The sequence below is a fragment of the Saimiri boliviensis genome, chromosome 1 (assembly GCF_048565385.1).
Source record: "Saimiri boliviensis isolate mSaiBol1 chromosome 1, mSaiBol1.pri, whole genome shotgun sequence".
Classification (NCBI taxonomy): Eukaryota; Metazoa; Chordata; class Mammalia; order Primates; family Cebidae; genus Saimiri; species Saimiri boliviensis.
Window position 1 is genome coordinate 103,784,833 of NC_133449.1, and position 482,028 is coordinate 104,266,860.

At 47.3% G+C, this 482,028-nt stretch overlaps 17 protein-coding genes, 3 non-coding genes and 1 pseudogene across 67 annotated transcripts; 10 read left to right on the plus strand and 11 right to left on the minus strand.

Moving 5' to 3' along the window:
- Positions 1–3,752: 3,752 nt before the first annotated feature.
- Positions 3,753–29,183, minus strand: PLA2G15 (phospholipase A2 group XV). 8 transcript variants are annotated; one of them, XM_074401666.1, is made up of 9 exons: positions 28,912–29,182; positions 27,840–28,296; positions 19,654–25,136; positions 19,153–19,335; positions 15,278–15,434; positions 9,363–9,481; positions 9,018–9,116; positions 8,401–8,625; positions 3,753–4,453 (listed from the first exon to the last, which is right to left on the minus strand). In XM_074401666.1, exons 3-9 carry the CDS (start codon positions 19,940–19,942, stop codon positions 3,942–3,944), a joined length of 1,584 nt encoding a protein of 527 aa, XP_074257767.1. In that variant the 5' UTR covers positions 19,943–25,136; positions 27,840–28,296; positions 28,912–29,182; the 3' UTR covers positions 3,753–3,941. The 8 variants fall into 8 exon arrangements, with proteins under 8 accessions (XP_074257767.1, XP_039334100.1, XP_074257760.1 ...); XM_039478166.2 differs by having other exon boundaries at positions 8,401–8,500; positions 27,840–29,183; XM_074401659.1 differs by having other exon boundaries at positions 27,840–29,182.
- An 87-nt stretch (positions 29,184–29,270) lies between these two features.
- Positions 29,271–44,993, plus strand: ESRP2 (epithelial splicing regulatory protein 2). 8 transcript variants are annotated; one of them, XM_074401637.1, is made up of 16 exons: positions 29,274–29,641; positions 29,728–29,856; positions 31,347–31,460; positions 31,571–31,685; positions 32,026–32,124; positions 32,627–32,681; positions 32,755–32,862; positions 32,936–33,068; positions 33,150–33,192; positions 33,344–33,645; positions 33,751–33,963; positions 34,076–34,274; positions 34,599–34,785; positions 35,093–35,258; positions 35,333–35,438; positions 36,140–39,992. In XM_074401637.1, the coding sequence occupies exons 1-15, from the start codon at positions 29,450–29,452 to the stop codon at positions 35,420–35,422; spliced, it is 2,145 nt and encodes a 714-aa protein (XP_074257738.1). In that variant the 5' UTR covers positions 29,274–29,449; the 3' UTR covers positions 35,423–35,438; positions 36,140–39,992. The 8 variants fall into 8 exon arrangements, with proteins under 8 accessions (XP_039334087.1, XP_074257746.1, XP_010345127.1 ...); XM_010346826.3 differs by having other exon boundaries at positions 29,275–29,641; positions 32,752–32,862; XM_010346825.3 differs by having other exon boundaries at positions 29,273–29,641; positions 32,936–33,192.
- NFATC3 (nuclear factor of activated T cells 3) lies at positions 39,032–222,246 on the minus strand. Of its 4 annotated transcripts, XM_010346828.3 has the most exons (11): positions 221,805–222,246; positions 169,051–170,185; positions 166,369–166,531; positions 137,196–137,395; positions 129,650–129,822; positions 122,337–122,477; positions 115,086–115,141; positions 112,177–112,303; positions 80,810–81,817; positions 52,804–52,907; positions 39,523–39,611 (listed from the first exon to the last, which is right to left on the minus strand). In XM_010346828.3, exons 1-10 carry the CDS (start codon positions 221,905–221,907, stop codon positions 52,807–52,809), a joined length of 3,207 nt encoding a protein of 1,068 aa, XP_010345130.1. In that variant the 5' UTR covers positions 221,908–222,246; the 3' UTR covers positions 39,523–39,611; positions 52,804–52,806. The 4 variants fall into 4 exon arrangements, with proteins under 4 accessions (XP_010345129.1, XP_010345130.1, XP_074257731.1 ...); XM_010346827.3 differs by lacking the exon at positions 52,804–52,907 and having other exon boundaries at positions 39,032–39,611; XM_074401630.1 differs by lacking the exons at positions 39,523–39,611; positions 52,804–52,907 and adding an exon at positions 45,206–46,813.
- On the minus strand, positions 61,501–69,685 carry LOC141584906 (large ribosomal subunit protein uL24-like). The gene has a single exon (XM_074401691.1). The coding sequence runs from the start codon at positions 66,578–66,580 to the stop codon at positions 66,143–66,145; it is 438 nt and encodes a 145-aa protein (XP_074257792.1). The 5' UTR covers positions 66,581–69,685; the 3' UTR covers positions 61,501–66,142.
- On the minus strand, positions 83,192–83,325 carry LOC120362242 (small nucleolar RNA SNORA48). The gene has a single exon (XR_005578202.2). It is a non-coding gene; the product is annotated as a small nucleolar RNA SNORA48 (small nucleolar RNA).
- Positions 222,247–227,963: 5,717 nt separating the features above from the next.
- Positions 227,964–291,052, minus strand: DUS2 (dihydrouridine synthase 2). 6 transcript variants are annotated; one of them, XR_005581761.2, is made up of 17 exons: positions 288,671–291,050; positions 274,209–274,351; positions 261,630–261,675; positions 256,356–256,447; positions 255,132–255,175; positions 252,997–253,057; positions 246,723–246,770; positions 241,469–241,534; positions 240,904–240,974; positions 236,783–236,869; positions 235,835–236,003; positions 233,133–233,254; positions 231,745–231,894; positions 230,546–230,633; positions 229,151–229,284; positions 228,728–228,801; positions 228,403–228,492 (listed from the first exon to the last, which is right to left on the minus strand). XR_005581761.2 is itself a non-coding variant. In XM_039478101.2 (16 exons), the coding sequence occupies exons 1-16, from the start codon at positions 289,143–289,145 to the stop codon at positions 228,255–228,257; spliced, it is 1,974 nt and encodes a 657-aa protein (XP_039334035.1). In that variant the 5' UTR covers positions 289,146–291,048; the 3' UTR covers positions 227,964–228,254. The 6 variants fall into 6 exon arrangements, 5 of the variants coding, with proteins under 5 accessions (XP_039334035.1, XP_074257813.1, XP_074257809.1 ...); XM_039478101.2 differs by lacking the exon at positions 229,151–229,284 and having other exon boundaries at positions 227,964–228,492; positions 288,671–291,048; XM_074401712.1 differs by lacking the exons at positions 229,151–229,284; positions 288,671–291,050 and adding an exon at positions 288,257–288,663 and having other exon boundaries at positions 227,964–228,492.
- Positions 291,053–294,991: 3,939 nt separating this feature from the next.
- On the plus strand, positions 294,992–295,096 carry LOC120362082 (U6 spliceosomal RNA). The gene has a single exon (XR_005578084.1). It is a non-coding gene; the product is annotated as a U6 spliceosomal RNA (small nuclear RNA).
- Positions 295,097–297,355: 2,259 nt separating this feature from the next.
- On the plus strand, positions 297,356–300,045 carry DPEP2NB (DPEP2 neighbor). Its single transcript, XM_010346817.3, has 2 exons — positions 297,356–297,422; positions 299,086–300,045. The coding sequence occupies exons 1-2, from the start codon at positions 297,356–297,358 to the stop codon at positions 299,388–299,390; spliced, it is 372 nt and encodes a 123-aa protein (XP_010345119.1). The 3' UTR covers positions 299,391–300,045.
- A 7,982-nt stretch (positions 300,046–308,027) lies between these two features.
- On the plus strand, positions 308,028–310,701 carry LOC101048136 (lysine--tRNA ligase-like; annotated as a pseudogene).
- A 2,658-nt stretch (positions 310,702–313,359) lies between these two features.
- Positions 313,360–325,713, plus strand: DPEP2 (dipeptidase 2). Of its 6 annotated transcripts, none has more exons than XM_010346811.2 (11): positions 313,360–313,510; positions 318,899–319,310; positions 319,630–319,756; positions 320,071–320,200; positions 320,285–320,426; positions 321,050–321,119; positions 321,235–321,411; positions 322,107–322,191; positions 322,887–323,055; positions 325,100–325,235; positions 325,327–325,713. In XM_010346811.2, exons 2-11 carry the CDS (start codon positions 319,042–319,044, stop codon positions 325,579–325,581), a joined length of 1,560 nt encoding a protein of 519 aa, XP_010345113.1. In that variant the 5' UTR covers positions 313,360–313,510; positions 318,899–319,041; the 3' UTR covers positions 325,582–325,713. The 6 variants fall into 6 exon arrangements, with proteins under 6 accessions (XP_010345113.1, XP_010345111.1, XP_010345116.1 ...); XM_010346809.2 differs by having other exon boundaries at positions 319,005–319,310; XM_010346814.2 differs by having other exon boundaries at positions 313,361–313,510; positions 319,005–319,310; positions 322,980–323,055; positions 325,327–325,712.
- Positions 325,714–331,424: 5,711 nt separating this feature from the next.
- Positions 331,425–336,406, plus strand: DPEP3 (dipeptidase 3). 2 transcript variants are annotated; one of them, XM_003936330.3, is made up of 10 exons: positions 331,425–331,835; positions 332,164–332,290; positions 333,279–333,408; positions 333,498–333,639; positions 333,899–333,968; positions 334,077–334,253; positions 334,555–334,639; positions 335,306–335,381; positions 335,843–335,978; positions 336,070–336,406. In XM_003936330.3, exons 1-10 carry the CDS (start codon positions 331,477–331,479, stop codon positions 336,304–336,306), a joined length of 1,539 nt encoding a protein of 512 aa, XP_003936379.1. In that variant the 5' UTR covers positions 331,425–331,476; the 3' UTR covers positions 336,307–336,406. The 2 variants fall into 2 exon arrangements, with proteins under 2 accessions (XP_003936379.1, XP_010345118.1); XM_010346816.2 differs by having other exon boundaries at positions 334,558–334,639.
- An 8,566-nt stretch (positions 336,407–344,972) lies between these two features.
- Positions 344,973–370,583, plus strand: SLC12A4 (solute carrier family 12 member 4). 4 transcript variants are annotated; one of them, XM_010346804.3, is made up of 24 exons: positions 344,996–345,180; positions 350,940–351,034; positions 352,858–352,989; positions 356,772–356,918; positions 357,020–357,074; positions 360,192–360,322; positions 362,841–363,082; positions 363,229–363,443; positions 363,965–364,129; positions 364,209–364,307; positions 364,574–364,631; positions 364,792–364,966; positions 365,342–365,460; positions 367,107–367,205; positions 367,457–367,576; positions 367,823–367,927; positions 368,171–368,339; positions 368,646–368,841; positions 368,950–369,119; positions 369,203–369,334; positions 369,413–369,520; positions 369,730–369,914; positions 370,042–370,175; positions 370,324–370,583. In XM_010346804.3, the coding sequence occupies exons 1-24, from the start codon at positions 345,066–345,068 to the stop codon at positions 370,413–370,415; spliced, it is 3,258 nt and encodes a 1,085-aa protein (XP_010345106.1). In that variant the 5' UTR covers positions 344,996–345,065; the 3' UTR covers positions 370,416–370,583. The 4 variants fall into 4 exon arrangements, with proteins under 4 accessions (XP_010345108.1, XP_010345106.1, XP_010345107.1 ...); XM_010346805.3 differs by lacking the exon at positions 344,996–345,180 and adding an exon at positions 345,254–346,797; XM_010346807.3 differs by lacking the exon at positions 344,996–345,180 and adding an exon at positions 347,754–350,567.
- A 64-nt stretch (positions 370,584–370,647) lies between these two features.
- Positions 370,648–376,399, plus strand: LCAT (lecithin-cholesterol acyltransferase). Of its 3 annotated transcripts, none has more exons than XM_010346808.3 (6): positions 370,648–371,304; positions 371,998–372,154; positions 372,232–372,347; positions 372,442–372,537; positions 372,618–372,842; positions 375,797–376,399. In XM_010346808.3, the coding sequence occupies exons 1-6, from the start codon at positions 371,151–371,153 to the stop codon at positions 376,375–376,377; spliced, it is 1,329 nt and encodes a 442-aa protein (XP_010345110.2). In that variant the 5' UTR covers positions 370,648–371,150; the 3' UTR covers positions 376,378–376,399. The 3 variants fall into 3 exon arrangements, with proteins under 3 accessions (XP_010345110.2, XP_074257871.1, XP_003936372.2); XM_074401770.1 differs by having other exon boundaries at positions 372,021–372,154; XM_003936323.4 differs by having other exon boundaries at positions 371,214–371,304; positions 371,951–372,154.
- A 2,308-nt stretch (positions 376,400–378,707) lies between these two features.
- Positions 378,708–378,814, minus strand: LOC120361916 (U6 spliceosomal RNA). The gene has a single exon (XR_005577953.1). It is a non-coding gene; the product is annotated as a U6 spliceosomal RNA (small nuclear RNA).
- Positions 378,815–379,664: 850 nt separating this feature from the next.
- PSMB10 (proteasome 20S subunit beta 10) lies at positions 379,665–382,052 on the plus strand. 3 transcript variants are annotated; one of them, XR_745987.3, is made up of 8 exons: positions 379,665–379,857; positions 380,054–380,141; positions 380,229–380,326; positions 380,440–380,580; positions 380,845–380,960; positions 381,072–381,130; positions 381,578–381,752; positions 381,877–382,052. XR_745987.3 is itself a non-coding variant. In XM_003936322.4 (8 exons), exons 1-8 carry the CDS (start codon positions 379,802–379,804, stop codon positions 381,986–381,988), a joined length of 822 nt encoding a protein of 273 aa, XP_003936371.1. In that variant the 5' UTR covers positions 379,667–379,801; the 3' UTR covers positions 381,989–382,052. The 3 variants fall into 3 exon arrangements, 2 of the variants coding, with proteins under 2 accessions (XP_010345104.1, XP_003936371.1); XM_003936322.4 differs by having other exon boundaries at positions 379,667–379,857; positions 381,601–381,752; XM_010346802.3 differs by lacking the exon at positions 381,578–381,752 and having other exon boundaries at positions 379,666–379,857.
- A 2,299-nt stretch (positions 382,053–384,351) lies between these two features.
- Positions 384,352–386,435, plus strand: CTRL (chymotrypsin like). The gene is made up of 7 exons (XM_003936325.4): positions 384,352–384,510; positions 385,064–385,167; positions 385,265–385,344; positions 385,457–385,538; positions 385,692–385,872; positions 385,958–386,091; positions 386,168–386,435. Exons 1-7 carry the CDS (start codon positions 384,459–384,461, stop codon positions 386,327–386,329), a joined length of 795 nt encoding a protein of 264 aa, XP_003936374.1. The 5' UTR covers positions 384,352–384,458; the 3' UTR covers positions 386,330–386,435.
- Positions 386,436–386,568: 133 nt separating this feature from the next.
- On the minus strand, positions 386,569–423,563 carry PSKH1 (protein serine kinase H1). Of its 6 annotated transcripts, none has more exons than XM_074401742.1 (4): positions 423,434–423,563; positions 409,898–410,924; positions 392,624–392,686; positions 386,569–388,900 (listed from the first exon to the last, which is right to left on the minus strand). In XM_074401742.1, the coding sequence occupies exons 2-4, from the start codon at positions 410,852–410,854 to the stop codon at positions 388,583–388,585; spliced, it is 1,338 nt and encodes a 445-aa protein (XP_074257843.1). In that variant the 5' UTR covers positions 410,855–410,924; positions 423,434–423,563; the 3' UTR covers positions 386,569–388,582. The 6 variants fall into 6 exon arrangements, with proteins under 6 accessions (XP_074257843.1, XP_074257853.1, XP_074257847.1 ...); XM_074401752.1 differs by lacking the exon at positions 423,434–423,563 and adding an exon at positions 419,351–420,832; XM_074401746.1 differs by lacking the exon at positions 423,434–423,563 and adding an exon at positions 412,856–413,497.
- A 5,775-nt stretch (positions 423,564–429,338) lies between these two features.
- On the minus strand, positions 429,339–431,118 carry NRN1L (neuritin 1 like). Its single transcript, XM_039477990.2, has 3 exons — positions 430,727–431,118; positions 429,852–429,984; positions 429,339–429,733 (listed from the first exon to the last, which is right to left on the minus strand). The coding sequence occupies exons 1-3, from the start codon at positions 430,794–430,796 to the stop codon at positions 429,448–429,450; spliced, it is 489 nt and encodes a 162-aa protein (XP_039333924.1). The 5' UTR covers positions 430,797–431,118; the 3' UTR covers positions 429,339–429,447.
- Positions 431,119–431,192: 74 nt separating this feature from the next.
- On the minus strand, positions 431,193–442,686 carry EDC4 (enhancer of mRNA decapping 4). Of its 3 annotated transcripts, none has more exons than XM_003936317.4 (29): positions 442,385–442,686; positions 439,600–439,756; positions 439,109–439,220; positions 438,719–438,818; positions 438,284–438,473; positions 438,032–438,179; positions 437,843–437,947; positions 437,413–437,522; positions 437,245–437,328; positions 437,054–437,149; positions 436,846–436,948; positions 436,553–436,733; positions 436,382–436,454; positions 436,191–436,282; positions 435,920–436,107; positions 435,723–435,844; positions 435,478–435,631; positions 434,713–435,146; positions 434,510–434,614; positions 434,272–434,424; positions 434,155–434,191; positions 433,843–434,020; positions 433,579–433,734; positions 433,363–433,478; positions 433,098–433,263; positions 432,824–433,010; positions 432,524–432,743; positions 431,969–432,132; positions 431,193–431,744 (listed from the first exon to the last, which is right to left on the minus strand). In XM_003936317.4, the coding sequence occupies exons 1-29, from the start codon at positions 442,464–442,466 to the stop codon at positions 431,552–431,554; spliced, it is 4,206 nt and encodes a 1,401-aa protein (XP_003936366.3). In that variant the 5' UTR covers positions 442,467–442,686; the 3' UTR covers positions 431,193–431,551. The 3 variants fall into 3 exon arrangements, with proteins under 3 accessions (XP_003936366.3, XP_074257893.1, XP_074257884.1); XM_074401792.1 differs by having other exon boundaries at positions 434,510–434,626; XM_074401783.1 differs by having other exon boundaries at positions 433,579–434,020.
- A 1,703-nt stretch (positions 442,687–444,389) lies between these two features.
- Positions 444,390–467,856, minus strand: NUTF2 (nuclear transport factor 2). Of its 6 annotated transcripts, none has more exons than XM_074401837.1 (7): positions 467,742–467,856; positions 455,985–456,088; positions 455,110–455,158; positions 450,463–450,590; positions 447,082–447,153; positions 446,897–446,995; positions 444,390–444,894 (listed from the first exon to the last, which is right to left on the minus strand). In XM_074401837.1, the coding sequence occupies exons 4-7, from the start codon at positions 450,559–450,561 to the stop codon at positions 444,781–444,783; spliced, it is 384 nt and encodes a 127-aa protein (XP_074257938.1). In that variant the 5' UTR covers positions 450,562–450,590; positions 455,110–455,158; positions 455,985–456,088; positions 467,742–467,856; the 3' UTR covers positions 444,390–444,780. The 6 variants fall into 6 exon arrangements, with proteins under 6 accessions (XP_074257938.1, XP_074257922.1, XP_074257941.1 ...); XM_074401821.1 differs by having other exon boundaries at positions 455,071–455,158; XM_074401840.1 differs by lacking the exon at positions 467,742–467,856 and adding an exon at positions 467,274–467,576 and having other exon boundaries at positions 455,071–455,158.
- Positions 467,857–470,206: 2,350 nt separating this feature from the next.
- THAP11 (THAP domain containing 11) lies at positions 470,207–472,118 on the minus strand. Its single transcript, XM_010346844.3, has one exon. It carries the CDS (start codon positions 471,834–471,836, stop codon positions 470,898–470,900), a length of 939 nt encoding a protein of 312 aa, XP_010345146.2. The 5' UTR covers positions 471,837–472,118; the 3' UTR covers positions 470,207–470,897.
- Between the last annotated feature and the right edge of the window lie 9,910 nt (positions 472,119–482,028).

The window sequence follows — 482,028 nt, forward strand, 5'->3', positions numbered from 1 at the left end:
CCCAGACCCTTCCTCCCTCTCCCCCTAGGGCCTACACCCTGTCTTCTCCCCAGCCACAATGACTTCCCAATCCCAATCCTGCTCCCCTTAACTTATCTCCGCAGAGTGGGGGATGCTCCTAAAATACAGACTGTGGTGACTTTGTATCTCCCCTGCCTAAAAACCCTTCCATTCTCCTCCCTGCAGGCCTGGGATGACAATGCTTGAGGAGCCCTCGCTGCTGCTGCCCTCCTGCCTGCCCTCTGCTTGGAACACCTCCGCTAAGTGTCAGTGAGGGGATGTATACACTTGGATCAATTGAGTCGCACTCTTTGCCTCCCACCTCCCTGGCTGGGCAGAGGGATGGCTCTGGACACTTGTGTTGGCAGCCGGCCCACTTGTCCTTGCAACAGCTGCATGTAAGATCTGCCAGCTCCTGTGCCTCTGGCTTTGCAGTCTCACACCTAGTTACAGTAGCCCATCAGCTGAAAGCCCCGTGTACCCCACACCCTGAATCAGATGTTCTCCAACACCATCAGTGTTCCTCAGGACCACCCTGCAGAGTACATTTATTTTGTAACCATTCTTTTTTTTTTTTTTTTTTTTTTTTTTTTTTTGAGATGGACTCTCCCTCTGTTGCCCAGGCTGGAGTGCAGTCATGCAATCTCAAGCTCACTGCAACCTCTGCCTCCCAGGTTCAAGCGATTCTCCTGCCTCAGCCTCCCATTAGCTGGGATTACACATGCCTGCCACCATGCTCAGCTAATTTTTGTATTTTTAGTAGAGACGGGGTTTTACCATGTTGGCCAGGCTGGTCTTGAACTCCTCCTCAGTGATCCACCTGCCTCAGCCTCCCAAAGTGCTGGGATTACAAACATGAGCCACCGCACCCAGCAACCATTCTTCTGCTTTTAGAGATAGGATCCCACTATTGCTCAGACTGGAGTGCAATGGCTATTCACAGGTGTGATCATAGCTCACTGCAGTCTCAAACTCCTGGTCTCAAGCGATCCTCCTGCTTCAGCTCAGCTTCCACTTGGGACTACAGGTTTATGAGAGTCTTGCTCTGTCTCTCCTGGGGTGGAGTGCAGTGGCACCATCTTGGCTTACTGCAGCCTCCACCTCCAGGGTTCCAGTGATTTTCCTGTCTCAGCCCCCTGAGTACCTAGGACTACAGGCATGTGCCACCACACCTGGCTAATTTTGTATTTTTAGTAGAGATGGGGTTTCGCCATGTTGGCCAGGCTGGTCTTGAACTCCTGACCCCAGGTGATCCACCCACCTGGTCCTCCCAAAATGCTGGGATCATAGGCATGAACCACGGTGCCTAGCCTATTTCACCTTTAGAGGTAAAGTCCTACCCAGGCTGGTCTCAAACTTCTGGGCTCAAGCAATTCTCCCACCTTAGCCTCTTGAGTGGGTGGAACTATAAGCGTGCCAATGCACCCAGATGTCTCCTTTCTTTGGATGAGGAAACTGAGGGTCAGGAGGCTCCCCAGACAACTTGCCTGGAGCTAGTAGAGCTGAGATTTGAATCCTGGTGTGCTGTTACTAAAGCCTTCTCTGACTCCGTGCCCTCTCGATGCAGCTATGAAACTGACGGTGACAGCGAAGCTAAAATGGGTCAGAGGTGAGTGAGGTGCCATGAGTAGGTGGGTGTCAGGGCCAAGCAGGGAGTCAGATTGGGCAGGGCCTGGGGTGAAGCTCCCTTTCATGTTGTCATACTTTTACTGAGGCCAGAGCTGCAGCTGGACCAGAGTATTTTTTACCCCAGATATTTTTACCCCACTCTGGGTCACCCTGTCCTTCCAGGTTTGGCTACAGGTGGTGGTGAGAGGGTTTAGAGTGCCCTCTTGTGGTCTCTGGTATATCAAAGCCTGGCACCCTGGTTGCTGGGGCTCAGTGAAGACGGAACCGGGTACTGGCTAGGCTCTGGACTACAAAGTTCAGACCGAGACCCTATCCCTATCCATTTCCCTGTCTCTGTCTGTCTTGGTCTCTGTCTGTACTAGTCTCAGCCTAGTAGTGTATTTTCCTCCCTTGAGCTCTCTCATCTGTACCTCCCCAGGGGTACAGATAGCAGGTTGATGAGCTGAAGACACAAAGAAGGGTGGCATCCTAAAAAGAACTCTAGGTTCAAAGGATGCTGAGACTTGTAAGTTGAGGGAGGACAGAGGCTGGGAAGGAGGGTCTTGCCAGGGTGACCTGCAGGACTGTCCTTGCCCCTAGCTCCTGAGTGGCATGTGGGGCCTGCTGACTAGGCAGGAGCAGGGGAAGGACAGGACCCATTGCCACAGGAATGTTTCAGATTCTGGTTCTTAGTCCCAGAAGGGGAACTTGATTCCAGGAGAGGGCAGGAGGATGAAGTCCACAGAAGGGTACAGGAACCATGCTTTGGTGCTGAGAGAACCCATCAAGGCTCCTGTAAAGGCCCAGCCCCTAATTTCCTGCCTCTCTAGCCACCTTGAACCTCCATCACCCCCCTCCTCTTATGCTTAGAGCAGAGGATAAGCCAAGGTACCTTACAGCATCCAGAGTACTTTTATTGCCGGAATCCAGATACAGGCTGTTCAGAGCCCCATGCGGGGCCCACCACTCAGGAACAAAGGGAGAGACAAATGCCAGGCATGTATGCAACAGAGAAAATCCAGCTCCACAGAAACCCTGTGGGAGAGCAGCTTAGACCAGCCTGAAGGTAGCTTTTCGAACCCAGCCTAGAGGTTGGACCCTTCTCTTGGCCTGTAGCCAGTCACCCACTTAGAGCCTACTGCCATGAAGACAGGCCCTGACTCTCCATGGCTACTGCCACAGGGAAACCCATGCAGCATCCTGGGGCAGACAGAAAGCTCCTAGGGGAGCCCCAGGGAACCCCTCACTCTCTCAGAGTCCCATTCAAGTTTCTAGACTAGTCCTGGCAGACTAAATACCAGTCAGCTGCCTGGTGGGAGTAGGTGCTGGGCAGGGTGACAGGAGTCCCACCACTTCTCAGCCCTGTGCCAACCCGCGTGGGTACTAGTGAGTCCCTAGGGCAGGGTGGCAGTGTGGTGGCGGGGTTAGCAAGAGGTGCAGCTCAGGGAAGCTGCGAGCAGCCTTGACTGCTTCCTTGGATTCCCTTTCTCCACAGGTGCCTAGAAGGCCATGGCTCCCACCCCTGCTGTCATCCTTGGAACAACAGTCCCAGGATGAAGTGGGGTAGCTTCAGTCCTAGGGCCAACAGCACATCTGAGGGAATCAGGGCTCCTGGGACACAGCCTGCAGGACTGGGGGCGCATCTGCTACCCAATCCAGAGCTTGACTGCTCCTGGCGGTAAGGGAGGTAGGAGTGAAGTAAAATGTCCCAGGGTCTGGGAACCATGAAGAACACAACAAACTGCCCCTGCCTGCAGGGGCTACTGGACTCGCCCCAGGAAGCCACAGTCAAGCTGGCTACCAGCTAAGCCACAGGGAAGCCAGCAGCTCTACTATCCATGGCCAATGGCAGGCCTACCTGTGGCCAGTGTGTGGGAAGGGTCACCCGATGGACCAGGAGCCCATCCCCGGGACCTTTGGGTACAGGACCACAGCACAGTAACATCCCTCATAGGAAGGCTGTGGGGTCAGGGCCCAGTGGGCAAGTATGAAAAGCCCATAGCGGTAGGGGGAACACATGGCCCCAGTTAGGGATTGGGACCAGGGCCCAGCCAGTCCACCCTGCGGAGCCAGTCCTGAGGTCATAGCAATTCTACCATCAGCAGCATTCTTTCCATCCAGTGTCCCTTGAGTCCAGAATCTCATTTCTTCCTTCTTCACTGCCACAGACAAAGGATAACGAACGGCACTTCCCCACAGGAGATGCTTCACAGCTCAAGACTCAGGGCCTTGAATGGTCAGTCACAAACTTTGCAAAACTCATGGGCCATGACAGCCCCAGAGGCCAGGGGTAGGTCCATGGCCAAGCCATCCAGCCCTGCCTGGCACAGGAGTCAGGGCCCAAGAAGCACACGTTTCAGATAGGCCAGAGTGGTGGCGTTGGCTAGCATCTCGATGTGCTCGCTGCCTGGCAGCTCCTGCAGCAACACCTGGTGCTCCTGGTGGCTCTGCCAGGCCTGGCACTGCAGGGCACTCTGCAAGTTCACAGTACCATCGCCGTCACCAAAGCAGATTTTAGGGTCACGGTCAGGGAAGCTCTCATAGTAGAAGGAGTCTGGTGTGGGGACACCAGTGCCATAGAGGCAGTGCAGCTGCACACCAGGTGGCATTGAGGCTTCCACCAGCCCCTCTGTGTCCTGCCGCATGAACCAGCCATCTTCAAAGCCGATGTCCTGGAAGAACTTGCGGTAGTCTCGCAGCGTGTAGTTGATGGTGGGTGTCTGCACGAACACCTTTTCAGGTGACCAGGTATAGTTGTAGGGCAGTAACCAGCTGGTGGAGACAGCAGACCGCTGCTGCTCCCGGATCTTCAGGGGCCCGATGACTGGGATCCGGTTGTTGTCTCCTGCAGGGAGAAGGCTCCAGTCAGCCTGTGTTTAGGAACGCCAGCTGGTTGGGCAGCATGTTCACCACCAGGCCCCTGCCAGACCCCAGCTAGGGGCCCAGTCCACAGCCCCGCATCTCTACCCGGTTATTATCATTGTAGTAACTGTAACTCTCATCCCTGCCTTGGCTTTTTTTCTTCTTCTTGAGACGGGGTCTCACTCTGTTGCCCCCGCAACATCAAGGCTCACTGTAGCGTCCACCTCCCAGGCTCAAGCAATCCTCCTGCCTCAGCCTTCCGAGTAGCTAGGACTACAGGTTTGTGCCACCATGCCTCATGCCTGGCAAATTTTATTTTTCCTTTTCTTTTTTTTAATTTTGAGGCAGAGTCAAAATAAAAAAAAAAAAAAAGGAAAAGAAAAAAAAATGCTTATAGCCATTACTGAGACAAAAAAAATAAAAGAAAAAGAGGCAGGGTCTCGCTCTGTCACCCAAGCTGGAGTGCAGTGGTACAATCTTGGCTTACTGCAACCTACACCTCCTGGGTTCAAGCAAACCTCCTACCTCAACCTCCTGAATAGCTGGAACTATAGGCACGTGCCACCATGCTGAATGTTTCTACTTTTTGTACAGATGGGGGTCTTGCTATGTTGCCTAGGCTGCTTGCCTTGGCTTTCATTGTTTCCCTTTATTTTTGGTACATCTGGGCAGCACACATCCAGATGTATTTTGTCTCTTTTGCTTTCCTCACCAGGGAGTGAGGCAGCATATACTCACAGCGTGATTTACGATGCTTCCTTGTCTGTAAACTGTACCCTCCTCCAAGTGCTGATCAGGCCTGTGGGCACTGACCTAGTCTAAAGTGAGTCAGCAGGCTGGCAGCCCAGAGGTGATGACATGTTCTGCTTTTTCTTTCATGATAATAAACTGTGTACCAATTTTTCTTTTCATAGGCTCAGACCAGTGTTCAGCCAGCCGTGGTCTCATCCCTTCCACTTGCCTGTGCACTGACCTGGGCAGCCAGGCGTGCTAGAGACAGGGGAGGAGGGGAGGTTGCAGTTGGAGTTGGAGTCCCTGTACACAGGAATGTGAACAACACAAACAACCACCGCCGGGAGGCTCCAGGAAGTGAGCTGTAACTTGGGAACAGGGGCCTTTGGCCTGTTCAGGACCATGGTCGCCCATCACCTCACCCTGTATCTGAAAGTGAGGAGGCCCCTCGGACTGACTGTAGGGCCTCAGCTCTGCCTGCTGTGGCCTGGCTGTAGGACCCCTGAGGCAAGGAAAGCCCCTAGGGGTGCATGGACTTCCACCTCCCCACACCACACCCCCAGTCCTGGACTGCCAAGGCCAGACAGAACAGCTTCCCAGCCTCTGAAGCAAGACTCTAAGGGAACTCAAAGAGAAACTCTGAAAGGGGCTGGGGCCCAAATGCCACTGTGGCTACCTGTCTAAACTCAGGGTATGCCCACATCTGTCCCTCCAAGCCCAGGCTAGACAGAATGGGTGGCTATAATGAGTCCTCACTAAATCTGAATGTCCTCTAGCCAATTCACAGTCACTGGACCTGACCCAATCACAATGCCACTTGACCAAGCAGGTCACGAAGTGCCAGGGACTTGAGCTCACAAGATGCTTGGCATAGCTCTAGCTCACAGCTCCTAAAGTGAGGGTCCATAAGCCTCCCCCTAGTCCTAGCAAAGGGAGGAAAGCTCCCTCCTAGAGCAGGAAGCTCTACTCTACAGCTGCAGCTGGTGAGCTGCAACAGTCATGAAAAGATGGGGCAGAAGCCAAAAAGGGGTGGCTTTCCCAACTGCCAGGCAAGCAGGCCCAGCCAGATCTGCACCTGTTTCCTCCCTGTGTTGCCCACAGAGGCTCCTTGCTACCTACAGATGGAGGTGCAACTCATAAATAAAAAAAAAGTCTAGGGGCCAGGTGCCGTGGCTCACACCTGTAATCCCAGCACTTTGGAGGCCAAGATGGGTGATCATTCGTGGTCAGGAGTTCAAGACCAGCCTGACCAGCATAGTGAAACCACATTTCTAATAAAAATACAAAAAAATCCGGCTGTGTGCAGTGGCTCACACTTGTAATCCCACCACTTTGGGAGGCCAAGGCGGGTGGATCACGAGGTCAAGAGATAAAGACCATCCTGGTCAACATGGTGAAACCCCGTCTCTACTAAAAAAAAAATACAAAAAATTAGCTGGGCATGGTGACATGTGCCTGTAATCCCAGCTACTCAGGAGGCTGAAGCAGGAGAATTGCCTGAACCCAGGAGGCGGAGGTTGCAGTGAGCCAAGATCTCACCACTGCACTCTAGCCTGGGCAACAGAGCAAGACTCAAAGAAAGAAAGAGAGGTCGGGGGAGAGAGGGAGAGAAGGAGAGAGGGAGAGAGAGAGAGAGAAAGAGAGAGGAGAGAGAGAGAGACGTACACAGATTACAAGGGCTATCAACTAGATGGGTGAAATTAGGAGTAGTGTTAGATTCTCTCTCTTTCATACCTAGTCCCCCAGAAGATTCTCTTCTGGAGAAAAAGATATTCGAAAAAGAACGGGACAGGGCAAGGTGGCTCATGCCTGTAATCTCAGCACTTCAGGAGGCTGAGGTGGGCAGATTCCTTGAGCTCAGGAATTCGAGATCAGCCTGGGAAACATGGTAAAACCTCTTCACTATACAAAATACAAAACTTAGCCAGATGTGGTGCGTGCCTGTGGTCCCAGCTATTCAGAAGGCTGAAGCCAGGGGATCATGTGAACCCAGCAGGTGAAGTTGCAATCAGCCAAGATAGCACCACTGTATTGTACTTCAGCCTGGGTGGACAGTGAGACCCTCCATCAAAAAAAGAAAAAAAAAGAAGAAGAAAGAAGAAAGAAGAGGAGGAGGGGGAGGAGGGGGAAGGAGAGGGGGAAGGGGGGGAGGAGAGGAAAGAGGGGAAGGAGGGGGGTAGGAGGCAGGAGGAGGAGGGAGGGGGAGGAGGAGGCAGAGATGGGGGGAGGGGAGAGGAGTGGGAGGGGGAGGAGGGGGAGGAGGAGGAGGGGAAGGAGGAGGAAGGGAAGGAGGAGGGGGAGGAGAAGGAGGGGGAGGAGGGGGGGAAGAGGAGGAAGTGGTTGCCACTCTGAAGTAAAAAAGAGTGCTGCCCCAAGAGAAGAGACATTGTGGAGACCAAAGCAACTCCATCTTGGATACTAATCCATCATGTTGGCTTCTGATTAACCCCAGATCCAGGAAGGCCATTAAGATTTCCACTTTATCTTCTGTCCCTTGTATAAGGGCACATACTTACTTTACCATAAGTGAAAACAGCCTCTGTGTTATCATCCTTCAATATCTAACACATCCCACCAGAGTCACCCTTTCCCTATAGAATATAAGCCCTAGGTCTGGGGGCTAATGGTGTGGGGATCTACCATCTGATCTTGCCACCACCTGAGACACAGATGTGGCTTCTACTCATATGTCCTATTAAATGTTTTTCTCTGAGAAACTAGGTTTGTCAGCCTATTTCTTGAAAAACTTTTTTTTTTTTTTTTTTTTTTTGAGACAGAGTCTCACTCTGTCACCCAGGCTGGAGTGCAGTGGTGTAATCTTGGCTCACTGCAAACTCCGCCTCCCGGGTTCAGGAGATTCTTCTGCCTCAGCCTCCCAAGAAGCTGGGACTACAGGCGTATGCCACCATGCCCAGCTAGTTTTTTGTATTTTTAGTACAGACGGGTTTCATGGTGTTAGCCAGGATGGTCTTGATACTGTGACTTCATCATCCACCTGCCTCGGCCTCCCAAAGTGCTGGGATTACAGGCGTGAGCCACCACATCCAGCCTTTCTTCCTCCAACCTTTAGGGGTAGATTTGCATAGACCTCACACACTGTGGGACAGACATGAGGCATGCTGGCCCAGGGGGATAACTTGGAAGAAAGGGCAGAATTCCTGAAACCAGCCCCCCACAATGGGCCAGGTAGGGTCTTACCTGAAGCCAGGACGCGCAGGGTCTTGGCCACACCCCCCCAGGGTGCACCCAGTGCCACGAAGGCCCGGATATACTTGTCCTTCCAGGCCTGCGGCTGTCGCTGCAGAAAGTAGAGCGTGTACATGTTGCCCATACTGTGGGCAACCAGCACCACGGGGCCCCCATACAGCTGGTACATCTCCTCGATCATCTCGCGGAGGGCCAGGAAGTAGGGCCCGTTTTCATCTGCAGGCCAGAGCCAGGCAGGGGTCAGGTGGGTAGGGTCCTGGAGCCCAAACCACTGACCTTTTCTCAGGCCAGACCCAAGACTAGAAGGGAGGGGAGGGTGCTCACATTCAAACAGAGTGATCTGGGTCCCCCTCCCTTCCATGAAGGAAGGAAGCCTTATATTTCTCCCCAGGGCTCAGAGGTCCAGAGGTCCAGAGGTCCTGGGGTGGGAAATGGAGGATAGGACAAGACTGACCAAGGGTGTTGGCTGTGACCATTGGACTGGATGCCAGAGGCCCAGGGAAAGGGAACAACCAAGGACAAGGGGAGAACCCAAGGCCTGTGGTGGCCAAGATCACCTCGCCCCTACCTCCCGAGACTTCAGGGAGAGAACGAGAGTGCCTGCTTACTTGGGGCTCGGCGCCAGTCATAGGGGGCTCCTCGGACATCCTCACCCCGTGTGTAGCCCCAGCCCACAAGGCTCTCCACCATGGTGTGGAAATAGGAACCTGCAGAAAGAAATACAGAGGATAAAAAAAGCTACAGCTAGTGCCAGCCACCTCACTATGCCCAGCACAGAGACTGGCAGCTAGTGGGTCCCTGGAGGAATAATACAGGGCTCTGTGCCCACACTGATCAGAGACAGCTCACAGGCTGTCCCTACAAACAGCAGAGTTTCTCCAGCTCCATCTCCAGTTCCATTCCAGCAGAATCTCCACCCCAGCTCCCGGAGGCCTTGAGTAAGTCCCACATACCCACACTGCTTTTGCTGGGGTCCAGGAACTCCAGTGAGAAGGTCTTCCCAAAGCCAGGGACACGTACATCCACACCATCAGGAAACTGGGTGGCCCTGGATGTTTTGTTGTAAACCAGCCTGTCAGGAGAGGATATTGAGCCAGTGACCCAGAGGTGACACTGAGTTGGTGCATCCCGACACTGCATCGTGTCCTAAGTCATACTCCCTTCCCATGCCCAGGTTTGGTCAGATGGATAGGAGAGACCGGAAAGTAACAAAGCAGGTTTATAAAACACAAATCACCTGTAATCCCAGCACTTTGGGAGGCCAAGGCAGATGGATCACCTGAGGTCAGGAGTTTAAGACCAGTCTGGCCAACGTGGTGAGACCCCATCTCTACTAAAAATACAAAAATTGCCTGAGCGTGGTGGCTCACGCCTATAATCCCAGCACTTTGGGAGGCTGAGGCAGGCAGATCACCTGAGGTCAGAGTTTGAAAAAAGCCTCATCAACATGACGAAACCCTATCTCAACTAAAAATACAAAATTAGCCAGGTGCGAGGGCCAGGTGCAATGGCTCATGCCTGTAATCCCAGCACTTTGGGAGGCTGAGGCGGGTGGATAATGAGGTCAGGAGTTCAAGACCAGCCTGGCCAAGATGGTAAAACCCTGTCTCTACTAAAAATGTTTTTTAAAAATAGCTGGGTGTGGTGGCAGGTGCTTGTAATCCCAGCTACCCAGGAAGCTGAGGCAGAGAACTGCTTAAACCCAGGAGCTGGAGGTTGCAGTGAGCCGAGATTGTGCCACTGCACTCCAGCCTGGGTGACAGAGTGAGACTCTATTTAAAAAAAAAAAAAAAAATTAGCCAGGTGTGGCGGCACATGCCTGTAATCCCAGCTACATGGGAGACTGAAGCAGAAGAATCGCTTGAATCTGGGAGGCAGAGGTTGCAGTGAGCTGAGATCGTGCCATTGCATTCCACTGTAGGCAACAAGACCAAAACTCTGTCTCAAAAAAAAAAAAGCACAGATCAGAGTAATTACGTCCAAATGAGGACCCCACCAAGGCATAGTTACTTTAAAGACTGACCCCAGGACCCCTGTCAAAGCAACACCCCCTTCTACCCTATGACCCTACCCTAGAATGAGGGTCTTGGACCTGGTTGAGAGAAGGAAGTGCCAGACCTGGTTCTGCTGTGAACTTCACACTGGACCCCAAGAGGCAGTCTACCCTCTTTCAGGTTCCCATTGCTCCATCTCCCTGAATCCAGCTCCTGCCACTCAGCATATTCCAAGCAAAGGAAATGGTGAGTGCAGTACACAACAGAACCAGAAAGGGGCCAGGCGCAGTGGCTGACACCTGTAGTTCCAACACTGCAAGGCCAAGGTGGGAGGAGTGCTTGAGGCTAGGAGTTCAAGGATAGCCTGAGCAATACAGTGGAACTTTGTTGCTACTAAACATCAAAAATTTTCTGGGCATGGTGGTGCAGGCCTGTGGTCCCAGCTACTTGGAAGGCTGAGGCAGGAGGATGACTTATACCTGGGAGATTAAGGCCACAATGAGCTGTGATCATGCCACTGCATGCTAGCTTGGGCAGCAAAGAAAGACTCCATCTCAAAAAAAAAAAAAACCAGTAGGCCAGGCACAGTGGCTCATGCCTATAATTTCAGCACTTTGGGAGGCTGAGGCAGGCAGATTATCTGAGACCAGAAGTGGTCTCTGGAAGAATGCTACAGGGCTGATTAGTAGAGACAGGGTTTCTCTACTAAAAACACAAAAATTAGCCAGGTGTGGTAGTGGGCACCTGTAATCCCAGCTACTTGGGATTACAGGAGAATTGCTTGAGCCTGGGAGGCGGAGGTTGCAGTGAGTCAAGATCTTGCCACTGCACTCCAGCCTGGACAACAAGAGCAAAACTCTGTCTCAAAAACAAAACAAAACAAAACAAAAAACAGGACAGGCAGCGTGCCCCAGGGCTGCTGTATGGGTGGATGGGCAGGTAGGAGACGGGTCAAGGCCCAGAGAAATGGTGGGAGCTGGTGGGGAGAGACAGGAGGAAGGCCTTGTGTGGCCCCAGGTAGGCAGAGTTGGGTCCCACTTCCTCTGGGCATTGGACACAGCAGCCAGCCAACCTCCAAATGTATCCTCCATGGAGGAAGGGAATGAACCATGGTCCTATGAGCTGCCTGGTACCCCAGGGCTGTATCACCTGCCAGACTGCAATCACAAGGCCCAGGGTTTACCCAGCAAATTCCTAAGTGCCATGACATAGGACATGGACCCCAGCTACTTAGTTCAGATCCCTAACAACCCTTTCTTAGTTTTTTTCTTCTTTTTTTTTTTTTTTGAGACAGAGTCTTACTCTGTTGCCCAGGCTGCAATGCAGTGGGGGAATCACTGCTCACTGTAGACATAACCTCCTGGGTGCAAGTGATCCTCATACCTCAGCCTCCTGAATAGCTAGGCAGGCACCACCATGCCTGGCTAATTTATTTATTTGTTTGTTTATTTATTTTGTAGGGACAGGGTCACACTATATTGTCTCACACTGGTCTCAAACTCCTGGGCTCAAGTAATCCTCCTTCCTCAGCCTCCCAAAGTGCTGGGATTACAGGTGTGAGCCACAGCACCCAGCCTATTAGTTTTCTAGAACTGTGTAATACAGTACCACAGACTCAGCAGCTTGTAACACCACACGTTATCTCATAGTTTCTGTAGCTTCAGTGCCAAACAGAACCAGACAACACAGACCCCACCGCAGGGCTCAGTACATGGCTGCTGTACCATCTCCTGTGGGAAGAGAGTTGTCAAGGCCTGAAGAAATGATGGAACAGAGCGAGGGCCAGGGAGATACCTTATATCAAAGAAAAGCCTTGCGCCTTTGTGCCAGGCCAGGAACCTTGCTCTGGCCTCCCTCATACCAAGAGGCAAATGTGCCCCCCAAAACACAGGAACCTGGAGCTGCTGGTGGTCCCAAGCCCCACTTGCCCCCTTAGATATCAGCCACAGAAAGCTGACAGAATCCCCACAAATGACCCAAATAACAGCTCCTGAGAGCCCATTCTCTCCAGGGCAATTTGTAGATTATCCCAACGGCCACAAAACAGAAGCAGAAAACTGTTCTGGAAAGTCAAAGCTGTTCTGCATTGGGGGAAAATCTAAAGGGGTCAGAGAAGCAGTGAAGGCAGACAGGTCCCCCCCCCATTGCTATCAGCTGGCAGCTCCAACTGGCAGCACCTGAGGCCGTGTCTCTAGTATAAAAATAGAAATGCACATCAACAGCCCAGAAATAACCCTGATCACACAACACACAGAGGAGGAAGGAGTCAGCAAAACGGGCATCAAAACAGCTGGCTGGCCAGGAAGGCTGGAGGAGCAGCTACCTAGTCTCTGGGAAAAACTTTTATTTTTTTATTTTTTTAAAGACAGAGTCTTGCTCTGTTGCCCAGGCTGAAGTGCAGTGGCACAATCTCTGCTCACTGCAACCTCTGCCTCCCAGGTTCAAGTGATTCTCCTGTCTCAGCCTCCCAAGTAGTTGGGATTTCAGGTGTATGCCACCATGTCAGGCTTTTTTTTTTTTTTTTCTTTTTTTTGAGACAGAGTCTCCCACTGTCACCAGGGCTGAAGTGCAATGGCTCAATCTTGGCTCACTGCAACCTCCACCTCTCAGGTTCAAGGATTCTCTTGCCTCAGCCTCCCAAGTAGCTGGGATTACAGGCACCCTCCACCATGTCCAGCTAATTATTTGTATTTTTAGTAGAGATGGGGTTTTGCTATGTTGGCCAGGCTGGTTTCAAACTCCTGACCTCGTGATCCACCTGCCTCAGCCTCCCAAAGTGCTGGGATTACAGGCATGACCCACTGTGCCCGGCCTTAATTTTTAGTAGAGACGGAGTTTCACCGTGTTGGCCGGGCTGGTCTTGAACTCCTGACCTCAAGTGATCTGCCCACCTTGGCCTCCCAGAGTCCTGGGATTACAGGCATGAGCCCCCACACCCATCTGGGAAAAACTTTTAATTTGGGAGACTCCATTCAACTTAGACATTTATCAGGCACCAGCTATGTTTCTGGTCCTACTGCTATAAAGATACAACAGAGATACATTCCCTCCTGACACAGAGCTCAACCTGGGAGGGAACCTCAGCTCAGAGCCACACATTCTGGGTTTGAATTCTGATTCTAACATTTATTAACTGAGTGAGCACAGGGAATTTTGTAACCTTGTTGAGCTTCCAGATTTCCCAGCTGTAAAGGAGGTTTAAAAACCACCTGTTGGCAAGTAACACTGGTGGGGGAAAAAAAAAGAAAGAAAACAGCACCTATTTCATAATGGGGTTGCTGCAAGACTGGTGAAAGCAAGCATATAAAATGTATAGTGCCTGTGCAATTTGGGGAAACATCCCTAGAGAGAAATTTGGGCAGGTGATGAGGTTTAGAGGAAACAAGCATGGGGCCTGGTAGAAGGAGAGGTGAACCGCTCTGCAGAGTCAAAAGGGAGATGTCAGCTGGGCACAGTGGCTCATGCCTGTAATCCCAGCACTTTGAGAGGCTGAGGCGGACGGACCATCTGAGGTCGGGAGTTCAAGACCAGCCTGACCAACATGGAGAAACTCTGTCTCTACTAAAAACAAAAAAAATCCAAAATTAGCTGGGTGTGGTGGCGCATGGGCCTGTAATCCCAGCTACTCAGGAGGCTGAGGCAGGAGAGTCACTTGAATCCGGGAGGTGGAGGTTGTGGTGAGCTGAGATTACACCATTGCACTCCAGCCTGGGCAACAAGGGCAAAACTCCATCTCAAAAAAAAAAAAAGGGGGGGGGGCGGGGGAAGATGTCACAGAAGGACCAGGTTTTTGATTTGTTGTTGTTGTTTTGAGACAGGGTCTTGCTCTGCCACCCAAGCTGGAGTACAGTGGTGTAATCTCTGCTTACTGCAACCTCTGCCTCCCTGGCTCAACCGATTCTCCTGCCTTAGCCTCCCAAGTAGCTGGGACTACAGGCACATGGCACCATGCCTGTCTAATTTTTTTTTTTTTTTTTTTTTGGTAGAGATGGAGTTTCACCATGTTGCCCAGGCTTGTCTTGAACTCCTGAGCCCAGGTGATCTGCCTGCCTCAACTTCCTGAAGTGCTGGGATTATAGCACTTCAGGAAGTGCTATAAATGTGCTGCCATTCACCCTTAAAAACATGACCCTAAGCCACTGTGCCTGGCTTAGGGTCATGTTTTAAAGGGTGAATGGCAGCACATGTATCAGGCAAAGGTTGTAGAAGTAGATTCCAGGCCAAAAGAACAGCAGGGGCAAAGCCATGGCATGTCCCAAGAAGAACAAGCAGCTGGAGAGGCAGGGGAGGCCGAGTCACAGGCAAGGAAAGGGGCCATGCAGAGGCTCTGAATAGAGGCTGGGGCACGGAAATTGTGTGTAGGCAGGCACTGTGGCTCACGCCTATAATTCCAGCAATTTGGGAAGCTGAGGTGGGCAGACTACGTGAGCTCAGGAGTTCAAGACCAGCATGGCTAACATGGTGAAACACCATCTCCACTAAAAATACAAAAAATTAGCCAGGCATGGTGGTGGGTACCTATAGTCCCAGCTACTCAAGAGGCTTGAACTTGGAAGACAGAGGTTGCAGTGAGCTGAGATGGCACCAGCCTGAGTGACAGTGAGACTTCATCTCAAAAAAAAAAAAAAAGAAAAGAAAAAAATTGTGTGCAAACATGAGAGGCCAGGGCTGAAGAGTAGAGGAACAAGGGCAGCAGGAAGGGAAAGTTAGCTTTGCCTGGAGTGCAGAGGTGGTACCGACCAGACCAGACCAGATCAGACGGAGGAAGGAGAGAGGTCAATGACCTCTTGAGATGAGGATAGAAGAAACAGGCTCTGGAGGCCTCTCAGGCACTGTTGGTGAGCAGCACCCCCTCTGTGTGCCCCAGCCCCCACCTGATATTGTCAATCCAGCAGTCAATGATGACAGGCAGCAGCAGTTCCAGGTTCAGCCAGATTGTGAAGTAGCTTTCGGTCTTCTTGGAACAGAGGTAGTGCACCACTGTTGGCTTGTCCAACTTGGCTTCCAGTTGGTTGCCCAAATCACCAGGGACTGCAGGGGGCACAGGACATGAGTGAGCCCTCAGTCTAGCAGGTTTGAGACTCCCAAGAACTTTGATGTCTGCAGCAGGACCCCTGAAGAGCCACAGTTACTATGGCAGACCTCTGCAGTTCCACAACTCAAATTAAATCACAGTGCTGAGAGCAGGAAATTCAGAGAACAGGGACCTTGACTCAAAAACCAGGAACCATCTTTGTGGAGAAAAGCTGCTACTGTAGTGTGGTGCAGAGATGCCTGTGGGGGGCTAGTGAGAGGCCTGATATGTTTGAGGAAAGGCCCTAACATTGTCTCCCAACTCCAGATAAAGCAAGTCTTTTTATCTCCAGATAAAGCAAGTAGTTAGGTTCACTGGAACATCCTCCTGGGCCATTCAGATTATTGGAAGGGGGTTCAGGATGAAGTCACTCCCCATGCTAGGCCTCAGTTTCCATATCTGTTAAATGAGATCTTGGTCTGAATCGCCCCCTACATAGACACGCCTCTACACATAGTTTCTATGGTTGACAGACCCAGATGGAAGCTCTGCCTGGGAGGAGGGGCTTGCAGACCCCTTTGCATTCCAGAACCTCTAAAGTTTGACCAAGACCCTGTCATTAGATATATACCCTCGAGGCCAGGTATCGTGGCTCATGCCTGTAATCCCAGCACTTTGGGAGGCCGAGGCGGGTGGATCACTTGAGGTCAGTAGTTCAAGACCAGCCTGGCCAACATGGTAAAACCCCATCTCTACTAAAAATAGAAAAGGTTACCTGGGCATGGTGGCACATGCCCGTAATTCCACTACTACTTGGGAGGCCTGAGACAGAAGAATTGCTTAAACCCTGGAGGTGGAGGTTGCAGTGAGCCAAGACTGTGCCACTGCACTCTAGCCTGGATGACAGGACAAAACCTGGTCTCAAAAAAAAAAAAAAAAAAAAAAAAGATATATACCCTGGAGGCTTGAACCCAATAGTCTTCTACCCATAGCTATCCCAGGCTACAGAGAAGACAGGGCCCCATTCTCCCTGAGAGAGGGAGAAGAAAACAGAACAGACCCCTGGGTCACTTAGCCAAAATTCAATAGGAGAAAGTATCCAGGACAGGCTTGTAGGAGGAAAATGAACAGAAACACAGCGGAGAGAAGCTTACATTGGCACCTGCCAACCTACCAAGGGCCCAAGCCTTACTAAAGACCAGAGTCCAGTAAGGTTCCGGACAACAGATCATCTGGAGGGCCCTGGCATGGCTGGGAGCCTGTGTTGGAGACAGCCACCCTGAACCGGCACCATTCTCACCACAGTCCAGGCCCTAGGGTGACTTCTCTCCATCCCAGCCAGCCTATTCAGTCCACTCAGAACTCTGGGGCCCTGGTGACACCCAAGTCCCTCCTCACTGCTTCAAAGCTCTTCACAGTCTTGTTACTCACAGTGACCTTTCGGGCCTCACCTGCCCCTACAGGCCACGCTCTCGCCACTTCCCAAACACATCCCCGTTTGGGATCCGTGATCATCGAGTAAAAAACCAGCGCTTGGCTCTCCTGGACATTCACTGGACACTGACTATAAATCCAGTCCTGCATAGGGTGTGCCCTTCCTGAGCACCATCCCAGTGTCTTCAGGGTGCCATGGGAGGCAGGGGTGGCATCTGCCTTCACTTCCCTTCATGGTGTGGGTACAGAGGCAGGGAGTCCCCATCACAATAGCCTCTGGATGATATGCCTGTGGACTGGGCAAGGAGTGGGCAGAGACCCTGGTCACTGTCTCTACCAAAGGGGAAGTGGCTGAAAGAGGAAGTCATCAGATACGCTTTACTCAGATGCTACTTGCCCTGGTCAGGCTGTGTGGCCTCTAAAAATAGCAGTGGCCACTTCCTGAGACCCTCTGCATCTGGAACTAGGACAAGAGCCATCTGTACGACTTTCACTTCAAGTAACACTGGGAGGGGACAGCCTTATTATTTCCACTTAACAGATGAGGAGACTGAGGCTGTAAGAGGTGGAAATGGCCTTGCCTATGCTCCCTTCCCCTTGCCCAGGATCTTCTGTATTACATCTCTGGTCTCTGTTTCCTACACCATTTCAGGACACACCCCAGAGGATTCCAATCCTCTGACAGCCAAGGTCAGATCCCTGCTCTGTGCCCAGGAGCTGCTTGTCTACTGCCCACCATGAGGTCTCCCAGGGCTAAGGCCAGCAGCCTCACTCCCTGAGAAGCTGGTCAGGTTAGGACTCCTGCTGCTCTGTGATTCTGGGTGGGGCCTGAGGCTCTTCTGCTGTGACCTAGGATAAACAGACTGACGAATTGATGAGTGTGGTTAGCAATAATCCAGGCAAAATGGCTGTGTGCCAGCCACAGACCACGTGCTTCCCAATGCCACACCCCTCAGATTTAGAACTCTACAGGCCCACCTAGGACTCCCTGTGGGACTCAAGATAAAGTCCAGATGACCCAACCAGTCACAATGCCTGTGCAGTCCACTCCTCCCTTGATTCGATCCCAGGAGGCCTGGGATGCTCATCTCTCTCCCCCTGCCCAGTACTCTCTCCTGGCCTTAGCTCCACCTGTATACTCCAGGAACCCTTACTTGACACCCACCCATCAGGGTGCTTGCCAAACACAGACTTGTTTGTGCTTGCCAAACACAGACTTCCTCTCTGGGGATCATTGTTATTTCCATCCTGCAAGCTTGGGGAAGGTGGGACCAAGTCTGCCCAAATCCCATGGTGAACCTGGGCCAGGTATCCCCCTGGAACATTTCCTGGCCAGGAACTCCTGGTGGGGCCTTTCTGGCACCACCCTGCCAACTCTACCCTTCTGTGATTTGCATTGTCCTCATTTAAAGTACTCTCAGCAGAAAGAGCATGGAGATCCCACTGCACTAGACTCCCTGTGTAACTCATGCCTCAGATGCCTCTGCCTTCAGGAATCCTGGCTGGCCATGGACACGCCAGCTCTGGATGGGAGTGACATCCTGAATAAGGCACTCAAGGCCCCCTAGACAGAGGTCTCATCCCTGCCCATCCCCACAAGGAAATACTGTGGCCTATATAGAATTGCCAGGGTTGTGATCAAGGAGTGGGATGGGCAGGGGAGGTCACCCAGCCCCAACATAGTCTAGCCTAATCCAAGCATGTGTAGCAGGGTAAGAGTGCGAGCAGGTTGCCTGACATAGGCTCATGGCCCAACCCTTTCCCTTCAGTTTCCCTCAGGCAATGGCACATATCTGATAAGTTGTGGAAGTTGGTGGCCCCCTAGGAAAACAATCCTTTCCCTAAGGAGGTTCCTTTCAGTAATGCTTTCTGGAATATGTGGCTGGAGGGGTCGAGGGTGACAGCCTCCTAGCCAGGACCAGGTCATGCAGAAGTCAACTCAGGGGCCACTCTACACACCCCCACCACCCCTCAGGAGTAGGGCCCAACCATCTGTCTTTCCAGCTAAAAAAAAAAGGGATAAGGGGAGGCAAGGCTTGGGAATGATGTGGACAGGTGGAAATATGAATAACCAGATGGTAACTCTCCCACTCACTCCCATTTTCTACCAGGGCAGGAGGTGGGGGGCTGACCACAGCCACGCCCAGCAAGGCGGAAGGTGGGCCGGCAGATCTACATCACCTGTGACGAGACAGACAACAAATACGCTACCCCATCCTGTGACTGAAACAGATGCAGACCAGGAAGGCAGCCCCGCCCAGAGCCCGTCCAGCCCGACCCACCACCAGACCCGTGCCTCACCCAGCACCACCGAGGGGTGACGTCCGGCCGGGAGCGTGGGGTCTGCGAGCAGCATTAGCAGCAGCAAGAGGAACAGGAGGCCATCCGGGAGCAGCCCCACACGGTAGGGGCGGAGGTGGGGGCCCATGGTGTGCGACGGTCGCCCGCAGGTCCAGGGTGCAGGTTCAGCGCTCTGGGCTTTCGCTAGGGCGGGGGCGGCGGCGACGCGCTTAACCCCGCCGCCCGCATCCCCCTCATCCCTCGGGCCAATCAGGGCCCGCCTCCCGCAAACGGCCGGCCAATAGGAACTCGCTGGCATATACGTCCCTCCCAGTCGGAGCTCGCCGCCCCGCCCTTGTTCAACCCCCTACTCCCTGGACTGTGCTGCGCGCCGAGCGCATCGATGGATCGAGGTACTGCCAGGCTCCGGGCTCTCAGCCGCCCACCCGGGCACCCAGGTCGCCGCTGCTGTGTACCCCACCCAGCCCTGGGTACCCGAAATTCACGCTGCGCAGCCCTCACCTGGTGTTTCCCTGACCTGGAGGATCTGAAACGGACAAGACCGAGAGAGGATAAAGTGTGCAGCGCTCGCCGCTGCTGAGCGACCCGGGTCAAAGCAAGAAGAGGGGAAGTGAGACCCGGACAGTTCTTGGGCCTCATGTGACCAGGAACTGACAAGGACCTTTGTGCAACCCCTACACCAATTCTTAGCACACCCTGCCCCGAGGGCACCTGGGTTCGGCCAGTCAGCCCATGTAACTGTCTGCCCCGGGTACAGATGCGGGGGAACCAGGAGAGAACAGGTCAGCATGTTCAGTTCCCAAGAAGGGGGTTAAACTTTGTTTTAAGGGCTCAGAGTGCAGCGTCACCCCGCCAGTCGGGAGTGGGTGCGGGGGTGGGAGTGGGCTTGAGCCTCGACCCTGCGCCATGGGCCATCTGCAAGTTCCCCTTTAGAGCAGAAGAGTCATCGGGAGTTCGTGCTCCTCTCTGCTCCCACAAACCTGAGGAACCAGAGAGGACATGGACTCCCTGCACCAGGAAGCAGGGGCGAGCAGAGTGGGCAAAGACCTGACAGCCGGTTATCTGCCGGCACCATAGGTCACTGTGGGATGGAGGGACCAGAGTGCTTGGGAAATAGAGGTCTTGATCCTCCACACACACACCCTTCGAAGGGGCAGCTGCACCCTGGTCATCTCACCTGCCCAAGACCTTTGTCCTCCTGCCCTTTCCTTCCTTCTTGGCAAGCAGCTGACCTGGCTATGAAAACACTGTCTTGCCCTGCCCTTCTCGAGTTCTTTTTTTTTTTTTTTTTTTTGAGACGCAGTTTCGCCCTTGTTACCCAGGCTGGAGTGCAATGGCGCGATCTCGGCTCACCGCAACCTCCGCCTCCTGGGCTCAGGCAATTCTCCTGCCTCAGCCTCCTGAGTAGCTGGGATTACAGGCACGTGCCACCATGCCCAGCTAATTTTTTGCACTTTTAGTAGAGACGGGGTTTCACCATGTTGACCAGGATGGTCTCGATCTCTCGACCTCGTGATCCACCCGCCTCGGCCTCCCAAAGTGCTGGGATTACAGGCTTGAGCCACCGCGCCCGGCCTCGAGTTCTTATAGTGAAACATGTTGGTGACTGGGCTACCTACCACCACTCCCTTTTTCTTTTTCTTTTCTTTTCTTTTTTTTTTTTTCAGACACGGTCTCTCTGTCATCCAAGCATGAAGTGCAGTGGCACGATCACGGCTCATTGCAGCCTTGATCTTTCGGGCTCAAGGGATCTTTCCCACCCGAACCTCCTGAGTAGCTGGGACTACAGGTGTACACTCGCACGCTCAGCTAGGTTTTTAAATTTTTTGTAGAGTTGGCGTGCCACTATGTTGCCCAGGCCAGTCTTGAACTCCTGGCCTTAAGTGATTCAGCTGCCTCAGCCTCCCAAAGTGCTGAAATTATAGGTGTGTACCACTCTGCACAGCCCACCCTCTCTTAAGGTCCAGCCATCTGCCCCTAAGGCCCTGGCTCAGGACTCCCATTCCCAAAGCCCCTACTTTCCCCATCTTCACCTGTGGCCCAACAGAAGGTCGCTGAAGACCCATCTGGTGAAAACCCAGTGAGGGATACCATAGAAACACTTCTGCAGGCCTAGGGACAGGCAGGAATCCAGTCAAAGGTTAAGTGGGGGAAGGGAGGGATCAAGAGGACCAGGGCCACCCTGGACTCTGGCCAGTCTAAATGTCTTGCCAGCCCAGCAGCATCAGGTGACCATGGGCCCCTGGAAGGGTAGCCCTGTCCTCCAGAGGGGTTGCCTGGCACTTCACTCCCACAGGCCTTACACATGTTAGGAACCATAGCCATTAGGGGCAGGATGGCAAGGCCCAGTCAGCAATGACCCATGCTGGCACCATGGAGAACAGTCAGAAGGTGAGGGTCCTCCCTTTTCATAGTGACTCTGCCATCCACCCGATCCCCTAGTCTGCAGACCTGGCATTATCCTGAGCTCTGGATGCCTCCACGCTTCTCAGAACCACAACTCAGGTGGTCATAAGGGCTTGCTGGCTCTACCCTCCCCAAACCACAGTACCCTTATTCCCACAACAGCCTGGTGTCCCAATGCACACCCACATTCCTGTGGGTTGTTCTCTACATGACAGGCTAACACCATTTTTTTTGTTTGTTTTTGTTTTTGAGACGGAGTCTTGCTCTGTCGCCCAGGCGGGAGGTGCAGTGGCACAATCTCAGCTCACTGCAACCTCCGCCTCCCAGGTTCAGGCGATTCTTCTGCCTCAGCCTCCCGAGTAGCTGGGATTACAGGTGTCTGCCACCATGCCCAGCTAATTTTTGTATTTTTTAGTAGAGATGGATTTCTCCATGTTGGCCAGGCTGGTCTTGAACCCCTGACCTCAGGTGATTGGCCTGCCTCAATCTCTGAAAGAGCTGGGATTACAGGCATAAGCCACTGCACCCAGCCCTGATTTATTTATTTATTTTTTTATCTTGCCAAATTACTCTCAGGGGCCTGGGGAGTCATGCCCTGCAAACCATAAATTCTCATTAGATGGGTTTTATTTAACCCTATATATTGTGACTTGGGAGTCTGGCATACCATTAGCTGACAAAGAAGAAAGTCAAAATATCCCAAAACAATGTTTCTTTGCTATATTTTGAAATGGCCCTGCAAAACTGTCCTTTGTGGGCCAGGCTCAGTGACTCACGCCTGTAATCCCAGCACTTTGGGAGGCTGAGGCAGATGGATCATGAGGATAGGAGTTACAGACCAGCCTGGCCAACATGGTGGAACCCCATCTCTACTAAAAATACAAAAAAATTAGCAAGGCATGGTGTTGCATGCCTGTAATACCAGTTACTGTGAATGCTGAAGCAGGAGAATTGCTTGAACCCAGGAGGCAGAAGTTGTGGTAAGCAGAGATTATGCCACTGCACTCCAGCCTGGGCGACAGAGCAAGACTGTCTCAAAACAAAACAAAAACAAAACTGTCCTTTGTGGGGGAAATCTTGTATCTGTAAAGAATCTCTATTAAGTAGCTAGATCTTTTTCTTCCAGGTCCTCCCAATCCTGAAGAGATTAAGAGTGTAGCACCTTTTAAAGGTCTGAATAGGAAATATTTTTATTGTATCTAAGGGCAGCTTAGAGACACGCCTGTAATCCTAGCACTTTGGGAGGCCAAGGAGGGTGGATCACCTGATGTCAGGAGTTGAAGACCAGCCAGTCCAACATGGCAAAACCCATCTCTACAAAAACAGAAAAATTAACCCGGCATGGTGGCAGGCACCTGTAGTCTCAGCTACTCAGGAGGCTGAGGCAGGAGAATCACTTGAACCTGGGAGGCGGAGGTTGCACTGAGCAAGACTGCGTCACTGCACTCCAGCCTGGGAAACAGAGCAAGACTCCGCCTAAAAAAAAAAAATAGTATCCAGATATTTTACAGAGTTTGACTCTTCATTGACAGAATAAATCCAGAGACTAAAGAGCCACGCCAGTTGTGGTATCTTCCTTGGGACAGCATACAGCCAACAGCCTTCACCCCTCCTGCTACCAGGCCCTTTGCACTCCCTCTCGCTGACCTAAGCTCCAAGCTTCCCTACCTGGACCAGGTAATCCAGGACTTGAGGCAACCAAACTAAGACCAGGGTTTTCTGGGCTGATTTGGTGGTCAAAGCTGAGTCCATTCAGAGACAGGTGGACTCTCCCTAAAGCTCATGGCTCAGCAGGCCCCCATTCCTCTGCCACCACTCTCCCTGCAGTCACAGGAGGCCTAACACTGATCCAGCCACAACAGAACCCTGCAGGCAAAGGGCCCAGAACAGAGATAATGCCACTGCACTCCAGCCTGGGCAACAGAGCAAAACTCTGTCTCAATAAAATCACATAGGCCGGGCGCAGTGGCTCACACCTGTAATCCCAGCACTTTGGGAGGCTGAGGCCAGTGGATTGCCTGAGCTCAGGAGTTCAAGATTAGCCTGGCAACGTGACAAAACCCCATCTACCGAGTACCAGCTCAGCTGTAGAGACTCCCACCCAGCCGTCGCTGAAGGAAATGAGAGGCAGACACCCAGAAAGAAAAACAAAGTGGGTCTATCCAGGGGTCCAGCAGGCTTCTGAGCTGAAAGCCTCAGGGGCTGACAGCATTCCAGGCTGAAGGCCCCAAGTAGACTCTGACCCAGTTATTTATTCTCTCTGAACAGGTGATTATTATTAATTAACAAGTGTTCTGTGTTTTCTCATAACAAAATATGCCAAGTAAGCAGCTGGTGCCTGCTTACCACCGATCACAAACAAAGAGTATTCTCCACAAGGGAGCCACAGGGGCAGGGTCAGATATCTTAAAGAATGGATTTAACAGGTGTAGGATATTTATATATTGTCCTGCCACTTTGGAATGCCCCAAGTCGTTTTCTACTGGGGGAGGGGAGTGGATAGGTTTTCTTTGCCCCATCGTTCTTCCTAGCAAACAATATATTCTATCATACACTCAGCATTCATCACTATTCATAAACTTAACATTTCTCAACACCCGTCTCTACTAAAAATACAAAAAATTAGCAGGGGGTGGTGGTGCACGCCTGTAATCTCAGCTACTCTGGAGGCTAGAGGCACAAGAATCGCTTGAACCCGGGAGGTGGAGGTTCCAGTCAGCCAAGATCGTGCCATCGCACTCCAGCCTGGGCGACAAGACTGTCTCAAAATAAAAATAAAAATAAAATAGGCCAGGTGTGACAGCTAACGCCTGTAATCCTAGTACTTTGGGAGGCTGAGGAGGGAGGATCATCTGAGGTCAGGAGTTGGGAGACCAGCCTGACCATATAATTTTGTATACTAAAAATACAAAATTAGTCAGGTGTGGTGGAGTATGCCTGTAATCCCAGCTACTCAGAAGGCTATGCAGGAGAATCGCTTGAATCTGAGAGGTGGAGGTTGCCATGAGCCGAGATGGCGCCATTGCACTCCAGCATGGGCAACAAGAGCGAAACTCTGTCTCAAAATAATAATGGTGATAATAATAAATACAAAAATTAGGCTGGCGTGGTGGCGGGTGCCTGTAATCCCAGCTACTCAGGAGGCCGAGGTAGGAGAATGGCTTGAACCCAGGAGGCGGAGGTTGCAGTGAGCCAAGATCGCGCCACTGCACTCCAGTCTGGGCGTGAAGAGCAAAACTCCGTCTCAATCAATCAATCGATCGATCGCCAGAGGGTATTGGCCTGACAAGTGCATAGAAGGCACCACCTTTACACCACTGTCGTGGTGCTTTGCTCGCCCTTGGGCGGAAGCCCCGCCCCCTCTGGTTCTGGCAACGGAGTCAGCGCGCCCTCTGGCGGCTGCTCGGCGGCGACACTACAGGCGCGGGATCCCAACCAGTGAGGTGGAGCCCAAGGCTCCGGCTAGAGCAGTCGGCCGGGAGATAAGGAGGGACGTTGAGGGCGGGGACGGGTCTGGACAGTCGTGGATTTCCGCGGTGCTCCGCAGCATCGAATCCTCTTCCACCGCGAGATCTTTCCTGGCCGGGAAGGGAAGGAGGGAGGGCGTTTTTGCACCACTCCTAGATGCCCTGGAGGTTCCAAAAGACCTGCCACAGTCCCTGTCCTCCGCAAGAACCCCCCTGTACTGCCCAAGCTTTCATGTCCCCGCGGCAACAGGCTGCCTTTAGGGGTCCAGCCCAGGCAGGCCTGAGAGCCAAGGTGAGGGGGGAATTTCGCGAGTATGAGACCCACCGGATCCAGCCCTTTCTTCCAAATACCTGGCACGCGTTTTTGAGAAAGGCGTCTGGCCTCTGGCGGCCTAGGTCTTCGGGGCCTTGCCTACCTCTCTGCCTACCAATCTCCTATTCATTAATTCATGAAGCCCAGGGGAGTGAGGAGTGTGGTGGGGGACATTTTTCAGAGAACGGAAATCTCAAACTACAGAGGGGACCCCTGTTGTGGAAGACAGAAAATCTGGAGGAAGAGCTGTGGTTAACTAGAGAAGGGGCAGGACTGGAGGGGAGGAAAGGGCACTACTGCAAAGGCCTGTGGCCCGAGGGAGGCTTACCATTGCTGAAATATCCTATGGCAGAAGCAGCTAGCCTTAGACAACAGTTCATTCATTCAGTGACATTCGAGGATCGGATGATGAGGAGGGGAGACAATACACGAATAAATCATGTTGTAAGTTGGTTAAGTTGGGAGGGTTGGGGGTCAGAAAGAAGCAATGAGGGACGGTTGGGGGACAGGAGGGCGGGTTTAGTAACAATGGGGTGAGCTGGGAGGACCCATCTGAAGATGAGTAAGGGATCTCAGCGAAACAGGCTTCCCATCCTTCCCCCTGCCCCCACGCCAAGGGAATTTGGTTGTTAAAGAAGAATCTGGCCGGGCGCGGTGGCTCAAGCCTGTAATCCCAGCACTTTGGGAGGCCGAGGCGGGTGGATCACGAGGTCGAGAGATCGAGACCATCCTGGTCAACATGATGAAACCCCGTCTCCACTAAAAATACAAAAAATTAGCTGGGCATGGTGGCGTGTGCCTGTAATCCCAGCTACTCAGGAGGCTGAGGCAGGAGAATTGCCTGAACCCAGGAGGCGGAGGTTGCGGTGAGCCGAGATACCGCCATTGCACTCCAGCCTGGGTAACAAGAGTGAAACTCCGTCTCAAAAAAAAAAAAAAAAAAGCCGGGCGCGGTGGCTCAAGCCTGTAATCCCAGCACTTTGGGAGGCCGAGGCGGGTGGATCACAAGGTTGAGAGATCGAGACCAACCTGGTCAACATGGTGAAACCCCGTCTCTACTAAAAATACAAAAAATTAGCTGGGCATAGTGGCGCGTGCCTGTAATCCCAGCTACTCAGGAGGCTGAGGCAGGAGAATTGCCTGAACCCAGGAGGCGGAGGTTGCGGTGAGCCGAGATCGTGCCATTGCACTCCGGCCTGGGTAACAAGAGCGAAACTCTGTCTCAAAAAAAAAAAAAAAAAAAAAAAAAAAAAAAAAAAAGAATCCAAGGGTTGGAGCTGGGCACCGTGGCTCCCGCCTGTGACCAAGACCAGCCTGGCCAACACGATGAAACCTCGTCTCTGCAAAAAAAAAATACAAAAATTAGCTGGGCGTGGTGGCGGAGCATGCCTGTGGTCCCAGCTACTTAGAAGGCTGAGGTTGGAGGATAGTTTGAGCCCAAGGAATGTCGAGGCTGCATTGAGCAGAGATTGTGCCGTTGCACTCCAGCCTGAGCGACAGAGTGAGACCCCGTCTCAAAAATAATAAATGAATGAATGAATGAATCCGCAGGGCGCGTTGACTCACACCTGTAATCCCAGCAATTTGGGAGGCTGAGGCGGGTGGATCACCTGAGGTCAGGAATTCGAGACCAGCCTGACCAACATGGTGAAACTCTGTCTCTACTTAAAAAAATATAAAATTAGCCGGGCGTGGTGGTACACACCTGTAATCCCAGCTACTTGGGAGGATGAGGCAGGAGAATCGCTTGAATCTGGGAAGCGGAGGTTGCAGTGAGCCGAGATCGCGCCATTCTACTCTAGCCTGAGCAACAAGAGCAAAACTTAGTCTCAAAGAAATAAATAAAAAATTTTAAAAATAAAAATTAAAAATAATCCAAGAGACAGGAATCGTCTTGCTATGAGGGCGGCCATGGATGGGCGCCCGGGAGTTTAGGGGAGCCACACTGTGTTACCAGCACGTGCCTCAGGTTCACCACCCAGGGGCGACCTGGACACGCATAACCGCGTCTTCCGTGGGAATGCGCTCAGGACGGCCAGAGATGCCACAATGGTGCGGTCACCTCGCGAGGGAGGCTATAGGGAAGAGCAGGCGTCGAGACCCACGCTGAAGAGGAAAAAGTGCCTAGAGGCTGCACAGATGAAGTCGCCAGGAGGGACAAGAAGGAGACCGAGTACCGACCGGACCTCCGGGCGGGGACGCTGGGACCCTGTACTGTAGGAGTGGAACACAGACCCGAGACAAGGAAGAAGCAATGGGCTTCTAGGGAGCCTTAGGAATGAGGCGGTTACAGCCGCTGGTTTAGCGGAGTTGGTTGGAAAGGCGTGGCAGGAGGAAGAGCCGCCTCCGCCAGGCGCAGGCGCGCTCCCGGACGGGAAGGGGAGGGGCCTTACTCGCGGCCGCGCCCCGCCCCACGAACAAATATTTGACATTCCAGGCTTATCGGGAGGCGGGGCCCAAGGAGCAACGTTCTCCCTCCCTCCGGCGCCTGATTCTCCTACCGCTTCCGGGAGAGGAGCACGTGGGCAGTGCCCAGTTGGGCGGTCCGAAGATGGGCAGCTGCTAACCGATGCTCGCCTCCACCTCTCTAGGGAAAGTAAAGTGCTAATTGCGCGAACCCGCCGGACGAAGGATGCACTTTCCATTCTCTCCCTGTCGCAGTGTCCGGGCGCGTGTTCTTTCCGTCCTGGGCGCCTGTTTCTTCAGCTGCCAAGTGGAGCTACCCTGAGGTCTCTCGTCCCAGGCCTTGCCCCTTTCCCGGGCATTAGCTTTAAGGATGCGCCCGGTGTTCCGCTCTCTCCATTGTCCACGGACGGGACGCAGCGCCGCGCTTGTCCGAAAGCGCGTGGTGCGGCTCCGGTCTCAGTCTCGAGTTAGGCTAGGCAACCGCGTGACTCAGTTCCCGCCAGGCTGAAGCCCCTCCTTCCTGCTGGATTATTCAGTTTCTCAGTCACCTACCTAGGAGAGTTTGGGAACGTAAGGGACAGCCAAGAAACGCGCCATAAAGGAGCCTCACCAAGCTCCACTGGGCGAAGGAGGCACTGGGGAGCCCCTAACGCGGGACTGTTTGAATTGGGTTATAGGTGCGAGATGGACCAAGAAGGATCTTCCGCCCGCACGCGCGCACACACGCTCAACGATAGCCCGCCACCTGCCAGCGCGCTCGCAATTTCCAGGTAGCTGCTGCGCCGTCGAGAAAGGGACGAAACCAGGCAGGTGCCCCCACGTGGGGTAGGAGTGAGACTCCAGGCGCGTTCCATTCCTCTCAGCCTCGTCTAGGGTGCAGCTCTCTGGGATTAGGGGGGCTTCCTTTCTCCAGCATTGGGGCCTGCGCACTTCCAGCCCACAACGACCGCTCTCCGGCACTTCTCGGTGCCAAGCTACCGCTCGGCCCTAGCATCTGCGTGGGCGAGCCCTTCCCTGTGATCCCTGGTGACTACCCCACATCTCTAACAACCCCGATGATCCCGCAGCTCTCCCCTTTTCCAGCTGACTTCTGGCGACCCCCCGACAGGATGATACCCAGCAACTCTCATTGCCCCCTTGACCCTTTGACTTCCATCAACCCCAGACCTGCCGCGGTGACCCCCACAGCCCGTGGACTGCCTCTTGGTGAACTTCCATACGTCCTGTGTGACCTCTTGGACTGGAGAAGGCCTCTGGTCTTGTACGCTCCTTTGCGGAGGCCTGACGACCCCTGGGGAAGAGTCGGGGGAGAGCGGAAGAAGGGATTAGCCCCAAGAATCAGGCAGGACCAGCCCTGAAGTAGAAATGCGGATCCTGAGCGTCCGCCCAGGCCGGGAGTGTGAGTTCTAGCGTCCTGGGCAGTGCTCTGGCGGCCCTCCCACAAGGTTCCCGGCGCCGCCCTAGTCACGTGGCCGGCGGGGCCGGCAGGTAACTCGCCTGGAGAGGGCGTGGGCCAGTAGCCGCCCCTCCCCACGGGGCGCCACGGGCGGGTATCGGCAGCGCCCACTGAGCCAGCCGGGCCGCAGGTGCCGCCCCCGACACACGATGTCCCGCCCAAGCTGATCCGCGTCTGCCGTCGGTCGGTGCGTGCGTGCGCCTCGTCGGTCCGCGTGTGTCTGGCCGAGAGACCCCTTTCTCTGCGGCCATGACTCCTCCGCCGCCCCCGCCCCCAGGCCCTGACCCCGCGGCCGACTCCCCTGTGGACCCCTGCCCCGGACCTGAGTCATTGGTCGTCCTGTTTGGGGCTACGGCGGGTGCGCTGGGACGGGACCTGGGCTCCGATGAGACCGACTTAATCCTCCTAGTCTGGCAAGTGGTTGAGCCGCGGAGCCGCCAGGTAGGGTGGAAAGGAGGCGGTGAGGGTCACCAGCGAGCTTCCGGGGTCGAGGAGCGCGGCTGATCGGTTTCCCCCGCCGCTCACAGGTGGGGACGCTGCACAAATCTCTGGTTCGCGCCGAGGCGGCCGCACTGAGTCCGCAGTGCCGCGAGGCGAGCGGCCTGAGTGCCGACAGCCTGGCGTGCGCAGAGCCGCTGGACAAGGTGCTACAGCAGGTGAGCACCGGGGTGGGCGGCTGCACTGTCTGGCCATAAGGACATTTCTGGGCAGGAGAGGCGGCCGGAGGCTAGGCCTGGCGTGCCGCAACCAACCGGCCTGGGCGTCAGGAGGGAGCCTTGTTTGAAACTCTGAGCGACTCGCGTGTTCGTGTCCCTTTCATCCGCGCGTGCCGGCCATTCCCCTGGGCTCCTTACTTTTCAACCATTGTAGGGACCTACTCCTCCCGATCGGGACATAGGCTTTGGGATCCATCCCGAGTTCTCACCCGAGGAGCGAGGCTGAGACGCCTCTGGGAGACCTCCTGGGTCAGGTCTCCAGCAGCCAGAAGCGAAAGGGGTCGAGGGGTCCAAAGTTGGCTACAGGTGACCGGCCCTTGCGGCCCGCGTCTTTAGCCTGCCTGGGAGCCGCTGGAGCGGAGGCGTAGGGCGGTGTCGGCCCTAGAGGTAGACGCCGCCGCCAGGTGCAAACTGCTCGTCTAGGCCTGTCCCGGCCTGGCCTGGGGGACTATCTGCCTGCTGAGTGCAAAGGCCTGGGCTGCCTCCTGCCCTGTCTGAAGTGGGAAGTGGTTTCCATTGCTGTTTTCTTTTCCTTATCTTCACTATGGCGCTCATTCTGTGTCTGACTTGATTGTAATTAGTGTAAGTCCTTTTATACGCACACATTATTTCATCTTCCAACAACTCTGGTGGTTCCTAATGAGGAGGCACAATGATGATTCCCAGTCTGTTCCAGAAGGGCTCCTGGCCTTTCATTTGGGGAGTTTGCTGGAGAATAGCCGGGTTGCCTGCTCTGCCAGTCTCAGGTTGTAAAGTGTCGCAGAATTGGCAGGGAGAGTTGGTGGGTCTGTAATTAGTGCTTATACTTCTCCAGCGGGGATGGAGGCTGGGGGAGGGCTGGACAGCCTCAGTAGTGCTACCCCCTCTATGTGCAAACAGCTCAGCGCCAGCTGGTCGATAGGGTATGGGTCAAAGCTCATGCTGCCCCTGATGTCCAAGTGTAGAGAGCTCTGTCCCTGGAGTTTCTCTGTCCCTGGGTTGGTCAGACCTGGAGGCGGGGCTGCCATTGACCATGAGCCTTCTGGGCCTCAGGCCGGCCTGGGCCTCCCCCACCTGTCTGAGGGTGGTGCCTGGCCAGAGACAGGTTTAACCTGCTTTGCCCCGCCCCTTCCCACCTGCTTGTCCCACTCCAGGTGTTTGCTCTGGCCCCACTCCAAACTCCTGGAGTGTGTGTGTTGGGGGCTTGGGTTATATGTGATTGCCCTCAGTTGGCCTGGAGGAGGTGACAGTGGACTGGAACAGGATTGGGGGTGGGGGGAAGGGACATAGGGCTAGGCTCAACAGGTGTGGCCTCTTCTTCCCAGGCAGGATAGGGCTGAACATCTGGCTGAACCAGCTTTGCAGCCTGCCTCCTTCCTCCTCCCACCTTCACTTCCTGCCTGCCCAGCTGTGAGTCTGTCTGTTTCTCTCTCCCCACTCCCTATCCCCAGTTCTCACAGCTGGTGAACGGGGATGTGGCTCTGCTGGGCGGGGGCCCCTACGTGCTCTGCACTGATGGGCAGCAGCTATTGCGACAGGTCCTGCACCCAGAGGCCTCCAGGAAGGTATGCCCTTGAAGGAAAACTGGGCTGGGGTGGGGGGCAGTAAGGTTTCCAGGACTCCTGTTGTCCTGAGGGTGGGCAGGGCACTCATCCCCATTCCTATGTGCCCCCAGAACCTGGTGCTCCCCGACACCTTCTTCTCCTTCTACAACCTCCGAAGAGAGTTCCATATGCAGCACCCAAGCATCTGCCCTGCTAGGGACCTCACTGTGGCTACCATGGCGCAGGGTATCTGTGACCTAGCAGGGTTAGGGTGGAGGAGCCACTGTGGGTAAATGTGTTTGGGAATGCCCATGCTGGTGGGTGGGTTATATGGACACATGCAAGTCTGCATTATCTGCTAAGTCCCTGAGTATACCTGTGTCTTTCTGTATGTGCTAGAATGAGTTTGGAATGTGGGTATGTGTCTTATCTATGTCTGAGCTGGGGACCTGTAAGTGCACACATGAACTGGGCCAAATGTGTATGCTGGTCTCTAGCATGTGTCTATGGAGGGGATTTGGGCCCTGGAGTGAACAAGATTACTGCTTATGCTAAGATGTCTTCGCTGTCACTTTTCTGCCCATAGATTTAGGACTGGAGACAGATGCCACAGAGGATGACTTTGGGGTCTGGGAAGTGAAGACAATGGTAGCTGTTATCCTCCATCTACTGAAAGAGCCCAACAGTAAGGTTTCCCTCACTGCCTGTCACCTGTTCTCAGGGATGGTGAATGCCTGCCTATTACTCCTCCCCACTTGTAGCCTTCTCTAAAAGACCACAGGGGGAAGCCTCTTTTTTTTTTTTTTTTTTGAGATGGAGTGTCTCTCTATAGCCCAGGCTGGAGTACAGTGGTGCAATCTCAGCTCACTGCAACCTCCACTTCGCCAGTTCAAGTGATTCTCCTGCCTCAGCCCCCAGAGTAGCTGGGATTACAAGCACCCACCACCACACCCAGCTAATTTTTGAATTCTTAGTAGAGGCAGGGTTTCACCATATTGGCCAGGCTGGTCTCGAACTCCTGACCTCAAATGATCCACCCACCTTGGCATCCCAAAGTGCTGGGATTATAGGCCACTGTGCCTGGCCTGTCATTCATCTCCCTCAACTGTCCTCTTTTTGCAGAGCTTGGTGGGGAGAACCCTCCAATCCACTAGACCCTGCTGACCCCCATACCCATCTTTTCTCAGGTCAATTATTTTCGAAGCCTGAGGTGATAAAGCGGAAATATGAAACGGGGCCTTGGTGAGTGTGGGAGCAGGGGTTGGGAGTGACAACAGCTGGACAACTCTGACACTGTGTCCTGCCCCTATAGCAGCAAGGCTGATGTGGTGGACAGTGAGACTGTGGTACGGGCTCGTGGGTTGCCCTGGCAGTCATCAGACCAGGACGTGGCTCGCTTCTTCAAAGGGCTCAACGTGGCCAGGTGGGTGTGGCGGGGTGGGTGGGCCCAAATGGACAGGCCTACCCAGGAGGCACTAACAGCACTGGCTCCACAGGGGTGGTGTAGCGCTCTGCCTCAACGCCCAGGGCCGCAGAAATGGCGAGGCCCTCATCCGCTTTGTGGACAGCGAGCAGCGGGACCTTGCGCTGCAGAGACACAAGCACCACATGGGCGTCCGCTATATTGAGGTGGGGCTTTGGGCTGGGAGCGGAGCAGGGCCAATGTGGGCTAGGCCCGAGACCAGTGAGCTGTTCTCTATGTACCCACAGGTGTATAAAGCGACAGGGGAGGAGTTCGTAAAGATCGCAGGGGGTGAGTGTACCCCAAACAGGGCCTGGCTCCCCTGGTTCTTGACCCATATCCCACTTCCCCACAACCCCTTGCCTGCATATTCCCCTGCATGGGTGAGTGTCTGGAAGAGCATGGGTGAAGTCAGCAGGTGACTCCCATGTCCCCCACACAGGCACATCACTAGAGGTGGCTCGTTTCTTGTCACGGGAAGACCAAGTGATCCTGCGGCTGCGGGGACTGCCCTTCTCGGCCGGGCCAACGGACGTGCTAGGCTTCCTGGGGCCAGAGTGCCCAGTGACTGGGGGTGCCGAAGGGCTGCTCTTTGTGCGCCACCCTGACGGCCGGCCAACTGGTGATGCCTTTGCCCTCTTTGCTTGTGAGGAGCTGGCACAGGCTGCACTGCGCAGGCACAAGGGCATGCTGGGTAAGCGATACATCGAACTCTTCCGGAGCACTGCAGCAGAGGTGCAGCAGGTGAGCACCTAGGGCTCCCCACCCAGATGTACTGTTACTCCAGGTCGGGCCTCTGTGCCCCTGCCCTACTTGGCATGACCAGCCTGTTGTTGCTTTCCTTACTAGGTCCTGAACCGCTATGCATCCGGCCCACTCCTTCCCACACTGACTGCCCCACTGCTGCCCATCCCCTTCGCACTGGCAGCTGGGACCGGGAGGGATTGTGTACGCCTCCGAGGCCTGCCCTACACAGCCACTATTGAAGACATCCTGAGTTTTCTCGGGGAGGCAGCAGCTGACATCCGGCCCCACGGTGTGCACATGGTGCTCAACCAGCAGGTAAGGCCACTGCTTATTGAGCAGTGGGGGAAACATAAATAGGAAGGAATGTATGTGTTAGGGGTAAGGCACTCTTACACATGACAAACTGCTCACAAGATGGTGTGCACAGGGCCGGCCGTCGGGTGATGCCTTCATCCAGATGACATCAGCAGAGCGAGCCCTAGCTGCTGCTCAGCGTTGCCATAAGAAGGTGATGAAGGAGCGCTACGTGGAGGTGGTCCCCTGTTCCACAGAGGAGATGAGCCGTGTGCTGATGGGGGGCACCTTGGGCCGCAGTGGCATGTCCCCTCCGCCCTGCAAGCTGCCCTGTGAGTGCCCCAGGGGCTGGGGAAGGAGGCCTGTGGGATCCAGGCTGTTGTAGGCCACTACCTTCTTTAGTGGGGACTCCTTTCTAGCTGCCCCAGATATTGTGGGGCTGATAGGTCCACAGCAGCTTGCTTTCTTTTTTAAAATGGAAGCTCTGGTACCTTCAATGTATGACTCCTGGGAGAGTCAAGGGTCCATCTGAGCATCTAAAGATCCGAATGTTCTACCTCCCCCTGTGCCTCTCATGGGCAATAAAGAGGCAGAGAGAGCCAGCCCCAGGGTACTGCTGGGCTCCGTGCACATGCACTTTCTACTTCTGTCTCTAGGCCTCTCACCACCTACCTACACCACCTTCCAAGCCACCCCAACCCTCATTCCCACGGAGACAGCAACTCTATACCCATCTTCAACACTGCTTCCGGCTGCCAGGGTGTCTGCTGCCCCCACCCCTGTTGCCTACTACCCAGGGCCAGCCACTCAACTCTACCTGAACTACACAGCCTACTACCCAAGGTATCCTATAGCTAAGAGAACACCACAGTCCTGCTGCCTGTCCCAATCTGGGGAAGGGTCACAATCCCCTTTCTGGGCCAGGTAACTTGAGATCACAAGAGTAAGGTAGGAGCTGGCCAATGCCATCTATAAAATAGATCAAAGATGACTCTTTGATCTGTTTTGTAGATGGCATTGGCCAGCTCCTGGGGCTTCAGGGAGGAGGAACTGAACTAAGCACAAGGCAGAAGCAAGGGAGGAGGGAAACAGGTCTCAGTCTAGCCCGCAGATGGCATGCATGACTAAACCTTGACTCTCTCACCCTTAGCCCTCCAGTCTCCCCCACCACTGTGGGCTACCTCACCACACCCACTGCTGCCCTGGCCTCTGCTCCCACCTCAGTGTTATCCCAGCCAGGAGCCTTGGTCCGCATGCCGGGTGTCCCATACACAGCTGGTATGAAGGATCTGCTCAGCATCTTCCAGGCCTACCAGGTGAGACTACGTGGCTGCAGGGCCTGGCGGGTCTAGCCGAGCTCTCTGCCCTAAATCTATGTTCCCTTCTGTAGCTAGCCCCAGATGACTACACCAGTCTGATGCCTGTTGGTGACCCACCTCGCACTGTGTTACAAGCCCCCAAGGAATGGGTGTGTTTGTAGAAGAGGAAGCCAGGAGGTAAGAGCCAGCTGATATCCTCAGCAAACATGTCTCTCCTGCGTCCAGAAGACCAGCGCCCTCAACCCGGTAGCTTCTTTCTGGCTTGTCAAAGCTCTCAGAAGGTACCTAGAGGAGCCCAAGCCCCAGCTCCGTCCTCCACTTATTCTTCTGCCTGTTTACCCCAAAGACAATGGCTGGACCATGCATGCAGGGCTGGGGGAGGAATGGGGTAACCAGCTCCTGATGGCCTGAGCCAGGCGTCTTGACTGGCACTTGGAGAGCCCTTTGGTCTGTCCTGGCTGTGGCCCATACTGACAGATATCGTGGGGCTGACAGGTCCATGGCAGGTTTGCTTTCTTTTTTAAAATGGAAGCTCTGGTACCTTCAAATATGATTCTTGGGAGAATGAAGAGTCTATCTGAGCCTCTGAGTAAAGATCCCAATGTTCTACCTCCCCCTGTCCCTCTCTCATGGGGAATAGAGAGGCAGAGAGAGCCAGTCCCTACCCTCGGTATATTTGGAACTCAGAGACCATGTTGTGCCGGGGTGGTCCCACCTAAAGATGCTAGCCCCTCTCTGGGTGAGCCTAAGGAGTAACAGATGGCAAAACTGCAAACTATTGATGGACTGTACTGCAGTATCCCCAGAAGACATTAGGGGGCAGAAGGCCCCCACACAAAAACTCAGCCTTGGTTTTTTTTGTTGTTTTTTTTTTAAAGAGGACTTTCTGCCAACTTTTCTTGTACGCTTTGGGAAAGCCAGTTACCCTGAACCCAGCAGACACCGAGGAATGTCCTTTGCATGCATTAAGTGGTACAGAACTAAAGCCTCAGAAGCAATTTGGAACTCTGTCTTCTCCTCCATAAAATGAAAAGTTACTGATCAAATGGACTTTTAAAAAGCCACAGGACCCTTTACATTGCCCCCAGAGTGAGGGGCTCCACACCAGCCCCAGGCGGAGGAATACTCAGACAGATTTAAGAAGACTGTTGGCCTGTCACCATTTATTATTTCAGCACTAAAACTGAGGAGCCTGAACTGCTGGCTCTTCTTCCCTTTGTATTTGTGTAAGGAGCACTGTACTCCCATAAAAGGTTTTAAAATACAAAATATACAAGAACACACAATTCCAAGTGCTGTAAACATAACTGAGAACCAGTTCCTTTACTAAACATCCATTTTATAAAATACAAGGTTTCAAACTGAGCCCATCTGAGCCTTAAAGATCCATTCTAAATACCAAAAACAGAGCTTCACAGCCAGTTCCAAAAGAGGTCTGTTGATAACAGCTGGCCCTGGGTGGGGGTAGTTTATACCCGGGCAGCAGCACCACACATGAACCTGAAGACATGTTCCTTTTAAAGCTGTTTTCAGCCATGTTTCTGTGTGCATCACCAGTAAGCAGAAGGCTACTCATTCCATTCCTCAACCCGAGAGCTAGCACAGATTAGAGTAGGAAAGGGTGCCTGCTAGCACATGCCCAGTTGCTCAGTGCTGCTATTAGAAATTGATTTGCATAGTCTAATGGATGTGTGCTTTAAAACCACTATGTTGCACAAAAATTTAAGTCTTTATCTACAAAGCCCAAAAATACTGACTCTTACACCAAAGCTTTTACAAAGCTGATAGAAAACTGCTTACATAGTATACAAAGCTCTATTTTAAAATGTAACATTTATTTTAAATAGGAAAGCATTTCTAGTGCTACAGGCATCAAGGTATTTAGAAGGCATCAAAATTTGGTGCATAGCAACTCTGGATCATAGAAGCTTTTAATTCTTGAGGGCAGCAAAGCTTCCCCAAAGGGTATTTCAAAGGAAGCTCTTGCAATAACCCCATGTGAGGGAGCTACACCAGGGGCAAAAGGGTAGAGGCAAGTCTGGCCATTTCTGTGGAACATCACCCAAAGGGCCAACTTCCTGCCCCTCCAAAGGAAGCTGTGGGCTTCCAACCACAGACCCAGAAGTAAATCTTGCTATTGATATTCTGTGACACAACTCACTTTTCAAGAAAAGTTGAAAATACCCAGCTCCAAGAGGGGCCACGGTGATCTGCTGAAGAATAGACCTTTTTCTCTAACTAGTTTTAGGGGAGAATCTAAAATACATTTTGTTTTTAAAAAGACCATACTTCCTCATCCTGAGTCAACAGCTCCTACCCTACTGACAACAGGTGGTGGGCAATAGGCCAGCTCCCTTCCCCAGGCCTGAACTGGCCTCAATAGAGAGTCCTGGCATCAAGGGCCTGCAGTGTCCTGGAGTAACAGCATCAGGCCTTCAACCAGCATACTGTCTCACATATAGGCACTCAAAAAATCTGCTTCCTGGGCCAGGTGCGGTGGCTCACACCTGTAATGCCAGCACTTTGGGAGACCAAGGCATGTGGATCACCTGAGGTCAGGAGTTAGAGACCAGCCTGGCCAATATGGTGAAACCCCGTCTCTACTAAAAATACAAAATTAGCCAGGCATGGTGGCATGCCCTTGTAGGCCCAGCTACTCGAAAGCCTGAGGCAGAATTGCTTGAGCCCGGGGCAGAGGTTGCAGTGAACTGAGATTGTGCCACTGCACTACAGCCTGGGCAACACAGTGAGACTGTTTGCAAAAAAAAAAAAAAAAAAAAAAAAACTGCTTCCTGAACCAATGGAAGTATATTATTTCATTTGAAGACATACTGCAAACTTCAGAGCTCTGTAATGGGCCTAAGATCTGGTAAAAGATCCCATTGGGGAGAGAGCTAAAGGCAGGTTTTTTTTTGTTTTGTTTTGTTTTTTTAAGTACCCAACTTGGGCACCTCCTTTGGTAGATAGCAGGCTAGAGTTTCTGCTGGGCCCTGCCCTGGACACCAGTCTCACCAGCAGCAGCACCAGGGTGTCTTTGGTGTGAAGGGTCAGGTTATCACTTTTGGATGTGCTCAGAGCCTTCTGGGGAAAAGGCTGGTTTTAAGATCATACAGACAGGACAGGGTAGGCCAGAATCATTTCAGGCTATAAACAATGGCAGATAAGCCTTCCATACCAGTGTGACTCTTAAAACCTTTCCATCTGGAACCCTGCATTTTCTCTGCCCATGCTGATGTACAGCTCATTTGTGCTTTATCTCTGCACACAATCTGACCTCTAGAGAAGAGTTAGAAATGCAAAGCTGCCTAAACCACTGGGAGACTGGCTTCAAAGGTCACAGAACAGCCAAAGGCTCCTGTTTGGAAAAGGTTCTAGGACCAGAGGACACAAATAGGAAGAGCACTCCACAGCCTAGTAGTTTTTATGATGGCAAGAAATGAAAGTGACCAAGCTAAAACCCCACCGTTCAGAGTCACCTTACATGTAGCCATCTTACCGAGGGTCCTGAGGGAAAAAGCAGTATCAACATGGAGCCAGTATGGAGAAACTGCAATAAGATTACCTAGAAAGTTACCAAAAGGCTATGCTCTGGAATGTCTTTTTATATTCCAACACTTCAATGATGGAATGGTCTCTTCTCATTTTATCTAACAACAGTTTAGTTTTATAAAGAGGTATGAGCTATATTTGGCTTTGTTTCCTATAACTCTATGAAAGTCTCTAGGACACATGCTGACTTTCTGAGGCATAGGTGTAGGCTTGGGATAATGTTTTCTTTTTTTTTTCTTTCTTTTTTTTTTTTTGCTTCTGGAAGGTCTTATCAAAAGTTCCCATTAAAAAAATTATCATAAAAACTAAAGGGCCCTTCAAATGACCATAAAGTGGTACAAATCACCAATCCTAGCTAAGTAACCAGGTCACCTGCAAAAGCAGCACCTTGGAAATAAAGAGCCTGCTGCATTCACACTCAAAGCACCCATCATATAAAAGTATTCTAGTTAAATATAAAAAGCAAAGCTCATTTCCCCAAAGCTCAAACAGCCTATGCTGCTCCTGTTCTTTTATAAAATCTACCCAAGGCCTGAGGTGGAGGAATGCTGCTTTCCCCACAAATGGTGAGTCCCACTCCTGGTGCCAGACCTGAAGGCTGCAGAGTTGGAAACCCAAGGTCCAAGGAGAGAAACATGCTGAGAAGTTGGTGGTGGACACAAGGCTGCAGTGAGCACTGTTAGAGCCCGTCGGATCTTCCTAAATCCAGGGACTCAGGACTCGGGAGGGGAGCCTGCCTGCTCACTCCTGCTCCTTGGGAAACAGAAATCTGGGACATATCTCTCCCAATTATCTCGTTCACTGAAAAACAAGAAAAGGAAGAGTGATTAGTGACCTATGAATGACTAGCCATATGATGCCCAATGACGAGATCTGCCTCGGATATTTCCCTTCCCCTGGCTTTCTGTAAAGACAAAGGCAGTGTCTGAAGCCTGCTCCTGAGCTGAGTGGCATTAGAGATGGAAACATCACTCCACAAGCTGCTCCGGACCTCTTTTTCTCTCCCTCTCATTCAGTTCATTTTGGGTTAGGAAGGGGGCCTACCTTCACTCTAAAGGTACTTTTAAATAAGTACTCACCTTACTCTAACTTTAATTGGTATCTCTTTAGGAAAGTTTTTATTTTCTGCAATGCCACCTCCTATGTAAACTGAATGAAAATAAATGCTTTGGTTAGAATAAACCACTGTGATATGGGGGCGATTTTGCTACTCTGTCCTAATACAACCACTCTTTATTATATGGGGGCATTTCTTTTTTTTTTTTTTTTTTTTGAGACGGAGTTTCGCTCTTGTTACCCAGGCTGGAGTGCAATGGCGCGATCTCGGCTCACCGCAACCTCCGCCTCCTGGGTTCAGGCAATTCTCCTGCCTCAGCCTCCTGAGTAGCTGGGATTACAGGCACGCACCACCATGCCCAGCTATTTTTTTGTATTTTTAGTAGAGACGGGGTTTCACCATGTTGACCAGGATGGTCTCGATCTCTTGACCTTGTGATCCACCCGCCTCGGCCTCCCAAAGTGCTGGGATTACAGGCTTGAGCCACCGCGCCCGGCCTATATGGGGGCATTTCTATTGTTTGTGATCTTTTCTGATTTCAGGCTCCTTTCTTTTCTGTTAATTTCTCTGATGTGCCAAGCACTTCAGGGAGGCACAGTACTTGGTGAGGTCCAGAGCAAAGAATTTTCATCTTACAGAACTAACATAGAAGGAAACATCCCAAGTTCCCCAAATAAGAACCTTTCGTTCTCACATCATTTCATTTCTTGCCTTATCAACTAAAGGGTCTACACTAATTCCTCTCCTAGTCATATATACAAGAGAAGTGAAAACATATGTCCACATTAAAAACTTTCAAATGTTCACAGCAGCATTATTATTAATAGCTAAAAAGTGGAAACAACCCAGATATCTACCAAGTGATGAATGGATAAATGCTGTCTTTATCCATAAAGTGGAATATTCGGCCTGGAAATGTAATGAAATGCTGATATGTGTTACAACATGGATGAGCTGTGAAAACAATCTGCTGAGTGAAAGAGGCCAGACACAAAAGGTCATATATGATTCCATTTTTATGAAATGTCCAGAACAGGCCAATTCACAGAAATAGAAAATAGATTACAGGTTGTCGAGAGGGAGAAACAAGGAGTGATTACTAATGGATATGGAGTTTATTTTCAGAATAATGAAAATGGAGTTCTAAAATTAGATACTAATAGCCGTGCATAGTGGCTCACACCTGTCATCCTAGCACTTCGGGAGGCCGAGGTGGGCAGATCACTTGAGGTCAGGAGTTCAAAACCAGCTTGACCAACATGAAGAAACCCTGTCTCTACTAAAAATACAAAATTAGCCGGGCATGGTGGTGCATGCCTGTAATCCCAGTTACTTGGGAGGCTGAGACAGAAGAATTGCCTGAACACAGGAGGCGGAGGTTGCAGTGAGCCAAGATCACATCACTGCACTCCAGCCTGGGTAACAAGAGCAAAACGACATCTCAAAAAAAAAAAAAGGAAAAAGAAATAGATACTAGTGATAGTTGCAAAATTCTGACTATACTAAAAACAACTAAGTTGTATACTTTTAAGGATAAATTTTATGGTATGTGAATTACATCTCGTTACAGCTTTTATAAGCAAAAATAGACCAAAACAGTTTTTTATACTTAGAATTTGATGTGATCATAGAGCAAAGGAACACAAACATTTAAAAAAATCTTCCAGGTATTAACATCTAATCTTTTTCTAGTTTACATGGTTAAGAAAAAGAAGTTTTCAAATTCATATGGTTATAAGGAGAAGGGTATTAATATTTACTAATTTAGTTGCTTGAACCCAGGAGGTAGAGGTTGCAATAAGCCAAGATTGCACCACTGCACTCCGACCTGAACATGGGCAACAGAGGGAGGTTCCGTCTCAAAAAAAAAATAAAATAAATTATATATATATGTGTATATATATATATATAGAGATATGTATATTTATATGAGTACTGATCATAGTATTGAATGTAGAATAGTAAAGAAGTAGGGTCTAGAGACAGAGCATGTCCTCTCTGTTCACCACAGTCCCACTACTTTTTGGTGCTTTATACCTAAGACTACCTTCCTTCACTGTCCCTGTAGGCATAACAGAGTCTGCCCTGCACACATCTTCTGGGGCAAAGAGCCATTACCCTGGGTAATTCACATCCCTCAGGATATCTGGACACCCCCCTCAGAATGTCCGTCAGTCTCCTCCCTCCCTTCTTCCCCCCCACCGCCCGCCCCGCTTCCTTTCATCAAACAAGTAGGCACCAGAATCTAAAGACACTTGCTTTATCCCTTAAGGAACTGGTGGGTGAAACTGACATGGAAACCATATGCTATGTGGTACGGTTAAGGTGTATGCAGTGTTAAAGCAACTAAATATGGCCTGAGAAGGACTCCGTATTTTTATATTTGAGTCCTTGTGGATGCACTGTAACCTAGCTTAACAGTCAGACAAAATCGAAAACCTTAGTAATATGCATCTGTTATCATACTACTAAACATATATACTAAAGTGTCAGCCAGTCCCAGCAGCCATAGTTCAACCATTCACAGACTGCTAGGTGTTCAAACTGTGTTCAAATGAGGGAAACATGGAGCTGGAACCAATCTCACTGTTTCTGTACCTCACTTTCAATTCCTGTACATCACTTTACCTTTTTTGTCTATAAATTTGTTCTGACCATGAGGCACCCCTGTATTCTCTGTGAATCTGCTGTAATTCTGGGGGCTGCCCAATTCGTGAATCATTCATTGCTCAAATACACTCTTTAAATTAAAAAAAACAAAAACAAAAACAAATAAGTAGGAACTAGAAGCCAAATACGTGCGCGCGCGCGCGCACATACACACACACACACACACACACACACACACACACACACGTATATTTATTACTAATTTCACAAATATTTACTGAGCATTTATAGTTTAGGCTTTACAACTGAAATTAAATCTTATTTCAATTAATCTTCACAATACTTTAAATATTATTTTACTTTACAGATGAATTAACTGAGGCTCTGACAGGTCACATAATTGGTCTGAAGGTTACATGCTTAGTAAATAGTGGAATCAGCCTCAAAATACTAGTCACATTTTTAGAAGCCAAAATGTAGAGATGCAAGGAAATGACTGAGATAAAGAAAATGCAAAGGAGCTGGACAAAATGTGGTGATACTAGTGGGAGGGAGAGCAAGTGTGATGGTAAGGAGGAGAGAGAAAAGAAGTGGTGATTTACCACCACCAAGGTTTTGAGACTAGGAGAGAAAACAATGATGTAGTCACAACAGGAAAGAAGTTCAGAAGAAGGTGGTAGGTTCGGTCTGGAATTGGAAATTAGAAACCCCAAATGGAAAAATCAGTGGGCATGGTGGGGCTACAATGAATGTTCAGAAGAAGAAGATATTTAGGCATATTCATACTCACTAGAGACCTGGAAGCATGGGGGAAGTTTTGCACAGAAGTTATTCCACTGAAGAATAGAGGCTGAAGATAGTAAGTGGGAGTAGCATTGTGCTCTGATGAGAAGATAGGACCTGGGAAGGCAAATATGTGAGTAGAAGAGTGGCCTAAAAATTAGGTTTGGTTGGAATTTAGGCTCTGCCACTAACTTCATGTTGTGTCATTGGACAAAGTATTTCATATATCTAAAATTCCCTTTATTTATACTATGACAGTGTTGGATTAGTATGATGTCTTTTAGCTGTACTAGTCTATGGTTTTATGTCAGCAGACAATTTTCAAGTGGCAGTACTCAAAGGTATACAAAGAAATAAAGGATGAAGATTTGGCTTGGCAGTGGTCAGTACTGAACGCAGAATAGTAAGTAGGGACTAGAAGCCAAAGGACTCTACAAAACAGTGAAGTTTGATTAATCAATGCTGGCAAGCTAATAATCACTAAGTGATAAGCAACTTTTAAAGGTACAGATTAATAAAGTACTTTGTCAGATGGTTTTTGGTTTTTTTTTTAGATGAAATCTTGCTCTGTCACCCAGGCTAGAGTGCAGTGGTGCAATCTCAGCTCACTGCAACCTCTGCCTCCCAGGTTCAAGTGATTCTCCTGCTTCAGCCTCCTGAGTAGCTGGGATTACAGGCCCCAACCACCGTGCCCAGCTAATTTTTGTATTTTTAGTAGAGACAGGGTTTCATCATCTTGGCCAGGCTGGTCTCGAACTCCTGACCTTGTGATCCACCCACCTTGGCCTCCCAAAGTGCTGGGATTACAGGTGTGAGCCACCATGCCCGGCCTTTTATTTATTCATTTTTTTTGAGATAGGGTCTCACTCTGTTACCCATACTGGAGTTCAGTGGTGCAATCACAGCTCAGACTCATACTCCTGGGCTCAAGCCATCCTCTCACCTCAGCCTCCCAAGTATTTCGTTGGTGCAAAAGTAATTGTGGTTTTGGTATTACTTCTAATGTAAAGAACTGTGATTACTTCTGCACCAACCTAACAGCTGGGACTACAGGCACATACCACTACACCTGGCTGATTTTTAATTTTTTTGGTAGAGATAGGGTCTTGCTATCTTGCCAAAGCTAATCTCTAACTCCTGGCCTCAAGCAATCCTCCCACAGTGTTGGGATTACAGATATGAGCCATTGTGCCTGACCTGATTATATTTAAGTAAATTTGCCAGGCTAGGATTTACTGACCATTCATAATGGATGTTGCAAAGAATAATGGAATATAAACTAAATCCCGACTCTAAAAATAACTCACTGGAATAGTTTCTTTGTAAATGATAAGTGAGGATGCTTTGCATAAGAATATATTTTTCTCTTCAGTTTCCTCATCAGTATAATGGAGAGGAAAAATACTTCTTATATAGTACATACAGAGAGGGAATATAAAGGGGCATAGGCAAGGCAGGCCTTGGCACCTGTTATTTCAAGCCACAAAAAATACAAGGAACAGTGTTTTCTGTGTAGATTCTGGGGGTTCTACAGGCTAGTCTTGTGCTAAGAGGGAGCACAAGGATGGTCCACAAATCTCTGTGCATTGACAGAATTCTAACATTCTTTCTCATCAGATTATCACTAGGCATCAACATTATCTGTCTCCCCAACAGGCTATGAGCTCCCAGAAGACAAGGACCTTGCTACTGAGGAAATATCCATTCCTGATGACTGAATAAATGGACCCTAATTCAATAAAATCATTTGGAAGCTACTGGGAACTAGTACAGTGAAAGTTCATTAGGTGGTAGGTAGGAAGGGAACCAGAGAATGTTAAGACAAATGCATGTCATTTGATTTTCAGTGTCTATTTTAGGCAGGCGTTACAGCAGTGGCAAAAAGCCAAATATATAAGCAAGCACCTGGCTCACAATCAAATCATCTTCTTCTATCACTTATCACTTCCAAAGGGTATACTTTCAGAGATGTTCCAGGCTGCTAAGAAACATACCTTTTACAATGTATATTTCACTGTTCAAGTTTTAAAACTACAAACTGATTTAAAATGGTGCTTTATTATTTAAAAAAAAAAAAAAAAAAAAAAACATGATGTGCTCTCTTTTTTGTGGGGGGCAGAGGGGCGATGGGTGTCACTCTGTCACCCAGGCTGGAGTGCAGGGGGCACAATCCTGGTTCAGTGCAGCCTTGAATTCCTGGGCTCAGGTGATCCTCCCATCTTAGTTAGCCTCCTGAGTAGCTGGGCCTACAGGCATGGGCTATGGCGCCCACACCTGGCTAATTTTTATATTTATTTTTCTGCAGAGACAAGGTCTTGCCATGTTGCCCAAGCTAGTCTCAAACTCCTAGGCCCAAGTGATCCTCCCACCTTAGCCTCCTGAAGTACTAGGTTTAGAGGCATGAACCACTGCACTTAGCCGAGGTGTTGTTCTATGTCTTATAAGTACTCAATGCTTATATTTTCCTGATGATGAGGGTCCACATCTAGCACTGTCCATCCACTTACCAAGTACATTTATATAAGGATGAAACCATTATTATTTTGTTGTTGTTTTGAGATGGGAGTCTTGCTCTTGTTGCCCAGGCTGGAGTGCAATTAATGGCACAATCTCAGCTCACTGCAACCTCCGCCTCCAAGGTTCAAGCGATTCTCCTGCCTCAGCTTCCCAAGCAGCTAAGATTACAGGCACCTGCCATCGTACCCAGCTAATTTTTGTATTTTTAGTAGAGACAGAGTTTCACCATGTTGGCCAGGATGGTCTTGAACTCCTGACCTCAGGTGATCTGCCTGTCTAGGACTCCCAAAGTGCTGGGATTACAGGCGTGAGCCACTGTGCCTGGCCAAAAACATCATTTTCTAAAGTAGACATGTAGAACTGTTTATAATGGAAGCCTGCCCAACAATGCTGTGTTATTTCTGCTCTTCCTTATCAAAGCTCTCCTGTTCCTTTGCCTGGTGTGCCTCAACTTACTTAGTGAAGGAACCTGGAAAGTTTCTGAAAGTTCATTATTTTAAGACTATGATAAAGTCAAGAGGAATTTCCACAAAGTAGCACTCAAGCTGACTATACTCAACTATATGTTATACTACAGGATTCATTTATTTATAAATTCGCCAGCAGTCAGGAATTTAAGTTCCAATGGGGCAGGCTTTCTCTATCTTGTTTTCCCCTGAATCCCTCGTGCTTACATATACTGAGTACTAAATAAAATTACTTGCCAACTGAATCTTTAATACAATTTAGGGACTTGGAACAATGACAACAAAAATCATGCTCAAGTAATCACTACAGGTGAGCACTGAATAATGAATTTTAGGATAGGGAGTCAGAATTGCAACAAAGTGCTTTTACAGACCTTTAGCCATAACTTGAGCTGAGTGTTAACTATGTAAGTCATCTGCTTTCCTTCTCACCTCACTTCTCCCTTGGGCTGGGGGCTCTGGGTTTAGGCTCTCACCTCTAGATTCCACAGAGAGATATCTTCCTGCTGGGACTGAACAAAACTTAGGTCTCAACTGAAGCAAGTCAAAATTATAACTGGTAAACAAATCTATGATGTAATGTAAATGTAAGTCATTAGCAATCTTGATAAGCACAATTTTTAAGTTGTTAAAACTAATGCTTGCAATTTAATTTTTTACTTCATTTTGCATGGATATATGTATGAATTTTTTTATTTATTTAAACTCTAATCCAGGCCACGTGCCATGGCTCATGTGTGTAATCCCAACACTATGGGAAGCCAAGGCAGGAAGACTGTTTCAAGCCAGAAGTTCAAGACTAGCCTGGCCAACAAACAAAGTGATACTTGCCTCTTAAAAAAAAAAAAAAAGTAGTCGGGCGCGGTGGCTTACGCATGTAATCCCAGCACTTTGGGAGGCAGAGGCGGGTGGATCACGAGGTCAAGAGATCGAGACCATCCTGGTCAACATGGTGAAACCCCGTCTCTACTAAAAATACAAAAAAATTAGCTGGGCATGGTGGTGCGTGCCTGTAATCCCAGCTACTCAGGAGGCTGAGGCAGGAGAATTGCCTGAACCCAGGAGGCAGAGGTTGCGGTGAGCCAAGATCGCGCCATTGCACTCCAGCCTGGGTAACAAGAGTGAAACTCTGTCTCAAAAAAAAAAAAAAGTAAAAGTAAATCCCAGTCCACTAAGTATGTGAGGTGGCTTTCTATTTTTTCACCAATTTAAGAGTATAAGGAATTGTTTATGCCCCTAATGTACAATTTTATCATTTTCCTCCCCACCTCCATTTTTCTGAGATGGAGTCCCACTCTGTTGCCCAGGCTAGAGTGCAGTGGTGTGATCTTGGCTCACTGCAACCTCAGCCGCCCACCCAGCTAATTTTTGCATTTTCATAGTGACGAGGTTTCACCATGTTGGTCAGGCTGGTCTCAAACTCCTGACCTCAAGTGAGCCACCTACCTCGGCCTCTCAAAGTGCTGGGATTACAGGAATAAGCCACCGCACCCGGCCCTCATTTTCCTTCCATTAAAGAGCAAAGTGAATTAAAAGCCTAGGACAAGAGTAAATAGTTCTCAATAAGGGTGCTAACAGGTTATGTAGGTCACAGGATCTGGCACACTTTTGGCCGCCACCATCTGTGACTTCCACTATCCCAACACCTGAATTTGCCTGTGCCACCACAACAAATTGTTACAAAAGCACCATCTAAACTAAATATGGGAAATACTGAATTCATTCTTTTTTTTTTTTTTTTGAGAGGGTCTAGTTCTGTCGCCCAGGCTGGAGTGCAGTGCACAATCTCAGCTCGCTGTAACATGCAACTCAGCAGCACTGCATCTGGCTAATTTTTTCTTAAAGTTTTTGTATAGACGGGGTTTTGCTATGCTGCTCAGGCTGGTCTCAAACTCCTGAACTCAAGTGATCTGTCTACCTTGGCCTTCCAAACTACTGGGATTACAGGCATGAGCCTGAATTCACCTATATATGGCATGAGTTGAGGTATTAATTTGGATTTATCAAAATCTGATTAATTTGGCCAGGTGTGGTGACTCACACCTGTAATCCGAGCACTTTGGGAGGTTGAAGCAGGAAGATCACTCGATCCCAGGAGTTCCAGGCTGCCGTGAGCTATGACTGCACACCACTGCACTCTAGCCTAGGCAACAGTACAAGACCCTGTCTCCAAATAAAACCCAAAAAAGAGAAAAACCAAGACACATTAATTTGCCTTTTCAAGCTGAAGACAGAAATAAGACCCTGAAAATTTAGAAAGTATCTATGGTAGGTTTCTAATTATCTTAATTCATTCTTCTGCAGTAATTGAGGTTTAGTTAGTCACACTGACACCCAGCTACAGAGTGTATTTCCTGGCTTCCCCATTGTAGCTAGGTATGTATGGCCCATGTAATTCATTCTCTTCAATGAAATGTGAGCAAAAGTGATGTATGTGTCTTCCTCATCACTTGCTTGGCTTCTTTCTTCCTCCCCTTTTCCCATCCCTTCCTTGGGCTAAGACTCAGTCATGACTAAGTGGTTTCTAGCTTTGATAAAACCTAAGGAGAAAGAAGAAGAACAAAATGAAAGGAATCTTGATCTCTGAGTTATCATGAGGTGTGAGAGAAATTTCCTATGTGGAAATTTCTTTGGGATCTCCATTTTACTAACTTAGTTAATACTATTAACAAAAATAAAACTTACCACCGTAATTATAACACAGAATATTTAATTATTGTAAGCAAGAAAACCAGCTTGAGCTCTTTCATGCCAGATTTTTAATTTTTAATTTTTAATTTTTTTTAGACAGAGTCTTGCTCTGTTGCCTGGGCTGGAGTGCAGTGACATAATCTTGGCTCACTGCAACCTACCAAACATGCTCAAGAGATCCTTCTGCCTCAACCTCCCGAGTAGCTGGAACTACAGGTATGAACCACCATGCTCAGTTAAGTTTTGTATTTTTTGTCAAAATGGGGTTTCACCATGTTGCTCAGGCTGGTCTCGAACTCCTAGGTTCAAGCAATCTGACTGCCTCAGCCACCCAAATTGCTGGGATTACAGGCATGACCTACTGCATCTCAGCCTAATTATTATTTTTTCTTCTTTTTACCTCATACAATAGGGTAACTGATAGATTTTTAACTAAGTTATCCTAAATTTCACCCCAAACTCTAGACAGCTTCCTACCATTGGACAGACAGAAAATACATGCACAATGATTTGAAGATATCCTTCACTTTTTTTAAAGTTTTTTTATTTTTGAGATGGAGTTTCGCTCTTGTTAGCCAGGCTGGAGTGCAATGGCGTGATCTCGGCTCACTGCAACCTCCGCCTCCTGGGTTCAGGCAATTCTCCTGCCTCAGCCTCCTGAGTAGCTGGGATTACAGGCACGCGCCACCATGCCCAGCTAATTTTTTGTATTTTTAGTAGAGATGGGGTTTCACCATGTTGACCAGGATGGTCTCGATCTCTCGACCTCGTGATCCACCCGCCTCGGCCTCCCAAAGTGCTGGGATTACAGGCTTGAGCCACCACGCCCTGCCGAAAATCAGTCATTTTAAGACTCCTGCTTTTTTAAGAAACCTCTTCTTGGCTTGCAGTGGCTCATGCCTGTAATCCTAGCACTTTGGGAGGTGAGACAAGTGAATCACTTGTGGTCATGAGTTCAAAACCAGCCTGGCCAACATGGTAAAACCCCGTCTCTACTAAAAACACAAATTAGGCCGGGCGCGGTGGCTCAAGCCTGTAATCCCAGCACTTTGGGAGGCCGAGGCGGGTGGATCACGAGGTCGAGAGATCGAGACCATCCTGGTCAACATGGTGAAACCCCGTCTCTACTAAAAGTGCAAAAAATTAGCTGGGCATGGTGGCACGTGCCTGTAATCCCAGCTACTCAGGAGGCTGAGGCAGGAGAATTGCCTGAACCCAGGAGGTGGAGGTTGTGGTGAGCCGAGATCGCGCCATTGCACTCCAGCCTGGGTAACAAGAGCGAAACTCTGTCTCAAAAAAAAAAAAAAAAAAAAAAAAACAAAAAAAAAAACACAAATTAGCCGGGCATGGTGGCGGGCGCCTCTAATCCCAGCTACTTGGGAGGCTGAGGCACAAGAACTGTTTGAACCTGGGAGGCAGAGGTTGCAGTGGGCCAAGATCGTGTCAATGCACTCCAGCCTGGATGACAGAGCAAGATTCCGTCTCAAAAAAAAAAAAAAGAAAAAGAAAACCTCTTCTATGTGTGATGCCATAATCAGTGTCATAACAATCTTTCCTCTAATGTGTTTAACTGAAAACATTCTACAAAGACAAACATTAAATCTCCAGCTAAGTAAACAGTGCACAGGTACTTGAAAGTATATTCAAGTATCAGCATGTACTCTTTTCTATCACCAAAAGCTGAAATGTGAAAAAACAAATGCTTTTCTCAATTTGGCTTAAGATGGGGGACTCAGAAGCATTTCAAAATTAACAAAAGAATCCTTTATCCTTATTTTGTTTTCTTATTTTGTACATTTTCTTCTGAATAATCTTGTCCACTGTTGACTAATAAATCTACTATCTGTAAGGGCCAAACCTGAGCTCCAGAGCCAAAAATCCACAAGATCCATTCCGCTACCTGTGCTCTGGATCCTCTTCAATAGCTTGCTGAATCAATTTTTTCACTTCTTTGTCTCTACCAACTCATTTCCCCAAATCTTTCTCATTAGCATTTAACATGTGTAAATCTCTCTATCTCAAAAAAGCAAGCAAGCAAGCAAGCAAGCAAGCAAATAAAAACACTGGGCCCCACATTCCCCTCTAGATCTCTTTCTTTCTTTCATGGCTTAACATCATAAAGAAGTTGTCTACATTGCTGTTTCTATATTCTCATCTCTTATTCATTCAGTCATCCATTGATCCCTTCACTCCACAGAAATACTTCCTTCTTACCAAGATTATTAGTGACCAACTTGCTGTTCACACATGGGAAGCACACTGGGCTAAACACTGGAATAAGTAAGCTGTAGTCTTGTTTTGGCTGTAATGTGACTTGGGTGATTTAACTCAGTGGTTTTAAGGGATAAATTCAGCTTTAAATCTTTCTGCAATTGATTTTCTCACCCTTAATATGAGGAAATTATTTTAAATCCCCTGGTTATAACTCTCCTGAGAATTTTATATACATTCAATGAAGGAATTAAGTTATCACTCCTCTCATGGCTGGACAAGAATGATGTGAGACCAGGGTAGGCCCAGCTTCTGGAGAAGCCAGGGTTTTGATAACTTGTCTGACAGGTCAACGGAAGGCTGCAGAATCCTAAATATAAATGTTTGAGTAGAGAACATAATTTCCAAGGCCCCTTCCAAATGCAAATTAATTTTAAAATAAAATTCAAATGGCATTTAAGAAATTACAATCTGTAATATTTGTAATTTCTGTCACATATATATTTTTTTGAGACAGAGTCTTGCTCTGTCACCCAGGCTAGAGTGCAGTGCACAATTTCAGCTCACTGTAACCTCCGCTTCCTGGATTCAAGCAATTCTCTGGCCTCAGCCTCCTGAGTAGCTAAGATTACAGGTGCGCACCACTGTGCCCAGCTAATTTTGTATTTTTAGTAGAGATGGGTTTCACCATCTTGGCCAGGCTGGTCTCAAACTCCTGACCTGGTATCACATATTTTCTTAAGCGGCTTTGAGAGTATTTGAAGAAAGGAGCCAACATGACAGCAAGGAAAAGCTTCATTTCTCGTTGGCTGCTAAGTTTAAAAGCCTAAGCCTAGACACAGACACTGGCTCTAGTACTACAGCTTTCTTCTTCTTCTTCTTCTTTTTTTTTTTTTTTTTTTTTAGTCAGAGTCTCGCTCTGTCGCCCAGGCTGGAGTGCAGTAGAGCAATCTCAGCTCACTGCAACCTCTGCCTCCAGGGTTCAAGTGATTCTCCTCTCTCAGGCTCCTGAGTAACTGGGACTACAGGTGCGTGCCACCACATCCAGCTAATTGTATTTTTAGTAGAGACAGGGTTTCATCATATTGATTAGGCTGGTCTTAAACTCCTGACCTCATGATCCACTCACCTACAGCTTCCCAAAGTGCTGGGATTAGAGGCATGAGCCACTGTGCCCAGCCTACAGCTTTCTTCTAAGTAGAGCCCCACAGGAACTACCAGAAGTGCAAACATGGGCCTATAGGCCAGGCTAGGGATAAATATTCTGGGTTGCCTCTGAAAAATGGACAAAATTTCCTGATTCCATTCATATCAAAACTTAAGAGCACTTGGAATGAGTAGGCTTTACATACCTGATCAGCACCCAAACCATAGAATTCATAGATATGGAACCTCGTTCTGCTTTGGTCTAATAAATCTAAGTAAATACTTGCCTTTCATTCAAGAATAAAATCATAAGCACAAGTGTAAGAGCCTAAATGTGGTTAAATTTAAAAAGCAGAGTCTTTTAGTCAAAGTGTAGTTCCAAAGATAATGAGTGGCCTACCAGAAAGTGCCCGTGCATACCCCCTCCTCTATAGCACATGCAAATCCAGCCACTGCATGCAAATACCAGACTTGGGCACAAAAACAATGACACATTTCAATCAACACTCACCCTCTAGATTCTCCAGAAAGGAGCTGGACACGAGAGCACACTGTGGTTAGGCCATTTCTCTGCTGAACCTGATGGCTGGTGTTCCAAGTCAGATATAAACTGGTCTGTGTCAAAGAAGACAACATCACTACTGAATGGAACAAACCAGAGGGTGAACTTAAATCTACTACAGTGCCCAGCCTGGTTTTTTTTTTTCCTATAATCAAAAGGAATTTAATTTGTAAAGGAATTTTACTTGTCAATCACTACATAAAATGGCTCTCCACATTTTATTAGGTAATATAAATATTGGAGTTCAGATAACTTAGGTACTAGATGATTTTTTAAAAACTCCAAGGGCAGATATTTCCAGCTCTCTGGAATCCCCTCCCACATAGTGGGAGCTCTTTCCCCTCCTGGATTTCCCCTCTGGGGTCCCCTTCCACACTCTCATGGAAGCCTGTCTTCCCCTCCTAAATTCCATCTCTCTCTCAGTTTCCTTCCACTCAATGTGGAAGCTGCTTTTCTCTCTTGGATTCCATCTTTCCAGATTCTTTCACTCAGTGTGAGAGTTAGCTGTTTCTCTCTCTCTCTCTCTGGGAAAAAGAAAAAAAAAACTCGAAGGGCAATAATTTTAAGAGTTACAATTATAGTTTTCAGCAGTTTTAAGGGATAAATTCAGCTTTAAATAAACTAGTTTTTATTACATTAGATCTATTAGTAGTTCCCAAATACTTGCCTAAGGCTACATCAGAATTATCTGGGTAATTGATAAAAATATAAATTCCTGAATGCTTTATAAAAATATAAACTAAAACCACAAAATCAAACTCTTAAGAGTAGCAGCCCAGAAAACTATACATACAGCTAAATTTGGGAGTCATGGAGGAGTACTTTTTTTTTTTTTTGAGACGGAGTCTCACTCTGTCACCCAGGCTGGAGTAAGGTGGCACCATCTCCACTTACTGCAACCTCCGTCTCCCAGGTTCAAGTGATTCTCCTGCACCAGTCTCCCTAGTAACTGGGACTACAGGCGCCTGCCACAGCACCTGGCTAGTTTTTGTATTTTTAGTAGAAACAAGGTTTCACCATGTTGGCCAGGGTGGTCTTTAACTCCTGGCCTCAGGTGATATGCCCACCTCAGACTCCCAAAGTGCTACGATTACAGGGGTGCACCACCACACCCGGCTGGAGTATTTTTTTTTAATTTTTAATATTTTTCTGCTGATTGCATAATAGAGGAGTATTTTTTTAAACTAAAGTTCATACCCATTAGAAATTTATGAATTAAATTCAGCAAGTTGAAACCAGTATTTTAAAAAAGAGAAAGAAACAGAACAGAAGATAGCAGGCTGCATTCCCTTTAATAAAGCTTAAGAATTGGTTTGTGAGACTTTAACATTAGTTGTATATGTATATATTTTTTGTGTATGGAGTCACAATATAAACCTTATTTTTTATTCTAAGAAGCTATCAAAAATGTTTAAAAGTCACTGCACAAAATAGTCACCAATGGTCAATTTTTCAGTACTGGCTAAAGCATTCAGATGTCCCAAGAGTCTAGAACACAGTAATGGAATAGGCAAACTCTCACCTTTTTGCCTATAAGGAATTATTTTTGGCCTTTGTTATACAACTTCAAGCAAAAGGGCCGAACCTTCTTAGAAGGGAAAAATCTGTATGTAGTCTCTGTGAACACAAACTAATATTCTCCTTGTAAGCAGATAAAAGAAGAAAAAGGAAGGGCCAATCTGTACAAAATGCACCCTCACTAAAGGGGTCAAAACAAAACAAAATTCAGAAATCATTTGCTTAAGCAAAATTTTTCTGCCTTAAGCTTATTAATTTGAGATCACTTACCTAGTTTTCAGAGGTGATTTAAATATTACAGTGCATACAAAGTATTTTGAAGACTGATAATATAATATCAAAATATTCTTTTTGAGGTTTCCCAATCTCCACAATTGAATCCTCCAAAACAGACTTGAAGGTATAGAATATGTGATTCCAGGTAGGGCAGCATAAAAATAATAAGAAAGCAGCCCGGAACAAAGCAAGAGGCCAATAAACACTATGAGAGCTTTTGTGAGTTGATAGACTTAGTGTTAAAGATTGTGCTTTACAGAAACTTGCAGTGCTCCAGAAATCTTTCTAGTTCCTTGAAGCACTTTTGTTAGCTCCAAAATATACCTCATTCACTTCTCCTGAGCACAAAAACTTTGACCAAACATTTACTGAAGAAGAGTTTCAGCCGGGCATGGTAGCTCACCCATGTAATCGCAGTACTTTGGGAGGCTACGGTGGGTGGATCACAAGGTCAGGAGATCGAGACCATTTTGGCTAAGATGGTGAAACTCCGTCTCTATTAAAAATACAAAAATTAGGTGGGTATGGTGGCACACGCCTGTAATCTCAGCTACTTGTGAGGCTGAGGCAGGACAATCACTTGAACCCAGGAGGCAGAGGTTGCAGTGAGCCAAGATCTTGCCACTGCACTCCAGCCTGGCAACAGAGTGAGACTCTGTCTCAAAAAAATAAATAAATAAATAAAAAGTTTCTTACAAAAGATTAAAGAAGAGGAAATGCTTCCTAACTCATTATAAGGCCAGAATTTACTCTGACACCAAAGCCAGAAAAAGATACTGTAAGAAAACAAAAGGCCAGGCACGGTGGCTCATATCTGTAATCCCAGCAATTTGCGAGGCCAAGGTGGGAGGATTACAGGGTCAGGAGTTTGAGACCAGCCTGGCCAAGATGGTGAAACCCTGACTCTACTGAAAATACAAAAAAAATTAGCCAGGTATGGTGGCATATGCCTGTAGTTCCAGTGATTCGGGAACCTGAGGCAGAATAATTGCTTGAACCGGGAAGGCGGAACTTGCAGTGAGCCGAGATCGCACTACTGCACTCCAGCCTGGGAGACAAAGCAAGACTCCATCTCAAAAAAAGAAAACGACAGAATATTCTTTACGAATATATATGTAAAAATCAACAAAACACGAACTGAATTCAGCAGCATATTAAAAGGATTATACATTAAGACCAAGTGAGTTTTATTCCCAGAATGCAAGGATGATTCAACAAATGAAAGTCAATTAATGTAATATACCAAACTAATTAAACAAAAGAAAATTTAAAAAACATATTCCTGACCAGCTGGGGAACATGGTAAGACCCTGCCTCTACAAAAATTTTAAAAAATGTAAAAACCACATAATCATCTTGATAGATGCAGAAAAGCATTTATCAAAATTCTTTTTTTTTTTTTTTTTGAGACAAGGTCTCACTCTGTCACCAAGGCTGACATGCAGTGGCACAATGATGGCTCACTGCAGCCTCCACCTCCCAGGATCAAGCAATCCTCCCACCTCAGCTTCCCAAGTATCTGGAACCACAGCATCTGGCTAGTTTTTTGCATTTTTAGTAGAGATGGGATTTCATCATGTTACCCAGGTTGGTCTTGGACTCTTGGGCTCAACTGATCTGTCTACTTCGACCTCCTAAAGTGCTGGGACTACAGGAATGAGCCATTGTGCCCAGAGTGAGTTGAGTGAGTGAGTGAGTGAGTGTGTGTGTGTTGGGGGAGGGGGGTGAGCCAGAGTTTAATCTGTTCATTTCTTGCATTTGAAGTACTCTTCAACTACCACACAACTACAACCAACCACTTTACGGGGTTTACCCTCTTTGTCAATTTTATAGAGACCTAACCATTACCCCTAATTTCTTGTTGTCATCAACCTTAATTAGGTTAATTTGGTGTTCAGCAGAAAGGACCTCTACCAACTTGACATAGGCTCATCACAGTTGGATGCAAACACACAAAGATGGGCTTGGCGCTTTGGCAGCTTTGAGAATTCCACATGCTAGGCCATAATGGGTGAGGGCAGACTTCAGCACCTCTTGAAAGCAGTATTAACATCCACTACACCTCCAGCAGCAATGCCTTCCTTGGCCATGGTGGTGGTTTACGGGTGAAGCCGCATCTTGAATGCTCCCAAGTCTCCGCCTCCACTCAACTAGACAGTGGCACAGAAATAACTCTCTTTCTTTTTCTTTGAGACAAAGTCTCACTCTGTTGCCCAGGCTGAAGTGCAGTGGCACCCCAATCACAGCTCACTGCAGCCTCCACCTCCTGGGTTCTAGCACCTCCTATGCCCACCTCAGCCTCCTGAAGTGCTGGTAATACAGGTATGAGCCAGTGCACCCAACCAATTTATCAAAATTCAATGCTCTTTCAAGATGACAACATTCACTTAGAAGGAATTTCCTCAATATGAAAAAGGGCACATATGAAAAACTCTTAGCTCATATCATTATCAACAAAAAACCAAAGGCTTTTCCCCTAAGATCAGGAACAAAGCAAAGATGCCCACACTTTGACCACTTCTACCAGCCTACTACTAGAAGTTCTAGCCAGAGCAATTAGATTAGAAAAAACCCAAAAACCAAAAAACAAAAAACTAAGGCCATCCAAATTAAAAGGAAGACATAAAATTATCTCCGTTCAGGAATGGCATGATCCTATAAAAATATGAAACTCTAAAGAATCCACTCAAACAAAAAAGCACTAAAAAAGTCATCAAAGTTGCAACATACAGAATCAACACACAATATTCATTTGTACTTCTATATACTTGGAATGAATGGTCCAAAAAGCCCTTAAGAAAACAATTCATTTTTTGCGGGTTTTTTATGCTTCATTTGTTTTTGAGACAGAGTCTCAGGCTGGAGTGCAGTGGCATGATCTTGTTCATAACAACCTCCACCTCCCGGTTTCAAGCGATTCTCCTGCCTCAGCACCCCCAAATGGCTGGGATTACAGGAATATGCTACCACACCCAGCTAATTTTTGAATTTTCAGTAAAGATAAGGTTTCCCCATGGTGGCTAGGCTGGCCCATGTTGGCCAGGCTGGTCATGAACTCCTGACCTCAGGTGATCTGCCTGCCTCAGCCTCCCAAAGTGCTAGGATTATACAAGTGTGAGCCACCACACCTGAGCTTAAGAAAACGATTTTATCCGGCACAGTGGGCACTCCAGCCTGGGCAACAGAACAAGACCATGTCTCCAAAAAAAGAAAAGAAAACAATTCTATTCAAAGTAGCATCAAAAAGAATAAAATACTTAGGAATTAACCAAAAAGGTTTAAGATTTCTACATTTAAAACTAGGCCAGCATGGTGGCTCATGCCTGTAATCTCAGCAATTTGGGAGGCCAAGGCAGGTGGATCATCTGAGGTCAGGAGCTCAAGACCAGCCTGGTCAACATGATGAAACCCCAGCTCTAATAAAAATACAAAGAATTACCCAGGTGTGGCGGTGGGCACCTGTAATCCTAGCTACTTGGGACGCTGAGGCAGGAGAATCACTTGAACTCAGGAGGTGGAGGCTGCAGTGAGCCAAGATCATGCCACTACACTCCAGCTTGGGTGACAGAACAAGACTGTTTCAAAAAATATATATGAATAAAGGATTTGGATAGACACGCCTGGGAGTAATGGCTCATGGAGTCTTGCTCTACTGCCAGGCTGGAGTGCATTGGCACAATCTCAGCTCACTGCAACCTCTGCCTCCCATGCCTCCCAGGTTCAAGTAATTCTCCTGCTTCAGCCTCCTGAGTAGCTGAGATTACAAGCTCCTGCCACCACGCCCAGCTAATTTTTTAATTTCTTATAGAGACGGGGTTTCACCATGTTGGTCAGACTGGTCTTGAACTCCTGACCTCAGGTGATCCACCTGCCTCGGCCTCCCAAAGTACTGGGATTACAGGTGTGAGCCACCAAGGCTGGACCATTTTTTTTTTTTTTTTTTTTTTTTTGCTAGTCTAGATTTTTACTGTTAACCAGAAGGCTTTTTTCTTTTTAAATATCTATGTAGTCATGGACTATTTTTTTGAGACAGGGTCTCACTTTGTCGCCCAGGTTAGAGTACATGGTGCAATCTCAGCTTGTTGGAACCTCCATCCCCTAGGTTCAAGTGATCCTCTCATCTCAGCCTCCTGAGTAGCTGGGACTACAGGCACACACCATCACAACCAGCTAATTTTTAAATTTTTTAATGGACATGGGTCTCACCTTGTTGCCCAGGCTGGTCCTAAACTCCTGGGCTCAGGCAATCCACCTAACTCAGCTTCCCAACTTGCTGGGATTAGAGATGTGAGTCACTGTGTCCAGCCCCAAATTATTTTTCGATAGATGAATGGATAAACAAAATGTGGTGTATATACACAATTGAATATTATTCCTCTATATGCAATGTAATATGTAATAATATTCCACACAAAAATGTTCCAATAGATTATTTCTCCATATGCTTACAATATGGATGAACCTCAAAAACATTATGCTAAGTGAAATAAGCCAGACAAAAAGGGAAAAATATTGCATAATCCCACTTATATAAGTTATCTAGAGTAGGGAAATTCATGGAGACAAAAAGCAGAGTAGCGGTTACCAGGGCCTGAGAGGTTGGGAAGGAAATGAGTAGTTATTACTTAATGGTTATAGAGTTATAATGTTTGGGTGATAAAACAGTTCTGGAAATAGATGGTGGTGGCGGTTACACAATATTGTGAATGTATTTAATGCCACTTAATATACACTCAAAATGATTAAAGTGGTAAATTTTACATTTTAAACAACCTTTGGATTTTCTCATGGGAGAACATTGTGTTAACTGAGTGAATTAGGTTTTCACAGCTCTAACCATTAACTCAAAGCAAGATCTGGAGGACTTTCATAAATCCTTCTTTTAAAGTTTATAAACCTGAGTACATTTAACTCATATCTCAATGAGCTAATGAACCTAACAAAGGGCTTCTATAAATCGGTAAAAGAAGGAGCAGGCTAGGTAGGCGTGGTGGCTCATGCCTGTAATTCCAGCACTTTGAGGGGCCAAAGCGGGTGGATCATCTGAGGTCAGAAGTTCGAGACCAGCCTGACCAACATGGAGAAACCCCATCTCTACTAAAAATACAAAATTACTTGGGCGTGGTGGTGCATGCCTGTAATTCCAGCTACTCAGGAGGCTGAGACAGGATAATTGCTTGAACCCGGGAGGTGGAGGTTGTGGTGAGCCAAGACTGAGCCATTGCACTCCAGCCTGGGCAAGAAGAGTGAAACTCCATCTCAAAAACAAAAAAAAAGAACAGAGATCATAGATTTGGGAGGTGGAGGTTGCAGTGAGCTGAGATGGTGCCACTGTACTCCAGCCTGGGTGGCAGAGTGAAAAAAAAAAACAAAAGATAGTGGTATGAATATTCGAATAAGTATTTGATAGACTATTTTATGGAATATTCTATTTTAAGATTATCTTTTGGCCCAGTGCAGTGGCTCATGCCTGTAATCCCAGCACTCTGGGAGGCCAAGGCAGGCAGATCACCTGAGGTCAGCAGTTCGAGACCAGCCTGGCCAACATTGTGAAACCCTGCCTCTACTAAAAATACAAAAATTATCCAGGAGTGGTGGCGCGTGCCTGCAATCCCAGCTACTTGGGAGGCTGAGGCAGAATTGCTTGAACCTATGAGGCGGAGGATGCAGTGTGTCGAGATCAGTGCACTGCACTCCAGCCTGGGCAATAGAGCAACACTCCATCTCAAAAAAAAAAAGGAATATCTTTCAAGGAAGATATTTTATGTTACAGTATAGAATACTCTCTCAAGATTCTATATCATGGGAAATGCAAAGTGTAAACTAGTATACATAATATGCTAGTAAAAATAAGGAAAAAATATATGCAACTGTTTATAAATGCATAGAATAGCTCTGGAGTGACAGCCAAGAAACTGGTAACTCCAATTCTCCCTACACAGGACAATGAAGTATTTACCTAGAAGACAGATTTTTAATTATGTATATGTTGGAACTTTAACATTTTGAACCATGTAAATGTATTGCCTGTTCAAAAAATGATTAAGAAACACAGGCCAGGCATGGCAGCTCACACGCGTAATCCTGGCACTTTGGGAGGCTGAAACCAACCTGGGCAATGTAGTGAGACCCTGCCTTTATTAAAAAAATTAAAAATTGGCTGGACATGGTAGCAGGCACCTGTAGTACCTGCTACTTGGGAGGCTGAAGTGGGAGAATCTCTGGAGCCTGGGAGGTCGAGGTTGCAGTAAGCCATGATGATGCCACTGCACTCCAGCCTGATCAACAGAGCAAAATCCCATCTCTGTGCACGCCTCAACAAGAAATAAACACAAATAAAATGTTAAAATTCCCATTCTAAATAAAATCATCTATAGATGTTTTTAAATATACAGCAGGATTATCAGGGACTTAATCTGTACCATATTTTTTTTTTTCTGTATCACATTCTTGTAGATGTAAAGTTAAAATGCTTGTAACCATCATTCTCAACCCTATACTATCTTCCAGCATAAATTAGACTTTCACACTTTTTCTCCTGCCCAGATAGAGAGGCTAACTGTAGGCTTTAGAAACATCTTTAAAAAAAAAAAAAAAAAAAAAAAAGCCAGGTATCTTCAGAGAAAACCTGTTTGAGAAGATTTATCTAAGTCCATCAAAAGCTACGATTGTTAGCAAGAAGTAACCTTGTAATGCCAAGGCAGAAAACTGCACCACACCACAGAAGCTTGGTTAACTGCTGAACCTAAAATTAAGCAATTTATCTCTCATTAAACATTTTTTTTTGTTCCTGTGAATAATCCATCCTGGAAGGAACTTGGAAAAAGTCATATGAATTTTAAAATAGAATACTTCTTTTTTTTTTTTTTTTTTTTTTTTTTTTTTGAGACGGAGTTTTGCTCTTGTTACCCAGGCTGGAGTGCAATGGCGCGATCTCGGCTCACCGCAACCTCCGCCTCCTGGGTTCAGGCAATTCTCCTGCCTCAGCCTCCTGAGTAGCTGGGATTACAGGCACACGCCACTATGCCCAGCTAATCTTTTGTATTTTTAGTAGAGACGGGGTTTCACCATGTTGACCATGGTTGGTCTCGATCTCTCGACCTCGTGATCCACCCGCCTCGGCCTCCCAAAGTGCTGGGATTACAGGCTTGAGCCACCGCGCCCGGCCAGAATACTTCTTTAAGACAGGCTTTGCTATCTTACACATGGTAGCACATTTGAAAATTACAATGCTATTGTCTTTGCAGAGGCAAGATTATATAAGTAATTAATTATATTTTAGAAGACACGAAAAAAAACACGTGAGAAAATCCACATTTCAGACAGACCTGGATTCAAATGCCTGCCCAATATTTGTGGCCATACAAAACTGGGATGTGCTTAAGGTCTCTGAGTCACATCTATACAAAAAGTTAAGACTAATAGTTCACATATCACAGATTACTGGGAAGAATTAATGAGCTACTAGGAAAGTGCCTAGCACAGTGTTCAAAAAAATTTGAGTTTATCAACAAACAATAACCGGCTGGGCATGGTGGCTCAAGCCTGTAATCCCAGCACTTTGGGAGGCTGAGGCAGGTAGATCACAAGGTCAGGTCAAAAGAAAAAAGGAAAAGGAAAAGAAAAGAAGAAAAGAGAAAAGAAAATAAAGTAATAATAATTCACTAATCTTTTTTGTATTTTTAAGACACTGTCACTCTGTTGCCCAGGCTGGAGTGCAGTGGTGTGATCTCAGCTCGCTGCAACCTCTGTCTCCCAGGTCAAAGTGATTCTCCTGCTTCGGCCTCCTAAGTAGCTGTTACAGGCATTTGCCACCATACCTGGCTAATTTTTACTTTTTTTTTTTTTTTTTTGAGATGGTGTCTTGCTCTGTCACCCAGGCTGGAGTGCAGTGGCACCATCTTGGCTCACTGCAGCCTCTATCACGTTCAAGTGATTCTCCTGTCTCAGCCTCCCAAGAAGCTGAGATTACAGGAGTGTGTGACTACATCCAGCTAATTTTTGTATTTTTAGTAGAGATGGGGTTTCACCATGTTGGCCAGGCTGGTCTCGAACTCCTGGCCTCATGTCATCCACCTGCCTCAGATTCCTAAAGTGCTGGGATTGCAGGTATGAGCCACTGCACCTGGTCCAATTTTTACTATTTCTAGTAGAGACGAGTTTTCACCATGTTAGCCAGGCTGGTCTCGAACTCCTGATCTCAAATGATGCTCCCATCTCAGCCTCCCAAGTGCTGGGATTACAGGCATAAACCACCATGCCTGGCCATTAATTATTTTTAAAATACATTTTGAGGGGAATTTATTTTGAAGACTTCTGATATGCTGCTTTAGGGTAGGCTCTCTTGGATTTTTCCTAGCTTATACGTAAGTTCTACTATTTTATTGCTTACTTATTCTGAGACAGGGTCTCACTCTCTCCCAGGCTGGAGTACAGTGGCATGATCTCTGCTAATATCAACCTCTGCCTTTCAGGCTCCAGCGATCCTCCCACTTCCGTCTCTTGAGTAGCTGGGACTACTGGTATGCGCCACCATACCTGGCCTAATTTTTGTATTTTTTTATAGAGATACGGTTTCACCATGTTGCCTAGGCTCGTCTCAAACTCCTGAGCTCAAGCAATTCACCTGCCTTGGCCTCCCAAAGTGCTGGGATTACAGGCATGAGCCATAGTGCCTGGCCATATATAAATCTTAATGTAGGCTGATTAAAATTTTTGTTCAAATGGTAGAAATAATATATTCAGAAAAAAAGGATACAACTTATTTATGTCCGTGGAGATACACAGATACATTTGATGTAAAAAATAAAAGATCTTCTCAAGTGTTTGTTGCTTTCTTCCTTAGGCCTAAAATGCAATTTTTCTTTTTTTTTTTTTGAGACGGAGTTTCGCTCTTGTTACCCAGGCTGGAGTGCAAAGGCGCGATCTCGGCTCACCGCAACCTCCGCCTCCTGGGTTCAGGAAATTCTCCTGCCTCAGCCTCCTGAGTAGCTGGGATTACAGGCATGCACCACCATGCCCAGCCATTTTTTTGTATTTTTTAGTACAGACGGGGTTTTACCATGTTGACCAGGATGGTCTCAATCTCTTGACCTTGTGATCCACCCGCCTCGGCCTCCCAAAGTGCTGGGATTACAGGCTTGAGCCACTGCGCCCAGCCTCAATTTTTCTGATTGTATGTCCCAGGATGCTTATGTCTAAGATCTTGAATCCCCATCATGGTCCATCCTGCATAAGCCATGATTTAAAGCCTACATGGGCATTATTTACAAGACCTTTTGGCCTCTGGAATCATTCATCCTAAATATCTTTGAGTCTATACAGTACCTGTATGCTTCCCAAAAGAGGATTTGTGAGTTACCCAGTGTCCCAGTTAAAAGACAAAGTTCAGTGTTATCTACTTCCCGCCACCCCAGTGCCCATAAGTGATTATACCATATAGATGACACACTTTCACCACTGGCTATGCATGGCTTTCTTTATTATTATTATTATTTTTGAGACAATCTCCCTCTGTCACCCAGGCTGGAGTGCAGTGGCGTGATCCTGGCTCACTGCAACCTCCACCTCCCAGGTTCAAGCAATGCTTCTGCCTCAGCTTTCTGAGTAGTTGGGACTACAGGCGTGTGCCACCACACCCAGCTAATTTTTGTATTTTTAGTAGAGACTGGGTTTCACCATATTGGTCAGTCTGGTCCCGAACTCCTGACTTCATCATCTAGGATTACAGGCATGAACCACTGTGCCCAGCCTTGTTTTATTTATTTTAATAAAACAAACACCAGTGAAACCACGAACCAACAGGTGCAAGAGAACACTGACAATATTAACCTCTCTGTTGCTCCTCCATATCAGTTTCCTGCTTCCCACATCCAAGTAACCACCTGAATGTTGTGTTTATCATTTCCTTGATTTTAAAAAGCACCTGCTTTTTGAAAGCAGGCACTTCTGCTTGTCATTCACATATAGGACTAAAGCAGCTAAGGTCATGACTAGAGAGTCCTTGTTTACTGCCGAATTACCAAATGCCCTACATTCAGGATCAGCATGTTACTGCACAAAGCCTGCAAGTGGCAGTGTCAGTTTTCACCACAGCAGCAGGTCAGGCTATATTTAACATGCATCCTCTACTCTGCTGAAAAGCTGCAGCTGTGGCTCTGTTAGTCTGTGAACAAGGAGAGCAAGTGGGAAACTTAGGGACTTTAATGGAAAGTTGTAACAGCATTCAGTTAGCTCAATCATAAATTAAATGGGCCTGTATTTAAAGGTCTAAGACAGTCTAGTTTCACAACACTATAATTTTTTTTTTGAGATGGAGTCTTGCTCTGTTGCCCAGGCTGGAGTGCAGTGATGTCATCTCAGCTCACTGCAACCTCCGCCTCCTGGGTTCAAGCAAATCTCCTGTCTCAGCCTCCCAAGTAGCTAAAACTACAGACATGCATCATCACACCCTGCTAATTTTCTTTCTTTTCTTTTCTTTTTTTTTTTTTTTTTTTTGGTATTTTTGGTATATATGGGGTTTCATCATGTCAGAAAGACTGGACTTGAACTCCTGACCTCAGGTGATCATCTCACCTCAGCCTCCCAAAATGCTGGGATTACAGGCATGAGCCACTGTGTCTGGCCACCATAATCTTTTTTTTTTTTTTTTTGAGACGGAGTTTCACTCTTGTTACCCAGGCTGGAGTGCAATGGCACGATCTCGGCTCACTGCAACCTCCGCCTCCTGGGTTCAAGCAATTCTCCTGCCTCAGCCTCCTGAGTAGCTGGGATTACAGGCACGTGCCACCATGCCCAGCTAATTTTTTGTATTTTTAGTAGAGACGGGTTTCACCATGTTGACCAGGATGGTCTCGATCTCTCGACCTCGTGATCCACCTGCCTCGGCCTCCCAAAGTGCTGGGATTACAGGCTTGAGCCACCGCACCCGGCCTTTTTTTTTTTTTTGAGACGGAGTTTCGCTCTTGTTACCCAGGCTGGAGTGCAATGGCGTGATCTCGGCTCACCGCAACCTCCGCCTCCTGGGTTCAGGCAATTCTCCTGCCTCAGCCTCCTGAGTAGCTGGGATTACAGGCACGTGCCACCATGCCCAGCTAATTTTTTGTATTTTTAGTAGAGATGGGGTTTCACCATGTTGACCAGGATGGTCTCGATCTCTCGACCTCGTGATCCACCCGCCTCGGCCTCCCAAAGTGCTGGGATTATAAGCTTGAGCTACTGCGCCCGACCCTTTTTTTTTTTTTAAACACACACACACCAGTATCAACTACAACACTGAATTCAATTTTTTTTTTTGAGACAGAGTCTCGCTCTGTAGCCCAGGCTGGAGTGTAACGGCATGATCTCGGCTCACTGCAACCTCTGCCTCCCAGGTTCAAGTGATTCTCCTACCTCAGCCTCCTGAGTAGCTGGGATTACAGGTGCCTGCCACCATGCCTAGCTAATTTTTTTTCCTTGTTTCAAGTTTTATTCAAAGCTTGTATATAAGATTACTTTATTCCTGCATCTTCTCAATTGTTTCTTCCTTGTATTTGCCCTTTTCCTTTCCTACTTGGCGAGATTTGGCTTTCCATTCAAGGATCTTTTTGCGGTCTTTGTCCAGTTTTAGCCTAGTGATAACCACTTTGCTGGGGTAAATGCCTACATAGACAGTTGTGCCATTAGCCTTTTCCCGCTGCACCCGTTCAATGTAGATTATGTATTTCTTCCTGTAAGCCTGGACTACTTTGCCAATCTGCTGATCTTTATAGTGTCCTTGTACAACCTGAACTTCATCATCCTTTCGGATGGGCATGGATCGCACGTTGTACTTCTGTCTCAGCTCTTTGGAAAGAGGGGAGGACATAATCTTCCTGTGAATGTGGGAAGGTGCATTGAAATGCCTTTTGCAATTCTTGCTTCGGTCGGAAGTCACAAAGGGATTGAACTTCATTTTGGCAGCTCCCTCTTAGGTGATGGCCGCAAAAGGGAAGAGCTAATTTTTGTATTTTTAGTAGAGACAGGGTGTCACCAGGTTGGCCAGGCCGGTCTCGAACTCCTGACCTCAGATGATCCACCAGCCTCAGCCTCCCAAAGTGCTGGGATTACAGGAGTGAGCCACCGCACCCAGCCTAAATTATATCTTAATTAAAATGTTTAAAACAGCCTGACAAATGGGCACAGTGGCTTACGCCTGGCCAACATGACTAAACCCCATCTCTACTAAAAATACAAAAATTAGCTGGGCATGGTAGTGAGTGCCTGTAATCCCAGCTACTTGGGAGGCTGAGGCGAGAATTGCTTGAACCCAGGAGGCAGAGGTTGCAATGAGCTGGTATCATGCCATCCTACTCCAGCCTGGGTGACAAGGGAAACTCCATCTCAAAAAAAAAAAAAAAAAGTAAATAAATAAATAAACAGCTTGACAGTTTCCATATTTGTTATAAAATCTACTGTTTTAACCTTTATTGTCTGGTCCAAAAACCGGGATATAAACACCATAATGAACATAAATGTTTACGGAAAATTACATTTCCAGGCATACAAATTGTTAACATGAGCAAAAACTCAGTGATAACTGGACAGCCGTAGAACATGCTTTTCAAGGAGGAGGTAGTGAAGGACACATAAAGGCACATCACGAACTATGCCTTAATTGGTTGAGTAAGTATATATTACAGCCTTCCTGGGGGGCTACTTGAAAGAGAACACCACTTGGTGAAATATCAGTACTGTGCTGCTGTTGTAACCCCCAAGGAATACCTGCCTTGCCCCAGGAAGCCTGAGACTAAGAAATGCTTCTGGGATTCTTCTGAGCTTGAAAATTTGTTATGAGGCACCAAAATTATCTCAATGAAACTAAACAAAGATAATTATAAAGTTTAGTCTTTGATTCCCCCCCCCCACATATATATATATGCAAAAACCTATGCAGAGAAAGGATGCAACTTTGCATAATTATGACTCACTAAGTCAACAGTACCTCAGAGCTAAGACCTCAGGCCATACTGATAAAGTCTTTTGAACAGGGAAAGTGACAGTCTTAACCTATACCAAGCTGGCTAGAGTGTATTCCCTTCTGAATACTGTACTATGAAAGGGAACATAAACATCAGGGTTCAAGCAGAGGGAAATCTGCGTATTGGTGAGGGAAGGATGAAGTTGCTGAGAGTTTTAAGACTGGGAAAGAGATCACAATTTCACACACAGGAAGGGCTATTATAGAAGAAGGATTAAGTATGTTCTGAATTATTCCAGAGGTATTACAGTCCACATAAAACAAGAAGAGTATTCCTCACTCGAGGCATTAAAAAAAACAAAAAAACAAAACAAGAAGATTAGCTGGAACTCAAAAGGCCCTGAGATGTTCCAAAGAAGCTAGAGAAGAGACAAAGAGGAATATATAATTATCATTAAGAATATCAAAATGTGCAATGGCATGCATGTTGCCATTAATAATAAAATACAAATACATTAAATTTAAAAAAAAAAAGAATATCAAAATGTGGTCAGGTGAGGTGGCTCATGCCTGTAATCCCAGCACTTTGGGAGGCCCATGCCGGTGGATCGCCTGAGGTCAAGAGTTTGAGACCAGCCTGACCAACATGGTGAAACCCCACCTCTACTACAAATGTAAGTGGTGGCAAACGCCTGTAATCCCCGCTACTGGGGAGGCTGAGGCAGGAGAATCGCCTGAACCCAGGAGGCAGAGGTTGCAGTAAGCTGAAGTCGTGCCATTGCACTCCAGCCTGGGGGTCAGAGTGAGAATTCATCTCAAAAAAAAAAAAAAAAGAATGCCAAAGTGTGAACTCTAGTGAGAAAGAGAATGGAGGGCCTTTAAAATGTCATCTAATACTGAGAATCCATAACACTTTTTTTTTTTTTTTTTGAAACAGGGTTTTACTCTGTTGTCCAGGCTGGAGTGCAGTGGCACAATCTTGGCTCACTGTAAACTCTACCTCTTGGGTTCAAGCATTCCTCCCACTTCAGCCTCCCGAGTAGCTGGGACTATAGGCACACACCACCACCCTTGGCTAATTTTTTCTTTTCTTTTTTTTTTTTAAGACAGAGTTTTGCTTTTGTTGTCCAGAATGGAGTGCAATGGCGTGATCTTGGCTCACTGCAACCTCCACCTCCCAGATTCAAGCAATTATTCTGCCTCAGCCTCCCAAGTAGCTGGGATTATAGGCATACGTCGCCACGTCTGGCTAATTTTGTATTTTTAGTAGAGACCGGGTTTCTCCATGTTGGTTGGGCTGGTCTCGAACTCCCCACCTCAAGTGATCTGCCTGCCTCGGCCTCCAAAAGTGCTGGGATTACAGGCGTGAGCCACCGCGCCTGGCCTGCTTGGCTAATTTTTCAAATTTTTAGTAGAGACAAGGTATCCTTATATTCCCCAGGCTGGTCTAGAACTCCTCCTGGGCTTAAATGGTCCTCCCACCTTGGCCTCACAAAGTGCAGGGATTACAAGGCATGAGCCACTGCACCCTGCCAGAATCTATAATCTTAAGAATACCCTGGTCCCTCTCACAATCAAGACTATGAAGAAAATGGCATTTTCTTTCATGTATTCTTTGACACCCACTCTAAAACCTCAACACACTGACTAGAAACTTGATTGCAGATACTGGAAAAACTCCTAGAGTCAGGAAACAGGTCTTAGTCTTTATTCTGCCATTAATTCAGGTGTGTTAACCTGGATGAGTATCTTAGGCTCTGTGTAAAATTCAGGCTGGGTGTGGTGGCTCATGCCTGTAATCGCAACACTTTGGGAGGCCAAGGCAGGCAGATCATGGAGGCCAAGGCAGGCAGATCATGGGGTCAAGAGATTAAGGCCCCTGGCCAACATGGTGAAACCCTGTCTCTACTAAAATTACAAAAATTGGCCGGGTGTGGTGGCACACTTCTGCAGTCCTAGCTACTCAGGAGGCTGAGTAAGAATCACCTGAACCCGGGAGGCAACGGTTGCAGTGAGCCAAGATCGTGCCATTGCACTCCAGCCTGGGTAACAAGAGCGAAACTCCGTCTCAAAAAAAAAAAAAAAAAAAAAAAGGCCGGGCGCGGTGGCTCAAGCCTGTAATCCCAGCACTTTGGGAGGCCAAGGCGGGTGGATCACAAGGTCAAGAGATCGAGACCATCCTGGTCAACATGGTGAAACCCCGTCTCTACTAAAAATACAAAAAAAATAGCTGGGCATGGTGGTGCGTGCCTGTAATCCCAGCTACTCAGGAGGCTGAGGCAGGAGAATTGCCTGAACCCAGGAGGCGGAGGTTGCGGTGAGCCGAGATCGCGCCATTGCTCTCCAGCCTGGGTAACAAGAGCGAAACTCCGTCTCAAAAAAAAACCAAAAAACAAAAAACAAAAAACAAACGATGTTAATGCCTACATTTCTTTTTTTTTTTTCTCATTCTGAAGCACTCTTTAGAACTTCATTTATTTATTTATTTTTATTTATTTTTTGTAAGAAAAAGAATAAAGAAGAGGAAGAAAGAGAAAGAGGAAGAGGGAGAGAGGATGGGGGTATTGCTTTATTGCCCAGGCTAGAATGCAATCTAAATATGGGTATGCCTATATTTGTCCTTAATAATGGAGATATAAAAGAAAATGAGGGAAGAGAATAACAAACAAGGAGCCAACCAACATTTCGTTTAAATTTCTTTTCTTTTTTTTTTTTGAGGCGGAGTTTCGCTCTTGTTGCCCAGGCTGGAGTGCAATGGCGCGATCTCGGCTCACCGCAACCTCCGCCTCCTGGGTTCAGGCAATTCTCCTGCCTCAGCCTCCTAAGTAGCTGGGATTACAGGCACACGCCACCATGCCCAGCTAATTTTTTGTATTTTTAGTAGAGACGGGGTTTCACCATGTTGACCAGGATGGTCTCGATCTCTTGACCTCGTGATCCACCCGCCTCGGCCTCCCAAAGTGCTGGGATTACAGGCTTGAGCCACCGCGCCCGGCCCTCGTTTAAACTTCTAAGTTGATATGATGTGGTACTGATAAGAGTGTATATTTTGCATATTTAAAGTGGAGAGTTCTATAAATGCTAATTACATTTACTTGTTCCAGATCTGAGTTCAAGTCCTGGATATCGTTGTTAATTTTCTGTCTCATTGATCTGTCTACTATTAATGTTTAAGTCTCCCACTATTATTATGTGGGAGTCTAAGTCTCTTTATAAGTCTTGTATGTCTGTGTATTCCTGTATTGGGTGCGTATATATTTAGGATCTTTAGCTCTTCTTGTTGTTGCATTGATCCTTTTATCATTATATAATGTCCTTCTTTGCTTCCTTTGATCTTTGTTGCTTAATTGTAACTTCTGCTTTTTATTTATTTATTTTAGCTCTCTGTTTGGTTGGTAAATCCTTCTCCATCCCTTGTTTTGAGTCTTTGTGTATCCTTGAATGTGAGATGGGTCTGGATGCAGCATACTGATGGGTTTTAGTTTTTTATTCAAATTGCCTGTCTGTCTTTGGATTGGGGGATTTAGTCAATTTAAATTTAGAATAATAATATATGTGAGTTTAATACTGCCATTTAATATTAGCTGGCTATTTTTGCCCATTAGTTGATGTAAATTCTTCATTATATTGATGCTCTTTTTGGTATTTTTTTTTTAGAAAGGCTGATACTGTTTGTTCCTTTCTATGTGTAGTGATTCTTTCAGAAGCTCTTGTAAAGCAGGCCTGGTGGTGATGAAATCTCTGAGTGCTTGCTTATTCACAAAAAACTTTATTTTTCCTTTACTTGTGAAGCTTAGTTTGGCTGGATGTGAAATTCTGGGTTGAAAGTTCTTTTCTTTAAGGATGTTGAATATTGGTCCCCACTCTCTTCTGGCTTGTAGGGTTTCTGCTGAGAGATCTGCTGTAAGTCTGATAGGCTTCCCTTTGTGGGTAACCTGACCTTTCTCTCTGGCTGCCCTTAGTATTTTCTCCTTCATTTCAACCCCGGTGAATCTGACGATTATGTGCCTTGGAGTTGCTCTTCTTGAGGATTATCTCTGTGGTGTTCTCTGTATTACCTGGAGTTGAATATTATCCTGCCTTACTAGGTTGGGAAAATTTTCCTGAATAATGTCCTGAAGCGTATTTTCCAGCTTGGATTCATTCTCTTCGTCATGTTCAGGTACACCTATCAAGCGTAGATTAGGTCTTTTCACATAGTCCCATATTGCTTGGAGACTTTGCTCGTTCCTTTTTTTTTTTTGAAACGGAGTTTCGCTCTTGTTACCCAGGCTGGAGTGCAATGGCATGATCTCGGCTCACCACAACCTCCGCCTCCTGGGTTCAGGCAATTCTCCTGCCTCAGCCTCCTGAGTAGCTGGGATTACAGGCACGCGCCACCATGCCCAGCTAATTTTTTGTATTTTTAGTAGAAACGGGGTTTCACCATGTTGACCAGGATGGTCTCGATCTCTTGACCTCGTGATCCACCCGCCTCAGCCTCCCAAAGTGCTGGGATTACAGGCTTGAGCCACCATGCCCGGCTGCTCGTTCCTTTTTATCCTTTTTTCTCTAATCTTGTCTTCTTGTTTTATTTCATTGAGTCGGTCTTCGACCTCTCATATCCTTTCTTCTGCTTGATCAATTCGGCTGTTAAAACTTGTGCATACTTCACAAAGTTCTCGTATAGTGTTTTTCAGCTCCATCAATTCACTTACATTCCTCTCTAAATTGTGTTTTCTTGTTAACATTTCGTCAAATCTTTTTCAAAGTGCTTAGTTTCTTTGGATTGGGTTAAAACAAGTTCTTTTAATTCACAGAAGTTTCTCATTATCCACATTTTGAAGCCTGGAACACACTGGTTCTCCATCAAACCTTGTTCCGTTGCTGATGAGGAACTGTGATTCCCCTGCTGAGGGAGAGGCGTTCTGATCTTGGGTATTCTCAGCCTTTTTTGGCTGTTTTCTTCCCTTCGTTATAAATTTATCCATCTGTGGTCTTTGTATTTACCGTCTTTGTAATTGGGTTTCTGAGGAGACGTCCAACTTATTGATTCTCAGCGCCGAAATCTGAGCAACCCACTGCACCGACTAAATCAGCGGCGTTAAGATTGATGGTGCTTTTCTGACTCTGCACCAAGAACCGACGCTCCGGGAGCGCTGGCAAAACCGCTTCACCGGTCACAAGAGTAGCGCTGGCGACCCGTGGGGCTCCTCCGCTGGGAATCTCCTGGTGCGTGAGCAACAAGAATTCATGTGAAGGTGTGGCGTCCTCTCGTTCTTTGCGCTTTCACTGGGTGCTACAATCCCGAGCTGCTAGTGATCAGCCATCTTGGATCTCTTCCTAATGCCCACATTTCTAAAAGTAACAGTCAACTAACACACGAATGATTCCTAAGGAATTCCATATTAAGGCCAGGCACAGTGACTCATGCCTGTAACCCCAGCACTTTGGGAGGCCTATGTGAGCGGATCACAAGGTAAGGAGATCAAGACCATCCTGGCTAACACAGTGAAACACCATCTCTACTAAAAATACAAAAAATTAGCCGGGTGTGGTGGTGCACGCCTGTAGTCTCAGCTACTTGGGAGGCTGAAGCCAGGGAATTGCTTGAACCTGGGAAGTGGAGGTTGCAGTGAACCCAGATTGTGCCACTGCACTCCAGCCTGGGCAACAGAGCAAGACTACCGCTCAAAAAAAAAGAAAGAAAAAAAATTCTATATTAAAGAAAATTAATAAAATTAAAGTGTTTTAATCTTTCACTTGGTTAAAAGAGGACATATAAATTTTAATATAAAACAGAATTAACAAGTTACTAGGATAAGTATCTTTAAGTAGTATACCAAAAAAAAATTTTTTTTTTTTTTTTTTTTGAGACAGAGTTTCACTCTTGTTACCCAGGCTGGAGTGCAATGGTGCGATCTCGGCTCACCGCAACCTCCGCCTCCTGGGTTCAGGCAATTCTCCTGCCTCAGCCTCCTGAGTAGCTGGGATTACAGGCACGTGCCACCATGCCCAGCTAATTTTTTTGTATTTTTAGTAGAGACGGGGTTTCACCATGTTGACCAGGATGGTCTCGATCTCTTGACCTCGTGATCCACCCACCTCGGCCTCCCAAAGTGCTGGGATTACAGGCTTGAGCCACCGCGCTCGGCCCTTTTTTTTTTTTTTTTTTTTTTTTTCCTTTGAGACGGAGTTTTGCTCTTGTTACCCAGGCTGGAGTGCAATGGCATGATCTCGGCTCACCACAACCTCCGCCTCCTGGGTGCAGGCAATTCTCCTGCCTCAGCCTCCTGAATAGCTGAGATTACAGGCACATGCCACCATGCCCAGCTAATTTTTTGTATTTTTAGTAGAGACAGGGTTTCACCATGTTGACCAGGATGGTCTCCATCTCTTGACCTTGTGATCCACCCGCCTCTGCCTCCCAAAGTGCTGGGATTACAGGCGTGACCTACCGTGCCCCGCCGCAAAAAAAATTTTAAATTACTGTGTCCTCTGGTTGTGAAGTGGAAATTACTTTGGACTTAATAGTTAACATAATACAAAAAAAGTTAAAAAAAATTTTGACCTTGGGCTAACTACAAAGTTCACTTTAATCATTTTCAATCCTTTCTGCTATGTTCTATGACTCACTTAAAAAAAATACTTAGAGACAGGGTCTTGCTATGTTGTCCAGACTAGCCTCAAACTGGGCTCAAGTAATCTTCCCGCCTTAGGATTCCTCAGTAGTGGGATTACAGAAACATATTACCATGCCTTGCTCTATGAATTCTTGCGTTAACTATTAGCAGGGTATGATGAAACATGCCTGTGGTACCAGTTACTGAGGAGGCTGAAGCAGGAGGACTGTTTCAGCCTAGGAGGTTGAAAATGCAGTGAGGCGTGTTCATGGCACTACACTCCAGCCTGGTAACAAAGTGAGACACCATCTTCAAGAATAATAAAATGAAATAAAATAAATAAAGCTAACCAGAAAGGGGACATATGGCTAGGTATGATGGCTCCCAGCACTCTGAGACCTAGGTGGGAGAATTACTTGAGGCAATGAGTTCTAGACCAGCCTGGGCAGTATAGCAAGACTTCATCTCTACAAAAAATAAATTTAAAAAAGAAAAGAGATATTTCAGTGCTATGGAGTTTAAGGTCTATGAGATATATGGGTTTTTTAATTTTTACTTTATGAATTTACATTAAAGGTTTTTTCCTTTTTATTTTTTTTGGAGACTAAGTCTCTTGCTCTGTCACCCAGGCTGGAGTGCAGTGGTACAATCTCGGCTCACTGCAACCTCCACTTCCTGGGTTCAAGCAACTCTCCCTGCCTCAGGATTACAAGAGCCCACCACTATGCCTGGTTAATTTGAATTTACATTAAAAGTCTGCAGAACTTTAGGATTTTCTAAGCATCTAGAAATTTTACCTTCTAAGGCAAATCTAAGTATCATAATTAAAATATCAAAAATTCATTCTGGCTGGGCTTGGTGGCTCACACCTGTAATCCCAGCACTTTGGGAGGCCAAGACAGGCAGATCACCTGAGGTCAGAGACCAGCCTGGCCAACATGGCAAAACTCCGTCCCTACTAAAAAATACAAAAATTGGCTGGGTGTGGTGGCTCATACCTGTAATCCCAGCATTTTGGGAGGCATCCCCCGAATCACCTGAGGTCAGGAGTTTGAGACCAGCCTGGCCAACATGGTGAAACCCCATATCTACTAAAAAATACAAAAATTAGCTGGGCATGGTGGCAGGCACCTGTAGTTCCAGCTACTTGGGAGGCTGAGGCAGGAGAATTGCTTGAACCTGGAAGGCAGAGGTTGCAGTGAGTCGAGATTGCCCCACCGCACTCTAGCCTGGGAGACAAGAGCAAAACTCCATCTCCAAAAATACCGAAAAACAAAACTAGCTGGGCATGGTAGTGCACATCTGTAGTCCCAGCTACTTGGAGGGCTGAGGTCTTGAACCCAGGAGGTGGGGGTTACAGTGAGCCAAGATTGCCCTACTGCACTCCAGCCTAAGCAATAGAGACTCCGTCTAAAAAAAAAAAAATCATTTTGGAGCTCAAATTAAGCATCAAGCATCAAAAATTCAATTTGCAAAAATTACGCAGCCAATAATCTAAGATGTTCAGAGGGGCATTTTAACAATAATTGGTCAGTGTGGTGGTGTATGCCTGTAGTCCCAGCTACACAGGAGGCTAAAGTGGGAAGATTGATCCCTTTAGCCCAGGAAATCAAGGCTGCAGTGAGCCAAGATTACACCATTGCACTTCAGTCTGGGTGACAGGGTAAGACCTCCATCACAAAAAAATAAAAAGTGCGTTTCAGTTTTTTTCCCTCCTCTTTTTCTTTCTTTTTTTCTTTTTAATTTTATTTTTTTCTTTTTAATTTCTTTTTAATTTTATTTTAGAGACAGGGTCTCCTTATATTGGCAAGACTGGACTCAAACTCCCTGGCCCAAGTGATCCTCCCATCTTGCATTCCCAAGTCGCCAGGATTACAGGTGCACACCATTGTATCCTGCTCTTCCCCCTCTGTAATTACTGCTTGGCAGCACAGAGCTTCTATTAAGTCCCCTGAAGGGTGGCAATGAGCAAATCTGATAGCTAGTTCCTGTCCTACAATCTGGGAACCTTTCTTTTTTCTTTTCTTTTTTGAGACAGGAGTGTTGTCAAATGCAATGGCACGGATCTCAGCTCACTGCAACCTCTGCCTCCCAGGTTCAAGCAATTCTCCTGCTTCAGCCTCCCAAGTAGCTGGGACTATAGGTGCCTACCACCATCCCTGGCTAATTATTATTATTATTATTATTATTATTTGGTATTTTTAGTGGAGACAGGGTATCACCATGTTGACCAGGCTGGTCTCGAACTCCTGTCCTCAGGTGATTCACCTACCTCGGCCTCCCAAAGTGCTGGGATTACAGGTGTGAGCCACCACACCCAGCCCTTTTCTTGCTTGTATGGCCTACATAATAAACAGAGAAAAAATAAAATTGCTTTTACAGCTGCCCTTACAGACCTCACCTTTCTAGATCTTCTGTTTTTGCAACAAATCTTCATATAATCAAGCAATGAAGTAAATTATCACAAATTTTTTCTAGAAATTCTCATTTGTTGTCTATCCTACCCTCCACCCCTAAATCTCTCAACTTGTGGTAAACTAGAAAGAGCAGGTTCTAGCTTTGGGCTCTTTTTAGAAGGAAAAAATATCTTCGTTGGTAAAGAAAATGAACTGAAATGCCCTTAAAGATCCACTCAATAAATCTCCTATCTTCATGTATATCACAAATGAGTGACACAAGGTCTCACTCTTTGTTTCAGGGTGAAAAGCAATGTGAAGAGTTAGTTGAAAACCGCTAAAAGAAGAAACAAGAAACATTTTAAAAGTCAGTATTTGCAGAAGGCTTTATTTCAAATCTGTTTTGCATAAAAATAGCAGCCTGCTCTCTACCTCTTGGCTTCATCATTAAGTAGGGAGTGATACTTATGCCAGCTGTGCACAGAGCAAGACAAAATGCTTAAATACCAGAATCCTCAAGTACTCCCAACACAGTGTGATAGGTTAGATGTAGTTGTGAACATGGGTTAATGCAGTGAAATTCTGCACATGCATTTCTAGAGAATATTCTCCAGGAATTAGAAAAGCCTTGAGGGATTACGTTTGGTACAGAGTTCTTTTCTAACCACCATGGCCTGCTGTTTCTGGGAGGCAGCTATAGTGCCACAAGAAAAAGACTGGACTGATCCAGTCTCAGCTCTGCTGCTTACTACTTGTGTGATCTTTCAAAAGTCCAACTCCGTAAATGTTACTATCTACCTCAGAGTTTGAGGAAAGTTAGGGATTACATAATATATAGAAAAATGCTATGCAAATTTTTGGTGTTGCTCTAGTTTACACATATACCTTCTGTTTACACACAAATGACCTGGCATGTCCCCTCATGGCTTTAAAACCATCCTGTACCGTACAATACCAATCACCCCCATCCCCCACCCCTGTGCCATACCTCACCCCCCCACCCCTGTGCCATACCTCACCCCACCACAGACATATCCTTCCCTAACAAACATATCTTTCTCTATTTCTGCTATATTATCTGATGTGCCCCTGATCTTCATTTACTGAAAACATACTCAGGTAACCCTCGAACCATATAGCTTTGAGCTGCCTGGGTCCACTTATACACAGATTTCACATTTTTTAGATCCATGTTTCAATCAAACATGGATCTAAAAAACAATATTCTTGAATGTGAAATCTGCATATGTGGACTTTTTAATTTTTTTAGAAACAGGGTCTCACTTTGTTACCCAGGCTGGAGTATAATAGCATGTGATCAGCTCACTGCAGCCTTGAACTCCTGGGGTCAAGTGATCCTCCCACTTTAGTCTTCCTAGTAGCTAGGACTACAGGCACATAACAGGACACCCAGCTACTTTTTGCGGGGATTTTTGGTAGAGATGAGGTCTTGCTATGTTGCCCAGGCTGGTCTTAAACTCCTAGCCTCAAGTAATCTGTCTACTTTGGCCTCCAAAAGCGCTGAGACCACAGCTGCTTTTCTTACATGTGAGTTCCACCAGGTAACCGTTGAACTTGAGAATGCATGACTTGATTGTACACGGGCAGTCCTGAAAAATGACTATGTCCATGGGGACTGGTTTTACAACTCCCCCATACCAAAATCCATGAATGTACAAATCCCTTATATAAAATGGTATAGTATTTGCAAATAATCTACCCACATCCTCCCTTTAAATCCTATCTAGATTATTTATAATACCAAGTACAATGTAAATGCTATGGCAACAGTTGTAATATTATACTATTTAGGGAATAAAGAAAAAAAGTCTGTATGTACATGTTCAGTACAGATGCAACCATCCATTTTCTTCCCCCCAAATATTTTCAATCCATAGATGGTTGAATCCAAGGTGTGGAACCTATGCATGCAGACAGCCAACTGCATTCCTCCTCCAAAACTTGGCTCAAATGTCACCTACTCACAGAAGCTGCACTGAATCCTTCCTGTGAAATCTGTTACATATCTCTGCTGATCTTTTTTGTTATTTGAGGCAGGATATCACTCTGTCACCCAAGCTGGAGTGTAGTGGCATGATCACAGCCCACTGCAGCCTCAACCTCTTCAGCTCAGGTGGTCCTCCCACCTCAGCCTCCAGAATAGCTAAGACTACAGGTCCGCACCACTACGTCTGCCTAATTTTTGGTATTTTGTTTTGTAGACATGAGGTTCTGCCATGTTGCCCAGGCTGGTCTTCAACTTCTGGGCTCAAGTGATCCACCCACCTCAGCTTTTCAAAGTGCTGGAATTACAGGCATGCACTACATGCACTATAGCTCCTGGTCTTTTTTTTTTTTGAGATGGATCTTTGCTCTTGTCTGGGATTACAGGTGCATACTACCACACCCAGCTAATTTTTGTATTTTTAGTAGAGACTGGGTTTCACCATGTTGGCCAGGCTGGTCTCAAACTCCTGACCTCAGGTGATCTGCATGCCTCAGCCTCTCAAAGTGTTGGGATTACAAGCATGAGCCACTGTGCCCAGCCTCTTGTCTGTTAATCTCTTAATGTGTTTCTTTTATACCTTGGTTATAGAGACTTAGACCCACTACACTGTGTAAGTAACCAGTTATATACTAGTCTGACTGGAAAGTCCCAGAAGATGGGATGCTAAATCTCATTTACCTTCCTTACCCCTTGTGCTTGGGAGTTGGAATACCAGCTTTGCAACTAAGTAGTAAACTCAGTCTCTCCGGATCTATAAAAGGAGATGGTTAATCTACAATTATTTTCCTAGAGTGAATTAATACAGAATCAGAGAGAAAGCTAAAATTCTATATCCATGTTTCAGAATCTTTACAATTTTTTTTTTTTTTTTTTTTTTTTTTTGAGAGATGGAGTTTCACTCTTGTCATCCACACTGGAGTCCAAAGGTGTGATCTTGGCTCACTGCAACCTCCACCTCCTGGATTCATGCAATTTTGCTGCCTCCGCCTCCCTGGTAACTGGGATTACAGGCACCCATCACCACAACCAGCTAATTTTTTTATCTTTAGTAAAGATGGGGTTTCACCATGTTGGCCAGGCTGGTATTGAATTCCTGATCTCAGGTGATCCAACTGCCCTGGCCTCCCAAAGTGTTGGGATTACGGGTGTGAGCCACTGTGCCTGGCCCTACAATTTTTATATTGGACAACAGCTCTAGGTAGCTTTCACTGAATTCCTATTTAGACTAAATTTCACTATCATATACATGATAAAGCCAAGAATAAATTCTAAAACTGTTACCTTAAAATCCTGTCTTGGACAATTTTTAATTATTGACTAAATATTCATGATTCTCTAGAATTTACTGATTTCACAAAAGCAGAAATTTCCATACCAACTTGCTATGTTTATACATATATAGTTTCTTTTTATCCTGTGCCAACAACTACAGCAGTAGCAGTAGTAAACTAGTCGCATCTTGTACCAATACCACCGACTGACTCAGCAAGCTGTTATGGTACAGGTTCTTAACTTGTGTAAATCTTCTCAAGGACAAGAACTCTATTTTTTTTTTTTTTTGAGATGGAGTCTCGCTCTGTCATGCAGGCTATAGTGCAGTGGCACAATCCCAGCTCACTGCAACCTCCGCCTCCCAGGTTCAAGCAATTCTCCTGCCTCAGTCTCCTGAGTAGCTGGGATTACAGGCATGTGCTACCACGCCTGGCTAATTTTTTTTTTTTTAATTTTTAGTGGAGATGGGGTTTCACCATGTTGGCCAGGCTGGTCTCGAACTCCTGACCTCAAGTGATCCACCTGCCTTGGCCTCCCACAGTGCTGGGATTTGAGGCGTGGGCCACCATGCCCGGCCAAGAACTCTATCTTAATACATCCTTCATATTCCCAGTATCTAGCTCCATCTTTCAAAAGGACAGCATTCAGCAATGTTTATGGAATTAATGGCCTTGAATTCCATTGTCTAGACACTGTGATCTCACTATATATTCTGGAAGAAAAGATGCCCTATTCAGCAACAGGTATTAGTGGTAAAACAGATGCTAAGGCATGGATTTTCATAGCTATCCTCAAAGTTATATATTAACATATATTTCTAATAACAATTTATTTAAAGGCCCAACCATATGCCAATAAGCAATCCACAATAACTTTTTTATGACACTTGGGAAAATTAAGTTCCTGAATCTTCACTACATCAAGAACATACCACAGATGAACTTACCATCATCTAAAGTGATGTCCTGCAGACCAATGGTTGCAAAGTTAGGCTCCTGATCTTCTGGTTCAGGTTTAATGCTCACAGTTGCCCCGTCAGGTGGAAATGAAGCTGGATCACACAGACTGTGACATATTAAAGATGAAGGTGCAGAAAGACCCCCTTGGCCTGTATTTTGTGCTTGAGTTGAGTGCTGTCCAGAATGCATTCTGGTGGCTGGAGACGGTGATGAGGCAGTTCCTGAGCTAGGAGACTGGTAAGACATGGGCTGAAGCTGAGGAGATGGTGGCCCAGAAAGTGGTGAACTAGCCAAGGGATGAGAAGCTGCTGGGGAAGCTGTTGCAGTAGACCCTGAATGTGAAGGACCATATGTAACAGGTTGCAACTGAGAAGAAGGCTGACCTGTGATCTGGTCAGCCACTGGAGAAGAAAGAGATCTTTGTCCTGTATTTGAACAGTGATATCCCACTGATTGCAGATGAGGCAGGGTATGCACAGAATGAGGTGTATGTGCTAAGAGATGTCCTGTTGAGCCTGAATTTGAAGAATGAAATGGTAGGGATGATAGTGGTTGACAGCCAAGATTCACTAAACTAGGAAGAGCTGCATCCTGCTGAAACAAAACTGAATCAAATTCTTGACTAGAGGCAGCATTAAGAGGAAGACAAGTTGGTCCATTGTACACAATGTTAGTTTGCATAGGCTGATAGGAAGATCCCACAGGAGGTGTTGGTGTGACTTGAAAAGGCTGGTGTACAACTGGAGAAGGAATCATATGCTGTTCTTTACTTGCACTCTCATCTCTACACTGCAACTGTGGCAGATGGGATGAGGTCACCATGGATGCATATGTTTGTGGGATGGAACAAACCAAAGTTCTCTGTGTTGACAGTACACTGTCGTGTGGGCGCTCTGAATCAGAAGAAGGCCTCTGGGTCTGAGCAGGATGAGGCACAGGCAAAGATGGAACTGAAGACAAATCAATCTCTTCTCTGTGCTCTTGCTTCATCAAAACTGAAAAGAAAATGATTAAAGCAAATATTAATATATAATACATAAAATAATTATGACAGGTCTTCATGCTAGGTTACACAACTGTAGCATAAGCTGAGGGGCAAACTCAAATGCCTTTAAGGACAGCAGTTCATGTAAAATATTGTATGTGTATGTCTGTGTGTCTGTGTAGACATATATACGTATAGATATACACGTTTTGCTTGTGTGTAACATGAATATCTCTGGGAAGATACATAAGAAACTATGCTAGAGTTGCTGTTGGGAGGGAAAACTTGGTGACTAAGGGACAGAATTCGGAGGTTTACTTTTTACTATATACTTTTTTATGGCTGTTGAATGTTTTTCACTGTGTATTTATTACCTATTCAAAAGTAAGTAACTAAAACAAAAAACAAAGCCCTATGGCCTAATAAAGTATTGAATTTGGGATCCCTGATCACAAACCTACCAGTCACCTGGTTTTACATGTTGCATCATGTACCAGAAATCATAACTCTGACATACATAGAACTGCTTGACAACAGTTCTCACATGCATCTCATTTGATCCTCTGCCATCATGTGGGGATCAAAAAAAGTACTAAAATCCACAAAATAACAAATTTTGCAAAGTTGAGAGACACGAAATCAACATACAAAAATAATAAGTTATACAACTTATTCCATAAACTAGTAATAAACAATCCAAAAAGAAAATTGAGGAAATAATTGCTGGTTTTTTTTTTTCTTTCTTTTTTTTTTTTTGGAGACAGGGTCTTACTCTGTCACCTAGGCTGCAGTGCAGTGGTACAATCTCGGCTCACTGCAGCAAGTAATCTTCCCACTTCAGCCTCCTGAGTAGCTGGGATACAGGTGTGAGCCACTATGCTCACATTCATTTTTCGTAGAGATGAAGTCTTACTACGTTGCCTAAGCTGGTCTTGAACTCTCATGCTCAAGCAATCCTCCCATCTCAGCCTCCCAAAGTGCTGAGATTACAGGCATAAACTACTGTGCATAGCTAACAATTTCATTTACAATAATATCAAAAAAGAATAAAATACTTAGATATGAATTTAACCATGGACGGCAAGACTCATAACTGAAAACTACAAAACACTGCTGGAAGAAATTAAAGCCCTAAATAAATGGAAAGACTTGACTGCCAGGTTCATGGATTGAAGACTTAATATTGCTAAGATGACAATACTCTCAAAAGTGATCTTTAAAAAAAAAAAAAAGAGATGTCCTTGAGTCATATAAAGTGATCTTCAGATTCAATGTAATCCATAACAAAGTCTCAGCGACAGTTTTTGCAGAAATAGAAAAAAAATCACTCTAAAATACACATGAAATCTTAAGAGATCCCAAATAGCCAACACAATCTTTTTTCCCATGTGTCCAAGGCATAAACCAGGAATAGGCATGACCAAAAGCCAAGCTGAAATAAATAAGGCATTGATTTTTCCCTGATTTTTATGAGATGGGCAGCACCAACCAGACGTCACTCTATGCAAGTCAAGGACAACCAACATCATCTTGAAAAAGAAGAACAGAGCTGGAAAAAATCAGGATTTCCTGATTTTAAAACTTACTACAAAGCTACAAAAATTAAAACAGTGTGTGCCAAGCATGGTGGCTCATGCTTGTAATCCCAGCACTTTAGGAGGCTGAGGCAGGTGGATCACGGGATCAGACATTCAAGACCATCCTGGACAACATGGTGAAACCCCGTCTCTACTAAAAACACAAAAAAAGTAGCTGGTTGTGATGGCATGCACCTGTAACCCCAGCTACTAAGGAGGCTGAGGCAGGAGAATTGCTTGAACCCAGGAGGTGGAGGTTGCAGTGAGCCAAGATCGCGCCACTGCACTCCAGCCTGGGCGACAGAGTGAGACCCCGTCTCAAAAAACAAAACAAAACAAAATAAAAAACAGTATGATACTAACATAAGGATAGACATGATCAGTGGTATAGAGTCCAGAAATAAATGGCCACATATTTGGTCAACTAATCTTCGAAAACAAGAGTGCCAAAACCATTCAATAGGAAAATAGCAATCTTTTCAACAAATGATTCTGAGAAAACTAGATATTAACATGTAAAAGAATGAAGTTGGGGCTAGGCACAGTAGCTCACGCCTGTAATCCCAGCACTTCAGGACATTTAGGCAGGCAGATCAGTTGAAGTCAGGAACTTGAGACCAGCCTGGCCAATAAGATGAAACCCTGTCTCTTTTGTTCTTTTATTTTATTTTTCCAAGTTCCTGTTGATTTGAAAAAACACTGTCTCTACTAAAAATATAAAATTAGCCAGGCGTGGTGGCACACACCTGTAATCCCAGCTACTTGGGAGGCTAAGCAGGAGAATTACTTGAACCCAGGAGGTGGAGGCTGCCGTGAGCCGAGATCATGCCACTGCACTCCAGCTTGGGCAAAAAGAGCCAGACTTTGTCTCAGACAAAAAAAAAAAAAAGAATGAAGTTGGAAACCTACCTTAAATAATGTACAAAAATTAATTCAAAATGAATCAAAGACCTACATTTAAAAGCTGAAACTTACACTATCAAGAGAATAAAATGACAACTCAGAATGGAAAAAAAAATTTGCAAATAATATACGTGAAAAGGGTGTAATACCCAGAATATACAAAAAAATTCCTGTTACTCAACAAGACTAGAGATTTGAGCCGGGCGCGGTGGCTCACGCCTGTAATCCCAGCACTTTGGGAGGCCGAGGCGGGCGGATCACAAGGTCAAGAGATCGAGACCATCCTGGTCAACATGGTGAAACCCCGTCTCTACTAAAAAATACAAAAAATTAGCTGGGCATGGTGGCGCGTGCCTGTAATCCCAGCTACTCAGGAGGCTGAGGCAGGAGAATTGCCTGAACCCAGGAGGCGGAGGTTGCAGTGAGCCGAGATCGCGCCATTGCACTCCAGCCTGGGTAACAAGAGTGAAACTCCGTCTCAAAAAAAAAAAAAAAAAAAAAAGACTAGAGATTTGAATGTAACCCTGGGGTTGACCTATATGAAACAGAGGTGTGTGTGTGTGTGCGCACGTGCTTGTCAGCAATTTTCTCTAAGATTGCTAATTACAAAGAATAAACCTAGAGACCGAGCATGGTGGCTCGATTCTAGCACTTTGGAAGGCCAAGGCAAGCAGATCACTTGAAGTCAGGAGCTCGAGACCAGCCTGGGCAACATGGTGAAAACCCATCTCTACCAAAAATACAAAAATTAGCTGGGTGTGGTGGCATGCGCCTGTAATCCCAGCTACCTGGGAGGCTGAGGTGGGAGGATCACTTGAGCTCAGAAGGCAGAGGCTGCAGTGGGCTGTGATTATGCCATTGTACTCCAGCTTTGGCAACAAAGCAAGACTCTGTCTCCAAAAAGTAAATTAAACAAATAAACCTAGAGATGCCATCTGGTGACAGTCTATCGGAAAGTAAAGCCAACAAAAGAAAAGCAGTAGTTTAAGAGAAAGCCTAGGATAACACCGTTTGAGCTAAACCATGTCAGAGACCAGCCTTCTCTTTTATTGTTTAAGCTAGTCTGAACTGGATTTCTGTCACTTGCAACTAAAAGACCCTAATGTACTTCAAGACAATCTTTTTGTTTGTTTGTTCTGAGATGGAGTCTTGCTCCTCTGCCCAGCTGGAGTGCAGTGGGGTGATCTTGGCTAACTGCAACCTCTACCACCCAGGTTCAAGCAATTCCCCTCTCTCAGCCTCCCGAGTGGCTGGGACTACAGGTACGTGTCACCACACCTGGCTAATTTTTTGTATTTTTTAGTAGAGATGGGATTTCACCATGTTGGCCAGAATGGTTTTGATCTCCTGAACTCATGATCCACCCACCTCAGCCTCCCAAAGTGATGGGATTACAGGCGTGAGCCACCGAGCCCTGCCAAGACAATCTTTATGAAGTAATTTTCACTGTTTTATAGATGAGTATACTGAATAGAAAATTAAAGATTATGAAGATTTCACAATAGTAAAATGGCATCAAAGGTCTTGTAGCAGAGGTGGGAAGATTGCTTGAGGCCAGGAGTTTGATATAAGCCTGGGCAATATAGCAAGACCCAACAGAGCATGGTGGTTCACACCTGTAATCTCAGTACTTAGGGAGCTTGAGGTGGGAAGACTGCTTGAGTCCAGGGCTTGAACCCTGGGCAACATGGCAAAACCTCATCTCTACAAAAAACACAAAAAGTACCTGGGTGTGGTGGCACACACCTGTAGTCCCAGTCACTAGGGAGGCTTAGGGCTGATGGGGAAGACGGGAGGACTGCTTGAGCCCAGGATTTTGAGACTAGCCTGGGCAATATCGTGAGTCTGTTTCACTAAAAAAAATAAAAACAAAAACCTTGGCTGGGCACGGTGGCTCACACCTATAAGCCCAGCATTTTGGGAGGCCCAGGCAGGTGGATCATTTGATGTCAGGAGTTTGAGATCAGCCTCACCAACATGGTGAAACCCGGTCTCTACTACAAATACAAAAATCAGCTGGGTGTGGTGGTGGGTGTCTGTAATCCCAGCTACCTGAGAAGCTGAGGCAGGAGAATCGCTTGAACCCAGGAGACGGAGGTTGCAGTGAGCCTAGATTGTGCCACTGCACTCCAGCATGGGTGACAGATCAAGACTCTCTCAAAAATATGAAACAAAAAACCTGAACCCAGGCCTTTTAATCACCAAAGCATATTGTATCGCAAAGGAAGATTCCACTTGACAATTCCATCATGCAAGCAGAGGCTACAAATGTCAACTATTATCCTTTATCACATAAGAAAAAGTAGTAAATCCATAATTTAGGATGAATCTACCTAAAAAAAGGACTGCTTAAAGTAGGAATCAATTCATCTTGCATGTTTTACTTAATGTGCATTTCAAAAGAGAAAGCTATCAGTTAATTTATTATGTGTCAATACAGTTCATTTCACTGTTCCCCTGGGCAAAGAGTTCTAGTATACTTTCCTAAAAATTATCTACTTAGCCTCCTATTGAAGTGCCATAACTCATTTAAAAAATTTTTTTGAGCTCACACTTCATTGTTCTTTCAGGTTTTAATATTAATTACTGTAATTAAAATCTCCACAATCTTTACAAAATATAAGTACTTCATTTTATGTCAAAAGAAGACATTAATGAGACCTAAAGCAAAGTTAAATCTCATCTATTTACCAAACACGCAAACTACAAGTCTCTTCAAATAGACATGGTCTCAATCTTAAGATATCAACATTCTGAAAGGTTAAGTATCTTACTGAAGGTCACATGGTTAATTCAAGGGTTCAGTGTTTGATTTCGAGTCTTTTGTTCAGGCTAAAAATTAAGATAGTCCTGACAGTGTATCTTACTGTAAAAGAAGTAATTACTTTCTTTTTTTTTAAGAGGCGGAGTCTCGCTCTGCTGCCCAGGCTGGAGTGCAGTGGTCCAATCTCGGCTCACTGCAACCTCTGCCTCCTGGGTTCAAGCAATTCTCTTGCCTCAGCCTCCTAAGTAGCTGGGACTACAGGTGCAGGCCACCACACCCGCCTTAATTTTTGTATTTTTTTTTTTTTTTTTTTTTTTTGAGACGGAGTTTCGCTCTTGTTACCCAGGCTGGAGTGCAATGGCGCGATCTCGGCTCACCGCAACCTCCGCCTCCTGGGCTCAGGCAATTCTCCTGCCTCAGCCTCCTAAGTAGCTGGGATTACAGGCATGCACCACCACGCCCAGCTAGTTTTTTGTATTTTTTTAGTAGAGACGGGGTTTCACCATGTTGACCAGGATGGTCTCGATCTCTTGACCTCGTGATCCACCCGCCTCGGCCTCCCAAAGTGCTGGGATTACAGGCTTGAGCCACCGCGCCTGGCTTGTATTTTTTTTAAGTAGAGACAGGTTTCACTGTGGTGCCCAGGCTGGTCCTGAACTCCTGAGCTCAGGCAATCCCCCTCGCCTCGGCCTCCCAAAATGCTGGGATTACAGGCGTGAGCTACTGCGCCCGGCCATAAACACTTATTTAGAGGTGCATTTGAATTCTACATTTTACTCTGAGCTTTTTTTTTTTTTTTTTTTTTTTGAGACGGAGTTTCACTCTTGTTACCCAGGCTGGAGTGCAATGGCACGGGCTCGGCTCACCGCAACCTCCGCCTCCTGGGTTCAGGCAATTCTCTTGCCTCAGCCTCCTGAGTAGCTGGGATTACAGGCACGCACCACCATGCCCAGCTAATTTTTTGTATTTTTAGTAGAGACGGGGTTTCACCATGTTGGCCAGGATGGTCTCGATCTCTTGACCTCGTGATCCACCCGCCTCAGCTTCCCAAAGTGCTGGGATAACAGGCTTCAGCCACCGTGCCCGGCTACTCTGAGCTTTAATGAACAAAATGGGCTCCTGATTTACCTGTTTTAGCCTCTAAACCTGGCAATCGGTGAATGCTCTCCAAACAATGAGACAGCAACCCCAAGGATAGAGAGAAAGGTCATCACCCATCTTCCTGTTACTTCTGTAGCAATACTCTTATGTTCCTGACCCAGGCCTCTATCCAGTTTCTGGCTCTTGCGCAGGTATTGCAAGTATAGTTCACTTTGTCTATTAATTCCTGACCTCTCTAATGTCTTCATGTACTTACTTTATTTCAGCACCAGAACTGTTTCCTTGGACCACTAGATTCTTTTTTTCTCTTCTACTTCAGTTTGAACTCTGGTCTCAGAGAAGCCACAGTGAATCCTATATTCACATTTCTACAAAAGGAGGGAGACTATCCAAGAAAGCCTACTATCCCTTAATTAATCCTGATGAAGAAAAAAGGACCCTTGGTTATGTAACTAGTTGGTTACCATGCACTACAAAGGAGACAGAGGGACTGAAAACTACAGAATAACATTCCTCTTTTTTGTATGATCCAATACTTACTACTATGTACCTGACCACATCTGGATAGCTAAATTGAAAGTTCTGTTCTGCTAAACTGAGAGTTACTTCCACTCTACCAAATCAAGTATTGCCCTTTTGCCCATAAGGGTTTCAGCTTCCAACATGACCAAATCATGGACACCCTCACTGCTGGTCCATCCAAGGTAATTTACTCGTTTGGATAGAAATAGAGAGATCTTAACAATATTTAGAATGAGCTGAGTTTTAGAAACACATGAACTTGGCCAGGCAATGTGGCTCACACCTATAAACCCAGAGTTTTGGGAGGCCAAGGTAGGGAGATAACTTGAGCCCAAGGGTTCAAAACAAGCCTGGGCTACATAGCAAAACATCCCCCATCTCTACAGGAAAAAAAAAAAAAATCAGCTAGATGTGGTGATGCACATTTGTAATCCTAGCTACTAGGGAGGCAGAGGCAGATGTAGAAGGATCTCTTGAGACCAGGAGTTTGAGGTAACAGCTCTGACTATACCACTGCACTCCAGCCTGGGCTGAGGAGGGGAGGAGGGGAGTGGAGTAGAGTAGAGGGGAGTGAAGGGGAGGGCAGAGGAGGGGAGAGAAAAGACAAAAAAGAGAAAAGAAAAGAAAGGAAACACGTGAACTCTATCTTTTGTATTATACATGCCCATTCTCAAATTTAGAATGTTGGCACATGAAGGGATGCAGAAAAAATAATCAACCGGTCTAGTGGTTTTCAAACCATGGACAGCTTGACACTCCCCTCCCCTTCAAGGAGTAGCAGGTGTGAAGAGTACGATCCAGAGGACAAAAGCTCTGGATTTCCTCTTCCAATGCTGATATGGTTTGGTTCTGTGTCCCCACCCAAATTTCATGTCAAATTGTAATCCCTACATGTTGGGGGAGTGGCCTGGTGGGAGGTGATTAAATCATGGTGGTGGAATTCCCCCTTGCTATTTTGTAGTAGAGTTCTCATGAGATATGGTTGTTTCAAAGTATGTAGTGCTTCCCCCTTCACACCCTTTCTCCCACTGCCATGTAAAGAAGGTACTTGCTTCCCCTTTGCCCTTCCACCGTGATTGTAAATTTCCTGAGGCCTCCCAGCCATGTTTCCTGTGCAGCTTGCAAAAAAAGAAGTCCTCTTTTCTTCAGAAATTACCCAGTCTCTAATAGTTCTTTATAGCAGTGTGAGAGCAGACTAACACAAGTGCAAACAGAAAAGCTTGGCCATCTTTCATTGTTTTTTATATATTGGCTTTTGTATAAGGTTTTGTTTGTTTGTTTTTTGAGACAGAGTCTTGCTTTGTTGTCCTGGCTGGAGGGCAGTGGTGCAATCTCGGCTCACTGCATTCTCTGCCTCCCGGGTTTAAGCAATTCTACTGCCTCACCAACCCCCACCCCCCGCCCAGAGTAGCTGGGACTACAGGTGTGTGCCACCATACTCAGCTAATTTTTGAAATTTTTAGTAGAGATGGGGTTTCACCATGTTAGCCAGGATGGTCTCAAATCTCCTGACTTCATGATCTGCCTGCCTCAGCCTCCCAAAGTGCTGGGATTACAGGTGTGAGCCACCATGCCCAGCCTTGTATAAGGTTTTATATGGAGAATGAAACAATCTAAAAACCATCCATTTAGTCTTAAACTTTCAGTGGGTTTTATCTGTGGTAAGGCTGAGACCTGATCTCCTGACTAAGGCAGTCTCTGTCCGCAAGTCGGAACCATTACAATCCAGAAAGTCAGTCGTCCAGTCAACTAGTTTGAAGACAGAATATACTTTCCAACAGGCACAATGTTACACATGAGAGTTTGGCTCTAATGCCATCCCTAAAAGCCCCTTTATTACAAAACTACAGCTCAGATGGTACCTCAAAGTGCAAATAACTGTTGGCCTCAGATGGTACCTCAAAGTGCAAACAACTGTTGGTTTCAATCACTTTAGGGATGCTCGGGTGGAGTGGCGGTTCCCACATCAGAATCTCTGAGGTCCAGGGCATGGAAAAAGTTAAGGTAACACCTCTAGGGAAGGGTTCTGTGCTCTACTACATCTGTAGTTCAGGAAATTTCTAAGTCATATACATGTGTGAGAAAAAGTCTTCATTTTATAAAGAAAATAAATGCTAGACAAATACTACTAAATACAATATTTACTAAAAAACCTTGGTTGGGCATAGTGGCTCATGCCTATAATCACAGAACTTTGGGAGGCCAAGTTAGAAGGATCACTTGAGGCCAGGAATTCAAGACCAGCCTGGACAAAACAGAGAGAACCTGTCTCTGTTTAAAAAATTAAAAATAAGGCCAGGTGTGGTGGCTCATGCCTGTAATCCCAGCAATTTGGGAGGCCAAGACAGGCTAATCACCTGATATCAGAAGTTCAAGAACAGCCTGACCAAGCCCTGTCTCTACTGAAAATACAAAATTAGCCAGGCGTGGCAGTGCATGCCTGTAATCCCAGCTACTCGGGAGGCTAAGGCAGGAGAATTGCTTGAGGAGGTTGGAGTGAACTGAGACAGCACCACTAAAATCCAGCCTGGGCAACAAGAGCAAAATTCCATAATAAATAAATAAGCAAGTAAATAAATAAATAAACCCACCCTAAAAGAGTTAGCCATTTGCAATTAATGATCATTCCCTCCAATGGATATTGATATTGGTTGGATCCCTATTGCAAGGGGATTGCCAAAAAGGTAATAAATTCAGAAATACTTTAATAAAAAAATAAGCAAAATATTGATGGCAGTGGTTGCCCATTTGCAGTGGCTGCTGCAATGACACTGGCTGCAGTGGGTGAGGTGTGGCCAGGGCTGCGTGCTCCACAGAGCTTGTGCGAGCTGGAGACAGGTGGAAGCCCCAACACCTTCTGAGTTGGCAGAGTGGGAGCCCTGCACTTCCTGGGTGTAGTTGTGGCTACCCAGCTGCAGCTGCTGATTCGGGCATCCCTGTGCTCTTGGGGAAGGCAGAGGGGCAGGCAGAAGCCCCACCCTCCTGGGTACAGCTGCAGCCACCCAAACCTAGGCATCTCTGCACTTTCAGGGACCCAGGAAGCCCCCCTCAACCCACAGACTTAGAGGTGCCTGCTCCTGGTGACCTGGCCTCTCCCCGCTTCTGGTGCCAATTTCAAACTTGGAGAGAAGTTGAGGCCGAACCCAGATGATGTCGCAACCCAGCTGGGTGTGTGCATGCTTGGGGCAGTACTGACATGCCAGCCCCCTGCCACTTTGGCCCCCTCTAGACTTTGGGCACCAATAAGCACAGGAGGGAGGTTGAGGCATGGCTGAGAGCAGCTGCACAGGTCTGCAGGTGCCCCTTGACATGAACAACCTGGGCACCATGAACAGTGACAGGAGGCAGGCAGGTTCCTGGGTGGAAAGAGGCGGGTCATTGGTGAAACCCCACCGTCAAGCTGGAGAAGGCCTGAAGTCTGGAGGCTGGGCTCCCATTCCCGTGGACCAGAGTGGGAACTTACAGTGCCTTTTCTGGGCCCACCAATGGCCACTCATGGACCAGTCAACATGCGCTTCCTCTCCTCTGAAGCCCATATAAAACCTGGACTCAGCCATACTCAAAAAAAGAGACAATGGAGGCCGGGCTCGGTGGCTCAAGCCTGTAATCCCAGCACTTTGGGAGGCAGAGGCGGGTGGATCACGAGGTCGAGAGATCGAGACCATCCTGGTCAACATGGTGAAACCCCGTCTCTACTAAAAAAATACAAAAAATTAGCTGGGCATGGTGGCGCGTGCCTGTAATCCCAGCTACTCAGGAGGCTGAGGCAGGAGAATTGCCTGAACCCAGGAGGCGGAGGTTGCAGTGAGCCGAGATCGCGCCATTGCACTCCAGCCTGGGTAACAAGAGTGAAACTCCGTCTCAAAAAAAAAAAAAAAAAAAAAAGACTAGAGATTTGAATGTAACCCTGGGGTTGACCTATATGAAACAGAGGTGTGTGTGTGTGTGCGCACGTGCTTGTCAGCAATTTTCTCTAAGATTGCTAATTACAAAGAATAAACCTAGAGACCGAGCATGGTGGCTCGATTCTAGCACTTTGGAAGGCCAAGGCAAGCAGATCACTTGAAGTCAGGAGCTCGAGACCAGCCTGGGCAACATGGTGAAAACCCATCTCTACCAAAAATACAAAAATTAGCTGGGTGTGGTGGCATGCGCCTGTAATCCCAGCTACCTGGGAGGCTGAGGTGGGAGGATCACTTGAGCTCAGAAGGCAGAGGCTGCAGTGGGCTGTGATTATGCCATTGTACTCCAGCTTTGGCAACAAAGCAAGACTCTGTCTCCAAAAAGTAAATTAAACAAATAAACCTAGAGATGCCATCTGGTGACAGTCTATCGGAAAGTAAAGCCAACAAAAGAAAAGCAGTAGTTTAAGAGAAAGCCTAGGATAACACCGTTTGAGCTAAACCATGTCAGAGACCAGCCTTCTCTTTTATTGTTTAAGCTAGTCTGAACTGGATTTCTGTCACTTGCAACTAAAAGACCCTAATGTACTTCAAGACAATCTTTTTGTTTGTTTGTTCTGAGATGGAGTCTTGCTCCTCTGCCCAGCTGGAGTGCAGTGGGGTGATCTTGGCTAACTGCAACCTCTACCACCCAGGTTCAAGCAATTCCCCTCTCTCAGCCTCCCGAGTGGCTGGGACTACAGGTACGTGTCACCACACCTGGCTAATTTTTTGTATTTTTTAGTAGAGATGGGATTTCACCATGTTGGCCAGAATGGTTTTGATCTCCTGAACTCATGATCCACCCACCTCAGCCTCCCAAAGTGATGGGATTACAGGCGTGAGCCACCGAGCCCTGCCAAGACAATCTTTATGAAGTAATTTTCACTGTTTTATAGATGAGTATACTGAATAGAAAATTAAAGATTATGAAGATTTCACAATAGTAAAATGGCATCAAAGGTCTTGTAGCAGAGGTGGGAAGATTGCTTGAGGCCAGGAGTTTGATATAAGCCTGGGCAATATAGCAAGACCCAACAGAGCATGGTGGTTCACACCTGTAATCTCAGTACTTAGGGAGCTTGAGGTGGGAAGACTGCTTGAGTCCAGGGCTTGAACCCTGGGCAACATGGCAAAACCTCATCTCTACAAAAAACACAAAAAGTACCTGGGTGTGGTGGCACACACCTGTAGTCCCAGTCACTAGGGAGGCTTAGGGCTGATGGGGAAGACGGGAGGACTGCTTGAGCCCAGGATTTTGAGACTAGCCTGGGCAATATCGTGAGTCTGTTTCACTAAAAAAAATAAAAACAAAAACCTTGGCTGGGCACGGTGGCTCACACCTATAAGCCCAGCATTTTGGGAGGCCCAGGCAGGTGGATCATTTGATGTCAGGAGTTTGAGATCAGCCTCACCAACATGGTGAAACCCGGTCTCTACTACAAATACAAAAATCAGCTGGGTGTGGTGGTGGGTGTCTGTAATCCCAGCTACCTGAGAAGCTGAGGCAGGAGAATCGCTTGAACCCAGGAGACGGAGGTTGCAGTGAGCCTAGATTGTGCCACTGCACTCCAGCATGGGTGACAGATCAAGACTCTCTCAAAAATATGAAACAAAAAACCTGAACCCAGGCCTTTTAATCACCAAAGCATATTGTATCGCAAAGGAAGATTCCACTTGACAATTCCATCATGCAAGCAGAGGCTACAAATGTCAACTATTATCCTTTATCACATAAGAAAAAGTAGTAAATCCATAATTTAGGATGAATCTACCTAAAAAAAGGACTGCTTAAAGTAGGAATCAATTCATCTTGCATGTTTTACTTAATGTGCATTTCAAAAGAGAAAGCTATCAGTTAATTTATTATGTGTCAATACAGTTCATTTCACTGTTCCCCTGGGCAAAGAGTTCTAGTATACTTTCCTAAAAATTATCTACTTAGCCTCCTATTGAAGTGCCATAACTCATTTAAAAAATTTTTTTGAGCTCACACTTCATTGTTCTTTCAGGTTTTAATATTAATTACTGTAATTAAAATCTCCACAATCTTTACAAAATATAAGTACTTCATTTTATGTCAAAAGAAGACATTAATGAGACCTAAAGCAAAGTTAAATCTCATCTATTTACCAAACACGCAAACTACAAGTCTCTTCAAATAGACATGGTCTCAATCTTAAGATATCAACATTCTGAAAGGTTAAGTATCTTACTGAAGGTCACATGGTTAATTCAAGGGTTCAGTGTTTGATTTCGAGTCTTTTGTTCAGGCTAAAAATTAAGATAGTCCTGACAGTGTATCTTACTGTAAAAGAAGTAATTACTTTCTTTTTTTTTAAGAGGCGGAGTCTCGCTCTGCTGCCCAGGCTGGAGTGCAGTGGTCCAATCTCGGCTCACTGCAACCTCTGCCTCCTGGGTTCAAGCAATTCTCTTGCCTCAGCCTCCTAAGTAGCTGGGACTACAGGTGCAGGCCACCACACCCGCCTTAATTTTTGTATTTTTTTTTTTTTTTTTTTTTTTTGAGACGGAGTTTCGCTCTTGTTACCCAGGCTGGAGTGCAATGGCGCGATCTCGGCTCACCGCAACCTCCGCCTCCTGGGCTCAGGCAATTCTCCTGCCTCAGCCTCCTAAGTAGCTGGGATTACAGGCATGCACCACCACGCCCAGCTAGTTTTTTGTATTTTTTTAGTAGAGACGGGGTTTCACCATGTTGACCAGGATGGTCTCGATCTCTTGACCTCGTGATCCACCCGCCTCGGCCTCCCAAAGTGCTGGGATTACAGGCTTGAGCCACCGCGCCTGGCTTGTATTTTTTTTAAGTAGAGACAGGTTTCACTGTGGTGCCCAGGCTGGTCCTGAACTCCTGAGCTCAGGCAATCCCCCTCGCCTCGGCCTCCCAAAATGCTGGGATTACAGGCGTGAGCTACTGCGCCCGGCCATAAACACTTATTTAGAGGTGCATTTGAATTCTACATTTTACTCTGAGCTTTTTTTTTTTTTTTTTTTTTTTTGAGACGGAGTTTCACTCTTGTTACCCAGGCTGGAGTGCAATGGCACGGGCTCGGCTCACCGCAACCTCCGCCTCCTGGGTTCAGGCAATTCTCTTGCCTCAGCCTCCTGAGTAGCTGGGATTACAGGCACGCACCACCATGCCCAGCTAATTTTTTGTATTTTTAGTAGAGACGGGGTTTCACCATGTTGGCCAGGATGGTCTCGATCTCTTGACCTCGTGATCCACCCGCCTCAGCTTCCCAAAGTGCTGGGATAACAGGCTTCAGCCACCGTGCCCGGCTACTCTGAGCTTTAATGAACAAAATGGGCTCCTGATTTACCTGTTTTAGCCTCTAAACCTGGCAATCGGTGAATGCTCTCCAAACAATGAGACAGCAACCCCAAGGATAGAGAGAAAGGTCATCACCCATCTTCCTGTTACTTCTGTAGCAATACTCTTATGTTCCTGACCCAGGCCTCTATCCAGTTTCTGGCTCTTGCGCAGGTATTGCAAGTATAGTTCACTTTGTCTATTAATTCCTGACCTCTCTAATGTCTTCATGTACTTACTTTATTTCAGCACCAGAACTGTTTCCTTGGACCACTAGATTCTTTTTTTCTCTTCTACTTCAGTTTGAACTCTGGTCTCAGAGAAGCCACAGTGAATCCTATATTCACATTTCTACAAAAGGAGGGAGACTATCCAAGAAAGCCTACTATCCCTTAATTAATCCTGATGAAGAAAAAAGGACCCTTGGTTATGTAACTAGTTGGTTACCATGCACTACAAAGGAGACAGAGGGACTGAAAACTACAGAATAACATTCCTCTTTTTTGTATGATCCAATACTTACTACTATGTACCTGACCACATCTGGATAGCTAAATTGAAAGTTCTGTTCTGCTAAACTGAGAGTTACTTCCACTCTACCAAATCAAGTATTGCCCTTTTGCCCATAAGGGTTTCAGCTTCCAACATGACCAAATCATGGACACCCTCACTGCTGGTCCATCCAAGGTAATTTACTCGTTTGGATAGAAATAGAGAGATCTTAACAATATTTAGAATGAGCTGAGTTTTAGAAACACATGAACTTGGCCAGGCAATGTGGCTCACACCTATAAACCCAGAGTTTTGGGAGGCCAAGGTAGGGAGATAACTTGAGCCCAAGGGTTCAAAACAAGCCTGGGCTACATAGCAAAACATCCCCCATCTCTACAGGAAAAAAAAAAAAAATCAGCTAGATGTGGTGATGCACATTTGTAATCCTAGCTACTAGGGAGGCAGAGGCAGATGTAGAAGGATCTCTTGAGACCAGGAGTTTGAGGTAACAGCTCTGACTATACCACTGCACTCCAGCCTGGGCTGAGGAGGGGAGGAGGGGAGTGGAGTAGAGTAGAGGGGAGTGAAGGGGAGGGCAGAGGAGGGGAGAGAAAAGACAAAAAAGAGAAAAGAAAAGAAAGGAAACACGTGAACTCTATCTTTTGTATTATACATGCCCATTCTCAAATTTAGAATGTTGGCACATGAAGGGATGCAGAAAAAATAATCAACCGGTCTAGTGGTTTTCAAACCATGGACAGCTTGACACTCCCCTCCCCTTCAAGGAGTAGCAGGTGTGAAGAGTACGATCCAGAGGACAAAAGCTCTGGATTTCCTCTTCCAATGCTGATATGGTTTGGTTCTGTGTCCCCACCCAAATTTCATGTCAAATTGTAATCCCTACATGTTGGGGGAGTGGCCTGGTGGGAGGTGATTAAATCATGGTGGTGGAATTCCCCCTTGCTATTTTGTAGTAGAGTTCTCATGAGATATGGTTGTTTCAAAGTATGTAGTGCTTCCCCCTTCACACCCTTTCTCCCACTGCCATGTAAAGAAGGTACTTGCTTCCCCTTTGCCCTTCCACCGTGATTGTAAATTTCCTGAGGCCTCCCAGCCATGTTTCCTGTGCAGCTTGCAAAAAAAGAAGTCCTCTTTTCTTCAGAAATTACCCAGTCTCTAATAGTTCTTTATAGCAGTGTGAGAGCAGACTAACACAAGTGCAAACAGAAAAGCTTGGCCATCTTTCATTGTTTTTTATATATTGGCTTTTGTATAAGGTTTTGTTTGTTTGTTTTTTGAGACAGAGTCTTGCTTTGTTGTCCTGGCTGGAGGGCAGTGGTGCAATCTCGGCTCACTGCATTCTCTGCCTCCCGGGTTTAAGCAATTCTACTGCCTCACCAACCCCCACCCCCCGCCCAGAGTAGCTGGGACTACAGGTGTGTGCCACCATACTCAGCTAATTTTTGAAATTTTTAGTAGAGATGGGGTTTCACCATGTTAGCCAGGATGGTCTCAAATCTCCTGACTTCATGATCTGCCTGCCTCAGCCTCCCAAAGTGCTGGGATTACAGGTGTGAGCCACCATGCCCAGCCTTGTATAAGGTTTTATATGGAGAATGAAACAATCTAAAAACCATCCATTTAGTCTTAAACTTTCAGTGGGTTTTATCTGTGGTAAGGCTGAGACCTGATCTCCTGACTAAGGCAGTCTCTGTCCGCAAGTCGGAACCATTACAATCCAGAAAGTCAGTCGTCCAGTCAACTAGTTTGAAGACAGAATATACTTTCCAACAGGCACAATGTTACACATGAGAGTTTGGCTCTAATGCCATCCCTAAAAGCCCCTTTATTACAAAACTACAGCTCAGATGGTACCTCAAAGTGCAAATAACTGTTGGCCTCAGATGGTACCTCAAAGTGCAAACAACTGTTGGTTTCAATCACTTTAGGGATGCTCGGGTGGAGTGGCGGTTCCCACATCAGAATCTCTGAGGTCCAGGGCATGGAAAAAGTTAAGGTAACACCTCTAGGGAAGGGTTCTGTGCTCTACTACATCTGTAGTTCAGGAAATTTCTAAGTCATATACATGTGTGAGAAAAAGTCTTCATTTTATAAAGAAAATAAATGCTAGACAAATACTACTAAATACAATATTTACTAAAAAACCTTGGTTGGGCATAGTGGCTCATGCCTATAATCACAGAACTTTGGGAGGCCAAGTTAGAAGGATCACTTGAGGCCAGGAATTCAAGACCAGCCTGGACAAAACAGAGAGAACCTGTCTCTGTTTAAAAAATTAAAAATAAGGCCAGGTGTGGTGGCTCATGCCTGTAATCCCAGCAATTTGGGAGGCCAAGACAGGCTAATCACCTGATATCAGAAGTTCAAGAACAGCCTGACCAAGCCCTGTCTCTACTGAAAATACAAAATTAGCCAGGCGTGGCAGTGCATGCCTGTAATCCCAGCTACTCGGGAGGCTAAGGCAGGAGAATTGCTTGAGGAGGTTGGAGTGAACTGAGACAGCACCACTAAAATCCAGCCTGGGCAACAAGAGCAAAATTCCATAATAAATAAATAAGCAAGTAAATAAATAAATAAACCCACCCTAAAAGAGTTAGCCATTTGCAATTAATGATCATTCCCTCCAATGGATATTGATATTGGTTGGATCCCTATTGCAAGGGGATTGCCAAAAAGGTAATAAATTCAGAAATACTTTAATAAAAAAATAAGCAAAATATTGATGGCAGTGGTTGCCCATTTGCAGTGGCTGCTGCAATGACACTGGCTGCAGTGGGTGAGGTGTGGCCAGGGCTGCGTGCTCCACAGAGCTTGTGCGAGCTGGAGACAGGTGGAAGCCCCAACACCTTCTGAGTTGGCAGAGTGGGAGCCCTGCACTTCCTGGGTGTAGTTGTGGCTACCCAGCTGCAGCTGCTGATTCGGGCATCCCTGTGCTCTTGGGGAAGGCAGAGGGGCAGGCAGAAGCCCCACCCTCCTGGGTACAGCTGCAGCCACCCAAACCTAGGCATCTCTGCACTTTCAGGGACCCAGGAAGCCCCCCTCAACCCACAGACTTAGAGGTGCCTGCTCCTGGTGACCTGGCCTCTCCCCGCTTCTGGTGCCAATTTCAAACTTGGAGAGAAGTTGAGGCCGAACCCAGATGATGTCGCAACCCAGCTGGGTGTGTGCATGCTTGGGGCAGTACTGACATGCCAGCCCCCTGCCACTTTGGCCCCCTCTAGACTTTGGGCACCAATAAGCACAGGAGGGAGGTTGAGGCATGGCTGAGAGCAGCTGCACAGGTCTGCAGGTGCCCCTTGACATGAACAACCTGGGCACCATGAACAGTGACAGGAGGCAGGCAGGTTCCTGGGTGGAAAGAGGCGGGTCATTGGTGAAACCCCACCGTCAAGCTGGAGAAGGCCTGAAGTCTGGAGGCTGGGCTCCCATTCCCGTGGACCAGAGTGGGAACTTACAGTGCCTTTTCTGGGCCCACCAATGGCCACTCATGGACCAGTCAACATGCGCTTCCTCTCCTCTGAAGCCCATATAAAACCTGGACTCAGCCATACTCAAAAAAAGAGACAATGGAGGCCGGGCTCGGTGGCTCAAGCCTGTAATCCCAGCACTTTGGGAGGCAGAGGCGGGTGGATCACGAGGTCGAGAGATCGAGACCATCCTGGTCAACATGGTGAAACCCCGTCTCTACTAAAAAAATACAAAAAATTAGCTGGGCATGGTGGCGCGTGCCTGTAATCCCAGCTACTCAGGAGGCTGAGGCAGGAGAATTGCCTGAACCCAGGAGGCAGAGGTTGCAGTGAGCCGAGATCGCCCCATTGCACTCCAGCCTGGGTAACAAGAGTGAAACTCCGTCTCAAAAAAAAAAAAAAAAAAGAGAGACAATGGGACAATCAACTGAGGAGCTACCCACCCCCAGGTCTCCTCTCTGATGAGAGATGAGAAGACAACAGGCCAACCTGCCTGCAGAGAGGAGCTACCCATCCTAGGGTGTCCTCTCTGCTGAGCACTGAACACCTGGGACACCCTGGTTGCAGAGAGAAGCTGCCCACTGTGGGTCTTCTCTGAGCTGTTCTACCACTGAAAAAAGCTCCTCTTCATCCTGTTCACCCTCCACTTGTCCACGTACCTCATTCTTCCTGGGCACAGGACAAGAACTCAGTGGGACTGAAAGAGCTGTAACACAAACAGGGATGAAACAGGCCTCTTGCTCACCATGTTGCTGGTGACAAGGAGAGAAGAGCTGTGGCTTTCGGGAGCCTAACCTACGAGCTCTCTAAGCCAGGGCTGTGACACCCTCTTTGGGGCTCTGAGACTCCTGGCATCTCCGAGTTTCTGGGAGCCACCATGTTCCCCAGTGCCAGCCGCGGAAGCTGCTTGTGGCATCCCTGGTCTAGCCACAGCCTCACAGGGAGCCAGCACCCATGCTGGCACCTAGAAGCTGCCACGCCTTGCCACAGCCAGTGTACCTGGCTGTACAGTGACTGGACGGCCATGCTTGCTCACTCACACACCCCTGCCCACTCAGCTCACCCCTGGCAGGCATAGGATTCAGGTTGGCAGTGTAACACAAGTGCAGCTTGCCAGACCGAGTGGGCCCAGTGGGCTGTGGGCAAAGGTGCCACTAGCCACAGGAGTTTCCAGCTGGCAAAGAGACACCTCAAGGATCCTGTAACTATATGACTATCTAAAAATTGTATAAGTAAAATTTTAAAAGGAATTTGCCATAAACAAACAAAAGGTTAAAATTTCTAATATGAAGAATTCACACAAATTAAGGAGCTAAACAAAATAATACTAACATAACAGAGACCAGGTAATACAAAAGAATACTAAGAACTTATTACAATTCTATAAAATTCTGTTGATAAAGAAAAATTAAAATGTTCAGTTACAAAACGATGTATGGGTTAGTCCCATCCATTTTCATTTTTTTTTTTTTTTTTGAGACGGAGCTTCGCTCTTGTTACCCAGGCTGGAGTGCAATGGCACGATCTCGGCTCACCGCAACCTCCACCTCCTGGGTTCAAGCAATTCTCCTGCCTCAGCCTCCTGAGTAGCTGGGATTACAGGCACGTGCCACCATGCCCAGCCAATTTTTTGTATCTTTAGTAGAGACGGGGTTTCACCATGTTGACCAGGATGGTCTCGATCTCTTGACCTCGTGATCCACCCGCCTCAGCCTCCCAAAGTGCTGGGATTACAGGCTTGAGCCACCGCGCCCGGCTTCCATTTTCATTTTTTAAAAATTTGTGGCCAGGCGCTGTGGTTCATGTCTGCAATCACAGCACTTTGGGAGGCCGAGGCAGATGGATCACCTGAGATTGGGAGTTCAAGACCAGCCTGACTAACATGGAAAAACCCCATCTCTACTAAAAATTAAAAAAAAATTACCCAGGCATGGTGGCATTGCCTGTCATTCCAGCTACTTGGGAGGCTGAAACAGGAGAATTGCTTGAACCCAGGAGGCGGAGGTTACAGTGAGCCGAAACGATGCCATTGCACTCCAGCCTGTGCAATAAGAATGAAACTCCACCTCAAAAAAAAAAAAAAGTTGTTTATATGTAGATCAAAGGAATCTGGAAGAACAGAAAGATTGTCTCAGAATAGAAGAGAATTGGAATGTTTTAATATAGTCCTTCCATTTGTCTTTTTAAAAAATTTTACAGTAATATACTGGCTTTTGTAAACATTTTATTCAAATTTTTTTTTTTTTTTTTTTTGAGACAGAGTGTCGCTCTTGTTACCCAGGCTGGAGTGCAATGGCACGATCTCGACTCACCGCAACCTCCGCCTCCTGGGTTCAAGCAATTCTCCTGCGTCAGCCTCCTGAGTAGCTGGGACTACAGGCACACGCCACCACGCCCAGCTAATTTTTTGTATTTTTAGTAGAGACGGGGTTTCACCACGTTAACCAGGATGGTCTCGATCTCTCGACCTCGTGATCTACCCGCCTCGGCCTCCCAAAGTGCTGGAATTACAGGTTTGAGCCACTGCGCCCGGCCTCAAAATTTTATTTTAGAAAAAAATGAAAAAAGCTAAATGCTACATAGAAAGATAGTAACCAACCGGAATAAGTACTATCCAAACACTCCTGTATGCCTATTCTTCCTTGTATCAGTGTATGCCACTTGATTTGTAATCTATCAACCCTAAGACCAGTGATGAGTTACAGTGCAATCCAATGTTCTCTTTCCATTCCAGAGCTCTACAGGTTTCCTTCCAAAATGTAATATCCTCTAGGATTCTGCCTTTTTATTGTCCTCCCAATTCATGGGCTGAAAAGGCAGCAAACTCTCCTGGTTTGCCTTTGAATTACTACCATTATAAGGCAGTAATCAAAACCCCTAATCTGCTTGACTGATTTTGCTTTTCTTATTGCAGTCTGGGAAGTCCTCTCCTTTCTCATTCAAGTTAGAGTCCACAGTCCCTCATCTCAACAGTACAGTATTTGATAACCTTTCTGGACAAGATGTTTGCTATACCACACTCTGGAAGAGATGCATACTCTACCACCTGCCCTGAAGAATTTGAGTGCTGCTTAAGAAAGGTAAACAGCGGCTCAACTTGTTACAAAGTGGAATGAAAAACAAAAGGAGCCGGGCGTTGTGGCTCACTTCGGGAGGCCGATGGGTGGATCAAGGGTCAGGAGTTCAAGGCCAGCCTGGCCAACATGGTGAAACCCCGTAAAAATATAAAAATTAGCTGGGTGTGGTGGCACATACCTATAATCCCAGCTACTCGGGAGGCTGAGGCAGGAGAATTGCTTGAACCAAGACCCTGGAGGAGGTCACACCACTACACTCTAGCCTGGGCTACAGAGTGACACTCCGTCTCAAAAGAAAAAAAAGAAAAGAAAGGAAAAAGAAAATTAAATCCCTTGGCCAAGCACGATGGCTCACTGTGGGGAAACCCTGTAATTCCAACAATTTGGGAGGCCAAGATAAGTGGATCACTTGAGGTCAGGAGTTGGAGACCAGCCTGGCCAACATGGTGAAACCTCATCACGACTGAAAATATAAAAATTAGCCAGGTGCGATGGCAGGTGCCTGTAATCTCAGCTCTCAGAAGGATAAGGCAGGAGAAGCACTTGAACCTGGGAGGTGGAGGTTGCAGTGAGCCAAGATCATACCGCTGCACTTAAGCTTGTGTGACACAGTATAAATCCATCTCAAAAAAAAAAAAAAAATTAAAAGGGGATATCACCACAGAGTCCACAGAAATACAAACCATCATCAGAGATTATTACAAACAACTCTATGCACATAAACTAGTAAACCTGGAAGAAATGGATACATTCCTGGGCACTTGCATCCTCCCAAGCCTAAACCAGGTAGAAGTCCAAACCCTGAATAGACCAATAACAAAGTCTGAGCCGGGCACGGTGGCTCACACCTGTAATCCCAGCACTTTGGGAGGCTGAGGCGGGTGGATCACGAGGTCAACAGATCGAGACCATCCTGGTCAACGTGGTGAAACCCCGTCTCTACTAAAAATACAAAAAATTAGCTGGGCATGGTGGCGCGTGCCTGTAGTCCCAGCTACTCAGGAGGCTGAGGCAGGAGAATTGCCTGAACCCAGGAGGCAGAGGTTGCGGTGAGCCGAGATCGTGCCATTGCACTCCAGCCTGGGTAACAACAGCAAAACTTCTCTCAAAAAATAAATAAATAAATAAATAAACAAGGTCTGAAGTTGGGGCAGTAATTAAGAGCCTACCACCCAAAAAAAGCCCAGGTCCAGATGGGTTCACGGCCGAATTCTACCAGACATACAAAGAAGAGCTGGTACCATTCCTTCTGAAACTATTCCAAACAATCCAAAAACAGGAAATCCTTCCCAAATCATTTTATGAAACCAGCATTATCCTGATACCAAAACCCGCAGACTCAGCAAGAAAAGAAAACTTCAGGCCAATATCCATGATGAACACAGATGCAAAAACCTTCAATAAAACACTGGTAAACAGACTGCAACAGCACATCAAAAAGCTTATCCACCATGATCAAGTAAGCTTCATCCAGGGGATGGAAGACTGGTTCAACATACACAAGTCTATAAGCGTAATTCGCCACATAAACAGAACCAAAGACAAAAACCACATGATTATCACAATTGATGCAGAGAAGGCCTTTGACAAAATTCAACAGCCCTTTATGCTAAAAACCCTCAATAAACTAGGTACTCATGGAACGTATCTCAAAATAATAAAAGCTATTTATAACAAACCAACAGCCAATGTCATACTGAATGGGCAAAAACTGGAAGCATTCCCTTTGAAATCTGGCACTAGGCAAAGATGCCCTCTCTCACCACTCCTATTCAATATAGTATTGGAAGTTCTAGCCAGAGCAATCAGGCAAGAAAAAGAAATAAAGGGTACTCAACTAAGAAAGGAGGAAGTCACATTGTCTCTATCTGCAGCCATGACTGTATATTTAGAAGACCCCATCGCCTCAGCCCAAAATCTCCTGAAACTGATAAGCAACTTCAGCAAAGTTTCAGGATACAAAATCAATGTGCAAAAATCACAAGCATTCCTATATACCAATAACAGACTTAAAAAGAGCCAAATCAAGAATGAACTGCCATCCACAATTGCAACAAAGAGAATAAAAGACCTAGGAATACAACTAACAAGGAACATAAATGACCTCTTCAAGGAGAACTACAAACCAATGCTCAACAAAATAAGAGAAGACACAAACAGATGAAGAAACATTCCATGTTCATGGTTAGAAAGAATCAGTATCGTGAAAATGGCCATACTGCCCAAAGTAATTTACAGATTCAACGCTATCCCGATCAAGCTGCCAATGACCTTCTTCACAGAACTGGAAAAAAAAATCTTAAACTTCACATGGAACCAAAAGAGAGCCCACATAGACAAGTCAATTCTAAGCAAAAAGAACAAAGCGGGAGACATCACACTACCGGACTTCAAACTATACAAGGCTACAGTAATCAAAACAGCATGGTACTGGTACCAAAACAGAGATATAGACCAATGGAACAGAACAGAGGCCTCGAAGGCAACACAACACATCTACAACCATCCGATCTTTGACAAACCTCACAAAAACAAGCAATGGGGAAAGGATTCCCTGTTTAATAAATGGTGTTGGGAAAACTGGCTAGCCATGTGCAGAAAGCAGAAACTGGATCCCTTCCTGAGACCTTACACTAAAATTAACTCCAGATGGATTAAAGACTTAAACATGGCCGGGTGCGGTGGCTCACGCCTGTAATCCCAGCACTTTGGGAGGCCGAGGTGGGTGGATCACGAGGTCAACAGATCGAGACCATCCTGATCAACATGGTGAAACCCCGTCTCTACTAAAAATACAAAAAATCAGCTGGGTATGGTGGTGCGTGCCTGTGATCCCAGCTACTCAGGAGGCTGAGGCAGGAGAATTGCCTGAACCCAGGAGGCGGAGGTTGCAGTGAGCCGAGATCACGCCATTGCACTCCAGCTTGGGTAACAAGAGCGAAACTCTATCTCAAAAAAAAAAAAAAAAAAAAAAAAAACTTAAACATAAGACCTAACACCATAAAAACCCTAGAATAAAATCTAGGCAAAACTATTCAGGACATAGGCATAGACGAGGACTTCATGACCAAAACACCAAAAGCATTGGCAACAAAAGCCAAAATAGACAAATGGGACCCAATCAAACTCCACAGCTTCTGCACAGCAAAAGAAATAGTTGTTAGAATGAATCGGCAACCAACAGAATGGGAAAAAATTTTTGCAATCTATCCATCTGATAAAGGGCTGATATCCAGAATTTACAAACAACTAAAACAGATTTACAAGAAAAAAACAAGCCCATTCAAAAGTGGGCAAAGAATATGAACAGACACTTTACAAAAGAAGACATACATGAGGCCAACAAACATGAAAAAATGCTCACCATCACTGGTCATTAGAGAAATGCAAATCAAAACCACATTGAGATACCATCTCACGCCAGTTAGAATGGCGATCATTAAAAAATCTGGAGACAACAGATGCTGGAGAGGATGTGGAGAAATAGGAACACTTTTACACTGTTGGTGGGAGTGTAAATTAGTTCAACCATTGTGGAAGACAGTGTGGCGATTCCTCAAGGATCCAGAAATAGAAATTCCATTTGACCCAGCAATCCCGTTACTGGGTATATATCCAAAGGAGTATAAATCACTTTACTGTAAGGACACATGCACATGAATGTTCACTGCAGCACTCTTTACAATAGCAAAGACCTGGAACCCACCCAAATGCCCATCGATGATAGACTGGACAGGGAAAATGGGGCACATATACACCATGGAATATTATGCAGCCATCAAAAACGATGAGTTCCATGTCCTTCGTAGGGACATGGATGAACCTGGAAACCATCATTCTCAGCAAACTGACACAAGAACAGAAAATCAAACACCACATGTTCTCACTCATAGGTGGGTGTTGAACAATGAGAACACGTGGACACAGGGAGGGGAGCATCACACATTGGGGTCTGTCAGGGGGTAAACAGGGGAGGGACAGTGGGAAGTAGGAAGTTGGGGAGAGATAGGATGGGGAGAAATGTGAGATATAAGTGACGGGGAGGAAGGCAGCAAATCACACTGCCACGTGTGTACCTATGCAACAATCTTGCATGTTCTTCATGTGTACCCCCAAACCTAAAATGCAATTAAAAAAAAAAAGAAAAAAAATTAAACTCCTAATTATAGGATTAATTATAATAGTGACTGTAAATTGATGATCAACATCAATGGTGCCGTTCAATAAGGTCTAGAATCCTACTACGTTTTTGCAGAGAACTTTCCCTTTCTTAACAAAACTGATTTCAAACGTTCTCCATGATTGTCCAACTGTGTAATCACCCAAATTTTCCACTGCTCACACAGGACATGTCATTTTTTACAGGAAAATAAAACTAAAGCTATCATATAGAAGCTCCTTAAAGTCTCAATTACTAAATCTACCAACTTTTTTCATCTACATCCATCTTAATCCATCTTCTTCATCTTCCCTTCTGTTCCTTCTCCCATCTAAGGCCCATTTTAAATTCTATCCCCTCTCATCTTTTCCAAAAACCTGATTATTCTTTATCATCACTGATGTTATCTGTAATTCAAAAACACTCTTAGTGTTTCAATCACCTTCCTAGGCTTATCTCATGTAAATCTTGCTCCCTATAGTCACTAATTTCAGAAATGATTAAATTAGTTCTTGATACTTTATAAAGAGAAACTTGGGGAAAGTGATTTGTGAAATACAAGTCTGATCATGTTACCTCTCTGTTAAAGCTCGCTTTTTTTTTTTTTTTTTTTCTAAGATGGAGTTTCACTCTTGTTGCCCAGGCTAGGGTGCAATGGCATAATCTCAGCTCACCGCAACCTCTACCTCCTGGGTTCAAGCGATTTTCCTGCCTTAGCCTCCTGAGTAGATGAAATTACAAGAATGAGCCACCACGCCTGGCTAATTTTGTATTTTTAGTAGAGATGGAGTTTCTCCATGTTGGTCAGGCTGGTCTTGAACTCCTGACCTCTGGTGATCAGCCCACCTTGGTCTTCCATAGTGCTCAGATTACAGGTGTAAGCCACCGCACCCGGCCTATAGCTCACTTCTTACAGTTGTTTGAATACTCTATGATCCCACCAACAAGGCCTCTGCACATGCTGTCTTTGATTTGCAACGTTCTTCCTCACTTTATCTAACACCGTAATTAATAGTATAGACTCCCCAGCCAGACGCCTAGGTTCAAATCCCTTTTCTAACACTTACTACCTGTGTGACTTCAGTTGATTCATTTGTAAAATGAGGAGAACAATAGTGTTTACCTTACAGGGTTATGGGAAGATAAATGAGTTGTTATGTGTAAAATGCTTAGAAGAGCACCTGGCAGACACTAAATGCTCTAAATGTTTCCTAAGTAAATAAATAAACCTCTGTGTACTCTATCATAACAAAAGCCCAGATTCTACAGCCAGATTGCTTGTGCATAAAGTTTGGCTCTAAGATTTATGCTGGACACTATGAGACCTTAAATATGTTACTTAACTGCTCATTTTTCTTATTTGAAAATAGAATAACAAAGCCTACATCATAGGTCAATTATGAGGATTACGAGTTAATACAGGAAGGGCTTGGCCAGGCGCGGTGGCTCACGCCTGTAATCCCAGCACTTTGGGAGGCCGAGGCGGGTGGATCATGAGGTCAACAAATCAAGACCATCCTGGTCAACGTGGTGAAACCCTGTCTCTACTAAAAATACAAAAAATTAGCTGGGCATGGTGGCGCGTGCCTGTAATCCCAGCTACTCAGGAGGCTGAGGCAGGAGAATTGCCTGAACCCAGGAGGCGGAGGTTGCGGTGAGCCGAGATCGCACCATTGCACTCCAGCCTGGGTAACAAGAGCGAAACTCCGTCTCAAAAAAAAAAAAAAAATACAGGAAGGGCTAAGAACATCACTAAGAGGCCGGGTGTGGTGGCTCATGCCTGTAATCCCAGCACTTTGGGAGGCCGAGGCAGGTGGATCACGAGGTCAAGATATTGAGACCATTGTGGTCAATATGGTGAAACCCTGTCTCTACTAAAAATACAAAAAATTAGCTGGGCATGGTGGTGCATGCCTGTAATCCCAGCTACTCAGGAGGCTGAGACAGGAGAATTGCCTGAACCCAGGAGGCAGAGGCTGTGGTGAGCCAAGATCGCACCATTGCACTCCAGCCTGGGTAACGAGAGCAAAACTCTGTCTCAAAAAAAAAAAAGAACATCACTAAGAATACAGTAAATGCTAATAAATAGCTATTACTTTCCAGTTATCAACTCAAGTATCACTTCTTCATGAAAGCCTTTTCTAAACCTGTCAGCCTGTGCAGTGGTCTGTTATTTGCACCCACAGCACTATGTCCCTTTGCTTCAGCCTTTACCTCAGTTTCTAATTACAAACTTGTAAGCAATTTATTTATTTAGTGTCTTTTTTTTCTTCTTTGTGACACAGTCTTGCTCTGTCACCCATGCTGGAGAGTAGTGGCACCATCTCAGCTCACTGCAACCTCTGCCTCCGAGGTTCCAGTGATACTCCTGCCTCAGCCTCCTGAGTAGCTGGGACTACTGGTGCCTGCCACCATACTCAGCTAAATTTTGTATTTTTGTAGAGACAGGGTTTCATCATGTTGGCCAAGCTGGTCTTATTATTATTATTTTTTTTTCAGATGGAGTCTCACTCTGTTGCCCAGGCTGATGTGCAGTGGCACGATCTTGGCTCGCTGCAACCTTTACCTCCTGGCTTCAAGTGATTCTCCTACCTCAGCCTCCTGAGCAGCTAAGACTACAGGTGTGTGCCACCACGTCTAGCTAATTTTTGTATTTTTAGTAGAGGCAGAGTTTCACCATGTGGGCCAGGCTGGTCTTGAACTCCTAACCTCAAATGATCCACCCATTTCAGCCTCCCAAAGTGCTGTGATTACAGGCATGAGCCACTGCACGTGGCCTTTTTCTTTCCTTTTTTTTTTTGAGACATTGTCTCATTTTGTCACACAGGCTGGAGTGCAATGGTGTGATCCTGGCTCACTGCAACCTCTGCTTCCTGGGTTCAGGTGATTCTCCTGCCTCAGCCTCCTGAGCAGCTGGGATTACAGATGGGCGCCATCATGCCCAGCTAATTTTTCTATTTTTGTAGAGATGGGTTTTCACCATATTGGCAAAGCTGGTCTCGAACTCCCAACCTCAAGTAATCTGCCCGCCTTGACCTGCCAAAATGCTGGGATTAGAGGCATGAGCCACCAAGCCCAGCACATATACATATATACATATATATATATATATATATATATATGTATGTGTGTGTGTGTGTGTGTGTGTGTGTGTGTGTGTGCATGTATGTATGAGAGAGAGTCTTTTTTTTTTTTTTTTTGACAAGGTCATATTCTGGTGCCCCGGCTGGAGTGCAGTGGTATGATCCTGGCTCACTGCAGCCTCAACTTCCCAGGCTCAAGCAATCTTACCACCCCAATCTCCCAAGTAGCTGGGATACAGGCACACGCCACCAGACCAGGCTAATTTCTAAAAATAATTGGGGCCAGGCATGATTTTCAGCTTTTGGAACATAAGTGGCCTTTAGAGACTATAAGTAAAAATAAACCCAGGCTTTAAAGGGTACAAGGCTGGAAGTGGTGGCTCATGACTGTAATCCCAGCACATTGTGAAGCTGAGGTGAGCAGATCACTTGAAGTCAGGAGTTCAAGACCAGCGTGGCCAACACAGCAACACCCTATCTCTACTAAAAATATAAAAAATTGTTTGTTTTTTTTTGAGATGGAATCTCAATCTGTCATCCAGGTAGGAGTATAATGGCACACTCTCGGCTCATCGCGACCTCCGCTTCCCAGGTTCAAGCAATCCTCCTGAGTAGCTGGGATTACAGGTGTACGGCACCACATCTGGCTAATTTTTGTATTTTTAGAGATGGGGTTTCACCATGTTGGCCAGGCTGGTCTCAAACTCCTGATCTTGTGATCCACCTGCCTCAGCCTCCCAAAGTGTTGGGATTACAGACATGAGCCACCGTGCCCAGCCTATTCTTTTCATTTCCTATAAACCATTTTAAAGCTTTTGCAAGAGTAAATTTTAAAGGGCAAGGTACACTATAATGGTTTTTTTTTTTTTGAGACAGAGTCTCACTCCATCACCAGGCGCCAGGCTGGAGTACAGTGGTGTAACCTCGGCTCACTGCAACCTCCATCTCCTGATTCAAGCAATTCTCCTGCCTTAGCCTCCTGAGTAGCTGGGACTACAGGAGTGCGCCACCACACCCAGCTAATTTTTTTGTATTTTTAGTAGAGACGGGGTTTCACCATGTTGGCCAGGATGGTCTCAATCTCTTGACCTCGTGATCCGCCTGCCTTGGCCTTCCAAAGTGCTGGGATTACAGGCATGAGCCACCACGCCTGGCAGGTACACTTTAATTTTTTATTATTACATACCCTCGTGACAAGCACAGTGCCTAGAACAGAGAAGGCCTCTATACATATTTGTTCTCTGTCACCATCAGCATGAAACACCACATAATATTTATGTGTCACAATCAATAACTGGAAAGTTATAGCACTTGAATAGCTGCAAAAAGAGGCATGGAAGCCTCCTGTGTTAGGCTGTATCTACAAAATCAGGAACTCTGGCATCAAGTTTATACCCCCTATAGCCCACAGTATGGTGCAGCTGCTATGTGCCAAATGAAAATCTAACAAAATCAAGTTAAATGATCAAGAATAAAATAGAAAAATATTAAAAATATATTAAAAATTTAAAAAAGAAAATCTAACAAGGGTTTTCTTCATGTGATTGGGAATGGGTGAGATGAAGACACTATGAACTGAGCACAATGCCTTTTTACAGTGCTAAGAGTACAAAGAGAGTTCAAGACTCAGGAGCACACACATACTCACAAACACCTGCCCCTCTGTAATGCTGGGAATTTTTGATAAAAAGTCTTCTGAAAAAAAGACTTTAAACCTACAGTCCATCTTCTAATTTCCCCATAATAAATCATTACAAAATAACAACTGAGAGCATATCTAATATGTAAAGTCAACATAAACTTTAGACTGGGCATCTGTTGGTGTTTTCATTGTTTATACGCACTCTATTTTAAACATTCTAATACAAGATTCATTGAATAGCTCTTTATTCATCATGAAAGGAAGCTTTATAGTAAATCATCACGACTCCTCGTACCTGGTGTGTAAGTAAAACGTTGAGACTGGCTTTTTTTCCTCTTGCCATTGCAAAGATAAAAGTGCACCTGCACTGCAGCTGTAACTGCTGGGTTATGATATGGAGGAACTTCAAGGACAATGTGAGCCTGAGGATGGAAAGCAAGATTATGTTACACTCAGAACTAAAAATGAAATGCACCTGCTAAACACATCACAACTCATGAGTCTTAACTACAAGGCTCCCACATAATAGATAATTATGCACATCAGCTAGTCATATAAGTCATCTGGAGATTTACTATAGGGACACTTCAGTCTTGAAAGAGGTAAGTTCTTTAATTAATAAAACAGAAATTGCTTTTTACTCACCCAATTGGGTTTCTGGCCATAGCAGAAGTAAAAAGTCTTACATACTATGTAGAGAGATATTTTGCTCTACCAAGTATTACATGTTACCATGTATCTTAACAGTAAATTCATTCTGGGTTTTTTTTTTTTTTTTTTGAGACGGAGTTTCCCTCTTGTTACCCAGGCTGGAGTGCAATGGCACGATCTCGGCTCACCGCAACCTCCGCCTCCTGGGTTCAGGCAATTATCCTGCCTCAGCCTCCTGAGTAGCTGGGATTACAGGCACACACCACCATGCCCAGCTAATTTTTTGTATTTTTAGTAGAGACGGGGTTTCACCATGTTGACCAGGATGGTCTCGATCTCTTGACCTCGTGATCCACCCACCTCGGCCTCCCAAAGTGCTGGGATTACAGGCTTGAGCCACCGCGCCCGGCTCATTCTGGTTTTTAATTAGGTTTAATGATTCCCAAGCTGCATTATAGTTTAGATCTCTTATCTTAAATTTTACATTCAAAATGTTCTAAACTAGAGCCAGGTGCAGTAGCTCACACCTGTAATCCCAGCACTTTGGGGGAGGCTGAGGCCAGCAGATCACTTGAGGTCAGGAGTTTGAGACCAGCCTGGCCAACATGTTGAAACCCCATCCCAAGTAAAAATACAAAAATTAGCCAGGCATGGTCACACATCTGTAATCCCAGCTACTCAGGAGTCTGAGGCAGGAGAATCACTTGAATCCAGGAGGCGGAGGCTGCAGTGAGCCAAGATTGCATCACTAAACTCTAGCCTGAGCAACAGAGCTTGGCTCCATCTAAAAAAAAAATAAATGGCCGGGCGCGGTGGCTCACGCCTGTAATCCCAGCACTTTGGGAGGCTGAGGCAGGTGGATCATGAGGTCAGGAGATCGAGGCCATCCTGGCCAACATGGTGAAAACCAGTCTCTACATTAAAAAAAAAAAAAAAAAAATTAGGCCAGGCGCGGTAGCTCGCGCCTATAATCCCAGCACTTTGGGAGGCTCAGGTGGGCAGATCACGAGGTCAAGAGATCGAGACCATCCTGACCAACATGGTGAAACCCCATCTCTACTAAAAATACAAAAATTAGCTGGGCGTGGTGGCGCATGCCTGTAGTCCCTGCTATTCAGGAATCTGAGGCAGAATTGCTTGAACCCGGGAGGCAGAGGTTGCAGTGAGCTGAGATTTTGTCACTGCACTCCAGCCTGGCACCTGGCAATGGAAAGAGACTGTCTCAAAAAAAAAAAAAAAAAAAAAAAAAAAAAAAAAAAAATTAATTAATTAATTAAACAAAACAACCCAAAATGTTTTAAACTGGTATTAAACAAAATTTGTATCTATATAAAAAATAATTTTACAAAACCAAGGTGAAAATGTTAGCCCCAAACCAAATGCAATTCTCAACCTAATTGCTCCACATCTTTGGAAAGCACTGTGGAAACTGGTATTCCCTATCCCAGAAAATACTCTTGTCTCTATTCCAAACAAGTCCAAAGCTTTCAATGTAGAATCCTAGAAGTTTTAACTAAGTAACTGAGGAGGAAGAAATAGTGTGTTAAGTACACAATTCTCTAAGGACTTGTCTTGCTACTATCTTTTGTCCAGTACCTATGTTCTTTCTCTTTTTTATTTCTCTGTGAAGGCCTATACATATGTTCTTTATTGAATCTGTTTTTATTCCTGAATTCAGAGAAATTATAATAATTTCAATAAGAACCTTCTGATGATGATCTTTCTAGTTTCTCCTTCCCTATACACAATAAGGAAAAAAAAAGACACTAACTGGTTATCTTTTCTAAACTTTAATTTACTTTAATACTATGTAAGTATCTTACTTCCAAACCTCTAGAAATTTTACTTTTTTAGACAAGGTCTCACTCTGTCACCCAGGCTGGAGTGTAGTGGTATGATCATGGCTCATTGCAGCCTTGATCTCTCAGGCTCAGGTGATCCTCCCACCTCAGCCTTCCAAGTAGCTGGGACTACAGGCACACATCACTACGCATGGCTAATTTTTTTGTAGAAACAGAGTTTTACCATATTGGTCAGGCTTGTCTTGAACTCCTGGGCTCAAACGATCCTCCTGCCTCAGCCTCCCAAAGTGCTGGTATTATAGGCATGAGCCCCTGTGTCCAGGCTAATTTTACTTTTTTTTTTTTTTTTTTGAGACGGAGTTTCGCTCTTCTTACCCAGGCTGGAGTGCAATGGCACGATCTCAGCTCACCGCAACCTCTGCCTCCTGGGTTCATGCAATTCTCCTGCCTCAGCCTCCTGAGTAGCTGGGATTACAGGCACGCACCACCACGCCCAGCTAGTTTTTTGTATTTTTAGTAGAGACGGGGTTTCACCATGTTGACCAGGATGGTCTCGATCTCTCGACCTCGTGATCCACCCCCCTCAGCCTCCCAAAGTGCTGGGATTACAGGTTTGAGCCACCGCGCCCAGCTTAATTTTACTTTTTTATTAATCAATATACAAAAGACTCATCCATATCATAAAGCAATATTATTCAATTTTCTATTCAGTGTCTTAAATATTTCTTAAAAATTAAGGTAAATTTCTTACCCCTTGACATTTTTCCCTGATTATTTTCCCTTCTACCTCCCACTGAGGTCGTCCATCTATTGAAAGAAAGAGTTTACAGTTAAAAGCAATTTATATCAGAAAGCACACAGACCAAATCTAAAGCATGTAGTATCACAAATTTATCAGCAAAGGGGATCTTTTTTTCACTGACTTCCATTATGAAATAAAATGTGAAATGTGTACAAACAAGGAAAAAATAAGGAGAAAGATCTTGGGCTGCCCAGGTTAGCAGATCCCACAGAGTTCATTCTAACCATCTACCAAAGTGATGTTTAAAAGCCGTCTGAGAGCACCCCCATCGAGTGGTGGCCAACTTTTGCTTGTGTATCTAAAATGATCGGAAACTCACTTCCTCACCAGGTAACTCACTCCATCTTGGATAATAATTGCTGCTAGAAAGCTCCTCATGCTAAATGAAATGTCTCTTTACGTATCCAACAACTGGTCTAAATACTGTTCCTTGCAGTCACAAAATAAAATCTTGATTGCTTGTCTGTGATGTTGAAAAGCAGTTATGCCTGCTTGTGTCTCCTCTCCCACTGGCTAGCATCCCCAGTTCTGTGCCTATCCCTTACACGATATTTTAGACTTCATGGTCTCTGTGTAAACATGCTCCTCCAAATTCACCAGGACCAGGACTTAACAGCCTATGTGAGAAATGACCAAGCATGGTACAGAATGACTGAGGCTGTCACCACCATACATTGGAATTGCTGTGTCTGTTAATGAAAGCTTTCTTAGGGTGCATGGGGAAGCTTTCTTGGGAGCACCATAAGCTGACCCTCACACTAAGTAAGTGACCAACTATCTATACATTTCCTACTGCCATGTTCCCACACTGTGCACTTATGTAGCTGAGTTGTTTTTTTTCTCCCAAACCTTTGGAACTTTACTTACTCCCAGCAGGGAGATTTCATTTTTTTGGATTACTTGACTTGCCAAAATAGTTTTTAGATATTGATGGTCCTAAAAAATGTTTCCTAAGCTTTCCAGATTTTTGTCACCTGAAGATTTGGCCAACACTTTTTCTCTTTATCCCAAGTGAACTACTCACTTGGAGACAGCCTTGTCTAGTACTAAAATTCTCTGACTGATATACAATTATTCCAATGCATTATTTTTGTATCACAGGCATTCACCCAGTGACTAAGCCACACACCTGCTTGCATCACTTCTTCACCTGGTCTGTGAAGTTATCAAGAGAGATTTCATCAAACACTTTCCAGGTTGTAACCATCATTTTCCAGTCCAGCAACTAGAAAATGGCTACTTCTGATGCACAAGAGATACTACAGACAAGTGCTACACCTACTTAGATTTATAGCTGAGTTTAGCAATGATGGGCTGGATCCTTATGTGCAAGACACTTTGTGTTACTGAGATAACTGAGACCGGGTACCCTGCTTTCAGCCTGTGGATGAAAGGCAAATGCAAACAGTTCATTATAATAAAATGTGGTGGGTGCCAGGCACAGTGGCTCACGCCTGTAATCCCAGCACTTTGGGAGGCCGAGGGGGGTGGATCTCGAGGTCAAGAGATTGAGACCATCCTGGTCAACATGGTGAAACCCCGTCTCTACTAAAAATACAAAAAATTAGCTGGGCATGGTGGCATGTGCCTGTAATCCCAGCTACTCAGGAGGCTGAGGCAGGAGAATTGCCTGAACCCAGTAGGCGGAGGTTGTGGTGAGCCGAGATCGCGCCATTGCACTCCAGCCTGGGTAACAAAAGCGAAACTCCATCTCAAAAAAAAAAAAAAAAAAAAAAAAAAAAAGTGGTGGGTACAATAATTAATAAAGGTGCACTCTGGTTAAACCAAGAACACAGGAGCAGGGTCTTTCTAATCTTGGGGAGGGTAGTGAGACAAGGAAGGCTTCCTAGAAGAGCTCTAGAACTGAGACTTAACATGAGATAGAACTCATAATGTGGGGAAAGGGTAATTATAGGTAGAAGAGACAGCATGAGCAAAGGCAAGATGACAAGAATCCCTAAGATAAAGAGATCTATAAGCAGCTATGATATTGTGTAAAGTACAAGGCAGGGAGCAGTAAGAAAGAGGGTTGGAAAGACTGGCAGCAGATTATGGCCTGAATGCCATAATAAGGAGCCTAGAAAATGAAGGGGATCACTGAAGGTGTTTTTTTTTTTTTTTTTTTGAGACGGAGTTTCGCTGTTGTTACCCAGGCTGGAGTGCAATGGCACGATCTCGGCTCACCGCAACCTCCGCCTCCTGGGTTCAGGCAATTCTCCTGCCTCAGCCTTCCGAGTAGCTGGGATTACAGGCGTGCGCCACCATGCCCAGCTAATTTTTTGTATTTTTACTAGAGATGGGGTTTCACCATGTTGACCAGGATGGTCTCGATCTCATGACCTCGTGATCCACCCGCCTCGGCCTCCCAAAGTGCTGGGATTATAGGCGTGAGCCACCGCGCCCCACCTGAAGGCGTTTTTAAAATGGGAGTTACATGTTTACAACTGCAATCTCCCCTAAAGCCAGTAACTACCACCATTTAACATGATTCAGTTTCAATCAAAAGCTCTTAAATGTGAAGCTCTGGGTCAAATAAACGAATTCAATAATACCTAATAATTGTACTCAAGCACAGATGAATTTTTACAGTGGAAAGGAAGGGACAGCTCTGAGACACCATCTCTTCCTCATGCTCCTTATTCACCTGAAATGTGACACCTACAGAAAGACATTCCTTGATGACTTGATATAAACAGTTCACAATTCAGTTCTTCATAGTGGTTTTGTCTGGAATAATCTTGTTCACTTATTTGTTTATAGGTGCTTCCCTACCAGAATGTAAGCTCAATTAGGGCAGGCAAACCTGAAGGTTGTATTCAACATTATATCCCTAATGCCTAGACTAGTGTCTATATCACATAGCACTGTTGCATAAATAATTGAAGAATTAATAAATTATGAAACAGAACTGATGTTTTTTGAAGACAGACAGGATATGGGTCAGGGTTGAAGGTAAATGAATTTTAAAGGAGAAGACAGACAGCCACATCGTTTCCTGCTCAAAGAGAAGATGCTGATATTATTATTATTATTTTGAGATGGAGTTTCCCTCTTGCTTCCCAGGCTAGAGTACAGTGGTGTAATCTCGGCTCACTGCAACCTCCATCTCCTGGGTTCAACAATCTCCTGCCTCAGCCTCCCGAGTTGGGATTACAGGCACCTGCCACCACACACAGCTAAGTTTTTGTATTTTCAGTAGAGATGGGGTTTTACCATGTTGGCCAGGCTGGTCTTGAACTCCTGGCCTCAGATGATCCACCTGCCTAAACCTCCCAAAGTGCTGGTGTTAAAGGTGTGAGCCACTGCACCCAACCGTGATGTATTATTAATCAAGTTAAGAAATTCAGAGAGAGAAACTAGTTTGTGAAGTCAGATTTGTTTTCACATTTTAAGTACCAGTGAGACATTTATAAACCAATATCCAGTGGGTACTTCAACATTCAGGTTAAAGTTTAAGAGAAACATGTTGCTACAGAGAGGTATTTGGGAGCTAATACAATTTCTCAAAAAGGAGGAAGATAATGAGAAGAAAAATGAATATAAAACCTTAGAAAACATCTATATTTAAGAGCCAGAAAAACTCGCATAAAAAGACGAACAGTAATAAAGATGTATGAGAACCTGGTAAGAACAATTACACAAAGCAAAGGGGGAAAAGAGTCAAGAAGGAGAGTAAGTAGCTAGCTGTAAAATTTTCAGGTGGAGGCTGGGTGCGGTGGCTCAAGCCTGTAATCCCAGCACTTTGGGAGGCCGAGGCGGGTGCATCATGAGGTCAAGAGATCGAGACCATCCTGGTCAACATGCTGAAACCTGGTCTCTACTAAAAATACAAAAAAATTAGCTGGGCATGGTAGCGCGTGCCTGTAATCCCAGCTACTCAGGAGGCTGAGGCAGGAGAATTGCCTGAACCCAGGAGGCGGAGGTTGCAGTGAGCCGAGATTGCGCCATTGCACTCCAGCCTGGGTAACAAGAGCGAAACTCCGTCTCAAAAAAAAAAAAAATTTTCAGGTGGTTATGACTTCAATGAAGTGAAGGACAAAAGATTAAAGAGTGGCAGATAAGGAAACTAAAGCAAATGACACTACATTTTTTTGAGAGGGTGGATGCTAAACGGTAGAGAAATGAAACAAAAGCTAAAGAGGATGACAGAGTTAAGAGAAAGGGAATGTTTAGGATGAAAAGACATAAACATAATTAAACTACAAGAAGGAGAATCCAGTAGAAAAAGAGAACTTATAAAAGAGAGGTGATGGAGGCACTGTATAGCCTTTAAGACTTAAGTTTTAAAAAGATAAAATAGTAAAAACAGATTAAAATTTTAATTAAGAAAAAACATAGTCAGGTGTGACAGCTCACGCCTGTAATCCCAACCTTTGGGAGGCCAAGGCAGATGAACTGCCTGAGCTCAGGAGGTCGAGCCCAGCCTGGGTAACATGGTGAAACCTCATCTCTACTAAAATACAAAAAAAAAATTAGCCTGGCGTGGCAGTGTGTGCCTATAGTCCCAGCTACTTGGGAGGCTGAGGCAGGAGAATTGCAAGAACCCAGGAGGCAGAGGCTGCAGTGAGCCAAAACTGCACCACTGCACTCCAACCTGGGTGACAGAGTGAGACTTCATCTCAAAAAGAAAAAGAAAAAACATAATAAACCAAAGAAAATGAAAAGTTAAATATAGAAATCAGTGAAACAGAAAGGCACACTGAAAGGTTTGATAAAGCCAAGAACTATGGAAAGACTGGTTAAAAATCCAGAAACGGCATAAATAAAAATGTTGGGGGATATAACTCCAGATGCAAAAAGAGAATACTGTGAGCTCATTAATGTCCATAAAATTTGAAAATGTAGGGAAAAGAAATAAAGTCCTAGAAAAATATATATGACCAAGCCAGGCGCAGTGGCTCACGCCTATAATCCAAGCTCTTTTGGAGGCCGAGGCGGGTGGATCACTGGAGATCAGGAATTTGAGACCAGCCTAGCCAATATGGTGAAACCCTGTTTCAACTAAAAAAAAAAATACAAAAATTAGCCGGGCGTGGTGGCAGGCACATGCAATCCCAGCTACTTGGAAGACTGATGCAAGGGAATTGTTCGAACCCGGAAGACAGAGGTTGCAGTGAGCTAAGATTGCACCATTGCACTCCAGCCTGGGCAACAAAAGCAAAACTCTGTCTCAAAAACAAACAAACAAACAAACAAGACAAATATATATGATCAAACTCAAGAAGAAACATACTGAATAGTCCTTCAGCCACAAATAGAAATATATCACAAGTAATGTTAATGGCTTCACACAAAAACAGTCCCCTCTCCAGAAGGTTCTGGAGGTAAGCTCTGTCACATGCACAAGAGAACATGAAAGTACCCAACACAAACACTGTTAAAGAATGAAAAAAGATGAGGCAGTTTCCCCAATTCATTCTGATATCCAGAATATATAAAGAATTCCTACAAGTCACTAAAAAATTTTAAAATGATCCAATGGAGAAACTAGGCAAAGACACAAATAGTTACTGCACAGTGAGAGACTGTCTCAAAAAAAAAAAAAAAAAAGTGTTTTATGGCCAGCATGTAGATGCTAGTACTTTGGGAGGCTGAGACGGGCAGATCACTTGAGGTCAGGAGTTCAACACTAGCCTAGCCAACATGGCAAAACCCCATCTCTACCAAAAATACAAAAATTAGCCAGGTATGGTGGCGCATGCCTGTAATACCAACTACTTGGGAGGCTGAGGCAGGAGAATCGCTTTAACCTGGGAGGCAGATGTTGCAGTGAGCCAAGATTGTGCCACTGCACTCCAGCCAAGGCAACAGAGCAAGACTCTCTAAAAAAAAAAGTATTTCATAAGTTTTAAATGTTTTTAAAACTGAGAGGAAATAATTGATGGAAAAGTGTTTTAAATATGCACAAGGGATAAAATCAAACACCCTCATAAACATTGAATTCTTCTACTTTAAAAATAATTTTGGTATAATTCACATACTATAAAATCTATCCTTTTGAAGAATAAAACTCAGAGGTTTGGGGGATATTCACAGAGTAGTACAACCATGATTACAATCTAATTCCAGAACATTTCCATCACCCCAAAAGGAAACCCAGCTCCCATCAAGAGTCACTCACCATTGACACCTTCCTCCAACCAACCACTAATCTACTTTTTGTCTTTGGATTGCTTATACTGGACATTTTATGTAAATGGAATCATACAATATGTGTCCTTCTGTGCTGGATTCCTTCACTTGGCCTATTTTCAGGGTTTATCCATGTGTAGCATGTAGGAGTACTTTATTAATGTTTTTTTTTTTTTTTTTTTAAGAAGACAGAGTTTCGCTCTTGTTGCCCAGGCTGGAGTGTAGTGACACCATCTCGGCTCACCACAACCTCCGCTTCCTAGGTTCAAGCGATTCTCCTGTTTCAGCCTCCTGAGTAGCTGGGATTACAAGCATCCACCACCACGCTGGGCTAATTTTGTATTTTTAACTAGAGATGGGGTTTCTCCATGTTGGTCAGGCTGGTCTCAAACTACAGACCTCAGGTGATCCAACCGCCTCAGCTTCCCAAAGTGCTGGGATTACAGGCGTGAGCCACTGTGCCCAGCCTTCATTAATTTTTATGACCAAATAATATTCCAGGGTATGGATATATCACATTTTGCTTATCCATTCATCATTTGGTGAGCATTTTTAGGTTGTTTCCATTTTTTGGCAATTGTAAATGAAGTTGCTATAAATATCTATCTCTTAAGTTTATGTATGGACATGTATTTCTAACTCTTTCAAGTATATACCTAGGAGTAGAGTTGCTGGGGGATCTCTACTTTTAAGACATCTTAAATTATTATTATTATATTATTATTATTATTTAGAAACAAGATCTCACTCTGTTCCCCAGGCTGAGAAGTGAAGTGGCACAATCAGAGCTCACTGTAACCCAGAATTTCTGGGCTCAAGTGATACTCCTGCCTCAGCCTCCTGAGTAGCTAGAACTACAGGCATGTGCCACCATGCCCAGTTCCTTAAAGATAATTTAACATTTATATGAAAATTTAATAAATGTTTGGTTTAAAATAAAATCTGGTGCAAAATGATACCTGTAGCTTTATTAAAACTACTTTGTAATTTTTGTTACTGAAAAATCTAAATAATTTATTTTACCCTTTACCCCTTAGTTTGAAGTCAATCAACTCATATATTATTTACCTTGTCCTTTTTCCAGAAAAATGATTTTGGATTCTGGAAGAAAATTAGATCCAGTCACAATCATTTCATGACCTCCATTTACAGAACAACTGTTGATACTGTACTTCTCAATATGAGGAAGTTCTTGAGCAGATCGCTGGGCTGTTTTGAATTTTTTTTAAGAGTTGAGAAAAAACAAAATATTAGTTAAAAATCTTTCATACATAAATAAACTCAAGCTATAAAAAGAAAATAAAGAGAAGCAAATTTTGGGATTAATTCATTTAGGCTTTTAAAATTCAAGACAATGGTAACAAAACTCACCAAAAGAACTAAGTTGTTCATAAAACAAAATAGATAATTAGATTTATCTGATTTCTAAGTATATTTATTTATTTGAGACAGGGTCTCACACTGACGCTCCCACCTCAGCCTCCCAAGTAGCTGGGACTACAGGTGCATGCCACCATGCCCAGCTAATTTTTTTTTTTTTTTAAATAGCAACATAGTCTCACTTTGTTGCCTGGTCTCAAACTCCTGGCCTCAACCAATCCTCCAGCCTTGACCTCCCAAAGTGCTGGGATTATAGGCATGAGCCACCACACCCAGCCAACCATTTTCTTAGATTACAAGTATAAAGAAACTAATAAAAATTAGTATCTTCAACTCCATGCTGACTCCACATTTACCTCATCTGATTTTCTTTTTTGCTTAAATGCTTAATATATTTCTTCCATGCAACTATCTGTTAAAATCTGTAAATCCAGTATAATTACAAAAAGCATGTAACTCCAAAGATATATTATTATATTATGTGCAAAGGAGAGAAGACAAGTTCTAAAAGAACTACTCCTAGACAAACACCAAGTAAGCCTTTCTTTTTAAATTCATTTGTATTATTTATTTATTTATTTTTGAGATGGAGTCTCGCTCTGTCACCCAGGCTGGAGTGCAATGGTGCCATCTCGGCTCAGTGCAACCTCCACCTCCTGGATTCAAGCGATTTTCCTGCCTCAGTCTCCTGAGTAGCTGGGATTATAGGTGCCTGCCACCACGCCTGGCCGATGTTTTGTATTTTTAGTAGAGACAGGGTTTTACTATGTTGGCCAGGCTGGTCTCGAACTCCTGACCTCGTGATCCGTCTGCCTCCCAAAGTGCTGGGATTACAGGTGTAAGCCACCATGCTTGGCCTGTATTTTTACTTTTTTTTTAGAGACAGAGTCTTGCTCTGTTGCCCAGGTTATTGCCCAGTGGCATGAGCACAACTCACTGCATCATCAAACTCCTGGGCTCAGCAATCCTCCCACCTCAGCCTCCCAAGTAGCTGGGACCACAGGCCATGTGCCACTCTGCCCAGCCAATTTTTAAAATTTTATTTTTGTAGAAACAGGGTCTCACTTTGTTGCCCAGGCTGTTCTCGAACTCCTGGGCTCAACCGATCCTCCTGCCTTGGCCTCCTAAAGTGCTGGGATTATAGGTGTGAGCCACTGCGCCCTGGTATTTACATTATCAACTTTTATAATCAGTGTTTATGGTGTCACCTTTCTCTGATAATGACCGGTTCCAAGTTGCTACATTTTCTGGAAATCCTATTTCTGGCTTTTCTTTCTTTTAATTGCTAGAGTTTCAAACTATAAATTATATTTCTTTTTATTATGTAGGTTCTCTAATGGCTGGTTTTGTTTGTTTTCAGAAGGGGTCATGCGCTGTCACCTAGGCTGGAGTACAGTGGCGTGATCACAGCTCTGCAATCTCAATCTTCTGAGCTCAAGTCATTCTCAGATCTCACCCTCCCCAAGAGCTGGGACTATAGAAATGCATCACCATCACCAACTTAAAAATTGTGGTTTTTTTGTAGAGACAGGGTCTTATTATGTTGCCCAGACTGGTCTCGAACTCCTGGTCTAAAGCAGTCCTCCCGGACATAAGCAATACTCCTGGCTAGGTCTCCCAAAGAGTTGGGATTACAGGTGTGAGTCATGCCTGGCCTCTAATAAATTTTTCTTGCCAAATACCTAGAAACCTAGGTTTCTCTGAATTAAAACAAATTTAAAAGTGTTAGTTATATCTCTTCAACATTTTTTTTTTTTTTTTTTTTTTTTTTTTTTTTTTTCTTGAGATGGAGTTTCGCTCTTGTTACCCAGGCTGGAGTGCAATGGCGCGATCTCGGCTCACCGCAACCTCCGCCTCCTGGGTTCAGGCAAATCTCCTGCCTCAGCCTCCCGAGTAGCTGGGATTACAGGCACGCACCACCATGCCCAGCTAATTTTTTGTATTTTTAGTAGAGACGGGGTTTCACCATGTTGACCAGGTTGGTCTTGATCTCTTGACCTCGTGATCCACCCGCCTCGGCCTCCCAAAGTGCTGGGATTACAGGCTTGAGCCACCGCGCCCGGCACTCTTCAACATTTTTATTTGGAAAACAGGTCCACTATTTTTGTGTGTGTGTGTGAGACAGAGTTTCGCTCGTTACCCAGGCTGGAGTGCAATGGCGCGATCTCGGCTCACCGCAACCTCCGCCCCCTGGGTTCAGGCAATTCTCCTGCCTCAGCCTCCTGAGTAGCTGGGATTACAGGCATGCGCCACCATGCCCAGCTAATTTTTTGTATTTTTAGTAGAGATGGGGTTTCACCATGTTGACCAGGATGGTCTCGATCTCTTCACCTGGTGATCCACCTGCCTCGGCCTCCCAAAGTGCTGGGATTACAGGCTTGAGCCACAGCGCCCAGCAACAGGTCCACTTTTTTTCCAAGTGTGTAGGTGAGAAAACTGGTGGGCTTGAGAATCAGCTGTGTTTTGTTTGGCTAGCAGAGTATTTTAAGGAAATTTAAAATTCATTGCTGTTAGGAAAGCATGCATTCCCAGTTCACAACAGCTATCAATTATTTAATACCTAATCACAAAAGTACATAAACTGGAACCCTGGCCTCATTCAAAGAGAGTATTATCATCAATCCTTTCATAGAAGATGCATATGTGGGCTGGACATGGTGGTTCACACCTGTAATCCCAGCACTTTGTGGAGGCAGAGGTGGGCGGATCACGAGGTCAGTTCTAGACCAGACTGATCAACATGGTGAAACCCAGTCTCTAATAAAAATACAAAAATTATCTGGGCGTGGTGGCGTATGCCTGTAATCCCAGCTACTCAGGAGGCCGAGGCAGGAGAATAGTTTGAACCTGGGAGGCAGAAGATGCAGTGAGCTGAGATCGCACCACTGCACTCTAGTCTGGGTGACAGGGCAAGACTCTGTCTCAAAAAAAAAAAAAAAAAAAAAAAAAGACAATGCACATACAGCCAGGCGAAGTGGCTCACACCTGTAATCTCAGCACTTTGGGAAGCAGAGGCAGGTGGATCACCTAAGGTCAGGAGTTCAAGACCAGCCTAACCAACATGATAAAACCCCATCTTTACTAAAACTACAAAAATTAGTTGGATGTGATGGTGCATGTCTGTAATCCCAGCTACTTGGAAGGCTGAGGCAGGAGAATCGCTTGAACCCAGGAGGCGGAGGTTGCAGTAAACCGAGATCACACCAATGCACTCTGGTCTAGTCAACAGAATGAGACTCTGTCTCAAAAAAAAAAAAAAGCCGGGCGCAGTGGGTCAAGCCTGTAATCCCAGCACTTTGGGAGGCCGAGGCGGGTGGATCACGAGGTCAAGAGATCGAGACCATCCTGGTCAACATGGTGAAACCCCGTCTCTACTAAAAATACAAAAATTAGCTGGGCATGGTGGCGCGTGCCTGTAATCCCAGCTACTCAGGAGGCTGAGGCAGGAGAATTGCCTGAACCCAGGAGGTGGAGGTTGCGGTGAGCCAAGATCACGCCACTGCACTCCAGCCTGGGTAACAAGAGCGAAACTCCGTCTCAAAAAAAAAAAAAAAAAGATAGGTATGTGATTTAGGATCAACTATTACTTGGGATGTACCAAGCACCAGCCTAAATCTCAGAAAATACGCATGTCTCTACTGTTCTAAATAGGTCACAAAGAAGGGGCCTGAAAACAAACACTGATTACAGTTACTTTCTAAGTAACAGCAAAAGTGTGTTCAGGCTGGGCGTGGTGGCTCACACCTGTAATCTCAATACTTTGGGAGGCCAAGGCTGGTGATCATCTGAGGTCAGGAGTTCAAGACCAGCCTGGCCAACATGGTGAAACCCCGTCTCTACTGAAAAATACAAAAATTAGCTGGGTGTGGTGGGTGCCTGTAATCCCAGCTATTCAACAGGCTGAGGCAGGGAGAATTGTTCAAACCCAGGAGGCAGAGGTTGCAGTAAGCCAAGATCGTGCCACTGCACTCCAGCCTGTTGTCAGAGCGAGACTCCATCTCAAAAAACAAACAAACAAACAAACAAAACAGTGTGTTTAACAGATGGCATAAACATGCCAAAAAACTACTCCTGTGGTAAAAATAATATTTTTGAAGAATATTTTCTAACAGAAGCAAATGCCTGTGATAGCAGAAGTGAAAACTGCAAAACGAGATATAAAACTATTCACATAAGCCCAATTAAAAAATGCTGTGTATGTGGGTGTTTACAAAAAAAATACAAGGATCACACCTGTAATCCTACCACTTCAGGAGTCTGAGGTGGGAAGATTACTTGAGGTTAGGAATTCAAGACCGGCGTGACCAACATGATGAAACCCCATCTCTACTAAAAATACAAAAATCAGCTGGGCATGGTGGTGGGCACCTGTAATTCCAGCTACTTGGGAGGCTAAGGCACAAGAATTGCTTAAACCTGGGAGGCAGAGGTTCCAGTAAGCTGAGAATGTGCCACTGCACTCCAGCCTGGATCACACAGTGAGACTCCGTCCCTCCCCCACAAAAAAAAAGAGTCAAAAAAGGTGAACAGTAACTATCTATGAATAGTAATATTAAAAAATAATTTAATATTGTACTATTCTTAGTACCATTTTGCGTTTTCTACATCCTCAATAATCACACATTAAATTAATTAATTTGTTTATTAATTTTTGAGACAGAGTCTCACTCTGATGCCCAGGCAGGAGTGCAATGGATCACCTGAGGTCAGGTGGATCAGGTGATGCTTATCTTAGGTGATCCAACCGCCTAGGCCTCCCAAAGTGCTGGGATTGCAGGCTTGAGCCACAGCACCTGGCCAATTTTGTTTTCTAAAAAAGAAAAAAATTAAGAATCATTTTAGTGTAACCATCTCAAAAACTCAAACTACTCTATGAACTTATTTACATTACTTTGCCAGTCGGGCATGGTGACTCACGCCTATAATCCCAGAACTTTGGGAGGCCAAGGTGGGCAGATTACTTGAGTCCAGGAGTTTAAGATCAACCTGGGCAACATGGGGAAAAATGCAAAAATTAGCCAGTTGTGGTTGCTTGTGCCTGTAGTCCCAGCTACTTGGAAGGCTGAGGTGGGAGGATTGCTTAAGCCTGGGAGGTAGAGGTTGCAGTGAACTGAAATTGTGCCACTGCACTCCAGCCTGGGAGACAGAGTGAGACCCTATCTCAAATGAATGAATGAATGAATGAATAACTTTGTTTTAAAACTAGAGTTATCAGTTGGGCACGCAGGCTCACCCCAGTAATACCAACACTTTGGGAGGTCGAGGAGGGCAGATCACCTGAGGTTGGGTGTTAGACACCAGGCGGACTAACATGGAGAAACCCCATCTCTACTAAAAATATAAAAAGCTAGCCAGGCATGGTGGCCCATGCCTACAATCCCAGCTACTCAGAAGGCTGAGGCAGGAGAATCACTTGAACCTGGAAGGTAGAGGTGTGGTGAGCCAAGATCATGCCATTGCAATCCAACCTGGGCAACCAGCAAAACTCTGTCTAAAAAGAAAACAAAAATAGAGTTATCTATGCTTATATGAGCATAGAACCCTCTGACAGGATAATTAAAAAGCTGGCAATGAGGCCGGGCGCGGTGGCTCATACCTATAATCCCAGCACTTTGGGAGGCCGAGGCGGGTGGATCACGAGGTCAAGAGATCGAGACCATCCTGGTGAACAAGGTGAAACCCCGTCTCTACTAAAAATACAAAAATTAGCTGGGCATGGTGGCGCGCACCTGTAGTCCCAGCTACTCAGAAGGATGAGGCAGGAGAACCATTTGATCTCAGGAGGTGGAGGTTGCTGTGAGCCGAGATTGTGCCATTGCCCTCCAGCCTGGGTGACAGAGTGAGGCTCCATCTCAACAACAACAACAACAACAACAACAAAGAATATAAGCTGGGTGCAATGGCTCACACCTGTAATCCCAATCCCAGAACTTTGGGAGGCTGAGGTGGGCAGATCACTTCAGGTCATTAGTTTGAGACCAGGGTGGCCAACACGGTGAAACCCAGTCTCTACTAAAAATACAAAAATTAGCCAAGTGTGGTGGCATACCCCTGTAGTCCCAGCTACTTGGGAGGCAGAGGCAGAGAATCGCCTGAACCGTGGAGGTGGAGGTTGCAGTGAGCCAAGATTGCACCATTGCACTCCAGCCTAGGCAACAGAGTTGAGACTTCATCTCGGAAAAAAATCCAACCCTCTCACCCCAGAAAAAGAATACATATGATTAACAAAAATAAAATAATGTAATATAATCAAAAGAGTACTAAGGAAACCTGTGTTCTACGCAGCACAGCTCTATCACCAAAAAGCAAATAACCTTGAATGAGTACTAGAGATACTCATGCCTCAGTTTCCTCCTATGCAAATAAAACATGGAATCAGAATATTCTAAATTATATCCTAAAGATCTAAGTACTAGTCTCAATATTTCAAGTCATATTAGCTAACCTGCCCAAGATCCACAGTTCCCCAAGACTGAGTAGACGTCAGGTTCCAGGATCATTTCTTGTATCTTGCCTTTGTATATGTTAGGAAAAAACATTCACTGTCTCAATCAAATGTTTTGAATAATCTTAACAAAAGCTCTGTTAAGTCTTACTTAGCTAAAGTGTCAGCTTGCAAAGATAAGCACCTTCTAGCATGAAGGTTGACATTTTAATGAAACAAAGTCTACCAAGTGATACTTAAATCATAGCTTCATGATTTGGTCCTCAGATGGCATCAACTCCCCATTCTCATTTACATATAAGAAAACTCTGGTCAAGATAGTGTGTCTATAGTTCACAGAGCTACCTACTAAAACTATCATGAGAAACCATTTTCTAATTCCAAGATCAGTACTCTTCTACCCAAACGTGTTAGCTCATTTCCAAGTGAGAAAATCAAACCAGCAACCGAGACTGTACACCCCAGTTTACACTTCTGATGTATATATTATATTATAAGCAAAACCAGAAAATAAATTATAAACAAGATCTTAAAACATCATCACAAGCTCACTTACAGCACTCAACAGGTATAGAAGCTATCTGCAGAGAAAGAACTTTTCCATTGGGCTGTGGGATGTGTACACGAAACACAAGTCGTACTCTAGTATTCTTTCTGCCAATATCAGTTTCTCCTTTTCGAAGTTCTATATCTGAATTGCGAAGTTTCAAAATACCTGCACAGTCAATACTAAAGAGAAAAATATAAAAATTTGTTTATTGATAATCATGGTTCTAAACAACTCAACAACATGGAAATTGTTCATTTATCAGAAAAAGACTATCCAAAGTAAGGTCAAAAAAGAAAGATATGCATGATGGCTATTCTTTGCTAAACTGAAGTTTAGGTATTAAAAATATTTTTATATGATAAACGTGCAAAATTAGGTATAGTAGATTGTCTGCAAAGTTAACAATTCCTCTTCATTCCTGTACTCGCATGCCTCTCCTCCTGCCATTAAGAGGTAGAGTATCTATGCCTACTCTCTGCTCTCCTTGAGAGTTGGCCTATGACTTCCTTTGACAAATGAAGTGTGGCCAAATGACAGTATGCAAGTTATGAGCCTAGTACTGAAGAAGGCTGGTAACTTCCACTTTTGCTGTCTTGGAGTCCTGAGTAAGGAGTCCAACTAGCATGGTGGAGAGAAAGGCTGTGACAATCCCTAACCACTCCAGCCACCCTAGACATTTTGGATGTTGAACCCCAGCTGAGCTCCCACTAAATCCAGGTACTTGAGTGACCCCCAGCTGGCACCATGTGAATGGAACAGCTGAGCTCAGTCAACCCAAAGTATCATGCAAAATAACAAAGAGCTATCACTATAAGCCATTAAATTTTCGGAGTGTCAGAACTAGACATCTGAAATAAAGAAAAAAAGACTAATTCTATACATGTAACTAGGTCAGTACAACAAATAATTCATCAATAGCATATTTAAACTTTTATAGTGATGTATTTATTAATAAAAACAATCCATCAGGCTAAAATTCTTGAATGTCTATGGAATGCACATATAAGGTTAAGGTTCTGCATTTAAGGTATAATGTTTCATCATCTGCTAACTTTATTACTAAGTATAACACATTATTGTGGCAGGAAACAACAGGAGTTACAAAGTATCTTTGTTGCTCACATATTGGAAGAAAAAATCAAATAACTACCTCATAGATCAAACTCTACCTCATAAAGCAAATGGATAACTAATTATGACCAAATATACTAGTTAACCTTGTTAACAAGGCATTCCTTGTTATCGGTCCTTTTACTGGATCTACCAATAGTTCCAACCCTAATACTTATTGCACAGAGGCTGTAGAAGTCATTTTGAAGGACAATATATTACAGAACTAGAATATTGAGACAGGAACTGGCAGGGCAAGGTGGCTCACGCCACTTTTTGGGAAGCCAAGACAGGCAGATCACCTGAGGTCAGGAGTTCAAGATCAGCCTGGGCAACATAGTGAAACCCCATCTATACTAAAATAGAAAAATTAGCTGGGCATAGTGGCATGTGCCTGTAGTCCCAGCTACTCAGGGGGCTAAGGCAGGAGAATTGCTTGAGCCCAGGAGGCAGAGGCTGCAGTGAGCCAAGATTGTGCCACTGTACTCCAGCCTGGGCAACAGAGACTGCCTCCACAAAAAAAAAAAAAAAAAAAAAAAAGGAGACAAGAACCAGTAAAGCAGAAGAAAGAATCCAAAAGAAATTAAGCCACTCAAAATTTTTCATTCTTCAGAAAGACACAGCAAAGAAATTTTTTAAAAATGAAATGATTTTGAAAATTAAAAAAGCATTTGCCATTTAGAGATAACAAATGATATAACTGATAAAATTTTTCATCTTCAGAAAGACACAGCAAAAGAAATTTTTAAAAAATTAAATGATTTTGAAAATTAAAAAAGCATTTGCCATTTAGAGATAACAAATGATATAACTGATATTGAACAATGCACTTTAGCTCAAAGCAGTATTGATCAAGTTGTATCAAATTAGCGATTATCATGCTAACATGCCAACATGGATCTTCAGGGGAAATAGCAGAGATGATCTGTTATTAATAATGGCCAAAGGCATTCTAGCAGCAAACTAAGTCTCTAACAGAAGTGAAATAACAGTACCAGAAAGTACATCCGAAAACTCTTTTTTTTTCCTAAGACACAGTCTTGCTCTGAGACAGAGTCCCATAAGCTGGGGTACAGTGGTGCAATTTCAGCTCACTGCAACCTCTGCCTCCCAGGTTCAAGCAATTCTCCTGCCGCAGCCTCCCGAGTAGCTAGGATTACAGGTGTGCACCCCCACATCTGGCTAATTTTTGTATTTTCGGTAAAGACAGGGTTTCACCACGTTGGCTATGTTTGTCTCGAACTCCTGACCTTGTGATCTGCCCACCTCGGCCTCCCAAAGTGCTGGGATTACAGGCGTGAGCCACCGTGCCCAGACTGAAACTCTTAAATGCAAAAAAAAAAAAAAAAAAACAAAAAAAGCAAACAAAACAAAAAAGAAAAAAACTCTCATGTAGCAATGAAAATAAGTATTAAATTACCTTTAAAACTACATTTTAAATCAAGGTGTAGCACTGCTACATCCATATTAATCCAGTGTTAAAAAACAGAGGGGCAAATAGCTAAGGAAATAAGTACTGGCATCCTATATTTAAAGCATCTTGTAGGGTAGCGCTGTGGCTTATGGATTAGTGTAATTGTCTCAAAAAAAAAAAAAAAAAAAAAAAGGAGTGTCTTACATATTCAAGAGAGATTAGGTTTGGCATAACCAAGCCTGTGGTTTAGCAGGCAAAACCAAGAGAATATCTACCAATCTTTCCACACCTTATTGCCTTAAGAGAACAATAAAAACACTTAATACATACTTAAGGCTCACTTATGCATAAATTATTTTGAACCATGGTCTTATCTATCATATGGAAATTTTATACCTATCATTATCTGAAACTATATTATATTCAACCATTGTACTAAATAATACAGTTGCATTCAACAAGCTACTAGGATACTAGTTAATTCTAGCAATTAGCTGCTGAGTTAACAGGCTTGTTCATTATTAGCTATCCGGTTATCTAAAGTACCTGAAAAAGGTTTCTTAGGTTTAATAACATCCTAGTTGCCCCTTACTTAATCCTTTCTCCAATATATATAACCCTTGGGTCCTACAGAACTCCTGTTCCACTATCTACCAGTACAAAGCAGATAGAATGGCCAAGAAGTTTCAGGTATGCGTTTGGCAGCGTTGCAGGGGGAGGACTAGCTGTATGTTACTAGCCATAGTGGTATTTCTGCAGCTTTGCCCTTTCTGGTCTAATCCACACAGACAGTATATGCCAGATCAGGTTGAGGAGGGACATAAATTATTACTATTATCCTTGTTCCATATGCTAGTAAATGGGAGATGATGGAGGAGACAGGTAAATTCATATCCTACTGCTCCAATTCTTTCATATTATTTGGGATGTGAGCCTTTCCAAATTTCTCAAGAATTTTTCATAGAAATTAATGTTCTCTTTTCTCTTTATTGACTGGTTTATATATTATTTTCAGAAACGATGAGGCATTTTACAATTAAATATAAATAAAGCCAAGAAAAAAGAAATAAATTTTAAAACACCATAGGAAGTAAACTCCAAGTCTAGGGTTGTACAAATTACTCTAATTACTGTAAATGAGCTTGACTACGAAGTTCCTGGAAGTCAAGACAAAAAGCAAATGTGATAAAGTTGTTATAGGCCGCTTGTTGTCTGCTAAAGCAAAATCTACCATCCCATCAGGAAACATTAACTTTTTTCCATTTAGTTGAAAGGACTGTGGTTGTGCATACATATGCACACGCATGCAATAATGATCAACGTAAGAGAAAGTGTCTTTAACAGCAGTTTTTCAGATTGCGAAGTATGGTTATGGCTATTTCTCATACTGTCCCTCAAGCCAAGTTAAGAAACAATAAACTTGTGATTTTTCTATTTAACTTGACTTAAATATCGTGCTTTGAAGATCCAGAGGAATGAATGCAAACATGAACTGCAAACTATCATCTAGGGATCAATTTCCTGAGTTTTTGGAAAAAGATAGTTCAAAGATGATTTTTAAATTTCCCTCTACAGCTAGTTAGTCACATATCACATGCTTCTGATGCCATATAAAAAAGTAAGATACCAGAACAAAAGGAAATAAGCCTACTTATATTCTCATTCAGAGGTTGGTCATCTTACCTTATTTGAAAATGTGTCCAATAGGATGCCTGGTGTCAATGTTTTTCTCAAGAAAAGAGTTTTGCTTGAGTATCAAGTACAGGCTGAAATTCCAAAGTTCTTTCTTCATTATAGAACACAAATTTTTAAGTCCAGGTATAGAGGCTCGTGTCTGTAATCCCAACAGTTTAGGAGGCTAAGGCAGGTGGCTTACTTGAGGCCAGGAGCTTGAGACCAGCCTGGTACATGGCAAAACTCTTTTTCTAATACAAATATAAAAATTAGCCAGGAGTGATGGTGCACATGTGTAATCTCAGCTACTTGGGTGTCTGAGGGACGAGAATCACTTGAGCCTGGGAGGCAGAGGTTGTAGTGAACTGAGATCGTGCCACTGTACTCCAGCCTGGGCAACAGAGTGAGACTGTCTCAAAAAAAAAAAAAAAGTTTAAAAGTAGAGATTATCGGCTAGCTGTCTGCCTTTGCCATGAAAAAAACTCTGTCGTAACCCGTATGCAATGATTTCCTGGATTGGATTCTTGAGTACCAGCCATTTGAATCAAAGCAGGAAAAAATAAGATTTTATTTAAATTTGTATTAACTTTTCTTTTCTGGTAGTAAGTAACAGAATAAGGCTTTGTTTGGGTTTTTTGTTGTTGCTGTTGTTTTGAGACTAAGTCTTACTCTGTTGTCCAGCCTGGAGTGCAGTGGCGCAATCTCGGGTCACCACATGCTCTGCCTCCTGAATTCAAGTGATTCTCAAGCCTCAGCCTCTGGAGTAGCTGGGACCACTATGCCCAGCTAATTTTTCTATTGTTTAGTAGAGTCAGGGTTTCACAATGTTGGCCAGGCTGGTCTCAAACTCCTGACTTCAAGTGATCCCTCCAGAATAAGTTATTTATTGAGGCAATTCTTATTTTATCTAATAGAAGCATATCACTTTCTGTGTCTTCAGAGGGTATATTCAGCTCATCTAAAGTTTATTTAAATATAAATTTAAATGAAGAGAGTTCAAGACTGAAATCTGTTGTTGTTGTTTTTTTTTTTTTTCTGAATCGGAGTTTTGCTCTTGTTGCCCAGTCTGGAGTGCAACGGCACGATCTCAGCTCACTGCAGCCTCTGCCTCCTGGGTTCAAGCAATTCTGCCTCAGCCTCCAGAGAAGCTGGGATTACCAGGTGCCCGCCACCATGCCTGGCTAAGTTTTTGTATTTTTAGCAGAGATGGAGTTTCACCATCTTGGCCAGGCTGGTCTCAAACTCCTGGCCTCAAGTAGTCTGCCCCTCTTGGCCTCCCAAAGTGCTAGGGTTACAGGTGTGAGCCACTGTGCCCAGCTGAAATCTGATTTTTTTGTAGAACTGTTCTTGCAACAGCCTTGGATGGATGTTATTCCTGCCTTAAGAAAGATCTGTAGTGTAGTTTGAAACAACTTCTGTAATAAAACTCGATATAAGTTTCTCATGCCTGGTTGTGCCTACTACTTATTAATAGGCACCTACTCGATATCCTTTCTTTTCTTCTTTCTTAGTAATACGTCCCTACATTGTTTGTGTTCTTGTTTGTTGTTTTTCTTTTTCTTTTTTTTTTTTTTTTGAGACAGAGTTTCGCTCTTGTTACCCAGGCTGGAGTGCAATGGCGCGATCTCGGCTCACCGCAACCTCCGCCTCCTGGGTTAAGGCAATTCTCCTGCCCCAGCCTCCTGAGTAGCTGGGATTACAGGCACGCGCCACCATGCCCAGCTAATTTTTTGTATTTTTAGTAGAGACGGGGTTTCACCAGGTTGACCAGGATGGTCTCGATCTCTCGACCTCGTGATCCACCCGCCTCGGCCTCCCAAAGTGCTGGGATTACAGGCTTGAGCCACCGCGCCCGGCCTGTTTGTTGTTTTTCAAGACAGGATCTCACTCTATTGCCCATGTTGGAGTGCAGTGGCACTCTCGACTAACTGCAACCTCTGCCTCCCAGGCTCAAGTGATCCTCCCACTTTGGTCTCCCAAGTAACTAGAACTACCAACAGGTGCCACCACACCGGGCTAATTTTTGCATTTTTAGTAGAGACAGGGTTTCAACATTTGGCCAGGCTGGTCTCGAACTCCTGAGCTCAGATGATCTGCCTGCCTCGGCCTCCCAAAGTGCTGGGATTATAGGCATGAGCCACCATGCTGAGCCTCCCTACATTGTTTGAAGTGACAACCTGTTCTGGTAAACATAACCATGTGCTCCTCAATATAAGCGTGATCAATGAGATGTAGAGTTGTTACACAGATTTTAGGGAAAGGCTCTTAAAAGAGGATTCGACACTAATGAAATTTCCCTTTTTTTTTTTTTTTTTTGAGATTTTGCTCTGTGGCCAGGTGCCAGGCTGCAGTGCTGTGGCACGATCTCGGCTCACTGCAACCTCCGCCTCCTGGGTTCAAGCAATTCTCCTGCCTCAGCCTCCTGAGTAGCTGGGACTACAGGCGCGTGCCACCAAGTCCAGCTAATTTCTTGTATTTTTAGTAGAGACAGGGTTTCACCATGTTGGCCAGGATGGTCTCGATCTCTTGACCTTGTGATCCGCCTGCGTTGCCCTCCCAAAGTGTTGAGATTACAGGCTTGAGCCACTGTGCCAAGCCATGGAATTTCCTATTTAACCTTCCTCCACCCCTTTCTCCTTATTATCCCTTCTGGAAATACAGATGTCATAGCTAGAGCTCCAGCAGCCACTTTAGATCATAAGGTAATCTTTAGGATGGAAGCCACATGCTAAAGATGGCAGAGAAGAAAAAACTTGGTTGGGGTCCTAATAACTTAGGCGCTACTGTGCTAGCCCTACAACATCTGTGTATTTATTTTATGTGATAAAACACAAAACCTCTCAACACTAAACCTCTAACTGCATATCAGGTTTCTATTACAGACAACTATATAGAATCCTAACTAATCCTTTTGTATCAAACTCTATTGCATTCTCATTCAGAAGTTTGCCACCTCATCTTATTTGGAAATGGGTCAAATGGGATGCCTGGAGGTAAAGTCAAAAGTTTTCCTTAAGGAAATGAAACAATCATAACTGTATCATAATTGTTTATTTATTGTCTACCCTATTAGACTGTGAGCCATTTGATGAAAGTCCAGATACAGTATTTACATCCCTATCACCTAGGATAATGGCTTGGCTGGTAGTATATGGTACAATAACATTTACCAAATTGAATTTTCCTTCTGGAAATAAGCTATCACTCTTAACAAATGTACTAAATGCACACATTATTTACATAATGCAATTTAAAACAATACTTTATATTTATATTCAAAAATATATTTACTTTTCTCTGAACATAGTTATAGAGAAAAAAAGAACTGCCCATTTTGGGTATATTTCAAAATACCTGGCTGACATATTATTTTCAGGAAGAAGTGGAATTTCCAGAACTTTTGTACTGGCAATTATTATCTCTTGGCTTGCAGTAGCAACTGTCTTCCCAGTGATTCGATGCACCTGGTAAAATGCATGAGGTCGTAAATATCGATCATCTGCTGTCCCAATAAACATTTGTAGATTTATCGGCTTTTCGTTATAGCCCAGGAGCTAATCAGGAAGAAGAAACACAGAAAAGCACAATTCATTATCCATGCATTTTACAATAAGCCAACAACAGTAAATCTATTCTATCTCTATTATATACTATTGATACACGAAATGTTATTTCAAAAAATACAATCAAAAGTAACCAGTGAGCAGCCCTACAAATTTCCAAATTAGTTTAAGAGATGAAACACTAGAATATGTAACATAAAGGGATTTTTTTTTTTTTTTTGAGACGGAGTTTCGCTCTTGTTACCCAGGCTGGAGTGCAATGGCACGATCTCGGCTCACCGCAACCTCCGCCTCCTGGGTTCAGGCAATTCTCCTGCCTCAGCCTCCTGAGGAGCTGGGATTACAGGCACACGCCACCATGCCCAGCTGATTTTTTGTATTTTTAGTAGAGACGGGGTTTCACCATGTCGACCAGGATGGTCTCGAACTCTCGACCTCGTGATCCACCCGCCTCAGCCTCCCAAAGTGCTGGGATTACAGGCTTGAGCCACCGCGCCCGGCGGAATTTTTTTTTAAAGATAAATATCTAGATTGACCAAAATTGTACAAAGCTTTCTGACTCTGCTGTAGAAAACACACCAAAAATACTGATTCTGTACGATGGGCAACATCACCCATTGAGACCAGACCATTAACCATTCAGATATGGGAAGGTCCTCTAACAAGACTATTAAATCAGAGGCACTTTGTTTTAGTAGAAAGAGTCTGAAAACCCCATGTATTATAAACCTACAATTTCAACTGACTTAACAGGCCTGGGCTACTTGACTTTCCTTAGTATCCCTTCACTACTGCTAAAGTTAACTATATTAGATTGACATGGGAGAGCTGCTGGAAGCAAAAACAGTGATACAAGAAAGGAGGCAATTAAAAGAAACAGAACCTGAAGATGAATACAAATAACACTTAAGGAGACATAGATGGCTGCGTGGCACTGATTTGACCCATCTTCTTGCAGATAACAACTATAAACTGGAACAAATATAAAGAATGATCTGACAGTGGCTCACATCTGTAATCCCATTACTTTGGGAGGCCGAGGTGGGTGGATCACGAGGTCAGGAGATGGAGACCATCCTGGCTAACATGGTGAATCCTTGTCTCTAATAAAAATATAAAAAATTAGCTGGTTAGCCGGGTATGGTGGCACGCACCTGTAGTCCCAGCTACTCAGAAGGTTGAGGCAGGAGAATCGCTTGAACTTGAGAGACAGAGGTTGCAGTGAACCCAGAATGCACCATTGCACTCCAGTCTGGGCGACAGAGCGAGACTCCATCTCCAAAAAAAAAAAAAAAGAATGGCCTGATGGAGAGCAACCAAAAACAAGCACATACTGGAGGCAAGTTGAAACATATACATTTTAACATATGTGTTATTACAAAGGGCATGTTTCTTGTTTTTATGGCTTTTAACCTGAGAAAAAGCCACAGTGCATGCCTTACAGACCAGCTAAAACTCCCATAAAAAAACTTACAGCCCAAATTCAGGGCTTCAAAGAACCAAGAACATTTAGCACCAAGGGTCACTAAAAAAAACAAAACAAAACAAAAAAAAACACCAAGAACAAAATCGGGCACAACCACAGCCTCTGGAAAGCGGTAAGTAAATCCCAGAAAGGAGACAGAGGTAGGGAGCTCCAAACTATACATATAAACTCTGCCCAAACCTTTCTTTGGTTGACCTCTAACCATGCTCAAACAGGACAGACCCCAAGGCTAAAAAACCTGAAATGAGATTTTGAGCTGCCACCAACCACAGGGAGATAAGTTTCCCAGGGTGACTCCAACCAAGTTAAATGACTACTTAAACAAACAATTTCAACAATCTTCAGGAGAAGGGAGGGAGGGAGAGAGAGTGACTGAGAAAGGAAGGGGGGGGTGAAGAGAAAAAGAGAGAGAGAGAGAGAAAGAGAGAGAGAGAGTGTGTGTGTGTGTGAGAGAGAGTGTGTGTGTGTGTCTTTTTTCTTTTTGATGCCTTTGTTTCTTTTTTATTGCCTAATTGCTCTGGCTAGGATTTCTAGCATAAGGCTGAATCATACTAGTGAAGGCAGGCATCCTTGTCTTGTTCCTGACATTAGAGGGAAAGCTTTCAGTCTTTCACCATTAAGTATGATGTCAGCTGTGGATTTTTCAGGAATGCCCTTGATCATGCGAAGTCCCCCTCTATTCCTAGTTTGCCGTTTTCTTTTGCTTTTTTTAAATCATGAAAGGCTGCTGAATTTGAGGCTGTTAAATTTTGTCAAATGCTTCTCCTCCATCAACTGAGATGATCACGTGGTTTTTCTCTTCATTCTAGTCATGTGGTGTATTACATATATTAATTTTCATATGTTGAACCACTCTTGCCTTCCTGGGATAGATCCCACTTGATCATGGTGTATAATCCTTTTAGGGTGCTGCTGAATTTGGCTGCTGAGCATTTTGTTGAAGACTGTTGCATGTACATTCATGAAGGATACTGGTTTGGAGTTTTTGTCTCTTTTATCTTTGTCCCCATCATTATCCATTTGACTTAAAACCAAAAAAAAAAACAAAAAAAAAAAAAACTGTCACTGTCCCACTGAAATTCCTCCATCGCTTCATGTATATGGAGACCATCTTTTCCTCATGGTAATGTAGGATCTTTATTATAGTAATTCTAAAGTCTCTTTCCAATAACTAATCTAAGCCTTCTCTCAGTCTGCTACCATTGACTGTTTTCTCTCTTCAATGAGGGCTACAATTTCTCATGTGTGTGTTTGTGTGTATGGTTGTTTACTGTTTTAATGGATATTGAATATTTAAAAAAGTCTAGAGACTCAGGCAGAAAATATTTACCTCCAGAAAAGGTCATGCCATTTCTCTTGTAGGGTCACAGTTCTTAAACTGCCTGGACTTTAACTGAAGCTATAGTCAGATTCATTATAGCACTAGCTTCAAAGGCCTGGCAGGTGGAATGTCTTTCTCTTCTGCCTGGTGAGGAATCTGAGTGCTGGCCAGATTCCAGAGATCTACCTATGTTTTAAAACCAAGTCTCCAGCCCTTCAAACTGTTGGAAGATCTTCCTCTGATTTACCACCTGGCTGCTGATTTTTAATCTGTGAGGAGTTCTCTATGCTCTTCAGTCTTGCTCTTCATTTTTGAGCCTCAGGGTATCTCTTCAGCTGTGTTACTAGATCTTAGGTCTTTTAAGACCTGGCTGGAGAGAAATTTCTTTCAGCTCTCCTGATAATTAATACTTCAGTCTTTGTAAATGAGAACCTAGAATGCCTAAGGGTTTCTGCCTTCAGTAGATAAAGCTATGAAGTGAGGGGGTCTCAGTTCTCCTGCCATGCCTCCTCTTCTTTGGGATGGTAGCTTTCTTGCATTTGGTAGAGTCTTACAGGTGAGTTTTATTCCCCTCTACTTGCCCAGCCTTGGCTTTACAGTGGAATTTGTAACCAGGCAACTTCACAATTTATTGGTTATTCTCCTGTACCCAGAAGAAGACATTAAGACTTTTGCCTATTATTAGATAATATAATTTTACCCAGGATAGTTTTCGGTCCTGTAACATTTATAAAAAAGCAATTAAAGCCTGGATTATTGCAATAGCCTTATAATTGCTCTCTGTCTTCGCTCTTGTTGCCCTATAGCCCATTCTCTGTCCAAGAGCCAGAACAAACTTGTAACATGAATTGGATAACTTTTACTCCCGTGCTCAGAACTCCCTAATGACGTCCCTCCACATTTAGAACTAATTCAAATTCCCTACGATAGTTTACACAGTGTATGGTGATTAGGGCTCTGGCTAAATTGCTGGCCTTACCTTGCCTGTTCTCTCCCTTCCACAGTCTTGCTCTAACCTTGCTGGCCTTATTGCATGAACCACTCAAGCTCATTTCTAATGTCAGGGCTTTCACACTTAATATTTTATCCCTCTGAAACATCATTCCCTATGATCTTCATGTTACTTCACTTGATTTAGATATGTAAAGGTCAGTTCCCTCTGAGAAGACTACAATATTTAAAATATTGTATCTGTCTCCTTATCCTGTGCTTGCCTACATCGTATAGTAAGCATAAATTCCTGGTCAGGCACAGTGGCTCATGCCTGTAGTCCCAGCACTTTGGGAGGCTGAGGCAGGTGGATCACCTGAGGTCAGCAGTTCAGGACCAGATTGACCAACATGGAGAAACCCTGTCTCTACTAAAAATACAAAATTAGCCAGGTGTGGTGGTGCATGCCTATAATCCCTGCTACTTGGGAGGCTGAAGCAGGATAATCACTTGAACCCGGGAGGCAGAGTTTGCAGTGGACCAAGACTGTGCCACTGCACTCCATCCTGGGCAACAGAGCTAGACTCTCTCTCAAAAAAATTAAATAAATAAATAAATAAATTCCTGCCCTTTCAGGAGCTTCAGGCAAGCATATAATAAAAATCAATTAAGGCTCTATGAAAGAGAAAGGATAAAATCATGGAAACAAGGAAGAGGGCTGAAGCACTAAAATCATATATGCTGAAGGTTTAAACTAGGATGAAGGCAGGATCATAAACAAAATAGAAATGGAAAGGACTGAATGCAATAAATCTTTCCTGGAAGGCCCTAAAGAGATTTTTGTAACTATTACACATAGAATAATGGATTAAATAAGTCAGAAGTCCTGAGCTTCAGTACCCAGGAGAATGGTGGTATCACTAGCAAATAAAGTATAGGGCTGGACAGGTGGGAGTTCAAGACCAGTAACACAATGAGACCCTATCTCTACATACATATACATATACACACACACACACACACACACACACACACACACACACATACACATACATACACACACACACACACACACACACACACACCCCTAGCGGAGCATGGTAGTATGTTTCTGTAGTCCTAGCCATTGGGAACTCAAGGAGTTCACTATAACCTTCAATTCCTTGAATTCCTGGAGTTCAAGGTTACAGTGAGCTATGATTATGCCACTAAACTCCAACCTGGGTGACAGAGTGTGAGACCTTGTCTCTTGAAAAAAAAATAATAAAGTGAGGAATTCACTGATTTTGGAAAAAGATTAATGTTGTCAATGCTGGTCACACTGTAGTCAAGGTAACAGTGATACATCTATAACAAAATGTGAAGCTATATAAGATGTATATGCTTTTAGCGCAGCCATAATGTTATGGCACAATAAACTCAATGCTTTGCTACCTAATTTTTTTTTCTTTTTTTGAGATGGAATCTCACTCTGTCACCCAGAATGGAGTGCGATGGCAGGATTCCAGGTCACTGAAAACCCTCCCTCCTAGGTTCAAGCAATTCTCCTGACTCGGCTTCCCAAGTAGCTGGGACTACAGGTGTACGCCACCGTGCCCAGCTAATTTCTGTATTTTTAGTAGAGATAGGTTTTCACCATGCTGGCCTTGCTGGTCTCGAACTCCTGGCCTCAGGTAATCCATCTGCCTCAGTCTCCCAAAGTGCTGGGATTACAGGCATGAGCCACTGTGCCCAGCCTGCTATCTAATTTGACAACAAGATAACACACAGTCCACTGTGCCTCAAAAGAATGATATTTAATAATCTGCTTTTTCTTGTTCTGACATGAGTATGTACTGATTATTTTTCTAATGTCCAAATACAGTAATACTTGTGGCACTTGAAACACTATTGAGTTTTAACTGCATCACTGTGATTTATGCTGCCTTGAGCAGCAGCGTGAAACAATCAGAGTGCCACTATGTTCTCTGCCTTACTCAACTCTGTCATTGAAACATAAAAGTAGCCAAAATCGATACAAAAAAAAAAAAAAAGTCATTACGGTTGCTTAGTTTGGAATTCCACATAATTTTCATGTCACAAAATAGTATTCTTTTAATTTTTTTTCTCCAACCATGTAAAAACCACTCCTAGTTCACAAGCTCTACAAAAACAGGTAGAGCCAGACATGAAGGTATGCACCTGCAATCCCAACTACCTGAAAGACTGAGGCAGGAGGATCACTCCTGCCTCTAAGGCCAGTTCAAGGGTGCAGTGAGCTGTGATTGCACCACTACACTCCAGCCTTGGTGACAGAGCAAGGCTGTTTCTCCTAAAAAACAAAACACCAGGTATAGGACCTGTTTTGACTTATAAAAGCCATAGTTTGATAATTCCTAGTCTAGAACAGTATTTTTCTTTTTTATCCAAACAAATGCTTAACATCCAACAGAATGGTACTTTTTTTTTGAGACAGAGTCTCGCTCTGTGGCCCAGGCTGGAGTGCAGTGGTGTGATCTCAGCTCACTGCAATATCCTCCTTCCCAGTTCAAGTGATTCTCCTGCCTCAGCCTCCCTAGTAGCTGGGACTACAGGCACACACCACCATGCCCCGCTGATTTTTTTTGTTGTATTTTTAGTAGAGACAGCATTTCACCATGTTGGCCAGGCTGGTCTTGAACTCCTGACCTCAAGTGATACACCTGCCTTGGCCTTCCAAAGTGTTGAGATTACAGGTGTGAGCCACTGTGCTTGGCCTTTTTTTTTTTTTTTTTTTTTTTTTTTTTTTTTTTTTTTTTTTTTTTGAGACGGTGTTTTGCTCTTGTTGCCCAGGCTGGAGTGCAATGGCACAATCTCGGCTCACCGCAACCTCCGCCTCCTGGGTTCAGGCAATTCTCCTGCCTCAGCCTCCCAGTAGCTGGGATTACAGGCACGTGCCACCATGCCCAGCTAATTTTTTGTATTTTTAGTAGAGACGGGGTTTCACCATGTTGACCAGGATGGTCTCGATCTCTCTACCTCGTGATCCACCCGCCTCGGCCTCCCAAAGTGCTGGGATTACAGGCTTGAGCCACCGCGCCCGGCCTTTTTTTTTTTTTTTTTTAAAGACAGAGTCTCACTCATTCTATTATTCAGGCTAGAGTGCAGTGGTATGACCTAGGCTCACTGCAACCTCCGCCTCCCAGGTTCAAGTGATTCTCTTGCCTCAGCCTCCTGAGTAGCTAGGATTACAGGCATGCACCACCACACACAGCTAATTCAGTAGAGACGGGGTTTCACCACGTTGGCCAGGCTGGTCCTGAACTCCTGACCTCAAGTGATCTGCATGCCTTGGCCTCCCAAAGTGCTGGGATTACAGGCATGAGCTACCATGCCCAGCCCAGAACGGTTATTTCTTAACTTGGGCAGTATCACCCTCTGCAGGGGAAGGTGGTGGTGGGGCAGAGGCATTTTTGATATTTTGTGAAGACACACTTAGTTGCCAACATGGTGTACACTACGGATACTTAAGAAGAAAGGGCCAGAGATTCAAATTCCTCTCAATACATGGGATAACTATAGTTCTTCAAAGTGAAGAAACAGTCTACGTCTCACAACTTGAGACTATGCCATCAGACATTCATGTATAAGAAAGATGTTTATGAACTTAGTATATATAAATAACCCCCCAAAATGCAGTTTTAACATACATGAATTTTTCATGAGTACAACTTACCATGTAAAGAGTTCCTCATTTCAGAAAATCATGTCATTGTCAGTAATGCCACGCAAGGAATTTAGGGTGATGATCAACACATCTGCCTTCGTACCTGGCAACGCTCACACTGATACTGCAGTTATAAGTGTCCAACTACTTCACTGTGTCTTCTATAGTCATTATTGAGTCTTTTCACTTTGAAACTTTTTTTTTTTTTAGATAGAGTCCCACTATTTTGCTCCTGGCCTCAAACATCCTCCTGCCTCAGTCACCCAAGTAGCTGTGATTACAGGTGTGAGCCACAATACCCAGCCATACTTTTAAACTATTACATTAGTCTATTCTCACTCTGCTATAAGAAATTGCCCAAGACTGGGTAATTTATAAAGGAAAGGGCTTTAATTGACTCACAGTTCCACATGGCTGGGGAGGCCTCAGGAAACTTACAGTCATGGTGGAAGGTGAAGGAAAACCAAGTCACCTTGTTTACAAGGTGGCAGGAGGGAGAATGAATGCAGGAAGAACTACCAAACACTTATAAAGCCATCAGATCTCATGAGAACTCACTCACTATCAAGAGAACAACATAGGGAAACTGCCCCCATGATTCAATTAGCCCCACCTGGTCTTTCCCTTGACACGTGGGAATCATGGGGATTACAATTCAAGATGAGATTTTTGGGTGGAGACATAGCCAAACCAGATCAACTATAATTTAGTTTATATATTTATTTCCTCTTAATAATACTGCATTACAATTGATTTACTTAAAATTACACATGTAGTCAATTATATCACTTTTTTTTGTTTTTAATTCAGGGTCTCACTATGTCATCTAAGGTGGAGTACAATGGCACAATCATAGATCACCACAACCCTGAGCTTCTGGGCTCAAAGGATTCTTCCACTTCAGTCTTCAGAATAGCTAGGACTTCAGGAGTGTGCCTCCAAACCTCGCTAATTTTTTTTTGTAGATACAAAGTCCTGCTAAGTTGCCCTGACTGGTCTTAAACTCCTGGCTTCAAGCAATCCTCCTGCCTTGACCTCCCAAAATGTGGCCAATACAAGCATAAGCCACTGTGCCTGGCCTAATTCTATTATCTTTAAATTTCCCTTTCAAGTTAATAAAGTAGCATTACAAAATGGATGTGGGGCTTTTTTTGAGGGTGAGGCTGGGTCTGATAGAGAAGAACAGGTCTAGAAGACTTATAACCAAAGAGGCACAAAGACCTCAGGATATAACCACCAAAAGTTTATAACAATGTTCTGCAACAGGCAAGACTCTTTATTATAATTCATACTGCATAAACAATTCCAGATTCAAGAAAGATGACAAATCATAATTCCAATTACCCTTCTCAAAGGATAGAAGTAGAGCATACAGAGCAGGAAACAATAGCTAATAAATAAATGAAAAAATGCTCAATCTTAATATCAAATAAATTTTAAAAACTACTTTCAACCTATCAAAAAAGCAAAGAATAGAGAAGTGGTGATAGCCTATACAGACAACTCTTCCCTTCTTGTGGTTATTTATATGATTTGCTCATTTTTTGGTTTCTATTTTAGTGTTATTAATTTTACAAGCCCTTTATATATATTCAGCATATTAACCCTTTGTCTGCATTACAAGTTATAAATATGGTTTTGTTTTCCATTTGTCACCAATTCTGGATCAATTTCTGCTCCTCAAAAGGGAACTATTTTTAACCCTTTTAGTTAGCTGTTTCTTCTGGAACTTACTTCCATATTTCTAAAGAACATGTTTATACTGCTATTTCCTAATTTTTTCAAGGTTAGATATATTATCTTTTGAACTTTCTTTCTTTTTTTTTTTTTTTTTTGAGACAGAGTTTCGCTCTTGTTACCCAGGCTGGAGTGCAATGGCGCGATCTCAGCTCACCGAAACCTCCGCCTCCTGGCTTCAGGCAATTCTCCTGCCTCAGCCTTCTGAGTAGCTGGGATTACAGGCACACGCTACCATGCCCAGCTAATTCTTTGTATTTTTAGTAGAGACGGGGTTTCACCATGTTGGCCAGCATGGTCTCGATCTCTTGACCTCATGATTCACCCGCCTCGGCCTCCCAAAGTGCTGGGATTATAGGCTTGAGCCACTGCGCCCGGCCTATCTTTTGAACTTTGAATGTTTGCATTATAACTGTATGCATGTTACTTGCAGCTCAGCCATGTAGTATATTTTATTTCCTTTTTCATATAACTTATTTGGTTATAGTTAACAATTATCTTTTATATTAGAATTAAGTCTGACTGCATGTAAGAAAAATCCAAAGTAACAGTAACTTAAGCATGTTAAAACTAAAGTTAATGTCTCAGAATCTACAGGTCTTTTCTGCTGGACCAGTGAGTTTGCTTAAAACACATCCCGCAGTCTTCTGTCTAGAGAGTATAATAAACCTAAGTATTATGGGAACTAAGAAAATGATCAGAGGTCTCACTATTCAGTATGAAGACTTCCATTATGCCTTCCTTTCCACCTCTACCCCATTTTAAGAATGTATCATTAAGACTTGCCTTTAGTTCTTCTAGAATCTAGAATCTCCACTTGATTCTCTCAGGGTAAGAAAGGCATTATCAATAGGCTGTATCAAACAAGAAACAGATGAAAGAAACATCTGGGAAATTTCACTGCTTTTTATTAAATTTAACTTAATTTATTTTTTGAGATGGAATCTTGCTCTGTTGCCCAGGCTGGATTGCAGTGGCACTATAACCTCCACCTTCCAGGTTCAAGTAATTCTCCTACCTCAGCCTCCCAGGTAGCTGGAACTACAGGCATGAGCTACCACATCCGGCTAATTTTTTGTATGTTTAGTAGAGACAGCGTTTCACTATGTTGGCCAGGCCGGTCCCAAACTCCTGTCCACCCGCTTCAGTCTCCAAAGGTGCTAGATTACAGGCATGAACTACTGTACCCAGTCTTAATTCCTTCTTTTATAGGCATTTTATCCAATCTTCTTGTTCTCAGTCTCACCTCACATCCCACTTTCAGAGATACCCAGTACCTCAAATTTCTGAGCCTTTCCAGAGTTCTTAGATGCAAAATGACTTGTTCTAACTATTGGTTCTTTCTCCACTGCCAACAGGCTTAAGCTACAGCAGTCTTATGTTTAGTGAAAGTAAGTATGCGTTCAGTTTATTACATTTAACTAGAAGTTTCTATTTTCTGTAAATATTATTTAGTCAAGAAATCAGTATTTTCATGTGTTTTTTTACATATTTTAGTGTGAAGTTAATAAATTTTAAAGCTTTAACTAAATGGAAACCATTCCATAAAAATATAAAATGCCATATGGTCACAATAACAATTATAAAGCCTATTAATAAATCAATAACTAAAAATAAAGTGGAAAAGCGTGGGCATTTATTTTATGTTTATCTGTGCAAAAACAAATTTTAGCCATTATTCTTTTGTTTTATGTGGCGGCAGATGGGATAAGTAATAATACCACATGAGACTGATCCAGATTTATACACAGAAGTGAAAATATGAAGGTAGACAGTGGCTACAGTTCATTGCATCCTAGAACTCCTGTGAACTATATATATTTTTATTTCAGTTCACAGATAAAGAATTTGAAGCTAACAATGATTAGGGAACTTCCTCAAATTCATAGCTATTAAGTGATTCATCATTCCTTTCTGGTATACCTGTTGCTCTTTCATGTTTAGTCATAAATTTAACAAATTATTCTACATGACCAACTGTTTACATAGTAGAGAAATAAACAGCACAACTTTACAACTTTCCTGTGAGTACTGTGAAGAAGACAGTATCCATCTTGCTATCTCCAGCGCCTAGCAGAGTACCTAGCACATTACAGGCATTCCATCATTGTTGAATGAATAAATTTTAGAATAACAGAGTACAATTTGGCCGAGCAAAGTAACTCATAACTCATGTCGTCAATACATTATTTTTAAAAGAATTATAGGCAATTTGCTTTTTTTTTTTTGAGACAGGGTCTTGCTATGTTGCCCAGGCTGGAGTGCAGTGGCTATTCATAGGCGCAATCCCACTACTGATCAGCACAGATGTTTTGACCTGCTCTGTTTCCGACCTGGGCTGGTTCACCCCTCCCCAGACAATCTGGTCATCCTCCACTCCTGGGAGGTCACCATATTGATGCCGAACTTAGTGTGGACACCGATTGGTATAGCACACTACAGCCCAGAATGCCTGGGCTCCCAAGTAGCTGGGACTACAGGCACAAGCCACCAAGCCCAGCAGCAATTTGCTTTTATATAGAGAAAGAAAAAACAAACACTAACAAAAAAATTATAGGCACTAAAGTAGCTGGTCAAAATTAAGTAGTTAAATCTAAAATAGAGAATATAAATTAAAAATTTTGCTGTTACCTATTAAGTTATTCAAATATCATATAATATACTAGCAAATACTCTATACCAAAGAATCCTAGTCATATTAGATGGCTGACACGTATAGCAGCTTGGCAAAGTCATAAGCCACTTGCTTTTTATACTTTGATAAAATAAAGTGATGTTGGGAGAAGGTAATCATGCATATAAGATTTCAAAGGGAATACATTTCATAACACATATTTTGGCCAACATTTGGTCCAGATGTATATATAATACCATAACATCAGAAAAATAGGGCTATGCCTTTCTGAGAGATTTTTAAAAGAAGATCAAATGAACTAATTAGACTATTATTCCATCTGATTTCCAGAGAAACATTTATGTTGTAGGCAATAAGTAAATTACTACTACCGTTAACACTAGTCTCTATAAACTTTCACCAGTATCAGTATAATTCTCTTCAGTCCACCCTCTGCTTCACAAAACAAAGTAAGCCAAGTTGTCTGTTATGTTTTTCTATCGTTTCCACAGCAAAGGTCCGTGCCTGTTTAATTTAACTAAAGCTGAGGGTTAAAGCCTGAAGGTCACTACAGGACAGACAACAGCAACTTCAATTAGAGCAGTTCTATTAGCAGCTAATTAGTTGGGGGGATGGGATCTAAATATACTAGACCCATGACAACACACTGTAGAAATACTAAAAATACAAAATGAAATTTCTATAATATAAATTGCTTAAAACGAAAAGTATGATTAAAAATGAAAAAATAATACAAACTTCATTTTTCAAATTTCAGTAACTTTTGGGGTAAGATTCAAAATATGTATGCCTTAATAAAACTTATAATATATAAGCCTTTAAAAAAAAAAAAACTCTTTTATTCTGTTTTTTTTCTTTTGGGAGACAAGGATTTGCTATGTTGCCCAGGCTGGCCTTGAACTCCTAGGCTCAAGTAGTGATCCTCTTGCCACAGTTTCCCAAGTAACTGGGATTACAGAATCACACCACTACACCTGGCTAGAACTTTTATTCTTAAATAATTAGACTCATAGGAAGTTGCAAAAATAGTATGTATATATTGTACAGGTTGAATATCCCTAATCTGAAAATCCAAAATGCTCCAAAATTGGAAACTTTCTGAGCACTAATATGACACTCAAAGAAAATGCTCACTGGAAGATTTTGGAATTCAAATTTTTGAATCAGAGATGCTCAATCAGTATGTATTCTGGAAATATTCCAAAATCTGAAAAAATCCAAAATCCAAGACACTTCTGAGTTCTGGTCCCAAGCAAACAAGGGATACTATAGTCATATCCTGCACCTACAGTACATATACCCACAATACTGAACTGTAGTTAGTACAATATCAAAACCAGGACATTGACATTGGTATAATACTGCTAACTAGACTACAGATCTTATTCAGTTACCATTGTTCTACATGCATTCATTTGTATGTGTGTATAGTGTTATGCAATTTTATCCCATATATAGATTCAAGTAACTACTACCACAGTCAAGATATGAAGAAATTCTCTTGGGCCACCCCTTCATATTTGCACCCCTGAATCTGATCCTATTTCCTGGCACCAACCTATTCTCCATCTCTACAGTTCTGTCATTTTGAAAAATATGATATAAATGGAATCATATAGTATATTGGCTTTTTTCCACTCAGCCTAATTCCATGGATAACTGTCCAAGTTGTTGCATGTATCAACAGTTTATTCTCTTTGATTGCTGAGTGGTAGTACATTGCATTGATACACCAGAGTTTATTCATGTATTTAGTTTGTTTCTAATCTTGGGCTACTAACAATAAAGTGTGGCAGGGCATGGAAACTCACACCTGTAATCTCAGCACTTTGGGAGGCTGAAATGGATAAATCGCTTGAGCTCAGGAGTTCAAAACGAGCCTGCCTGGGCAAGATGGTGAAACCCCATCTCTACAAAAACCCATAAAAATAGCTGCCCATGGTGGCACACACCTGTAGTCCCAGCTACTGGGAAGACTGAGATGGGAGGATCGCTTGGGCACGGGAGTCTGAGGTTGCAGTGAGATGAGATCGTACCACTGCACTCCAGCCTGGGTGATCTGCGATGTGCAGATCCAGATACTGTCACCTCCCCACCACCCAAAAAAAAGACAGAAAAAGAAAAGTTGTGGCCGGGCGCGGTGGCTCAAGCCTGTAATCCCAGCACTTTGGGAGGCCGAGGCGGGCAGATCATGAGGTCAAGAGATCGAGACCATACCAGTTAACATGGTGAAACCCCGTCTATACTAAAAATACAAAAAATTAGCTGGGCGTGGTGGTGCGTGCCTGTACTCCCAGCTGCTCAGGAGGCTGAGGCAGGAGAATTACCTGAACCCAGGAGGCGGAGGTTGCGGTGAGCCAAGATCACGCCATTGCACTCCAGCCTGGGTAACAAGAGCGAAACTCCGTCTCAAAAAGAAAAGAAAAGTTGTTAGGCCAGGCATAGTGATTCAAGCTTGTGATCCCAGGCTTAAGGAAGCCAAGGTGGGACGATCACTTGAGGTTACAAGTTGCAGACCAGCCTGGGCAACATAGTGAGACTGCTGTCTCTACAAAACAATTTTTAAAAATGAAGTTGAGGCTAGGTGTAGTGGCTCACGCCTGTAATCCCAGCACTTTGGGAGGCCAAGGTAGGCAGGTCGCTTGAGCTTAGGAAGTTCAAGATCAGCCTGAGTAATGTGGTGAAACACTGTCTCCATACACACACACAAAATAATGATAATAATACATAGTTGTTAGGAATATATTAGTATACCTACTATTGTGTAAACATAAATTGTTATTTTTCTGTTATAAATGCCTAAGAATGAGATTGGTGGGCATATGGGAAGTTTAGCTTTTTAAGAACCTAACAAACTATATTCCAGAGTGGCTGTATCATTTTAACTCCCACTAGCAGTTTATGAAGCATCCAGTTTCTGTACATCCTTGACAGCATTTAGTATTCTATTTTTAAAACAAAACAAAGAAAAAAAAAACACAAAAAAGAAAAAAAGAAAGAAAATAGTATTTTATTTTTTATTTTAGCTGCATTGTGGTTTTAATTTACATTTCCCTAATGGCTGGTGATATGGGACATCTTTTCACATGCTTATTTGCTATCTTATCTCCTCTTTGGTGAAATGTTTGTTCATGTCCTTGGCATATTTTCTAACTGAATAGTGTTTACTGTTGAGTTTTGAGAGTTCTTTATACATTCTAGATACAAGATCTTTGACAGATATGTGGTTTGTTTTCTCCCTGTCTGTAGCTTGTCTTTTCATCCTTTTAACAGCATCTTTCACAGAGCTAAAGTTTTTAATTTTGATGAAATCCAATTTATCAATTTTTTTTCTTTTAGGTATGGTGCTTTTGGTATTATATCTAGAGATCTGTGTTTAGCCTGAGGTCTTAAAACTTTTCTCCTGCTTCCTTCTAAAAGTTTTATAGTTTTATGCTTTATTTTTTATGTTATTTCATTTTTTGAGACAGAGTCTCACTCTGTTGCCCAGGTTGGAGTGCAGTGGCACAATCTAGGCTCACTGCAACCTCTGCCTCCCAGGTTCAAGTACTTCTCCTACCTCAGCCTCCCGAGTAGTTGGGATTACAGGTACTTGCCACCACGCTCAGCTAATTTTTTTATTTTTGGTAGACAGAATTTCACCATGTTAGCCAGGCTGGTCTCTAACTCCTCCTGGTCTCAAGTAATCCACCCATCTCAGCCTCCCAGTGTTGGGATTACAGGCATGAGCCACTGCACCCAGCCGACTCCTAGATTTGATGAACGAATTCTGTAGCCTCAGGTTACAAAAGCAATGTACACAAATCAGTAGCATTGCTACATACCAACAACAACAACCAAACTAACAATCAAATCAAGAACTCAATCCCTTTTACAATAGCTGCAACAAAAATAATAAAATACCCAGGAGTATACTTACACAAGGAGGGGAAAGATCTCTGTAAGAACAGCTACAAAACACTGCTGAAAAAAATCACAGGTGACACAAACACATCCCATGCTCACAGACTGGAAGACTCAATATCGGGAAAGTGACCACACTACCCAAGGCAATCTACAGATTCATCGCCAATTCCTACCAAAAATACCAGCATCATCTTTCACAGAGTTAAAAAAAAAAAATCCTAAACTTTGTATGGAACCAAATATGGGTCTACATAGCCAAAGCAATCCTAAGCAAAAAGAACAAATCCGGCAGTATCACATTACCTGACTTCAAATTACACTGCAATGCTATAGTAACCAAAACAGCATAGTACTGGTATAAAAGCAGATATGTAGATTAACAGAACTGAATAGAGAACCTAGGAATAAAGCCAACTACTTAAAACCAACTGATCTTTGACAAAGTATACAAAAACACAAACTGAAAAAAGGATTTCCTATTCAATAAACAGTTTCTGGGAAAACAGGACAGCCACACGTAGAAGAATGAAACTGGAGTCATATCTCTCACCATATATAAAAATCAACTTAAGATGTATTAAACACTTAAATCTAAGACCTGAAGCCATAAAAATTCTAGAGGAAAACCTAGGAAAAACTTCTGGACATTACCCTAGGCAAATAATTAATTATAAGACCCGAAAAGCAAATGAGACAAAACCAAAAATAAATAAATGGGGCCTAATTAAACTAAAAGGCTTCTGCACTGCAAAAGAAATAATCATTGCAGTAAACAAACAGCCCATAGAATGGGAGAAAATATTTGCAAACTATATATTCAACAAAGGACTAACATCCAGAATCTCCAAGGAACTCAAACAATCAGCAAGAAAAAAACAAATAATCCCATCAAAAAGTAGGCAAGGCCAGATGTGGTGGCTCACACCTGTGATTCTAGCACTTTGGGAGGCCGAGGTGGGCAGATCATGAGGTCAGGAGATCAAGATCATCCTGGCCAACACGGTGAAACCCCATCTCTACTAAAAAAAAAAAAAATTAGCTGGGTGTGGTGGCAAACACCTGTAGTCCCAGCTACTCAGGAGGCTGAGGTAGTAGAATTGCTTGAACCCAGGAGGCGGAGATTGCAGTGAGCCAAGATTGCACCACTGCACTATAGCCTGGGCGACAGTGTGAGACTCAGTCTCAAAAAAAAAAAAAAAAAAAAAGTAGGTAAATGACTTGAACAGACACTTCTCAAAAGAAGAAATACAAATTAGCCACAAACATATGAAAAAAATGCTCAATATCACTAATCATCAGGGAAATGCAAATTAAAAGCATAATGAGATAATACCTTCCTTCAGCCAGAATGGCCATTATTAAAAAGTCAAGAAAACAACAGATGCTGGCATTGATATGGTGAAAAGGGCATATGTGTACACTGGTGGTAAGAATGTAAATTAATACAACCATTATAGAAAACAATATAGAGATTTCTCAAAGAACTAATGGTAGATCTACCATTCAGTCTGGCAATCCCACTACTGGGTATCCACCCAAAGGAAAAGAAGTCATTATATCAAAAAGACTCCTGCACACATACATTTATCACAGCAAAATTCACAACTGCAAAGACATGGAATGAACCCTAAACGCCCATCAACCACTGAGTAGATGAAGAAAATGTGGTATATCTACAACATGGAATACTACTCACCCATAAAAAGAATGAAATAATGTCTTTTGCAGCAACCTGGATGGTGCTGAAGACCGTTATTCAAAGTGAAGTAACTCAGGAATGGCAAACCAAACAGCATTAGGGATTCAATATGCTTTCACTTTTAAGTGGGAGCTAAGCTATAGGTATACAAAGGCATAGAGAGTTGTATAATGGAAATTATAGACTCAGAAGCGGGGAGGATAAAAGGGGGTAAGGGGCAGAAAACTACATATTGGGTACAACATACACTACTTAGATGAGAAGTGCACTGAAATCTCAGACTTCACCACTACGCAATTCATGCATGTAACAAAAAAACACTTGTACCCCAAAAGCTACTGAAATAAAATGTATATATAATTCATTAATATACTCTAGTCTCTCTGTCTTACAGACTTCTAAACCAGCACTGTCCAAGAGAACTTTCTGCAGTGATGGAAAAACTTTTTTTTAATTTCAATAAGCTTTTGAGTAAAATACTCTGTATCTGAATATTTTTTTAAAAAACCCATGATCCATTTTGTACTAATTTTTATGACATAAGGTTTAGGTCAAGGCTTATTTTCTTGCCTATGGATATCCAGTTGCTCTGGCATCCTCTGTTGAAAAGAAAATGAAAACAGTATTCACATGTGGCTACTAAGCCTTGGAATGTTGTCAATGCAATTGAACTAAATTTTTTATTTCAGTTAATTTAAATTGACATAGTTATGTGTAGCTAGTGGCTTCTGGATTCCACTTTTGGACAATGCAGCTCTAAACCCTTTCCTCTGCTTAATACTTTTCCCTCCTTAGTATCTACCTTTTCCCTAGAATGTTTGCTTATTAATTAGCTAGAGGCTATCTTCAAATAAGAAGTCCCTTTTCTGGCCAGGCGCAGTGGCTCAAGCCAGTAATCCCAGCACCTTGGGAGGCTAAGGTGGGTAGATCACCTGAGGCCAGGAGCTCCGAGACCAGCTGGGCCAACAGGGTAAAACCCCGTCTCTACTAAAAATACAAAAAACTAGTCAGGCATGGAGGCATGCAACTTGAAGTCCCAACTTCTGAGGAGGCTAAGAATCGCTTGAACTTGGGAGGCAGAGGTTGCACTGAGCCAAGACTGAATCACTGTATTCCAGCCTGAGTGAGATTCTGTCTCAAAAAAAAAAAAACAAAAAACAAAAAACAAAACCTAATAATTTAAAAATAAAAGTCCCTTTCTTGAGTAAATAAAAAATAAGTACCTGATTCAACTCCATCAAATTTCAGGTCTCTATTTGCTCTCATAAAGATCTGAATTTCTTCCACTAAACCTTTATCATACTTTATTGGTACTATCTTATTTGCAAGTCTCAATGGACAATAAAATTCATGGGAGTAGGCAACATATCTGATTTCCCTCCATGGATTCCCAGCTACACTAGCAAACTGCTTTGAATGTATTAAGTATTTAGTGACCATATTCATGAATCAGATAACTTATTTTGAAGAAAAGAAAAAGTTAACTTGTCAGTTGGCTACAAGGTAGGTGGTATTTTCCAATAGCACCACAACTTGGATTCCTTCATAATTTCAGAAAATATCTATTTCAGAAATTTCTTAGCTCTCTTGAAATTGTCCTTTGCAGAATAACAGGAATATCATTATAACTGATGTTTAAGTACCCTTCTGAGTTCCATTTTCACATATTACTAACCCATTAATTCACAACTCCTTAAAATACCAGTAACAAACCTAGCTGAATTCTAGGATGCCAATGTAGGTATCTTACTCTGCCACATACTCTTTATCAGGGTTGAAGTGTTGTTCAAACTGTTCAAAGAAACCTAAGTAATAATACTAGCTAACTTTTACTGAGCATTTACAATGTGCAAGGTACCACCCCATGTTCCTTACAATGTTTCATTTATTCCTTACAACAGCTCTTAGGTAGATGATATTATATTACCCTCATTTTATAGAGAAAAAAATCCCAAGGTAAAGTTCTCTTCATAATTAACCTCTATTGCATCACATACTAATTTCCAATATAGCACTTATTATATTCTAATGTTTTATTGTTTTATTTACTCATTGTCTCTATCACTATCAAGTGAGAAAGACCCTTAAGGGCAGGGGTTTTGTCTGTCTTGTTCATCTCTGCATCCCTAGCACCTACAATATTGTCTATAATGTAGTGAGCAATCAAAAATGAGCAATCAAAAAATACATATTGAATGAGTAAATGGATAGATAGATTAATACATTAAACAATGAACAATTAAATAAAAGGTCTAGAAAGAAAGGTTAACTTACTTGGCCAAGAATACAGTAAAACCCAGGATTCAACCTAAACAGTCTGGGTCTAGAGCCCATATTAGTGACTTAGCCATGATTTATTCCTGTGTGGAGCATGTGGCAGAGAAGGCAAGCTAACCACCAGAGATTTAAGTACAGAGTTCTGCATTATACTAGAGAATACAGAGTTTCCTGAGGAAAAGCTGCTCTCCCCCACACCACCTCCTGGGACTACTTTTCCCGGTACTTCTGCATTTCAGTAGGGCCATGTGACTACTTCTGGCCAAAAATTTTAAGTGGTGATAATTGACAGTAATTTCCAGGTTAGCATAGTTAAGTATCTTGAGTGCTTTCCTTATACCTTCTTCTTTCCCAGGGATAGTAGAAGCTGTGCATCAAAAACAGCATCAGAAGATGAACATATCTTGGATTCCTGAATAACAATTTGAAAGAAAATGCAAAACAAACTTTTTTTTGGGGGTGGGGTCTTAAGCCACAGAGTTTTGGGGATTAAATTAGTTATAGTAGTTAGGCTACCATGATTAATCCAAGGAAGGAGAGCTTGAACTGTAATAATAGTAAACGAGCATTAAGAGTTTTATCAGGGGTCAGGCACGGTGGCTTACACTTATAATCCCAGCAATTTGGTAATCTAAGGTGGGGTGCATCAGTTGAGGTCAGGAGTTCGAGACTAGCCTGGCCAACACGATGAAACCCCATCTCTACTAAAATTATAAAAATTAGCTGGATGTGTTGGCAGGTACCTATAATCCCAGCTACTTGGGAGGCTGAGGCAGGAGAATCACTTAAACACAGGAGGCAGGGGTTGCAGTCGACTAAGACTGCATTACTGCACGTTAGCCTGGGCAACAGAGCAAGGCTCTGTCTCAAAGGAAAAAAAAAAAATTCGGCCGGGCGCGGTGGCTCAAGCCTGTAATCCCAGCACTTTGGGAGGCCGAGGCAGGTGGATCACAAGGTCAAGAGATCGAGACCATCTTGGTCAACATGGTGAAACCCCGTCTCTACTAAAAATACAAAAAAAATAGCTGGGCATGGTGGTGCGTGCCTGTAATCCCAGCTACTCAGGAGGCTGAGGCAGGAGAATTGCCTGAACCCAGGAGGCGGAGGTTGCGGTGAGCCGAGATCGCGCCATTGCACTCCAGCCTGGGTAACAAGAGCGAAACTCCATCTCAAAAAAAAAAAAAAAAAATTCAACAGGGGCTATAAAGGTAGTAGAAAGAGTATCTGACTTAAAGTCAAATAGAAGGCTTTCTAAAACAGTTTATTTGGAGAATTAAATGAGATAACATGAAAGTGCTTTAGAAAAAGAAACATACTAAGAAATTATGAGATAACTACAGTGTAAGAAGAAATATGGTACAACGAAAAGAGAAAAAGCAGAGTCAAAAGACCTGTGCTTAAGATCTCTCTGCCAATTATAATATACATAACCTCAGGTGACCTGTAAAATGTTCAGTCATGAGCTACACACAGTGAGACCATATAAAATAGTGGTCCCAAATATCTTACCAATAAGTGCAGAATAGTACAAAAAAAAAAAAAAGAGAGAAAAGAAAAAAAAATAGTGGTCTCACAGGTAACAACAGAGCTGAAAAATTCCTATTGCCTAGTGACATCTTGATGTTCCTGACTCTGTGAAGGCCTAGGCTGATGTGTGTGTTTGTGTCAGCATTTTAAACAAAAGTTTTAAAGTAAAAAAAATTCAAAAATTTTGAACATAGAAAAAAGTTTATGGAATAAGGATATAAAGAAATAAAATACCTTTGTAGAGCCATACAATATGTCTGTATTTTAAGCTAAGCGTTATTACAAAAGACAAAAGATTTTTTAAAAATCTGCAACTTATAAAGCAATTCTCCTGCCTCATCCCCCCAAGTAGCTGAGATTACAGGCACGTGCCATCATGCCCAGCTAATTTTTTTATTTTTAGTAGAGACAGGGTTTTACCATGTTGGCCAGGCTGGTCTCGAACTCCTGGACTCAAGTGATCCACCTGACTCGGCCTTCCACTGCGCCCCGCCACAATAAATTTTTGTTAACTATATTCAGCCTACTGTGCTACACAAGACTTATTCTTCCTCTCTAGCTATAATTTTGTATCCACTGACCAACTTTTCCCCATCCTTACCTCCAACAACCCTTTCTCAGCCTCTGATAACCAAAATTCTGTTTCTGTGAGCTCAAATTTTTTAGCCCCTTCATATAAGTGAGAACATGCATTATTTATCTTTCTGTGCCTGACTTATTTCATTTAATATAATGTCCTCCAGGTTCATCCATGTTGCCACAAATGACAGGATTTCATTCCTTTTTATACCTGAGTAGTATTGTATGTGTATATATATCACATTTTCTTTATTCATTCATCAGTTGATGGACATTTAGGTTGATTCCATATCTTGGTTACTGTGATCTCTTCATTTCTCTCTTTTTTTTTTTGAGACAGAGTCTTGTTCTGTAGCCCAGGCTGGAGTGCAGTGGTGCGATCTTGGCTCACTGCAACCTCCACTTCCCGGGTTCAAGCAATTCTCTGCCTTAGCCTCTCAAGAAGCTGGGATTACAGGTGCTTGCCACCACGCCCAGCTAATTTTTGCATTTTTAGTAGACATGAGGTTTCATCATCTTGGCCAGGCTGGTCTTGAACTCCTGACCTTGTGATCCACTCGCCTTGGCCTCTTAAACTGCTGGAATTACAGGCATAAGCCACTGCGCCCAGTCGATCTCTTCAATATACTGATTTCCTTCCCTGCAGATGAATTCCCAACAGCAGAATTGCTGGATCATATGGTAGTTCTATTTTCAAATTTTTGAGCAATCTTTAGACTGTTTTCCATCATGGCTATACTAATTTACAATGCCACTAGCAGTGTAAAGAATCTTTTATTCTTGAGGGCTTTTCCTTATTACTCTTCCTGAAGGATGAAAGTATGTGTGGGTTAGCAGCTCTGCTATATACTACACCAGAATCTCTACTACTTTACATTCCTCACCCTATCCCACCCTCCATCCTCTACCACCACTCTTTGAAGTTTATTGTGTTCTTCTTTGCTTGTTTGGGGGTTACCAGATTTTTGCCTGTTTCCTCACATCCTACACACGTATATTTTGTTTATTCTATTAGTGACTGGGAGAAGATTGTGATACTACTTCATTTTACTGTCTATCTAAAAGTTATTTTTCTTTTTTTTTTTTTTTTTTTTTTTTGAGACAGAGTTTTGCTCTTGTTACCCAGGCTGGAGTGCAACAGCGCGATCTCAGCTCACCGCAACCTCTGCCTCCTGGGTTCAGGCAATTCTCCTGCCTCAGCCTCCTGAGTAGCTGGGATAACAGGCGCGCACCACCATGCCCAGCTAATTTTTTTGTATTTTTAGTAGAGACGGGGTTTCACCATGTTGACTAGGATGGTCTCGATCTCTTGACCTCGTGATCCACCTGCCTCGGCCTCCCAAAGTGCTGGGATTACAGGCTTGAGCCACCGCGCCCGGCCTAAAAGTTATTTTTCTAACATCAAGGAAAAAATCAACAGTCCACATGAGAGCAGGTCATTTAAAAGAAAATGGAACTGACATCTGATTCTATATACTCCACCATATTTGCAGAGTGGAGCAATGTATGGAACACTATACAGTATATGCCCACTTCTGAGACCACATTTTTTCCCAATAACAGAGGTGGTAGATTTCTCCACTATTCTGAGGATTTTTAATTATCAGAAAGAGAGAAAAAGGCATCAGTTATTCCAGACTGGTCTGAGCCTCACACATAAACATGGTATGTTTAGGCCCAGCAGGGTGGCTCACACCTGTAATCCCAGCACGTAGGGAGACTAAGACAAGAGGACTGCTTGACCCAAGGAGTTCAATACCAAACTGGGCAACACAGTAAGACCCTGTTTTTTCTTTAAAATTAAAATTAAAAAAAAAAAAGGTGTCTTGATTGTGCTCAGTTTGTGCTACCTTGTTTCTTTTAAAAATTTGTTTTGGCTTTTAAAAGTTTAATGCTGAGATTACAGGGTGGCTCACGACTGTGATCCCAGCATTTTGGAAGGCCGAGGTGGGTGTTTCACTTGAGGTCAGGAGTTTGAGACCGGCCCAGAAAACATGGCAAAACCCTGTCTCTACTAAAATACAAAAAATTAGCCAAGTATGGTGGTGTGTGCCTGCAGTCCTAGCTACTCAGGAGGCTGAGGCAGGAGAATGACTTGAACCCAGGTGGCAGAGGTTGCAGTGAGCCAAGATCAGACCACTGCACTCCAGCCAGGGTAACAGATGAGATTCTGTCTCAAAAAACAAAAACAAATGAAAAAGTTTGTTGTTATATAAGAATGTATCAATAAATACTACCAAAGACAATCTACAGATTAAATGCAATCTCTATCAAAATACCAATGACATTCTTCACAGAAATAGAAAAAAAAATACTAAAATTTGAATTGAATCACCAAAGACCCCTAAGAGCCAAAGCTTAACTGAAAACAAAAACAAAAACAAAAACAAAAACAACAAAAAGAAACACAACTGGAGGCATTATACTACTTGACTTCAAAATATATTACAAAATGACAGTAACCAGAACAACACAGTGTTGATATAAAAACAGACACACAGATCCATGGGACAGAATAGAGAGCACAGAAATAAATTCATGTAGTTACAGCTAACTCATTTTCGACAAAGGTGCCAATAAGAACATACATTGGGGAAAGGATACCCTCTTTGATAAATATGCTGGGAACACTGGATATCCACATCCAGAAGAATGAAATTAGACACCCATCTCTCATCATATACAAAAAAATCAACTCAAAATGGATTAAAGACTTAAATTTAAGATCCAAAACTATAAAACTACTAGAAGAAAACATAAGGGGAAAACTCCGTAATATTAATCTAAGCAAAGATTTTATGAGTAATGCTACAAAATCACAGCCAACAAAAATAGAGAATTAGAACTCTATCAACTAAAAAGCTACTGTACAGCAAAGGAAATAATCAACAGAATGAGGAGACAACCTGTAGAATGGGAGAAAATATCTGCAAACTATTCATTAGCCAAGTATGGTCTATTCATTAGCCAACAAAGGTCTAATAGTAAGAATGCACAAGGTATTCAAACAACTTAACAGCCAAAGAACCCTAAATAATTGAATTTAAAAGTGGACAAAGGATCTGAAAAGACATTTCTCAAAAGAAGACATATAAATGGCAAACAGGTATATGAAAAAATGCTCAACATCACTAATCATCAGGGAAATGCAAATCAAAACCACAATGAGATATAATTTCACTCTAGTTAGAATGGCTATTTATCAAATGCGAAAAAAGGAAAATTCTGGCGGAAATGAGGAGAAAATATAATACTGGTACATTGTTAAGGGAATGTAAATGAGTATAGCCATACAGAAAACAGTATGAAGCTTACTCAAAAAATTAAAAATAGAACTACCGTATGATTCAGCAATGGGTATACATACAAAAGAAATGAAATTAGTAGATTAAAAAGATATTTATCCTCCTACGTTTCTTGTAGCATTATTCATAACAGTCAAGATATGGAACCAAATTAAGCGTTGGTCAATAACTGACTGGATTTCTAAAATGTGATATATATACACAATGTAATACTATTCCACCACAAGAAAAGAGAAATCACCCAGGCCTGGCAGCTCACATTTTGGGAGCCCAAGCCAGGAGGATTACTTGAAGTCAGGAGTTTCAAGACCAGCTTGGACAACAAATCAAGACTCTGTATCCACAAGAAAATTTAAAAATTAGCCAGATGCAGTGGCATACACCTGCAGTCTCAGCTACTCGGGAGGCTAAGGCAGGAGGATAGCCTGAACCTAGGAGTTTGAGGCTGCAGTTAGGTATAATCATGCCACTGAACACCAGCCTAAGTAACAGAGCAAGACCCTATCTCTTAAAAAAAGAAGTCAGGGAGGGCCAAGGTGGAAGGATCATTTGAGACCAAGGGTTCAAGAACAGCCTGGGCAACATAGCAAGACCTAAGGTAGGCCAACATTTGAATAACAATTAGAGTCACTTAAGGAAACAACAAAATAAACGGAAAAGGAAATATATACATTTTTCTGGCATGAAGCAAGACTCTCAGAAAGGGAGCATCAAAAGTACTGGCAAAAACTGATAAAGAATATCAACATCCAGACATACTCTGGTTAAGTCAGTCATTTCAAATATAATGAAATAATTATTCAAGCAGTAAGTTAGAAAACAAAAAGTCATTTTACAAATGGAAAACAAAAACTGCTGGTACCAGAAGTTTTAGTCTTCCCTTAAGCAGACTCAGCTGTTTTCTCTTTGTTTTTGAAAAGTGCTTTGCTCTGTCACCCAGTCTGGAGTGCAGTGGTGTGATCACAGCTCACTGCAGCCTCAAATTCCTGGGCTCAAATGATCCTTCCACCTCAGCCTCTGAAAGAGGTGGGACTATAGGAGCATGCTACCGCACTTGGCTATTTTTCAAATTTTCTGTAGAAACGGGGTTGCTCTCTGCTGCCCAGAATGGAATGCAGTGGCACAATCATAGCTCACAGCAGCCTCAAATTCCCGGCTCCGGCAATCCCACTGCCTCAGCCTCTGGAGTAGCTGGGACTACAAGTGTGTGCCACAATGCCCAGCTAATTTTATTTGTTGGCCAGCGTGGTCTCAAACTCCTGACCTCAAGCGATCCTCTCACCTCAGCATCCCAGCTAGCCAAGTCATTTGGATTACAGGCGTGAGCCACAGCACCAGCTGTGCTTTTGTTTTTTAAAGAGACCAGCTGCCCAGGCTGGAGTACAGTGGCTGTTTACAGGCACAATCATCATACACTACAGCCCTGAACTCCTCAAGCGATCCTTAAGCAACAGACTTCCCAGTAGCTGGGACTCTAAGCCCACACCATTGTTCCTGGCTCAGTTGTGTGTGTGTGTGTTTTTTTTTTAATCTTTTAAAATTCTTTTTAAAAATTCTTTTAATGTTGTTTTTTCTTTTGACCACAGCACATGCACCGTTTTTTTCATTAAAGGAAAACTGTTGAAACAAATCATGTACCCTCCCAAAAGACCTGTTCATTTATACACTTGTAAATAATTTGTTTATTGCTGTGAAAACTAAAAGATACAGAAAACTAAGCAACAAATCTGCTTCCTTTATCAAAATGAAATAAACTCATTTAACAACAAAATATGACTCTTATGAACAAAATGGCAACATTCTTATGTTTTGTTTTCCTGGCATTTCTTAATACAAATCAATTTTAAAAAACCATCTAAAATGTAAATCTTTATTTGTAAAGAACTATATGCTCAGATAATCATAAAGCATAGCTCATAAGAGATGACAGTTCATAAATTTGATTTGTTAAAAATCACTTCTGCGTTAATTAGTTTTTCCACTATAGTATTCAATAAATACCATTAAGACAAGAGGGAAAAATGTCTATACAGTTCTAAGAGATTGTTATCTACAGTCATTTCTATATTTGAGTATATAAAGGCAACAAACACATTTTCAAACATGAAAGAACCCATAGAACATAGAATCCAAAGTCATCCTCACATAAAAACAAAAAAATTTAATAATGAAATAAATAAAAAAGCAGTCGTGAGCATTAACTCTAGAAATAGAACTAAGGCTAAATAATTGGGGGAGAACTTAGGGAGGATGTAAATTTGAAAGGAAAAATAGTATAAGCAAGAAAATTCAAGCCGGGCGCGGTGGCTCAAGCCTGTAATCCCAGCACTTTGGGAGGCCGAGGCGGGTGGATCACAAGGTCAAGAGATCGAGACCATCCTGGTCAACATGGTAAAACCCCGTCTCTACTAAAAATACAAAAAAGTAGCTGGGCATGGTGGCATATGCCTGTAATCCCAGCTACTCAGGAGGCTGAGGCAGGAGAATTGCCTGAACCCAGGAGGCGGAGGTTGCGGTGAGCCGAGATCGTGCCATTGCACTCCAGCCTGGGTAACAAGAGCGAAACTCCGTCTCAAAAAAAAAAAAAAAAAAAAGAAAATTCAAGAGGTAGAGTAGAAAAGGAGGAAGAAGTTTAAAAGAGATAATTACCTTACTTTTCAGAGTAGAAGTCAATCCACGGCTTTTAAATCTGAAACAATGACTTCAATCTCTCAATAATGTATTTAATCTCTTTCAGAAATTTTTTTTTTTTTTTGAGACAAGGGCTCGGTATGTTGCCCGGGCTGGAGTGCAATGGCATGATCATGGCTCACTACAGACAGCCTCAACCTCCCAGGCTCAAATGATAGTCCCATCTGAGCCTCCTGAATAGCTGGGACTACAGGCACACACCACCATGCTCAATTAATTTTTAAATGTTTTTAAGAGACTGGGTCTCACTATGTTGTCCAGGCTGGCCTCAAGCAATCCATAAGCCTCGCAAAATTGCTGGGACTACCGGTGTAATCTCTTTTCTTAAAAAATTCTTTCCTTGGCTGGACGCAGTGGCTCACACCTGTAATTCCAGCACTTTGGGAGGCCAAGTCAGGAAGATCACCTGAGGCTGGGAAGAGACCAGCCTGACCAACATGAAGAAATCTCATCTCTAAAAATATAAAAAATTAGCCAGGCATGGTAGCACATGCCTGTAATCCCAGCTACTCAGGAGGCTGAGGCAGGAGAATCACTTGAACCTGGAAGGCAGAGGTTGTGGTGAGCCTAGATCCACGACACTGCACTCCAGCCTGGGCAAACAAGAGTAAAACTCTGTCTTAAAAAAAAAAAAAAAAAAAAAAAAAAAAATCTTGAAGATAAGGGAGAAAAAAAGAAAAAAAAAAAGAAAAAAAAATTCTTTCCTTAAAAAAAAAAATCCATTCGTTTTTCTAGCTATCAATCCAGTCTTCTGCTAAATATACACATGGAGAATTATCTGGACTGTTAATCAAATGTTAACACTGCCTATTTCTGAGAGGGTTAGATTTTGGGTAATTTGTTGCTTTATTCTTTCATTTTTCTGTATTAAATTTTAAATAAGCACATATTTTATTCATAAACATAATACGGCCATCTTTTTTTAAGTCAGAAAAACAGCTATTTGGCCACTGTAATCTTTCCTGAGTCTCCCTCGAAGGAAAGTCAGCAGTCCAGGAAAGAACATCTTTTAGCCTAGCAAATATAACTTAAGTGCGGAAGTGTAGTCGTATCAAAGAGCCAAAACAAAAGAGGCTCTCTAGTTTGGAGTTTTTGTTCTTTGTGCTCTCTAGTACCTAACTGAATAGACTTGTCTTATCATCACTAGGTGTATGGTATCTGCAACACAAGCCCCAAAGTCTCATACCTTCACGACAGGATGTCCCCCAGTAGATGCTTTTACTGCCCCTCGACTACCTTCTGTTTCATAATGGGCTCGATGATGAGTTTTAGGCTGTACTTCTATTTTCAGTTCACATTGTCCAAAATGAGCTGGTAAAGGCCAGTCTAGTGGAGGTAATGAAGATGTGCTACAAACAAAACACACAAAGATGCATGTCACCATGCTATTATTGCCAAGCAATGATTCAAATGGCTTCTTTACCATCCCCAACATTTCCTTCTGTGATCTTTGAAACAATGTATTACAAAATAAAACTTCATTTAGTAAGTTATAATTCTGGTTATGGTGAGTTCTTAATAAATAATTATTTCATCTTTAGGATAAAATCTATTTTATTTCCCAAAGGTGGTATGTGCTTAAAGATAAATAAACTTTAGAAAATAAAAATAAATGCCAGGTGCGGTGGCTCACACTTGTAATCCCAGCACTTTGGGAGGCCAAGACGGACAAATTACCTGAGGTCAGGAGTTTGAGACCAGCCTGGCCAGCATGGTGAAACCCCCGTCTCTACAATAAATACAAAAATTAGCTGGTGTGGTGGCACACGCCTGTAAATCCCAGCTTCTCGGCAGACTGAGGCAGAATTGTTTGAGCCTGCAAGACGGAGGTTGCAATGAGCCAAGATTGTGCCACTGCACTCCAACCTGGCCAACAGAGCAAGACCCTATCTTAAAAAAAAAAGAAAAGAAAAAAGAAAAAAAAAGAAAATTTAAAAAACTATCTTATCTTCATTTTGATTTCTCTTTTAAAAAAAAAAAAATTCTAATAATTTGTAAAACTATGTTTCTCAACTATGTGTATGTAATTAATAAAAATTATCAAAAAATAGTAATTCAATTTTTTTAAAACTAAGAGGCACATTTCTGTTTATCTGTATCAGTATCTCGCCACATATCCAAATATATATATATATATCTCTCTGTCAGGATGTCTCTCTCCCTCCCTGGTACACATCTGTGGATGTCAACCTACTGAACTTATCACTTCACACACTTCCTCCTTCCAACCTTCCCCTACTTCCTCCCTATTGCGCCTTTCCCTCTCTCTCTGAAAAACTGCTTCTGTTCAGCAATATACTGCAAAATTTGAAGCAAAAATTTAATTTCAGTACATGTTTGGTTGGAAAATAGCCTGTCACTCTAGCATCTCTAAATGTTACTTTCCTTAACTTTATCAATAAAACAATTTAAACTGCTTAAAGGCCGAAAAGTTCATTTCGACATATTAACATTAAAAATATGGATTATAAAAGAAAAACCTTTTTATGTCTACAGGTCAAATAAAATTTCTAAGTTATTTCATTGTTTCCTTCCATGTCTTCAGCCTAGCTTTAAGTCCAACTCCTGCGAAATTCAAAGATACTAATTTTTATTAGTCTGCAAAATCCAACTTCAACTCTCAGTTACAAGATCAGCCTGAGCAACAAAGCAAGAACCTTTCCCTACCAAAAAAAAAAAAAAAAAAAAAAATTTTTAAATAATTGAGTGTGGTGGTGGACATCTATAGTCCCAGATACTCAGGAGCCTGAGGTATAAAGATTGCTTGAGTCTGGGAAGTTGAGGCTACAGTTAGCTATGATTGCACCACTGTACTCCAGCCTGGGCAACACAGCAAGACACTGTCTTGAAAAACAAAACAAAAACCCTACCAGGCACAACTCTATGTGGAAATTCAATACATGAAATTTGTCTTTTCTAATCAATTATAGACTAGATTGATTCTATAAATGTAATTAATAGGTTGATTTTTTTCTTTTTCTTTTTTTTTTTTTGGTGGGGGGTGGTGCAGACAGGGTCTCGCTTTCACCCAGGCTAGAGTGCAGTGGCACGATCTTGGCTCACTGCAGCCTCCACCTCCTATCTCAAGTGACACTCCTGCCTCAGCCTCCCTAGTACCTGGGACTATAAGTGTGTGCCACTACTCCTGGTTAATTTTTATATTTTTTTGTAGAGACAGGGTTTTGCCATGTCACCCAGGCTGGTCTCGAACTCCTGGGTTCGAGTGATTCACCTGGCAGGGCCTCCCAAAGTGCTCGGATTACAGGCATGAGACACCACGCCTGGCTCCCAAATACTTTTCTTAGTCATTAAATTCATATTATAATCCAACTTTTGCAATAAAGTTTTTTCTTTTTTGGTAGAGACAGGATGGAGTACTATGGCATGATCATGGTTCACTGCATCCTTGAAGTCCTGTGCTCAAGCAATCCTCCACCTCAGCCTCCCAAGCAGCTAGGCAGGCACACACCAATATGCCTGGTCAATTTTTTTTTTTTTTTTTGTAGAGACAGTCTTGCTATGTTGCCCAGGGTGGACTCAAACTCCTGGGCTCAAGCAATCCTCCTGCCTCAGCCTCCCAAGTGCTGGGACTACAAAGGATAAGCCTCCAAACCTAGCCAGGATTTTTAAATGTAATTTATTATCACCAACAATTCATTAGCTATATACTTTTAAAATTACATTTAACCTATCTAAAAATACTTTTAAGATGCAAATAAAAATTAACATTAAGTTATTTGGTAGAAATTTTAAATAGTAAGAGGAGAAATGGTCAAATCATTACATATTTATAATGTCATATATATTGATATGCCACCAATGACCCATAAACATGAAAAATGACCAATATTCATTTCCAACAACTCACCGAAATATAGGGGTGTGGCCAGGCTTTGGTTTGCTCCAGGTAAAGGGTGAAGGAACTGAAAGAAACTGATCACCAGATGAATCTTTCTTTAAAGGATACTGAGATCCAAGGCCATCATCTACTGAAGTCTCCCGGGATGGTGATAAACTCCCTTGGTCATCTGAACAGAGCTCTAATTTTCCTGGTAGTATGGCAGCTTGATCTTCAGAAGTCTTCCTTGTTTTCAGAGGGATGTCAGTCTCTACACAGTACTGAAATGGAAAAACTGCAGGGCCAAGGCCTGACCCACCATGGACAGAAGCATTGAGCCAGGTATCTTCTGTCACACTTCCCCTGGGGGAGTGACCAGGAGAAGGAATAGGTGAGTGATGGGGTGAAAGGGACCCACCATAACAAACTTCAGCACTGGAGTGCCTCCGTTTCCCACAGGGGGAAGTGGGCCTCGATGAGGGTCCTGAAGCTGGCCTGGGGCTCAGCCAATTCTCATCAGTGATACTGGATCTAGGAGAGTGGCAAGGAGATTGCCTAGGTGATAATGAGTGTCCAAGTCCATACTGTTGATGCCAAGTTTCTTCTCCAGGGCAGCCCCCTGGAGAGCCACCAGGAGAAGTCAGAGGAGATCCAAGGGTAAACCGGGCTGCAGCTTCATTCAACTCTGAGTCAACATCATCATAAATATGTGAAAGTGATTCACAAGAAGATGCATCCGAGAACCAGCTCCTAGAAGAGATGCTGCTGGCAGGACTAGGACTAAGAGAAGACTCCCGGTAGGATGGCTCAAGAGGAAGATAGAGATGATCTCTAGAAGGTCTTTCTAAAAATTCCCTTTCTGGGTCATTTATCTGTAGGTCATCTTCATGCGCATCTATTTCTTGATGACAGTTAGGGGAGATAGATGTAATTTGAATACTTGGGCACTCAAAGGGTTTGGGGCCACTTAATGGGATATATTTAGATTCAGGAATCTCACAAGTTCCTTCATAGTTTTTGTGACTTTGGAGCTGAAACGATGGTGACAAAACAGAAGAGTGAGATGGTAATCCATGATGTGGTAAGCAAAGTGGTGTGTTTAGAGCAGATGGAGGTGGATCTACATTAAAGATGTAAATGGATGCACAATCATCTGGCTCAAGATCTACGAGGAAGAAGGCCAAAAAAAAAAAAAAAAAAACCAACAAAACAAGAAATTAGAAAACTCAGATGTATAAATTACTAAATAAGAAAGTTAACAACAATCCTGAGAGAAAAGTGGGATATAAAATGTACATCATTAGCTCTACAAAACAGGTGGCATGTGTTTGGTTTTTTTTCGATGCATCTGATTATTTCTGCAGATATTATAATTATTACATATACAACTGTATATGTAATTTTTCCTTTTTAGTTCCACATTTTCTAAAAAGATAATCAGGAAACATTATACTCTGAAAAACTTTTTTTTTTTTTTTGAGACAGGGTCTCACTCTGTCACCTAGACTGGAGTGTAATGATGTGATCACAGCTCACTGCAGCCTCAACCTCCCAGGCTCAAGGGATCCTCTCTTTGGCCTCCAGAGTAGCTGGAACACAGGTACATGCCACACTCCTGGTTACTTTTTATTGTCATTTTTGGTAGAGACAGGGCCTTGCTTTGTTGCCCAGGCTGGGCTCAAGTTACCCTCCCACCTTAGCCTCCCAAAGTGTTGAGATTACAGGTGTGAGAGCCTCTGTGCCTAGCCCAATAAATGTGTTTATTAAAAAAAATAAAAATCACATCCATAATTCTAAAAAATATTCATAGAATAACAAAATGATATGATAATAGAAATTGGGTTTCATTTGGGATTTGCAGGTTAAAATGGAGTAAAGGAAAAATCAGTCCCTGAAAGGCTATTTTAGTTATATCTATACATACTAGGTTTACTAGCAAAAAGGATTACAGAAACAGGAAACCTAGAATCTAGTATACCTCTGCCATTAATTATGAGCTCTTTAGAACATCACTCACCCTCTCTAGGCCTTTTTTCCTCTCTCTTTTCCTTGCAGTAAAATTTGAGATTTCTCTTTTCTTTAAGGAATTTTTTATGATTAACAGTGAAAACTCTTTTCTTGACATTCATACTATCAAGAACTATCTTAACTGATAGTAGACTAGGTTACAACACCCACATGAAACCACTAGATCCTTTACGTCACTAGAAAATAACACGAGGGCTTTTAATTTATGATCAATCATTAAAATAATCCTCATAAGGACAGAACTTTTACAATTCATCCCTTTGCAGGAATATTTAACACTAAACAAACCTTGCCAGATTATCTACTGAGAATGTTTGCAGCAGTAACAGTATTTTACAACTTCAATTTTAGGAAGGAAAAAATAAGCAAACAAACAAACAGAAAATTAGATTAAATTTTTTAAAAAAGAAAACAATTTTAGAAAGGACTAATTATTCATTTCCAAAAAGGCACAAGTACAAAGCCTTCATAAAAGGGGCTGTCTGAACATCTTCACTTTTTCCAAAGAGACTGGAAGATCAAAGATAAAACTCCATAGATAAAGCAGAAGTACTTTATTCTCTTCTCAAAATTACTCAAGAAGACCGTATTTCTTTCATTACATTAGTACCCCTGGAAAATAAAGTACACCTCTTTAGGCTCCTCATGTTGCTGTTATAGGCAGCAAGTATATCTGTTAAGTCCTAGGTTTTAGTGCAGTGGTGTGATCTCGGCTCACCACAATCTCCACCTCCTGGGTTCAAGCAATTCTCTTGCCTCAGCCTCCCAAGTAGCTGGGATTACAGGCATATGCCATGATACCCATCTAATTTTTTTTTGTATCTTTAGTAGAGATGGGGTTTCACCATGTTGGTCAGGTTGGTCTTGATCTCCTGACCTTGTGATTCGCCTGTCTCAGCCTCTTAAAGTGCTGGGATTACAGGTGTGAGCCACCATGCCCAGATGATATTGGAACTTTTAAGATACTCTACAGTAAGTAAACATTTTCACTAAAGAGTTTTTATACATGTATCAAAACAACAAAACAAAACCCTCTAGATTTAAACCTTGGCTCTACCATTTCATAGGTATATGAATTTGGACAAGTTATTTAACCTGACTGAACTTCAGTTTCCTGGTCATAAAACTGGCAGGAATTGAGTAAGGTATCATCCAAAACACACGAGACCATTTTAAGACAGGCAACTTAACAAAATGACTAATATTTAGCAAGAATGCAATACATGTAAATTCTCTTTTCTTCTCCCTTTTAAAATTTAAGATGGGCATATTACATTATACTTTAAACTCTGAAATATTTCCCAATAAATTGAAACATCTGTTTAAGTATACAACATACTCTCTCACCTCTCCACTTACTGAATCAGGAGAAGTAGAAAGTGAGAGCTCCAAAGAAAATCTGTATGTGACTGAGACAAAAAGCAGGGCGGTGGGGAGAAAACACTTAAGTCCAGGGCTCTGGATTCCAACATCACAGACATAACAGCATCCTAGCTCAGAGCAAAGGCAGGATATCCCGGCAGGAGGGCCCTCTGAAGGGGGTTTTGCTACTCAGAAGAAAGTGATGCAAACAAACAGCTTTTATGTAACAACAACAACAAAAAACCATTAAAGTCAACAACAACAAAAATAATAAAGATTTATGGGGGAAGGAGAGTGACTGCTAGTGGGTACTGGGTTTCTTTGGGTATTAATGATTCATTTTAGAACATATTCAATGTTCTAAAATTGATTACAGTGATGGCTGCACAATTTTGCAAATATACGAAAAAATCACTGAACTGTACATCTTAAATAAGGGAAGTATATGTTACATGAATTATATCTTAATAAGGCTGTCAGAAAAACATATAATAAGTAGAAAAGCTAATGGGAGAGAAAACCCCATTGACAATAACAAGAAAGATTAAATAATGGTACTAAGAAACATAAAAAACCAATAGCAGGAAAATGTTAAAACACTATTGAGAAACACAAAAGTCAACTTGAACAAACACAAAGATATTGGTTCTTCTTTTTATTAAACTGAAGTTCCTGAGATCTGATTTCTTTTTTTTAAATTGAAGTTCTGAAAATCTGAGTATTTGTTGTTCTTAAGACCTTAACATACTACCCACAAAAAGCCCAGCTCCAGATGGGTTCACAGCCGAATTCTACCAGACATACAAAGAGGAGCTGGTACCATTCCCTCTGAAACTATTCCAAATAATCCAAAAAGAGGGAATCCTTCCCAAATAATTTTATGAGACCAACATTATCCTGATACCAAAACCCAGCAGAGACTCAGCAAGAAAAGAAAACTTCAGGCCAATATCCATGATGAACACAGATGCAAACATCTTCAATAAAATACTGGCAAACCAATTGCAACAGCACATCAAAAAGCTTATCCACCATGATCAAGCAGAATTCATCCCAGGGATGCAAGGCTGGTTCAACATACACAAGTCTACAAACATAATTCACCACATAAACAGAACGAAAGACAAAAACCACACGATTATCACAATTGATGCAGAGAAGGCCTTTGACAAGATTCAACAGCGCTTTATGCTAAAAATCCTGAATAAACTAGGTATTGACAGAATGTATCTCAAAATAATAAAAGCTATTTACGACAAACCAACAGCCAATATCATACTGAATGGGCAAAAACTGGAAGCATTCCCTTTGAAATCTGGCACTAGACAAGGATGCCCTCTCTCACAACTCCTATTCAATATAGTATTGGAAGTTCTAGCCAGAGCAATCAAGCAAGAAAAAGAAATAAAGGGTATTCAACTAGGAAAGGAGAAAGTCAAATTGTCTCTATTTGCAGACGACATAATTGTATATCTAGAAGACCCCATCGTCTCAGCCCAAAATCTCCTGAAACTGATAAGCAACTTCAGCAAAGTCTCAGGATACAAAATCAATGTGCAAAAATCACAAGCATTCCTATACACCAATAACAGACTTAAAGAAAGCCAAATCAAGAACAAACTGCCATTCACAATTCCTACAAAGAGAATAAAATACCTAGGAATACAACTAACAAGGAACGTAAAGGACCTCTTCAAGGAGAACTACAAACCACTGCTCAACAAAATAAGAGAAGACACAAACAGATGGAGAAACATTCCATGAAGAATCAGTATCGTGAAAATGGCCATACTGCCCAAAGTAATTTACAGATTCAATGCTATCCCGATCAAGCTACCCAATGACCTTCTTCACAAAACTGGAAAAAACCACCTTAAACTTCATATGGAACCAAAAGAGAGCCCACATAGACAAGTTAATTCTAAGCAAAAAGAACAAAGAGGGAGGCATTATACTACCGGACTTCAAACTATACTACAAGGCTACAGTAATCAAAACAGCATGGTACTGGTACCAAAACAGAGATACAGACCAATGGAACAGAACAGAGACCTTGGAGGCAACACAACATATCTACAACCATCTGATCTTTGACAAACCTCACAAAAACAAGCAATGGGGAAAGGAGTCCCTGTTTAATAAACAGTGTTGGGAAAACCGGCTAGCCATGTGCACAAAGCAGAAACTAGACCCCTTTCTGACACCTTACACTAAAATTAACTCCAGATGGATTAAAGACTTAAACATAAGACCTAACACCATAAAAACCCTAGAAGAAAATCTAGGCAAACCATTCAGGACATAGGCATAGGCAAGGACTTCATGACCAAAACACCAAAAGCATTGGCAACAAAAGCCAAAATAACCAAATGGACCTAATCAAACTCCACAGCTTCTGCATGGCAAAAGAAACAGTCATTAGAGTGAATCGGCAACCAACAGAATGGGAAAAAATTTTTGCAATCTACCCATCTGACAAAGGGCTGATAACCAGAATTTACAAACAACTAAAACAGATTTACAATAAAAAAATAAGCAAGCCTATTCAAAAGTGGGCAAAGGATATGAACAGACACTTTACAAAAGAAGACATACATGAGGCCAACAAACATATGAAAAAATGCTCACCATCACTGGTCATCAGAGAAATGCAAATCAAAACCACATTGAGATACCATCTCACGCCAGTTAGAAAGGCAATCATTAAAAAATCTGGAGACAGGCTGGGTGCGGTGGCTCAAGGCTGTAATCCCAGCACTTTGGGAGGCCGAGGCGGGTGGATCACAAGGTCAAGAGATCGAGACCATCCTGGTCAACATGGGGAAACCCCGTCTCTACAAAAAATACAAAAAAATTAGCTGGGCATGGTGGCACGTTCCTGTAATCCCAGCTACTCAGGAGGCTGAGGCAGGAGAATTGCCTGAACCCAGGAGGTAGAGGTTGCGGTGAGCCGAGATCGCGCCATTGCACTCCAGCCTGGGTAACAAGAGCGAAACTCCGTCTTAAAAAAAAAAAAAAAAAAAAATCTGGAGACAACAGATGCTGGAGAGGATGTGGAGAAATAGGAACACCTTTACAGTGTTGGTGGGAGTGTAAATTAGTTCAACCATTGTGAAAGACAGTGTGGCGATTCCTCAAGGATCCAGAAATAGAAATTCCATTTGACCCAGCAATCCCGTTACTGGGTACATAGCCAAAGGAGTATAAATCATTCTATTGTAAGGACACATGCACATGAATGTTCACTGCAGCACTCTTTACAATAGTAAAGACCTGGAACCAACCCAAATGCCCATCGATGATAGACTGGACAGGGAAAATGGGGCACATATACACCATGGAATACTATGCAGCCATCAAAAACGATGAGTTCCATGTCCTTCGTAGGGACATGGATGAACCTGGAAACCATCATTCTCAGCAAACTGACACAAGAACAGAAAATCAAACACCACATGTTCTCACTCATAGGTGGGTGTTGAACAATGAGAACACGTGGACACAGGAAGGGGAGCATCACACATTGGGGTCTGTTGAGGGGAAACAGGGGAGGGACAGTGAGGGGTGAGGAGTTGGGGAGAGATAGCATGGGGATAAATGCCAGATACAGGTGATTGGGAGAAAGGCAGCAAATCACAGCAAATCAGTCCTATGTGTGTACCTATGCAACAATCTTGCATGTTCTTCACCTGCACCCCAAAACCTAAGCTGCAATTTAAAAAAAAGACCTTAACATTATAAAGATGACAGTTCTCCCTAAATTGATTTATAAATTCAATATAATCCCAGCAAAAATACCAAAATGCTATTTTCTGAAGTTAGACAAATATTAAAGTTCATATGGAAAATAAAAAACATTCAAGAATAGCCATGAAGATAGGGACAACTAGCCCTACCAAGCATGAATACATACTCTGAAGCCTCCAGATAGAAGTGTTACTAGTATAGATAATCTGACCAGTGGAATAACAGAAAGTTCGGAAACAGACCAAGAACAGAGAAATTTCACATACTAATAAAGGTGTCATCTCAAATAAAAGGATACAGGCAGTGCTCGACTTACAACTGCGGTCAGGACTGCGGAAAGGTCGTAACACAATTTGGTCATAAGTTGAGTAGGCTATATGTACAGTTGAAATGGTGCACATGGAGATTGTAGTGCTGCCAGAAGCTGGTCCGCACTGTCGTATGCCCAGCTGGGCAACATTTGCACTGCCAGACGAGGAGCAGTCATGGCTAGCGATTGTGGTCGTAAAGTCGAATGGTCGTAAGTTGCATAGGTCGTAAGTCAATCAATACCTGTAGTTGTTTTTAGTATATTTACAAAGTTGTACAACCATCACCATTATCTAATTCCATATTTTCATCACCCCAAAAGAAATTTCATACCCATTAGCAGTCACTCTCTACTCTCCCTTCAGCTTCTGGCAAACACTAATCTATGTGAAACAGTGAAATCATACAATTTCATTATGCACATCCTTTTCCAAATGATTATTTGTACAAATGATTATTCCACTTAAAACTTGTAGGCAACAACTCCTATACCATCGCTCATTGTGGCATAACAGAAAATATACATTGTTCTTTGTCCCAGTCCTTGGCACAGAGTTTCTAAAACCCTTGGAATATCCTAAATGATAGCATCTTTTGTTATTCTTAAAAGTCTCCTTCAACTATACCTGAGTTTATGCTAAAGAAGTGACTATTTTGGCCCCTAGATAGCCACCAATGGCCAATGATTTAATTGATTTTGCCTATGTAATTAAACCTCCATTAAAACTTCTTGAACAGTGGGATTTTGAAAAGATTCTAGGTTAGTGAATACATAAAGTACTAGAATGTGGTATGCTCAGAGAGGGCATGGAAGCATGCACACACCCCTTCCCAAACCTTGCCCTATGCATCTCTTCCATTTGGCTCTTCCTGAGTTGCATCCTTTATAAACAAGTAAAAGTAATTGTCTTCCTGAGTTCTGTAAGTTGTTCTAGTAAACGGCTGAACAAGAGAAGGAAGTCAATGGAACCTGTAAGTCTGTAGTCAGCTAATATCGGAAGCAGGGGCAGTCTTATGGGACTGAACCTTGAACATGTGGGGTCTGACTCCAGGAGTAACATCAGAAATTTAACTTAATTGTTGGATACCTAGTGGGTAAGTGCAGACCCACTTACACAATACTACTACTCCCTGTGCCTCATCTCCTACCTACAGCATTACCAGTGACAAAGTATTTCCTTCAAACCAAAGGTGAGTCAAATTTTGAAAACAAATTGACAAATTTTCAATGTTTTTGTTTAGATGTTTTAAAATTTTAGCTCTTGTATTTAGGACTATGATTCACTTAGAATTAACTTTTGTATATGTAATGAGATGGGTTCAGGGTTTCATTTTATTTTTATTTTTACATATGGATATTCAAATTGTTATAGTGCCAATTGTTGCAAAGACTGTACTTTTCAGATTAAATTCTCTCTTGGCACTTTTGCCAAAAAAAAAAATGCTTTTTAAGTAAGAGATATAACTATTATATAAAACTCTTAGGAGAAAACTGCATGGCAGTGGATGTGACAATGATTTCTTGGATATGACACCAAAAGCACAAGCAAAAAAACTATAAATAGGTAAATTGACCTATATCAAATGTAAAACCTCTGTGTATCAAAGAACACTACTGACACTGTAAAAAGATAACCTATAAAGGCAGAAAACCATGTATCTCATTAGGGGTTAAAACTCAGAATCTATAAAGAATTCTTACAACTCAACAACAAAAAAGCAAACAACCCAATTTAAAAACTGGGTTGGACACGGAGGGGAACAATACACACCAGGGCCTGTAGGGGGTTGGGGGGTGAGGGGAGGGAGCGGATCAGGACAAATAGCTAATGCATGCCGGGTTTAAAACCTAGGTGACAGGTTGATAGGTACAGGAAACCACCACGGCACACATATGCTTATGTAACAAACTTGCACGTTCTGCACATGTATCCCGGAACTTAAAAGTAAAAATAAATAAAATAAACTAGGCAAAGGTAGCCAGGCATGGTGATGAAAGTCTGTAGTCCCAACTACTTGGGAGGCTGAGGCAGAAGAATTGCTTGAGCCTAGGAGTTTGAGGCTGCAGTGAATTATTTTTGCACCACTCCACACCAGCCTGGGCAAGCCCCTAAATCTAATAAAGAAAGAAAGAAAGAATAAATTTAAAATGGGCAAAGAGCTTGAACAGACATTCCTCTAAAATGGACAAAACATATACAAATGGACAAAAACTATATGAAAAAATACTCATTATCAATTACTAGGGAAATGCAAATTAAAACCACAATGAGATACTGCCTCACACCCATTAGGATGGCTACCGTTAAAAACAAAAACAAAAAATAAGGGTTGGTGAGGATGTGGAATAATGAAGAAACTAGAATCCTTGTAAACTGTTGGTGAGACTGTAAAATGGTGCCACTGCTATGGAAAACAGTATGGCAGTTCCTTGAAAAACTAAAAAGACAATTACCATATGATCTAACAATTCTACTTCTAGGTATGTACCCAAAAGAACTGAAAGCAGAGTTTCAATACTTGTATCTCTATCAATCTGGATTATTGTTGTTTCCCATCCCAGAAACATTATGTGTAGTAACAGAGAAGACAGACGACTGGATTGATCCTGAGCTGATATTTGCTGGGTCAGAGAGTATACGGAGCTAGGCAGGGTGGCTTGCACCTATAATCCCAACTACTTGGGAGGCTGAGGTGAGAGAATTTCCTGAGGCCAGGAGTTTGAGACCAACCTGGTAAGCACAGTGAGACCCCATTTCTAAAATTTTCTGTGAAATTAGCTGGGCATGGTAGTGCGTACCAGTTGTCCCTGCTACTTGGGAGCCTAAGGCAGGAGGCTCCTTTGGGCCCAGGAGTTCAAGGCTGCAGAGACCTATAATCACGTTTCTGCAATCCAGCCTGGAGGACAGAACCTCACACACACACAAAAAATACATACATACCCTCTCAAAAACAAAACATTCCTAGAGTAGGGTTACTAAATCACAGGACACATATATATTTATCACTCCTACTATGTAAGGGCATTTGTTCCAAAAAACTTGATCCAATGTGTAACACTGGAGGGACATGAGTATTAGTTTCACTGCAGCCTCTTCAAGCAAGATGTTATTTTAAAATTTACTATCATTGAAGACCAGGTGTGGTAGCTCACACCTGTAATCCCAGCACTTTGGGAGGACAAGGAAGGCAGATCACTTTGAGTTCAGGAGCTGAAGACCAGCCTGGAATACATGGTGAAACTGTCTCTACAGAAACAATACAAAAATTAGCCAGGCACGATGGTACACTCAGGCAGTGCCAGTTACTCAGGAGGCTGAGGCAGAAGAACTGCTTGAGCATTGAGCCAAGACGGCCACTGCACTCCAGCCTGGGTAACAGAAGTAAAACCCTGTCTCAAAAATAAATAAATAAATAAAAATTTAGGCAGGGCATGGTAGCTCACGCCTGTAATCCCAACACTTTGGGAGGCCAAGGTGGGTGGATTACCTGAGATCAGGAGTTCAAGACCAGCCTGGCCAACATGGTGAAATCCTGTCTCTACTAAAAGTATTTTAGGAGGCCAGAGTGGGTGGATTGCTTGAGCCCAGGAATTCAAGACCAGCCTAGGCAACCTGGTGAGACTCTTGTCTCTAAAAAATAATTTTTATTTAGCAGGGTACAGTGGTGCACACCTGTGGTCCCAGCTACTTGAGAGGCTGAGGCAGGAGGATCACTTGAGCTTAGGAAGTTGAAGTGAGTCTTGTTTGTACCACTATACTCCAGACTGGGTGACAGAGCAAGACCCCATTCCCCAAAAAAAAGTATAATTTAGGAGTAAAATAACTGTGTAAGAAATGAGGCAGCCAGGTGCAGTGGCTCACACCTGTAATCCCAGCACTTTGGGAGGCCAAGCCAAGTAAGTCACCTGAGATCAAGAGTTCGAGACCCACATGGCAAACATGGTGAAACCTCGTCTCTACTAAAATATACAAAAAGTAGGTGGGTATGGTGGTAGGTGCCTGTAATCTCAGCTACTCACGAGACTGAGGCACGAGTATCACTTGAACCCAGGAGGGACAGGTTGCAGTGAGCTGAGATTCCGCCATTGCACTCCAGCCTGGGCAACAGAGCGAGACTTGATCTTAAAAAAAATAAAAAAGAGTTGTAATTGGCGGACTACATGTTGCCAGGCACAGTGGCTCATGCCTGTAATCCCAGCACTTTGGGAGGCCAAGGTGGGTGGACCATTTGAGATCAGTAGTTCGAGACCAGCCTGGCCGACAAGATCAAACTGTCTCCACTAAAAATTCAAAAATTAGCGTCCAGGCATCATGGCAGGTACCTGTGGTCCTGTTTCCTGCCTCAGCCTCCTGAGTAGCTAAGTCTACAGGCGCCCGCCACCATGCCCAGCTAATTTTTTTTTTTTTTCTGGGACACAGTCTCACTCTGTCGCCCAGGCTGGAATGCAGTGGTGTGATCTTGGCTCATTGCAACCTCCGCCTCCCAAGTTCAGATGATTCTCGAGCCTCAGCCTCCCAAGCAGCTGGGATTACAGGCACCTGACACCATGCCCAGCTAATTTTTGTTTTAATAGAGACAGGGTTTTCCATGTTGTCCAAGCTGGTCTCAAATTCCTAACCTCAAGCAATCTACCTGCCTTGGCCTCCCAAAGTGCTGGAATTATAGATGCGAGCCACTGTGCCCAGCCTGCTAATTTTTGTATTTTTAGTAGAGACAGATTTCACCATGTTGGCCAGACTGGTCTTTATCTCCTGACCACAAGTGATCTACCTGCCTCAGCCTCCCAAAGTGCTGGGATTATAGGTGTGAGCCACCATGCCTGGACTTTTTTTTTGAGACCAGGTCTTGCTATCACCCAGGCTGGAGCACAGTGATACACTCATAGCTCACTGCTGCCTCAAACTCCTGGGTCAAGCGATCCTCCCACCCCAACCTTTTGAGTGGCTCAGACCACAGGTGCATGCCACCACTCCCAGTTATTGATTTATTTTTTTTAATAGAGACAGGGTCTCATCTTGTTGCCCAGGCTAATTTTGAACTCCTGGGCTCAAGCGATCCACCTGTCCCAGACTCCCAAAGTGCTGGGATTACAGTTCAACAATGTCTTTCAGAAGTGTTTCTTTATTCCACTTAGCCATTTTTGGGGTGCTAACTTTCTGCTGTTCATTTTTAAACCACATATACCTGTTCTGTCTACACTGGAAACAACATGATTCAATTTATTCATTTAACAAAGGTTTTTGTTTTTTTTTGTTTTTAAGCAACTACTATATAAGCAGGTATGCTCTGGATACTGAAAACACCATGGTAAACAAAACAAAGTCTTTGCTTCATGAAGCTTACATTCTATAAAATATGTCAGGTATGATATTTGCTATAAGAGAAAATAAAACAGCATAAAAAATATAGAGGAGGTGAAGATGTTAATTTAATAGGAGAATCTGGAAAGTCTTCTCTAATATTTGAGGAAATACAACAGAAGAATATTAATGTTACTGAACTATACAGAAATTCAGGGGTATAATGCAGGCAGAGAATAACAGTAAGTGGGAAGACCTGAGGTGGAACACTGTTGAAGTGTACTGATGAGAAAAAGCAAGGCCAGTGAGACTTGAACTGAGTAAGGGGCAAAATGATGAGGGCTGGGGATGGTCAGGGAGAGGCTAGTTAAGTAAGGCCTTTTGAGATGGGAAACCACTGGAGTGTTCTAAACAGACAAGTATCATCATTTGATATGTATGATCTGATATAAATTTAGGAGGCTACTGCAATCATCCAGGTGAGAAATGATGGAACACAAGACCTAATCGGTAGTGGGCTATAAAAGTAGAAGTAGCATTAAGAAGTCAAATTTTGGATTCAGGTGGTGCTGACAGAACTTGATGACTGGATGTGAAAGGAGTCAAGGGTGGCTGGGCATGGTGGCTCATGCCTATAATACCAGCACTTTGGGAATCCAAAGCAGGTGGATCACCTGAGGTCAAGAGTTTGAGACCAGCCTGACTAACATAGTGAAACCTGCCTCAACTAAAAATACAAAATTAGCCAAGCGTGGTGGCGCATGCCTGTAATCCCAGCTACTCAGGAGGCTGAGGCAGGACATTCACTTGAGCCCAGGAGGCGAAGGCTGCAGTGAGCTGAGATGGTGCCATTGCACTCCAACCTGGACAAGAGCAAAACTGTCTCAAAAAAAAAAAAAAAAGTCAAGGATGACACCAAGGTTTAAAGCCCGAACTATTACTAGAAACACAGTATTTCTGAAATTTTCTTAATTTCTGAAATTTCTGAAAGAACAGCAATTACTGAAATAAAGACTTGATAGAGATAAGAAATCAAAACTTCTTTGTATATATTAAATATGATATTCCAGTAAGCTTTCCAAGTGGAAATACCAAGTAGATATTTGTACATAAGAGCACAAGTAAGCCATGTAAATCTGGGAGTCATTAATGTACACATGGCATTTAAAGCCATAAGACCAAAAGATCGCTAAGAAATTAGTACAAGTAGAGAAGAAAGCATGCAACTGAGGCACAGGGAACTCCAAAGTTGAGGATCAGGGAGAAAGAAAAAGAAGAATGAGTTAAGAGGTTAGAAGAGACATCAATGAAATGGAAGAACCAAAAGAATGCATCATCACAGAAGCTAAGTGAAAAAGGTGCTCATTCATTCACCAGCTATTAATAATGTGATTAGTATTTTATAGAAACTGTTCTAGATGGTTGGTACATAAGTAATAAATAAGATACATATGGTCACTGCCCTCATTAAGCACAGTCTCAGTCTCAGGAGAGACTGACAAAAACACAAATTAAAAACGGTAAGGCCAGGTGTGGTGGTTCATGCCTGTAATCCCAGCAATTTGGGAGGCCGAGGCAGGTGGATCAAGAGGTCAAGAGATTGAGACCATCCTGGCTAACACAGTGAAACCTCGTCTCTACAAAAAAATAAAAAATTAGCCAGGTGTGGTGACATGCACATGTACTCCCAACTCCTCGGGAGGCTGAGGCAGGAGAATCTCTTGAGCCCTGGAGGCGGAGGTTGTGGTGAGCCGAGATTGTGCCATTGCACTCCAACCTGGGAAACAAGAGCCAAATGCCGTCTCAAAAAAAAAAAATAGTAATAATAAAAAATAAAAATGGTAAGTGCTACTAAGTGTAAAAAAGAGACTTACAGAAGGAACTCATTTTACAGAGAGACGGCCTTTTTGAGAAGGCAGCATGTAAGCTAAACCTGAAAGATAAATAGGAACCAGCAAGCAAATAAAGGGAGTCAGTGGAGGAGGGGAGAGAAGGTGAAGATTCCGACACAGGAGAACAGGCTTAAGCCAACAGTCTGAGTCAAATAATACCTTGGTTTCTTGCAGGAATTGTAACATCCAATGTGGCTAGAGTTAACAACTAAAAGGGTAGAGCTAGAAGAACAAGACGTAGAAGAATCGTAGTAAGGAGTCTGGATTTTATTCAAAAAATAATGGAAACCATGTTAAGAATTTTTAAAAGGGAATGACATAATTTATATTATATTCGAGAACAACCTCAACTGATGTATCTCCAGTACCTACCAAGTAACTCCCCAACATTTATTAGGCCTATAATAAATCATTTGTTCAAGTTGTTGGGGACAGGTGTGGTGGCTCACACCTGCAATCCCAGCACTTTGGGAGGCCGGGGCAGGGAAATGGCTTGAGTTCAGGACTTTGAGACCAACCTGGACAACGTGGCAAAAACCCGTCTCTACAAAGAAAAAAAAAACGAGCCCCGCATGGCAGCACATGCCTGTAGTCCTAGCTACATTAGAGGCTGAGGCAGGAGGGTTGTTTGAGCCTGAGATTCGGAGGTTGCTGTAAGCCAAGATAGCGCCATTGCACTCCAGCGTCAGTGACATAGCAAGACCCATCTCAATAAATAAATAGATAAATAAGCTGGGTGCAGTGGCTCATGCCTGTTATCCCAGCACTTTGGGAGGCAGAGGGTGTATAACAAGGTCAGGAGATCAAGACCATCTTAGCCAACATGATGAAACCCTGTCTCTACTAAAAATACAAAAATTAGCTGGTAATGGTGGCATGTGCCTGTAATCACAGCTACGCGGGAGGCTGAGGCAGGAGAATCACTCGAACCAGGGAGTCAGAGGTTGCAGTGAGCCAAGATCCACCTGTCCCAGCCTCCCAAAGTGCTGGGATTACAGTTCAACAATGTCTTTCAGAAATGTTTCTTTATTCCACTTAGCCATTTTTGGGGTGCTAACTTTCTGCTGTTCATTTTTAAACCACATATACCTGTTCTGTCTACACTGGAAACAACATGATTCAATTTATTCATTTAACAAAGTTTTTTTTTTTTAATCTATAAATAAGTTAGATAGATAAAGTTGTTGGAATCGCTTCCCTTAGAGAATCTACATTACTCCCTAAGTTATATCAGCAAAATCCTCAATTAGGATTTTTGAACCATGTTTCTTGGCAATGCTGCCAACCTGTTGAGTTACGATGATAGCTAAAATTTTCTAAATTTAGCTCACGATGTCACTTCTATTTTTTTTTTTTTTTTTTTTTTTTTGAGACAGAGTATCACTCTGTCGCCCAGGCTGGAGTGCAGTGGCACAATCTCAGCTCACTGCAACCTCTGCCTCCTGGGTTCAAGCAATTCTCCTTCCTCAGCCTCCCAAGTAGCTGGGATTACAGGCAACTGCCACCATGCCCGACTAATGTTTTTGTATTTTTAGTAGAGACGGAGTTTCACCATCTTGGCCAGGCGGGTCTGGAACTCCTGACCTCGTAATCTACCCACCTCGGCCTCCCAAAGTGCTGGGATTACAGGCATGAGCCACTGCACCCTGCCAATGTCACCTATTTAAAAGGAGCTCAAGCAGAGAGAAGTAAAACAAGCCTCTGAACACTCAAAATATACAGCATAAAAGCTCTTGCGTTTAAAACATAGAAATTTTCTTTGTCCCCTTGTTCAGATCCTCTCTACTCTATTTTTTTTTTTTTTTTTGGCAGGGGGGTAGGGAGATGGAGTCTTCTTTTGTCGCCCAGACTAGAATGCAGTGGCGTGATCTTGGCTCACTGCAACCTCTACCTCCCTGGTTCAAGCAAACTCTCCTGCCTCAGCCTTCCGAGTAGCTGGGATTACAGGCGCCCACCACCACACCCAGCTAATTTTTGCATTTTTTAGTAGAGGTGGGGTTTCATCATGTTGGTCAGGCTGGTCTTGAAACTCCTGATCTTGTGATCCACCTACCTCGGCCTCCCAAAGTGCTGGAATTACTATTAATTCCAGGCGTGAGTCACCGCACCCAGCCTCTACTCTATTTTAGATCCCATAATATTATATGCTCATCTACTCCACAGATTAGAAGCGGGAAATCTAAAATGAGAGAAGATGGCTGCAAAGAAAAGGAAAGAGACAGGAAAAACAAGCAAACAGTTCAAAAGCACCTTGAAGTCATCCAGAACAACTTGTTCTTTACCAATCTCATCTAATCGTATTGCTTATTTTCAAATTGCCTTTTTCCTTTACTTAACAATGTACTCGATTAAACAGCAAAAATTAATTAAATCCCAGCCCTTTCAGAAAAAAGAAAAAAGAACAGAAATTCACCCATGGAAGACTTTACAATTTATTCTAACGTAATTACTGTACTAGCCATTTCAGTGGAAGACTAATACTGAAATCCATACCCTTCTCCCAAATCAACTGTAGATCAAGCAAACATATTCTATGTCAGAATGATGTCTTAAAGTATTGCAGAGACCTGAACATAAAATTTGTGGAAATGCTGCTATATCCTTTTCCCAAGTGTCCAAGCTCTGGAAATGATATAAGCTGCTACTACAACCTAGCTATGACAAACAGTCCTAGGTCCAGATTTCCAAGTCTAGGATTTTCAAATTCAAGGTGCTTCAGAAATTTCATCATCTCAAAATTTACTTGTTCTTTGTATGTTCCTTTAACCACCAGAGGGCCCCATGCAAGCATACAGTAATCTGGACAACTCAAGTTGTCTTATGAATGTTTTTATGTACAGTATGAAGCAGAGGTTGGCAAAATACAGTCCATGCGCCAAATTTGGCCTACCACCAAATGATAGGCCAAATTTGAAACCATTTAAAACTACTAGTTTGTAGGCTATAGAAAAGACAGCCTACAAGACCCCAACTCAAAAAAAAAAAAAAAAGAAAGAAAAAAGAAAATGGCTCATTTGTTATCAAAGTAAAGAAAGTTAGGTCGGTTGTGGTAGCTCACACCTGTAATCCCAGCACCAAAGAAGGTTGAGGAGGGTGGATGATGAGGTCAGGAGATCGAGACCATCCTAGCTAACAACAGTGAAACCCCATCTCTACTAAAAATACACAAAATTAGCCTGGTGTGGGGCCATGCGACTTTATAGTTCCAGCTACTCGGGAGGCTGAGGCAGGAGAACCGCTTGAACCAGGGAGGCAAAGTTTGCTGTGAGCCCAGATCCCGCCACTGCACTCCAGCCTGGGCAACAGAGTGACACTCTGTTTAAAAAAAAAGAAAACTCATTTACTGATGGTGAGTTAGTTAAATTGTGTTTGACTGGAGCAACCAAAGACGTATGTTCAGAGAAAAACTTATTCAAGACTATTAGTCTTTTAGCAAGAACAGCTGGTAGAAAAACTGAGGACACTGGTAGCAATATCCATAGGTAATTACAAAGACAGACATATTATTTCCTTAAAAAGTGGTTTTCCAAGCTGGGCAAGGTGGCTCACGCCTATAATCCGAGCACTTTGGGAGGCTGAGGCAGGCAGATCACAAGGTCAAGAGATTGAGATCATCCTGACCAACATGGTGAAACCTCATCTCTAAAAAAAAAAAAAAAAAAAATACCCAGGCGTGGTGGCAAGCACCTATAGCCCCAGCTACTTGTGAGGCTGAGGCAGAAGAATCACTTGAACTCGGAGGCGGAGGTTGCAGTGGGCCAAGATTGCGCCACTGGACTCCAGCCTAGTATCAAAGTGAGACTCCATCTCAAAAGATAAAAATAAAAAGTAGTTTTCCAGCTGGGCGCAGGTGGCTCACACTTGTAATCTCAGCACTTTGGAAGACGGAGGTGGGTGGATCACAAGGTCAGGAGTTCAAGACCAGCCTGACCAACATGGTGAAACCCCGCCTCTACTAAAAATACAAAAAGGAGCCAGGTGTGGTAGCGCACACCTGTAATCCCAGCTACTCAGGAGGATGAGGCAGGAGAATCGCTTGTACCTGGGAGGTGGAGGTTGCAGTGAGCCAAGATCACACCACTGCACTCCAGCCTGGGCAACAGAGCAAGACTCCGTCGCAAAAAAAAAAAGTAGTTTTTCCTGGCTCTTGATGTGCTGCCAGATGTTACTACCAATTCTGCTCAGTTATTTATCTGAAGAGTCAACACAGAGTTTAAAGTGACTAAAGAATAGCCTCCATGAACAGTATGAAAGAAACAACTTCAAGAAAAAACATTTTATTTTCTTTTTGAGATGGAGTCTCCCTGTTGCCAGCCTGGAGTGCAGTAGTGTAATCTCCGCTCACTGCAACCTCTACCTCCTGGGTTCAGGCAATTCTCCTGCCTCAGCCTCCCAAGTAGCTGGGACTACAGGCGTGTGCCGCCACACCCAGCTAATTTTTGTATTTTTAGTAGAGATGGGGTTTCACCAGGTTGGCTAGGATGGTCTCAATCTCTTTTTTTTTTTTTTTTTGAGACGGAGTTTCGCTCTTGCTACCCAGGCTGGAGTGCAATGGCGTGATCTCGGCTCACCGCAACCTCCGCCTCCTGGGTTCAGGCAATTCTCCTGCCTCAGCCTCCTGAGTAGCTGGGACTACAGGCAAGCGCCACCATGCCCAGCTAATTTTTTGTATTTTTAGTAGAGACGGGGTTTCACCATGTTGACCAGGATGGTCTCGATCTCTTGACCTCGTGATCCAACCGCCTCGGCCTCCCAAAGTGCTGGGATTACAGGCTTGAGCCACCACGCCCGGCAGTCTCAATCTCTTGACGTCATGACCCGCCTCAGCCTCCTAAAGTGCTGGAATTATAGGCATAAGCCACAGCGCACAGCCAGAAAAAAACATTTTCAAGGAAGTTAAGAAAACACTAGTTTAGATAAGAGTAGCCAAGATGGTCAATTAGAAGTGACTCCAGTCTTCAGCTCCCACAGAGAACAATAACGGCCAGGAATCCCGCTCCATCAACTGAGGTATCCAGGTTCTCTCACTGGGACTAATTAGGTGATTGGTGTGACCCACACAGAGCAAAGAAATGCAGGGTAGAGCAATAACCCAACCCAGTAGCCACCAAGGCAAACTCCCACATCCAACCAAGGGAGGTGGTGAGTGACTGTGCTACTCTACATGGGAAACCAGATTTTTTCCACAGATCTGTGCATCCCATGGATCAGGAGATCCTCTCATGAGCCCACGCCACCAGGGCCTTGGGTCCCAAGCACAGAGCTCTGCAACTTGCTCAGGTTGCAGCCAGCAACAGCAGGTTGTACACTGTCTAAAACTATTAGTTTCCTGGGGGAAGGGACAGTCGCCATCACTGAGGCTCTAGTCTGCTACTTTCCCCTGCTGGTGTTGGGGAGACTGGGCGTTTTGGACCAAGAGGAATTCCCCACAGCACAACACAGTGGCTATGGCAGATTATGGCCAGATTGTTTCTTTAGGTGGGACCCAGATCCATCCCTCCTCACCAGGCAGAACCTCCCTGCAGGAACTGTAGTAACTCTAGCCAGAAATTTACGGACAGAACTCTGATATCCCTGGGAAGGAACCTCTGTGGGTAGGAGTGGCCATGGTCTCATGGTTCAGCTGACCTAGTCTTTCCTGCCTGCTGGAAGTCCGGATGAGGAAAATTCTCCCTAGCACAGCCAAACCTGCTCAGCCAAGGAGCAGCCAGACTACTTCTTTAGGCAGGTCCCTGAAACCATGCCTCCTGACTAGGTGAGACCTCCCAACAGCAGTGACCAGACACCTCATACAGGAGCATTCCAGCCAACATCACCTTGGCGCCCCTCTGGAATGAAGCTCCCAGAGGAAGTAATAGGCACCCATCTTTGCTGTTCTGCACAACTGATGATATCTCCTGGTGCGGGAGAGGCCAGATGCATTAGGTCTGGAGTGGTCCCCTTAGCAAACTGCAGCAGCCCTACCCTATAGAAGAGGGACCTTACTGTTAACACAAAAACATAAAGCAACAACAACATCATCAACAAAAAAGATCCCACAGAAACTCCATCCAAAGGTCAGCAGCCTTAAAGATTGAAGGCAGATAAATCCACAAAGATAAGAAAGAATCAACGCAACAATGCTAAAATCTCAAAAAAAAAACCCAGAATGCCTCTTCTCTAAATGATTGCAACACGTCTCCATCAAGGGCAGAGAACTGGGCTGAGGCTGAGATGAATGAATTGACAGAAGTAGGCTTCAAAAGGTAGGTAATAACAAACTTCACTGAGCTAAAGGAGTATGCTCTAACTCAATGCAAAGAAGCTAAAAACCATGATAAAATATTACAGGAGCTGTTAACCAGAATAGCCAGTCTAGAGAGGAACACAAATGACCTGATTGAGCTGAAAAACACAATAGAGCTTCAGAATGCAACCACAAGTATCAATAGCTGAACAGACCATGCAGAGGAAAGAATATCAGAGGTTGAAGACTATTTTGCTGAAATAAGACAGGCAAACAAGGTTACAGAAAAAAAGAATGAAAAGAAATGAACAAAACCTCTGAGAACTATGGGATTATGTAAAAAGACCGAACCTACAACTGACTGGGGTAACTAAAAGAGATGGGGAGAACGGAACCAAGTTGGAAAACATACTTCATAGTATCATTCATGAGAACTTCCCCAACCTAACAAGACAGGCCAACGTTGAAATTCAAGAAATCCAGAGAAACCCAGTAAGATATTCCATGAGAAGATCAATCCCAAAACACATAATCATCAGATTGTCCAAGGTTGGAAATGAAGTGAAAAATGTTAAGGGCAGGACGAGGGAGAGGACAGATCACTACAAAGAAAAGCCCATCAAACTAACAGTGGACCTCTAAGCAGAAACCCTACAAGCCAGAAGAGACTGGGGGTCAATATTCAATATTCTTAGAAAAGAATTTCTGGCCGGGTGCAGTGGCTCACGAGGTCAGAATTTCAAGACCAGCCTGGCTAAGATGGTGAAACCCTGTCTCTACAAAAATTAGCCAGGCACTGTGGCAGGCACCTGTAATCTCAAGCTACATGGGAGGCTGAGGCAGGAGAATTGCTTGAACCCGGGCAGCAGAGGTTGCAGTGAGCTGAGATCGTACCACTGCACTCCAGCCTGGGCAACAGAGTGAGACTCTGTCTCAAAAAAAAAAAAAAAAAAAAAGCAAAAAGAAAAGAAATAAAAGAATTTCTGCCGGGCACGGTAGCTCACACCTGTAATCCCAACACTCTGGGAGGCCAAGGTGGGCGGATCACCTGAGGTCGGGGGTTCAAGACCAGCCTGACCAACATGGTAAAACCCTGTCTTCAAAAAAAAAAAAAGAAAAGAAAAGATTTTCCAACACAAATGTCATATCTGGCCAAATTAAGCTTTATAAGCAAAAGAGAAATAAAGTCCTTTTTCCAAAAAGCAAATGCTAAGAGAATTCAGCACCACCAGGTCTGCTTTACAAGATCTCCTGAAGGAAGCACTAAATATGTAAAGGAAAAACCGTTACCAGCCACTACAAAAACATACTCAAGTACATAGACCAATGACACTACAAAGCAACTACATTAACAAGTCTGCAAAATAACCAGCCAGCATCATGATGACAGGACCAAATTCACACATAACAATATTAACCTTAAACATAAATGGGCTAAATACCCCAATTAAAAGACAAAAAACAGCAAGCTAGCTAAAAAGACAAAACCTGTCAGTGTGCTGTATTCAAGAGACCCAGCTAACATGCAAAGACACACATAGGTTCAAAATAAAGAGATGGAAGAAAATTTGCAAAGCGAATGGAAAGCAGCAAAAACGCAGAGGTTGCAATCCTAGTTTCTGACAAAACTGATTTTAAACCAACAAAGATTGAAAAAAAGACAAAGAAGAGGTCAAGAGATCAAGACCATCCTGGTCAACATGGTAAATCCCCATCTTTATAAAAATACAAAAATTAGCTGGGCATGGTGGTGCAGCCTATAGTCCCAGCTACTCAGGAGGCTGAGGTAGGAGAACTGCTTGAACTTAGGAGGCAGAGGTTGTGGTGAGCCAAGATTGTGCCATTGCACTCCAGCCTGGGTAACAAGAGTGAAACTTCATCTCAGAGAAGAAAAAAAAAAAAAGAAGAAGGACATACACCATGATAAAGGGTTCAATTCAACAAGAAAAGCTAACTATCCTAAATATATATGCACCCAATACAGGAGCACTCAGTTTCACAAAACAAGTTCTTAGAGATCTATAAAAAAGACTTAGACTCCCACACAACAATAATGGGAGACTTCAGGTGGGGCACGGTGGCTCACACCTGTAATCCTAGCACTTTGGGAGGCCAAGGAGGGTGGATCATGAGGTCAGGAATTCAAGACCAGTCTGGCCACGATGGTGAAACTCTGTCTCTACTAAAAAATACAAAAATTAGCCAGGCACCTGTAATCCCAGCTACTCTGGAGGCTGAGGGCAGAAGAACTATTTGATCCCGGGAGGTGGAGGTTGCAGTGAGCCAAGATCATGCCACTGCACTCTAGCCTGGGCGACAGAGCAAGACTCCATCTCCAGAACAAAACAAAACAAAACCTCCTCCTCCTCCCTTAACACTACACGGTCAAATTAAATCGATACAAAAAAATAACAAAGATATTCAGGATTTGAACTCAGCTCTGGATCAAGTAGACCGAATAGATATCTACAGAATTCTGCACCCAAAAATGGCAGAATATACATTCTTCTCAGTGCCACATTAACCAGAAAGAAGTTGAATACTTGAATAGACCAATAATGAGTTCTGAATTTGAGGCAGTAATAAATAGCCAACCAACCAAAATAAGCCCAGGACCAGATATACAGCTGAATTCTACCAGATACAAAGAGAAGTTGGTAGCATTTCTTATGAAACAATTCCAAACAACTGAAAAGAAAGGACTCCTCCCTAATTCATTTTATGAGGCCAGCATAATCCCGATATCGAAACCTGAAGAGATGTAACAAAACAAGAAAACTACAAACCAGTATCCCTGATGAACACTGATGCAAAAATCATCAATTAAATGCTAGTAAACCGAATCCAGCAGCACATCAAAAAGCTTACCCACCACAATCAAGTCAGCTTCACTCCCAGAATACAAGGCTGGTTCAACATACGCAAATCAATAGACATCATTAATCACATAAACAGAACTAAAGACAAAAATCACATGATTATCTCAACAGAGGCAGAGAAGACATTCAACAAAATTCAATGTCGCTTCATGTTAAAAACTCTCAATAATCTAGTTATTAGAAGAACATACCTCAAAATATTAGGAGCCATTTATGATAAACCCACATCCAATGTTACACTGGATAGGCAAAAGCTGGAAGTGATCCCCTTGAAAATCGGCACAAGACAAGGATGCCCTCTCTCACCACTCCTATTCAACACAGTAATAGAAGTTCTAGCCAGGGCAATGAGGGAAGAGAAAGAAATAAAGGGAATTCAAATAGAAAGAGAGGAAGTCAAATTGTCTTTTTTTTGTAGAAGACATGATCCTCTATCTAGAAAACTCCACAGTCTCAGCCTAAAAGCTTCTTAAGCTAATAAGCAACTTCAGCAGTCTCAGGATACAAAATCTATGTGCAAAAGTCACAAGCATTCCTTTACGCCAACAACAGACAAGCAGAGAGCCAAATCATGAACTCCAATTCACAACTGCTGCAAAGGGAATAAAATACCTAAGAACACAGCTAACAAGGGAAGTGAAGGACCTCTTCAAGGAGAACTACAAACCACTGCTCAAGGAAATCAGAGAGGATACAAACCTGGAAAAACATTCCATGCTCATGGATAGGAAGAATCAATATTATGAAAACAGTCATACTGCCCAAGCAATTTACAGATTCAATGCTATTCCCATTAAACTAGTCTTGACATTCTTCAAAGAATTAGAAAAAACTATTTTAAAATTCAGATAAAACCAAGAGAGCCCGTATAGCCAAGACAATCCTAAGCAAAAAGAACAAAGCTGGAGGCATCACTCTACCCAACTAAAAACTATACTACAAGAATACAGTAGCCAAAACAGCATGGTACTGGTATAAAAACAGACACATCGATCAATGAAACAGAATAGGCAACTCAGAAATAATATCACACATTTACAACCATCTGATCTTTGACAAACCCGACAAAAACAAGCAATCAAAAAAGGATTCTCTTTTTAATAAGTAGTGCTGGGAGAACTGGCTAACCATATGCAGAAAACTGAAACTAGATCCCTTCCTTACACCTTACACAAAAATTAACTCAAGATAGATTAAAGATTTAAATGTAAAACTCCAAACTATAAAAACACTAGAAGAAAATCTAGGCAATACCATTCAGGACATAGGCATGGGCAAAGATTTCTAGATGAAAATGGCAAGAGCAACTGCAACAAAATCAAAAATTGACAAGTAGGATCTAATTAGACTAAAGAGTTTCTGCAAAGCAAAAGAAACTATCATCAAAGCTAACAGGCAGCTTATAAACTGGGAGAAAATTTTTGCTACTGATCCATCTGACTAAAGTCTAATATCCAAAGTCTTCAGGAAACTTTAAATAAATTTACAAACAAACAAACAAAAAAACACCACAACCCCATTAAAAAGTGGACAAAGGACATGAACAAACATTTCTCAAAAGAAGACATTTATGCAGCCCTAGAAACAAAAAAAATCTCAACATCACTGATCATCAGAGAAATGCAAATCAAAACCACAGTGAGATACCATCTCAAGCCTATCAGAACGGCAATTATTATTATTATTGTTTTGAGATGGAGTCTCACTCTGTCACACAGGCTAGGCTGCAGTAGCATGATCTCAGCTCACTGCAACCTCTGTTTCCTGGGTTCAAGTGATTCTTCTGCCTCAGCCTCCCAAGTAGCTGAGACTACAGGCATGTACTACAACACCCAGCTAATTGTTGTATTTTTAGTAGAGATGGGGTTCCATCATGTTGCCAGGTTGGCCTTGAACTCTTGACCTCAAGTGATCTGCCCACCTTAGCCTCCCAAAATGCTGGGATTACAGGCATAAGCCCCCACACCCTGCCAAGAATGGCAGTTATTTAAAAGTCAAGAAAAAACAAATGTTGGTGAGGTTGAGACAGAAACACTTTTACACTGTTGGTAGGAATGTAAATTAGTTCAACCATTGTAGAAGATAGTGTAGCAATTCCCCAAAGACCTAGAACCAGAAATACCATTTGCCGGAGCAATCACATTACTCAAAGGAATAGAAATCATTCTATTATAAAGGTACATGCATGCGTATGTTTACCGCAGCACTATTCACAATAGCAAAGACATAGAATCAACACAAATGCCCATCAATGACAGACTGTATAAAGAAAATTTAGTATATACACACCATGGAATACTGTGCAGCCATAAAAAAAAAATGAGATCATGTCCTTTGCAGGAACATGGATGGAGCTGTAAGTCATTAACCTCAGCAAACTAATGTAGGAACAGAAAATCAAACACCACATGTTCTCACTTATAAGCAGGAGCTGAACAATGAGAACACACGGACACAGGGAGGGGAACACCACACAATGGGGCCTGTCTGAGGGTCGGGGTAGTGGTGGAGGGAGAGCATCAGGAAAAACAGAGAATGCATACTGGGCTTAATTAACAATTAGGTGATGGCTTGACAGGTGCATCAAACCACCATGGCACACATTTTCCTATGTGCTCCATAGCCTGCACATGTACCCAAGAACTTTAAATTAAATTTAAAAAAAAAAAGAAGAAGAAGAAGGCTAGGCATGGTGGCTCATGTTTGTAATCTCTGTACTTTGGGAGGCTGAGGCAGGAGGATCACCTGAGATCAGGAGTTCGAGACAAGCCTGGTCAACATGGTGAAACCCCATCTCTACTAAAAATACAAAAAAAAAGTTAGCTGGGCATGGTGGCAGGCACTTGTAATCTCAGCTAGTCAGGAGGCTGAGGCAGAAGAATTGCTTGAACCCAGGAGGTGAAGGGTGTAGTGAGTGGAGATCACACCACTGCACTCCAGCCTGAGCAAGAGTGAAACTCCATCTCAAAAAAAAAAAAAAAAAAAACTACTTCAAAACAATGTAAGTGGCTTTTGTTAGAATGTATTACAACTGGCGCTGGCAAAAACATGTATGAGAATACTATGATAAAAAGCATACTATAAGGCCGGACGCGGTGGCTCAAGCCTGTAATCCCAGCACTTTGGGAGGCCGAGGCGGGTGGATCACGAGGTCAAGAGATCGAGACCATCCTGGTCAACATGGCGAAACCCCGTCTCTACTAAAAATACAAAAAATTAGCTGGGCATGGTGGTGCGTGCCTGTAATCCCAGCTACTCAGGAGGCTGAGGCAGGAGAATTGCCTGAACCCAGGAGGCGGAGGCTGCGGTGAGCCGAGATCGTGCCATTGCACTCCAGCCTGGGTAACAAGAGCGAAACTCCGTCTCAAAAAAAAAAAAAAAAAAAAGCATACTATGAACAGGGTTGGGCGTGGTAGCTCATGCCTGTAATCCCAACACTTTAGAAGGCTGAAGCAGGAGGATCACTTGAGGTCAGAGATCAAGATCAGCCAGGTCAACATGGTGAAACCCCATTTCTACTAAAATACACAAAAATTAGCCTGGCGTGGTAGTGCATTCCTGTAGTACCAGCTACTCGGGAGGCTGAGGCAGGAGAATCGTTTGACCCCAGGAGGCAGAGGTTGCCCTGAGCCAAGATGGTCCACTGCACTCCAGCCTGGGCAACAGAGTGAGACCTCATCTCAAAAAAAAAAAAAAAGAAAGAAAGAAAGAAGAAGAATACTATGAACAATCGCACACCAACAAATTAAAAATCCAGAAGGAATGAGCAAACTCCTAGAAACACAGAAATTACCAAAACTGACTCAGAAGTAAAAGAAAATCACAACAGACCTCTAGCAAATAAAGAGATTGAATCATACACAAAATTCTCCCAGGAACAGATGGCTTTGCTGGTCAGTTCCAACAGTTGCACTAGAATTAATAGCACTACTTCTTAAACTTTTCCAAAAAATAGAGGGAATGCTTCCTAACACATTCTATGAGGCCAGTATTTTCCTGATACCAAAGCAAGGCACTACAGATCAATATCCCATATGAATATAAACACAAAAATCCTCAACAAAATACATACTAGCAAACTGAATCCAAGAAACAATTAAAAAGACCAAATGTGATTTATCCCAGGAATGCAAGGGTGGCTCAACACATGAAAATCAATGATATAATATACCACATTAATAGAATGAAGGAAAAAAACCCACACAATCAGGGGCTGGGTGCAGTGGTTGATGCCTGTAATCCCAGCACTTTGCGAGGCCAAGGCAGGTAGATCACTTGATGTCAGGAGTTTGAGACCAGCCAGGCCAATGGTGAAACCCTATCTCTACTAAAAATACAAAAATTAGCCAGGTGTGTTGACAGGTGTCTCTAATCCCAGCTACTCGCAAGGCTAAGGCAGGAGAATCACTTTATCCGGGTAGGTGAAGGTTGCGGTAAGCCAAGATCACACCACTGCACTCCAGCCTAGATGACAAAGTGAGACTCCGTCTCAAAAAAAAGTCAGGCGAGCTGGCTGACACCTGCAATCCCAGCACTTTAGTAGGCCAAGGCGAGCAGATCACCTGAGGTCAAGAGTTTCAAGACCAACCTGACCAACATGGAGAAACCCCGTCTCTACTAAAAATACAAAAACTGGCTGGGCATGGTGGTGCATGCCTGTAGTCCCAACTACTTGGGAGGCTGAGGCAGGAGAATCACTTGAACCTGGGAAGCGGAGGTTGCAGTGAGACATTGCACTCCAGCCTGGGAAACAAGAGGGAGACTCCATCTCAAAAAAACAAAACAAAAACCCACACAATTACCTCAACAGACAGAAAAACCACTTGACAGAATTCAACACCTTTTTAAAACTGAAACAAACAAACAAAAACCTCAGCAAACTAGGAACAGAAGGAAACTTCCTTAACATGACCAAGGGCGTTTATGAAAAGCCCACAGCTAACATCACAGTGGTGTAAAACAAAGCCCTCCCCCTAAGATGAGGAATAAGAAAAGGATGCATACTTTTACCACTACTTTTTAACACTATACTGGGAGTCCTAACCAGGACAATCAAGAAATTAAAAGATATACAAATTGGAAAGGAAGAAGTAAAACTATTTTTTTTTTTTTTTTTTTTGAGACAGAGTTTCACTTCAGCCTGTTACCCAGGCTGGAGTGCAATGGCACAATCTTGGCTCACTGCAACCTCCGCCTCCTGGGTTCAGGCAATTCTCCTGCGTCAGCCTCCTGAGTAGCTGGGATTACAGGCACACGCCACCATGCCCAGCTAATTTTTTGTATTTTTAGTAGAGACGGGGTTTCACCATGTTGACCGGGATGGTCTCGATCTCTTGACCTCGTGATCCACCCGCCTTGGCCTCCCAAAGTGCTGGGATTACAGACTTGAGCCACTGCTCCCGGCCAGTAAAACTATTTCTACTTGCAGAAGACATGATTCTATGTATAGTAAAACCCGTAAGATCTACAAAAAAAACTTTGGCTAATAAATGAATTCATTAAAGGTGCAGGGTAAAACATCACATAAAATTCTGTTGTGTTTCTAAACGCAAGCAATAAATAATCTGAAAAGGAAATTAAGAAAATTCCATTTACAATAACCTCCAAAGGAATAAAATACTCAGGAATAAATTTAACTAAGGAAGTGAAAGACTTGGACACTAAAAACTACATAACATTGCTGAAAGAAGTTAAAATAGACCTGAATAACTGGTAAGACTTTCTGTGTTCAGGGACTGAAAAACAATAATGTTAACATGCAGTACTCTCCAAAGTAATGTACAACCTAATCCCTACCAAAATTTCAACGGCCTTTTCTGTAGAAACGGAAAAGACAATCCTCAAATTTATACAGAAATGGAAGGGGCCCAGAATATTCTCTGAACAGCCAAAATAACATTGAAAAAGAAAACAAAGTAGGATTCACACTCTAAACTTACTACAAAGGAACAGTAACCAAAACAGTGTAGTGCTAGCATAAGAAGAGATGTACTGATCAATGGAACAGAACTGAGAGTTCAGATATAAACCCAAATATCTACGGCCAATTGATTTTTTACAGGGTACTAAGACTTTAAATTAAAAAAGAATAGTTGCTTCAACAAATGGTACTGGGACAACTGGATTATCACATGCAAAAGAATAAAGCTGAACCCCTTCTTCATATCACATACAAAAATTAACTCAAAAAGGATCAACAACCTAAATATAAGAGCTAAAAGCATAAAACTCTTAGAAGTCAAAATAGGAGTGCACTGTCACGACTTCAGATTTCGCAATAGATTCTTAATAGTAAAAGCACAAGCAACAAAAGAACTCAATCAATACAACTTGGTCAAAATTAAAAACTTTTGTGCACCAAAGGGCACCACCAAGAAAGTGAGGCCAAACCCAGTGGCTCATGCCTGTAATCCCAACCCTTTGGGAGGCTGAGGTGGGCAGATCACTTGAGCCCAGGAGTTTGAGACCAATCTGGGCAACATGGTGAAATCTCCTCTCCACAAAATAATATAAAACTTAACTGGGCATGGTGGCATGCATCCATAGTTCCAGCTACTTGGAAAGCTGAAGTGGGAGATTAACTTGAGCCCAGGAGGTCAAGGTTGCCATGAACCGACATCACACCATAGCATTCCAGCCTGGGCAACAGAGTGAGATCTTGTTTCAAAAAAAAAGAAAGGAAAGGGAAAAAAGAAAGGAAAAAGGAAAGGAAAGGAGGAAGGAAGGAAGGAAGGAAGGAAGGAAGGAAGGAGGGAGGGAGGGAGGGAGGGAGGGAGGGAAGGAAGGAAGGAAGGAAGGAAAGAAAAGAAAGGAGAAGGAGGAAAAGGAAGAAGGAGGAGGAGGAGGAGGAGCGGGGAGGAGGAGGAGTGGAGGAAGAAGAGGAGGAGGAAGAAGAAGAATGGAAAAAAATATTTGTAAATCTTTTATCTGATAAGGCTTTAGTATCCAGAATATATAAAGAGTAACTAGGCTGGGCACGGTGGCTCAAGCCTGTAATCCCAGCACTTTGGGAGGCCGAGGCGTGTGGATCACGAGGTCAAGAGATCTGACCATCCTGGTCCACATGATGAAACCCCGCCTCTACTAAAAATACAAAACATTAGCTGGGCGAGGTGGCGCGTGCCTGTAATCCCAGCTACTCAGGAGGCTGAGGCAGGAGAATTGCCTGAACCCAGGAGGTGGAGGTTGCGGTGAGCCGAGATCGCGCCATTGCACTCCAACCTGGGTAACAAGAGCGAAACTCTGTCTCAAAAAAAAAAAAAAAAAAAAAAAAAAAAATGTGCAAAGCACATGAATAGACATTTCTACAAAGAAGATATACAAATGACTAACATGCACATGAAAAGATGTCCAATATCACTGGTCATTAGGAAATGCAAAACAAAACTACAGAGAGATACCATTTCACACCCCCTAGGATAGTTTTAATTTAAAAAAACAAAGAGAAAGTAACTAGTATTAGTGTGGATACAGGTAAATAAGAACTCTCATATATTACTAATGGCAATGTAAAGTGATACCAAAAGAAACGGCTAAAAGAATTTGAAAGCAGCTACCTCTAGGCAGCAGAGAAAAGAAGGTAAGACAGAGTTGGAGTCACAGGACTACTTTTTTCAGAATAAGCTTTATTGATCTATTTGATTCTTTAAGCAAAGTACATGTACAACTTTGATAATATGAAAACTAAAAAAATAGAACTTCTGTAAGAAAAATGAGTTAACAAGCTATCAATTTACTAAACCCAAAATTCTTCAGAAAATTAGAAAGGAAAATGAAAACATTACAAAAAAATTTGTTGAAAATGAGATCATCAGCATAATCCAACAATTCAATTATTAGCACAGCTAGGGTGTACAAAAAAAGCTAATAATGAAAAAAAGAAACAAGAGCAGCTGGGCCAGTGGCTCATGCCTATAATCTCAGCACTTTGAAAGGCCAACATAGGCGAATCACTTGAGCTTAGGAGTTGGACACCAGCCTGGACAACATGGCGAGACCCCAACTCTACCAAAAATACAAAAAAACAGGCGGGCATGGTGGTGCACATCTGTGGTTCCAGAGGTAGGAGCAGAGTTTACACTGAGCCCAGATAGCTGCCACTGCACTCCCTGGGTGACAGAGTGAAATCCTGTTTCAAAAAAAGGGAGAAAGTGAACTAATTTATACCTTAAATTCATTAAGCAACAGAAATTCACTTCACTCAATAACATATTGAGCAGCATTGTGGTAGAATAAATGTGGAATTTCAGACAGGTACTCAATCAGTGGACTGTAGCAATGTCATTTTCCTGGTATCAATATTGTACTATAGTTATGAAAGACGTAATCGTTGGGAGAAACTAAGTGAAGGCTACCCAGAACCTCTTCACATTTTGTTTACAACTTCCTGTGGATTTATTATCTCAAAATAAAAAGCTTTTTTTGAATGGGTAAAAAGCTTAAATAGACACTTCACCCAAAAAGACAAGCAGATGTCAAATAAATACACAAAAATATGTTAAAGAGCATTAGTTATTAGGGAAATATAACTAAAATAATAAGCTAAACCACAGAAGATACCACTACAGTTGGTATCTGCTCCCAGCAAGAAGTTTCTTTGTGTCCCTACACACCTGTTAGAATGGTTAACATTAAAAAGACTATCTAAATCAAATGTTGGTAAGGATGTCAAAATATGTATTTCCACTGCCAGTGAGAATTTAAAATAATATAACCACTTTTGGAAAACAGCTTGGCAGTTTCTTAAAAAGTTAAATGTACACCTACCAAATGACCCAACCATTACATTCCTAGGTATTCACCAAAGGGAAACGTGTGTCCATACAAAAACAATACATGAATATTCATTGGTGCTTTATTTGTAACAGCCAAAACAAGGAAACAATTCAAAAGTCCATCAATAGGTGAATGGATAAAACAAACTGTATTATATATACATATTGGAAACTACTTCCCAATAAAAAGTAATGACCTACTGATACACTCAATAATATAAATCCGAAAATAACAATGACAAGAAAGCAAGGAAAGATCTAAAATCAACACCCTATGGTCAAAACTGAAAGAGCTAGAGGAGCAAGATCAAAAAAACTCAAAAAGAGGCAGAAAACAAGAAATAGCTAAGATCAGAGCAGAACTGAAGGAGATAGAGACACAAAAAATCCTTCAAAAAAATCAATAAATCCGGTAGCTGGTTTTTCAAAAAGATTAACAAAATACACCACTAGCCAGATTAATAAAAAAGAAAAGAGAGAATAACCAAATAGATGCAATAAAAAACGATAAAGGAGATATCACCACAGAGAATACAAACCATCATCAGAGATTATTACAAACAACTCTATGCACATAAACTAGTAAACCTGGAAGAAATGGATAAATTCCTGGGCACTTGCATCCTCCCAAGCCTAAACCAGGAAGAAGTCCAAACCCTGAATAGACCAATAACAAGGTCTGAAGCTGAAGCAGCAATTAAGAGCCTACCACACAAAAAAAGCTCAGGTCCAGATGGGTTCACAGCCAAATTCTACCAGACATACAAAGAGGACCTGGTACCATTCCCTCTGAAACTATTCCAAATAATCCAGAAACAGGGAATCCTTCCCAAATCATTTTATGAGACCAACATTATCCTGATACCAAAACCCAGCAGAGACTCAGCAAGAAAAGAAAACTTCAGGCCCAATATCCATGATGAACACAGATGCAAACATCTTCAATAAAATACTGGCAAACCAATTGCAACAGCACATCAAAAAGCTTATCCACCACGATCAAGTAGGATTCAACCCGGGGATGCAAGGCTAGTTCAACATACACAAGTCTATAAACATAATTCACCACATAAACAGAACCAAAGACAAAAACTATATGATTATCACAATTGATGCAGAGAAGGCCTTTGACAAGATTCAACAGCCCTGTATGCTAAAAACCCTCAATAAACTAGGTATAGATGGAACGTATCTCAAAATAATAAAAGCTATTTATGACAAACCAACAGCCCATATCATACTGAATGGGCAAAAACTGGAAGCATTCCAGTTCGAAATCTGGCACTAGGCAAGGATGCCCTCTCTCACCACTCCTATCCAATATAGTATTGGAAGTTCTAGTCAGAGCAATCAGGCAAGAAAAAGAAATAACGGGTATTCAACTAGGAAAGGAGGAAGTCACATTGTCTCTATCTGCAGATATGATTGTATATTTAGAAGACCCCATCGTCTCAGCCCAAAATCTCCTGAAACTGATAAGCAACTTCAGCAAAGTCTCAGGATACAAAATCAATGTGCAAAAATCACAAGCATTCCTATACACCAATAACAGACTTAAAGAGAGCCAAATCAAGAATGAACTGCCATTCACAATTGCTACAAAGAGAATAAAATACCTAGGAATACAACTAACAAAGAACGTAAAGGACCTCTTCAAGGAGAACTGCAAACCACTGCTCAACAAAATAAGAGAAGACACAAACAGATGGAGAAACATTCCATGCTCATGGTTAGGAAGAATCAATATTGTGAAAATGGCCATACTGCCCAAAGTAATTTACAGATTCAATGCTATCCCGATCAAGCTACCCAATGACCTTCTTCACAAAACTGGAAAAAACCACCTTAAACTTCATATGGAACCAAAAGAGAGCCCACATAGACAAGTCAATTCTAAGCAAAAAGAACAAAGAGAGAGACATCATACTACCAGACTTCAAACTATACTACAAGGCTACAGTAATCAAAACAGCATGGTACTGGTACCAAAACAGAGATACAGACCAATGGAACAGAACAGAGGCCTTGAAGGTAACACAACACATCTACAACCATCTGATCTTTGACAAACCTCACAAAAACAAGCAATGGGGAAAGGAGTCCCTGTTTAATAAACGGTGTTGGGAAAACTGGCTAGCCATGTGCACAAAACAGAAACTGGACCCCTTCCTGACACCTTACACTAAAATTAACTCCAGATGGATTAAAGACTTAAACATAAGACCTAACACCATAAAAACTCTAGAAGAAAATCTAGGCAAAACCATTCAGGACACAGGCATAGGCGAGGACTTCATGACCAAAACACCAAAAGTATTGGCAACAAAAGCCAAAACAGACAAATGGGACCTAATCAAACTCCACAGCTTCTGCATAGCAAAAGAAATAGTCGTTAGAGTGAATCGGCAACCAACAGAATGAGAAAAAATTTTTGCAATCTATCCATCTGATAAAGGGCTGACATCCAGAATTTACAAACAACTAAAACAGATTTACAAGAAAAAAAAACAAGCCCATTCAAAAGTGGGCAAAGGATATGAACAGACACTTTACAAAAGAAGACATACATGAGGCCAACAAACATATGAAAAAATGCTCACCATCACTGGTCATTAGAGAAATGCAAATCAAAACCACATTGAGATACCATCTCACGCCAGTTAGAATGGCAATCATTAAAAAATCTGGAGACAACAGATGCTGGAGAGGATGTGGAGAAATAGGAACACTTTTACACTGTTGGTGGAAGTGTAAATTAGTTCAACCATTGTGGAAGACAGTGTGGTGATTCCTCAAGGACCTAGAAATAGAAATTCCATTTGACCCATCAATCCCGTTACTGGGTATATATCCAAAGGAGTATAAATCGTTCTACTAAAAAGACACATGCACACGAATGTTCACTGCAGCACTCTTTACAATAGCAAAGACCTGGAACCAACCCAAATGCCCATCGATGACAGACTGGACAGAGAAAATGTGGCACATATACACCATGAAATACTATGCAGCCATCAAAAACGATGAGTTCGTGTCCTTCGTAGGGACATGGATGAACCTGGAAACCATCATTCTCAGCAAACTGACACAAGAACAGAAAATCAAACACCGCATGTTCTCACTCATAGGTGGGTGTTGAACAATGAGAACACATGGACACAGGGAGGGGAGCATCACACACTAGGGTCCAGGGGTCGGGGGAAATAGGGGAAGGACAGTGAGGGGTGAGGAGTTGGGGAGAGAAAGCATGGGGATAAATGCCAGATAAGGTGATGGGGAGGAAGGCAGCAAATCACACTGCCACGTGTGTACCTACACAACAATCTTGCATGTTCTTCACATGTACCCCAAAACCTAAAATGCAGTTAACAAAAAAAAAAATGACAAGAAGCCAGATCAAAAATAAAAATATAAAAAAAACAAGAGTATATACTTTACAATTCCACTTATATAAATGTTCTAGTGAGTTCAGCAATACCTGAGAAAGGTAGAAAGTTGTATGGGAGGGAGTGATTACCAAGGGGCACAAAGAAACTTCTGGCTGGGTGCAGTGGCTCATGCCTGTAATCCCAACACTTTGGGAGGCTGAGGCAGATGGATCACCTGAGGTCAGGAGTTCTAGACCAGCCTGGCCAACCTGGTGAAACCCCATCTCTACTAAAAATACAAAAATTATCTGGGCATGGTGGCAGGTGCCTATAATCTCAGCTACTAGGAGCCTGAGGCAGGATAATCACTTGAACTCAGGAGGTGGAGGCTACAGTGAGCTGAGACTGCACCACTGAACTCCAGCCTGGACAACAGAGCAAGAGGAAAAAAGAAAAAAAAAAAAAAGAAACTTCTTTTGGAGGTGGTGGATATGTTCACTATATTAAATCTGGTAAAAGTTTCATGGGTCTCGACATGTGCCAAAGCTTAAATTGTACGCTTTAAATATGTTGTTTATAAAATGTCAATTTTACCTCATTAAAGCTGTTTAAAACTAAATAGATAAAATTCTTTTCTACCTTGGCTTTCCCTACACCATTCTCTTTACTGTCTAACTTAACTCTCTGACAGCATCTTCTCAGGCTTCTCCTCTCCTTGCCATCCTTGCAATACTGTTGTTTCCAGAATTCTGTTCTCAGCCACCTTTTCTCATTCTAATCTATACTCTCTTGCAGTGACTTCATCCATGACTTCAACTATCATCTATATCTATAGACCAATAACTTTCAAATTTCTTTTGTGCAAGTTTCTCTTTTGAGTTCTATACTTGTATTTCCAGTTGCCTAACAAAACTACAGATGCTTCAAACTAGATATACACAAAACTGAACTCCTTTTTACTATATAGTGTCATAGCACTTTATACTTTCATTTTTATGACATTAGTTACATTAATAATTACTACACTATGCACTTCATGAGTAAGGATCATGTATTGTTCACAACTATTTCCACAGATCTTTCATAATAGCACATTTTATTAAACAATTGACCCAAACTAGAAAAACAGAAATAATCCTGCCTCCTTCCCTTTCCTTACTCAACTGATACCAGCTCCTAGTGATTTCTTTCCTATAAATCTATTTCAGTACTATTCCCACTTTGTCGTCTCCACTGCTCTGCCCTTATCATTTCTCAGATACATGTGTTTCCACTTCCATTCCTGTTTTCCCCAATCTATTATCCACAGTATAGCAGAGTGATGGAGCTACAAATCTGACGTTTCTGCCCAATTTGAAATCCTTTAACAGCTCCTCTCTGTCTTCAAACTAAAATCCAAACTCCTCAATACAGTGTAATAGTCTCGCTCTCTCTCTCTCCAGTCACATCTGGACATGACAGAACCCTGATCTTCCACCTTTTCAAATTAAAGGACCATGCTCTTAAACCTGTCTTTAGGTATGATAATCAACTGGCCTGAAATGTTATGTCCTCCCTTATCCATCTGGTGAACTCATCCCACTGGATTCAGCTCAATTGTACTCTTTTCTCTGACCTCTCTACCCAGAGTTAATCTCTGTGTCACTAGACGCTCAGAGAGCCTTCTCTGTACCTCTATTATATTAATATTGTTGTAGTCATTTACATGTCTTCTCCAATAGACTGAAGTACATTTAATTTGTATTACCAGTAATTGGCCCATAATAATATTGACAATTAACAAAACTTAATTAAAAGATTAAATGGTTTAGTATATTTACCTAACTAATGGAAGGGGACTTTCTTTAGGTCCCTTCCAGTTCAATTACTCTAAGATCTCAACCAATGTTCCCCTCTGGTTACCACTTTCTCTTCTTCTACATATTCTTCTATTTTATTCTTTAACAATAACTAGTTTCTTTCAGAGTAGACTTTAAAAGAATGAAACATAACACTTTAAAAAGCATATTTAGGCTGGGCATGATGGCTCACACCTGCAATCCCAGCCCCTTGGGAGGCAGAGGCAGGAGGATCGCTCGTGCCCAGAAGTTTGAGACCGGCCTGGGAAACACAGAATGACTCCGTCTCTACCAAAAACAATTAAAAAAAATTAGCTGGATGTGGTAGCAAGCACCTGTGGCTCAAGCTACTTGAGAAGCTGAGTTAAGGCTGCAGTGAGCTGTGACTGAGCCACTGAACTCCAGCCTGGGCAACAGAGTGAGATCCTGTTTCAAAATAAATTTAAAAAATAAAATAAAATGAGCATTTAAAGAACACTTTACTATCTCTATTCTGACAAATCAGGATTCACTTAACTCAATGACACTGTCTTTATACTTCTGTAAGTCTGCATAATCATCAGATTCCACCTCAACCATACAACAAAAATGAATTTTGTGTCCCAGATCTCCCACCATCAGACACCAAGCCCACTGTTAATAATCCAGGATCAACAGCCATGCTTCTTTCTCTTTCTTGGCACCTCTGTCAACTCCCATGCCAATCTCCAAGGACTCTGACAAAGCAAGAGAGAAAGCAAGTGCCAGAAAAAGTAACTGTATAGCAAAAGTAAGGTTTATATTTTAAAGTCCCTCAACTGGCTGGGAACAGTGGCTCATGACTACTATAACCCCAGGATTTTGGGAGGCCGAGGTAGGCGGATCACTTGAGGCCAGGAGTTTGAGACCAGCCTAGGCAACGTGGCAAAACCCTGTCTCCATTAAATATACAAAAATTATGGCTGGGCACAGTGGCTCACACCTGTAATCCCAGTACTTTGGGAGGCTGAGGTGGGCGGATCATTTGAGGTCAGAAGTTCAAGACCAGCCTAGCCAACATGGTGAAACCCCATCTCTACTAAAAATACAAAAATAGCCAGGCATGATGATGGCGCACATCTGTAATCCCAGCTACTCCGGAGAGTGAGGCAGGAGAATCACTTGAACCCAGATGGCAGACGTTGCAGTGAGCAGAGATGGTGCCACTGTGCTCCAGCCTGGGAGACAGAGCAAGACTCTGTTTAAAAAAAAAAAAAAAAAATGAATTGGGCATTTGGTGCATGCCTGTAATCCCAGCTACTTGGGAGGCTGAGGCATGAGAATCACCTGAACCCAGGAGGAAGGGGTTGCATTCTAGCCTGGGCAGTAGACTAAGATTCTCTCTAAAAAAAAATAAAAAATAAAAAATAAAAAATTTTTAAAAAGGTTCCTCAATTGCTAGAATACTGTAGAGAGTACATGGAGATGATTCTTTTGGTTGACCCCCTCCCAGCACCCATTTCATCTTTCTTCCTCCCTAACAGATTTTCTAACTTGTATCCACTCCTCTCCCATGCAGCAGTGTGTTCAGGGAAGCCAACCACATCCTCAGGCCAAGGCACAGGTCTGGTTGGCTAAGAATAATTCCACTCATCTTTACCAGTAACTAATTTAGGAAAGGGAATGTAACCCAATTTTGGTCAATGAAATGCAAGGTTAAGTTTGCTGAAGGCTTCTGGAAAAGTCCTTCGTCATTCTTAAAAAGAAAAGAGCTGTGTGAAGCCAGCATCTGTATCTCTCTTTCCTTCCCCTCAGCAAATAACAATCCAAATGTAACTATTTACATATGTTTAAAATAGAAGATTAAGAGTATTTTACTAATTCTTTCAAATAACAATCAGATGATTAAAAAGTAAACAGAAGTTCTAAAACCATGATCAGTCAACATTTGCTAGGTAACATGTATGACAAAAGAGCTTTCTTTCTTGCCTTTGCTCCAAAAGGGAGAGTTCTGGTAAAACTCAAGAAACTATGTATAAAAAAAACTCAAGGGTATGTATAAAAGGGAGAGGTATTAGACAGAAAATCCAAACAAATACTAATCTTGGGAGATAAGAATAAATGGCAGATGGCAAACAGATCAAAATATCAAGGAAAAAAAGAAATGTGTATCAGTCCTAGTGGCTGTAGAAGGTAGAACAGTTTTCCTTGTATCCTAAATTAAACCAAATAAATAGTACTCATTTTTTGGGGAACATGTGAAAGCAAAATGTTAACCTTGAAAAATAAAACTACCCTAACAATTGAGCATTTTTTAAATTTTGAATTTTTCCTCATTTAGGTTTAGGGCAATTTTGATGAGAAATCTAAATGCTTTAAACTTTAAAAGCAAAGCAGCATGCAAGATGACAAATCAGACCCTAATCAAGACAACGTGGTGGGTTGGGGGGTGCTGCCAAAGACAAAAGGCCAAATCCTCCTTAGAATAAACTGCTTTGAAACCTAAACTGATTATCACCTCTTGACCTCCAGATCCGCAAAGCAGCAAAGACAAAAGGCCCAAAACAGCTAAATTTGGGCCTAGCACAGTTAGCGGTGCAGTACCCTCTATTGGCCTAACTGTATCACTGCTATCTTTTAAAATTTTCTAGCACAGGCAGGAGTAAGAAGCATCCCTCAAGTAGCTATTTTGAGCCCAAAGCAGAAAATCTAGTCACAGGAACACACGTAATTTGTAAGCTGTGTCTCAGATAGTTTGATTCCATATGCCCAACATAAGCTTTGCTTTCACCATAGGAAAAACTTAATGTTTCTGTACTTTAAACTCCTGAGAATAGCAAGGCAAGAAGCCGGCATAGCCCAAAACTTGAAGTCAGAAAACCAAGGTTCAAATCCCAGCGAATTCCACTTTCTAAATCAGGCGTCCCCAAACTACGGCTCGGGGCCCCCGAGGCCATTTATCCGGCCCCCCGCTGCACTTCAGGAAGGGGCACCTCTTTCATTGGTGGTCAGTGAGAGGAGCACAGTATGTGGCGGCCCTCCAACGGTCTGAGGGACAGTGAACTGGCCCCCTGTGTAAAAAGTTTGGGGATGCCTGTTCTAAATGGTCAAATTCGTCTACATTTCTGTTTTCTCATGTATTAAATGGAAATAATACCTCTCTCTAGGTTATCATGAGATAATGCACATAAAAATACCTTGCACCTAATAGGTACTCAGTAACACTGGATTAAATATTTATCTAATGTATCACAAACAACAAGTTACAAAATGGGCCAGGCACTGTAGCTCACACCTGTAACCCCAGTACTTTGGAAGGCTGAAGCGGGTGAATCACTTGAGGTCAGGAGATTGAGACCAGCCTGGCCAACATGGTGAAAACCCGTCTCTACTAAACATATAAAAATTAACTGAGCTAGGCCGGACACAGTGGCTCAAGCCTGTAATCCCAGCACTTTGGGAGGCCGAGGCGGGTGGATCACGAGGTCAAGAGATCGAGACCATCCTGGTTAGCATGGTGAAACCGTCTCTACTAAAAATACAAAAAATTAGCTGGGCATGGTGGCGCGTGCCTGTAATCCCAGCTACACAGGAGGCTGAGGCAGGAGAATTGCCTGAACCCAGGAGGCGGAGGTTGCAGTGAGCCGAGATGGCGCCATTGCATAACAAAAGCGAAACTCCATCTCAAAAAAAAAAAAAAAAAAAAAATTAACTGAGCTATTTTTACAGGCTGGCACGTGCCTATAATCCCAGCTTCTTGGGGGGCTGAGGCAGGAGAATTGCTGGAACCCAGGAGGCAGAGGTTGCAGTGAGAGAAGATTGCGCCATTGTACTCCAGCCTGGGCAAAAAAAAGAAAGTGAGACTCCATCTCAAAAAAAAAAAAAGTTACAAAATTATCAGAATTACAGCTTGCGCAAAAATAAAAAGTATAGGATTTTCTTTGTTGCTGTTTTTAATCCACAAGAAGGAACTGTAGGATTTTCAAGCAAAAATTAATTTACTGGAAAAGAGCAATTTACTGGGTCTGTTTTGATACTAACCAGTTAAATGACCTTGGGCAAATCAATTTGAGCCTCAATTTCCTCTCCTGTAAAATGGAAGGACTGAATTAGCTTGAAACTATTCTGTTCTTTTCAGCAATATCACACAATTAGCAACAGAAATGAATCTAGATCAAGACTTTGACTCTGGCCACAGGGCAGACAGAAAGGGAGAAATAAAAGTCATTTTCAGGAAGTGGCCAAAATTTACAAGCCAATTTACCGAATAAAAGGATAGCAATAATCTAAATCAATTTTCAAAGTTTAACATATTAAAGAACTACAGACATAGGAAATACGGTTTGAATAATAAGAACAACTCAATGTGCTAATAGTTTTTTGTTTTTAAGAAACGAGGTCTCCTTATGTTGTCTGGCCTAGAATCCCTAGGCTCAAGAGATACTTCCAAGTAGCAGGGACTCCAGGTGCAGGACATGGTACCCAGCTTTGAAGTACTAACAGTTTTTTTGTTTGTTTGTTTTTTTTTTTTTTTTTTTGAGATGGAGTTTCGCTCTTGTTACCCAGGCTGGAGTGCAATGGCGCGATCTCGGCTCACCGCAACCTCCGCCTCCTGGGTTCAGGCAATTCTCCTGCCTCAGCCTCCTGAGTAGCTGGGATTACAGGCATGCGCCACCATGCCCAGCTAATTTTTTGTATTTTTAGTAGAGACGGGGTTTCACCATGTTGACCAGGTTGGTCTCGATCTCTCGACCTCGTGATCCATCCACCTCGGCCTCCCAAAGTGCTGGGATTACAGGCTTGAGCCACCGCGCCCGGCCCGAAGTACTAACAGTTTTAATCAGAACCATGAAATTGGCCGGGTGTAGTGGCTCATGCCTGTAATCCAAGCACTTTGGAGGCCAAGGTGGGTGGATCACCTGAGGGTGGGAGTTCAAGACCTGCCTGACCAACATGGTAAAACCCAGTCTTTATTATTAAAAAAAAGAAAAAAAAAAAAACCATGAAATCATCTGCTAGATGTCTTTTTTTCAAACTGAAGGTAGTAAGTAATCTATCAGTGAGCTGTACTGTAGCAAATTTTTTAATGTAATGAAAATGTCAGAGTAATGCCAAGCAATAAAGCACACTGTTTTACATGAAACATCTATCTCAGTTTGTGTATATAAACATGTATGTATGTGGTGAGTTGAAACAAATGTATTTTTTGCTCTGGCTCATGGTTAAGAGGGCTCAAAGGCCAAGCATGGTACCTCACCCCTATTTATCCCATCATTTTGGGAGAGCAAGGCTGGAGGATCACTTGAATCCAGGAGTTCGAAACCAGCTTGGGCAACACAGTGAGTTCTCATCTCTACAAAAAAATTTAAAAATTAGCCTGGTGTGATGGCACACCTGTGGTCCCAGCTACACGAGAGGCTGAAGTGGGTGGATCAATTGAGCCCAGGAGGTTGAGGCTGCAGTAAGCTGTGATCATAACACTGCTCTCCATCCTGGGTGACAAAGACCCTGTCTCAAAAAAAAAAAAAAAAAGTCCTCAAAACTTTGTATAATGGAAGTTTTCAAATATACCCAAAGCAGAGAGCCCCCATATGCCTACCATCTTGCCTCAACAATTTCTGATCATCTTTTTCGAGTGTTATTTGAACAACCTTTTCTGAAAGAAAGTGAAAATTATAAAGAAGTATTGATAGAGGAGCTATCAAGTTTCCTTAAACCTTTTATGTGCAATAAAAAATAAGTAAAATTTAGATTAAACTTTCTATATTTTCCCCAAAGATATCTTTCACATAAAGGACAAGGTTAAAAAATTAGTATTCGACCAGATGTGGTGGCTCATGACTGTAATCCCAGCACTTTGGGAGGAAAAGGTGGGTGGATCACCTGAGGTAGGGAGTTCAAGACCAGCCTGACCAACATGGAGAAACCCTGTCTCTACCAAAAATACAAAATCAGCCAGGCATGGTGGCGCATGCCTGTAACCCCAGCTACACCGGAAGCTGAGGCAGAAGAATCCCTTGAACCCAGGACACAGAGGTTTCAGTAAGCAGAGATTGCGCCATTGCACTCCAGCCTGGGCAGCAAGAGCAAAACTCGAAAAACAAAAACAAAAACAAACTTTAGTATTCAATATGATCTCACAAATGGCAAGACGTGAGATACAAACTTGAGACTTTGATCTAAAATGTTCACAAAAAGAACTTATATGTCTATTATTTTGTAGTTAATTTCTACCAATTATTAAAAATGCAGATTAAAAATTAAAAATGATTAAAAATGTAGTCTTAAAATCAGGAACAAGTTATCTAGCTTCCTTTCATCATGAATAAACCAAAAAATTTAAGAGAAATGACAAGCCCTTAACATGAGACTGATAGACACAAGCAACATGATCAAACATTAAAATTTTTAAAACAATTTCAAGCTCTTAAATTACTAGATAACTGGATTTTTCTAGTATAATACAGTTAATTAGAAAATATTTTAGGCCGGGCACGGTGGCTCAAGCCTGTAATCCCAGCACTTTGGGAGGCCAAGGCGGGTGGATCACGAGGTCAAGAGATCGAGACCATCCTGGTCAACATGGTGAAACCCCGTCTCTACTAAAAATACAAAAATTAGCTGGGCATGGTGGTGCACGCCTGTAGTCCCAGCTACTCGGGAGGCTGAGGCAGGAGAATTGCTTGAACCCAGGAGACGGAGGTTGTGGTGAGCCGAGATCACACCACTGCACTCCAGCCTGGATAACAAGAGTGAAACTCCGTCTCAAAAAAAAAAAGAAAATATTTTAAAAACACAAATTCTGTCAAGGTGGCGTGATATGTTGCCAGAATTGGCAGTGATGGGCAGGTAAGGTCTCAAATCTGGTCTGTAAGGATGGTCATTTTATTTAAAAATTTTAAAATAAATAAATAACAGGAAAGCACATACTCAAAAGCATAAGATCAGTTTACTTCCTATTTATTTACACCACTGACTCACCCCACCATCTCACTGTTAACACTACACAATCAAAGGGAGAAATGAGTTTTGTAAATCAGGCATATCATGATAATTTTTATTTTCTGTTAATTTGTTAAGCTAGTTTTAACTACACACAACAAATTCTATTAATTTCACAATGCTATTTTTTTTTTTTTTTTTTTTTTGAGACGGAGTTTCACTCTTGTTACCCAGGCTGGAGTGCAATGGCGCCATCTCGGCTCACCGCAACCTCCGCCTCCTGGGTTCAGACAATTCTCCTGCCTCAGCCTCCCGAGTAGCTGGGATTACAGGCATGCGCCACCATGCCCAGCTACTTTTTTGTATTTTTAGTAGAGACGGGGTTTCACCATGTTGACCAGGATGGTCTTGATCTCTTGACCTTGTGATCCACCCGCTTCGGCCTCCCAAAGAACTGGGATTACAGGCGTGAGCCACCACGCCTGGCCACAATGCTATTTTTAAAAGGGAGATTTCTCCTATCCTAATCCAGTACCTTAAAGAATCTGAAGGGCTTTCAAGTGCCATTTTTTAAACTTTTTATTATGGAAATTTAAGAACATATATAAAGAACAGAGAATATTATTGTGAACCCTCACATACCCATCAACTAGCTTCAACAATTTCTGAATTTCATTTTTTCCTAAATGCCATTTTTATTTAACAATCTTTACTGAAATATTTTTTAAAGCAATATTGAAAAATATTTACATTTAAGTGCAAACTCACAGTCCATTAAAGGATTCTAGTCAGTGATTACCTTGATGAGAAAAAAATGCTTTTGGAAACATTTTTACATTTAATACAAATCTACTTACTGAAAAAGTTTAAGAGAAAATAATTAATCTGAATGTAATCCAATTTCAGTGCTCACATAATCCTATTTTCTAAATAAACAGTAAAGTTGATGAAAATTAATAAATACAAAATTTTAAGACATTGAAAAACATTTTTTTTTTTTTTGAGACAGAGTTTCGCTCTTGTTACCCAGGCTGGAGTGCAATGGCGTGGTCTCGGCTCACCGCAACCTCTACCTCCCAGGTTCAGGCAATTCTCCTGCCTCAGCCTCCTGAGTAGCTAGGATTATAGGCACATGCCACCATGCCCAGCTAATTTTTTGTATTTTTAGTGGAGACGGGGTTTCACCATGTTGACCAGGATGGTCTTGATCTCTTGACCTCGTGATCCACCTGACTCGGTCTCCCAAAGTGCTGGGATTACAGGCTTGAGCCACCGTGCCCAGCTGAAAAATATTTTTTAAAGTGTATAACTCTCACCTGCTGCTGTAACATAAAACATTCTAAAACTGTACATTATGTAGGGAAAATTAAGCTTCAAGTTACTTCTCTGGTATAGCTGGGATGTTCAGGCTTTCGTAGAGTTGTAGTTCCTTTTTACACTTTTTTTTTTTTTTTTTGAGATGGAGTTTCACTCTTGTCCAGGTTGGAGTGCAATGGCACGATCCTGGCTCACTGCAACCTCTGCCTCCCGGGTTCAAGCGATTCTCCTGCTTCAGCCTCCCAAGTAGCTGGAATTACAGGCATGCACCACCACATGCAGCTAACTTTGTATCTGTAGAGATGGGGCTTCTCCATGTTGGTCATGCTGGTCTCAAACTGCTGATCTCAGGTGATCCGCCTGCCTTGTCCTCCCAAAGTGCTGGGATCACAGGTGTGAGACACCGCGCCCAGTCTTTTCTTTTTTTGAGACAGACTTTTACTCCGTCCTCCAGGCTACAGAGCAATAACAACTACGTTGGCTCACTGCAAACTCCACCTCCTGAGTTCAAGCAATTCTCCTGCCTCAGCCTCCCAAGTAGCTGGGATTATAGGCATCCACCACCACACCCAGCTAATTTTTTATATATTTAGTAGAGACAGGGTTTTGCCATGTTGGCCAGGCTGGTCTCCAACTCCTGACCTCAGGTGATCCACCAGCCTCAGCCTCCCAAAAGTGCTGGGATTACAGGTGTGAGCCACTGTGCCCAGCCTCACACATGAATATTAACTAATATTAACTAGAACTGTCCCAAAGATTAAATTTCAGCTGTTGGTAAACTATCAATTAGGCTACAGTACTTAAATCTTACAGTGCCAGTTGCCAACAGGTGAAAGTCATACAATATAATTAAATAAACATCACTAGAAATGCTGAAATATATGCAGACCTACATTACGTTTGAGTTTAAATGATGGTTCTTAAAAAAGCCTGCTCCTGCTTGTGACTCTCCTAAGCCTCCCTGAACAAACTTACTCCTCTTAAATTCCACTGTTACTTGAACCTCATATGGCATGCCTGGGCAAATTTGATGACTTGGATTCTGTTTTAGAAGCCAGGACTACTGCCAAGTCTGCTGTGTCTACTCCCCTGACCCACCAGGACAGCTTTAGACAAACACCTTCCTTATTTACGTTACTGCTGTAAGCAAACTACTGCTTACTGTCAAATGAGGCTCAACCTCCTCAGGTTTCCTATCTCTTAAGAGTAATGTGACTGCCTTCACTATAGTACGGCTTCTTCAACCCCACCTCTTATTTAAAACAAAACATTACCACACTGGAATCATCTACTATTCAACTAGCAATAACGAGAAGGAAATCAGTGATACAACTCATTATCTTCTCTTAAAAGTTCTCCATTTTATATATTGCTATTTATAACTTTCTCTGAAGAAAATCTAATACTACATTTTCTCACCAAAAATGTCCTTATGATTCCACTTTATTTAAAAAATAAATATATTTAAAAATAATAATAAATACAGAGCAAACCTCAAAAGCAGAATTTGGACTATGCCTTCAATAAAAATAAACACAATTTTAGGCAAAGTTTACTGGCTGCCAAAAAAGGCAAGTCATTATTATAAGTTGATTCTACAACTTATTCTAAATTATTATCTTGAACACTTAAGATACAGGCCTTACTTAACCACCACAACTTCTTGGCTATGTACATAATACCCAAGTTTTAACTTTTATAACACCTAATGAAACTACTACAGTACTACTTCTACTATAGTTCAAAATGTATGCCAAAATATCCTTTCTGTATTGGCAAATAAGAACACCTAAGAAAGTACAGGAATAGCTCTTACAAAGATCAATGTTTTTAACAAAAATATGATGTTGAAATTTTTCCTCAAATTTTTCCCATACTTGCTGAAACAGGTTTACTCACTAATCTCAACCAGAAAATTCTGCCAGTACCCCTAGAAGCATCCTTCAACATCAGGAAATGTGTCAAAGAAACAGAGTATTATTCTTCCAAATGAAATGTTAAAATATTTATCATTGACTCAGTCGTCTAATACATATTCTCACTACATTCAGCTCTACAGAAAACGCTGATCTAAGGTACGAAAATAAGGCTACTACTAAGCAGCATCCAAAACCTCCTTTACGGTACCTAATGGGTTGTACAAACACACAAATTTGTACAAGAAACTAAGCAACTTCCCCCTTTTCATACTGATTTAAATATCCAATTATATACTTAAATGTTTAGCAAATCAATCATCTTTACAACATACTGAGTAAGAATTTCATTCAAGAAAGTGGAAAAATTTAATTAAAAGTATATTACTTTCAGTATTTGATAAAATATAAGAGGTAACATTTAAAAGACTGAAATTAAACAGATAAAATAAAAATGTCTTAAGATCAAATATTCTAACTCATGTAAGTTTAAATTGCTGACTCTCTAATCTGCCCTAATCTCTTTTTTCTTCTTTTTAAACTGCCCCTGTTTGAAAATGCCTTACTGTCTCTCATTGTTTTAATTTAGTATATGGAGAAGGGTCTAGGAAAGAGAAGGAAGTCAAAACTAGCCTATTTGCGTGCACACTCGCCTGTGTGTTTAAAGAAATGTTAGGGGGGTGTGTGTGTTTTTAAAGAAATTTTAGTTACTACCACTTAAATAAGGACTGTGCTAAGTGCTTTAAATACATTATCTCATTTACACAAGATAAAACAAAAATCTTGACTAAAAATGATCAATAAAAACTGAAAAGTGAGAAAATAAAATTACCTAAGAGATAGTAAATTGGATCAGCTCTCCAAGCAGTAAACAAAGTAAAAACATTGTAGATTAAATTCTAAGACAACTTCTAGGAAAAGTTCCTCAACTTGACATATGAAAAAGTTGTGTATTAAAGGAATATCTGAAAAAAAATTACACATATCTTATAATCAAGTAAACTTCTTACAAAAATACATATTGTATCTAAGATATTTCTGCCCTTTGAAAAAACAGCCGTAGATGAGATACTACACACAGTACATAGCCCGTTCCTCCCAGTAACTCTCATTCGGGACTAGAAAGTCAATATTTAGTAATGAACCCTGAAAATGAAACTCTGAATTTGCAAAGTACAGATTACTTGTTATAACATCAAACTTAAAGATACACAATCACTATACTAAAATAAGAGTACCAGAGGTTGCCCTTCATAATTGTAAATAATGTTAATGGAATACATTAAACATGTACCTATTTTAAATTTCCTATTTACTACTAAGGTATATCATCTATTTGGAGCTAGATATTAAGTAAAACAATGTTTAACGAAATGGTTCATTTTTAACTGGAAAAATCAGAGACAGCACTGTCATATTTAAAAAAAAAAAAAAAAGGTGGACTGGTCCGATGGTAGTGGGTTATTAGAATGTATTAACGTAAAAATAAAAAAATAAATAAAATAAAATAAAATAAAAGAATGTATTAACATTAGTGTCACTAAAGTTAGTAGACAACCCCCCACTCCTGCCCCCACCACTACTATAAGTGACTGTTTTTTGGTTTTTTTTAAAGCTAAAGACTCTAGAGTCTTAAATTTTCTCTAGTGAAAAAAAAAATCTCAAAATACTGCTGCAAACAATAGTCTTAAAAAGTCAGCTGTCAGTCACAAATGTATACAACATTATCACGTGTTATTAAGGGCATTTCACATCATCTAATTTGTACGTTAAGAAGCTTGCTTAGGACATTCACTAAATTCAGCTCTTGGCTTGTCCTCACTCTCTATCCACTCACCTCACTATTTTTCAAAAATCTTCTCACTGTACGGAAATTTAGTTGTGATACAAGTACTCCCAAACCTTTAGGGATGTAAACCTTTAGGGATGTATCATTTGAGGTCAGGAGTTTGAGACCAGCCTGGCCAACATGGTGAAACCCCATTTCTACTAAAAACACAAAAAGTAGCCAGGCTTGGCGGCACACACCTGTAATCCCTGCTACTCGGGAGGCAGAGGCAGAATGACTTGAACCCCGGAGGTGGAGGCTGCAGCAAGCTGAAATCACGCCACTGCACTCCAGCCTGGGTGACAGGGTGAGACCCTGCCTCAAAAAAAAAAAAGGGTATATATATATATACACACACACATATATATATACTTTTTTTTGAGGCAGGGTCTATATGTGTATATATGTCTATATGTATATATATATATACACGTGTATGCGTATATGTGTGTATATATGTATATATATGTATATAGTGCCTACTGTGTAAAGGCACTGTACTAGGCACTGATAATATAACTGAAAAAGATTACAGACACTACCCCTGCGCTCAAGGAACTTCCATTCCAGTGAGGAAGAGAATCCAAAAATGAGTTCGGCGAACACACTGATACAACCCAGCAATGATCTGAATTGTAACAACAATTCTATTCTTATTTTCCACTTTACTGCATATATTATCCTAAAATCATTTCGGTGATTCTACTTTGTTCCTTCAAACTACATAATCATAATAATGCTTAGTAAAATGAAAATTAATTTTGTGAACAATTAATTTTGAAAACTTAGCTGTGAATATATCACATTCTCCTCAACAGAATTTCAAAATTAACTGCTACGTGTTCATAGCAGCAGTATTCACAATAGCCAAAAGGCAGAAAAAGCCCAAATGTCCATCAACGGTAAACAAACTGTGTTCCTTTATACACACACACACACACGATGGAATATTACTCAACCACAGAAAGGAATGAGGTCGTCAGACACAAACATTCACATATATTATCCTATTTATATAAAATATCCAGAATAGGTACCACAGAGACAGATCCCAGACTGGTAGCTGCTAGGGGTTGTGGGGAGGGAAGAGAAAATGGGGAGCAACTGTTAAATGGGTGCTGAGTTTTCCTTCGGATGAAAATGTTTCAGAACTAGACCGAAGCAGTAGCTGCACAACACCGAATGCACTAAATTGTTCACTTTAAGACGGTTTTTTTAATGTGTATTTTGCCTTAATATTGGAAAAAAACTTGTAAAAAAAATTACCAGCTTGAATATTTTAAAGTGGACTTTTTGTCACAATCTGCTGATATTTACCTTTGGAAATTTCAGTTATAAATCAAGATATACTGATTTTAACTCCTTTTAGACCTATTTTAATATCAAAATGGCTTTTGTGTAAAGACCATTTAAAAAGCATTTTCATAGCTTTTAAATGTTATTCAATATTTTGGTTGTATATACAATTACTACTTATACTCAATTCCTTTATTATTCATATGTTTGGTTAACACCCCTACCCATCACATATTTGGTATATAATGTGTTCTAATCAATTTATGCCCAATAAAAGTTTGCTGACATTCAACTATTTATCTTTTTTACAATAAAAAATTTCAAACAAGTTGTTTTTCTTTCAAGTCCTGATAATCTAGGTACAATTCAATGCTACACTCTCCACAAATGCCACTTTTCCTGTTTCTTTACTATAAAATGCATCACCATTCACAGACTTCCTAGTAGCACAGTTATTACTTAGACTATGTGTCTCCTCCAACTATTTCCCAAACTCTTTAAGGAGCCTCAGTCCTCTGCATTATCGTAACACTACAAGATCAGTAACAACGGTTCAATGTAATAGGCGCTCGAATTATGTTAATGGAGTTGAAAATAAAGGCAGCCAACACATAACTATTATGAATTATGTATTACACTGAAAAGGCATCTAGCCTGTGAAAGGACCGATAAAACAAGTACCAAAAGAGGATCCTCATGCCTCACTTTCAGGTATGTTAAAAATGGATTTAAATCGCTGAGGAAGCATGTGGGTACCTGCGACGTGGAAGTGGTGGCGGGCTTGGCTGGAAGCAAACTATCGGGGAACTCCAGGACTCAGGTATGTTTTACAACGCAACTCTCCAGAACAGTCTATTGAACATCAACATGAACATTAAGGAATTCACCTCACACCAGGCAAGAAAAAATAGGGATTGCTCTTATCCATTTCCTTTCTGAAGTTCGCATGCATATGTAATAGGGACACTGAACTTAATGAACCACCGTATTCCAAACCAGGTCACAAAAGAGCTCTAACTCCCCAGTCATCCTGTTTCTATTTCCTGATTGGTCTGACGTGCAAGCATTATGGTGCCCAGCTTTCCCAATTCAAGATTTCCTTTAAAATATCTTCCAAGAAGTTTTTCTTTAAGCAAAAATCAACTTGTAGAATTTCTAGGAAAATTATGGAAAAAAAGCAACCATTTAAAAAAAAATCTTTATTCAAGTAAAGAAATTACGTTTCCAGAAAAATCCCGTTACAGTTACACTTCGAATTAACTGTGGGCCATAAACTTGCACAAGTGGACGTTAACGCGAAAGCATTACTCTCCTAGCAAAGTAGGCTTAAATACGTTCGTGATTTTTAGAGGGGTCCTATTGTTGAAAAATAAGCATCTTTCAAACGAAAATTTCAAGAAACAACCTAGAATAGATGAAAAACCCAGTGCGCTTACACTTTACAGGGACATTTTCCTTGCAACACACTGGCAAAGCAGGGACAACCAGACGCCACTTGGGCAGCAGCCCGGACCCTGGGCCTCCAAACCCCGAGCGTCCCGGAGTCAAGTTCCCCACTAGTTTGCTTTCAGCCAAGCCCGCCACCACTTCCACGTCGCAGCGACCCACACGCCTCCTCAGAGATTTAAATCCGTTTTTAACTCACCACACTCAGGCGCGCGCGCACACACACACACGCACACGCACGCGCACACACTCGGGGTTATCGGTCTCCGGTCATCCAAGGGAACAGGGAGAGGGCGAGAGATCCTGCGAGCGAGAAGAGGGGTCGCTCTTCTTTCCCGTCTGGCCCGGCACCCACCTGCAGGCCGCGAGCCCGGGGGCGGCGGCGCCGACGCCCCGTCCTCGCCAAAGACGAGTTTGAAGTCGAGCTCGTCGTGGGCGCCACAGTTTGCAGTAGTCATCGGCGTGGCCCAGGGTGCTGCGGCTCCTCCTCAGGTGGCGGCGGCGGCGGCGGCGGCGGCAGCGGCGGCGGCAGCGGCAGCAGCTCCGGCAGCAGCTCCTCAGCGCCGCTTCATGCCGGGCCGCGCGGGCCAGGAGGTCGTGACTCCACAGCAAACTTTCCGGGCGGGGCCCTCGACGCCGAGCGTTCCGCTCCGAACTAGAGAGTCGGCCGCGCGCCGAGCAGCACCAGGAGCCGCAGCCGCCCGCCGCCAGTGCCTAAGCCGCCACTGTCGCCTTAGCCAACGTTCCCCGCCCCCCCCCCGCCGCCACAGTCGCCGCCACCGCCGCCGCGGGCGCGCTCCCGCACCCTGCCGCGCGCCCGGCCCCGCCCCCTACGCGCGCCCATCCGGCCCGGCTGCCTATTGGCTACTAGCGCGGCCAGCAGGGGCCGGGCCCCGCCCCCTCACAGGCCTATCGCGTAACTCGGTCTCCGATAGAAGGAAGTCACGTGAACACGCGGCCCCCGAAGAGCCCAGCTACCCCTCGGGAGTTGTAGTTTGGCCTGTATTCCCATGGCGTTTCCTTCTAAACTATGGGGTATAAGGCCGATTGCTCTGCTTGGATAGGGGACCATCACTGGCCAATGGAGAAGACCCCTCTCCTCATTGGGCGGAGCTCACGACGAGGAAGGGGTGCCGAAGCACTGAGGTTCTGGGTTCGGTGATGTGGGGCCGCCTCGTGTTACTCCTGATGGCTGGCTTTAGGGACGGTATCAGGGCCCGGCTGGTTTACCTGGACGCCGCCCACATCCTCATCCCCCTCACCTCAACTTTAATGTCTGACTCTCCAAAGGGCGGGGACCAGACTGAGAGTCCAGCTAGGTTGGGGCGGAACCGAAGAAGATAGGTTGCGCTATGGATCCGGAGTCTGAGCTCACGGTCGCCGCAGGCCGACCCTCTGCGGGGCGGAGCCTGCGCCTAGGCGGCTGGGCCTTTGTCCCCACTAGCGAGCCCCCGCAGCCGATTCCTTGACAGCATGCGCGTTTGAGGCCTCGGCGAAGACCGACGGGCAGGGCCTGTCCCTTGCTGGAAGTTGAGTAGACCGAGCGGGAAAGCCCGTTGTGAGCTCGCGCCAATCATGGCTCTGTGATCTCTGCATCCTGGTGCATATCCATGAAAGAGGGAAGGATGGAGCCGCCCAAATTGGGTGGCTGGCAGTGAAGAGGAAGTGACACTACCTAAAGAACTGTTTTTCGTGATCTGCCCCTCCCGAGCAAGCTTGCCTTTCCAAGATGGCCCAAGATGCCTCCTCCTGGAGTCTGGGGTGGAGGCCGTCCTTGGGGACTGGGAGCCTGGCTTGTTTACCTAAGGTTCCACTGAGGCACAGGTGGACGGGGAGGTAAGAGAGGCAGGGTGACCGCCTCCCCTAGCTCCGTGCCCCGGGCACAAGGCCCACAGGGCATAGCATCCCTAGAGGCGTGTTGCTGGAGGAACCCAGGGAGCTGTCAGAGACTTGGGTGCAGGTGCACCCAAGAAATACTGCCCTCTCAGGATACAATAGGTTGTTAGAGAAGAAGAAAAAAAGAAATGCCACTCTCAAGGCCTACAGCACATTTCCACACCACCCACAGAAGCCAGTGGGAAGAGAGGGTAAAGGGAAGCCTCTTGCAGAGGTCTCAATGTCTGGACTGACACTTGAGCTACCAGGGAGCCCTAGAGGGAGCCAAACCAGAGCATCCAAGACATTCATCTTGGATTGGTTCATTTCCGCCCAGTGTTCTGTACCAGTACTTGTGCTGTTCCTAGGAATTCAGAGATAAATTAATACATTAAGTCTCCCTTCAGGTGTAAGGGAGGGGGACCAGCAAATCTATAATTACTGTGCAAAGAAATGAGGGTTGTGCCAGAACTCAGAGACAGTTCGTAAGCCCGCTGGCTGCAGGGCCTTGACAGGGGTGAGTAGGAACTGGAGAGACAGGCAAGAAGGGAGCACGTTTCATTCCAGGCAGAGAACAGATTTCCAAAGACTTGGAGACCAAAAAGTACCTGCAGTGAGCAGAAGCCAAAGGTGGGGTCAGATGAGTGGGCAGAATGCTGCAGGCCACTGCAAAGTGTCTCAACGTTATGCTGATGGCAGTAGGGAGCCGTGGAAGGACTCAGAGCAGGGGATTTACATGGCCAGAATTCTGGGCGGATCACTGGATTTGACTGGGGCAAGGGTGAATGAAGTTAAGGGGAGAAGATAATAGTGGTGAAGGAGAGGGAACAACGAGCATTAGGTTAGTGGAACATCCTTCCCAATAACCTGTCCTGCCTGCAAATCTACAACCTTGAGGGCCTGAGTGTGGAACTTGGGGCCCAAATGCCACATCAGCTCTGGCACCCTCTGCCTTAAGCAGGTTGCTGGCCCACCTATTTGTACCACATGTAACAGGATCCTGATACAGTAAAAGGTCCCAGAGGGTTGGCCAGCTCATCTGAAGTCCCTGCAGACATGACTTCACCTAAACCATGGGATCAGCGATCATCAGACCAGACAGCAAGCAGGAGGGAGACCCTGGGCCAGTCAGCCCCTCCACTAAGAAAAGACCACAAAGAAAGTATAGATGGCTTGAAAAATTCACCCACTCATCAAATGCTCAGCTATGTATCTGTGTTCCTAGCCACTAAGCACTGGAGAACCCTTAGAAGAGGTTACATTGTAGGGACGGTTTTTGGCCTGGGGTAAACTGAGAAGCTGCCAAGGAATGGTGAGGGCTGGGACAGGGATTGGCACCAACTGCAGGAAGAGTCACCATGTGTGTAAGAAAGTCAGCAATGGCTGGGAGCTCTGTAGGCTGTGAAGGGGCCTGCCCACACACACACACCGATATATACATACTCTTTCAGCCCTTTGCCCCAGCTAAGACCAGGACGTCCCCCCATGAGCTCTTCCTCAGGCAGTTCCAAAGCTCCTGCAGGTCATCTGGGCCCACCTCCAGACCTCTGAGAGCCCTGTGAAACCAGGAGGCCCACAGGACCAGTGCAGTAGGTAGAACCCCGGGGTGGACAAGGGCAAGGAATCACCATAAAACCACTATCCCTGTGTGAATGCTAGCCAAGCCTGGGAATTAGGGAAAGCCATCTTTATCATCAGCTGTCACAGGACAGACCCTAAGCACCCATTGTTGTAGTTCTTCAGTGCTCTCTGAGCCAGGAGGTATAGTTTAGCCTTGTTCCACATTATGCAAAACAGGAACCTTTGAAGAAATTCAGAGTTTAAAAAACTTCTTCCTCTCCATGCCAAACATCCCACTTGCCCCAAGCTCTTGTTGGATTCTTCTGTGTCTGCTCCCAGCCTCATGCCAAGGTGGCCATAGGGGACACAGGACTGCCTTTGAGTAGCTCCCAATCTGGGATAAGGGATTGCCTAGCCAACTACAATCACAGAAAGTTAGTTGCTGAAGTCAGCACAGGGTGCTGAGAAGACATGGTCAGCACTTTGTTCTCAAATACTGAGGAGTTTGGACTTGGTCCAGAGAGCAGTCTCAGAGAGCCACAAAAGAGTTCTAGGCAGAATAACACCTGGAAGGACCCAAGGGTTCAGGACTGCAGGTGGAAGAGATTCTTTGCACACAGCCCAGGCTTTTTGCTGTGGCCTTTGAGAGACCTGCCACCCTCTCCACCCTTATCCTTCCCTCTCATGCTCATATCAAAACCATTTGTCCCCCAAATGTGATGAGCTAAGGGAAATCCTCAATCAAGCTAGCTGGAATGGATGAGTAAGTATTGTGGCTACTAGCCCAGGGAGAAGTCTGGGAGTCTAAGTGGCCAAATTTAAGGTGGACACGGTGAGAACAAGGACAAGGCTTTCAGGCCTGACTGTCCCTCCCCCGCCAGTCAGTCCCATCCTTAGGCAGATCACTTTGAGACCAGGAAAGACAACACTGAGGTCTGCTAAAGTGAGATTATTTGAGGACCAACGTATTCAACCAAGATCCCTGCCAGACATCCTCAGTCACAGAATATATACTAGACCTGCCCCACCTTCCTCCTCTGTGAAGGATTCTCTCCCTAGTGCTTCCCAGGGCCCTCAAAGCCCCCACATTCCAGCCTCTATCTTAATAGCATGCCTATATCCCTGCCTCTCCTTCCCCAGAGCCCAGAAATGAACCTGACCCTGCCAGAGGAGGGGCTTCCCCAGGGAAACTATACTGGTGGGAGAAGTGGCCTGAAATCAAAGCCCAGTTCCACAGGGGAGGCAGATCTTAGGACTCAGTGACTTGGGAGGGGCCACTGCAGCTTCTTTCTGACCAGTTCCAGTTGGAGTATAAGAAAAGGCAAAGGGGGCATTTTGTTTTGTTTTTTATTTATGTATTTTTGAGACAGGGTCTCACTCTGTCACCCAGGCTGAAATGCAGTGGTGTCATCACAGCTCACTGCAGCTTCAACCTCCTGAGCTCAAGAGATCCACCCACCTCAGCCTCCTGAGTAGCTAGAACTATAGGCACCTGCCACCACACACAGTTAATTTTTATATTTTTTGTAAAGACGGGGTTTTGGTATGTTGCCCAGCGGGCTAGTCTTGAACTCTTGAGCTCAAGTGATCTGCCCACCTCAGCCTCCCAAAGTGCTGGGATTATAGCCGTGAGCCACCACACCCAGCCAAAGGAGGCATTTTGACTGAGATTGTTTTTAGTATGAAAAATCAGAAATAGGCCAAGTGCAGTAGCTCATGCCTGTAATCCCAGCACTTTGGGAGGGTGAGGCGGGAGGACTGCTTGAGGACAAGGGTTCAAGATCAACCTGGCCAACATAGTGAGACACCATCTCTATAAACAAATAAAGAAAGTAATTGTGCCTAAAGCTTAGTGACTGAGACTGGACCAACCCTCAGTCTTTCTCCTGGATAGAGCCCTTTCTCCAGGAGCACTGGTCTGGGAAGTCAGTTAGGGTACCCTGGCATGGAGTGACCCCATTAACCATACAATGTCCTATCAAAGGGCCAGCCTATTGTCCTCCAGTCAGCCTCACACAGGCAGAGGACAGCTGATCCCTTCTCAGAGGAGGGCCCTCAGGACAGAGAGGAGTTGAAGTGAGTTGCCCAAGTCAAACAGCAATGGCTCTGGGAGGCAGTGGGTAGTGTGGTATCCTTATCTACACACAGAAAGGCAATTGTGGGTGGCAGCAGGGAGGGGGACAGTGCTGGGACTGAGACAGAGGCCTCACCCACCAAACCCTAGACTCAGAGGCCAGCAGGGCAGGGGCTGCTGGCTGGCACAGGTGCCTGATCCTGTGTTAAGTTGCCACAAAACAGTGAGGCTCTGACACAGGGGAGATGTGGGAGATACAGCCTTGACCCAGAGGGGAATCCTGCCTTCCCCACCACACCAATAGAACCTGGAAAAAGGGATGAGAAGCAGCATGTTTACAGCTGAGGAAGCGGGGGCAGGACAGGGTAGGGACCTTTGGTCAGAACGCCCCTCCCAGTAAGCGGGGGAGGACCCATGAGATGCGGTAGCCGTTTGTTTGCTTCTCACTGCCAGGAGGAAATTAAAGAGAATCTGCCACTTCCTTCCGCCCCAAGTGGGATGAGGAAGGCGGGGGACGGGAGGGACTGTGTGGTGTGATCTGCCAAACATAAGGGCCCCAAATTGCTGTTGTCAGCAGCCTTCACTGCCCCACTGCCCCACTGCCCAGGGTAGGCACTTCATCAGGTCTGAGCTCCAGGCAGTTATCAGGCTTAAAGAAGACTCTGGGGATCAGACCAACACTCCCCACCCCACTGGACTAGTCCCTTACTGGGGCACCAGTTGCCCTGGTCCCTCCTCCAGATCCCATATCACCTCTCATCAGGACAGACAATTGATGCCCAGTGCCTTAGGTGTACAGTCAGTAGAATGAGCTTCTTGGGCCTTCCTGGCTTGGCTCCAGTCCAGTGATACCCCATTTCCCACCTCCACCAGACCCAGAGAGATGGGCAGGAGATAGGCTTTGGGAAGCTTTAGCTCTGCACAGAGGGTGGGAGTAGAATAATCATGCCAGTACACAAGCCCATTTATGAAGATGCCCAAGGCTAAAGCAGCCAGCCATGGGTTAGGGTAGGGGGTGTCTTTATTGCACAGTACCAATGTCAGGTTGGGGAGGTGCCACCTGAAAAGCTCCTGTTTTCAAAGGGAACTTGACTCTGTCACTCAGATCCACCAAAGGAATCAGGATCCACCCTTGGGCGGCCCCTGGTCCATGCTCCAGGCTGATGACCCCGCTGGAACATCTAACTCCTGCCAGGGAAGACCAGCAAATTGTTCAACAGCATCTGGTTCATGCTATGGTATCCACAGCCACCTTAGCACCAGATCACGGAGGGGTGACTAGGGCAGGAAGAGTAGTCACCAGCCTTCCAGGGGGCTCTCTTCACCACTTCCCAAGGCCACAAAGGGCTTCTTGCACAGCTCCCCAGGTTGTGCTAGCTCCTGAGCTCTGGAGCCCCCACAGTCTTGGTCGGGAGCCTCCCTCTTTCGCTTGTGCAAGGAAGGGTTCTCCTCACCCAGCCGACCCTCAGGGAGGCCCTGGCTCCGCAGACAGACGATGGCCGCAGCCTGCTCCGCCAGTTTCTTGGACTTGTCCCTGGGCAGATGAGGCAGAGGGCAATAAGGCATGTAGGCAGGGTCCGGGGCTGTGAGGCCTGACTCTACACACCCTTGGCAGATTCTGCCAAAACTGAGTAAGGGGTCACCATCCAGGGATGCCACTGCCCATATATACTATCTGCCCAACCCTCCTAGGACAATGCTGGATGATGGGCAGAATGCCCACTCTCCTCCTTACCCCAATCCTCCTTCCCTATGATGAGGAAACTTACCACAAGGTAGACTGATACTTTTGTTCAGCAACGGTGACAATAGAAGAGAACAGGCGGTCTACAGGGCGTTGAACCTGGTACAAAGATTAAAGGAAACACAGGGCCAGAGAAATGAGCCCTGGAAGCCAACCTGCTGGGGTCAAATTAAAGGCAAATAAAAGGAAGTATTTCCAACCTAAGTCAAATGAAGGCTGCCTATATCACATGCTCCTCCCAAGCAGTGCAGAAAGGCAGATGTACAAATAGACAACGACCTCAAGTGTCTGAAGCTGTCATGGACCTGAGCAAAGGCCAGCAGAGCCGTTAGCTGCACATGACTACAGAGCCTCCTGCTGACAGCTGGATAGGCCAGGTCCCCAAAACAAGGAGTCACCAGATGCCAAAAGGGTGAGAAGGAACAAGCTAATAGAAGAGAAGGCACACCTGGCAGAGGGACCAGATGACATGGCTGGGGCAAAGGGCTGCGGGCATGAAACTGGAAGGAGAGAGGCACATGGGAGGGTCTCAGGCTCTATGCTGAGGTGCTGGCTTGATTCTGCAGACACGCTGGGGAGCTGCTGACTTGAGGAAACAGAGGTTAGATTTGTTTTAGAAAAGGAGGCCTCACCCACCAAACCCTAGACTCAGAGGCCAGCAGAGGGACAGACACAACCCCCAGAAGGTATAAGCCTCGAGGCCAAAAGAGGATTCCAGACGAGGCAGAGCAGCCTAAGGAAGGCATGGCCGTGAAGACCAAAGGAAGTGAAGCAAGACTATCTCACAGTTTCCATCCCAGGGGCACCACATCTGGGGCCCAATTTTGTGCTCCACTGGCTGAGGCCTGATCCAATTGGGCCGAGCACAGTGGCTCATGCCTGTAATCCTAGCACTTTGGGAGGCCGAGGCAGGTGAATAACCTGAGGTCAGGAGTTTGAGACCAGCCTGGCCAACATGGTGAAACCCTGTCTGTTCTAAAAACACAAAAAATAAGCCAGGCATCGTGGTGTGTGCCTGTAATCCCAGCTACTTGGGAGGCTAAGGCAGGAGAATTGCTTGAACTGGGAAGTGGAGATTGCAGTGAGCTGAGATCACACTAACGCTCTTCAGCCTAGGCATCAGAGTGAGACTCTTTCTCAAAAAAAAAAAAAAATTTATTAATTAAAATTTTTAAAAAATTAATATTGGCTAGCTCATGCCTTATAATCCCAGCACTTTGGGGGGCTGAGGAGGGAGGACCACTTGAACACAGGAGTTTGTGACCAGCCTGGGCAACAAAGCAAGACCCCATTTCTAAAAAAAAAAATACTAATTAGGGCCGGGCGCGGTGGCTCAAGCCTATAATCCCAGCACTTTGGGAGGCTAAGACAGGTGGATCACGAGGTCAAGAGATCGAGACCATCCTGGTCAACATGGTGAAACCCCGTCTCTACTAAAAATACAAAAAATTAGCTGGGCATGGTGGCACGTGTCTGTAATCCCAGCTACTCAGGAGGCTGAGGCAGGAGAATTGCCTGAACCCAGGAGGCGGAGGTTGCGGTGAGCGGAGATGGCGCCATTGCACTCCAGCCTGGGTAACGAGAGTGAAACTCCGTCTCAAAAAAAAAAAAAAAAGAAAAAAGAAAAATACTAATTAGACTCATTTAAAAAAAAAAGACATGTCTGGCTGAATTGGACTACAGGCCACTATAAGAGGGTGGGGGCTATCAGCAACTGAACTGGCCACCAGCAGTTTCTCCATGCCTACAGAGGGCAAGGCCAGGCTCTAGCCTGGCAAGTTGAGGGCATAAGCTGTGGGAGCGCCATAGCTGGCTGCAGGGCAAGACACAGCCAGGGACTTACCGTTTCATACATGGGCTGTGGCAACTTCTCCCTCCGGCACCACTCTAGCAGGCACATCTTGGGGGTGATCTGGTCTGAGTATGCTCTCCTGGGGAAAGGAAGGGAAGCAGTTGGGGCTCACCCACCATCACCACTCCCTCAGTCAGCACACTACTCAGCCCCTGATAGGAGCAGCAGAAACGAGAGGAACTGATACCAAGCTGCTGCCTTAAGGCTTCTATACCTACTCCCATAGGCTCCCATTCCTGTCCCACCAGCAGCTTGGACCTGGGTTTTATTTAAAGGGAAGATAAATTTTGGCATGTTTGGGAAATTGTGGGGAAAAGAGGGAATGAACTCCCAATACTCTGAGGTCCAGCCTGGAAAAATAATCTTCAACATCCAAGAAGGAAGCTTGACGCTCAAGACAAGATCAGTAGGGAGTGGGTGGAGGTGTGCAATGGAGGTGACCAGACAATGGTCTTGGGGATCTTGCTCAGCACCCACCCTGATTACGCCTGCCAAGGATCAGGATCATCTGCTGAGGCCACAGACGCATGGAATCTGGTTTCAGAGTCAGTCTGACAAGGTAACACAGTGACACGGTAGGAGGGGACATATTCCAACTTCCCAGCTGGAACTCTCCCTGCCATCTGACTGCCCAACAGCTATTCCTACTGCCCCAACCCCCCACACCTCTGCCAGACAAGACTGGCTCCTGTCTGGTCCTGGGGACTGGAGAAAGGCTCAGATCCCAGAAGAGGGCACCATTCAAAGCTGGGTCACAATCTGAGGCATAAGCAGCTTGAAAGGGCACACAGGGCTGGTGAGGGGCACTGGGTGTGGGCAGGGACTGCAGAGCCAAATGAGGGCTAGGGTCCTTCTGCTGTTGAGGAGCTCCATGCAGCAGCCAGCTCCTCAGGGCCCTGGAAAAGCACAGACTTTCAGGAACAGGAGACAAGTTCCCCCTGCCCTAAGTTGTGGGAGGGAGTTAGGGAAAAAGTAGAGTTCAGTCACTGAACTTGGGATAGGCTTTCAGGAACTATCTTCCCTGTAAGCACCTTCTCTGGGATGCTGCAAATTAAGAACAAGTTTCCAAACCAAGAAGACCTGTGGTCTCTACGTTTGACATTAAGCACATATAGCAGACAGTTTGCTGGCCCAGTGGAACCCCAAGGGTGCTGGCCCCAGCCCAAGCTGAAGTCAAGCTGGAGACCTACCGGTCAAACTTGACAGCCATCTTAATGACACCAGAGGTATCTTCAGCTGGCTCCCCAGTCTCCTCTGAAGTCCTGGCTGAGAGCTTGGCCCGCTGGGCATCCAGCTCCTGTGTGGTCTCCTCATAGAAGGCACCAAGGCCAAAGGCCTCACTAAAGAGGAAGAAGCAGATCAGGGCAAACACTTTAGTGGAGCCAGCATCCAGGCTACTGCAGAAACCCAGGGCCCCACCACTCTACCATATACACCACACCATCACCGGGGCATGGTCATCAGAATGTGCCTTCTGCCCAGCCCTGGGATCACCCTGGACCAGAAGATGGAAAATGAATGTGAACCCAAGCGTGAACACTGGAGGGAAGCTGGGCTGGGTAGCAAAGGTTGCAAAGGTCACCCCCACCAGCTGCAGTCTCTCTCCTGAGGAGGAGCACACAGATGGTGTCCCCAGCCAGCCATGACTGAGTTGACCAATGCTAATCAAGCACATGGGCCCATGGGAGGAAGAGACAGAGGCCTGACCACTGAGTGGTTCCCTACTTCCTGCCCAGCCACGAGCAGTTATACATGGTTTTCAGCTGACACTGAGGTACCACCCAGAGCTACAGAGTTATACTTCTTCTCTTGAGCTTACACAGCACCTGGGTCAAACTGATTAAGCTATGTGGGGTAGGGATTGAACCAATGCCATAAGCCAAGGGTGGAAGGAGGGTTCTAGCAAGGGTTTTTTCCTTCTAGGAAACATCTTAAGGACTGGAAGACTCAAGCGAAGATGGATCCCTGATGGCAAAAGTGGTTCAGAAAGGCATCTATGAAAGAGGGAGGCTATAGATCACTCACGTGACAGGGAGAGAGCCTTCCAGGCAGAGGACCCACTACAAACACAGGTGTGGAGGTCTGGAAGCAGACAGGTAGACAGGGAGCTGTGGGAGCAGTGGCTAGGCCAGCTTGTGAAGGGCCTTAAGTGTCAACCATCTGAGCTAGAGCTGCACCTGATCTAGAGGACCAAGGGGTGGCCTCTCAAACTGTAGGGTTATGGGTGTGACTGCAGGCTCAAGCCAGAGGTTCCTTTCTACAGCCCAATTCTTATGACCACTGGTTCCTGGTGGCCTGGCCTGTGACCATCCCATTTATGGAAAAGCCCCTTCCTTTGCATTATTCTAACCTCCTAGCACCCTAGTTCCCAGAACTCTGCTGATCCGTCCAGGGATGGGACATTTCAAAGCTTTCAAAGAATCCTCTTCTGGGAGGCAAAGCTGTACCATCACTCCACTCCTCTACATCCACATCCAGAAGCTGTGTCCCTGGTCCCCTAATGGAGTCAGCTTAGGGCTCAAAGTCAAACCTGGGCAATGTACACAAGGACAGATGGACATCTCATTGTGCCTCTTACCAAATTTCCCGGGAAGACTGGGCAGCATGGAGCAACCTTCCCTGGGGAGACTCCAACTGTTCTCGTAGCATCTGGCACAAGCAGTACTTAGTGTTGGTATAGTGGTTGTCATACTGCACCGCCTGAGAGAAGAAATGACTCACCTGATGCTCAGGCAGGCTCTAAGGCCTGAGCTATGCTCTGATGGCAGGGAAAGGGGTTCCAAGAAGGCATCAGAGTTGTGTGTACAGCCAAGGAAATGGGAGCCCCATAAGAAGAACCACCGCTGGCCAGGAGCAGTGGCTCACATCTGTAATCCCAGCACTCTGAGAGAACAATGCAGGAAGAGTGCTTGAGGCTAGGAGTTCAAGAGCAGCCTGGGCAACTTAAGACTCAACTCTACAAAAATTAAAAACAAAATTAGCCAGGCATGTTGGCACACACCTGTCATCATAGCTACTAGGGAGGCTAAGGCAAGAGAGTTGCTTGCACCCATGAGTTTGTGGCTATAGTGAGCTATGATCATGCCACTGCACTCCAGCCTGGGCAACAGAGCAAGACCCTGTCTCTAAACAACAACAACAACAAAAAATAGAGTCACCCCGACCTTGGCCATCTACTTCTCCAGACAGTGGTACAAAGCTGGATCACAGCCAAGGCCCATGGTCAGGAGCACACTCTCCTGGACAGCCTAACTGGGATCCCAAAATGCCAAAGCCCCCTCCTACTTCAGCCACCACAGAGGACCTACTGCCAAGTATCTTCCAGGGTAGGGAGGGGAAACACCAAATTCTGGCATGGAAGGTCCAGTGCCAGGACAGGGGTGAGATTCTTCTATTCCTTCTCACCAGAAAGGGCACCTTCCCTTCCACATCTTGATTAGCCTCTAACTTCCCTCTACATGGGTAAAGCACAGCACCATTTAGTTCACATATGTTACTCATCACTACATTTATCTATACAAGTGTGAGGTGTAACTGTCACCATCATTCCACAGACTATGAAACAAAGGCTCAGGGAGGCAAGATGACTGCCAGGGACACCCACTGGAAGCCGGCTGGCTGGGGGCAGGGCAGGAGAGCAGCAGTGGGTGAAGGTGGCCTTCCCCAGCCCTCCAGGACACCCTCCCATCTCCCACCCACTATGCTGCTCTAGTAACTCCACCTGGGCCTATGATTTCAGTGCCTGGAAAGGTGCCACGGCATGCTCAGGACAAAGTCGGAAGTAAGTGGCAAGTCCGGGAGCGGCAAGTCCTTGATTCAGCTTGTTTGGGAAGAAGGTACCTGGCTGGACCAGAAGCAGCCCTGCCTATGCTTGAAAGCCACTCCCTTTCTCTGTGATAACACACCCTCTTGAGGAGCTGCCAAGGGACAGCTCAGCAGGAATGATAACATCACCTTTCACCCAGTGAGCAAGCTCAGCACTGCTCAGCATATCTTCTTGGCCACAGACTTGCCAGCTGGCCAAAAAGCTGGACAGCTGACCTGGGCTGGGGCAAGCCCTCCCTTGACATGGAGCTATCCCAGACCATCGGAGAGCTGGTGGTCACCAACTTGCCCAGCAGGACATCAGAACCAAGGGTGAGGGCTGCAGCATTAAACAGGAGATAGGACAAAGGCTGCCCAGCTCTGGACACAGACCTCAGAGCATCTTACCATCCCAGCTTGCACAGCTATGGGAACACTCACATACCATGGCAGCCACAGGCACTCCCACACAGGAATGGACCCTAGGACTGAAGAAGGGATGGAACTCTGCTCTGGGCAATGGCTGTACCCTCTGCTCGACTCAATTCACTGAAAAATTTCAGGACCACTCACTGCCTCTCCCTGTACACATGTGCAGCTGATCATAGCCCCACAGAGTTCCAGAGTTGTGCCAAAGAGACAAAGCAAGTGAACTCTTCATTTTCTTTTTATAGGGAAATGTCATTGGCACTACCATCGACCTCTCAATAAGAAGAAAGTGGTTTAGAAAAGGCCAGTCCTAGCCTGAGCAACATAGAAAGACCTCATCTCCATAAAAAAATTTTTTTAAAAAATTAGCTGAGTGTGTGGGCACATGCTGTAGTCCCAGCTACTTGGAAGGCTGAGGCAGGAGGATCACTTAAGTCCAAGAGGTCAAGACTGCAGTGAGTCATGATTACGCCACTATGCTCATGCTTGGGCAACAGAGCAAGACCCTATCTCAAAAAAAAAAAAGCTGTTCCCTAAGTAGAGGGTTATGGTTAAAGAATTCAGGGAATCAGCAAAAGAAAAATTTTAGAAGTGATTTTGACAGATGAATCAAATCAGGTGAGAAATTTCTCAATGGCTCCTCCTGGCTGTGGCTGCTCCTGAGCCAACCTATAGGCACACATGCCTTCAGTGATGCAGAACCCACAGTTCAAGTGAATGTGCCTTTGTATGTGCAGCGTGTGAGAAAAAGAAAGACATATATCATGTGTTTGGGGCTCCAACAGCATCCTGGATCTAAAAGGTCCTTGCTATGACCTGCAAACCTCTGAAAGCTTTAGGAAATGGTAGCGGCATGTCCCCCCAGCATCCTCTCTCAGCACCACACCTGGGGAGACCCAATACAGCAGTGAGCTAGTGCAGCTACACTACATGAGCTAAAAAGAAAAGGAGAGGAACAGCAAGCGCTGGAGGCTCACACAAAGTGCTCTCTGCAGGAATGTGGTAGACAGTGAGAAATGCTTGTTTTGAAAAAGTACAGAGACGTACATATCTGATGTATTTCTGCATGACCTCCTCCAGGGGCCGCAGACCCTCCTTGAGAAAGATAGATGGGTTCCACATGGCCGCTCGAGCCACCATCACGGAAGAGGCTGCCGTGGCTTGTCGAAAGTCCTCTATGTCCGAATACCGTTGGATGTGGTCATGAGATCCTCCACTGAAAAGCAACAGGAGGCTTAGGGGTGTCCCAGTCATGGAACCTATCACGGCATTTTCAGAAAAAGGCAACTCTCAGATCTGCCACTGATTAACAATGTGAATTTGGCCAAGTCCCTTCAGCTATCAGAGCTTCAGTAAAGTGGAGATTAGAATCCATATCCTGGGGCGAGGGGGCAAAAATAAAAGGGGAGGGGACAAAAAAAAAAAGAATCCATATCCCATTATGAAGTTAGGAGCACTAACTGAGATAATATATGTAAAGTGCCAAGCACTTAACAGTTAATCCAGGAAATTTACTTTCCTTGCCCCTCATCTAAAACAGTGGCTATAGCCAGCCCACATCTGGAGACATGGGTCTATTACTGGGCTATTGGGGTTACAGGAAAACCCCCAAGCTGAATGGGCCACTTATATGTTCTCTGAGGGCTAAGTCAAAACCCTGGCCAGGGGAACAGACACCTTGGTGATTACGAGAGGAAGGAAGGAGGCCCAGTTAGGTCATACTTTGCCCTCCCCGCAGCCTGCTGCTCCAAGAATCCCCTGCTCTGTCTCCATACATTTCATCAGGAGTCAGGTGGCAGCCTCAGTCCAGAGACAGGCATGCAGAGGGGAGGGTCTTAACTGGCAGCCGAAGCAACAGGGTCTGGGGTCTTGTGAGAAGCTGTGCCCTTTCCAAACCACCCCAAAACTTTTTACTCTAGGGAAGGCTGGGCCTGGCTACCACCAGGCCCTTAGCTCTGTGGGACACAGAGTACATGATGAAGAAAGGGGGCTTACTTGGCTATGACAGGAATGGAGAGAGTATCAGCAATGGCTTTGATGACTTCACAGCTGACAGGATGCTGAGGTCGCTCCTCCCGCTTCCTTGGAGATAGAGAGATGGGGCTGAGGGCTGAGCACCAAAAGCCATGTCACCACTCACACACGGTTACCTCAGCCAAACCTTACTGTCCTCCCCCACTGAACCTCAGGAAGGCTAGGTGGCCATGTTGCCATCAAGGACAGGTGGCAGGGGATGGCTCTCCCTGACCTCTGGAGAAGAACTGTGACGGGCAGGAGTAGCACTGCTTGATGCTGAAATGGCAAGTCCAGCTCTTGGAGGCCTGCAGGTGAGGCCTGGCTGCATGGGGGGTGAGGTGAGTGGCCTAGCTCCCAAGGTCGTGTTGCTTTGCCCTGCTGCCTTCCCCTTGCCTCTGCCAGAGAAGAGGGACAGGGCCATAAGAGTGCTGCTCCTACTGTTCCAGTCCTGCCCTCTCCAAGGGACTGGGAACAGCTGCTGCTGCTCAGACTGGCCACTCCCACACAGCTGCCAATGCCAAAGCCAAGATGCACAACTGATCCTAGGGAGAGGCACCTGACACAGGGTAGGCCCCGCACCCAGGGCAGGCCACGGACCATGGCTGTCACACCAAGGCACAAGGGAGGCAGGACCACAAAATGGGGCCCCTCCTTCCAAGGTCAACTGCAAGTTCTTATGCATGAGTGAGTTTTAGGGCTGCTGATGTGAGGCCTGACCTGAGCTGTGCTCAGAGGCAAAGCAGGCAAGACAATCGACCAGATAGCCTTGTCCAGCTCTTGTCTGAGTATGACCCCTGTGCTATACTTTTCAACAAAAGGGTCAAGGGCCACAGGGCCTCAGAGGGCCCTGTCAACCTAGCCTCTACCTCTGTCTCCCTACATCCCCAGTGGTCAGATTTAGCCCATCCTAACAGCTTTGATAGTCAGAAAGGGCTTCCTCAAACTCACCAAATCTGTCTTTCCGGTGTTCCCAACTACTGGTAAAAAATAATAGCTTCCTTTACTAAGAAAATACTGGCTTCTGCCGGGCGCGATGGCTCAGGCCTGTAATCCCAGCACTTTGGGAGGCCGAGACGGGTGGATCACGAGGTCAAGAGATCGAGACCATCCTGGTCAACATGGTGAAACCCCGTCTATACTAAAAATACAAAACATTAGCTGGGCATGGTGGTGCGTGCCTGTAATCCCAGCTACTCAGGAGGCTGAGGCAGGAGAATTGCCTGAACCCAGGAGGTGGAGGTTGCGGTGAGCCGAGATCGCGCCATTGCACTCCAGCCTGGGTAACGAGAGCGAAACTCCGTCTCAAAAAAAGAAAATACTGGCTTCCACAGAAACTAGATAACCAGGTTTAAAAAAAAAAAAAAAAGAAAGAAAAGAAAATACTGGCTGGGCAGAGTGGCTCACACCTGTAATCCCTGCACTTTGGGAGGCTGAGATGGGTGGATCACTTGAGGTCAGGAGTTTGAGACCAGCCTGGCCAACATGGTGAAACCCCATCTCTACTAAAAAAAATACAAAAATTAGTTGCGCATAGTGGCATGAGCCTGTAATCCTAGCTACTCAGGAGGCTGAGGCAGGAGAATCGCTTGAACCCAGGAGGCAAAGGTTGCAGTGAGTCAAGATCGCACAACTGCACTCCAGCCCAGGTGACAGAGCGAGATTCCATCTCAAAAAGAGAGCGAGAGAGAGAGAAAGAGAGAGAGAGAGAGAGAGAAAGAGAGAGAGAGAGGGAATACTACATGCCAGGCACTGTGCCAAGGATTTATATTCACAATCTCATAAAAGCCTTGGGACAACCCTATAAAGTAGAAATTATCTTAATTTCCAAATAAGGAATGTTATGCTCAGAAAGGTTAAGTGATTTCCCAAGGATATACAGCTAAGAAGCAGCAGAGCTGGGATCTCAAACCAGGGAGTCTGAATCCAAAGCCTCCTGCCTTGGGAAGAAGTATTTTATTTATTTGTATATTTTTTGAGATGCATTCTCACTCTGTCACCCAGGCTGGAGCACAGTGGCGTTATCTTGGCTCACCGTAACCTCCACCTCTTGGGTTCAAGCGATTCTCCTATCTCAGCCTCCTGAGTAGCTGGACTACAGGCGCCTGCCACCACACCCGGCTAATTTTTTGTATTTTTAGTAGAGAAGGGGTTTCACCATGTTAACCAGCATGGTCTCAATTTCCTAACTTTGTGATCTGCCCACCTCAGCCTCCCAAAGTGCTGGGATTACAGGCGTGAGCCACCGTGCCCGGTGAGAAGAAGCATTTGTGTACATGTGTGTACTCCTCCCTCCTGGCTTCGTCCTAAGCAGCTCTGCTTTGCTCTGCTTTGTACAATGGGAGTTATGGGTTCCCTTCTCTAAAAATGCTGTAAGAGCACAATCAACAACCTGGGCTCTTCCTGTAAGACCCCTAAGCCCAAAGGAACATCACTTAGAGAAGAGAGGTCACTCTGGCCCAGGTCTACTCATCTGAGATTCTGTAAAAGTACACCCTGGACACAGGGAACAAGTACAACTGATAAGCCAAGGGTGACCTTCAGAACCTCAGCTCTCAGCAAAGAGTACATTAGCTACAGCTAGAAGGATTGTTTAGTCATTGTGATATCTGGCAGTCCCACAAATGCAGACAAGAGAGGCAGAGCCTTTAGGCCAGGCATGGTGGCTCACGCCTATAATCTCAGCACTTTGGGAGGTCGAGGTGAGTGAATCACGAGGTCAAGAGTTCGAGACCATCCTGGTCAACAGGGTGAAACCTCGTCTCTAAAAATACACAAATTAGTTGGGCATGGTGGTGCACACCTGTAGTCCCAGCTACTTGGGAGGCTGAGGCAGAAGAATTGCTTGAACCCAGGAGGCAGAGGTTACAGTGAGCCAAGATCACACCATTGCACTCCAGCCTGGGTAACAAGAGCAAAACTCTGTCTCAAAAAAAAAAAAAAAGAAAAGAAAAAAGAATAGAGAGAGGCAGAGCCTTTAAAAGAATAGGCCAGGTGTAGTGGCTCACGCCTGTAATCCCAGCACTTTGTGGGGCTGAGGCAGGAGAATCACTTGAGCCCAGGAGTTTGAGACCAGCCTAGGGAGCATAAGGAGATCCCGTCACTACAAAAAAAAAATTAAAAATTAGCCAGGCATGGTGGCATGCACCGTAGTTTCAGCTACCAGGAGGATGAGGCAGGAGGATTGCTTGAGCCCAGGAGTTTGAGGCTGCAGTGAGCTATGATTGTGCCACTTCACTCCAGCCTGGGTAACAGAGCAAGACTTTCTCGAAAAACAACAATGAAAAACAAATAAACACAGCAATCTGTCTGTCATTATTCAAAGGAGAAGTCATTGTTCAATATAACAAAAAGAAATTGAAGCTGGGCCCAGTGGCTCATTCCTATAATCCCAGCACTTTGGTAAACTGAGGTGAGTGGATCACCTGAGATCAGGACTTTGAGACCAGCCTGGCCAACATGGTGAGACCTGGTCTCTACTAAAAATACAAAAATTAGCTGGGCATGGTGGAACACACCTCAGCTACTCGGGAAGCTGAGGCAGGAAAATAGCTTGAATCCAGGAGATAGAGATTACAGTGAGCCAAGACTGTGCCACTGCACTGTAGCCTGGGTGACAGAGTGAGACCATCGAGACAGAAAGAGAGAGACAGAGAGGAAAGAAGAAAAAGGATGGATGGAGGGAGGGAGAGAGGGAGGGAAAGAAGGAGAAAGAGAGGGAGGAAGGGAGGTTGGTTTTCTCATGAAGGTCAGAATTCCGCCATGTACTGGCTACATGGTATGATTTTGAGCAAATCACTCAGTCTCTAGCATTTACACATCCTGATGTAGAGATGTTTCTCCTTTCTTAGTCTCAGTGCATCTCTAAACCTTAATACCTACCCACAACAGGCACTCCATGAATGAAACAAAGGCAAATGCAAGCCCATTCAGGGTCTGCCTGCCCTCAAGATTCATAGGATGTCAAAGAGCTAGGAAGAGGTAGGCTGAATATGTAAAAGAGAAATTGGCTGTCACTTGGGGTGACAGATCAATTAAGGAAGGATCACTAAGACAGGTGAGGACCTCCCTGGCAGTCAGTCACTATAAAGGTGACCACTCACCTCCCATGAACCGCAATGGCAGCAATGCCAGTCCTCTCTATCCGCTTCACAAGGCTCAGGGTATCTTCTAGCTGAGGAAGAGGATCACACAGGATGGTTACTGAAGCTCCTGGAAGGAACAGCTGCTGGCTTCTAAAGTGGGCTCAACTCTATTCTCTGATCCCAAGCTAATTTAACACCTCAAGAATCGCCGGGCGCGGTGGCTCACGCCTGTAATCCCAGCACTTTGGGAGGCCGAGGCGGGTGGATCACGAGGTCAAGAGATCGAGACCATCCTGGTCAACATGGTGAAACCCCGTCTCTACTAAAAAAAATACAAAAATTAGCTGGGCATGGTGGCACGTGCCTGTAGTCCCAGCTACTAGGGAGGCTGAGGCAGGAGAATTGCCTAAACCCAGGAGGCGGAGGTTGCGGTGAGCCGAGATCGTGACATTGCACTCCAGCCTGGGCAACAAGAGCGAAACTCCGTCTCAAAAAAAAAAAAAAAAAAAAAAGAATCATTCACAAACCCAAATCCAACATCATCAGAGAGGATGGACCTTCGAATGTAACACACCATCCTTACCGATGGCAGGATGCGAATCTTGCAGGTCACCGGTCTGCGTGTCCCTTTAACAAGAGTGCTGAGGATCTGCAGAGAGGAAAACACAAGACCACCTAAGTCTTCTGGAACAAATCACTACAGTGACTGTACTAATTAACTCTGCTACAGACTGTGCATTCTGGTGCATGAACAGATGTGTATGTGTGAATGCATGTGTGTGTTTGTTACATACATACACACATAAGCTCCATGAGGCAAAGGGCCTGTCTTTGTTCTACACTGGAGCCCCAGTACCTGCCTTGCACCTAATGGTGTATACATATTTGTCAAATATACTAAATGAATGAGTAAACGGGTATGCGTGCACACCTGTGTGCAGCTCAGTGAGCCTTTGCCTGGACAAATACCAGAATTATATGGAGAGCTGAAGAAATACAAACTGTTGAATTCCACAGTTATTTCCTGAATGAGTATCTAGGGGCAGGGCTTACGAATGGGTGTTTTCAAAAGGCTCTCCCAACACACTTCATCCCGTCCTCAGTATCATTCTGACCTAGTCTTGGTTAAGAACACATGGCTGAAAATGAAAAAAAGAATACATAGCTGACTGGGTGTGTGGTTCACAACTGTAATCCCAACACTTTGAGAGGCTAAGGTGGGAAGATTGCTTGAAGTCAGAATTTTGAGACCAGCCTGGGCAACACAGCAAGACCCTGTTCCCTTTTTGTTTGTTTGTTTGTTTGCTTTGTTTTGAGACAGAGTCTGGCTCCGTTGCCCGAGCTGGAGTGCAGTGGCACAATCTTGGCTCACTGTAACCTCTGCCTCCCAGGCTCAGGCCATCCTCCCACCTCAGCCACCAGAGTAGCTGGGACCACCATGTTGGCCAGGCTAGTCTCAAACCCCTGAGCTCAAGTGATCCACCTGCTTCAGTCTCTCAAAGTCCTGGGATTACAGGCATGAGCCACTGTACCTAGTCCATCCCTGTTAAAAAAAAAAAAAAAAAAGAAAGAAAGAAAGAAAGAAGGAAAGGACAAACAGCTTCTTTCCTGGGTGAAAAGAATGTTCCCTGAGTGTTGTTCCAGGACTTGCAGGGTGAGGGAACAAGAAGGCTTTTAAAGGCCTGCATTGCCCTTTAGGGGAGTCAGATATACATGAGTGAAATTGGCAAAGGAAAAGACAATGTATTTAACATATTTAAAAGTGCTTATCACATAGCAATTGCAAAAGATTTCAAAGAAAGATCAAGAAGTCATGCAGGAAAGTAACAGGGAGGTAGCAAGACCAGACCATACAAGAATCAGAGATAGAGAGGTGTAGATGACACTGCATGGCGGTGGCATTGCTATCTTCTTTCCTCATCAAAAATTTCAGGCCAGGGCAGCTGGAAGAAAGATGATCCCAAGAACCCTCTTCCAAGAACTGGATCTCTGTCTAGCAGAGCAGGGGATATCTAAGTGACTGCTGCCAGTTTTAATTCTAGACAGTCAGGGGCAGCAGAGAGTCAGGTTGCAAAAACCAGTAATGGAGGCCTTTCAGGGACAGGCTGAGGCAGGCCATGCCAGAAGACATCAGACCAAGAGGCTGGGCTGACAGAAAGATGGACAGTTCGTGAGCAAGACAGGACCTGCTGGCCCCACTGCCAGGAACTACCAGGAAGGAACAGTCCCCAGGTGCTGCCCCAGGAGGCAGACTGGGCCTGAGGTCTTAGGGTCACTCTGGAGGCCTTAAAAAGGCACTTACTTTTTAAGGGGAGGACTGTCAGGTTCATCAAGAAATACAATAAAAATCCTCATTCTAATCTCATCCTTCATGCTCAAAGCAACATCTCTCAAAGGTTCCTTTACAAGTGCTCACTTAAAATCCTCTGACATTTGTCAATTTAAGCAACACCAGCTGGTCTGATCCAATTTATCTTGTAGAACTTCCTTTTGCTGTGTTTTATACAAGCAGCTCTAAGTACTCTCTTCAGTATTTCTGTGTGTTTCGTGTGTGTTAAGGACGAGGAAGGAAATTAGGCAACCAAAACCCTAGCCACTTGCAAGGGTCACACTGAGGGGAAATGGCAACTACAGACTGTCTACTGGCCAGGCTCTAGCATGAAACTCTTCTGAATACCAGCTCTCCAGATCCAAGTCTTTGAGGGAGAAAGAATGAGAGACAATTCCATATATAAGCAGAGGAACAGCACATCTACCTACAAGTGGGCTTGCCTCAATAGACCCACTGGTCGACTGAAGAAAAGCAGATTCCTTCACTCCCCTGGTTTCTGGGAGGCAGCAGATGAGAAAGTATAGGCCTGGAAAGCAGTGAGACCTGAGTTCAAGTCCTGGCCCTGCCAATTGTCAGCCATGGCCCAGTGTACACAAGGGGGATGCCCTGAGCACATCTGTAATCCCAGCACTTTGGCCAAGGCAGGAGGATCATCTAAGGTCAGGAGCTCGAGGCCAGCCTGAACAACATGGTGAAACCCTATATCTACTAAAAATACAAAAATTAGCTGAGCATTGTGGTGCATGCCTGTAATCCCAGCTACTTGGAGGCTGAGGTAAGAGAATCACTTGAACCCAGGAGGTGGAGGTTTCAGTGAGCTGAGATCGCACCACTGCACTCCAGCCTGGGTGGCAGAGTGAGACTCCCTCTCAAATAATAAAAATAAAATGGAGATTCTTAATCCAGGGAATGTATACCAGAGTTACCTGGTAGAAGCTTTCTCAAAGAGATTGATATCCCGCTCTCCACCCCTATTTATCCCAAGAGTCTGCAGAATTCTTAACAGATAGCATCCTTTGTTTATAACTGGGGTAAAATTAATAGCACGAAATTTGCCATCTTAAACATTTTTATGTGTATAATTTAGTGGCATTAATTACATTCACAATGTTGTACAACCACCAACGTTATGTATTTCTAAGGTTTTTCATAACCCCAAACAAAGATCTTTGGGAAAATTTCTAGAGGTGATCCTGAGATACTCCCATAGATGGAACCATGGGCCTCAAACACCAAGCCTGGAAGGACCCACAAAGCTCTCACCCAGGTCACTCAGTTTGCCAGCATAGTCTGGACCTGAACTGAATCCAGCCCCTACACCTAAGTCACATCTGGCTCTGTTGTGGAAGCATGCAACCTCCCCACCATGGGGCAAACCCCATCTATCAGTTCAACCTGGACCATCTAAATACCCAACCAGAGGAGCAGTGGAATGACCTAAACTTCTGAGGTTGAGTGTAGCTCTGCTGCCTCATGGATGAAATTTACCTCATTCAAAGAGGGGCAGTAGAGAGGACAGAGCCAACATCCTGAGTCTGAGAAGAGAGAAGACTGGACGATAACAAAAATGCCTGTGTGCTCATGTTGTGAACCATATCCTCCCTGCTGGGGCCCTGCTCCTAAGTGTGGAAACCAATTTGACATCCACGATGTCTACTTCCACTCCACCCTGCACAGAAGTGTCTAACGGGAGATTTCCAAGTTGAGGTGCCTATTAACCTAAAGCTTATGAATTATACCCAGGTACTTTTAACCTGAAATGCTACTGAGGAGAGTGCTGACACTAGAAGTCAGAAAAGACTATGGCTTACAAGCTGGCTATACCTGACACTTATTTACTATATGATCTTAAATTATTTTCTCTCTCTGTGCTTTATTATTCCTGATCAAATAGAGATAAATACCAATCCTGTTTACTTCAAGGGGCTTCAGGATCAAATGAAAGGCACATTATGGCCAGGTGCAGTGGCTCACACCTGTAATCTCAGCACTTTGGGAGGCTGAGACAGGCAGGATCACCTGAGGTCAGCAGTTCAAGACCAGCCTGGCCAACATAGCAAAATTCTGTCTCTACTAAAAATATAAAAATTAGCCTGGGCCGGGCGCAGTGGCTCAAGCCTGTAATCCCAGCACTTTGGGAGGCCGAGGCGGGTGGATCACGAGGTCAAGAGATCGAGACCATCCTGGTCAACATGGTGAAACCCCGTCTCTACTAAAAATACAAAAAATTAGCTGGGCATGGTGGCGTGTGCCTGTAATCCCAGCTACTCAGGAGGCTGACGCAGGAGAATTGCCTGAACCCAGGAGGCGGAGGTTGCGGTGAGCCGAGATCGCGCCATTGCACTCCAGCCTGGGTAACAAGAGCGAAACTCCGTCTCAAAAAAAAAAAAAAAAAAAAAAAATTAGCCAGGAGTCGTGGTGGGTGCCTCTAATCCCAGCTCCTCAGGAGGCTGACACAGCAGAATCACTTGAACCCTGAAGGCACAGGTTGCAGACAGCTGAGATCATGTCACTGCACTCCAGCCTGGGCGACAGAGCAAGACTCTGTCTCAAAAAAAAGAAAGTCACATTATACAGGTACACTACAGATATAGTATCTCTGGCTACACATGGGAAAAATGAGAAGGAACCAAGCCAGCAAGCACAGTGGTCTTCCCATGCCCCAGAGCCCGCAGGGCTGGAGGAACTGCTGACATGGCACCCAGCACCAATGCCAGCTCTCATTGGTGGTGCCTGAGTCTCAAGTCACTCTAGCCTGGGAAGCAGGATGAGGCTTAAAGCCCAGACAGGGAACTAGCAAGAGAGAATGAAAAGGAAAACAAAGAAGCTAAAAGGAAAGAGTTGGCAGACTGGGAGAGGAAACACAAAGGATATGGATGGCATGGCAGAGAATGTCACCGCCACACGCCCTGACAGCTCACAATGCCAGGTAGTAAGTGCCAACTGGTCCCCAGGGCCTCATTAAGCTAGCCTACAGAATCAACAAAGAAAAGGGAACAGAGAGATTAACTTCAGCTTGCCTCATCTGACGCTGGTCTGGCCTGCTCTCCAAGGGCTGGGGTAGACTCTGTCAGGACACAGGAGACCCACTCCTGTTCTCATCAAGCCCCCTGGGAGAGGCCAATCCACCCACACACATACAAACACACAGGGCCACTAAGCCTGTCCTCACCACAGGTGGCCTGGCCTCTGCTCTCAAGACCTTCCCAGAAGGGAGACAGGCAATACAGAGGAGGTTCTGAGTCCTCCGAAGCCCTGGCTCTTCACTGACATGTCCCTAGCTCTTGGCCTTTTAGGAACTTCAAGCTTGCTGTGGGCTGGCTCAGGGGTTCCCAAACTTGGCTGCATGTCAAAATCACTGGGAAGATTTTTTGGAAATCCCTAGGCCGCAGGTAGAGAAACTGGGTGGACATCAGTAAATCTGACATTGGTGGAAGGAGGTATTGCAGACAACTGTAGTTTGGAGCTGTTTGAGGACCCCTGCTTTCACCCATGTAGGACTTACCTTCTCAATCTTGTCAGGGTCTGACAGCAAAGCAGCTCCCATTCCTCCCTAAGGAGAAACACAAAAGGTCTTTTACAGCTGGGAGACAGCATGGCCCTCTCCATGGGACGGGGTATGGCAACTGGGCACTACTGAGGCACTCATCTCCAAGGCACCAAGTCCCACTGGCAACTGGCACGTCTTTAAACAAGTAGGAAGGCAGCAGTATCTGTGCCCATAACATCTGGGACTGAAGTGTGACAATTTTTTTTTTTTTTTTTTTTGAGACAGAGTCTCACTCTGTCATCCAGGCTGGAGTGCAGTGGTACAATCTTGGCTCACTGCAACCTCTACCTCCCAGGTTCAAGTGATTCTCCTGCCTCAGCCTCCCAAACAGCTAGGACTACAGGCACACACAACCGCACCTGGCTAATTTTTTTTTTTTTATATTTTTAGTAGAGATGGGGTTTCACCATGTTGGCCAGGCTGGATGGCCAAGAGTGATGACTTTTAAAATTTATAAGCTGGGCATGGTGGCTCATACCTGTAATTCTAGCACTTTGGGAGGCTGAGTCAGGCCCATCACCTGAGGTCAGGAGTTCAAGACCAACCTGGCCAATATGGTAAAACCCTGTCTCTACTGAAAATACAAAGATTACTGAAGTGTGGTGGTGTGCTCCTGTAGTCCCAGCTATTCAGAAGGTTGAGGCAGAAGAATTGCTTGAACCCAGGAGGCACAGGCTGCAGCGAGATGAAATTATAGCACTGTACCCCAGTCTGCATGACAGAGTGAGACTCCATCTCCAACAAAAAAAAAAGTCATAATTCTGATCCCCTTGGTAAAACCCACAGTTCTATCTAGAAGTGGGCTATATAAACTTATTTTTCAAGACTGTCCACTCCCTAACCCAGGCCTCCATGTCTTAATACACTAAATCCCACCATCTCCCAAGTCCTTAAAAAAATAATGAATCAGCCGGGCGCGGTGGCTCAAGCCTGTAATCCCAGCACTTTGGGAGGCCGAGGCGGGTGGATCACGAGGTCAAGAGATCGAGACCATTCTGCTCAGCATAGTGAAATCCCGTCTCTACTAAAAATACAAAAAATTAGCTGGGCATGGTGGCGCGTGCCTGTAATCCCAGCTACTCAGGAGGCTGAGGCAGGAGAATTGCCTGAACCCAGGAGGCAGAGGTTGCGGTGAGCGGAGATTGCGCCATTGCACTCCAGCCTGGGTAACAAGAGCGAAACTCTGTCTCAAAAACAAGCAAACAAACAAAAAAAAACAATGAATCACTCTTCCTTTGAAATAAGATCAAATGCTCCTTCTTCCTGTCATACCTACTGCTTGCATAGGCATCACCACCACCAGCACAGCCATTAAGATGCACACAACTTACAAACTTTATCTAGGCCTTTCTCTTCTGCCAGCAACAACATCCCAGCCCAGACTCATGCCCAACTCTAACAAAAGCCCAGGAAATGGAAACCACCAACCCACGCAACCACTAGAATCTTGATAATAGCAATGGTGGTTGCTCTTTATGGGGAGTTACTGTTGATTTTCCTGCTCTTTCCTATACTTGCCTATATTTTCCAAGTTCTGGACAATGGTATTAATTACTTTTAAAAGTAATTCAGATCTTTAAAAATCTGAATCCATTAGGAGTGAGATGAAGGCAAAAAAAACCAATTCCAATAAATATATGTTGCCAGTATAAAGATTACATACTAACAAATGCTCAAAGAACGTGCTCAGAAGTTTTAAGTTCAGTTATTACACTTTAAGTTCATGTTTAAGGTTGACAAATTGGAATCAGAGAGGACGTTAAACCACCACAGACTCAGCTAAGCTGAGCCTGGATTTTAAAGAATGGGTAGACTGGAAAATCCACCAACCGTAGATTACAATGGTCATAAAAGAAACCTTGAAGGCCTTGAGGAAGCCCTGGCACTCCCTCTGGCTCCATCTGTCCTTCCACTCACACATATCCAGCCCTTCCTTATAGAATCACAGGATCTAAAATTCAGTTTTACTGCCCTTTCCACAATAATGACTTTCTCAGCAATGAAATTTCCTTCCTTCCTTCCTTCCTTCCTTCCTATTTAACTTGCTTGCTTTTTTGAATAAGTAAAACATTCAAAATTTAATTCAAATGGGTAATGAATAAGAAGTCTCCCACCCTAAGGAATGGGAGACTTTTCAATCTACACTTTCTTTGTGTGTGTGAGACAGGTTCTTACTCTGTGGCCCAGGCTGGAGTGCAGTTATGTGATCTTGGCTCACTGCAACCTCCCAGGTTCATGCAATTCTCCTGTTTCAGCCTCCCAAGTAGCTGGGACTACAGGTCCATGCCGCCACACCTGGCTAATTTTTATATTTTTTGGTAGATACAGGGTTTCATCCTTTTAGCCAGGCTGGTCTCGAACTCCTGACCTCAGGATCCACCTGCCTCAGCATCCCAAAGTGTGGGTATTACAGGCATGAGCCACCGCACCCAAATTCAATCTATATTTTTTATCTGGCTTCGATTCTTGAACCATGAGAACACAGCAGATATTCAGCTAGTACATACATGCATGGCATACTGGTTGGTATCTCTTCTGACTGATTAGTGCCAGTGCTGTGCCAGTTAATTATTTTCAGTAGCACCCCTGTAACGGGAATTCACTACCTATGCATAACCAAATAAAAACTTACGTTTATTCCCCAGAGGAAACCAATGTTACTAGTTTCTTGTGTGTCTCTCCAAAAATCTTCCCTGAATAAACAAATAAATATATGTATTCATTCCCCATCCTCCTTATATAAATGGTATAGTACCATTTAGACAAAGTAGTACATAAGTACATAATTCTGCTCCTAGCTTTTTTCACTCTACAATATATCAGGGAGATGATTCCAAATCTTTTTTTTTTTTTTTTTTTAGACAAAGTCTCACTTGGTAGCTCAGGCTGGAGTGCAATGGCACAATCTCGGTTCACTGCAACCTCTGTTTCCTGGGTTCAAGTGATTCTACTACCTCAGCCTCCCAAGTACCTGGGATTACAGGGATGCGCCACCATGCCCAGCTAATTTCTGTATTTTTAGTAGGGACGGGGTTTCACCTGTTAGTCAGGCTGGTCTCAAACTCCTGATCTCAAGTGATCCACCCGCTTCGACCCTCCAAAGTGCTGGGATTACAGGTGCAAGCTACCGCACCCTGCCTCCAAATCAATTTAACTCTGCTCCTCACATAATTTAGGAACACAAAGAAGTAATCAGAAAAGAGCAAAACAGGCCAGGCGCAGTGACTCACATCTGTAATCCCAGCACTTTGAGAGGCCAAGGTGGGCAGATCACAATCGAGGTTGGACGTTAGAGACCAGCCTGGACAACATGGCGAAACTCTGTCTCTACTAAAAATACAAAAAAAAATTAGTCAGGCCTGGTGGCGGGTGCCTGTAGTCCCAGCTACTCAGGAGGCTGAGGCAGGAGAATCACTTGAACCCAAAAGACGGAGGTTGCAGTGAGCCAAGATCACACCACTGCACTCCAACCTGGGCAACAAGAGCAAGACTCCTCTCAAAAAAAAAGACCAACAATACCTAAAGTACAAGTCCAGATGATCGTTATCCACCAAGGTTTTCAATCCTGCACTCCTCTGCTTCTTCATCAACTCCACTAGACAAACCTCTAGTCAAATGAAGGTACTCATGCCTCCATGTGTCTACCTCATATTCATCCCCAGGGCCCTGCTTATGCCACACCCTCTGATTACAGGGTCCCAAATCTCAGCCCAAGGAACACATTTCTCTATAAAATTCCAAATTTAGGCTGGGTACAGTGACTCATACCTGTAATCCCAGCACTTTGGGAGGCCAAGGAGGGTAAATCACCTGAGGTCAGGAGTTCAAGGCCAGCCTGATCATCATGGAGAAACCCCACCTCTACTGAAAATACAAAACTAGCTGGGTATGGTAGCACATGCCTGTAATCCCAGCTACTCGGGAAAATGAGGCAGGAGAATCGCTTGAACCCAGGAGGCACAGGTTGCAGTGAGCTGAGATCGTGCCATTGCACTCCAGCCTAGGCAACAAGAGTGAAACTCCACCTCAAAAAAAAAAAAAAAAAAAATTCCAAGTTTAAGGGCTACCTTTCCTTTCCCTTCTCTGGGCTACCATAGTCTGATCTCTTCTGATGTGACAATGGGAACATTTGCATTGCATTCACTTTTTCTTTTCTTTTCTTTTCTTTTTTTTTTTTTTTTTTGAGACAGTGTTTCATTCTTGTCGCCCAGGCTGGAGGGCAGTGGCATGATCTTGGTTCACTGCAACCTCCATCTCCCAGGTTCAAGTGATTCTCCTGCTCCAGCCTCCCAAGTAGTTGGGATTATAGGTACACACCATCATGCCCAGCTAATTTTTTGTATTTTTAGTAGACAGGGTTTCACTATGTTGGCCAGGCTGGTCTCAAACTCCTGACCTCTAATGATCTGCCCAACTCAGCCTCCCAAAGTGCTGGGATTACAGGCATGAGCCCCCATGCCCAGTCTTTTTTTGTTTTTGTTTTTAACTTTTAAAAGTTTGTACAGACAAGGTCTCACTTTGTTGTCCAGGCTAGTCTCAAACTCCTGGGCTCAAGTAATCCTCCTACATCAGCCTTCCAAAGTGCTAGGATTACATGTGTGAGCCACTGCACCCAGCATCCTCTCTTTTGTTTCAATGTATGTCTCAAATGTTTTCCTTTTTTTTAAATCCTCCTCTGGGCTCTCTGGGATATGTGTCTCAGTTTTATTCATGAAAAGACAGAGCCCTGCCCACTCTTATTTTTCTCTGTACTTTTTTTTTTTTTTTTAAATAGAGATGGGGTTTCATCATGTTGGCCAGGCTGGTCTTTAACTCCTGAGCTTGTGATCCACCCATCTCGGCCTCCCAAAGTGCTGGGATTTACAGGCGTGAGCCACCACGCCCAGCCGCTTCTCTGTACTTTTGCATCGTTTTATTACTTGGGCATAAGTTCTCTCTTTTCTCTCTCTCTCTCTCTCTCTCTCCATATATATATATATATATATATATATATATATATATATATATACACACACACACACACACATACATACACACACACATATATACAATTATATAAATAATGTATTTAATACATAATTATATATTATATTGTATATCATATGTAATAATACACCTATATATTACATAATATATAATGATATAGTACATATTATTTATATAAGATATAATAAAAAATATAATTTATGTATGAACACGTGTATTTGTATGTTTGTGATATATGAGTGTGTGTATACATATAAACCACTTGAGGGTAAGTTACATATACCATATCCCTTTACTCCTAAATATTTCAGTGTGTATTCTTGTGGATTCTTATTTTTTTTTTAGATGAAGTCTTGCCCTGTTGCCCAGGCTGTAGTGCAATGGTGTGATCTCAGCCCACTGCAACCTCCACCTTCTGGGTTCAAGTGATTCTCCTGCCTCAGCCTCCTGAGTAGCTGGGATTACAGGCGTCTGCCTGTCATTAATATTAATTTAATTTTTTAAGTTAATTTTATTAAGTTTTTTTTTTTTTTTTTTTTTTTTTTTTTGAGACGGAGTTTCGCTCTTGTTACCCAGGCTGGAGTGCAATGACGCGGTCTCGGCTCACCGCAACCTCCGCCTCCTGGGCTCAGGCAATTCTCCTGCCTCAGCCTCCTGAGTAGCTGAGATTACAGGCACGTGCCACCATGTCCAGCTAATTTTTTGTATTTTTAGTAGAGACGGGGTTTCACCATGTTGACCAGGATGGTCTCGATCTCTTGACCTCGTGATCCACCCGCCTTGGCCTCCCAAAGTGCTGGGATTACAGGCTTAAGCCACCGCGCCCGGCCCCAGTTAATTTTTTGTATCTTTAGTAGAGATGGGGTTTCATCATGTTGGCCACGCTGATCTCAAACTCCTGACCTCGTGATCCACCTGCCTCAGCCTCCCAAAGTGCTGGGATTACAGGTGTGAGCCACTGCGCCCTACCTCAGTGTGTATTCTCTAAGAATAAAGATATTCTGTTACATAACCACAGAAGAGTTATCTTCCTAAGGTTACACTGATACAGTATATTTAGCTAATATACTATGGTTCCCTATTCTAATTTTGCCAGTTCATCTAATAATCTAAACTTTTTGAGCATTTTCCCTGTCTAGTACAGAATCCAGTCCAGAGTCAGGTATTATACTTAGTTGTTATGTCTTGTTAGCCTTTTCATCTGCATCCTACATTTATGAGGAGTATAAAGAAATCAGTTTACCTTGGTGGAATATTCTTTCGGACAGCCCATGTTGACATCAATACCAGCCACATCATTTTCTCTGGAAAAAGATGAAGGAGTAAAGGTAGCAAATATTGAATTAGAGGAAAGAAGGTGGAATTAAAGGCACAGATGTGGAATTAAAGGCAAAGGGTCTGTGCTCATGAACCTCTTACCCTGTCCCTGACCCTATGAAACACACCAACCCCCCACGGCCGGGCGCAGTGGCTCACGCCTGTAATCCCAGCACTTGGGGAGGCCAAGGCAGCAGATCAAGAGGTCAGGAGTTTGAGACCAGCCTGAACAACATGGTGAAACCCCATCTCTACTAAAAATACAAAATATTAGTCAGGCATGGTAGTGCATGCCTGTAATCCCAGCTACTCAGGAAGCTGAGGCAGGAGAATCGCTTGAATCTGGGAGGCGGAGGTTGCAGTGAGCCAAGATCATGCCATTGCACTCCAGCCAGGATGACAAATTGAGACTCTGTCTCAAAAAAAAGAAAAAAGAAACATACCCAGCACCAATGACAGAAGCTGAAAAATGGGAAAGAAACCTGTCCCTAAAATGTGCAACTGTCTCATCTGAGCAGAGAACCAGAGAAAAGATATAATGTATGTACACATCTATAAAAGGCTAGATGCAGAGAGGACTTTGCCACTTTGGAGTCGTATCAGATAACTCAGTGACACCGAACTTGGCTGAGAGAGTAAAAGCCATTTGTCAATGCAGAAAAGTGACATGAGCCTAAGAGCCCTTTCCTAGGCTACAGCTTCTAGTGAAAGTTATAGCACTGCCTTTGTTAGCTGGGCTGCACAGATGGTTTAATCCAAACAATTCTCAGATATAAAAAGAATCCTCACTCCATCCTCTGGTGTGCATTTGGTTGGTACAAAAGTAATTGGGGTTTTTGCCATTACTTTCAATGGCAAAAATATTAATACCTAATATTAACCTAAATATTAATACCTAGTTAATAGTCTGTGATCAGCAGCAATAACGGCCTGAGTTCCCTCTTACTCTCTTTGTAATTGTAACAGTAGCTAACACTTACTAAGATCTCACTATGTGCCACATGCTACAAAGACATTTAGATGCATTATTTCATTTACCTTTCCCTATGCCAGATGTTGGTAGCACTATTTTATAGAAAATTCCCAGTGAGATTAAGTAACTTACCTCAGGTCACACAGTTAACAAGTAGCAAAACCAAAATTCCAAACCTGGTCTGTCTTAATTTCAAAACCTATCACATTACCTATAGCACTCTCCTGCCTTTGTTTTTGTTTTTGAAAGGTCTCACTCTGTTCCCCAGGCTGGAGTGCAGAGGCACAATGAGGGCTCACTGCAACCTCGACCTCCTGGGCCCAAGTAATCCTTCCACGTCAGCCTTCCAAGTAGCTGGAACCACTGGCATGCCCCACCATTTTTGTAGAGATGAGGTTTACCTATGTTGCCCAGGCTTCCTGTCTTTGTTAATTCAGGAAGCAATATGTTTTACCTATACTTCTATACTTAAAGCTTCAGAACTCATAGTCATGGGAATCCCTGCAAAGGGAGTTTCAAATAAATACAAAAAAACAGCTCCCCGCAGTATGCACAGGTCTCTGGGATCTAGGCACTGTGGGTACACGTGAGTCCCAGGCCAGCCCTTGGATGCCACAAAAAGAGGGAAATCAGACAATCTTAACCTGAAAATAGAAGGTAATGGGCTAGAAGGCAGAAGGGTGGGTCATCTCCAAAGTTACCAAGACATTAAAGCCTCACAGTTCAAAGGAGAGACAAAGGCAGTGTTAAAGATAGAGGAGGGGCTGGGCATGGTTGGATCACGCCTGTAATCACACCACTTTGGGAGGCTGAGGCGGGCGGATCACGAGGTCAGGAATTCAAGACCAGACTGGCAAATGTGGTGAAACACTGTCTCTACTAAAAAATATAAAAATTAGCTGGGCATGGTGGCTCATGCCTGTAATCCCAGCTATTTGGGAGGCTGAGGTAGGAGAATTGCTTGAACTGGGACCCTGGAGGTGGAGGTTGCAGTGAGCCGAAATTGTGCTACTGCACTCCAGCCTGGGCTACAGAGCAAAACTCTATCTCAAAAAAAAAAAAAAAAAAAAGATAAAGGAGGAACTTACACAAGCCTGGCCACAGCAAGGGCTCGCTCTGCGTCTGAAGTCCCCTGGAAATACAAAAAAGTTGCGTCAATCGTTGTCCTGACACAGTTACACATACACTGACAAACACACTCATGTAGTGCACATACACACACACACACACACACACACACGAACGAACATAAGAGTCAGTCTGGCTTTCTCTTAAATGGGCAGCCCACTAGACTAGCTCACTGCCAGAAGAAAAAGGTAAACTTTGAGGGTCTAGAAAATGTTATCAATACTATGATTACTTTCAAACATATCAAAAACTTTAAAACATTTGATAGTGACTATTCAAATACCCACCATTTAGATGCTACAATTAACATTTTGCTAGATTTGCTTTATCACATGTTTACCTGTTATCAATTCTTTTTCTTTTTTTTTTAATAATTTTCCTTTTTCTTTTCTAGAGATGGGGTCTCACTATGTTGCCCAGGCTGGAGTGCAGTGGCTATTCACAGGCACGATCCCACTACTGATTAGCACGGGAGTTTTGACCTGCTCCGTTGATCTGGGCCAGTTCACCCCTCCTTAGGCAACCTGGTGGTCTCCCGCTCCTGGGAGGTCACCATATTGATGCCGAACTTCGTGTGGACACAAAATTGGCATAGTGCACTACAGCCCAGAACTCCTAGGCTCAAACAATCCTCCCACCTCAGCATCCCGAGTAGCTGGAACTACAGGCACGAGCCACTGCGCCTGGCTGTTATCAATTTTTTAGAAACCTAAACATCATTCAATGTTTCTGAAAAAGCAACAAGAAATGCCCAAAGTGAGAGAAGAGCACTATAGAGTCATCACAACTCAAACACAAATCTTAACTACTCTTGAGGAATCCTAATTTCTTTCTATGAGAAATACACATACACTACATAAAAACAAAGCCTATGATCTGAGTAATCAATGCTAGGGATTTAAAAAATAGAGAAATCAGGCCAAACAGACAATTCCTACAAGTAAGTAAATTAAATTTGAGACTAGAGGCATATCAGACTGTGACAGTTTGATTTCCTTAAACTGTCTCCAATAGTGTAATCACTCATGACTGGCCCTTTGGAAAACATTAAAGTGGAGTCTTCAGGAAGCCACGGTTGTACAATGTAGTCCAGCCACTCAACACTGGCCTAGCACAGAGGATGAGCTGGGAAATCCCAGGGGATGGTGAGCCTCAGGAGGACATGCAGCAATGGGGTCTCTCACCATCTGGAAGACAACCCTGTTCTGCTCTCTTTGACAGGTGCGGAAGACAACTCGATCATCAGGGGCAACAAAGTCCACTGTGCTGAGCACCTCTGCAAGAAAACACAACACACAGGGCCACTCAATGAAGATGAAAGTTCAACCCTAGTGTAAGCCCTGGAAGAAAACACAGCCAGAGTGTGAGCTTGGAGGGGAAAGAGATCCTAAATGTATACCATTCTTACCAAAAATACTACACACGTGGGAGGCTTCTGTGATGATAAGGATAGTCTATTTCCTGACCTGGGTGACGGTTGTTCATTTTGCAATTATTTGTTAAACTGTATGTTTGTGTTTAATGCACTTTTTCTGAATGGTGGTTAACATTTTGCAATGTTTAAAATGTTGAAACACAACCAGGTGTGGTGGCTCACACCTGTAATCCCAGCACTTTGGGAGGCCGAGGCAGGTGGATCACGAGGTCAAGAGTTCGAGATCAGCCTGGCCAACATGGTAAAACCCCATCTCTACTAAGAATACAAAAATTAGCCAGGCATAGTAGGGCATGCCTGTAATACCAGCTACTTGGGAGGCTGAGGCAGGAGAATCACTTGAACCTGGGAGGCAGAGGTTGGGCAACAGAGCAAGACTCTGTCTTGCTGGGCAAGAGAGCAAGACTCTGTCTCAAGGAAAAAAAATTTTTTTTGAAACAAAACGTACATACATAGCTGGGCACAGTGGCTCACGCCTATAATCCCAGCACTTTGGGAGGCCAAGATATAGGAGTTCGAAACCTGCCTAACCAACATGGCAAAACCCCATCTCTATTAAAAGCACAAAAATTGGCTGGGCATGGTGGAGGGTGCCTGCAATCCTAGCTACTCAAGAGGCTGAGTCAGGAGAATCGCTTGAACCTGGGAGGCAGAGGTTGCAGTGAGCCGACACTATGCCACTGCACTCCAGCCTAGGCAACAGAGGGAGGCTCCATCTAAAAAAATTTTTTTAAATGTACATACATGGAAGTTTATCTATGTTTCAGATTTGGCCCAAATTTTCCCAGAAAACGTCACTCTGACGTTCAGCAAATTTACTATCTACTTACAGTAAGACAGGTCCTGTGAGTGGAAGGTTACTATGTTAAAATCATCTCCATTGCTATTCATAGTTCCATATTTGCGAATATGCCTCTTTGTTAAAATTTATTTGTGAAACCCCAAAATCCATACTTGAGATGTTTTCATGGTCATCCAAGGACAGGCACAGAGTGGTGAAAGTTTTGAGTTGTTAATATCTGATATGTCCTAAGAAAAAAAAAAAGTTTTGAGTTGCCTGATGTGCATACTCCCAGCTGAGATCAAACAAGGTGATGCTCAGCCTTCTCCCTTCAGCTCTCATACTGTCACCAAGAGTCCTTTTTGTGGTGTATTTTGTGCCACACTTCTGCATATTTATGCTTTTTGTTGGTGATCTCACTGTTTAAAATGGTCCCAAGCGGCTGGGTGTGGTGGCTCACACCTGTAATCCCAGCACTTTGGGAGGCTGAGACAGGTGGAACACCTGAGGTCAGGGAATTCAAGACCACCCTAGGCAACATGGTGAAACTCAGTCTCTACTAAAAATTAAAAAAAAAAAAAAAAAAAAAAAAAAAAAAATTAGCTGGGCATGGTGATATATGCCTGTAGTCCAAGCTACTTGGAAAGCTGAGGCACAAGAATCGCTTGGGCCAGACAGGCGGAGATCACACCACTGCACTCCAGCTTGGCCTACAGAGTGAGATTCTGTCTCAAAATAAAATAAAATAAAATGGTCCCAAGCATACTGCTGAAATGTTGTCTAATGTTCCTAAGCACAAGAAGACTGTCATGGGCCTTATGGAGAAAATACACATGTTGAATAAGCTTTGTTTAGGCATGAAATTACAGCACTATTACCCATGTTAGTGGGTTCAATGTTAATCCATGATATATATTAAATAATATGCCTTTAAACAGAAACACACAGCCGGGAGTTTGAGACCAGCTGGGGAACATAGTAAGACCCCCATCTCTACAAAAAATTTAAAAATTGGCCAGGCAGGACAGGCACAGTGGCTATGCCTATAATCCCAGCACTTTGGGAGGCTGAGGCGGAGGATCACGAGGTCAGGAGACAGAGACCATCCTGGCTGACACAGTGAAACTGTGGTAATTTTCTCTACTAAAAATACAAAAAATTAGCCGGGCATGGTGGCACGTGCCTATAATCCCAGCTACTCAAGAGGCTGAGGCAGGAGAATTGCTTGAACCCAGGAGGTGAAGGTTGCAGTGAGCTGAGATGGTGCCACTGCACTCCAGCCTGGGCAACAGAGCAAGACTCTGTCTACAAAAAAAAAAAAAAATTGGCCAGGCATGAAGGTGTGCACCTAAAGTCCCAGATACTTGGGAGGCTGAGGCAGGAGGATCATTTGAGCCCAGGAGTTTGAGGCTGCAGTGAGCTATGGTCACACCAATACACTCCAGCCTGGGCAACAGAGTAAGACCTGGTCGCAAAAAAGAAACCAAAGAAAAATTTAAAAACACACATAAAACAAGGTTATGGACTGATGAGTTGATGAAAATATGACCAGAGGCTTGCACAAACCTAACCATGTATTTCCGCCACGGTCACTGGTTCAGTATCCCCTCATTCAATGTTTATAGCACCTTTATAGAAATAACAACTGCACATAACGAGAAGCAACTGTATTTTATCTGTCAGCTTCCCAAAGAAGCTCCACAATAGATGCTACCATTATTAGCTTTTAAAGACGACTATACATGAAAGAGAATGAACATGGCAGAAGGGAGAATATGCTTCTCTCAAAGGCTGTCTTGAGAAATAAATGAAATATTTGATGCACTTAAAGCATTTCCATACATGGAAACTGTTATTATCATCCCAGCATTCAACAGATTAGAAAGTTTAAAAGGGCGGGGTAAAGGCGATGACATGTTGAGAGAGGTAATCAAAGTGATCACTGACAGAGACAGCTCATAACTGGCAATAAGAAGTAACCACGAAATCTTTGTGTGTTTCTAATGCAACTCTGTTTATAACAGCAAAATACCGGGAACCCCTGTTAAGGCTCTGGTAAAATCAATTCTGTCATAGTCACCTATAGGTACTGACATGGGCAGATATCCTAATAGAAAAGTAAATGGCAAAACAACATGTGTTGAATGATCTCAGGGGGTGGGGAGATATATATATATTACACACACACACATTTTTTCTCCTTATCCAAACACTACCTCAATCTAGAAGAGGGATATACATAAACATGTCATATTTTGTACATACACATTACTTACTATATGTATAGAAAAACACACATTATTCCTCTTTCTGATTACCTCTTTAGGTGTAGGATTATGGAGGATTTTTATTTTCTAGGTTACACAGCTCTATAATATTGACTTTTTTATCACGCAGAAAAAATATATACATTTAAAGTAATTTGGCTGGGTGTGGTGGCTCACGCCTATAATCCTAGCACTTTGGGAGGCTGAGGTGGGTGGATCACAAGATCAGGAGTTCAAGACCAGCCTGGCCAACAGGATGAAACCCTGTCTCTACTAAAAATACAAAAATTAGTCGGGTGTGGTGTTGAGTGCCTGCAGTCCCAGCTACTCGGGAGGCCGAAGCAGAATTGGTTGAACCTGGGAGATGGAGGTTGCAGTGACCCAGGACCATGCCATTGCACTCCAAGCCTGGACAACAAAGTGAGACTCTGTCTCCAGAAAAAAAAAAAAAATCGACAAAATTGTGTCATAACTTCTAGTGAAACTACCATTAAGATTTTGGCCAGGGCCGGGCGCAGTGGCTCACGCCTGTAATCCCACCACTTTGGGAGGCCGAGGCGGGTGGATCACGAGGTCAAGAGATCGAGACCATCCTGGTCAACATGGTGAAACCTTGTCTCTACTAAAAAATATACAAAAAATTAGCTGGGCATAGTGGTGCGTGCCTGTAATCCCAGCTACTCAGGAGGCTGAGGCAGGAGAATTGCCTGAACCCCGGAGGTGGAGGTTGCGGTGAGCCGAGATCGTGCCATTGCACTCCAGCCTGGGTAACAAGAGCAAAACTTTGTCTCAAAAAAAAAAAAAAGATTTTGGCCAGGCACGGTGGTTCACGTCTGTAATTCCAGCACTTTGGGAAGCCGAAGAAGGTAGATCACAAGGTCAGGAGTTCAAGACCAGCCTGGCCAATATTTTGACATCTGTCTCTACTAAAAATACAAAAATTAGCTGGGCATGGTGACACACACCTGTAGTTGCAGCTACTCAAGAGGCTGAGGCAGAAGGATTGCCTGAACCCAGGAGACAGAGGTTGCAGTGAGCCAAGATCGTGCCAGTATACTCCAGCCTGGGTGACAGAGTTAGACTCCATCTCAAAAGAAAAGATTTCACAAGCAGGCCAGGCACAGTGGCTCAGGCCTGTAATCCCAGCACTTTGGGAGGCTGAGGTGAGCAGATCATCTGAGGTCAGGAGTTCAAAACCAGCCTGGTCAACATGGTGAAACTTCATCTCTACTAAAAATACAAAAATTAGTCAGCTGTGATGGTGGGCACCTGTGGTTCCCAGCTACACAGGAGGCTGAGGCAGGAGAATCGCTTTAACCCAAGAGATGGAGGTTGCAGTGAACTGAGATTACCCCACTAACTCCAGCCTGGGCAACAGAGGAAGACTCCATCTCAAAAAATATATATATTTCACAAGCATATACATATGTAACAAAAACCTCAAGGAATATACTACAACTCTAATCAAAGCAGAATCAGCCTCGTCAATATCAGCAAAATTACAATTTGTCAAAATCACATTTTCACAGAGCATAGGGTGTGCACAGAACTTATTTGGTCCTCACTCCAACCCTATGATTTAAGTAAAGCAATGACTATGATTTCATTTTACTGTTAAAGGAACTGAGGCAGACAGAGGTCATATGGGTTGCCCAAGGTTATACACCTAGCAAGTGGCCAAGCCAGGGTGCTAAATCTATCCTGACTGCAAGGCTCCTAGAGTTCCTCCTGTGCTATGATACATGGTGATTTCTATCCCAGGATGCCTGTGAGTGAAAGGCACTCTTAGCCTGTTTCACATCTGGCTTTTTGTCATGGCCTCTGGAGAGCAGTGACTGCTCTCAAGGGAGCATGTGATCTACAAAATTACTCGATGAAACCACGCAAGATACTGTCACCCCAGGCAAGGGCAGTGGTAGTGCTGCTTAAGCCCAGCAGGACACATGCATAATTCTGGAGCCAGATCTGTACTCACCATTGACAACTCTCTTGCACTGAATCATCTTGAGGTCGATCAGCTCCTGCAGAGGAATCAGAAGGCACTCGTCAGTCCTGAACATGTAGGCTCTGGGCATGAAGGAGGATTTTCATCACACACCTAATAAGAACTGCTTAGCCAGTCACCCTGCTACCAACAACAAACCAGGGCTTTGGGGACATATACTGCTATCCTCCCCACCCAAGTATGGCAAACAGGAGTCAGAGTGAGCTACCCTCAATTAGCTGCACTTCTCATGGAATTGGAGATGTCTGGGGCCTAGAATGAATGAACCACTTAGCCAAAAAGAAGATAATCATCCAGGATGTGGCCACCCGGAAATTCTCCTCACTTACTGGTCTCAGCAGAAGCCTACCCCATCAAAGACTATCCCACCTATCCCTAAGCAAAGGGCAGGCAGTGAAAGACTCCCAAGAAACATCCAAGAATAACACTGGAACCAGTGAATAGAAGCAAAGGGAGAAAGATCTGAGATGAACCCAAGAAAGAAAAACCTGAAACCGCTATCCAACATGGGTTACACTGTGTGGAAATGAAAAGGGTAAGGTCCCCAACTCTGGAGATACTCAAATAGACTCAGGAAAGAAAGAAAAAGGGGGTTTCTTCAAAATCACATCATAAAAATGGAGGAAAACCTCCTATCTCCTGGAGGACTGAGATTCTCTAATTCTTAGTTGGAGACAAGACTGTTCTGCTTTGTTCCATCATAATCTAAGCAGACACCTGTCACACAGCCCAGAAGCTCATGCCCATAGATTCTAGGGGTCCAGAAAAGAAGAGGCACTCACCCCTGGTACTAAACCCCATATTCACTCCCTATGAGCCCCAGCAAGTCACAACTCCAGCCAGGTGGACACAATGATCTCCTACTCACATGGGAGTACCTAGGGACAATGGCCAAAGAATCCCCATGGTATCCATAGGACTTCCCCCAGCATATCCATCATCAGGTTAGTAAATGTTCTAGGTATTTGTGTGGCCATTATCTCCATGCAGTATTCAGGTCATCAAATAACTGATGCCCACTAGGCCTAAACAAACAAATCACTACAACCAAGCAGTTTGAACATGGTTGACATCCAAGCCCCAAGAATCAGTGTGGCATCCCAAGGGATGGGCAGAGCCCAACTCAGAGGCCTGGTAGCCAGTGATGCTAGTTGCAAAGGCAAGCAAGAAGGCAAGTGGACAAGTAGGAAGGACTGAATGGCCTATGTTTATAAAAGAAATTCAGTAGCCAAATTTGTGCTAACCTACCTGTATTAGCCAGACAGATTCCATTTTGCTGAGAGCCAGAGAGACTCTATCTTAACCTCCACCTCACCCCTTCTGCCGCTTCTCCCTTAAGTGCATACTTAGGTCTTGCTACTGTGCTGGGTCATGCTGTACTTAGAACTATAGAAACATATAACCTTTGTAACTATATCCTGTTTGGCAAGCCCACTTGCCATTGTGAATGCCCCCCCTTGATTGATATATGACAAGTACCGTATACCCGACTTGGTAACCAGCAATCATGGGGACTACTTGTGTATACCCTCCTTGAAAATCAACAATCATGAGAACTTCCTGCCTCCTAGTTACCAGCCTCCTTATCTAACATGCTTGTTCTGCTTCTGTAAATTCTGCTTCAGCGAGGCTCCCCCTCCCCTACCTTAAGCAAGGTATAAAAAGGAATCCAGCCCCTTCCTTGGGTTGGAGAGAATTTTGAGTGTTAGCTGTCCCTCAGTCACCAGCTAATTAATAAAGAACTCTTAATTTCAAACTCAGAGCATGGCGCTGTTCCATCTAACTTGCTTGGGTATAACAAACTGAGCTTTGGTAGGGACTAGAATAGAAAAAAGCAAGACATGTCCCACATTAAAGATTGGGATGTTTATTGGTTCCACGTATTTACAGAAATCTGTCCAAACATTAGCTAACAATTAAGCTAACCCAGGAGAACTTCACCAGCCACATATGGCAAAGAACACAAGCCTTACAAAATTAGTTCAGAATAGTCACTAAGCAAACAAACAACAACAAACTGTGGCAATGTGATGGCTCACATCTGCAACCCCAGCACTTAAGAAAACCAAAGAGGGAGGATTGCTTGAGCTTAAGAGTTCAAGCCAGCCTGGACAACAAAATGAGACCTTGTCTCTACAAAAGATTTTTTAAACTTAGCCGGGTGTGGTGGTGTGTGCCTGTGGTCCCAGCTACATGGGACACTAAGGCAGGAGAATTGCTTGAGACCAGGTGGTAGAGGTTGCAGTAAGCTATGATTGTGCCACTGCATGCCAGCCTGGGCAACAGAGTGAGACCCTGTCTCAAAAAAAAGAAAGCACATCAGGCATGGTGGCTCACGCCTGTAATGCCAGCACTCTGGGAGGCCGGGGTGGCTGGATAACTTGAGGTAAGGAGTTCAAGACCATCCTGGCCAACATGATGAAACCCCATATCTACTAAAATACAAAAATTAGCTGGCCATGGTGGTATATGCCTGTAATCCCAGCTACTCAGAAGGCTAAAGCAGGACAATTGCTTGAACTTGGGAGGCAGAGGTTACAGTGAGCCAAGATTGCACACTGCACTCCAGCCTGAGCAACAGAGCAAGACTCCATCTCAAAAAAAAAGAAAAAAATCTTTGTTATTTGAAAATATCAGTAAAATTAACAAACTTTTAGCTAGACTACCAGTGAAAAAAAAACAGAGAAGACTCAAATTATTAAAATCAGAATGAAAGAGAAAACATTACTACTGACCTTAAAGAAATAAAAAGGATTATAAGGAAATAATATAAACCATTTTATGCAAAAAAATTAGATAACCTACATGAGATGAACACACACTACTGAATCTGACTGAAGAAATAAAAAATGGGAATAGACCTATAACAAGAAATTAAGGCCGGCACAGTTGGCTTATGCCAACAAAACTTAACTGAGCATGGTGGCACGTGCCTATAATCCCAGCTACTGGGGAGGCTGAGGCAGGAGAATTGCTTGAACCTGGGAAGAAGAAGCTACAGTGAGCTGAGATTGTGCCACTGCACTCCAGCCTGAGCAACAGAGGGAGACTCCATTAAAAAAAAAAAAAAAATCGGCCGGGCACGGTGGCTCAAGCTTGTAATCCCAGCACTTTGGGAGGCCGAGGTGGGTGGATCACGAGGTCAAGAGATCGAGACCATCCTGGTCAACATGGTGAAACCCCGTCTCTACTATAAATACAAAAAATTAGCTGGGCATGGTGGCACGTGCCTGTAATCCCAGCTACTCAGGAGGCTGAGGCAGGAGAATTGCCTGAACCCAGGAGGCGGAGGTTGCGGTGAGCCGAGATCGCGCCATTGCACTCCGGCCTGGGTAACAAGAGCAAAACTCCGTCTCAAAAAAAAAAAAAAAAAATCAGGCCGGGCGCACTGATTCACGCGTATAATCCCAGCACTTTGGGAGGCCGAGACGGGTGGATCACGAGGTCAAGAGATCGAGACCATCCTGGTCAACATGGTGAAACCCTGTCTCTACTAAAAAAAATACAAAAATTAGCTGGGCATGGTGGCGCACGCCTGTAGTCCCAGCTACTCAGGAGGCTAAGGCAGGAGAATTGCTTGAACCCAGGAGGCGGAGGTTGTGGTGAGCCGAGATTGTGCCATTGCACTCCAGCCTGGGTAACAAGAGCGAAACTCCATCTCAAAAAAATTAAAAATAAATAAAAAATAAATAAAAAATAATTAATTAATTAATTAATTAATTAATGAAATCATATACTTTACAGTGACATGGATGCAGCCAGCAGCCATTATCCTAAGCAAATTAACGCAGAAACAAACCCAAATAATGTATGTTCTCATTTATAAGTGAGAGTTAAGCATTGAGTACACACGAACATAAAGATGGGAACAATAGACACTGGAGACTTCCAAAGGCAGGAAGCAGAGAGGGGGCAAGGGCTGAAAAACTTCCTATTGGGTATTAAGTTCACTATCTGGGTGACAGGATCAATAGAAGCTCAAACCCTCAGCATCACACACTGTACCCTTGTAACAAATCCGCATATGTACCCCTGAATCTAAAAATTTAAAAATAAGAATAAATTTTAGAATTTTTTTTTTTTTTCTGAGACGGAGTTTCGTTCTTGTTACCCAGGCTGGAGTGCAATGGCGCGATCTCAGCTCACCGCAACCTCCGCCTCCTGGGTTCAGGCAATTCTCCTGCCTCAGCCCCCTGAGTAGCTGGGATTACAGGCACACGCCACCATGCCCAGCTAATTTTTTGTATTTTTTAGTAGAGACGGGGTTTCACCATGTTGACCAGGATGGTCTCGATCTCTTGACCTCGTGATCCACCCGCCTCAGCCTCCCAAAGTGCTGGGATTACAGGCTTGAGCCACCGCGCCTGGCATAAATTTTAGAATTAAAAATGTTTCCCAGCCCGTGCACATGCCTGTAATCCCAGCACTTTGGGAGGCTAAGGATGGCGGATCACCTGAGGTCAGGAGTTCAAGACCAGCCTGGCCAACTTTGCCAAACACTGTCTCTACTAAAAATACAAAAATTAGCTGGACATGGTGGTAGGCACCTGTAATCCCCAGCTACTTAGAAGGCTGAGGCAGGAGAATCGCATGAACTCGGGAGGCAGAGGTTGCAGTGAGCCGAGATTGCACCATTGCACTCCAGCATGCTGGGCAACAGAACGAGACTCCATCTCAAAATAAAAATAAAAAAATAGGCTGGGCGCGGTGGCTCAAGCCTGTAATCCCAGCACTTTGGGAGACCGAGGCGAGTGGATCACGAGGTCAAGAGATCGAGACCATCCTGGTCAACATGGTAAAACCCCGTCTCTACTAAAAATACAAAAAATTAGCTGGGCATGGTGGCGCGTGCCTGTAGTCCCAGCTACTCAGGAGGCTGAGGCAGGAGAATTGCCTGAACCCAGGAGGCGGAGGTTGCAGTAAGCCGAGATCGAGCCATTGCACTCCAGCCTGGGTAACAAGAGCAAAAACTCCGTCTTAAAAAAAAAAAAAAATAGGCTGGGCATGGTGGCTCATGTCTGTAATCCCAGCACTTTGGGAGCCCAAGGTGAGCAGATCACATGAGGTTGGGAGTTCAAGACAGCCTGACCAACATGGAGAAACCTCATCTCTACTAAAAATAGAAAAAATTAGCAGGGCATGGTGGCACATGCCTGTAATCCCAGCTACTTGGGAGGCTGAGGTCGGAGAATTGTTTGAACCTAGAAGATAGAGGTTGCAGTGAGCCAAGATCACGTCATTGTATTCTAGCCTGGGCAACAAGAGCAAAACTGCGTCTCATAAATAAGTAAATAAATAAATATGAATAAAAAGTTTCCCAAAAAGAAAAGCTCAGGACCAAATGCCTTACCGGTAAATTCTACCAAATATTTGAATGATCAATCCTTCCCAAACTCTTCCAAATAATCCTTCCCAAAGTCTTCTAAATAACAGAAAAGGAGAGAATACTTTCTTTCTTTCTTGAGACAGAGTCTTCCTCTGTCACCCAGGCTGGAGTGCAGTGGTTCGAACTTGGCTCACTGCAACCTCTGACTCCTGGGATCAAGCGATTCTCCTGCATCAGACTCCCAAGTATCCAGGATTACAGGTGCCCACCACCATGCCCAGCTAAGTTTTTTGTATTTTCAGTAGAGACGGGGTTTCACCATGTTGGCTAGGCTGGTCTCAAACTCCCAACCTCGTGATCCTCCCACCTCGGCCTCTCAAAGTGCTGGAATTACAGGTGTGAGCCACTGTGCCCAGCTGACATTTTCAAATTCATTCATTGAGGTCAATACTTCCCTGGTACCAAAACCAAAGGCATCACAAGAAAAGTAAGACAATAACCAATATTTCTCAAAATGCCGGAAAAAAAAACCTCAACAAAATAATAGCAACCCAAGTCCAGCAACACATAAAAAGATTCTATACCATGACAAAGTAGGATTCATCCCTGCTTGGGATAACACCCAATAATCAACTGATATAATGCACCATATCAATAGAATAAAAACCAAAAACCACATGATCTTCTCAATAAACTCAAAGATTTTCTGATGAAATCCAACACCTTTCCAGTATTAAAACACTCAACAAGGCTGGGCGCAGTGGCTCACAGCTGTAAACTCAGTACTTTGGGAGGCTAAGGTGGGCGGATCTTTTTTTTTTTTGAAACAAAGTTTCATTCTGGTTGCCCAGGCTGGAGTGCAATGGAGTGATCTCCGCTCACTACAACCTCCACCTCCCAGATTCAAGTGATTCTCCTGCCTCAGCCTTCTGAGTAGCTGGCAATATAGGTGCCCGCCACCACGCTCAGCTAATTTTTTATGTATATTTTAGTGGAGATGGCATTTCCTCATGTTGGCCAGGCTGGTCTCGAACTCCTGACATCAGGCGATCCACCTGCATCAGACTCCCAAAGTGCTAGGATTACAGGTGTGAAGCCACCATGCCCAGCCGATGTGATCTTGTATATGGAAAGATCTATATACAAGAGCCAGAAAGCCTGGCTGGGCGCGGTGGCTCATGCCTATAATCCCAGCACTTTGGGAGGCTGAGGCAGGTGGATCATGAGGTCAGGAGATTGAGACCGTCATGCACAATGAAACCCCATCTCTACTAAAAATACAAAAATATTAGCCAGGCGTGATAGCATGCACTTGTAGTCCCAGCTACTTGGGAGGCTGAAGCAGAAGAATCACTTGAACCCAGGAGGCAGAGGTTGTGGTGAGCTGAGATCATGCCACTGTACTCCAGCCTGGGCAACAGAGGGAGACTCCATCTCAAAAAATATATAAATAAATAAATAAATAAAAAGAAAGAAAACCTAAGGAGGCTGGACGTAGTGGCTCACACCTATAATCCCAGCCCTTTGGGAGGCCAAGGCAGGTGGATCACCTGAGGTCAGGAGTTCAAGACCAGCCTGGCCAACATGGTGAAACCCCGCTTATACTAAAAATACAAAAATTAGCTGGGTGTGTTGGCATGTAACTCTAGTCCCAGCTACTTGGGAGTCCAAGACAGGAGAATTGCTTGAACCTGGGAGGCAAAGGTTGCAGTGAGGCAAAATCATGCCACTGCACTCCAGCCTGGGCCACAAAGTGAGTCTCCATCTTAAAAAAAAAAAAAAAAAAAAAAAGCCTAAGGACATTTCCCCCACTCACACACTAGAGGCAGAGAGAAAAAAAAGAGAACATACATGCTAATAAACAAGTTCAGCAAGGTCAAGGACACAAGATCAATACACAGAAATCAATTATATTTTATACACTAATAATGAACAATCCAAAAATGAAATTAAGAAATTCCATTTGTAATAACATCTAAAGGACTAAAACACATAGGAAAAATTCAAAAAAGAGCTATGAGACTCATACACTGAAAACTATAAAACACTGTTGAAAGAAATTAAAGAAGATGGGACCTGTCCCAATGGCTCATGCTTTTAATCCCAGCACTTTGGGAGGCTGAGGTGGGTGGATCTTTTGAGGTAAGGAGTTCCAGACCAGCCTGGGCGACATGGTGAAACCCCATTTCTACAAAAAATACAAAAATTAGATAGGTGGGGTCGTGCATGGCTGTAGTTCCAGCTACTCAGGAGGCTGAAGTGGAAGGATTGCTTAAGCCCAGGAAGCAGAGGTTGCAGTCAACCAAGATCATGCCACTGTATCAGCCTGGGTAACAGAGTGAGATCTCATCTCAAAAAAAAAAAAAAAAAAAGAAAAGAAAAGAAATTAAAGAAGACCTAAATAAAGACATGTTCATGGATTGGAAGACTAAATATTGTTATGACAGCAATAATCCCCAAACTAATCTACAGATTCAACGCAAACTCTATCAAAATCCCAGCTGCCTTTCTGGCAAAAATTGACAAGCTGATCCTAAAATTCATATAGTAATGCAAAGAACCCAAATTAGACAAAACAATCTTGAAAGAGAAGAACAAAGTTAGAGAATTTATATTTCCCAATCTTAAAACCTACCAAGCTACAGTAATCAAGACTGTGTTGTGACCTCAGTTCACCAGTAAGAAGAAAGAAAAAACAAGGCTGTGGTACTGGCATACAAGTAGACATACAGACCAGTGTAACAGAAATGAGAGTCCAGATATAAATAAAAATATTTATGATTAATTAATTTTTGACAAGAGCGCAGGCCTCGTGCAGTGGCTCATGCCTATAATCCCAGCACTTTGGGAAGCCAAGGATGGAGGATCACTTGTGGCCAGAAGCTCAAGACAAGCCTGGCCAGCATGCCAAAACCCTGTCTCTACCAAAAATACCTAAATTAAGAAGGTGTGGCCGGGAGCAGTGGCTCAAGCCTGTAATCCCAACACTTTGGGAGGCCGAGGCGGGTGGATCATGAGGTCAAGAGATCGAGACCATCCTGGCCAACATGGTGAAATCCCGTCTCTACTAAAAATACAAAAAATTAGCTGGGCATGGTGGCGCGTGCCTGTAATCCCAGCTACTCAGGAGGCTGAGGCAGGAGAATTGCCTGAACCCAGGAGGCGGAGGTTGCCATGAGCCAAGATCCAGCCTGGGTAACAAGAGCGAAACTCCGTCTCAAAAAAACAAAAAAAAAGAAAGAAAAGAAAAAAAAAAAAAAAAAAAAGAAGAAGGTGTGGCAGCACACACCTGTAGTCCCAGCTCCTTGGGAGGCTGAGGCAGGAAAATCACTTGAACCCAGGAGGCGGATATTGCAGTGAGCCGAGATAGCACCACTGCACTCCAGCCTAGGTGACAAAGCAAGACTCCATCTCAAAAAAAAAAAAAAAACCTAAATTAAATAATTTTTAACTTTTTATGTTTAAAAAAAATTACGTATTCTGCGTGAATATGACATACAAATGGCCAAAAACATATGAAAAAATACTCACCATCACTAATCAGATAAACCACAATGAGATATTACCTCATACCCATTAGGATGGCTACCATCAAAAAAACAGTAAGTGGGCCAGGCATGGTGGCTCACACCTGTAATCCCAGCACTGTCTTCCCCCCATCCCCCTGCACCCCTGGGATGGAGTCTTGTTCTGTCACCTAGAGCTGGAGTGCAATGGCACAATCTCGGCTCACTAAAACCTCCACCTCCCAGGTTCAAGCAATTCTCCTGCCTCAGCCTCTGGAGAAGCTGGGATAACAGGCACATGCCACCACACCCAGCTAATTTTTGAATTTTTAGTAGAGATGGAGTTTGTCCCGTGAGCTAGGTGGTGTCGTTTGATTATCTAATCCCACAGATGGGCCACCTCACATGAACTCCCCCATTGAGAACATCCAGGCAACAGGTACTCCAAAGCTTGTCTGCAGAACAACCATATATACACCAGGGGGCGCCTGACACCACAATCAGCCATGCCCAGAGGCCCAGTAACCAGCCACCTACACAAGCCAGGCGACGGTTGAACTGCCAACCCATCTGCTCTTCATAGGGGACAGGGCTGGGTGGAAAGCCCAGAGACCCCTTTGTTTATTCGTAAGCTATACTTACTCTCTCAGGGAAGAGCACATCAAACAATGCTAACAGATTTTAATTCATATTTCCTCTGCTCCATATAGGAGCAAGACCCTGGAATAAAGGAATGGGCACATTTACTAGGAAAACCAAGCTTTGCCCAATTAGGAGGGTCACATACTAAAGTAATCACATAAATCCTGGGCCCTAAACTTCCAAAGGGCTTAAAAACAACCCTAAGGCCAGGTGCGGTGCCTCATACCAGTAATCCCAGGACTTTGGAAAGCCAAGGCAGGCAGATCACCTAAGGTCAGGGGTTCAAGACCAGCCTGGCCAACATGGCAAAAACTCATCTCTACTAAAAATACAAAAATTAGCTGGGTGTGATGGCAGACACTTGTAATTCCAGCTACTCAGGAGGCTGAGGTGGGAGAATTGCTTCAACCTAGGAGGCAGAGGTTGCAGTAAGCCAAGATCGTACCACTGCACTCCAGCCTGGGTGACAGAGTGAGACTCTGTCTCAACAAAGAAAAGAAAAAAAGAAAGAAAACAACCCTAAGAATTCCAGAAGGGCAGACACAGTGGCTCACTCTCCTAATCCCAACATGTTGCAAAGCCGAGGCAGGGGAATCACTTGAGGACAGGAGTTCGAGACCAGGCTGGCCAATACAGTGAAACCCCATCTCTACTAAAAATACAAAAATTAGCTGGGCATGGCAGCGTGCAACTGTAGTCCCAACTACTCAGGAGGTTGAGGCAGGAGAATCGCTTGAACCTGAGAGGCAGAGGTTGCAGTGAGCCAAGATTGCACAACTGCACTCCAGCCTGGGCGACAGAGTGAGACTGCATCTCAAAAAAAAAAAAAAAATTTATATATATATATATATATATACACATATATACATGGACTAATGGATGAGCAGCTAACATGTCCCTCTTTGTTATTGTCCTATAAGAGGAGGGAGTGAATTCGGATTTGGTATTTTTGGTCACCAGTCCTCAGGCTCTGAGATGATTCTTCAAAGTCCCCCTCATCCCATTCCTCTTCCAAATTCAAGAGACTTTTCTGAGGGATAAGGAGGGTGCTGGCCAGGAACAGCTACACCCAACCTATGGCTGAGCACCCAGGGGCCTGAGTGCCAGCTCAAGGGACAAGTGACCAGATGAATAATGCTCAGGATGACCACACATGCCCCAGCCCCTGATCCTGGAAACAGTTCCTCCCTGCCCTAGGCAGGTCTAGCAGCCTGGAAGCCTTATGGAAGCCCACTAACATCCAATCTCACAATCCTCGCACAAACTGTCCTGGAGTCAGGGCTTAGGCCTTGGTGGGGAACCCCAGAATCTGCCTTCCACCTCATATATTTGGACAACACATCCCCTTTCCTCCCTCTCTCCCTCCCTCTTTGCCTTGTCAGCACCCTAGAGACCTCTGCCCCTGCCCTGTGGCAGGCACCAACATGCCAATCCCCATCCATGGACATATCACTGAGGCCTCTCAGCTCTCCTTCCCCAAACACTGCAAACCAGTGTTACCATGCATACCTCGCTGCCAGGCAAACTTCCCAGTCTCCACGGGAACAGGACCAAACCTTCCTCACCTACAAGTCTCTCGGGCATGAAACCTCTTGGCTTCCCTCCTTCCATCACTTGCTCCCTGTTCTCTTTTTTTTTTTTTGAGACAGAGTTTCGCTCTTGTTACCCAGGCTGGAGTGCAATGGCACGATCTCGGCTCACCGCAACCTTCGCCTCCTGGGTTCAGGCAATTCTCCTGCCTCAGCCTCCTGAGTAGCTGGGATTACAGGCACGCACCACCATGCCCAGCTAACTTTTTGTATTTTTAGTAGAGACGGGGTTTCACCATGTTGACCAGGATGGTCTCGATCTCTTGACCTCGTGATCCACCCGCCTCGGCCTCCCAAAGTGCTGGGATTACAGGCTTGAGCCACCGCGCCCGGCCTTCCCCTGTTCTCTTAATAGTGAAAAAGTCTCACAAGATTTGATGGTTATAAAAACAGGAGTTTCCCTACACAAGCACTCCTCTCTTTGTCTGCCACCCTCCACATAAAAGGTGACTTGCCTGTTTTTCTCACTCTTTTACCTCTTCTGTCATTGATATCTATGCCCCAACACATACACCCAGTTCATAAAAGGATGTTTTCTCCCAATCTCCTCTTAAGTCCTCCATTTCCTCTACATAGTGGCTTTTTCTTTTTTTCTTTTGTATATTTTTTATTTTTTGGTAGAGACAGGGTCTCACTATGTTACCCAGGCTGGTCTTGAACTCCTCGGTTCAAGTAATTCTCCTGCCTGAGCCTCCCAAAATGCTTGGATTACAGGTGTGAGCCACCACACCAGGTTTTTTTTTTTAACATACAAATTTTTTTTTAAAAAAGAGATGGGGTGTCACTATATAGCCCAGGATGGTCTCAAACTTCTAGGCTCAAGTGATCCTCCTGCCTTGGCCTCCTAAAGTGCTAGTATTACAGGCATGAGGTACCATGCCCAGCCTCTTTTTATTTTTTATTATTATTTTTTTTGAGATGGAGTCTTGCTCTGTCACCTAGGCTGGAGTACAGTGGCGTGATTTCAGCTCACTGCAACCTCCGCTTCCCAGGTTCAAGCAATTCTCCTGCCTCAGTCTCCTGAGTAGCTGGGTCTACAGGCACATGCCACCATGCCCAGCTAATTTTTGTATTTTTAGTAGAAACAAGGCTTCACCATGTTAGCCAGACTGGGCTCAAACCCCTGACCTCAGGTGATCTACACACCTCTGCCTCCCAAAGTGCTGGGATTACAGGTGTGAGCCACTATGCCCAGCCTCTTTTTATTTTTTTAAATAGAGATGAGGTCTCACTAGGTTGTCCAGACGTGACATGAGACTCATCTATCCAACTAGCCCAGGGTATTCCAGACGCCTCTGTGCTACAGGCTCCTGGGCCTTCACAGGACTCATGAGTATCACATAAGTTCGTCTCCTCCAGCCTTTAGTGAGCACCTGTAAAGTCAATTCCCACCTGTCTCCCCTAACTCCCGACCACTCCCACACACAAATGGAGAAGAATCTGCACTTGTGGAGAAGCCCACCCAGAAAAATCAGGAGCCCTTTACCTCACAATAAACAATGTCCGCTCCATAATCCAGGGCAAGCAGCCGCATTGGAAGAGTCCCTACCCGAACCATTGGGGCCAGAATTAGCTTGTTATGGTAGCACAGAGAGAGGCTATTCACAATCATTCCTCCTCTGCTATAGCCTGAAAAAAAAAGAGAAAACAAGAGTCAGAAATTCAAATGGAGAAAATCTCTCCTGTTATCAAGAACAGACTTCCCTTCTTCCTTCTAGCACACAGCAGTTGGTTTTCCTTTTCTTTTGGTTATCGGTTTGGTTTGTTTGAGACGGTCTCATTTTGTCACCCAGGCTGGAGTGCAGTGCAGTGCTCACTGCAACCTCTGACTCCTGGATGCAAGCAATTCTCCTGCTTCAGCCTCCTGAGTAACTGGAATTACAGGTGCCTGACACAACGCCTGGCTAATTTTTGTAAATTTTTTTACTAACTTTTTAGTAAAGTTGGGGTTTCACAGCTTGGCGCGATGGCTCCACCTGTAATCCCAGCACTTTGGGAGGCCAAGGTGGGTCGATCACTGAAGTCAGGAGTTTGAGACCAGCCTGGCCAACACGGTGAAATCCTGTCTCTACTAAAAAATACAAAAATTAGCCAGGTGTGGTGGCAGGCACCTGTAATCCCAGCTATGCAGGAGGCTGAGGCAGGAGAATCATTTGAACCCAGGAAGTGGGGGTTGCAGTGAGGCAAGATGGTACCGTTGTACCCCAGCCTGGGCAACAAGGGTGAGACTCTGTCTCAAAAAAAAAAAAAAAAAAAAAAAACATGGAGTTTCACCATGTTGGCCAGGCTGGTCTTGAACTCCAGACTTAAGGTGGTCCGCCCACCTTGGCCTCCCAAAGTGCTGGGACTGCAAGCATGAGCCACTGCACCTGGCCTGTTTTTCTCTTCCATGAACATAGAAAGTATAGATGCACATTCATTCATCTAATAAATATTTATTAAGGGCTTAGTCTTTGCCCATCACTGTCCCAGTCTCCTGGGATACATCAGAAAAGAAAACAAATCCCAGCACTTTGGGAGGCCGAGGCGGGTGGATCACGAGGTCAAGAGATCGAGACCATCCTGGTCAACATGGTGAAACCCCGTCTCTACTAAAAATACAAAAATTAGCTGGGCATGGTGGCGCGTGCCTGTAATCCCAGCTACTCAGGAGGCTGAGGCAGGAGAATTGCCTGAACCCAGGAGGCGGAGGTTGCGATGAGCCGAGATCGTGCCATTGTACTCCAGCCTGGGTAACAAGAGCGAAACTCCGTCTCAAAAAAAAAAAAAAAAGAAAAGAAAAGAAAACAGACAAAAATCCCTGGTCTTGGGCCAGGCGCGGTGGCTCAAGCCTGTAATCCCAGGACTTTGGGAGGCCGAGGTGGGTGGATCACGAGGTCAAGAGATCGAGACCATCCTGGTCAACATGGTGAAACCCCATCTCTACTAAAAATACAAAAAATTAGTTGGGCATGGCGGCACATGCCTGTAATCCCAGCTACTCAGGAGGCTGAGGCAGGAGAATTGCCTGAACCCAGGAAGCAGAGGTTGCAGTGAGCCGAGATCACCCCATTGCACTCCAGCCTCGGTAACAAGAGTGAAACTCCGTCTCAAAAAAAAAAAAAAAAAAAATCCCTTTTCTGGAAGTCTTCACTCATTTTTTTTCTTTTTTTTTTAAACTCTACAGTGGAGTATCTGAGGCAGAATTTTAATTCTAGCCAAGGAGTATACGCAAAAAAAAAAAAAAACCCAAAAAGCATAACAAATAAATAAACTATATAGTTTGTTGGGAAACTGGTAATGCTAGAGCAGGAGAAGGAAGACTGAAAGTGCTGGGGATGGGTTGCAATTTGAAATAGAGAAGTCAATGCAGGCTTTAATAAGAAGTTAAGATTTGATCCGTGAAGACCCCTGAGAAGAAAAAAAAAATTGAGCAAAGATTTGAGTTACTCAAGAAGAATGCACAGCAGAGGAAACGGCCAATGTAAAGGTCCTGAGGCAGGAGTTTACCTACTGTGCTAGAAGAACAGCAAGAAAGCCAATGTGATTAAAGCATATAATGTGGCCAGGCGCAGTGGCTCACAACTATAATCCCAGTAATTTGCGAAGCCAAGGTAGATGGATCACTAGAAGTCAGTTCGAGGCCAGCCTAACCAACATAGCAAAACCCCATCTCTACTTAAAACATAAAAAATTAGGCCGGGTGCAGTGGCTCACACCTGTAATCCCATCCCTACTTAAAATATAAAAACATGAGTCCACGCGAGGTGGCTCACGCCTGTAATCCCAGCACTTCGGGAGGTGGAGGCAGGTAGATCACAAAGTCAAGAGTTCGAGACCAGCCTGGACAATATGGTGAAACCCTGTCGCCCCTAAAAATACAAAAATTAGCCAGGCATGGTGGTGCATGTCTATAATCCCAATTACTAGGGAGGCTGAGGCAGGGGAATTGCTTGAACCCAGGAGGCAGAGGTTGCAGTGAGCCAAGATTGCACCATTGAACTGCAGCCTGAGTGACAGGGCAAGACTCCTTATCCAAATAAATAAATAAATAAATATGCATATAAATAAATTAGCTGGGTGTGCTGGTACACACCTGTAATCCCAGCTACTCAGGAAGCTGTGGCACGATAATCGCTTGAACTCAGGAGGCACAGGTTGCAGTGAGCTGAGATTGCACCACTGCACTCCAACCTGGGCAACAGAGCAAGAATATCTCAAAAAAAAAAAAAGTATAGAATGAGAAAAAGAGAGACCAGGCACACCGGAGCATGTTTATAATCCCAGCACTTTGGGAGGCCAAGGCACGGGGGCCAGGAGTTTGCAGACCAGCCTGGGTGACATAGAGAAACCCAGTCTCTACAAAAAAAAAAAAAAAAAAAAAAAAAAAAAAAGGCCGGGCACGGTGGCTCAAGCCTGTAATCCCAGCACTTTGGGAGGCCGAGGCGGGTAGATCACGAGGTCAAGAGATCGAGACCATCCTGGTCAACATGGTGAAACCCCGTCTCTACTAAAAATACAAAAAATTAGCTGGGCATGGTGGCACGTGCCTGTAATCCCAGCTACTCAGGAGGCTGAGGCAGGAGAATTGCTTGAACCCAGGAGGCGGAGGTTGCAGTGAGCCGAGATCGTGCCATTGCACTCCAGCCTGGGTAACAAGAGTGAAACTCTGTCTCAAAAAAAAAAATTTTATTTTGAGATGGAGTCTTACTCTGTCACCCAGGATGGAGCACGGTGGTACAATCTCAGCTCACTGTAGCCTCCACCTCCTGGGTTTAAGTGAGTCTCCTGCCTCAGCCTCCCGAGTAGCTGGGACTACAGGCATGTACTGCCACGCCCAGCTAATTTTTATGTTTTTAGTAGAGATGAGGTTTCACCATGTTGGCCAGGCTGGTCTTGAACTCCTGACCTCAAGTGATCTGCCTGCCTTGGCCTCTCAAAGTGCTGGGATTATAGGCATGAATGACCATGCCCAGCCGAAAAAATATATATTTTTTTAATTATCCAGGCATGGTGGCATGTGCCTAAAGTCCCAGCAATTTGGAAGGCTGAGGCAGAAGGATTACATGAGCCAAGGAGTTTAATTTACAATCATATATGATAATAGCACTACACTCACTCCAGCCTAGGAAACAAATCGAGGAAAACAAAGGAAAAGAAAGAGTCAGATACACAATGTTAACAGCAGTAAGAAAACAGGATACAATGGTCAGATCATGTAGAGCCTTGTAGGACACTCTGAGAACTTTGTTAGCTCTGCATGAACTGTCTCATATTTTTACATGATCATAATGACTGCTGTACTAAGAGCAGACTATCCGGGGGATAGATGCAGGAAGACAAGGGAGAAGATGATTCCATAATCAATGTGAAAAATGATGGTGGCTCCATCAGACCAAGGAATTGGTAGTAAAGGTTGTGAGAAGTGGTCATATTCTACAAATACTCTGAAGGGAGAGCAATAGGAAGAAAAAGAAGAAAATCAGAATCTCATGTCCCAAAGATAACTACTGCTAATATTATTTATTCTTTTTTTTTTAGACGGAGTCTTGCTCTGTCACCCAGGCTGGAGTGCAGGGGTGCGATCTCAGCTCACTGCAACCTCTATCTTCTGGGTTCAAGTAATTCTTTGGCCTCAGCCTCCTGAGTAGCTGAGACTACAGGCGCGTACCACCATGCCTAATTTTTTTATTTTTAGTAGAGACGGGGTTTCACCATTTTGGCCAGGCTGGTCTCGAACTCTTGACCTCATGATCTGCCTACCTTGGCCTCCCAAAATGCTGGGATTACAGGCGTAAGCCACCATGCCAGGTATAATATTATTTATTTTTTTAGATCTACTACTAATGAGCTAGTATGAAAAAAAAAAGAAAAGAAAATAATAATAATATTATTATTTATTCTAACCAAATATGGTCTACTCTAAACAGTCACAAAGAGGCCAGGCACATGCATGAATTATAGCTCATGCTATAATTCCAGTGTTTTCGGAGGATGAGATAGATGGATCGCTTGAGCTCAGGAGTTCAAGACAAGCCTGGGCAACATGGTAAAACCCTCCGTGTCTACCCTAAAAAAAAATACAAAAAAAAAAAAAAAAATTAGCCGGGCACGGTGGCTCACGCCTGTAATCCTAGCACTTTGGGAGGCTGAGGTGGGTGGATCACCTGAGGTCAGGCGCTCAAGACCAACCTGGCCATCATGGTGAAACCCCATCTTTATATATATATATATATATATATATATATGTGTATATATATATGTGTATATATATATGTATATATATATGTATATATATATAAATATATACACATACACATAAATTAGCCACGGGTGGTGGACTATATATCTATAGTCCCAGCTACTCAGGAGGCTGAAGTGAGCAGATTGCTTGAGGCCATGAGTTTGAGACCAGCCTGACCAACACAGCAAAATCTCATCTCTACAAAAAATAAAAACAATAAAAAGCCAGGTGCAATGGCTCATGCCTATAATCTTTGGAGATGGAGATCACCCTGGAGTTGGAGATCAGCCCAGGTAAAATGGCAAGACCTCACCTCTACAGAAACATAAAAATTAGCCAGGAGTAGTAGTATGTACCTGTAGTCCCAGCTACTTGGGAGACAGGTGAGATCACCTGAGCCTGAGAGGCTGAGGTTGCAGAGCTGAGATTGTGCCACTGAACTCTAGCCTGGGTGACAGAGTAAGACCCTGTCTGAAAATAAAAATAAAAATAGGCCAGGCATGGTGCCTCACGCCTGTAATCCCAGCACTTTGGGAGTCTAAGGTGGGCAGATTGCTTGAACTCAGGAGTTCGAGACCAGCCTGGGCAACATGGTGAAACCAAATCTCTACAAAAAACACAAAAATTGGGCTAGGCATAGTGGCTCATGCCTATAATCCCAGCACTCTGGGAGGCCGAGGTAGGTGTATCATCTGAGGTCAGGAGTTCAACCAGTTTGGCCTATATGGTGAAACCCCATCTCTACTAAAAATATAAAACTTAGCCAGGCGTGGTGGCACATACTTATCAAGAGAATCGCTTGAACCCAGGAGACAGAGGTTGCAGTGAGCCGAGATCACGCCACTGTACTACAGCTTGGGCAACAGAGCAAGATTCTATCTAAAAATACATAAATAAATACAAAAATTATCCAGGCATGGTGGCGTGTACCTGTAGTCCCAGCTACTTGGGAGGATGAAGTGGGAAGATCACTTGGTCCTGGGAGGTTGAGGCTTCGGTGAGCCATGATCATGCCACTATACTCCAGCCTGGGTGACAAAGCAAGACCCTGTCTCAAAAAAAAAATTTTTTTTTAAGTAAAAACAATTTTAGGCCGGGCGCGGTGGCTCAAGCCTGTAATCCCAGCACTTTGGGAGGCCGAGGCGGGTGGATCACAAGGTCGAGAGATCGAGACCAACCTGGTCAACATGGTGAAACCCCGTCTCTACTAAAAATACAAAAAACTAGCTGGGCATGGTGGTGCGTGCCTATAATCCCAGCTACTCAGGAGGCTGAGGCAGGAGAATTGTCTGAACCCAGGAGGCGGAGGTTGCGGTGAGCCGAGATCGTGCCATTGCACTCCAGCCTGGGTAACAAGAGTGAAACTCCGTCTCAAAAAAAAAAAAAAAAAAAAAAAACAATTTTAAAAAATAATCTCTGATCCAAGGTCTAAAGGAAGAGAAAGTGTTAATCAGTCCAATAAGTGTGAAGAGAAAATCTTTCCCGGCTGGGCACAGTGGCTCACACCTGTAATCCCAGCACTCTGGCAGACAGAGAAGGGTGGATCACCTGAGGTTAGGAGTGGCCAACATGGTGAAACCCCTATCGCTACTAGACATACAAAACTTATCCGGTGTGGTGGCACATGCCTGTAATCCCAGCTACTGAGGAAGCTGAGGCAAGAGAGTCACTTGAACCCGGTAGGTGGAGGCTGCAGTGCGCCAAGATCATGCCACTGTACTCCAGCCTAGGTGACAAAGCAGGAATCTGTCTCAAAAAAAAAAAAAAAAAAAACTTTCCCATTTCATTAATAGCACCTCCAGTCTCCCAATTACTCATCCTTAACCCAAATTCCCCACATTCAATCCATCACTAACTCCTGTTGAAATAAACTTCAAAGGCCGGGTACAGTGGCTCACGCCTGTAATCCCAGCACTTTGGGAGTACAAGGTGGGCAGATCACGAGGTCAGGAGATCGAGACCATCCTGGTTAACACAGTGAAGCCCTGTCTCTACTAATATTACAAAAAACTAGCCAGGCGTGGTGGCATGCACCTATAATTCCAGCTACTGGGGAGGCTAAGGCCACAGAATTGCTTGAACTCAGGAGGTGGAGGTGGCAGTGAGCCAAGATCAAGCCATTGCACTCCAGCCTTGGCAACAAAGCGAGACTCCACCTAAAAAAAAAAAAAAAAAAGAAAGAAAGAAAGAAAAGATAACCTTCAGCCATGCACGGTGGGAAGTCAAGGTGGGCAGATCATTTGAGGTCAGGAGTTTGAGACCAGCCTAACCAACATGGTGAAACCCCATCTCTACTAAAAGTAGAAAATTAGTCAGGCATGGTGGCGCACGCCTATAATGTCAGCTACTTGAGAGGCTGAGGCAGGACAATCACTTGAACCTGGGAGGCAGAGGTTACAGTGAGCCAAGATCTCGCCATTGCACTCCAGCCCAGGCAACAAGAATGAAACTGTCTCAAAAAAATAAAAATAAATTTAAAAAAAAAACCTTCTAGGCCGGGCGTGGTGGCTCACACCTGTAGTCTCAGCACTTTGGGAGGCCGAGGCAGGCGGATCACTTGAGGTCAGGAGTTCAAGACCAGCCTGGCCAACATGGTGAAACCCTGTCTTTAAAAAAAAAAACTTCAGCCAGGCGCGGTGGCTCAAGCCTGTAATCCCAGCACTTTGGGAGGCTGAGGCGGGTGGATCACGAGGTCAAGAGATCGAGACCATCATGGTCAACATGGTGAAACCCCATCTCTACTAAAAATACAAAAAATTAGCTGGGCATGGTGGTGCGTGCCTATAATCCCAGCTACTCAGGAGGCTGAGGCAGGAGAATTGCCTGAACCCAGGAGGCGGAGGTTGCGGTGAGCCGAGATCATGCCATTGCACTCCAGCCTGGGTAACAGGAGCGAAACTCTGTCTCAAAAAAAAAAAAAAAACAAAAAAAAACTTCAAAACATAATTCTAACCCACATGCTTTACTACATCCCAATGGCCACCACTGTGCACCAAAAACCCTCTGCTCATCTCTTGCCAGGACCTCAGCACAGCCTCCTAATGAATCTCCCCAAATCTACTCTTGCCCCTTCCTATTCATTCTCTTTACAATAGCCAGCATGGCATCTTAAAAAGGCAACTCTCCCATTTATACCTTTCAATGGCTTCCTGCTGACTTTAGGAAAAATCCTAAACCCTTCTAATGACCCACAAGGCCCTGTGTGATCGGCCTGTACCCACCTCTCTAGCCTCACCTTGTGTCTCTCTCGCCCTCCCTCTCTGCCCTGGCCACACTAGCCTTCCTTTTTTTTTTCTTTGAGATGGAGTGTCACTCTGTTGCCCATGCTAGAGTGCAGTGGTGCAATCACAGCTCACTCATACCTCCCGGGTTCAAACAATTCTCCTGCCTGAGTCTCCTGAGTAGCTGTGACTATAGGCACCCATCACCACGCCCGGCTAACTCCTGACCTCAGGTGATCCACCCAGCTTGGCCTCCCAAAAAAACTGGGATTACAGGTGTGAGCCACTGGGCCCGGCCACCCTGGTCTTCCATTAAAGTCTCCCACACCAAGCTGTCTGCTGCCCTGAGGCCTGGCCACTTGCACTTCTGTCTGGAATATTCTCCCCAACTTGGTCATGCATGCCCATGCTAAGGTCCCCTTATCCTTGAATATCCCCTTTGTGGAGATGTTTCCATACAGAAAATCAAATTCACGTCCCTGGTCCCATGTTCTCCCAACACCCTACATTTCTCTGCAGCTCAGTTATATTCCATATGTCCACACTGACTGCCATAGTTTCTTGTTCAATTCCCAGCTCCTCTAGGAGACCACCAAGACACAAGCTCTACAAGAACAGGAGTGTGGCTGCTTAGTTCACTGCCAGGTTTCTAGCACTGAGCCGGGAACCTAGCCTTTAGTGACTGCTTCCTAAGGTGCGACTGAACACCCACCACTGTGGTGGCCAAGAGGACAGCCTCTCATAGGGTGATTGGTCTGGGAATTTCCTCTGGCACACTGTCAGACGTACCTGACATATCCTGCCTCTAAGAAGGCTCTTCTGGGAAAAACTAGGCAGCCGGAATGCTTTTCCCAGTTACTGCCACAACCACTCACCCCACCCTGAGGTCACACCCACATCACCACCTTAGTCACTCATTTCCAATCTCTTCTACCATTCCTTTTAAGGGCTGGTCTCCTCTATTACTCACAATTTCTTAGACAATAACCTTGGTCAGGCAGGGTGGCTCATGCCTGTAATCCCAGTACTTTGGGAGGCTGAGGTGCTGGAATTACAGGCATGAGCCACCATGCCTGGCCTCCTGGCAACTATTAAAAGAAGAGCAACTATCTGCCAATATGCCTTCTTCATCATAAGGTGAAAGTAAGCACTGTGGCTTGTTCATCACCAGATCCACATCAGAGAGCACACAATTTGGCATATGGTAGACGCTTAGTGTTTGCTGTAAAAAGAAGTTAATGGCGGCTGGGTGCGGTGGCTCATGCCTGTAATCCCAGCACTTTGGGAGGCCAAAGTGGGAGGATCACTTGAGATCAGGAGTTCAAGACCAGCCTGACCAACATGGAGAAACCCCGTCTCTACTAAAAATACAAAATTAGCTGGGCGTGGTGGCACATGCCTATAATCCCAGCTACTCGAGAGGCTGAGGCAGGAGAATTGCTTGAACCCACAAGGCAGAGGTTGCAGTGAGCTGAGATCGCACCACTGCATGCTAGCCTGGGCAACAACAGCGAAACTCCATCTCAAAAAAAAAAAAAAAAAAACAGAAGTTAATGGACCAAGTACAACAAGAGCTATGATTCAGTTCATGTTTCACTCACAGAAGAACTCTATCCCAGCCAAAGTGCATTTAAAGTGCTTTGTTATCATTCAAGTTTGGTTTTGGAGGAGACCTCCATTCTCTGGCTTATCCAATAAAGGACTAGAAGCCCTGTAGCTAACTTGCAGGAGAGCTACCACTTGAATGAACAAGATTCAGATAAGGAAGCAACAGGAGAGGAAGTTGAGCCCAGTTCCGGATACTGATTAGGAAATAATTTGTAGGCAACAGGGATTCGTGAGTGGCTTTTGAGTCAAAGGGCAACACGGCCAAAGATGTGCTTAATAACAGCACTCGGGAAACAGAAGGTTTCCGAAGGTAGAAGACAAAGAGGAGGTAGGGAGCTGGATTAGAAGGAAGGTAAAAGGGTCCAGGCATACTACAGTGACAATGACTGAAAATACAATTACCTGCACAACAGCCTTGCTATAGGTGGGAAAATGGAGGAACAATGAAGGAATACTAACAGCACTTTTTTTTTTTTTTTTAAAGATGGGGTTTCGCCATGATGGCAAGAATGGTCTTGAACTCCTGACCTTGGGTGATCCACCCACCTGGCCTCCCAGTGCTAGGATTACAGGTGTGAGCCACCGCGCCCAGCCTAACAGCCCTTTTTATTGTTGTAATGCCTTGCAATTCCCAAAGTGCTTCATTTATAACTATGATTCTCAAGCCTGGTTACATCTGGAGAGGTTTTTAAAAATTCCAGTTTCTAGGCTGTGCGCAGTGGCTCACATCTGTAATCCCAGCACTTTGGGAGGCCAAGGCAGGCCAAGCTGAGGATAGGAGTTGTAGAACAGCCTGGCCAACATGGCAAAACCCCATCACTACTAAAAATACATAAATTAGCCAGGTGTGGTAGCATGCACCTGTAATCCCAACTACTGGGGAGGCTGAGGCAGAAGAACCACCTGAACCTGGGAGGCAGAGGTTGCAGTGAGTCAAGATTGCACCACTGCAATCTAGCCTGGGTGACACAGCAATACCCTGTCTAGGCCTTACCCCAAATCAATTAAATCAGAATGTAAACTCCACAGGGCAGGAATTTTGTCTGTTTTGCTCACTGTCAGTGCCTGGCACATGCATGGTGCTCAGGAAGTATTTGTTGAATGAATGAATGAATGACTATACCATTATTAACTGAGATCCAAGGAACACATCAAGCTCCTGCTCCCAGGAGCTTAGATTTTTTTCACAATAAGTATACCTTTCCTATTTCTTTTTTTTTTTCTTTTTTTTTTTTTGAGATGGAGTTTTGCTCTTGTTACCCAGGCTGGAGTGCAATGGCGCGATCTCGGCTCACCGCAACCTCCGCCTCCTGGGTTCAGGCAATTCTCCTGTCTCAGCCTCCTGAGTAGCTGGGATTACAGGCACGCGCCACCATGCCCAGCTGATTTTTTGTATTTTTAGTAGAGATGGGGTTTCACCATGTTGACCAGGATGGTCTCAATCTCTCGACCTTGTGATCCACCCGCCTCGGCCTCCCAAAGTGCTGGGATTACAGGCTTGAGCCACCGCGCCCGGCCGCTATACCTTTCCTATTTCTAAAGCACTGCTTATAAAAAGCATCTCAAGAAACCAATTAGAAGTTACTCAGTGTCAGCCGGGCGCGGTGGCTCAAGCCTGTAATCCCAGCACTTTGGGAGGCTGAGGCTGGTGGATCACAAGGTTGAGATATCGAGACCAACCTGGTCAACATGGTGAAACCCCGTCTCTACTAAAAATACAAAAAATTAGCTGAGCATGGTGGCACGTGCCTGTAATCCCAGCTACTCAGGAGGCTGAGGCAGGAGAATTGCCTGAACCCAGGAGGCGGAGGTTGCGGTGAGCCGAGATCGCGCCATTGCACTCCAGCCTGGGTAACAAGAGCGAAACTCCGTCTCAAAAAAAAAAAAAAAAAAAAAAAAAGAAGTTACTCAGTGTCTACTGTGAGTGAGCGGGAAAAAGGGTAGGCAATGACTAGTGATGTCACAAGAAGAAATTAGGGGCCATGGGCACAGACAGGCTCAGGCAAGCTTTAGCCCCTGTGAGATTTTTTGGTAATCATATTGTAAGGGCTCCAGTATAATGGGAAAACAACTGTATATTAACCAGCTACCCTGCCCTGGACATTTGAACAGAACCCAAAAACCCAAATGCACATAAATACCTATTATTTTTTTTTCTGATACTTCAGAATTACTTTGATATATTCATTCTGGCTTTGTACAAGGAATTCTTTGTTTTATATCTTAAAAACAGTGGCACATGGAAATGGATGAAACCTGTTGGGACAAACATCCAAGGAACTTTTTTTGTTTTTTGAGACGTTGTCTCACCCTGTCGCCCAGGCTGGAGTGCAATGGCACAATCTCGGTTCGCTGTAACCTCTGCCTCCCAGTTTCAAGATTCTCCTGCCTCAGCCTTCCTAGTAGCTGGGATTACAGGCATGAACCTAGCCCCAAGGAACTATTTAGATAAAGAGGAGCCCTGAGTTTGTGAAAAGTAACATGGAATTGGGCCGGGCAAGGCAGCTCGTGCTTGTAATCCCAGCCCTTTGGGAGGCCAAGGTGTGAGGATCACGAGGTCAGGAGTTCCAGACCAACCTGAGCAACATGGTGAAACCCCATCTCTACTAAGAATACAAAAATTAGTTGGGCATGGTAGCATATGCCTGTAATCCCAGCTACTCAGATGGCTGAGGCAGGAGAATCCCTTGAACCCTGAAGGCAGAGGCTGCAGTGAGCCAAGACTGCACCACTGTACTCCAGCCTGGCTGACAGAGCGAGACTGTTTCCAAAAAAGAAAAAAGAAAAAGAAAAGTCTCCAGCCATTGTCAAATGTGGTGGCAGGGAAAGGCCAAAATCACCCTTGTTTTAAAACCACTACCTTGCCAGGCGCGGTCGCTCATGCCTGTAATCCCAGCACTCTGGGTGGCCGAGGTGGCTGGATCACGAGGTCAGGAGTTGGAGACCAGCCTGACCAACATGGTGAAACCCCAACTCTGCTAAAAATACAAAAATTAGCTGGGCATTGTGGCACATGCCTGTAATCCCAGCTACTCAGGAGGCTGAGGCAGGAGAATTGCCTAAACCTGGGAGGTGGAGGTTGCAGTGAGCCAAGATCGTGCCACTACACTCCAGCCTGGGCAACAGAGTGAGACTTCATCTCAAAAAAAAACAAAACAAAACAAAAAAAAAAAACCCACTACCTTATCCAATGACTACTCATTCACCCATCACTACTCCAAAGGTCCTCTTAGTACTTGCAGATGTTTTCTTGTGGGGAAATGGCCTCTCTCTGCCTCTAGTTTATCTGGTAACTCTCCAGAAACTCTAATTATGTAGCACAAGGGTACAGTCTATTTAAAACTGTGACAGTTTTTCCTCATACTATTCCAAAAAAACAAAATTTTTATCTTGTCAATGATATTTGGAGACATTAAAACGTTTTCTCCAGATGTTATGAACCTCCCAGAGTGTTAATCCACAAATATTTACCTTATCTTCCACCCCAGGCACTGCAGACTACAGAAAAGATCTGACACCCATTTTCCAGATCTGTTCAAGAAGTATCTGTTGTGCACAGTGGCTCATGCCTGTAATCCCATCACTTTGGGAGGCAGAGGTGGGTAGATCGCTTGAGGCCAGGAGTTTGAGACCAGTCAAGCCAACATGGTGAAACCCTGTATTTACTAAAAATACAAAAACTTAGCTGGGTGTGGTGGTGTGCACCTTTAGTCCCAGCTACTCGGGAGGCAGAGGCAGAAGAATTGCTTGAACCTGGGAGGCGGAAATTGCAACGAGCCAAGATCGCGCCACTGCACTCCAGCCTAGGTGACAGAGTGAGACTGTGTCTCAAAAAAAAAAAAAAAAGGCCGGGCGCAGTGGCTCACGCCTGTAATTCCAACACTTTGGGAAGCCGAGGCGGGTGGATCAAGAGGTCAAGAGATCGAGACCATCCTGGTCAACATGGTGAAACCCCGTCTCTACTAAAAATACAAAAAAATTAGCTGGGCATGGTGGCGCATGCCTGTAATCCCAGGTACTCAGGAGGCTGAGGCAGCAGAATTGCCTGAACCCAGGAGGCGGAGGTTGCGGTGAGCCGAGATCGCGCCATTGCACTCCAGCCTGGGTAACAAGAGCGAAACTCCGTCTCAAAAAAAAAAAAAAAAAAAAAAAAAAAAAAAAAAAAAAGTGTGACTCGTGTAAGTTCTTGTTTTTACAACCCAAATATCTGAATTCAGGTAAAATATTCCGCCTGACCAGGGCTACATGATAAACCACGTGCCTGATCACTTTGTAGGGTCGCAGCACCCTCCTTACTCCTATTCAAGCAATTTAGGTTTCTGACGGGGAAGCCAGAGGAGCTGAGCGGTATGCAAGAGGGGTGGGTTCAAGATGAGAAGTTGGAAGGGGTGACGAGGGAGTAGAGAGTGAACCTTGGCTGAAAAGGAAGGAAAGTAAGTGTGAAGAGATGACCCAGCTTGAAAAAAAGCCTGAAGGCCTTACCTCCCACTTGAGAGAGAAGGTGAAAGCCATCAGCTTGCACTCTGGGCTCTCGGTAGGAGGGGGTGAGGGATTGAGTCCAGATCTATGACTTCAGACCCCTGTCTCTGCCCCTAGGCCTGACCATTCATTCAGACTCTCGATAAACACGGATTACCACACCATGCGCAGGAAACACATCTGGGAAAACAGCTGCAACCTAAGGGTTGCAAGATATATCGGGGCAATGAGGAACAACTAAAGAGAATCCCAGGAACCAGGTACCCAATCGCCAAAAGCCCTCCGCCCTCATGGTCCATTGGGCCAAGGTCCCACAGCCGCCTCGTATCGCCAGCCTCCAGTCCTGCCTCCACGACGCGCCCTTCCCCAAGGCTGGCAGGGTCTGGATATCGCCATCCCCGATTCGGAGCTACAGACCTCGCAGCTGAACTCTTAAGAGAACCTCCCTCTCTTCCTCACGGGACTCCAGCTCCGCAAACCGTACTGAGCCTCGACAGCCACCGTATGCGAGGCTGCCGCGCGTCCGTGACGTCATTGATGTGCGCTTCTCCCGCACCAAGGGAAACATGGCTATACCGCGGCCGGTACGGCTGTTTTCTCTAGTGGCTCGGTTGCTCCTAGCTCCCCGACGGGGCCTGGCGGTCCGCAGTCCAGACGAACCTCTGCCGGTAGTGCGCATCCCAGTGGCTCTACAGCGGAAGTTGAAACAGCGGCAGAGCAGACGGCGGAGCCTCCCGGGGCCGGTGCCGGTGCGACCTGGACCGCTGCTGGTCTCGGCGCGGCGGCCAGAGTTCAACCAGCCAACTCGCCTCACTCTGGGCCGTTGGGAGATCGCCCCGCTAGCCTCTCGAGGCTGGAAGAGTCGACGCGCGCGTCGGGACCACTTCTCCATCGAGCGCGCGCAACAGAAGGCGCCAGCGGTGCAGAAGCCCTCGTCCGGGGACAGTTTTGCTGACCTTGGTCTGGAGCCCCGTGTGCTCCACGCACTACGGGAGGCTGCACCTGAAGTCGTTCAGCCCACAACCGTGCAGTCTAACACCATCCCCCCACTACTTCGCGGCCGCCACATCCTTTGCGCCGCAGAAACCGGCAGTGGCAAGACTCTCAGCTACCTCCTGCCGCTACTTCAACGGCTCATGGGCCGGCCAAGCCTGGACCCTCTTCGTATCCCCATGCCCCGAGGTCTGGTTCTTGTGCCTTCCCGAGAATTGGCCCAACAGGTGCGGGCCGTGGCCCAACCCTTGGGGCGCTCCTTGGGCCTGCTGGTGCAGGACCTGGAGGGAGGCCGTGGCATGCATAGGATCAGGTTGCAACTGTCCAAACAACCTTCAGCCGATGTGCTAGTGGCCACTCCAGGGGCACTGTGGAAAGCCCTGAGAAGGCGACTTATCAGCCTGGAGCAACTCTCCTTCTTGGTGTTGGATGAGGCAGACACACTGCTGGATGAAAGCTTCCTGGAACTTACATACTACGTCTTGGAGAAGAGCAACATCGCGGAAGGCCCAGCTGACTTGGAAGACCCCTTCAATCCCAAAGCTCAGTTAGTGCTGGTAGGAGCCACATTTCCCGAAGGTGTAGGCCAGTTGCTGAATAAAGTCGCCAGTGCAGATTCTGTCACCACCATCACCAGCTCGAAGCTCCACTGTATCATGCCTCATGTGAAACAGACATTTCTGAGACTGGAGGGAGCAGATAAGGTGACCGAGCTGGTGCACATCCTCAAGCATCATGACAGAGCAGAAAAGACTGGCCCCTCAGGAACTGTTCTGGTGTTCTGTAATAGCTCCAGCACCGTGAACTGGCTGGGATATATTCTGGATGACCTCAAAATCCAACACTTAAGGTTGCAGGGGCAAATGCCAGCCTTGATGAGGGCAGGTATCTTCCAGTCCTTCCAGAAGGGCTCCCAAGACATACTTCTCTGCACAGACATAGCTTCTCGGGGCCTGGACAGCACTGGTGTGGAGCTGGTTGTCAATTATGATTTCCCCTCCACACTGCAAGATTACATTCATAGAGCAGGGAGAGTGGGCCGTGTGGGGAGTGAGGTTCCAGGCACCGTCATCAGTTTTGTGACCCATCCCTGGGATGTGAGCCTAGTTCAGAAGATTGAGCTGGCGGCTCGCCGAAAGAGAAGTCTTCCAGGACTGCCATCCTCAGTGAAAGAGCTTTTGCCACAGCAACCTGATTTTGACAAATCTGAGTAAAATGTGGTGCTAGAACAGGGATATTTCCAGTGTCTTTGGTGGGTGAGCGCACACCTGTCAGTGGGAGGCTCTGGGCTGCCCTTTCAGCCACTTGAGGGCCGGATGAGCTGCTGGCCAACATTGGAGAAGAAGCTGCTGAGCATGGCTCTCTGTTGTCTTTCACAAGACATGTGAAAAATAAAAGTGGATTTTGACTTTGTGTCATGTCATGATTTCTAACAATAAATGATGTTTTTATGTACCTCCCCTAAGAATAATTAGCACTGGCTGGGTGAGGTGGCTCATACCTGTCATCCTAGTACCTTGGGAGGCTAAGGCGGCTGGGTCACGAGGTCAGGAGTTCAGCACCAGCCTGAGATGGTGAAACCTCATCTCTACTAAAAATATAAAAATTAGTCAGGCGTCAGCTGGGCGTGGTGGGTCATGCCCATAATCCAAAGACTGGAGGCCAAGGTGGGCGGATCACCTGAGGTCGGCAGTTCAAGACCAGCCTGACCAACATGGTGAAACCCCATCTTTTAAAAAAAAAAATTAGCCAGGCGTGGTAGCACATACCTGTCATCCCAGCTACTCAGGAGGCTGAGATGAGAGGAAAAAAAAAAAAAAGCCCAGCGCAGTGGCTCACCTGTAATCCCAGCACTTTGGGAGGCCAAGGTGGGCGGATCATGAGGTCAGGAGATCGAGACCATCCTGGCCAACATGGTGAAACCCCTAAAATACAAAAAATTAGCCAGGCATGTTGGTGGGCCCCTGTAGTCAGAGCTACTCGGGAGGCTGAGGCAGGGGAATCACTTTAACCTAGGAGGCAGAGGTTGCGGTGAGCAGAGATTGTACCACTGCACTCCAGCTTGGTGGCAGAGCAAGACTGTCTCAAAAAAAAAAAAAAAAAAAGTGCAGTATCCAGACAAAGTTCGTGGCTCTTGCCTGTTATCCCAGCACTTTGGGAGGCTGAGGCAAGCAGGTCACCTGAGGTGAATTCAAGACTAACCTGGACAACATGGTGACACCCTGTCTCTACTAAAAATACAAAAATTAACAGGGTGTTGTGGTGCACGTCTGTATTCCCAACTACTCGGGAGGTTAAAGTAGGAGAATCACTTGAACCTGGAAGGTAGAGGTTATAGTGAGCCAAGATCATACCACCGCACTCCAGTCTGGGCGACAGAAAAAAAAAAAAAAAAAAAAAAAAAGCCGAGCACAGTGGCTCATGCCTGTAAACCCAGCACTTTGGGAGGCTGAGGCAGGCAGATCACCTGAGGTCAGGAGTTTTGAGACCAGGCTGGCCAATACGGTGAAATCCCATCTCTACTAAAAATACAAAAAAATTAACTGGGTGTGGTGGTGCACGCCTGTAATCAAAACTACTTGGGAAGCTGAGGAACAAGAATGGCTTGAACCCAGGAGGCGGAGGTTTCAGTGAACAGAAACTGCACCTCTGCACTCCAGCCTGGGTGGCAGAGCCAATACCCTCTCGCTCTCAAAAAAAAACAAAAAACAAAAAACAAAACAAAACAAAAAACCAGAATCCTGAGCCCCACTCCAGATGGGATTAAGCTCTCTAAAGTCTGATCTGAGAATATTGCCTTTGTAAACTTCCCAAGGTGATACTTGGGCCCTCCTAAATTGATAAACCATTTGTCTATTCTGTACTGTCTTTCCCAGAGTCGCAGCAAAGTCCTGTAAGGCTTAGTACTCTCACAAGACCAGAGGGATGCTTCCGGAGAAGTACTCTCTCCAGAGCCTTGGAGAATCTGAGTGATCTCATGCTAGCCTTCCAGCTAGAACAAACTTCCCAGGAACTGTCCCTGTGATATTTTACCTCCTACCACTCCCTGCAGGCAGTCTGCTGTAATTAGGCCTGACTTCTGTCCTAACATGCACCACACTAAAGTAAATTATGAGAGAAGGTGCCATGATTCTCAACCAGGGTGACCCAGTCTCCAGAGATCAGGCTGTCTCTACCTCCTGGGCACATGCCTTCTGCAATAACCCCACTAAATAAATGTTCCATGTTTGCTTTTTCAAGGCCAGTAATAGGGAGACCTCTCCTAAGGGTCATCTCTCTTTGGTAGGAAGTTCTTGACCACACTGAACCAAAGGCTGGTCCTAGTGTGGTCCTGGTCTGGCTAAGGGCAGAGTTGCCTATTTCCTTTGAGTAGGACCAAATCGCCCTTTTTTAATATAAAAAATATAGACACAAGGTCTAGCTATGTTTCCCAGGCTAGTCTCAAATTCCTGGGCTCAAGAGATAGTCCTGCCTCCACCTCCCAAAGTACTAGGATTACAGGTGTGAGCCGCCACACCTGGCCCAAATGACATTTTTTTTTTTTTTGAGACGGAGTTTCGCTCTTGTGACCCAGGCTGGAGTGCAATGGCGCGATCTCGGCTCACCACAACCTCCGCCTCCTGGGTTCAGGCAATTCTCCTGCCTCAGCCTCCTGAGTAGCTGGGATTACAGGCATGCGCCACCATGCCCAGCTAATTTTTTTGTATTTTTAGTAGAGACGGTGTTTCACCATGTTGACCAGGATGGCCTCGATCTCTTGACCTTGTGATCCACCCCCCTCGGCCTCCCAAAGTGCTGGGATTACAGGCTTGAGCCACCGCGCCCGGCCCAAATGACCTTTTGATACCTCTTCACAATGTTGACCTGGACTGCTGCTGGAAGCCAAATCTTACCCTCTTTTCAGAGTGATGAGATTGTCATTGTTTGCCTATTTAAAGAGAGGCAAGAGTAATGATAAGGTTATGATTTTTTTTTTTTTTTAAACAGTCTTACTCTGTCACCCAGGCTGGAGTGCAGTGGCACAATCAGTTCACTGCAACCTCTGCCTCCCAGGTTCAGGTGATTCTCGTGCCTCAGGCTCCTGAGTAACTGGGATTACAGGTACGCCACTATACCCAGCTAGTTTTTATATTTTTAATATAGATGGGGTTTTGCCACGTTGGCCTGGCCGATCGTGAACTCCTGGCCTCAAGTGATCCACTTGCCTCGGCCTCCCAAAGTGCTGGGATTACAGGCATGAGCCAAGGTGTCTAGCCAATCATTTGGTATTGTTATCTTGTCATGAATTTGTTTGAATTTCTTTTTCTTTCTTTGAGAAGGGGTCTCGCTTTGTCACCCAGGCTGGAGTGCAGTGGTGCAATCTCGGCTCACTGCAACCTCCGCCTTCCAGGTTCAAGCGATTTGACCTCATGGTCCACCCATCTTGACCTCCCAAAGTGCTGGGATTACAGGGATGAGCCACCATGCCCAGCTGAATCTGTTTGAATTTCATGTTAAAATAGTTTCATCTGTGGACGTGGTATCTCATACCTATAATCCCAGCACTTTGGGAGGTCAAGGCAGGAGGATCACTTGAGGCCAGAAGTTCCAGGTTACAGTGAGCTGTGATGGTGCCACTGTACTCCAGCCTGAATGACAAAGTAAGACCCTGTCTCTGAAAAAAGAAAAAAAATTTAAAAATAGAACCATTATTCATACTTCATACAGTTATTTGGGAGACTCATTTTGCCTTGGAGCACGTTTAACATCCCTCCCAGTGTACATCACGTTTCAATGTAATAAGCTTGTCCTCACATTCTTAACAGCTATAAATCTGGAGCCCCAAATGAAGCCCGCTGATCAGAATGCCTCTCTGCTACCTGTGTGACCTTGAACAGACTCCTAACCTCCTGGGGTTTTCGAGTCTTAGGTCGTAAAAATATGAGGGGCAGAACTTACATTTGGGGCAGAACAAGATCAAGAAGAGCCTGTATGCTGTTATTCTTAATTGGAATGTATTCCCTCTCCTATTGAAACCGCCATAGCAAAATTATAACTGAGACAGTGAAAGAGATCTGACCTAACCAACTTGCTTCTAACCCCCAGGATGTCCTTGTTTATTCTTGGCCATAGGCTGAACTAACTTAGGGAGGAACTTAGTTTATAGTTTAAAACAAAGATGACAACAGCCCTTTCCCAAAATAAACCCCTTCTTGCCTGGGGACTAGATTGCCTTTGTAGGACTAACAAAATCAGCCAAAAGTTTAGAAATTATGGTTTAGGAGTCATGCAGCTGGAGGATAAATGATTTTTTTTTTTTTTTTTTTACAGAATTTCACTCTTGTTGCCCAGGCTGGAGTGCAATAGTGCAACAGCTACTGCACTTGGCAGAGGCTACAAGATTCTGACCATTCCCCAAATTGCTCTTGGGGATAACATCACTATATAAAACCTAAAATTGGCAGGGTACGGTGGCTCACACCTGTAATCCCAGCCCTTTCGGAGGCCAAGGTGGGCCAATCACAAGGTCAGGAGTCCAAGACCTGCCTAACCAACGTGATGCATCCCCATCTCTACTAAAAATACAAAAATTAGGCCAGAGAGCTGGCATACGCCTGTATGCCAGCTACTCAGGAGGCTGAGGTAGGAGAATATTTGAACCTGGGAGGTGGAGGTTGCAGTGAGCCAAGATCGCGCCACTGCACTCCAGCCTGGGCAACAGAGCAAGACTCCAGCTCAAAAAAAAAACCAACAAAACCTAAGATTATGCTCGCTTCAACAGATATACTAAAATTGGAACTATACAGAGAACATTAGCACAGCCCCTTGTGCAGGGATGACACACAAATCCATGAAGGGTTCCATATTTGTTAATTTTTTATTTTTTTTTATTTTTTTTTTTGAGACGGAGTTTCACTCTTGTTACCCAGGCTGGAGTGCAATGGCGCGATCTCGGCTCACCGCAACCTCTGCCTCCCGGGTTCAGGCAATTCTCCTGCCTCAGCCTCCTGAGTAGCTGGGACTACAGGCGTGCGCCACCATGCCCAGCTAATGTTTTGTATTCTTAGCAGAGACGGGGTTTCACCATGTTGACCAAGATGGTCTCGATCTCTTGACCTCGTGATCCACCTGCCTCAGCCTCCCAAAGTGCTGGGATTACAGGCTTGAGCCACCACGTCCGGCTTAATCTTTTAATTTTTTAAAATTACATATATAGTCCAGGTGTGGTGGCTCACACCTGTAATCCCAGCACTTTGGGAGGCTGAGGCAGGTGGATCACTTGAGGTCAGGAGTTCAAGATCAGCCTGACTGAAACCCCATCTCTGCTAAAAATACAAAAATTAGCGAGGCATGGTGGAGGGCACCTGTAATCCTAGCTACTCAGGAGGCTAAGGCAGGAGAATCACTTGAATCTGGGAGGCGGAGGTTGCAGCGAGCCCACATCATGCCACTTAACTCCAGCCTGGGTGACAGACTTTGTCTCAAAAAAAAATTATATATATGTTATATTTAATATATATATGACATAATATCAGTGCTTAAGATAATTTGCAGACCCTGCACTTGATTGGCTGGGCACAGTGGCTCACACCTGTAATCCCAGCACTTTGGGATCAGGTCAAGGCCGGCAGATCACTTGAAGGTGGGAGTTTGAGACCAGCCTGACCAACATGGCAAAACCTCATCTCTACTACAAGTACAAAAATTACCTGGGCGTGGTAGCGGGTGCCTGTAGTCCCAGCTTCTCCCTTGAGGGGGAGGTTGCAGTGAGTCAAGATCATTGCACCACTGCACTCCAGCTTGGACAACAGAGACTCCGTCTCAAAAAATATAAATAAATAAAATAACAAAGACCCTGCACTTAATGGATCAGCTGACACCACCCAAGAAACTGACTAAAGGTAAGAGGATATCTTTGACTACCTATGATTTATTTTCTTTTTTTTTTTCTTTGAGGTGAAGTGTCACTCTGTTGCCTAGGCTGGAGTGCAGTGACACAGTCTTGGCTCACTGCAACCTCTGCCTCCTGGGTTTCAGTGATTCTTGTGCTTCAGCCTCCCAAGTAGCTGTGATTACAGACATGCGCCACCACGCCCAGCTAATTTTTGTTTTTTTTTTTTTTCAGTAGAGACAGGGTTTCAACATGTTGGGCAGGCTGGTCTTGAACACTTGACGTCAAGTGATCTGCTGCCTTGGCCTCCCAAAGTGCTGGGATTACAAGTGTGAGCTGCCACGCCCAAGCCAACTCCTGATTTCATCTCTGACCCAACCAATCAGCTTTGCGGACTCACTGCCCAACACCACCAAATTTTTTAAAACTCTGATCCCTGAATGCTCCCTGATTTGAATAATAATACGACTCCAGTCTCTTGCACAGCTAGCTCTGTGTGAATTACTTTTTTTTTTTCTTTTTTCAAAAATATTTTTATTTTTTTTTAGAGACAGGGTTTCACCATGTTGGTCAGGTTGGTCTTGAACTCCTAACCCTGTGATCCGCCCGCCTCAGCCTCCCAAAGTGCTGGGATTACAGGCATGAGCCACCATGCCCGGCCCTGTGAATTACTCTTTATTGCAATTTCCCTGTCTTGATAAATCAGCTTTGTCTAGGCCGTGGGTAAGGGGAACCCCTTGGGCAGTTACACTTTGTGCATGTCCAGATCTCACTTGTCCTTCAGGTCTTTCTGTGATCCCTTTGTCCATCCCAATCTCTGCCTCTCCTTCTGTTGATTCCTTAGACCAGTGCGTGGCTACCTATCTATGTCTTGGATTAATCTTGCCTCTCCAGCTCATCTCAGAATTTAGGTTTCCCTTGCCCTCCTGTGGTCACTGGGGCTTGTGCCAGCCCACAGATGTGCTCCACACAGTAGCTGCTAGGCACCGGTAGGGAGGGCTGAATGGGAGGGCCCAGGCAGGATTTCTCTCTAGCTCTGCCCTGTTCTCCTCCACAAAACCCTGAAGGCCTGAAGCCTGCCCCTTAGGTCACAGATTCCTTATGTGACCTCACTGGGTAGTGATGACCTCACAGGCTTCCACAGTTTCCATGGCAGCGTGACTACACACCTGTGTCCTGGGGAAACCTCCCTACCATTTCTCTACAAGATACCAATCTGTTTGGTTGGCTGAGAGAGAATGTCTGACCGGATCCTCTATATTCTCTCTAACATGTCCTCTGTCCCCTGGGAGGGCAACGCAGCAGGTAGGCCTACAGTGGGCATCTATACAGGAGGCGTGGCTGTACCTACAGCTTCACTGGGTGGCACATGTTCCTTTTGGGCTGGCCCACCACACCTCGGAGCTTTCCCAGCCATAAGTAATATTGAGGGCGTGGCCACTGAGGGACCCACAGTGTTCCTGCTCACTGCTGAGGGCAAGTGGAATGTCATCTGAGCAGGTGTTCAGAAAGGCTCTAATTTTTTTTTTTTTTTAATTGAGATGGGGTCTTGTTATACTGCTGGGGCTGGTCTTGAATTTTTTTTTTTTTTTTTTTTTTTTTTTGGAGACAGGGTCTCTCTCATCCAGGTTGGAGTGCACTGGCATAATCACAGTGAAAACCTCAACTTCCTGGGCTCAGGGGATTCTCCCAACTCAGTCTCCCTAGTAGCTGGGACTACAGACATTTGTCACCACCACACCCAGCTAACTTTTTTCTATTTTTAGTTCTGACAGGGTTTTGCCATGTTGCCTAGGCTGGTCTTGAACTCCTGAGCTCAAGCGATCCACCTACCTCAGACTCCCAAAGTACTAGGATTATAGGTGTGAGGCATTGTGCCTGGCACATCAATTTCTATTATATCTTTTTTATTTTAGTCTCATTCTGTCACCCAGGTTAGAGTGCAGTGGCGCAATTTTAGATCCTTTTTTTTTTTTTTTTCCTGAGACAATGTCTCACTCTGAGGCCCAGGCTGGAATGCAGTGGTGAGATCTCGGCTCACTGCAACCTCTGCGTACCAAGTTCAAGTGATTCTCCTGCCTCAGCATCCCAAGCAGCTGGGACTACAGATGCGTGCCACCATGCCTGGCTAAATTTTTGTATTTTTAGTGGAAACAGGGTTTCGTCATGTTGGCCAGGCTGGTACTCCTGGACTCAAGTGATCCACCCTCCTCAGCCTCCCAAAGTACTGAGATTACAGGCATGAGTCACCATGCCTGGACAATAGTAGCTCTTTTTTTTTTTTTTTTTTTTTTTTTTTTTTTTTTTGAGTTGGAGTCTTGCTCTGTCACTGGGCTGGAGTGCAGTGGCATGATCCCAACTCACTGCAACCTCTGTCTCCCAGGTTCAAGCAATTCCCCTGCCTCAGCCTCCTGAGTAGCTGGGACTACAGGCACATGCAACCACGCCTGGCTAATTTTTTGTATTTTACTAGAGACTGGGTTTCACCATGTTGGCCGGGATGGTCTTGATCTCCTGACCTCATGATCTGCCGGCCTCGGCCCCCCAAAGTGCTGGGATTACAGGCATGAGCCACTGCACCTGGCCTATAGTAGATCGTTTTTTACAAAACTTGAAAATAATTTCCATTATAGCCTCAGAAGTGACAGCCCTTAAGAAACGTATTTTTTGGTCATGGAAGGGAGAGAAGGCAGCGGGTGGAGGGGGATCCAATTGCAGTTACTGGGAGGTTCTACTGTTCTCTCTGTGAATGAGGAAGATCTCAGATCTCCTGCTGCTGCCACAGGCTCCACAGAACTGCTCTTGCAGATAGCATCCCGTCTTAGGGGACACATATCGGTGATAGGCCAAGGCTGTGTCTCAGATGCCAAGAAGACGAAAGGGCTTTTTAGGAAGAGACATGAGAGAAGGGAGGCCATGGCAGCACAGTGTAGAAGGTAAAAGTGACTAATTCTGCTTTTCTCTCCAGCTGCAGTGCCTGCCACTTCTCCTCCCACACCTGGACACTACCATGTCCTCTACCGAGGGTGTGGAGAAACTCAGGTAGGCTGGCATGGGGAGACATACTGCCTGGTTGGCAGCTACCGGAGCTATGGGGATGCTCCTTTGGCCACCCCAGCAAAGGCTGAAGCAGAGAAGCCAGCCCCCAGCCGGGCTCCCAAGAGACGTCGAGCTACAACAGAGTCAGATAAAGACCTGGGTTGCTCTAGCCCCAAAATTCGGCGCTTGCAGCCTAGTGGCAGGAGGCTGACTTCACAGAAGCTGGCTGGCTGAGCCATTTGGGAGAAAGGACAAATACCTCTTCTGCAGTGACCTCCCCTGCCCACCACTGCAGATAGAACCTGAGTCATTTTTCTACCTAAGTCTTCCTCATCCAGAAGCCCCCTTCCGTACTAACTAGCCATGAGCAACAAGCCTCAGAAACTGTGGTTTGCAACGAGAGGCTGCTTTGAACATCCCAAGGTTGAAGCCGGCCTGGAAGAAAATCTGATGTTCCTCTACTCAACTCTCCAGAGTCTCTTTTTGGGCAGAAGAAAGTAATGTCTGCACTCTGCTAGCCGAGGAGTCAAGTGCAGAGAGCGGGTGCCACAAAGCCTAGTAGAGGCCTGCTCTACCACATGGGCTTTTGCTTTGAGTCACTGCCAGCAACCACCAGCACAAACCAGGAAGGCCAGGACTTGCTGAAACTGGAAGAAGCACCCCATGGCTACTCACAGAGGAGAAAGCCTCCTGCCTGGCATCTCAGGAAGCAGAATAAACAGACCTAGGGAGACCTGCCACCTACAGCAAGAACAATCTGGAGAAAGTTGAGCAACATCCCCCTGAAGCTCACATGTTCCTTTATTTCCTGCCCTTTATGGCCCCAGTGATGTCCCTATTGCTCAATTTTAAAAAAAAAAAAAGATTAAAAAATGATTTTTCCATAACAGTTTTTGACTTGATCTTTTAAAATTATTTATTTGTTTTTAACATGGGGTCTCAACTGGGCATGATGGCTCACTTCTGTAATCCCTGCACTTTGGGAGGCCGAGGTGGGTGGGTCACCTAAGGTCAGGAGTTCAAGACCAGCCTGGCCAACACAGTGAAACCCTATGTTTACTAAAAATACAAAAAATTAGTTGGGCATGGTGGTGGGTGCTTGTATTCTCAGCTACTCAGAAGCCTGAGGCAGGAGAATCGCTTGAACCCAGGAAGCAGAGGTTGCAGTGAGCCAAGATTACACCACTGTACTCTAGCCTGGGCAAAAAGAGTGCAACTCTGTCTAAAAGAAAAAAAAAAAAAAAAGCCATGACTGGGTGCAGTGGCTCACGACTGTAATCCCAGCACTTTGGGAGGCTAAGGTGGGTGGATCACCTGAGGTCAGGAGTTCGAGCCCAGCCTGACCAATATGGCTAAACACCATCTAAAAAAAAAAAAAAAGCCGGGTTCGAAGTGGCTCACACCTAGCACTTTGGGAGGCTGAGGTGGGTGGATTGCCTGAGCTCAGGAATTCAAGACCAGCCTGGGCAACACAGTGAAACACCATCTCTATTAAATTACAAAAAATTAGCTGGGCGTGGTGGCATATGCCTATAGTCCCAGCTACTTGGGAGGCTGAGGCTAGAGAATTGCTAGAACCTGTGAGGCGAAGGTTGCAGTGAGCCAAGATTGCCCCACTGCACTCCAGCCTGGGCGGCAGAGCAAGACTCGGCCTCTAAAAAAAAAAAAAAAAAAAAAAATGGAGTCTCTTTGTGTTGTCCAGGCTGATCTTGAACTTCTGGGCTCAAGTGATCCATCTGCTTCAGCCTCCCTAATAAATAAAAATTTAAAAAAGAAACACAGACTCTGGTTGGACACAGTGGCTCATGCCTGTAATCTCAATACTTTGGGAGGCCAAGGTGGGAGGATTGCTTGAAGCCAGGCACTTGAGACGACCTTGGGCAACTAATGAGATCCCGTCTCTACAAAAATTAAAATAATTAGCTGGGCATGGTGGCATACACCTGTAGTCCTAGCCACTTGGGGGGCTGAGGCGTGAAGATTGCTTAAAGCCAGGAGTTGAAGGCAGCAGTAAGCTATGATCACACCACTGCATTTCAGCAGCCTGGTGACTGGGTGACACAACAAGACCTTATCTCAAAAAAGAAAAAAGAAAAAGAAATGTAGAGCCCAGTCCAGTGAGTGTTTCCGTGTGTGTGTGTGTGTGTGTGTGTGTGTGTGTGTGTGTGTGTGTGTTTGAGAGAGTGTTAGGAGAGGAAGGAAATGACTAAGAAGATGCTGTTCCATCTATCAATTCACCCATCCATCCATTCATTTATTCAACAAGTATTGGCCAGGTGCGGTGGCTCATGCCTGTAATCCAAGCACTTCAGAGGCCAAGGCGGGCGGATCACCTGAGGTCGGGAGTTCAAGACCAGCCTAACCAACATGGTGAAACCCCGTCTTTAAAAAACAAACAAACAAACAAAAAAAAAACAAGTATTTATTGGGCACCTCTTTTTTTTTTTTTTTTTTTTTTGATACAGATTGTTGCTCTGTCGCTCAGGCTGGAGTGCAGTGGCTAGATCTCTGCAACATCCGCCTCCCATGTTCAAGCAATTCTCCTGCCTCAGCCTCCCGAGTATCTAGGACTATAGGCTCATGCTACTATACCTGGGTAATTTTTGTATTTTTAGTAAAGATGGGGTTTCACTATGTTGGCCAGGCTGGTCTTGAATGCCAGACCTCAGGTGATCCACCCACCTTGGCCTCCCAGAGTACTAGGATTACAGGTGTGAGCCAATACACTCTGCCTACAAGACTGACCAATTTGAGGGCCACAGAAAGGTCAGTGTGGCCAGGGAGGAAAGATATAGGAGACTGAAAGATGTGGTTGCTGGGAGGCCAAGGAGAGAGGATCCCTTGAGCCTAGGAGTTTGAGCCCACCTTGGCAACATAGGGAGATGCCCTTTCTACAAAAAATTAAAAAATTAACTGGGTGTGGTGGTGCATGGCTGTGGTCCCCAACTACTCAGGAAGCTGTCTTAGGTAAAAGGATTGCTTGAGCTCAGGAGGTGCAGGCTGCAATGAACCATTATCCTGCCACTGCACTCCAGCCTGGGTAACAAGTGAGACTCTGTCAGAAAAAAAAAAAGAGAAAGAAAAGGGAGGGGAGGGGTGAAGAGAGGAGGGATGGAGAGGAGTGCAGTGGGGGAGGGGTGAAGAGGGGAGTTGGGGAGGGGAGGGGCAAGCAAGTAAGCATGGGCCAGACCATATCAGGCCTTGCCAGTCATGGTAAGGACGGTGGATCTTGTTTTAAGTGTAATGGGAAGTCATGGAGGAATCTGAGTAAGGTAGGGAAGTAATCTGATGTAGATGCTTAAAAGATCCCTCTGACTGCTGTGTGCCGTGGTAGTGAGGTGCTGGCTGTTACCAGGGGACTGTCTCTCTCTGCAGTTGGGACAGCTGGTGCTGGGGAGTGGGAGTGGAGGAACAGTCAGCAGAGAAGAAACACCATGATGTCTGTCGCAAGCCCGCCTGTATTAGTGGCCCAGAAAAAAAATTGTCAGCAACTCACTTGTCCTTATGGGGCCCAGCAGCAAGACAGTTGCTCCTCCCACCGACATCTATACTTTGGAGACCAGGAAAGGTCCTGATAGGTTTTCCTAACTTGGGTTAGAGGAAGGAGGCACAAACAGATCCTGGGTTCCCAGAAAGTCCCCAGTGAGAGTCTCCATTAATGCCCCAGAGTCTCTCATCTGTGGTGTGATTGAAGCAGATTTGTGGTTCCTAGATGGATTGGATAGGTTGGCAATTCCAAACCTGAAACCAATAGACTCATCTGGGTTCCTTAAAAAAGAGTGATCCTCAACAGCCACAACAGTCTAAAGTTTTGGGTGGGGCCCTGGAAATCCACAGAATTAAAAGCTTCCCCTCAGCTGGGCATGGTGGTTTATGCCTGTAATCCCAACACTTTGGGAGGCCAAGGTGGGAGGATTGCTTGAGTCCCAGAGTTCGAGACCAACCTGGGCAACACAGCATCACTCCATCTCTACAAAAAATATTACAAATAATTATAAAAAAATTTTTAAATAAATAAATAAAAGCTTGCCTTAACTGTCAGTTTCTAGAAAACACAGGGACATGGGAACATGTTAAATGACACCATAAGATGCAATCAGAAAACTCTAAAACATGAAAAACTCTAACAGACAAGGACATGATTTTTTCAACAAAGAAATTGCAAGGAAGAAGAAAGAGGGAAGAAGAACCTGCAGATTGAGCCATAACAACCATTTACAATGTGGGCTGTCTTAGCTCCAATTACAGTTCTTTTTGTTTGTTTTTGTTTTTGTTTTTGAGAGATGGGGTTTCACCATGTTGGCCAGGCTGGTCTTGAACTCCTGACCTCGTGATCCACCTGCCTCGGCCTCCCAAAGTGCTGGGATTACAGGCATGTGCCACCGCGCCCGGCCCCCAATTACCGTTCAAACCAATGAATTATTTAAAAATTGGACAATCGGGCCAGGTGCAGTGGCTCCCAGCACTTTGGGAGGCCAACACAGGCGGATCAGGAGGTCAAGAGTTCAAGACCAGACTGGCCAACATAGTAAAACACCACCTCTACTAAAAAAAATTTAAAAATTAGCTGGGTACGATGGCTCATACCTATAATCTCAGCTACTTGAGAGGCTGAGATAGGAGAATTACTTGAACTGAGACCCGGGAGTTGGAGGTTGCAGTGAGCTGAGATCATGCCTCTGCACTCCAGCCTGGGCTGCAGATGGAGACTCCATCTCTAAATAAATAAATAAATAAATAATTGGACAATCAGAGAAATTTGAACATGATAGATAATTTACGACACTAAATAAGTGGGCTGGATGCAGTGGCTCATGCCTGTAATCCCAGCACTTTGGAAGGCAAAGGTGGGCGGATGACATGAGGTCAGTAGTTTGAGACCAGCCTGGCCAACATGGTGAACCCCCATTTCTACTAAAAATACAAAAAAAATTAGCCAGGTGTAGTAATGCGTGCCTGTAATCCCAGCTACTTGGGAGGCTGAGGCAGTAGAATCACTTGAACCTGGGAGGCGGAGGTTGCAGTGAGCTGAGACCACGCCATTGCACTCCAACCTGGGCAACAAGAACAAAACTCCATCTCAAAAAAAAGAAAAAAAAAAAAAAAGAAGTGGCTGGGTGTGGTGGCTTATGCCTGTAATCCCAAGACTTTAAGAGGCCAAATCGGGTCTGGGCTCCGTGGTTTACGTCCATAATCCCAGTGCTTTGGGAGGCCAAGGCAGGCAGATTATGAGGTCAAGAGATGGAGACCATCCTAGCCAACATGGTGAAACTCCCATCTCTACTAAAAATACCAAAAATAGGCGTGGTGGTGCACACCTGCAGTCCCCGCTACTCGGGAGGCTGAGCAGGAGAATCACTTAAACCCAGGAGGTGGAGGCCACAGTGAGCCAAGATCTTGCCACTGCACTCCAGCCTGGTGACAGAACAAGACTCCGTCTCAAAAAAAAAAAGAGGCCAAAGCAGAAGGATTGCTTTAACCCAGGAGTTCAAGACCAGCCTAGGGAACAAAACAAGACCCTGTCTCTACAAGTTTTTTTTTTTTTTTTTTTTTTTTGAGACGGAGTTTCGCTCTTGTTACCCAGGCTGGAGTGCAATGGCATGATCCCGGCTCACCGCAACCTCCGCCTCCTGGGTTCAAGCAATTCTCCTGCCTCAGCCTCCTGAGTGGCTGGGATTACAGGCACGTGCCACCATGCCCAGCTAATTTTTTGTATTTTTAGTAGAGATGGGGTTTCACCATGTTGACCAGGATGGTCTCGATCTCTTGACCTCGTGATCCACCCGCCTCGGCCTCCCAAAGTGCTGGGATTACAGGCTTGAGCCACCGCGCCCGGCTCTACAAGTTTTAAAAGAAAAGTACTGTTAACTTTTATAAGGGCCATAATGTCATGATAATTGTTATTTATTTATTTATTTTCAGAGACAGGGTTTCATTATGTTGCCGAGGCTGGCCTCAAACTCCTCTCCTAAAGCAATCCTCCCATTCCAGCCTCCCAGGTAGGTAGGACTACAGGAATAGCCCATCACACCTGGTTGTAGTCCTCTTTTAAAAAGAGCCCTTGGGCCGGGCGTGGTGGCTCACACCTGTAATCCCAGCACTTTGGGAGGCGGAGGCGGGTGGATCACAAGGTCAAGAGATCGAGACCATCCTGGTCAACATGTGAAACCCCCGTCTCTACTAAAAATACAAAAAATTAGCTGGGCATGGTGGCACGTGCCTGTAATCCCAGCTACTCAGGAGGCTGAGGCAGGAAAATTGCCTGAACCCAGGAGTCAGAGGTTGCAGTGAGCTGAGATCACGCCATTGCACTCCAGCCTGGGTAACAAGAGCGAAACTCCGTCCCCTTAAAAAAAAAAAAAAAAAAAAAGAGCCCTTGCCCGGTGAGGTGGCTCACATAATCCCAGCACTTTGGGATGCCAAAGTGGGTGGATCACCTGAGGTTCCAGAGCAGCCTGACCAACATGGTGAAACCCTCCAACTCTAAAATTTTTTTTTAAAAAAGAGCCCTGCCAGGCGCGGTCGCTCACACCTGTAATCCTAGCACTTTGGGAGGCTGAGGCAGGCGGATCACCTGAGGTCGGGAGTTCTAGAGCAGCCTGACCAACATGGTGAAACTCTGTCCCTTTAAAAAAAAAAAAAAAAAAAGATCTGGAGAAAAAAGAAAAAAAAAGAGATCTTACTATTTATTTATTTATTTATTTAGTGACAGAGTCTCTCTCTGCGGCCCAGGCTGAAGTGCAGTGGCACAATCTCAGCTCACTGCAGTCTCTTCCTCCCAGGTTCAAGCAGTTCTCCTGTCTCAGACTCCCAAGTAGCTAGGATTATTTATAGCTGCCCACGATGACGCCCAGCTAACTTTTGTATTTTTAGGAGAGGTGGGTTTTCGCCATGTTGGCCAAGCTGGTCTCGAACTGCTGACCTCAGGTGATCCACACACCTCGGCCTCCCAAAGTGCTAGGATTACAGGCATGAGCCACATGCCCAGCCTAAAAAGAGCCCTTACCTTTTAGAGATCCACACTTAAATATGGATGAAATAGATGTTTGTGATTTGCTTTAAAATAATCTGTAGAGAGGGGTGAGTGAGAGTATAAATGAAATAATATGGGGCATCAGTTGATAATTGTTGAAACTGGGTGATGGCTACATGGGAGTTAACACGCTCTTCTCTCTCCTTTCTGATATATTTGCAATTTTCCCTAATAAAAATTTTTTTGGGCTGGGCACAGTTGCTCATGCCTGTAATCCCAACACTGTGGGAGGCTAAGGTGGGAGGATCAGTTGATATCAGGAGTTTGAGACCAGCCTGGACAACATGGTGAAATCCCATATCTACCAAAAACAAAACAAAACAAACATAAAAATTAGCTGGGTATAGTGGCCCCAGCCTGTAGTCCCTGCTACTCTGGAGGCTAAGGTGGGAAGATCACCTGAGCCCCGAAATTTGAGGCTGCAATGAGCCAGGTCGGCACCACTGCACTCCAGCCTGGGTCACAGAGTAAGATCTTGTTTCAAAAAAAAAAAAGTTTTGTGTTGTTTTTAACTAAGCTTCTCAGGTTTAACCAGATTTGATGTCAGGGAGATCTCACTTGTTCAGCTTCACTGGCGGCAGGCTTTCTGCATAAAAACAGGAAGCTTAGAGAGCTCCAGGGCAGGGTGTGCTGTGACTTCACTGTGTTTTTGCAGAAACAGGTCTGATAAGCATCGGATGACCAGAGTGAGGTTGAGCAAAAGGGACAGCAAGTCTGAATTTGAGGTTAAATGTGAAATGACACACACGCTGTCTAGTAGACATTTGGTCAGCACTGGTTCCTGGATCCTGGGGCCCGTACAGAGCCCACCTTCCATCCCCATGCACTTATGCCAGCACATGTGATGCTGGAGACTTATCCAGCCACCTCACTGCACACCCCAGCAAATGGCCAGCACCAGTGGGTGATCAGGAAAGGATGCCCAGAAAAACTGATAGATGTAAGGAATTTGGGGCTGGGCACAGTGGCTCACACCTGAATCCTAGCACTTTGGGAGGCCAAGGTAGGTGGATCATTTGAGGTCACGAGTTTAAGACCAGCCTGGCCAACACGGAGAAACCCCCATCTCTACTAAAAATACAAAAATTAGCCAGGCATAGTGGCATGCACCTGTAATCCCAGATATTCAGGAGGCTGAGGCAGGAGAATCGCTTGAACCCAGGAGGTGGGGGTTGCAGTGAGCTGAGATTGCGCCACTCCACCCTGGGTGACAGAGCAAGACTGTGTCTCAAAAAAGAAAAAAGAAATGATGTAAGGAATTTGAGGTCTTTCCTGGTGAGAGGCAGCAGCTGGAAGTGGAGGGATTGAAGGAACCCCTCATCTGACCAGCTGCTCAATTTTCTCACCTACACAATAAGGCTGGTTCCTTAAGTACATGGCCACATGAAAAAAAAAAAAAAAAAAACAGGGTCAGGCGCAGTGCCTCATGCCTATAATCTCAGCACTTTTGGAGGCTGTTGCAGGAGGATCACTTGAGGCCCAGAGTTCAAGACCAGCCTGGCCAATGTGGCAAAACCCCGTCTCTACTAAAAATGCAAATATTACCCAGGAGTAGTGATTGGTGCCTATAGTCCCAGTTATTCCAGAGGATGAGGTACAAGAATTGCTTGAACCTGGAAGGCAGAAGTTGTAGTGAACCAAATTGCGCCACTGCACTCCAGCCTGAGAAACAGTGAGACGAGAAAGAGAGAAGGAAGGAAGGAAGGAGGGAAGGAGGGAGGGAGGGAAGGAAGGAAGGAGGAAAGGAAGGAAGGAAAGAAGGAAGGAAGGAAGGAAAAAGAAAGCAAGAAAGAGAAAAAAAGGAAAAAACAGACTTTTGGGTCAGGTGCTCTGGGAAGATGGCTGCAGTACAAGGGGCCAAAGTTAAAGTGGATGGTGATGAGCCAAAACTGCGCAAGAATAAGCTGAAGAGATGCCTGAAAGCTGAGAAGAAAGTGGCAGAGAAGGAGGCTAAGCAGTAAGAGGTCAGTGAGAAACAGTGAAGCCCAGGACACTGCCGCTGCCACCAACCACACCACTGACAATAGTGTGGGTCCTGAGGAGGAGAGCCTGGACCCAAATCAGTACTACAAGATCTACAGCCAAGCCTGGGTGCAGTGGTTCACGCCTGTAATCCTAGCACTTTGGGAGGCTGAGGTGGGAGTATCACTTGAAGTCAGGGGTTTGAGACCAGCCTGGCTAACATGGTGAAACCCTGTCTCTACTAAAAACACAAAAATTAGCTGGGCATGGTGGTACATGCCTGTAATTCCAGCTACTTGGGAGGCTGAGGCAAGAGAATTGCTTGACCCTGGGAGGTGGAGGTTGCAGTGAGCTGAGTTAAGCCACTGCACTCCAGCTTGGGCAACAGAGAGAGACTTTGTCTCAAAAAAAGAAAAAAAAAGATTTGCAGTCAAGTAGGTGAATGGGGAGGACCCATACCCCAACAAGTTTCATGTAGACATCTCACTCTCTGACTTCATCTAAGAATATAGTCACCTGCAAGCTAGGATTTCCTGACTGATACCACCTTAAAGGTAGCAGGTAGGAACCATACCAAAAAAGCTTCTGAGGGAAAGATGAACTTCTATAATTTTTGAGCAGAGGGGGTCAAGTTGCAAGTCATGGCCAATTTCAAGAATTATAAATTGGAAGAATTTATTCATATTAATAACAAACTGCATTGGGGAAATGTAATTGGAATTCAGGGGAATCCTGGGAAAAACCAAAAAGGGTGAGCTGAACTTCATTCCCTATAAGATCACACTGCTGTGCCCTTGCTTGCATATGTTACCTCATCTTCACTTTGGCCTCAAAGACAAGGAAACAAGGTATGGTCAGAGATACTTGGACTTGGTCCTGAATGGCTTTGTGATGCAGAAATTTATCATCCACTGTAAGATCATCACATGTGTAGGAAGTTTCTTAGGCCAGGTGCAGTGGCTTATGCCTGCAATCCCAGCACTTTGGGAGGCCGAGGTGGATGGATCACTTGAAGTCAGAAGTTCGAGACCAGCCTGGACAACATTGTGAAATCTCGTCTCTATTAAACATACTAAAATTGGCTGGGTATGGTGGCTCACACCTGTAATACCAGCACTTTGGGAGGTTGAGGCAGGTGGATCACCTGAGGCCAGGAGTTTGAGACCAGCCTGACCAACATAGAGAAAACCCATCTCTACAAAAAATAAAATACAATAAAAATACCATAATTAGCTGGGCATGGTGGCGGTCACCTGTAATCCCAGCTACTTGGGAAGCTGAAGTAGGAGAATTAATTGAACCCGGGAGGTGGAGATTGCAGTGAACTGAGATCACGCCACTATACTCCAGCCTGGGCAATAAGAGCAAAACTCCATCTCAAAAAAAATAAAAGTTTCGTGGATAAGCTGGGATACCTAGAGATCTAGAGACTGAAACTCCCAGGATGAACATAATCCCAGGGGGAGCTGTAACCAAGTCTTTCATCACTTATCACAAGCTGGACATGAACTACCATAAGATGCCAGTGGCCAGGTTTGTGAAATTGGATGCCAGTTCTGGAATGAAGGGATTGGTTTGACATACAATCCTGAGATCAGCACCCCTGAGTTGTACATGGCCTATGCAGACTATTGCAACCTCATGGAAATGATGGAGAAGATGGTTCCAGGGATGGTGAAACATATTACAGGTAGTTACAAGGTCACCTATCACCCAGATGTCCCAGAGGGATAAGCCTGCAATATTGACTTCACCCTACCCTTCAGGAGAATCAGCATGGTAGAAGAGCTTGAGAAAGCCCTAGGGGTGAAGCTGCTAGAAAGCAACCTCTTTGAAACTGAAGAAACTGGCAAAATTCTTGATAATATCTGTGTGCAAACACTACTGAGTGCCCTCCACCTAGGACCACAGCCAGGCTCCTTAACAAGCTTGTGGGGGAGTTCCTGGAAGTGACTTGCATCAATTCTACATTCATCTGTGATCATCCACAGATAATGAGCCCTTGACTAAAAGGCACCACTCTAAAGAGGGTCTGACCCAGCGCTTTGAGCTATTTGTCATAAAGAAAGAGATAGGTGGCCGGGCGCAGTGGCTCAAGCCTGTAATCCCAGCACTTTGGGAGGCCAAGGCGGGTGGATCACGAGGTCAAGAGATCGAGACCATCCTGGTCAACATGGTGAAACCCCGTCTCTACTAAAAATACAAAAAATTAGCTGGGCATGGTGGCGTGTGCCTGTAATCCCAGCTACTCAGGAGGCTGAGGCAGGAGAATTGCCTGAACCCAGGAGGCAGAGGTTGCAGTGAGCCGAGATCGCGCCATTGCACTCCAGCCTGGGTAACAAGAGCAAAACTCTGTCTCAAAAAAAAAAAAAGAAAAGAAAAAAGAAAGAGATAGGCAATGCTTACACTGATTTAAATGATCCTGTGCGTCAGTGGCAGCTTTTTGAAGAACAGGTCAAGGCCAAGGCCGCAGGTAATGATGAGGCCATGTTCATAGATAAAAACTTCTGTACACCCATGGAATACGGGCTGTCCCCCACAGCTGCCTGAGGCATGGGTATTGACTGAGTCACCATGTTTCTTGCAGATTCCACCAGCAAATCAGGAGGCTGAGGTAGGAGGATTGCCTGAGCCCAGGATTTTCAAGTTTCAGTGAGCAACACAATGAGACCCTGTCTCTAAAAACAAATTTTTTTTTTGAGACGGAGTTTTGCTCTTGTTGTCCAGGCTGGGGTACAATCTGGCACAATTGCACTGGCGCAATCTCAGCTTATTACAACCTCCACCTCCCAGGTTCAAGAGATTCTCCTGCTGGGCACGGTGGCGCGTGTCTGTAGTCCCAGCTACTTGGGAGGCTGAGGTAGGAGGATCGCTTGAGCCCAGGAGTTCTAGGCTGTAGTGCGCTATGCCGATCGGGTGTCTGCACTAAGTTTGGCATCAATATGGTGACCTCCCGGGAGCGGGGGACCACCAAGTTACCTAAGGAGGGGTGAACCAGCCCAGGTCGGAAGTGGAGCAGGTCAAAACTCCCGTGCTGATCAGTAATGGGATCACGCCTGTGAATAGCCACTGCACTCCAGCCTGGGGAAACATAGCCGAGACCCTGTCTCTAAAAACAAAACAAAACAAAAATTTTAAAAAAAAAAGAGAGATTCTCCTATCTCAGCCTCCCAAATAGCTGTGATTACAGGCCCCTTCCACCACGCCCAGCTAATTTTTTTGTTCTGAGATGAAGTCTTGCTCTGTCACCCAGGCTGGAGTGCACTGGCACAATCTTGGCTCACTGCAACCTATGCCTCCTAGGTTCAAGCAATTCTCCTCTCTCAGCCTCCTGAGTAGTTGGGATTACAGATGCACATCACCATGCCTGGCTTTTTTTTTTTTTTTTTTTTTTTTAAGATGAGGTTTGGCCAGGCTGGTCTTGAACTCCCGACCTCAGGTGATCCATCCGCCTTGGCCTCCAAAGTGCTTGGATTACAGGCGTGAGCCACGACACCCAGCCCAGTTTTTATATTTTTAGTAGAGATGGGGTTTCACCACGTTGGCCAGGTTGGTCTCAAACTCCTGATCTCAGGTGATCCACCCGCCTTGGCCCCCCAGAGTGCTGGGATTACAGGCGTGAGCCACCATGCTAGCCTATTTATTTATTTATTTTCAGACAGGATCTTTCTCTGTCACCCAGGCTGGAGTCCAGTGGCATGATCGCAGCTCACGGCAACCTCCGCCTCTCAGGTTCAAGTGATTTGCCTGCCTCAGCCTCCCAAGTAGCTGGGATTATGCCTGGCTAATTTTTGTGTTTTTTATAAAGACGGGGCTTCATCATGTTGCCCAGTCTTCTCTGGAACTCCTAGCTCAAGCAATTCATCCGCCTTGGACTCCCAAAGTGCTGGGATTACAGGTGTGAGCCACCATGCCAAGTCTTAAAATTTTCCTTCCTTCCTTCCTTCCTTCCTTCCTTCCTTCCTTCCTTCTTTCCTCCCTCCCTCCCTCCTCCCTTCCTCTTTTTCTCTCTTTCTTTCCTTCTTTTTTTGAGATGGAGTCTCACTCTGTCCCAGAGGCTGGAATGCAATGGAGCGACCATAGCTCACTGTGGCCTCTAATTCCTGGGCTCAAGCAATTCTCTCACCTCAGCTTCCTGAGTAGCTGGGACTACAGGCATGTGCCACCATGCCCAGCTACTTTTCTATTATTATTTTTTTGTAGAGAAGGGGTCTCACCATGTTTCCCAGGCTGGTCTTGAACTCCTGGCCTCAAGCGATCCTCATACCTTGGCCTCCCAAAGTACTAGGATTACAGGCATGAGTCACCACCTCCTTTCCCCTGAGACACTTTTAAAGGCCTTGCTGGGTCCAGCTCCTGCATCCCAGGGCCCTCCAGCCTCCTCCCCATCCTCGACTGATGGCACTAACTCAAGGACCTGAGTTAGTTGCCTGAGATTGGCAGGCAAGCCAATCTCAGGACAAAGGCTCCAAAGCCTTTGGGCTTCACACCAGAGTTACTAGAACATCTGGTTTCCATGAGAAGCCTAGTCAGAGTCAGACACTTCAAGCCCATCAGACAACCATGTATGACTTTGCTCTAGGGACCTTGTGTCCCAGATCCTCTGTATTGCATGAGCCCAGCTGCAAGAGGAACTCAGTGGTGCACATGGGACCCAAGTCATCAATCGTCTTCATTAAAAATCAACCCAGGACTGGGCATGGTGGCTCACCACTATAATCCCAGCACTTTGGGAGGCTGGGTAGATCACCTGAGGTCAAGAGTTCAAGACCAATGTGGTGAAATCCTGTCTCTACCAAAAATAAAAAAATTAGCCGGGTGTGGTGGCTCATGCCTGTAGTCTCAGTTACTAGGGAGGCTGAGGCAGGAGAATCGCTGGAACCTGGAAGGCAGAGGTAGTGATCCAAGATCATGCCATTGTATTCCAGCCTGGGCAACAAAAGCAAAAGTCCATCTCAAAAAAAAAAAAAAAAAAAAAAAAAGCACCCCTGGAATGTTGGACAGAGAGGCTGGAGGTTAGGGGTTGGGGAGAGTGTTGGAGATGCATTCAGGAGATGAAGATGCATTTGGGTTATTACACTTCTCCTAGAAAGATAAACATTGACTGCCTTTTGAGGAAGAAAAATGTTATGTTAGCTATTTGCATTTCAGGAAGGGTGGCTTCAGCTTGGTGATTGGAGGATGTTTGTAAACAGTGGCCAGGCTGGTTTCTGGCTTGGAAGACTATTGTTTCTTGGGAATTGTCTGTATCAGACATCATTGGAGCAGATCCAAGGTGACATCCAGGGGAAGCATGAGTCTCCAGGACCAGGGGGACTTGAATGCAGAGGATCATCATCTGGGTGCTGCTGGATACTGAGTAAGCCCCACTGCATCCCACCCCTGCACTCTGAGCATGGAAGGCAGCCTGTGTAGCTATAACTCAGCCTTACTTTTTCCTTCCCTGCCTAGTCTTGAAATACACTGCAGATGAGTAGGGGCAGGTGAGCTGCACACCAGAATAAGCTTGGTCCTTGGAGCAAACTGTTTCTACTGCTGCCGCCTCTGCAGATCTTGATTTATGCAAACACTGCATAGAAGAGGAAGTAGTGGGAAAAGCTGCTCACCCACCTACTCCTTCTTGGTGGCAAGATTTCCTATCCTGGCCTTGCCTCAACTGCCCTACCAGCTGGAAGCTGAGGTTGTGCCAAGAGCCTGTGGTGGACGTAGCATCCCTGATGCGGGCAGACTTTGGAAGACAGGAAGATTTGTGCTATTTGCTGAGACTGGAGAGGCTGGTGGGAGCAGACTCTCCAGGAGTTGAGAGTCAAAGAAGGAAATTTGGGCTCACACCTGTAATCCCAGCACTTTGGGAGGCTGAGGCAGGCGGATCACAAGGTCAGGAGATCAAGACCATCCTGGCTAACATGGTGAAACCCCGTCTCTACTAAAAATACAAAAAGTTAACTGGGGGTGGGGGCGGGTTCCAGTTGTCCCAGCTTCTCAGGAAGCTGAGGCAGGAGAATCACTTGAACCCGGGAGGTGGAGGTTATAATAAGCCAAGATCGCACCACTATGCTCCAGCCTGGGCAACAGAGAGAGACTCCATCTCAAGAAAAACAAAAAAAAAAAACAAAGAAGGAAATTTGGTAGATCCTAAGAGCAATGAGAAGCCACAGAAGAACTTTAGGCAGGAGGATGCATTGGATTTTGTTTCTTGTTTTGTTAGAGGTGAGGTCTCTGTTGCCCAGACTAGGGTGCAGTGGTGCAATCATAGCTCATTGCAAACTTAAACTCCTGGGCTCAGGCAAACCTCCCACCTCAGCCTCCTAAGTACCTGTGACCACAGGGATATACTAGTTTTCTTTTTTCTTTCTTTCCTTCTTTCTTTTTTTTTTTTTTTTTTGTTGAGAGAGTTCTTACTTATGTTGCCTAGACTGCTCTCAAACTCCAGCCTCAAGAGATCCTCTTGCCTCGGCCTCCCAAATTGCTGGGATTGCAGGAATGATACAGGATTACTGTGCCCTACCAGGTTTTGTTAAAAGAGGAACAGGCCAGGCATCATGGCTCACATGAACATTCATATCTCAGAGGTAAACAAGTTCCAGCCAACAAGGCAGCCTCTCCTTCCCGTAACATCATCCAAAGCCATCTCTGTGCCCTTCCCCTTGCAGGGACAACAGTGCATACTAGTGAAGTCTTGGGAGCCACCAATATCAGTGACACAGATCTGAGCACAGGGATTATTTGGGGTCAGAGGCCACGATCTAAGTTAGCCAGATGCTGGCAGTGGGCAAAGTGGAAAGAGGCAGAGGCAGGGAAGCTCAGGGCCTGACTCAAGAGCCGCCCCTGTGTTACCACTTATACCTCCTTACTGTCTGCCACCAGCCCTGCTTCAAAGCATCTCCAAATCCTGCAGGTTCAGCCTCCAAATGTCTTCAGATATATCTCCTTCCTGTTCCCACTGCTTCTTCCCCAGTACAGGCCCCTTCATTCCTTATCCCCTCCTGATTTCCTGGCCTCCAGCCCATTCCCTACAGAGAAGTCATATCTGTTTATTTCATTTTAAAAATTCTGGCTGGGAACAGTGGCTTACGCCTGTAATCCCAGCACTCTGGGAGGCTGAGGCGGGCAAATCACCTGAGGTCAGGAGTTTGAGACGAGCCTGGCCAAGAGGGTGAAATCCCGTCTCTATTAAAAATACAAAAATTAGGCTGGGCACAGTGGCTCACGCCTGTAATCCCAGAACTTTGGTAGGCTGAGGTGGGTGGATTGCCTGAGCTCAGGAGTTCAAGACCAGCCTAGGCAACAAGGCGAAACCCCATCTCTACTAAAATACAAAAAATATATATATATATAGCTGGGTGTGGTGGCATGTGCCTGTAGTCGCAGCTACTTGGGAGGCTGAGGAAGGAGAATTGCTTGAAACTAGGAGAGGGAGGTTGCAATGAGCAGAGATCATGCCACTGCATTCCAGCCTAGGCGACAGAGCAAGATTCTGTCTTGAACTCCCGACCTCAGGTGGTCCGCCCGCCTTGGCCTCCAAAGTGCTTGGATTACAGGCATGAGCCACCATGCCCAGCTGACTCCATTTAAAAAAAAAAAAAAAAAATTCTCCCCACCTACTCCTCTGTCAGCTGCTATTTATTTATTCCTACCTATCCCTTCCCTATTTTTAAATCTTTTTAAATTGACAAATAATAATTGACCAGCCTGGGCAATATAGTGAGATTCTGTCTCAAAAAAAAAAAAAAATTAAAAATTAGCAGAGGCTGGTTTTTGGAGGTGAGGGGAGGGAAATGGGGTCTCACTCTGTTGTCCAGGCTGGAGTGTAGTGGCCCAATTTCAGCTCACTACCACCTCCACCTCTAGGGTTTAAATGATTCTCCCATCTCAGCCTCCCAGGTAGCTGCAATGACAGGCACGAGCCACCAAGCCTGGCTAATTTTCGTATTTTTAGTAGAGACATGGTTTCATCATGTTGGCCAGGCTGGTCTCACACTCTTGACCTCAGGTGATCTGCCCACCTCGGCCTCCCAAAGTGCTGGGATTACAGGCGCCCCGCCCATAGTAACGTTTAGATACGTATAATGTATAACATTCAGATTCAGTTCCTCATTCTTTATGCCCCTTACTTCCTGGGGCTCTCAGGAGTGGAATAAACTGTTTATCCCTCAAACCCACATCTTTGACCTGGAGACCAGCAAATCCAAGAGCTTCTCCTCCCTCTCACTAATCAAGTGGGTGTGGGGCGAAGGAAGGAAGCCAGTCTGAGTTGGGTTACCCAAAACCACACCCTACTGTTCTCTGAAGCAGAGCCCAAGAGGACTTACCCTCTGCAGTGGGCCTCCCTATAGAAGGGCTGGGCACAGTGGCTTACACCTATACTCCCAATACTTTGGGAGGCCAAGGTGAGAGGATCACTTGAAGCCAGAAGTTTCAGACCAGCCTGGGCAACAAAGCAAGACATTGTCTTTAATTAAAAAAAAAAAAAAAAAAAGGCCAGTCGTGGTGGCTCACGCCTGTAATCCAAGCACTTTGGAGGCCAAGACGGGCAGATCACCTGAGGTTGGGAGTTCAAGACCACCCTGACCAAATGGTGAAACCCCATCTTAAAATATGAAGGCCAGGTGCGAAAGCTCACCCCAGTAATCCCAGCATTTTGGGAGGTAGAGGTGAGCGGATTGCTTGAGGCCAGGAGTTCAAGACCAGCCTGGGCGACATGGCAAAACCCCATCTCTACTAAATATACAAAATTTAGCCGGGCATGGTGGTGCATATCCCAGCTACTCAGGAGGTTAAGGCACAAGAATCACTTGAACCCAGGAAGTGGAGATTGCAGTGAGCCTAGATTGTGCCACTACACTCTAGGCTGGGCAACAAAGTGAGACTCTGTCCCAAAACAAACAAACAAACAAAAGGCCCCCTTTAGCAGCAGTACACATGGGAGTTAACCCACCATGAGCACTTGGCCATCTATTTGCCTTCCTCCTGGATAGCAGACACTGGACAACATCAATGTGCAGTCCCTAAAATACATCAAAACTGGGATCACTTCTTTCTTTCTTTTCTTTCTTTCTCTCTCTCACTCTCTCTTTCTCTCCCTCTTTCTTTCTTTTTATTTGAAACAGAGTCTCACTCTGTCACCCAGGCTGGAATACAATGGCATAATCTTGGCTCACTGCAACCTCCACCTCCCAGGTTCGAGCAATTCTCCTGCCTCAGGCTCCTGAGTAGCTGGGACTACAGGCATGCACCACCATGCCTGGCTGATTTTTGTATTTTTAGTAGAGATGAGTTTCACCATGTTGGCCAGGCTGGTCTCAAACTCCTGACCTCAGGTGATCCACCCGCCTTGGCCTCCCAAAGTTCTGGGATTACAGGCGTGAGCCACCATTGCCCAGCTGGATCAGCGTCCTTTTAGGAGGCCTTCTTATACCTCTAGTCATCAGGCCTAGGTCATACTATCCATGCACTGATCAGCCCTGCCACCTGGGGGAGGCTCCAAAGATGGAACAGCTCCAGGGGGTGCCAAAGTTCAGGCAGGAGGAGGCAAAGATCTCTGAGGACAAAGGGGTTTGGTCACAGTCCCTGAAGCTCTCGGGTGGTAGGGCTCCTGTGAGCAGGCACATCCCCTGTGCATCTGTGCTGGTGTGCCTATGTGGTTGGGGGTCCTTCCTGGAGGAGGCAGCTAGGGTGAGGGCCCCAGGCTGTCAATAGGGTGGGGCCTGTCGTCAAGGAAGGGAACTCAGCCCTGGAGGCTTCTGTGAGAGCTCAAGCCACAGGAGCCACGAACGAGATAAGGGGAGTGTGGCTGCAGAACCCAGGTTCCAGGCCTCTCCTCAGGCCCCTTACTACTGACCTGGATGAGGCCGTGGCTTCCACACGGAGGTAGGAGGTATCCTGGTCAGCAGGTCAGCCAGAAGCTCTGGGAGGAAGCTCTAGTTTGGGGCTTGGCTGCCCTAGAAATTACTTCATTTCCTTCCATGCAGATCGTTGTGTGGGTTCCTGCTCTGCTGAGTGAATGTTCCCTGGCAGTGGCCAGATGCTTGCTCTGCTCTCATCCCAAATGTCTCTCCACTGGGGTCCTGGGGAAGTGTGGCAGCTTCTTAGGAAGGAGCTCTTTACTGAGGCTGATGGGGGGGGGCAGTGGTGGGGGGAGGAACAGGGGGCAGGGGGTGGGGAGAAGGGGGACGGGGTGGGGGGAAGGTGGCAGCGGAGTGATCCTGACAGGTCCCAGTTGTTGGGAGACTCCCCAGGGTATAGGCTTGAGGGCCTAAGTTGCAGGAGTGAGAAGGCCAGGGCCAGGAGACCCCTACCTAAATCCAGTCCACAGAGTTAACCCCTCATTTCCAGAGCCTATCTTCTCCCCAACACCCACCCACAGCCCAGCACTAGGAAATCCAGAGCCCAGAGCACTATGGTCACAGGAACACATGTGGCCCTCCGTGGCGGGGGCAGGTCGCAGGCGGTTGGGGACATGATGTGGTCCGCAGATCTCCCAGGGCAGGGTGGAGGGCCACTGTTTGAGAGACGCACTCCAGGCCCTCTCTCTTAGAGAGGAAGTCTAGGGGTAGCACAGGAGCCACCTGCGTCGGCCCCCTGGGGACAGTGGGAGGGTTCGAGGGGCCTGAGACAGGCCCTGAAAGTGCGCCCAGGACAGGGGTCCGCCCAGCCGGCGGGAGCGCCCTTAGGGATAACAGCGGGAGGGTCGGGCGCCCTCTGGTGGCTGTGCTGCGCGACACAGCCGCTCTCTGCACATCCGTAGCGGGGCCCAGTGACTTCTACAGCCTCCTGGGGAGGTCACGCCGACCAGCTTGAATCGAGGGACCGGACGTCATCGTCGCGCTCTGCCCCTCGCCCATCCCTCTCAGGCTCTCTGACCGCCACCCCTGCCCGACCCTGTGCAACATGCAGCCCGCGGGCCTCGAGGGTCCCTGCACCTTTGGTCGGTGGCCTCTGCTGAGTCCTCTGGTCCTGTTCCTGCTGCTGCTGCTCCAGATTGTAACCTGCGCCCACACGACGCCGGGCACCCACAGAGCTCTCACTACGCTGGGCACCCCCAGAGCTCACATCACACTAGGCACCTACGCTCCCTCGACTGCACTGGGTAGTCCCAGCATCCAGGGCCTGCGAGAGCAGGCACGGGCCCTTATGCGGAACTTCCCGCTCGTGGACGGGTGCGTAATTGCTGCATGGGGGCGATGGGGGCTGAGTGCACTCCTGGGCAGGGAAGGATCCCAGAGTATGCAGGGCTGTGGAGGAGTCTCCCTCACACCACACCCCTGGATGCCCTCTCTTCTGTCATACATGGGCACCCTTTCCCCTCTGTCACCCCCTCTCTGGTGGGGACCCCTATCCCAGACCTCAGGGGGTCTCAATATAGCCGTGTGACAGTGTGGAGTGGGGGATCCCCAGATGTGTCCTGCTTGAACTGGAAGCCTTAGAGGCCCATCTGTCTGTCCTTCTTCACCTGACCCTGCCTTGACATCCCTCCAGCCACAACGACCTGCCCCTGATCCTGAGGCAGGTTTACCAGAAAGGTCTCCAGGATATTAATCTGCGCAATTTCAGCTACGGCCAGACCAGCCTGGACAGGCTCAGAGAAGGCCTCGTGGGCGCCCAGGTACCACAGGGACACATGAGGTGCCACAGCATGGCTGCTGGGGGATGTTGGGGAGAGTGAGGACCCAAGAGATCACAAGTTAGTCACATGAGAACTCAGTTACCATAGTGAACCAAAAAGTGTCATGATACGGATGCTGGGGGGTGCAGGGGCCACAGCAAGCCAGCTTGGCAGACAGGAAGACCCCGTGGAAGGAGCAGTACATTACCTGTGGCCTCCTGGCCCACTGGGTGCTGTGTCAGCTGTGGAGGCTATAAACAGTCCAGGGAACTCCAAAGCAGCCCCTTCCCAAGCCAAACTGGCCTTCTCCCCAGTTCTGGTCGGCCTACGTGCCATGCCAGACCCAGGACCGGGATGCCCTGCGCCTCACCCTGGAGCAGATTGACCTCATTCACCGCATGTGTGCCTCCTATTCTGAGCTGGAGCTTGTGACCTCAGCTAAAGGTAGGTGCGTTGATGGGAATTGTTAGGAACTTGATTGAACTACTCCAGCCCCTAAAAGTAATCACCTGACCTATTTGCTCCTAGCTCTGAACAACACCCAGAAATTGGCCTGCCTCATCGGTGTGGAGGGCGGCCACTCACTGGACAATAGCCTCTCCATCTTACGTACCTTCTACATGCTGGGAGTGCGCTACCTGACACTCACCCACACCTGCAACACACCCTGGTGAGCCTAGTGCAGATGATGTGGGACCACTGAGTCAGGGCCAGGGATCTGCCTGAGGTCACTGTGGGCCCAAAGCAAGCTTTACCGCTGGGATCTGGCAATGACTCTGAAGTGGGGGAAGGGAGCTGGGATTCTGGAGTTTTCAGAATAAGACTAGACTCCTGGCCAGATGTGGTGGTTCACGCCTGTAATCCCAACACTTTGGGAGGCTGAGGCGGACAGATCACCTAAGGCCAGGAGTTCGGGACCAGCCTGGCCAAGATGGTGAAACCCCATCTTGATGAAAAATATAAAATTAGCCAGGCATAGTGGTATGTGCCTGTTATCCCAGATACTTCGGAGGCTGAGGCACAAGAATCTCTTAAACCCAGGAGGTACACGTTGCAGTGAGCCGAGATCACATCACTGCACTCCAGCCTGGGTGACAAAGCGGGACTCCATCTAAAAAAAAGACTAGGCCCCGACAGGGCCCTCCTGCTACCAGGCACAGCCCATTTGCACAGCCCATGTTGGATCCCTGCTTTTGTTCCCAGGGGTTGCAGGGATAGAGGGTGTTTAGGGCTTCTAGGCTCTTGTAGCCAAGGAACAGCTACCAGTCAGAATGCTTTCTGTCCACCCTACAGGGCAGAGAGCTCAGCTAAGGGTGTCCACTCCTTCTACAACAACGTCAGCGGGCTGACCGGCTTTGGTGAGGTGAGGACCCTGGTTCACACTCCACCCCACACAAATGTGCACGCCCCAGCTGTTTCTTACAGATAAATATGCACATGTGCACCCCTGATACCCTTCTCCCAATGTGTCCCCACAGAAAGTGGTGGCAGAAATGAACCGCCTGGGCATGATGGTAGACTTGTCCCATGTCTCACATGCTGTGGCACGGCGGGCCCTGGAAGTGTCACAGGCACCTGTGATCTTTTCCCACTCGGCTGCCCAGGGTGTGTGCAACAGTGCTAGGAATGTTCCTGATGACATCCTGCAGCTTCTGGTGAGAAAACTGCCCAGACCAGAAACCTAAAGCAAGAGGTTCAAGCCAGGAGCCCTTTGGCAGGGTACAGTGGCTCACGCCTATAATTCCAGCACCTTGGGGGGCCGAGGTAGGCGGATCACTTGAGGTCAGGAGTTGGAGACCAGCCTGGCCAACATGGGGTAACCCCGTCTCGACTAAAAATACAAAAATTAGCCTGGCATGGTGGTGGGTGCCTGTAATCCCAGCTACTCAGGAGGCTGAGGCAGGAGAATTGCTGGAACCCGGGAAGCAGAAAGGTTGTAGTCAGCCAAGATTGCACCACAGCACTCCAGCCTCAGCGACAGAGTGAGACCCTGCCAACAAAAACAAAAACAAAAACAAAAAAATGAGCCCTTGAACCTGAGGCTCTTCTCCCTCCACCTCCTCAAACTTCAGGCTGAAACCTTTTGCCCCACAACCCACAGTCCACATCCAGGAGTGGGGGGTTCCAGATGGTTAATACATATATTCCTCTACTCCTCAAAGCAAGTGCCAAGACACCTGTACTAGACCAGAGCCTACACTCCTCCATTCACACAAACCCAGAGAGGCGAAGGTTCCTTTGACTCCTGAAGCCAGGGCTCAACACCCCCTCCAGGGATCCAGAGGGTGGCAGGGCAGATATGCAGTTTGCTTAGGGGCCAGGCTGAGTGTCCACTTGCCTGCCCCTGCAGAAGAAGAACGGTGGCATTGTGATGGTGTCCTTGTCCATGGGAGTGATACAGTGCAACCCATCAGCCAATGTGTCCACGGTGGCAGGTAAGCCCCCCGCCCGGGCTCTCTAAGCAGTTCTGATTTGCACCTGAAGACTTGGGAGGGCCTCAGGACTGTCCCAGTGATTTCACTGAAAAAATGCAGTGATGGACAGGACACAGCACCTTGGTCACATGGAGCTGCAGCCACAGAGTCAAAGCTACAGTCTTTTTTTTTTTTTTTTTTTCTTTTTTTTAAGATGGGATTTCACCATGATGGCCAGGCTGGCCTTGAACTCCTGACCTCAGGTGATCCACCCCACCTCGGCCTCTCAAAGTGCTAGGATTACAGGTGTGAGCCACCGTGCCGAGCCTAAAGCTGCAGTCTTGATGGGCGTAAGGGAAGAGCCAGACATAGAACCTGAGTGCTAAGTATCTGCACCTCTGCAGGGGGTCACCAAAGCACCCTGCCCTGGCTTCTGGCTAAGAGACTGGAAGGCCTTTTAGGTCTCTGGGGTCTTTGTCAGTTATACTTTTTTCCCTCTGTCATCTCCCACAACCATAGAAAGGAGCCCCTACCAGGTTCTCAAGGAGACTAGAGGCAGGTTGAATCCTAGGTGGGAAATGGCCCAGACAGGTGGCTCTGAGGATCCACTCCAAACCTGAAATCCAGGCCAGAATGCATTCAGGTCAAATCTCAGGGTTCTCAGGTTGCCAAGCTAGGTCCCAGGCAATGAAGGAATTAGCCTGCCTGGCCTACAGGCTGCAAGAAGGAGACTCAGCGCAGTCCAGCCACAGTAGCACGCCTGTTCTGGAAGCCCTACGCAGCCAACTCTCCACGTGCCCTCTCTCCAGATCACTTCGACCACATCAAGGCAGTCATTGGATCCAAGTTCATCGGGATTGGTGGAGATTATGATGGGGCTGGCAAGTGAGTGCTTCCCTGTGGCTTGTCTGAAGCTAGCTGCATAGCAGTGAGGCCTTCACAGTCAACATAGCCACCATATCTTTTAGGCCTTGACCACCTGGCATCTCCCCACTCCCGGGATCAGTTCCCTGGGCTCTCCTATTTGTCTTCATCCCAGTGACCCCACTCTAGGACATTATATTTGGCGAAACCACCAAACGGAGCTCATCTGCCCAGCACTGCCCGTACCCTCAGCCCCAGTAGACCCACTCCCTCTGAAGCAGACTGTCAGCAAGGTTTGGTGTGTGCTGACCATCTTCTCCATCCTGTGCACAGTGGCTGTGTTTGCATGCACTGTTTTCTGAAAAAGCTCTTCCTCTCCTCCTTCTTCATCTCTTCCTCCTCCTTCTTTCTTCTTCTCCTTCTCCTTCTTCTTTATTCCCTTTGTTCTTCTCCTTCTTGTTCTTCTCCTTTTCTTCTTCTTCTCAGGGTCTCGCTCTGTTGGCCGGCTGGGATGCAGTGGTGCAATCTTGGCTCACTGCACCCTTGACTTTCCAGGCTCAAGCAATCCTGCCATCTCAGCCTCCCAAGTAGCTGGGGTTATAGGCAAGTGACACCATGCCCAGCTAATTTTATTTTTTGTAGAGATGGGGTCTCACTATGTTGCCCAGGCTGGTCTTGAACTCCTGGACTCAAGTGATCCTCCTGCCTTGGCCTCCTAAAGTGCTGAGATTACAGGCCTGAGCCATCTCACTGGACCTTTTCTTCTTCTTCTTCTTCTTCTTCTTCTTCTTCTTCTTCTTCTTCCTTCTTCTTCCTTCCTCTTCCTCTTCCTCCTCCTCCTCCTCTTCCTCTTCCTCTTCCTTCTCCTTTTCCTTCTCCTCCTTCTTCTTCTTCCTTTTTGAGATGGAGTCTCACTCTGTTGCCCAGCCTGGAGTGCAGTGGTGCAATCTCAGCTCACTGCAACCTCTGTTTCCTAGGTTCAAGAGAGTCTCTTGCCTCAGCTTCCCAAGTATTTGGGATTACAGGTGTGCACCACGACACCCTGCTAATTTTTTTTTGAGACGGAGTTTCACTCTTGTTACCCAGGCTGGAGTGCAATGGCACGATCTTGGCTCACCGCAACCTCCGCCTCCTGGGTTCAGGCAATTCTCCTGCGTCAGCCTCCTGAGTAGCTGGGATTATAGGCACGCACTACCACGCCCAGCTAATTTTTTGTATTTTTAGTAGAGACGGGGTTTCACCATGTTGACCAGGATGGTCTCGATCTCTCGACCTCGTGATCCACCCGCCTCGGCCTCCCAAAGTGCTGGGATTACAGGCTTGAGCCACCGCGCCCGGCCTTTTTTTTTTTTTTTTTTTTTTTTTTAGATGGGGTTTGTTTCACCATGTTGGCCAGGCTGGTCTTGAACTCCTGACCTCAAGTGATCCACCCACCTCAGCCTCCCAAAGTGCTAAGATTACAGGTGTGAGCCACCACACCTGGCCATTTTCTGCTTTTTAACTCTGGTTGGTAGGATGGGGGAGATCATTTGCCTTCAGTGAAAGGCATAGATCTTTTTTTTTTTTTTTTTTTTGAGACAGAGTTTCGCTCTTGTTACCCAGGCTGGAGTGCAATGGCGCGATCTCGGCTCACCGCAACCTCCGCCTCCTGGGTTCAGGCAATTCTCCTGCCTCAACCTCCTGAGTAGCTGGGATTACAGGCACGTGCCACCATGCCCAGCTAATTTTTTGTATTTATAGTAGAGATGGGGTTTCACCATGTTGACCAGGATGGTCTCGATCTCTCGACCTTGTGATCCACCCACCTCGGCCTCCCAAAGTGCTGGGATTACAAGCTTGAGTCACCGCACCCGGCCTATGGCATAGATCTTAATAGTATGATTCAATGAGTTTTGATAAATATTCAAGGAGGTTTTGAGGGCTCCTTCTGAAGGATTAAGAGCAGAGGAGGATCACCTTCACTTTCCATACCTGATCAGGGCTGGGGTTTCATAGACCCTGGGCTGTGGTTCTGAGTCAGGATCAGGGAATCAGGTCTGAAACCCACTGGCTGGCGGCCACACAGATTCCCTCAGGGGCTGGAGGATGTGTCCACATACCCCATCCTGATAGAGGAGTTGCTGAGTCGTGGCTGGAGTGAAGAAGAGCTTCGGGGTGTCCTTCGAGGAAACCTGCTGCGGGTCTTCAGACAAGTGGAACAGGTACGTGAGGCTGGGCAAGAGAATAGCCCAGGGGTCTGAGCAGGTGTGTTGAGGAGAGCTGTGGAAACTGAGCACTGACTGCCACCTCTAGGTACGGGAAGAAAACAAAGGGCAAAGCCCCTTGGAGGATACATTCCCAGATGAGCAGCTGAGCAGTTCCTGCCACTCCGACCTCTCACGTCTTCGTCAGAGGCAGCATCTGACTTCAGACCAGAAACTCACTGAGATTCCCACACACTGGACACCCAAGTTACCACCCAAGTGGTCACTCTCAGAGTCCTCCCCACACATGGCCCCAGTCCTCACAGTTGTGGCCACCTTCCCAGTCCTTATTCTGTGGCTCTGATGACCCCAGTTAGTCCTGCTAGATGTCACTGTAGCAAGTCACAGACACCCCACAAAATTTCCTTGTTGTGCAGGCACAAACATTTCCTGAAAATAAATGTTTTGGACACGGAACCAGACGTGAGTTTCCTTCTCTGCAGTGGGGTCTGGTGGCACAGTCTCCCAATGCCGGTGGTTGGGAGGACCCTGCATTTCAGCCACCAGTTGTTCAAGGAAGGACTGTTGGCAGGAGCCCGAGGTGACTCAGGTGGTTAAGCTCAGCACTGGACAAAAACAGTGGTGGATCTAGGAGGGTGGACCCTATTCCATATTCCCTCTGAGTAGCTCATCTTTTATTTTATTATTTTACTGTTGTTGTTGTTGAGATGGAGTCTTGCTCTGTCGCCCAGGCTGGAGTGTAGTGGTGCAATCTTGGCTCACTGCAACCTCCACCTCCCAGGTTCAAGCAATTCTCCTGCCTCAGCCTCCCAAGCAGCTGGGACTACAGGTGCCTGCCACCACACCCAGCTAATTTTTTTGTATTTTTTTTTAGTAGAGATGGGGTTTCACCATATTAGTCTCAAACTCCTGACCTCATGACCCACCCGCCTTGCCCTCCCAAAGGGCTGGGATTATAGGCATGAGCCGCTGCACCCAGCCTCTTTTCTTTATTTTTAATTATGATGATGATGATGATTTTTTTTTGAGACAGAGTCTCACTTTGTCATCCAGGCTGGAGTACAGTGGCACAAGCATAGCTCACTGCAGCTTTTAACTCCCGGGCTCAAGTGATCCTCCTGCTTCAGCCTCTAAAGTAGCTAGGACTATAAGCGTGCACCACCACACTCAGCTAATTTATTTTTTTGTTTTTATTTTTACTTTCTGTTTTTTTTTCTTTCTTTCTTCTTTTTTTTTTCGACAGTCTTGCTCTGTTGCCCAGGCTGGAGTGCAATGGTGTGATATCAGCTTACTGTAACCTCCACCTCCCAGGTTTAAGCGAGTCTCCTGCCTCAGCTTCTTGAGCGACTGGGACTACAGGCACATGCCACAGGCCCAGGTAATTTTTGTATTTTTAGTAGAGACAGGCTTTCACCATATTGGCCAGGCTGGTCTCGAACTCCTGACTTCGTGATCCTCCCACCTCTGCCTCCTGAGTAGCTGGGACTACAGGCCCGCAGCACCATGCCCAGCTAATTTTTGTATTTTTTGTAGAGATGAGGTTAAACCATGTTGTCTGGACTGGTCTCAAACTCCCAGACTCGAGTGATTCACCCCCCTCGCCCTCCCAAAGTGCTGGAATTACAGAGATGGGCCACTGTGCCCAGCCTAAACAATTTAAAATAATGGTAATAGTAACATAGGAAACAGTTGTACATGCAATGCTTCTGCACTTTTCTTAAACTATTGGCAAAGCTACCATTCTTTATGTTGTTCTAAGTCACTTAAATAAAGACCTTCAGGGCAGGCCAGCTGAGGCTTATGAGAGACCAAAATAAACATGACCTTTCTCTGCGTTTCCTGAGAGAACCAAAGCTAGAAGCAGCTGGGTCACACTTGGTCACTAACCCCCAGGCATGAGAAGGGGCAGTGGTCACAGAGGCCAAGGCCCTTCTTAAGGTGCCCAGAAGGGGATGCCCACTTATCAGGGAGCTCAGGTGTGAGAACAGGACACAGAAACAGATGCAGAGGGAGGATAATTTAGATTCAGTTTCTGTCATTAACCTTTCTCAGCAGCACCTGGTTCAGGCCCAAGAGGTTCAGATGCTAACCAGATTCAGGTTTTGCGTGTTGCTTGCTTTTTTTTTTTTTTTTTTTTTTTTTGAGACAGGGTCTCACTTCCATTACCCAGGCTGCTGGAATGCAGTGGCACAATCTCAGCTTACTGCAGCCTCAAATTCCTTGCCTCAAGTGATACTCCCACTTCAGCCTCTGGAGTAGCTGGGACCTCAGGTGTGCACCACCATGCCTGGCTAATATTTTGTATTTTTAGTAAAGACAAGGTTTCACCATGTTGCCCAGGCTGGTCTCAAACTCCTGGACTCAAGCAATCTGCCTGCCTTGGCTTTTCAAAGTGCTGGGATTACAGACATGAGCCACTGCACTGGCTCAGATGCAGTTGTGTTATTTTGGTGGTTGTTTTTGTTTTTGAGACGGAGTCTCGCTCTGTTGCCAAGGCTGGAGTGCAGTGGTTTGATCTTGGCTCACTGCACTCTTCACCTCCCAGGTTCAAGCAATTCTCCGGCCTCAGCCTCTTGAGTAGCTGGGATTAGAGGCATGCGCCACCGTGCCTGGCTAATGTTTGTATTTGTAGTAGAGACGGGGTTTCACTGTGTTGGCCAGGCTGGTCTCAAACTCCTAGACTCAAGCAATCTGCCCACCTTGGCTTCCCCAAGTACTGGGATTATAGGTGTGAGTCACTGCACTTAGCCCCAGATGCAGTTTTGAGATCCATTTCCCCTGTATCAGGACTTTTTCAGCAGGAAATGATGAGGGGGTTGCTGAAAGCTGCCTTGTTTTGAAGGAGGATTTCTGCCCCAGGTGAAATAATGTGTCAGACCCTCATGCTCTCAGGACCAAGAGCCCTAGTCTGACCTTGTCCCACCACTTCATGCCTTGGAGGATCCACCTGTGCCTCCTCCACAACAGTTGTTTTAATGCCCAAACTAGACTTCTGCTGGGCTATTAGCCAACCCTGGATCCCCTCTCCACTCCTCCTGCCTGACCCACACCCCTTCCTTTCAAGCAAGGTTCAGCTGCTGCTCTCGTGCCTCTGCCAACCCCCATGACCCTGATTAACCCTCACCAGCGCTACCCATGACTTCTCTTAGCCAGTTATCACTGTAATACAGAAAGAAATGAGACGGAAGCAAAGTGATCAAGGTGTAGGTAGCTGTCTTCCCAAGAGGGCCACTATTAACAAACATTTGATGTGTAGACTCTTCTAGGGTTTTTTTGTGTGTGTATATATTAACATATACATAAAAAAAATTCAATACTAAATACTAAAATAGGGCCAGATGCAGTGGCCCACACCTGCAATTGAAACACTTTGGGAGGCCAAGGCAGGAGGATCAGTTGAGGCCAGAAGCTCAAAACCAGCTGGACAACATAGCAAGACCCCATTTCTAAAAAAGAAATAAGGCCAGACACGGTGGCTCATACCTGTAATCCTAGCACTTTGGGAGACCAAGGTGAGCAGATTGCTTGAGCTTAGGAGTTCAAGACCAGCCTGGGCAACATGGCAAAACCCTGTCTCTAAAAAAATGCAAAAACACAGACCAAAAAAAAAAGCAAAAACACAAAAATTAACTGGGCATAGTGGTGCATGCCTGTAGCCCCTCCCAGCTGCTTAGGGAGCTGAGGCAGGAGGGTCATTTTTACCTGGGAGGTCAAGGCTGCAGTCAGCTGAGTAGCGCCACTGCACTTTAGTTTGGGTGACAAAGTGAGACCCTGCCTCAAAAAAATTTTTAATATAAAAAATGACAATCGGCCGGGCGCGGTGGCTCAAGCCTGTAATCCCAGCACTTTGGGAGGCCGAGGCGGGTGGATCACGAGGTCAAGAGATCGAGACCATCCTGGTCAACATGGTGAAACCCCGTCTCTACTAAAAGTGCAAAAAATTAGCTGGGCATGGTGGCACGTGCCTGTAATCCCAGCTACTCAGGAGGCTGAGGCAGGAGAATTGCCTGAGCCCAGGAGGCGGAGGTTGCGGTGAGCCGAGATCCTGCCATTGCACTCCAGCCTGGGTAACAAGAGCGAAACCCCGTCTCAAAAAAAAAAAAAAAAAAATGACAATCAGCCATGCACAGTGTCAATGCACCTATAGTCTCAGCTACTTGGGAGGTAGAGGAAGGAGGATCACTTGAGCTCAGAAGTTCAAGGCCACAGTGAGCTATGATCACGCCACTGGAACTCCAGCCTGGGCAACAGAGATTCCATCTCTTAGAAGGGGAAAAAAAGCTTAAAAAATGAAATAAATTTCATTTTGGGGGCCAGGCACGGTGGCTCACGGCTGTAATCCCAGCACTTTGGGAGGCTTAGGCAGGCAGATCACCTGAGGTCAGGAGTTCAAGACCAGCCTGGCCTACATGGCAAAACCCCGTCTCTACTAAAAATACAAAAATAGGCCGGGTGTGGTGGCTTATGCCTGTAATCCCAGCACTTTGGGAGGCCGAGGCGGGCAGATCATGAGGTCAAGAGATCGAGACCATCCTGGCCAACATGGTGAAACCCCATCTCTACTAAAAAAAAAAAAAAAAATCAGCTGGGTGTGCGCCTGTAGTCCCAGCTACTTGGGATGCTGAGGCAGGAGAATTGCTTGGACCCAAGAGGCGGAGGTTGCAGTGAGCTGAGGTTGTGCCACTGCACTCCACCTGGTGCCTGGTGACAGAGTGAGACTTTGTCTAAAAAAATAAAAATAAAAAATAAGCCGGGTGTGGTGGCAGGCACCTGTAATCCCACCTACTTGGGAGACTGAGGCAGAAGAATGGCTTGAACCTGGGAGGCAGAGGTTGCAGTTAGCCAAATCTTCGCCATTGCACTCCAGCCTGGGCAATGAGAGAAACTCTGTCCCCAAAAATAAAACAAAATAAAATTAAATTAAAAATAGCACCTAGCCGGGCGCGGTGGCTCAAGCCTGTAATCCCAGCACTTTGGGAGGCCGAGGCGGGTGGATCACGAGGTCAAGAGATCGAGACCATCCCGGTCAACATAGTGAAACCCCGTCTCTACTAAAAATACAAAAAATTAGCTGGGCATGGTGGCACGTGCCTGTAATCCCAGCTACTCAGGAGGCTGAGGCAGGAGAATTGCCTGAACCCAGGAGGCGGAGGTTGCGATGAGCCGAGATCGCGCCATTGCACTCCAGCCTGGGTAACAAGAGCAAAACTCTGTCTCAAAAAAAAAAAAAAAAAAAAGCACCTATAGCCGGGCGCAGTGGCTCAAGCCTGTAATCCCAGTACTTTGGGAGGCCGAGGTGGGTGGATCACGAGGTCAAGAGATCGAGACCATCCTGGTCAACATGGTGAAACCCCGTCTCTACTAAAAATACAAAACATTAGCTGGGCATGGTGGCACGTGCCTGTAATCCCAGCTACTGAGGAGGCTGAGGCAGGAGAATTGCCTGAACCCAGGAGGCGGAGGTTGCGGTGAGCCGAGATCGTGTCATTGCACTCCAGCCTGGGTAACAAGAGCGAAACTCTGTCTCAAAAAAAAAAAAAAAAAGCACCTATAGGGAATCCTTTTCTGTCAGTCAAAACATACAGATGGAATTAACTCTTCTGAGTCACAGCTTAGAATATTTAACCTGTCTGGCCAGGGGCGGAAGCTCACGCCTGTAATCCCAGCACTTTGGGAGACCAAGGCAGGCGAAACGCCTGAAGTTGGGAGTTCCAGACCAGCCTGACCAACATGGAGAAACCCTATCTCTACTAAAAACACAAAATTAGCCAGGTGGTGGCGCATGCCTGCAATCCCAGCTATTCGGGAGGCTGAGGCAGGAGAATCACTTGAACCCAAAAAGCGAAGGTTGTGGTGAGATCGCGTCATTGCATTCCAGTCTGGATAACAAGAGCAAACCTCCATCTCAAAAAAAAAAAAAAAAATTAACCTGTCTGGGAGCTGGGCACTAGCCGGAAGCTAACCCCCGACGTAGGTTTGGGTAGGGCATGAGATCCCTTGGCCCCTACTAGTTCCCCGCCTGCACTCTTTCGCCTACACTTTCGGTCTCGGGGTCTACGGAGCCAGCGCTGGGGGTGGGAGGGCGAGGAGTCTTTGACGCTGCAGCGGCGGGTCGGGCCCACTGGGGCGCCCTCCTACTTGGGGGCGGAAGGGCCGTGGCGCCCCCTTGCGTGGCGCGTCGGTCGCAGAGTCGCGTGACTTCAACCCTCTCTTCACAAAGTCGCGCGGCTGGATCATCATGGTCCGAACCCCATTGCCGGCCTCTGCAGGTCGCCTGCCGGTCCCAGGCTCCCGCGGCCGACCCCTGCGCAATATGCAGCCTACCAGCCGCAAGGGTCCCCGCGCGCACAGCCGGCGGTATCTGTGGCGTCTCCTGCTCCTGCTCCTGTTGCTGCTGTGGCAATCCATAACCCGCGCAGAGATTACGCCGGACACCCCCAGAGCCCTCTCCATGCTGGGTGCCTCCAGCCTCTTCACCACGACCGACACCCCCAGCGCCCTCACTACGCCAGGCCGCACTACGCCAGGCACCCCCAAAACCCTGGACCTTCGGGGTCGCGCACAGGCCCTGATGCAGGATTTCCCGCTGGTGGATGGGTATGTAGGTGCAATGTGGGGGCAATGGTGGGGTGAGGGCACCCTTGGGCAGGAGAGGAGTTTCTGAGCATGCAGGGTTATCAAGGAGGATCTCTCACACCACCCTTGGATGCCCTCGCTCCTCCATCACCCATGGGTGCCCTTCCCCCCATCACCCCATTCCTGGTGGAACCTAACCCCCTCCCTCCAACCCGACCTTAGGCAGCCTGTATATGGTTTGTGTTGAGGAGGTGCCTGGTGGGGTGGAGGAGGGTAGACCCAAACACCTGATATATCCTGCCTGATCTGGAGGCTGTGTTTCCATCTGACCTTGACTTGCCACCCCCAGCCACAATGACCTGCCCCAGGTCCTGAGACAGCGTTACAAGAATGTTCTTCAGGATGTTAACCTGAGAAATTTCAGCCATGGCCAGACCAGCCTGGACAGGCTTAGAGATGGCTTCGTGGGTGCCCAGGTACAACAGGGACACACAGGGTGTCACAGCATGGCTGCTGGGGGATGTTGGAACCATACAAACCTGGGTGGGCCAGCCTCTGGGTGACTAGATACAATGGGGCATGGAGTGTGCCATAATGTGGCTTCTAAGGAAAGTAGGGCCTTGGAAGCCAAGACAGGCTAGCTGCATGGATGCCCAGGTTCTGTGGAAATACACAGAAAATGACCAGAAAATCCCTGGTGAGTGTGGGGGCAGCTGTAACCACAAAGGACACAGCGGATTGGCCTTGGGGCATTCACATAGCACATGGACTAACAGCAGTTTTTTGCTTCTTTGTATTTTTGAGACAGTGTCTGGCTCTGTTGCCCAGGCTGGAGTGCAGTGGGACATTCTCACCTCACTGCAACCTCTGCCTCCGGGGTTCAAGCAATTCTCCCTGTCTCAGCCTCCTGAATAGGTAGGATTACAGATGCTCGCTACCACAACTGGCTAATTTTTATTGTTTTAGTAGAGACAGGGTTTCACCATGTTGGACAGGTTGGTCTCGAACTCATGACCTCAGGTAATCCTCCCGCCTCAGCCTCCCATAATGCTGGGATTACCGGCGTAAGCCACTGAGCCTGGCCATAACAGCAATTTATAATGTGTTGTGAGTCCATTGTTTGACTGCTGGCAGCAAACAGTCATCAAGGAACCAGGCTTAGTGGTTCAAGTCTGTAATGCCAACACTTTGGGAAGCTGAGGCAGGAGGATCATTTGAGCCCCAGGGGGATCAAGCCTGCAGGGAGCTGTGATCGAATCACTACACTCTAGCCTGGGTGACAAAGCAAGACTCTGTCTCAAAATTAAAAAAAAAAAAAAGTCATCAATGTACCACGGAGTCATGTAATGCCTCACTTGGGGCCACTGACCCAAATGGGTGTTATGGGGGCTGAGGCAGGAGAGGCAGGCCTTGGGGGTTGAAGACTACCCTATCCTCATTCTGGACCCCTGGACCTATCCTCAGTTCTGGTCAGCCTCCGTCTCATGCCAGACCCAGGACCAGGCTGCTGTGCGCCTCACCCTGGAGCAGATTGACCTCATTCGCCGCATGTGCGCCTCCTACTCTGAACTCGAGCTTGTGACCTCAGCTGAAGGTGAGCCAGTAGATAAGAGGATAGTCAGGATGTCACTCTGGAGGTTCTGTTCCTGGAATCTGACCAGTTGACTCTCTACCTCCTTCTAGGTCTGAACAATTCTCAAAAGCTGGCTTGCCTCATTGGCGTAGAGGGTGGTCACTCACTGGACAACAGCCTCTCTGTGCTGCGCAGTTTCTATGTGCTGGGAGTGCGCTACCTGACACTCACCTTCACCTGCAATACACCGTGGTGAGCACGGCACCTGGCCAGGATGCTAGATGGTGTGGTAGGGAAACTGCCCCATCCCTGGCATGGGTGTGATCAGACCATTGAGGATGAAGGGGTCCACAGAGGGAGGCTGGACACCCAGCATGTCCCTCACAATCCCAGAAAGCAGCTGGTCCTGTACCTGTTCTGGAAGTGGGATGGATGGATAGACCCAGGGGCCCCAGGCTCTGATGGCCCAAGGTGTGATCAGCTAAATTGCTCTCCCATGGCCGTCCCACAGGGCAGAGAGTTCTACCAAGTTCAGACACCATATGTACACTAACGTCAGCGGGTTGACAAGCTTTGGTGAGGTGAGAACTCCTGTTATGTACCCCACCCCACCTGCTTGCTATGTATATGTGTACACCCCTTTGCACACCAACACCCTCCCCCATGAAAAACCCTAATTGTCCCTGCAGAAAGTGGTAGAGGAATTGAACCGCTTGGGCATGATGATAGATTTGTCCTATGCATCGGACACCTTGATGAGAAGGGTCCTGGAAGTATCTCGGGCTCCTGTGATCTTCTCCCACTCAGCTGCCAGAGCTGTGTGTGACCATTTGTTGAATGTTCCCGATGATATCCTGCAGCTTCTGGTGAGTGGCCACCCCAGCTCTCAAACCCAGGGCTAGGCATGTGTTATCCAAAGGTTCTTGACCCTAAACAGAGAAAGCCACCAGCCCAGGTTTCATACACCCTTGGACCAAAGGCAGGTTAATCCTCCTCTATCCCTGAAACTCAAGGCCAAGTCATTTCCACCCAGGGACCCACAAACCTAGAGAGGTGAAGCCCCTGATGCCAGGACAGACCACAGTTCTACCAGGGCCCCCATGGCACAGGAGACATGCTCTCAGGCCAGAAGGGCTGAGACAAGTGTCCCTTTCTCTATCCTTCTAGAAGAAGACTGGTGGCATCGTGATGGTGACACTGTCCATGGGGGTGCTGCAGTGCAACCTGCTTGCTAATGTGTCCACCGTGGCAGGTGAGTCCCACCTCAGCTTTGTGTAGCACTGGCTTGGGCCATGGCTGCTGGGGCTCTTGGGACAACTCTAGCAGTCTAGTGTACCTGTTGGGAATGGACAGAATTTCACTAGCCTGAAAAACGTGGCCTTCAGTTTCTCCTGTGTGACTAGGGCTGGTGGGCAGTGGGCCCTAACCCAGGATCAGGGCTAAGGTCTCACAGCTGGCTGGTGGGTGGCCACACATGTTCCCTCAGGGGCTGGAGGATGTGTCCACATACACAGTCCTGAGGCTGTTTCCCAACGACCCAGAGGCAGCAGACACAGCTCTCCGGTGCCACCCAGATCTGGAGCCACAGTCAGTGCTGATGGGTTTGATGCCTCTTGGTTTGGCTCCCAATCCTGACCAAGTGGCTCTCATTCCCCACATCTCTGAGCAGGACAGGCTGAGCCCCTACAAGGCTCTCAAGGAACCCAGAGGCAGGGTGGCTCCTGGGCAGGAAAAGGTCCAAAGGGGTAGCTCCAAGGCCCACTCTAGGTCCAGTGGCCAGCCTGCAGCCATTTCAGGACTCATGACTGGCCATGAGCTTGCTCTTGGGAGCCAACTGCCACAGCCTGGAGTGCTGGGGACAGGCTGGTGCCAGAGTCTAACTCCAGCCTGGTGCTGCCCACACTCACCTCCATCCTAGATCACTTTGACCACATCAGAGCAGTCATTGGATCTGAGTTCATTGGGATTGGTGGAAATTATGATGGGACTGGCCGGTGAGTACTTCCCTGGAGTTTTTCTTGGGCTGGGGTGCAGCAGGGAGTCCTTTAGTCTTTGTTCTCATCCTGACATCCTCCCATCCAGGCCTGAGCCACAGGCTCTGGTCTTCTAGCCCACCTGACAATCCCTATTCTCAGGGCCTGTTTCCTAGGTTCTCCCTGTCCCTTTAGTGGCCCAGCGGCCCCAATCCAGGTTGTCATACTCGTTAAATACTCCCCTCCTTAGGCAGAGCTCGTCTGCCCAAGATATGTGCCAATCCCAGCCTAGCAGATCTGCTGTGGGTTGACCATCTGCTACAGAAGCCCAGTCCTCCATCCAGGAGGCTCCAAGGTTGCATTCACTAGCCTGAAGAACGTGGCCTTCGGTTTCCCCTGTGTGACTAGGGCTGGTGGGGTAGTGGGCCCTAACTCAGGATCAGGGCTAAGGTCCCACAGCTGGCCGGTGGGTGGCCACACAGGTTCCCTCAGGGGCTGGAGGACGTGTCCACATACCCAGTCCTGATAGAGGAGTTGCTGATTCGTGGCTGGAGTGAAGAAGAGCTTCAAGGTGTCCTTCGTGGAAACCTGCTGCGAGTCTTCAGACAAGTAGAAAGGGTAAGCTGGTCTGGTGGTCAGGATGGTTCAGTGGTTTGAGCAGGGAGGAAGATTGTGGTGGGAGCCTCTGATTGTGGACTTCCATCCCCAGGTGAGAGAGGAGAGCAGGGCACAGAGCCCTGTGGAGGCTGAGTTTCCATACAGGCAACAGAGCACATCCTGCCACTCCCACCTCATGCCTCGGAATGGACACCAGGCTACACATCTGGAGGTGACCAAGCGGCCAACCAATTGGGTCCCCTGGAGGTCCTCAAAAGCCTCCCCCTACCTTGTTCCAGGCCTTGTGGCTGCTGTCACCTTCCCAACCTTCATCCAGTGGCTCTGCTGACATGGCGCATCCCCCCAGAGGTCACTGTGGCAAAGTCTCACAAAGCCCCCCTTCCTAGTTCATTCACAAGCATATGCTGAGAATAAACATTTTACACATGCAGCCAGGTGCAAGTGTCCTTCCTTCTCCCTCATGGGAGTGGCGGCAGGTGGGCTCTTGGTCAGTAACGGGTCTTGTGGTCTAGCCACAGCTACGCAAGGTGGGTAGGTCCCACTCACCTCCAGCTTTGGCTCGCTCAGGAAGGCCAGAGGCATCTTATGAAATTCTTTTTTTTTTTTTTTGAGATGGAATCTTGCTCTGTCACCCAGGCTGGAGTGCAGTGGCACAATCTCAGCTCACTGCAACCTCCACTTCCTGGGTTCAAGCGATTCTCCTACCTCAGCCTCCTGAGTAGCTAGGATTACAGGCGCCTGCCACCACACCTGGCTAATTTTTTGTATTTTTAGTAGAGACAGGGTTTCACCATGTTGGCCAGGCTGGTCTTGAACTTCTGACCTCGTGATCCGCCCACCTCGGCCTCCCAAAGTACTGAGATAACTGGTGTGAGCCACCACACCTGGCTGGCATCTTGTGAAATTTTTTTTTTTTTTTTTTTTTTGAGACGGAGTTTCACTCTTGTTACCCAGGCTGGAGTGCAATGGCGCGATCTCGGCTCACCGCAACCTCCGCCTCCTGGGTTCAGGCAATTCTCCTGCCTCAGCCTCCTGAGTAGCTGGGATTATAGGCACGCACCACCATGCCCAGCTAATTTTTTTTTGTATTTTTTAGTAGAGACGGGGTTTCACCATGTTGACCAGGATGGTCTCGATCTCTTGACCTTGTGATCCACCCGCCTCGGCCTCCCAAAGTGCTGGGATTACAGGCTTGAGCCACCGCGCCCGGCTCATCTTGTGAAATTCTTAAGCTAAAAGCTTGAGCCCACAGAAGAACACAAAGGAAGTGAATTCGGTTTGAGTCCCTTTGTGGAGTGTGAGAATGGGGTTCTTCCCAGTTTCTCTCTGAAAGGCTAAATTTGTTTTTTTTTGTTTTTTGTTTTGTTGAGACAGAGTCTCTCTCCTGTTGCCCAGGCTGGAGTGCAATGGTGCAGTCTTGGCTCACTGTACCTTCTGCCTCTGGTTTCAAGCGATTCTCCTGCCTCAGCCTCCTGAGTAGATGGAATTACAGGCATGTGCCACCATGTCCAGCTAATTTTGTCTTTTTAGTACAGATGGGATTTCTCCCTGTTTGTCAGATTGGTCTTGAACTACCAACCTCAGGCAATCTGCCCTCCTTGGCTTCCCAAAGTGCTGGGATTACAGGTGTGAGCCACCACGCCTGGCCAAATTTGTTTGTTTTTTTGTTGTTGTTGTTGTTGTTGTTGTTGTTGTTTTTTGAGACAGAGTTTCGCTCTTGTTACCCAGGCTGGAGTGCAATGGCACGATCTCGGCTCACCGCAACCTCCGCCTCCTGGGTTCAGGCAATTCTCCTGCCTCAGCCTCCTGACTAGCTGGGATTACAGGCAAGCGCCACCATGCCCAGCTACTTTTTTGTGTTTTTAGTAGAGACGGGGTTTCACCATGTTGACCAGGATGGTCTCGATCTCTCGACCTCGTGATCCACCCGCCTCGGCCTCCCAAAGTGCTGGGATTACAGGCTTGAGCCACCGCGCCCGGCCTTGTTTTTTTTTTTTTTTTTTTTTTTGAGACGGAGTTTCGCTCTTGTTACCCAGGCTGGAGTGCAATGGTGCAATCTTGGCTCACCGCAACCTCCGCCTCCTGGGTTCAGGCAATTCTCCTGTCTCAGCTTCCTGAGAAGCTGGGATTACAGGCACGCGCCACCATGCCCAGCTAATTTTTTGTATTTTTAGTAGAGACGGGGTTTCACCATGTTGACCAGGTTGGTCTTGATCTCTCGACCTTGTGATCCACCCGCCTCGGCCTCCCAAAGTGCTGGGATTACAGGCTTGAGCCACCGCGCCCGGCATTGTTCGTTTGTTTTTTAAAAGCTAGTACTAGGCCTGGCACAGTGGCTCACACCTGTAATCCCAGCACTTTGGGAGGCTGAGGCAGGCAGATCATGAGATCAGGATATCGAGACCATCTTGGCCATGGTGAAATCCTGTCTCTACTAAAATACAAAAAATTAGCTGGGCTACTATGCCTGTAGTCCCAGCTACTCAGGAGGCTGAGGCAGGAGAATCACTTGAATCTGGGAGACAGAGGTTGCAGGGAGCTGAGATAGTGCCACTGCACTCCAGCCTGGCGAAAGAGCAAGACTCCATCAAATAAATAAATAAACAAACAAACAAATAAATAAAGCTGGTACTATTTATAGAATAAAGAATAACTTGTTTGGAATTATTTGGGGGGTATCTTTGTGAAAGATTTCTCAGATTAGGTCCTCTGATTTTTTTTAAAAACTAATTTTTAAATGAGGGGGTGCAGAATCACCAAATCTTTTATTTTTTCTTAATTTTTTTTTTTTTTTGAAACAGAGTCTCGCTCTTTCGCCAGGTGCCAGGCTGGAGTGCAGTGGTGCGATCACGGCTCACTGCAATCTCCGCCTCTTCTGTTCAAGCAATTCTCCTGCCTCAGCCTCCCGAGTAGCTGGGACTACAGGCGTGTGCCACCATGCCCAGCTAATTTTTGTATTTTTTTAGTAGAGACGGGGTTTCACCATGTTGGCCAGAATGGTCTTGATCTCTCGATTTCGTGATCTGCCCGCCTCAGCCTCCCAATGTGCTGGGATTACAGGCAAGAGCCACTGCAATCGGCCGGAGTCACCAAATCTTTAAAAGAAATAAAAGGAAACTCTTGCTGTCTGCATGGCTCACTCAAGTGGCGTCTTTTTTTGGCTGCTTTCCTCTCCAGTTGGGCCAGAGCCAGATCTAAGTTCGTTTCATGGGAACTTGGAATTGGGAGAAAGAATGACTCCAGTGCCACCTATTTTATAAAGCAAGGCTCTACATATGTCTGGGTCTGTTTCATTTATTTGGAGCATGTGTTTATCATCATATCAATACCACAATGTCTTAATTGTGACAACTTTAAAGTAAGTTTTTAGGCTGGGTGCAGTGGCTTACGCCTATAATCCCAGCACTTTGGGTGGCCAAGGCAGGCAGATCACTTCAGGTCAGGAGTAATCTCAGCTACTCAGGAGGCTGAGGCAGGAGAATTGCCTGAACCCAGGAGGCGGAGGTTGCGGTGAGCCGAGATCGCGCCATTGCACTCCAGCCTGGGTAACAAGAGCGAAACTCCGTCTCAAAAAAAAAAAAAAAAAAACTTCCATATCTGATGCTGTGCTCCTCAGTATCAGTTTCTCCTTATAATTCCAATAATTCATTTGTATTGAAGTGTAATTCATATACCATAAAATTAACCATATTAAAGTGAGCAACTCAGTGGCCTTTAATACATTCACAGTGTTGTACAGCTACCGCTTCAGTCTAGTTCCAAAATATTTTCATCCTAAAAGGAAACCCTATACCCACCCTATACCCATTAAGCAGTTAACCCTCATATGCTTTATTTATTTCTGTTTTTTCTGAGACAGAGTCCCGCTCCATTGCCCAGGCTGGAGTGCAGTGGCATGATCTCAGCTCACTATAACTTCTGCCTCCCAAGTTTAAGTGATTCTTGTGCCTCAGCCTCCTGAGTAGCTGGAATTACAGACATGTGCCACCATACCTGGCTAATTGTTTGGTTTTTTTTTTTTTTGGTTTTGTTTTTTTCAGATGGAGTCTCACTCTATTGCCCAGGCTGGAGTGCAGTGGCTCCATCTCAGCTCACTGCAACCTCTGTCTCCTGGGTTCAAGCGATTCTCCTGAATCAGCCTTCCAGGTAGTTGGGACTGCAGGCATGCACCACCACTCCTGGCTGATTTATTTTTATTTTAATTTTTGTATTTTTAGTAGAGAAGGGGTTTCAGCATGTTGGCCAGGCTGGTCTTGAACTCCTGACCTCATCTGCTCGCCTCAGCCTCCCAAAGTGCTGGGGTTACAGGTGTGAGCCATCATGCTCAGCCCCGTTTTTTTTTTGTTGTTGTTGTTGTTGTTTTTGTTTTTTGTTTTTTTTTTTGAGACGGAGTTTTGCTCTTGTTACCCAGGCTGGAGTGCAATGGCGCGATCTCGGCTCACCGCAACCTCCGCCTCCTGGGTTCAGGCAATTCTCCTGCCTCAGCCTCCTGAGTAGCTGGGATTACAGGCACACGCCACCATGCCCAGCTAATTTTTGTATTTTTAGTAGAGACGGGGTTTCACCATGTTGACCAGGATGGTCTCAATCTCTTGACCTCGTGATCCACCCGCCTCGGCCTCCCAAAGTGCTGGGATTACAGGCTTGAGCCACCGCGCCCGGCCTGTTTTTTTTTTTTTTTTTTGTAGCAGTCACTCCATCGCCCAGGCTGGAGTGCAGTGGCTCAATCTCACCTCACTGAAACCTCTGGCCCCAGGTTCAAGAAATTCTGCCTCAGCCTCCCTAGTAGTTGGAATTATAGGCCTGTGCCACCAGGCCTGGCTAATTATTTTATTTTATTTTTTTATTATCTATTATTATTATTTTGAGACGGAGTCGTGTTCTGTTGCCCAGGCTGGAGTGCAGTGGCGAAATCTTGGCTCACTGCAACCTCCACCTCCTATGTTCAAGCGATTCTCCCACCTCAGTCCCAAGTAGCTGGGATCACAGGTGCCTGCCACTACACCTGTCTGATTTTTGTATTTTTAGTAGAGACGGGGTTTTACCATATTGACCAGGCTGGTCTCAAACTCCTGACCTCAGGTAATCTATCTGCCTCAGCCTCCCAAAGTGCTGGGATTACAGATTTGAGCCACTGCACCTGGCTGAATTTTGAATTTTTGATCTAGATATTCTAACAATGTTCCTGATTTATGTTTTCTTTTGAAATGTCTGTGCTCCTCAAATGTCTTTTGAGTTTGGCCTGTGAGGTTTTTACTGTGAGGGTTCTGATAAAATGGGCTGCTTGGTCAGTCAGTGGTGTGGGAGAAGTTGTGTGTGGCCTCGGAGTTCTCGATCATCCCCTCTATGGTTGTGGGTTGGGCTGTAGTGGCTTATCTCTCTGGCACAGCACCCCACCGTACACTTGAGGCTGCAGAGTGTGCAGTTTCAGGGTGGGAGCCATAGGAAAACTTGGCAGAGCAAAGAGGTAGACCAAGAAGGCATGGTTCATTATTTGTTTTAAAAATGTTTTGGGACCAGGAGCAGTGGGTCACGACTGTAATCCTAGCACTTTAGCAGAGGTCAAGGTGGGAGGATCACTTGAGCCCAGGAGTTTGAGACCAGCCTGTGTAGCGTAGTGAGATCCTGTCTTTTTTTTTTTTTTTTTTTTTTTGAGACGGAGTTTCGCTCTTGTTACCCAGGCTGGAGTGCAATGGCGCGATCTCGGCTCACCGCAACCTCTGCCTCCTGGGTTCAAGCAATTCTCCTGCCTCAGCCTCCTGAGTAGCTGGGATTACAGGCAAGCGCCACCATGCCCAGCTAATTTTTTGTATTTTTAGTGGAGACGGGGTTTCACCATGTTGACCAGGATGGTTTCGATCTCTCGACCTCGTGATCCACCCACCTTGGCCTCCCAAAGTGCTGGGATTACAGGCTTGAGCCACCGCGCCCAGCCGAGATCCTGTCTTTATGAGAAATGAATAAAAATTAGCTGGGCATGGTGGCATCTCAGCTACTTGGAAGGCTGATGGGAGAGGAGTTTGAGGCTGCAATGAGCTATGATTGCACCACAGCACTCCAACCTGAAGGAACAGAGTAAGACTCTGTCTCTAAATTAAAACAAACAAACAAACACCTCTAAGATCCTAAAAAAATAATAATGTGTTGGGGCCAGCCAGGTTTTGAGGATACCAGAGTGACAAGACTGACAGGCTCCTGCCCTTTCAAGTCCACAGTGTAGGTGTAGATGAAATCTTTTTTTTTTTTTTTTTTTTTTTTGAGACGGAGTTTTGCTCTTGTTACCCAGGCTGGAGTGCAATGGCGCGATCTTGGCTCACCGCAACCTCCGCCTCCTGGGTTCAGGCAATTCTCCTGCCTCAGCCTCCTGAGTAGCTGGGATTACAGGCATGTGCCACCATGCCCAGCTAATTTTTTGTATTTTTAGTAGAGACAGGGTTTCACCATGTTGACCAGGATGGTCTCGATCTCTTGACCTTGTGATCCACCCGCCTCGGCCTCCCAAAGTGCTGGGATTACAGGCTTGAGCCACCGCGCCCGGCCTTTTTTTTTTTTTTTTTTTTTTTTTTTGAGACAGAGTTTCACTCTTGTCACCCAGGCTGGAGTGCAATGGTCAGATGTCGGTTCACTACAACCTCCGCCTCTTCTCTTCAAGCAATTGTCCTGCCTCAGTCTCCCAAGTAGCTGGGATTATGGTCATGAGCCACCATGCCCAGTAATTTTTCTATTTTTAGTAGAGACAGAGTTTCACCATGTTGGCTAGGCTGGTCTCAAACTCTTGACCTCAGGTGATCCACCCACCTTGGCCTTCCAAAGTGCTGGGATTACAGGTGTGAGCCACCACACTCAGCAGACACAATCTTAATTAATGATTTCTACCAACCCAGCCTGCAATGGGAAATATGAAGAGAAAGGCCCAGGGCAACCCAGTTTCGGTGGGGGAGTGGGGTGGGAAGGCAGGACATGTGTCTAAGAAATCTAGGGGTGATGGTGCCCCCCACCAAGACCTCCTGGATCAGGAGATTTTTCTTTGTTTTTTGTTTGTTTGTTGTTTTGCTTTTTTGAGACGGAGTCTCTCTCTATTGCCCACGCTGGAGTACAATGGTGAGATCTTGGCTCACTGCAACCTCTATCTCCCAGGTTCAAGCGATTTTCCTGCCTCAGCTGGGATTACAGGTGCCTGCCACCACACCCAGCTAATTTTTGTATTTTTAGTGGAGACAGGGTTTCACTATGCTGGCCTGGCTGGTCTTGAACTTCCTACCTCAGGCGATCTGCCCGCCTCTGCCTCCCAAAATGCTGGGATTAGAGGCGTGAGCCACCAGCCCAGCCTTAGGAGGTGTTTGTTTTTGTTTTTGTTTGAGTTGGTGTTTCACTCTTGCTAGAGTGCAATGGCATAATCTCGGCTCACTGCAATCTCTGCCTCCCGGGTTCAAGTGATTCTCCTGCCTCAGCCTCACAGAGTAGCTGGGATTACAGGCACATGCCATCACGCCCAGCTAATTTTTTTTTTTGTATTTTTGGTAGAGACGGGGGTTTCACCATTTGACCATGCTGGTCTCAAACTCCTGACCTCAGGTGACCTGCGGGCCTCAGCCTCCCAAACTGCTGGGATTACTGACCTGAGCCACTGCACCCGGAGCCTGGATCAGGAGTTTGATAAGTGAACAGTGGGGACAGAGGCTAGGAAGATGGCCCCCAAGGGAACAGTGGGTGATGCCCAGAAACTCCATAGGTCTCATGTGAGAGAGAGAAGTTTGAAGGGCTGAGGTTGCGAGATGGGTGCCAAGGGATGCGCCTACAGAGGTCGGGGTCCAGCCGCATTGAGCAGGGCCTCATGGGCCAGGAGCTAGGGCTTTCTCTTCGGAAGAGGCGGCTGTATGTGAGCAGGGGAGAGGGCAGGGATTCCAGTAGGAAGGCCGATACTGTGGGCTGCCGAAGGTGACTTGAGGGGCGGGGGGTTCAGGTCGGCGGGGCCTCCCACAGGGTCTCTGAGGGAGGTGTCAGAGGGTGTTAAGCTCCAGGGTCGTCCTGCGGGGCCCAGCCGCTCTGATTTCGACCCCCACCCCAAGCTGGAGGCTGGCAGAAGGCAGTAGTCAGAGGATGCAGATGATGTCCGAAAGCCGCCCAAGCCAAGCAAGGGAGAAGAGTGGAGATAGACAAGTAAGATGGGCTCTGGGGTTTTCTGATAGAGAAAAAAATAGTAAAGCCAACTATATAAGTAATCTGAAGCCGTGGAGAAGAAGGTGAAAGAAACGTTGGGAGCAAGTAAGTAAATGACTTGGGTAGAGGAATGCCCAGGAGGTGAGACAGTCAGAGAAAGTTAAAATGAAGGGACTTGGCTAAAGCACCCAGTGCACAGTCCCAGAAAGGCAAGCGAGGCAAGCGGGGTGGGGGTGGGTGGGTGTGGGTGTCCTTCCTGCCTAGGACGCAGCAGCCCCTGGGGAGGGACCGAGAATCCCCTGCCGCCTCCAAGAGGAGAGGCTGCAGCGAGGGGTCGCAGGGCAGGAACTGGACCTTCGTGTGGGTCCGGTTTCCAGGGTCGCGGAGCAGTGGGATGCAGACGCTGGAAATAGAAAGGAGGTATCCGGGAATGGCGGGAGGCCCTGGGCAGGACTGGAGTGGCTTTTGCGTTCCCGGGCCAGTCCGGCCTACCCTGCCCCGTCCCTAAGTAACAGAGCGCCTCGTAAGCCCAGGGCGCAGAGCCAGGACACCCCGCGCCCCATCTCACGGAGCCCTAAAATAACTTGAGGTGGAAGTGTGTTTCCCCCATTTTACAAATACGGCATCTGGGGCTCAGAGAGGGCAGCCCCTCACCCGAGGTCACACATGAATCAGGCCCGCCCCCAGGCGGTGGAACCACCAGGAGCGCTACAGCTCAGGGGTCTTCTCGCCACTAGGGCCCCCCGCTCAGGGAGGAGCCGCCCCGAGCCCCTCCCCCTCTCCGCCCCAGAGGGGCGGCCCGGGGGGCGGGAGGAGGAAGTGAGCGCAGCGGGGAGGAATGCGAGCGGGCGGGGCGTGCCGGCCCGGGGCGGCGGGGACTGCGGCAGGCTGCCGGGACGGCGGGTGCGGCGGAGCAGAGCGTGCACGATGCCTCACTTCACCGTGGTGCCAGTGGACGGGCCGCGGCGCGGCGACTATGACAACCTCGAGGGGCTTAGTTGGGTGGACTACGGGGAGCGCGCCGAGCGGGAGGAGTCGGACGGTGAGGCGCGTTCAGAGGGGCCGTGGCGGGGCAGCGGGGCCTGCCACCCGGGGCCGCCATCCCGGGCCCACTCCCGCACCTACCCCGGGACCTGGAGCGCACACGTCGGTGCGAACTCAACTTTTTTTGGCCCGCACCGCAGCCACTGGCTCCCCGCCCCGCGCTTGCAGACACGATTTTCCTTGGCCCCGGGCGCCAGCCCTCCCCACCCCTGCTCCTCCCTTGTGGTTCGCGGGCGGGGGCTGCAGACGTGGCCGCCCAGGGAGGCAGCCGACTGGGCTGCCCGGCTTAAGGACAGGGCTCTTCCGGGCCCTTCACCTTCGGTGAATCCCACATCCTCTTCTCTCCTCGGTTCCCCACTTCGGATTCAGCGTCTCTGCCTTTGAGACGACCCTCTTTACCCCTGCCCAAACCCCTCCCTGTGCCTCTCTGTGCCAACCTGCACTCTGGCCAGAGAGTGCGCCTACTGGGGACCTGACTGCCTGTGAGCGCGCCAGTGTAGATCTGCAGGGACAGTGGACCTCTGTGAAGCACTCACATGGAGCAGGACGTGTCTAGGCACTTGAAGTGAATTAACTTGCTTAATCCTGCAGCATCACCGGTGGGATAAGTACTGTTACTCCCAGTTAGGAAGGAGTTAAGGGAGGGGTGGCGGTTATGTAACTTGCCCAGGGCAGTCAAGTCTGGGTAGAAGATTCCATCACCTTAACTCTTTAACCAAGGTGTCAGGGTCTGGAGGTAAGCCCCGTCTCCCTCCTCCTTTCTCCCAGGTGCCTGCCTCTCCCCACACCCCTTTCTCCATCTCCTACCCAGGGGGCTGTTCCTCTTAAGACCCACCCTTGGAGTTTGAGCTCGGCTGAGGACATGGGTCTGTGTGTGTAGTGGCAATGCATGTCCAATTTTGCTTGTAGCAAGTGTGGGTATCACAGGGCGAAGGCTGGTTCAGGGCAGGTCATTCTCACCGCCCCTGTTTCCTGCAGGGTTGACAGTGATGTGGATGGTGATTTGGCTGACAAATGCGTGTGATATCTGCGACCGATCATGATGGGGATATGCAGGAAGTGTATGGTTGACATGTGCCAGGTGATGTGATCTGGACCTCTGATCTGTCTGTGGTGGTGACAGGGCTGAGGTGATCTATGCCTGATGTGAATGATGGCTATGTGTGTGTATCACTTGACTGCCATGTGCAGAGGTAGCACAGGACAGTGGCATGTGCTGCTGGACATTGCAGAGGTTTTACAGGTTTGACAGTTGTGTGAGTGCCCCAGCCCCCATGCCCTTGTCTGCCCCTAGCTTGATTCAAGTGGTCACAGCAAAAGCCAGCATCCCTGTTTCCCTAACTCTGGGAGGACCTCTCTCCCCAGAGGGTAGACTGAGCCATACCCCCAGGATCAACTTGGACCAGTGGGTAGGCAGAGCTGAGCTTAGCTGCTGGCACCGCCTTGGCCCCTACAGGGTGACTGGAGGGAGCTGGAGCTACATTGGCTGAGTCCTGCTAGATCCCCGAAGGCTAGGCCAGCTCCTCCCACTATACTCCTTTCTTCTTTCTCCTCCTCTTACTCCTTTTTAGCCAGACCTTGGCTGTCTGCAGGATGGGGGACACCCTGAGCCCCGGTGAGTAATTTTGATCCTTGGTGGGGACTGCAAAGGGTCAGAGGGCACAAACACAGTGAGCCTCAGATCCATCTCCTGCCCCTTCCCCAGCTCAGTGCCCACACCTCTGCTCTGGGGGGCATAGATGGGCTTACTCATCCAGCCCACCTTGGCCTGTGGACAGGGGGTAGGGAGGTCCTAGAGAGGGCCCCTCAAGCAGATGTCTGTGTGCACAGGGATCAGGAGGGTCACATGGGCCCACCTGCCACTGGTGCAGTCACAGTTGTTGGTGGGAACACAGTTGTGTAGCTCACAGACAGTTCCTAGGCCTAGGCCATACTCAGATTTATTGGGGGTCTCGGACAGTGTCTGCGCAGCTTTGGCCTGGCAGGCATGCCCAGACCTGCCCTGGAATTTTTGGAATGGCTGAGGTCAGAACGGGAGGTCTGAAGCCAAGGGCAGTACAGACATCCAGGCAGTGCTTAGACCTTTACATTCCCACAAACTCTTGGGAGCTTTGGGGGAACTCCAAGGAGTGCCCACTGGTTGCCTGGCACTGTCTCTTTTCTAGTGCATCTGGGCAGTTGGAAAAACAAGTGTTATGATTTCCACTTTATAGAAGAGGAAACCAAGGCTGCACAGGGAGTAAGCAGGTTTCCCTGGGTCACATGGAGGAAGGGTCCAGAATCCAAGTCAGGTTGCCATGATCTGAATGCCCAGAGGCCTGGGTATGCTTACCCTGGCCAAATTGTAGCACTCTTTTTTTTTTTTTTTTTTTTTTTTTTTGAGACGGAGTTTCGCTCTTGTTACCCAGGCTGGAGTGCAATGGCGCGATCTCGGCTCACCGCAACCTCCGCCTCCTGGGCTCAGGCAATTCTCCTGCCTCAGCCTCCTGAGTAGCTGGGATTACAGGCACGTGCCACCATGCCCAGCTAATTTTTTGCACTTTTAGTAGAGACGGGGTTTCACCATGTTGACCAGGATGATCTCGATCTCTCGACCTCGTGATCCACCCGCCTCGGCCTCCCAAAGTGCTGGGATTACAGGCTTGAGCCACCACGCCCGGCAAATTGTAGCACTCTTGTCGATGGTTAAAGATTGTGCTGCATAGATGGACTGGAGTCTGTAGTAGGAACAGAACCTGCAGCTCTACCCCCACCCTACTCTGATGGACCCTGGGACCCAGATGTGGCCTTCTTCATGGGTGACCTTGCCTCTGAACATCTCTGAGCTTCACTCTCTTTGTCCCTATAAGGCAGTAAATGAATCTACTGGAGTGTTGCTGTGAGAAGTGGAGACAACTTTTGAAGGGCCCTGAGCCGTCCTAGAGTGATGGCTAAAGGGACAAGGGATGGTCTAGGTCTTAGAGGACCATTTACAGGCATTTGCGGGGAGCTGCTGTGTGCTCAGCAGTATGTTTTTGGGATAGCAATTCAGTCTCCCCAGAAAGACTAGGCAATAGTGATGGGACAGGCTGCAGTACCTGAGTTTAGAATAAATTATAATTGATTTCCAGCCTAATCCCACAAAAGAATCAGAAGAAATAGCCAACAAAAGTGTCTCCCTAAGTGATTGTTACTGTCAGGAAGATCAAAAACCATGCAGAGGAAGGGGGCAAGGACTCTGAGATGAGACAGATGGTGACTTTATCTAAAGAGTAAATTTAGCTTGGAGATTCCTGGCAGCCAAAGCAGAAAGAGAAGTGGTGGGGCATGGTGGCTTATGCCTGTAATCCCAGCACTTTGGGAGTCTGAGACAGGCGGATCATGAGGTCATATTGAGACCATCCTGGCCATCCTGGCTAACATGCTGAAACCCTGTCTCTACCAAAAATACAAACAATTACCTGGGTGTGGTGGCACGCACCTGTAGTCCCAGCTACTCGGGAGGCTGAGGCAGGAGATGAACTTGAACTTGGGAGGCGAAGGTTGCAGAGCCGAGAACATGCCACTGTACTCCATCCTGGGGGACAGAGCAAGACTTCATCTCAGGGGAAAAAAAAAAAGGCTGGGCGCGGTGGCTCAAGCCTGTAATCCCAGCACTTTGGGAGGCTGAGGCTGGTGGATCACGAGGTCAAGAGATCGAGACCATCCTGGTCAACATGGTGAAACCCCGTCTCTACTAAAAATACAAAAAAAAAAAAAAATTAGCTGGGCATGGTGGCACATGCCTGTAATCCCAGCTACTCAGGAGGCTGAGGCAGGAGAATTGCATGAACTCAGGAGGCAGAGGTTGCGGTGAGCTCAGATCGCGCCATTGCACTTCAGCCTGGGTAACAAAAGTGAAACTCCATCTCAAAAAAAAAAAAAAAAAAGAAATAAGACAAATTGTATAGCTGCTATTTTCTGACAAAAGGAAGCATCTGATTTATCAAAGGGAGACACTTTTTTTTTGTCACAAAAATCCAAGAGTAATTTTCAAAAGCTTTTCACTGAAGGGCCATTAATGTAATTAGCAGCGTGTTACTGGGTTTTCAGCGGTAATAAGCAGCGTGTTACTGGGTTTTCAGATTTTTCTTGGGACTCCTGATCCTGAACAAGCATGAAGGGCACAGGAGACATCATAGGGTGTCCAAGGAACTACATGACCCCACCTGGCTTTAACATCACACGGTGGACTGACTTGACCTCTGGCTGCCTTTGTGCACTGTGCCATTGGCATTGATCTCTGTGAATGTGGGACTGAGCTGTTTGGCTCACTTAGCTAGTCCAGATTGCTGGGTGTAGCAGGTGTGCCCCACATTCACAGGCTGTGGGAAGGGAGAACTGACTTTGACCCAAACATTGTCATGGCACACTTCATCTGTTAGTTTCCTTGGGGGATAAAGAATCCACAGCGTAGCACCTGCTGAGCAGTTGTTGGCTCAGAGAAGGCAAGTGAAGCCTTGCTGATAGCAAGAGATCTAGCAGAGGTAGGAGGATGCCTCAATCAGCATTCTCAGCTGCAGACCAGAGAAATGAATTGTGTCTATGTAAACAGAAAAGGTTGATGGGCACAGCCAATGCACAGCCCAATCACACCATTAGCCTGGGCTGGTGGTGACAGTTCTGTTGCCACCTCCACCATTGGACACCATGCCAGTCCTACTAATGTCAAAACTGTATACTGCTGCCATCCAACACCAAGATGTGTGCTTTCTATTTGCTGTGAGGCCTTGAGCCAGGGCCGGGGCTGCCGGGGTAGCTGGGGTGGAGGGAAGACTCAGCACCTGAAAAAGGAGTGCTTGGCGTCCTGCTTGGTGGGAAGCTGGGAATGGCATCCACCAATACTCACAAGGGACAAGAGCTGGAAGACAGGGAAGAGTATGAATGATGGGAGGCCAGAAAAAAGTCGAACTTTGGGAGTTGAGGCAGGCTTATAAAAAAGGAGCATTTTGCTCCTTTTTGGTGAGATTTCCTCAGAGCTGGGGCACTGCAGCCTAAGAGTGTAGGCGGAGGTTAGTCTGGGCCAAGTGGTGGGATCTGGGGGCAAGGGGGCCATTGTGCTGCCCCTGCCAGCTGTCCCAGCTCCCATTCTCCTTGCTCAGTCCGACACCCACAAGCCCAACTTTCTTAGGCAACCTTAGAATCTCCTTGTGTCCACTTCCGTCCTCCATGGCCTGGGGATTGCCCCACCTCCCGATATGCCCCGGGCTGCCCTGCAGGATGTCTCCTTGCAGTGCATGGTTGGGTAGCCAGCCGGCCACCTTCAGGCCATGGCAGATGAAGGCGCTCTGTGTAGCTTCATATATTTGGAGGGCACTGCCCTGGCGGTCCCTGAGGACACTGAGCTCTTGGCATCCTGCACATTGGGTACTCCGGAAAGGCCAGAAAAGGGATGGGCGTGGAGGGGATCTGGGGACGGGTCAAGGCCTGGCCCCGCCCCTCTGCAGGCCCCCTCCCCTTGGTGGCCACACGTGCTTGCGCTAGGGCGCCTGCGCCTTCACCTGGATGGCCTTCACTGGAGGGAATGATGTCCCAGGTTTTGGTCACTGGCCACTCCCTGGCTATCTCTAGCCCTTCAAGGGCGCTGGCAGAGTGCTTTGTGGAAACTGAGTTCCAACCTGGTAACACCGCAGCTCCAAAGTTCTTTACAGTGATTATGTTTTGGGGACTGGCCATCTGGGAAGGGGCACAGGCTGTGGACTCAGGAAGCAGGCTCTGATTGTTCCTCTCTCTTCACAGGACATGGCAACCACAGAGAGAGCAGCCCTTTTCTTTCTCCCTTGGAGGCTTCCAGAGGAAGTGACTACTATGACAGGAACCTGGCACTGTTTGAGGTAGCTGAGAAGCCATTTTGGGCCACAGGTTTGGCAGACAGGGCCTTTAGCTAAGCAGGCAGGCTGGACACTTGGGCTTCTCTGTCTCACTCGTCCTCTTGTCTCTTCTTGTCTTCCTGGTTCTCGTGGCAGCCAGGCTGCAGTTCTCTCGGCCCTTTTAGCTGAAGCTGCCTTCCCAGAGGCCACTGACAACCCCACCCCCATTGCTACCTCCAGGGCTGTTCACCTCTGACTTCCTTACAACCCCTCAGCAAGGAAACACCAGCTCAGGATTTCCCAACTCAGGATTTCTCCTCTTCCCTCCACTCCTGGTTCTTCTCCAAGTCTGTGGTTCTTCGCTCTCCCATGGATTCTTCCTTGTCTTTCATGGTTGGCTCTTCCGACTCTGTCCCCTTCTAGTTCACTGAGGCCTGGTCCTTTCCACTGGATCTGCTCCCACTTCTACATTTGCAGCTTTAGGGGATCCGTCTCTGGAAAGATTCTCAAATATTTGTCTCTGTACTTGAGTGTTATCTTTTTCAGACTCATGCTAAGCAGTGAGATCTGGATTTAAGATGCAGTTTAAGCTCCTTTAAGCTCTTAAACTCTGACCCACACATTCAGCCACTGCATGGCTGAATAATGGAGACTCCTCAATCTCTCTCTCTCTTTGTTGTGTGTGTGTGTGTGTGTGTGTGTGTGTGTGTGTGTGTGTGTGTGTATTTTGAGACAGAGTCTCACTCTTCACCCCAGGTTGGGCTGGAGTGCAGTGACACAATCTTGGCTCATTGCAACCTCCACCTCCAAAGCTCTGATTCTCCTGTCTCAGCCTCCCAAGTAGCTGGGATTACAGGTGCCCACCACCATGCCTGGCTACTTTTTGTATTTTTAGTAGAGACAGGGTTTCACCATGTTGGCCAGGCTGTTCTTGAACTCCTGACCTCTAGTGATCCTCTTCCCTCGGCCTTTCAAAGTGCTGGAATTACCACTGTGAGCCACAGCATCCAGCTGAGGCTCCTCATTTTCCACATCTGTCCTTCTCAGGCCAAAGCAACTATTTCCTGTGGGTAGGTCAGAAGGGAGCTGACAGAGTGGGAAAGGCTAAATGTGGGCAGGAGGAAGGTGGAGGCACAGCACTGAGAAGGCTGCAGGAGTAGGGATCATAACCTAGACCCTTCTGGGGCTGGGGAGCCTGAGCCCTGGGAGGCCTCCTGACCTGGGAAAGCAGCAAGGTTCTGCAGTGAAGGCCTTGGCCCAGCCATGCCTGAGGATGGGCTGGAAGGTCAGGATCCCATCTCTGCAATTGATGTGGGTACTTGCAGGACTGAGATCAGGGAAGACCCTCCAGGGAGATGAGGGTTTGGGCAGACAAGGGAGACTTCACTTGTCCCAGACATTGCTCTTTTGCCCTCTTTGAGTTCCTGAGGTGACTAGGGTGGCTTTTTTGTGGGGAGGGTAGATGTGAGTCCTGGAAGTGCAGCCATAGCTGGGAGGTCGCCAGGCAGAGCAGGCAGGATGAAGTATGCCATTGCCTGCCTGCCAGTCGTGTTCTGCCCTGCCCTCTCTTCCCTGAGGCAGGTAGTTTTCACAAATGGGCTGGCAGTGATTGCAGCCAAGGTGAAGCAGAGAAAAGCAGCCACGGGGCTGGGCCTTTGAGTGCCACGTGCTGGGGTGCGGTGCCCACACCTGCCCAGTTGGATGGCTTGGGCTTCCCCAGGGAAGAACTGGGATCAGGCCCAGGCCTGCCTCAGGGCTTGGAACAGGGCCAGGGACCAGGCAGCTGGCTATGCACAACTGGCGCCTGCTTGGCCCAATGCCATCTTGCCCTGTGGCTCTGTTTACAGGAAGAACTGGACATCCGCCCAAAGGTATCGTCTCTTCTGGGCAAGCTTGTCAGCTACACCAACCTCACCCAAGGCGCCAAGGAGCATGAGGAGGCTGAGAGTGGGGAGGGCACCCGCCGGAGGGCAGCCGAGGTGAGCTGGTTGGGGCAACAGAGGGGCTATACCTGGGAAGACAGACAAAACACCATAGAATTGGCTGTTTCCCCACATGGTGGTGAGCACCCCATGGGGAGTGGGTTTGAAGCATGGTGAGCAGGGAGGATGGGCACTGAATGCCTTGGCTCAGAAGGCTTCAAGAAGCAAGCTAATGAGAATCTCCCCAGAGGCAGAGGGCCAGGGAGGCCCTCAGTAATGACAGCGGGAGCCACAGCTGCCTATACTCAGCCCTTACTGTGTGTGAGGCGCCACAGCAAGCAGTGGGCCTGGGTTCTCACATGTCATCCGCACAACAAAACCGAGACCTGGTGCTACTATCGTCCTTGCTTTTCAGATGAGGAGGCAGGGTCAGGGACATTAAGGAACTTGTCTAAGGTGACTCAGTGAGACAAGATCACTGTGTAATGCTGGGAGATGGGTTTGTGGATTTTTTGGGAGACAGATTTGTGGGATAAGTAACTATGCAAAATGCCAGATCAATGACATTGTGTGAGGGTGGCTAAGGGTGTTACCCTCGGAGCCAGGAACCAGGTTGTCTCTCGGAGGCCAAGATATCTAGAGCAAGCCACAAACCCTCCTGCCACTTGCAGTGTTGGCCTGAGGCTCCATTGGCAGAACCCTCCAACAACCCCCTGGGTTCCTTGAGTGCCAGGGTCGGGGGACTAGTATATGTGATTGGAGCCTGATGCTGCCTTGTGGGGCTTCCCTGTCCTTTTTGGTCACGAATCCAGTTCTCTGGCCATTCAGCCCTCTTCTCTTTAGGGTGACTGTTATCTCTTAGCCTGGCTCCTCTGTGTCATGGGACTCAGTATAGCTGAGGGCTGGGGATTTTTGTACATTTTTGTTTTGGAGGTAAGGGACCTTCCCTCTCTACATACTGACTCCCTGAGGTTTGGAAAGCAGTGGTGTTTGGGGAGGAGCTGAGGTCTGGCACTGGCTGTAGTATTCTTGGAGGTCGGCACAAGCAGAAGGAGCTCCCGGCTGGGATAAGCCAGGCCTCTAGCCTCACACCTGCTCCAGAGATTTGGGGCTTGCTGGGGTGGGGCCAGCAGAGAAGGTAGACCTTGCTGAAGCACGCCTCTGACCTTACCCTTCGGGGAGGCAAACCAGCCCACACTTCAGAGAGGGCAGCTGATACCTTGAGGTGGCACAGACCTGACCCTGACCCTATCCAGCCATGTGTGATTTTGTTGGCATGTTCTGGACTAGATAGCAGAGAACCCTAATTACATCTGGTCATCTCTGTCCAGCACTGCAGGGGTGTCTCAACATCTGAGAGTGCTGCCCACAGTGGGTGATGGTCTCCTTAGGTCACAGCCTCATCCCCGTCCCTTCAGGCCAAGCCAGGGGGCTAGTGGCTTGGAGTGAAGAGGCCCCTAAGAAAGGCTGGTGCACATCTCAGCAGGAGTTTAGGAGGGATGCCTGGGCCGGAGAAGGCCCATCCTTCCTTGGCCCAATGGGGAACCCATGAGGATGCTTAGCTTATTCAGCTTACCTGGCCTTAGGGTAAGGAGGAGAGAGGGTGGCTGGGTGTCCTAGCTCCAGTGGTTTTTTTCATGGAAGAAGGATGAGCCTGGTTAAGTCTTTAAGGAGTCAGTAGGAAGCTAGGGATCTGGGGCTGCTGAGCTGTGGTCCTCAGCCAGGGCAGCCCTGAGCAGGGGCCTTGGGAAAGGAAAGCTTGAAGCAGGAAGGGTGGGTCTCCGACCAGACCACTCCGAGACCCAAAGCAGCCTCTCCCCAGTAGCTGCTTCAGCTCCAGTTCCAGCCTGATGACCTCCTGAGGCTGCCAGAGGTTATTTGGGGATGCAGAAAGCATTTCCGGCCCGCCCTGCCCTTTCCCACACTGCCCTTTTCTCAGAGTGACTCAGCCTAGGATGGGGGTGGGACTGGGAGCTCTTGCTGACACTATTCAGTGGGTGGCATCCTCTGAGAAGGGCTCAGACAAAGCCCAGATGAGAGGGATCTGTCCCCTGCACTGCTCCTCAAACAAATGTTGAGGAGCCATTTGTTTTTGCTGAGGCTCTTCTGAAGTCCTTTAGGTCGCTCACAGGTCCTGCCCCAGGCCAGGACCCTTCAGGAGGGGCATTAAGGAGCTTGTCTAAGGTGACTCAGCTAGACAGGATCACGGCCATGGAGTTCTCTTCTCTCTAGCTTCAGGGCAGCACTGGCACTGTCTTCGGGGGCTTTCCTGTCCCCTCTCCCTGATGATTTTCACTAATCCAGTCCTTTGGCTCAGTGAGGAGGCTTTGCTCCGGTGGAAGCTGTCAGGGTATCACTGCGAAGGCTGCGCTCTTGGGGGCTCAGTGCCTCAAGAAGATGTCAGCCAGCCTTTGTGCTCTCAGCCTCTGCCCTGGCCTCCTGGCTGGCCCCTACTTTGCTCTGAGATGAGAAAACCTGCCTGGATTTGTACATTAGATCTTCCTCACCTGCCCTACAGCCTGAGTACTTTCTCTGTAGGATTTTTCCAACAGGATGTCCCAGGGGCTTCCAAATCACCACTCACTGGGTTCAGAAGCACCTTTTGGGTATCTGCAGGTCTTGCTGGTGATAGAACCATAAACAAGCTAAGTCTGCCCTAATGTGGTCACAGAACATACAAGTACAGTCTGTTACCATGACCTGTAGTAACCACTGTGGTAGGGAATATCAGATGCCTAAAGAATGTAGGAGGGAGGACCAACTTCACCTCCGGCAGCCTGGGGACGTCTGCCTGGCAGAGGTTGACAGTTAAACCTCCTGAGGCTGGGCGCAGTGGCTCACACCTGTAATCCCAGCACTTTGGGAGGCCAAGGCAGGTGGATCACCTGAGGTCAGGAGTTCAAGACCAGCCTGACCAACATGGTGAAGCCCTGTCTTAAAAAAAAAAGAAAAAAGAAAAAAAAAAGAAACTCCGCTTGAAAACAAACCACCACCACCAACAAAAACAGTTAAACCTCCTGAAAGTCTCACTGTAGAGGAGTTTGCCAGGCCGTGAGGCAGGCCTGACTCTCCCAGGCAGAGTCCAGCACATTCTCAGGTTTGGAGAATCCGAGGGACCCACATGGTCAGGGACTGGGGCTAATAAAAGATGTGGTGGGACACATCTGGTGGCCCAAGCCAAGGAGTCTGGACTGTACACTGGATTACAAGACAACACAGAGGGTTTTCAGCATGGGCGATGAGATTGGACTTGCTTTCAGAGACCTACCCTAGAAGCAGAGTGGGCTGGAGTGTGGAGAGGTTGACAGGCTCAGGAGGGCACCACCCAGGTGCCCCAGGTTCAAGGGACTAAGGCTGGGACAAGGCAGGCTAATATCAGGGTAGCAGGGAGGCAGACTGGGTAGGAGTTGATGTCTACCAGGACTGCAGTTGGGTTGAGGAGAGGGAGGGCTAGGGGTGACTTCTTGGACTTTGGCTTATGTGACTTAGGGCCTGCTAGGCGAGAAGGTGGAGATCTGAGACAAACCCCTCTTTCTAAAAGTTTAACAGAAGAGATAAGGGAAGAAGGCAGTATATTGAGAGAGAGTGAATGTTCCAAAGCTCACTGTGGGGTTTTGAAAAGAATCAGGTTTTACACCTTCAAGACCCAACTGTCTTCCTATATGTAAGTCAGTAGCGTTAAGTCTTTAGTAGAGACTTTCTGCATCCTGGCTGTCACACCTAACTGCTGTATTCCCTGGGGCCCCACTGGGAGAGGGGGCTGCTGAGTGACTAGGGCTGACCCTCCATGATGCATCCCTCTGATGCTCTGTTCACTCCCTCCCTTCGTGTCTGCACAGGCGCCCAGCATGGGCACCCTCATGGGGGTGTACCTGCCCTGCCTGCAGAATATCTTCGGGGTTATCCTCTTCCTACGGCTGACCTGGATGGTGGGCACGGCCGGTGTGCTGCAGGCCCTCCTCATCGTGCTCATCTGCTGCTGCTGTGTGAGTGTCCTGGTGTGGCTGGGGTGGGCTGGGCATGGGCCACGGCTGTCCCCACACAGCCCACCCAGCTGAGCCGCTCACCCCTGCCCTCCTTCCCACAGACCCTGCTGACGGCCATCTCCATGAGCGCCATTGCCACCAACGGTGTAGTTCCAGGTCAGTGAGCACCACCCAAGGCCTGGTGGAGGAGAAAAGGGCCCAGACTCTGCCTTGACCTGCCTGGGAACCCCCATAGCTCAACCCTGCCCCAAGCAGTTCTGTAGTGGGATCCTAGTCCTTGATGCTAGGACAGTGTCCACTTAGGAGCTTCCCTGCTTGACAGAGTTGGAGAGTGCTGTTGGGTTTTTGTTAGTATAAAAGCAATACTAAGAAGAAAGGGCAATGTATGTTTACCATAAGAGGGTTTGAAAGTGCAGAAAAGTGTAGAATGGAAAATCAAGAGCACCCATAATCCCACAATCCTGAGATCATTACTATTTGCCTTTTGGTATATATAGGTCTTAGGGTCTTATGAAATATTGCACATGCACACTCTATGTAAATTATATATATATATATATATATCTGTATTTCCCAAAAGTATATGTGTGGTATATATACATATGCATGTGTGTGTATATGTTTACATGTATACATGTGTGTATATGTTTCCCAAGTGTTGAAAATGGTTTTTTGTTTTTTATTTTTTTTTTCTGAGACAGAGTCTTGCTCTGTGACCCAGGCTGGACTGTAGTGGCATGATCTCAGCTCACTGCAACCTCTGCTTCCGAGATTTAAACAATTCTTTTTTCCTTTCTTTCTTCTTTTTTTGAGATGGAGTTTCACTCTTGTTGCCCAGGCTGGAGTGCTCGATCTCGGCTCACTGCAACCTCCACCTCCCAGGTTCAAGCAATTATCCTGCCTCACCCTCCCAAGTAGCTGGGATCACAGGCATGTGCTATTACGCCTATTTTTTTATTTTTAGTAGAGATGGGGTTTCTCCACATTGGTCAGGCTGGTCTCAAACTCCTGACCTCAGGTGATCCGCCTGCCTTGACCTCGCAAAGTGATGGGATTACAGGCTTGAGCCACATCGGTCAGCAGTTTAAGCAATTCGAAGGGATGTTCATGCCTCAGCATCCAGAGTAGCTGGGATTACAGGTGCCCACCACATTTTTGTATTTTTAGTAGAGACAGGGTTTCACCATGTTGGCCAAGATGGTCTTGAACTCCTGACCTTAAGTGATCCACCCACCTCTGCCTCCCAGAGTTCTGGGATTACAGATGTGAACTGCTGCGCCCTGCCAAAAATGGTTTTTTGAAAACAGGATTCTCTATGGTAGACCATAAATAATGTGATTATTCTCCAGCCTGTGGGTTCCACTTTTTCACCATTGTATACATTGTTGTCATGAACATCCTTGAACTTGAATCTTTGTTCATGCCCAGCAGTTCCCTTAGGAAAGGGTCCTGGAGATGGATTACAGCATGAAGAATACTTTTTATTTATTTATTTATTTTATTTTGAAACGGAGTCTCTGATGCCCAGGCTGAAGTGCAGTGGTACAATCTCAGCTCAGGGTTCAATCGAATCTCCTGCCTCAGCCTCCAGAGTAGCTGGGATTACAGCCATGTACCACCACGCTCAGCTAAGTTTTGTATTTTTAGTAGAGACAAGGTTTTACCATGTTGGCCAGGCTGGTCTCGAACTCCTGACCTCAAGTAAGTAACCCGCCTGCCTTGGCCTCCCAAAGTGCTGAGATTACAGGCGTGAGCCACTGTGCCCAGCTGACTTGTGTGTGTGTGTGACAGAGTCTCTCTCTGTCGCCAAGCTGGAGTGCAGTGGCATGATCTTGGCTCACTGCAACCTCCACCTCCTGGGTTCAAGCCATTCTCCTCCTGCCTCAGCCTCCCATGTAGCTAGGACTACAGGCGTATGCCACCACGCCCAGCTAATTTTTTGTATTTTAGTAGAGACAGGGTTTTACCCTGTTGCCCAGGCTGGTCACAAACTCCTGAGCTCAAGCAATCTGCCTGTCTCCGCCTCCCAAAGTGCTTGTATTATAGGCGTGAGCCACCATGCCTGGCCTTTTTTTTTTTTTTTTAATTTATATTTTTATAATTTCCTTATTTTAGTAGAGACGGGTCTCACCTTGTTGCCCAGACTGGTCTGGAACTCCTGAGCTCAAGCAATCCACTTACCCCAGCCTCCCCAAATGCTGGGATTACAGGCATGAGCCACCATGTGCCCGGCCAAGACTGATCCTTTTTTTTTTTTTTCCTGGTAACTCACAAAACAAAGACTGACTGGTTTTTTTTTGTTTTTTGTTTTTTGTTTTTGAGACGGAGTTTCCCTCTTGTTACCCAGGCTGGAGTGCAATGGCGTGATCTCGGCTCACTGCAACCTCCGCCTCCTGGGTTCAGGCAATTCTCCTGCCTCAGCCTCCTGAGTAGCTGGGATTACAGGCACATGCCACCATGCCCAGCTAATTTTTTTTTTTTTTTTTTTTTTTTGGATTTTTAGTAGAGATGGGGTTTCACCATGTTAACCAGGATGGTCTCGATCTCTCGACCTTGTGATCCACCCGCCTCGGCCTCCCAAAGTGCTGGGATTACAGGCTTGAGCCACCGCGCCCGGCCAAGACTGACTCTTTATAAGAATTTCTTGATCCCTGTTCCCAGATTTTTACCAGAGACATTGTCTCAACAGCAAATACAACCAGCAACATGAGATGACTCCTGTCTCCCTGTGCTTATCACCCTGGGGCCCAGTGATGACTCTCTGAGTCTTGCAAGGGTGTTAGGCTTTGACAGAAGCAGAGACTCTGGGCAGGAGCCGTGGACACTCACCTCGTGGCAGGCCCTGTGCTGGGCCTTAGGGGCAAAAGATTCGATGAGACACAGTCCCTGCTGTGGTCTGGAGGGGTCAGACTAAAAAAGGCACAGGCCTCAGAAGGGTGAGGTGGGCTGATATAGGACACACCCAGTCAGAGGAGGCTGTGGGTCGCATGCAGGGAGTTGGAGGACAGTGGCCACAGCCACTGCTGCAGACTAGAACTGCCCCAGCAAAGCAGTCATTTCCCTGGGCCATGCTGGACATTCAAGTCAGATGGGGATAGGATCAAATGCCAGCCTGGCTGCTTACCCGCCATGCAGGTCTCCTAGCCCTTCTACGAATCCATAAATGGGAAAAGCAGTCCCTGTCCTCTGGGCGGTTGTGAGGGCTTGTTACAGGGAGACCCTTTGAGGAAGAACCAGCCTTGACCTGTGCATACTTTCCTTTCCCTGCTGTAGCTGGAGGCTCCTATTTCATGATCTCCCGCTCACTGGGGCCAGAATTTGGAGGTGCTGTGGGCCTGTGCTTCTACCTGGGAACAACATTCGCAGCAGCCATGTACATCCTCGGGGCCATCGAGATCTTGCTGGTGAGTCAGGCTGAGCCCTGGCCAACTCTGGTCATGTCCAAACAGTCCCTTTGGACTCCAAACAGAGGCCCAGGCTGTTTATTCCCCCTCACCTCTGGCCAAGGTCTGGGCGTTATAAAGTAGGAGGCCTCTTTGAGAGACAAAAACCTTTGCTCAGGGCAATCTTCTTTTGCCTCCATGCCAGTTTGGGCCAGGCAGGAGAGAGGCCTGGCTGCTTTCACCTCGGCCCTGGATGTTCCATCCACCTGGGTACCATTGCATCCATGGCAAGGGTTCCATGAACTTGTATTTGGCTCAGTGACAGATCTTGGTGGTGATGCAGACTTCCTTCTGAGCTTGTATGGGCTCTGGCCAGCTCTGTGTACCCCAGGGGTCTGTGCCAGGGCACTTCAAATCCAGCTTCTCATCCTTCAATCAGGGTAAGCAGCCACAGGACCCTGCTGGAGGTCAGTGCTCCCTCCATGAGCCCCATGGGAGCTGTCTCAGCCTCAGCTTCTCATTCCCCACTGAACTGCCACAGCAGTGGGAGAAGAGGTGGAGGAGCTATGGGAGACACAGGGTGACAGGTGCCCACCCCTGGGGATCCAGAGAGTAGGAGATACTTAGAGGGGCTGCCTGGTTGTTCTTGCCTCCAGGTCCTCTACCTGCAACATGGATCCTGTACCTGGATCTTCTGATTTTGGGGGGATTTTGGTTTGTTTTCATTTCTCATATTCCTTCTACATTATTTGGGATTTATCCCTTCTCCTTCTTATTTATTCAGCCACGTCATTATATGTGTATGGACTTCTGGATATTTACTTTATTCTTGGGTTGTAAACCAATACTATCATTATTTATTTTGTTGCTCAAACTGTTGGCATCTATGTCTGGATCCCTTTTGTTTGCTTGTTTTCAAATAACAGCTTTATTAACATATAATTTACATACCATGCAATTCCCATACCAATTTACATACCATTGAAAGTGTACAATTCAGTGGTTTTTTTAGTATATTCACAGAGTTGTGCAGTCAATTTCAGAACATTTTCATCATCCCAAGAACCCCCATTACCAGTCACCCTCCATTCCCTGCCAGCCCTGGCAACCACGAATCTGCTTTCTGCCTTGGGATTTGCCTATTCTGGACATTTCATATAAACAGAATCATACAATATGTGGCCTTTTGTGACTGGCTTCTTTTAGGTACTCTTATTTTTTCTGTTTTTTTTTTTTTTTTTTTTTTGAGACTGAGTCTCACTCTGTTGCCTAAGCTGGATTGCAGTCGTGCGATCACAGCTCACTGCAACCTCCGCTTCCTGGGTTCAAGCGATCCTCTTGCCTCACTCCCCCAAGTAGCTGGGATTATAAGTACACCCCACCATGTCCAGCTAAGTTTTTGTATTTTAGTAAAGACAAGGTTTCACCATGTTGCCCAGAGTGGTCTCAACTCCTGAGCTCAGGCAGTCTGCCTGCCTCAGCCTCCCAGAGTGCTGGGATTATAGGTGTGAGCCACGCACCCAGCCTATTCATTTTTTGAGACAGGGTCTCACTCAGTTGCCCAGACTGGAGTGCAGTGGTGGGATCTGTGCTCATCGCAACCACTGCCACTGAGGTTGAAGTGATTCTCCTGCCTCAGCTTCCCTGATATCTGGGATTTTACAGGTGTGCAACACTACGGCCAGCTTAATTTTTTTATTTTTCGTAGAGACAGGGTTTCACCATGTTGGCCAGTCTGGTTTTAAACTCCTGACCTCAAGTGATCCACTGCCTTGGCCTCCCAGAGTGCTGGGATTACAGGCGTGAGCCACTGCACCCAGCCTATTTTTTATTTATTTTTTATTATTTATTTATTTATTTATTTTGAGACGGAGTTTCACTCTTGTTATCCAGGCTGGAATGCAATGGCGCAATCTCGGCTCACCGCAACCTCCATCTCCTGGATTCAAGCAATTCTCCTGCCTAAGCCTCCCGAATAGCTGGGACTACAGGCGTGCACCACCATGCCCAGCTAATTTTTGTATTTTTAGTAGAGACGGGGTTTCACCATGTTGACCAGGATGGTCTCGATCTCTTGACCTCATGATCCACCCACCTCGGCCTCCCAAAGTGCTGGGATTACAGGCTTGAGCCACCGCGCCCGGCTATTTTTTATTTTTTTGAGACAGAATCTCCCTCTGGCACCCAGGCTAGAGTGCAGTGGTGTGATCTCTGCTCACCGCAACCTCCGCTTCCTCGGTTCAAGCAATTCTCTAGCCTCAATCTCCCAAGTAGCTGCGATTACAGGCATGCACCACCACGCCCAGCTAATTTTTGTATTTTTAGTAAAGGCGGGGTTTCTCCATGTTGGCCAGGCTGGTCATGAACTGCTTACCTCAAGTGATCCACCCACCTTATCCTCCCAAATTGCTGGGATTAGAGGTGTGAGCTATTGCACCTAGCCTCCTTTAGGTACTCTTTAAAAAAAAAAAAAAAAAAAGACGAGTTTCACTTTCCAAATAAGAAGAGAAAACCCTCCTTACCCATCTTCTTATTTCAGACCTACATTGCCCCACCAGCTGCCATTTTTTACCCAACGGGTGCTCATGACACGTCGAGTGCCACTTTGAACAATATGCGTGTGTATGGGACCGTTTTCCTGATCTTCATGACCCTGGTGGTGTTTGTGGGAGTCAAGTATGTGAACAAATTTGCCTCGCTCTTCCTGGCCTGTGTGATTATCTCCATCCTCTCCATCTATGCTGGGGGCATCAAGTCTATTTTTGACCCTCCTGTGTTTCCGTAAGTAACCCAGGAATTTATCTGGGCATTGCATGGACATCCCTCCCATGTAACCAGCCTTCGATGCCCCAGATTGCAGAGACTGCAGGGTGGGCATAGGCTGGGACCTTGAGTTGAGCAGGTGCCAATGCTTCTGTCCCTCACAGGGTATGCATGCTGGGCAATAGGACCCTGTCCCGGGACCAGTTTGATGTCTGTGCCAAGACAGCTGTGGTGGACAACGAGACAGTGGCCACCCAGCTATGGAGTTTTTTCTGCCACAGCCACAACCTTACCACCGACTCCTGCGACTCCTACTTCCTGCTTAACAATGTGACCGAGATCCCTGGCATCCCCGGGGCAGCTGCTGGTGTGCTCCAGGGTGGGTCCACCCTCCTGTCCACCTGCTCTTGAGCCCACAGGCTGAGCAGGGGTGCAGAGCACAGAGCTGTCCTTGTGTGGCCAGCATGGGAATGGGGGCAGGACTGGCTGCCTTCCCAGCCCAGCAGTGTCCTCTCTGCCTGGCTCCTGGCAGCCGAGTTTGGGGTGAGCAGAGCCTGTCTGGCCAGCATCCCAGGCCTGCAGCCGCCTGTCTTTCCCAGCCACCAGCCCCTGACCCTGCCTGGGGACGTTCCCACAGGATCCATAAAGGGCCTCTGTCTGCAAGGCAGGCAGTGGGGGCTCTGGGTGATGGTGGTTCAGCCACCTTTTTCTGTTGACTTTTAGCTGGGCAACTCCTTCCCTGTGGTCAGGGAACCCCTGTGGCTGGAGCTATAGTCCGTGGGCTGAAGCTGTCCCCTGAGTCCCTAAAGTTTCCCTGCATCTGCATCCGCTGACTAGGCTGCCCCAAACTGCCTGGGTTAGTGGGGGGCGGCTGTGGTGATGACGCGACTCCCACTGCAGAAAACCTGTGGAGTGCCTACCTGGAAAAGGGTGACATCGTGGAGAAGCACGGGCTGCCCTCTACAGATGCCCCGAGCCTAAAGGAGAGCTTGCCTCTATATGTGGTGGCTGACATCGCCACATCCTTCACCGTGCTGGTCGGCATCTTCTTCCCTTCTGTAACAGGTGAGCCCCGCCTGCCCACCCACCCAGCCCTGTCCCCAGTCCCATTGATCCCCTGAGGGAGTCTCATCTGTTTTTGGAGGCATCATGGCTGGCTCAAACCGCTCTGGGGACCTCCGTGATGCCCAGAAGTCCATCCCGGTGGGGACCATTCTGGCCATCATTACAACTTCCCTCGTGTGTATCCTTTCCCAGGCCTGGGGCAGGTGGGGTGGAGGACAGGAGGCACTTGGCCTGTGTAAGTCACCAGGTGGCATGTACAGACACCCCACATACTCACATAGCTCTCCTTCTCATGCACGCACACACACACACGCACACACACACACACACCGTGAGATCCCCAGCTGTAGATATCCCAGTGGTCTATGGCTGGGGTGGAGTCACGTGGTCCTATTTGGGGACCGTGGGGTGGCAGAGGCCGAGCTTTCCTTGACGCCGCTCCAGACTTCAGCAGTGTGGTTCTCTTTGGCGCCTGCATCGAAGGTGTGGTTCTTCGGGACAAGTGAGTGAGCTGGGACCCTCCCTGTAGCAGCAGCTCAGCTTTGGCCTGCCCTCACACCAGCCCTCAACCCCATGGGTGGTCCTTAGGCTGCTGGCTGCCCTTGGTGGTCTGTGCCATCCTTCTGGACCCCTGACATCCTTCACTCTGATGGCCCCTGCAGGTACGGGGATGGTGTCAGCAGGAACTTGGTGGTGGGCACACTGGCCTGGCCTTCACCCTGGGTCATCGTCATTGGCTCCTTCTTTTCAACCTGTGGCGCTGGCCTCCAGAGCCTCACGGGGGCACCACGCCTGTTGCAGGCCATTGCCAAGGACAACATCATCCCCTTCCTCCGGGTGAGCCCCTCTGCACTCCCCCATGGCCTGGCTGGGGAGAGAGATAGGGAACACAGATGCAGCATGTCCTGCCTTCAGTAACCTCTGGGCCAGGCGCTGTCCATGAGGAACTACTGAGAACTGCCCTGGGCCTGGCACTGTCCTGGGCCTGGAGTTGTCTAGACCCAGAATCTTCATGGCCTGTTTAAGACTCATCTAAAGGAGAGAGGCTTGGTGAGGTGGAGTCAGGGTGACTGGTAACACTCACGTGGGTAGGCACAGAGATAGCCTGAGCCCCTGAGGAGGGCCTTGGGAGTGAAGAAGGCCAGGCTGGGTCCTGGGGCCCAAGGTGTGGAATGGGGATGACAGGACCAGCTTCCTTCCTGATGTATGCAGGTGTTTGGCCACGGGAAGGTGAATGGCGAACCCACATGGGCACTCCTCCTGACAGCACTCATCGCCGAGCTGGGCATCCTCATCGCCTCCCTCGACATGGTGGCCCCCATCCTATCCATGTGAGCTGGGGCTGGGCAGGGCAGGGGGATGGTCTCGGAAAAGCTCCCTGAAACCCAGCACCTCCCTGTGGCTGTGTCTGATGTTGGGGCACAGCTGGGAGATGTGGCTTGGCATGGCTCAGCCCACTCCTGCATTTAGGAGCAGGTTGGCACCTACGCCAAAGCTATAAAGTGACCAACAGGTTCACATGTCCATGAGAGAGCCCCCAGAGCAGGTGGCCAGCAGACCTCCCCCTGGACAGGACAAGCACCACATCCCTCATACCTCCATGAAGCCACTACTGCCCCTTCCATCCTTTTTTTTTTTTTTTTTTTTTTTTTTTTTTTTTTTTTTTTTGAGACGGAGTTTTGCTCTTGTTGCCCAGGCTGTAGTGCAATCTTGGCCCACTGCAACCTCCGCCTCCAGGGTTCAAGCAACTCTCCTACTTCAGACTCCCGATTAGCTGAAGTTACAGGCGTCTGCCACCATGCCCAACTAATTTTTTGTATTTTTAGTAGAGATGGGGTTTCGTCATCTTGGCCAGGCTGGTATCGAACTCCTGATGTCAGGTGATCCACTGGCCTTGCTATGCCAAAGTGCTGGGATTACAGATGTGAGCCACCGTGCCCAGCCCATCTATTTCAAAGTCATTTGCTTTTAACATTCTGGAATCAGCCAGGCAATTCTGCATGCCAGTGCATTGCAGGGAGTGGCCAGCATGTGGAGACTCCCAGGGTCCCCGAGGCAGCACCTGTTTGGTTGCAGTGTTCACCTCTGCCCAGTCTGAGGTCCTCGCTACCCTGCTCTGTGACCAATGCTCCTTCTTGCTTGTGTGGCTATCAACGGCCTCCCCTTCCCTGCCCCTTCAGCCTGCAAACTTGACAGGTCCCTGTCTCCCTGAGCAGCCTCTGCCCTAGCTACAGCCAGGCCTGCTGGAGCCAGCACCCTCTCATTCCCCAACCCCATCCCTGCCCCTCACATAAGTGCAGCTGAAACCGGCCATAGCTGTCTTGGGTGGTGACCCCTCGTGCCCAAGTAAGAGGCTACATCTCAGCCTTTATCTCGAGCCTCCTGCTGGCAGTGCCTGAAGGGACTCATACCATCTCCCTCTCATGGGAGCCCCTGCCCCCTGCCCTGCCCCATGTGGGTTCTCCTGCCTTCCTGTGCACCCACCCTCAGCTGTCCTCCCAGAGGGCTCACACAGCCGGCCCTGCCCACGCCTCAGATTCCCATACCCACCGCCTGGTCTCTTAAGTGTCTGACTTAAGTGCATTCAAACGGTCCACTTTATCCTGTATCCTCCCCTTCATGCCTGGCAGCCCCTCATCTAGCTTGTTGCCCAGGCCAGAGTCCTGAGTGTGGCCCAGAGTCTCCACGCAGAGCTCTTCCCGCCACCCAGCACCACTCTCTTCAGCTCTGCCCTGTCACTCCCCTTCCCACCTCCTCCGTGGGCGAACCCTCACCCATCCTCAGTTATCTGGCTCCAAGGACTCCCCCAGTGTAGTCTTATCGCCTCAGGCCATGGAAGTGGGGGCAATGAGGTTGAGAAGAGCTGGCCGAGCCAGGGAGGGTGGGTCGCGCCCCATTTCTGGGCCAGGCCCAGCCTGACATCAAATCTCTGGCTGCCGAGGAGGCTGCTCTGAGCCAACCACCCCCTGTGCCGCAGGTTCTTTCTGATGTGCTACCTGTTCGTGAACCTGGCCTGTGCAGTGCAGACGCTGTTGAGGACCCCCAACTGGCGGCCCCGATTCAAGTACTATCACTGGTGAGCCACGCCTCTGACATGGGAGGCCTGGGGAGGCCAGGAGCCTCATTCTGGATGAGGCTTGGACTTCCTGGGCAGGTAGCTCTTGATGAAATACTGTGGGAAGGGAGATTATGGGGCTGCGGGAGCTGGACCTGTGTCTCCCATCCAGTATATGACCTGGGACGTGACAGAGCCACCAGGACATGGGCCAGGCTGTTGCCTGGGACCCTCCTGGTCCTGCCCTGATTCTGCCCTCCCCTCTGGCCCAGGGCGCTGTCCTTCCTGGGCATGAGCCTCTGCCTGGCCCTCATGTTTGTCTCCTCCTGGTACTATGCCCTGGTGGCCATGCTCATCGCCGGCATGATCTACAAGTACATCGAGTACCAAGGGTGAGTAAGCGGCTGCCACCTGGCCTATGCCTGCAGCCTGCACAGCCTTGAGGGGGCCCAGCCAAGCAGGCGAGGGTCTGGTGTGGGAGTGGGTAGGGAGCTGGGTCACAGTGGGTGCCAGGACTCAGGGCTATGACTCAGGGCCCCTGGGTGGTCTTGGAGGGCAGAACGTCTCCACCTTGCATCCACATAGACAGAATCCCCTGGGTGGCACCTGGGGCTCACCAGCTGCTGTGGAATCTGCAGGGCTGAGAAGGAGTGGGGTGATGGGATCCGAGGCCTGTCCCTAAGCGCTGCCCGCTACGCGCTGCTGCGGCTTGAAGAGGGGCCTCCTCACACCAAGAACTGGCGGTGAGTTCCCACCAGACCCTGGCCAGGACACAGAGGTTCTTAGGGGACACTGTCAGGGACAGAGGGTTGAGAGGTGCCAGCTCCCCTTCCCAGTCTGGGCTCCCTGTCCTGGGCTGCTAGGGGCACCCTCCTGGGCCATGCTACCCAAACCCACAGGGACCATGACCCGAGAAGGGAAGAAGAGGAGGGGCTCCCTGGAAAGGCTGGCCATGGTCTCAGGCTCCCTGCACCTGGCCACCACAGGCCGCAGCTGCTGGTACTGCTGAAGCTCGACGAGGACCTGCATGTGAAGTACCCACGGCTCCTCACCTTCGCCTCCCAGCTCAAGGCCGGCAAGGGCCTGACCATTGTTGGCTCTGTTATCCAGGGCAGCTTCTTGGAGAGCTATGGCGAGGCCCAGGCTGCTGAGCAGGTACCTGCTTCGGGGGGTGAGAGCTGAACTGGACTATAGGGGTCTGGATTGCACCTGGCACGAAGGGGAGGGGCCCAATCTTGCCCAGGGCGGCCGGCCGGGCAGCCAGCACTGCTGTACCTGAGAGCTGGCACAAGAGGGAGCTGGCAGTCCCATCTTGAAAACTTAGCCTCCAGGTGGACAAGCTTGTTGCCCCCTGGCCCTCCTCCACCCCAAAGTCGTTTTGTTCCCGGAAGGGCCTTAGGAAGGAGCCCAGCAGAAGGGAAGCTGATGGCCTCCCCTCGGCCCCGGGTATGTTTCCCACAGACAATCAAGAACATGATGGAGATTGAGAAGGTGAAGGGTTTCTGCCAGGTGGTGGTGGCCAACAAGGTGCGGGAGGGGCTGGCCCACCTCATCCAGTCCTGTGGGCTAGGCGGCATGCGGCATAACTCCGTGGTGCTGGGCTGGCCCTACGGCTGGCGACAGAGCGAGGACCCCCGTGCCTGGAAGACCTTCATTGGTGTGTGAAGGCCTGAGGCCTGGGCTGGGACTGGTGGGCAGGGGCGAAGTAAGGTGGCAGTGGCCAGAGGGCCACAGGCTAGTGGTCAACTGTGCCTGTCCTCCCCAGACACCGTGCGCTGCACCACAGCTGCCCACCTGGCCCTGCTTGTGCCCAAGAACATTGCTTTCTACCCCAGCAACCACGAGCGCTACCTGGAGGGCCACATAGACGTGTGGTGGATCGTGCATGATGGCGGCATGCTCATGCTTCTGCCCTTCCTGCTGCGCCAGCATAAGGTGGGCTGGGGGTGGGGTGGATGAGAGGGGCTGGGCCCTTGGAGAAGCTCTGACCAAACCGCCCACCCGGTCCCTTGCCTCAGGTCTGGAGGAAGTGCCGGATGCGCATCTTCACAGTGGCCCAGATGGACGACAACAGCATCCAGATGAAGAAGGACCTGGCTGTCTTCCTGTACCATCTGCGCCTTGAGGCCGAGGTGGAAGTGGTGGAGATGGTGAGCCCCCTCCCCTGCCCTGGCCCCTTGATACCATGTCCCATGCAGCTGGGTCTTCACAGCCTACCTTGTCCCCAGCATAACAGCGACATCTCTGCATATACCTATGAGCGGACGCTGATGATGGAGCAGCGGTCACAGATGCTGCGACAGATGAGACTGACGAAGACTGAGCGAGAGCGAGAAGTCAGTGCCCTTCTTGGTTCAGGCCAGGGTGGGTGGAGGGTCAGGCCTCTGGAGACCCTGTGGTGGGTCTGGAGGAATCAGAATGACTCAGCACAGCCCCACCGAAGCCAGTGCCCATTTCCCAGAAGCAGGGTGGTCACATTGGGTCAGTCATGCCGCCATCCCCCTTTTCCTATGGCACCAAGGCTACCTCCTTTGATTGTCACCAGGCCCAGCTGGTCAAGGACCGGCACTCGGCCCTGCGGCTAGAGGGCCTGTACTCGGACGAGGAAGATGAGTCCGCAGTGGGGGCTGATAAGATCCAGATGACATGGACCAGGGACAAGTACATGACTGAGCCCTGGGACCCCAGCCACACTCCTGACAATTTCCGGGAGCTGGTGCATATTAAGCCGTAAGTGCAGCAAAAACAGACCCCGCTGCGCTGGAATCTAGGGGCAGAGGTGGGGTGGGGCAGACAAGTTGTGTTAGGTGGGCCAGGGCAGCTCATGGTGACCTGTGACTGGCTACACTACATGTAGGGACCAATCCAATGTACGGCGTATGCACACCGCTGTGAAGCTCAATGAAGTCATTGTCACGCGCTCCCACGATGCCCGCCTGGTTCTCCTAAACATGCCTGGCCCACCCAAGAACAGCGAAGGTGACGAAAACTGTATCCCTTTGTGGAGAGGCAGGCAGTGGGGAGGTAGACAGTGTGGGAGGTCAGGCCAGCAGCTCCTCTACCAGGCGCCCTTGGGTGGGTGTGGTTGCCTGGTTGCCTCTTGGTCTTGGTACTGCCTCCTTGACCCGAGGTCCTGCAGACATGGAGTTCCTCGAGGTGCTGACTGAGGGCCTTGAGCGGGTGCTATTGGTGCGCGGTGGTGGCCGTGAAGTCATCACCATCTACTCCTGAGCCCAGTGTCGTGTTGTGGCCTGGAGTGGAGGTCGTGGCCGGGATATCACAAGCTGTGGTCTGGGGTAACAGCCTCCTCCCAGCACCCACCTGCCAGCTCTGTTTGCCTGGCCCTGTCCTGGACCCAGCTTTGCTAGGTCTCCTTGGAAACCAGGTCTGGGCCTCTGAATGGAGATGGATCCGAGGTCTTGGGGGACCCTGGGAGGTTTGGGGACTTTACCATCTAGCACCCCAGTAGGCCTGTCCTGGCCAGAGAAGACTGGTGGGGGCCGAGTGGGGTTTGAAGGTAGCTGGCCCAGCCCAGCCCAGGAGCGCTATTTATTGCATATTTATTGTTTGGACGTCACCATCAGAGACGAAGGGAAGGGTAGCCAGGGAGGGGGTCCAGCCCAGCCGCCTGCAGGAAGATCTGGCTCAGTCTACTACTGGCAGGGCCCCCCACCAAGCTGAGCCGAATGGAAACAGTGAGCTGAGGCCTGACTTTTTCAATAAAACATTGTGTATTCTGGGCCTCCTGCTGCTCCGGCTCTGTTTCCCCTGGCGCCAAGAGAAGAAGGCGGAACTGATTCCAGGCCCAGAGCCGGCCCCTGAGGCTGTGCCCCTTTCCGGCAATCTCTGGCCACCACCCCCACTGGCCAAGCTGTCCCTCCCACTGGCCCTAGGGCCCCTCCCACCCCCATACCAGATAAGGCCAGCCCAGTGCTGCTTCCTCTGGCAGTAGGCACCAGGGCTGGAATGGGGCTGCCTGGCTCCCCATGGCAGTGGGTGCTGCTGCTGCTGGGGCTGCTGCTCCCTCCTGCCGCCCCCTTCTGGCTCTTCAATGTGCTCTTCCCCCCGCACACCACGCCCAGGGCTGAGCTCAGTAACCACACACGGCCTGTCATCCTCGGTAAGCCCCCGCCAGGCCCCTGATGCACCGCGCCAGCAGCCAACGTAGCCAAAACCCTTCTGCCCTGTTTAAGCCCCAGTACCTGCCTCAGTGTGGGGAGGGGCCAAAAGCTTGTCCAGTAAAGGAATGACTCTCCCTTCTCCCCCGTGCTTTGTCTCTCAGTTGCCTACCCCAGGGTGGCGGAGTGGGGGATGGGGTGTGCCTGAGGTTTTGGCTGGGGCATCACAAGCTGTGGTCAGCCACAGCCACACCAGACTCTGGGCCAAGCCCCACCACTCCTTCCTTGGCCCCCACCCACCAAAGACAAGATGCCCAGCCTAGGGACAGCGAGCAGGAAAGGCCCATCCATGCCCGGCCCTGATAGGCCCAGCCCCCACGCCCCTAGACCTATCTGTTCCCACCCTGGACTTTGGCAATAAGGGAGTTTTGCCAGGATGGGTGTTTACTCTGTAGAGGCAGAGGTCAGCGGCCTTGACCCCAGCACCTTCCCTTCCTCGGGAAAGCCTGGGCTTTGGCTACTCGTGGGGACAGCAGGGAGAGGGGATGTGAGCAGGGGAGGGTAAGTGTGCTTTGTACCTGGGGGTTGAGGGTGTGGGAGGTGGGGGGCAGGTCTGGTCACTGCAGCATCTGGGGTGACCGGGGTAAGGGTCACGGGGAGAATCCAGAGTCCAGAGTGAGGGCCGCTGCTCACAGTGCCCGGCTGCCTGGGGAATCAGCTAGAAGCCAAGCTGGACAAACCAGATGTGGTGAACTGGATGTGCTACCGCAAGACAGAGGACTTCTTCACCATCTGGCTGGATCTTAACATGTTCCTACCCCTCGGGGTAGACTGCTGGATCGATAACACCAGGTACAGCCACGTGCTCCACCCCAGCCCCCACGCACTGCCCCTTGGCTACTGGCTGCTGAGTGGCACCCCGCCCCTAGGGTTGTCTACAACCGGAGCTCTGGGCTTGTGTCCAACGCCCCTGGCGTCCAGATCCGTGTCCCTGGCTTTGGCAAGACCTACTCTGTGGAGTATCTGGACAGCAGCAAGCTGGCAGGTGTGTGTCAGAGGGCAGGGCCGGGGCTCCAGGCCGGGGTGCTGGCCCAGAGCAGGCATGGCCCGAGCTCCCAGTGCTGCTGCTTCCCCCACAGGATACCTGCACACGCTGGTACAGAACCTGGTCAACAATGGCTACGTGCGGGATGAGACCGTGCGCGCTGCCCCCTATGACTGGCGGCTGGAGCCTGGTGAGTCTCTGCCCAGGACAGGCTTGGGGCTGGACAGGTGGCCCCACCCCAGCTGCCCTGACCCCTTCCACCCACTTCAGGCCAGCAGGAGGAGTACTATCACAAGCTCTCGGGGCTGGTGGAGGAGATGCACGCTGCCTATGGGAAACCTGTCTTCCTCATTGGCCACAGCCTTGGCTGCCTACACTTGCTCTATTTCCTGCTGCGCCAGCCCCAGGCCTGGAAGGACCGCTTCATCGATGGCTTCATCTCTCTTGGGGCTCCCTGGGGTGGCTCCATCAAGCCTATGCTGGTCTTGGCCTCAGGTGAGAGGGCCTTGATCACTTAGGCCCAAAGAGGGGAGGGTGGTGAGATGAAGCTGATCCTGGGCCTGCCCTCACTGCGGCTGCTACTCACAGTGGCCTCTGGGGGTGTTGTCTACTGTCCCTGGACCAGCAAGCTTGCTGTTACTGGCCCCTAGAGCAGTGACCCTGGCCTGAGCAATTAGGGTAGCTCCTTCCAGAGTCTGTGTCAGTGATGGCAAAGGAGCAGTGAACACTAGAAGGAAGAAAACCTCAGCTCTCTGCCCCCAGGTTTGTTCCTTGTAGCCCCAGAACCTGCCTACCTGGCCCTTGCCTGCCTTCCACTTACATGAGTACCTTTGTCCAGGGATGTGCTTTACTGAGGATGGATCTGCCAGAGCTAGGGCCAGACCCTCAGAGCCCCGCCTGCCCTTCCCTAGGGAGTGGCACCAGGGCCCAGCACTAACACAGCTACCACCTACTCCCTACCTGCTGTACCCTGGGACCTGGCTCACAGTCTGGAGAAGAAACACTCATCAGACACCACCTCGTTTCTCCCTTCCTGGACCACAACTCTTTGACCCCCCATTGCAGCACAAGCCACACAAGTAGCAGAGAGACACCCCCAGCATCCCCACACCCCCAGCATCCCCATACCCTTCAGCATCCCCACACCCCCAAGTATCCCCACACACCCCCCAGCATCCCCACACCCCCCAGCTCCCCACACCCTCTACCATCCCCCCACCCCCCAGCATCCCCACACCCCCCAGCTCCCCACACCCTCTACCATCCCCCCACCCCCCAGCATCCCCACATCCCCCAGTTCCCCACACCCCGTACCATCCCCACACCCCCCAGCTCCCCACACCCTCCAGCATCCCCACACCCCTGAGCTCCCCACACCCCCTACCATCCCCACATCCTCCAGCTCCCCACACCCCCTACCATCCCCACACCCTCCAGCATCCCCACACCCCCTACCATCCCCACATCCCCCAGTTCCCCACACCCCCCAGCATCCCCACATCCCCCAGCATCCCCATGACCCTGACCATCCCCCCACTCCCCAGCACGCCCACACCCCCCAGCGTGCACACACCCCCCAGCGTCCCCACACACCCCGCGTCCACACACAGCCCCCGCGTCCACACACAGCCCCCACGTCCACACACACCCCGTGTCCACACACACACACCCACGTCCACACACAGCCCCCACGTCCACACACACACCCTGTGTCCACACACCCCCACCACATCCACACACACCCCAGTGTCCACACACACGCCAGTGTCCACACACACCCCCACCATGCCACACACCCCACCATCCCCACACCCCAGTCCTCAGGAAGCCCCATCTGCCTTTTTTTTTTTTTTTTTAAAGACAGGGTGTCTCTCTGTCACCCAGGCTGGAATGCAGTGGCACAATCATAGCTGCAGCCTTAATCTCCCTAGCTTAAGCAATCCTCTTTCCTCAGCCTCCTGGGTAGCTGAGACTATCGGCATGCACCACCATACCTAACTTTTTTTTTTTTTTTTTTTTTTTGAGACGGAGTTTCGCTCTTGTTACCCAGGCTGGAGTGCAATGGCGCGATCTCGGCTCACCGCAACCTCTGCCTCCTGGGTTCAGGCAATTCTCCTGCCTCAGCTTCCTGAGTAGCTGGGATTACAGGCACGTGCCACCATGCCCAGCTAATTTTTTGTATTGTTAGTAGAGATGGGGTTTCACCATGTTGACCGGGATGGTCTCGATCTCTTGACCTCGTGATCCAACCACCTCGGCCTCCCAAAGTGCTGGGATTACAGGCTTCAGCTACTGCACCCGGCCTCACCATAACTAATTTATTTTTATTTTTCAGTAGAGATGAGGTGTTGCTATGTTGCCCAGGCTGGTCTAACTCCTGAGCTTGTGATCTTCCTGCCTCAGCCTCCCAAAGTGCTGGATTACAGATGTGAGCCACTGTGCTGGGCTCTTGCCCCTTTAAAACATATTTACTTATTTGTTTATTTATTTTGAGATGGAATCTCGCTCTGTTGCCCAGGCTGCAGTGCAGTGGCACAATCTCAGCTCACTGCAACCTCTGCTTCCCAGGTTCAAGTGATTCTCCTGCCTCAGCCTCATGAGTACCTGGGATCACATGCATGCGCCATCATGCCTGGTTAATTTTTGTATTTTTAGTAGAGACAGGGATTCACCATGTTAGCCAGGCTAGTCTCAAACCTCAGACCTCAAGTCATCCGCCCGCCTCAGCCTCCTAAAGTGCTGGGATTATAGGCATGAGCCACTGCGCCCAGCCCTATTTATTTATTTATTTATTTATTTGAGACGGAGTTTCGCTCTTGTTGCCCAGGCTGGAGTGCAATGGCGCGATCTCGGCTCATCGCAACCTCCGCCTCCTGGGTTCAGGCAATTCTCCTGCCTCAGCCTCCTGAGTAGCTGGGATTACAGGCACGCACCACCATGCCCAGCTAATTTTTTGTATTTTTAGTAGAGACGGGGTTTCACCACGTTGACCAGGATGGTCTCGATCTCTTGACCTCGTGATCCACCCGCCTCAGCCACCCAAAGTGCTGGGATTACAGGCTTGAGCCACCGCGCCCGGCCTGATTTTTTTTTAAATTTTGTATAGACAGGGTCTCACTACATTGCCGAGACTGGTCTTGGACTCCTGGCCTCAAGTGGTCCTCCTGCCTCAGCTTCCCTATAAGTGTTGGGATTAGAGGGGTGAGCCTTGCCACCTGCCCCTGCCCTCCTTTTGAAGCCCTACAGCTCCACCCAACAGAGGTGCCATCAGGGCTTCTCATTGAATAAGCCCACATTGAGCATCACTGAATATCAGGCCTGCTCAAGTCTGTACCTTATAGTCTGTGTCTAGATTGGGCAGGGACAAGATGGAGTATCTGGCTGAGTCTACAATCAGCAGGTTGTGGGCCAGGACTGGCTCCCCGTCCCACCTTGCTCCATATCCACAGGTGACAACCAGGGCATCCCCATCATGTCCAGCATCAAGCTGAAAGAGGAGCAGCGCATAACGACGACCTCCCCTTGGATGTTTCCCTCTCGCATGGCATGGCCTGAGGACCATGTGTTCATTTCCACACCCAGCTTCAACTACACAGGCCGGGACTTCCAGCGCTTCTTTGCAGACCTCCACTTTGAGGAAGGCTGGTACATGTGGCTGCAGTCACGTGACCTCCTGGCAGGACTCCCAGCACCTGGCGTGGAAGTATATTGTCTTTACGGTGTGGGCCTGCCCACGCCCCGCACCTACATCTACGACCACGGCTTCCCCTACACAGACCCTGTGGGTGAGCTCTATGAGGATGGTGATGACACGGTGGCGACGCGCAGCACTGAGCTCTGTGGCCTCTGGCGGGGCCGCCAGCCACAGCCTGTGCACCTGCTGCCCCTGCATGGGATACAGCACCTCAACATGGTCTTCAGCAACCAGACCCTGGAGCACATCAATGCCATCCTGCTGGGTGCCTACCGCCAGGGTCCTCCTGCATCCCCAATGGTGATGGCCAGCCCAGAGCCCCCACCCCCTGAATAAAGACTTTCCTTTCCTGCTGTAAGCCCTGATGTGTATATTGGGAGTTGAAGGGAGGCACTGGAGTCCCACACCAGGTTTCACTCATCACCAGCCACAGGTCAGAGCAGAGTGAGGCAAGATGGGCTCGGCTGAGGCCTGGGACTGAGCTGGGCACCCTAGATGTACAGCTGTCCACTCTCCTGGTCGAGCGTTTGAGGCAGCATGCACCATGCCTGCCTCTGTGCTGAGCATGGGGACTGGAGCTGGCTATATCCACAGTCCTATGAGAGGAGTACAGGGAGGGGGTGATTTGAGCTGTCCTCCAAGCTTCCAAAAGGGCAGGTGAGACAGGGCCTTTTGAGTGCTGGGTGACTGACAGTGCTGAAAGAGTTTAGAGGCCGGGTGTGGTGGTTCACGCCTATAATCCCAGCACTTTGGGAGGCCAAGGCAGGCAGATCACCTGAAGTCAGGAGTTCGAGACCAGTCTGGCCAACACAGTAGAAACCCCACCTCTACTAAAGTACAAAACACTTGCCAGGCGTGGTGGGACACACCTGTACTCCCAGCTACTCGGGAAGCTGAGGCACGAGAATCTTTTGAACCTGGGAGGCGGAGGTTACTGTGAGCCAAGATCGTGTGATTACACTTTAGCCTGGGCAACAGAGCAAGACTCTGTCTCAAGAAAGACTGGGTCTCAAAAAGAAAAAGTTTAGAATTAGAATCTGAGTGACAACCATTATTAATCAGGATCATTTCACTAATGAAAGTTTAATTAGTATGAAGCTAGGTGCTCTGAGAAAAGTTTAGGGAGCAGAAAAAATAAAAAAATAAAAATAAGAAAAGTTTAGGGAGCAAAAGAGACTAAGTCTTGCCGGGCGCAGTGGCTCATGCCTGTAATCCCAGCACTTTGGGAGGCTGAGGAGGGTGGATCACGAGGTCAAGAGATCGAGACCATCCTGGTCAACATGGTGAAACCCCGTCTCTACTAAAAATACGAAAAATTAGCTGGGCATGGTGGCGTGTGCCTGTAATCCCAGCTACTCAGGAAGCTGAGGCAGGAGAATCGCCTGAACCCAGGAGACGGAGGTTGCGGTGAGCCGAGATTGTGCCATTGCACTCCAGCCTGGGTAACAAGAGCGAAACTCCGCCTCAAAAAAAAAAAAGAAAAGAAAAAGAGACTAAGTCTTTCAGGTCAGCAAAGGCTTCCCAGAGGAGGCGGTGCCTACACTGAGGTCACAGGGATGAGAACAGTAATAGACCACTGTAAAGATGAGTTTGACTTGACTTGAGCCCAGGAGATCAAGACCAGCCGGGGCAATATCATAAGACCCCATCTCAACAAAAAATTTAAAAATTGGGCCGGGCGTGGTGGCTCAAGCCTATAATCCCAGAACTTTTGGAGGCCGAGGTGGGTGGATCACGAGGTTGAGAGATCTCTACTAAAAATACAAAAAATTAGCTGGGCATGGTGGCACGTGCCTGTAATCCCAGCTACTGAGGAGGCTGAGGCAGGAGAATTGCTTGAACCCAGGAGGCGGAGGCTGCGGTGAGCCGAGATCGCGCCATTGCACTCCAGCCTGGGTAGCAAGAGCGAAACTCTGTCTCAAAAAAAAAAAATAAATAAATAATTGGCCGGGCATGGTGGCTCACACCTGTAATCCAAGCACTTTGGAGGCCAAGGCGGGGTGGATCACCTGAGGTCGGGAGTTCAAGACCAGTCTGACCAACATGGTGAAACCCAGTCTTAAAAAATTAAAAATTAGCCAGGTGTGGTGGCACACACCTGCAGTCAGATCTTCTAGGGAGGCTGAAGTAGGAGGACTGCTTGAACCTGGGAGGCAGAGGTTGCAGTGATCTGAGATGGCACCACTGCACTCCAGACTGCATAACAGCAAGAACTTGTCTCCAAAAAAAAAAAAGAGAATTAAAAAATTTAAAAAGTAAAATAGGCCCAGCACTGTTGTTCATTCTTATAATCCTAGCACTTTGGGAGGCCAAGGGTAGATTGCCTGAGCTTAGGAGTTCAAGACCAGCCTGGGTAACATGGTGAAACCCCATCTCTCTAAAATACACAAACACACACACACACAAATTAGCCAGCCATGGTGGTGTGTGCCTGCGATCCCAGCTACTCAGGAGGCTGAGGTAGAAGACTGCTTGTACCTGGGAGGCAGAGGTTGCAGCGAACCGAGATCACAACACTGTACTCCAGCCTGGACAACGGAGTGAGACTTCCTCAAAATAAAAAGTAAACATTTCAGCAGCTGCATGCTGCTCTTAAGCTCAAACCCAAATCTTTTTTAACTTAAAAAAATTTTTTTAACTTTTTAAAATTTTAGTAACTTTTTTTTTTAAATATGGAACGCTTCACGAATTTGCATGTCATCCTTGCGCAGGGGCCATGCTAATCTTCTCTGTATCGTTCCAATTTCAGTATATGTGCTGCGGAAGCAAGCACCCAAATCTTTTTTTTCCCGCTTTGAGACAGGTTCTATTGCCTACGCTGGAGTACAATGGCGTGATCCATGGCTCACTGTGGCCTCGAACTCCTGGGCTTCCAAAGTGCCAGGATTACAGTGGTGAGCCACCAGGCCCAGCCTGTTGAAGGGTTTAAACCAGTGTGCCAGATTTCCAGTTTAGAAAGACTCTCTCTGCAGGTTAAAGTGTAGCCTGAGGTGAGGGGCAAGAATTGCGAAGTAACCAGGGAAGCCAGTGCAATGTCCGAGTGGGAGAAGATGCTAGCTGAGATGAGAAGTGCTAGAAGAAAGACATATACGGACAAGAGGTCACTGGGAGGTGAAATAACAAGGCTTGGCCATGAGTGGAAACCAGCAGTCATGGTGACCCTCTTGAGAGAGGGAAGATGGCACCTGAGACAGGGAAGATGGGAAGACCAGTATCCCTGCGGCTGACTGAGCCTCTGTTTGTGGTTTCGCAGAGGAGTAAAGGCAACAAAAGAGGCAAGAGTTGGAAGAAAGGTGACAAGGAACAAAAGTCAGCCATGCCTGATGCTACTGGGTAGCCAGCCAACAACAATGCAGAGACCTGGCCAAGGCTCTGACAGCCTTAGGGTGTTGGGACTGGAAATCAGAGTTGAAGCTGGGATAAGAGCAGGGGGCTCAGACGGAGGGGGAGGAGAAGCTAAACACTGTCCAGAAGGGAAGAGACTTGTCCCTCTGTTCAACAGAGGACTCAATGAGCAGCACAAAGGGTCCAGCAAGGAACATCATCCCGTACCCAAAATGCTGAGAGCCACACGTGAAGCCGAAAGTGAAAGAGAAGAAGCAGAAAACCGCCAAAGGACTTTGAGGAAGGGTAAAGACGAAAGTGAAAGCAGAAAGGACAGAAGTGGAGCCAAGCAGAGGACTTTTCAGCTCCTCACTGGCCCCACTTGTCTGACCCACCCGTCTGCCCGCGACGCCTAATCCGCTCTGCCTGCCCCAAGATGCTGGAGCCAGCCCTGGAGACCCAAGGGGGCTTCTCCTTCGAGAACTGCCAAAGGTGAAGGGGGAGGGTCACTCCCAAACCGCCTCTGCTTGGTCGTGGCCTTTTTTCCTGGTTGGGGGTGGGGGAAGGTGTGTTTGGCGACGGGTTCCAGGCTTACACCAGAAGACGAGGGAGACTGGGACCGGGTTAGGGGAAGCAACAGGGGTCTTGGAAGTAGAGCTGAAACCTGGGCGCCCCCCTCCGTTTCTAGAAATGCGTCCTTGGAACGCGTCCTCCCGGGACTCAAGGTCCCTCACGCACGCAAGACCGGGACCACCATCGCGGGCCTTGTGTTCCAAGTAAGCCGCGGGGAGGTACTGGGGAGCTGGAGAGGAGTCGGGAGCATCGAGCAGGCACTGAGGATGCGGTTTCCCCCCTCTCCTCAGGACGGGGTCATTCTGGGCGCCGACACGCGAGCCACTAATGATTCTGTTGTGGCGGACAAGAGCTGCGAAAAGATCCATTTCATCGCCCCCAAAATCTAGTGAGACTCCCCTAGCCTAGTTCCGGCACGCAAAAAAGAACCGCCCCCTCGTTCCCACTCCGGTCCCCGCACGTCCCAGCCCTGCCCACGCCAATCCTCCCTTTTCCCCTCAGCTGCTGTGGGGCTGGAGTAGCCGCGGACGCCGAGATGATTACACGGATGGTGGCGTCCAAGATGGAGCTACACGCGTTATCCACGGGCCGTGAGCCCCGCGTGCCCACGGTCACCCGCATCCTGCGCCAGACGCTCTTCCGGTGCGGGGGCGAGGCTAACAGGACCCCAGGAGGGGCCGTTGCAGGGGCGGGGCCAATAAAAAGGCGGAACAAAAGAAGGGCGCGGCCTCGACGGGCCAGGTGACCGGAAGAGGCAGGACTAAGAGAAGCTGGGCTGAAGGAAGAGGCGATGTCAGCTATCGAGCTCCGGGCCACAGGAAGGGGCGGGGATAGCACCCACGGGTGGGGCATAGAGGGCCGAGGCCTGGGTCCCGCTTGTGGCCGACTCCGCCCATCCACGAGCAGGTACCAGGGCCACGTGGGTGCATCGCTGATCGTGGGCGGCGTAGACCTGACTGGACCGCAGCTCTACGGTGTACATCCCCATGGCTCCTACAGCCGTATGCTCTTCACGGCTCTGGGTGAGCGCTTCTGTCCCTTCTCCTCGAACCCTGCCCCTGTGACCTTGGCTTCAGGCTTCTACTCCAAACCGGGTGGCAGCCGTTGACTTCAGATGCTTCTCCTGCCTTCAGGCTCTGGCCAGGACGCGGCCCTGGCGGTGCTAGAAGACCGGTTCCAGCCGAACATGACGGTGAGCAGCCTCTGTTCCCCACTATATGGTCGCTGGTGGGATGTGTACCTGGGAGCTGGGGGAGCACAGGACCTTGACCCAGTGTGGAGGTGGGGGAAGGCTCGTCGGAGGAGGTGACCACTGAAGGGTGAGTGGAGTAAGAGCAGAGAAGTTTGATCCCTACACCACACCGTCCAAAGCTTGGATGACTGGAAGAAGTCGAAGCTCACAGAGGATCTTTTGGAACCGAGGGTGGAGGGAAGGACCAGTAGGGTCCTACCTATATCAATGTCTAGAGCCAAGATTTTGTTTGGGCTAGGATAGAAGCAGGTGATGTATGTCTCCCCAAAGGTGGCTAAGGCCCTGAGGGAGAAACACAGTCGGGGTTTGGGGGGCAAGACCAGATTGGGTGAGTGGGCAGGCAAGTCCCCAAGCTATAGCCTAAATTAACAGCAGAGGGCCCATTAGGCCTCACACACCCATCACCGCAGCTGGAGGCTGCTCAGGGGCTGCTGGTGGAAGCCATCACTGCAGGAATCTTGGGTGACCTGGGCTCCGGGGGTAATGTGGACGCATGTGTGATTACGAAGTCAGGCGCCAAGCTACTGAGGACACTGAGCTCGCCCACAGAGCCCGTGAAGAGGTGAGAGCTGGAGATTGGGGACCACAGGGGTGTGTGGAGCCATAGCAGAAGAGATGGGGGCTGCAAGAAGGGGATGGGCCACATGACAGGCTCATAGTCAGAAGCTGTCCCTCCTCCCTCCCAGGTCTGGTCACTACCACTTTGTGCCTGGAACCACAGCTGTCCTGACCCAGACAGTGAAGCCACTAACTCTGGAGCTAGTGGAGGAAACCGTGCAGGCTATGGAGGTGGAGTAAAATAGGCTTGAGGCTTAGAGCTTGGAACAAGGGGAAATAAACCCAGAAAATACAAACAGCTAAACATATGACTGTGTCATTCTTGAGTGGAGTGGGTGGGCAGGCTGCCAGCAGGGCTCTGTAGCTAAGGCGTCTCCGCAGGGGCCACTACCTCCCAGAGCTCCAGTGCCTGGCCTATGAGATGCCCTTTACCCATCACCTCAGGTGTCTACTACTCCAGAACACCAGCCCTTGCCAGCATTGCAGGCTTGGATGAAACGCCCCCATCCTGTCTCCACCTGAACCTTCCTTCTGGCTCCCCCGCCAACACCACTGCCTTGCTCCTGCCCTCTGGTCCACTGGAGACTTGTAAAACCTGAAAGACCCCATGTACTACCACCTCCTAGAGACTTTCCATGGCTCCTCAGTGGCCCAGGACAAAGTCCATACCTTTCAGTCAGGCCCCCACAGGTCCCACTGGGGCTAAAGTGCTGACAGAGGAGCTGCTCCCTGACTGCAACGCAAGGTCTCACCAAGCACTCCTCAACCTTGCAACATTCCTTATCCGTGACACCTCTCAGCAGATGAAGCATGCCTGCACTGCTCACAGAAGCTTGGCTTGTGTCTGCACATGCTGGGCTTGTGACTCCAACTTTTTCCAGGCCAATAGGGGTCACAGGACTCACATGGGGAGAGATGACACGTTTCTCTAATAAAGCTTTGCTAGGCCCCCGCTGAGTCTCAAGCCTGGCTGCTGGCTGCCAGCAAGAGCATCCTGCCCTCAGCGAGAACAGCTTAATTCCACTGGAGCTTCAGAACTGTCAGAGAGTGTATGCGCAGCCTCCAGGGAGGGTCTATGCCAGGGTGGACATCCCTGGGCCGCTGACTATGCTCCCTGCACCCCAACATTCTATTACATATATTTGTAAATGTAACTGAAAAGTTGAGAGTTGTATATTGAATACCCATATACTGTCAGGTCACCACAGACCTGACAATTAGTATTTTGTTACATTTGCTGGCTGGGCGTGGTAGCTCATGCCTGTAATCCCAGCATTTTGGGAGACCAAGGCAGTGGATCATGAGGTCAGGAGTTCAAGACCAGCCTGATCAATTTGGTGAAACCCCGTCTCTACTAAAAATACAAAAATTAGCCAGGCGTGACACACACCTGTAGTCCCAGCTACTCAGGAGGCTGAGGCAGGAGAATCACTTGAACCCAGGAGGCAGAGGTTGCAGCGAGCTGTTATCATGATACTGCACTCCAGCCTGAGTGACAGAGTTAGATTCCATCTCTTTTTTTTTTTTTTTTTTTTGAGACGGAGTTTCGCTCTTGTTACCCAGGCTGGAGTGCAATGGTGCGATCTCGGCTCACCGCAACCTCCGCCTCCTGGGTTCAGGCAATTCTCCTGTCTCAGCTTCCTGAGTAGCTGGGATTACAGGCACGTGCCAACATGCCCAGCTAATTTTTTGTATTTTTAGTAGAGACGGGGTTTCACCATGTTGACCAGGATGGTCTCAATCTCTCAACCTCATGATCCACCCGCCTCGGCCTCCCAAAGTGCTGGGATTACAGGCTTGAGCCACCGCGCCCGGCTAGACTCCATCTAAAAAAAAAAAAAAAAAAAAACAAAAAAAAAACCCTCACACTCCCACACTCCCAGGAGGCCAGCCAACACACCTGTTGGAACTTTGCACAAAGGGTATCTTCTCTCTTCAAGCTTGAACTGCAGCTCAGTAACAAGTGGGCTACAGACACCAGGGGCTTGCCCATGGAAGCCCCAAGGCCTAGAGAACTGCCAGAGATTTGATGGCTGTCACTCTCCACCTGCAGCCTCAGTCCAGGGTCTGCCAGGCACCAAGAGCTCACACTTTGCCCCTCACAAGCATCATCTCATTGTTTAGAGTGGGGGCTTCAGCACCAGACAAATGCGGGTTTGTATCTAACTCAACCACATGCTGGTCAGAGTCAGCTTCTCTCAGCAGACCTGTGACTCCTGTTCCAAATGGATGCGGAACCATGATGTGTTACGACTCGCAACCCGCCAGAACCCCACAGCAAAGTCCACTAGAGTAAGCATGCCCTCACCAGTCAGAACATCCTGGACACTGAGCAGCCTTTTCTGAGAGCCTGGTGCCTTTGATAGCCCTGGGAGACTCCTCTAATCCCAACCACCAGGTTGTCACTATAGAACTAATTAAACCATCTGTCCTCGGTATCCACAACTCAACATTAGAATGGGAGATGGTTCAGGGAGCCAATTAGAGGCCAGGCATTGGGAGGTGGTAGAGGTGAGAGCCTGACACCTGTGCTCTTGTCTGATAAGTCCAGGCCTGCGTTAGGGCACCTTGGCCTAAAGAGCCTGTCTTGACTGGATCATGAGAGGGGACTGAGTCTACACAGCTGGCCTGGCCTCAGGCCTGGAGCTTTAGCTCAAGGACAAGAACACCCATAAAGCCAGGCCCAGCTCCCAACCTCACATCTGCCACGATGTTGCTGCTCAGCCTGACTCTAAGCCTGGTTCTCCTCAGCTCCTCCTGGGGTGAGTGGGCCAGGACCAGCCCTAACTCAGCCCTGGGGGCAACTCAGCTCCCAGCAACAGCCCAGGGAAGGGGCCAAGCTGGCTGGAAGGGATGCAGGTAGACAGAGTGAGCAAAGGAAACAGGATGTGCCAGGGCAGGGGAGCATGAACAGGCCTGCAAGGATGGGAGGGGGCAAGAGTAGGGTGGGCATGGTTTAGGAAGCTGAGACAGGAAGACCTGTCCATGTCTTTTAGAAAGAACCCTCTGGCTGGAAGAATGTTGATCTGTTCAGGTCTGGAGAGGTCAAAGAGACCAGGGGTAGAGATGGGAAACAATGGGACTAGGCTGGAGCAAGAGCGGGGAGAATGGCGGAACTGGGGGACTGGTTGGATGGGGAAACCAAGATAGCTGTGGGGCCCGAAAGTACTTGCATGTACCCTGCTGGGGAAGGGGTAGTGCTGTACCCTCTCTACAAACCTCTCCAGGGTGCACAGCCTGGGGCACCCAGGAGAAGGAGGTGGGGAAAGGCAGGCTGAGGCCTGGGAAGCAGGTCCTTACCAGCCCAATGGTCAGGCTGCGGTGTTCCTGCCATCAAACCGGCACTGAGTTTCAGCCAGAGGATTGTCAACGGGGAGAATGCAGTGCCGGGCTCCTGGCCCTGGCAGGTGTCCCTGCAGGTACACCACTAGAGGGGTGGGCAGGGTCCTGGTATGTCATGCCTAGGGGCAGCCTGAGCAGCCTATCCCCACTCTGATCTCTGAGCCCTGACCCCAGGACAGCAGCGGCTTCCACTTCTGCGGTGGTTCTCTCATCAGCCAGTCTTGGGTGGTCACTGCTGCCCACTGCAATGTCAGGTGAGCGCCCTCACTCCACCTACCCCACCCCTCACCTCTTCCTGCCTCCTCCCCTGGCTGTCCCCCTCCTGGTCTGCCCTCCCTGCAGCTGCCTAACCCCACCTCCTGGCAGCCCTGGCCGTCACTTTGTTGTCCTGGGCGAGTATGACCGATCATCCAACGCAGAGCCCCTGCAGGTTCTGTCCATCTCTCGGGTGAGTGCCTAGGCTGCAGACATGGAGGAAGAGTGGGCAGTGCAGGTGGGTGGGCACTGGGAACAAGGAATTCAGGACACCCCACTCAGCACCCATCAGCCCCAGCTGCCAGGACCCACCCCAGCCCAACAAAGCCTGCTTCTGGCCCCACAGGCCATTACACACCCTGGCTGGAACCCCAATACCATGAACAATGACGTGACACTGCTGAAGCTCGTCTCGCCAGCCCAGTACACAACACGTATCTCACCAGTTTGCCTGGCATCCTCGAACGAGGCTCTAACTGAAGGCCTCACATGTGTCACCACCGGCTGGGGTCGCCTCAGTGGTGTGGGTAAGAACTCAGGCCAAAGCTCAGGGCGGGAGGAGGTGAAGACTGGTGTTCTGGGCCCAGCCTGACCACCCCTCCTGCCCCACAGGCAATGTGACACCAGCCCGTCTGCAGCAGGTGGCTTTGCCCTTGGTCACTGTGAATCAGTGCCAGCAGTACTGGGGCTCACGTATCACTGACTCTATGATCTGTGCAGGTGGCGCAGGTGCCTCCTCGTGCCAGGTGAGCCATGGCACCCCATCCTCTGGTACACCTCCCAACCCCCCACACTCACTTCTCCCTCCCTCTTCCTTCTCAGGGTGACTCTGGAGGCCCTCTTGTCTGCCAGAAGGGAAACACGTGGGTGCTTATTGGTATCGTCTCCTGGGGCACCAACGACTGCAATGTGCGCGCACCTGCTATGTACACCCGAGTTAGCAAGTTCAGCGCCTGGATCAACCAGGTCATAGCCTACAACTGAGCCCACCACGGGCCCCTCCCCAGCTCCACCCATTAAAGACTCGGGCCCTGTCCCATCATGCATTTTTGTCTGTCTTTCTGGCTCAGAATAAAGGAGAGGCTGTTGAGGGTCTGACTCCCTACTTGGACTTCTGGCATGGAAGGGGCTGAGTGACTCCTTGAGTAGTAGTGGTTCTTCTTAGAGTAGCCATGCCCTATTCCAGGGCAACCCCTTGGTTCTACAGCAAGAAGCCAGAGCTGTTGGAATGAATGGCAGCCCTCCCTGGAGAGGCGGCCTGTTTACTGAATACAGAGGATACATTTACAAACTGAATACACATAATAAATAACTGCACATTCTCCATCCACGGTCCATGGCATGAAAGCCCAGGAGGGTCTGTCAAAGGCCCACATCTCCAAACCCCCGATCCTGCCCTCAGGACCAGGCCTACCCTAGGCAAGAGAAAACATAATCTCCAAGGCTTCAAGCCCCCAGAGACACTTGGGGAACTGGGGCAAAATTCTGAGGCCATGGGGCTTGGCTTTCCACTGCCTCCTGTCCAGGGGGCAGTGGGGATGACAGGAGGGGGTGTCTAAGGCACAGTGGACTTGGTACAGAGTGGTCGCTTTAGTTTTGTTTCCCACTGGAGGTGGCACATACAGGAAGAGGAAGGCCTGGCCCAGGCTGCTGACTGGTAGAAGCTGAGTGAGAGCCAAACCCTTCCCCAGTGGCAGGGGCCCTGCAGTCAAGCTAAGGCCAAAGCTGGGCCCTGGCCCCATTCTACCCACTGAAGGCAGCTGTGGAGGGAGGGGCTCAGGTTCCAGCCTGGTTTGTGGTAGGGGGAGATACCACAACAGCCATAGGGACAGTTCTGGCTCAGGCCTCTAGGAAAGCAGCCACCCAACCCTACCCACCTCCCACAGGGGCTCCTTCCAGCCTGAGACTCAGCGGGACCCAGACTGGAAGGTTAATGCTGTGAAGGGAAGCAGCACAGGGTGGACGGGGCAACACCAGGTGTGAGAAGGCAGTGCCCCAGGCACCCAGGGTTCAGAGGCAGGTCACACAGTATTGCTAAGTTCCAGGGAGGGGTGCACAGAAGCTCAGCGGAAGGGGAGAGGTGAGTAGCCCGGGACCCTACCCCAGTGCGGCAACTCCTTTCTCTTGTCCTCTCGGACGACTACATGTGTGCATGATGGGAGTGCAATGATCACTCCCAGGCTGCCAATACCCCTGCTGACACCAGATGGCGCCTTCGTGCAGCTGCAGAGGAAGGAGCAGCAAAGCCTGAAGGGAAGGGGCAATGGGCTGCACCAAAAGATAGAACCCGGGCTGACACTGGACCCTAATGTAAAGGAGCCCCCTGCCCTCTGCCTTGGCCCCAGGTGCCTCATCCCCCAGGTAGCAGCAGTGGGGCTCCCTTTAACCACCCCCAGTTGGGAAGGAGGCACCTGGGGAATAGAATGGGCATCCAAGGGGGAGAGGGAGGTAGTGGTGGGCTCTACAAAGAAGGCACCAAGGGCAGTGGGCTGGTGGGCAGAGACACCCTCAGTCTGGAGAGGCTGGAGCCTGGGCAAGCCGACCACCAGCATGGCCACACAGTCCAAAAGGGTGAAGGTCCACTCCATGGCCCCACTACCAGAGGTCCTGGCAGGTCCTGGAACCAGGAGGGCTCCGTGGGGGCACCATGAAGGAAGACAGATTTTGGCTGGGAGGTGGAGGGCTATTTGGATCTAGCTAAGGGGTACCGGTTGAGACAGGGCACAAGCTTTGTGCCTACCTGGATCTCCCACTGGAGCATAGTCTTAAGGATCAGGATGTGTGGGTATGTGTGGAGCCAGGGAGGAGGGCTCTGTGAAGGAAAGGGGGTCCCAGAAGCAACTGTCCCAAAGGATCCTGAGGCCACAGGACACCCTCCACCCTGCACTGCAGGCCCCCTTTGATTTGGGAAGAGCCAAAGGGCAAAGAAGACAGTGAAGGCCAGGTCCTATCCCTTCAAAACTCCAGAGCAGCTGCCCAAGAGGGTTATCAGTGCCAGGCCAAGCTCCAAGGTCAGGGTGGGTCACAGCCCCCTGGGCTACCTCTACTCTCTCACACCTGGCCTAGGCCCATGGTGGGGACAGGGGCTGCTGAAGGCACAGAGAAGGGGCTGGCGCCAGACATTCTTCACCTACTGCGGGTCACACAGGCCTATCTCCAGACAGGGCATTGGAGCCAGAGCGCATCACAGTGTGTGGCCAGGCTGGGCTGTGCCGCACGTGCGCACAGCCAGGCAGCTCAGCCATTGTACTGCTGCTGGTATCGCAGGTTGAGCTCCCGCAGCTCCCGCTCCCGCACACGGCGTGACTTGTTGGAGCGCGTTGAGCGGCTGGAACGCGTAGACTGGGCAGATTTGGTGCTCTGGCAGCGCGAGGAGGCACGTTTAAGGAGGTTCTGGGATATGGAGCGGTGCAGGTTCTTCATGGATGAAGAGGCGGCCATGCTTACCACCCACGGGTGCCTCAGGGCCTGTAGTGCAGTCATACGGGCTCCAGGGTCCACTGTCAGCAGGCGGTCAATGAAGTCCTTGGCCAGGTTGGACACACTAGGCCAGGGCTAGAGACCAAGGACAAGCATTAGAGCAAGAACACCCATCACTGCCCACCCCATCTGGATAAGCCACTACCCAGCGTCCCTGTACTTTCCTGAGAGAGGTGCTGCCCCTCCTCCATGTATCGCTTGGGGCCTCCCCACCCAGTGCCGGCCTAGGCTGAACAGGGACTGCTCTTGGGGTGATGAGGAGTCTGGCAAGGAAGGAAAGGACCTGTCCACCCTCCCAGGGAGCAAACTTTTTTTTTTTTTTTTTTTTTGAGATGGAGTCTCGCTCTGTCAGCAGGCTGTAGTGCAGTGGCTCAATCTTGGCTCACTGCAACATCTGCCTCCCGGGTTCAAGTGATTCTCCTACCTCAGTCTCCTGAGTAGCTGGGATTACAAGCACACGCCACCACACCCGGCTAATTTTTGTATTTTTAGTAGAGATGGGGTTCCATCATGTTGATCAGGCTGGTCTTGAACTCCAGGCCTCGTGATCCACCCGCCTTGGCCTCCCAAAGTGCTGGGATTACAGGCGCGAGCCACTGCACCCAGCCCCGGGAGCAAACTTCTATGGTGCACTGGACCCAAAGCCTGGCTCAGGGAGATGGCCTCTGCTAGGATCCCCCCAACCTACCCCAGGAGAATTATAACTCAGGGGAATGTGAGAGAATGACTCAAACTTTCCCACCACATCCTAAGTCAGACTGAAGCTCCAATCCCTGGATGACCAGGATCAGGCCACTTAGAGGGGAACTTCCTAGTCCTTACAGTGGTAGGAGACCATTGCTCTCTGACTCCACCTCCCGGCATGGGGAGTAAAGGAAATAATTCAAGGCAACTAGATTTCCCAGTCTGCTGAGGGCAGGGAATTCCAGGGACCAGGCAGGAACCAGGACCCTTCTCAATGGCACCCTGCAGTGCATATGACTTCTTTAAGCCACAAAGGGCTACTGGCAGTGCTGTGCGCCAGTCTCATTTTAGTACATTCTGTCTCCCGGGAAAAACTCCATAAAGCCCGCTCTGCCACATTCGCCTAGGGCTGCCTTGTCTTAGCCCTGCACCCAGCAGCTGTCTGTCTCTGGGCCTCAGACTCATGGCTGTCTTCACCTGGCTAGATCCTCTGGTTCTCAGGATAAAGGACACTTGCTTAGACTCCCTCTTAGCCCCCAGTGCTTCCAGCAATTATTCCAGCTGTACCTTGAAGACTGCAGTTTCATGTTCATTTATTATTCCCATGAGATCATGCTGGGCTGGATGAACCCCAGTGCCTGGTGCTGCACATATAGGAAGTGCTCAGTAGGCAGAGGTAAGTAACAACCCACGATGCTGCTGTCAGATGGGTACCCTTTCCTGGAGCTGCTTCCAGGCCATGGGGCTCAGTCAGGTGGGTCCTTGTGTCCTCCATCTCCTAGGGGCACTTTTAGCATGGCTTCTGACGCTCCCCCAAGGGTAGGCGGCTAGGATCTTTCCTGAGCCTGCTGTAGATGGCTCAACAGGGATGCTAAGAACACCATCACTTTCCTTCCTGCCAGCTGAGGTCTGCCTGTTCCACCTATGGTACCCTTCGCCCTAAGGAATGGCTGAACATGCCCTCTAGGGAGCTTAGGGAGGATCTGAGAGTCCTCCTTCAGGGCAGGTGCACAGCCATCTAGCAGACACGCATACCCACTGACTAATGCTACCCCTAGTCTGGCTCCCTTGACCTCCAACTTTTCCCCTACCCAGGGGAAGTCGGTAGAGGGGTGCAGCAGGGAGAACACACTTCTGAGGAAGGGCCGGGGCTACCTGCAGCTGCTGTCCACACCCGCTCTTTGGAAGGTTATTTCAAGTTTTACTGAGCTGAAATGGGAGCAACAGCGGAACCACATTTCCAAACACACCTAATGGGCTCATCCTCACCAGTGGGCCAGAAGCACCCAGTGACTCCTGGGGAGATGCTGGCCCTCAGGAGGAGGAAAGTCAGGGCCCAGTAGCATGCAGCCAATGGAGGCCCATAGATACCTTATTATCCAAGGGCTGTGTGTGGGTACAGACAGCAACAGCCCTCCCATGCAGGCAGGTAAGTCCCCTGGGGGCTTGTGTTGTTCAAGATTTATACTGAAGTATTGAGGCCAATATGCAGGGCAACTGGACTAGACAGCTGCCACAACACCTTTTGGATCACAGCCCAAAAAATCCCCAAAACCCATGCGCAGTATCTTTTGCCTGTAATCCTAACACTTTGGGAGTCTGAGGCAAGAGGACTGCTTGAGCCCAGGAGTTCAAGATCAGCCTGGGCAATATGGTAAGACTCTGTCTCAAAGAAGAAAAAAAATTAAAAATTTTTTTTTAAAAAAAAGAAAGCTCCAGGCCAGGCGCAGTGGCTCAAGCCTGTAATCCCAGCACTTTGGGAGGCCGAGGCGGGTGGATCACAAGGTCAAGAGATCGAGACCATCCTGGTCAACATGGTGAAACCCCGTCTCTACTAAAAATACAAAAAAATTAGCTGGGCATGGTGGCGCGTGCCTGTAATCCCAGCTACTCAGGAGGCTGAGGCAGGAGAATTGCCTGAACCCAGGAGGCGGAGGTTGCGGTGAGCCGAGATTGCGCCATTGCACTCCAGCCTGGGTAACAAGAGCGAAACTCCGTCTCAAAAAAAAAAAAAAAAAGAAAAGAAAGAAAGCTCCATGGCTGCCCTCTGAACGTTAGGAACCACTATTGAGGGCAGCCAGTCCAGACCACAGACATTCACTGTAGCCCCCATCACCCACTGGAGAGAGAGAAAGCAGCTTAATGGAGACAGCACATACCCAGCTGAGTAGAGTGGGTCAGGGGACACCTGTGCTGCCTGCTGGCTTTCTACAGTCTCCAGGAAAAGCTGAACTCACTAGGGAGCACGCTGCAGCTCAGCCTGGCCTGTTGATGGAACAGCCCCAAGACAGGACTGGCAGCCCAGGCTGTCCCAACAGGGCTGAGACATGGATTCTGCCCCTGCCCCTTGGTCCAGCCAAGACAAAAGAGGGGCAACTCCCCTACAGAGGCTAGGAGCCTGAACATGGACAGAATGGAGGCTTCCCCACTTCACATCCACACCCAGCCAAACTGTGGACCCAAAACTCCCAACCAGTCACCAATGCAGTCTTGGAGGGGCCTCTCCCCAGACCAGCCCTATGGGCTTAAGTGTATCCATCTTCAGAGTGACACAGGCTCACACCAGGCATCAACCCCTGCTGCTCATGGAGCGGCCGGCCCGTTAGTGCCAAAGCGAGCCAGATCGATCCCTCTCCCCCTGCTCCCCAAGATTCTTGCCTCACCAATTACTGTGGATGTGTGGCTGTGTGCAGAATGCAGATGGACTCATTTGTCTGAGGGCTGGCCTGGCCTCTCTGGCAGGTTCCAGATCTCCCCATCTTTGAAGAACTGTGAACAGCTGGGCCGGGTAGGTCCCCCAAGCTAATGTGACTCAGGTCGTCCTGACCTGAGAACCAGGTTGTGCCAATGGCCCCCAGCCTAACCCTTGCACACAGAGGAACCTACAGAAGAAAGTCAGGCTGAAGACAAGAAGGTAGTCTTCATCCAGCTCACAGTGAGGCAGGGTCTTAGAGTAACCTCCAGAATAACAGGCCTCAGTCTGGGAGCCCTGCTGAGGCTTCCCACATGGCTCAGAAAAGTAAGGCTTTCCACACTCGCCCACAGCCATGCTTCGGGCCCCACATCAACTCAGAACCTCCTAAGAAAGCGCTCAACACCAGCAGCCCAACCCACCTGCTTCCCCTGGAGCCACTTAAGTATGTATGTCAGCCAAGGACTGTCTGGCCAGGAAGCATTCTAAGCAGGAGAAAAGGGAAAATTATGAACAGTCATGGCCTTTAGTCTCCACAACTGTTTGTTCTGGTGAAGGACAGAACTTGTGCCCCAGTATACTTATTTGAGGCCACACCAGGGATACACATGGCCTCAGTTGGCTGGCTGACAGCAAAGGTGCCAACACCCACCTGGGCAGTCTCTCTGAGGCTTCCACCTGCTTCTGGGCTGATGTGGAGCATGAGGCACAGAGAGAAATGCTAAGATATCACTGGCTCTGGCCCCAGACTCTCAGGTTTCCCCCTGCTCTGGGATCAGAGAACAGCTTCCATACCCGGAGTCACGGCCTCCACTCTTTCTACAGTCTCTGGAGAAGTCAATGGCTCATGCCTCTAATCCCAGCACTTTGGGAGGCTGTTGCATGAGTGAAGGCCGGGCCCTGCTCCAAGAGGAGGACGAGCAGGAGCTTTGGGAGGAGGGCATCACCTCTGCTCTGACTCCTACCATCAAGCTGGCTGCCTTTCTCCTGAGTCCATGGCCCTCGAAGAGTCCTTTTCCCCTTGCAGTTAGGGTACCTACTCCTGATGTTAGAACAACAAAGATGCCAATAGTGGGTACAGGGAAGGACCTCTTCCTTGAGCACCTCCTTACCAGCTGGCCCTCCTCATTCTTCTACCCATGCTGGGCCAAAGCCACTCCTTGGCAGTGGAGTCCGACTCCCCCTGGAGAGGGGAGAGGAAGAGGCAGCAGAGCAGGAAGGGCCTTCCACTCGTCGGATGACCCCCGGCATCAACCCTTTTCATTTGCTCTAGCTCTAATGTCTGGCACAAGGGCTTGGCACGAACACTACCCAAGCCACTGCCAACAGTCTCACCTTGAGCCCAAGGGCGAAGGAAACAAAGAACAGTGCCAGCTCTCTGGCATAGGCCGCAGACAGAGGAGGAAGCTGCCTCTTTCTGGCAGCAAACACAGCTTACAGGGTGGCTCCAGACTTCCTCTGGCAGGCAGGGCTGCCTACTGGCAAGTGAGGCTGGGAGAGAAAGGCCCATTGGTGTCTCTTTTGAATGGCATGTGGGATAGATTAAAAGGTTAGACTGCAAGCCCAGCAACCTGAGTTCTAGTTCTACCTTCTCTGCTGGTTTTAGCGAAATCACACCACCGTCACTTTTAGCATGAAGAAGGGACTGAATGTCATGAACTCTAGGTCCCTTCCAGCATCTGAAGTCCTAGATTCCTTTTTCTCTACCTTTTCCCTCACATGGCCACATATGAAGCACAGAGCAGAAAATCTAGCATTTAAGCTTACCTTTTTTTTTTTTTTAGAGACGGGGTCTCGCTATGTTGCCCAGGCTAGAGTACAGTGGTTATTCACAGGTCCAATTCCACTACTGATCAGCACGGGGGTTTTGACCTGCTCCATTTCCGACCTGTACCAATTCACCCCTCCTTAGGCAACCTGGTGGTCTGCCGCTCCTGGGAGGTCACCATATTGATGCTAAACTTAGTGTGGACACCCAATCGGCACAGCGCGCACTACAGCCCAGAACTCCTGGACTCAAGCAATCCTCCCACCTCAGCCTCCCGAGTAACTGGGACTATAGGCACACACTGCCGCACCCGGCTAAGCTGACCTCTTAACCCCTGGGTTCCTTATCTAACCCACGATGATTCTGGGGCAGGCTGTCTGGCAGAGAGGGTGGCCCCACCACAGCACTGCTTGGGAAAGGAAGGGAGGAAGCAGCCTGAGCTTTGCTACCATGACTCAGTTCTTCCCTCAGCTCTGTCTCAAGATGTATTTTCAGACCCAGTGTTCCCATCTTCAAAGGCCTCCTTTCTGTACTTACGTGGGCCTGAATGAGAGCAGAGAAAAGGGCACAGAAGAAATTCTGGGAAACAGAGCTTTGGGTTTACTCAGGAGAGAGCAGCAAGACAACAAGAACAGCACCCAGTGATGCTGCCCACAATGACCAGCATTTTGTCAAATTCAGTAGAATTAGACACTGTGTAGCAACAAAGCCAGCTTCCCCTCCTCTGGTCAAAAACCCATCATCCTGGTGCCTGGGCTTTCAGACCAGACAGAATCTACAACCTTGGGACCTGGCAGAGGGCGGGTAAGGGGGCAAGCAACAGAAAAGGGAAGAGTGTAGGGGGAGAGAGCCTGAGAAGAGAAACAGAGGGAAGAGAATGGAGTTTTAAAAACAAGCAGAGAATAAAGATAAAAATGAGAAAAAGTGTGACAACTTAAAGGTTAGTAAGGTTGTGTTCTGAAACTTGAAATGGGTAACAAATGAAATTGTGTGCCCTGCCTGTCCCTGCCCAGAGCCACAGAGTGGAGGGGTAGGAGAGGAGGGAGACACGGCACAACTTAAGATCAAGAAGGGGCTGGGCGTGGTGGCTCACACCTGTAATCCAAGCACTTTGGAGGCCAAGGCAGGCGGATCACCTGAGGTCAGGAGTTCAAGACCAGCCTGACCAACATGGTGAAACCACATCTTTATTAAAAAATAAATAAAATAAGAAAGATCGGCCGGGCGCCGTGGCTCACGCCTGTAATCCCAGCACTTTGGGAGGTCGAGGCGGGTGGATCACAAGGTCAAGAGATCGAGACCAACCTGGTCAACATGGTGAAACCCTGTCTCTACTAAAAATGCAAAAGATTAGCTGGGCATGGTGGTGTGTGCCTGTAATCCCAGCTACTCAGGAGGCTGAGGCAGGAGAATTGCCTGAACCCAGGAGGTGGAGGCTGCAGTGAGCCGAGACCGCGCCATTGCACTCCAGCCTGTGTAACAAGAGCAAAACTCCGTCTCAACAAAAAAACAAAAAACAAAAAACAAAAACAAACAAAAAAAACCCTCCGTCTCAAAAAAATAAATAAATAAAAATAAAAATAAATAAAAAAGATCAAGAAGGATGCTGCTTGCTCACTTTGCAATCAGCCTGCACCAGCAACCTAGTGATGTCTGCTTTTAAGAATGTCCTAGATGGCCAGGTACGGTGGCTCCTAGCACCTTGGGAGGCTGAGGCGGGCAGATCACGAGGTCGAGAGATGGAGACCATCCTGGCCAACATGGTGAAACCCCATCTCTACTAAAAATACAAAAATTAGCTGGGTGTGGTGGCATGGCTTGTAGACCCAGCTACTCAGGAGGCTGAGGCAGTTCTCACTTGAACCTGGGAGGCGCAGGTTGCAGTGAGCCAAGATCGTGCCACTGCACTCCAGCCTGGTGACAGGCTCTGTCTTGGAAATATATATATATATGTCCTGGAGTAGCCCTGGAAGTTCCGATTTAGAAGCCTGCTGCAACATGATCTCTTATCTCCACTCAAGGATTCTGCTGAGGCCAAGTCATTCCCAGGGTCTTTTTTTTTTTTTTTTTTTTTTTTTGAGATGGAGTTTTGCTCTTGTTACCCAGGCTGGAGTGCAATGGCACGATCTCGGCTCACCGCAACCTTTGCCTCCTGGGTTCAGGCAGTTCTCCTGCCTCAGCCTCCTGAGTAGCTGGAATTACAGGCATGCGTCACCATGCCCAGATAATTTTTTTTTTGTATTTTTTGAGTAGAGACAGGGTTTCACCATGTTGACCAGGATGGTCTTGATCTCTTGACCTCGTGATCCACCCGCCTCGGCCTCCCAAAGTGCTGGGATTACAGGCTTGAGCCACCGTGCCTGGCCTTCTTTTTTTTTTTTCAAGACAGAGTCTCACTCTGTCACCCAGAGTGGAGTGCAGTGCCGCGATCTCGGCTCACTGTAACCTCCACCTCTCAGGTTCAACTGATTCTCCTGCCTCAACCTCCCAAGTAGCTGGGACTACAGAGGATGCCACTACCCCCAGCTAATTTTTTGTATTTTTAGTAGAGACGGGGTTTCGTCATGTTAGCCAGGATGGTCTTGATCTCCTAACCTCGTGATCAGCCCACCTTAGCCTTCCAAAGTGCTGGGATTACAGGCGTGAGCCACCGCACATGGCTATTTTTTTTTTTTTTTTTTTTTGAGATGGAAGTTTTGTTCTTGTTGCCCAGGCTGGAATGCAATGGCACAATCTTATTGCAAACTCCACCTCCTGGGTTCAAGTAATTCTCCTGTCTCAGGCTCCCAAGTAGCTGGGATTACAGTCATACACCACAACACCCAGATAACTTTGTATGTTGAGGTTTCATCATGTTGGTCAGGCTGGTCTTGAACCCCTGACCTCAGGTGATCCACAGGCCTTCCAAACTGCTGAGATTACAGGCGTGAGCCACCATGCCTGGCCTTTTTTTTTTTTCTTGGAGGCAGAGTCTCACTCTGTAGCCCAGGCTGGAGTGCAATGGCACGATCTTGGCTCACTGCAGCCTCCGCCTCCTGGGTCCTGATTCAAGCAATCCTCCTCCTCAGCCTCCCGAGGAGCTGGAACTACAGGCACATGCCACCATGCCCAGCTAATTTTTGTATTTTTAGTAGAGATAGGGTTTCACCATGTTGGCCAGGCTGGTCTTGAACTCCTGACCTCGTGATTCATCCGCCTCAGCCTCCCAAAGTGTTGGGATTACAGGTGTGAGCTACTGCACCTGGACTTTTTTTTCTTTTTTTTTAACTTCTTCCCACCCTAATTTCTGAGGCAGTTGGGAGGCTCAGAGGCTGTTACCATCTCATCCACACTGTAGTCTCCGTCTCTGGAACCCTTGCACACAGGACTTGGCTCAGGGCCAGCAATACATCAACATGGGAAGGCAGGAAGAATAAAGAGATGAATGTGACTGAGCCTTCTGCTCCAAGCTGGCTGGGCCACATGGGAGCAGAGCTCTCTAGGCACCACGCATCTACCAAGGCATGTCAGGCATGATGGAGAAGACTAACCTTGTGATAGGAGGACTGATCAGGGAAGGTGAGCCTGGAGGAGCACACCAGTGAGGCTGGCTGGACCAGGTCACCATCAAATATGCCATGCAACTGAGAGCCCGCCTCCACCTCAGCAGGGGTGGGAAGAGGATGAGCATGGGAGGGTATGAGTGGATCTAAAGAGGTCAGGGCTGGGCACAGTGACTCATAACTCTAATTCCAGGACTTAGGGAGGCTGAGGCAGGAGGATCACTTGAGGCCAGGAGTTCAAGACCAGGTTAAGCAACATAGTAAGACCCGATCTCTACAAATCTAAAAAATTAGCTGGGTGTGGTGGAGGCGGAGGCAGGAGGATGGCTTGGACCCAGGAGTTTAAGGTTATAATGATAATTAGGCCACTGCACCCCAGGCTGGGCTCTAGAACAAGACATTGTCTCTTTTAAAAAATAAATAAATAAATACAAATAAAGAGGTCAGAATGTGGGAGAGATGACAGCCCAGCATCTCCCAGAGGAACTCGAGGGCCCAGAAGCAACAGAGCCTATGAAGGGTGGTGCTCTCCAGTTGGAGACAGACAATGAAAAGACAGGAGGGAGAGGACAGCTGATGTACCAGGGATGGCTCTGAGCGCAAGCCACCACACCCCGCTCTTTGTTGGCCAGGCCTCAAGGGCTGGAGGTGGAAAAAGTGATGAAAGGCAGCTGTGACCCAAGCTGCCGTGATGCTATGGGTGGTCAGCAGGAACAGCTAAATGCAGCAGCATGGGGGTTGGGTCTGCTCCTGCCATTACAGGGAAGCTGCTGCTCTCTGGGGTGTGTGCAACCAGGGCAGCAGCAACAAAGGGACACCTAAAGAGAGGGTTCTAGGGAGCCCAGTGGTGACACAGAGATGGCACAAGAGGGGGCTGCTGCTATTCTCTACTCAGAGCTGTCTCTGGCCTCACATGGAGAGAGGTCTCCAACCAAGGGCAGGTCCCCAACCACAATGACCAATGAGGGTCCACCGCCTCCACCCAGTGGTCCAAACCAGGCCACCTCCCAGTGACCAGTCAGGAATCCAGCCTGAGGCTATCTGCTCCTGAAGTGAAGGAGAGTTAATCTGTTGAACACCTCATGCTTCAGTGAGGTGGGGATGGCTTTTCCCAGTGGGACCCTTCCTGGCCAGGAATGGAGGCATCTGCTTGTCCTCATGGGATCCTCACGAAGCCCCAACAAGCCGGCAGGAAAGAAGGGCTTAGGGATGAATGCCTCATAACGAAGGATTCTAAGCTAATTTGTGTTTGATCGTGCTGTCAGTTATTGGGACAGTCGTGGGAAAGCCATCTTCTGACTCTGGGAGCAGGGGTCAGTGAGAAGAGAGTAATGCAGTATGTTTAAAAAAAAAAAAAAAAAAAAAAAAGCCAGGCGCGGTGGCTCAAGCCTGTAATCCCAGCACTTTGGGAGGCTGAGGCGGGTGGATCACGAGGTCGAGAGATCGAGACCATCCTGGTCAACATGGTGAAACCCCGTCTCTACTAAAAATACAAAAAATTAGCTGGGCATGGTGGCACGTGCCTGTAATCCCAGCTACTCAGGAGGCTGAGGCAGGAGAATTGCTTGAACCCAGGAGGCGGAGGTTGCGGTGAGCCGAGATCGCGCCATTGCACTCCAGCCTGGGTAACAAGAGTGAAACTCCGTCTCAAAAAAAAAAAAAAAAAAAAGTGGCCGGGTGCGGTGGCTCAAGCCTGTAATCCCAGCACTTTGGGAGGCCGAGGCGGGTGGATCACGAGGTCAAGAGATCGAGACCATCCTGGTCAACATGGTGAAACCCCATCTCTACTAAAAACACAAAAAATTAGCTGGGCATGGTGGCACGTGCCTGTAATCCTAGCTACTCAGGAGGCTGAGGCAGGAGAATTGCCTGAACCCAGGAGGCGGAGGTTGCGGTGAGCCGAGATCGCGCCATTGTACTCCAGCCTGGGTAACAAGAGCAAAACTCAGTCTCAAAAAAAAAAAAAGAGCATAGAAACCAGGCTGCATAACCAAGCCCCGTCACCTAGAGAGCACTGAGACACGCCATATTCTCTGCACCTCATTTTATCTTCTACATCCCAAGGCATGTTGGAGTCACTTTAATAAGTGGGGAGGCTGGGCGTGGTGGCTCACACCTGTAATCTCAGCATTTTGGGAGACTGAAGCGGGCAGATCACCTAAGGTTAGGAGTTCAAGACCAGCCTGGCCAATGTGGTGAAACCCTGTTTCTACTAAAAATACAAAAATTAGCCAGGCATGGTGGCTAGCACCTGTAATCCCACCTACTTGGGAGGCTGAGGCAGGAGAATCATTTGAACCCGGGAGGCGATGTCACAGTGAGCCAAGATTGCACCACTGCACTCCAACCTGTGCAACAGAGCAAGACTCCTTCTCAAAAACAAACAAACAAACAAATTCGGGGTAGGGGGAAAAAGTGGGGAAATCAGAGCCAGGCATGGTGGCTCACACCTGTAATCCCAGCACTTCGGGAGGCTGAGGTGGGCGGATCACTTGAGGTCAGGGGTTCGAGACCAGCCAGGCCAACATGGCGAAACCCTGTCTCTACTGAAAATACAAAAAAGCCAGGTGTGGTGGTACATGCCTGTAATACCAGCTACTCAGGAGGCTCAGGTGGGAGAACTGCTTGAACCCAAAAGGTGGAGGCTTCAGTGAGCTGAGATCACACCACTGCACTCTAGCCTGGGAGACAGAGTGAGACTCCGTCTCAAAAAAAAAATAGAACTAGAGGTGGCTGAGCTCACTGCCCTTTCAGGTATATTTGGTCCCAGATCAATGTATGGTTAACCTGCAGCCCAGACACTTACCCCTAGGAAGCCACCTCTCACCAGCCTTTGTCACCCAGGCAGTAACAGAGCGGCCCTGAAGGTGGCCTTCCCCTCCCAACAGCACTCTGTCCCCTGCCAAGCAGCACTCACAGGGCTCTGTAAGAACTTTTACCCAAGCCCATCTGTTCTGGTACAATCACCTGGCTCACCCACAGCTCAGAGACTGCCCAAGCAGAGGAGGGTGATAATTCAGCATATTGAAGGCAGCAGACGGAAAAGCTCCTAATGGCATCACTCTAATATCAATCCTACAAAAGCCCCTTCATCCGTCCTGCCTCTAGGAATAGAACTCTTGATAAAAGCACTGACATCAAGGATGTCACATTTCATGTCAAATGAATCACAGACTCTCCCCATTGGAGGACCCTGACAGTCCTCTAGCATGAGTCTGCAGCTGATGACTCACCTTCTGTGCCTTCCTTTAGAAACAGCTCCTCTAGGCCTCCTGGGCCTCATGTGACAGGAAGCCACCTCTCAAGGTGACTCTTTGTGTCCTCAGACTGCTTTCACACTCACGCAGGCCTTCCCTACCTCTCCCAACCTGTGTCTCCCCACCAGTTACAGCATGTCCTCCCCACTCCAGCGTGCCTTCTCCACTCCAGGGTGCCCTCTCCACTCCAGTGCCTCTGGGTGCTGGGTAAATATTCAGATTTCTCCTCTGCAGTGATCTCTTCCTCAGCATCTGCTCCTCTTTCAAGAGTCTTGTATTTGCCCTAAAAGTTGACAAGCACACACCAACCCTGGGACTTCAAATCCTCCCCCAGCCCATGCCCACTTGCAGCTGTGGCCAGCAGCCTAAGTGTATCGCCAGCAGGCTCTCTGCTTCCTCGTGGAAGTCTGGTCCCTTGAGGTGAGCACTCCATTGGCTGCAAGGCTGTCTACCTGCCAGCAGTAACACTTCGGACCCTTCCCAGGGCATCACCAATAGCTACCGGTGCTTCCCTCAGGAGAAGCTAAGAGAAAGTTCCCCTACCAGTTATCAATTATAAATACTCCAGTTCAACCCAGCATACAGTTACCACTGTGCACTAAGCCTGGACGTGACAGTGGAGAGTGTATGTACTGATGTACACGCTATCCTCAAGGTCCCTCCAGGCTAGAGAGGAGAGATGTGTCTATAGATCACAGCCCAGAAAGCACTGCAACAAGGACACCAGCAACGTGCTAAGGCACATGTACCAGGGAGAGCAGATTGTAGCAGTGGACAGGCCAAAAACTCTGAAGCCAAGGCAGCCTGGAATCAAATCCCAGACCTGCCACCCTCCGGTTGGGAGACCACAGCCAAGTTACATAACCTCACTATCCTCAGTTTCCTCATCTGTAAGGGGAAGATTACATACCACTTGGCAGTGACTGGAAACAGGGGGTGCAGAATGCCCAGGCTTGGGCCTGCTACTCAGTAGGCACCACACAATGGCAGTAGGCAGCATTATTCCTAAAGGAAACGACTAAGACCAATGCGGCAAGCAGCATTAACAGTTTACGAAGAAGCTTGGGGTGGAGAGTGAACGGAGGCAATGACTCGGGCCTGTGGTGTGTACGGAGTGGGCTGGGGTCTAGGGCCTGGGCTTCCAGCTGGGGGATCTGGAGTGCCAGGATAGTAGGTAGGACCCCACATGCTCTCCAGGTCAGAAAGCAGCCAGGAATCCTCTCCAAGCCTGCCCATACAAGTTGATGTCCTTCCTACAGAGTGGAGCTCTGCCCCATACTCCCTCACCTCCAACACTGTGACTTACATATACCATGTGGATCCCACCCCCGGGATCTCCTCCAAACGCCCCCAGGAGGCCTGGAGGGAATTATTCCAATAGCCTCCAGTTAGCCTTCCTTCTGCCAGCCTCCCTTCCCACTTCCTGCTTCCTTCCTCCTCCACTACCCAGAACCCAGAGGGCTCCTCCCACAGTGCAGAGGGCTCCCAACAACAAACATCAGGCCCACCCCCCACCTTTTCAAACTCCGCTATGTCACTCCCAATCTCCTTTTTATTCTGGAGCACCCAGCAACGCCTGCTTCTTGGGGCCTCCTCCTTCTCAAAATTTATCTTCTGGAGGAAGCTTTCTATTCAAGTCCATGGAAGCCAGCGATCCCGACACAGGACTGGGGCTGCATGGACGGAGCCCGCAGGAAACAAGCACACTGGACAGGGCCTGGTATACAGGAGACAGCACTCCATGGGGTCAGGGAACAGGAAAGGTGCCCCTAGAAAGGCACCAAGCACCATGAGACACTGGCTGGTGAGGAATGCATACCTCCAAACCCTGCTGCATCAGAGGTCCTCCATTCACACAGCAACATCCCCCCTCAGCATGGCACACTCTCTCTCTCACAGAGGTTCTCCTGGCAGAGTTTTGCTCATTTAGAAGGCCTTCATCAGGGCAAAGGCCTATCATACATATAGGACAGATGGCTGGAGTAGGTGGGGCCAGGACCCAACCACCTGACCTGAACACCACAGTCCATGTTCCAGACTGCCCAGGCCCAGTGGCTCTGTGTCAAGGCCTGTGTTCACATGTGCCTGCCAATGCAGGTTCATCCTATGGCTATTTCCTATTCCAGTCCTTCTCCCCAGGCAATCTCAACCTCCATGGATGGGAAGAACAGGCCTTCATGTCTCTTGCATTTTCCCCAGGTATGTGCAGGTGCTTGTGGGTGGGCAGTGGCCAGGACAACAACAACAAAAAAGCCTGTCCTAGTGTTCTGGGACAGAGCTATAAAAGCATGCCAGGTTGCTGGCAGGAACTTAAAGGAGATGCTGCCTCTCCTTACCAAGAGACCATCTGGCTGTGAAGTGAGTGGCTGGAAGGGGTGATTGCTGGGACCATTCTAGTGATGTCTGTCCTCACCTCCATGCACAAACATAAAGAGAAATCAGGGCTCTAACAGGGAGTGGAGAGGCTGGTTCTTCTCAGACTCCTAATGTTCATGCATATCCCCTGGAATCTCATTAAAATGCAGATTTTGATTCAATAGGTCTAGGTGGGGCCTGAGGGTCTGCTGGACTGGTCTCCAGCTGAGAGAGCCTCATCTCATAATGAGGACCCCTCCCCCAGGAAATGTCCCAGACAGATACCTCCCAACCCGGAGCTCTCCCCAGGGGGTGGCAGAATCTGATTTTGGGGGTCAGCCAAGCTCCTGGTTACAGATAAGGGCCACCAGAGCCTGCCTGGATTTGCCTCTGGAGCTGAGAACTGATGCTTTTCTGCTCCAGGTAAAGGGTAGTAGGAGAAAAGGCTGGGCAGTGCCTCCTCAACATTAATTCACTCACTGTGAGTCCTGGAGTGCTGTCCTGTGATTCCAGCAGAGCAGTGAGCAGAATCTAAGGACCCAGTCTTTCGGCTATAGTAGGAGTGGACAGGAATCCACTCCCCACCCCATTCATCATTTTCCAACCCTCAGGTAATCAATAGCCAGTTAGCAAGACTGCACAAGCCCCAATTAGATAAACTGTCAGATCAATAACTGCCAGAATCAGGAACTCGGCAAACCTACAGGCTTGTAGCAGAGTCTTTCCTCTGTCAGTGTATCTTGGGAAATCTCTCTCCCTGCCTCCTGAGCTAAGCTCAATGTCCCCTCTGCCAGCCGGACTCTCAAGAACCTGGCACCATGAAGAGCTCCCAGAACACAATCAGCCTCTCAAGTGTCAGACATTTACAGATCAAATTTCAGTTTCACTGGGCTTGGTGGCTCACGCCTATAATCCTACCCATTTTGGGAGGCCGAGGCAGGCGGATCACCTGAGGTCAGGTGTTTGAGACCAGCCTGGCCAATATGGTGAAACCCCGTCTCTCCCAAAAATACAAAAATTAGCAGGGCGTGGTGGCACCCACCTATAATCCCAGCTACCGAGGTTAAGGCAGGAGAATCGGTGTAACCTGGGAGATGGAGGCTGCAGTGAGCTGAGATCATGCCATTGCACTCCAGCCTGGGAGACAGAGCGAGACTCCATCTAAAAGGAAAAAAAAAATTCAGGCCAGGTACAGTGACTCACGCCTATAATCCCAGCACTTTGGAAGGCCAAGGCGAGCAGATCATCTGAAGTCAGGAGTTTGAGACCAGCCTGACCAACATGGAGAAAACCCCGTCTCTACTAAAAATACAAAATTAGCCAGGTGTGGTGGCGCATACCTGTAGTCCCAGCTACTCGGGAGGCTGAGGCAGGAGAATTGCTTAAACCCCAGAGGTGGAGGCTGCAGTGAACTGAGATCTCGTCATTGCACTCCAGCCTGGGCAACAAGGGCAAAACTCCATCTCAAAAAAAAAAAAAAAAAAAACAGTGTCTTGCTCCATCCTTGCTCTATCACACAGGCTGGAGTGCAGTGACACAAATAGCTCTCTGCAACCTTGAACTCCTGGGCTCAAGTGATCCTCCCACCTCAGCCTCCTGAGTTGCTAGAGTACAAGGGTGTGCCACCACACCCAGCTATTTTTTTTTAAGAGATGGGGTTTCACTATGTTGCCCAGGCTGGTCTGAAACTCCTGGCTCAGGTGATACTCCTGCCTCAGCCTCCTAAACTGTGCTGAGATTATAGATGTGAGCTACTGTGCCCAGCCTGGAAGAGGATTTTTCTTTTTTTATGAGACGGAGTCTCAGTCTATCGCCAGGCTGGAGTGCAGTGGTGCAATCTCGGTTCACTGCAACCTCGGCTCACTGCAACCTCGGCTCACTGCAACCTCCACCTCCTGGGTTCAAGTGATTCTCCTGCCTCAGCCTCCCAAGTAGCTGGGGTTATAGGCACCCGCCACCACGCCCAGCTAATTTTGTATTTTTAGCAGAGATGGAGTTTTCTCCATGGTCTCAAACTCCCGATCTCAGGTGATCTGCCCACCTCAGCCTCCCAAAGTGCTTGGATTATAGGCATGAGCCATCGTGCCCCAGTAGAAAATAATTTCTTTCTTTCCTTTTTTTTTTTTGAGATTAAGTCTTACTCTATCCCCTAGGCTGGAGTGCAGTGGTGCAATTTCGGTTCACTGCAACCTCTGCCACCCAGGTTCAAGCAATTCTCCTGCCTCAGCCTCCCAAGTAGCTGGGATTACAGGTGCCTGCCACCACACCTGGCTAATTTATTTTATTTATTTATTTATTTATTTTGTATTTTTAGTAGAGAGAGGGTTTCACCATTGGCCAAGCTGGTCTTGAATTTCTGACTTCAGGTGATCCACCTGCCTTGGCCTCCCAAAGTGTTGGGATTATAGGCATGAGCCACCATGCCCAGCCATGGAAAGGATTTCTTATCACCAGTTTATAGCTACAGATTGTGCCAAACTGATGGCCAAACCAAATCTGAGAACTAAGTAAACATAAGGTTACTGCCCCAACGTTATTGAGGAAGATCATCATCAGGATCAAGGGGCTTATCTTTAGATTGCTCCCTCTATCACCACCTGTGCCTGCTCCTCTCACTCTTCCCAGTGCCTTCCATAGACCCAAAAGCTCACACTTGCCATGACAATGCCGGGAACCAAACCCAAAACTTTATCTGAGCCTTGAATCAAATCTAATTAGACTGGAATGGTCCTGAGTGAGACAGTTAATTCACTGTTGGCCACTCCTGACTGTTGAGTATTAAGGACTATGCTCTGGCTTCCCAGGCTCTCATTCAGTACCAATATGGTCCCATTTACTGCCCAGTGCTATAAGCATTTAACAGCCAGATTTTTTTTTCTTTTTTCTTTTTTTTTTTTTTTTTTTTGAGATGGAATCTCATTTTGTCACCTAGGCTGGAGTGCAATGGCACGATCTCAGGTCACTGCAACCTCCGCCTCCTAGGTTCAAGCAATTTTCTTGCCTCAGCCTCCTGAGTAGCTGGGATTACAGGCACACGCCACCATGCCCAGCTAATTTTTTATATTTAGTAGAGATGGGGTTTCACCGTGTTCCCCACGTTGGTCTTGAACTCCTGAGCTCAGGCAATCCACCCACCTTGGCCTCCCAAATTGCTAGAATTATAGGCGTGAGCCACCACACTAGGCCTGACAACCAGATTTTCTGCAGAACCCACCTTTCCAGTTAAAATCTGAGAGTAGGCCGGGTGTGGTGGCTCAGGCCTGTAATCCCAGCACTTTGGGAGGCCAAGGTGGGTGGATCACCTGAGGTCAGGAGTTCGAGACCAGCCTGACCAATATGGGGAAACCCCATCTCTAAAAAACAAAAAAAGAGAGAGAGGAAAAAAAAAAAAATCTGAGAGGCCGGGAGTGGTAGCTCACGCCTGTAATCTCAGCACTTTGGGAGGCCGAGGCAGGCGGATCACCTGAGGTCAGGAGTTCAAGACCAGTCTGGCCAACATGGTAAAACCCTGTCTTTATTTTTTTAAATAAAAATAAAAAATAAAAATAAATAAATCTGAGAATGACAGTGGGCAAGGACTGAATTCTCCACAATGCTGACCATTCTGCAGTAAGTACCTGGTGTTCTACAGTAGCCCCTTCACCCCTAGGCCCACCGGTCCCGGTTACTGATATAAATCTTCACACCACCTGCTTAACTCCTATTCAACCATCTCCTAAGAGTGGTACAAACAGATACCCTCCTCTGTGCCTACAACAGAGTCGGCCTGAAGAGGAAAGCTTTCCTCCCTTCCTTGTGCCACCTTTGAGAGACATGACATGGGAATGCCCCTAGAGAATGCTACCCCCCTCCCCAGCAGAAGGAAGTCCTTGAAGGACCCCAAAGCCACATCCGGAAGCTGTCAGGGAAGGTGATACAGCATAGAACCTCAAGCGCTACATGCAAAGTAAGTGGCATGAGGCTGTTGGATGACTTTATTTATTTATTTTTTTTTGAGAAGTTTCACTCTTTTTTTTTTTTTCACTCATTTTTTTTTGAGAAGTTGTACTCATTTTTTTTTTGAGAAGTTTCACTCATTTTTTTTTGAGAAGTTGTACTCCCAGGCTGGAGTACAATGGCACAACCTCAGTTCACTGCAATCTGTGCTTCCTGGGTCTAAGCAATTCTCCTGCCTCAGCACCCCCGAGTAGCTGGGATTATAGGCGCACATCACCACACCCAGCTAATTTTGTATTTTTTGTAGAGATGGGGTTTCACCATGTTGGCCAGGCTAGTCTTGAACTCCTGACCTCCAGTAATCCACCCACCTCGGTCTCCCTAAGTGCTGAGATTACAGGCATGAGCTGCACCAGCCAGCTGCTGGGTGACTCTTGAAGGAAAAGCTGGCCAGAGCCAGAGAGGGCCTGGCCCACACCGATGGGAGAAAAGCTGGGCCACAGAAGGGAGCTACTCCAGAGCTTTTTCCCCTCCACAGATGTGCAAGATGCATGGATAGCACTTTGGCAGGTCCACACCTGAGGGGGCTCCATGAGGAAACCTCTAGAAGAGGGGACCCTCACTGCCTTGGCAAAATCCTGTTGTCCTGCAAAGCCCACCTCCCTCCCACATAAAGCCGGCACACACTCTCTTCTTCACAGCCTTCCCAGCACACCACTGGGCTCCAGCTGCCGTGCTTGCTGCTTCCTGCAGTCAGTCTTGTCTTCCACTCAGTCAGCTTCCTTCCTAAGGACCAACCAGCTCTCACTATTCTGTACCTTCCTTCGGCTCCCAACAGTGCGAAAACCTCACACGTTTGGGAGGTACCTGAACTATCACTGGATTCAAAGACACAAACTGATGGCATGCTGGTTGAATCTGACCCACAGGTTAGTGTTTGTTGGCACACAAGAAGCTGATTAAATATGTGAATTAGAGGCCGGGTGCGGTGGCTCAAGCCTGTAATCCCAGCACTTTGGGAGGCCGAGGCGGGTGGATCACGAGGTCAACAGATCGAGACCATCCCGGTCAACATGGTGAAACCCCGTCTCTACTAAAAATACGAAAAAATCAGCTGGGCATGGTGGTGCGTGCCTGTAATCCCAGCTACTCAGGAGGCTGAGGTAGGAGAATTGCCTGAACCCAGGAGGCGGAGGTTGCGGTGAGCCGAGATCGCGCCATTGCACTCCAGCCTGGGTAACGAAAGTGAAACTCCGTCTCAAAAAAAAAAAATGTGGGCCGGGCGCGGTGGCTCAAGCCTGTAATCCCAGCACTTTGGGAGGTCGAGGCGGGTGGATCACGAGGTCAAGAGATCGAGACCATCCCAGTCAACATAGTGAAACCCCGTCTCTACTAAAAATACAAAAAATTAGCTGGGCATGGTGGCACGTGCCTGTAATCCCAGCTACTCAGGAGGCTGAGACAGGAGAATTGCCTGAACCCAGGAGGCGGAGGCTGCGGTGAGCCGAGATCGTGCCATTGCACTCCAGCCTGGGTAACAAGAGCGAAACTCCGTCTCAAAAAAAAAAAAAAAATGTGAATTAGAATATTCTTTTAGTTTTTTGTTGTTGTTGTTGTTTTTCTTGACACGGAGTCACTCTGTCGCCAAGGCTGGAGTGCAGTGGCATGATCTCGGCTAATTGCAACTTCTGCCTTCCGGGTTCAAGCAGTCAATCAGAATTCTAACATTTTAAGATTAGATTTTCTGGCCAGGAGTGGTGGCTCACGCCTGGAATCCCAGCACTTTGGGAGACCAAGGCAGGCAAATCACCTAAGGTCTGGAGTTTGAGACCAGCCTGGCCACCATGATGAAACCTCGTCTCTACTAAAATACAAAAATTAGCCGGGCGAGGTGGCACATGCCTGTAATCCCAGCTACTTGGGAGGCTGAGGTGGGAGAATCGCTTGAACCCAGGAAGCGGAGATTGCAGTGAGCCGAGATTGTGCCACTCCAGCCTCCAGCCTGGGCAACACAGCGAGACTCCGTCTCAAAAAATAAAAAAATAAAAAATAAGATCAGATTGTCTAGCTTCTCTTCTAAAAAAAATCAGAATATCTGGACACATGAGAAGCTCATTATGTGGCAAAACTGGACAGAGATAAGAAGCTGCTCTCTGAGATGGGCATGTTCAGTCTAGCTTGCCTGGGGCTCCACAGAACAGATGCTGGGAAGGCCCTGCCCACATTCTCTTAGCTCACCCCTGAGCCCATCTGCAGCTTCGGCACACTGCTCTGTGCCTGGTGACAGCTTCCCACTGCCAGTGCCTGCATCTCTCTGCTTCTCTGCCTGAAGACTTTCTTCAGCACTACTTGGCATCAGGACAGCCCAGAAGCACCAGGGATTTAGTGCCTTCGAAGAAATTCTCAACCCATGAGGTACAGGAGTCAGTGAATTAGAAGGAAAAAAAAGAAGAAACACATTCCTGCCCTTCGGTGGTACAACATGAGGCCCATTCCACATGGTTATTACCAAGGTCCCCAGTGGCCCACAGTGGCAATATACTTCTCAATATACTCTACTGACTTTCTCCCTTTCTCACTTCACTTTCTCCACTCCTTCACCTGTAATTACTCTAATCACATCCCAAATAAACTATCTGGTCCCAAGTCCTTGCCTCGGAGTTCACCTTGAGGAAACCCAAACTACATTCAGATAGTCTCACTTTGTCCCTTTCATGTGACCTGCTTGGCCCTCATGAACATAGCCCTGAGGACGTACCTCTGGCTGAGAGTGGCAGGATATACCTGCCCCTGCAGGTGCCTCCCCAATATCCCAGGACAGGGACAGAGAAGACTCACCTCTCCCGAATAACTGTACTTGCCCCTGAGGATCTGCCGGTACAGCCGGGTGCGGTTGTCATCCTCAAAGGGCATGGTGCCACTGAGCAAGATGTAGGCGATGACGCCCAGCGCCCACATGTCCACTGAGTTGGTGTAGGGCTTGCGGACCAGGACTTCTGGGGCAATGTATTCGGGCGTGCCACAGGTGGTCTTCATCAAACAGTCATCACCCTTCTTTCGGGCACTGGCCAAGCCGAAGTCAGTGATAATGATCTTAGAGTCAGTGCCTGGATGGTAATAGAGCAGATTCTCAGGCTTGAGGTCTCGGTGTGTGATGCCCAGCGCGTGCAGATACCGGACGCCATCCAGCACCATCTGCAGCACCCGTGTGGCGTCACGCTCGGTGAAGGATCCCTTGGCAATGATGCGGTCGAAGAGCTCTCCACCCGTGGCCAGCTCCATCACCATGTACACCCGCTCCTGCGTCTCGAACACCTCCACCAGCTGGATGATGTTGGCATGACGCACCCGACGCAGCACACGAAGCTCTGACTCACACACCTCCCGCCCCTCCCGGTACTTGGTCTCGATCATCTTAATGGCATATGGCTGCCGGGTTGCACGATGCTCCACACGTACCACTCGGCTGAAGCTGCCTCGGCCAATTAGGGCCTTGATGTCATACTTAGCTGTCACACGTGGGTCAAACTTGGCCCTGTACTTAGCTACCCTGGCCCTGCGTGGTGGTTCTGAGGGAGGCTCTGTGTGGCTAGCAGTTGGGGGACTGGGGCAGGGGTGTGCATGTTGACTTGCTGCAGGGAACCCGGCTTTGACAGGGCCAACACTGTCCACCTCTGTAATGAAGTGCTTGTACACATCACTCTTAGTGCCACTGAAGGGCTCCACCTTCTTGACCAGATCCAGCTGGACATCCTTGGGTGGCTCAGGAAGGACCTTGCTTGTCCCACAGCCCATCACGGACACGAGGGCATCCTCTCCAGCGAGGCTGGCAGGACCTGCTCTGAAGGCAGTGCCCCGTCTACACCTATGCACAAAGAGAGACCAAGTCAGCACAGCCAGGACAACTCAAAGGAAACCAGCCATCCTCCTCAGCCCTCCCTCTCCAGAAATGCAGTCTCATTAAAACCAAAGTCCTGGCTGGGCATGGTAGCTCCTGCCTATAATCCCAACACTTTGGGAGGCTGAGGCAGGTGGATTACCTGAGGTCAGGAGTTCAAGACCAGCCTGGTCAACATGGTGAAACCCTGTCTCTACTAAAAATACAAAAAATTAGCTGGGCATGGTGGCGCGTGCCTGTAATCCCAACTACTCAGGAGGCTGAGGCAAGAAAATTGCCTGAACCCAGGAGGCGGAGGTTGCAGTGAGCCGAGATCGCGCCATTGCACTCCAGCCTGGGTAACAAGAGCGAAACTCCGTCTCAAAAAAAAAAAAAAAAAATTAGCCAGGTGTGGTGGCACACACCTGTAATCCCAGCTACGTAGGAGGCTGTGGCACAAGAACCAACTGAACCCAGGAAGCAGAGGTTGCACTCAGCTGAGATCGTACCACTGCACTCCAGCCTGGGCAATAGAGTGAGACTCTGTCTCAAAAAAAAAAAAAAAAAAAAGAGAGAAAGAAAAAAACCCCCGAACTAATGGCTCTCATCTATTTCCCAGGTCAGGAGTATGGCTTTGCTGTTCAAGAGTCCTGGCTCAACGCAGGGTCTAGCTGAATGGATGGCCTGAGCTTCACAGCTTTGACTCATATCTCCCTGGGCCTCAGTCTCATGCTGCTCTTCAACCCTGAGAGGGGGCAGGAACACACACAGCCTCAGCTGTCAGGGCGCCCACCCTCCTGACTCCTCTGCCAGGGCCCCTTATCCTAGCTGAAGTCCCATGTTCCTAAAATGTTAAAATCATTCCTCTTATTACTCTGACTCATCTTTTCTGAAATGGGGGTGTGAAGTGTTGGAGGCCTGCTCTCTAACACCATCACCCACCAGGGCTCAGAAAGCTGCTTCTCCAAGGCCTCCTTCAAGGATATCTTTCCCAGCCCTTTAGGCCTCCTACAGGGGTTGGTCCCCCTGCAAAAAACAACAAACCACTTCCCTGGGGCTCTGCCCTAACCTCTTTCTCCTGGAAGGCTTCCTCCACTCCTTTGCTAATGCACCATACCCACCCTGGCAGTTTAACTCCCTGTTCCATGGTCTCTCACTTCCCCAGCACACTACATGGATGGCTGAAATCCCACACAAGGCCCAGAGCTGCTGGAATCAATCCCAGTGAACCTGGGACCACAAGCCTCAGCGCACTGCCACTGGGTGACTGCAAAACCTTCCTGGTCTTCGTTAAAGAGTCAGAGGTGGGGCCAGGTGCGGTGGCTTACGCCTGTAATCCCAGCACTTTGGAAGGCCGAGGCAGGCAGATCACCTGAGGTCAGGAGTTCGAGACCAGCCCAGCCAACATGGTGAAACTCCGCCTCTACTAAAAATATAAAAATTAGCTGAGCGTGGTGATAGGGGCCTATAATCCTAGCTACTTGGCGGCTGAGACAGGAGAATCACTTGAACCCCGATGGTGGAAGTTGCAGTGAGCTGACATTGCGCCAGCACACTACAGCCTGGGTAAAAGAGCAAAACTCCGTCTCAAAAAAAAAAAAAAAAAAAAAAAACAGTAAGAGAGGCTTGAGCTCAAAGAGAACACTCGCAGCTTCACCCAGATTTAACTCAGAATAAAGATCGGGGTATCCTGCTCCCTTACGATGAGGATCCAGGAGCCAGTTCTTCCAGTTTGAGTCCCAGACAGAGATGTTCAAACTATGAATACCCTGAGGCTTGGGAGGCCTGGACAAGGTGCAGTGCTGAAGTTACTGCTTTCCAGAGGTCACTACCTTTCTACTGAGAGGGCCCTTCTCCCTGTCGACCTGAGGCCCCCAAGGGTTGAAAAGAGCTAGGATTTCCCACTAATTATGACATACACGATGGACTCAGTGGTTCACTCCTGTAATCCCAACACTTTGAAAGGCTGAAGTGGGTGGATCACTTGAGGTCAGGAGCTCAAGACCAGCCTGGCCGACATGGCAAAATGCTGTCTCTACTAAAAGTACAAAGCCATTAGCTGGGCGTGGTGGGGCACATCTGTAACCCCAGCTACTTGGTAGGCTGAGGCAGAAGAATCGCTTGAACCCGGGAGGTCGAGGTGGCAGTGAGCCAAGATGGCGCCACTGTACTCCAGCCTGAGTGACAGAGCGAGATCTGTCTCAAAAAAAAAAAAAGACACACAGAACTGAAAGAGAAATGATCAATTAAGATAAGACATGGCCGGGCGCGGTGGCTCAAGCCTGTAATCCCAGCACTTTGGGAGGCCGAGGCAGGTGGATCACAAGTTCAAGAGATCAAGACCATCCTGGTCAACATGGCGAAACCCCGTCTCTACTAAAAATACAAAAAATTAGCTGGGCATGGTGGCGCGTGCCTATAATCCCAACTACTCAGGAGGCTGAGGCAGGAGAATTGCCTGAACCCAGGAGGCGGAGGTTGCGGTGAGCCGAGATCGCGCCATTGTACTCCAGCCTGGGTAACAAGAGCGAAACTCCATCTAAAAAAAAAAAAAAAGAAAAGAGAAAAAAAAAGATAAGACATTTATTGAATATTTAGTAGATATGGGCACAGGAATAAATAAAACATGGTCCAATGTACCAATGTAGGTCATATTTTAACACACACATACACACACACGTAGAACATGGTCAATTAACTCACAATCTAAATAAAGATAAAAACATAAAAACAGATACTTTCGCCGGGCGCGGTGACTCAAGCCTGTAATCCCAGCACTTTGGGAGGCCGAGGCGGGTGGATCACAAGGTCAAGAGATCGAGACCATCCTGGTCAACATGGTGAAACCCTGTCTCTACTAAAAATATGAAAAACTAGGGCTGGGCGCGGTGGCTCAAGCCTGTAATCCCAGCACTTGGGGAGGCCGAGGCGGGTGGATCACGAGGTCGAGAGATCAAGACCATCCTGGTCAACATGGTGAAACCCCGTCTCTACTAAAAATACAAAAAATTAGCTGGGCATGGTGGCACATGCCTGTAATCCCAGCTACTCAGGAGGCTGAGGCAGGAGAATTGCCTGAACCCGGGAGGCGGAGGTTGCAGTGAGCCGAGATCGCGCCATTGCACTCCAGCCTGGGTAACAAGAGCGAAACTCCGTCTCAAAAAAAAAAAAAAAAAAAAAAAATACGAAAAACTAGCTGGGCATGGTGGCGTGTGCCTGTAATCCCAGCTACTCAGGAGGCTGAGACAGGAGAATTGCCTGAACCCAGGAGGCGGAGGTTGCGGTGAGCCGAAATCGCACCATTGCACTCCAGCCTGGGTAACAAGAGTGAAACTCCGTCTCAAAAAAAAAAAAAAGAAAAATAGAAAAAAAGAGTGTAGTGCCCCAAACAGTGGAGTGGAATCGAGAGATATCAGCAGAACTTCCATGTCAGGTGGAAGGGAAGAATGAGGGCAGCACCTAGACCCTTGCACAGGAGTGCAGCAGGAGGGACATATTTGGGAAGCAGTGGAAAGAGTTCAGTTTTGGATGCGTGGGGTGCATGTGGAACATCCACGTGACATTTACAGAACATTTAATCTTAAATGTAGGTTACTGGATGCAGAATCTGATGTCTGAAAAGAGCTCATCAGAGTCAGGGACTCCATGGCTGCCCAACGGTAGTGCTTGGGGCCAGGGAGCAACACTGACACCCCCTCCACCCTTGTGAAGCTTGCAGCAGATCCCATCAAAGGCAGCAGTGAGAGGCCCAGGCAGGTTTTACTGTGGCGTCTTGAGGGCCACAGAGAACCCACAGAGACCATCAGATCACAGTGAATCAAAGGCCTGAATTCAAGGTGGGGAGGCTAATACTGACCACTATGGCCAGCTCTTTGAAGGAATAAGCTCATCCCTAAAACATACCCAAGACATTGATTACAAACCGATCATATAAAAAGGAGGAATTTGGGGAACACAGATTAAGGGTTCAGGCTTTAATCAGTCTATCAGTAATTCTCAGAAAAATGAGGTTTATTGGCCAGGCGTAGTGGCTCATACCTATAATCCCAGCACTATGGGAAGCTGAGGCGGGTGGATCACTTGAGGTCAGAAGTTCGAGACCAACCAGACCAACATGGTGAAACCCTAGCCGGGCGCGGTGGCTCAAGCCTGTAATCCCAGCACTTTGGGAGGGCGAGGCGGGTGGATCACGAGGTCAAGAGATCGAGACCATCCTGGTCAACACGGTGAAACCCCGTCTCTACTAAAAATACAAAAAATTAGCTGGGCGTGGTGGCGCGTGCCTGTAATCCCAGCTACTCAGGAGGCTGAGGCAGGAGAATTGCCTGAACCCAGGAGGCGGAGGTTGCGGTGAGCCGAGATCGCGCCATTGCACTCCAGCCTGGGTAACAAGAGTGAAACTCCGTCTCAAAAAAAAAAAACAAAAAAAAACCATGGTGAAACCTTGTTTCTTTTTAAAAAAAATTTTTTTTTTTTTAATGAGGTTTATTGGCTGGGCGCAGTGGCTCACTCCTGTAATCCCAGCACTTTGGGAGGCCGAGGTGAGAGGATTGCTTGAGCCCCTGGAGTCTGAGACCAGCCTGGGCAATGTAGTGAGACCTTATCTCTACAAAACATTAGGCATGGTGGCATGCACCTGGAATCCCAGATACTCAGAAGGCTGAAGTGGGAAGACTGCTTGAGCCAGGGAAGTTGAGGCTGCAGTGAGCAGTTTTCGCAACAAAATTCCAGTCTGGGCGACAGAGCAAGACCTTGTTTCCAAAAAAAAAAAAAAAAAAAAAGGTCAGGTGTGGTGGCTAACATGTGTAATCCTAGCACTCTGGTTGCAGTGAGCTGAGATCATGCCACTTGCACTCTAGCCTGAGACACAGAGTAAGACTCTATCACAAAAAAAAAAAACAAAAAAGAAAAGAAAAACAGGCCAGGCGCAGTGGCTCATGCCTGTAATCCTAGCACTTTGAGAGGCCAAGGAGGGTGGATCACTTGAGGTCAGGAGTTCGAAACCACCTGGCAAACATGGTAAAACCCCGTCTCTACTAAAAATACAAAAAAATTAGCCAAGTGTGTTGGACACCTGTAATCCCAGCTGCTTAGGAGGCTGAGGCAGGAGAATTGCTTGAGCCCAGGAGGCGGAGGTTGCGGTGAGCCAAGATCGTGCCATTGCACTCCAGCCTGGGTAACAAGAGCAAAACTCCATCTCGAAAAAAAAAAAAAAAAACCTAGGAAGCAGACGTTGCAGTGAGCCAAGACCACGCCACTGCACTCCAGCCTGGGCAACAGAACAAGGCTCTATCTTAAAAAAAAAAAAAAGAAAAAGAAATGTGATCTGGCTCTTGGATTTCTATTTGCTGCAAGCAACAATTCTAGAACCTTAGAAATGCTGAAGAGGCCAGATCAGCCTAAACCATAGCCACATTCTTTGGACACCCTGTAAATGTCCTCAACAATGAAGGAAGTCTGTTTTGAGTTTTTACAGATTCTTTTTTTTTTTTTTTTCTTTTTTTTGAGACAGAGTCTCACTCTGTCACCAGGCTCGAGTGCAATCTCTGCCTCCTGGTTCAAGTGATTTTCCTGCCTCAAGAGTAGCTGGGACTACAGGTGCACGAACCATGCCCAGCTTTTTTATTTTTAGTAGAGATGGGGTTTCAACATGTTGGCCAGGATGGTCTCAATCTCTTGACCTTGTGATCCGCCCGCCTTCGCCTCCCAAAGTGCTGGAATTATAGGCATGAGCCACTGCACCAGGCCTGAATTTTACAGTTGTTTTTTTTTTTTTTTTTTTTTTTTTTTTGAGACAGAGTTTCACTCTTGTTACCCAGGCTGGAGTGCAATGGCGCGATCTCGGCTCATCGCAACCTCCGCCTCCTGGGTTCAGGCAATTCTCCTGCCTCAGCCTCCTGAGTAGCTGGGATTACAGGCACGCACCACCATGCCCAGCTAATTTTTTGTATTTTTAGTAGAGACGGGGTTTCACCAAGTTGACCAGGATGGTCTCGATCTCTTGACCTCGTGATCCACCCGCCTCGGCCTCCCAAAGTGCTGGGATTACAGGCTTGAGCCACCGCGCCCGGCCCAGTTGTTTTTTTTTTTTTTTTTTTTTTTTTTTTAAGACGGGGTTTCACCATGTCGGTCAGGCTGGTCTTGAACTCCCAACCTCAGGTGATCTGCCCGTCTTGGCCTCTAAAGTGCTTGGATTACAGTCATGAGCCACCACGCCCAACCGAATTTTACAGTTCTTATTTGAACTCCAAAGCTTGTTCACAAACTGCCAAACCTAGCCCCATTTGTGGAGAAAGCCAGGGGCCCAGGGACAGGGAACAAGGATGGATCCTGAAACAATTTCCTGGCCAGAGAGGCAGGGTCTGTGAATGTCTCCCAGGCAAGGACTCATAGGTACCCTGGCCTCTCCAAGACAACTCAGTGATGTATAGGAGTGGCTCATGTCTGTAATCTCAGCACTTTGGGAGGCCGAGGCAGCAGATCACAAGGTCAAGAGTTCAAGACCAGCCTGACCAACATGATGCTTTTTTCTCCAAAGCTTTATAACCTGTCACCTACAAAGATCTCTATATTCTACTACCATGTTTTGAAAAATTGTCTGCCAAAATGAAGTAGGTAGTAATTTCTCAATAATTCCAGAAATAAGGCTAGACACAGTGCCTCACGCCTATAATCCCAACACTTTGGGGGCTGGGGCAGGAGGACCACTTAAGGCCAAGAGTTGGATACCACACTGGACAGCACAACAAGACCTTGTCTCTACAAAAAAAAAAAAAAAAAAAAGTTTTTTTTGAGACAGGGTCTTACTTTGCCGCCCAGGCTGGAGTGCAGTGGCACAATCTCGGCTCACTGAAGCCTCCACCTCCCAAGTTCAAGTGATTCTTGTGCCTCAGCCTTCCAAGTACCTAGGATGCCTGGCTAATTTCTGTATTTTCAGTAGAGACAGGGTTTCACCATGTTGCCCAGGCTGGTTTCAAACGGCCTGTCTCATCCTCTCTACAAAAATTTTGAGACGGAGTTTCGCCCTTGTTACCCAGGCTGGAGTGCAATGGCGCGATCTCGGCTCACCGCAACCTCCGCCTCCTGGGCTCAGGGAATTCTCCTGCCTCAGCCTCCTGAGTAGCTGGGATTACAGGCACGTGCCACCATGCCCAGCTAATTTTTTGCACTTTTAGTAGAGACGGGGTTTCACCATGTTGACCAGGATGGTCTCGATCTCTCGACCTTGTGATCCACCCGCCTCGGCCTCCCAAAGTGCTGGGATTACAGGCTTGAGCCACCGCGCCCGGCCAAAAATTTTTTTAAAAATTAGCTGGGTGTGGTGCTGTGTGCCCGTAGTCTCAGCTACACAGGAGGCTGAGGTGGGCGAATCATATGAGCAAGAGAAAGCAAGGTTGCAGTGAGCTATGATTATGCCACTGCACTCTAGCCTGGGCAACAGAGTGAGATACAGACCCTGGCAATGCACCTGGGGTTCTCCTTCCAAAATCCCAACGCTCAACTCAGAAATACTTGCTGAATTCCTGCCGCGGGTCAGGAACTGTGCCAGGGGTTGTGACAAACAAAAAGAAGGCAGCCATAGTCTCTACTCTCAAGGAACTTACAACCCAGATGGTTCCACACCAAGAGTCCCTTGATTCATGACTCTTAGGATGCCCCGAGAGGCCATTTCAAGGCTGGCAACTTGGAAAGAAAACTTTCTCCCAGCAAATGAAAACATCACATTTTCTACCTTAGCATCACAACAGACACCATGGCAACAGAGGGCTGTACCAAGAATTAGCTCAATGATGACCTAGCCAACACAAACTGGCTTAATACTCACTAAGATTCCTGGAAAGAAAGGGAGTTCAAATAAATAAGTCTCTCTCTAGCTCTCAACAAACAGAACTGCTTCCCTTCTTCCAGGGCTATACTTCTTCTCTTAAAAATTTTTCCCCATGCCAAGATATACACAGAGAATGACAGAATGATACTATTGTATAACACCCTGGAGTCAATGGAGACAGCTGTTCTCAACTATCCTGAAGCTTAAGGGTCGATACTTTGGGCACACCTATAGCCCATTCACATCATACAGTTGGGAAGCTGTGAATAGGATCTAAGTTGCCCATATTACACACACACACTTCCCAAGTAAAACAGAAGGCCAAACCAAAGTTTCACTCATTTCACCATGAACTCGTGATTGATAGAGAACTCCAGCACCGACTTCAGATTTCACAGACAGTAGGATCTATAGGGGCATTCTGTTCTAGATGCCAAGCAGACGTCTGAGGGGAAGTGCAACTGAAGCTCAGTGTCAGATGCAAACAGGTTTCCTGAAGGCTGCACTATTTCCAGCTTATTTATACAACTTAACAAATTCACAACTATAATTACACCTAGACAATGTGCTTATTCAGCAAACCTACCACTTAGTGAGTCAGCATTCCAAATCTCTTCTAGGGGTATGGCCAACCAAATCTACCCTGATTAGAAGCACAGTATTGCAGGAGGCTGAGGCAGGAAAATCACCTGAACCCAGGAGGCAGATGTTGTGGTGAGCAGAGATGGCACTGTTGTACTCCAGCCTGGGCAACAAGAGCGAAACTCCATCTCAAAAACAAACAAACAAACAAACAAAAAAGAAACATAGTATTGTCAGTTTTCCCCAATGACCAGAAATGACCTTGAGGAAATCATATAATAAAAAGCAGCTTCCTACACACAACTAAGCCTGAAGAACAGACTTATTAGGACAAGCCCTTCTAGCAGGCACAGTGGCTAACACTTGTAATCTCAGAACTTTGGGAGGCTGAGGTAAGTGGATCACCTGAGATTAAGAGTTTGAGACTAGCCTGACCAGTACGACAAAATCTCGTCTCTACTAAAAATACAAAAATTAGCTGGGTATGGTGGCGGGTTTCTGTAGTTCCAGCTATTCCAGAGGCTGAGATGAGAATTGCTTGAACCCGGGAGGCGGAGGCTGCAGTGAGCAGAGGATGCAGTGAGCCAAGCTCACGCCACTGCACCCCAACCTGGGTGACAGACCAAGGCTTTCTTTTGACAAGAGAAACTCTGGGAAGAGAAGCCATTAGTAGTAAAAGTGGCTTCCATTAACCAAGTGTCAACTATGCTAAGCATCTTATATGTACCATCTCAGCCCTCTCTACAAGCACATGTAGTAGGCATGATTATTCCTATTCTGGAATAAGGAAATCAGGATTTACCCTCAAGATTTCAGAAAAGCCAGAAACTGATCCAAGTCTTTCTAACACCAAAGCCCATGATTCTAGGAATGAGACCACAAGAGGAGTCCACGAGGCAAGCCCTTCTTACTGGACAAAAGAGACAACAGTGTTCTTAGGCAACGACAAAGATCTTCAACGAGGAAGCATAGTAAAGTTACCTGGGAATTTTTTTCAAAATACAGATTCCTGGCTGAGTGCAGTGGCTCATGCTTGTAATCCCAGCACTTTGGGAGGCCGAGGCGGGTGGATCACGAAGTCAAAAGTTCAAGACCAGCCTGGCCAACATGATGAAACCCCAACTCTTCTAAGAATACAAAAATTAGCTGGGCAAGGTGGCACGTGCCTGTAATCCTAGCTACTCTGGAGGTTGAGGCAGAATAATCGCTTGAACCCAAAAGACGAAGGCTGCAGCGAGCAGAGAACGCGCCACTGCACTCCAGCCTGAGCAACAGAGGATGACTATATCTAAGAAAAAAAACCAAAAATAACAAAATACAGATTGCTACCCCAGATCTTCATCAAAATCTGAGTGGGCCAGGTGCAGTGGCTCATGCCTGTAACACTAAAACGCCAAGGTAGGAGGACTGCTTGGGCCCAGGAGTTCGACACCAGCCCGGACAACATGGCGAGACCCATCTCTGTTTATTTTTTTATCTTAAAAAAAAAAAAAAAAAAGATGAGGTTTCACAATGTTGGTCAGGCTGGTCTTGAACTCCCGACCTCAGGTGATCCTCCCACCTTGGCCTCCAAAGTGCTTGGATTACAGGTGTAAGCCACCATGCCAGGCCCCATCTGTTAAAAAAAAATAAAAATAATAATAAAAAATAAATCTCAAGCCAGGTGCAGTGGCTCACACCTGTAATCCCAGCACTTGGGGAAGCTGAGGCAGGTGGATCATTTGAGGTCAAGAGTTCGAGACCAGCCTGGTCAACATGGTGAAATCCCATCTCTACTAAAAATCCAAAAATAAGCAGGTATAGTGGCGCTTGCCTGTAATCCCAGCTACTCCGGAGACTGAGGCAGGAGAATCTCTTGAACCTGGGAGGCAGAGGTTGCAGTGAACCAAGATGGCACCATTGCACTCCAGCCTGGGCAAAAGTAGCAAAACTCCATCTCAAAAAAAAAAGGGCCGGGCGCGGTGGCTCAAGCCTGTAATCCCAGCTCTTTGGGATGCCAAGGCGGGTGGATCACGAAGTCAAGAGATTGAGACCATCCTGGTCAACATGGTGAAACCCTGTCTCTACTAAAAATACAAAAACATAAGCTGCGCATGGTGGTGCGTGCCTGTAATCCCAGCTACTCAGGAGGCTGAGGCAGGAGAATTGCCTGAACCCAGGAGGCAGAGGTTGCGGTGAGCCAAGACTGCGCCATTGCACTCCAGCCTGGGTAACAAGAGCGAAACTCTGTCTCAAAAAAAAAAAAAAAAAATCTCAGTGAGGCTCTTGAATTACTATCACAAAGTTATCCCAGATTTTGGACCATCTAGGTTTAAGAGGCTGTACCACCTACCACACACATATACTTGCATTTGCTATCCTAATCTCAGATCCTAGCCCTGGTAGGTGCTCAATAATACAGCTGAAGCTGTATCCATTCATAAGTCAGCAACCTACTGATTTATGTGCCAGGCACAGAGCCAGACATATGCAGACAGACTACCATGTGACACAACAGAATGTACTCAATAGTAGCAGCATGGATATAGAGGAGTTAATGGTTACACGTAAAGTATAGGAGATTTTTTTCCTAGGAAGTGACATCTCTGGTGGATTCTATAAGACAGATGTAAGTTTACAACACCGGTAGGTGGTGGTGGGTGGCAGGGTGGAAGGCAGGGTATTGCAAACTGAGAAAACTGCATATCTAAAGCACAAGGGAACCAACCACAGTGGCTCATGCCTGTATTAATAATCCCAATACTTTGAGAGCCTAGGCAAGAAAGTTGTTTGAAGCCAGCCTTGGCAACAAAGCGAGACTCCCAGCCTCTACAAAAAATTTTAAAACTTAGTCAGACGTGATGGGACACTCCTGTTGCCTCAGCTACTCAGGAGGTTGAGGCAGGAGGATCACTTGAGTCCAGGAGTTCAAGACTGCAGTGAGGTATGAGTAAGCCATTGCACTCCAGCTCGGACAAGAGACATTGTCTCAAAATTAGTAATAACAGAGCACGAAGGTATGAAACCACAGAGCTAACAGGAGGGCCACATGCTTTAACAATAAACAGGGAGCACAGAAGTGCTCTGGTGTTTATTGGCAGGTTAGGCCTTCACCAGATTATGAAGAGCCCTGAATGCCTTGCTAAGAAGTGTGGCCTTTGGGCCGGGCGTGATGGATCACGCCTGTCATCCCAGCACTTTGGGAGGCTGAGGCGGGTGGATCACAAGGTCAGGAATTCGAGACCAGCCTGGCCAAGATGTTGAAACCCCATCTCTACTAAAAATCCAAAAATTATCTGGGTGTGGTGGCGCGCGCCTGTAGTCCCAGCTACTGGGGAAGCTGAGGCAGGAGAATCGCTTGAACCCGGGTGGCAGAGGTTGCAGTGAACTGAGATTGCACCACTGCACTCCAGCCTGACGACAGAGTAAGACTCTGTCTCCAAAAAAAATAAAGTCTGGCCTTTGTCCTGAAGGCACTAAGGAACCACTTTCAGGCAGTAAAGAGCTTATTCAGATTTTTAGGTGGGAATTACCACTTCAGCCGCTTTATGGAGGGGGACTAAGTGTGTGTGTGTGAGTGGGGTGGGGTGGGGGGGCTAGGTTTCTCCTTATAGGTAGAGGAATGACAAGCTTGCCAAGCAGGCAACCCAGCTGGATTCAGATCTCCTTTTCCCCAGCCTGCACAAGGAAGCGATCAGCTGCCCTGCCGGCCCCTGGCAGACGCAGAGGAGGGGTGTGGAGTAGGAGTCAGACGCCAGAAGGCAGTAATGACAAGCGGGTTGGATAAACCTGACCCGCTCTGGACGCGGGGCGGCTGAACAGCAACCAGGCAGGGCAGCCGAGCACGTCCACCAGGCCCACGCGGGCCTAAAGACGGGCTACCCAGCACAACATCACGTTTCGAAGCCAGTCCAGACTCAGACGCTGCGGACCCCGAGCAGCCATCGCCCGGCCTGCTCTCTGACCCTGGAGGCCCTGGCGCACGGGGCAAAGGCCGAGGCTACTGGCTGACCAGGGGCAGGCCCCTGTGCGCCAGAAAGCGACCATGGCCACAGTTCGGCTGCCCCTCCCGCCGGTCGGGCAGTCGCCCAGGGCCGGGCCGCCTCACCTCGCGCGGGCGGCGGGCTCTTCGGCGTCTTGGCGGCTCTGCGGGCCATCTCCGGGCAGTGGCCGCGGCCACCGCCGCCACCGCCGCCGCCGCCATTCTCGGGCGTTAGCGTCTCGGCGTCATCACAGCGCGCGGCTGACGCCAAAACAAACCTACGGGGCAGGACGGGGGCGGATTCTCCCGAAGCCGGGCTACCCGGTTGGCGGATCTCCGAGCGTGGCCTGCCAATCAACCTCTTCGGGGCGGAGACGAGCACTCTCCTGAGGGGGTGGGTCTATTTGTCAAAGTAACTTGACCGCTGCCTGCGGGAATCGATCGCTGATAGGAAGAGGAGGAATCCAGGGACGTACGGAGAAAGATTTAAGTTTCTGATTGGGGGAAAGGGACTGTAGTGCGAGGCTGGGTAAACAATGCTTTCCAGCAGAGGTTTCTGGAAGTGCTTCCGGAACTCCGCAAAGGATTGACTTAAATTTCATTAACAAAATCTATTTTTTAAAACTGCAATTAGAGTAATTTTAGACACTCCAAGTGTTGAATTTGCTCTCCATCAAAGAAGAGTTGCAAATGGTTAACTAGTGAATTGGTGAAGTCAATCTTGGGCCAACTTCTGGACTCTTGATTATTTGTTTTTTTAATTTATATCCCGAGTCTGAAAAGCAAGCGAATTTTTAAAAAATTGTCACCATTGGCCGGGCGCGGTGGCTCAAGCCTGTAATCCCAGCACTTTGGGAGGCCGAGGCGGGTGGATCACAAGGTCGAGAGATCGAGACCAACCTGGTCAACATGGTGAAACCCCGTCTCTACTAAAAATACAAAAAATTAGCTGGGCATGGTGGCGCGTGCCTATAATCCCAGCTACTCAGGAGGCTGAGGCAGGAGAATTGCCTGAACCCAGGAGGCGGAGGTTGCGGTGAGCCGAGATCGCGCCATTGCACTCCAGCCTGGGTAACAAGAGCGAAACTCCGTCTCAAAAAAAAAAAAAAAAAAAAAAAAAAAAATTGTCACCATTCACAATGACTTCTATAGGATGAGAACTGGTTCACTTTACAATCAACCCAACTTGGAGGAAGAAAAATAGGTGCTGCAGACGGTAAGGGTATTGTAACCTCCAACCATCCTCCATTTCAGTGGCTCATGTATTCAAATCTTTATTGAGTGTGTAGTGTACTTTGCACATGGAACTGTCTTTGATTGATTGTATAAGCTAGTGTTATACTTTAAACATAAAAATAAATTAACATCAACAAAACATTGTCGTCAGCCCAGCACAGTGGCTCATGCCTGTAATCCCAGCACTTTGGGAGGCCAAGGTGGGTGGATCACCTGAGGTCAGGAATTCAAGAGCAGCCTGACCAACAAGGTGAAACCCCGTCTCTACTAAAAATACAAAAATTAGAATTAGCTGGGTATGGTGGCAGGCGCCTGTAGTCCCAGCTACTCTGGAGGCTAAGAGAGGAGAATAGCTTGAACCAGGGAGGCAGAGGTTGCAGTGAGCCGAGATCGCCACTGTACTCCAGCCTGGGTGACAAGAGCAAAACTCTGCCTAAAAAGAAAAAAAAAAAAAAAAAAAAAGTTGTTTCCTAGGATCTTAGTGTTTAAAAAAAAAAAAAAATTAAAAAAATTGTTTCCAAAAGTCTAGTGTGATAATTAAGGGTATAGACTTTGGGGCCAAACATACCTAAAATCAAACCCCGGTTCTGACACCTCCATAGCTGTTTAAGAAAGACATCCGCCTCATCAGCCTTTTTTTTTTTTTTTTTTGGCCAGGCTGGTCTTGAACTCCTGACCTCAGGTGATCCGGTGGCCTCGGTCTCCCAAAGTGCTGGGATTACAGGCATGAGCCACTGTGCCTGGCCTTTTTTTTTTTTTTTTTTTTTTTAATAGAGACAGGGTCTTGCTCTGTCGTCCAGGCTGGAGATCAAAGCTCATTGTAACCTCAAACTCCTAGGCTCAAAGGATCCTCCTGCCTCAGCCTCCCAAACAGCTGAGTCTACAGGCACATACCACCAAGCCTGACTTATTTATTTTTTATTTTTATTTAGTTTTGAGACAAGAGTCTTGCTTTGTCACCAGGCTGGAGTGCAGTGACACGATCTCGGTTTACTGCAACCTCCATCTCACAGGTTCAAGTGATTCCCTTGCCTCAGCCTCCTGAGTAGCTGGGACTACAGGCGGGGCCACCATGCCCAGCTAATTTTTTGTATTTTGATAGAGACAGGGTTTCACCATGACCAGGATGGTCTCAATCTCCTGACCTCGTGATTCACTTGCCTCGGCCTCCCACAGTGCTAGGATTACAGGCGTGAACCACCGCGCCTGGTCCTATTTTTATTTTTTTGAGACAGAGTTTCACTCTTGTTGCCCAGGCTGGAGTGCAATGGTGCGATCTCAGCTCATCACAACCTCCACCTCCCAGATTCAGGCGATTCTCTGGCCTCGGCCTCCTGAGTAGCTGGGATTACAGGTATGCACCACCATGCCCGGCTAATTTTGTATTTTTAGTAGAGACAGGGTTTCTCCATGTTGGTCAGGCTGGTCTCAAACTCCTGACCTCAGGTAATCTGCCCACCTCAGCCTCCCAAAGTGCTGTGAGTGACATTACACTGGGATAACACTGTGCCCAGCCTGTTTATTTATTTATTTAGACACGGCCTCAAGTGATCCTCCTACCTAAGCCTCCCCAAGGTGTTGGGATTACAGGCATGGATCACTGCACGGGGCCCTAAGCCTCATTTTTCCTGCCTATATAATGAGGATGGCCCAATGCTTGTAACCTCAACACTTTGGGAGGCTGATGCAGGAGGATTGCTTGAGGCCAAGAGTTCGAGACCTGCCTGGGTGACATAATGAGACCCTGTGTCTGCAAAAATATAAAATAAAATTAGCTGGGCATGGTGGCACACACCTACAGCCCTAGCTGCACAAGGGGCTGAGGCTAGAGAATCACTTGACCCCAGGCGGTCAAGGCTGCAGTGAACCTGGATTGGGTTACTGTACCCCAGCCTGAGTGATAGAATGAAACTTTGTCTCAAAAAATTAAATAAAATAGGCCGGGCGCGGTGGCTCAAGCTTGTAATCCCAGCACTTTGGGAGGCCGAGGCGGGTGGATCACGAGGTCGAGAGATCGAGACCATCCTGGTCAACATGGTGAAACCCCGTCTCTACTAAAAATACAAAAAATTAGCTGGGCATGGTGGCACGTGCCTATAATCCCAGCTACTCAGGAGGCTGAGGCAGGAGAATTGCCTGAACCCAGGAGGCGGAGGTTGCCATGAGCCAAGATCCAGCCTGGGTAACAAGAGCGAAACTCCGTCTCAAAAAAAAAAAAAAAAATTAAATAAAATATAAGGAGGAGGGTCGCAATCTTGACCTTAAAGAGTTGTGAAAGTTTGCCAGGCACGGTGGCTCATGCCTGTAATCTCAGCACTTTGGGAGGCCGAGGTGGGTGGATCACGAGGTCAAGAGATTGAGAAAACCCTAGGCAACATTGTGAAACACCGTCTCTGCTAAAAATACAAAAATTAGCTGGGTGTGGTGGCGCGTGCCTGTAGTCCCAGCTACTCTGGAGGCTGAGGCAGGAGAATTGCTTGAACCCAGGAGGCAGAGGTTGCAGTGAGCCAAGATCGTGCCACTGCACTCCAGCCTGGCGCCTGGCGAAGAAGCGAGACTCTGTCTCAAAAAAAAAAAAAAAAAAAAGAGTTGTGAAGGTTAAAAGTAATGTGAATTCCAGGGTTGATGGCACTCAGAAATCCACACAACATTCCTATTTTACAGACATTCAGCTACATAACAAATATTTATTGAACCCTTACTATGTTCAGGTGCTGGTCTGGGCTCTGGAGAAGAGCAAGAGGGAGGCCCTGAGGTGAAGAGATACATGAATGGAGTGGGGACTGGGCCCAGGACATCCATCCCCCAGGTTCTCTCAGAACAATAAGCTACTATTTGTCCACAGTGCTGCAAGTGTGAGAAACACCATCACTATGATACTCTGGCCTGGGCAGCTGTGCCCATGGCCCAGCTAGCTTGGCTATCAGCCCACCCCTCTCCCCCAGCTCTAGGATAAAACGCACAAAGCCCTTAAGCCCCTGGCCAGAGAGCAGATTCTTTTCCCCCTCCCTAAGCCCCCCTCTATTCCATAGAAGAGTAGGGCCTTAGGGAGCAAAAACCAGGGGAAAAGTAGGTCACAGCAGGAGGATGGTAATCTCCCTGATGGTTGGCCAGAACAGCCAGGCCCCTGCTCCTGGCCACCCAATACCAGCTCTGGAAGACTTCTGGGGTATACAGCCCCAGCACCATCTTCCCAGCAGTATGCCCAGGGTGAAGGTGCCACCCAAAGATGACACACCTCCACACTGGGTCATTCCCAGTCCAACTACCCCTGCTGGACTTTCATTCCACACCCTCCCACAAGTGCACCCTTTATATCCAGCCCTAGGCTGGATGCTAGAGACACAATGAGGATTCTGACAAAAAGGACTTCCTGCCCTTGGGGAGTCCACAGTGGGGAATTCTGACCTGTAACTAGACAATAACAAGCTAGTGCTATCAGTACTGAGGCAGAAGAGAATCCAGGAACTGTGTAGACCTAGAGGAGGCTTCTGATTCAGCTTGTAGTCAGGGTTAAGTAATAGTTCCTGGAGGAGGTGACACTGCAAGCATGAGCCACAGTGCCTGGCTGATTTTTCAATTTAGAAAGTAAGGAATAAGGCCAAACATGGTGGCTCAAGCCTGCAATCCTATCACTTTGGGAGGGCAAAGGGGTTGGATCACCTGAGGTCAGGAGTTCGAGACCAGCTTGGCCAATATGGAAAAACCTGTCTCTACTAAAAATACAAAATTAGCCAGGCGTCATGGCAGGCACCTGTAATCCCAGCTACTAGGGAGGCTGAGGCAGGAAAATTGCTTGAACCCGGGAGGTGGAGGTTGCAGTGAGCCAAGATGACACCACTGCATTCCAGCCTGGCCGACAAGAATGAGACTCCATCTCAAAAAAAAAAAAAAAGAATAAAGCGGAGGGAGCGATAATAGAAGTCAGTGAGGAGACTAAGACAGTGTCGCTGAAACCATGGGTGATGGTTTGGAATAGGATCCTGGAGTGGTGGGAGAAGGCTGATCAGAAGAGGGCCCCACCCCTAAAAGGCCTCCTTCCTCGGATTCTGCCTATGCTGATTTTGCTCTTCCTTTCCACCTGTATGAAGAGGGGCTCCTAACACACCACATGTTCTCATTACATGGCTTCCAGAAAGCCTTCTGTGATTGTTTTGACTGCACACTGCAGTCTTCTCAAGGAACAAGCTTATGGAGAGCAGAGGCCAGAGGAACCCTTATGGTAACTCCAGTTTTTGCCACTTCAGGTCACATCAGGGGCTTGAATGTGGACTTCAACAGAGGCTCCCCACCTTCTAGAACAGGCCTTCCTTAGATAGACCAGAAACCCAGAGGAAGGGACTGAGCACATAGTCTGTGCTGTCCCTTGAAGGCTGAAGTGACAGGCAGAGGGAGGAGGAGGCGAGATGGTCAGGAGCAGGAGGCTGGGGAGGCGGTAGAGCTGGGATCAAGGGTACTCAACCCCTTGGATCTGGCCCCCAGGGGCCAGGATAGAGGGGTAGGCAGTGCTAGGAGTGCAGGGCTGAGACCCCACTCTCCCAACCCCACCCAGCACAGGATGGTAGAGGAAGACTATGCATTCTGGCAGATCTCCAGTCTCCACTGAAGGAGCTCTTGGGACCTGCACGAAATGGAAAGCTTTGGGCTGCCACTGGGAAATGAGTGTTTGTAAGAAGATTGAGTCCCCTGTGGTGACCCTCAGCCCCGCCCATCCCATCCAAGCTAAGGATCAGTTTCTGGGAGTCTCCAGCCCCAGCCAAGCAAGGCCGCAGCTGGGAGAAAGGAAGGAGCTTAGTACAAATATAAATACCTTTAATGAAAAGCCCTGCTGCGCTCTGCAGAGCCTGGAAAACCACCTCCAGAGCAGGGCTGGAGGCCTGGCCACTGCCACCTTACCCGACAGGCTAGGACAGAAGCCCCAGGAGGTAGGCCAGGGCCAGAGCAGCCACCAGCAACAGGTGTGCAGGGGCCATAGGGAGTGCAGGCGCTGTTGCCCTCAGTGTCTCCTGGTTGGTTTCGGAGCCTGTGCTGTGCTCCTGAACATGCACTGGGGTGCCGCACAGCATGTGCAAGTTATTCGGGTGGGGGGCCCGGCGAGCTTCTTGCTGTAGTGACTCCCACACTGCAGCTGCCTCTTCCGGACAGCCTGACAGGACCTGAGAGGCACAGGCATGGAAGTCATTCCAAGACCTGTTAAGGGAGTGGGATTAGGGGGATTAGGTAAGGCAAGGAGACTCTGGCTTGGGAAATAAAAGGTCAGTCCCCGATGATGGCACAGGTTGGGCCACTGCCTTGCACCCGCCAGTACCTGCAGATGGTCTCCAGCTCGCCTCCTCGGCCCATGCCATCCCCCAGGCGGATGAGACACTCGGCAAAGCCCTGGTATATGGTGTCACAGCGGTTTGGGCCTGCTGCAGCTGCTGCCAGGCGAGGTACAAGGACTAGAAGTGGGGCAGGGGTGGGGTGAGGGAGTAGACCAGTAGATAGGATGAGCCAGGCCCATCCCCCAGCCCCCAGGGGCTTGTTTACCTGGGAGCACTCTGGGGATGTGACTCAGCGGGAAAAGGGTGCCCCAGGGAACTAAAGGGCAAGTCTGGAGATTACCTACCTAGGCCCTCTTCAAGGTTAGGAACCAGACTGGGATTTGTACAGGGGGAGGGAGTGTTGTGTCCCCCAAGTCAGCTCTTCCTCTGAGCTTCTGGGGCCCCAGGTGAGGTGAGAAGTGTCCACGTGAAGGAGTTAAGACAGGGTGGAGGGGAGGGGGATTCGGAGGACCAGGACCAGGAACAGGTATATCTCTCTGCAGTTTAGACAAGCTTTGCTTGGCCCTGCAAACTCTCTCCAAAGATAAGTATTTTTTGGAGAGACAGGGCAGGATGAAGAGGTATTGGGATCCAGGCCAGACCCTCAGAAAGGACTTAGGGATCCTAGGGCTGGTCAGTAAGTCCTGCCATTGGCATGGCTCCCTTTATCAGAAGAGGGGATGCAAATTTTGGAGTCCTTCTCCCATAACTGGAGCTGTTCGTGCCTCTGACTTTCTGTCCTGAAGTCACCAGCACACCCTCCTGGAGCCCTTGCAACTCTTCTCCACCCTGGCGCCCAGCGTTCCCACACACCCTATACCTGGCCTGGCCTGGCTGGGCGAGAGGAAGTGTGGCCTGAGCCCCGGACGCCCACACTCACCGAGGGGCAGCAACAGCAGCGGCCTCAGGGCACGGGGTGGTTGTTGGCAGCGGCGGCAGCGGGGCATCATCCCTGGCTGAGAGCCTAGTGCAGGAGCTAGCTGCTAGGAGTACAGCCTGTCCACCCAGCCCCCGGAGGAAGGGATGGTGATTGGATGGGAGCCGGGGGTGGGGCTCCGAAGCCAGCCGGCGGCTCCGCCTCCAATACCCAGATTAGTAAAGGAGCGAAGGGACCTCAGAGAACAGAAATTCCGAGGGGCACAGGATGGTGCTGAGCAGGCCTCTGGACCCTCACCCCATAGAAGGAAGGAGAAGGTAAATCTGGGAAGACAGCTGGAGTAGATGAGTATGTAATCCAGCCCTTTGGCTGGATTGGCCTATACAGAGCTCCATGGGGAAGAGAAGGGCAGGGGACAGAGGGCAGTTATGAGAGTCATACTGAAGACAGAACAAAAGCACACACATACTTCATTTTATTCCAAAAGCATATTTAATTGAATTTCTCAATGTTTTTCAAAAACAAAAAGATCCAAATCAGAGGTAAAAAGGAACATGGAAAATTCCACTCAAGTGGTGTCACGATCTCGGGGTCATGCTCCAGGCAATGGCAGAACCCAAGAAGGCTCAATACCTGCCCTGGGCCCAGCCTAAACCTGCTGACTACCACACCCTGTAGACCACAGCCAGTGCTCCCTGCTCCCCAACCCCCAAACACCCCAGAGATGGGGGCCTGAACAAGTAAAAGCCAGCCATGACTCTGCCTCAACCTAGGCCTGTTTGCTGGCCTTCAGTGCCATCCCACCCCTGGGCAAGGCAGGCTTAGCAGCTAAGGGAGGCTAGGGGTCACAAGGCCATGCAGCATGAGGCTGAGACGCCGGGCTGCCTTGCCAAGTGAGTTGTGTGGCTCAGCCTGCAGGAACTGAAAAAGCTTTTGGCGCACCTGGGCCATAACAGAGCCCATGTGGTCCCGAGTGATGGGGTCACTGTGGTCCAGGTGCATCACGGCCTCTTCCAGGTAGCTGGGGATAGTGGGGAAAGAACAGGCTACAGGTGGGTACCAGCAGATGGGAGCGCCCCCTGGTGGCACTGATGCCCAGAGGGAACCCCTGGGGTGAGAGCAGAGGGGATTGGTGAAGAAAATTAGGGAGGAGATTCAGGCAGAAGTGGGCGTCAGCTTCAAACTGCTCCCTCCCACGATCCCACTCCGCAGCTCATCTCCCTGCCCCTGATTGCCCACACTTACCTGAGCTTGAGGTCAGTTCGAGTGCCAAGGTCAGATGCCAGCTGCTGAATGAGGGAAAGGAGCACAGGCTGGGAGAGTGGGCAGGGTGGCTGCCCAAAAACCTGGGCTGGGTCCACAGTTTCACACACATACAGCACTAGGCTCAGGTCAGCAGCTGTTAGGGCCTGGAGGAGAAAAAAGCAGCAGCATTCATAATGAACATCAGGATGGAATGTCTGCTCGTCTGAACTGTGTGGCCTGGGGGCAGATGACCACAGGGTGGGCTAGGGAGAGCTCCAGAGGGGCCCAGAGAGAGCCCTGTAGGGCCATGTAGTTACCCTAGGGTATCAAGAAATGGTTCCTGAGAAGAGTAGTTGTAAAGCAAGGTGGGCTAGGTGGGAAGAAAGGGGTCCAGGAAAAGGAAGCAGCAGGGACAATGGCCTGGAGGCCAAAGGGAACCAAGAACACCCTGCTGGGGCCAGAAGGTAGAAAGCCTGATGGGTGGAGTGCAATGTATGATGTGTGCGCCTTGTCAAGAGACACATGACCCTTACCAGGGCCTAACACCTATCATACCTGCTGGAAGGCCTGATTGAGGTGGCCCTGCTGCAGCAGCTGGAGGATATGGGCTTGCTGGGCCTGGCAGTCAAGGTGGGCAGAGGGGACAGGTGTGCCAGCAGCTGAACGCATGGCCTGCATGATGCTGGAGGTGACAGCGGCCTGCTGCTCCTTGAGCGCCACACTCACCTCACCCTTAACAATGCGTTGTACCTGTGCTAAAATGGACTCCTGCAAGCTGCAAAGGTAAGTGAGTGAGGTGAAGTGGACAGGGAGCCCAGTCTGGCCTTCCTCAAACCCACCACTCTGCCCACACACCTGCCCACAGCCACGTGCAGCTGGTGCTGCACCTCAGCCCGAACACTGCTGGCAACAGTGGCTGCCATCTGCTCAGTGGCACTCTGCAGTGTGCTGACCAGGCCCCGCAGCTGGGCCAGCACAGGCTCCCTGGCCTCCTGTTCCCGTGCCTTCCGGCTCTTCATGTGGCTTTCTAGCTGCTGCAAGTCTGAGGGGTGACCACAGGGAGTGTAAGAGGAACAGTAGGAAAGCAGAGGATAGTCGTTCCCACCTTGGGCCATATGACCCCACTCACATTCCTGTGTCCCCACCCGGAAGCTATCATTGATTTGCTGGAACATGGCCTGGCAGCTCTTCTCAAAGGCTGGCAGCACCACACTCTGGAAGGCTTCTCGGTAGGCAGCCTGCATCGGCCCCTGTAATGTGTCTGCAGCTGCTCGGGCAATAGCATCAGTCAAGTTCTGGAATTAGAGGGAGGGGCCAAGTTGAAAGCCTGAGCACAGCCTGGCCTGACTAGGCCAGAACCACCACCTCCACCCACATCTTGGGCCCTATAGCACCTTGGACTTGAGCAGTTTAGAGATGTTCTCTTTCATGCTGCCCTCCACAGCTGTGAGCTTGGTGGCTACAGAGTTGCTCAGTTGGCCTGCAACAGGCTCCAGACTCCTTGAGACACCTGGGAGAGTGGAACAGGAGAAGGTGGAGCCAGGAGTAACTTGACAGGTACCTCTACTCCCACCTGAACCACCCAAAGGGAGTCAGTATGCAAAACTCACATGGAGGGACTGTCTTCTTGATCTCATCCCGTAAGCTGCGTTCCAGCCGCCCAGCTACAGCTGAAGACAGTGCCTGGGACAACTGTTGTGTCAGCTGCTCCTGCAGCTGCCCTCCCCGCTGCTGCCCCTCAGCCAGTGCTCGCTCCAGCCGCCGCTCTGCGCCATAGCTAAGGAACAGGCCTGGAGCAGGTTGTGTACTCCTTCCCAGGCCAAGAATGCTGCCCCCATCCCTATGCCATATTGTGCTACCAGCCTCAAGGATACGCTCCTGCTCATGCCGAGTCTCAAGGGCACGTTCTACGTGGCCTGTGACGGTGTTCTGTAGACCTTCGAGCTGGGTACACAGACGCTGCAGCAGCTCTTCTTGGCTGTGCTGCAGCTCTGCCAGCTCTCTCTGCTGTTGCCAAATTAGCGTTGGCCAGTCCTCAGGGGGCTCTGCCACCTGCCAGTAGCACTGAGAGTTACATGATGCCTACCCCACCCATCCCCACAAACCAGACTGGGAATGGCCCAGAGTCCTTCCCCATCCTCACAGGGTGAAATTCCCATGAGTACAAAGTGCGCTCATTCACTTACCTGGTGCTCTGTGAGCCGGGATCCCATGGCCGCATCCCTGCCATAGGCGAGAAGCACCTCAGGCTACGTCAGGCAACCTGGAGATCACCCTCCCCTATCCCTAGGACTCCTCCCTACCCATCATCCTTCTTGCTTTTCCTCTTGAGCTTGGGTGAGGCTCGAGGGGATCCCTTGGTCTTCCAGTCCTTGGCAGGCAGCCGTGGAGCAGGAACTTTGGTGCCAAAGCTTCCTGAAGCAGAGGCAAGGCTGGCCACTTCATCATCGTGATCACTATGGGAAGGGGAAGGAGGGGTAAGCCCCTACCCACTTGCTGCTCACCCCCACCATGAGGGCAATGGCACAGGGTGGCATCCACCTTTGCTCAGCACTGGCATCCTGGCTGTCACGTTGCTGCAGCAGGTGATATGGTGGTCGGTGGAAGGCCAGGCTCTTGTGCTTTTCCTGAAGGCCATTCCTGGGGCTAGAGGACAGGCTGACTCAGCAGTGGATGATTCTATCTGAAGCCCCTCCTAAAGCCTCCTCCTAGCTAGCACACTTTTCTCCTCCCAAGCTCCTCACCTTTCTGCAAGAGTGCTGCAGGTCTCACGAGTAATGTCAGGTGCTGTGGGCCAAACCTGACCGTCAGGGGTTGAGGCCTCCTGGGTCAAGGCTGCCTCCAAGAGGGAGGGGGTATTATGCCGATCTCCATCCCCAGGGCCTCCATCGAGGCCAAGCTGGGGGCCGAGCTCGGGCCCTGGCCGGGGCCGTGGGGACAGTAGGTGCAATGCTGAGGCAGCTGAAGCCATACTGTCTGGCTCAAGGCCCTCTGATGCAGAGGAGCCAAAGCCACGGGACAGGGCCTCAGACGCAATCTCAGGGATGTCCTGGGACAGGGCAGTGGAAGCTGAGGAGATGACATCAGGAGAGCGGGTACGGCTCGGGGAGGCTTGGGGTAGCCCCAGGGGCTCCACTTCCTGCAGCTCCAAGGAAAGTGCAGAGGCAGCAGTAGGCACCTAAGGTGGGCCAAAGATGGGGGCTTAAGTGACAGGTGAGGCAGGGATGGGGGACACAGAGACGAGGCACTAGTATTAGTAGTAATGAGAGACAGGGAAGCAGGGAAGTGGGGATAGTCAAAAACGGGGCCATAGCCCAGAAGAGGAAGTGGAGACAGGGAGCTGAAGAGAAACATTCCAGGCAACACAGGAGGGTGAGATGACCTCAGGTAAACATGGACTACGTAGGGAAGAGCAGGACCAGCAGCAGGGGGCTGGGAGAAGCCCACCACCCACTTTTCCTGCTGCCACCCATCTGCTGCCCATACCTCACACACACCCATTCATATACCTGGCTCGGCCCCTTGGGAGTCAGTTTGTCAGCTGGGGCTGGGAGCAGGCTGGGCAGGAGGCCACGCGGGCTTGCCTGCAGGCTGCCACTGCTGCTCATTGCCAGGCTGCCATCCAGCTGCAGCTTGGGGCTCAAGGTCAGCTCCTCAGATGGCCTGGTGGAGGAAGACTGAGGTGTCAGCAGCCAGAGCTTGGCGTCACCTGGCACCAGCCCCTGCCATTCTCCATCTCTGACCCTTGCCTCACCTGGCCAAGGAGGGGTCCACAGCTGAGGTGCTGCTCATGGCAGACACAGCTGTAAGGGAGCTGCTGCTACTGCTGCTGCTGCTGCTGCTACCACTGCTGCTGCTGCTGGGAGAGGCAGTGATCTGGGGAGATGCAGGGAATGAGAGCTGTGGCCTGTGGCTGGGGCATTCCCAATTCCCCCTACCCTGGGAGAGTACCTGCTGCAGAGAGGCGCTAGGTGTCATGAAGGCATCAGGTGTCATCAACTTGGGCTTGGTCTCACTACTTAGACTGAGGAAGTCGGCAGGTGCAGGCAGCTCCACGATTCGTCGGAGGTCAGGCTGGGAGCCGTGAGCGGCTGACCCCAGGCCCTCAGAGCCCAGTTCAGGCCGAGACTCTCCAAATGCTGCAGGGCAAGTTGCCACTTGAGTCAGATCTCAGACCCTGGTCAGTCCAACTTACCCTACCTCCCTCTCTCTCCCTACTCACTAAAGTCCTCGTGGGCAGTGTGCGTGGGGAGTGGGGCGACTACATCAGGGTTCAGCTGTGGCTGGAAGCGAATCTGCACATCTTGCAGTGCCCTGCAGGAAGAGAAGGAGAATAGAGTGCTCCAAGGGCCAGGGTCAGTAGAGTGGAGACAGACAGAGATAAGGCACTGGTGGGCCTCCCCAAATACTTACTTAGTATGCACACAAAAGAGCTTGATGAGCACACCAGCTGCAGACTCCATGGCACCGGCTCCATGGGTACCATCTGAAAGAACATTGTGGATGATTAAGCCCCTGGGCCTCTCTCTGCCTCCACAACCCCCTAGGATATGGACACATAGCTCTGACCCTGAGGCAGCTTACCAGCACCCAGGCTGTCATTCTCCTCCTCAGCGGGCAGCACCTCAGTGTGCCGCAGCCGGCAACGACTCACAACCTGGATACCAAAGCTTAGCACAGGGTGGGTGAGCAGGAACTCCGAGATGGAGCTGAAGTAGGCACGGCCCTCCTCCTGGTTCTGTAGCAGCTCCATCACATAGAGGACCTGCATAGGCAGCATGTTCCTAACTGAGAGGCTAAGGGCTGCGGATGTACCCCCTGCCCTCCGCCATCCCCTATATTCCCAGCTCTGCCCAGGGTACCCCATGGTAGCCTACCTTCCGTTGCACGTCACTGAGAATCAGATATTCTGCTGAGAGATCCAAGCAAACCTTGAGGCTAGGGGGCACACTCACTGAGCTAAAGATATCTGGGGAGAAGCTAGGGAGCCACAAAGCAGAGTGAATGAGGCTAAGGACTCCAGGAACCCATATTCCCAATCCTGCTGCCCCTGCCCAGTTCCCCAGCCTCCCAGTCCTTGCTAACCGAATAGTCTGCAGGCAGGTCCAGGACACTGTGCACCACATCTTTAGCTCCCGGTTCTGGTCAGCACCAGTAATAAGGAACCTCCAGAAAGGGACACTGCAAGACAAAAAGGCACTGAGTGGCTGGCTGGGCCCCTGCTGGGAGCCATGGACCAGCCAGCCCACCACCCACTTGGCTGCCCACTCACTCACTCGGGGTCTTGTTTCTTATGGTTGTCACAGAACAGAAGGCAGGAGAGGGGCCGCCCATCATGAGGCTTCCACTCATGCAGACACCTGTAGGTAGGCAGATGAGGGGCGTAAGTAAGCAGTCTGGTCTGCTACCTGAGGGGGATCCTGGTCCCTCAGGCCCTGCCTTACCTTGGCTCATCTTGTCCCTCAATGTAGATCTGCCAGAACTTGACATAGCCATCATGGCTCGCAGTAGCCAGCACAGTCCCATCAGGGGAGAGGGCTCCTTCACTGAGGCACTAGGAAGAACCCAAAAAACTTTACTGACTAGAGGTGAGAACGAGCCCCTCTCAAGTGAGGATGGTAATGAGCTGGGCTGACTCATGGTTGGACTTGCATGGTTGTGTGACTGAATGAATGAACAGGGTCCCTAGAGAAGGCCAGACCTGCGGGGTGCCGCTAGGTATGGAGAAAGCTGCACAGGCGAGAGCCACTTTGAGCTCAGAGTCCCCATGGGCAGAGTGCCAGCAAAGCTGCCTGGGCAGCTGTGGATATAGGGAACAGAGGATGGATATGAGGAAGAGGGGAGGGCAGGGGAGGCAGGCAGTCACAGGCTTACCGTGCTATGACCTTTTACCACAATGAAGCCCTGCTTGATCTGGCTGACATCCACAGGCCAGGTGCTGTGGCTGGAGCGGAGCATGTCCAGGTCCCACACTTCAGCCTGGAAGGCATAGGGAGGTGAATGTGCAGCCCATGCCTACACTATGGCTTCTGTGGCGCCTCCTCACCATGCCAGCCCCCTTACCCGGTCTTCATGCAGCAGGGCCACTGTCGGGCTGCTCTCTTCACAGCAGTCCTCGCTCTCCTCAGGGATGAAGGGACACCAGATGATCCTGCGGAAGTGGTTCAGTGGCGTGCCCTCTGGCTGCCGGATATGGACCAAGATCTCTTCTCTGAGCAGGGTGTTAAGGGCTAGACAAGTGAATGAAGAGGCATGACAGCCCCAGCTCCGCCCACCCTTCTTCAGTCCCACTACCCCACACCAAGGAATGGATACTGAATTTTGCCATTAACCAGAGCCAAGCGCCACACGAACAGGTTGCCTGCCTCATCCAGGCAGGCCAGCTGTGGAGAGTTGAGGTGCGCGAAAGCCAGATCAGCCACACTGCCTGTAAAGCCCTTGAGCAAGATCCGCTCCGAAGTGCTGACACTGATCACCCGCACCATGGCGGAGCCATTGTTGGCAGCTAGAATCAGGAGAGCAGTGGACCATGAGTGCATATCCAGGCTCAGGCAGCAGCAGAGAAACCCTGCCCCTGCCTGTCTCCCTGCCACCACCATAGTCTCAAGCTTGGTTTTCCCACCCAGCTCCCCAAGAGGCAGCATGGACAAACCTTCCGTTGTACCCCTAAGGCCTGAGTGGCCTGATGTTGGAGCTGGCTCTATGGGACATCCAGCAGAATATTCCCTCCTCTCCACTGTCCTTACTCACCCCGAATGGCATAGGCCAAGAAGGAGTTAGACACAGCAATCAGGTTGCCATAGTAGTACTTCTGTTCCCAGTCATACTTGGCGACAGGCTGAATTTTCACCTGAGAACCCAGGGTGAGAAAAGTCATGGAAGCTGAGGGCTGGGGTAACTTCCCCAGAACCTAGGTGGTCCCCAACATCCCTGGAGATGGGAGAGGACATAGGTGCAAGTCCGGCTACCCACTGTTACTTCCTGGAGCCAGACTCCCACAGAGGCTTGGCATCCAGCCCTGGTTTCCTGAAACTGGGAAACTGCCAAGGTGGTCCCTATAGGAACTGGCAGTATGAGGGAGACCAGAGAGACTGGGTGTGCCCCCACATATTATATATGCCACAGCATCCTAGTACCTACCTTGTTGCTTCCCCGGGCCTTGCTTGAAATGCTAGAGTCACTGCTGGCCACAATCTCCACCTCCTTAGCCAAAATCCCAATGCAGGTAGAGCTATCATCTCCTGAGAGACAGCTGTAGGGAAGAGTGCAAAAACTTTGTCTCTTGTTCACCCAAAGGCTCAATGGGCAGGGTTGGAAGCAAAGACATAGCCAGCCTGATGAAGGTATCTAGTCCAATGCTCAGCTTTGCCTGGTCCCTGGCTCCAGACCCATAGAACCCCTCGCTCAGCCCCTTCCTTGGGAAGGAGCCTACTTTCATTCTAAACCAGATATCCAGGCCAAACCCTTGAGCTTGTCTTTGCCTCTCATCATAGTGCAAGCTCAAGCTCCACCCCAGGTCATCTAGAGAGGGAGCAGCAGAGGCTGGTGGCCCCACTCACCCATCTCATGCCTTTAGCTAGCAGACACCCGAAACATACCATCACCACCACTGTCATCTTCTAGATACTCACATGACCTGCTTCTCTTGCAGGCTAATGGGTGGCATGGTCCGAAAACCAGTCTTGTGTGTTGAGGTACCATCACCTGAGCAGAGGGGGTCTGGGACCAGAAGCCCATTGAGGTCCCCATTGTAGGCATTGGATGGCCGTGGGCTCTCTGCACTGGGGCCTGGGGACAGAGAAGGTCACTCTGATAAGGTTGCTCGACCTGCCCGCAAACCTCTCCTCTTGCAGTTTCCTTCCAGAACTATGAGGTGCTCTAGGAACACTAGACTGAGCAAAGCATGTCCATGAGGAGGGGGGCCCTGTATCCAATTCTCATTCCATAAACACTGATGTATGCGGGACCAAGGATGAGCATGAGGCTATTCTACCTGCAGGAGGGGTACAAGCCATCAAAGACCCTTTGAGGCCAGTTCACACTTAGGCCCTGGTCAGTATAGAATAACTCTGTGGACTCTGAGTGAGGGCACAGCAAGGGTCAGGAAAGACTTCACTGAGTAGGCAGTGTGGCCAGAACACACAAACACAGCAAGGATGGAGGGAAAACAAAGCTGCAGAGGCCTCAGGTATGATGCTGTGGCACTTAGACTCTGCCTATGGGCCATGAGAACCACAAAGAATTTCAAAGGGGAAGGTGATGTGGCCAGCTCTGGCCAGTGGGATGATTATTCTAAGGTAGCATGCAGAATGGTTGAGAATCTGGGTGAAAAAGATCGAGGCCTAGATCAAGGTAGTGTCAGGGTCTGGAGAGAAGATGGACTCCTAAGGCATGTGAGGGGCTGCCCCATATAGAAATGGCTCAGAAGAAGCTAGTTTGGGTAAGAAAACTCAAGAGGCAGGGACATAAAGGAGCTTGACCAAAAGGAGAGAAACTATAGGGCAGAGTGTGGCGTCAGAAAAGATAGCATTTCAGTTCTTTGCAACTGGCTGGGTTTCAAACAGGCTCATAGGCTTAGACACCATTTCCAAAACCCCCAGGTGGCAAGAACCTAGGGCTCCACATTCAGGAACATAGAAAGTTTCCAGTCTTTGAGTTCTTTTTTTTTTTTTTTTTTTTTTTTCTTTTTTTTTTTTCAGAGACGGAGTCTTGCTTTGTCACCCAGGCTGGAGTGCAGTGGCGCGATCTCGGCTCACTGCAACCTCCACCTTCTGGATTCAAGCGATTCTCCTGCATCAGCCTCCCAAGTAGCTGGGATTACAGCTCAGGTAATTTTTATAGACAAGGTTTTACCATGTTGGCCAGGCTAGTCTTGAACCCCTGGGCTCAAGCAACCCACTCACCTCAGCCTCCCAAAGGACTGGTATTATAGGCGTGAGGCACTGTACCTGGCCCTCAATAGTCTGAGTTCGGACCTGGTCCTCCAGTGAGAGGAGACAAGAAAGAGCTCCTTGGCAAACAAGGGAATCAAGTGCCCATCAATAAACAAAGGAGTTATAAAGAAAGCATCCAGGCCACTTCATTTGGATCAGAGCCACTTTAAGCTGCTCAGGGACAAGCTGACCACTCTGCCTTCCAGGAAGGCTACCATGAGGACAACCAAAAACAAGGCCCAGGCTGTACATGTTTGGCCATGCCAGGCTCTACCAAATCTCTGCAGAGTCTAGTCTGCAACTGCTGAGCAGCAGGAGAGGTCTACGCCCGACTCATGAGTAAAGAAGGCACACACTCCAGGGCTGGGGCAAAGGGCCGGGTCTCAGGCACCAGATGGATTTTCTGAAAGTAGAGATTAGTTGAATCCACCCTTAGTGAGCACCACTGCCTTCCAGAAGCAGCCAGTCTGGGCCTCCCAGCAGGTGTAAGAACAAGATCTGAGGAAATATTAGTTCGCCACTGCACACCCACACCACCATCACCAGCCACTTCAGAGATTCCCAGACCTGTCAGTAAACCACTGCCTGCATACGTGCTATTTCCTCTTTGTAATAGGTGGCTTCTACATAGGTGCCTTGAGTGCCTTTCCTGACACCCAAGCCCTTGTTCACATTACAAGACCTAGCCCAGTCTCCCCTCTCAGACCTGCACTCTGCATTCATCAGCCTCCACCCTTCCCATGCGCATCACAGTATCAAGACACTCCTTTCTTTCAATGACAACAGTATATTACAACCCTGTTAGCTCTCTGTGTCTTGGGAGATCTTTGGAAGCAAGACTAGTTCTTAGGTATCACTAAGAACTAAAGTGAAACATGAATGAATGGAAACCAATTAGGGCTTGCAGATATTTGTAGCTTAATTCAGTCAGGGTGGTGCGGTCTGTGATTTGCCTTCATCCCCAAAAGAACATGGAACTGAGTCTGGACACCTTCCTCCTGGAAATCAGTTTCAGAACGGGAGGCCCGGAGTCTATTCCAGAGGGAAGGGCAAGTTATGGAGGGGGACTGGCGGCTCTTCATCACCGCGATTAAGCCTAGGCCCAGAATTCCATATACGGAGCCCAGACAAGGCCTCTGAACCATGGCGAAAGCTAAGAGACGCCAGGCCGGTCCCAGGAACACTAGAGACCTCGGGGCCAGGAAACCAGAGGGGCCCAGCGGATTCAGAGAAGGGGCCTCACCTTCAACTGACATGCTGAAGGACGAGGCAGAACAGCCTGAGGACAGGATAGGGAGGGGTCACACCCAGAGGTCTGCGCCCTTCGAGGGGGGCAGTGAAGGAACTCCGACCTCCGTCCACCCTTACCCGCTGAGAGGATACAGAGCTGGTCCTAAAAGAGCTGTAGGCTCTAAGGGCGGTTCAGACGCTCGTCGCCCTTTTGTCAGCTCGTCTGGGGCCCACCCCCACAACCCTCGCTCACCGCCCGCAGGCCGGTCCAGCTTGAGGATGTCCCGCAGGTGCTGCGTGGCGTCCTCGATGTCGATGCTCGCGCAGGAGGCCATGGGCCCAGCGCTGGGGGCCCCGCCCGCACCGCGTTCGTTCCGCCGCCGCCGCCGCGCACCACCCACCCTCGCCCACCCGCGACAGGGCGAGACAGCCGGACGCCGGTCGCTACACTCAGTCCACCCTCAGTTCTCAAACCGCTGCCCGCGCAGCGTCCCTCAGCCCCGCCAACCCCACCAACCGCCTCCACTTCCGGCCCCTACAAGCCGAGGCTCCCGGAACCTGCCAGGGCCAGAAAAGAAAGGTTCCGGCCTGGAGGCGGATGCCTAAACCCCTCCCGCAGCCCGTCCCCTTCTGCGGCCCCGCCCCTGTACTCGAGGGGTCAGGGAAGTTCCGCAGGGCTGAGGTAAGCGTCCATGCATTGGGCCACCCAGAGCCCCACTCTACTCAGAAACCGCCTGGTCCCTGCCCACTCTCAGAGCGTGGACTCTGATGGTCCTAGGATGGAGTCAACTCAGCCGCCCATGCTAAGGTCCCTCAGACTCCCGAAATAAGCTGAATTGGCAGAGCCTCAGGTTCCTTTCAGGGAATGGGTGGTAATAAGTAACTCAAGGCCTGAGACGACCGTCCAGGCCATAAAACCCAGGAATTGCAAAAGCAGGGGAGATGGTCCCACCACAATAATCAGTCATTTTTCCCTACTATCTGCCCAGCACCCCCTTGTCCCACCTGACACCCTCAGGTTGGAAGAAAGAAACCACAGTTTACAAATTCCTCTTTATTGCAGACAGTTCAGGCACAGGTACATGGAAGAAGCTGTATTGCAGATTTTATACAGGGTGGTTTGAGGCAGCAGGTACCTACCTCTTCCCCACCCCCACTTCCCCAAATACACACCAGCCTAGAGATCATTCCCTGAAATCTCCTGAGCATGCTGTCCTCTCAAACAGCACACCATCCAGCCCTGTACCCAGTGTTGCCAGGCAACCTTTGGGATTTGAGAAGGTCCTTAGCCTTCAACCATAGTGGAAGAGGGGAAGGGTATCCTTTTTACAGGTCAGATTTAGCTGTGGTATTCTCACAAATCCTAAAACCCCTAACAGGGCACTGACCCAAATCCTAGGTTTGGTTCTAGCCTATGGTTGCTACATTGCCACTCGGTTTATACCATCCAGAGGTCTGTGGGCTGAGGGGCTAGATTTATACTAGGCAAGGCCTTTGTCCCCAAAACAGAGAAACAGAAACTGCCCTAATAGCTAAGACTTCCTGGGATTTGAAGATAGCATGAAGTCTGTATGCTGAGGAAGTAAGAGAGGCCTGCAATGTCCTACAGAGGTCTGAGGGTTGAGGACTCCTAAAGCATTAGTCTCTCACACTCAAGACTGCCTCCTTCCATAGCTCCTGACCTATACTCCAACCCAACTGGGCCTGGCTCTGTGGGCAGTGGAAGCTGGCTCTGCTGGGTACTGGCCTTTGTGTAATGCTATCCAAAGCAGGTGGGACAGGAGTTGAGCTGCCCTCTGCCTGGTTTGGTGTATGTGGGGCAACCTGGATATGATCCTGATCCTCCTGGGGATATACCAGGCCTCTCCCTTCATATTGCTGAGACCTCAGCCCGGGGGGCCTCTCCAGCTTCAAGAGGATTCAGGATCATCTCTCCTGCTGCTAGAGCCCTGAACCTACCCAGAGCAGAAGTCACAGGAGGTATCAGAACTGACTGCACAGGCTTCAGTGAAAGAAGCTTCAGGCGAGACCTGAGCTCTCCCTGCCTGCTTACCCAGGACCAGTTGCCCTACGGGGAGGGAGGAACTGCCCTGCGGGGCTTCTGAGAGGCTAGCTGGGAGTGCTGCTTCAGCAGTTTCTCCCTGCAACAGGTATTCAGACTTGGGGCAGAAGTGGGAGGGTGAGACATGAGAGAGACAATGGGTCAAGGTGGCTTTTGATGCCCAGCCAACTAGTAAACTAATTAAAACAATTTAAACTGTTAAGAAAATTTTTGTGGTTTTATTGTATCATGAGGCATTGAAACATCTGAACAAATCAACGTCTGGGCGGTGAGGCAGCTGCTTTCTCCTTCACGTCTTTGGGTTACTAGAGCAACTTGTCAGTAGATTAAAAAAAAAAGGACAACCTTTTGCATTACTTAAGTCTTTCCAAGGCATGCGCTGGTACAACACAAACTTCTCCCATCAGATGCAACTATTCTAGCATCCAAACATCATGCACAACACCTTGGTGGCAGCAGCGCACTGCGCCCACTCCCGCCGCGGCCCTGCTCATTTGTGCATGACATTTGGAGCATCTGGAGGAGTGGGAATAGTATTGGGAAGAGGAGGGAGGAGGAAACAGCGTGAGTGCCTGGCTGAGAGAAGGTCAGCCAAAGTTGTGCAGGGCAAGCCTAAACATGTCATTGGTGCAAACCCAAGCATCATTGATGTTCTTTAAGAGGAACATCTGGTGGAATCCCATGATGGGGTCTTCATCCGCCTGTGAGGAAAGAGAAGAGAAGAGGATTCAGTAAGGGAATCAAGGAACAGGAAGAGAGTTCAGTTGTAGGGGAACAGAGCAAAAAAATGTGGACTTTGGGATCAGGCCCTACTGTCCTGAACTCAAATCCCAGTATAGTCAAGGAGTACTTGTGAATATGAATTGATATAATGTACGAAGCAATGCCCTGGGCACATGAAAGCCAACAGTCAAACACACCTACTGCTATGTGTGCTTAAACTACACAATAATTCACCCTTAGCTATAGCAAAGAGCAGAGGATGCATATGCCTCCAAGCACATATCTTTGGGCATAAGTGATCACAATTATGAAACAAATCCCATAGTATTTACTAAATAACTTAGAGTATCAAAAGAACTGCAAACAATCTTGGAAACATAGGTTCACCATCCGATGATGTTTCCTATCATGTAATAAAACAGTATTTTCAATGAAAATGGGAAAAAAAAAAAAAGGCAAGAAACCTGAAGCTAAACTGCAGAAATCCAGAATGAAGCCTAGTTAAAACAGGCCTAGCTAACCAGCACTGACTCTAACAATCACCTGCTTTCTGGGAATTATCCTCAGCAAGGAAACAAATCAGTTGTTTCGCAGCTCCGATTTGGAGAGAATCACCAGAAAGAAACTGAAGCCAGGTAGGAAGGAGCAGTGCTTACTACCCTAGCCTGAGAAAGTGGGCACTGAGCTCCCTACAGAGACCTCCTGAATTCTGTGCCTGTTCAGGCACAGGCTCTGAGCAGGACATCTTGGACAGGCAGGAGAAACTGAAAGGAAAGTCCAGGCCAGAAGGCAGGTGTCTCTGCGTCCACTGCAGAGGCCTACAGGACCACCTACACACCCATTCTGGACTCAGGAAGCTGTGCCCCAGCTAGCCTACAGAGAGTGAGTGTGTGACCATGTTATCATGAGACACAAGTCCAGGCTGAGGGGCAGCCAATTTGTCCTGCTTTTTTTGGGGGAGGAAGAAGGAGCTTTTTGAAAACAGAATCTGGCTTTAATATGCTGAAACACAACAGGTGCTCGGAGAGTTCTTGGGGGATCTGAGGGACCACAGGAAGTCTTTGAGAATAAAAGGATTTGAGAAGGGAAAAGGAAAATGCAAAGAGAAATAGGAATTCCAGGCCGGGTATGGTGGCTCACCCCTATAATCCCAGCATTTTAGGAGGCCAAGGCAGGTGGATCACCTGAGGTCAGGAGTTCAAGACAAGCCTGGCCAACACTGTGAAACCACCTCTACTAAAAATACAAAAAATTGGGGGCGAGGGAAAAAGGAAAAAAATAAAAAATTAATAAAATAAAGAGAAAAAATAAGATTTTTTAAAAATAAAAAAATAAAAACAATTAGCCAGGCATGGTGGCAGGTGCCTGTAACCCTAGCTACTCGGGAGGCTGAAGCAGGAGAATCACATGAACTCAGGAGGCAGAGGTTTCGGTGAGCCAAGATTGTGCCATTGCACTCTAGCTGGGCAACAAGAGCAAGACTCTATCTCAAAAAAAAAAAAAGAAAAAAAGAAAACTAGGAGTTCCAGGAATCTGCTTTGCTCAGCAGGTGAGGAGCCAGCAGCCAGCTTGAGGAGTGGCAGCAAGGGCTGCAGTAGAGGACTGCCTCTCAGCACCCAGCCGGCCTGTCCACTTTGACCTTGGGGCAGAGTAGGAGCCTAGTGGTTTGGTATCCCAGTCCCATTCTGCTCCTATACCTCTCCCTTTTCCAGATAACGGCTCTAGACCAGTATCTGCCAATAGGATGTTCTCCGGCCACAAAAATGTTCTATATGGCTAGCACAACCGAAGAAGTATGTTTTAATTTTATTTAATCTTGATTAATGTAACTTAAAAATTGCAACCTACATGTGGCTAATGCCTAGTGTATTGAACTATGCAGCTCTAGACAGTCATTTTGTCTGAGTGTCCCTAGATAAGCAGGTCACATCACAGGGAAAGCAGGGGCACAAGGCTCTCCCTCTGCGGCAGCACCATTACCTTAAGCTGGCCCACAACCATGCTGATGATGCAGCTATCTGGCGTGGGCTGATGGTCCTGCGCCGTGATGCTGTGCTGGATTTTCTGGAATGGAAGGCTCTGCAAGACAGAGAGTAGGAGGTAGGACAACCAAGGCCAGGAATGGGAAAACAGCCAACTGCACCCTGGTTTTCACCCCTACTTACAGACAACTTCTCCACAATGGCAGCTTTCCCCTGGAACTGTTGTCCTTCCCACGTAAGGCATGACGCGTCAATCTGAAAAACGCACAGGAAACCCCAGGGTTGGGGCCTAAAAGCACAAGTAACTCCAAGGCCCTGGAAAGACTATGAGAAGGGCCTTGTTTGGAGAAATGTGGCCACACTTCAGTTTCCCTGTCTGTAAAGAGGGGAACTGAATATAGTCGCCAAACTTATACTATCAACCTCTTTAATTATATCCCATTGTCTCATGGGTCTAGGCTCTGAAAGACTATTTAATAAAATATACTTCTCATTTGTATTTAAAAAGTTATATGGAGGTGGGTGTGGTGGCTCATGCCTGTAATTCCAGCACTTTGGGAGGCTGAGGCGGGCGGATCACTGAGTCAGGAGATTGAGACCATCCTGGCCAACTTGGTGAAACCCTGACTCTACTAAAAGTCATATGCATAGGCCCCAGGGGGGCTACATGTGGCCTGAGCTCAGCCATCCTGCTGTGTGGTCAGTACTGGTCCCAAAAAAGTCATCAGAAATATGGCTGGGCATAGTGGCTCACGCCTGTAATCCCAGCACTTTGGGAGGCCGAGGCTGGGGGATCACCTGAGGTCAGGAGTTCCATACCAGCCTGACCAACATGGTAAAACTTTGTCTCTACTAAAAATACAAAAATTAGCCAGGCATGGTAGCGCATGCCTGTAATCCCAGCTACTCAGAAGGCTGAGGCAAGAGAATCACTTGAACCTGAACTCAGGAGGTGGAGGTTGCAGTGAGCTGAGATTGTGGCAGTGCACTCCAGCCTGGGTGACAGAGCAAGACTCTGTCTCAAGAATAAATAAATAAATAAGAAAGACGGGCAGGGTGTGGTGGCTCACGTCTGTAATCTCAACACTTTGGAAGGCTGAGGCAGGCGGATCATGAGGTCAGAAGTTGAAGACTAGGCCGACCAACATGCTGAAACCCCATCTCTGCTAAAAACACACACACAAAAAATTATCGGGGCATGGTGGCATGCGCCTGTAATCCCAGCTACTCGGGAGGCTGAGGCAGGAGAATCATTTGAACCTGGGAGGTGGAAGTTGCAGTGAGCCAAGATCATGCCACTGCACTCCAGCCTGGGTGACAGAGCAAGACTCTCTATCAAAAATAAATAAATAAATAAAAGTAATCAGAAATAACTCGGAAAAATTCCACATTCATCATCCTCCAGGGCCCAAGCTGAGTTCCACTGTGGCCTTTCTAGCTACCTTTCTGGATACCCATGGGGTCACGGAGAGATGGAGGCTAAAAAGGCCTCCCAAGGCCTAGTTTGGGACCCTCCTTACCATCAAGAAGCAAAATCTCACATGTAACTCACTAGCTTAGTTCCCCCTAAATCTTCCCTTCCACAGCTTTCAAGGGCAGAACTCAAAAGGGCCTCCACTACTTACTAGCTGTGACATTAGGTAAGTTATTGCTCTGATTCTCAGTTTCCTAACTTTCAAAGGGGTAATATGCTGAGGATTACGAAATAATAAATTTAAATTGTTCTTTTAGGACCTTGTTAACTCTCTTCTGTGGCTCAGGCCTGCTTTAAGAGATAATGAGGCCAGGTGTGGTGGCTCATGCCTGTAATCACAGCACTTTGGGAGGCTGAGGCAGGCAGATCGCTTGAGGTCAGGAGTTCCACATCCAGCCTGACCAACATGGTGAAACTCCAGCTCTACTAAAAATACAAAAATTAGCCGGTGTGGTGGTGCACAACTGTAACCCCAGGTAATTGGGAGGCTGAGGCATGAGAATCACTTGAACCTGGAAGGTGGAGGTTGCAGTGAGCCAAAATCGTAAGAATGCACTCTAGCCTGGGTGACAAAGACAGACTTTGTCTCAAAAAAAAAAAAAAAAAAAAAAAAAGAGAGAGAGAATAAGGCAGAAGTCCCAGGATCTCATCCCCTCAAGTTTTAAAAAAACTCTAGGCTCACACCTGTAATCCCAGCACTTTGGGAGACCAAGGCAGGTGGATCACCTGAGGTCAGGAGTTGGAGACCAGCCTGGCCAACATGGTGAAATGTCACCTCTAGTAAAAATACAAAAATTAGTCAGGCGTAGCCAGGTGTGGTGGCTCATGTCTGTAATCCCAGCTTTTGGAGGGATTTGTAATCCTACTTTGGGAGATTGAGGCAGACAAATCACCTGAGGTCAGGAGTTCAAGACCAGCGTGGCCAACATGATAAAACCCTGTCTCTACTAAAACATACAAAAATTAGCCAGGCGTGATAGTGTGTGTCAGATACTTGGAAGGCTGAGACAGGAGAATAGCTTCAACCCAGGAGGCAGACGTTGCAGTCAGCCAAGCTTGTGCCACTGCACTCCAGCCTGGGCGACAGAGTGAGACTCTGTCTCAAAAAAAAAAGAAAAAGAAAAAAAAAAGTTAGTCAGGTATGATGGCAGCACCTATAGTCTCAGCTACTCCTGAGGCTGAGGCACAAGAATCACTTGAACCCAGGCGGCAGAGGTTGCAGCGAGGGAAGATCACCCCACTGCACTCCAGCCTCGGTAACAGAATGAGACTCTGTCTCCAAAAAAAAAAAAAAAAAAAATCTCTACTACGATGACAACAATCAAATAATATCTGTGCTGGAACTGGTCTTCCACTAATAAGATTCCTTTATTTTTTCCAAAATTTCTGAAGGGACCCTTACTTTTTGGAGAAAGACACAGAAGACTGTGGACGCTTAGCCCAATCAGACTCTGAGACTGTGCCTAGATTACTCCTATCACTCCCAACCTGGGCTCACCTGCCTAATCAATCACATTTTTGGGACAGAATCTCTGGCAAGGTCAAGTACAATTTAGTTCTTGGTGTACATGAACATCATTAAAAGAGCAGCAAACAATGCCTGCATAAAAGGTTTGTCAAAAGGACATATCAGCCTCCCTGGGCTAACTCCATTTGTTTCCCATGAGCATTCAGGAACTTTTGGATCCAAAAGGAAGCTGGACCCAGGCCTCCCGAAGAGCTCAGCTTTGCACTGAAGATGCTCATGGCTGCTGCCTCCAGAGGGCACCATGAGCCCTAACCTCTGCCTTGTTGCTGCCCAATCCAAAACCACGTGCCATGACAAGCACTAGTCACATGGAATGGCAAGCCCAGAACACCCTGCCCAGAATAGCAGGATTCTCACTCTTGTGGCAGATGAAAGAAAGAAAGGCATACACCAGGTTGTTAGTTGAGCCAGTCCTCAGGCTCCTGTCCCATAGACAAAAGCTCAGATGGAGAGGTGTAGCCAGTCCAAATATGGCTGCCAGAACTTGTGAACTGGACACACTGGCCCAACATCCAAATTGATCCCCTGGGGTCCTATTCTGGCCCTAGAGCTGGAGACTTACGTAAATTGCGCCTAGTTGGGTTCTATCATTATCAAATAACTGGTAATAATGTTGAATGAAGCTGGATCCAATCTGCTCCCAAATTGGCTTGTCTCCCATTCTGGAGCGTCACCCGGCCTCACAGAGACCTGCAAGACCAATGAGACAGGGAGGGAAGCATTGGTACCACAAGAGTAGGAGGTGACCAGCCACTGACCCCCACCCCTTGATGCCTTCCTGGAGTCCTTTGCTGAGATCTGTTCCCTCAGAAAACATGGAGAAGCCCCAGATCCGGCCTTTCCTTTGAGTTCTTGGTTAATGAGACACATAGGTGCCAGGGTTGTGGAGCACACAGGAGCGGTGCTGAGGGTGGGTCTACAACAAAGAAAAGACAGAGCAGGCCCTTCAAAGCCCAATACAGGGAGACACTTTAGTTAATGGAGATAACTCCGCCAATATCTTTCCATGTAATCCTCTCAGCAACCTGCAAGGTCAGAGTTATTGCTGTTCTTCCCACTTTACAGCCCAGAACAACTAATATCTGTGTGTGTGTGTAGTTTTGTATTACAGAACTCAGGTCCCCAACACTGTCCCAGGGCTATGCTGACAGATACAGGAAGACCCAGTGTGGGGTTGGAGAAGATTCTCAAGGACCCTCTTCTGACAAAAACAGCAAGTGATCCCCTTAGTCCCATGGGGACAGTTTACAGCCCAAGTAGGGAAGCCCACGTCTTGCTGCTGCAGATCCCCTGACTACAGAGCCGCGTGTTGTTCTGTGGCTGGCCCCGACTGTAGAGGAGCCCACCTGCTCTGTCCTGATAATAGGACTCTGAACCAAAGCAATGAGGAGGTAGGTTCTACCCCAGCAGACAAGCATTCGCAGTAGTGGGATCTGATGCAAGTCACCGCCCTTCTTAGGGCCTCAGTCACCTCCTCCACTGTAAGATGGGGATGGCAACCTGACAGCACTGGTGATTGAGAAGCTTCTCTAAGGGAACATGGTAAAGCCCCTCAGCTCAACATGGTTAAGTGCTAGCTCACTGCAGTCCCTGTGACCTCACCCAAAGCCAGAGGAGCCAGTGGGGAGGAACTGTGTAGGGGAACAGTGACAAAGCAGCCAATCTTCCACCCTGTGACCAACACCAAGCCAATGAGGGACCAGGAAGCTAAGCCAGCTTTATTTTAGGTCCCCTAGGAGGTAGTGGCACTAAAAATAGAAGCTCAGTTCTGGGATGACTAAGAAACGTCCAGGCAAATCTAAAGCAAGCAGAGGAGAAAGCTTAGATCCAGTCACGCCTGCCACACAGGAACACAAGGTGTGTCCCAGTTCATACTCTGCCAAGAAACAAATCAACAAGTGGGGAAAGCACAGGACCATCATCTAGTCTTAGCTGTGGTCTTGGTCACACTTCCAAAGGGTCAGACTCTGGCTGTACCCACATAGAAACTTAAAGAGTACCTAAGGCAGAGCACAGCTCCCGCCCCTGGCATTTCTGACCCTTCCACCCTGGTACTTGCTATGTCATTCAATGTGCCCTGACCCTGCTGCAGCTTCCAAGATGTCATACCCAGTGCCTAAGAGCTCTGAGGGTACGGGAAAAGCTGGAGGAATGGGTAAGGGCCATGTCTCCTTCTACCCTTGGCTCACAGCAAAGTTGGGCAGTCCTCAGAAAGTGTATGCTAACCAGAAGAAAAAGTACCAGCAAATGTTTTGGGGCATGAAAAGGGTCTCGTTCTGTCCCCAAGTTAGGGTGCAGTGGTGCCATCTCAGCTCCCTGTAGCCTGGACCTCCAGAACTCAAGCAATCCTCCCACTTCCACCTCCCAAGAAGCTGGGACTCTAGACAAGCACCACCACGCCTGGCTGCTTTTTGTATTTTCTGTAGAGACCAGGCTTCGCCATATTGCTCAGGTTGGTCTTAAACTCCTGAACTCAAAAGTGATCCACAGCTTGGCCTCCCGAAGTGCTGGGATTACAGGCATGTGCCACCACGCCCAGCCTGTGATAACTTGCTGATACAAAAACTCCTTGACTGAAGTAGTGGTAGAGGCAAAAGGGGTGGAGGGTTAAAGGAAGGAAAGGACCCTTTGGCCTGGTAGAGCAGGGCAGAGTGGGGAAGAGTAATCTCTCTAAGGAATAAGACAGATCAGGGGCTCCCAGAAAATGAGAAGCAACTTTCAAAACTAAGTGGATTGAGGCCTGCTTCACCATCTTGTGTTTATTTCCATGTAGTGATCACAACAGCCACATGGTCAGACTCACTGTCATCCAGTGATGTCAATGGGATTTGCCCTAAGTTCATCTGTTACGTCAGTGCTGACACTGGGTCCTCTGGTCAAGGCCAATCTCTTCTTTCTGCTAACTCTGCATCCCTGAGCTCAAAAACCACAAAGCTGACCATACTCCTCCCGTACAGCACTCTTGCTTTTGGCTTAAAGGTCAAACCCCTAAGCTTCACAGATGACCATCCACACTCATCCGCATCTCCCTAGCCATTCTCTCCTACCTCGATCTAGCTACACACAGACGTGTGTAGAATCTGCTGAGAGCCTGCTCACCATGTTTTTTTGTTTTTGTTTTTGTTTTTCCTTTGAGACAGTTCCCCTCTTGTTGCCCAAGCTGGAGTGCAATGGCACAATCTCGGCTTACTGCAACCTCCACCTCCGGGGTTCAACCAATTCTCCTGCCTCAGCCTCCCGAGTAGCTGGGATTATTGGTGCACACCACCAGGCCTGGCTAATTTTTTCTATTTTTAGTAGAAACAGGGTTTCACCATGTTAACAAGGCTGGTCTCGAACTCCTGACCTCAAGTGATCCACCTGCTTCAGCCTCCCAAAGTATTGGGATTAGTGGTGTGAGCCACCATGCCTGGCCCTCATGTCTGGCCCTCACAGTGTTTTGTGCACAGGCAAGTTCCCTCCTGCAATCTCCACCCTACCCACATCTGCTCAGTCAATTCTGCTCTTCATCCAAGTCACCACTGAGACTCGATCTAGTTGGGAACTCCTTCTCAGATTCAAATTTTGACCCACCCACCCACACGTGCAAACTCCTACCAACACACCCAGGCCCTACTCCTCTACCTGAGAGCACTGTAGTTCTGGGCTGTGAGGGTTCTGGTGTGGTTTTTGCCACACATACACAACCCCCACCCACCAAAACCCTGTCTCCCAGCACAGAACATGGCACAACAAACAAGAACTTACAGTTTCTGACTCCAAACCTCCCACAAAGCTTTCAAGTCATGGATGGGATGCAGTGCTCTTGAGTCCAAAAAAAAAAAAACAAGGAAGAGTGCATAGCCCCTCTCCTATCTCCATGCAACATGGGACAGGGGTCCAGGACAGACTGTGAGGATGTTCCCCCAGAATAGCCAGCAAGTCCTGATCTGTCTAAACATTTACTATGCAAGTAACAGGCTGGAAAGAAACAAAAAAAGCATGGGCTCAGAGGCAGCCTCACATTAGATGGGGGACTGACCATCATGACAGCTTCTCTTAGAGCTCTTGTGATAGGGCCACTGACCACCCCACCTCCTGCTTCACCCCAACAGTCCACAGGCTGACTGAGGCCAGACTCCTTGAAACGCAGAAAAGACTCTAATGATCTCTTATCCACTGACCATCAGCCTTCACTGACACCTTGGTCTTGTGAGTGCAAAGACCCTCTAAGAATGTCTCAGCAACTGTGGCCCTCTCCCAACACATTTGCACAGAGACAGAGATGTCACAGCCTTGTGAATAATTTTTGGTTGTTCAGCCATAGATCCCAGCTTAAAACTTCTAACCCAGGAGATCCCGTTAGACAACAGGAAAACTCTATTTTATCCTCCAATTTTAGGTGTTTTCAAGAACAAAACTCAAAACAGTTTCTGGCTGTGAATACTTCATTTTCCTTTTTTTTTTTCTTAATTTTTTTTTTGAGATGGAGTTTCATTCTGGTCACCCAGGCTGGAGTGCAATGGCGTGATCTCAGCTCACTGCAACCTCTGCCTCCGGGTAGCTGGGATTACAGGAATGCACCACCATGCCCGACTAACTTTCATATTTTTAGTAGAGACAGGGTTTTACCATGTTGGCCAGGCTAGTCTTGAACTCCTGACCTCAGGTGATCCACCCACCTCGGCCTCCCAAAGCACTTACACTACAGGCGTGAGCCACTGCGCCCAGCCACTTCATTTTCACTAACGCATATTAGGCATAGAAATGTGCAAAGACGACAGGCACGGTGGGTCACACCTGTAATCCCTGCACTTTGGGGGGCTGAGGCGGGCGGATCCCAAGGTCAAGAGATCAAAACCATCCTGGACAACATGTCCACATCTCTACTAAAAATACAAAAATTAGCTGGCCGTGTTGGTGCGCACTTGTAGTCCCAGCTGCTGAGGCAGGAGAATCACTTGAACCTGGGAGGTGAAGGTTGCAGTGAGCTGGGATTGTGCCACTGCACTCCAGCGTGGCAACAAGAGTGAGATTCCGTCTCAAAAAAAAAAAAAAAGAAAAAAGAAAGAAAGAAAAGAAATGTGCAAAGAGCTTATGTGCACTTGTTTGTAGTAACACTCTGTGAGTCAATCCCCAAGTTAGAGATGACCAAAAGGAGATTCAGTGAGGTTAGTCAACTCCAACTCACTCTAGGTCAGCAGCTCATAGATAGTGGAATTGAACTGACCACATTTGGAGGTCTTTCCAGAGTCAGGACTCCTAATGACAACTTGGGCCTGGAGACAAAAAACAAACAGACCACATCAGTGAGAGCACTGCTCTGAGCTTGGCTATCTTAGAGAAGGGCAAGCCAGTCCTAAAGCTGGGCTTCCACCTCCAAACAAAGGCCTCAGGCAGAAGAGTTCCACATCAAATCCGAGTCCAAACCACAGAAGTTTTCATGGAGGATGATGTCAGTTTTCTCTAACCTTCAAAGTCATCACCCTGTTCTACCATCTCAGCAAAGCAGACAGAGATCCTAGCCTAGCTAGACTTAAGGGAGAAGAGTGATAGGGAAGACAATGTCACTCCTTCCAGACAGGCACACAGAAAGATTCTCACATGTCTGAAGGCTCACTGCTGAGTCCCACAGGGAATGCCAGCAGATTTGCACGTCCTGCAGTGAGGGGCCTGAAATTGGTACGAGTTGTGGCTATCTCCACACATGCTATCAGCAAGGCCAAAAACATAGTCCTGAAGCACAGCCTGGAAAGGACTCCTCCAACCAGGAGACTGACAGCCCGCTTAAACCCCTGAGGACCAAATCCCTCAGGCATGATAACTCAAATCTGTAATCTCAGCACTTTGGGAGGCCCAAACAGAAGGATCAGTTGAGTCCAGGAGTTCCAGATCAGCCTCAGTAACAAAGTCCCATATTCACAAAAAATTTAAAATTAGCCAAGCATTGGTCGGGCACAGTGGCTCATGCCTATAATCTTAGCACTTTGGGAGGCCAAGGCAGGTGGATCACAAGGTCAGGAGTTCAAGACCAGCTTGGCCAGCATGGTGAAACCCCATCTGAACTAAAAATACAAAAAATTAGGGGGGCATGGTGGCATGTACCTGTAATCCCAGCTACTTGGGAGGCTGGGCAGGAGAACTGCTTGAACCAGTGAGCCGAGATCACACCACTGCACTCCAGCCTGGGCGACAGAGCGAGACTCCGTCTCAAAAAAAAAAAAAAGAGAGATTAGAAGCTGAAAAAAAATAAAAAGAGCGACAGGACAAGACTCTGCTTCAGAACGAACAGGCTGGGCATGGTGGCTCATGCCTGTAATCCCAGAACTTTGGGAGGCCGAGGCAGGTGGATCACCTAAGGTCAGGAGTTCAAGACCAGCCTGGCCAACATGGGTGAAACCCCGCCTCTACTAAAAATATAATAAATTAGCCGGCCTTGGTGGTGTACACCTGTAATCCTAGCTACCTGTGAGGCTGAGTCAGGAGAATTGCTTGAACTCGAGAGACAGAGTTTGCAGTGAACCAAGAACACCACACTGTACTCCAGCCTGGGAAACAGAGTGAGACTCTGTTTAAAAAAAAAAAAAAAAAAAAAAAAAAGCCAGGTGCAGTGGTTCACGCCTGTAATCCCAGCACCTTGGGAGGCCAAGGTGGGTGAATCACGTGAGGTAAGGAGCTCGAGACCAGCCTGGGCAACACAGTGAAACCCCATCTCTACTAAAAATACAAAAATCAGCTGGGTGTGGTGCCATGTGCCTGTAATCCTGGCTACTTGGGAGGCTGAGGCAGGAGAATTGCTTGAACCCAAGAGACGGAGGTTGCAGTGAGCAAAGAACATCCCACAGTACTCCAGCCTGGGCCACAGGGACTCTGTCTCAAAAAAATAAAAACGAAACAAAACAGAAACAAACAAGTAAAGAAAACAACCCTTGGAGCCAGAGCATAAAAAGTGTCTTGGCCGGGCGCGGCGGCTCAAGCCTGTAATCCCAGCACTTTGGGAGGCCGAGGTGGGTGGATCACGAGGTCGGGAGATCGAGACCATCCTGGTCAACGTGGTGAAACCCCGTCTCTACTAAAAATACAAAAAATTAGCTGGGCATGATGGCGCATGCCTGTAGTCCCAGCTACTCAGGAGGCTGAGGCAGGAGAATTGTTTGAACTCAGGAGGTGGAGGTTGCAGTGAGCCGAGATCGCGCCATTGCACTCCAGCCTGGGTAACAAGAACAACACTCTGTCTCAAAAAAAAAAAAAAGTGTCTTATGGGTGTGGTGGCTCATGCCTGTAATCATGACTGTAATCCCTTGGATAGTCTGGGAGACCAAGGCAGGAGAACTGCTTAAGCCCAGGAGTTTGAGACCAGCCTGGGCAACACAGTGAGACCTCATATCTACAGGAAAAAAAGAAAAGCTGGACATAGCGGCATGTGCCTGTAGCCCCAGCTACTCAGGAGGCTGAGGTAAGATGGCTTGAGCCAGGGAGATGAGACCTTGCACCAAAAAAAAAAAATGTTCGCCGGGCGCGGTGGCTCAAGCCTGTAATCCCAGCACTTTGGGAGGCCGAGGCGGGTGGATCACGAGGTCGAGAGATCGAGACCATCCCGGTCAACATGGTGAAACCCCGTCTCTACTAAAAATACTAAAAATTAGCTGGGCATGGTGGTGCGTGCCTGTAATCCCAGCTACTCAGGAGGCTGAGGCAGGAGAATTGCTTGAACCCAGGAGGCGGAGGTTGCGGTGAGCCGAGATCGCGCCATTGCACTCCAGCCTGGGTAACAAGAGCGAAACTCCGTCTCAAAAAAAAAAAAAAAAAAAAAAAAAAAATGTTCTAGGCCGGCCGCGGTGGCTCATGCCTGTAATCCCAGCACTTTGGGAGGCCGAGGTGGGTGGATCATGAGGTCAAGAGATTGAGACCATCCAACACAGGAGGCGGAGGTTGCGGTGAGCTGAGATCCCGCCATTGCACTCCAGCCTGTGTAACAAGAGCGAAACTCCGTCTCAAAAAAAAAAAAAAAAAAAAAAAATGTTCTGAGGGCAGAGCAGCAAGCAACCAGACAGAAAGACACTGCCAAGTGCCAGTCTTTCAGGAAAAACTGCCCCCACTGATTTTATGGTCTGAGGAGGGATGCTATGTATTCTGTCCCATGGCCCTTCAATGACTTCCCATGGCACCTGGAACAAAGTCTCAACCACTTATCCTGTCTTCAAGGCCCTAGGTGACCTGGCCCTCCTAGCTGTCCGACCTCATCTCTTGCCACTCCCTCCCCTTCTCTGCAGTCACACCAGGCACTTTGCTCTATCTGGAACATGCTGAGTCTGTTCTCCCCGCAGGGCTTTGAAACTGTTGCTCCTTCTATCTGGAACACTCTACTCCCTGGACCTTCGTGTGTCACATATGTGCCAGCTCGAATGTCATCTCATCCACACCTCCCTGACCCAGTCGGTCTAAAGTAGCTGTCTAGTGGCCGGGTACAGTGGCTCATGCCTGTAATCCCAGCACTTTGGGAAGCTGAGCGGGAGGATCACTTGAGGTCAGGACTTCGAGACCAGCCTGGCCAACACGGCAAAACCCTGTCTCTACTAAAAATACAAAAATTATTCAGCAGTGGTGGCGCATGCCTATAATCCCAGCTACTCAGGAGGCTGAGGTGGTAGAATCACTTCAACCTGGGAGGCAGAGATTGTAGTGAGCCGAGATCATGCCACTGCACTCTAGCCTGGGCAACCAAGCGAGACTCTGTCTCAATTAAAACATAAATAAATAAAGTAGCTGTCTAGTTACCCATTTTGCCTCCCGTATTGTTTTCTTAGCACTTACCATTGCACAACATTTTCACATTTTTCTATTTGTTTATGGTCTGTCTCCCTGACCAAGCACCCCTAGTTATCCCTGTTCCCATGGTACCTGGCCCAGCTCTCAATAACTACTTGTTCACTAAGTGCATCAATGTGTCAGAGCCTGGGTTGAGAGGCCAGCCCTTCTTCTCTGAAGGAGTGAGTTCTGAGCAAACTCCACTCAAGTGGCCTAGTGACCTACTTCCCCTCCACCCACATCTCCCATCCAAGCTGTGAGGAAACAATTCTTTGTTGTCCACCCAGCTGTCTATGGCATGTGGCAAGTGGGGCTTTGCCCCAATACTCTCTCACACCCAAGGTCCTAGTGACCTGAGGGATGGCTGTGGCTGAACATCAGACACAGCCACATCCTCAAAGACCTGGCCTCTAGCCTGCTCCACCTCTCCCTTGTTATGTGACCCTCTGACTCTGTTCCACCATCAGTAATTGTAGGGTGTTAGGAGGAAATAAACAGAGTATGAGAGGAAGACCCAGGTGTAAGAAGTTAGCATGGGTTCCTAGGTGAATACCGGTGAACAGCTAGGAAGAAGGTGCGTACCACCCACACCATGGAGCAGGTCTAGAACCAGGAATGAAACCTGCCTGACCCACCATTCCTCTGCCTGAAGGATGAAGTAAATCAGCCCAGATGGCTGGCCAGGACAGAATCCTTTCCTAGGGCTATCACCTTAGGTCTAGGTGCTCACAGCACCCTAAAGGCCCCTTCCTCCTCTTCTGCCTGCAGGGAGAGTTCTAGAGCCACTGCGCTGCCCTGGCTGGCCCAGCTGAATCCTGAGACCTGCATTCTGGTCTCTCTGCTCTGTACTTACTGCCTATGTAACTTCTCTTGCCCCAGTGACTCAGAAGACCTCTGGGGCCCCAGTCCTTCTACACAGCTCCCATTCGTGAACTGAGCCTCAGGCCATGAACTTGTTGGTCAGGTAAACATGGACTTGGATCTCCCAGTGGGGCTTGAGACCCCGAGTGACCACTTCTGTGGCCTGACCAAGACTGTTGTGACACGCTGAGACTGAGAAGAGCAGGGAATAAAGGGATGACCATAGAGTCAAGAGGTGGTGGAGGGAACACCTCCTGTGAGTCAAACACTTCCGTGTTCTCTCACTTGAGTCTCACAACAAGCCCTGTGAAGCTGGTATGATTATCTTCACTTTATAGACAAGGAAACAAAGACTCTAAAAGGTTAAGAAGGAATTTAAGGCTGGGTGAAGTGGCTTGTGCCTATAATGGAGGCCGAGGTGGGCGGATCACTCAAGGTCGGGAATTTGAGAGCAGCCTGACCAACATGAAGAAACCCCGTCTCTACAAAAAATACAAAAATAGCTGGGCGTGATGGCGAATGCCTATAATCCCAGCTACTCAGGAGGCTGAGGCAGAAGAATCGATAGAACTCGGGAGGCGGAGGCTGCAGTGAGCAGAGATCATGCCATTGCACTCCAGCCTGGGCAACAAGAGTGAAACTTCGTCTCAAAAAAAGAAAAAAGAATTTAAGACCACAAAAGGCCACTGGCATAGCCAGCATTAGAATATCCACAAAAACTGGCCAAGATGGGGCCGGGCACAGTGGCTCTTGCCTGTAATCCCAGCACTTTGGGAGGCCAAGGCGTGTGGATCACCTTAGGTTACGAGTTCAAGACCAGCCTGGCCAACATGATGAAACCCCATCTCTGCTAAAAATACAAAACATTAGCCATGCAAGGCAGGCACCTGTAATCCCAGCTGCTTGGGATGCTGAGGCAAGAGAATTGCTTGAACCCTGGAGACAGAGGTTACAGTGAGCAAGGATTGTGCCACTGCACTCCAGCCTGGACAACAAGAGTAAAACTCCAACTCAAAAAAAAAAAAAAAAAAAAAAAAAACTGGGCCAGGTTTGGTGGCTCACACCTGTAATCCCAGCACTTTGGGAGGCCAAGATGGGAGGATCATGAGGTTAGGAGTTCAACACCAGCCTGGCCAATACAGTGAAACCCTGTCTCTATTAAAAACACAATAATTATTATCATTTGATGATTCTCATGATAAAAAAATAAATAAAATAAAAACCCAATAATTAGCCGGGTGTGCTGCCAAATGCCTGTAGTCCCAGCTACTCAGGAGGCTGAGGCAGAAGAATCACTTAAACCCAGGAAATGGAGGTTACAGTGAACTGAGATCGTGCCACTGCACTCCAGCCTGGGCAACAGAGCAAGACCCCATCTCAAGAAAAAAATTAGCCAGGCAAGGTGGCAGGCACCCGTAAATCCCAGCTACTCAAGAGGCTGAGACAGAGAATTGCTTGAACTGGGGAGGCAGAGGTTGCAGTGAGCCGAGATCGTACCACTGCACTCCAGCCTGGGCGACAGAGCAAGACTGCGTCTCAAAAAACAAAAACAAAACTAGCTGAGATGGGAAACAGCTGAGAGCCAATGTGGAGTAGCAAAAAGCACCTAAGTCACAAAATCAGGTGGCACAAGAACGTGTCCGTACACCTGTCCTCCTGCTTCAAGGATGTCCAGATTAGCCAGGCGCGGTGGCTCAAGCCTGTAATCCCAGCACTTTGGGAGGCCGAGGCGGGTGGATCACGAGGTCAAGAGATCGAGACCATCCTGGTCAACATGGTGAAACCCCGTCTCTACTAAAGATACAAAAAATTAGCTGGGCATGGTGGCACGTGCCTGTAATCCCAGCTACTCAGGAGGCTGAGGCAGGAGAATTGCCTGAACCCAGGAGGTGGAGGTTGCGGTGAGCCGAGATCGCGCCATTGCACTCCAGCCTGGGTAACAAGAGTGAAACTCCGTCTCAAAAAAAACAAAAAAAAACAAAAAAAAAAGGATGTCCAGATTGGTGACATCGTCACAGTGGTGAATGCCGACTCCTGAGCAAGACGGTGCACTTCAAGGTGCTCAAGGTCACCAAGGCCTCCAGTACCAAGAAGTAGTTCCCTAAGTTCTGAGGCTGGACGTCTGCCCACTCTCTACAATGAAATGAAATTATTTTCTCAATCCCCTGCCCCCGAACAAAAAAAATCAGGTGGCAAGGAATGGAGCCCAGGCCTTGTCTTCCCTTATGAAATCAGCAAGCTCCTCGAGCCTCACAATGGAAGAACCTGAGCACCTACTCAGCAGATCAAAGCAGGTTTACACCTTAGGGACAACAGAGAATTTGCATTCTTCTAGTCCTGAAACCACCTGCAAGTGGAACTAGTATCTCCACATAGGGCTCCTTCCTGAGCAGCAAGCTTTCCAATTCCCACGGGGAGACCCACTGGCTCTGATGGAATCATCCAAGGCTTTAGAAACAAACATTCCAGAATTCCCCCAGTTTACTGATGACACTGGGGCAAACAACCTTCAGAAATCCCTTTCTCATAAGGAGGGTTCCCCATCCCTATAGTGGCCCCGTCTCCAGACTGGGGGCTTTAGGGAACTGGCACACAGCAGGTACAGCAACAAATGAGTGAAAAGAAGTGCTCAGCCATTGGTCAGCCAGCAGCAGGAGCCCTGGGGCTCATAGGCAGGCTACCCTAGGCCTTGTGTCCCTCTCCCTTGGCCACTAAGACATGTCCCCAGACACACCCAGACCCAAGCAAAGCATTCTACCCAGGAGGACACACTCCAGCTGACAGGGTGAGGTAAAAGAGGGTAAACAATATCTTATGGACTAGAAGTCAATCCAGGGATAATCCATACACTGCTGGCTCCCCGAGGGAGAGACTCAAGAATTCTTGCAATGTATGATGAAAGGAAGAGAGAATTACAGAATCTCAAAGCCAAGAAAGGGGTAGCCAACTCAAATTGAACTCCAAACACACAAACATCATTTTCAAATGCCTTATCAAAACATCATTAAAAAAAAGAAAAAGAGGCCAGGCGTGGTCAAGCCTGTAATCCCAGCACTTTGGGAGGCCGAGGCGGGTGGATCACGAGGTCAAGAGATCGAGACCATCCTGGTCAACATGGTGAAACCCCGTCTCTACTAAAAATACAAAAAAAATAGCTGGGCATGGTGGTGCGTGCCTGTAATCCCAGCTACTCAGGAGGCTGAGGCAGGAGAATTGCCTGAACCCAGGAGGCGGAGGTTGCGGTGAGCCGAGATCGCGCCATTGCACTCCAGCCTGGGTAACAACAGCGAAACTCCGTCTCCCCAAAAAAAAAAAAAAAAAAAAAAAAAAAAAAAAAAAAAAGCTCATGCCAGTAATCCCAGCACTTTGGGAGGCTGAAGCAGGTGGATCACCTGAGGTCAGGAATTCAAGACCAGCCTGGCCAACATAGCGAAACCCCATCTCTACTAGGAATACAAAAATTAGCTGGGTATTATGGCAAGCACCTATAATCCCAGCCACTCCAGAGGCTGATGCAGGAGAACTGCTTGAACCTGGGGTTGGAGGTTGCAGTGAGCCAAGATTGTGCCACTTCACCCCAGCCTGGGCAGGGGGTAGAGGGAAGATACTGTTTCATTAAAGGAATCCTAGCTTTTTTGGAGACAGGGTCTTACTAAAGTGTCCCCAAGCTAGAGTGCAGTGGCATGATCATAGCTAATGGAAACCTTGACCTCCTACAGCCTCTTGAGTAGCTAGGACTACAGGTTTATGACACCACAACTACACTGGTTATTTTTTTCTTCTTCTTTTGTAGAAACGTTGGCAAGGCTGGTTTTGAACTCCTGGCCTCAGGTGAAACTCCAGCTTTGGAGCTGGTGCTATATTCTAAAATTTTGATATAAGGTGGCCTCTAGTTCTGAAATTTGAAAATTCTGTATTTTTTTGAGACGGAGTCTCGCTCTGTCACCACACTGGAGTGCAGTGGTGTGATCTGGACTCACTGGAACCTCTGCCTCCTGGGTTCAAGCAATTCTTCTGCCTCAGCCTCCTGGGTAGCACCCAGCCTGTCCTGTGTCTCTTTTAAGCAATCCTTCCCCTCCCAACCCACCAACTGCAAAGACAGCAGAATAAAGCAAAACATGGCTCAGAGAGAAGAGATAGGCTCAGCCAAGACCTGTGGCTCACACCTGTAATCCTAGTACTCTGGGAGGCAGAGGCGAGTGGATCACTTGAGGAGTTCAAGACCAGCCTGGCCAACATAGTGAAACCCCATCTCTACGAAAAATACAAAAATTAGCCGGGTGTGGTGGTGGGCACTTATAGTCCCAGCTACTAGGGAGGCTAAGACAGGAGAATCACTTCAACCCAGGAGGTGGAGGTTGCAGCAAGCCGAGATGGCACCACTGCACTCCAACCTGGGAAACACAGCAAGACTCTGTCTCAAAAAAAAAAAAAAAAAAAAAAAAAAAGGCCGGGCGCGGTGGCTCAAGCCTGTAATCCCAGCACTTTGGGAGGCTGAGGCGGATGGATCACGAGGTCGAGAGATCGAGACCATCCTGGTCAACAAAGTGAAACCCCGTCTCTACTAAAAATACAAAAAATTAGCTGGGCATGGTGGTGTGTGCCTGTAATCCCAGCTACTCAGGAGGCTGAGGCAGGAGAATTGCTTGAACCCAGGAGGCGGAGGTTGCGGTGAGCCGAGATCGCGCCATTGCACTCCAGCCTGGGTAACAAGAGCGAAACTCCGTCTCAAAAAAAAAAAAAAAAAAAAAAAAAAAGTGAGGCCAGGCATGGTGGCTCAAGCCTGTAATCCCAGTACTTTGGGAGGCCGAGGCGGGTGGATCACGAGGTCAAGAGACCGAGACCATCCTGGTCAACATGGTGAAACCCCGTCTCTACTAAAAATACAAAAAATTAGCTGGGCATGGTGGCACATGCCTGTAATCCCAGCTACTCAGGAGGCTGAGGCAGGAGAATTGCCTGAACCCAGGAGGCGGAGGTTGCGGTGAGCCGAGATCACGCCATTGCACTCCAGCCTGGGTAACAAGAGTGAAACTCCGTCTCAAAAAAAAAAAAAAAAAAAAAAAAAAGTGATAGGCAGATAGGTTCCTACACATCAAGGGACATAATTTTGAGCCAGTTGAGAAATGAGGCATCCTGATATCCTGCCTCATCCTTGTGCAACCATATCCCAACCATGGCATGCCAGCTCCCACTTCAAGTCAGCCCTACGTGAATAGAGGATGCAGATAGATCCTGAAGAACCTCAGAGTACTCCTCTTATATCTGAAACCTAGATGGCCTGCCAAGTTCCAGAAAGGTTAACGAATTCTCAGGATCAGATGCCTAGCAATGGCTAGCTGACCTCAGACAAAGAAGTTACAGGGAACTTCTAGAGGTTGGAATAAGAGGGAGGGACCTGAATTCCTCCTACTCTCCAGTAACCTTGGAGAAGGAACAGTATCTTTTTGACCCTGAAGAAAACCCTTGTGATCACTGGGGAATTGTTCACGTCTATAATCCCAGCACTTTGGAAGGCTGAGGTGAGAGTAACGCTTGAACTCAGGAGTTTGAGACCAGCCTGGACAACATATGGAGATTCTATCACTATAAAAATCAGCAGGGCATAGGAATGCATACTGTAGTCCCAGCTACTTGGGAGACTGAGGTGGGAGGATTACTTGAGCCAAGGAAGTCAAGGCTATAGTCGGCCATGGCTGAGTCACTGCACTCCAGCCTAGGGAACAAAGCAGTATCTAGTCTCAAAAAAAACAAAAAGAGGCCAGGCATGGTGGCCTGTAATCCCAGCACTCACTTTGAAAGGCCGAGGTGGGTGGGTCACCTGAGGTCAGGAGTTCAACCAGCCTGACCAATATAGTGAAAGCCCATCTCTACTGAAAATACAAAAATTAGCAGGTGTGGTGGCGTGCGCCTGTAGTCCCAGCCACTGGGGAGGCTCAGGCAGGAGACTTGTGTGAACCCAGGAGGTGGAGGTTACAGTGAGCCAAGATCACACTACAGGCACTCCAGCCTGGGTGACAGAGTGAGACTCTGTTGGGGGCGGGGGTGGGGTGGCGGAGGGGGGGAACAACAACAAAAAAAACTCTCATGATCAAGCCACCCAGGGCCATGAAATATGCAAACTAAGCCACAGCTGTAAGCCAGCTCACCTGAAATCTGTGTCCTAGAAAGTACCAATTGAGACAATCTACAGTGAGTCTTGAAATAACTGCTTCTAGTTCTAGATTTCACCTCATTACCCTGTGGGTAGTCCCTCCATATTGCCCAGCTCCACTGGCAAAGTGGGCCTCTCCTGAGCCTCCTGGATGAACCTGACTTCCATGCTCTCATGGGCCAGGATATGGACTAGGAAAGTTAAATCCAGAGAGAAGACAGGGCCTGGTGAGATCTGAGCAGCATCCTTGCCTGTTCTTCCTGACCAGGGAGGCAGAACAATTCATATACAAGAAAACTTCTAAGTCAAGAGTACTTGAAAGAAGTGACAGGAAAAATATTACCTGAGGAAATATTGAAGGAGGAACAACAACAACAAAAAAAGGCTGGGGCATTGGCTTTCTTCACCTTGGGTCTTAATCAGCCCTTCTAAGAGCCCTGATATTCTGCCTGCTGCTGAGGCCAGGGCTGCAGAGACTGAGCTGCTGCTGCCTTTTTTCTTTCTTTCTTTTTTTTTTTTTTCCTTTTTTTTTGAAAGAGTCTTGTTCTGTTGTCCAGGCTGGAGTGCAATGGCGAGATCTCGGCTAACTGCAACCTCCGCCTCCCGGGTTCAAGTGATTCTCCTGCCTCAGGCCTCCCAAGTAGCTGGGATTATAGGCAACCGCAACCATGCCCAGCTTGTCTTTTTTTTTTTTGTATTTTGAGTAGAGATGGGGTTTCACCATGTTGGCCAAGCTGGTCTCAAACTCCTGAACTCAGGTGATTAGCCCACCCCAACGTCCCAAAATGCTGAGATTACAGGCGTGAGCCACCGCGCCCGGCGTGACCTGCTTCTTTAGTCTCTACAAAGACTGTGGCTCAGAGGAATCTAGGCTTTACATACCATCTCTCCCCCAAGTCCAAGGGCTTCTCTGGACTGTTCCTTCATTTATCATCTCTCAATCAGAAGTGCTTTCACAAAGGTTGTCAGGATAGTACTCTCTGGTCAAAGATAACCCTTCTCTCTGAACTCGGCAGGGTCTCTGACGGCATCATTAAGGGCAATTTCATAAAGCAACCAGGTTCCTGCCTGTTTACAGGCAGCTCCAGCTTCTGAGAAGTGAGCATGCAAGTGAAGGGAAGCCACACTTTCTGCAGCTTCCAGCCCTAGTTCTGCCACCCAGGCTTCAGAAGGGCCCCACAAAATTCCACCTCCCCCTGCATTACGTCCCACCTTATCATCCCATTCTTATGAAGTCACCCTCTCCTGCGGGGCAATTCTATGTTGCCGCTGGGCCTGGTCACTGATAGAGGAGGGCGTCGGCTGGGCCTACCCGCCAGGGGCCGCCTCACCCCATCAGGCCCACATCCTCCAAGAAGACTAGCCAGGGGTAAAGTCTCACGTGGAATACCCTCCCGACTCATATTCCCTGACCCTGTCCTCCCTGCGAGAACTCTAGTATGGGCTCCACAGAAGGAGCAGTAAGCTTTCGTACACTCCCAAGGGGCAAAGAAGCAGGGGGCGTTCACCTACACCCCGGCCGGGCTATGGTCGGGTCCCAAGCCCCGGCTGCGGCTGGCGGGCGCCCTTACCCATGCTGACTCTGGAGCGGGCCGGGTGGCGCTGCCCATCCCCGGATCCTTCGTAGGTGGGTAGCAAGACGTAGGGCTGGGACCTGCCCGCTAGCCAGTCTGCAGAGCTTGCGGGGCTCGCGCAGGCCGGGCCAGGCCAGACGGGGCGGGGCCCTAAGGCTCCATCCGGATGGTTCCGAATACAGAAAAGGGCCCGGCCTTGGCGCAGGCCAGTGCACCAGCCACCGGCACGGTACCGCCCAGATAGGCGCCTGGCTGGCTCTCTCTGCGTTCCCCCCGGCCGCCGCCTCACAGGACCGGCGGGAGGCGGAGCCGCGCGCGACACATGGCCCGGGCCCCGCGCGGCTTCGGGCCGCCGGGGGGGAAGAGGAGGGGCCGCCCGGGGACTCTCAGCGGAGCCTCCCGGCAGCCCGGAGAGCAGCTCCTGCGGCCCAGCCCCCGCCCCGGCGTGCTGGCCCCGACACTCACCCGAGGGGCTGGCACGATGGCGGCAGCGGCGGCGGCGGCGGCGGCAACCCAGCGCGGTCTGCGACCGACTGTCCCTTCCCCCCTGCCTTCCCTCGCCCGCCCCGCTGCACTCTGGGAGACGCAGTCCCGCCGCCCCCCCTTTCCGGCATGAGCGCACCGAAAGAAAACTACAATTCCCGGTGTGCTATGCGCGGAGGCTCAGACACGGCCCGCAGCGCAGGAGGTGAGGCTAAGCCGGGGAGGGAGGCTGCCGGGGCAAGCCCCTGAGAATTGTGGTCTAGCGGAAGCCTCTGGAACACTGGAGGTTGGCGCCAGGCTAGGGTCAGGGCTCAGTTGTCGCCAGGTCTCAGCTGGCTCGGCCCCGCCTAGGCTGTGCACCAGGGTGGGGGTTGGCCCCGCCTCCGTGGGAGCCCGGCCCGGCCCTGCCTGGCCCCAAGCTGGCCCAGCGGCCCCTCCCTGGGCCCCTGGGCCGTTTCCGCTCACGAAACCCCCTCCCTTTGGGGCTATGGCTGTCGCTTCTGCTCTTCGTAGCTGTGCGACCTTAACCAGCTCGGGCGGAATCCATAGCTTCTGCAGTGCCAACATTCGTGCGCGTGCCCCTGCGCCAGTCGGGTCCAAAGCTGGTTTCGAGCAGGCTAGGCTGTTGGACCGAAGACTCAGATGTCCCTCAGGTGGTGCTTGGCTGGAGAAAAGATTACTCTCAAACTTCTACAGTCAAGGGTCCCCAAAACATTCTGTAAGGTTTTTTTTTTTTGCAGCAGGCAGAGCAGCTCAGTGTTTCATTTTTATTAATAAAGAGAAATAACTGACTTAAAGTTTCCCTGTGATTTAAGTGACCAGATTGTAAATAGTTCTCTTCCTACCCTTGCCCTTTCCTTTCAACGCCCATTTCATTGTTTCCTTGGTAACACAAACATTTGAGGTAAGGCCAGTCTCTAGGTCAGGCCTGTGCTTGGCAGAGATCTGCAGCCAACCTGGGGTATCACAGGTAACGGAAATGGCTACAGGGTCTCTCCAGGCAACTCCTAGCCTTCCCTCCTGGCTGGAGATCTCTCAGTACTCCTGTTCTTCCGGAAGAGTTTTGCACCTTTACCCACCTCCAGGCCACCCCTCCAAGGGACAGCTGGTAAGACCGAACGACGCTTGTTTTTTAAATCTCAGGTCTGTCAACACTTTGCCTGACAAGATGCTTATTACTCAGCTAGTGAGAACTCTGCATTGCCTCCCTTGTACATCTGCATCTGGGATCCCCCATTTTCTGTGAACTGCCTTCTCCCTAAGAAGCCAAAACACTGCCCATAACCTCCAGATACCAGGAAGGGTCCAGGGAGTACTGCTGAGAGGCTCAAGAGAGCCAATGGAGAAAGACTAGAAGTCCCTTCAATAAACAGGAGTTCAAGGATACGCTGAAGAGCATGGCTGGAGCCTGGAAGAGGCCTCAGTACATGGAAGGAAACCAGGAAGATGTGAGAGTGGCCCAATAGGGGCAACAAAGGGCACTGAATGTGCTTCCACCACCTGATTAGCAGCCAGAGCTAACCCTAGGAAGGCAGAGATCCAGTCCATCCCCCAATCAGGCACCCACACAACCTATGTTTCACCCCTTCTTCCCCACCAGACTTGTTTCCCAACTCAGTGCTAAGGCACTAGAAGGAAAACAGAGACGTGAGTTTTAGAAACATCCCAGCATATCTCCACAGGCAAGTCCCCAGGAAGATGGCTTTGTCCTAAGTAACAAAGAGAAGGGAGTCCTACTTTATGGGGTCAGAAGTCTCCATTTGTGCCCTTCTACCCACATTTAAAGGCATTCACTTTTAGACATAGGCTTTGAGCTAAATTACTTGGAGCTATAGACCAAAAAAAGTCATCTTGCCCCTTCAATATCCAATCTAGAAGAAAATGAGTTAAAGGATCACACCTCCGAACTCCTTAATGCCATCTGTGGATACAGATCTGTCACACTGAAGATGAACCAAGGCCAAGTTATCTATACAAGATTCCTTGTGCCTGAAGCAGCCCTGGCTAGCTCCAGCTGTGGTCTCACTGGTTCAGAGAGTAACTGCATGCACATGCGTACCAAAGGCTGTGCTAAACCTAAGGGATGTCACGGTGAGCAAAATTCAATCCCAGCTGAGAATTCAAAACCCTCAGAGGTGAACAATCACAATACAGCTTAGTTACCAGTTGCTACATCTTGTTGAAAGGACGCGGAGAATAACCCATGGACAAACTGGACCCATTTGGTGCAGTTTCCAAACACTTTAGGGTGAGCTGAGCCAGGAACTCTTGAGGACTTTATAAGGCCAGGATCCATGTGCTTAGGGCCCATTTTTGGAAAAATCTGGTCACTGAAGCATCTCTACTTTCAGGTTTAGCCTGGTCTTTCAAATAGGCTGAGGTCTATTTCTCCATGTTTCAAGGACATTTAGCTATGTTTTTGTAAAAATAAAATGGCGAGACCCAAATAAAAACCTTACTTTTTGTTTAATTTGTTTTGCCAAACAAACACAGTGAAAACTTTAGTCTAATTGTACAGAAAATAGAATTTGTAACCAGTAGCAAACAAAACAGGATAAACCTAAGTCCCTGGCAAGCTGGACCTCCATCAGCAGGTCACCCAGATCCCCTTCTAAATGGCCTGCTGGGGAAAGAAGTCCTAGGAGGCAAAAGCACAGATTTACCAGTCCCCGTCAGAATCACAGGCTCTACCTGGGAAGGAAAAGCATGAAAAGGAGAAGTGATGTTACTTGAATCTCTTATCACTACACACATTAGAGTTGTCTGACTGCTGACCAACCTTAAAGTATGGTTTTCCCAAACCCATAGTCCCTGGACATTCCACCTGCATCCCTAAAAGGTAAGTTTCAAGTTCAGTGGTTTTGAAGCCTCTGCTTAACCAAAATCTGCAACAATAACTGGGGAGGAAGGGTAGACAAAGTCATAATTGCTGGTGTCACCAGGGCAGAGTCTAAGGCCCCAGCTTCCACTTCAGGAGGAAACAACTGAGGGTGCCAGGTCACCAGTAAGAGAGTCCAGTTGCCTTAAGCCTCAGTACTGTCGACCAGTGCCCCAGGAGTATAGAGGAGTTCAACAGTGGCCTGCAGTCCTCTGGGCTGGATGGGGTCTGGGAGTCCAGCAGGCCGCCAGGGAAACAGTTCACATTCCGTGCTTCTTGCGGATGACAGCCATGGCAAGCAGCCGATCCTTCTCGCGCAGTTCTTCGCGCAGCTTGGCTTCGGTGAGACGCAGGTGGCGAATGTTGCCTTTCATCTCTTTCATCTTCACTTCCATCAACGCCAGGATGTCCCGCTGCTCATTCAGCTTGCGCAGGAGCTCCTCCTCCGTGGTGCCTGACGACAAGGAGTACGAATGGTCGGAGCCAGTATCAGGGAAGCCCTCTTCCCCTACCACCACCAACTGGGGGCCTATAGGGCATTCGGCAGCCTCCAGCCCTGCAGTAGCAGCCTGTAGCTCCGAGGCGGCGGCCGCAGCGGCTGCGCCCTCTGCGGCTGCAAACTCCACTTGCACTGTAAGGTCGATGGGCTTCACGTCTTCTCCAGTGGAAGTGATGGGCGCCGGCGGCACGGATCCGGGAGCCTGACTGCTGTCTACAGCGGCCTGGAGGGTGAGAAGCACGGCCGCCGAAGCAGACACCAGGTTCGGCTGCAGCTGGGCAGTCTGGGCAGTGGAGGCAGAGGGTGACGACTGCTGCTGCTGCTGTTGCTGCTGCTGCTGCTGCTGTTGCTGCTGCTGCTGCTGCTGCTGCTGCTGTTGTTGCTGCTGCTGCCTGCGGCGGGCGGCCGCGGCCCCAGCGGGTCTGCGCGCTACTTTGCGCTCATTAACGCCGCGCAGCGGAAAGATGGTGGGAACGCGTACCGTGTAGGTCTTGCGGCCGCCCTGGAAGTGAACGCTGCAGAGACGGTGGCCTGTGGTGGGCTGGAAGGTGGAGAAGCACCCACTGACGCCGGCACGCGACACATTCTTGAGCCAGAGGCGCCGCAACTCAGCGTCCTTTGGAAACGTGTAGAAGTGCAGCGCCTTGTCCCGGTGCGAGTTGTTGTAGCAGCCTGGCACGCAGCACGTAAAGCCAGGCATGGCTGCGCCGCGCGGCCCGGCCCGGCCCACCGGCCTCCTGCGCCCGTCGACGGCCCAGTGGCTCCGCCGCCGCCCGCCCCTCGACGGGCGGCGCCGCGCGAGGCTTTGGGTAGTATTCCACCACTGCCGCTCGATGCAGCCGGCCTGCCCGGCGCCCCGTGCCCAGAATATGCTTCCTGCCGGCCCGCGCCGCGCCGCCCGCCTGGCTGCTCGCCTGCGCTCGGGAGTCGGCCCCGGGGACGCCGCGAAGGACCGCCTGAGAAAGAGACTACGCCCCCCACAATGCACCGCGCCAGGAGGCGCTCACTTCCGGGGCGGGTGTACGTGAATTCCGGCTGCCTTTCAGGACACTGCGCTAGCCTCCGAAGAGCAGATTCTTTCCTCAACTTGGCTTGTCCCCAGCGGCGGGCGAGAGAAGCGTATTAAGTTGGAACGCTGTCGCCTGGACTGCTCCTCACAAGGACCCAAATCCTGATAGGGGCGGGGAGCGAGGCGGTAGGCGCCTCGGCAGTGCGCAAGCGCCATGGGTATATGCCCACGGAGACTACCAATCCCGTGATGCCTTGCGCTGAACTCGGTAACTTCGGTCCGGAGCGCCGCCTAAGGGCAAGGTCGAGTTACTGCGTACAAGAATTCGGGCGAGGTTGTGCTGTTGGCCCAAGCAGTCCCCCAGTCCCGAGCGCCTTTTGAGTCAACGGCATTACTGCAGCAGAAAGAGACGAAACCTGGGCCTCGGCGCCCCGAAAGGTCTCAGGAGCTCTTTGCGTTGGGGACTCTCTCGTGATTCAGCTGCTGCCTGCTTTTACTCACTTACTCAACAAAGTCACCAGTAGACGCCTACTATGTGGCTGACACAGTGCGGGGAGTTTCCGGGAGCCAGACTGACTGGGCTTCTCTCCTGGAACCCAACTACATAGAAGGATGAGGGTCTGTCTTTTGTATAATATGTGATGCACGCAAATGGATCACAGAAAGTAAACGCTCCAAAGGAATGAACAGGAGAGCAGAGAAATACAGGGGCAGGGGGTGTCCAGGAATAAAAAAACGACCAAAAGCTTGGGTAGAGAGAAGTACCCAGTTCTTGTCCCGGGAACCAGTCTAAGGCCACATGGCAGAAAAGAGCTAGGCTCCGCCCTTAAAGAGCCTCGAAGTGGGTGGCCCTGGTAGACCAAGCGTAGGAAAATACAAAACTGGGACAAGTTAAGGTTTTAGGGTTTTATTCTGTAGGCCACTGAGAGCCGTTAAATGATTTTACGAGAAAGGATTTGCATTGTAACAAGACACCTCCACCCTACCTCAGCTTCTTTGGAGGAAAATGTTTTAAAGAACAAGAAAGGTTGTGGAAAGCCGGGAGGGGCCAGGCAGTTCTCCAGGGGAATTACCTGCAAACTAGCCCTCCTTTGCCGAGTTCCCCCTTCTCCCAATTTTTTTTTTTTTTTTTTTTTTTTTTTTTTTTTTTTGAGACGGAGTTTCGCTCTTGTTACCCAGGCTGGGGTGCAATGGCGCGATCTCGGCTCACCGCAACCTCCGCCTCCTGGGTTCAGGCAATTCTCCTGCCTCAGCCTCCTGAGTAGCTGGGATTACAGGCACGCGCCACCATGCCCAGCTAATTTTTTGTATTTTTAGTAGAGACGGGGTTTCACCATGTTGACCAGGATGGTCTCGATCTCTCGACCTCATGATCCACCCGCCTCGGCCTCCCAAAGTGCTGGGATTACAGGCTTGAGCCACCGCGCCCGGCCCCAATTTTTTTTTTTTTAACTTTTATTTTAGGTACGCAGGTACTTGTGTCACCGCAATATGTTGTACAGATTATTTCATCACTCAGGTATTAAGCCCAGTACCCAATAGATACCTTTTCTGCTTCTCTCCCTCCTCCCACCCGCTTCCCTCCAGTAGACCCCAGTGTCTGTTGATCCCTTCTTTGTGTTTATAAGTTCTCATCATTTAACTCACACTTATAAGTGAGAATATGCAGTATCTGGTTTTCTGTTCCTGCATTACTTTGTAAAGGAAAATGGCCTCCAGCCCCATCCATATTCCCGCAAAAGACATGATCTCTTTCTCCTTCTTCCAATTTTTCTAGTCCTGCCTTACTCTTTCACCTAACCCTCACTCCTCATTTTTTTCTCTCCTGATAGCAGATCAAAGGCAGGAAATGGAAAGGAAACCTAATACACATTCTTTTTTTTTTTTTGAGACAGAGTTTCGCTCTTGTTACCCAGGCTGGAGTGCAATGGCGCGATCTCAGCTCACCGCAACCTCCGCCTCCTGGGTTCAGGCAATTCTCCTGCCTCAGCCTCCTGAGTAGCTGGGATTACAGGCATGTGCCACCATGCCCAGCTAATTTTTTGTATTTTTAGTAGAGACAGGGTTTCACCATGTTGACCAGGATGGTCTCGATCTCTTGACCTCTGACCTCCCAAAGTGCTGGGATTACAGGCGTGAGCCACCGCGCCCGGCCAATACACATTATTTCTAATTACAGTATTTGACATAAAAACAAAACAGGCAGTGCTTGGTGGCTCAGGCCTGTAATCCCAGAACTTTGGGAGGCCAAGGCAGATGAATTACTTGAGGTCAGGAGTTCGAGACCAACCTGGCTAACACTATGAAACCTTGTCTCTACTAAAAACACAAAACTTAGCTGGGCATGATGGCATGTGCCACCATGTAATCCCAGCTACTCGGAAGTCTGTGGCAGAAGAATCACTTGAATCCTGGAGGCAGAGGTTGCAGTGAGCTGAGATCACGCCACTGCACTCTAGCCTGGCTGACAGAGTGAGACTCCGTTTCAAATAATAATAATAATAAATAATAATAAATTTTAAAAAGGCTATACTTGGTGGGTGATGCCTGTAATCTCAGCACTGTAGGAGGCTGAGGCAGGAGGATCACTTAAGCCCAGGAGTTCAAGACCAGCCTGGGCACTGTAAGTGAGATACACCCTCCATCGACAACAACAACAAAAATTAGCCACGCATGGTGGCACGTACCTTCACTTCCATTTACTAGAGAATCAGAGGTAGGAAAGAATGGCTTGAGCCCAGGAGGTCTAGCCTGTAGTGAGCCAGTGCCCTCCATCCTGGGCTAGAGAGCAAGAACCTGTCTCTTTTTTTTTTTTTTTAAAGAGACAGGGTGTGGCCAGGCACCTGTAATCCCAGCACTTTGGGCAACCAGGGCGGGCGGATCACGAGGTCAGGAGTTCGAGACCAGACTAGCCAACATAGTGAAATACTGTCTCTACTAAAAATACAAAACTTAGCTGGGCATGGTGGTACGCGCCTGTAATCCCAGCTACTCAGGAGGCTGAGGCAGGAGAATCACTTGAACCAGGAGGCAGAGATTGTAGTGAGCTGAGATCACACCATCACACTCCATCCTGGGCAACAGAGTGAGACTTCATCTCAAAAAAAAAAAAAAAAAAAAAGAGGGGGCCGGGCATGGTGGCTCACGCCTGTAATCCAAGCACTTTGTAGGCCAAGGCAGGTGGATCACCTGAGGTTGGGAGTTCAAGACCAGCCTGACCAATATGGTGAAACCCCATCTGTATAAAAAAATAAAGGGCGGCGGGGGGGGGGGGGGGGTAGAGAGAGAGAGAGAGAGAGAGAGAGAGAGAGAGACATGGTGGCCCACACCTATAATCCCAGCACTTTAGGAGGCGAAGGAGGGCGGAACACCTGAGGCCAAGAGTTCCAGACCAGCCTGGCCAACAAGGAAAAACCCTGTCTCTACTAAAGATAGAAAATTAACCGGGCATGGTGGCGTGCGCCTGTAGTCCCAGCTACTCCGGAGGCTGAGGGAAGAGAATTGCTTGAACTTGGGAGGCAGAGGTTGCAGTGAGCCAGGATCATGCCACTGTACTCCAGCCTAGGTGACAAAGCAAGACTCTGTCTCAAAAAAAAAAAAAAAGTGGGGTGGGGGGCGGGCACAGTGGCTCAGGCCTGTAATCCCAGCACTTTGGGAGGCCAAGGCGGGCAGATGACTTGAGATTAGGAGTTCAAGTGAAACCCTGTCTCTACTAAAAATACAAAAATTAGCTGGGTATGGTGGTCCATGCCTGTAATTCCAGCTACTCCTAAGAGGAGGCAGGAGAATCGCTTGAACCTGGGAGGTAGAGTTGCAGTGAGCTGAGATCATGCCACTTCACTCCAGCCTGGGCGACAGAGTAACAGACTGTCTCAAAAATAAATAAATTAAAAATAAATAAATGAGTAAATAAAAAGAGAGAAATAGAAGACAATAGAGAAAAAGAGCTTTTCTTAATTCCAGCAGCCAAACAACACCATTGCATTTCAGTTTCCACCCAATGTGATCCTTGGTTATTTGTGTAAGTTTCACTGACCTTTAACAGAAGAAAGTCCCATTCCTCAGCTGAAGGAGTTCAAGCTGAGGTCCACAGCTTGAACCACTTCAAATCGAGAAATGCATTCTCTAGTGTGCGTAGCCCTAGTAAAAGATATGCATTCATTTGGGTGAATCGTTTATACAACAGCATAAACATAAACACACATATTACACTTTTTGTTTATTTATTTGCTTATTTATTTTGAGACAGAGTTTCGCTCTTGTTACCCAGGCTGGAGTGCAGTGGTGCAATCTCAGCTCACTGCAGCCTCCACCTCCCAGGTTCAAGCAATTCTCCTGCCTCAGCCTCCCAAGTAGCTGGGATTAAGGCACCCGCCACCATACCCAGCTAATTTTTGTTGTTGCTGTTGTTGTTGAGATGGAGTCTTGCTCTGTTGTCCAGGCCAGGGTGCAGTGGTGCAATCTCGGCTCACTGTAACCTCCAATTCCTGAGTTCAAGTGATTCTCCTGCCTCAACCTCCTGAGTAGCTGGAATTACAGGCAGGCACCACCACACTCAGCTAAGTTTTGTATTTTTAGTAGAGATGGGATTTCATTTCACCATGTTGCTCAGGCTGGTTTCAAACTCCTGACTTCGTGATCCACCTGCCTCAGCTTCCCAAAGTGCTGAGATTACGACGCAAGCTACCACACTCAGTCTACTCATTTTTTTTTTTTTTTTTGAGATGATGTCTTCTTCTGTTGCCCAGGCTGGAGTGCAATGATGCAATCTCTTCTCACTGCAACCCAAGAATTGTTCAAGCGATTCTCCTCCTCAGCCTCCCAAGTAGCTGGGATTATAGCTGCCCACCAACATATCCAGCTAATTTTTATATTTTTAGTAGAGATGGGGTTTCACCATGTTGGCGAGGCTGGTCTCAAACTCCTGACCTCAGGTGATCCACCCACTTCAGCCTCCCAAAGTGCTGGGATTACAGGCCTGAGCCACTGCATCTGGCTCATATAACATGTTTACTTTTTTTTTTTTTTAAATCTTTTTGTTTTTGAGATGGAGTTTTCACTCTTATTGCTTAGGCTGGAGTGCAGTGGCACAATCTCAGCTCACCCCAACCTCCACCTCTTGGGTTCAAGCAGTTCTCCTGCCTCAGCCTCCCAAGTACAGGTATACGCCACCACGCCCGGCTAATTTTTTTTTTTTTTTTTTTAGATGGAGTTTTGCTCTTGTTCCCCAGGCTGGAGTGCAATGGTGCGATCTCGGCTCACTGCAACCTCTGCCTCCTGGGTTCAGGCAATTCTCCTGCCTCAGCCTCCTGAGTAGCTGGGATTACAGGCATGTGCCACCATGCCCAGCTAATTTTTTGTATTTTTAGTAGAGACGGGGTTTCACCATGTTGACCAGGATGGTCTCGATCTCTTGACCTCATGATCCACCCGCCTCGGCCTCTCAAAGTGCTGGGATTACAGGCTTGAGCCACCGCGCCTGGCTTAATTTTTGTGTTTTTAGTAGCAACAGGGTTTCTCCATGTTGGTCAGGCTGGTCTCGAACTCCCAGCTCAGGTGATCTGCCTGCCTCAGGCTCCCAAAGTGCCTGGATTACAGGCGTGAGCCACTGCACCCGGCCATGTTTAAATTTTTATAGAATGTGTGCAGTAGAGATAAAATTTAGCAGAAAATCACTGTAGATGTTACAGTTCAAGCTCTACCTGTCTCAGGATTCACCTTATTCAAAAAATGGTGAGCAGTCAAGTTTTTTCTTTTTCCTTTTTTTTTCTTGCGCATATACCAGTGCAATGTTTATATAATTTCTTTATGTGGAACATTTAAAATGATCCAATAAAACTCTAATTTCTAGTACATAAAATCACCTGTCATCTACAGTTAATCTTCTTACTCAAAGCATATCTGGAATGTATATCTTTCTCCCCACCTCCACTACCCAGCTCACTCTCTGTCTTAATCACCCCTGGAGAAAAGCAAGAACCTTATCACAAGTCTCCCTGCTTCCAGTCTTGCCTCTCCTGCCATCTGTTCGTCACATGGCTGCCAAAGAAGATCTGATGATGTCATATCTCTGCTTAAATCCTTCCAGTGGCTTCCTATCCCATTTAGAATAATGTCCAGACTCTTAGAGCCTGCAAGACCCCACATTAGTCTAGCCCTTGCCATTCTCTTTCACTCCTCCCTATCTCACTTCATCCTAGGATTTTTTTCTTTTTTTTTTTTTTTGAGACCGAGTTTTTGCTCGTTTTTTTTTTTTTTTTTTTGAGATGGAGTTTCGCTCTTGTTACCCAGGCTGGAGTGCAATGGCGCGATCTCGGCTCACCGCAACCTCCGCCTCCTGGGTTCAGGCAATTCTCCTACCTCAGCCTCCTGAGTAGCTGGGATTACAGGCACGAGCCACCATGCCCAGCTAATTTTTTGTATTTTTAGTAGAGACGGGGTTTCACCATGTTGAAGAGGATGGTCTCGATCTATCGACCTTGTGATCCACCCACCTCGGCCTCCCAAAGTGCTAGGATTACAGGCTTGAGCCACCGCTCCCGGCCGGAGTTTTGCTCTTGTTACTCAGGCTGGAGTGCAATGGCGCGATCTTGGCTCACCGCAACCTCCGCCTCCTGGGTTCAGGCAATTCTTCTGCCTCAGCCTCCTGAGTAGCTGGGATTACAGGCACGCACCACCATGCCCAGCTATTTTTTTGTATTTTTAATAGAGACGGGGTTTCACCGTGTTGACCAGGATGGTCTCCATCTCTTGACCTCATGATCCACCTGCCTCGGCCTCCCAAAGCGCTGGGATCACAGGCTTGAGCCATCGCGCCCGGCCAGGATTTTTTTTTTTTTTTTTTTTTTTGAGACGGAGTTTCGCTCTTGTTACCCAGGCTGGAGTGTAATGGCGCGATCTCGGCTCACCGCAACCTCCGCCTCCTGGCTTCAGGCAATTCTCCTGCCTCAGCCTCCTGAGTAGCTGGGATTACAGGCACGCGCCACCATGCCCAGCTAATTTTTTGTATTTTTAGTAGAGATGGGGTTTCACCATGTTGACCAGGTTGGTCTCGATCTCTCGACCTTGTGATCCACCCGCCTCGGCCTCCCAAAGTGCTGGGATTACAGGCTTGAGCCACCGCGCCCGGCCTGGCCAGGATTTTTTTAAAAATAAGTAATTATGCCGGGCGCGGTGGCTCAAGCCTGTAATCCCAGCACTTTGGGAGGCCGAGGCGGGTGGATTACGAGGTCGAGAGATCGAGACCATCCTGGTCAACACGGTGAAAGCCCGTCTCTACTAAAAGTGCAAAAAATTAGCTGGGCATGGTGGCACGTGCCTGTAATCCCAGCTACTCAGGAGGCTGAGGCAGGAAAATTGCCTGAGCCCAGGAGGCGGAGGTTGCGGTGAGCCGAGATCGCGCCATTGCACTCCAGCCTGGGTAACAAGAGTGAAACTCCGTCTCAAAAAAATAAATAAATAAATAAATAAAATAAGTAATTATAACATTTAATTATGTGAACAAACAGAATACTTCTGTACAAAGACTCAAGCTCATGTTTGAAACTTTTTTGAAACATGTTTGACCAGCCTGGGCAACATGGCGAATCCCCTGTCTGTACAAAAAATACAAAAATTACCCAGGCATGGTGGCTCACTCCGGTAGTCCCAGCTACTCAGGAGGCTGAGGTGGGAGGATGGCTAGAGTACAGAAGGTTGAGATCTGCAGTGAGCCGTGATCCCACCATTGCACTCCAGCCTGGGTGACAGAGCGAGATCCTGTCTCAAAAAGAAAAAAAAAGAATGCATGCCACTATGCAAAAAAAAAAAAGAAAAAAAAAAAGATGTTTGTTTTTTTACATATTATTCAGTAGTTTAAGGTTTTACTAGTAAATGAATAAATAATTTATTTTTTTATTTTTATTTTTTTGAGACGGAGTTTCGCTCTTGTTACCCAGGCTGGAGTGCAATTGCGCGATCTCGGCTCACCGCAACCTCCACCTCCTGGGTTCAGGCAATTCTCCTGTCTCAGCTTCCTGAGTAGCTGGGATTACAGGCACACGCCACCATGCCCAGCTAATTTTTTGTATTTTTAGTAGAGACGGGGTTTCACCGTGTTGACCAGGTTGGTCTCGATCTCTCGACCTCGTGATCCACCCGCCTCGGCCTCCCAAAGTGCTGGGATTACAGGCTTGAGCCACCGCGCCCGGCGAATAAATAATTTAAAACTGCATTTAGGCCGGACGCGGTGGCTCAAGCCTGTAATCCCAGCACTTTGGGAGGCCGAGGTGGGTGGATCACGAGGTCAAGAGATCGAGACCATCCTGGTCAACACGGTGAAACCCTGTCTCTACTAAAAATACAAAAAATTAGCTGGGCATGGTGGCGCGTGCCTGTAGTCCCAGCTATTCAGGAGGCTGAGGCAGGGGAATTGCCTGAACCCAGGAGGCAGAGGTTGCGGTGAGCCGAGATCGTGCCATTGCACTCCAGCCTGGGTAACAAGAGTGAAAGTCCGTCTCAAAAAAAACAAAAAAAACAAAAAACTGCATTTAGGTAGTAAGCATGGAAATATTTCTGCAAAAGGCTAGCAAATTAAGTCAGATAACACAGAGATCAGATCTAAATGACAAGGAATATTTATATTTTTTTCTACAGCTCTCTTATTTTAAACAGCAAGAATCTAATATTTTCTTTGCTTATTTTTTTTTTTCTTTGAGATGGAGTCTTGCTGTTGCCCAGGCTAGAGTATAGTGGTTCGATCTGAGTTCTTCAACCTCTTCCTCCCAGGGTTCAAGTGATTCTCCGGCTTCAGCTTACAGAGTAGCTGGAATTACAGGTGTGTGCCACCACACCCAGTTAATTTTTGTGTTTTGGGTAGAGACCGGGTTTTACCGTATTGGCCATACTGGTCTTGAACCCTGACTTCAAGTGATCTGCCTGCCTAACCCTGCCAAAGTGCTGAGATTACAGGCAGGAGCTACCGCACCTGGAAATAAAAGCATTTTTCAAAGATTTGCATGGCTGGGTAATCCTAGCACTTTCGGAGGCTGAGGCGGGCAGATCACAAGGCCAGGAGTTCTATACCAGGCTGACCAACATGGTGAAACCTCGTACCTACTAAAAATACAAAAAGTTAGATGGGCGTGGTGGCCCGGGCCTGTAATTCCAACTACTCAGGAGGCTGAGGCAGGAGAATCGCTTGAACCCGGGAGGGGAAGGTTGCAGTGAGCCCAGATCATGCCACTGCACTCCAGCCTGGGCAACAGACTCTGTGTCAAAAAAAAAAGAGAAGATTTTATTATTTTTTGAGACAGGATCTCTCTCTGTCGCCCAGGCCAGAGTGTAATCACAGCTCACTGCAGTCTTGAACTTCTGGGCTCAAATGATCCTCCTCTCTCAGCCTCCAAGTAGCTGGGACTACAGGTGCACACCACCATGCCTGTCTAATTTAATTTTTTGTACAGACGGCGTGGGGAGCGGAGGGTGTCTCACTATGTTACCCAGGCTGCTATGGGACTCCTGAGCTCAAGTGGTCCTCCCACCTCAGTGTCCTAAAGCATTGGAATTACAGGCGTGAGCCACCGCTTAGCCTGCAAATGCAAATCTAACCATGTCATTTGTAGGATAAAATTCTTTTTTCTGGCCCAAGAATCTTTCTTCATCTTTTTTTTTTTTTTTGAGACGGAGTTTCGCTCTTCTTACCCAGGCTGGAGTGCAATGGCGTGATCTCGGCTCACTGCAACCTCTGCCTCCTGGGTTCAGGCAATTCTGCCTCAGCCTCCTGAGTAGCTGGGATTACAGGCACGCGCCACCATGCCCAGCTAATGTTTTGTATTTTTAGTAGAGACGGGGTTTCACCATGTTGACCAGAATGTTCTCCATCCCTTACCTCGTGATCCACCCA

What these genes read in the sequence shown, in the direction of transcription:
- PLA2G15 (XM_074401666.1), bottom strand. Translation starts at nt 19,942, where the DNA reads ATGCTGACCTGTTCTCTCCTGGTTCCCCCGCATCTGTACCCGGGGCAG. An exon ending in TGCTGGATTGACAATATCAG is followed by an intron (nt 9,482 to 15,277) that starts GTGGGGGCTGGG and finishes CTCTCCTGACAG; the next exon opens with GCTGGTTTACAACAAAACAT. An exon ending in TGACTGGCGCCGAGCCCCAA is followed by an intron (nt 8,626 to 9,017) that starts GTAAGCAGGCAC and finishes TCTGGCCTGCAG; the next exon opens with ATGAAAACGGGCCCTACTTC.
- ESRP2 (XM_010346824.3), top strand. Translation starts at nt 29,450, where the DNA reads ATGACTCCTCCGCCGCCCCCGCCCCCAGGCCCTGACCCCGCGGCCGAC. An exon ending in TCCGCCCTGCAAGCTGCCCT is followed by an intron (nt 34,275 to 34,598) that starts GTGAGTGCCCCA and finishes TTCTGTCTCTAG; the next exon opens with GCCTCTCACCACCTACCTAC. An exon ending in TACACAGCCTACTACCCAAG is followed by an intron (nt 34,786 to 35,092) that starts GTATCCTATAGC and finishes TCTCACCCTTAG; the next exon opens with CCCTCCAGTCTCCCCCACCA.
- LOC141584906 (XM_074401691.1), bottom strand. Translation starts at nt 66,580, where the DNA reads ATGAAGTTCAATCCCTTTGTGACTTCCGACCGAAGCAAGAATTGCAAA.
- NFATC3 (XM_074401630.1), bottom strand. Translation starts at nt 221,907, where the DNA reads ATGACTACTGCAAACTGTGGCGCCCACGACGAGCTCGACTTCAAACTC. An exon ending in TCAGGGAAAAATGTCAAGGG is followed by an intron (nt 112,304 to 115,085) that starts GTAAGAAATTTA and finishes TTCCATCCTCAG; the next exon opens with GCTCACATTGTCCTTGAAGT. An exon ending in GGACATCACTTTAGATGATG is followed by an intron (nt 46,814 to 80,809) that starts GTAAGTTCATCT and finishes ATTACATCATAG; the next exon opens with ATTTGTTTACCAGTTATAAT.
- DUS2 (XM_039478101.2), bottom strand. Translation starts at nt 289,145, where the DNA reads ATGGAGAAGTGGTCCCGACGCGCGCGTCGACTCTTCCAGCCTCGAGAG. An exon ending in ACAGGGTTGTCTTCCAGATG is followed by an intron (nt 255,176 to 256,355) that starts GTGAGAGACCCC and finishes TTGTATTTCCAG; the next exon opens with GGGACTTCAGACGCAGAGCG. An exon ending in CTTGCTGTGGCCAGGCTTGT is followed by an intron (nt 253,058 to 255,131) that starts GTAAGTTCCTCC and finishes ATCTTTTTCCAG; the next exon opens with AGAAAATGATGTGGCTGGTA.
- DPEP2NB (XM_010346817.3), top strand. Translation starts at nt 297,356, where the DNA reads ATGTCTGACCGGATCCTCTATATTCTCTCTAACATGTCCTCTGTCCCC. An exon ending in CTGGGAGGGCAACGCAGCAG is followed by an intron (nt 297,423 to 299,085) that starts GTAGGCCTACAG and finishes TTTTCTCTCCAG; the next exon opens with CTGCAGTGCCTGCCACTTCT.
- DPEP2 (XM_010346809.2), top strand. Translation starts at nt 313,473, where the DNA reads ATGCAGAGGATCATCATCTGGGTGCTGCTGGATACTGA. An exon ending in CACACCTGCAACACACCCTG is followed by an intron (nt 320,427 to 321,049) that starts GTGAGCCTAGTG and finishes TCCACCCTACAG; the next exon opens with GGCAGAGAGCTCAGCTAAGG. An exon ending in ATGACATCCTGCAGCTTCTG is followed by an intron (nt 321,412 to 322,106) that starts GTGAGAAAACTG and finishes CTGCCCCTGCAG; the next exon opens with AAGAAGAACGGTGGCATTGT.
- DPEP3 (XM_003936330.3), top strand. Translation starts at nt 331,477, where the DNA reads ATGGTCCGAACCCCATTGCCGGCCTCTGCAGGTCGCCTGCCGGTCCCA. An exon ending in GATTTCCCGCTGGTGGATGG is followed by an intron (nt 331,836 to 332,163) that starts GTATGTAGGTGC and finishes TGCCACCCCCAG; the next exon opens with CCACAATGACCTGCCCCAGG. An exon ending in ATGGCTTCGTGGGTGCCCAG is followed by an intron (nt 332,291 to 333,278) that starts GTACAACAGGGA and finishes ACCTATCCTCAG; the next exon opens with TTCTGGTCAGCCTCCGTCTC.
- SLC12A4 (XM_010346804.3), top strand. Translation starts at nt 345,066, where the DNA reads ATGCCTCACTTCACCGTGGTGCCAGTGGACGGGCCGCGGCGCGGCGAC. An exon ending in CATTACAACTTCCCTCGTGT is followed by an intron (nt 364,308 to 364,573) that starts GTATCCTTTCCC and finishes ACGCCGCTCCAG; the next exon opens with ACTTCAGCAGTGTGGTTCTC. An exon ending in GGTGTGGTTCTTCGGGACAA is followed by an intron (nt 364,632 to 364,791) that starts GTGAGTGAGCTG and finishes TGGCCCCTGCAG; the next exon opens with GTACGGGGATGGTGTCAGCA.
- LCAT (XM_010346808.3), top strand. Translation starts at nt 371,151, where the DNA reads ATGGGGCTGCCTGGCTCCCCATGGCAGTGGGTGCTGCTGCTGCTGGGG. An exon ending in CACACGGCCTGTCATCCTCG is followed by an intron (nt 371,305 to 371,997) that starts GTAAGCCCCCGC and finishes CGCTGCTCACAG; the next exon opens with TGCCCGGCTGCCTGGGGAAT. An exon ending in TGACTGGCGGCTGGAGCCTG is followed by an intron (nt 372,538 to 372,617) that starts GTGAGTCTCTGC and finishes CACCCACTTCAG; the next exon opens with GCCAGCAGGAGGAGTACTAT.
- PSMB10 (XM_003936322.4), top strand. Translation starts at nt 379,802, where the DNA reads ATGCTGGAGCCAGCCCTGGAGACCCAAGGGGGCTTCTCCTTCGAGAAC. An exon ending in TTCATCGCCCCCAAAATCTA is followed by an intron (nt 380,327 to 380,439) that starts GTGAGACTCCCC and finishes TTTTCCCCTCAG; the next exon opens with CTGCTGTGGGGCTGGAGTAG. An exon ending in CCCACAGAGCCCGTGAAGAG is followed by an intron (nt 381,753 to 381,876) that starts GTGAGAGCTGGA and finishes CCTCCCTCCCAG; the next exon opens with GTCTGGTCACTACCACTTTG.
- CTRL (XM_003936325.4), top strand. Translation starts at nt 384,459, where the DNA reads ATGTTGCTGCTCAGCCTGACTCTAAGCCTGGTTCTCCTCAGCTCCTCC. An exon ending in TCTCCTCAGCTCCTCCTGGG is followed by an intron (nt 384,511 to 385,063) that starts GTGAGTGGGCCA and finishes CCCAATGGTCAG; the next exon opens with GCTGCGGTGTTCCTGCCATC. An exon ending in GGGTCGCCTCAGTGGTGTGG is followed by an intron (nt 385,873 to 385,957) that starts GTAAGAACTCAG and finishes CCTGCCCCACAG; the next exon opens with GCAATGTGACACCAGCCCGT.
- PSKH1 (XM_074401742.1), bottom strand. Translation starts at nt 410,854, where the DNA reads ATGGGCTGTGGGACAAGCAAGGTCCTTCCTGAGCCACCCAAGGATGTC. An exon ending in AGTACAGTTATTCGGGAGAG is followed by an intron (nt 392,687 to 409,897) that starts GTGAGTCTTCTC and finishes TCTCCTGCTTAG; the next exon opens with AATGCTTCCTGGCCAGACAG. An exon ending in AGTGGCTCCAGGGGAAGCAG is followed by an intron (nt 388,901 to 392,623) that starts GTGGGTTGGGCT and finishes CTTGGTCTCTAG; the next exon opens with CCCTGGCCTAGTGTGTCCAA.
- NRN1L (XM_039477990.2), bottom strand. Translation starts at nt 430,796, where the DNA reads ATGATGCCCCGCTGCCGCCGCTGCCAACAACCACCCCGTGCCCTGAGG. An exon ending in GCTGCTGTTGCTGCCCCTCG is followed by an intron (nt 429,985 to 430,726) that starts GTGAGTGTGGGC and finishes CCCCACTTCTAG; the next exon opens with TCCTTGTACCTCGCCTGGCA. An exon ending in GAGCTGGAGACCATCTGCAG is followed by an intron (nt 429,734 to 429,851) that starts GTACTGGCGGGT and finishes CTCCCTTAACAG; the next exon opens with GTCTTGGAATGACTTCCATG.
- EDC4 (XM_074401783.1), bottom strand. Translation starts at nt 442,466, where the DNA reads ATGGCCTCCTGCGCGAGCATCGACATCGAGGACGCCACGCAGCACCTG. An exon ending in CTGGTTAATGGCAAAATTCA is followed by an intron (nt 438,180 to 438,283) that starts GTATCCATTCCT and finishes CACCCTGCTCAG; the next exon opens with AGAAGAGATCTTGGTCCATA. An exon ending in CGAACTGACCTCAAGCTCAG is followed by an intron (nt 431,745 to 431,968) that starts GTAAGTGTGGGC and finishes CACTATCCCCAG; the next exon opens with CTACCTGGAAGAGGCCGTGA.
- NUTF2 (XM_074401829.1), bottom strand. Translation starts at nt 450,561, where the DNA reads ATGGGAGACAAGCCAATTTGGGAGCAGATTGGATCCAGCTTCATTCAA. An exon ending in CCATTGTGGAGAAGTTGTCT is followed by an intron (nt 446,996 to 447,081) that starts GTAAGTAGGGGT and finishes TCTGTCTTGCAG; the next exon opens with AGCCTTCCATTCCAGAAAAT. An exon ending in TGGTTGTGGGCCAGCTTAAG is followed by an intron (nt 444,895 to 446,896) that starts GTAATGGTGCTG and finishes CTTTCCTCACAG; the next exon opens with GCGGATGAAGACCCCATCAT.
- THAP11 (XM_010346844.3), bottom strand. Translation starts at nt 471,836, where the DNA reads ATGCCTGGCTTTACGTGCTGCGTGCCAGGCTGCTACAACAACTCGCAC.